The following is a 501,351-nucleotide window of genomic DNA, read 5'->3' as shown; positions in this document are numbered from 1 at the left end:
ATTACCACTGTAAACAAAGTTTCACAAGCTTTGTGACAAACATGTCTGCAGCTCCATAATCTGTGTGGATTTAATCAGTATTATTAGCATTCTTCCATCATGACTTGGCAATCCTTTGATAATCAAGATGGAAATTTAGTGTGCGCACAGAACAACAAAGGCTGAGAGCTCTTGGGATGCTGTTGTAAGATGGTGTAGTGCCAGCTGGAACGTGTCTCTGAAAATCACACAGAATCCAGCCTAAAAGCATTTGGAATAGGAGAAAACTAAGCCAGGATACCAAGACCGAAGTATTGTAGACTCTTTCTGCTGTACATGGATTAGATATAAATGAGAAAATGGCATACTGCACTGACAAAGCTTCCAGAGAAGAGCTAAAGCAATAAACTGGTGGAGGCTTGGGAACAAAGACCTTCACTCCAAATATTGATCAGGAGGAATTTCTTCCTGAAAGGTAGTGAAGCGTTTGAATGGACTGCCCAGGGAGGTGGTAGAAATGTTCAAGAAATGACTGGACATGATACTTAGTGCTCTGTTCTAATTGACAAGTTGCTGATCAGTCACAGAATGGACTCGATCCCAGAGATCTTTTCCGACCTAAATGATCCTGTGATTCAGTGCATCAGACTTGGAGAGAAGACCCTGCACTAAACACAGCGAAGGTTTGACCAGGCCTGGCAGGCAAATTCTACCTAGTGCCTGTGTCAGGACTCTTATCTGCTGTTACAAGGATTTGCAGCCTCTTCAGTTTTCCAGCCAGTAAATAACAGTCTGGTGCAGGTGCAAATCCAGATAGGCCACAGCTTACTGCAGGATTGTTCTCAGACACTTTCTGCAGATTTGTGAAATAGGCTGCAGTTCACATACCACAGGCTGGAAACCACTCTTCTGGTACTTTGGCATTCTCCTTGCCTATCACATTTGTGAGTGGGGAGAACTGCTTGTGTTAAGAATATTGCCCTGTTCCTAGTTCAGGAGTCTGCTCTACTTCTGTGTTGCAGTCAGGAATTGAAACCATCTCTTCTCCACAGGCTCAGGCAGTACTGTCTTCCCTCTTGCTAATGCTCTCTCCCATTTTCCACACTACCAACCCTTCCCCCTTAGGCTCATTGGACAATTGGTCTGAGCTGAAGTTCAGAGCAGTTTATTGCTATTTATTCTGAAGTTTTAATTTTCTTTGTGCCCTGTTTTTTCTTTTTTACATCACTTTGTGTCATAAAATATTGCTCTTCTCTGCAAACTGGTCTCACAGCCCTGACCCTGATGACACCTGCTTCAGCAGCACTACCTTTCTCCAAAATATATTGCAGTAGCCTCAGAGAGTCAACATAATTCAGGTACACAGGCTCTGCAAGGGAGAGGCTCAATATGAAGAAACCAATCTTGACTTTCAGATTTGAGTTGAGTTTGCAGGGAATCTGTGTAGAAGCCCAGAAGACAATGGGGCTAATCTCAAACACTGATAGCTGGATGGCTCTGGAGCCAGCCAAGGATTGTTGTTACTAACAGCCAAGGATTGTTAGCAATAACACACTGGGAGAATGAACAGAATGTGGCTGGAGAACGGCCCACATGGAGGTAGAACAGCACATTTCTGGGACAAACATCCTTGTCCTGGCTCCTGGAGATAAGCACAATGCAACACAGCCCAAGTGTAGGAATGAGGTCGAGAAGCAGGCATGGACTGTAGGGGGATGTGGAGACCACCAAATACCCTGAAGCCTCCAGCCCATTTCTGGAAAGGTCTGGGAGAGCGGACTGTGCACAGTAACTGAATTACATAGAAAGAGAGAAATTTACCTCCAGTGCACAGAAACTCATCCGTAAAAAGTACCCCCACAAAGCCCAGGTGTGTGTGCACCCCAGGACCCTGCACACCCCATCAGCTGCATCAGCAATGGAGCCAGGATTGGTGATCTCTCTCTCTCTCCCCCTTCCCTTCTCCCCCTCTTTGATACATCGCTTTCTCTTTCTCTCTTCCCTTCGACCTCTGTCCTTTATCCTAAACCCACTGCCATGTGCTTATAGGAGGTCAGAGACTTAACAGTTTCCATGCCAAGTGTGTAATTTAATAATATAACTTCGTAAGACTTTGTGGGCCCTCTGAGTTTTGCTGTTTCTTTTGTCCACAAGCATCTGTGAATCTTAGGTGCTCCCTTCTCCTGAAGGGTGGGATGCCACAATCTGGATTTCTCCCTAGTTATAGTGGAACAATTCAAAATCTGAGATGAAAAGTGGAGTTCTGTTGGGGTTTTAGGAGCTCTCCTGGATTTTTTTTCTGTTAAAGGAATTTTGCCCACACATGTTGCCAGGGGGACAAATGGCTGGATACTTCAGAAAAACAAAAGAGCTGGCTGCTCTTTTTGTTTCACCTGGGTGTGTGGGCAGTTAGGTCTCCTGCATTCAGACAGAGAGGGAGTCTTCTTTCTTCGGCTGCTTTTTTTTCTGCTGGAGAAGCCCCGGGATCCCAAGCCCACCTTCCCTGCCGCGCTCAGAGCCGGGCTGTGGCTGCCCTGCCCCGCCGCTGCTTCGAGCCTTCGCTGCATTGTAGCCGTGCTCACCCTGCCTGCCCAGACCTCCGGGGGGGATTCCGTTTGGATACATCACGTCTGACACCCGGGATTTGTGCTCATCCCTGCCATTCCAGCCTGCCCTTCCAGCCTGCTGTTTCTGAGGGTCCGGCCGGACACCGGGATCGGCTGCCCAGGGGTTTGTGAAGCCTTTGTCCCATCCCTTCCCGGGATCCCAGGCCGCCAGTGCCGCGTGCTCCCCGAGCTCGCTCCGGAGCGCCCCCTGCAGCCGCGGGGGAACCATCGCACCTGCCCTGCTCACCGGGAGCCGCCAGCGCCCCTGCCGGCTGCGAGCGGAACTGCACCCGAGGGGAAAGGGCCCGACAGCCGAGAAGGCTGGCACTGGGGTTGGGATTGTTTGCTGTTACTGCCATAGTTATTGCTGTTTGTTTGACTGGTTATACACGTATAGATATATAATAGTAAAGAACTGTTATTCCTATTTCCCACATCTTTGCCTAAAAGCCCCTTGATTTCAGAATTATAATAACTCGGAGGGAAGGGGGTTGTATCTGCCATTCCAAGGGAGGCTTCTGCCTTCCTTAGCAGACACTTGTCTTTCAAACCAAGACAAGTTCTCTCAGGAGAACTGTTACAAGGATTTGATAATAAGAGATGTTATCTTCGGGCATACCTGGGATTGCTGCTGCATTTAGATGTGGAGTGAAACTCGTGAGGATGCTGCCATAAATGGAATCTAATGTGTTAGATTGTGTTGATTTGCCTGCCCAAGCAGACCTTCAGCAACAATTGTACTTGAAAGGGTTGCCATTTCCATTATGAAAGCAAGCCCTTCTGCCAGAGGTACCATTCACGATGTTGAAGGCAGGAGGGATAATGATATCATTGCATCCAGCCTTCATAAATCCCAGGCCATTAAAATTCCTAACATCCATGGTCTGTGCTAGTCCATCAAGCCTGAGCATCATCCTTGGAATTTGTGTTTGGCTGCTTATCATTCTTTAGTCAGTGTGTGCCTGGAGACAACCCTCTTCTCCAGGTGGTCCCTGCAGACCTTGATCTAAGTTTTCTCATCTTGTAGTTTTACTGTATGAAAAAGGTGATGCATTTTCATATGACCAGAATCTGAAATTGTTCTGCACAACCACCTTAGCCCTAACTGTTATTTTTCATTCCTCCAACTTTTTTCAGAAAACATTTTATCTGCAGTGAATTTGTACTTATTTCCAGATTGTCGAGACAGTTCCATGTGTCTGAACCTGATACTGATCCTGCAGAGCCTTGCTTAAACACCTGTTCGGGAAGGATGTTGGCAGGGGTTCCCCTGTGTAGTGCCTGCTCTTCTAATGGTGAGTGCTGAGTTTGTTCTGTCATATCCCCTGATTTCATTCCGTGATGTGCCTGCCCACTGCTACCTCTACCAGCGAAGTTGTTTCTAAGAATTAAATTAAATTAATTCTAATTAAATTAAAAGGTTTTTGTTAAACAGACTTGTTTTCCATACAACACGGTTGTTTGGCATTAGCTGTGTATCTAGCCTTGAATTATCTATTTAGTCCTTTATCGGTTTTCCATTATTTTGTCTGTGACATCAGAGAAAGTAGTCTGCAGATGTCTGGTCACTTTGTTCCCTGCTCTAATAATGTCATGCTTCCCACCTCTTAAAATTCCCCAAGATTAAAATTATCTCCAAGAAGCCAGAAGTTTCCTTGGCCAGCTCTGAAAGAACTTGGTGGGGCAGGGTTGGAGTAGATGATCACTGAAGGTCTTTTAAACATCCTTGCTCTATATTGCACACTGCCTCTTGCAGCACTTAGAGACCATCTGCCTTTAACAGTTGGATTTTAACAGGCCTTGTGGAATCCCAACCCTCCCTTACTCCAGGTAATACAAAGGTTCCTGTAGCAAATGGTAACAAACTAATAGTGTTGTAAAGTGGAAGCTGGATTTGCACCATTTGCTGGTTTTCCCCCAAACTTCATCTTAGGATAAATTACAAGCATTTTTATCCTGTGATACATTGAGGAGAATGTTTTGAATAGCGTGTCCAAGGATATTTGCCAACTCTGGTTAAATGTCAGCCATCTGTTTTCAGTTTTAAAAGGCCTGTTTGTAGATGCAGCAACCGGCAATGGCAGGAACAAAGCAGTGAGCTTGGGAGACCCCAGGGAACTGCAGGCTGGTGAGCATCCACGCAGCCCTGCAAAGGTGATAGAGCAAATAGTACTGAAATCCTCAAACACTGAGGACAAGAAGGTGACTGGCAGTAATCAGTATGGATTTACACTGGGGAAGTCATGTCGGGCTGACCTGGTCACCCTCTGTGACAAAATGACTGCCTTGATAAATGAGGGGAGAGGAGGGGATGTTGCTCAGTTTGATCAAAGCTTTCAGTGGTGTTTTCTGAAAGAATCTCATAGACAAACTGATGGACTACAGACTGAGTTTATGGACAGTGAGTCGGACTGAGAACTGCAGAGTTCAATGGGTTGTGACACAAACCTCAACTGGCACAAAGTCTAGCTTGAGTCTAGTCACTGGTGGTGTGACCTAGGTCCCGGGACCAATACACATTCAAGCTCCAAACGCTTCCCTTCTCTTTAAGCAACAAGTTGAGCAGCCCAGAGCATAGGACTAAAAGCTTTCCCCAAAACCAAATAAACTCCAAGTGCAACGACAAAAGCCTAAAAGGTTAACAGGGACAGTGGGGTTTTTTGGAGTCAAAGCCTATTTATACTGGTAAAAAGCTGAAGTTGGCTTTCTGTAATTAACGGGAAAGATGCTCCTATAAATACACATGGCAAGTCATCATGACTCCTAGAATTTATTTCCAGGAAGGAAAAAAGTCTACATTAAGTGTTTTTATCAGATAGCAAGATCGTAAGTTGTAGCTTGATAGCGCTCTGCTGGCATCCTCACTGGCTGGCTGCAGTCTGGTGTCCAACAGCCCTCAGCAGTAGGACACAGGCTGCCCCCATAGCACATGAGGAAGTGAATCTTGTTTTCTTAGTACTGACCAACCTTTCCTTACCCTTTTGGCTCAAAGACATTTCTTAGGGCTCATATACATGGAGAAATTAGCCAAAATTGCTCCCTAGGTGAATACTTGCCTAGAACACAGCAGTTATTTGGGGTGGAGTTTTACAGCAACAGTGTCAGTCTGTTTCCCCAAAGACACCTTTCGTCACATTTTTTCCAGTTGTCTAGAATCTGTAAAATTTCTATTGTAGCTGAGTCTGTGTGCTTCACATTCAACATGCACCAGGCACTGCAGTGGGTTTTAGAGGGGAAACCCCTGGGACAGGAAAACTTTTGACAACACAGGGGAAAAAAACCCACAGGCACTGATTACAGGGGTTACAAATCTTTCTGCTGACACTTCAGCATCCCTGAAGCATGACCCTCGCTATGTTTATGTCTTTGGCCCAAATAGTTCAAGCAGTGTCTAGCTGACTTTTTGATTGCAGCTCTGCACTTGAGGCCTGTAGCTCCTCTCTCACCTCTGCCAGCTCATGGTACACCTCAGTGAAGAGGAAAGAGTAAGACCCTCTGTGCAGGGCAGTACTTTGGAGCAGCTGACCCATAGCTCCCAAAAGCCATATTGGACACGTGGTCCCTTGAACCTTGTAGAGGGCTGAAGCCCTCCTGATATTTGTTCTACCAGAGGAGGCTTGAGAGGGACTGAGGAAGCTGGGAGACAAAATACAGAGATTTTTGTTTTCTAATACATTATGAAGTTTCTCACTTTCAATCTCTGAAAGAATGGGCCACTCTTGCCCAAAAAACCGTTCAAGCACTGCATCCTAGCATCTCTTTATTTATTAATTCATTTACTGGACCTTGAAAGCACTTCGAATTCAAAAGACTATCCTGATCCTCCATTCAGAAACAGATGGGATGAGTACAGCTATGGCTAGGAAGAACTAAGAGAACAGTGTGAAACTATTCTCAGTCCTGTCCTGGTTTAGCTTCCTCCTTGTGCAACAGCGGTGCCACCAGCTGGCAAGAGCTGAGGCTCCAAGTCACAGAGATCAGAAACAAAGTACACTCAAGAAGGTAAGTGATGACAGCCAAGCAAACCTGCAGCAGCTGGGCTGGAGCTGGAGGCAGGCAGCAGATTGAGTGTTGAAAGGGGTAATGTCGACTGTCACATGTTTGTAGCATACAGTGAAGGCATAGTTGATAACAGCGTAGACCAGCTGCAGGCTCCAGGCCAAGGAGTGCAGTGGATCTCATCTTGATTCCACAGACAGGAATGACAATGGCCACACATGCACATGCCAAGCATGGCCAGTGAGAAAGCACTGAGGGAACCTGAACTGTTTGGCAGAAGGAGTGAAGACTCTGGCCATGAAACAGTTAAGAATCCTTTCCCAAAAAAAAAAGGTGAGCTGCCTTACATAAGAGAACAAACTGATTAATCTGCATGGTGAATTGGAAAGCAAGGGGACCTGCAAGACAGGTGATGGACAAAATAGATGAATGCTAAAATTAGTTGCTCGGGACAATTTAGACTTTTATTGCTGAGATTTAAGCTGGACATGCATATAAGAAGAGCTCAATGAATACAACCGGCTTCGGAATTCATGAAGTCATTTTTGGTCCTGTGAGTGAGTTCACAGGCCCCACCCCATCTGAATGCTATACTCAGTGGAGTATCTGAGGCAGGTGGGCAGTTTGTAACCCTGGTTGCCAGAGCCCTAACCGATCCTCTTCTGTATATCTCCAGGGCCAGGGGCTTTGGTTTTTCTTTGCATCTCTCAAACAGTTTGGTTAGAAGGCTCAGTGGAATGACAGTATAGTGCTCCTATGTCTTTTTAGAGTCTCCGCTTCCAGCATTCACAAACATCAGTAATGCCTACTACAAGGAGCAGAGATGGTGCCACTGGAGACATGGTCACCCACCTAGCTTAAAACCCTTTACTTACAAAGCTTAGTTTCTCCATGATCATGGGAACTAGCCCCCTAGGATGAGGCCAAGGATGAAGACAGGGATGCAGAAGCTGATTTTAGGCACATGATTTTAACTTCCAGCACAAAACTCAGACCTCTTAGACATTCCTCCTCTGAAAAAATAACTTTCCCACCTACAGGCAGTGAAAAAGGACAGCTGTCTGAAGGCATCATTCTCCTGTGCAGTGAAAATATGTGGAAGTGCTACAGATGCAGTTTTGGGATGGAAGATCTCCCTGAAACCTGTAGTCCTATACCTGACTGTTCAGCTACAGTTATCTGTGCTGTTCAACACTTCTCAGAGGTAGGTCCTTCTTAGAAAAATAAAGTGGTTGGAAGGAAACTCTTGCCTCAGAGCCAATGAGGTACCAGATGTCAAGAACAGGCAGGAGATGCTTTGACGTGGAACAGTCCCAACTCTGCCAATAGATAAATTTCCTATGGAAGTGAGGAGTATTACTGCAGCTGTACAGAGAACTAGGACTGATGTTTAGGCCATGAAAAACCAAAAACAAGCTGAGATTCTGCTCTCGGGTTATCAATCCACTCACTGGCGAAGGAAAAAGAAAAGTTCACTTTGTTTTCTTTGAATCAGTCATGTCAACGCAGAGGCTGGACAGCTGCGTTAAGAAACCCAAGCCCACTTGCTTTTAACTGCCCTGGATTTACTTGCAATGGGGTAACTACAAGCTGAAGGAAAAGATCAGCCAAGCCAACACACTATACAAATACATTTTATTTAGAGATACCCATAGTAAGATGCACAAATACTTTTTGTTCACCAATTTTCAGATCACACGACTTCAAGTAGTGGAAAAAACAAACTTCAGTTAATTACAATTATCTATGTAACAGGGCAGTAGTAAAAGATTCATTTGTCAGACTACAGCATGGTTAACGATACTCAAGACGAGAATGTACAGGTCTAGGTATTTAAAAAGTGCATGGGGCATTGCCACATACACTAACATGCTTCTTCAAAGAGCAACATCCTTCTGGCATGTGAACACAGTAACCCGGTTAATACAAGAGGGAAAACTAGGCTCATAATTTGATCTGGAGAAGTATCTACTGGAAGTTTTCCTCCAAACAGCAAATTATTTGTGACTGACACATGGAAACCAATCTGTAAAAATCACTGTTACATTGTCCATGTAGTCAAGCAACACACACATGACCTAAAATTTAAAATTATCAGTTCCATTCTACACCTTCATAGCTTTTACACAGTCTTCTTCAAGAGTCTGGAATACTTAATTGCATTTAACAAGCTGGCAGAAGAGCTGTAATCTGAGCTCCACACTCTTGCACCCACAACAAGTTCTTCCACAAGAGAAATCTCAATCTTCAAATTTAAAAAAAACATGTTCCACCTGCAAGCACATCAACTGGCTCATGTATTGCTTGGTTTACTTTTAAATTCCCATGTAAATGGAGGGAAAGGTAAGCAGCTGCACTGGTCTGAGAGAATAGCTGCATTGGTTTAAAGTTGTATTTAAAACACACAGAACCTGGACTCTTAATCTCCAGGGTCTCTCTCAAACCAAGGAAATTCATTAGGTTCCACTACTCAAAGCAGTCCCTGTTTTGTTTTTAAATAGGGATAGTGCTGAACAGTGCTTGGGAAAGACCAGCAAGGACTGTTGTGTGGGTGATTACATATAAGAGCAAGAAACACATTAAAATCAGTCTTCAGATAATCTTCTTCCATTGCAAACAAGAGCAACAGAAACTGACTTTGCATTATGATTGAGAGGCACATTTTGCATTGATGAAAACCTCAGTTTACATTGCAACTTTCTGTGGCTTAAAACACCACCTAACCTCCTGTTAAAGCAATTTTAAGAAAAAAACCAAAACAACCTCAATTACTGGTTTTATACTTAAAATTCATAAGCTGCTCCCTCACCTATTCTACTCAGAGATACCTTCTCACTTGTATATATGCAGCTGTTTTCCTCCTTCTTTGTCAAAGAGATCCTTGTCTCTATGCACCTGGAGAGTAGACAAATAATTCTGATGCCTCAGGATGGGCCCCTGTACTAGGTTCAGGAGTTGAGAAAGTCAGTATGGTTTTGTACCTTTGCAGTGAACCCCAGAATGAAAACAAGAAAAAGAAAAGCCACTGAATTGCAATAACCAGCAGTACGGGAATCAACTCCACGGAACAGGAGTGACTTTGGAGCAAACCTTTTCAGACTGAAAGGGATATGGCAGTTCAGGAAGATACCTAGAGCTGAGTAAAATGAATAAGGACACCGTGAGCAAGGTCCCATTCAGCAAACCACTGCCTAAGCGAGTGTAGAAGTTTGGGCTGTTAACAGGTGCCCCTAAGCTTTGCAGAACTTGGTACCTGAACTAGTACACCATGAAAGAACAGGGAACTTGCTCAAGTCCCAAGCAGTGTGACAAGATGTGAGTGAGGCTGGGACAAGAGGCTGAGACTGGAGACAGCATTTTGAACAAGAGGGATAAAGCCCACCAGAAGTTACTTATCCAGTTCTTTTCATATCAGCCCCACTACCACACGTGCAATGTGAGAGAAGCCCAGAGCAACCGGCTGAAGCTGTAAATCACAGCTGGCCTGTTACAGCCCTGCACTGTCAACAACCAGAAAAGTGGAGGACAATGCAGACAAGGCCCTTTCACTCCACCATCCCTGCACGAAGCATGTGGATCAGGCTGGTGAAGCACATTAGTCATAGTCACTCATGAAAACAAAGAGACAAGTGCACTGGTAACCTTGAGTTGAGGGGAAGACTGAGTGACCACTGGGGAAACTGGTTTTTCCACATTCCATCTTCACATCTCATCTGAAGAGGGATGACCACCAGTTTCAAACTCTGGGAGCAACTAATTTGCAGTGATCTAAGGCATGATGGCACAAACCCTCAAGGCCTACCCTTCAAACACTCCCTTGCCAGCTCACCTCTGAGCATAGCCAGCCTTTGTCATTCTTGCTGGCCGAAGTACTTTAGAATAACTTTTCTCTTTTGAGCACAGGGTTATTGTTTTGCTCATATCCCTACTCTTTTACAATTCCACCCCCCCCCCGAAAAATAAATCTCTGGAGGAAGCCTTTACATGGGATCAAGTCAGCAACTCACCCTCCTGGTATTGCCCTGAATGAAGCCTTTAATCAAGATTTTGAGTAGCAGCTGAAGATGCCAGTTCTCTGGATAAACCACTACAGATCAGTTTTACAAACACACTGCATGCAGGCACAGGGCACCTCCACTTCCTGATCTAGATACCCACTGAACAATATGGATGCAAGAGGATTTCAGCTTCTGTAAACTGTGCAGGAGTGGAGTCTCCACTTGCATCCAGCCTCGGAAGTTTATGCTAAAAGCACAGAGTGATCTTGACACAGTGGGCTATAGGTTTTATTTTTATTATGACTTGATCATTTTCAGAGTAGGTAGACAGCTTTGAACTGATTGTTACAGGTGGACTAGGAAGAAATGGGAGAAGAGGAAGATGCTAAAGATAGAAAACTAAGTTAAATCCATTTGTTCTACTCTGAAAAGTGACTGACATAAAAACAGCACCTTAATTTAAAGGAACTCTGAAATTAGCAAGAAGCAAAGAGAACTCTGGAGTAAGTCTGCACTGCGGTACAGAGAGAACAGATACAGTTAGCACAGAAAACACACAGACCTTAGAGCTCCATGATCGTGTATTAATATCAACACACTGATGACTAATTGTGCTGATTCTAAATACAAAGGCAGCCTCATGGATCAACAGAGTGCAGTACTGTAATTCAGTTAATTATGCATAGGCATGTCCATGGAAGGCCACAGCAAGTGAAGATATGTATGTTCCTGTTTCTATGCTCTTATGAGACATCATGCATTACTGTCTGCGTAAGCAATAGAAACTCAGCCCAAATTCCAGGTGTCAGTTTGAGGTTTGTAAACAAATATATCTTTAGAAAACTAAGCCAAATGTATCATGTCTTTGTATTGAAAAAAACAAACAAAAAAAACCCTTTTCAGAGAGGAGAAACAATTTGCAAGGTAACAGAACACTGAGCCCCATGTGCAGACAGGCCGGTTTCACATACTACCTAGAGTTTCCCAGTGTTCCACTTGTAAGCTGCATCAATAATTTGGAACAGGTTTATCTTACAGTTAAAAAATGTGCACTGTAATATTTGAAGAGAGCTGTTACTACTTTGACAGCTTCTGTGATAGTTCAGGATTCAGCAGTGTTTCTGATACAGCTCATGACAGAAACAAGCTGAGAAAGCCTCTATTAGATGGGTAGATTTGAAGGAGTTGTTAACAACCATCAGACCCTGGATTCAGAACAAAAGCCATCAAGTATCAGCAAGTCCTGATTTTTTTTTTCCCTGAAGGCTTTGGATCTTATTAAAAATAAAATAAAATAAAACCATTAAAAACAGATCACTGTAGGACATCCTACCTTCAGGCAACAAGTTGTGATCACTGCACATTTTAAAACACCTTGTGTATTTTGTGCATCTTGTGCACCACAGGCAGTGGGGAAGATCCAGCATTTATGTACACATGAACATACAAGCAAGCACTGATAGGTGTCACTGGCAAGACTGATACCAAGACCATCCAGCGCATTGATTTGTGTCTACACCACATCCTAACACAGATGGAACAGGTCACAAGTAACAGTACAAACTTGTTGCAATTTCAACAGATACATCCTAGAAAAGGACAATGCATGTACCTAGCCCTAAGACAGTGACGAGTCTGAGATAAATTTACAAAGATCAAGGTACCAGAAGAGGAAGGCACATTAACCTCTGGTTGGTCCATTTCAGTACTATTTGGATGAGTCATAGTGATTTATACCCTGAGACTGTGGGAGGCCTTGGAAATGAAAAGAGACCAGGTGAACGGGCAAATAAAAAGTACAAGTTTAATGGGATTGTAAGATTCAGCACCTGAATTTTCCCTATTAGTAACGGAATCTAGAAAAGCAGTTCCTAACAAAACAGTGTATTGACTCCTAAATTTTTTGTCCTGAAGGCAAAAGAATCAATTCAAAAGAATCTAGGACTAAAGACATTGCACTATGTTGCGAGGGGTTTTATACACCCTCTCAGTTTCAGTACAGCAACCACAATTTGTATACAGTCAAGTGTTGGTGGTTTTTTGGGTATAGAAACAGTCAGACAGCCCACATTTCCCCAACTCTGCCAACCCCGGCACTCCATTTTATATCTGTGTGCACTTTCTTAGACCATACTGCTCCCAGCAGGATACTAGCGGGAGAGGCTGTTAGGAAATGGGAAGATTCCCTTCTGCAAGAGCATTCTTTTAATTACCCAAGTATCACATGATTTTAATGAAAAAACTCAGCAACACAAGCAAAAAGGTACTTCCTAATTTTATCCTTGAAAATTAACACAGAGAATTAGGAATGTCAGGGATATATACTTGATCTCTCAAAGACGTTTCCAATTAAGCATTCATGTATCCCCTCTAGTTTTTAAATACTTCTGGAGTCCCGAGAGCCATACCAAATACCCTTTGCCTTTTACTGGTTCTGTGGTGTTCCTTGCCCATCCTCACCACATGAAGTGCTCATGTACAGGGGCAAAGGAAAGCACCTCAAACAAGATGTGGCTGTGTTCTCTCTTCCACTCTCCCTTGTCCGGGGGTGTCTGCTTCAGACTTTCAAATAAGTTACTGAGGGCACTGTAACACTCAGAAATGCATTTTAAGTTGAGGTCACACCATGGGCTCAGACTGTGGGGTGGCCAGCAGGGCACACAGGGATTTTCACTTGGCTTTAAGCTAAAAAGTTTGTGCCTGGTAGCTCAGGAGTCCCTGGCTAAGCATGGGCTGGCCAGAGGATCAGCTCCACTTGCATGACACACAGCTCTGCAACAGTGTTCCTTAGGAACAAGCTGTACGCCAGTCCAGTAATTCAGTCATAGCAGCAATTGCAAAAGAAGCTAATTAAGAAGGTATCAGACAACTTGGAAAAGTGGGTTTATTGAAAATAAGAGTATCAGACCACTAAAAACAGACCTCAGAGCTCCCACCTGGCTGCTGAAAGATGCTGCTGCTTTCCCACGTGCAGTAACTTGACAGCCCACCTGTCCTTGGTTTCCAAGTGACCTCATGAAGGGTCTAGGCAAGCCTGCTTTGTTTCACACCTGCACCACGTGAGGCACAGCAGTTCACAAGGCCTGTAAATGCCTCTCAGCTGAGGGGCACAAATTAAGACACCAAAGCACCACTCCACATAGCTGGATCATAAATTTAATCTGTTAACTTTGCAGGTGCAAGCTATATACAAAGCAAGTATTCAGACGAAGGAATAGGATGAAATTCTGGAAGAGAATGATCCCCAAGTATCTTAATCCTTTAGATACAAAAAGCTGCCAAAGCCCTAAAATGGAGGCAGCAAATATAAACCCCGTAATGCAATTCAGGAGCTCCTCTCATGAAGAGAATCACAAGAGTCACCCACAACATGAGCGTAACCTTTGTGAACAGACGAAGTCCATCAAGATCACTGGGCGCTCTTGCAATGATCTTAAAAATGGATCTCTGAGGAGAATGAACAACTGAGACTAGGAACATAAACCTACTAACAACTATTCTTTGGTAATTTACTCACCTCGAACTAACAACAGCAGCACTGATGAGGGAATCAAACAAATGGACTCATTTCTTTACTGCAATCCCAGAAAGCACCAGAGGAGAGCACTAGCAATTCTCCCTACAAGACTTGACTGTACAAGGGAGAAAGCTGGCAGAACTACAGGAATAAGGTGTTTAGTGAAGAGGGTGAGCACAACCCTTATTACTGTGCTCAAGCCAACACTGCAAAGTAGCTTCTGATTCCTCAGGAATGTCCCATGATGTAACATCCAGCTATTACTGAGGAGTTGCTACCCAGTATTTACAAGCTAGGTGTTACCAAACCCGTAACTGAGTCACTCGTTTGATTACCTATTATGAATACTGAAAATGTAATACCCAAAAATACCCCAATTAACATGGTAGTCCACTGAAAAGAGCTGAGCAGTAAAATTAACTGCTTCCTACACTCACTGGTAGCACAGAAGATCCCACACGACTGAGAAGTCAATAGCAGCCAGTCTGAAGGTATGTTATGCTAAAAGTTCTTTTCTCTCCTTCAAGTGAGATAAACCAGTTTATGTTCCCCACCTGGAACAGACTGTTACTGTGTAATCACATCAGTCAAACACGTACAAGGGTAACTGCCCAGTTCAACAGTCTGAGCTAGCCTTCAACTTTTACCCAGTTAAAATAAAGCAAATTGAAGGTCTTGAGCACAGGCTGACAAAATGCTAGCAAGCCTGTTCCTGCTCAATAGAGGTCACCTCTGCAAGGACAATACTGCTACAGCAAAAACTGGTATGATTTGGGTTGGAGGAAGCAGCCCCAAACAAACCATTCTAGCTGGAAAGACTAAGGGAGAGAAATCTTTAAGAAACAGTGGAAAAGGTAAGATGGTCTGAATATATGCATGCCATTGGGTCTCAGCAGCACACAGCAAGCTGTTCAAGAAGCTATTGAAGTGCAGTCACCAGACTGAGCTCATACCATTGCAGGGGTATATCTGCCTTTTGAACAATGGGGTACCCAACTCGCCTCCCTGTGGAGCCCGGAGATGCCCTGTTCTGCAGCCATTCCTGCACTTGGATGGGAAACCCCCCACATTTCTAACCTGATCCTGAATTTCATGAGATATCTAACCCAACACGGCAACAAAATCAAAGTCAAGAAGAACTCTCTAAAACTTAACATCTATATATTGCTATAAGCACTTAAAACCACTGAAACTAGCTAGAAAATAAGTTATCTCTGGCCCAATTTGTTGTGTGCTTGCAGCACTACCTAGTTTGGTTCGTTTTTTGTGGGGATTTTCATACAGCAACAAAGATGGCTCCCTTACCATAAAAAGTTATTTTTGCAAGAAAGCATCCTGAAAGCAGAATACACAAAAGCAGGTGAGACTTGAGGAGTTCTACATAATTTTCCAAATTCATGTGAGAATTGTTCAGAGCTTTCTGTGCAGAAAAAAAAGGAGGAAAAGGGCACTCACATTACCAGGCTTTAGGAGCACATACTGAGGTACTTGTGGAGATCAGAGTCAGCAGGAAGGGACAATTTCCAGTGCAGCCTCCTGAGTAACCTAGACACTGCAGAAAAATCAACCTCTGTGTTTGAAGGCCATATAAATACCATTTTTTCCCCTATCATGGCCTAAAATATGCTTCAATTAATAGATCAACATCAGGGCTAGAATATCCAGAGGAGGAGTCTCCCTTTGGAACTGCTGACACTAAATGCCCAGCTATTACCTGTTGCTTCAGCAGAACTGGAGGACACTCATGTAGACTTAAGTGTCTAGCTTCTTTAACAAAATAAAACGAAACAAACCCAATTAAAAAAACCCCAACAAAGCAAAGCAGAACATGTTCCTTGTGACAGAACGATCTTACACAGTAGCTGTAGAAAGACAAATCCTGCCATTCTTCTCCAAGATTTGTTTTTCTTCAATACTTCCACTTTTCTAAATCCCTAAAATAACCAAAGCAGCTACCCCATGGTATATAATCTGCCCTTTTCAGAGAAAGCCTGACTAGCCATACACACAGTACCTTGAACTGATGCAGATTAAGCAACCAGACTACAATGGGAAGTACACTTACGAAACACTGGAAGATGATCTGCTTATGAAGCACCTGTGTCAGTGCTCAGTGCTAATTATACTTCTGGGACAGGTGCACACCTGGGAGAGAGGTCTCCTCTTGCCAGGATTTACACCCCAATGAGAGGGATCTGCACTCCTCGTAGGATTTCCATCCAGATCTCCACACCAACTGGAATTTAAGCCTGACGCTGACTGCTTGGTGTTACTGATGAAGATACCAAGTATGAAGATGAGAGAGACTGCAAAGACACATGCAGCCCAGCTCTTGGCTGTGGGCAAGAACTGCAGTGGTAGCTGGGATGTCCCAGAGAGATGGGAGAAGAGAGCATGTTCCAGCCTTGTCTTTCCTCTCAGCTTCAACCAACTGCCCGTTTGGCACCAAAGCTGTGAGGTACAGGCACACTTTACTCCACCAGTGTCAGGGGAAAGGCATTAATTCCAGCAGAGGACAGAGGCTTCAGTAACAAGTTGAGAGTTTAGTGCCTGCCAAAAGGAGGAACACCCTGGAGTCTTGCATTTTAGCTGAGAATTGGGTAAGACCATCACCCTTCGGAGGCACATGCTTCACAGCTTGACCTGAAGGGCATTGGACCTGTTCTCCCCTCCCACTCCCAGGTGAAGTTGGAGGGTGTCTGAATGCAGAAGGCAGCAGGGGATTCTGGAAAAGCCTGAGCCTCTCCTACAGCATATGCTAGCACAAAGTGAGGTAACACCAAGCTATCCTCCTTCATGGAAAGCTTCTCGCTTGCATTCGTAAAGTCTGAGATGCACTCTTTAATCTTGGAGAAAAAAAATAGTTTATTTATTCCATTGGCTTATTTGAGCAGATGGCCAACCAGAACAGCAAAAAAGGGAAAAAATTTCCACAACCTGGGATAAAAAAGGTCCTAGGTTTTAGGCAGTTTATGAAGAGCTTTTAAGCTACCCTAACAGCATACTTAGAAACCATGTTTCATCTGGAGAACAGACAGATTTAGTTCATTTGAGTAACTAGCCCCCATTTCCTCTCAGCACCTCTGCAGCCCTCAATGTAATGTCACCCTGCAACAGCCATGCTGCAGAACAGCCTATACAAACTCCAGTTGTGCAAGCTGATACCTGGGACAGGCAGTGAAGAAACAGATCAATTTTTGCTCCTAGCACTGCTGAAAACTACCATTCAAACACAAATGCACTTTTGAAACTCCTGCACTTTGGATCTGATGGGCGATACCCCTAGGGAATCCATCCCTGGGCTCCAGTGAGTACAGCTTAAAATTACCATATCCCTCTACATATAAACAGCATCATTAGACTTGTACTTTTAAAAAATATGATCAACCCAGGCCAGGGCCAAGCTCTGCAGATAAAGTAGTAGCTTATCTCTTATAAATATTTTTAATATTTTTTAATTACAAGTAGTCCTCACTCCAGGTAATGTAACTGACACGAAGTACCTGCACACATGCAGCCCCGAGACTTTCACGGAAAGCTCAGGAGCAACCACTCTATAAGAAAGAAATCCTGCCTCACAGCAAAGTAGAGGAGGGGGCACATGGCCAAGACAGCCTAAATGGGGGGAAGAGTCATTTGGAGTAAATACAATAAAAAAGGACTTCAAAACACCTCCATATAAAGAATCAAGGAGGTTAAAGCAAAAAACTAGTTCAAAAAGATGTACAAAACTGTTGGAGACCAACAGAAAACTCTGCCCAAAAATAACTTGTGTTTAAATCAGGAATCAATGGCATCACACGATTTTGTTGTTTAAAAAAATGGAAATCTGTGTAAAGATCAGCATCAGAATGAAGAGTTATCATTAGCTCCAGAGACCAGCATAATTCCCATGAAGTCCTGATGGGAGAGGGCCTCCTGCCACAAAGAGTTTCGTTCCAGACGAGTCGTAGCAGTGGGTGTAAACAGCATTTGGGAAGTAATTTATGTCAGAAAAATAATTTCTCCAGGTTTCATCATGGTTCTGTTAAAGGAAAGTTTAGATCATTATTGTTGCCAAACAAACCCAAAACAAAAGCAGAAGGGAGCTTCCAGAGCCTGAAAAGAGGTATTTCCTCTTAACAATTCTGAAGCTTCATACAGGTCAACTAAAAGATACCAGAGTTGTCCTGAAGCTTTTTCTGAGAACATTTAGGCCAAACATTGGAACAGGGAAGTGAAGGGTAGTGACGCTGCAGTGATACAAAAGTTAATGGAGCTAAGTTAAACAAAGCCATTAACTGCTTTCCAATAACATACAGGAAACCAAACTCAAGTGCCTGCCATGGCATTACCTCAGAAAGCTGCAGTTTCTAAAATTACACACAATTAAATTAAAACTCCATTGCTTTGAGCACCACACTGGATTACTATGGCCTTAAAGAAAGACAATTTATTTTCTGTTCGAGGTTCTGAAAACTAGAAGTTAGATTATATTTGAAGATATAAAATCTGGTTCATTTATGAATCAGTGCATGAGAACTGTAGTCACTATGCCTTACACTCAAGCAAATAACCTTCAGTACCCTTTCATAAAGCTTTTGTGGAAAGCAATTCTGCAGCACTTCTTGCTCTTCATTATTAGTTATTGGTTACATGAACACTGACTGGCACACATTTCACACAAGAGGTCCAAAAAGAACTGGCTCAAGCCCTATGCCACTCCTGTATAATGGGTCCCCTTCCCCCCAGCTCTATCACAGCTACAAACTACTTACCAGCCAGCCTTTCCCAGTTGTCAGCTTCAAAATTTCACTTCCTCCTAATTTCTGCTTCTGCCCATAGCAGGCACGAGGGGGCTTTTCTTCCAGGAACCTCTGGGCTCTGATATCATAAAACAACAAGGATCCTTGCCCTGTCCCCACAGTGATGATGTGCTCGTAGAAGCTCACTGAGCGGATACCTGTCAAACAGAAGGGACAGACAGTGCAGTAAGGAGAGGGATGCTTTGGCTCTGCAGTGCTGTTGTTTCACGTCCAGTATTACCTACTAGTACTCTCCACAACACACAAGTTTTCCCACTGCTACAGAGTGGTGTAGACGAATTCCACTGATGCTATTAAAACAGCAGCTTCGACTGCATACATGACTGCCCTACTCCTCGAGGCCATCAGCTTCACCGATGGTGCACAGTAAGAAGATTCATCCTCACCAGCCCTCAGGTTGGCCAGATAAGCCAGTTAGGCTTCAGAGTACCTTTGCGCTGTCTGCCACAAGCCTTTAAGTGAACACACCAAGAGCGGGTACATGGCAGCAGACAGAGAGAAGAACATCACACTGTTTTCCTCCACGAGCTCACACCCTCTCTAACTACATGCCAACCTGCAGGAAGTGACCAATAAGTCCCAGCTGCCACCAAGTGCATTGTGCTGATCAACAGGCTAGCTGTAAGCAAGTGTAACCATAATAACCACTAGTCACCTTGCTGCTAAGATAGCTTCAAAACTATTAATGAGCCTGATCTGTCTCCACTCAAATGTTCTCAAACAAGCACACCTTATTTTTAGTAGCTGGCATTTTTAGCACTTTAGCCAGGGATGAAAATAGAATAGGAATCCTACAATACAAACAACACCATGTTCCACCAGTACATGGGAAGGTACAGTTCAAACTAAATATGTTAGCACAATTCAGTTATGCCATTACGCTGAACAAAAGAGTACATTTTGTTTTCAAAAAATCTAAATTTGAAGGCTCAGCTAATCAAGGATCCCTTTGAACTAGTCTTGGGGACATTCTGTATGTAGGAATTTGCAGTCCACAAAACGTCCTGTCATCTCATCTCCATTTATTGTGTAAATATTGTTCTGTGTAACCACTCTACTCCAAACAACTCTTCAACTCAGATTAAACTCCACCACATCTATACTTCTCCTTCCTTCATGACAGGACACCAGCTTAGAAACCCTAGGGCTTTTTAGGCCCTCTTTAAAGTACCATTGAATTAAAGCCTAAGCAAGCATGCAAACAGGAGAGGAAAAGAGTGAGTTATGCCAGCTACATTCATGTGCCAAGTGCTGTCACCATACCAAGCAGGGCTGAACATCACAAAACTTGTATCATCCTGGAATATTCCCAGCAGCGCACATGACAGCAGACAACCAGGAGCTCTGAATGCAGCCAGGGAGTTTCCCCTTCCCCTCTGTATAGAGTCCTAACAAGAAACATGTCCTCATCCTTCCATCTTCCATAGCCACCAGAATTTGTGACTCACACTTAGAACACGCAAGGCTACATCATCCTGCTCCAGATGTGGGGTGAAGTCTTGGCTGCAGACTTAATAGGTGGGAAGCCACTGTGCAAGTCTCTCTGCTGAAGTAGATTATGAGATCCATATGCTTTAATTCAGAGAGTTAAAAATGCACCTAAGACAGCTGAATACCTTCCCCCCACCTCTATCACACAAGCCTGGCTCTGGGGAAGAAAGCTTTAAGCCCTCTGCAGTCAGCAAGTGCAGTCACTCAGGTAAGAGGAGAAAGGCACAAGAGGGGACCATGGATCTCCTCTTATTTTTGCTCCCGAAATGCTCTTGACAAGCCACCCAGGAGAACACTTACTGCACACAACCAGGTGATGGAGTATGAAGGCAGATGGCATATACTTTTCAATTAAATTTATTAATAAAAAGCTATAAAAAATGCAGAACAACTGTGGATCTTTCTCTAACCAGAAATTAACTGAAGGAATCCTTGATGTACCCACTACTGTCTTGGTTTGAAAGACAAGTGTCTGCTAAGGAAGGCAGAAGCCTCCCTTGGAATGGTAGATGCAACCCCCTTCCCTCCGAGTTACTATAATTTTGAAATCAAGGGCCTTTAGGCAAAGATGTGGGAAATAGGAATAACAGTTCTTTACTATATATATATATATATATATGTATATAACCAGTCAAGCAAAACAACAACAACTATGGCAGTAACAGCAAACAATCCCAAACCCAGTGCCAGCCTTCTCGGCTGTCGGGCCCTTTCCCCTCGGGTGCAGTTCCGCTCGCAGCCGGCAGGGGCGCTGGCGGCTCCCGGTGAGCAGGGCAGGTGCGATGGTTCCCCCGCGGCTGCAGGGGGCGCTCCGGAGCGAGCTCGGGGAGCACGCGGCCCTGGTGGCCTGGGATCCCGGGAAGGGATGGGACAAAGGCTTCACAAACCCCTGGGCAGCCGATCCCAGTGTCCGGCCGGACCCTCAGAAACAGCAGGCTGGAAGGGCAGGCTGGAATGGCAGGGACGAGCACAAATCCCGGGTGGCAGACGCGACGTATCCAAACGGAATCCCCCCCGGAGGTCTGGGCAGGCAGGGTGAGCACGGCTACAACGCAGCGAAGGCTCGAAGCAGCGGCGAGGCAGGGCAGCCACAGCCCACCGCGGCAGGGAAAGCGGGCTTTGGGATCCCGGGGCTTCTCTCCAGCAGAAGGAAAAATCGGACCAAGCAAGCACCTTCCCTCTCTGTGTGAAATTCGAGACCGACTGACCACACACCCAGGTGAAACAAAAAGAGCAGCCAGGTCTTTTGTTCTTCTTAAGCACCTGGGCATTTGTTTCCCTGGAAACATTATGGGGGAAAATTCCTTTAACAGAAGAAAAACTAGGAGAACTCTTAAAACTCCAACAACTACTAAGAAGGATATTTAGAACAGGCTTTCAAAAACATAATTTCAAATTGACTGCTAAGGGGCTGAAGTACCTCAGATTAATCATTCCCATTAAGCTAAAAGGACAGCCTGTGCCAAAAAAACAATCACAGTAAATTCTCCTACACTCCCAGCCCTCTATCACCTGTGGACCTGGATTATTTAGGTAATTATATTGAGCCTCACTCCCAAGCTGCAGGAAGGGTCTACAGATCCCAGAAGGAAATGAAGATGCAGTGGCATGTCCTACACAAGAAGTCACAGCATCAATGCCACACAAGCTCTGTCTGCTGCCTTCAGGACATGAAATGAAGGGCACACAACATGGCTCTGTACCCCAGTCATGCAGAGAGCAGCTGCTTTCGTGGATCAAGAACTACCGTCCAAGGCCTGCATTTCCCTGTATAGCTGCTAAGAAAAGCAACACTCACAAGAGGCACTAAAAAGCATTAACTGCCTTCTTGTGTAGAGCAGACAGGGTTACAGCAGGAGAAAGCCAGCCCCAGCTCCAGACTGACTTAAGCCACCACCACCTTTTTCTGCTTTTGTGTACAACACTAGTGAACTAAAGTTAATGTGGACTTACCACATTCAGCAGGTACAACTGGAAACTTAAAGCACACTCAGGTATCACTGCAAAGCACTTGAAATCAGATTTTAGTCCACAGATCAATAAAGAGCCTGTTTAGAGGTGCTGCACCATTCCAAGTCCCATGGAAATCAACAGAAAGTGGAAACACTCAGTATCTTGGGAATTATCGTTATTTACGTGCCTCCACCACCACACCAAATAAAAAGATGCACCTACTCTGCAGAACGGAAAACTGCCCTGAACAAAGACTTTCTTCAGAGATGAAGTAGAGAAAGCTCTGGAGGTACTCCCTATACACCTTATCCCCCAATATGGATGATCACATACTTGAGGCAGAAGCTTTCAGCCACCAGCCACCACAGGGCAGCACACTGCAGTGTCTGCATCAGGACCTGGGCAGAATCCTTACTGACAGCAAGTCAAGACAAGAGGTCTTTCTGGTAAGATGTTCAGGTGACTTCTCCTGACATTACAGATACTTCTCCCACATGTGAAAGCAGCAGACCCTGACAGACACCACATAAATAAAAGTTTCCTAATCTTTGCCTACCTACGTACCTCTAATAACCTACACACATATGCCTACTACGTACATGCCTCTGATGAAGAGATGGAGGCCCAGAGACAAGCTAAATAAGGACTGCTGCAACTTACTAGTCCAGGATTAATATGGCACTGTGTCTTCTCATGCCTGACAGTAAAGGATATGGAGAGAACTTTATGGAACCATATACTCTGCAAGCCCTCAGGCCTGGCCCTGGTATAAGGTTCAACTGGACATACTGCATCCATATGAGAAAAGGAAATAGCACTCAAATCACACAGAAAATCAGGAGTCTCACTCATGGCTTTAAAATTACAAAACAAGCATTCCTTCACAGCCCAGACTCCCAATAAGGTTGCACAGATCAGACAAAATGCCTTTTTCTTTAATTCATAGAGAAGAATGAAAGAATGGTATGAACAGTGGTAAAAAGACTGTATTTGCTTTGAGATGATAAAAAACAGAGTAAGATCCAGTAAAAAACATACAGCAGTAAAATACACGCTTTTTTAAGTTCAGTAATATTTGCATGATTTACAATTGAGTTGCTCCTAAAGGCACTGATGTTGCCCTTCATTAGATTTCAGAGCTGGCCACATTTGGTTTGTTGGTCGCTCAAGGTATACTGTGACAAAAGCCAAACCTATACACTGCTAATTATTTAGCCGATCACTGGAGAAGCCCTTCCTCTTTATTAGAATCTTGACTTACTACAGTTTTAACAGCTATTTCTGCAAGCAAACCATTTGAAGCACCTTTGACAGGTTTCTTACCACTGCCTCGTTCTTTGGAACAGACGGATTTAACGTTGTGAGAAGGCTGCCTTGGATCCAGAAAGGAGACATGTGCCTGTGATCCTACTGCATATACTGACCACTCCTGACCATAAGCCAAACACACGTTCTCCCTGCAGTATGGCAACTTAGTGGAAAGTAACTGGAAACAGAAAAAATAAAAATCAACCTGTTACAAGAAAAGAGTAAGGCATTAACAGAACAATTTTGTAAGCTATGTTCTAGGAAGTTGCAGGGAAAAAAATCCACAAAATTGCAGGTGAAAAATATGACCCAGAAGGAAAAGCCCTGAAAGCAATGGGGTGCCTTATCTGAAGCAAACTGAGACAATAAAGGCTGAAGCCAAGAAAAACGGACATTTTGATAAATTGTTTCAGATCTTTCTAAGTTGCTGTTTCTTTAGCAGGCGCACAGTGGCATCAACTCTCAGCTGAAAAAGACTATCATATTCACTAGCATAGGTAAGTCTGGGTGTGATTTGCCATTACACTTAAGTAAGTGCAACTTCCTTTATGAATTCTACTGATCAAGTATCCACCATACTCTATGCAACAGTTCACTTCAGCTAACCCAGAACTAGCAGAAACTTAAGAATGCTTCCTGCCCTCTAAATTAAGGGGAGTGCAGAGTCCTCTCCTCTTCAAGCTCCAAATTTTAGCACATTTCATTTTACACAGAACTTTTGAGTGTTTTGCAAACACTGCTGCTCTTCAAATATTTGAAGGAGATGAAGAATAATGAACAGCCTTAACAGCTTGCAGTTTTTGAAGTTTAACTCCAACAAACGGAAAAGCACCTTTGATAGTGTGTGCTCTGCTTTCCAAAGATGAAAATACCCATCCAGGGACACAGCTCCCAGCTCCTATTAGAAAGAAAATAAAAAGAAGAGAGTTAGTTTCTGTATTATAGATATCCTCGCAAACTCACACTCTCTTCTAGGCAGGCTGCACACTCTGGATTGAACTCATTCATAATCCTGTAAAGGCTCTATCAAGATAAATTTTCATTTTATACTGATCTTTATAGAATGCAATACAGTACAAAGATGTCAAGTAGAACCTAAATTAACAAAAGAGTAAATAACAGTAACTTTCAAAACCATTAATCTTGCTAGGCATTCAAAATTATGAGACAGTACAATCTAGAGTTGACAATTCTCTTCAGCAGGTCCCACACTGATTCTAACCCTGAAGCAAATTTCAGGCGCTACTCTACTGAAAAAGTTACATGAAGTTTCCATCAGAGGAGTAACTAACAGGCATTGAGAAAAATAAAGCCTACAGGAGCACAGTGCTTCCAACAGCACACCCACCTTTGCTTCAGACCTTTTCTGTTCTTTGAGGGCAGGGGGGAAAAAAAAGTAGTGGAGCATGAATTGCTACTCCCACTAGTAATAACAGGAGATCAGGATGCGGGAGATTGACATTTACTGTTTGTCAAATACCAACAAAATAACCCCAAAGCAAGCACTAGTGCCTGCCCTGTGAGTTAGTCACCTCACTTGCTGAGCAATCCAGAAAGGATTCAGCCATCAGAACAGGAAGTGCTAAATGTTAGCTGGTCTTCACAGAGGGCAAAAGAAAGCAGAAACTCAAGAATGGGATTCAAGCTGCAAGACATGTCTTGGTGCTTTATCTGCTTCTTGTAAATATTCCTTTACTCCCCTGCTTAGGATGCAAAACGAAAATCAAACCCATGGGAAAATTGTGCATTCTAAAGTGTCTGGGGTTGCTTTTTTCTTCCTTCTGGACTCCTCCATTCACTTGGGGCAGAAGCAGAGAACATCAGACTAAAACCACCACCTCACCAGACAAGGATGCAAAAGAATCAGAGAAAAACATATTAGCTTGCTTCTCTGGTATATTCTGTTTAGATTACTTTTTAGTTTTTCTACTATACAGGGACAGTTTTAGGACTTCTCAACTGTCTTGCTTATCTTACTAACCTTGTTCTTATTGTTGAAAGCCAGTGCTCGGACTTTGCAGTTGTCAGGATTGGTGTTCTCCTTCGGGATATCCTTCAGAGCACTGTGTGTTATGTGGGCATAGACAGGAACTTGAGAGAGATTATGCCTGGCATCGCTCTTGGACAACACATCCTCTGTGACTTCCCAGAGCCCCATCGAACCATCCCGGGAACCTGATCAAATAGTCCATAAATGAACCTGATCAAACAGTCCATTCCACATATACAGAACTCTTCTTTTCAAAAAAAAAAAAGATTAATCAATAGGATCTGAAATAAAAGGATACTCTTAGTTCAATCTAACAGAAAATGCTGTTAGTGCCCATATATTAATTATGATTAACAAAAACATGATTTTACTGAGCTGTAAAGTTCAGAATATTATGAACTCACTATCAACTGTCCACATGCTTTCCAATCAGCTAGACCATCTCGCATGTTTTCAAACTGATTAGGATGCATCAAGACCCACAATCCCATGCAACCATTATCATCATCTCATACGCAGAATGAACTCGGAAGTGACTGAACGCTACAGGTCCAGCCTGAGCCTGTCATTCTCAGCCTTAGTAAAAGAGTCTGTTAAACCAATGCAAAAAATCTCCAAAAGAACCTCAGCTGGGTTTATGCCAATTTGGGTTTACCTGATTTCTATCATTATGCTTATGACTACACACTCATTTGTGAGCTGAACAGAAACATCTATTTCAAATCACAGTTTCTACCACTTTGGATGAAATCTATTAGAAAAATTATTTTGCTAAAACCTGTGCCACTTCTTCCTTAAAGAATGCAATTTAGTTTAAACAAGCAAGAACTCATTTTATTTTTCTACTGAATTTGAAGACATTAATCCAAAATACAAATCACTAATGTTAAGAACACTGGATGAAGAAAGCTGAATGCCTGACCAACACAGGCTTAATGCAAGGCCTCATACACATCCCTTCTGGTGTTCAGGCAACTCACTTCCATCTAAGTCAGATTTGACATGTACGTCAATTTCATCTCTACATAAAGTGAAAAATTCTGTCAAAAGAAATTCATAATGAAGATGCCAGAAGAGTCTATATATCTATATGAGGCTATTAAATTCATCAGCTTTGCTACCTCATAGGGGAGAAGCTGCAAAGACAGTAAAGCAAAACATTTTGTTGCAATAGGGGTGGTCCAGCACAGCAGAGGTGGCTTTGCCCCCTCACAGATGGATTCAGGTATTTGCCACTATCACCTACTAGAGACAAATACAATAAGGAGCATCCTAATGGCACTTGCATAACAACAGCAGCACAACATCCTGCCACTCCATTACATGCCATTGGTCTTAATGGCACCTAATTTTGTTTGTTACTGAGGCTGAATACTCAGCAATAAAATTTCTAAACATTTTGACATACTTTCAGAGGAAGCTATCCCTTTTAATAGCCCTGTCAGGAGAAAAAGTCCATGTATGTTGCTCAGCTGGTTAGCCCTGAAGCCAAGCAGAGTATCATTTGCTACCATGTGCTCATGCCATCCTGGGAATTGTTCATCTCATCTGGAGCTTTTGCCATAAAAATACTTGCTATATCCTCAACGTCTGGAGTCCAAGTATTTCTGCTACACATTTTCAGATACAGATGTAATTGAAATCTGTAAATTAATCTGTAAAATTAAAACCATGTCAGAAGTTAAAGTTGCCTTTTTTCCCTCTTAATTAGGGTCGTCAGTGAGGTCTAAAGAATTCAGTTTAGCAACCAGTCTTGCTAATTGCTTTCAACAAGTTTTCCCTGGTGTCTGACATGTGGAGACTGGAACCTACATCCTGCCTGCTACAAGCACCACAGTAGAGAACATGGGAATAGAGAACACTTCCACTCTCACATCCACCCCTGACCTTTAGAAAATATTGACTCAACACAGTTCAATCTCACATGCTATGCATTCTATCAGGTCCTTATCTTTCCCCTAGACATCTGTAATCATCTGTGCTGTTCTCTTCAAGCTTACTGGCTTGAATGTGGGGGAGTTTCTGTAGATATCTGGGGCAGAGACTTGCAAGGATCAACTTTTGTATTAAATTCAAAAATGAAATTCCAGGATTAGCTTTTTGGGTTTGGAAAAAAAAAAATCCTACTAAACTATACCAACAATTCAGATGTGTGACTTTTATATAAGACTGTTACAGTTTTCTGTCACCTGCAGTTTGACAACTCTGTGTACAGAACACTAACCCTGTCAGCACAGAAAGGCAGTAAACAATTAATGCAACAGCATATTACTATTTTTGCCTTTACCTAAGTAACTCTTTATAAAGTTACTCTGATTATCCAAGTAGTTACCAAAAGTCAGTAACTGAGTTTCTTTATTACAGCCTTCTGTATTCACTGGCACAGTGTAAGTGCATATACACATACACACAACTGTACTGAGAGCTTGACAGAACAAACTCAGTTGTCATTAATTACTCTTTCACATTACTTCAGGAACCGATATTGATCTAAAGTATTCCAAAGTTACTAACCAATAACTAACACCCCTCTTGAAATTACTCCTATGTGGAACCCTTTCCTGTAACTCATTGTGTTCAAACATCCCCTCACTAGAAACACAGTAATATTCTAATACTAGAAAAATCAGATCTAGACTAAGGCCCTACAACAAAATAAAACAAAGCACTGCACTAAGTCCAAGAAGTGTTTAAATAGCCTAGGTAGTTGCAAGTGGTTTCAAATGCCCTGATAGAGGTGCTTTCCTAAACTTTTCAAATACTGTACATCAGTATAAAATTCAGAGAGAAGGAAAGTTTAAAAACAAACAAACAAACAAACCGCAAGAGAGAAATTTTTACTTTACCAGAAACAGCCATAGTATCACTGATCCACGCAATTGAAAATATCCAGTCCTTGTGTCCATCCTAAAGGAAGAAAGACAGATTTTTCAGTGCCATTATACTCAAGAGCAGTCTCAAAGCAGACAAGTGTTCTTCACTGCGATTTTTAGTACAAGCTCAGAAGGACAGACCTACATTAAAAACATACAGATAAGATTCCAGTATCAAGCTGAAGCACTTTAAGTACCTAGCAGTAATTTTAATTTTTCTGGTTTTGAAGTGTGTAATTAATAAAGAGCTCAACTGGTTAGCCCTGAAGCCAAGCAGAGTATCATTTGCTACCCTATGCTCATGCCATCCTGGGAATTGTTCATCTCATCTGGAGCTTTTGCCATAAAAATAGTTGCTATATCCTCAATGTGTGGAGTTCAAGTACTTCTGCTCCACACTTTCAGATAAAGGTGTAAAAGGTGTTGGAAAAATAGGCCTATGACCAATGACAAATTAATCTAAATTCTAAGATTTTCCAGAATTCTCAGGTTTTCCATTCTGAAAGCAGCATTTTTCTGTAAAGTATCGGCACGTTGGTTTTTTTTTCTTCAAACGCATATCCTACTATAAAAAGTAACCAAAATCTTGTATTTACAATACATGACCCATAGATTAATGTTTCAAGACTCTTTTCTTTAGCATGTAAGAAACCTGCAGGGGGAAGAAAAAGACCATAAGACTCTAGTTCTTTTCAAAAAGCTAAAAAGTCACACAAATGAAGAGCAAGTCACGCAAATCTTCAGTCAAGTATTGCTGCAGCTGGTTATCTGCTGCTGCAGAAACTCTGACCTGACCTCTGCTGTTGCAGTTAATGCCCATGTAAAGTCCTGAATAAAAAGGAGAAATGAGAGACAAGCGCTCACAGGACACCACTATACCCTCCTGCTTGTTTTTTTAAAGATTGGCTATTTTAAAAAGGCCTCAGGATGTTTCAGAAATGAAACCAGTACCAGAGTCTATCAAACTGCCACAAACCACTGGGTTAGAACTAATCTTCAAAGCCAAGTTCCACCTCTGGAATAATACATCCATAAGCTGCACTGAATAAGGGGGAAATTTTAACAACTTGAAGTATCATTTTTATTTCTCAAAAGAGCTTTTTCACTGTAACTAGTTTCAGAGGTCACCACCACAATTAGACTTTAATATTTAGGCTTTTCTTACATTTTTGGTGTTAAAAAGTAAGCTGAAGTAGACCTCAGGTGAGGTCCTGTAGGTGATGAAGAAAACTGACTCAAAGCCCTGAAAATCCACTCACATATTTGAGTACTCACTCATATTTAAGATACCACAGCAAAAATGACAACTCAATCAGAGATGTTTTCAGGCTTTCAGAACTCTACTCTCCCTTACAAGACTCCTAAATACTAACCTTGCTCTGACCATACACACTTCAAAGTAGTACCTTTTTAAGTGACAGAATAAACTTTCCTCAGATATTCCCACTTACATCTCCCACACAGACAGGATCAAGTGTAGGCAGACGATAAATTGCAAGACTGTTGGGGTTGTCTCCACCTGTGGCCAGGAGGGTCCTCGAGGGGTTGATCTCAATGGCATGAATGCCACATCCCTGCTGGTTCACCATGCCGGGTTCACGATCCTTCAGGATAGGAATCTTGGTAATTTGACCGGTCTGGACATCTACTACAAATAACTGGGGGGAAAAAAAACCAGACATGTAAGTCATCATCAAACAGATAAGAAAATCAAGATGGTCAAATATCCTCCCTATTTTGAACTGACATTCTTTTTGAGTTGAAATCCACAAATGCTTCAAGGATGGCTGAAAAATGCATAAATTCCTTCTTAAAACAGGTTAAGTAACAATTACAGTGGGTTTTATTTCAATCATCCCATTTCATTTTCACAGTAATGGAAGGGAGAAGAGAGAAATCTGTCATGAGGTTCCCACTTGAAAAAAAAAAGCCTTTGAATATAAAACTCTTTTCCCTGTTCAGTAGGACAAAACAGTATTGTTTTTCAATTTCTATGTACCACAGTGAGAAAAAAAACCCACCTCAGAAGAGCCATTAAGCCCTATGGGACTTAGCACGATTCTCCCACCTCCCAGATACCACACTTACCATGAAGTTTTGGCTTTGGCAGACTGACAGTTTATAAATCTATGCAACTGACATTTATTTTCTGGTGATACACAGAGAATAGTAACTAAATACAGTACTGGCAGTGCAAACATCTGAAAAAAAGATTTAGCTATATACCTCATCCTGCAAAAAGACAAGAAATTAGAGCAATATGTCACTGACATCAGAAAACTCTGTAATAAAGCTTTACAACTCTTCAAACAGACATTATACCCAGAGTTATGTCAGTTCAGACATATACAACCACAAGGTTACAATTTAAACCAGAATAAAGGTTTACATTGCCTGCCAAAGTGTACTTTCATTTGGGAGGCTCGTGCACAGGGTCATTTCACAGATGGCTTCCCAGAGGGCAGCTGCACTGACAGTCAAATAGGTCTAACAGAGGAGACAAAGCCCTGTGAGAGAACAGGAGTGAAGCAAGGAAATGGAGGATCTCAAGCTGACTTGGCACTAAGGAAAGTGATGAAGAATTCACAGCTCAGGATTATAATTAAATTCTACATCATCTTTAGTCTGTTCATTCTATAACCAAGAATGTTGTCTCAAAACCTCTAGAAGTGAACCAAGGAGGATAACAGTATTAACAAAAACCCTCAATACAATTTTAAAAATACACACCTCAAGGAAATTGTTCTGAAATCCTTTTCCAGACATTTCTAGAAGAACAGAAGGAAATCTAGGGGTTCTCAGAGAGAAGTTATACATGCTTTTGGTGAACTCTTACAGAACGTAGATCTGTTCTTTAATGAAAGTATAAGATAAATAACATCAAGATAATTCAGCAGCATATCTATTACTTGATGTACTGAACTAGCAGAATATTAACGTCCTATCAAAACCTGACAAAGTACGGTACGTTACACACATTCCACAGAGAAAGCTGAAATCTCCTCATTGCTATTTGCATGTTGTGTCTAGAATTATGCATCACCTTCAACCAGCAATTGATTGTAGGCAGCAGTCTTGCACAGATGACTGCTCCTACAGAGACTGCATTTTCATGTTTACTTTTTTATTTTGCACACAATTGTGGTGTATGGCAACAGCTGAGCTGTAGCTGAGGGGAAGGAGGCACTCCTCACTCGTCCCAAGCCTGACAACGCCTTCACTGCCAGAGACAGCTGGTAAAAACACAATGCACACAACAGTCCCTCTGCCCTAACCTGAAAATTAACACCTGCACTGAAGGACCAGGATCAGTAATTCCCTCTCCTCTCATCCTCCTTTGTCCTTCCCATGTGAGTGCATATCCCCTTTTCCCCCAGTATTTCTTTCCAGCAGAAACGCCCAATTCCATCCCCTATCCTCCTTCAACTACTGAAAAAACCCTAAACCCTAAACAAATTAACAGTTTAGTAGTTAGGATTAAGGCTTGCAGGTGTCAGCTGCAGGTCCTAATATTGACACCACAAGTACTAATTAAGAACAAAACAAATCCACACCTACGGATGCTCAAGGACTCAAAAGAATTGTACTTCAGCTGTAACAGATTCATACTTGGAAGAGCAGGTAAACTGGTATGAGGACTGAAATTAAAACCCTTTGCACTCTCTAGTCTGACACCCTTGTCATACACCTGTGTTGGTTAATAAAGACTTACCCTAACACAAAATACCTTTGCCTAAACTCCAAATTAATTGGACTAAAAAGATAAAGAACTTACACTTTGCACATATAAGGGACTGGCTATGTTTTGGCTGTAAAGGTCTGAGCAGTAAGTTCTCCACTTGCTTGGTGAGGAACTCCAGTAGTTTAAAAATAACCACCACCTACTTCGAGTAAAATAAACAACCACTGCTTGCACACACTCAGATTCTTGCATCACCTGAGGCATCACAGGAAGCCAAAAGCTCACACTTGAAAGCTGCACCTCTAACTGCCCAGAAATCATCCCTGTAAATCCGGCACACAGAAAGCAAGATAAGCCAAACAGTCGCTAGATACTTTTAAAGCCAGAAGGGGAGAAATGTTAAGAAACAAGAGAAACACCCAGTTAAGAGTACACAAAACTTCAATACCATTTCAAGAGTTTTAAAGACACCAGAGAAAATAAAATACTAAATATTTTCTACTGTTGAATTAAGTACTTCTGCAAACACCTTCAAAGCAGCGTGGACTTAAAGAGTCCTAACAAAGTCCTGATAACTGAACCATACAGTAATCTTCTCTGTTATCTGAAACAGGAATAAGAACTTTTTTCCAAGCTACTCATTATATAGAAACTAAAAACCAGCCCACAATGTTTTTACCGGACATAAAAAAACCCCACCAGGCTCCAAACGCTCATCTGCGCATATTTGTCTCTTGATTTTAAGCTTTGCACAAAATTCAGTTCTTCTAGTAAAACATGTCTTTGGTATGCCAAATAACTTAATATCCAGGATTTACCAAATCTGGATTGCTTCGGCCATCTGACAGAACTGCAAGGACCACACTTCATCTGTGACAATCACAGCAGGCTCAGCTGTCGTGTTCTCTGCCAGACAACACTGCTCTAACAAGGAAACAGGCTGGATGACACGGAAGAGAGAAATCCATCTTCCCTTTTTTAAAAGCAGTTTAGATGTACAGCTTGCAACAGTGCTATTACTCAAGGATCAAGGCAGACAAGCATGGTTACAGTTGACATAGCCATGAAACTTCATGATCTTTGCATATTTACAGAGATTGATAGCTGTATGCTTATTTTTCTTTTGGCTTGCAGAAGTGGTGAGAAGTCATTTTGGCAAATGGCTTCCCTGCAATTACTATATGGCTGTCCTCTTGCCTGCCCAACCTGCTTATGATCAAGTCAACCAAGAAACTACCTCGCTTCACTGATGAGGGAAGTTCATTAATCAGCTTGCCGAAAGTCAAGACTGTGACAGGGAACAGAGTATCCAAGGATGACAGTATGAACTGCAAAACCCACTATATTCTTATATGCCAGACTGAGAGCAGAATGGTTTGCCATGTTTTTTCATTTTTTGACCTGCCTTTCAGGGGACAATAATTTAGGGGGAAGAAACACCTAGAAAGCTAACAATCCATTAGAGATAAATTCCCTTCCCATCTTCAACTGAAAACATTCCCTTTAAGCAGCAAGATTAGAAAAGAGGTATATGAAATGCCATTTCAAGGCCACATAGATTCTCGTGCCTTCCGCTGCTACCCCTGCACAAAAACCAGCAGATGAACAGGCAGCCCTACCCTATCTTTTAGTTGACTGTATAAATCCATCAGAACAAAAATAAAGGGTGCCATCCTGTTTTTATTACATAAGCAGGATGGATGGAGATTTAAAAGCACAAATAACATGCACAAAAGAGACTGCTCATTTTTATGCAAGAGCTCACAACATGCTCTGTGCACTGGCTCTTCACACAGTGCTCTCAGAAATCACGGGTACATTCTTGTCATTCGTAGTAACTTTTGAAAGAAACCTAACACAAATACACTGCCCTGCTAAAAATAGTCACTAAGAGAGAATCAATCACGTTTAAGTTTCACAACTGGCTTAAGCTTGTCTTTGAGAATCCCCATGCCTCCTCCTCACCATCCACCCAAACAGTCTCATCACGCTTGTGACAGCAACTAGCGCTCAAGTGGCGGCAGGGCGAACTGGATAGTATCTCTACCTTGGTGAAACTAACCCTACAAGAAAACCTGTCTGCACACAAAGCAGCAAGCTGATCCAGCTGACTCCCTCGCAACACGCACATCAGTGCTAGCCAAAACGAGCAGGTGGCAACATCCACTTCTGCAACAGCACGACTCCAGACCAGCTGAGGCTGGTCACAAGAAGATCTCACCCTCAGCCAAGTTGGAAAATTGTTACTTGTTCTACTTCAAATATGTTTCTTGCTAACAAAACAACACAAGAAGACAATTATTGTGTTGTCACATAATACTATTGCTGGTCACAGCTGAGTACCACTGACTGATTTTTCCAAGTTCTCAGCCTTGACTTTTATTCACATTGTAAATATCTCTCCTTTCTGTTCATAAAACACTTGGCATCAGGTTCATGGCTCTGTAACAATACAGATTTACTAATATATGCCAAGCCCCAAAGAAACATGGACACTTTAAACTATCAAACTGGCATCATATGTCTGCTTTCTGCTGAAGGTCAAAATAAAGAAGAATAGAATGGTTTGGGTTGCAAGGAACATTTAAAGGTTGTCTTGTCCAAGTGCCCAGCAGTGAGCGGGAACATCAGCTAGACCAGGTTGCTCAGAAACCTGTTGTTGCATGTTTCCATGGATTTAGCACCCAGAAGCTCTGTGGGCAACCCATAACAGTGTGTCACTACCCAGATGGTAAAGAATAATAGTCTTCCTTGTATCGAGTGTGACTCTGCCCTTTTTCAGTTGAAAACTATTCCATCTTTTCCAGTCACTGCAAGCCCTGTTCAATTCATCTGTCCCCATCTTTTTTATAAGTCCTCTTTAGGTACTGGAAGTACCTTTAGGTACTCCTCAGAGCCTTCTCTTCTCCAGGCTGAACAACCAAAACTCTCTCAGCCTTTCCTTTAGGAGGTCCTCCAGCCCCCCGACCATCTTGGTAGCTTCCCCTCTGGAGTGGCTCCAGCAGGTCCCTGTCCCTCCTGTGCTGGGACCCCAGAGCTGGATGCTGTGCTCCAGCAGGGTCTCAGCAGAGCAGAGCAGAGGGGCAGAATCCCCTCCCTCCCCTGCTGCCCACGGGGCTCTGGATGCAGCCCAGGACACGTTTGGCTCTCTGGGCTGTGAGTGCCATGGCCGGGGCATGCCCAGCCTCTCACCCACAGCACCCCCAAGTCCTTCTGGGCAGGGCTGCTTTGGGTCTGTTCATGCCCAGCCTGTGCTGATACCGGGGGTTGCCCTGACCCAGGTGCAGCACCTTGCACATGACCTTGAACTTTATGATGTTCCCATGGACCCACTCCTCGAGCTTGTCCGGGTCCCTCTGGATGGCATCCCCTCCTTCAGGTGTTGTCATCAAACTTGCTGCGGGTGCACTTGATCCCTCTGTCTATGCCATTTATGAAGATATTAAAAAACACTGGTCCCAGAATGGATCAGTGAAAGACTCCTCTTGTCACTGATGTCCACTGGGACTCTGAGATACAGACTGCTACTCTCCCAATGTTGATTATCCAACCAATGCCTCACCACCCAACAGTCCATCCCTCAAATCCATCTCCCTCCAATTTAAGAAAAGGATATTGTGGGGGACTGTGTCAAAGGCTTCAGAGAAGTCCAGCTAAATGACATCTCTAATCCCTTCCTTGTCCAATCCTGAGGTCACTGCATCACAGAAGGCCTCTGGTTTGTCAGGTAGGACTTACCCTTGTGAAGCCGTGCTGGTTACCCCCATTCACCTCCCTGTCCTCCATGTGCCTTACTAGAGTTTCTAGGAGGATCTGCTCCATGATCTTCCCAGGCACAGAGGGGAGGCTGACAGACCAGTAGTTCCTGAAGTCCTCCTTTCTATCATTTCTCAAGATAAGTACAATGGCTTCCCTTTTCCAGTCACCTGGGACTTCATCTGACTGCCATGACTTTTCAAGCATCATGGGGAATGGCAACTACATCAGCCACACGAACATGCACTAATCTTAGCACAAAACTTACTCACAGGTTATGCAGTAGAGGCAACTCAAGTGCGTAATGGCCTTACACATCCTTCTTGAAAGGGTCCAAAGCGAAACAATCCACAATATAAAGAAACCACCTAAGAAGTGAGGAGAGGTAAAAGCAGCCAGCAAGTTGGTTGACTTTGAATTCACATTTCCAGAGACAAGACCATGCAATCAGGCACTCCACCTTTCTGTGAAACTCTGAAGCACTACCAGCTAATACAGACTTTGATGTTACTGAATTTGTGCAGTGCCAAAATCACATTTAACATTTTTTATTTGCATTTTGCCCTCCACATTTAAATTCAGGGGGCTGGAAGACAGTTAACACGTACTGACAGATGGCAACAGATGGAGAAGTGACAGACTTTGTCTGCTAAAGGGCATCCCTACGACTCACACCATACCTGGCACAGAAACTACCAGACAGATATGAGTATCATAAGCAGTTGACAGAAAAGCAAACACTCTTGAGACAAGAAACAATACCTGGCTATTTGCTCACAAGCCATTGAAAGAAACATGAATGGAGATATCAACCACAGGCATCAGAGGTTTATTTACACCAAGTTTTAGTCACTGTTCACTGGACTTTGAGTACAGCTACAAACTGGACGAGCATGACTTCTCATTCCCTACCTGTCATCAGAAATGTCATCTTGATGCTTTCTCAGACGTGAAAAGCCAGAACACACATTAACTTGCAAAGCAAGGAGAAATAATTTTCCCCATAGACAGTTCATATTCACATATGGAGGAGGAACTGCCCACTATACTCTCACCACAACCCCAGGACTACAAGACTGGGCTGTAATTGTATAAGATGCACAGATACGGGATCTCTTATACAAGCTTAAAGTCTCTAACAGGAAATGAGACCTGGTGATTTACAGCAGGGCAGCCAAGGCAGCAAAGGAATCCGCTGAAGAGAAAAACGGCTTCAGCCAGCATTCAGAAACCAACCCACGCATGCCTTGGAAAACCTGCCTGAGAAATCAGGAGAGAGCATTCAGAAAGGAAGTTTTTAAACACAAATACATCTATTAGGCCTGCCTGGAAAAGGAAAAAAAAAACCAAACTAGATTCCAGGCAATTATATTCTCAAGCAACTGGAAACTAATTAGCTTCTTGTATTTAGGGAATGATTTACAGCTTTTATATTTTTTCATCCTTAACTTCAAAATTAGCAGAAGGATTGTATCCTGAACAGGTACATGTAACTAACAGAGCAGAAGAGGCTGAAAAATTATGACTGAAACTTCTTTTTATACGCTACTTTATTCTTCCTAATTTCCTGAAATAGTAAAGAGAAAAAAAAAAAAACAAAAAACAAAGGAACCTTGTGTTCTGTGTTTTTGTCTGCCATAAGCCTGTCTCCTACCTATGTCTCAAGAGTTTCCCTATGAAGCCTGAACAGAAGACTGCAGATTACTGAACATATCTTCTTCTGAGACAGACAGTATCTTCTATATATCTCCATGGTATCAGTCTCTGGTAATTTAGATACCTGTCAGAACACACCCTAGACACATCAGAAGTTCCCTGCTCATTCATTTGAATTGGAAAAACATTAAGAAGCCCATTGCATGCAAGGTATAGGAGATTCTTGCAAACAGGAATCCTGGCTCTGCAAAGCCCACGTGAAAAGTCTGGGTGATTTCATTTGAAATTTTAGGTGCCTGAATGCTTGTAATAGCTCCCATAATTCTAAATCTACCAGAAAAAGCACGCACCTTTACAAAACACTAATGTCTAAAATACTTGATTTACAGCTGCCCAACTATGAGCACCACGATCCACTGGAGAAGAATAAAGTTATTTCACACCCTGGCATAATTTTAAGGATGAAAAGTTACTCCACATAATTAAACTAATTATAATCTTCATCAAAAAAGAGTAATTGACAGAGAGCTCCATATTCTCTTCAGTGTTTTTATAGTAACTAGTACTGCCAAGTGACTAAACCCAAACCTCCTCCTCTATGACAAGAATGTATTTTTGTTCTGTCATTAAGAACAGTGAATCCTCCTGGCACTGCACAGCGAAGGGCAATTTATAAATTAAATGCTTAAAGCACTCAGTGCCACAGTCAGGCACTGATTAAAATAACTGCTATAGATTATATTTTTCTCTTGTGTTAACTTTAATTAAGTGCAACTTGAATGCAGCAAACCTTGCTGAAGTGAACCAAGGTGTTTTAGATTTACTCCGAACTTGAATGCCACAACTTCAGCATATGAGAATCAGCCAATGAATTTTCTTTAATAGGTCACTCACTCAAGAAATTAGAGGCAAAAATCTCATAATTAGAGTGTAGAGTTTAATGCTTTACTTGTTCAAATGTGAACACAAAGCAAACAAGCTACAGCTATTACAGTGTTCATAATTCATATATGATCTTCCACAAGACTGCACGGACTTCTTTTGCAATCAGTCTGTTTTGCTCAATGACAGACAAGGTCCGTCTCTAACATTAAGTCTGGCTGTGGAAGAACACACTTGGTTGCAGCATGTGCAGAGGGAACAACAATACTGCTGAATCCCTCTTCAGCTCCATGATTGTTTGGACCCAAACAATTTTCTGCAAGGTTGCGTTAACAACCCACTTGCCCATTTATCTTCGCTGCAGATGCGCCAGAGCTACAAAAGTTACAGAACACAGCAAAATTTGCAGCTTTATAAAACACGCAGTTATCTTGCTAGACTAAGCAAGATTTTTGGGAGCTTGTGTTTCAGCAGGAGTCTGTCTCCTGTAAGCAGCTCCACAACCAGTGCTGGCTGCTGACTGGCTGAGGAGATGAACATATGTGGAGAAAGTAGGGAGATTCTATTTTGGGCTTATTGCTGTTAAAACATTGCTTTGTTTATACAGTTAGGCCCTGCTTCTTAAGAGCTACTGCATGAAAGCCTCCCCCTGTGCAACTGTGAATAATAACAGAACATCTGAAATGGAGAAAAACCAGCCCACTGTCCCTTGCTGGTCAGACCACAGTATGGCTTTGACATACAAAGATCTTGAGGCAAAGAAGCAATCACAGCAACTGATACACTCTGAGATTTAAGAGCTGCTTAATTTATGCAAACATTCCTTGTAACCCTGGATTCCCTTCTGTGACACCAATTAACCTCCAAAGGACCAATTTGGGATTTTGCACTAATTCAATCACGACTTCATGCATGAAATTGCCATCTCAGCCAACTAGTTTGGGATACTAACTCTGGTGGAGAGAGTATTACCTATGAAATATGATCTCCTCCACTTACTAATCCCACAGGATACCATTTTAACATTCCCCTGAAATGTTTCAAAGCATCACTTCAAGAACCTGAGGAGTTTTTAGTTTTTGTAAAAGCATGTAAAGATATATAAACAAGAGAAGCTATTTGAACGGTGGACACAGTTTTAGAGTGAAGAATTATGAAGTCAACAAGCAAAGGATAACACTGAAGATCTGAAACTCATTTTTTTTTAAGCTTAGAACATTTCTGGCTGCTCTGACAAATATCTGGAGTTTAACCACAGTTTTATAACAACTTTTAAAAGTCATCAGCACAGAACCATATGTAAAACCAAACTGTGTAAGATTGAGCATAACAGAAAAAAGGAACCTTAGCAGCAAGCTCTGCCAAACACTGACACCCACCACTAGAAGCGCTAATACCTGTCCATTAGCTTCTCATCTGCAGGACAAAAGGAAAGTCCATTAGGTTCTCATCTGCAGGACAAAAGGAAAGATCCAACCGCAACGTTGTTCTTCATCCCACAAACAGGTGTAAATCGCTCAGTACAAATCACCCAGATGCTTCATGAGGTACCTCGCTGGGGCTCCCAGTGTCACATTTCCAGATGAGAACAAATCATCCTTAAGCATTGCTTTCATTCGAAGTTAACTGTGCGCAATTTTGACTCCACTCCTAATTCCTAATGTTCTCCCTGGCCATCCACACACTTTGATTATGATAAGCATCATTTGAGGGTGGAGGTGGAATATTAACCAGAGGAAAGGGAAACAGCGAGAGGTAGCACTTACCGTGTTGCATTTTGTCCCACACACCACTTGTCGGTGGTTCAGCCACTGGGAGGCAAACACTTTATTGAGTGTTCCGAGGTGAAATTCCCGCTCCTTCAGGAGGCTGGGGAGCTGCTGGGCTGCGTATCCATGCAACAAGCGGTGGTAGCCGGACTCATTCTGCATCCGGACCTCTCTCCCTTTCACGTAGTACACCAGAGACCTTTTCACCGGCGGGAGCCTTTTCCTTTTGTGAACCGAGTGATCCCATCCATACTGTGGAAAATAAAGTTGGAAACCGGATAAAACAACTACAACAAACTTTAAGACACTACCCTTCCAAATTCAATATTCAATATCCATATTCCCCGCAAAACCCTGAAGCCTTCCAAACCACCCATGGAACACCGTGCATGGAAATTAACTCAGGAATGCTGACAGAGCCTTTAGCAGCGTGAAATTAAACACAAATATCTGCTAAAGGAGTAACACGGCGATGATATAACGACAGTCCACGGCGGTTGGCCACCGCTGGCACGCCAAATGCTCACGGGAAGAAGCGGAGCGCTTGGAACGGTAGAGGGGCAGCTCCAATAGCCCTCGCCCTCAGCTTGGCAGGCGTGAGGGTGACACCCAGGTGGCCCCCCGATACCGACCGCGGCACTCGGCCTCCTCCGACCGGGCCAGAGCCACCCAGCCATCATCGCTACGAGGAGCGACGGGCGAACGGCCGAACTCAACGGGGCACCGCGAGCCCCGGGGCGCGGGGAAAAAGGGGGTACTGACCCTGGGATCAGGGGCTCCTCCTCCCCCGTGACCCTGAAACTTGAGGGCTCCTCCTCCCCGGGTGACCCTGGGACTGGGGGCTGCCCCTCCTCGGGTGACAGCGAGACCGGGGACTCCTCCTCCCTGGCTGACACCGGGACCGTGGCTGCCCCTCCCCAGGACCCCCGACCCCCAGGACACCTTCCTTCCGCAACCCACGGACAGGGTCACCCCCCTTCCTCCCAGGCACCGGGACGTCCGCTCCGCCCCGGCAACCAGGGTTTCTCCCCCCTCCCACCACCGGGAACAAGCGCTTCTTCCCTATCCCCCCCTCACCCCTTACCTGCTCCCCCTGGAGTCCCCCGGTCCCCGCGGCGGCAGCCGCCGCCGCTTTCCGCTTCCTGCTAACTGTTTTCCGGGCCATAGTAGAAGGATGAGGAAGAGGATGCGGACGAGGAGCGGCCCCACATGGAGCGGGACGGGACGGTTCGGGGCATATGGAGCGGGACCGGGCCCGGGCTCTGTCCCTCAGGCCCCGCCGGCCGCGCCTCACGGCATTTTACAACACCACGGGGTTTAGGGTTTTTTTTTTCTCGTTTTTACGACAGTTGCGTCGCAGCTTTGCGGCGGCGACCCCGCCACGCCCTGGTGCTTCGTTGCCTAGCAACCGGACAGAAAGCTGGCCGCGCCCCCTCTGCTGTTGCCATGGCAGCGGAACCAGCGTGGAGCGGGTCCGGCGCCGCCTAGCGGCGGGGCGGGCTCGGTACAAGGAGGAGGTTCGGGAATCCCTCCCAGGAAGGGAGATTTTCCCAAACCCTTCGTGTTTGATCAGCCTCTCAGCGCCCCAGGAAAGCCGAGACACTTGTGCCCGACTAGTCTGTCAGGGTCTCAGTATGGGGACAGAATCACAGAATCAATTAGGTTGGAAAAGACCTCTAAGCTCATCCAGTCCAACTTACAACTGAACACCACCCTGTCAACCAGACCATGGCACTGAGTGCCATGTCCAGTCTTTCCCTAAAGATGTCCAGGACAGTGACTCCACCGCCTCCCTGAGTAGCTCATTCCCAATGTCTAATCACCCCTTCTGTGAAGAAATTCTTCCTAACGTCCAACTCTTCACTGAACAGTCCATTGGATCAGAAGGTGGTTCAACTTACTTGCTCAGGGTCACAAATACAAAATTCAGGGTTGCAAATACAAAAACCCCTTCGAGGGTTTCCACACCTTTAGCTGGCCTGTTGGCACCCCAGAAAAGATCCAGAAATGCACACCAAAAGCATGAGACCCTCTCCCACGTCTCCACAGTTGAGTATTCTACCCACTGTTAATGCTCTTAAAGGACTCACACCTTGAAGGACAGTTTACAGAATAATAATATTTTATTAATATAATAGAAAACTGTGACAGGTTAAGGTTCAAAGATTGCTGGTGATAGTATCTGCCTGAAAAAACATATTCAGAGCAATCGAGATAAACAATCATCACACATAGAGCACAGTTCTTATGGGTTCAGCCTGATCAGTCAGTCAATCCCTGAAGTAACAATGGAATCTTCCCTAACTTCTCTCCTTTTTAAACTTACTTCTGTACTATTTTTGCACAACCTTGAGTAACTCTAGTCATACATCATGTTCAGTGTGGGGTGGTTGTACCTTGGAGATGGGTAATGTCAATGCCACATTGTCACATCTGAGGTAACCTCTGGGATGGAGGTAGGCATTCATGATCTTGCCAGTTGCTTGTTCAGTTGCTGGTTTTTTCCCTTGGTTTTCAGCTGCTGTAGAGTTTATCTGTACCACTGAGTTCTGCCTCTTGTAAGGATTTCAACGGAGCCTGGCCCTGGTGTCACCACTCTGCTCCAGCCTCCCTTTGGTCCCCTTCAGCATGGATTGTGTGTAGGAAGTTGGGCATGCTGACCACATCCCATCCAGGGAATCACAACTGCACTTCACCCTGTAATTTCTGTACTACCTTCTGTTGGAATGCAAATATAACTCCCCGGTTTTCTCTAATTTTACCTCCAGTCATTTTCCCACACATTCCACCTGGGAAATCACTTATTGCTGGGGATTTAAAAAAAATACCATGTATTTGCATTTCATTGCACCTCTTTGAGACCCATATGGAAGGAGTCCTTTTTCTGATGTCCACATGGCTCATACACTTTTTCTACGATTTCAGAGGCAAAGTTGCATGCGATCCAAACCCAGCATTTGCTACTTGCCAGTGGCATTGCAGAAACAAGAAATGAAAAGCATGTGATATGCAGACAGGCTTTAAGAAAAAGCCAGCTTCTGACCACCTGATATCTGATGGTGCCTCAAGACACATGGAATCAGTACACATTCTCCTGATACAACATTGGTTTCATGACCTTGATTCTGTGTTTCAATCCAACCAACTCCAAAGACAAAGGTCCTGTGAGAAGCCAAACTGGAAAAGAAACTATAAAAGAACCTCTCAAGCTTTCCAGTTTCCTCTGAGGATAAAAAGGGTAATTCCAGTTCGGCCTTTTTCAGTTGTGATTTACCATGATTAATTCCCTTCTTCATAACCTCTCTCACATGCTCAACTACCACCCCCATTTTGGACAAAACCCCTCTATTTTGGAACAAGGACCACTCAAAAGGCCGCACATCCAGCCAGAATGTCCCCTGAGCCCCTCGGGAGGGTGAGGAGGCCATGGCTACTGAGGGAAGGGGCTGAAGGGTATGGGGTGAAACGGCCACTCTGGGTCCCACTCACCACCCTCATCCAGCCCCTTGGGGAGCTCGGCACGGTGCCCAGCCGGGAGAGGGACAGGAGGTCCTGGAGGAGCTCCTGGGCAGGGCAGGAGCTGGGGACAGACCCCCAGGCAGCACAGGGATGGTGACAGGGGCGGGGCAGGGCAGGGGCAGGGCAGGGGCAGAGACAGGGAGAGGGACAGCGATGGCACAGGGAATGGGGCAGGGGCAGGTAAAGGGATAGGGGCAGGAGCAGGGACAGGGGCAGGGAAGGGACAGGACAGGGGTGGGGATGGAACAGGCACGAGCAGGGACAAGGGCAGGGACAGGGGCTGGGAAAGAGATGGATCAGGGGCAGGATGAGGGATGCAACAGGGACAGCGGCTGGTAAGGGGATGGAACGGGGAAGGGATGAGATAGGGACAGGGATGGGACAGTGACAGGGTCAGCGGCTGGCAAAGGCAGGGGACAGCGACGGGAACAGCGACAGGGGCGCGACACGGGCGCGACACGAACACGCCCCAGCCCCGCCCCGCCCCGCGAGGAAAGAGGCGTGGCTCCGCCTTCGCCCCGCCCCCTCCCGTGGCGATGACATCACCGCCCACCGCTCCCGATTGGCCGGACGGGCGCAGGTGACGTCGCGGAGTGACGCCATCCCGCCGGCGGGGCCCAGACAAGATGGCGTCGCCCGGGGCTGGCGGCGCCGAGCGGGGCCCGTAGGAACGGCGGGCGGTGACCGCGGGCGGCGGAACAGCGGGGCCGGGGGCCGCAGGTACCAGGCGGGACTGGGGGGCCGCAGGTGCTGAGTGGGGCAACGGGGCTGGGGCGCTGCAGGTACAGGCGGGGACCGCGGGGGCCGCAGGTAGCGGGCGGGGGCAGGCGGGGACGGACCTCGCCCCTTCCTCTTCTCTGGAGACAGGGACCCTCCGCTCCCGCTCGGTACTGCCGCTCTGAGGTGCCGGCACTCGGCCCTGGGCTGGACCGGCGGAGCAAGGTGGGGGGTGACGCTCCTGTCGCTCCTGCTTTCCAGCAGTTTCCGGGACTGCCGGAGCCAAGGGAATGTCTTTCTGCCTAGTAACCCCTGATGAGTTTGCCTTTGATGAGTTTGCTCAGTGGTTGTTGAAATCCAAGTAAGCTGTTGGTGTCCGTGATGTTCGGAAGTGCCTGCCCGCAGTAACTAAATCGGTGAAGAACCAAAACATCTGATTTTCTTTGGGGGTGTGGTGTGTGTCGAGTCTGCTTTCAGGTAACTTGTTAATTTTTGCTTCCTGTGCTGTGAAAATTACTGTGCTCATCTGCCCTATGCCACTTGTGACTTTAGAGTTCTGCCAAATCACAGAGTATTCTCTGTTTGGCTGCATCTCCTTGTAGGCTAAAGATCATCTTTATTTCATGGGTTGTAGTCCTAAACTTCTCTGTTTATGCTTATCATCCATTTCTGGATCTTTTCCAGTTAGCTATTCTGCTTTTTTATTACATCTTTCTCAGAGTTTGAGATGCAGACATCCCATGGATATACATTGGTGTAAGAATACTTCAGTTTAGTTGTTTCTAACTTCCTGATAATGCTTTGTGTTCCCTTTAGCTGAGTGCTTGCTTGAAGTAAGACATTCAGTGCATTTATTTATTTATTTATATTTAGTGTGATTAAAGGGCTGTCTTCCTGTGTTTTGATAGCTCAAAATTTATCCTACTAAAGAGAAAGTTAGGTTGCTTTGTTGTTTTCTTTTTTCAAATTAGTAGAAGAAATGACAGTAGATGGAAATAAGTAGCCACTTTATCCACAGTTTTTATTCCCCATGTCATTAAACATTCCAAACAAGTGAAAAAAACCCCAGTCATACAGAAATGTTACAACACTGATGCTGTCTCATTAGAGTGGAGATATGCAGGTGGACTCTGGCACTTGGCTGTGGAACTGATGTAGCTGCCATCCTGGACCTAGTAAAATGTATTTGTGTTGGATTTAAACACTTTGAGGCTGATATTCCTAAATTGCTCTCTTTGGCAAGTGAGTGTTGCCAAACCAAGGGGCAACTGGGTTGTGCTTGATGATGCAGCTTCAGTGGCTGTGCTGCTGATGGAAGGCTTGCTGCATTCCACTGCCTGTTATGGGACTAAGAGGCTTTTGTGGGAGCTTGGTGAGGGGAATCTTACTCCTACTCCAGCTGTGATCCAGGGTGTTAAGGAAAAAGAGGAAGTGGTGCAGTTAGCCAGACCTCTTCCTCACCTTCCCTTATTAGCCTTGGAGCATGGAGCTTTCTGCCCCGGTGCAGGCACTCCTGCAGCTGCTGGTTTCCTGGCATTTTTCAGGCAAGAGAGGGGAAAAACTGTTTTGGCCTCCTCCCCTTTTCTCCACAGGAAAATCTGAGTAGCTGTGCAGCATTCACGGGCAGTAAGTAGGATGGGCTGAGATGCTCCCTGTGGCAGCAGCACACGGAGTGTTTTGAGGCGTGTGCAGGTTGGTGTTAGGTTACAGCACCACGCAGAACTGCTGCTTAATGACTTCAGTTTCCTGTACACACAGAGCTGCAGTTCAGAAGTGCCACTGGTTCTTAAGGTCACCGTTTCCACTGGGTGGCTTAAAACTTTTAGGCAAAACCCTTAATTCTAAAGGTAGGGAGACAAGAAAGTATGTGATTTTTAAACAGCTTTTGCAAGTTTGCGGTTTAGTCTCAGAAACAAAACTGAAAGTGATGGTCCTTTCCTTGCCTCACCACCTTACTTGGCCTGCACGTTTGATATCTCCTTTTGTGTGATTTTTTTTTTCCTGTGCATGGCCTGTGGAACAAAGGAGTCAGGGAAGAAGTTGCTGCTACTAAAGTCAGACACTGTGCCATTCAAGTGTGAGCTGAAACAAAGGGACATCAAACTTTAAAGGGAGAAACTCTCAGATCTAAGATATGTGAATCAATAAGTGTTAGTTGCTCTTTAATGAAGAGAACTTAAATTTTCAGAATATTCAAAGAATGTACTGGTCAGCTGGGAGACTTATTGTATAATTTATGCTGATGGATAGAAAAATCGTCATGGTGAAAAATCGTCAAAAACACGTGGAAAACCTCCATCTCCATTATTCACATGATGTTTTGTTATCCTCGAGACAAAAACCGGTAACTGACAGAATGGAGTCAGTTTTCTGGACTAATCCAGCCTCATCTGTCACACTGTGGCAGCCGGAGCCGTTTTGGCTGGTGCTGGTGGCAGAAGTGTGGTAATGACACTGAAGGTATCACCTTACTCATCCTCCTTTTTAATTTGTGTAAGCTTATGGTTTCCTGTTGCTTTCACAAACTCTAGGGATTGATAATTTGTTTAATTGATAATTGTTGTCCATGTCCAGTCTCTCTATAATGAGTTTTTAACAGCAGTCTGTTCCTGTATTTTGCAGTTGATGCTGGGTTTAATATTTTGATAATTTGATCTGTGAGAAATTTAGTTTTTCTTATTACATGGAACTTTGTCCAACCTTCTCTGGTGTTTTGTTTCTAGCATAATCACTCCCAGTCTCTTCAATCATTAATTCCAGAGTTTCAGCCGTCAATTTTAAATTATCTATTTAAAATTGATCAGTGCAATTCAGATCAATGTCAGCATAAGGAAGGTCTAGTGGAGCCATAATTGGAAAGCTCTGAAGCTGTTCATGAAAACAGTTCTTTGAAGGAAAGGCAAAGAAGGGTTGTTTACAATTTATAAATAGTTTTCTTATTTGAAAAAGTAGGTCTTCTAGGATGCGTCAAAGGTTTGTTTCTCTTCCCTGCATTGTGTATGCTTACTCTGTCAACTGGGAAAGCAAGGCTATTGATCTTGCAGCACGTACCACTCTGCAATCGACCCTTGGGATTAGTGCAGTTGATCGATACAAGCCTGAGCTCACAGTTGTTGTGTGTTAGCTACTTAGGTAGGTAATCCTCTCTGGTATGCAAGTGCATTGCTTAATGCTTTGACCCTCTGACTTGGTTTGAATAAGCTCGTGTTCTGTGTCCCTAATGACCTTTTGCAGTCAGTGTAGTCTTGTGCTGAGGTCACCATCAGAACCTAAGCACTGGAGGCTTTCCCTCTCTCAAGTCGTGAGGTTTATTCCTCGTCCTTGTGTGCAAAGGCTTTTTTATTAAATGTTAAGAAATGCTGTCTTTCCTATGGATGGGAAACTTTTAAAGGACAGATTGTATGCCCAGACTCGGTTTGGTTTGTGTTTTTTTAATTTTTGAAAGCTCCAAGGCCTTTCCAGTATCCCTTAAGCTTCCAATGTACTTGAAACACAGACTTATATCAGAAGGGGAACATAATATCATTGCTCTGATTTAGGCTTAAATCGTCCCTTCTAGAAGGAAAGCAGATTGGTTCAAAATGCCATGTTGCATTTAGCAGCATTACAGTTTGTAACTGACTGGGCTTGTATTTTCTCAGCTGCATTTTGTGTCAGAAAGTCTTACGTGAGAGTAACATTTTAAATCAGAAGAAAGTGAGTGCTATCCAAGATGTAGTAAGTTCTTCATCTGGAGGACAATCTGCAGCATGTCAGTACACTTTATGTACTTAGCTGTTGGTTGTTGGTATAGTGGAAAGTAGCAGTAAAGAGTTGTGATCTCTTGTCTGGTCTGTGTTGCTGGAGCTCAGCATTTTTGGTAAGTATCTCCTAGATTATGTGAAAGATTTTATTTTTAAGCCCCTTCCTTATGTTTATGTTTGCACCATTTGACATCTCTATGCTAGCAGCAGAGAAAGCCATGACTGAAATAACTGGTGAGATTTATTCCCTGGTTTTGGGAGGATATGTTTCAAAGGGTGCCTGTTACCAGTTGTGCTGTGTCATGTTTTAGCTCCGTGCCTAATTTAGACACAGGGAAGTGCTTATGTGTTTGATACACCTCATCAATTCTGAGCACTAAAATAAAACTAGATTCCTAGTTTATTAACACTCTCAGAAGTACTTTTTAAAACTTTAAATGTTTCCTTTTGTGATACAGCAAAGCCACACTGGGTTCCACCCTAATGACTCATACCATCATGTGGTGTCTTGCATAGTAATGTGTAATAATTTGACGTAGAAATATAGGAGGCATGTGTAGGAGGGAAGGGACTCTTGAATAAAATCACCATTAATCATCTGGAATAAAACTGTGTTTGGTGAAAAAGGACAGAAAAGCTTTATGCTGCATAACCTCTGAGGAAAGAATGTGTTCTTAATCTTTTAATTAAGTATTATATCACCACAAGCAGTTTGTTGCCAGTCTATGTGACTTCTTGGTAGAAAATAGCTGAAGGATTATTGAGTTTCATTTTGCTTGCTGTGTTTGTAACAATATACAAAAGAAGTGTTTCCAGAAAGTACCTTTATATTCTTTATTAAGGAGGAGGGGGAAAAAATAGTACCCGTAGTTTTAGGCTTCATTCTTGCTTTTGGGAGGGAGCCTAGTACATGTTTCTGTTTACTTACCTGGAAGTCTTACGCAGTCTTAGATCACTGAATTTCAGTGCTTAGTAATTTAACGTCTTTTTTGCAAAGAAAATGCGAGAAAAGACAGTAAAAAGTTTGTTGCTTTTAGCTAACACTGTTGAATATTTCTGAGTTTGTATGCAAAGGGAGAGCTATCAAATTCAAGTATAAATGTAAAAGTAATACTCTTATGGTCTGTAATCTCATCTATATGAAGGTCTTAACTTAAAAAGCCTTAAAAAATGCAGTTTACAGAATCCACAATTATATTATAAGATAAATGAAGGAAGACAAAGGTGGAGAAGTTGATTTTGGCTTGAATGGCGAGGTGGTCTGAGCTGCTTTTGGAGCTGGGGGTGGACTCTGGAAACACATTTGGTTGGCGAAATGACTGTGATGGCTGTTTTTGTGGTGTGGTAATGTCACCCTGTTCATACTGAGCTCCCATATTGCATACACAGTTATTGTACAGTTCTGAAGGTCTTCCTGTCTATGGGGTGTTCTGTATGTGTTATGATACTGGAGATGAACAGTTGAAATATAACCATGTTTAGTGCAGGCAATCTGGCTGTACTCTGGATAAATTGGTTCTACCGAGTAATGTAAAAGGTTTTCTCACTTTCCCTTCAAGCTGGGAGAGAAGGTGTGTATCCAGTTTATGCCAATCTTCATTCAAGGCAAATTTCTCCTGTAAATTGATGTTGATCTAAATGTGATACTCATATTCTGTCGTTAGGTAGCACTGGATTAATTTCCTAAAGTAAGATGGATTGAATCAGACATGTGGGTTTATCAGAGGGGCAGGCTGGGCCTGATTCTCAGGTTACAGGAGAAAATCTGATTGCTCAGAGGAGGAATGGTCAGCCCACAGTCTTGCCACTTTGCTTCTTAAAAACAGAAGTCATCTTGCTGCCTTGTCATGATTATTATGATGGTCCACTGAGAGAGATCTCTGTGCTGTCAGCAGTCCTGTGTTCTTGCCAACCTTAAATGTTTAGAGAGGAAAATCTGTGGGATGACCCTTGGGTGGCCATGGGGCAACTTCATCCAACAGCCTACTCTGGTCTAGTTATAAAAAAAGGTAAGGCTAGATTGCTGAAGCTGAGTCAGATCTGTCAAAATGTCCTGAGAAAATTAAGCTAATGCATCTCTGAAGGTTTCTTTTTGCACGTAAAATGAGCCATTTCTGTTTAGTTATTCATTGCTTTAAGTGTTCTGGGGCTTACATTCATTCCTATATCTGCTGAAGAACTTCCTGATGTGCAGGGAAAAAGTTTATACCACTAAGTGAGACAGGATATATAGTATATAACAAAATTACAGACTTAAATTAATTTGAAGTAGTAACCTAGAAATAAAGTTTGGACTACACCAAATTTCATACTCAAATCCAGAGGGCTTTTATAGTAAGAGGAAAAAGATTGAATAGGAGTAACTTGGTAGGGAATAGATACTGTTCCAAACTTGAGAGACTGCACTGAGATTCCTGAGGTAGGTGTGGGTTTGGGATTTGGGAAACACAGGTTTTGTTCTGACTTTGCTGCTGGCTGAGCTGGATGACTGTGGGCAAACTGCTTCAGCTTTGCGTCTTATTCCTCATACCTGCAGAAGAGGGACGGTGTCACTGCTGGTTAAGTGCCTTGACAAGTATTCTGGAGTTTCATATAAGATCTAGGCAGTACTGAGGGTATAGGGGAATTTCAGCAAAACTACTTTCCCCTCAGGGGAAAGAAATGAATGAGAAGTGTGTAATTCCCAGCATTATAAATATCCTGTAGGTTTCTAGATTTCATCTGAAAGCAGTGTCTTTCCATGTCTTTGGTTTCTTTTCTATTTTCCATTCTACTTGAGCACCAAAAGTTCAGTATCCTTATGCTCTTACTGTTGGGAGGCTTGTAATTGTGTGTGTGTGTGTCACTCCTACTACCTTGCAAGTCTGTGGATTTTGTTCTGTGCATTTGTGATAGAAAGTTCACTCTCTAAGTGCAGACTTTTACACTACTCCTTAAACTTACCTGCCCAAACATTAACTGCAAGTGTAGGATTGCAGTGCTGGGAGTGCAGACTTGTTGTCTTACACGGAGAAAGCACACCCTTTCAGTTTGTTTTAAGTGAGGAAATTTAAATCTTAAAACTAATTTTAAATGGAAACAGTAGGAATTAAGGTAGGTAGGTGAGGAGATTATTTTATGGTGTTTAGGGACCTACTGATCATCTTGTGTGAATGTGGCAGGAAGGGAGGAATGGCACCTGCGGTATAGAAAGACTTTCTGAAGCATTATGTAAAGGTGAGTGTAGCAGCTGGAGCATCCTTGAAAGTTACATCTCAAGGATTGAGTAGTTGCTGTGCTTTCCTTCTCAGAGGGTGAGGATTGTCTGCGTGTTTGTGTATCTTCACTGCTACTAATCTCAGCTGCAGCAGTTGCACACATAGAGTTAACCTTGTTTAACATGTGTACAGTCTTTCTCTCTGTTCCCTCTTCCTTTCCTGAACTTTTCAATCTGTTGTTGGATTACAGGCTGAACCATATTTCCATTTAAGCAGCCCCTAATAGAGGGGGCATTTGCTATTTGAGAACTACAAAATTAAGAGATTGCAAGGAAGATGTTTCTGCTCAGGACTGAGTATGCTGCCCTCAGGTAGTGTGGGCCAATGAAGTTTTCTAATATAAAACACAGCAAGCAGCTAATTTACTTATCATAGTCTTGTTTTGTAATAGATCCACTATAGCTGAGGGCAATTCCAGTTTCACTTCACTGCTCAAAGATAATTTTTTACTTTTCTGTGCTAGACAAGCTTGCTCAAGGCAACTTACCTTCCTGTGTTCCAAATTACTTCAGTTTCAGAAGTATACCCAGTGTGGGTACCACCAGTTTTCTGAGCTGTTGAAGTGTCTGCTGCCGTTTTCATATACAGAGCATTTATTTTTTTGATAGCTGGTAATGATGCTTCTATTACTATGTGTTTTTAAAGGGCAGAACATCATCTTTGTAGCAGTTCCCACCTCTTTTAAAGTTAACAAGCCAGTGCAAGAAATAATTAAGAAGTTACTATTCACTTTAAATCAGTTTCCTGCTCTTAATGCTCTGTTATGCACCAGTTCCATGTTAATTAAAACAAGTGAATTTTTTTCATCTTAAAACATGACTTCTAGTAGTGAATTTAATTTGGTGTTGTCTACCTATAGTATTTCCCATCTAGGTCATCTTTCTAATGCAGTTGTTCAGTCCTGTTTGGACTGAGTGAGAAAACTTCAAAGCAGGATGGACTGTTACTATGCCTAGAGATGAAACAAGATTGGTTCTTGGGCATTACTGCAATGGGACCATCTTTTCATTTGCTTGATACATTTTTTAATGTTAGTTTGACTTCTTTGTTCTGTTGAGTTGGTCAGGTAAGTAGCTGAGGAGGCCTCAGCTCAGTGAATGTAACACAGTAGCTGAAGTGAGTGTTCATCTTGAAGAGTGATAAGGGTTTGTTTTTTCCTGGTCTTTGAGTTTCATCCTTCAGTGCAGCAAAACTTGGCATTTTTTCAGATGTTTACTTCTGTCTATGCTTATTTTCTTGTCTCAGTCTTGGTAAGATGGGTTGGATGAAGACAGATGCCTAAATAGGAGTGACTAAAGAGGAGTGATACATGAATTAAGGACAGAATGAGTTGGTGTTGAAAGCTGAGGCTGTACCTCATGTGAGGTGACATGTTGGTGTGTTGAAGAAAATGCATAAACCCCAGAGAAAGTCAAGTAAGGTTGTGAAGAATGTCACACCTGTGGCATCTAAGATGCAGTTCAGGTTTCTCACATTAGCACTGTCAAAGCAAAGGCAAACCAAGCCCCATGAGGTATGTTTTGAGAATCAGTGAGATTTAAGATAGTGTGGGTTTGTTGTCACTTCACAGAAGAGTGTTTTGGAGACCACACTTTTCCAGGTATCCTGTTACCTCCTAGTTGCTTCAAGAGTATGAAGTGTTTAGGGCTTTTCCTTCCATGTATCTCTAAGTGTATATTTGGAGAAAGATTAATTTATGGTGAATTGGAGTGTTTCTTGGAAAACAGCAACACTGAAAGATGAAACTGAAAAGAGGGAAGATTGAGAGTGAACATAAGGAATAAATGAGGGTGGTGAGGACCTGAACAGGTTGCGCTGGGAAGTTGTAGGTAGCTCATCCCTGGAGGTGTTCCAGGCCAGGCTGGATGGGGCTTTGAGAAACCTGGTCAAAAAAGATACCCTTGGCTATGTGACAGAATGTGTGGACTAGATGATCTTTGAAGGTTTGTCCCTTCCAACTCAAAACGTTCCATGATGGAATGAAGTGAGTTTGCAGGGAATTTATATTCTTAGAATGTGGCTCTTTTAGTTGAGAAAAATGAAATGTTTTAGTGGGAAACAGGGACATCAGATGACAGGAATAGTTCAGCAGTTCTAACCACATGATGGGAGAGATCTTGTCGGGAGTGGGAGAAGGCTGTTGTTGGCCTGATGTGTATTGAAACTGCTTGGGCTGAGTGTGCAATCAGCGTATGAAACAGTGGCTCCCACACCAAATATCAAGGTTTCAGCCTGCTTGCTGCAGGGCAGGCAGGGTTGTTTGGAGGTGGCATAGTTAATGTAACAGGTTGTTTTTTTCTATCAGTGCCACACTGAATTTTGCAAGGAAAATATTAAGTGTGTGGTGAGAGTGGGTATTGCATGTGACCCAAGTATAAAAGGAAAACTTGATGCATCTCTAGTAGTATAACAGTGTTCTCATTATTCTAGTACAGTGCAAGAGGTGCATATTTTGGCTGACATCCAGTACATGGAATAGCAAGTGATGTTTGACCTGCTGGCAGATTTTATTTTTCCATTTAAAAACTTTTGTTCAAGTTGATATCTTGATAGATTTTTTTTTTGTCTGCTTTGTTAAAGTAATTCTGTGTTATTATTTCACAAAATTTATAACCAAAACTATAATTATAAACAAATGCTATCATTTCTCTTCTGAGCTTTTACAGGGAAAAGATGGCAACCTTATGGCTTTCTTTGAAATGGATTTTTTACATAGTCATTTAATTGTTGTAATGTTTTTAAATGCATTAAGTTTTGGTTAATAAATAAATATTGAAAATGAATGAATACAAATTGCTTTCTGTACCAAAATAGTTTGAGTTTTTGTATCGGTATTGGGAGTAGGTCCTGGTATGGTCAACAGAGCTGAACTTGTTTCTAAGTAATACCAGATCAGCTACCTGTTATCTCTCTTGGTTTAAGAGCGTAAGAACGAAAAGCTTGAAACTGCACAGATGCTGTTATTTTTGAATTAAAAAGGGGGTGTTGTGATTAATGGATTAAAAGCTGTTTTACTCTGTTGTGCTGACAGCATTTTGAGAGTGTCTCTCTAGCTCTCATTCATAACTGGGACAAGTCTGAAGTATTAATAATACTCAAGTACTTCAGAATCAGCTTGTTACATATTGAAGTACCATTGCAACAAATAGAGCATTATATTAATTAGTTTGGGATATTCTGGGTTCCAGGCATACATTCTAAATGTGCAGGATATTCCTCTGCTTTTTCCTGCGTCATTACCAAAAGAACAGAGTAAGTAGGCTATTTTGTTGTTGAAACTAGCAATTAGCAGTCTCTCTCACTCAAGAAGGGTTGTATTGAAATATTAGCTTTATTCTAAAGTGCTGTGATTAACGAGGAAAGTTAATGCATATGCCTGGCTCCAGTTAGCGCTAAGATTGCTTAGAGAAATATGACTCTTTTGTAGTAGTATGAAATCTTATGGTAATTAAGATGAAGTAGCTAAATTTGTTGATAGTTACCAGATGCTTACCATCTGACTGTTTCAAACTCTCAAAACTAGTATGTATTTCCAATCCAAACTTTAGTTATAGGAAAATAGCAGTTAAAAACAGTTGCTCTGCTCATCAAATCTGGGACTTGTTTCATTACTGCATTGAGATTATTATACCCGCCCTTGTTGCTGGTATGAGTCCTGGGTCGTCTTTTTCACTCTTTTCCTAGAATGTGGGAATTGCATGGCACATTTATATTTTTTGCTGTGATTTATCTCTCAAATTTGTCTTGCATCTTTTGTGCCTCAAGGAGGGGAAGTTAGTGCTCTATTTCTAGTTTACCATTCTTTTTTTTCCCAGTGGTATTGTACTTTGTAGGTTAGTGAAGCTGACCTTGAAGTAAAAAAAAAAAAAAAAAGAAGCAAATACATCTGTTTTTCTCTGAGCTGTTCTGTTTACATGATCTTTAAATAACTTAAAAATCACTAAACTGCACACTAAAATCTTCATCTGCTCTTGAAGCTGATAGAACCTGCACTGTGCCCAAGTTTCCAGAGTTTGGAAGTCAGTCCAGCCTTAGATGTTTGTTGCAGATGGTTTTCTCTTGCAACAGGACTGAGTTTTCTGGAAAGAGTCCTTTTTAAAAAGGTCACCCATTTGCTGCCAGAGTTAAATGGGAATTCAGAATAGGTCTATCTTCCATGCTGTTGTTTGGCATGTCAGTGTCTGGCCAAAGGAAAAGCTTGTACTGATCTGCTTTGACCACAGGGCTGCCTGTAAGTACTTTTCTGTTTCCTTGTGCTGTTGCCTGTGAAACTTGTATTTCTAGAGGTTTATGTGGTGTATAAACTTCAACTGCATTGGAAACCTGTATGGCTGGTAAGTCACTGAGTGACTAGAAAATGGGTATGTTAGCGTACTTCATTTCCACAGCCATTGTAGAGTTGTTCCTGATTTCTGGGTGAAGTGTATGGCAAATTACCTTATGTTTCAAATACATAGTCAGGATCTTAAAGGAGGAATAGAGCTGTCTGTTATCAGTTATGAACCTTAAATCCTTAACCAGTATGTGCTTGTAACAAGTGCAGCATCTTTAATGAACAAAGTGGGACACGACATGAGGATAACTGGAACTGCAGGTGTCTGATGTTAGTGTTGTGAATCCATGTGGAATGACAGAGAGATGCCATGCCTCTCTGACAGCATGTGAAAGCCACCAGCAGAGAGGTCCTGAAGCAGAAGGCTAATGGCCCACTATGTCATGTTAAGCAATAGTGCAGTTTGAAGAATCAGTGTCTCCTGATGTTTATCACTGCTAGGAAAATGCAATCAAACATCTGCATGAAAAGCCTCATAATGGATATTGTGACCATCATTAGTGTTGTCTCGTAATCCAGTAATATGATCTGCACACAGTCATGCTCTTCAAGGTCTTTCCTCCCTGTCCTTCCTACTCATGTATTTGAAAAATGCTTTAGAAAGTGCCATTTTATTTGTCCTTGTACTTCTGCCCCTCAATCATCCCACTAGTAATAACAAACTGCATTAGTTTGATGTTACAGGCTGTTCTTCAGATCTCTCATCACAGCTGGTTGGACTGTTGATCCATGATATGTATGCAGCAGGGATACCTCACACTTTCCTCCCTCAGCCCCCTGTTGTCAGTGTAAGCCCTACTCTGAATGGTTAAATGTAGGATGACCACTTGTATTTGTATCCCATAAAATGAAGACATCATTAGATTTGTTTTAACTGGTGTCCCTTGAAAACTGGATAGCAACTCCATAAGACTGTTGGCTTCAAGGAGGGTTTGGATTGTTCTTGTCAATCTCAAAATTGACCAAGAACCTTAATTTACCTTATCTTCTGGACTGTGGTAGCACTTAAGAGGAGTTAATGTAGATAAAGTTAGAACTTACTTTTCTGCTAGGACTAGTGAAAGATGGTTTTTTTCTTTCCTTTGTGGGTTTTTGGTTTGGGGGTGTTGAGGTTTTTTGATTTGGTTTTTTTTTTATTGTTGTTTTGTTTGGTTTGGGTTTTTTTTGGGGGGGGGGGGAGTTTTGTGGGCATGTAGTTGCAACGCATCACATGTAGTTTAACAGCTTTATCCAAAGAATCCAAAGAGCTGTTACCAGTGACTCAACATCATTGTGCTTTACTGTGAGGGGAGTACCTCCATGTGCTCTTGTTTGCAGAACTGTTACAGGTACAAAGCAGAAGCAGTTGCTGCAAGTTTTGGGGTGATGTAATCTATTTGGATACTGCAGTAAATGAGCATGGAATCTGTTTTGTACTGCAGTGAACTGACCAGCTTTTTGCTGAGAGAAGTTGTAAGAGATCTGAGCTGTGTAGCAGTGGTTGAAGATGCTAGAAGTAGTAGATGGGAAGCTTTGATATGAGAAACTTAACTTTTGTCTTAGCAACAGACACTGTTGACTTCTATTTTTGCTGTTTGAGGCTGTGTATAGAATCTTGATGTTGGTTATAGCCCTTCACTGGAACTGAAACAAGTAGCTACAGTGAAAACTGAAAACATTGTCTAAATTTTGAACACCTGTGAGCATTAGAAATCAATCACTTGAATCAAAGTGATTATCACTTTTTCTCTTTTCTTTACTGTAAAATCAGTAGTAGCTCATGAATGTAATAGACGCAGGAAAAAATTATTACTTTTTCAGCCTTTTATTTTTGTAGTTTTCAGACTGAATGGTGCATCCTTAGTAGTGTGTAGACTACAGAATGTGTATTAGCAGGTAAAATGGAATTGTAAGATCAGGTCTCTTTCTCTGAAAATCATAGATGTGCTGATTTGATTATGGTTGATAATTCGAGGCATTTTAGTTTCCTTTCACCCATAACCCTTTCACCCTTCATTTTTCATTTAGCTGAATTTTAGGTGGGAGTTACTTCAGGGAATTGACGTGGTCTGGAATCTAGACATGTTTGCACCCCAGACTCAGGAATATAGCAGCAAGAGTCCAGCTCTTCTTGGCAAATAGTTAAATTGGTTTGAATTGTCATAAATAAAGCAATTATAGGTATCCTTAGTAGCAGGATGCTTCCTAGTTGTCTAGTCAGAACTCCTTCAGAAGAAAAAGAATGAAGATATAAACTTAAGAGAAAATAGAAGAAACATTGAAATAATACCAATAAAACACCCCAACTTCCCAGAAGGTCCTCATGAGTCAGTCTTCATAATAATTTTTTTGTTCTCTTCTCTTGATGAGACTCTCCCTTTGGCATTGCTTTCCTGCACCAAGTCATGCTTTTCTGTGTTCTCCTTGTCTGTCACACAACTAAATGTCATTCAGGTTTAAGTGATGACATGCTCAGTGAATTGCCATGGTCAGTTCTGTCTCTTCAAGCTGTTCCAGCTTGTCACCTCTCTGTGCCAGTTGTTCCTGTCATCAGTTTTGCCTTTTCATTTCTGTTTCTCCATCTTTGTGTTGTTGTTTGTTGTTGTGCTTGTTTCCCTATCCCCCATCCCCTTCCATCATGATCACTCTGAAGTCCTCTGCCCTCATCCTGGGCTCTGCTATGCCATGTTCCTCTGACTGGCGGGTTTTAAGAATGCTGACCCGCTGCCTCAGTGTTACTAAGTGAAAAATGATACAGATGGGAAGAGAAGAGTTCACATCAGGTTGCTTCAGCTCCTTGTAACTTTTAGGCCCTTGTAGTCCTGACCTTGTCTGTGGAGAGTTGGCCAGAACCAAGAATGAGGGACTGAGGCTAGGAAGGTCTCGGTTTATAGAAGAGAGCTTGTAGGAGGTGGTAAGAACACCCTGTAATACTATGCGACTAACTGGTTCCTCTAGAGAAGGAAGGGTGTTGAAGAAGTTTGTACGTCCTTTGTCAATTTACAATGTGCAGTAATGTGTCAGGCCAAAATCCATGCCACCATGTGCTGTTACCACCAATGCCCTTCAGCATCTTTTTCTGGAGTCTGGAGATCAAAGGGGACAGTGGTAGGGCTGTGCTTGTCCATCATCTAGTTTGGAATAAAGCTTTGGAAGCAGTCCAAAGTTCAAATTAATTTTCAAAATGAGTGGTAACAAAAGTAACCAGACCTTTAGTGCACAGTGTAATTAATGTTACGCAATGCCCAGAATCGTAGTAACAACATGACTAACCACCTAACTGGATTCAAATACTGTTTTCCCAGCCAGGACGACAGATCAACAGCAACATGCTTCTGACAGTGGTCCCTGAACAGCCTGTCAAATCTGATTAGGCACAAGACTCTATTTTGATTAAACCTTCATTGGGAAAGGGGTGATGAAATGTGCCTGGCAGCCTGTTCTCGTGTTAACTGTGTATGGTGCTTAACAGTTTTGTTTGCTGGCAAGTGCCTTCTGAAGTAATGGTGTCTTAGTAAGTGCACACCCAGAGTGCATCAGCAAGAGCCTGTGTGATATAAACTCAAATGCTACCCCAAATCTCAAGTGACTGGCTCTGGAAATGATCCATTTGATGACTAGCTTGCTGCTGATGTGCCTTAGCTAGTTCTGTAGTTAAGTAAGGTGTTGTATGTGGCAGAGGAATTATTTTTCCACTGCACCTTGGAGTTAATGCAGACACCACGTCAGCATGAGGATTTTACTACAGGATTGGCATCAAAAGCAAGATACATATTGCTTATGTGGGGTATTTTGACACTGAGACTTTATGCAGCTACAGAGTGATAGGCTACTGCAAAACTCTTTGGAAGCTGGATGTGCAGTTTTGGCTTGTTGGGATTTATGCATTGCCACTCACATCTCTGGAGAAGTAACCTCTAGTAACTTGTGCTGCCTTGAGAAAACCCCCTTATCAAGTTAAGTTGGCAGAGTGAGGAGGTTACTTCCTCTAATCAGAAGTTTTGTAAATCCTATAAAAAGGTACTACTTGCTTTTCAGTCTGAGGTAGTAACTAGATAAAAGAACTGGGAGAAATTAAAAGAAGTGTGTAGAGACTTTGTCCCAAGTTCAGTGGATAGTGGGCAGTGCTTGCACACAGTGCCACACAGCCTTCTGTGACAAAGAGAGGACAGGTGAGGATGTGAAGGCTGTATGATTTTACATGTCACCTGTCTTTTTCAATAACAACAAATCCGGTTGATGTCTTAATTGCTACTCTCACATAGAGGAACTAGCAACACAGCAGCGTGTCTGGCAGTGAGACCTGGGTCTGAAAGTGCAGCTGTTTCATGTGCTGTTGTCTATAGTCTGGGCACTGGGACCAGTAAGGCTTATTCAGCTCCAGTGGTTGACATGCAGCTCTACTGGGTGGTCTGGTGGCTTTGCCCTTGACATCCTTCCTCGGATGGCAGGCTTGGCATTGTTTCAGCTCCTTTTCTTTCTGTCGTTGAAGCCTTAATGGTTTGTTTGCTTCTGAGAACCAGGTGCCAGAACCAGTTTTCTGGCTTAGTGGAGTAGTTTCAGCACTGCTGAGAGAGGTTGGTGAGTTATGAAGAGAACCTAACAAACACCAAGCAGGATGACACACTGCTTTTATGTGCAGTGTGCACCTGGACTTGCCCAGCATGACTCACTTCCCCATGGCCCAGCATCTGCTCACCATGTTTCACAAAGTCTTGTTGCACCCAGGTGATATTCATACGGCTTTGGCTTTAGCTTTGTGTTGGATTCCCATTAGCCAGGGCTGGTTCACCTGTTGATTTCAACATAATGTTGAAAGGGGTCTTTGCACTGCAAAAAGGACTTTCCTAGAGTACTTGAAACTGGCTCTTCTTGTCCCCAGTCCTGTCAGCAGCAGCAAGGAGGAAATAGCTAAGCTGTCTGTGTAATCCTCACCGTCCTTCAATATGCAACATTTGCAGTTGGAATCTGCAATGGAAACAATGAGCCCCAAGCATCTTTGACTGGGGAATGATGGGTGTGAATGTTAGATCTGCCCTGTGTTGTTGTACTCTGCTGCCTGTGGGGATGTACCAGAGGCCTCCGTGGTTTTGAAGAACAGCTGTTGGGCATTTCAGTCTGTGAGCTGGAGGACTTCAGAGACAAAGGGCAGCTCTGAGTTTTTGTCATGCATAATGTCACAAGAAGCACTTAAAAATAAATTCAGTTACTCAAGGAATTATGCTGTGGTGTCTTGAGATAGACCTTGTGATGTACTTCTAGTCTTGCAAAAAACCCATGTTATTGAATATACCATAAGCATCCTGGAGCAGGGTTTTAGATGACAGCTAATTCTATCTTGAACAACTCTTTTTGTGAGGCAGGCCTAGTTAAAAACTGGCTAGGCACTTCTGTGTTTAACATCTTGGCCATGTAGGATTTGCATCCAAATTCTAAATGTTGTGGGCAGTAGATGAGGCCTGTTATCATTGGTTTCTTGTGTATATTCAAAATATCTTCCTAATGGTACCATTTATTGTGTACCTGTTTTATGCCTTGCCCAGGTGTCTAGACAAGTGCCATGCTGGCTAACTGGCTGTGTACTCACTATGGTAGTATTCCTTTTTAGAGCAGCAGGGATTAAACTGAAGAGGATCAGTGTGGTATTTCCAGTAGGAAGAGCTATTCTTAATGCCAGGGGAGGCAGGGTGTGCTTCATGGGGCTGGGACATGGGGCATGGGGCCTCTGAGTGCTGTGATCTGTAACTCTTTTGTCTTCCTGATTACCCTGGTTGTGTCTTGGCTGTTCGCTGTTTTGGTTTTTCGGTTGGGGCTTCCCCCACCCCCCCCCCCCCCCCCCCCCGTTTATTGTGCTATTTCAATTGGCAGACCCTGGGCTAAGTTATTTGTCTGTGCAATTGGTTTCAAGGCTAAAAAATACGTTTGCTTATCTGTCTTGGGAACAGGCATGTCAGGTGTCTGCATTGTGTTCGATAACCTAGAGATAAGACTCTGGAACTGCACAGACTTACTCTGTGCTACATATACCAAGTTGTTCAAGCTGTTCTAAAATGTTTTTCAGGTTCTAAATGGCTTCTAAGAAGTTGGGATCCGACTCTCATGGTAAGTGAAATTTGTTATCCTTGTCTTTTCAACAGGATGAATCCTACTATTGCTGCTGACTAATATCTTAGCCTAGACAGTCCATAGAGACGAATCTGTTTAGCCTCTGAGTAGTTTTTTGTTAGGAATGAAGTGCCTTGGCTTCCTTCTTGCATAGTTGCTTGCTGATGCTGTGTTTGCCTGTACTCTGATTAAACTGAAAATCAGTCTCTGGCTGTTCCCTCTTCCTTCATGGCAGAATAACACATTCCTCTTCCCCAACAAATTCCCCTTCAAAATCAAAGTTGAACTGCTCTGGTGTTTGCTGAAATGGACACTAGATCTGTAGCATCTTCCTGTAGAAGTCACATGAGAGGTTGAATCGAAAGTGCAACTTTCAGTATAACATTCAATTTTGCTTCATTTTTGCTCAGCCATGAATTTGTCTCCTAAATTGGACTAAATCTGGTTCAGAAGGCAAGTGAAGAAGAGGTTCTATTTTTCTGTCATCTACATGTGAGATACATAAAGTCATGCAGGTGATTGGTATCATAAAAGTTATTTGCCTGTAATGTCCTTATTTTTTTGAAAATGGGGTGTAATTTGAGTGTAATTCATATTATGTGGAATATTCAGTTCGTTGTATGCAATGTGGCTTCCTCAAATCAGTAATCATGACTTTTCAGGCTATCAAAACTTCTGCTTTTAGAAATTCAGCCTTGATCTTTCTGGATATTTTTTCCAATAAAAGGGTCCTGAGGAATTCCGTTTTTTCTGGAGCTTTTTATTCAGTCTTGCAAGTGTAAAGTTGAAGTACAAAGTAAGAAATGTCTCACTTAAATACATGGCTAAAGATTAATAAAAATAGCCTACCAAAACTTCATTTCTAGATGGTCTCCTCCTTTGCTGTGGTCCAGTGACCCTGCTGCGAGACAACTGTTTTCTTCATTTGATAGCTGCCAGCTCTTTAGCAGTTCCTCCTGTGTCTGTAAATGGTCTCTATGAACACTCCAATATGCTTGTCTTTCATGTCTGTTTTTATTTCTCTCCTTGCCTAACCAGACTAGCAAAGGCACTGCTCAGAGCTAGAATTCAGCATGTCTTAAATATTTCCCAGAACAATATGGTGTGGTGGAACATGGTCCTGGCTTCAACATAACAAGATCCAAACAAACGGTGCTGTGAGCTGCTTGGTTAACTTGTCTGCTCCTTTGTGTACCTCTGTTCCTAATCACACCGTCAGAGTACTGTTTCTTAGGAGTAGTGGAACAATTCTGTTGTCTTAATTATGTCTTAAGAGATCAGCAGGGCAGTTGTTTCAGTCTTCTCCAGGGTTGTTAAGAGTAATCTCACTAAGTGAGTTTTGGTTTAGAGCATCCGTCCCAATGGCTGCCTTCAGCTCTGTGTCTCTGGCAGGCTGATGAACTTGGTCAATATAGTTGATGTATCTCTTGTGATTGTTGTTGAGCTGCTTATTAGAGGTCAGAGGGCTGTCACTGAATCACAGAATGGCTGAGACTGGCAAGGACATCTGCAGATTGTCATGTCCAAGCCCCCTGCTCAGGCAGGGTAGCCTCTAGAGCAGGTTGCTCAGGACTGTGGTCAAATGGAGATGAAGATGGGAACACAAGGTAGGAGTGAAGAGAAAGGAACCCCTTTTCCTGTGTGGGTTATGCCAAGTGTTGTGCTTCAATATTTCCATTGTATTATTGCCGTCACTATACAATTTCAAAGTTTTTAACTCTTGATTTCTGAGAATTCCAGCAACTGAGTTCCACATGGTTTCAAAACTGTTCCCCATTCATAACTCATAACTGTTTTGGGGTTTTTTTTTTTCTGAAGTGCTTCCATTTTGCTGCCAAACTGAAGGACACTTCTATGAGTTACACTGGAGAGAAATCTTACTCGTGTAGTATGTTGTGCCAGGAATGTAGTACAGAGCACAGTGTCAGAGACCAGGCCTATTCTCAGAAATTACTCAGTATGCTTTTATCTGATACAAGGATGAAGTGGCTAACAGCCTTACTAAATAACAGTTTGGTAAAAACTTAAATTGCTTCAGTTGAATATGTGACTGTTTTAATGTCTTTCATAATATCTTATTTATGCAGGTTTTTCTTACTGCTTTAGAATGTGCTGTTTAAAACAATTTGCACCCTTTACTCCTCAGTATGTTCAGTGTGATCTGTTGACAAAAAGAAAAGGTTTCTTGGCTCTCTGGATAATACTTCAGCTTCACCAAGCTAGTACTTTTCTGATTGGGCTGAAACAAACTGAATGCTAAGTGTTTTTGCATCAGACTTTTTGCCATCAAATGCCCTAAACCATTTGATGTATTTTTAATATGCGCTTACGGGCTTTTTCTCATAGTTATATTCACAATGAGGTTAAAGAAGGAATTGTTATTTAAAAATAAGTTTACTGGGGAGAAACTAGGAAGTTTTTATTCCTTAGTCAAGCTTCTGGGGTTAAGCTGGCAGCTGTCAATATAGGTAGTCTAGATGTGTTTAGTTTTTTTTATTTGCTGTGTAAAACAAGAGTGTTGGTATGTAAACACCAAAGTTTGTGCTTGTAGCCTCTGTGGCTGGTATCTATTTCAGGTGTAGGTGTTCAAGGGAAAGTGTCCACTACATATTGTCAATAGGTCTAATAAGACAAGTATTGGCATGCTGAGCAATTTGGGCTTGGAGATCCATGTGGAGAGGTAATGTTGCTGTGCTTGGATCATCTGGCTTGGAGCAGGACTTGTGCCAGTGGGACTTAGCAGGATGTGGTAGCAGCAATCAGCAGATCTGGTTGTCTCTGACCTGGCCATGATTTGCCGCTCTGGGTGCAGAGGCTGCCACAGCTGTTACTTCTGTATGAGCAAATGCTTTGGCATATCTGGCTCTCAAATTGTCAGGTCAGGTACAGTTTGGATGCTGTATTGCAAATAGTGGTAGTGTTGGTCAGTGAGGTGCTGTCTGCATGCTGGGCTGTGCAATGCTTGAATGCGTGATTCCCAGTAAGGATCACTGAAAATGCTATTGTATTCTACCTGGAGCATTTTTTTTTTCATCTGGGAGGTGCAGGTGGGATGTAGGTTGTTCATCCTGATGGTTTCAAAGTATCCTCGCAGGACTCTGTGGCCAAGCAGTGTGTGCATGTATGAGAGTATGAGAGCTCAAGTAATGACAGCACATCAGCCTGTAACTGCAAACTGACAGGATGTTCCTGTTTTTGAGAGCTACTCAGCCTCTTGGAGTCTGTGGCTTGCAGATGAATCAACAGTGAGGGAACACAAACAGTACTTAAACAGCCATCAGAGTATAAAAATGGGTCAGATGAAAACAACAAGTCACAGTTCACTGAGCAAGGGCTTGGTCACTGAACACCATCTTAGATATTGCCACTAATGTATTTCTGTATCTGTGTCACTCAGGGAGAAGTAACAAGTGAGGCCTAGAGGCACTCCTCAGTTTGTTACACATGCCAGAAACCTTGCCTGTGATTCCAAAATCTTAGACCAGTGATCCAAGAGGCCACTTTTAGTTAATGGAAAAGCTGTTTAGTTTGTGTTTTGGGTTTTCTCATACTTCTTCACTGCAGCTCAAGGAAAACACACCAACAGTCTGGCTGCTTGGAGGTGGTTGAGCTCTAAGTGTTTTTTCCATGTGAATTTGCAGGAAAAATGTCATCCTAGATACAAAGGACATATGTAGGGCCTGGTAAAGTTAGATTGCCTTGTTTCAAAAATTAGGGGTTTTGTGCTAAATAGTCTTGGTATTTCAGTGTGTTTCATTTAAAGTGGAATGGCTTTGGTTCATCACTTTGCTTTTGTGACCACTTTTGTACAAATGTTACTTACTACTTGCATATCAAAACCTGGGTTGTAGTTTGTCTCAGTTGTCCCAAAGCTGGGTAATCTTAAAACCTGTTTGGAATATGACAAAAAATGATGGATCTTTTTATAGAGATAGAATGCAGTGTTCAGAAGAGCTTCAGCATGCAGTTGTGTAGGAATAGTGTTGTCACAAATGAACTAAGATACTGGCTGCATTGATGTCAAAATCTGGTAAGTTGAGGTTTTGAGGGACTTTGCTTTTTTTTTTTTTTTTTTTAACACTTACAGGCTAGAATTTAGGAATTAAACAAACTCTGAGCAAATTCCCTAATCTAAACTGAGACACTGAGGTCCAAACAGCTTCAAACTCCTTTTGTGTTATCTGGTGTAGATGCTGCAGCAGAGATAAAATAGCTCCCAAATACAGCAATGTGAGTCTGAATTGCAAGCATGAAACTTGTGAGTTGTGGAGTTTTCTTTCTTAATACAATTTCTGCTTCTGTTTTCAGGGCCTTTCAGTTACCTTGATGATGTCCCATTTAAGATAGGAGACAAGTTCAAAACCCCAGCAAAGGTTGGATTACCCATTGGTTTCTGCCTGCCTGATTCTTCTCAGCTTGTCAGAGAAGCCCAGGTAAATTATATTTTGCCTTTCTGCTCTCTCCCCTCACTCCTGGCCCCAACATATGGTGCTGTACATTCCAAATTGTCACAGTTTGCACACATGACAGTCTTGTATTTCTAGAAGATCTGTTAGGCTGTATAGAAAAATAAAATATCATAGGTCATGCCAAAAGCTTCTAATTTTTATTGCCTTAAAAAGCCATTAGGCTTTTATTTTTAAGCATTTGTTTTAGTCTATCTGCTTCAAAGAAGCAGTGATTTTGTGTAGTAGTTTTAAATATTACTGTGATGAAATTTGAATATAATTTTTAAGAGCAAATATGCTAAGAACTGATACACCTGGGCAATGGCATAATTTTCAGTTCTTGTTTTTTGTGTAGCTCTTCTGTGTTTGTCTGTGTAGTTCTGAGTAAGAATTCTTTTCAAGCTGTGGGGCAAACAGTTTACAGCTTGATACACGGATGGCTTCCCTGTCTTGAGGAGCATGCTTCTGTAAAATAAACTGTTAGTAGCATAAAATCAATTGCTTTAGCATAACTGTTGGAAATCTAATCTCCAAATGCAGGTTGTGATACAGGAAGTCTAATTGAATTATGTTTTCTCATTTGGATCCATGATTTTCCTTGAGCAGTCCCAATTGATGATTGTTTTTACTTTGTGCGTGACAGATTGCTGTAGGTGATTCTGCTTTTTTCTTGTTGTTTCTGTTTTCTCCCTGCCCTGTATATTACCTTGTTATCCTACATCATGGCTTTTCCCTCATAACCATTAAACAATTCCCTGATTGTCCTAGTACCCATATTTCCACTCAGTTAAGCTGGTGTGGGAGAGCCAAAGGAGCTTCTGATGTCCTGTTGCTCACTTAATTGTGCTGTGTCTCCATTTTACTGCCAAGCTGGGGCTCAGCCAGTGTAGTGTGCCTGTTCAGACTGCAACACTCTGCACAGTGTGGACTGTGCATCTCACAGTGCAATTTGACTCTTTTACAGCTGTAGCAAGTACCATTAAAAAAAAGAAGTGAAGGAAATATGGCTTCCCACCCATTTTTTTAGTATAAAATATAGGTAGATGTTTAAAGATAGATTTAGGCTCCTCAGAATTTTGCTCTTTACAACTAAGCCGCTCTGTGGTCAGTACACTGGTAATGAGTAGATGCCTCCCTGTGCTGATCTGGCCTTAAAGGACCTGATGTTAAATGGGAAAAGCCTTTGAGATCCTGTCACATCAGTAACTACAACAAAATCTGCTGCTGCCTGTAGGTGTTGTCGTTGGTGTAGCCACTATATCCCCTTTGGCTGGTGAGACACTGCACTGGAGTGAGAATGCAAATACCTCCTAAACCAATGGGTGTAACACTCAAATATCAAGTCCCTTAGGAATCTTCTAGGGGAAATTGAGTAATACTATATTGGCCTTTGGATGCAAAAATACTCTGCTGAATGATATGTAGAACTTGTGGACTGGGGGTAGTTCAGTGGTGCCAGATCAGGGTGTGATTGTTCATCTAATAACTCATTAGACTTCCCCTTGCTATGTCTCTTCTCCTGGGGGAAGAAGGTGGGAGGGCTGTGAAACTAATCTTGGGATGATGAGTAGTTCTAAAACAAAACTAAATGTAGGAAGGAGGCAAAATACAGTATTCTAATCCAGGTTGCAGCCAGATTTTGCTGTTAGTGGCAAAATTAAGTAGTTCTGGTTTCTGCCAGCTTCATCACTCTGCAGGTTGTGAAAAAATGTTGCCTATCCCTGGTAATTCACATAGCTCTTCTTCTCTTTGTGTTAATTTATGTTGCTGCTAGAAGTAGCAGCTATGATCCTTATAACTTATGTTTTGTTTTGGTGTTTGGTTTTTTTTTTTTTTTACTTTCCCTTCTCTCCTTTCCCCTCTACCCCCATCCAGTATGACTTCTCACTGGAAAAGAAAACAATCGAGTGGGCTGAAGACATCAAAAAAATTCAGGCTGCTCAGAGAGAAGCTGAACGCAAGGCAGAAGAAGCTCTGACAAACTCAAAAGCTGCTCCAGAGGACAGCACCAAGATGGGGTTCTCAGAGGGACCTTGCCCTGAAGCTATGCCTCCTCCTATTAATCCCATCCTCGCTAGCCTGCAGCACAATAATATTCTGACTCCTACCCCAGCCAACAGCAGCTCTGTGAAGCAAAAGGTCCTCAGTCCACCTCGTCCAAAGGCAGATTTCAACCCAGCTGATTTTGAATGTGAAGAAGACCCATTTGACAAACTGGAATTAAAAACTATCGATGATAAGGAGGAATTAAAAAATATCCTTGAAATTCATGTTGGTACTACTGGGCCAATTGTTGCCCAGCTGTTAGATAATACTTTGCCTAAAGGAGGGTCTGAGTCTGTTTTGCAAGATGAGGAAGTTCTGGCATCCATAGAAAGGGCCACGTTGGACTTCAAACCCCTTCACAAACCCAATGGCTTTATCACTTTACCACAGCTGGGAAACTGTGAAAAGATGTCCTTGTCTTCCAAAGTGTCCCTTTCCCCCATCACTTCAGTGAGCAATATCAAATCCCTGTCATTCCCTAAGCTTGACTCCGATGAGGGTGATCAGAAATCATCAAAGCTCACGAGCACTTTCCACAGCACTACCTGTCTCCGCAATGGCACTTTGCTCAGCTCTTTGCAGACCTGTGCTCAGAGCAAAGCCAGTGAACTGAATGGACACCATATGCTTGGTCTTTCCGCTCTAAATGAGGACAGTAGTAGGGAGATGTTATCCTCTTCATCCAGGCTGTCTTCCCTGGCTGTTTCGACTGTTTGTACAGAAGAAGAATCATCTCAAAGCACACCGACTACGGTAAACATGGAGTGGTGTAGAACTGGGGTTGCTGGGGAGAGGTGGAGGTGCAGAGGCAACTCTTGCCTCTAAATTGCCTTGTTGCTTTGGTTATCATTTCATTTACTAGGAGCAAAATGTAGATCCTCTTAATTTACGTGGCCAATTGATCAATCCAACAGCTCTCTGTGCTGGTAGTTCTGAACCTCACATTATTACTCTGCATTTTTCCCCAAATTTGATATTTTTAGACCTATTCCAGTGATTGTTCTTTCAGCTTTTCAGCTCTCATATGTTGTTGATAGTTGCACACCTTTGAGCTAAGCATGTAAGGCATCTTCTGTGTACAGTCCTGCATTTTTTCCTACCGAGATGAGGTATATCAGATTCTGAAGTGATGTTAGGCTTTGAATCAAATCTCTTCTAGTTTTCTTCCTTGGTTTGCTTGTTTGTTTGCTGGAAATACTGGAAAATGCAGGCTTCTCAAGGAATAGAAGTAATAACAGGTTAAAACACACAGATGTGTTCTGCCACTCAGGGAAGAAAAAAGTGCTTGCGGTTGACCTGCAGTGAAGTAAGCCTATTTTTTTGTTTGTTTGTTTCAGTTTTCTTCCTGAGATCCTTTAAAAATCTAATCTTTAAAAGGAAAAGAAATTCTAGTGATTTGAAATCTCGTGTTCACCCTCTTTCTTGTGAAGGAGGGTGGAGTCACTGCTTGGTGGAGACCAAAACCAACCCTGAAGATCATCTTGTATTTTTAATGTTACAGTTGGTCACCATACACCTCTGAGATGGGAGATTGACTCTTCATTTCCTCAATCTTGTTGCAAGTTCTAAAATTACTTTGAGGACAGTAACTTCACACTGGCTGTTGTTTTTGTCTCTTTGTGAATAAGAGCAGAGATTAGATTAAGCTTGTGGGCTTTTTTAATGAAGAACCTCAGATCTGGATACCAGTAGTCATGAAGCCTAGTGAAAGCTGTGTAGTCAAATACTCTGTCTAGTTCTAAAATGATCTGGGGGGTTTCTTCTGTCCTATATAAGCAGTGTTTCAGTGATTCTGTGGTTTTAGTGGCATACTGTAGGTTTTTCTTTGACACCATGTCCTCTGAAACAAGTGACGCTGCTTCTCCCCTTCTGTTCTGCCGCTTCTTTTCAGGGTTAGGCAAATGCACTCATAACTGCGAAGTACAATATTCTGGGAAATAGTGTATCCGACAGAGCACAACAGAACAGCTGTTCACTGATGGCTGGAACAAATTTGGTGCTGTTAACTTTGGCAGGAGCAGCAGTTTGCTGAGCACCTGCTCACTGCTGCAGGTCACAGGTGTGAGAGGGAGCTGTATGACCTCAGTTATAGAACATGTTTCTTCTCTGGGGATGAAAGATCACTTACAACTAGATAGATTGGCATTAAGGTGCCTAAATTTACACTCAAACTATTCAAATCTCTCTGCTGAATTAAAATTCTTTAAAGAGCAAGAGGGAAGGTGTGTTCTTGACAATGCTGTAATGGAAGAAGCAAAGTGAGGAAAAAAAGTGGACTTACTAGGAGAAGTAATAAAATGAATTCATTAATTTGAAACTATTTATGCTTTGGAAGTAGTGAACCAAGAAATAACTAAGCTGACAGAACTTAGTTCTTTCTGTTTAAATTCCAAGACTTCAGATTATACTTGTTTTATGTTTCCACAATATAATTCCACTGGAAAATGATGGCCGAGATGCAAGAAATTTTAAGTAAATGCAACAAAATAATTTAAGTAAAAGTAACAAAAATCCTCAGAGTATGAAAACAGTAGAAAGAAATCACAGTCATCTCTATGGCTGGGAGCAGAAGGCTCATGTCCCAGTGTATTCCACAGTGATATGATTTTTTTTTTCCCCTCACAAGATATAAATTTTAACTTTGAATTTGCAGTTACCATGGGAGTTTTTGCTTTACCAGTGAATTGGATCTAGGAATCTGTGGATGGAAATAAATCTGTGGTTTCTCTGAGGCTGTGGTGGTCCCCTCTCCTCACTTTTATTTTTTCTTGGAACTCAGTAGTTTGATTTTTCACAGCTTTGGCAGATGCAGAAATGACTAATGAAGACAGCAGGTTGAAATTAAACTCAAGTAGATTGAGTAGGAGGAGTTGGTTTTCCCAGACTCTTGAATCTCTGGTGTCAGAAAGAGTTTGGTTTTCCTGGCTGCAGTATCAATAGCAAAGCATCATCCTGCAGTCTGATAACCAGCTGATTTCAGGGCTACTCCAGGCCCTTGTTTCAGTGTATCCTATATTCCAGTGCTTTTTGCCCTTGAAAAAGTGCCTGGAGAGAGGATGTGTGTGAAGAACACACCATGAGAAGAGGTTGTTTGGTACACCAGTGCATCAAAATGAATATGATGTTTTGTAGAAAAGAAACTCTTATCCTGGAGATGGCCAGGAATGCAGAACAAAACCTCCTTGGTGGTGGTTTGGGATCTTTTTGCAAACAAATGGAATTTGTCAAAATCCTAATAGATCTTTTCAGAATTGATTTTCTATAGAGGGTTATTTGTTTTTCAGTTTGGGCACTAAAAAGGCCTTTCTGAAGGATATGGACAACCTCTCAAGCAATCTGTGCTGGCATAAGTATTAAGAAATACTAAAAACTGTGGTTCTTGGTCCACAGTGATTTCTTGCACTGTGTTCTAATTCCATCTAAAATGCAGGAGTTCTAATTCCATCTAAAATGCAGGAGTTCTAAATGTATTGAACTGAAATATATAGCTTTGGTGGGGCCAAGGCCTGACTTTGCACTGCTGTTAACTTGGGCAAGGTTGTACAAAGTGGTGGGGTGGTTCTGCGGAAGCAGAGCAGGTGCACAGCAGGGGACATGACCCAGCCTTGCTGGTGTGCTGGGAGTGGGGCAAGAGCTGGGTAGAAAACTCACATGCTCTTTTGAGGCAGTGTGGCGTGTTCCTGTGGGGTGTATGGAATTCAGTGCTTTGGGAATAAAAAAGAGGTGTATTTTTCTCTTACCCCTTCACATAGTCAAAAAGTCAAGAGAAGTCTTTAGGCAATGACTTCAAAATTATCACTGTTCTTCAGGCAGTGTAGATATGGTCAGGAGCTGAACTGGGGCTGTGTGAACATGCAGCTGTTACAGTGACAGAATAAACAATCTTAAAATTATTGTGGGGTTACACAGATCCTTCTTGGAGTATAATCCATTTGTAGAGTGCTGAGAGGAGAAATGATCCTGATGATGATGATTCTGTAGCTGCACACAATGGGTAATGTCAGCATCTCATATGTAGAAGATCAGACCTAGAGCCTCCCATCCTGTGCTAGAATCTTCTGTAAAATCCTCCTTCCCCAGCTGTGGCAAATTCTGCTCACTGGTGCATGATGTTTATACTTACTTTGTGTGTTGTCCAGCAGGTACACCCAGACTACCAGGAAACAGAAATCCCTGTGGTAAGTTTGCAAATACACCTTGCTTGCACTGGATCATGTTTATGGTAATCTTGAGAAGTGGTGTTCCTTTGAGTACAGAAAACCACAGGTGATGAGTAAACCTGAGGTGAAGGAAGCAATCTCTGTGCTTCCTCTGAGGTGCGGGGTTTGCTGTATTCCATCCTTCACTGTTGCAGGGCTTCAGTGTTCAAAGGCTTGGTCACACCAGTAGGAGAGGGGTTCATTGTGGAGAAGCTGGGTTGATTGTTGCTTTGAGGATTAAAAGAGTATGGTGGGAATTGGGCTACTTGGTTTCATCCTCACAGTATGTTACTTCCCAAGGACACTCTAGAAAGCCTTTTGGATTAATTACATGGGGTATCCTGGTTCTGGCACTAGGCAGAAACAGGATGTGGGGATGCAGGACATGACCATCACCTCAGCCTCTGGGTTCTCCCCATTAGGTAACCCACCAAAACTTTGCAGTATCTAAAGTGCCCAATAGCACCAGCTGCACGAAGCGGCCAGGTGGTCTCACGGCTGAGCTGCAGCAGAGCCTCTCCCCCAGTGAGAGGCACTGTGTGGAGACCGTGGTCAACATGGGCTACTCGCCCGAGAGCGTCCTGAAAGCCATGAAGAAGAAGGGACAGAACATAGACCAGGTAAGAGCTCATGCAGTGCAAAGAAACGCTTGATTGGATGCTGGTTCTGCTGGGAAGCAGTCTTGGGTTTGCAAAATGGGTAGGGGAATACAGTTACTCTAATAGGGGGTTGCAGCCTACATCTTGGGCTTATTTCTGGTGAGAGCTGCTGGAGTCAGCCACACCTATGGGTGCTGGGTTGGAGCCGTGCTGAGTTTAGGATGGGCCCTTTGCTCTGTGTGAAACTGGGAGAGGTTCTGGGCCTTCCCAGGAGCCACAAACACATCCAAAGGAAGCTTAGCATGGCTCTGTGCCATGCTTAGAGCCATGTGACAGAAATCCAGCCAACTTCCCTTTTTCTGAGCACACTGCTGACATCTCTCCTTGTAGAGAGACTGGCCCCTGCAGGCCTAAGACAGCTCTGAAAGGCTCCTGCAAGGCCCCACTGACTGACTTGTGTGCATTCTGATGCTGCTGCTTCCCGCTCGAGTGTTGCATCCAACACTCAGACCAGGTCACTGGGCACAGAGCACTGCTGGGCAGCGCATGGCTCTGGCTCTTGGATCTGCTTCAAACAAACACATCAGAGTGGGGGAGCATGGCCCAACCTGCTGTGCTGGCCTTCAGCAGGCTGTGTGCTGCACAGAGCATGTCCTGCTCATGGGACTGATCTGCTGGCCTTCTCCCTACACATGGAGAGCAGCTTAAGCTGTGCACTGGAGTGAACTGTGATATCAAATGGAAAAAAAGGTCCCTTGGGAGGGCAGTTTTAAATCCTGCTCTACTTGCTGGCTGTTCTTTCCCATGCGTAGCATTGCCTACCTGACCCTTCCACTCAAAGCTGAGGATAAGAAATTTGGCAGCAGTTTCTGTGTGCATGAGCTGGGATTTGCAGCTCACTTGCCAGTATGCTGAGTTGATCTTCAAAGGCTGACTGCTCTCAGATTGCATCAGCTCTTGCAGCTGTCTGAGAGGAAGCTAAAAGCAGACATGTCCTGGCTGCTGGACCTACAGTTTCATTTTTAAAGCTTGTAGTTATAAAAACCACAGTGAAACTCCCACTCTGCCATCAGAGGCTGAAGATACACTTCTGAGCATGCTTGGACTAGAATGAAGGGGATGGTCAGAGAGCACAGTAGGACAGGAGGGTTTGTCTGCTTTCTCTGCACAAGCTCTTGTATAAGGAGTGTCTCAACTCTGCTAGGAAGGACTGCATCTCTGCCCCTGGTGAAGCCCTGGATAGAGTCATGCTCAGCCCCTCTGCATGTACAAAGGTGACGTTCAGCTGCCTGCTGCAAGTGCCTTTGTGCAAACACAGTTTGTTTTCTTCATTCCCCACAGGTTTTGGATTACCTGTTTGCACATGGACAGCTTTGTGAGAAGGGCTTTGATCCACTTCTTGTTGAAGCAGCTTTGGAAATGCACCAGTGTTCAGAGGAGAAGGTGAGGGTGCAATGTGTACAGGAATAGAAAAATGTGCCATGACAGGGAATTCCAGCAGCAGTTCCTCTGGCTGATGTAATTCTGGCTGTCATGGTAATGCTGCCTTGTTTCCAAAACCGACTACCAAAGGACATCCTTGCTTTGATAAAGCTAAAAATTGTTAATGCATTAGAATTCATCTGTGTTGCTCTATTAGTCTCATTTGCATCCATTTTTATGGGGGCAAGACCCTGCTTATTGCAATCATAATACTTTGAATGCCAAGAGTTTGCTTGCAGGCGAGGTGCTTGGTACATATACAGTTAACTTCAGCAGCAGCAAATTGTCTTTCAGACCTTGCCAGGCTTCCCTGGCCATGAATTTTCTTCCTTGTACAAGTGCATCTGCCTGGCTTCTCAGCAAATTGGGTTAAGACTTGCTCTGGAAGAAGCTAGAAAATGCATGTTTTGGGGTCTGGTTCATTGCCTGGCTGCTTTACCAGCACCAAAGGTACAGCAGGAGCAGGTACCCAGGGCAGAGGACAGGAGGATCTTATTAAGTCTGCCAGCCTGTTGTGTGCCAGGTTATTGCATGAAGTCTTTAGAGGTGCAACCCAACCCCCTCAAACATAGATATGCCTTCCTGCTTTTCTTGGACAAGTGATAATCTTGTAAACAGAGCAGTAGCAGTGTGAGGATGGAAAGTAACTGAGTTTGAGAAACACATTTGCAACTGGCTCAGCCCCAAAATTGGAAATGGCTAATCTCCTGATTGCCCATTTTCAACCTGCTTACTTGTTTGGGATTTTTCTTTCCCCTGGAGTGGAGCAGACACACTGTAAATGGCAGAGGGTTCATAAAAGTGATCAGCTGACTCACTTCTTGCCACTTTATTTTTTCAAAGCTCAGGGAGGATTCACAGTTGATGTTGGAAATACTGTATGCACACAGTGGGGTTTGTGCTAATCCCCCCAAGTTTGCCCTAGATCTGAGGCCGGTTGATAGCAAGGGCTACTGCGCTGTTCCCAAAGTCCAAATAACTTTAAAAAACTTTAAAAAAAATCAGGTGCAGCAGGAGCTGCTGGATGGGGCAGCTGGGTGCCATTAATCAGCATTTTTGAGAGCCACATTGGGCCAGGCTGATAAATATCCTTCTGTGTGAGAGATACGCCCACAGACTGGGCTTTGATGCCCTGGTTGAAATGTTTTTGAAATGAAGGATGGCAAACAGAGGGGACTGAAGGTGAGGCCCTGTGGGCTGCTGTGCCCAGAGTTCTGGTGGCTCTGGTGCAAGCAGACTTTCTCCCAACAGAGCTGGAACGGGCTTTGCTTGGGGAGGAGAAATCCACAACCATGGCATGTTCAGGTGCTGAAGACAGGCTCTGTGCTAAACCTTCACCAAGCACTGGTCCATCCACTTTTCTCTTGCAAATAACAGGCTGTCTGTCTTTCAGATCACAGAACTTCTCCAACTAATGAGTCAATTTAAAGAAATGGGCTTTGAACTAAAAGACATTAAGGAGGTCTTATTATTACATAACAATGACCAACACAACGCTTTGGAAGATCTAATGGCCCGTGCAGGAGCCAGCTGAAGATACATTCCTGGATTCTTGGCGTGCAATGGAGCAGGACCAGCCCCGCCACCTTCACATCCAGTGTGACTTGCTCTCAGCGGGAAGGAGTCCAGCTTTTTGCATACAAGGGAGAGAGACTGAGCAAGCCCACCCATGTGCATCACTCCAGCATTTCTCTTTCCACTGAGGGTCAACTTTCATTCTTAAATTAAATTTTAAAGTGTCCTTTCCTAAGTTTCCTTTTTCCAGCTTGGCCATGGAGAGTTGAGACTGCCCAGCCTCTACTGGAATTGTACATAGGTAGAGATGGAATGGTTCCCCCCTCATTGTTGCACTGGAGTTGGACAGAAGAATATTAAGTTGGTTCTGAAACGAGGATGCTTTGGTTCTTTGAAGCTGCTTTCATGGTGTCTTGTCTGCTTGTACTGAATTACTTGACTGTGTCACAGTCCAGATTACCTGGTTAAATTTGACCTTTAGTGCAATGGAGTTTTATTTTTTGGTTGAAAGTTAGTCTGTAACTTAGTAAAACACTGGTTCAGAAACTGTCACTATGCATAAAGAGAGAATCTTGTTTTGTCCTCTTGGTTTTTGTTTTTTACCCATGCATCCAACACTTCTGCCAGACACGAGTGTCCAATACTGAGTGGTGTGTAAGCTCGCTTGAAGCAGGTAAGCTGTGAACTCAACCTGGATCTACAACTTGTGTTCGTTCTTGAACCTGAAGGCAGAGAGCTGGGGCTTAGTATTCTTAATCCCCCAGGCTTGTAGGATATTTAAGACAATGCCCTGCTAGAATGTCAGTTATCTTTTTGTTCTAAATAGTACACAGTGTGATGCAGGAGGTTTCTTTCAAGCACTTTCTTTAAAACAAATATACTCACTGCATTAGTTCCATTTTTCACACTGCTATAGAATTACATAATAATATCTAGTACTACAAATCAGGTTTGGAGTTGTTTTTGATAGTTCAAAGTGTTACATTATACATTGATCAAGTTCTAAATACATGAAATATCAACAGTCTGGAGGAATCTCTCATTTGCTAAATATTTTGATTCTGCAGAAGAACAACTAATAAAACCCTCAGATATAACTCCCAGTGTCATGGTTCCCATCTCTCATGCTCTTTGGCTTCAGCAGACAAGGAACTGGCTGGATCCTGCCTGCCCAGGTGCTGCCAGCTCCTGTGGGCACATGTGAACACTGTTGGGCAGAACAACCAGAGGTCTCTGGGCTGCAGCTGCAGTAGTGGAAGGTGCTGTGCTTGTCTGCAGCTTACTTTTGTTCTGTGGCAGAATCCCAGCCTCGGGATCTGAACTCACATTAGAGCCCGGAGCTGCAGTGTTGAACTTCTGGAGGGGAAAAGAGCTCAGCTAATTGCATCAGAGTAGGTTTTTCAGTAGGAGGTTTCAGCTCATCAGGACTCTGAAGGAGATGGCATATGTCTCTACTGTGTTGTTAACTTTCTATGACCAAAACATGTAATTTGGGCCCAGTGTGCACTCCTGGAATTCTTTTTGGGGTACCTAACTCTGTTAATTACGTGTCTTTACTTAAAATGATGCAGGGGAGGAATCTGCTGGCAAGTATCTAGGAGAGGTGGAGATGATGAGGAGGAGCAGGGCAGGTTGCCTTGCACCTACTCCATGGTGTCGAACTTCACCAGTTTCTACTGGTGGAGCTGAATTAAAGCTTGTTTAAGAAGGACATTCAGCAGCTGATGGGGCAGCAGTTGCTGCCTGTGAGTGCAGGTGCTGCCCAGCTTTTCTTCCTTCCCCAGTGAGAAATGTGACATGAAGTGAGGAAATGGGGTTCCTGATTAATTGGAAAACCTTGAAAACAAAATTGAAACTGCTTTACCATCACTGCTGTGAACATTCAGTTGTGTTTTTTGTTCTGGTTTTCTCAGAATTGCTACCCCAGTGAGTCCCTGTCTGGTACCAGACAGTCCTGAAGGGGCAAGAAGTCTTTGCCAGCAAAGAAACAACTATTTAGACTGAACCTCTGAATAAAATATTCTCTGATTGTATTAGTGCGCGTTGTTTTTTCACAGTTCCCCTGCAAGGTCTGGCTCTTAACCCCATAGAATAACCACTCTGCTTTTGGAACTCTTGTGAGGGTGAGAGCAGGGAGGTAAAGATGGGAAGTGGCACCTGGAAGTTGCATGGTCTTATACCAGGGAGCCATGCCCACCATGTTCACCCGGGTCTCCCCTGGTGCCACTGCTCTTGGTGTGGCAGTGACATTTCTGGAGTTAAATCCCTGGGTGGCTGAAGGGATGAAGTGTATTCCTGGGATGGCATGTCAGAGAAGACCACAGAGTGAGGGGACTAAGGGGGTGGCTCAGAGGCGAGGCATTGTGGAATTAGTGTGTAACAAGAGACACAATGTGAAGAGAGTTCAGTGTTCAGGGTGCTGTGCAGCCTTTGTTAATCTGGTACTGTTCTGTCCAGGCACAGTTCATTGGGGGGGTGAGGCGGTCCTGCTGCTGGCTTGAGCCTTGTGCAAGGCTGGGCTCTGCTCTGCTGCTGGCTGGTGACAGGACTGGCTGCACCACTGGTCACACTTGTGACCTTGGAACTTTTCCTTAGGCTCTCAGGTCCCATTGATTTATGTCCCTGCTGTACCTTTGTCAGAGCTTCTGTCTGAGGTCTGTGTGCCTGGGTGGCAATGCTGGCGAGAAGTGTCGAGGCAGAGCCTAAACTGGCGGTTGTGCATTCAGCCAAAGCATCTCTGAGCTGCCTATCTCCTCCTGGTTCTGGATAGCAGCAACCTGGAAATGGCTCTGGTGCTGCAGAGCCATCCCTCACCCCCACGGCAGCCGAGGGCTCTCGATCCTGCAGTCGGCCACTGGGAGCGGCAGCTGCCCCCGTGCCCCAGGGCTTTTCTTGCCCGGTCTCGTGGCTCCTGTCCCAGATCTGCTGGAGCACAGAGCCCGTGTCAAGAGCTTTCTGTGGCTGCTCTCCAGGCCAGGGAGCGTCGTTCTGGCCCTGGCTCCAGGCTTCTGAAACACTCCAACAGGCCCTGTGAGAAGGGGAGCTCGTACTGATTTCAAGCCCCACTTAATCTTTTGCAGTCAATCAAATGGGCATTTTGATCATGGTCACCTAAAATGATTTTTACCAGAGTCCTGTAGTAAATAGATTTTATTTTTAATTGTGTTAACTATTGAAATAAAGTATCAAGCCTCTACTATTAAGTATTAATAGTCATTGTTGCATCCAAATACAAATGTGAATCCATTTTAGTTCTGTGTTTATTTGATTGTACATGGCCAAGCTCTCTAAATCTCTTTGATTGCTTTTATGACACTTTCACACATATTCCTCAAGTTGAAATGAAAGCCTTTGTAGCAGTTGTTCCTACCAAACAGTAGGAAGGGGATGACACTTAAAATGTTCATTTAGCACATTTTCACAGAGGAATTAAATCAGCAACTAGGTAATAACCCTCAAAGGGGAGAGAAAAATTTCTGACAACAGCTTGATCGTTTCTGTTGCATGTGAGGAACCCATTGTTGGTATCTTCATGGAGTGCAGCACTTCAAGCATGTCCATGTTATTGCCAAGGATGGGCTGGTTTTCACAGCCAGGTGCCTTATTTTTTTTATTTTAGTCAAGTCTCACCTTCAGTGGAGAAAATAAAATTTGGAGAACAGACATAATAAAATGTTACATTTAAGATGGTATAGTCATGTGGATTGGCTGGGTAACCTGTTTAAAAAAAAAGATTGTATCAGACCTCGGAAAACTGCGTGTTGTTGTTTTGATTATTTGTTGTTTCTCTCTGTCCCTGGCTGTTCCTCAAGGGAGCAAACAGTTCCTGCTCTGGGAATTGGTGCTGGGGCTCAGATCTACCAGACAGACTTGCTTTTTTCACAATAGATCAGATGGGATTCACAGGTGGGTCAAATCTGGCAGCTGACTTAACTCACATCTCCTCTGCTCACAGAAATTTTTGGTCACTCATCTGTCTTGTCACAACTGCCCCTGCAGATACTGATGTTAGGACATAGCACTGTCCTGGGTTGTGCAACTGATTCTTGTGTGTTGCTTAGGAATGTTCAGCTTGTGTAAGACACTCGAAATGCCTGTGAACATACTTTGCTGAGCTGCTTTTTAAAAACCTGAAAGTGCAATCAACCAATACTCATCTCCCAAATGTCAGAGTATGTGGAGGGAAAATTTTCCTCCCTCACACTGTTTTTGACTGGGCATCACATTTTCCTGTGACCTGTGCACACATCCTACAGTCTGACCTTTTCCTTGGTTCCAAACAGACTTGCAAAACTCCTCAGCTGCTCCCTGACAGCAGTGTTTGCTGCATGCTTGCTGAGAACATGCTGGGGAAACTAAGTCCCACATCCAATTTATGCTATCAGAAGGGACAAGGACTACCCAGCTGCCTTGTATTCCCCTCACCTTAGTCATGGGAAAGCTCTCCCTGGCCCCAGCAAGTGGAGGGGGTTGCTGGCTTTAAACACTTGCTCTTCCCTCCGTGGTTTTAGCAGACTGCTGATACCCCCCACTGCTTTACAGCTCTCCAGTGGCTGTCGGACACCACTGCTCTGTGCCATACAGAAATATCAAGTCTGCTCCTGGATGCCTCATTTCTCTGGGTGAGTGAGGGAGGCTTCTGAACAGTGGCTGTGAGACCCAGGTTCGGGTGTGACATGCTGCTGCCTGTAATCAGGACACAGGAACTGTTTTGAGAGCCATAACCTTAGACCCCAGAGGAACTCCACAGAGAAATCCAGTCTTGGTTGCAAGACGGAAACTAAACAGAGCTAAAAACAGCCCAACACTCAGGGCAGTGATGTGGGATTTGCTTCTGTTCCCCAGGCCTATTCTGGGTGACATTCCTGGGAGTATTTGCACCAAATATGCATCCCAGAGTGTCACTGTGATTACTGTCCTGCTGCTCAGCCCAGTCTGGGCTCCTCAAGGAGGCTGTGCAGGCAGGCAGCAAAACCCACAGCTGGTCAGACAGCAGTGTTCCATTACCCTTGGCATTTCTGGCTACTGAGCAGGCTTTGAATGAGCTACCACGGGCATTACTGAGGAGACGCAGATGAATGTGCTGTGACAGCCCTAATTTTGGAGTGGGAGCGTTCACACAGCACATTGTCAGCAAGCATGTCTCAAGGTTACTTGTGCCTTCAGCAAGTGGACTGGCTTTGTGGTTCAGATGCAATGCATGCAGCACCAGGGCTTCTGCAGGGCTAAAGCTGATGGCTCCATAGCTCTTCATTCAAATACCAGTTTCACATAACAGTGCTATCAGCAGCTTCTGGATGCCCAGTGCCTCCAAACAGACCCCCTTTTCATGTGAGAAATCCGTTCAGCTCCACACAGTGCGGGCATCAGAAGTGGTGTGCAGTAGGTGCAGCTGCTGGTCTCTTCCTCATGGGCAGCAGCATGAAACCCACATGCTTATTAACACACCAGATCAATCTTTGGTACAAAATTCCTGGTAAACCACTCCTTGCCCATAACTTAGAGCCACCTCCTTCAGGTCTGGAGGGTTGATCCCAAGCACTAATTCAACAATAGGCTACCTTCTGAAATTGACAGCATTTCATGCCCTGCCTTGACTTCCAGTTACTTAAGGTCCAGTCATGTTAGTGTAACAACCCTTGGCTCCTCTCTCTTTCCTGGCTTCTGTTTGCAAACACTCTTCTGGGTAGCTTTTGAGCATTTCTGTTCAGACCTGTATCTGGCTTCAAAGTTGTTTCCCTCACTTGGCAACACAGAATTGCCTCTAACATGTGAGAAGCTGCTATGATACATGAACACGATTTGCCTGCTGCTTGGTGAGATTTTTAAAAGCTGCTGAATTGTTACTGTTCAGAACGTGGTTTACTGGTATTAATGAAATACAAAGCTTATGGTGCCAATTAGTCATTCTTATTTACTCAGAATTCTCTCCATCCTTATATAAAATGCACACTAATCACAAACATCAAACCAAAAGCTATCCCCTACCACCCACAGTCGGCAGCACCAAGTGTAGCAAAGTGCTGGCTGGTGTTTTCCGTAGCTGCTCCAGTGCATGTGGAAGCAAAGAAGGTCTAAACAGGTGGAGGTGTTTGCAGTGATGTGTCAGTGCCAGGGGAGGCTAAACAGAGCTGAAGCTGGGCTCGCATCGTTTGGACACACTTTGACTTCAGCACCAAGATTTCATCCAGCATGGTCATGAAATTCTGAAAATCCTGGTGAGGAAGGCACAAGGAAAGCTTAGGGAACAGTATCAGCAGGTTGGAGAAAATCAGCATATTTTTTACACTGCAGCAGAACATAAAAGCATTTTGCAGTCTAGTAGATTAAATCAGCATTTCCTTGTTAAAGTCACAGCCCTCACAGACAAAGGTCAGTGCCTCTAAATACCAAAGTTCATTGACTCTGGTAGTTTTATCTGTGGGTGAAATTACAGCTCATATAGTGGTTTAAAAATAAAAATATATATTAAGCAGCTGTTGTCACTCTTCTACACTGGTTAGCTTTTCAAAGGTTTGGTAAAGGGACTAGTCACCCAGCTTTACCATGTACTGAACTCTGTTCCTGACACCTCTCGTGTTGGATTTATCAATTATGAAAATAAATAGTGAGTTGGGCCACTATGGATCAGAAATAATAGCCCAATCTTGAGAGATGCAGAGATTTATTTCCCATCAGGTCATGGGGCCATGGCTGCAGGTGCCATGAGTAATAGCAGCACTATGCCCAGCCTCAGCCCAGGGGAGATCTACCTTCCATAGTCACATGGATAAAAACCAGTATGGAACTGTGATTAAAACTGGTATGGAGTTTTAATCCATTTTTAAGTAGGGTTTGTATTAATAAGGGAACACTTGGACGTGCTCTGCTCTCCAACTGAGAGCAGTTTGGTGCCTTTGTTCACAGGTCTGTGCCTGAGAAGCTGGGAGGTGTCAGCATCCCCGGGGCTGGGGAATTCAGCTGCTGTGCATGAAAATCAATCATGCAAAAGCTTATTTGGCAGTGCTCCAGCTGTATCTCCTGCACTGTATCTCTGTCCTGTGGGGAAATCAGGACAGTGATGAAGACTAGCCCAGCTGCTGTGGCATATTTTTCTTAAGCACTTTTAGTATTGCTTTGTTTAGTGTGTGGCTGGTCTTGGCAGGAGTTTCTCCTGCGGCCAAAATTTCATGGCTGGAGAAGTTGAAACCATCTGAAAATGGAAGGAGAGAAGCTGATGCATGAAGCCCAAGCACATTTCATAACCCAAAAAGGTCATGCTGTGAAATAAAACTACAGGGTATGTTATTCACACACTGCTGGGAGGCCTGGCAAGCTTGTCAGAATTCTGCTGGCCAGAAAATAACTGCTTGCTGCAAGAGGCAAATAAATGGGGGAGGGAGAACTGGTGTCCAGTGACCAACAGACTTAGGAGGAACAATCTCAAAAGATTTAAAAAAAAATTTAAGATTTTCATCTTGTCTGATTTTCATCTTCTTTGATAGCTTTGTTTCACTGCATTGTCTGCCACAAAACTAATACAGTTTATGTCTTCTGTGCTGCTTTGTGAACTGTAATATGTGCAGCTTGAAATCCCAGTGAGTAAGCCACATGGTGGCCCCACTCTGAAGTCCCTGAGGAAAGTGTCCCTGTACTTCAGACCTGAACTGTGATAGAAATTGAAATGGTTTGATAATGCAATGCAGTAATGAAGCTTGGCTTTACTGAGAAGGTGAGGGAACTGGGAAGGCAGGAGTTCTCACTGGAAAATGTTCGTAGTCTGGATTTTCACACAGCTGTGACATGCATCTGTTGGGATGCAGGAGAAACAGAGAACTGGGATTGCCTGGCTAGCAGTGGGGCCACGGAGGTGTCAGTTTTTAGGTCTAGGGTACACCACTGTCACCTGAGGCAAAGACAAGCCAAGAAACACTTGAGTCACCAAAGCCAAGAGCGTGTGGGGCACAAGCCACAGTGGTCAGAGCACTGGAGTGAGCGGGGCCAGGGTTGTTGGCACACCTGCAGTGTGGTAGGCAAAGAGGCTCCCAGAAGGAAGAGCCAAATGCCACCAGTGTCCTGCTCTAGGGGTGTGCTCTGTTCTGTGGTATTGCCTTACTTGTCCCAGCCTGCAAGAACTAAAATATCAGAGGGACAGACAGCCTGTCTAGTACAGTCTGCCCCGTGATGTGAGATAAGTGAAGGTTCTCTTATCAGAGACAAGGGCTTCAGGGCTGGCCTGTTTGTCTCCTGCTCCCCAAGGACATGTCAGAGTGGAGACTGGCAAAAACACAACAGGCACTGAAATTGAGAGGCCTCTCCCAGGACTCAGACAGGCCTTGGAAAACAAGAAGTTGAACTGACAAGAAACATCACATCACCAATTCAATAATCTCTAAGATTAATTTATGCAGGTTCAACCAAAACCACCATCTGAAACACTTACCATTGCTGACATCTGATTTATCAAGCACTCCTCCTTGAAGCACAAGCAAGCCATTTCATTCAGCTGCTGCCGATGAGCACGAATTACAGCCTGCCTGGTTAACAAAAACCACACACTGGTTACACAGCCTGTAACACAATCGCTGCTTATAATCACAGCTGGCCTCAAGAAACCTTCAAGAAAGAGCAATACCCCAGAGCAAGCCTTGCTGTCCTGTGTCCCTGGCACTCAGGAAAGGTAAACTCCTTGAAGTGCAGTGGACTGCACGGGTTTGGGGTTCAGGATGACCTGGGTGACTGAGAGCTGCTCACAGAGGAGTGACCACAGCCCTTTGTTAGCACAGGCAGCACACAACTGCTTTTCACTGTAGGAGAATGAAGGAGCACAACAATCGTCTAACTAATTGCTGAAACGGCTTACAACCATGAGTCTGTAAGTAATTTCAGTGAGAAACAGGCTGAGCAGGAATGCAGTGCTGCTGCTGATTCCTCTGAGCAGGTTTCACTGATCAACAATGTATTTTCAGTCAAGTGAATGCAGTTCAGTCCCCTGGGAGCTGACAGTGGCAGCTCAGATTACTCAGAAGCTTTATACCTACATCTTCAGTGACTCCCCAGCTGCTCTAGGAGCTTTTCTTTTCATTGATGGACCTATGACCTGACTCTTGATGAGAGGTTTTGATATATTTTAGGTGCTTTACAGCTTATAGGAAGCCAATTAATTACTGAGAACTGCAGTTTGTATTATAATATTTATTCCCCTAGTATTATTCTAGAAGCTCTGATAGAATAATTGGCTTCCTGTGAGATTTTAAAATATCACTAAACAAGCAACCATATATTTATAATTACTATAAATTATGATTAATCTTATAAAATAATTTTTAATAGAATTATTAACCATTGGTTTTTGAAGTACATATTTGTTTGACATACAAATAAAGGTAAATGTATCACATCTCCAGAATTTCTAAGCTTCTCTACAAACTTCATGAGCAAGACTTACTGTGCCTTTTCTAGGGCTTCCCTCTGCCATTTCCCCATCTCTAACGCAGCACCTGGAGAGCTGCTGCTGGACATGTGTGAGGGGCTCTTTGCATTTGCTATTGGCTCGTTATCTTTGGTTGCAAATCCTGCATCTGCAGCAAAAGTCTCTTGTGTAAAAATACTCTGGATTAACTTGGTTTTTAGCAATCCTGTTTCCTCATTGCCGAATGATGACTTGGCAGGATCTTCAGAATGGCTGAGGTCCTCATTCCTCAATCCTGGCTTGGGCTGCAGCAGCAGGCTGCTCTCCTGAGAGGGGGACTGGGCTGCATAGCTCTTTTCAGATATTTCCGGATTTGTTTCCTCAGCCATGCGCTCAGGACCCGGCCCTCGACTTGAGTTAGACTTTCCTGAATTACCAGCATTGTTATGCTGATTAACTTCAGCACCACACCATCTGCCACCTGAGCGTTCTTTGCAGGGGGAGTCACTGCAAAGTCCCCCGCCCTCTCTCTCTGCCCTGGGGCCTGCAGATCCAGCTGCGGATGTTTCTGTCGGGTCATGTCCAACAAACAAACTGCGCCGGACTCCCTGCTTGGATGAATCCGATCCCAGGCGACAGCAGCACGGCTTCACACGGCCGCAGGTGGGTGGGAGCCACTTGTGCCCAGCTTGAGAGGAGCCCAGCAGGGCGCAGTGCCTTCCCCCGTGGCGGGTCTGCTCCCCCAGCTCCAGCATGCTGTCGGTCAGAGCTCTGCTCCTGGTGCACTGCCAGCCCTCGTCCTCAAACCTGCTCTGGGTGTCACTGTCTGGCACCTGCTTCTCGCAGGGGGGCTTCTCTTGGTTGGAAGACACTTTCTCTGTTTCAGTTCTGTCCTCACCATCAAGAAGGGACACCCCGAGAGGGGCCATGAGCTCGGAAGTGAATTCTGAGGAACAACTGGAAGATACACAGTGGCTAACTCCATTTTTTCGAGCTTTCCATTTTACACCTCCTGCAAGAGCAGGCTGCTTATCCAAAGTGGATTCTTCCTTCTCCTCGTGCTGGAGATCAATCTCTTTGCATTCTGGAGTTTCTGATTTCAATACAAGAGATACATATGGGTTTGAAGCATCCTTTTCAGGAGTTAAGGTGGCTTCATTGGAGTAAACAAGACGTCTGTGTTTGGACTTGTACTCTCTGTGATCAGCTAGGAAATCTTTGCCATTTCTCCAGCTGCAAGCAGGTTCTTCCTGCAGGCAGTAAGGTTTTTCTGCAGTATTGCTTGGAGAGGATTCAACAGCGAAGTCATAGCTCCAGTCTGCAGTAATATTGCTGCAGCCTGCATTTTTAATGGATTCCTCTGCCTCTGGGCTGCCCTCACTACAATCCCAGCTGTCATCTAGTTCATGATCTTGCATGGGTATTGCATATTTTAAAAATAAATCCTGTCGCTTTTGGCCTTTTTGCTCTTCTTCGGTTCCTTGTTCTCTTTCATGAAGGAAAAATGAATGTTGACTGCATTTGTTGGTGTTTCTTCTTTTCACGCTCTTTTGAGTACAGACAGGTGAGAAAGAATCTTCACTGAAATCACTGTCATCCAGATCTTCCAGCTGCATCCCCTCTTTGCTCTGCACTTCAATTGGAGTAAGGCTCAGCTCCTGCTTCACTTGAATCTCCTCAGGCTGGTACTGCACTAAAAACCTCTCAGGGGGTTGATAGTTCAATTTTTGCTGTAGAATAGGGGGCTGCTGAAACTGCTGGTGATAAAGACGTAAGTGCTCTTCCCTTTCCTTCTGAAATGGAGGCAGATGTGACCAGAGTTCAACAGACTGTTTAGCAAAAGTATTTCCCCATTCCTGTCTGCTGTCAGAGGGCAGATTTTCATCTTCAAAGAAATTATCATCTCTAGGAACAAGCTGTTTCTGAACAGGTAGCACTGTCTGGACTTTTAGGCACTGGACAGGTGTTCTGTTTTGCAAATTCTTGTCTTGCTGGCCACTCTCTTTTGTTTCTGCTGTGGTAATGAAATCCTTCACTGATGGGCTCTTTTCAGAGTGGGGGGATAGATCATCATTTTTCTTCTTCAGGGGCTGTGTTATCCGTAGAACTCCCTTAACGGGGGTGGTGTGGTGGAAGCAGGGAGAGCTGGTATTTCCTTTGTGGGCATGTCCTTTGCCCATTCCCTTGGGGGTAGAGGTAAGAGGGACACCGGGTGGCTGGAGTGCTGCACGATATGCCTTTGGTTTTGTAGCACCTGAGGGATGCTGTACGCCTAGCTTCACTTTCTTCGGAGAGCTCTTTTCTCCAGGTGGCAAACAGAGAGTGCTTTGGACACGTTTTGGAGATACATTTCCAGCTCTGCGACGCCTGTTTGTGACAGGGGTAGAACATTTAATCCCTTTCTTCAGCTCTTTGACCCTGTAAAAAAGAGGCTGAACTTAGAAGATGTCATGCTTTCAGATAAATAACAGCATCTTCATAAAAAATCAATGCTTTCACATACTAAGACTTAATATTGAATTTGACATCATGGTTTGTTTTCTGTTAGTGATCTTCACAGGTATCCCTCTGCCAAAATGCCTGGACTTTTGGAAAAATCTATAGCAGTCTTTTTAAGTGCTTCCTTGAGCAGTCCATAACAGGCCAAGTGAGTGGAAATGGCCTCAGTTTCAGTGCAAGGAGGTGGCATTTCCACACATTATAATGCAGCAGAACAAGCTGGTACTCTCCACAGCACATCACAGAGTCCCACAAGGCACAAAGTAGGAGTTTTGGAGTAGTTGCAGTGGGGTTCTTTAGCTCAGGTGATGTGCACAGGGCTGCACTGCTCCTGGATCAGACTCACAGTGCAACTATGAAGAGCTGATTAACTGGTATCACCCTTTCCCCTACCACCCTGACCTTCAGCTGTTCCCTTTGCTCTTCTTGCCCCTTAAGTTGTTTCTTATCCTTCTAACACCAGTATTGCATAGCCTGTAATTTACCTCCTGCTCTGTAGGAGGGAGGGTGAAGGACTTGCACACATTCTAAGTAATATCACAATACAAAACTAAACCAAAACTTTTGATTGCTAAGGTCAGTAATCCTGCAGTTACAGGACACACAGTGATATTTTCACCACTGAAAGCAATCACCAGAAAGTACTCACAAGACCCAAAAAATTTTAAGACAAAATATAGGAGTTGGAATGGGTAATGATTTTATTTGCATTGTGAAGATTCTGTTTCTTGCCTAAAATGACATTTTCAATACAACCAAAATAAAATGTTACAGCAAACAGCACATTACTTTTTACTTTGTGTTTTTCACCCGGGCAGGACTGAGTTTCACCACCTACCTGTCAGCATATCGCAGAGTGTTCAGGGTGTGCTCTGTAGCTATGTGGCTCGGTGATACATTGGCTATCATACATGTCTTAGAATTGCCAATGAAAGAGTCCTTTAGTACCTAGGGTTCAAAGGAAAAAAAAAAAAAAAAGGGTTCTTAGCAGTTCATGTCCCTTGCACATCCTGTAAATTAGCAATTATATATGGACAAAGTTCAACATGAGGTAGTCTTTTTTTTAAATTAAATGTAGCTCTCTTGTCTCAGTCTGTCTTGCCTTTATTTGTTTACTGTTTAAAATGAATACAAGTATTAATCAGGGCTCTGAACAAGCCCTTGTTCCAGATGCCTTAAGGGTGCCAATATGATTTGAGGAATAAAGCAGATGTTACAGCTGGAGTAAAGAAATATTGATGAAAGCTCCCAGGACAGTAACTGAACAGAAGATGCAAGACTGGTTTCAGACTGGGTGGAGATGGATGGTAACTCTATATGAGTCTGAAAGGTGGTGTTTGGGGTTTTGTTTGGTTTTAGCTTTTGGGTTTTTTCTTTTTTTCCCATGCCAGTCCCCAACATTGGAGGAAATTGGCAGTTAGCTTTAATTCTGTGATTACCTTTAAAATTAAAATTTGCAGAAGCTATGCATTTCCTCTCTTACTCAAGAGAGGAAGCAGTTACTGATCTATGCCATCTATTTATTTATCTATTTTCTTGTTTGTTTATTTTTGTCCTCATCAGGGAAACCTCTCCTCTTGCCTTTCTGCTCATTTTACCTGAGTTAATTTGCTTTGCCGGAAAGGAGTATGCGTGTGTTCCTGATCCAACGCCCGAATGCACTCCTTTAGCTACCAAAAGGAAGAAAAAACAGAAGGGAAAAGTAAATGTCATGCACTGGCAAGGAACTGAACTGCATCAAACCAAACCTACCCATGTCCTGTGCCACGTTTGACTCCTACTATGTGTTGTCCCTTGCAAGGTCAATTTGTGCCCTGCCTGATGGCTCTGTGGGCTACACCAAACCAAGGAGCTGGGTAACCACACACATTTAGCACACTCAGAGCTCCACAGAGCTGCTGCCTGTACCACGTCTAACTAGTCTGAAGCCCGACTGGGTGTAGCCCAGCTTGCAGGGTAGGTGTACCCAAAGGACAGAGCTTTTTGAGCTACATCTCTTATTTTCTTTCTTCTGGAGATAACAGTTTACAGTATTGTCATGGTGATACTGCCATCAAGCATTTACAGCCCTTCTACATTCTACAAACTCCCACTTAAAATTACACTTATTTCCACTTCTACAGCGTTTTATTAAAAACTGCACCTGTAACAAGTCAGAGATCAAACTATTATAATTTTTTGCCTGCCTCTCATAGTTGCAATGTCTGAAGATCTTCCACTTGAAAACAACATGAATATTCAAACCAGCAGCAGACTTCAAATCTCATGGGTTTAAAGGCATGAAGAGAGCGTTATGATAATTGAGGCCAGAGCTAGGTTCTACAGGCTGCAGGTTATGAAGAATTAGTCAAAGATGCCTTTTATAGTTGATTCAGTCACTACTTGTAGACTGCCTAGGTATTTTCTTAGTTTCACACAATACCAAAAATGTACAGACTCTGATTTTAAAGTTTCTTTTAAAAGAGTTTCATGGGCTTACACTCAGGATTCTCAGGAATCACAGAATTGTTTAGGCTGGAGAAGACCTTTAAGATCAGACTTCTTTCTATTCAGGTCCCAGCTCCCTGTGACACTCAGTTATTCACCAGCAAGTACTCAAGAAAGCATGAAGTACAGAAACACATTCAATTCACAGGTTACTTCCCAGCACAAATACTAATATTCCAGTGCAGGAAAAACCTCTGTGCAAAAGAACATTTACATTTCCCAAAACAGAGCAAGCCACCTCCTATTTACAGCAGACTAAGAGGTACAGTTGTGTGCACTGACTTCTGCACTGCTGGCTCATACCCAGGAACCTGTATCACCTTCAGCCTTGCTTAGAGAAGCCCCTGGTCACCACTGAGCTTTGCTTGTTGGCATCAAAGGAGGTGCAAAGCCTGCTGCACCATTTACACTTACAGGCACTTCTGCTTTATCTTAGATGGCATTTTTCTGCTCCATTGTCCCTCTTTGTACGACTGTGGGCACTTACAAAAGACAGTTTGCCTTAAGAGTGCATTTCTTCTTGTTCCTTCCTCCCCACACATAAATTGCTAGTTTTTATGCTCTTAAGTCCTTTATGCCTGATTTGAAAAAGAAGCCTGAGCTCAAGTGATGAAAATAACTGGCAGGAACAGATGTGCTTTTGTGAAACAAATACGGCAAATTCCAAGCCAGCATTCTTTAGAAGTAGAAGGGACAAAACCTTCTATATAAAATATGAGACACTTATTATACTACACCTAACATTCTCCATGCTATGTTTACCTGTCTGGCTGTAAGAATGGATTAAAAATACTTAATTTTCATCCCAATATATCTTCTTTCTTAAATTGTTTTTCACTCACAAGACAAATTAAACTGAACACACTTAGTACCTTGGTTATTTTTTCCCCTCCATGGAATACATACATACATTACTCTGTGGTTCATTTTTATCCTAAAACACATGCTAGTAATTAAATACAAAACCTTCCCCAGCCATGATAGTATCTTACTGCCAAAAGACTTTGGTTTATTTCTGCTCCTTCCATTTTTGTTTGTCGATCCGAGTCTCTGGCATCAGCTGCCCTTTCACTGCCAGCCAAGTCAATGAATGATATCCTAGAAAAAAACAAAGCTGGAGTTATCTTAGGGGCTTTTTTTCCCCCTCTTAGTTTTTTCTTCATTAAACCAGCAGGCTGCAACACATGGCATCAGAAGAGTGATTAGAAATGACTACTTTTGAACAACAAGAAGCATCCACTGGAAACATCTGAGACACCAAAATAAGCACAACATCAGGAACAGTGTCAGAGCATCTTAACATTAAATACTAGGAAGTGTAGTTACATGTGATGACAGTGCTCCACAGTTAAATGGATAAGCTGTATAAAGTGCAACACATTCACCTCTGGAGATAATCACTGTGTTTGTAGTTTCCTAAGTACGCACTTAAAGGAAATTGTGTCTTGATTTCTCCTTCCAGGTGAATCAGACAACTGCCATGTGACATGGGAATTTGGGACAATAGGAACAGAAATTTCCAGTGTTGCAAGTAATACACTGAGCTTTCAGTGATCCCTGTCTGTTTTTTCCAGAAAAGCCCATTACTCCCTTTCACATTCCCTAGCTCTGCTGCCAGCTGCTGTACTGACTGTTGCACTGTATCTTTGTCTTTGTCCTTCCTCTTTTTCTGCAACAGCCCTGACTTCTTTTTTAGGCACATCTTGGCACCCTTTCCTCACTCCAGCTCCACCTCCCTTTCAGACACACAAAACGCCCCCAGTCCAGATGCCACACCCACATAACCTCTACACTTTTATTTCTAAGCCTGCCTGTTCTGTCTTTTCCTCTCTTCACTGTTTGTGGCGCTCCAATTTTGCACTGTGTTCAAAATTAGATCCTGGGAAAGAAGACTGTGGTAGCTAATGGAAGGTTGTGTCAGCAGGATTTTGTGACATTCAGCAGTAACGTAGATACACAGACTTTTTTTTCTCAGACCTATTTCTTGGGGTTGTTTAGTCTGGAGAAAAGATGACTGAGAAGAGACACAATTAGTTTTTGTATACATAAAGTGGAAGCCACAAGAGTAAATAAACTGCTCTTTCTGTCTGCTGCAGATAGCATCAGAGTCACACACTCAAATTATCAGTGAGGTTTATGTGAGGTACTCTTATTCTTCTGGCCAAAGGCAAACATCTGTAATGGAATCATCTCCACCTGGGTTAATCATCCCACACTCCCTTTGTAGTCAATTACAGGACAGAAATGCTTTGAGGGGCAAATGCATCTGACCTAATTTAGGTCACTGCAGGGATCCCAGAAGTGACAATTTCATTCTCCTGACTTCAAAGGTGATGAGTTCACATGTGGGTACATCCACTGCAGGCATCTGCCTTTAGCCAAATTAAACACTGAAGATGAGGGGATGGATTTGGTTGTCAAACTCCTTCACTGGTAATTTGTACGAACAATTGACAAAGCTCTCACAGATGTGCTTAAAGCATTCTCCTTGGAAACAGAAAAAGGACTGTGGAATTTCTCAAAGTCCATTTTAACCCTATCCTCTAATTTAACTCACACTCATGCACCAACACCTCCTCTTTGTCTCTTGGATGTCCCCGGGATTGACATCAGCCTTGAGCACTTCTGCTTCTGGTCTTACCTTCCAAATGCCCTGTTGGCTGTGTCTTTAATTTGAATTTGGATGATGGCATGAGATCGAGAGGAATCTGAGTTGACTCCAGTAGCTCCTGTGCTACGTTCTTTTCCACCCTTCAAAATCACCTGCAAGATAAGGGGCACAAAATCCATGCGAATTGTAAATAAAAACACAGTCTCTCAGAAAGAGATCTTGTCCTCCTAAGATAAGGAAACATTGTGAGGAAAGGTTCATTACAGCTTTAAAATTTGGTGCAAGGCAGTAAAGGCAGACTGTATTCCTTGCAATATTTCCTTCAGAGCTTTGTATATGGACTTGCTCACAGTGACACTACAGAGCTTACAGAGCACACTGCAAGTAAGAAGCTGTTGCACCACACACTCACTTGGATTTGCAAAATATCCAAGTTACAAAATTAAATTCTTTCTTACATTGCTGGCATACTTTTGTAATACTGTAGACACAACGTAAGAGACTCATGAGACTGACCATTTGTTGTGATTTTTAAAATTTCATTTTCTGGTGTAGTAGATGAGTACAGTTATACAGAAAGTTCACAAAAAATACAAAGTGCCAAAACCTTTCTAAATTTCCATAACTAAAAAAATTATGCCAGAGTAAGGAACAAAGTTAGAAGATTAACTATACTCAGTACAACAATAAAAAAAAAGAAAACAAGGCAAGAAGCCAAGGCAGAAGAACAAAGACTCTTTCAAGATACAAATCTGCGTAATTCTTTTTTTGAAACTTTGAAGGACTGTTGCAGAAAATCTAGCATTAACTGCAGCAGGGCATTCATAGAACAGTCATTAATTTTGCTTCTGATTGTAAGAACAAATTAAAATATTGCCTAGCAAAATCAATACATTCTCAGCTGATAAATGTGAATTATTCATGCTTTTCAGTGGCCAGTTCTCAACAAGCAACGTAACCAACCACTGCAGCTCCCAAGCTTTGTATCATTGCTAAGTGCAGATATTTTCTGAATCACAGCCAACATCAGTTGAGTAGTGAGTAACTGGGGATGTGTTCAAAGCGCTTTCCATATAACTGTTGGGGAATACTCAGAAGTTCTGAGTCAAGCCAGTGGCACTTCTGTGTTCACAAGGGCCTGTGAACAATCTAATCTTTGTCCCCCATGATATCTGTAAGAATGAAGTAATTTAATAGCTCTTCTGTGTGTGGAATGTGATAATACTGAGGAATTTTATATCAACCATATAGCAAATTTGCACTCTAACTTGCAGAAGCATCACCAGCTTGTCCTGAAGCTTGGAGTTAATGGGAAGATGAAGAGCTAAATTAAGTGCAAGATAAGTAGACAACACCATGCCAATTTTAATGAGTCAGTTACAGTATCAGGCACTAGTAATCGACACTTCCTTACCAAAAAAAGGAATTAAACTATGCAAAGTCAGGCTAAATAGAAAGTAGATTTAACCAGCTTACTTGTAGCAGGACAATACAGAAAACTTGCCAGTGTCCTTTCAGGGTTCAGCCAGGTAGGGAAGGAAAACTGAAGCCTTGCTCATGGTGAATGAGCAAAAAAGATCTTAATTTTACTTGGCTGTTATCATGCACACACATAAGCAGTGTTTTAATCCTAATTCAGACAAATATCTTAATCTTAAGTATTTTCTAATTTTCTAACTTTAAAATTTATATGAATATATAAATATATAAAAATATATGTATATATATTTAAAAATATATAAATATATGTGAATATATAAAAATATATAAAAATATATATAAATATATTTGGCACAGAATTGTGCCAAATCCACAGATCTTTCATATACAAAAATCTAAGTTCATAGAACCCCGAGATATCATACTGGGAGAAAATAAATCCAGCTTTCAAGGTCCCTTAGTGGGACACTATTTCATTTCTGGAATCTTTCCCTAAGGAATGGCAGCAGAAGTGACAGCTGAGAATCAACTGCTGCATGTGGCTAACATAAGTAACAGCTTAATGAATAAAGGCACTTTTAATAGTGCCCCTTGGTACTCTGCTGGGGTTGCCAATTTCAGGGCCCTTAACAGGAACATACACTTTTGCCACACACCAGATAATCTCTGTAAGTGACATGCCTTGCAGATCAGCAAATTGGGCTGCAGAAGACAAAGAACGAATCCCCAACATTACCTCCAACAGCTGATCTACAGAATCCACCTGAACCTCTCGCAGTCCAACAATCTGAACAACACGCTTACCATCTTCTCTTGCAAAAAGTCTGAAAAGAGAACAACGCAGAAAGGAGATTTCTGAAATCTCAGAAAGCAGCAATGAAAACACACGTCCATGCCATGACACTACAAAGGCAAGCAAGGCTACTGACTGGGGAGAGGCCCTGCTGTCATTCATATATTTTCAGAGCTGAAGAGGTACTTCATTTATAACAAGTACCACTGACATTTGACTGCTAAAGAGACATTACCAGTGCATTTCTGCTTGTTCAAGAATATGATAAAGCAGGGAAGTGAATTACCACGTTTATATTCTAGTTACCGTCTCTCTTTAAACTACATCTCAGGCTCCTCTAAGTCCTCCTGAGACTAAATTTTGCTCTGTTCCTATTCTCAGGATTTTTGCACAGGATTTTAAAGCAGCTCCTATAGCCTTAGAGCAGTATTTCAGCATCACCTACAGAGGCTTGCTGGGCTGAGTCAATGGGCTGCCAGGTAAAGGTGCCCAGGGAGAAGGTGAGCAGGCTCTGCAGACTCAAGCAGGTGGGAGATCAACAGGATCTTCAGAGACTGGACTGGCAAGAGCCAAATCCCCAATGGCACAGCAGGAGGGACAGCCAGAGCTTATGTTTGACCAGGGAAAGGCAGGGACTCCACAATGGTTGTCACAAGACAGGCTGTCCAAAGAAGTTGTGGATGTCCCATCCCTGGAAATGTTCAAGGTCAGGTTGGATGGGGCTCTGAGCAACCTGGTAGGAGAACCTGTCCCTGCCCAGGGAAGCAGGGGTGGAACAAGAAGATCATTAAGGTTCCTTCAACCCAAACTGTTCTGTGATTCTAAGATAGGAACTTCTGGCCACAAGAAGCTTGTTTGTCTACCTATGAATGTTCAGCTATAATCTTATTACAGTATAAGCAAGAGTCTGAGCTTGTATCTCAAATGTAAGTCCTTAATTTTTCCCCAAACAATAAACCAGAAGTCCCTATCAATGTCACAGTATTTACTGTCAGATCCTGCATTCCTCCCTAAGTAGCTCCTAGGAACAACCCTAATTAAATACGTAACGTTTATTATAAATGCTTACATGTTCAACGTAATTGCATGAAAACAGTAACTGATTTCCAAATGGTAACCAACAGATTCACAACCATAGGCTTATAGTAAAACATGTTTTTATTTAAATACCTTTTCCTTCCATTTAGCAGGTCATAAAGCTGTCCACAGTAGATCTCATAAAAACTGATCAGAACAGTAAGATCTTTCCTGGATGGTGATGCTTCCAGGTGCTTAAAGATGTCATTGGCAGCCAGAGCATAGAGTCCTGGGTTCCGGTGATTCCCTATCATGGTGTAAGTCTTGCCAGCACCAGTCTGCCCGTATGCAAAGCAAGTTGCATTGCCTCTGTAAAGACAATGTATGTGTTTAGTATCACATCTGATTCATTCATATCTATTAAATAATATTCTGCAATGTTGGTATCTATCTATAGTGGCCCCTTAGCAATGAGGTTTGGGTTGCTATCCTCTATGGGAAACTGCAGAAGACTTAACAATGATTTCCAAGTAGACCCTATGGAGATCTGATGTGGCACAAGGTGCTGGCTCTCTTCCTTTCTCTTCCTTTCCCTGCCCCCCTTAAAAAAAAAAGACTTTGTACCTGGCTCAGTACCTGTGGCAGAGAAATGGGTAAAAAGGTGGGGCTCCAGTAATCACAGTGAACAATTTCATGCCAGTTTAGATTGGCTTCACCATGGTGTCAGACTAGACTAATGCCAGCAGGAGAGATGGAAAAGTAAGAGGAAAACTGAGAAAAAAATAGCATAATCTCTTCTGGTGGCATTACTGGATTAGCTGTAATGTGAATTGTGGCTTTAGTGATTATTACACAGCAATGTACAAGCCTCATTCTCCTTTTCACTTTCTGTTTCTCAAGAGCATGATACTCTGTCTCTGTTGATGACACTTGGAGATTTTCAGTAACAGAATACTCCATTTTGTTAATTTTCAGCATAGATACGTAATCTTTTCCTTCAAAGACTCAAAAATGTAATTATATTCAAGATCATTACCCTGCATGGAAATAAGATCTCTCATGTAAAGCCACCATCAATTTCCCATTAATCAGGACATATGCAATTATGATTAAACCTCTAAGTAAATATAACTTGGTAAAATAAAAATAAATCACAAGGCTATTAATAATTTCTATTGCCTTGTGAACTGTACAAATACAGGCAAAAATATCACTCAGCAGTCTCAGGAAAAAGGTAACATTATTTTCTCTTCAGATGAGTGTGCTCTATCACACACGAGCCTTTGTTAGACTGAAGAGTAGACTTCAGAAATCCTGGGACACATTTTTTAATTCTAGGCTGCCCATGCTGTCTCTTTGTTGCACCTGAGGCTCAATTTAACCTTCCTCTGTAATTGAGATTTGTCACCAAGCGTGAAGAAAGTTTTTCCTGATTTATTTTTGTCAAAATTGCAATCAAAGATATTCTGAAAGCCGGAAGGTATGTGGCAAACGTGAAATTAATGTATGTTTCAAAAGATGAAAAGCATAAAGGAAAATTCAGGCAATATATAAAATTGGAAAACAACAAGGCAAAAAATAACAAATGTAAGCACTGATGCCCTACCCGTTAAAAATATGCTGAATAAGCGGATAAGCTGTCTTCATATACACGTCCTGATTGGTACATGACTCCTCAAAGACTTCATCAAAATAAAAGACATGCTGAAAAACAAAGATGGTCTTTACATGAGATGAATACGTTTCATTTCCCCTACAAGCCCATTCAAAGGTAAAATGAAATAACAGAAGTCTTTCCAGTGACTTCTTATGGCTTTGGATTAGTTACAGAGTGATCTAGCACACTTAATATGCAGCATGACCTATTGAGGAACACACCAATCAAGAGATTCAGGGTAGGGAAAAAAAAATGAAGGGAAGAAAAAATGCCTCGATTTCCCATCATTCTGAAGCATAACATACCAGACCCTTTTAATAAGAAAAAAAAAAAAAGCTAATTAAAGAAAACCTATTCATTAAATGAATCAAGCCTACAGATGTACAGTCAGAGTGTAACAGTAAAAAGAATGGAGAGTCAACTCTTGACTCTCTCAAAATTAGTTCTCACTTGTGACTAAGTTGTGGTTAATTGCTTCTGTTCTTAAAAAGTTTTGTGCCAGAGAAGAGAGAAGCTGTTCCTAAGCAAAGCTGGATTGTCTGAACTCAGAAGCGGGCAAGAAAACCAAAACTTCCCACACTCCAGATCAGACTGAAAGAAGCAGGATCTGTGGAAATGATGCAGCATGTGTCCCACTGTAAAAAGAGGCACATGAACCAGGCCTGAGAGAGCTCTAAACTGAATTTTTACCCAATACAAACAGCTGTTCCTAGGGCCCAGATTGTAAAAATAACACCCAGGAGAACGAGAATGGCTTGCTGCCTCTACAAATCACTTCTGTTCCTGGTGCAGTCTGTCACAAGTGAGAATTTGAACTATGACAGCACAAAGTATCTGAGATTAAGAAACAAAGACCAAAAGGGATCTTAATTTTCAGAAGCATTTGAGAAAAAAAGTAAGGGAGAGGATGAGGGTGTATATGATTAATTGAAACAGACCTACAGTGTTGAAACAGTGGAAAGGGAACTCCTCACTGAAGTACCCTGGAAAGCCATCAGCGGGCATTTCTCCCACAGCAATGGCATGTAGCAGAGGGTTTATTTTGCCACATACAAAGAAAGCTGCAAGAGACATACTTCTAGAGCTTAAAATTCTGTGCTCAGGTTTTCTGGCACAGGCTGGCATAAATCAGAAGTAACTCAAATATAGACAACTCTGAGCTAAAAGAAAAGCCCACCACCTATTTCAGTATAAGAAATACTAACAGTCCTTTTCTGTTTTCCCTCATGGAAAGTCCGAGCACAATATGCTTTACCCTTCCATGAAAGTGACTGGCCCATAAACACAACATTCAATGGAGGATGTTACCTGTAAAATGTATTGTGTAAGATCAACAGCTTCCTTCTTCTCGTGGAGAAGTAGGGTTTCTTTATCTCTCATTGTGATGATATTAACCTCACCGCGTTTCCGTTCCCTCAGGAAGAGGGGACGTGTTCGGACACACACTCTGATTTTTTCACTCTCTGTCCATGGAGTCTCTTTGTCAGAAGTATTGGATCTACAACAATAGAGGAGGTCTACATTTTAAAATCAGGTTACAACAGAATCTAGAATATGCTTGAATTTGTTACTTTTATCAGATAATGTTTCTGTCTTTAATGCTTATCAAAAAACTCTGTAACACACCTCATTTTTACATGGTGCATTTTCTGACACTTTTTTCTAAATATACAGATGCTTTTTGTACACTTCTGTTAAAAGAATAGTTCTGTTTGTGCAGCTACACTCCTGAACATGTTGCTGGACTGACATATTTGCAGTTGTACACAAACATGAGATCGAAGCTGGCATAATATACAAGTTACCATAATGAAATTGAATCTTGCTGAAATTATTTGCACTCATGATTAGTCACTTCATTAAGGTCATTTCATGTTTCATTGATTAACCTGCTGTGTACAGCATTTTGTGAGTAAAATTGGCTTGAATTTAACCAAAACATATTCATTACAACTCTCCCTTCTTCAAGCTGTCTTCAGCCAAATCAGTAATGATTTCCAGCCTGGATTTGCATTTCGAATAATCAAGCCCCAACTTGCCCAAAAGCAGCGTTTCTGCCATGCTGTCCAAATGCCAAATCTCTTAGCGTAGCAACTGAAAACTCACATGTATCAGTTGTCTAATAAATTGTAACCCACAAGTTACTCAATATCTCATTCCATCCGCAGGCTTGTGGTATCACTGCTGCTGTGCTCCATGACTCCCCAGGAGCAGATGAAATGCAGATTTAAATCTCAAGATGTGGTCTTCAAAGACCACACACGAGCAATTTTCACTTGTCACTGGAGTCCCTTTAATTTTAGTACAGCTCTCCTGTGTAGCCCAGGATCAGGCCCTGCATTTAGATGGAAAATTCTTTCCTCAGAAAAGAAAGGCAATGACACTTGAAATAAGATGCTTCATAAGTTGGTGTGAGCTTATGTATATCAGTAGACACCAAATGTTGTCCAACAAATGATCAGAAGCTCTGAAGTTTAATTCTCATACCAGAGGGTGTATTTGGTGACCTGGAGCAAGAGCCTGTTGTGCTCTAAGACTTTGAAGCAGAAAGGATTGCAATATTTGGAGAAAGGAAAAACTGAAAACTTAGAGGCTATGTTAATAAGAAAAAAGAATAAATTCTCTCTAGTACAGGAGCACATTTTGTTGACAATATTTTTAATGGGAATAGAATGCATGTTAATTCCATAGGCTGAACCCAAAGTTTATATTTCCTACTAACTCTTTTAAAATATAAATTGTATTTTATAATAAAATGGTTTTTCATTACTAGGAAAAAAAAATCAAAAGTCTTGACACGGATCATTAGAAACCTGATTAAATAATAGGTCAGAAGAACCATTGTGCCTTTGCAAAATCAAGCTATTTGCTATGGGCAAGTTCAAAATAAACTTGAACATATTAAAAGAGATCTTTATCTTTCTGCCATCTGAAATCATGTCCATGTTTTCCAATGCTTCTCATGGATGAGACTAGATTAGCCTTCACAGTGGTCAAATCACAAGGTGACATGGGAATGGATGGATTCAGTGAAGCAGTTAAGCATTTGCAAAACAGGAATCACAAACCCAAGTGTAAGCATGCTACGCCAAGCCTGCCTGAAATGCACAACTCTCCAAACATGAGAAAATTAAGTTGAGGCATATCAGGAGGAGGATGCTGAAAGCTGACAAGATGAACCATAATGCTAGGCACAGAAGAACGTGCTTACAAGAGAACAAGGAATGGAAGTGAGAACAATGAAGAACGTGACTCTTTTGCAGGATTGAAAATCCTTAACTCCTCTAGCTGAGCCATTAGGTTTTTTATTTCATCATTTTTTAATTTTCCAAAACTATAAATCCTGTCCTTTTAGCTGCATCTTGGCTCAGCTTCCAGAAGAGACAGAGAATGCACCAGGCTATCAATATATATTGGAGGTTAGTGCACTTTTCCAGAAAGTGGAAATGATTTTTTTTTCCAGCCAAGGGAAGTTATAGACCTTTGTCTTGCATTTCACAGTTTAAGTGCTCTACTTACTAAGTCACCTTAGTACTTTTCCACTGTGGCAGCAGCATCTATCCCTCCAGGCTCTGTGCACTCTTTGTGGGAGTTGTAATTGACACCTCAGCTCCATTGATCTTTCCCTGTACATCTTTCCCCACAGCCTTTCCAGACCATAACTTCATAAAACTACCTCTCTTCATTGCATTTTAACTACCATGACTGCATTGCAACAAGCTAGATACTGGTATTATGTGTGCAGAGGTGTATGTGCTCTGCTACTGAACCAGGAAAAAAATGTCTGGTGCTTTAAAAATGTTGCCAGGGTAGGTTTACCAGTGGTTCACAATAACCACAGCCCCTCCAGTATCAAACACTGGAAAAAGTATGGAAGTTACAGATCACGTGCCTAAGGAGCAGCTGCAAGGCATCCCTCTCACCAACAGGTCTGTAACCCTCCCCAGCTGTATTCATTCCGCTTCCTTTTAAAGCTTCAGTTCAGAAATTTCTTTATAAACAAATATAGCCATCACAGCCTGTATCCCTTCTGTTGGGAAAAGCTTGACAAATTTAACAACAGGCAATGCCATATTTTGGAAAGCAAATGTTTTAAAAGATAGTCCCATGGAAAGACAAAGATTGGCTCAAATACTGAGAAAACAAAGCATTAAGTACTGAAAGACAATAAAAACTATTCTTAGACAACCTTGGTGAGTAGCAGCTGGTCAAATTCAGATGATTCCTTCTATAAGACCTGGAGAGTTGCAAATGCTTATTAATATCTCTCTTGTCTGTAAGACTTTGCATTGCTCTGTAGTGCTTGGATTGCTTATTTGGAGGTGAGGAAGACAGATTATGCACCACAATTAAGAAAGAATTATGACTAACCCGAAGTATTAGCAAAATAAAGGTGACTGATTATTACCTGATACAGGAATGAGGTAGTCCGTAATTATACCCTGAAGTGTGAGTTACTCTTTGTACAATAGGAGCTTCAGAATCCCCCAGGAGAGGAGCAATATCATCAGAAACTGTTGGACAGTTCAGGTCATTTTTTGTACCTATTCCAGGAGTATTTAGGTCTCTTCTAGTTAATCTGACTGGTTCTGAATCGTGTGGTGGGATGTGTCCCAGAATTTCCCCTACACTGTTCTTCTCTTCATTGGCACTGAAATCAGGTGAACAGTATAATGCAGATTCAGAGTCTTTAACTGTTCCATCATTTTCTTCACAGAAGGATTCAAAACGCAGCTGTCTACGGGGACCTGATCTGGTCACCTGAGGCTGAATGAAAAGGCCACGTGGTTGAAAATCTTGCTTGCTTAAGTCTGCAATGTCTTCCTGTTGCATAATTTTGATTATTCTAATGAGCTGAAAAAGTCGCTTGCGGTCACTTACGTCATGGACCCCCAGTTTGGTGTAATCTTCCATGGAAACTTTGGCAAGCTCATCAATTTTCTGAAGACCAAAGGCAGCAAAGTGGGGATAGTATTTTTCAAGTTCTGCCTCACAAAGGCATTCATAAAGGCATGATGCCATCTTCAACCTAGAGCCTATAAGAAATCAAACAAAATAAATATTAGAATCATATGAAACATCACATCTGACAAAGTTACTAATGAAGAAACTGCACATTTTCTGATGTCATTACCTTAGGCTAGAAGCTTGTTTAACTCCAAGTTTACCATACACTAGACTGACAAACACTACAGAAAACAGCAATACCAACAATAAACTAAAACATGAAATAAATATTTCACACGAAACTATATTTTAAAATTATATACAATACACAACAATGTGTAAGAAATGCACAAGGCAATATTACTCACTGCCACAGAGTTCCTACACGCCTGATGTCTACTTGATGAATGCCACAGCTACTGAAACCCTGTCCTCAAGCTACAGAATGTAAAATGCCTAATTTTAGACACTCAATTTAATATCAAGGCATGTGGTCTAATGTGGTTCAGCTACCTCTGGTTAACTAACCAGAGGAGAAAAAAATTGCACTTGTCCTCACCTCAAGCTGGCTTATTAAGACCATTTATCTTACAGCTGAACTATAGCAAAGTTATAGTTTTGTTGTGTAACTTTCTCTTTTATGTCATGAATCCTGTGAGCGTTTCTGAGTCTCCTTGACAGAAAAACCAAAAAAACCATTCTGCAAAATCTGAAACACAGCATTTCTCTAAATCTATATATGCCACTGGAACGCCACACTTGCATTCTTGGGAAACCCAAAAAAGAAACATGCATCATTGAAAAGTATGCCCCAAATCCCCCAAATTCTTCATTTATGTCTTACTGGCAACACACGGTGCAGCTGTCTGTATCCTGAACGATTCATATCTGCAGATATTTTTACATGTTCCATAAAACACAAAAATGATAGCACTTCAAGTATCTGTTACCACTGCCGTCTCATATCTTTGTTCAGTCTAGGACCTTAACAAACACTCCTCTTACTCATGTTTGGAGATCACAGTAAGACTCAGCAAAACCAAGTTATTGAAGTTTTCCTCCCTGTAGTTCAGGGTAGATTCTTTGTGAGCATTTTCAAGGCTCTCTACAATGACATTATATAAGAAAAAAAGGTCACCCCCAAATTTGAGTCCATGTCATTAATTAATACATGATGTTGAAGTAACAACAATAAAATCATAAAGATTAATATATTAAAGTGCTGACTGTGTAAGATACTACAGAGGCCAAAATGTGCAGTAGAGAACATCTAAAATGACTGAGAGTCTATGCTTTAGGTAAAATTATGAGATTCAACAACAACAAACTCCAAGACCAAAAAATTCATATGTAAGTGAATTTATTTAATGTGTATGTAATGTGATTCTGAATCCTGAGGTAAAGTCAGAGTCACTATTGAGGCTGCTGGATCCTGGGAGGGGGAAATCAAATCTTACAGAGAGGATAGCAAACCCAGAGATCAGGGAGACTAACTGTGACTTGTGTACAAGGGTTTCACAAGCATTCACAACTTGCCGAACTTCTCTAACATATAAAAACACACAGGAACCTGAGACTTCATTTAAAGAATTACATTTTGGAAAAATTCCCCTTCTTACATAAGGTAGCTTAAAATGTAAAACCAGTACAGGTGCTGTGCAACTCTCTGTAGGCACTGCCATGGGAAACTGCTTCTGTTTGATGAAAGGAGCAGCTGGAACTCAAGGCCAAGACACCAATCTCAGAAGTGCTGGGAATCTGTTAAAAACAAAAATAATCCAATCACTTTATTTTGTCTACCCTCTATCGTATCCTAGATTACACCTACATCTTTTTATATCCTTAAATTAAATACAGAGTGTCCAAAGACTCTAACTCAGTGTTAACCTCTGTTCAAATTATAATAGTGAACACGGGAGAGAGAAAAAAGAATAAAAAGGGAAACAATGGAGACACTTTCTAAAAAAGGAACAGCAGACAAGGGGAGAGAATAATGGATTTGAAGGTCAAGGTTCCAATTGAAAATGAAACAAAATATATTTAAATAGCTAGAATTAACAGGTTGTCATTATATGGAGTGACACGTTAGAAGAATTCTCAGCATTAGGAAAATCCAAGTAACGTAGGTAATGCAGAACATCCAAGAGCCATGTAAGCAGCTCTCCGTGGCTAATTGGCTAAGGCTCTGTGCCATGTGAAAGCAACTAAATGGCTTCTTAATGAGACCTGGTGTCTTACTGAGAGCTGAGATCTGCCTTCCCAGATATAATGAATCTTACTAAGATTTACTATTACTAAGATCTAAGTGGTTTCAGGGAAAACTCCAGTGACTCCTCATTGACAGGACAGCAATTTCACAAGCTAGGAAAACAAAACGTTCACTAATAAAGGAGTAACAAATTAATTAACCATGGAAATAAAATTAGGGGCTGGCATAACGAGGGATTCCAGCATTTCTGATCACTTTAAAACTCGAGACTAGAGAATTGCTGAAAGATTTTGCGTGGTTCAAACATGAAGGAACTCAGGGCAAACTACAATTGTCAGTGAAACTCCTCTCACCTTTCAATTGTTAATGCTCTAAACAAAGGGATATCTTTCTCCTCATTAAAAGAATACTTTAATTCATCCAACCCTGCAGAGATCTTTGTGTCTGAAGACGCTTTTCCTAACAGATACATAATTCTTCAAAATAAACTGGCTTTGTGAAAACTAAGAGGAGGTTTTCAAGAATCCTAAATTGTTAATGCCATCTTCTGGCAAAAGTAACAGCCAGCATTTCCTCAGTTATTTGTTTGGGCACCCATGAGAACAATGTGTCATGGGGCAGAAAAACATAGCATTCTTCAGTGTGGTATTTTCATATCAACACTAGGTCTTGTTCCCAAAACCAAAGATATGGGTGGCTTCATTGAAAACAGGGTTGAGATAAAAGACTAGGACTTCTTGAAATAGTTGGGTATAACATATTTTGAGAAAAAGGTGAGTGTGCAGGTATAATTCTCCATGTGCAACCAGCCTGCCATCTCCATGTGGCAAACATGAGTTCTCTACAACCTACTTCTTATGCCAAGACGTTTTACAAAGATCTTAAAAGGCTTCCAGATGCTGATAATGGGTAAGTATTTGCTGTAAAAATCATCAGAATTATATATAAAGGGACCAGCTTTAGCCACAGAATTAGATTACAGCTTGTCATGAGAGAACTCATCCTCAGCTTCAGTATTAGAGGTTTTTAAAGGTCATAAAGCTGATAAAAAAAAAAGTCAGGTGTAAATAACAGAAAGGAGTGGTTACATTTTTCTATCTTGAAGGAAATTAACTTACAACAAAATTACGCTCTAGGAGCTGACTCTCAATCTTAAAATGCTTTTACTTATTAATTACCTCTCACAAGATCTCTTCCTTCTCAATGCACTTTTCAAGGTGGAGGAAAGGTCTTCAAAGATATTCAGCGTGTGTCAATCACTGTGTATAAAATAAATGATGTAAAATCTCCATAGAGATTATTTTAAGAATAAAGCAGCCTTGAACTACTATATCTTGATCCTTATTAACTTCTGATATATTAAAGATCTCAGCACCCCATTCACTTGAATAACCCTCACATGTCCTGTTATCCCACTGTAGCTCACTGATACTGACCTGACAGTTTTAGATGGTTTCCACTGACAGTCCTGAGTGTCACCACTGAGAGAGAACACAAGTGTCATTATATCCATTCTTTAAACTAGAGAAATAAAGTGAAGAAATTTTATGTGACACTCTTACAAATGAAAACTATACATTTTGTCCTGCATATAATCTAAGGCAATCACTCTGAATCATAAACTCTGGCCTGATCATTAAATAATTTTATTAGTCATGATTTTCAAGGGTATTTGATAAACATAGAAATTGTTAATGGGCATACAAAACATAAACACCACCTTATTTTTCATGTAAACCATCTTGCTCTACAAGTACCTTACAAAATTAAAATAAGGACTTTAAAAGTTTGTAAATGTTTGTAGCAGGTGGGTGTTCCCTCATCTGATGGCAGCTACAGCCGCATATGTACTCATTACTTGCAACCATTTTACCCCAAAAAAAGTTTCAGCACTTCAGCACAGGTTCTATTCATGCCATAGAATTTGCTGGTTTTTTGAAATACAGAAGCAAAGAATGAATAGAGAAAAGGGATAACTCATGTCACTACTCATCCATCTTCATTCCTTACTCATTTGAACACTAAGCTCTTTTTTTTAAGGTGATCCAAAGCTAAATCTGATTTAACCCTCCAGAAGTGAATGGCTAATTTGCTTTTCCAGGGCACCACACAAAATGCTTTACCTTTAATCATTCTGACCCCATTCCTTGGGAATTAGGGCATTCCTGTGAAGAACAGGCAGCAGCTGCACTTTTTTAAGACAAACTCCATAACAAGAGATAATCTGTATGAGCCCATAATTTTAGTTTAATGCAACAGGTAGGGATCTGTGAAGTCGTGCTTGATGTTGCAGCAGATCCCTTTGGAAGATCATAGGATTACTCTACCCTGCACGTAAACAACATGGCATTAAACGTTCCACTGCTCCTTGGAGCAAGTGTTGGGGCAGCCTCTTTTGAAGCTGAACACTGACAATAGACAACCACTTGCAGCTTGAGTACAGCAAAGAAACTGGAGAGGAGGGAATGTGTTTAATGCTAAAGGACAACTATTTTACAGCGGGAGCTTGACACAGGCCTGCTACTTGCAGCAACAAGTAAGAAACGCGGGTTTCTTTTGCCACTGGCATACCTCGAGGAAGTTACTAAAACAATTAATGTCATTAAAACTGGCTGACAAAGAATGAAATATTGGGGATTTTTTGCTTTCCCAGAAAGTATTTCAGAGTATTTTATTCCACTACCCATACTAATTAATGTCATTAAAACTGGCTTACAAGCAACTAAATATTGGGGATTTTTTTATTTCCCCACAAAGTATTTAATGGTATTTTATTCCTCTCTCCATACTAAGTATAGCCTGGTGACCTCAGCAGAAGAGGCTCCATCCCGCAGCTGATCCCGACAGCTGCCAGGAACAACAGCTGCATAGAGAAGGGGAAGTGTCCGATATTGGGATATTGAATATTGGAAGTGTCCAATATACAACCACGTGACGAGAAAATGACCCACGAGTTACATCAGGGTGCCAATTATCTGAAATCCGTGCCTGAGCTCCTCCTCCCAGCAGGATCTATTCATAATTTTAAAGTTTTATTTCATTTTAAAAATATAAAAAAAATATAAAGCACGCTTTTATATATTATATAAAAAAATATAAAAACTGTATCTTAAATAGTATTTAAGTATTTTATATATTGTACATAATATATAAATATATATTTTAAGACTGCGTCTACATATTTTGCATATAATATAAATTATATACGATCTATAAAATATATAACTGAAAAATATTTTATAGCTATAAAAATGTAGCAAAACAAACCGCCACGCGTCCGGACTTGCACCGCGTGTCTGAAGGGGGTACATGTCTCATCCTTCCCCGAGCTGTCCCACCACGGTTTTTCCCCTTCCAGACCCCGGTGGGACCGGTCAGGGTGGTGTCCCCAGAACCCTCCCTGGCCCGGCCGCCCCCGTCCCCTCAGGGCTGGGACCCCCTTCACTCACCGGCCGCGGCACCGCTCGGCGGCGGCCATTAAGCCGCGTCTCCATGGCAACAACGCTTTTCCCGCTTCAAACGCCCGCGCGCAGCCTCGCGCGCACAGCCAGCCAATGAAGAGAGGGGATAGGGGCGGGCGGGGCGGGTCACGGGGGAGAGAGGCCAATCCGTGGCCTTCTCGGGCATGGGGGCGGGGCCCAAGGGAAGGCGGGTGGGCGGGACGAGAAGGGAATGGCTACCGCCTGCGCGGCTGCCGCTGCGATTGGTTGAGGCTGACGTCAGTCACGCGTGGTTCCCGCCCACTGCCGGGCCCGGAAGCAGAGGTGAGGGCGGGGGTCCGTGGTTGCTGCTGTGGGGGTGACGCGTGTCCCCGTTCCCAGTGTCGCCATCCCTGCGCACCGGGGGCGACCCTCTGTGGGCGGGGAGGGGAGGGCAGTGGGGCCGCGTGGCGCCAGGCGCCGGTGGAGGGGGCCTGCTGGGATTTGTCCTTCCCGGAGCGCACGGGAGGTGGTGCTGGTCCCCCGGGTTGGCCCCGGGGCTGTGGGGACTGCCGGGGAGGGGGGGGGGGTTGTCCTTGTTGTGGCTGATCAGGAACTCATGGAGGCGGTTCATGGGGTTGACCAAAAGAACTAAGCGCCGTGCAGGGGCGTGGTTGGAGGTGAAGGGATTTCTGCTGTGGTTTCCTGCGTTGGAAGCTGGAGGTATCACGATGCAGCTGTTGGCGTCCCAGGAAAATACAATGTTCTATAAAGTTATTATTTACTGAAGTGCGTGTCTCTGTCAAAATGCAGGGGTTTGCCCGGAACTGGGAATCGCCCAGATTTTTAACATGGATCACTCATCTCCATTGCTCTCCCTCTTTTTCTCTAAAGGACTACTCATCCTGACTCCGTAGCTTTTTGCTGACAATATTTATCACTTAAGAGGTGTGTTCCTTATTGTTTACATAAAATCAGTGCTTAACACTTGTGCCAAGAAGCTTTTAGTTTTGTATGACAGCCTTATGTCTAAGCGAGACAGCAGAGAGCCTGTCTTTTGTCATTCATTCTCTCAGTTTTGCCCCTGATATCCTGAGGAGTCCTGTGCACCAGGAAGTCTGTCCAGCGCAATTATTTCAGTATGCCAGTTTCAGTAATGTTGAGGTATTACCTCTGCACAGGGCCTTTGGAGTTTTGCAGTGGAAAAGTTTCAGAATGTTAATCCGTGGCTTTCCTTTTGCTTTGTAATTTTTCTCGTCTCCCTACAATATGGTTTGCAATCTAGTAGCAGCAAATAAGTGATACACAGGTCATTTTTTGTGCTTCTTGATAACATTCTTTTTTAAAAAAAGCATTTCTCTAGGTTCTTGTTTCCTTGTTTTAAAATGAAAGTTTTTTAGTATTCGAAGGTATCTAATAAGATACAGCAGTTTAATTCTGTATTAGCATCAAAGGGATGCACAACTTTTTTACTGTGCTGAGATCTGTTGGCTGGCTAAATACAGCTGGTCTGTTTGAGCCCCCTGTTTTGTGCTGTTCCACAGCTCCTGGTGCAATTTGCAGAGGGGAATGGCTGTGAGAGCTTGTGGCTTGATCATCTACAGGAGGCTGCAGCCAGCACCATCCTCAAAGGTCACTGACAGCATTGAGTACCTCCTGCTTCAGACATCCTACGGGACCCACCACTGGACCCCGCCCAAAGGTGATTTTTGTTCTGATAACACTCCTGGAGGTCGTTGGTGTCAGGTTGCAGAGCGGATTTTGGCTGAGGTCATCTTAGAGGGGCAGTTACCAGCTGAGAGTAGCTGCTGGCTGTGCTGTTTGTCTGATGGTGCTCCTGACGCAGCTGAGGGGGGAGTTCTGAGACTGAAATCCTCTGCAAGTTGTGGCTGTACCAAGTATTGGGCACAACTGATTTGGGTTAGGGCAGGGGGTGTCACCCAGCCGAGCTCCTCAGGTATCTGATGTTTCTGGCAAGATGTGCACACAACCGAAGCAAGGTGATGAGGGGATATTTTACCTTCTTGCCTCAGGTCTGGTCCTTTGCCAGGCACCACTGTTGCCAATGCAGAATTGTTTGACCCGTGTGTGATCAGAAGGGTCACAGTTTGCGGGAAGGCAAACTGAAATCTGTAATATTACACTTTAATACACCTTTCTTAGGAGATGCGGGAGATCACTGGTGAAGATCACTTGCCTGATGCAGTAGAGGTGAGAGGGACAGACAGGAGAATTAACCGTAACAGCTGTCCTTACTCATCAGTGAGCCTCAAAGCAGAAGACAAGCCCTGTGTCCCATGACAGAACAGCACCTCCTCAGTAAAGGCACATGACAGAGCCACTGTTTGGTAGTACACACTCACAGCCCTGGTACCAGGAAAAGTACAGCACAGAAATACTTCAGGATCCCTGTAGATCTTCTTGCATGCTGTTTTTTACCAACTGAGATTTCTTCCCGGTAGTTTTTACTTCTCATTTTGTAAAATGCAGTGCTTTCAAAGCATAGTGTAGCAGTTTGTAGACAAGAATTGGCAAATTGGGGGGAAAAAAAACTTGTAACAGTTTCAGCTAGGCTCTCCTATTAAGGGAAAGAACAAAACTTTCCAAACCTCCCCCTTTGTCTACTCCACCAAGAGCCTAAGGGAGTTGAGTTTGCAGCTAGTGGAAAGCTAAAAAACATCTGCTGGGACATGATTGACTGTTGAGAAGAAACCCTTGTGGAAGGGCTCCCTGGGAACACAGTGATTCTGGGCAAGCCATTTAAATTACTTATAGGCATTTTGGTCGGGAGCTAATTGTCTCCTATGCATACATCTCACATACCCAGAACTACAGAACCATAGAATAGTGTAGGCTGGGAGGGACTCTTAAAGGTTGTCTAGTCCAAGCCCCCACCAGTGAGCAGGAACATCCTCAACTATAGCAGGTTGCTCAGAGTCCCGTCCAGCCTGGATTTTTTGAAGGATGGGGCACCCACCACCTCTCTGGAGAACTTGTGCCAGTGTTTTACCTCATGGTAAAAACAAGTCTTTTTTGTCTATAGTCTGAGTCTGCTGTCTCTTAGTTGAAAAGCAGGAGCCCTTGTTCTGTCACTCTGGGCCCTGTTCAAAAGTCTGTCCCCATCTTTCTTCTAAACCACCACCCTTCAGGCACCAGAAGGGGCTCTGAGGTCTCCCCAGAGCCTTCTCTTCTCCAGGCTGAATGATCCCAGTTCTCTCATCCTGTCTCCAAAGGAGACGTGCTCCTCTTCCTGATCATATTCGTGGCTTCCTCTGGACTCAATCCAACAGGTCAATGTCCTTCCCTTGCTGAGGACTCCAGAGCTGGGTGGAGCACTGCAGGTGGTGTCACACCAGAGCAGAGGGGGAGAATCACCTCCCTCAACACAGTGCTTAAGATTTTAGAGATCAAAAGCTTTTAGAGAACAAAAGCCACAATCTGGTGATGGCCTGTAATAGAAGCTTGGTATTGATCTGGGGGAATTTAATGAAGAGAAGCTATTCCATTTTATCGTCTCTGTGATGGGAGTGGTCTTCCAAGGTGGCCCTGGGATGTAAGATGTGGTAACATATCTTGTATATGATGCTGACATGGATTCAATGTGTCAGAAGCCAGGAGAAGTTGTAATTGTCTCTCCAAGCACACACAAAAGGCAGTTTACAGCTACAGCTGCACCTTGTTATTTTAACAGTTCTCTAAGCAGCTGCAACTCTTAAGGAATTAAACTGGACTTGCTTGGATCCCTTCATGTGAACCTCATCAGCCTTATCTCTGCCCATAGAACTGTGACTTTACGCTGGCTGAGGCTGATGGGAAGAGGGATTAGGGTTCATTTTCCTTCTCAATCTATTGGAACTGCACTAGTGGAAACAAGTGTGAGGGTCTGAAAGCTGTGGTGCGTGACATGCTCCCTGCAGTCGTTTTTCTGCCCTGCAGTACTGCACAGCTTGGCAACTTACCGATCTTAGACCTAAGGTTATCAACAGGTATCAGCATCAGGTGCTGTTTTCTGCATAGCTGCTGCTTAAAGGAAGTGTGTTTTACTTCTGAGGTGATGTCGTGTTGTAAGAGATGCACTTTTGATACACAGGCAGGGAAGTGAGTGGGACCTGTTGCAATAGCAAAACAAACTTCCCACACACCCCAGTTGTGGTACTAAAGGGGGACCTTGGGTACCTGGGACTTGAATTTCATCTCTGTGATGAAGTTGTAGCTATTTGCAGCCAGCGATGTAGAAAATAGAGTAACACCAGGGACAAAATAAAGCTTAAGCTGTTTTTTTCCCTCCTAAAATGTCCCAACTCCTGCTATGTTGCTTTTTTGAGGTATTGCTTGGCTTGTTCTATTTATGTTCTGGTCCAGAGCTTTCATGAGAAAACCAAATCTGACATTTCTCAACAAAAGTACAAACGGCTGGGGACGTGTTATATTTATCTGTTGTTTGTAGGGGCACCTCTTATTCTGAGCAGTGTAAAATAAATTATGTGTCCTAGGAGAACTACCCAGCTGGTGAAAGGACTGGCTTTTAGGCTTGTTGCTTGTTTCAGAGGGGAATATGGAAGAGAAAAAATCCCTAGCTACCCAGATGAAACCCACCTTTTAAATGGCATTTGTTGGTGCCTGGTTCTGTTGTTTCTGGATTGTTGGCTTGAGTAAGGGTTTTGCAGAACTGAGCTTTAAGCTTATGTGAGGGGACATGGTTGAGAGAGGATTAAGACTCCCAGATGACCTGTCTCCTCTCTAACTAGACAAAGGAAAAATGAGGGACTCAGTCCTCAGTATGACCTAAGGTGGAACATTATGGGTATAGAGCACTCCAGAAGTGGAGAGGGGGAGTGGGAAGAAAAGACGTCTGGTGCTGGTAGACCAATGGAAGTTTCAGGAGGTGAGGGATAAAGGATGATCCTAAGAGCCACAAGACAAAGACAAATCAAGACATAAGATCTGGAAAAGCAATCTCTGCTCTCCAATTTCCATTTCATCCTGTGTCAGCTACAGTGTACTCTCATCTCTGTCTCCCAGTGTTTCCCGATTAAAGCGAGATATGAGTTTCCTTCACAGAGATTTACTTTTCCACCCTCTTGGCAGGCCACGTGGACCCAGGGGAGGATGACCTGCAGACAGCCTTCCGGGAAACGCAGGAGGAGGCTGGTCTGCAGGCCAGCCAGCTCACCCTCATTGAGGGCTACAAGAAGGAGCTGCACTACCCTGTCCATGGCAAGCCTAAGACCGTCGTGTACTGGCTGGCGGAAATGAAGGACTACAACACAGAAATCAAGCTGTCGGAGGAGCACCAAGCTTTCCAGTGGCTGAAGCTGGAGGATGCCTGCAAATTTGCAGAATATGAAGACATGCAAGCAATGCTGAAGGAAGTGCATCAGTTTCTCTGCTCCAGAGAATAAGTGTTTTTGTGAAGTATAAGGGGATTTCTTGAGGAAACATGGCTGCTTTTTATTTTTTAAACTGGGGGAAGAATTACATGGCTGCAGAAATGTAGATTTCTTTTTTTTTTAAATCTGTAGAAATTCAGTGAGGATACATGGAGCTTTTAAACAGATTGTGTTTTTTCTCCCCTAGCTAGTACAAAAAAGTGTAGTCTGATTGAACCATAAGCCAGAGATGGCTGAATTGAAGCCCAGAGGTAACAAAAGACTTCCTCTGTCTCCTTTTCTTTTTCTTTTTTTCCCCCTTTCTTTTTCTCCCTTGAAGTGCGGAACAACTTTTTTTCTTTTTGAAAAATCAAACACTCGATGTATCTTGACTTGCTGATTTACAGTAGAGCATTGAGAAAATGAACATATGGGGATTTTTGATAACAAAAGGCTTACTACAGAAGTCATACCTTGAATTTCAAATGAGGAAGCAGTATTTCTGTTCCCAACTCTTCCACTGATATGCAGTGATAACTTGTCAGATCATTTCAGGTCTTTTTTGTTCATATCATGAATTTATGTACATCCCTAATGTACTGTTGTGATTTTCCATCCAGAGAGTCTTAGTAAATGGTTGATGTATGGTGTTTAAGTGGTGAATTGAAGTTCTTCTTTTGCCTCTTTGTGTTTTGATCTTTAACAGACACCTTAGCCATTCCTTTTCCAGGAGGTTGGACAGGGTGCTTAGTACACTTTCTGCACAGGATATCCAAGCTAATGTGCAATCTTGTGTCTGTTTGATACCCTCAGTGCTTCTGTGGCTGCAGCCACTCATCTTTTGGGGGAGCAGGCATTAATAATATTGGTACCAGTGTGACAGGAGTCTCTTGCTTGTCACTCCATTATCTTCCAGTGGAGTAATTTATAATTGCATGTATTTCTATTTGCAAAAAACTTAAGTGCTCCTCCACATTACAGTCAGGCTTTATTCTGATTATGAGCACTGCTCAGGAGTGTTTCATTCAGGTGGTGGCAGAGTGGAGCAACCAGTGAGAGTGGGAGAGCAGGGTTAAAAGCCTGTGCAGCTTCAGAGTTGGTTTTTTATTATTGTTTGAGCTACCATTTAATCAGGGCTGTGTAAACAATGGTGTTGCTGCCTTCGTGTTTATGAGCAAGATTAGCGTATTAAGATGGAGTTAGAGTGTCATTAGCAAGTCATCGGTTCTGCCCATTCAGCAGTAATGAACACAAGCACTTGGTGCTTTGGAAAGCACAGCATCAGCTCAGCTCCAAGCCAGTATTTCCCTTTTAATGGCACTGCTTACATAGTGTTCCCAAAGCGCGTCAAGGTTTTGGAGGGTGACCAGTGCTGTGCACTGTAAGGTGATGTGCTCCTTGGACAAGATTCCAAGGGGTGTAACTGTGATAATTGGTGAGGCACTGTGTGTGCATTTTGAGTGATTTATGTACAGAATGTGTTCCCACAAATTCTCTGAGTAAAATGATGCTGATGCCTTAGGTTTTAACTTTTATATTTTTCAAATTCTGTATTGCTTAGTGTGTAACTCTGAAGTTTCTTGTAGCCTGTTAATTTCTGCTCTCTCATGCTACGTAGACGTAACAAAGCCTGTCCAGGCCTGCTCTCCAAGGACACTCAGACTGTCCTAGGCTCAAAATGTATAAACCAACATCTTAAGAGGCGGGTGAGCTAGGGGAAATTACATCATTAAACAGAAGCTTTAATTGGAGAATTAACCCTGCTATGCAAATGAACCAAACCTATAAAAGTGTGAAGAACTCATGACCTGGGGTCCATCTTGGGGTTCATCTTGGCAATAGCCTCTGGCTCCCCAGGGGGTACCTTTGAAGGCCTTTCAAATAAATACCTTCCTTTATTCCTTTACTCCTGTCTAGTCTCTGTTTTAGGTGGCCTTTCAAGGCATCAATGCTTGCACATTTTTTGATCCCAGAGTCTTTGGGTTTCGTTTAAAGTGGAAATGCTGGAAAGTCAGAATTTAACTCTGATTGTTGCTGCTCACTGGTGAAGAAAGAGTTCTTCCTCTGCCCATGTCTAGCAGTAAAGTATTTTCCCAAGGAGCATCTGGGAAACCCTCCAGTAAATAATTATGGAATAATCTGCCTGGCAAAGATACTTATTTCCAACCTCTATGCTATTTATGACCTAAACCAATAGGGCTTTTATTTTTTTTATTTTTTTTTAGACCAGTTAATTTTTCGGTTATAATAATATCACATGACAGTAAACTTTTTACCATTTAAAAAGAAAAATTTAAAAAAACCAAACAAAACCCAGAGATTTTAAATTCCCTGGAGAGACCTGACTTCTGCCATAGGTTAAATAAAACCAAACTCTAGAGAAGTCCAAGCTACACTGAAATAGCAGAACAGCTTAATTTAGGTCAAGTGAAAGGCATTGCTCAAGCAAGAGACCTGAGGATGTGGTTTCTCCTGCTCTACTGAACAAATACACTGACACAGCTCATACTTGTAATTTCTAGGTGTTATTATTTCTTTCTCCACATAATTTCTGACTTATAGCCATAATTACATCATCTCAAAATCAGAGAGAAGGAAAGCATACATTCACGAGTATTAGGAAAGCACTAAGACACTGCAAGTTTCACCGAGAAAAGATCAGGATCGAGTGTGACAGTCACAGGTAATTATGCTCAAACAAGAAGTATAAAGGCTGAAAACAATGTCTTACTCCTGTCTAAAAGAAAAACAACTATATTACTGCTCTGGTGGAGCAATATATCTATTGATTGACTATTCCATATGATTATAGGAAATCAGAGACTGAAGCTGGTATAAAGTGGCTCTATATGCAATATCCCCAACAAGCATGACCGATGTTACTTACCAGTCTATATAATAAAAGAGGATGTGTGTTATAATAAGGTTTAGTACATCCTAAATATGGAAACATTTTGAGAGACACATGGTCTCTTGGCAGGACTCTTGCTGTGATGCAGAGAGGACAGGGGAGTGCTACCTTTTAAGTTAGAAGAATGACTTGCTGTTACTTAATTGACAACTTAGTGGGAATGAATATTTTGGCAGATACCCAGAAGGGATTTTATAGAAGCCAGTGCTTATTAATTACATTCTCACACTGACAATGTAACCAGCAGCCTTCTGTGTCTGCCGGCAGCTAGTTTTATCTTGAAAATAATTTAAGGATCTTCAGGACTTTTGTTTTTTACCTTTCACCCTGTCTTCAAAGTTTCACTTTTTCATATGCTCAGTAACTCGAGTTTTGGTTCAATGGGCAGTTGTAGCTGGCAGAAGTCCCAGCTTCATTTAGGTAAACCTGGGGTTTGTTATGGGTTAAAGCACTTGGAATTGCTAAGCAGCGTGTGCCTATACAAACCAAACAATTTACTCCCCTTGCTTCAACCTTGTGCTATGCAAGGAGATTGTACTCAAGTGTTTAGAAAAAAACCCCAAACAGTGCTTCCTGTCAAAACAGCAAGGGTAGGGAGGAGATCAGCTGTGGTGGCACTCTTCCTGGTGGGAAGAGTGACACGGGATGCAGCAACAACTCTGTCACTTTGGAGCTAGTCCACTTGGTAGTTGATATTATCAAAAAGAGGAGTGACAGTCCCATCTTTCCACTCAATGAGGATCTCTCCATGCCTCAGCGAAGGGGAGCGGGATGGTGGAAGGTACGGCTGGGGGCCTCTTCGTAAGGGGGTCTGCTCCCGTAAATCAACTCTGCTGCTGTTGGCTGGAGAGCTCTTCAGAGCAGAGAGGATTTTCTTCTTCCTAGGAGAAGAGAGAAGAGAGTAACTGCATCTGTCTGTCACTTGGTTGCTTCTGTCAGCAACTGTAATGCTACTTCCTTCCGTGATGACATGAGGTGTGTAGGAGAGGAGGAGCCACCATTAGTGGCTGCATTTGGGTGGGTCAGAGAGTGGGATGGATAAACAGGGTGGCAGAGAGGAGAAATCACCAAGGATGACACATTGGTGACCAGAGCCATCAGCTGAGAGCCAGAGACGTCAGGTGTGGAATGGGGAAGGGTGCCAAGATCAAGACTGTTCTGAAATGCTGGAGTTTTTCTTTAAAATGCTGTTCATAGCAAAGCCAATGAACCCGACTCCCACTTACTTGTTGTAGTGAACATTGAGTGTCAGTATTATTAATCCCAGTATGAATGCCAGGGGGCTGAGGACAAGCATGGCCGTCTTCCAGTTGGTGCCTGAAAGGGTATCATAGAAAGCATCATGTGTTTGCTGAACATATCCCTGTTCTTGTGCGATAGCCACAACTGCCACAAAAAATCACCTGTAATGTCTCTGAAGAATGCCAGAAAACAGGAAAAGTGATTTTCCTACAAGATCAACATCTTACAGCTGCTTTTACACTGCACAGCATCCTTCTATTGAAAGTGACCACAAAATGTTTTCTTTCTTGCTATGAAGACAATGACATTTCATGCTTCTTAACTCTGCAGCTTTCTGATACAAAATACCAGAAATCTGTTATCAAAATATCAGGGCTGGGGGAAAGCAGCAGTGCTAGTGAGTATCTGATTCTCCTGGTGAGCTGGGACAAAGCATTTGCATGTTTTTACTTTTTTTTTTTTTTTTTTTTATCACAAGCCTGTGGAGATTTGTTTAATCTTTAAAAAGAGTCTTTCTGACAGGTAATTTTGTGCCCTCATTTCCTGGTGACCATCCTCAGGAGTACCCCAGGGAAATGTATGGGCAGGGGCCCTAATGAACCTTCAGGTGCCTGATCCCTTCCTCCTCTGGCTGATCCCTGGACTTACCTGCAAGCCTGGCCCCAGTGTTTTTCCCCCGATTTCCATGCTTCTTGGAGTGGTTGTGGGATGGATCTAGTGGAAGAAGCAGAAAGACTCAGATAAGCAGCTTCCAGTTGGACTGGGGATCAAAATTCCTCCTGAGGCTTCGCTGTAACCACAAATCCCTTTTGTATGGGACCCAGAAAGGAAAAGGAAACTTTATTGTCACTTGGTGTTCCCCAGCCACAGATAATTTTTACTCCTAAAACTTTTGGTGGTTGTGCCTCCAGGTTAAGCCTGTATTACTGAACCACTTGCCAAGGGAAGCTCCTTAGCATGTTGGGTGAAAGCACTTGGTGGTACACATGGAAGTTCTTCAGAACTCCTCAGGTACTTTTCCACCACTGAAAATAGCTGAGTAACCTCGAAATGCTGCCCACACTTTCCTTCCTGCTGTTCTCACTTACGCATTCAGAAGAGTACTCACCCTCATTTGCCGGGAGCTGTGCTTGTTTGGTTTTCCCTGGAGACACTGTGCTGTTGAATTTGGTAGCCAGAGGTGGGTCAGTCAAGCTCACAGAAGGCTCTCTGCCCACGGCATCGATCTTTGATGAATCAATGGTTTTAGCTTGGAATGAAATAAAGCAAAGATCTGTGTATTATCATTTACTTTTTGTAGGAACCTGGATACGGCCCAGCAAGGAAAAGGAACCCAGCCCTACTGGTATGATTTTCTGCCCTGCAAGGCAAGCAGGCTGTGGTGCAGTAGCAATCACCTCCTCCTGTGCATCAGGGGCCTTCAGCTCTCACAGATTTTAAAGGTGAAATGAACCTCTCAAGATGGAATCAACAAACAAAGCAGAGCTTGTTTTTTGGTGATAGATGTGGTCATTGGTTTAAAAAGCATGAGTGTAACACTAGCTGTTAGAGGATGAGGAAGAGGCAAGTGGAAGAATCACAGTTATTAACAACACTGCAGATAAAAAAATGGGATCCAAAGGGTGGTAAGTAGTGCATACCTCTTGTAAGGCTCAATACCTTCCTTTGCCTTCCAGTCCTACTGCAGAGTAGGCTGTGTGGGGAACCAACTGCTGCTAGAGGGGAGGTTGTGGGAAGCTTGGTGTCTGCAATTCACCCCTCTTCTGCAATGATGCATGTGCCAAGACCAAGAAAACCATGACTTCAGGGCTCCCTGCTGCCTATCCAAACCCCAACCCATCCTCTGGCATAAGCACCCACACCACAGCTACAGAGGTGTAATTTATTGAGCAGATAACCTGCCAAAGTAGAAGTTGTCTGTTGATGATCAGCTGAAAGTTAGATAAGAAATGCCTAAACAAATACATAGGACTTTGATGTTGTTGCTGAGCAGTCAGAGGTTCCTTCCAGTAGACTGAACCATGGGATTGACAGGAAAATTATGAGTTTGAATGAGACGCACCAAGTGGCATAACCTGATTCAAAGGCTGCTGTGTGTTTATCCTCACAGCCTTATTTGGGGATCCTGGCTCCAAGGCAGCCCTGGGCTGCCAGGAACACTGCCTTGGGGAATGAAAACACTCTTTTCACATGCCTTTTTCCCATATCTTAAATGTTCCATGTGTTTCCTAGCCTATATTTGACTAGCCTATTATGGTATCTAATTTGTATGGTTCGTATTTAACTTAATGTTAACACTAACACTTGTAACTACTATGATAATTACATGTTGACCTTCTAGTTGGCTAATTAAAAACCTTGAGGGGAAAAAGGCCACCTTCTCTGCACCTGATAGCCAAAGCAGCTGATGTATCTCTTTTTTATTTCAAATTAGATATAGCCTCTCTGTGTCAAAAGGTTATACTTATAATCCATCTGCTTATGCTAACAAGATACGTCACATTTTCTCTTTACTCATTTCTGCAAAGCTCAAAATTGCATTGGGTCCATCAACCTTAAGGTAAGGAATAGGCTCCTGTCAGGGAAATAATTTTCCCTGAGGGATGTTGGAAACCTCATCACCTACAGAGTGGACAAACACATGAAAACCATTACAAACACCAGCTCTTTTTTGGGTTTCTGAAGAAAGGAGAGGAGGGGAGGAGGAGAGGAGGAATTGAGTGTGATTTTCAGGTCTCACTCCTGCACACAACTACAGCAAAAGTAGTGAAAACCACCTTTCTTTGCAGAAACAACTTAAATGAGTGCATGAAGCAGAATGGACCATGAATTATCAGGGTCAGCAGTGGGCTTCACTGGGCATGTGACAAATGATCACAGTCAGATCTTCGTGCAATGACCATGCCTGGTGTTTAGTAGCCTTGTGTCAAACTCCTAAAGTTGTGACAAGACCAGTGTTTTTGCACTTTCTGTGTCCAGTCGGCTGGTGAACTCTCATGAAGGCAGAGTTTAGATGCTCTTCAGCAAGGGCAAAGGCCATAAACTGGAAATATAAACCCAATTTTTAATAATTTTTTATATAATCTGGGATTTCTTAATGCAAAGGGAGGGCAACACTTAAGCTACCTCCCACTGCTTGCGGTGTTCACCAATTTCTTTAGGGCCACATTGGGCACCAGGAGCAAAGTTCACTTCTGGGGATAATGTGAATGTGGAATGAAGGTTAGAACTGGTTTTCGTTAGGGAAAGGTGCACTGTTGGGGTCTCACAGGAGAGAGCTTTAATTTCATGAACTGAAGCAGTAATTTCTGATACAGCTGCTTCTCAATAATTCATACAAGTTTAAAAGAGATTTTCATCTGTCTCCAGTTGTTGTCTTACCAAAAAAGACATTCCAAAGTACCAAAAGATCTTTCAAAGTCTAAAGTGCCTGACTTTGTAAGACTTCCTTGGTTGTTTTGTGCTTGGAAGGCTCAAGCAATTTCAGCTATTCTTAGCTGTGGGCACCAGTTCAGAAATACTTAACCAAAATATTTGCCTGTCCTCTGAAATGCAGCTGGGTTTTGCAGCCCTGATCCTGTAAGGTGTTGCACGCTTCTGGAAAACAGTGAACAGCCACTACTGGAAACCAGTGGTACCGGGTGGTGGGGCTGAGCTGGAGCCATTTGGTGTTTCTCCAGGTGGGGCTGAAGTGAACCTGAGTTAGAATGATGGGTGCAAGCCCAGTGTTAGGTGGCTTGGATGACATGAAAGTTAGATGTTATTCGACACTAAATCTACCTCATCTTACTTTCATAGATCCGGACACGTGTGTCTAGAGCTTGTTGTGTTGGTTTGCTGGGCCTCTGAGCTGCTGTCTGGGCAGCAGTACAGATGGTTTCATCTGCTAACGTCTTCCACCTGCTGAACTTGTCCTTCTCCCTGGAGACAAAGACCTTGTGGCCTCCCTCCTTGGTGCCAAGGTGGAAGCCCAAGCTCTGCAGAGTCAAGTGTCCCTTCTTGCTGCAGGACCATGCCTGGCGTTCCCAGTCTCCACAGGGCTCCAGCTTGACCAGAGCGTACTCACGCATCCTGTGGGCTGACAGGCACCACTGCGTGTGCAGGCTGACAATGGTGCCGGAGTCGGGGTCCCAGCCCCATCGCTGCTGCTGGGAGTGCTCCTTGCAGCTGGCCAGGCCGATGCTGTTGGTCTCGTGGGAGGCACGGAGGCACTTTTCCAGCCGGGTGTTTCTTATGAGGAAGCCTTGTCCCTCTGCTACTGTGGTACAATCAGAGTATGGTTTAGTACTGTGCATGCCTGAGGCTAACACATCTCCTTGTAAGTACTCTGGGGGCGGGAAGATGTAACCCACCAGTCCTTTCCTGGATGGGCATGCCTAGATAAACAGTTCCCACAGCTTCCTAATTTCCTGGAATGACGTTTCTTGGAAAAAAAGGAGCATGCAAATAGCCATGAGCAATGCTAGAGGAAAATAACAGTTACGTAAGTAACCCATGTAACTAATGAGGAAAAACATCCTTCCAACTTCAATGGTTATATCAAATATCTGCCTATATATATTTAATTCAGTACTTCAACTGCCTTATCTAGGTAGCCATCCTTCCCTCCCTCCAAAATAATTAGATGGTTTGAGGGATCTTTTGCCCCTATCCAGGCCAAATCTTTCTTATAAAAGAAAGTTGAAATCCCCCATGTGCTGTTCATCTGGGACCAACTAGGCCACCTTGGGCTACATTTTCCATTAAGTGGCTTCTGGAGATGTTAAAGCAGTGCAGGGATAAAACCATATCTCACCAGAAGTGTGTAAGTATTTGGCTGAGTCAGCTCATGTAAGTATTGAAATTTTCTTGGATTTAGCATACCTGACATTGGTCTGTGCACCTTAGGAACAAAGGTACCACTTTTAAAAAACCTTTTGTAAGAGAGAGGTGTTGCAGCTGTCCCACAATAAACACATAATTTGAAGCAATTTCTGTAATTGCTTGTTGCTTTTAAGAGCAACAGGTCCTACCTAACATCTGGGATGACTTAGGATGGATATCATCATGTTAGCTGGAGAATTGCCACTGTTTTCAGTATAACTTCATCAGGTGTGGCCTGTGAATATCCTGAGCAAAATGTTAAGTGCTAAACCATCCATCACTGTTGCGGGTGTACCTTCTGTTGTGTGTTTTATGCCTAAGATAGATGGATAGAAATAGAATTTCTGAACATTCTGAGAAATCTTTTAATAACAAAACATGGCAACTCCCAGCTTTTGCAGTGACCTTTTTTCTCTCTTTTCCCCAGGAGACAGAGTTATAAAAATCCCATCAGCATATAGCACTGAGCATAAAGAGTAAGAGGACACTGAAAAGTGATGTTAGACAAGAACACTGATTTTTATCTAAACTATTTCTGCAGAATTTCCTTTCCTGAAGCAAAAAACCCAATACTGAGCCAATACAAGTATTTGGCTCAGTATCTGAAAAGATTAGTGACAGTATAAACAGAATCTGGTACACAATAACAAGTGTATAAACAATAGCTTAAAGGAGGTCTCATGTTTTTCTCTCAGGAAATTCTATGGTTCTGCTAGATTAATCGTGCCTTGGGGCTGTTAAATCAGAAACAGCTCAGGGCTTTCTGCTCTGCCTGAATGCCTGAGGAGAGGAGCCAGAAACCACAGTTCTTCTGCACCAGCTCTGAGATTGTCTGATCGAGGTGTCTTCACAGGGACACTGACTTGCATGGACCTGTGATAGCCACCAATCCAGACAATTCCTGCCGAGCCAATGTGCCTAAACGGAAATTAGATTTCTGGGCTATCTGTAGACAACTTGTGAGTCCTGTTCTCTTGAACCCTTACTGAGGGCTGGGTGGAGGTAAGATGTTTAATGTACTTTAGATTTGAGTTTCTGCCAGCTTCTGAAGGCAGGAGAAATGTCTCATACGTAATTTTCAATAAACTTTAGAAAATTGAAATGGATTAATGCAATCCCCCCAGCCCCACCCCACCCTTGCCATTTTTCCCTAGCATCTGGAATTCAGGATTCTCACCTCTTTGCTTCAGCTTAACAGTGAGAAACGCATTTCCAAAGTAATAATTTGAGACATGCATTAAAATGTAGCAGTGGAATATGACAACTGTGCTGGGTCAGATAAAACATCTGCTGAGCTCGGGATCCTGTCTCCAGCACTGGACCATTAACATTTGCTAATAGAGAAAGAGGGTAAGAATCAGACAAGTAAAGGGCTCACTCAAGACAGCAAGATGCCAGTGCCTCCTTCCAAAAATCACAGGATCACAGAATTGCTGGGGTTGGAAGGGACCTCTGGGGATCATCCAGTCCAACCCTCCAGCCAACACAGGATCACCTAGAGCAGGTGACACAGGAATGCATCCAGGTGGGGTTTGAATGTCTCTAGAGAGGGAGACTCCACAACCTCTCTGTGCAGCCATTCCAGTGCTCAGTATGAGCTAATTCAGAGAGTATCACTGGGTATTTATGGGTAAAATGGTTTTGCCCGCAACATTTTATTTTTCAACTCTGAAGTTCAAAGAAAAATAACATTTTGTTGCTCCATCAGTATCATGAACTCTATCTGCAACTTCACACAGTCAACTTAAGTTTTGATTATTCTTAATTACTTTGTGGCATCAGCAAGCCTAATTACTTCATTATTCACCCTTTTTGATCTTTCTGAGCACCTGCTAATAGCATCACTGCTGTGATCATTGTAAACTTATTCCACCTTCTTGTTCCAGCCTGTGGGCTAGGTCTCTCTCCTGCTCCATGAGAATGGAGTTTCTTAAGGGCCTTGGTGGAAGATGCTCATCAAAGGCCTTTTGCAAACACTGGCACAAGGCCTTGGTCAGCTCAGTCCGTTTATGTGCTTATTGATACCATCATGGATGTCAGACATTCCCATTACAAAAGCTGCATTGACTTTTTTTCATGTTTATGTGTCTGTAAATGCTGTTCTTTGCTTCTACTGACTTGCCTGATGCTGAGATGCAACCTAGGGACCTGTGTCTCCCCAGGCTGTGCTAGGATCCTTCTTAAAAGGGACATTACTGCTGTAATGCAGCCCTTTGGTGTTGAGGTTGCTTTAAATAAGAATTTAACACTCTTCTTAGAAATTCTTAAAATGTCATCTTCAGTTTCCTGTAACTCCTGTAACTCAGATGACATTTGGGCTGATCCTTTGCCACAGATTATTTATCTTTTTTTTTCTTCCTAAAAATTCCTCTGTTGCCACTTCTGTTTGATAACACTCTTCAAACTGCAGAGAGTGTCTGCCACGACCTCCCTGACCACATCTGAAGTGAGCACCAGAGCCAATAGTTCATTCAGCATTTCTACACTGCTCTACTTTTGATTGGCTTCTTGCATTTGTGTCAGTTATTTACTGACCTCCTGACCCCCACTAAGTTCCTACTTCAGATATGTTTGAAAATTTCTGCTGGCAGTTTCTGTATTCTCTCTCTAGGCTGCTCATCCACGTCTTTTTCTCATATGTTTTATTAGAGGTTTTATTATTAAGCATGCCACAATCTTTGCTGTTTTTTCTTTTCATTGCTTGGCAATGACTGTCTGTTTGAAAGTTTTGGGTATTTTTATCACGCTTTAAAGAGCGCTGCTGTGTGACCCAGCAGGAGATATGTGTTTTGCTCTCTGTAGAGTCCCTGATGTTTCATGTTCACCTCTGAAGAATCACTGTGTTTGTTACCTGCACAATAGCAGCAAACGTTGCAATTCCATGTGACTGGCAGCAGCCACTGCATGTGCCCCACACAGTCATAGGGGGTAGACCCACAGCTAAACCTGGGGTATGTTTACTTTGAGATACACAGCAGGCACCAAGAATCTTTACTTAGGAGACAAAATGACATCCCAAGTACCGCTGCCCAGCGGTCCGACAAATAAGGTCATCAGCCCTAACATTTTAGGAATGTTAACCTGGAGCAACCAGAGCATCCAGGGTACTCCCTGAGGATGGGTCTCAGCGTCTCTGGAAAATGCCAGCCTTACCCACAGAGCCCAAGCTGATGCCTGCTTTGGGCTGCTCATACTTGAACACTTTGGCCTCTTTGTATTTTTAGGAACAAAATAAACAATTTCTAGCAAGGCTCTTGATCCCAGCTCATTTATCCTATGATACTGACACTCTGTCTGGTTACAAGATAGAAAAGCAAGCAAATACAGGCTCCTGCCTCTCTGCAGCACGGCCACCCTTGGGACATGCTGTTCCATGTAGGATTAGGAGCAAAATCCATGCAATATTCCTAATTAAGGTAATGCCACTGAGAAAGCCTTGATTACCAGTAATCCCAGTGTGGCTGATAAAGTTTCTGCTGTTTCTAAGCAGTGCCTGTGATGGCTTGATCAAAGACATTTGCAAATTGTTTGGGGTGGCTTGGCCCATATTTTTTCCCAATCACTTCTGCTTTCTTAAGAATATCTTGCTTTTGGTTGACCAACAGGGCTTCATATCTTTCCACATTACTGCAAGGTCCACTTTTGACCAAGCATCTCAGCAAAGGCCTCCAAGGGAGCAGAGCAGCCATAGGAAAAGAAGGAAGGTTTTGGCATGGGGAAAAAAAAATCCATAAAAGATGGGAAGCAGGGGAGATTGGTGAAGTCACCACAAAGCTGATGCAAGTGGGGAAAACCATTCTTGAAGTGGGGGATATGATGGGTGTCTACAAAATCCAGAGAGGTCTGGAGAGGATAGAAGGGGGCTGACTGGTCAAGGACTGATCCCAGATGGGACAAGGGGTGCCAAGGGAAGGCTCACAGTGTGCAGGAGGTAGGTCTGCACCCAGGCGTTGTGCGTTGTTGCTGCCAGGGAGAGCCTGCACAAGCCAAGGGAGAAATTCTGGTAGCTACTGAAGAGTTAAACACATCACAGCCCAGAAATCCCCCGAGTGAAAAATAGTTGGAGGCTGGAAAAGTAATGGGGGAGTAGAGGTATCTTACAAGATTGGCCTTTCTGCCTCTTCAGCAAAATGCTTAGGGCTGCCTTTTGAGATCAGGGCATGAGGGGTCAGGGAGCAGCCAGCACTGCCATGGGCTTGAGGGGGAGGAGAGTGGCTCCCAAGATATGGTATCAGGCAAAGATGCCAAGCACAGCCACCACCAGCCTTATACCCAGGGCATGAGGGTCCAGAGCCAGTGTTAAATGCAGTTTTATTTCAGCAGTTTTCTTTCTGTGCATGTAGGCACAGATCCTGGTGGTTCCTGACTTCCCATTGCCCATTGCACCTCACAGGGTCACCATTGCTTTTAAAGAAAACTTTTCACCTCCTCTCTGCTTGCAGGTACTTTCCAAAGAAACAACTGTCAGAACCAGCTTAGGAAATTCCAGGATTTCCAGTTTTCAGCAGGAAACCAACCCCTCACAGGTCTGTTGAGAGAAAGCATCTCTGTCCTGCCAGCAGCCTTAAAACTCAGCAGACCCAGGCAGGAGGGAATGGGGAGAAGCTGCTGCAGGGAGAGATCAGCCCTAAGTATGAACATGTTTGTGCTCTGTTCTTTGAGCTTCTTTGGGTATTTCCAGGCATTGGGAATATGAATTCCTTTCTGCAAAACAGTTGTGGTTTTATTGTTTTGTTACTGGCCTGGCTAAAATGCAGTGGCTGATCACGTTTGCACCAAAAGCATTACACTAGGAAGGAAATGTCCTGTGATCCTCCATACTTTCCTAATAAAACAACCATGAGTATTCTGTTGTATGGCAGTAGTAAAAAAATCATTTTATTCTAACACCAGAAAAGATCTGCATTAGAGGCAGAGGAAGAGCAACATGCTGAAGGCTGTTCTATTCTCTTGGCATCCCATAGACATGGAGACATGATGTCTCCAGGTCCTAACCAGATCTCCTCTAACTTTTAAAAGATGCATGTGCATCATCACCCCTTACCAGTACAGGGACATGCTTTCAGCCTGGGCTCTACAAAGGGAGAGATTTAGTTCACTTTAATTGGCAACTTTTAGTGTACAGAAAACAGCAGTAGATGGAGCAGAAGTCAAACCTGTAGGAGCACAAACCTCTCCTTTTACCCAGCTGCAGAGCAAGTTGAGGGGTAACTTCTCAAAGCATCCCCAGGAACACATACTTGTGGAGCAAGGAATGGAAAGTAGCTGGTCAGAGGTGTCAGTCTGGGGTTTGTCTTTAAGGAATAAACATCCCATCTGGGCAGCCCAAATAGTTGTAGTCCTCTGGCTGAGGGAGTTTGGACAGCTCTGAGCATGTAGCATGTAAAACTGCAGGACTGTTTCCCTTGTAGCTTCAGGGACTGAATGAGCCTTGAAAAACTTCAGGGATTTATTTCAATGAGTCCATTTCAACCTGACATCTCAGTTATAGCAGCAAAATAAAAAGGCTTATTAACTCAGGAACTTTTCCCTGAGCTGATTTTTTAAAGAAAATAGATTCTTCCTGGTGTCCGTGATGGGATGGGTGACACTGTGGGTAGCACCACTCATGGGAAACTGTTCCTGGGTAGCACTGCTCTGGATCTCAGGGATGATGCTCAGCAGGGACTTCTGCTTTTTGAATCTATCCATGCATGTCAAAACCAGGGCTGCTTGGATTCAAAATACTCCTGTGCGTGGGCAGGATCCAGGATTGGAGCAACCTCAGAAAGCAGCTGGATGTCAGCATGAGTCTCTACCAAGTTTGCTCCATGGAGGTGAGCAGTGCAGACTCTGCAGCTTCCCAGCACATCCCACTCCCAGCCGACCACCACAGGAGCAGGACTATTACTTCTACACTTCCCACTACTGTCTCCCATGCTGCTAGATGCTCTGAGCTCACTCACTTCTGCTGGGAAGGAGCAGCTGGGGCAGGGAACAACATTAGTTCTTAGGAGGTCACTTAGTGCTTGCCTCCCTCCCGATCAGGTTTATTCATCCACTACTCTTAGCAGCTTAAAAGCACTTTATAAAAGCAGCCGGCATGATGCCACGGTGTCCCAACCATCCCACCACCTTGCCAGCCTGTCACTCTCTCTTCTGTACCCGTGTTTAATCCCATTTTAAATGCTGCCCTAAAATGTTCCTGTTGGCACTTGTCTTAGAGCTGATGGGTTCAGAGCTTTGCAGCCCAAACAACACTTCAGCAGGAAAGCAGGTTAAAACCTGAGAGGCAGTTCTCTTCCCAATTTACAGCTACCCCAAAGGAGGAGAAACTTACCCTCAAGCCAAGGAAGGAGGCAAATGCAGCCCAGGCTCAGCCTGAAAAGCTCCATGGTCTGCCAGCACAGCGGGGGAGAAAGAGCCCCCAAAGCCTCTCGCCCACGAGGAGTGCCAAACAGCTCACTTTTACCCCTTTCTCTGTCATTCACAGCAGAAAAACCTGCTGGGAAGAGAAAAACTCCTTTGTCTCAGCACTGGAGGCTTGGCAGCTGGCTTATCAGCAAAGGATCAGCTTGGAGACACAGTCCGCTCAGCAGTTGTCCCTTAGGAGAAATCATATGACGAGCCAGGGTGGGGGGGACGCTGGACCGAGATGCTCGCAGCCGCCGAGCTCGGCTCCTTAGCAGCAGCGATTGCTCCCAGCAATGACAGACGCATGCTAAGCAGGCTGGCCCGCTGCCTTTGCCAGGGCTGGGAACGCAGGGGGATGCAGGGCTGGCCTGGCAAGAAAAGGCAAAGTTCAGCAGGAGTGCCCGGAGGGGCGTGGGATGCGTCTGCTGAAACCTTGCACTTGGCTGTGCTGTCACAGGGTCGTTTTCTCTTTAGAGAGAATTATCCCCGATTTTAGCCAGCGTTATAGCTCATGGCAGAGGTAAGACCTCCCAAACCAGCTGTAGTTGTCCTAGAGCTGGAGGGTGATGGAAGGGGAAGTTGATCTCCTGGATGGGGAGCAGGCTCCTGCTGTGGGTTTATCCTATTTGTCATCCTGAGGGTTGCTCAGGCTGAGTTTGGCTTTTCGTGCATCAGTTTGGGCTCTGCACAGGGAGGAAACCTCACATCCCTCCTGAAGGAAAAGCAGCAAAGGCCAACATGTGAAACAGCAGCAGGGCAAGAGAGTTACAATTTTGCTAGCAAGATGTTCCCATTCAGCTACATCCTCTCAGCTCTTGTCTGTCCCATATGTTCGCTGAGGTCATTCTCACCTGAATAAACCATTAGGTCTTTTGCATAAGAACACATAAAAAATGGTGGCTTCACTTTCAGTTTTGGGGTCCAGTCCTGCATGGCACCAGTGTCACATCTCCCAGCTTTGCCCAGGAGACCAGGAGTCAGCTGAAGGGCTGGCAGCTGCTCCTTTCAGTGGCCAAGCTGTCACATTGAAACAGTGCAGTATTGGGGTCCATGCAGGTCAGAGCCTTGCAATGGTGCAGCTCCCTCTTTGCACAGCCCTGAGATGATGCAGCTCCCAGGTTTCCCACTGTCAGAGAGGGAATTGGGCTTCAAACCAGATGTGGATATAGCAAGGGATATTCTACAACTAAACAAAGGGGAAGGCTGGGGTAAATTCTTGCCCTGGTGAGGTTGCTCTTGTCTTACTGTAGCACTGTGCTTAAGAAAAATACCAGCTGGTTTCTTTGTGATTGCTGTGGGTTTTTTCCCCATGGGAACAGATCAAGTTGTGATAAATTACAAGCATTTTTAATTTTTAAAAGTGCAGATGTTAAATTCTCTGCTACTGGGCTGGGACTGAAAATACAAACACTGTTCACTGCATCTCCTTGGCACCACACTGAGGAGAGCCCACACCAGAAACCAATGCCCTGTTTAAGCCCTGGAGAAAAGTGGTCAATCTAAAAGCAACCTGTCAGCACAGACCAAAAAGAATCAGTTGAACATCAGCCATTGAGATTTTTAGGCCACCACTTTGGCCTTATTTCTTTATATATGCAAGAAAGTATTTGCATATAAAATTGCTCTGTAGTCCTAGAGCCTATTCTTCCCCACTGCATTGGCTCTCTTAGGGAATGGCAAAGCTTCATGCATAGGGATGCTTTCTTCAAATTGTTTTCACAGCTTTTCCTGGGATGTCCCTAGGAGAGAGCAAGCTGTTTTCCAGCTGTGGCCTGTCGCACATGGAGCAGGAGATTCCTGTAATTTCTGGCTCTTGGTCACGTAATTTCCATGTCAGTTAGTCCTTGCCAACCCAAGTCCCATGGAGCAGCCTTATTCTTGTCTCCATCATCAGTTTGATGGGTGCATTGCTCTTCCTCATGTTGCAGCTCATGGTGCATTTAATCAGACTGAAGTGATGATCAAGTGAAATTTCATCACTTGATGGTGATGGAAGGCCACCACACCTTCACACACAGGGGTCACTCATCACACACCAACTGCAGCCCTGTCTGATGTGGGACAGGGAGGCACTTTTTTCCTGCACACAGCAGCTGGGAGAGCAAGTGGAGACAAATATTTCACTAGCCCTAAACCTGTGGGATGCTCAGGGACAACACAGGCATCTGCTACGCTTTCACCCCAGCCTTGGAGCCATCACAGTGCTTTGTGACACTGGGGACATGAGGAAGTGGCTTAAAATCTGAGCTCAATCCTTTACCCTTTTAATGTTATCCCAGAACAGAAATGGCAAAATTCAAACCGTGTCTGCCCAATGAGGAGGACTGAGGTTCTGGGGAGTTTGTTCAGTATTTTAGAGGTGAAATTCTCCTCTCTCCAAAGGTAATAACATCTTTTGGGCAAGGTGGAAATGCTTGTTGGCTTTCTTTTCAGCTCCCTGATCTTTGTCAGGTTTTCTTTGCATTGGAACCTTTGTTCACAGAGATCAAATGCCATCAGATGTTTAGGAAAATAACTACAGTAAAGATCCTGTATCTCCAAGAAGGGATGCAGAAGGAAAAATAAATTTTTACATCCCAAAAGGCTCCCATGGCTGGGAAGTGAAGCTGCTCTGGGATACAGCAACAACTGCAGAGGTGCCTGGGCTTAGATGAGTCCTTGCAGACCTGCTCCCATGTGAGCAGCAGAAGGAGACCATGGGGAGCCCAGAGCAGATGCACTCAGCCTGCCTGAGGGCCTCATCTCCCATTGTGGGTATGTAAGTGCCACAAGAAGTCCCGCAGGGGCAGGCATGAAATGCATTTCCCAGGACCCCTCACCCTGGCAGGCTGGTGGCTTAACCCATGCAGAGCCTGAAACATCCCTCAAGGACCTGCCCAGCCCTGCCCTTATGGTAGGTCTCTGACTCATTGTCATGAGAAAATAGCAAACTAGAGCAGTTCCCCTTCAAGGAAAGCCTTCAAGAATTGAGCCTCTTCATCTCTCTGCTACTGCAGGCAGCTGTCAGGAGCTTCTTCTCCAAGAAGAGCTGCCAGCTGAGCCTGGGACTAAGTGGGAGAAAGCCTAGCTGAGACCCAGGTGACTTCCTGGCTTATTCCTTCACCTGGCATGAGCTCAGCCTACTGACTTCATTCAAAGCAGATTGAGATGACAGCACCCTTTTTTCCCCCCTTTCCTGTATTTCCACTGTCCCCCAGCCTGCTTACGTGATTGCAGCTGTAGCACGGAAGGACCTTTTCTCCCCTCACCTGCACTTTGCTTATCCCTCCTTGCTCAGTTTGTTTGAGAGGAAGGCACCTCAAAACACCCCTGGAGCTCCTCATGAGCACTGATCCTGGTAAATAGGGTCTGATGAGCTCGGTGTTACCCAGGAGATGCCTGATGACCGGTCACCCCACAGACCTGAGGCAGTCTGGCAATGGTCCCTGGCTTTCAGCCTGGGCCACTGGCTCGGCAGATGGAGCTCCTTCCCAAGGATATGGGCAGAGCGGCTCCCAGCGTGCAGTAGGATGCTGTGGCCACTACTTGCAGCTTGGAGCAGCACATGGACACTGCGTGCATCTTGAGGAGTCTGGGAGAGCTCTGAAAAAGGGAAAAAGCTGATTTTGCAAGGCTTTTTTCTGCTGGCTTTGGAGGAGGAGTTTGTTTGAACAAGAGGACAGGAGTGGATCTTCCAGTGCCTGCTTATGTAGCAATTAGGTCTGAAAGACCTATGGAGTAAACACTAACTTTTTTCCCCAGTACTGAGGGACTGGAATCCTCTGGATTAGGAAAAACCTCAGGTAATATTCCTCCTCTAGACCCGAGCTGGATTTGCAAGGCTCCAGGGGGCTTATGACACTGTCAGGCTTGCAGTGGGCAATCACCTTTGCAGCAGTACTCTGTACAGGCAGAAACCAGCAGTGTCTGTGCAGCCACCTTCACAGCTGAGGTGAGCTAAAAACCCTCCAGGCACCAGGAGCCCTGGGGAGCAGGGAAGAGCCCCCCAAATCAGGATGGTTTCCAGAAATAAGCCTGCTCAGAGTTGTCTGGTGGTGTGAGCTGGTGAAGGTCTCTCCATGTCGCTGGTGCCTCCCTGCAGGATACAGACACAGGCCTCCCAGCAGGTCCCACTCTGCTGCTGATACAGAGTTAATATAAACCAAACTGATGCTTCAACCCAGTGATCCATGTTAGATCCCCAGGGGCCAAGGGTTGAAGCAGTGAGGCCAGTCATCACTGTTGCCCTCACTGGAGCTATCAGGAATTTCTAAAAGCCCACACCTGGGGTGAGGGGTGCACTCAGTGCTAGGGCTGGTATTGTCCCTGCTTAAGGACACAAATGAGTGTATTTCCAGGTGGAGCAGGATCCTGCACCCCTCTGAGGAACGGACTCTGACTGTGTCCTTGCTCTCCACCTCCTCATGCTGCTCCAGGTGTTCTGTAAGTGCTGTGTGGTGATAGCAGAGACATTGGTGCCCTTACCTGCACCACATGGACTGCAGAGCATCTTTGGCAATGTCATTTCACCCTCTGCATCCATTCCCGAGCCATTTCCACCTTGTGTTAAGCCTTGTTGGGTTTGTAGCTAATCTGTGGCAGCTGATGCGATAACCTTGGCTCTCCCTCCTCAGCTGCAGAGACAGCAGATACCTCTTTTCTTGCATCATCTATATGCACAGAAAAAATGGTGAACAAACCTCCTCCAGGTCCGTTGTAGCAATAAATCCCCCATACACCACCCATATTTGCCAAGCTGCTGCGGGAAATGAGAGGTAATGGGAACTGCTTTCTACTTTGCATGACTTTTCTGCTAAAAAGGTCCATTTTAAACAGTCTAAAAGGGCTTGGTAAATGATTAATCAGTTCTTGCAGCATTTGACAGGGCAGTAGTTTGTTTATGGCTTATTATGTTTAGCTCCCTACGGCTCTTTCTGCTAGGACATGCTGTATACTCTCCCTACAAGCACCTGATAGTGACTAAGTATTTGATAACCTGTAATAAAAGGAACTTCAATATAGAAAACTATCCCTCTATTTAAAAGAAGAATTATTTCTTGATGGGTTTTTTAAAGAGTGATGCTCTCCCTGAACCATCAGGAAGGCAAACATATGCAGAATCACAGAATATTCTGAGTTGGAGGGGACCCACAAGGATCATCCTTAAGTCCAACTTTTAAGCGAATGGCCCATACAGGGATCAAACCCATGACCTTGGTGCTATTAGCACCAACTGAGCCAGCCTCAGGGTCTTAGAATGGTGAAAATCTGAGGATTCAGGAATCACATAGCTGGAACCTGAGTGAAGGCCTGACAAACTCCTGACACAGGTGCCAAGAGACATGGGGAGGTTCTGGGGATAAATTTGATCTGGGGGAAGGAGACTCTGAGGGTAGATGTACTAAGGGGTTTAGGTGTGTAGCTGCCATTCGAGCTGGCTGATATGTGTTTCGTCACTTGAAACCCTTGAAGCTCCTGTTTAGCTATAAGAGGGTCTAAAGTCCTGGCTCATTTCTGCTTATCACAGTGCTGGTTATGTCAATGTTTAATCTGTGCATGCTAAGTCCTGCTAAGATCCTTGGGGTGAGGAATCCTGCCTTCTTCCAGCCTGGGGGACGGACAGGCCCAGATCCATACCTGATTAGCACCTGATAAACCAGCCCAAATATAACACAGCAGTGCCTGTATCCCTGGAACATCTGGCTTCCAGGGCACTATGGGAGAATTCATCCCACCCTGGCTTGGGAGCACTTGCACTCTGGATGGGTTAATAAAGCACTCACCAGAGCAGAAAGGCTTTGCAAGGATCAGTTAAATATTCACAGGTAAGGGATTCTGTGATGCCATAACCCCATGGAAGGAGCAAGGATAGGGCTGGATCTGGGCTCTGGGTCACCTCTGTGCACCCCTAAGCAAAAGTCCTTCTCATCACCCCTGGGCATCACTCAGGCTGCCAGCTAGGCCAGCAGATGTTTAATGCATTCAGGAGACATAAGTCTTAAAGGATGGGAGTGCAGCTTCAAGAAACTCTGTTACTCTGGTGGAATCTATGTTAGGAATCCCAGTTTCATCCTGTGCTACCTCCAGAAGTGCCAGTGCCTTCTCTCCCCACTGACCACTCACATCTCACCTCTTCTCTGTGAGGGGCAGGGCTGGGGTATCCGTGTGGCATCCCACAACATGGTAGGAGTGAGGAAAACTCAAAAAACCCTGGAGACAGGACGGCTTGGCTCAGGAGTCCTGGCTTGCTTGTATATGATTTTTCTGCCCCTGATCTTCTCCTGGGGAGATCAAGGGATTTAAAGCAACTCTCTGAGAGCTTGGAAACTTCCCTCACATCCTTTATTCTTGTACGGACTTTGGAGTCATGATGTCCATGTGTTTCAAGGTTTTTAATGTGTTGCTTAATATTACAAAAAAAAAAAAAAAGACAAAAGAAAAAAGAAAAAAGAAAAGAAAAGGAAAAAGAAAAGAAAAGAAAAAAGAAAACAAAGTAGAAAAAAGAAAGAAGAAACCCTCTCTTTCCATTCCTTATTTTTTCACCCTGGAAAATGGTGCAACTTGTCTTAAAGGAGAGTCCTATCTTCAAGCTGGCTGGGAGGGTGAAAGGAGGAAGGAAGAAGAGGAGGAAAGCTCTGAAGCCAGCAACTGAGGACTTACACAGCACATAATAACACCTTCAAAGTGAAAATGTTGTTTTGCAAAAACACAAGGGTTTCACTGGAAACAACCCGGGCTGGAGCTGCAAAGCTGTGCCAGGAGCCAGGCCAGCACTGGGAGGCTGCCAGGTCTGAGCACTTTGAGGCTGGCAGAGTGCCCTGAGCACATGTAATCCAACCTGTTCCCCAAAACCACGCCTGTCCTGGATCACCGTCTCTTTGGGGCAGCAATAACTGTCCTTTTTTTTACTCCCTCCCCGGCCAGGTCTTGCCTTGGAACACTTTTATCCACTCCAGCTCTTTTTCTCAACTAAGTCTCGCTCATCCCAAGAATGCACTTCAAAAACTAACCAGGCAGTTGATTTGGGTGGTTTGGGATCTGCTGTGATCAATCCAAAACGTGGTGACCTCTGGCATTTTTAATGGCTCCCTGGGTGGCTTATCATCTCTGTATATTTAGATCCCGATGTCATGGTGACACGGGTAAATACACCCAGCCATGTATTGCTGGGCACAGCTCACATGAGCAAGCTGGCTCCTTTTCCCCCCTCTCCATATAGGCTGCTCCTGCACATTTTCCTGTCAGATCCCACAGACCCCTGAAGGGGCCAGGGAACCCACGAGCTTGGTTGCACAGAATACACTGCCTTGAGCCACCAGCCTCAGTTACTGCTGCCTGTGTTTTTGTTGGCAGTAGATGCTCAGCTGTGCTGCATTAGCTGGCTTGGTGATGCTTGATGCAGCTGGAACATGTCACCTTCTGTGCATTTCTCAGCAAAACAAGGTTTTGATGTAGTCCTGGTCTTACAACAACTTCAGTTTAATACACCTATCCTCATACTCTGTACCAAAACATCTTCCACCCTCACTGCAGTGTAGCATATTGCCTGGCATAAGCCCAGGACATACAGAGGTGTAATAAATTAGGAGAACTGAATGATAATAAGAAAACAGAGACAGAGACGTAGTGGAAGATTCCGTTTTCCCCTGCCAGGGCCAGAGGGGCTTTCCTGGGGTGATGGCTTTGGAATAGGTAGCAGGGCAGGCAGTGGAAAGGTAAAGAGAAACACGTCCCCACACCCCCACATCCCCATGCAGCTCAGGAAAGGAGCAAAGTGCAGGGAGATAAAACATCTCTCACCATCTGCATCCCTGGGTGGGTGATGGGGAGCAGCAGGTGGAGCCTGCAGACTTCAGTGCAGCATTTCTCTGCCTGTGTTTAATACAGAGAGGTTGTGGGCAGGAGAGGAAATCCAGCAGGACTCAATTAATGTAAACACAGATCAGCCTGTGATGTCCAGCTTGTGTGATCAGGTACCAGCCCCCTCCCCGGGGCCCCATTTTCCTCCAGGCTCTGGTCTAACTTTCATCCCTTCATCCTTGCTCTGTGGATGGAGTGAGGCTGCAGCCAAGTGAGAGTCATAGGAATCCTGGCACAGACATGCTCCAAAAAAGCTCAACCCAGCTGCCAGTAAGCAGGCTGCCACTGCAGAGCAAAGTGAGCCAGAGCCACAGGGCAGGGAGGCTGAGCTGCAGACAGAGCAGAGGAGCTGCAGCCCTCAGCAAGATTTAATTGGGTTTTCTTGGTGTTTATAACTCTCTGTTTTATGAAATAATATTGCAGGTGTGAGCAGCCAAGCTTTGGAAAGTACACTGTGAAAGAAACAGCTTCATACAGTATCTTGGATTTTCTCTTCACCAGCTGGAGTCAGCAGCAAAATTTCTAATCAGGTGTTGAGGCTGCAAAGGAATAATGCACAGTCAGATTACCCACCGCTTGGGAAAACATGGAAACTTTCCAAAGGGGGATGCCAAAGAAAGGCCCTTGCCTGAAAATGTCACACCGGTGAAGCAGAAGCCCTCCAAGGAGCTGAGGCCCATGTTGGGCGCCATCTTGCTGGGCCTCATCCTGTTCATTGCCGCGGTGGTGGCCTGGTGCTACTACACGGTGTCCCTGCGGAAGGCGGAGCGGCTCAAGACAGAGCTGATGGACCTGCGGGCGGACGGCTTCATCATCCGCAACCAGCACGGGGAGGTGGTGTTCCGGCTGGCCTTCCGCTCGGGCAGCCTGGACCTGGAGTCGTGCTCCAAGGAGGGCGAGATCCTGAGCTGCTCGCGCTCGAGCCGGGGGCCGCTCAACTTCTTCATCCAGACGGTGAAGCCCAAGGACACGGTGATGTGCTACCGCGTGCGCTGGGAGGAGCTGGAGGCCGGCCCGGCCGTGGAGCACACCATGTTCTGGGAGGACGCCCACTGGTACGGCGGCTCGGAGATGAGCACCCAGCACTGGCCCATCCGCCTGGCCGGCTACCAGGAGCCCGTGCCCTATGTGACCAGCGACGTCTACTCCTTCCGCGACAGCTTTGGCGGCATCCTGGAGCGCTACTGGCTCTCCTCCAAGGCGGCGGCCATCAAGATCAACGACTCCGTGCCCTTCCACTTGGGCTTCAACGCCACTGAGCGCACTCTCTTCTTCCAGGCCCGCTACAAGGACTCGCCCTACAAGCCCCCACCGGGCCAGCAGCCCTTCCCCGAGCTCAGCTACCGCGTCTGCGTTGGCTCCGACGTCACCTCCATCCACAAGTACATGGTGCGCAGGTACTTCAACAAGCCCTCCAAGATCCCTGCTGAGAACGCCTTCCGATACCCCATATGGTCCACCTGGGCCCTCTACAAGAAAGATATTGACCAGGATAAAGTTCTGAATTTTGCAAGAGACATTAAGAAGTACCATTTTAACTGCAGCCACATTGAGATCGATGACATGTACACCCAAGCCTATGGGGACTTTGACTTTGACCCTGTCAAGTTCCCCAACGTAACAGAGATGTTTGCAAAGCTGAGGGAAGATGGGTTTAAGGTCACTCTGTGGATTCATCCTTTTATACACATAGATTCCTCCAATTTTGGTGTGGGGATTGAGCGTCAGCTGTTCATCAAGGAGCCGTCAGGGCGGCTGCCGGCCATGGTGGAGTGGTGGAACGGCATTGGGGCCATCCTGGACTTCACCAACCCAGCAGCCCGGGACTGGTTCCAGAGCCACCTGCGCCAACTCCGGCACAAGTACGGCATCTCCTCCTTCAAGTTCGATGCGGGTGAGACCAGCTACCTGCCCAAGCAGTTCAGCACCTTCCGCCCGCTGTCGGACCCCAGCATCTGGTCCCGGCGCTACACAGAGATGGCCATCCCCTTCTACGAGCTGGCTGAGGTGCGAGTGGGATACCAGTCACAGAACATCTCCTGCTTCTTCCGCATCATTGACCGTGACTCTGTCTGGGGCTATGAGTTGGGCCTCAAGTCCCTCATCCCCACTGTGCTCACCATCAGCATGCTGGGGTACCCATTTGTGCTGCCGGATATGATTGGAGGAAACTTTCTCCCCGACAAAACGGAGAGGGCAGAGGAGATCCCTAACCGGGAGCTGTACGTGCGCTGGCTGGAGCTGTCGGCCTTCATGCCCTCCATGCAGTTCTCCATCCCGCCCTGGCTCTACGACAAGGAGGTGGTGGAGATTGCGCAGAAGTTCACAGAGCTCCACGAGTCACTGGTGGCCCCGCTGCTGCTGGAGCTGGCGGGGGAGGTCACCGACACGGGCGACCCCATCATCCGTCCCATCTGGTGGATCTCCCCCCGTGACGAGGCCACTCACCGGATTGACTCCCAGTTCCTCATCGGGGACACCCTCATGGTGGCCCCGGTGCTGGAGATGGGCAAGCAGGAGCGGGATGTCTACCTGCCAGCGGGCAAATGGCGCAGCTACAAGGGGGAGCTGTTTGAGAAGACCCCGGTGCTACTCACTGACTATCCCGTTGACCTGGACGAAGTTGCCTATTTCCTCTGGGTTTCCTAACAGGCTGTGCAATAGACTCAGTGATTAATTTACCAATGGCTTTAATGACCTGGGAATTTTAATAATTTTTAGAATAGCAATACTTCAGAATGAAATTTGAGGGAAACACTGAGACCTCTTTTCTGTGTGGCAAGTGTTCTACAATAACATTAAAATGTATTGGATAGGTGTCTTTGTTACTGCAGTGTGACAAGTGTAATGTACAGAAACACAGACTCTGCTCATAATCTTTTCCCACCAAGAAATGCCATGCACGCTTCTAGTGTCTAAAGGCAATTACATGGAATACTTTGTTACCCAGTTTCACAGATGATCCCCTGGGACACTGAAAATTTCATGTACTTAGTGAAGGAGGCAGCTGCAGCAAGGTACTTTTTTTTATACAAAGCAGCCTGTGATTATCCTGAAGAGAAAGGCACCCAGTTTGCAGCCTGCACATCAGATGGGAGCTGAAGCAAGAGTTAGGAGTTTGCATTTCCCATGGCCTGAGCTATCTGAGCAGGAAGAAAGCTACAGCACTTGCTAGTGCTGTGGCAACTGTTTCCCCCTTTTATAAATTACTGAGAACCACGTCCATGGTGTGCATTCAGGTAAGCTTGTAAAACGTGGCAAAATCAGAGGAGACATCATTCCAGAGTGTTTCCTCCTGAAGTTTTGTCTCCAAAACCAATACATGCCCAACTTAAGGGGCATGTGAAAGTGGAAGAAAACCCCAACATTTTGGGTTGAAGCATTTTGTCTTGAGGTACAGTAGTAAGACCATGCTGTTTGATTTAATAATTTTTCTGTGGAACTTAGCCATAAGTACATGTCCACAGCTGTGGGCAGTCAGGTCCCTGGCTTACACGTTTTATAAGTCAGGAATAAGAATCAGGACTGCTGTTTTGATATGCCTGGTGTTAGTGATTTCTCAAAGTTTGGCTGACGTAATGAAAACCATTGAGAATGTGTATGTCATGTTGTTTTTCCATTCTGGCCTTGGCAGTTTCCTTTTGGAATGTATTAGCAATTACACCCAGTTTGTTAGGGGTAAAGCAGGGGATGATGCTGCAGGTGATGGCACAATTCTGCATGGCACTGAAGCGAGGCATTTGGGATCCCTGTCACGTGATTTAAGTATTGACCAAGGGATGACAAGGGGGCCTGAAGCTTTCAGTCTCTGGACACAGCTCTTAAGAAGTGTGAAGGAAAGACACCTGTGCCGAGAAGATCTCCAGCTGCAGCTAAAACCCTGGAAAACCATGGAACAAGGGATTCAATGCCTGAGAGAACTGTCAGTGATAAAGATCACATTCTCAGGTGACCAAGCAATTAGGAGCCCTGACATGGTAAAATGTACACTGGTGATGTGGCTGAAACTTGCACAACATGCAGAATACACCCCTGCTTTGGCAATGATGACATAGAATGACAGGGATGAGACAATGAGTTCTATGGTGAGGAGGCTCCGGGCGTATGCAGACACTGTGCACGGCCCAACACAAGCAAGAATTGCAGCTGTGGAAAGGAGTCTGTCAGAGCCCATACAGAAGATGGAAGATAGGATGGACAAGACTCATCAGAAACTCAGGATGGATCTGTAAGGGGCCTTCTCCAAATCACATCAGTGCAGACCAGAGGCCCTGTTACCAGAAGCAGACGTCCCACGGCTAGGGAGAGAGGGTACACCCCAAGAGCTGACCTATGTTTCTTCCTGTGTGACAGTGGGGAAAACATGGAATGAGGGATGGAAAACCAACTTCTGTCCTGGCAGCATGGGTGCACGAATTGAAGGATGGTAATGCTGAGAGAGGGAGTTCCACCAGAAGGGAAGTAGCTCAAGTTTCAAATGATAACCAGGACTAGAGGGGCCCTGCCTCTAGCCAGGTAGAGGCCAGGGAAAATCGCGTCTTTTGGACAGTGTGGGCCCGATGGCCTGGCACAGCAGAACCACAGGAATATGAAGCCTTGGTTGACACGGGCACACAGTGCACCTTGATTCTGTCGAGACACGTTGGAGCAGAACTGATCTCTGTTTCTGGACTAACAGGTGGATCACAGCAGTTGACACTGCTTGAAGCTGATGTGAGCCTAACTGGAAAACACTGGAAGAAACATCCTTTTGTGACTGGCCCAGGGGCCCCATGTATTCTGGGCATAGACTTTCTCAAGAGTGGGTATTTCAAAGACCCAAAGTGACTCAGGTAGGCCTTTGGAATAGCTGCTGTGGAGGCAGAGGGCATTTGGCAATTGAACACCTTGCCTGGGCTGATGGAGAATCCTTCTGCACTTGGGCTCCTGAAGGTAGAAGAGCAGCAAGTGCCAATTGCTCCCTCGACAGTGCACCGCTGGCAGTACTGGACAAATCGAGATGTGTTGATTCCCATCCACATGATGACTGGCGAGCTAGAGACCCAAGGGGTGGTCAGCAAGGCCCACTCACCCTTCAACAGCCCCATCTGGCCTGTGCGCAAATCTGAAGGGGAATGGAGACTGACAGTGGACTATGGTGGCTTGAATGAAGTGATTCCACCATTGAGCGCTGCTGTGCCAGACATGTTGGAGCTACAGTACGAGTTGGAGTCCAAAGCAGAGAAGTGCTACGCCACCATTGCCATTGCTAATGCTTTTTTCTCCATCCCTCTGGTAGCAGAGTGCAGGCCTCAGTTTGCCTTCACCTGGAGGGGTGTGCAGTACACCTGGAACTGGCTGCCCCAGGGCTGGAAGCACACTCCCACCATGTCATGGACTGATCCAGACTGCACTAGAAAAGGGTGAGGCTCCAGAACATCTGCAGTACATTGATGACATCATTGTGTGGGGGAACACCGCAACAGAAGTGTTTGAGAAAGGAGAGAGAATCATCCAAATTCTCCTGGAAGCTGGATTCGCCATTAAGAAGAGCAAAGTCAAGGGACCTGCCTGAGAGATTCAGTTCCTGGGGGTGAAGTGGCAAGACAGACAATGTCAGATCCCCACTAAAGTCATCAATAAAATCACCGCGATGTCTCCACCGACCAACAAGAAGGAAACACAAGCTTTCCCAGGCGCTATAGGCTTTTGGAGGATGCACATTCCTGAATACAGTCAAATTGTGAGCCCTCTCTATCTGGTTACCTGTAAGAAGAATGATTTCCACTGGGGTCCTGAACAGTGCAAGCCTTCACCCAGATCAAGCAGGAAATTGCTCATGCGGTAGCCCTTGGCCCAGTCAGGACAGGATCAGAGGTGAAAAATGTGCTCTACTCTGCAGCCGGGAACAATGGTCTGTCCTGGAGCCTTTGGCAGAAGGTGCCTCGGGAGACTCGGGGTTGGCCACTGAGATTCTGGAGTTGAAGCTACAGAGGGTCTGAAGCCAACTACACCCCAACAGAGAAAGAAATCCTGGTGACTTATGAAGGAATCCAAGCTGCCTCAGAGGTCATCGGCACTGAAGCACAACTCCTCCTGGCACCCTGACTACGAGTGCTGGGGTGGATGTTCAAAGCAAAGGTTCCCTCTACTCACCATGCCACCAATGCCACATGGAGCAAATGGATTTCTCTCATCATACAGTGTGCTTGTATCGGAAAACTGAATCGCCCTGGGATCTTAGAAATAATCACGAATTGGCCTGAAGGTGAAAACTTTGGTCTCACTGATGAAGAAGAACAAGAACAGGTGACATGTGCTGAGGAAGCTCCACCATACAACCAACTGCCAGCGGAAGAAACACGCTACGTTCTTTTCACTGATGCTTCTTGTTGCATCATAGGGATGAACTGGGAGTGGAAAGCAGCTGTATGGAGTCCCACACGACAGGCTGCAGAAGCCACTGAGGGAGAAGGTGGATCAAGCCAACTTGCTGAATTCAAAGCCATCCAGTTGGCTCTAGACATTGCTGATAGAGAAGTGGCCAAAGCTCTACCTTTACACCAATTCGTGGAAGGCAGCCAATGCTCTGTGGGGGTGGCTGGAAAGGTGGAAAAAAGGCCAATTGGCAGCGTAGGGGAAAACCAGTCTGGGCTGCTGAGGAGTGGAAAGACACTGCCACTCGGGTAGAGAAGCTACCTGTGAAAGTCTGCCATGTAGATGCCCATGTCCCCAAGAGTAGGGGTGATGAGGAACACCGAAACAATGAACAGGTAGATCAGGCTGTGAAGATAGAGGTGTCAAAGACAGATGTAGATTGGAAACACAAGGGAGAGTTGTTCCTAGCTCGATGGGCCCATGACACCTCAGGTCATCAAGGCAGAGATGCACCTATAAGTGGGCACGAGACCGAGGGGTGGATCTAACCCAGGTTATCCATGACTGTGAGACATGCGCTGCGATCAAGCAGGCCAAGCGGGTGAAGCCTCTGTGGTATGGTGGGCGATGGTCCAAATACAAGTATGGGGAGGCCTGGCAGATTGATTACATCACACTGCCTCAAACCCGCCAAGGCAAGCGCTGTGTGCTCACAATGGTAGAAGCCACCACTGGATGGTTGGAGACCTACCCTGTGCCTCACGCTACTGCCCGGAACACCATCCTGGGCCTGGAAAAGCAAGTCCTTTGGAGGCATGGTACCCCTGAGAGAATCGAGTCTGACAATGGGACTCATTTTAAGAATAGCCTTATAAACACCTAGGCTAGAGAACATGGCATTGAGTGGGTGTACCACATCCCTTACCATGCACCAGCAGCTGGGAAAGTTGAACAGTGCAATGACCTTCTCAAAACCACCTTGAAGGCACTGGGTGGGGGAACTTTTAAAAACTGGGAGATGCATTTAGCTAAGGCCACATGGTTGGTGAACACCCAAGGCTCCACTAACTGAGCAGGGCCTGCCCAGTCTGAACCCCTGCATATAGTAGATGGAGACAAAGTCCCAGCAGTACATATCAGGGGACTCTTGGGAAAATCTGTTTGGATTACATCTGCATCGAGTAAAGGCAAACACATCCGTGGGGTTGTCTTTGCTCAGGGGCCAGGTTGCACATGGTGGGTAATGCAGAAGGATGGAGAGACATGTTGTGTACCGCACGGAGATCTCATATTGGGTGAGAACTGCTTGTAATGTTGGAATGTCTACATGTGTTTGTCGAAAGTTGCTGCCACTGTTTGTATATAGCTATGTATGTATGTATAAACGTGTGTTTAAAGTTGAAATGTATTCATTTGGGCATTGAGCAGATGGTATGGAATAAGGGGTGGAATGTCCTGGGGTGATGTTATAAAGCTGCTTTATTCCTTAACCATCCATTTAATGCCCAAGGACGCAGTGCCTTTAGGATGGAGCCGGGGGGCAGGGCCACAGGACCTGAGTGCGGGGCAGTTGAACGGTTCAGCCCAATGGCTTGGGGGCTCTGGGGGGTCTTGCCGGGGCTTGGGACGGAGTGTGCCGGGAGCGCTGTGCTGCTTTTGGGTTTCTTTTGTGTTCTGAGCTAGCGGGAAAAAGGTTCTGTTGGTTTTTCTTGTTCTTTTTCCCTTTCCTTCCCCTTGCCTCACTGCCTCCCTTCCCTCCTCGCCGGTCCAGGGAGCCTGCCGGGGGTGGCCCCGGCGGGCCTGTGGGGTGGCCCCAGCTGGTCTGTTCCCTCTCTGGGAATTTGTTGTGTTTTGAGGTTTTTTTCCCCCTGTTCTACCCTGCTTTGTTTGGTGTTAATAAACAGTTTGTTTATTCCACTTTCACTTGCTGTGACCCACTTGCCTTACTGGTGGAGGAAAAGGGGAAGCCCTTTTTCCTTCAGAGGAGACACTCATTCCAGAGTGTTTCCTTCTGAAGTTTTGTCTCCAAAACCGTGACAGCTATCTGGGCAGGAAGAAAGCTACAACACTTGCTAGTGCTGTGGCAACTGTTTCCCCCTCTTATAAATTACTGACCATGTCCATGGTGTGCATTCAGGTAAGCCTGTAAAATGTGGCAAAATCTCATGGCAGTCAAGATTAAATCCTAGTACCAAGTCATGCAGTTCATACTTAGTAGGACCCATGTGTGTTTTGGACCCATGTTTAGGCCAAAGGGTGCAATCCATCAGGTGCCAGGAGAGAACTTGGGCTCCTCAGATTGCCGATAATTAACAAACTGCCTCAATTTCCCCAGTGAGAATGTTTTCCCATCTTGTGTTAATGGAGATCCCTGTCCATGACAAGTGGATCCTTCTGTATCCTTCTACCCATAGAGGTTACCTCTGCAGAATGAAGGTGTCTCAGCAGCTCCTGGAGGCTTGGGGTAACCAGGCTGGCTGTGAAATGCTCTCCACTCTTAGTCCAACATTCCCTACTGGTTTTAAGCAAAAAAGAAATTTAAAGTTGACATGACTGAGCAGTTTAAGGGAATCCAGGAGTTCCTGGGCTGCAATGTGCCTTCCCAAAGTGAGAGACAGATCACTTTGCTGACCCCAGCATATCAGTAGGCACTTGAGAGATAAAGCTGTGTGTAGCCCCAGGGCAAGAGAAAGCTCCTTTGTTTAGGGGTTTACCCTAGAGCTGCTCCATGCAAAAAGTAAGTAAAATGTCTAAAGAACATTGCACTCAGTTGAGAGCTTGTTTGGTGCCCAGGGGAGGCAGACCCAAAACTGGCTCAAACCCATCATCCATCAGTGGGTCCGTTGTGCCATGAGGACCCTTCATGGACACAACAGCAGTGCCAAGTGGGATGAGCCAGAACACCTTTTAGATGCCCCTGAAAGCAGCTGGAGTTGCAGTAATGCTATCACTGGTGTGGCAGCAGAGAAGGAAAACCTGCCTTAATCAGGGATGTGAAAGGGAAAGCAATGTTCAGTCTGGCAGTTGTGCTCAGGGTTAACAGGGTACCACTGAATCCTTACAGTGGGCTTTCTCCCATGCCAGGATAGTAGTTTCCAACGATGCATCTCCCTCAAGGCTGAGAAAGTGTTTCTGAATTCTTTCTCAGTTGCTGCTTCAAAGCCCCAAGCGGTCCCTGACATCTGGTCTTGGGGGAACCAGAGGGTCCCAGGGTGGCCCAGAAAAATTGCTCTGGCTGTTGTTGAAGCACTAAAAAAAAGTTTTCTGCAAAGTTCATGCCCACAGTGCTGAGGAGAGGTGGGAGAGCCAGACTCCATCACCCTCACACAGTACCTCTGCCCCTGTGATCAGTGTGCTCTGCATGCTCACACAGCTCTGCCACCCATCGGCACCACAGGCTGATGGGGAGAAAAACCAGGCAACACTGAGACTTCCTGCAAACTCTGGGAATGACATGGGGTGCCTGGTACCATGGCTGCAAAAATGTCTCTCCCATTCCTTTCCAATCTGTCCCTCAGTGCCTTTCCCTGCTGCCCAGCTGAGCCACAGGAAGCCACAGGAAGCCACAGGGCACAGGTGCTGGAGGTATCCTGTGAGCAGGTGGCACCACAGCCACCTCTCTACACCCTCCTGCCACAGAGGGACTGTGTGCTGCTGGAGGGACGTATTGTTTGCCTTGCTAAGCTTCAGTCCTGGTGATTTTTTGCACTCCCAGTGCTGCACACAAGCTGCTTCCTGGAGGTGCTGGTGACATGGGACTCTCCCCCAGAATTTGGCTTACCACAGCCTGCCTGTTTTTTGGCATGGGGAGTTTACTGCGCTTAATCTTTGATGACTGCTGAGCTAAAAAACACCCAGCCCTACAGGGAAAATAAAAAACCCAAACAAATAAAAATCTGTTTTTCTCTACTTGGCCTCTGGGATTTTGTGTCAGCACAAACCATCTTTATGGTTCTCCCAGCACAAGGGATCTGCAGGCTGGCAGCTCCCACCCAGATTGAGGAGGCTGTTTTTTTCCTGAGGCTACCATCCAGCTGTGTGCCCAAAGGGACTCTGCTGCTGTCAGTTTGTCCTTTCATCGGAGTCCCCCCCAGCCTTGGGGTCTGCCTGCCTGTTGGCTTCTTCCTTACTTTTAATCAATCCTGTGATTTCAGGCAGGCGTGGATGCACTCACAGAGTGGGTCTTCTGGGCCAGCAGCCACTGCTCTGCTGTCACCCATAGGCACCTCCTTGAAATCCAGTCTGCAACAAATTGGGCTTTTGCTGCAGCCCCTCTGGGGTTTGGATTTCGCCACTAACACTTCTCCCTGTGCAATGCACAGCTGTGGATGTGTTTTCAAGCACTGCCATGTAGCTGGGACCCAGCACAGAGATGACTCCATTCACTGTCCCCATGTCACGGTGAGCCTCAGACACCATCTCTACACACTGCAACAGGCTTTGGGAGGATGTAAACCAACTCAAACCCAAAGCACTGATTTTTAGGAGGACCTCGGCATCACTGAGGATCTCCTGCAAGGCTGTGAGTGCTCTTAAGTTGCCAACCTGCCCACAGGTCTTCAGCAGTGCCAGCTTCATCCCCCATATGATCATCAGCCAAGTGTATGGATGCCACTTGCACCCAAGGAAGAAGTCAAAGAAAAAGCACTGGGAAAATGTCTTTTATTGCAAAAGGAGTGAAACAAAGTCCCTCTCAACCCTCAAGCCACACTGTATGTGTTGGCCACTATTATTGATGCCAATGGCACAAGGTAGCTATGGTTTGTGCAGTAACAATGAGAAGGGAAGGAAAAACATTATTTGGGGCAAAGGGGGTGATGTGGGGCAAGGCAGGCTCCTAAATGAGTCTCACATGCTCCATTTCTGGCACTCCCATAGCTACAAGCATCTACACCACCCGTGTCCTTGCTGTCAGTACCATCTGGAAAGGGGGACCGTAGGGACAGTCAGAAGGACTTTCTGGACTGCCCAAGAGAAGTGAAGAACAGGCTCCTCTTGCTTATCCCCTACAGTCTTGAAGTATGTGTCCTCTGAGAGCAGCATGGACTAGCAAACCCCCCCAGAATCAGTGCTGATGAGCCTTTTTTGGGGTGAATGTCAGTAGAAATAGGGGCATGACCCTATTGGTGTGTATGGTCCCCAGCCCCGGCAGCTGACAAAACATTGAGGTTCACCTGGACATGGCCTTTTCCAGGCCAGCCCTAAGGCACAGCTAGTCTCTTTGCTGTCAGGACCCAAGGGAGTACAATCCTCAGTCCAGTGGGATTGTCTGCCACCACCGCAAACACAGGAGTGGGGTTACTGCCAGCTTCTCCTTTTAAAACATACATCAAAGCTGCAGGCTGCAAGCTTTAAATAAAACAACAATCTCAACCCTGATTTCAGTAAAGACTAGGGTAAAAAAAGCCCCAAATCTCCCTGAACCACCAGCCCCACCAACGTGGTACAGATGGACATAGTTAAACTTCTTTTTGTTTTCCAAAATTTTATCTCAATCAAGGCGATTCATGTTACAGTTCATACCAATTAGAAATTAGAAAAGTGGTTAAAAACAGACCCACCAGCATTACAGTCGGACATAGGACAGCATGTACAAACACAAGCATCCAGAAAACCTGATACACAACAGTGCAAGCTTCAAAATTCAATCACATAAGCATCATGTGTGAAAAGGCTGAATCCACATCCCAAACCTGGTTTTGGCCTTTTTCTTGGCTAAGACGAGCTAAACCCAGCTTTGGCCAGTGACCTATGGTGTAAATCAGAGAAATATCCCTAGCAGCAGTTCCCAAGGTATCTGTGCAGAGTTTCTGGTCTGCAAGGTCTGAGAGATCCTCAAGTCCTGCAGTACTACAGCATAGTGTTAGAAATAGTGGTTTTGGTAAAAAGTTGGATGGAAAGGGCACCTAGAAGCCTGTGAGACAGCTTAAGGCAGCACTGCTGAGCCTATCCCCAACATCAGCTCTTAGTCCTCTCAGCAGCTTTACCTTTCTCCTTGCTGGACCACGGAACAGCCATGGACACTTACGCCCTAATTACAGCATTTAGAAAAATAAGGGTACTCTATAATCTTACCCATTCATTGGCATAGTAAAATAAAAGAAAATTATAATTTAGTTAATAAAATCCTTTCTTTTGAGGGGAGGGGAAAGAAGACAGTGTGTCTAATGGAGAATTTCCTCCATGACCTTCCTGACAGTGCCTGAAACCACTGCAAGGAGATTGAAGGCACTCATCTGGCTGCTCCCATCATTTTAATAGTAGAAGGATACTGACAGGGATGCTGTGTTTCTCTTCACGCAGCCTCATTCCTCATTAGTGATGCATACACTGAGTGGCACGGAACCAGGCGAAGAGAAGGCAATATCTCATGGTCATGCTGGGATCCTTCCTGTGAAGTCCTGTGCCAAGGATCCCAATTCTGCACTGGCAGCTGAGCTGTGCAGCAACATCTCCTCCACCTAATGCTCCCAAGCCAAAGGATGACAAGTATTTCATGAGCAAAGGTTGAAAGGGAAGAGCTGGAGCCTCTCAAAGCATGGTCTTCCTGCACTTCTGGGGCTGCAAAAGCCCCCTCCACACACGGCCCTTCTTGAAGGCTTTGGCCAGCCTCATCTCCTCACCTTCACTGCCACCCTGCAAGCAAGGACCAAGTCCTGCCAGTGCCCTGATGAGTGACACTGAGGTTCCAGGATTAACTCCTTGCCAGAGGGTGTCTGTAACTTGTAACATAACCGTTATTTGCACTGGTGGCCAGGAAGAAACTTGAATCCTTCAGAATTAAAAGCCTGAGAAACAAACAGGCTTCAGGAAATGCCTGTGCTCTAGCTGGACAGGGACCTATAAGACTCCCCTACATCTCATTTTGAGATGAAATTATACAGGGCAGATACAGGTCTTAAGGTGATGCTCCAAAGAATCAATCAAACCAGACTTCCTTCCTAACTATAAAAGCTCTTCAGATTTTGCTCCTAACAGCTGAATTTCTCCTCCTGCATCCCATCACAACCCTTAGATGCTTAGTGCATCTTCTTTACTGCCTCCTGAAAAGCCCTGTGGTAGGAGATGGGCTTTGAGAAAGATCCTCACTGGTACCCAACCCTACCCAAAACACGCACTATCACCTTGGGTGGCTGACTTGTGCCAGACCCATGCCCAGCCCACACATAATCCCAGGAGACGCCCCAGAGATGCTGAGCTGTCCTTGGCTGGCTGTAGCCTGGGCAGGGTGCCCCAACCATTCCCAGCCATTGCAGTTCAATTCTGCAGAAGCTCATTAAAAATTCAGGGACTGACACATGTTCCCAACCGGGGCACAGCCAGGAATTCTTGCCTTAGGGAAAAAGGCTGCCAGACTTCAATCCTGTTTGCCCTGCCTTGGGTCTCTGTAAATTCATTTTCCCATACAAAACCAAATGGGAAATCTGCCAAAGAGGCAGCTGCTGGGGACTTGGGGTGCAGGATCCCATCACCCCATGTGCCCTCTAGAAGCCTCTGACAGCAATCACACCTCCAGCAACACCAACGCTGCCTGAGGAAGGTCCCTGGGACTCTCCCAGGGAGAGAGGAGGGCTGACTCAGGAAAACCCTCAACAAAATCATCACCTCTTAATGGCGACCTGAGATGGGTATTAGCTTAACTTCATGTTATATGAGAACATTTCTGTGGGTGCAGTGAGAACACCCACTGGCACAGACCCATCAGTTCATAGAGCCGGTGTTTTCCACCCACAGGCAAGCCGGCTATCAGCAAACGTCACTGTCAATCCAAGACATGTGTGGCTCACAGGAACCAGCTGTTCCCAGGGAAGCGCCGCATGGAGTGTCTGAGGACAGCTTTGCTCCAGGCAGACCTTCTGCCAGCAATAAACCTCATCTGTCCTTAAAAACCAAAAAGGATGGTATCAGCAGGATAATCATGCAACTAAGTGGGGTCATAAATGCTTAAAAAATGGGATGTGCTGGCACAGGCAGTGCTGCTCTAGGAAAGGCAATGTTGATGCCCTGGGCAAAACATAGAGAGGCAAGAGCCTTGTAGAGGGAGTCAAATGGGTGAGCAGGTGGGATGCAGCTGTCCCAGCAGGAAATAAGCAACCCATTCAGTTAAAACACATGGATATCACTTGAGTGACCTGACCTGCCTGGTACCCAGGAAAGCAGGAGCATGGGGCAACTGTTAGTTCAGTGCTGTGCCAGGCAAAAGGGGGAAAAAAATGTGTATATATATATGTAATGCTGTTTTGCTTTGTGGCCTTAAAAATATCCTTTTGAATATATTTGCCATATTATAAAACTTAGGGCAGGCTTTGCTGCAGCAACCCTCCCACAGCACACGCCTCCATATCCAGTGCCAGGTGCTCCCACAAGACTAGGAACACTCCCCACTGGCACTAACCAACTTCCAACTCTTGAAATCCTTGAGAACTGAAAAGATATTGGGTTTACTACATGTCTGCAGACAGACCGACAACTCCTTTCTGACCTAACCAGATAAATTGTTGCCGACTGTAATCCAATCAGAGCCTACCACCAGACCCAAATTAAAAAAATCAAGACCAATCCCCAAATAAAAAAAAATTATCCCCAAGAACAGTGAACTCTATTTAGTTCCCTTCCTCCACCCCAGTCTCAAATGAAATGTGCAATTAGAGTTATTATTTGTTAGAAAGTCCTAGGTAAGGCATGGTTATTCCAAAGCTGATGAAGAAGCCTGTTAGGAAACCCAGAGGAAATAGGCAACTTCGTCCAGGTCAACGGGATAGTCAGTGAGTAGCACCGGGGTCTTCTCAAACAGCTCCCCCTTGTAGCTGCGCCATTTGCCCGCTGGCAGGTAGACATCCCGCTCCTGCTTGCCCATCTCCAGCACCGGGGCCACCATGAGGGTGTCCCCGATGAGGAACTGGGAGTCAATCCGGTGAGTGGCCTCGTCACGGGGGGAGATCCACCAGATGGGACGGATGATGGGGTCGCCCGTGTCGGTGACCTCCCCCGCCAGCTCCAGCAGCAGCGGGGCCACCAGTGACTCGTGGAGCTCTGTGAACTTCTGCGCAATCTCCACCACCTCCTTGTCGTAGAGCCAGGGCGGGATGGAGAACTGCATGGAGGGCATGAAGGCCGACAGCTCCAGCCAGCGCACGTACAGCTCCCGGTCAGGGATCTCCACTGCCCCATTGGTCTTATTGGGGAAAAAATTGCCCCCTATCATGTCTGCAGATATGAAGGGGTACCCCAGCATGCTGATGGTGAGCACAGTGGGGATGAGGGACTTGAGACCCAACTCATAGCCCCAGACAGAGTCACGGTCAATGATGCGGAAGAAGCAGGAGATGTTCTGTGACTGGTATCCCACTCGCACCTCAGCCAGCTCGTAGAAGGGGATGGCCATCTCTGTGTAGCGCCGGGACCAGATGCTGGGGTCTGACAGCGGGCGGAAGGTGCTGAACTGCTTGGGCAGGTAGCTGGTCTCACCCGCATCGAACTTGAAGGAGGAGATGCCATACTTGTGCCGGAGTTGGCGCAGGTGGCTCTGGAACCAGTCCCGGGCTGCTGGGTTGGTGAAGTCCAGGATGGCCCCAATGCCGTTCCACCACTCCACCATGGCCGGCAGCCGCCCTGACGGCTCCTTGATGAACAGCTGACGCTCAATCCCCACACCAAAATTGGAGGAATTGTAGTTTATGAAAGGATGCGTCCACAGAGTGACCTTAAACCCATCTTCCCTCAGCTTTGCAAACATCTCTGTTACGTTGGGGAACTTGACAGGGTCAAAGTCAAAGTCCCCATAGGCTTGGGTGTACATGTCATCGATCTCAATGTGGCTGCAGTTAAAATGGTACTTCTTGATCTTTTCAGCAAATCGCAAGAGTTTATCCTGGTCAATATCATTCTTGTAGAGGGCCCAGGTGGACCATATGGGGTATCGGAAGGCGTTCTCAGCAGGGATCTTGGAGGGCTTGTTGAAGTACCTGCGCACCATGTACTTGTGGATGGAGGTGACGTCGGAGCCAACGCAGACGCGGTAGCTGAGCTCGGGGAAGGGCTGCTGGCCCGGTGGGGGCTTGTAGGGCGAGTCCTTGTAGCGGGCCTGGAAGAAGAGAGTGCGCTCAGTGGCGTTGAAGCCCAAGTGGAAGGGCACGGAGTCGTTGATCTTGATGGCCGCCGCCTTGGAGGAGAGCCAGTAGCGCTCCAGGATGCCGCCAAAGCTGTCGCGGAAGGAGTAGACGTCGCTGGTCACATAGGGCACGGGCTCCTGGTAGCCGGCCAGGCGGATGGGCCAGTGCTGGGTGCTCATCTCCGAGCCGCCGTACCAGTGGGCGTCCTCCCAGAACATGGTGTGCTCCACGGCCGGGCCGGCCTCCAGCTCCTCCCAGCGCACGCGGTAGCACATCACCGTGTCCTTGGGCTTCACCGTCTGGATGAAGAAGTTGAGCGGCCCCCGGCTCGAGCGCGAGCAGCTCAGGATCTCGCCCTCCTTGGAGCACGACTCCAGGTCCAGGCTGCCCGAGCGGAAGGCCAGCCGGAACACCACCTCCCCGTGCTGGTTGCGGATGATGAAGCCGTCCGCCCGCAGGTCCATCAGCTCTGTCTTGAGCCGCTCCGCCTTCCGCAGGGACACCGTGTAGTAGCACCAGGCCACCACCGCGGCAATGAACAGGATGAGGCCCAGCAAGATGGCGCCCAACATGGGCCTCAGCTCCTTGGAGGGCTTCTGCTTCACTGGTGTGAAGCTCTCTGGCAGGAAAGTGTACATGGTGCTGCGTTTTCTCTAGAGCTTTCCGGAGAGGAGTAGGAAAGAAGCAAGCCTGGGGTTCTCAGGAGAAGACAACAGATTGTTAGGAGAGCTCCCACCTCCACCGAATCCCAGAACATCCGTCTCTGAAAAAGGAGAGGATATAAATAGTCTGAGAGAACCTCTGCATCAAGGGACAGCGTGTCATCCATTTGCTCCCCACGGCTCCCTCTGCCTGTCTGTGACATGCCAGGTGTTGTGTTCCAAGTACCAGACACCATCTCCAATTACTCCAGGCAAGACAACACATGCAGAGAACAGCCTGAGCCCTACACAGGGAACAACCACGGGGCAACAAGGACCAAATAATTGCCATAATTAGTGTTTTTTTGTTTTGCGGAGACTTTAAGTGAGGCAGGAATGGAGACTGGGTGGCAGTAGAAGGAGGCTGAACAGGAACCAGATCAGCTCACTGACAGTGTCTTTAAGAGACAGAGATAACTAAGAGCTATAAAAGACACCACGTAATGAATTCCACACAGCCACTCCTAATTCTAATCATATTGCCTCCCTGGCAGATTTAATTCATCTGCAGCAACATCCCCTCCTTGTCCCAAGCATGTTCCAGCTGCTCCACCTGGGTGATGCTTTGCAGTCAAAGTGGGTAAATCCCTGCTTCTCCACAGCTCACGGCGAGCCAAATGGGGCTGGGGTACCGGTGGCTCATGTCTGGTTTTGGGGGGTGTGTAGGGGGTGCGGTGAGTGGCACAGAATGGCTGGCTCCTGTCATGTGCTCAGACCTTTACAGCATTTCTGGGTAGAAAAGAACTTCCAGCTTTTCTGAAAGAAAAGCTAACCTTGTAGTAAGTGAGCAGTGCAGGACCTCCAAAGGGCCCTTCCTCCATCCAGCAAGGCTCCAGGCTGTGTTTCAGCTCCAGCCCACTCCCCCCTGAGTGGCCCCGGGGAAGTAGGCTGTGCCAAGAGCCTAATGGCTTTTCTTTGGCCACAGCCTGGCTGGGCTCCGCCAAGCATAACGCCTGGGATCCAGAGGAGAAAAGTAAAGTAAGGACATGGGAGAGTGAGAAGCAAACGCAGCTGCCGGAGGAATAGGGGAGGGAGAGGAGCTGCAAAGCTGCAGACCAGCTGCCTGATATCTGCCTGGTGCCAGCAAACACAGCCGGCTCCTCCCCAAGCTCTGGGGCTGTAAACCTGCTGGCTGTGGGCAAACCAGAGGGAAAAAAACCTCTTTTTCTGCACAAATGAAACCAGTTGCAGAGATTCCCTCTAAAGAGATTGGTTTTTTTCTTAAGAAAAAGGAAGAAAAAGATCCAAAATGAATTACAGAACCCTCTCCCTGCCATAGACATGGCAATCCAGAACACGTATTTCTCTGTGCCTCAAACAGATCCAAGAAAGTAAAGCAGAAGGGGGTCCTGAACACCACCTAAACCTTGTTGCTCCACTGTAGCCATGTGCAAACTGCAGCATCTGTGCACAGGCTCAACAAAACATTCTGTGTTTATATTCTTCATCTTGAGGCAGGTATTGGACCAGACCTTGCAGCAGGCGGGTCATTCTAACCTTCCCCTGGGAGTTAGTAACTTTCTAGACAGCCAGTTGCTTTAAATGGGATTACAGAGGCATTAGGCAGCGATTAGCCTGAACAGGCGATAGGTTTAGTTAAACAACTTGTCCCATGGCCAACTCCCACAGAGCCCTCACTTGCCAGCGAGGATCTCGGGAACGGGTTGGGGACAGCTCCAACCACTCCAACTGTGTCACCCAGTGCTGGATCCTGCCCCCCAGGTGGGCAACAGGGCTCTCACCACCCAGCACTTGTGATGCACGGCCAGCTGAGCCAAGCCAAATTGGGCAATAAAGACAGGGAAGAGGTGGTGGTGGGATGAGGCTGTTTTTGGGATACACCTTTCATCCCTCTCTCAACTCTTCCTTGGCTTTAGGGTGAACCAGAAGCAGCACAGGGCCATCCCAGGGATGGCAGGGAGGAAGGTTTGTAGAAGGACTTTGGCCAAAACCAGCACAGCTGAGTGAAGCTGCAAGTGGCAGGATGATACTGGAAATACAGATGGGTACACTGAGCCCAAATAAATCCTCACCCTCTCAACACTGGGAGGTTTTGGGATGCCAGAGAGAGAGGGACGTGCGAATACCTGTCACTCCAGAGCCATGCCTCTGTTTCACTTGTGCCTTATCTGGGGACTGCAAAGGTCAAGGGGGAAAAAAAATAAAATGCACCCTTCACCAAGCAGGACTTGCAAATAATTTGGGAAAAGTTTTCACATTTTCTTTACAAAAAAGAGGGCAAAAGGATGTTTTCTTTGCCAATTCTCATTTAGGGTTTTAAGCCCAAGAAATATCTGATACTGCTACTGAGGCTCCATCTAAAATTGATAGCAGCTCCCACAGCTTCAGGGAATTTCTGGATTTTTATCTACCTTTCAGGAAGCTGGCTTATTATTTATGAACTACTTCGAAGCTGCTCTATTTTTAGGCTGTTTCTTTCTTTTCCCCCCCATGGACTGGAGCTCATGGCACACATGAGGGAGCCATCACTGCTACTGTCAGTAGAGAAATAATGTGGGTTTTAAGAAAGGTTTTGCAGCCTCTTGAGTCCCTTGGACACCAATCTGCCTCAGAGGGATGTGCAAGCTGAGTGATTGAGCTGGTGGATTTAATCCTGCTCTGACTGCTGTGGCTGGGTCAGGATCAAACCCTGTGGCTGCTGAGGAACATTGCCTACTTGGACATGACTTTAACAAAGATGCTGAGAAGGGTGTTTGCAGACATCACCCAGCACAGTGATGGGCCAAGGAGGTCTCCAAAAACAATCTTGGTCTATGCCCTCTATTTTTTTGCCTTGTTAACAGAATGTACATTCTCCAGTGGGAGATCTGGCACCGTCCCAGGTGAGAGCTAAGTCTCCCAGGCTCCCCGGAGATGCCTTCCGCGTCTCACTCGCAAGCTGCAGCCCGCAGAGGTGCCTGCTCATGCACTGCCTGTTTCAACAAATTTTTTTTTGTGTAATGTTAACTTGTTATTTTGCACCAAGATGACATTGTGGCGACCTTTAACTCCTCAGGAAAAAAAAAAAAAGAAAACTAGAAGGGAGAGTGTCAAAGTCAAACAGCATGTTTGCAGCTTGCTGTGCCGGAGCTTCCCAGCTGACTCAAAACAAAGCTTTTTCTCTGTGTTCTGTGAAAGCAGCGAGTCGCCTTGCCTCAACTCAAGATGAAAGCAAAACATCTGAGCAGGACACACTTTATAGAGTAAAAATAAAAATCCATTTTTTGACCGCTTCTATTTTTACCAACACCACCGCTAACCACAAGCTGCGAGACCCACAGCACCACTAACCCCAGCCACTCTGCAATTAGGACATTAATTTAAAGAGGGTCAATAACATATAACTGGTCTTTACTGCCCTGGCAGGGTCAGGTCTGAACTGCGCTAGGGGCCAACCTCCTGCCGATGACACACACCCACTTCCCCCACCGGGATGCCAGGAAACCCTCCCTCTTCCACTGCAAGGTGCTGCCGCCTCCTCCCCAAACATCTTGGCAGGAGTTGAGCTCAGGAAATAGTACAGAAACACTGCAGATTTTACCAGGAGGCATCTCCAATCCCACACAAGAGCAGGGAATTAGGACAGCAAATTAAGGGAAAAATTTCTTCTCTGCAAAAAAGCTGTGGAGGCAATAAAACCTCCATGTGTCCAGCCTGAAACCCCCTGCAGGGAACCTGCCCTGACAAAGGGACTTTGTACAGCTGAGACAGGGGACAAACAAACCCTTCCTGGGGGGGTTAATTTCCCTTGGAGGGGTCTGCAGCAGAGCACTGGAGTTCTGTGGAGGGCTTTTTGGAGTCAAATAAGGTGAAATCACTGCTCCTCCCGCTTGGCGCTGATGGGAGCAGGTGAGATGGGTGGAGGCACCTGGTGACAACGCAGGCACAGAGCGCAGGGCTGCTCCCCACACACCCCGATTCCACATGGATCAGAAGCACTCATTCCCTCCCTAATCCTGTGGATTCCCCCAAATACTACAATGGATCACGCTGAGGCTCTGGGTTTATCTCTGCAACACTCAAGCCACCTCCGGGAGCATGTGTGAGGCAAAAACACCCGGCCCCTGAACCCTGGGGGATCCTCCACCTTCACCGTCCTTGCTGTGGTCAGAACAGGGATGGACCCACTGCCTGGCCTGCGGGGTTCCTGGAGATGCTGCGGTGGGGGGGGCTCTCTGCCCCTCCTGCAAAGTGACAGACCCTTCTTGTCAGGGCTTTTGCAAATTCTCCACCGCACCCGGCTGCTGGACACAGAGAGGCCCATGCAGGAGGCAGCTCACCCTCCGGGGCACGGTGCCCCAGTACTTACCTAGCCATGGCTTCCTGGGGATCCCTGCCTGCCGCCTGGCTCCACCACAGTCGTCTTTTTAAGCACATGAAAAAGGAGCACCGCTCCATCTCCACGTCCCCGGCAGCTCCATCCTCTCCATCACGTGGGGCGTTCCGGGGCTCCGAGCTGGCCGCTCCGTGAGCAGCGGGTGTCCGCGGGCAGGAGGAGGGGACCAGCACGTCACCGCTGTCTTCTCAGGCACCGTGACGGATGTGTGAGCAGCCAACCCTCCGGCCGGGGTGTGCCAAGGCGAGCGGAGCCCGGCCAGGAGGGGCGGCCGCACACGGGAGCGCGCTTCCACCCTCCTCCGCTCCCGGACACCCGGGATCCGGGCTGGCATCTCACCTCCCTGCCAGGTGGGCGGGAAGGGCCGGCGAAGGCGCATCCCCTCCCTGCACTCAGGAGCGCCAGAATCAGAAAGCACAAGGGAAAAAAGACTAATCCAACCCAAGGTTTGGGGTGATTTTTCTTTTCGTCCCCAAATGTTGTGATTTTAAGCAGAGTCATGACCCAGAAGAGTAATGAGGCTGCCTCGTGTGAAAAGAAACAAGCTGCCCCACTGGTGCTGGTTGGTTTGTAAGATAGGATTAAACAGCACTGGGCACCTGAAGGATAAACCCCAAATCCAAGGTGGCCGTGTGAATACAGAGCTCATCTGCAAAGTGCAGACAGGCTGCCAGCACCTCACTCTGTCTGCGAGAGGAGGCAGGAGATTTGAAGCTGTGGCATTAGCACTGCCCAGCCTTAAATGCTTTCACCTTTATTATAGGAATTGTGACTTTGCAGCCCAGTTTTGTCTTTTAAAGTTTCCAGTGTCAAGTGATGCTCCAAACCCATTTAGACACTTCATCCAGTGTTTGACCATGAATACAAAGCAGCCACAGGGAACCAATTCTGGCAGCAGATGACTTAATATTTAACATCCCTGACAATTCCCCTTTTACAATATCATCTTTCTTTGTTCTTCACCCCGTGCTAATTACCAAGATGAAGTTTAATAAACTGGGTTTTCACTGTAACCCTGCACACAGCTTGTGGTGCTTTCATCTCATGACTAAACCATGACCAGAGGCTTCTTCTTTCCCCTGCCTAGAGGCACATCAGGGAGCCTGAATTTATCTGAGCTGCAAAGATCTGTGGAGACTTTAAAACAAAGTGAGTCCTCCTGGTCCACTTGTATCAAAGTACATTGGACATGAGGGAGAGAAAGCTCCAGGGCTCTCCCCTTAAGGACATGCCTCTGTCCACCTTGGAGAAGTCCTACAGGCTCTGTGGGAGCTGGAGAGAGCTGGGCTCTGAAACTGTGGTTCACTGGGTAACCCTGAGCCCAGCAGTCAGCTCCTCAGCACCCGCAGGGCCACCAGATCTCGTGCCGAACAGTGGCAAAAGCAGAACACCAAACAGTGGTGCTATTAGCTTATTTCATGTGCCACTTTTGCCACGTAAGATACACAGCCACAAAGATTTTGGTGTCTTTGCCACTGTCTCTTGGTCCCCAGCCCAACTCCGGCTGGTACAAGACGTGTGTCATCTACCACCCCATCACTCCAACAGCCTCTCCCCAAAGTGGGTGTCAATCTCACTCACTGCTCATCTCTGTCCTCCAAGACAACCCACCCTGTAAGTGGGACCCAGTGCCCCGTTTTGTCCACACAGATTCTTTCTCTGAAGAGCTGACTCAGCGCCTTGGGAGCGCTCAGCATTTCGGATGCTGATGCAGGCTGAAACCTGAGCCCACCCCAACATCCAAGTGCTACAACATGATATGGGGGAGAAATGGAAACCTAAGCACACCCCTCTGGCACAGCCCTGCCAATTTTCCAGTCATCGAGTCACCATGAAACTCCAGGCACTGGCAGCTCCAATGAGCTGTGGATGGCTCAAGATGTTGGGCTGTTGACACAAGTCCCAGAATTTGTATCCAACAGTCAGTGATTCTGGATAACCTTGGCCCAAACGCAGTCACCAATCCCTTTAAGTGCTCCCGTGCAGCTTTTCCATGTGCAGATCCAGCCACACAGCCTCACAAACGTCATTCTCCACTGGGCTGTGGGTGTCTGCTGTGCCAGGCACTTGCCTTTGGACATCATGAGTATCCCAAAGTGGTAAGGGGGGAAAAGGGGAAGAAGCATTTGTGCTTTCTAACACAGCTTTGGCCACTCCTTGCCATGGCCAGCGAGGTCAGAGCTGTCCCAAAACCCACTCCAAACCCAATCGAGCACACAGCACAATGAGCTGCGTACACCCATCTGCAAAGTTTTCACTACCAAGCATCTTATCAAGCGGCAAAAGTTGAAGCTGCTCTTTGCGAGTCGTGCCGGGGACGTGTCTCCCGGCTCCGTTCATCTCCGGGCAGGCAGACTCCCACCTACCGGAGAACTCGCGCGGCCCCTGCCCGGCGGGGTACGGAGGGCTCGCACCCCAAGGTCTGGGCAAAGCTCCGTACCTTCACCCCGCTCCCCGCGGGCCTTCCCGAGCCCTCGCCGATGCCGCAGCCTGGGGTCTGCGGGAGGGGGAGCCCCTCGCCCGCCTCTTCCCGCACCCCCCGAGCCGGGGCTGCGCCCCCGCCCCGAGCGCAGCCCCGGGAGCCGCTCACTCACCGGCACCGCCGGGCCATAGCCGGGTCTGCCGGCCCGGGGGGCTCCGGGCGCGGGGCTCAGCGCGGTTCCGGGGTTGGGCGCTGCCCGCCCCGCCCCGGCTCCCGCCCCGGACCGGCCCCCGGACCGGCGCTCCCCGATGGGAGATGTAGTTCGGCCCGGGCAAGGCAGCTCCGGGGGGCGCCGGGGGCTGGAGCCGCTGGGGATGTCCGGGGGAGCGTGGGGATGGGGTACCCCCGGGGCTGGGCTAGGGGTATCGGGGTCTGGCTCCGGCGGGGCTGTGCCGGGGTGCTTTTGGGTCGGGATGAGGTTTTCATGAGATGCTTTGGAGCTGGGACAAGTTTGTCATGGGATGCCTTTTGGGGCAGGGACAGGATTTCAGTGGATGCCTTTGGGCTGTGCTGGGCTCTTCACGTGATGCTTTGGGACTGGGATGGGCATTACATGGAATGCTTTGGGGCCAGGCCAGGTTTTTCAATGGGGTGCTTTTGGGCAGGGACATGCTTTTCATGGGATGGTTTTAGTCCGGGATGGGGTTTAATGGGGTATTCCCTGCTCCTAGGAGGACTGGGGTACTGCTTGGTGTGGGCACAGCACGGCAGGCTGCTGCCCCACTGGCATGTGGGTCCCCAGATGGCTCCGTGCTGGAGCATCACCCCACTGTGAGGACCACAGTGCCGTGGATTTATGATCAGCAGCACACATGGAGGGGCCTGGGTGGTGCTGCCCCCTGGCACTGTGCTCTCAGATCATAGTCAGACAAGCGCATTTCATGCCTTCATTAATTACGTGCTGCTTTCAAAGTACCCCTCCTTATGTAGCATGTGTCAGTGCTCAGTATCCCAGATGGATGGCAGCTCTTCCTGGACAACTTGCCAAAAGCAAGCACGTCCTCAGCAGCCCAGCATAAAGCCGACAAACACGGGTGTCAATGACTGCTTCTATTTTTGGCTGTGTTACTATGCTCTGAGAGCTTTCCCTTGCATGCTTTCTTGGTCTCCAGCTTATGGATGGTGGGGGGGCACCAGTCTGCAAGGGCTGTTAAAGTGCCCACCAAACCAGCAGTCAATGACGTTTCTCCCCCTTTCCCAGGAACTTCCCCAGACTGTGGGAAAGGGTCTGAGGGGAACAATTGCCCAAGCCAGCTTTAATGAAAGACCACCTTTGCCCTTCACCAGTGCCATGGGGCAAAGTAAGCCTCTGAGATAAACTAATGTACCCTGGCATTGCCATCTCAGTGAACCATTTCCAGTGGCTCCCTGCCTGTGAACACCATTCTCTCTTGCACTCTCTCTCATTTTCCTAAAATTCTTGTTGCCAGATCCATACCAATTGAGGAAAATATTCCTGTTTCTTGGTGGAGAAGACCTTGAGAAACTTCTTTCTGAAGCTCAGGCATAGGGACATATATGGGGAATCCAGTGCTCCCTGTTTATTCTTGTTGCTGCTTGGTTTTAGTTTCTGATCTCAGGAATTTAAAGCCAATCACATGTTTTCTGCTAAGTCGCACACCTAATTTTGGCCCACGGGGATTTGATGCAGTAGCAGAGTGATGACTGTGCTGGTTAAACAGCGTCTTTTCTGCCCTCTGCCCAGGGCTGAAAAAAGCTGCTTCAGCAACAGGGACATCCTAAAGGTAAACGTGGGGATTAAAAGGTACTGCCAGACCCGCAGTGGGTGAAGGACAGGGCTGATTACTGCATAACAGTGTGGCCAGGGAACATGTTCTTGGTAAGTAGAGCACACAATGACAATTGAAAATACAAGAGCAGCACAAGAAACACTGACATGGCCCCAGAATCTGGGAGATGCTAAGCTACATGCAGGCAGGCTCAGGAATGCCAGCAGGATTTCAGGTGTTGTACAGTCCCAAGCATGGCTGGATGAGACCATGAATACAAACACCTGTGCTGGGAGTAAATCTGGCTTTGTTAAGGATCTGTCATAGAGGTTATATGCATCAGTTGCAGCTCATTGGCCACTTGTCCCTGCTCATGCAGCCTTGGTCCCTGGGGACTATGGGGCACCAGGAGAGTATTTCCCAGGCAGCATTTACCATCAGGAGGCATTTATAGGCCACTGGAAGTCAGAACCCTCAGGAGGTGCAGACGTCCCTGCAACAGGGACAGTCTCAGTCCAGGGAAGGAGATGGGTGGCCGTGGCAAAGCTGCAAGCACATATACTGAGGGAGCATCTCCTTGGCACTGGAAGGAGGACACAAGATACAAAGAGGGGATGAACAGAGCCACTGCCAGCACCATCAGCCCCCCGACCCCATGGAGATACGCCCTCTGTGACACAGAAGAACAGCTGGTACCTTGGCAGAGCCTTTGGACCTGGACAACCAGTTCTTCTCAGGCTGATAGGCAGAGGGGTTCATGGTTGATGGTGTTCCTGTAGTGTTCCTGCACTGCCACCTCAAGCAGCTGTTTGGGTTGACCTTGGCTCAATGGATTTTGTAATGGGGGCATTGTTGATTCCTACAGACAGCAGGGAGTGGGAAGAGACACCCGTGCCATGTGGCAGCATCTGCCTTTACAGCTGCCGGGGCACACAGTGAAGCCCATTACTAGGCAGGATCTAATACTGGAAATGCAGCTGGAGATCTGAGCACCAAGCCTTCCTTGGGGGTTGTAGCAGCACTGTGATCCCCTCCCCAAGATCCCCACTCACCCAAAACCAGAGGACTGAGGATGGCATCACTGGCTCCTCTGCCCCTGCATCCAGGGTGTCCACAGACATTCGAGCACTTTGCCTTAGTGGGAGATGGGGAGAGTGCACTGGGACTGCCAGGAATGGGGCAAGCAGAGGTTGGGAAGGGACTTATAGGACTGTACCAATGTCCTACAGCTGGCAAGGCCTGTGAGGGCTGGATTTCATGGGCCAGAGGGGTACTCTGGTCGGTAGCATGCACTACTTCTGTCCTGCACAGTGGTGACGTCCCTCTCCACGCCCTCTGCTCACTCCCTCATTATAATGCACATGGTAATAAGGCTGCAGGAGATGAGCTGGTTTGCAGCAAGCTTTGCCTCAGTGCCAGTGACCTTCTTAGCCTGTGAGGGGAAAGCTGTGTCCCACAGACACCCTTTGAGTGGGGCCTCAGCTCAGGGATCCCTCCTCCTGCAGGGCCAGGGCTGGGAGGGAATTTTTGGTGCTCAGAACTCTCCCCAGCCCTTCACATGATCTCCCTGTTTGGAAGGCCCAGCAGCTGGAACTCTTCTGAGCCTGGGGACTGTGTTGCAGCAGTTCTTAGAGCCACCCCATCATCACCATGTCACACAGCAGCCCTGGCATGAGCTCTGTCACTGCCTCAGTTTTCCTTCTCAGCAGATCTTGTGCCTGGTGCATTCTGAGACCTGCCCATGGACAGGGCCGACATGTCGGGGTCCCTCCCCTCCTGCCATGTGGTCCTGGGAGAGGGGCCCTGGGGGGAGACCTGGGGTTTCCCTGCCCCTGGTCAGCCTCGTTCCCCATTGGTTGTTTCGTGTTCCCCTGCGTGGGCAAGACCCTCAGGTCCTGTGATTGTAAGAGTTCCTCGGCAGATCCTCAGCCATGTGGCTGGAGAAATAAACATCTCTGAAACATCTATCAAGAATCGGTCCATATATATTTCTTTTCCACGGGCCTCGTTGATTGATATGTGTGTTACAGTATCCGCACTGTAACAAATGGTAGAGAAATGCTGGCAAGACACCGACCCCTAAGGGCAGAAAATTCGTGAGTAAAAACCACTCCAGATCTCTCTCTTCTCACCTTGGTTTGGATATTCTCTCTGGACTATGGAAGAATTGTGGGAAATGTGGCTCTCTGAGCCACAGAAAGAAATGTATCTAGAAGTTAAAGGAATCCTTGAACAACAAAACAGAAAAGTATTTCTTTTATATTTCTTGAGACACTTTTTGATATTGATCCTCCTGGGACTATTCATGAGTGCTTTTGGTCTGAGATCTTGCGTAAGATAAGGATCAAACAGAACAGGCACTGGTGACAGAACCTCTCCATGCATCCCTTGTAGTCAGGGAAACTCTTGAGGAGCATTTATATGGTCCCATTACCCCTAACGCAGAGGATGGCCATAATCCTGTGGCCGAGGCCGTGCGGTGGCCATCCCTGTGGCACATGACTGCAGCCGTGCCGGCGGAGGTGCCTGTGCTGGATGCGCCCGGCCCCTCGGGAGCGCGCTCCTTATCACGGACCCCATCCCTGTCTCGGGGTCCCCGGCCATGCGACCGCGAGTGAGGGAGCGATGCCGCAGGCGCCGCGGGTGCCGTGGGCCACGAGCAGCCAGGAACCGGCATCGGCGTGGCAGCCCGCTCTGAGCACACGGCTCGGAGAGCCCTGCGGAGGGAGAAGCAGCGGTTTCCACAGCGACACGAGAAGCCGCGCAGCGCCGAGCCGGAACGGGGCCGCACCCAAAGCAGCGTGGAGTTGGCCGAGCGGAACCACTCACAGGGCACGGAGCCAGCGGCGATGGCAACGCGGGGCCGCGCAGAGCCCAGACACGCCGGAGCAGCGCCGCTCGGAGAGCGAGGAGCAGCCACAGCATGGGGGCCCGGCCGAGACATTGGAGTCGGCGAGGCGGCAGCCACGCGGGACCAGCAGCCACGACGAACACGCAAGCACGTGATGGGAGGAGTTATAGCCACGAAAATCACAGGAACTGTGAAATGGTACAATGTAAAAAACAACTATGGATTTATAACACGAGGTGATACAGGGGAAGATCTATTCATCCATAGAACTGCCATTAAAAGGAATAACCCTAAAAATTACCTGCAAAGTGTAGGAGATGGGGAAGTTGTACAGTTTGATATAGTGCAAGGAAAGAAGGGCTTACAAGCAGCAAGTGTTACTGGGCCTGGGGGTATTCCAGTCAAAGGCAGCCGTTATGCACAAAATTATAAACAATATCCATCCCAGCAATTTCCCTATCCACAGCCTACTTTCCCCTTTTACCCTATACCCAATATGAACCCTTTCCTAAGTTTACCCCCATCCCCAGTTTATTCCAAATCCGTTTTTCACCCCATGGCTTCCCTATAAAATTCCCTTTCCCTACAACTCCTCTCCGATGCCAAGGGGGGGATGAAAAGGGGGAGGGAAGAAATTAACTATTTTTGTTTAGCATTCCAACAGGCACAAATGGAAGAAACCCTCTCGTGCCTCGGTTTCCCCACAAAGCATGTCCGGAGAGTCCTGTCTCCTTTCTGTCAGCCCTAAGATGTTCCACAGAATCTGTTTGGACATTTAAAGACTCAGGAGGGTGGCTTGTTTTGAATCTGTTCTTGTTATGTTTATCCAGTTGTTTTCAATGTTAAGTTTTAAATCTCTTTTTGTTAAAAATAAATGGATGAAATGTTGGGGCCCTCCCCCTGCCATGGGGTCCCGGTAGAGGGGCCCTGGGGGGAGACACGGGGTTTCCCTGCTCCTGCTCAGCCTCGTTCCCCATTGGTTGTTTTGTGTTCCCTGCGCGGGCAGAAGGACCCTCGGGTCCCGTGATTGAGCAGTTCCTCGGCAGAGCCCCGGCCATGTGGCTGGAGAAATAAACATCTCTCTGAAACATCTATCAAGAATTGGTCCATATATAGTTCTTTTCCACAGGCCTCGTTGTTTGATATGTGTGTTGCAGTTTCCCCACTGTAACACCGACATGTGAGAGTTTCTGCTGGTGATTGCCAGCTCTGAGAGCCCAAAGCCACTGCAGGATGCAGCTCCAGGGGACAAATCAGTGAGCACATACCATGGGCTGTCTAACACTTTCCTGATCAGGGAGCATGACAGCCCCTCACTAGAGATACAGCGAGGCATCCTCTGAGTCCTTGTGCCACCCTCCTGCATCTGCAACTGGGTAGGTGAAGAAACCCCAAAGTTCCTCCTCCTGCAGCATTTATCTGTGTTACGAACTTGTTCTCTTTCCAGAGCTCCTGTGGAGCCTGCTCTTGGATGGACTGTTTGACAGAGCACCATGAGCAGTCAGAGTTGGTGCAAGTGCTGATGAGGGTCCTGTGTTTTTTAGAGAAGAGGAACATGCAGCCTGCTGGAACAGGTGTAGGTGTGGGTGTGGGCACTTGCATCCCAGGGTGAGGCTTATGTGATCAGTGATGCCATAGAATGGCAGCAGTGAAATTTGGTGGCTTGCTGTCAATCCCATAACCATGCTCCCAGAATGCAATTCCTGCCTACATCCCTCCTGGGCTGTACCGTCCTGGCTTTGTCTTGGCTCCCAGCTCCCTCCCCTCCTGCGGGCAGCTACCTTAACAGTGGTAGGAAATAGTTTCAGCTGGTCCTAGTCAGGATGATTTTATTTTGGTAGGTGCAGGAGCAGTGATTGTGGCTTTTCCAACCCCTTTCTCCTGTATTTCCTTGGAAATCCTACAGCAATCCAGCTGCAGGCACAGAGCCCCACACCAGTGCAGCAAATGCCTGTTGCACAGCACCAGCACAGCTGCTCCAGCCTGATGAGGTATCCAGGGAAATTATTGCCTGCTCTGCCTCCCCTTTTTAATTAAAAGCTGGATTTGGGTGATCCTGTGTGGCTTGTTTGCTGTTCCATCCCAAGTAATGGGATCTGCAGTCAGAGTGAGCAGTCGTCCATCTCAGTGCAGAGGCAGCTGGGTCGTGCCAGAGTGGGAGTTGCATGAACTGGGTTTGCTTTCTCCAAAGCTGGGGAGTTGAGCAGAGATGCCCCTGCAGGGATGGGGACAAGCCAAGCCCTGCTCGGGGTCTGGTCTGTAACACAGTGCCAACTCAGAGCCCTGCTGTGCTCCTGCTTCCAGCCCTGCTGCTGCTTCATTTTGGCAGATCCATGGGTGCAGCCCCACACCCATCTTGGCAGGGCATGTGACAACCTGTGCCCCTGAAGGGCTGCAGAGCGCTGCTTGGTTTGCTGCTGGACAGCCTGGGACACTTGAGTGGCTCTCAGCAAAAGTGATTATTGTGCCCTTAGAAAAGAAGAAAACAAGCTGCCCTTGATTTTCACAACCCACTGGTCTCTTTTGAGCCAGGTTTAGGCTCTCTATCAGCCCCATTCCCTCCAGGGAGTCACTGGAAGGCTGGAAGTGGAGGGTGGATACTGCAGTGCCGATCCCTGCCCCAGCTCCCTGGCTTTGGAGAACCCTAGGGCACAGCTCTGGGGAGCACCACTCTGCGGAGAGGTGGAGTCCAAGCCTCTCTTGTGAGGGTACTAATCCTGCACCAGATTTATTGCCAGCATAAGCCACTGACCTCCATGGCTTGTCCTCTGTCCCTGGTGGCCCACAGGTTTTCCAGCTGCTGGCATTGGACTTTAAAATCAGGGCTTGGCTCCTGTGCCAACAGCTTTGAGGAGCAGAACAGCTGCAAGGCAGAAGAAAAGGTTATTTCACCCATTGGTGTTGTACAGTTAGAGCAGTTCTTTCTGCTTCTTGCAGGCCAGATGCAGGGGCTGGGTCCAGCCTTGTGTGCCTTCCTGCTGCCTTGGGGACTTGTGTTTCCCAAATGCTGGGGGCCAGTCTTGGAATATTTACCTCTGCCATTCACACAGCTCACAGCAGCCGCTGTTTCTGGCAGCCAGCAGGCCATGGTGTGAAGGCTGCACCCCTGGTTGCAGTACCTGTGACTGCCGGGGGCTCAGAGGAGCTGGTGAAGTCCACACCCCCTTGCCCTGATTTGCTCCAGTGAAAAAAAAGGCTGTCAGGCTGGTTTTCATATGTATGCTTTTTAATATCATTAATTCCGTTACACTACACACAACCAGTAACAATGATAAATACTGCAATGGAAATGTTAAAAAAAAAATTATACACTTTTTTCATGTTTTTGAAAAAAACCCCACATTTCAAAATAAATTAATGCATAAAACTGATGGTAGAAAAGAGAAAACCCAAAACAAACCATAACACAACTGATCTGTTTAAGGCAATACTCTACACAGACGGGAACAAAAGTACAACAGTGTGCTACATGATCTGAATGGGAAAAAAAGAAAAGAGAAGAAAACCCATACAAGATGCAGATTGATGCTTTGGGAATGAAAAAACTCCCAAAACCAGATAAAAAAAACAATGGCCAAGTTAAGTGCAGCATTAATACACTCTGCATGTCAAATGATTAGCAGGTTCCTAACAAGGACTAAGGTCAAGCTACAACAAATTTATCTTCCTAATTAAAAGGTTATTCAGGTCAAACCCTACATTTAACTCTATTTGCGTTTGGCTGTTTCAGCTATATTTCACTATATGCAAGGACAGCCAGAAATTCATCTCCTGCTCTTGAGATTAACACAAAGGTCGGGAGGTCTCCCATCCTGAAATGTATTTCCATTAAATAAATCCAAAAAGGATCTTGCTTTTGGTGACCCTGAAATGCCTCTCACCACCCCTTCCCCTGGGGCGCCAGGCACCACACAGGGAATGGAGACCTGGAAGGCATTTGCTTAGGTTGATTTTTTTCCATGCTGAGGACACAAAATGGAAGTGCAGATTTGATCCTGACCAGGAGGAGTGCTGTTTCTCTGTCTGCCAGAAGTGTCCATCTGGAGCCTGCTGAAAGTACTTTGCCAGCGTGGAAGAAACCCATCCTGTACCCAGGCTCTGAATACAGGCAGGACATTTGCTATTAAGGTTGGTGCAAAGCTCCACACCTGCCTGGGCAGCCAATGAACCCCTATTATTAATGCAGCCCAGAACTTGGCCACTGGAAGATGGACGATAATTGTAATGCCAAAAAATCCCCCTCTCCCTCAAAAAAGAAAAGAAAAGGGACAGTAGCCACTTTCTGCCAACTTCCTCGGGTGGATCCCCATCAGCTGCCACCCATTCAAGATCGGCAGTGCCAGATCTCACCAGCATTGACTCAGTATATTCCCAGTAAGGTGCATATCTGCAAGGTGCTGCTGGGGGCAAAGAAACTTCCTGGGACATGATTAGAGCCTCCTGTACTGCCCTGCTAGAGTGCGTGGGAAGGAAGCCATGGTACACAAGGAAAGAAACCCAACTGGAATTACTAGATTTGTGATGGCCAATAACTGTCTGGGTTGCCTTGGGTTTGGGTGGGAAAGGGGGATGCAGAACTGGGCTGAGAATCACTTTGGTGCAACTGCCTCTGATGCTCATCACTAGTGCATGGGGGCAGGGGGAGGAAAGGCGACGGCTGCTTTGAGAAAAGGGGAGTGGAAGGAGGACGTGTGTGCAATATAACAAGGCTTGCGATTCTAGGACTAACCACTGGACACGGATACCGAAGATTACCTGTGAAAACTAGCTATCCTTCTACTGCTGCTGCTCCTTCCCCAACTTCCTGGTCTGATTCTCCTTCAGTTTGGGAAGCCATGGCTGTTTGGCATGATGGCCAGCGCCGACCCTCCCACCCCAGTCCTCGCTCAGCTCATGGGGTGACTCTGCTACAGGTTGGACAATGAGGTCTGGAAATCACGTCAGGCACAGACTGGCTCTGCGTGCCAGCCAGCACCTGCTTTCAGACCCTTCAGAAACCCATTTAAATGGCAGCTCATCTCCCTTATTAAACTGAAGGTTCAATAACCTCTGTGGAAGGAGTAAAAATGGTTTAAAAAGTGCAAAAAGGGGAGGGGAAAACCCCAACTTTCTGAATTGTCTCCCCTGCAAAGACTTCATCCTACACCAGAGTCTTTCTCTTGGCAGAACTACAGTCCCACCAGTGTCTCAGTGCCCTGCCCCAGTGCAGCAAGAGCAGAACCAACAGGCTCTCCACCAGGGCTTCTGCTGCAGGACTCCAACCCACACCAGGAGCATGTGGGCTGGCAGGTCTGGGACCCAGTCTGCAGACCTGGACCCACAGCACTGAGGCCAGGAGGGTGAAGGCATCCGGCTTGGTGGGCTGGATCTCACCAGGTTTTGCACGAACCTGGTGAATCCTCAGCCCCACAGCCTTCATGTGGGTGAAGAGAAACCCCAGCCTCCTATCTGACTCTCATCCCATCACATTCACTGACCTACAGCTGGCCTGACTTTTGCTTGGGGTTTGTCTTAGGACAGAAGCAGCCACACACTGAACACAGCTGCTACTGCAGCTTCTCCATGCAAAGAAACTGAACAAACAAATCTGTGAACTGGGGATGGATATGAAGGTCTGTCATGAAGAGTCCTTGCCCAAGTTTTTCAGCTCTTTCTGTGTGTCTGTATTATATCTCACAACAAACTGTGTCTCCCAAATCATGGAAGCTTGAGGAAGGTGGGTAACAAATGGAGTTGCAGCTTATTTAGGTTGCAGAAGCAAGAAGGCAGTGTGTGTGAACAGGAGTGCTTCCCAGAGAGCTCACCTGGGACAGCTGCAAGGGCAGCTAGAGGAGAAGTGCTGCTCTGGGAGGGTAAATATCTCAGCAGCTATGGGACTTTGCATGGACTTTTAGTGGCCTTTTCTTTTCCTGGTGCCTGCTGCTCTGCTTTCCGGTGACAGTGTGAGTCACATTTTAATGAGGTTTATTTTGTACCTTCCACTCCCTGATCCAGTCCCACCACCTGTATCACCATTTGTTATTATGGAAATGCCTCCACAGGCCAAGCACCATCAGTGAGGTGGGCACTTTCCAGGAGCAAATCCTTCTTTTGCTGGAGCAGCTTTTTAGAGAAAGTAAAAGGCTCCAAGTCACCACCAGTGGCAAATGGGTCTGTAAAGCAATGGGAGAAGCTGCTCTCCAGAAGGACCAGGGAAAGCTGCTACCTGTCCTGCTAGTGTCTGTGCTGCTCTGTGATATGGTTTGCTGCATGCTTCTGTGGGCCATGGGGCTGTGCTCTGTGTCATCTCAGTCAGTCCCAGCCTTTGACTCCCTAGCAAGCTGTCAAAGTAGTGCTCAGACAGGCAGCACTCAGCTCCTGTCATCCTGGATCTGCCAGCAATGTCAAGTGGGGCAAAGGAAGGGATGGAGCTGTAATTTTTGGGAAGCAATGTCAAGTGGGGCAAAGGAAGGGATGGAGCTGTAATTTTTGGGAAGCAATGCGGCAGCTCAGCTGCATAATACAGGAAGTTAAAATATGGACCACAACCCCTGTGAAAAACCTCCACTGACCTTCTGTAGATAATCCCAGGCCACAACACCTCCCTCTGTGCTAAATTCCTGGCCCCTCTGCTTCAGGTCTTATGTGGTTCTGTAACAAAGGTGGGTTTGTCTGATGAGATGTGGTTTGGAGCAATCTCTCACAGCTGAGCCTTGAAAGGAAGTGACAAGTATGCCTAGAGGTGAAAAGCAGCTTAAAATGAAGACCTTCCCATGCCTTCCCAGTTAGCCCTGAGGCACTGCTCCTCTATGCAGATGTTGCTTTTGAACAGGCAGCCCAAGCTTGCTGAGCCAAGCAGCAGCCAGGTGCCAAAGCCTATGGCATTCTAAGTAAGTGGCAATACCCCAGGTGGGTTTGAAGTGAGAATGGAAAAGCAAAGGAGAAGCCCAGGCAGAACCATCAGTTTAAAGGCTAAGAGGATCATATGGTTGCTAAAAGCAAGAGCATGAAACTGCCATGGGAATATCCCAAAAAATGAGCCTTGCAATCCTCTGTTCCCCTTCATCACTACTCGCCATCCCAAGTTGCACTTCCAAATTCCTTAATTCTGCTATCAGTGGATGGTGCTGTTGGGCCACCAAATCTTTGTACATGTTCCCTGTAGGAGCAGGCAAACTCAGAAGCCAGTTGTGCAAGAGTCAGCTGCCAAGTAACTGAGTAACATATCCTTGACAAACATCTTTCTCCAAAGATGTTTAACCTCTGTACTAACCTCCACCCCGCTGCCTTCTGGAATGTGTGAGCAACATCAGAAGAGGGTAAACAGAGGGAAAGAAGAGTAGTACTTTGAAAATAGGAATTAAATTTCTAGAGCATGGTATTTACATCCTGCTTGTAGATCTGTCCTATCAATGGTGCCTCTCACATTTGGCAATATCCATGCAGGGTGATGGCAGCACTTTAGGAAGGCAGGTTTCTCCCATGTGCTGCAGAAGGGAATGGACATCAAGAAGGGATGTGACTTGCCTGAGGTTAGAGCAAATACCAACAGCAGCAAGGACCCCTGATCTCATTTCTGTGCTCTAACAGTCCAGCAGACCCACCAGGGTTGTATCTGGCTGCAGCACCAGCTCAGGGACAGGGTGTTTCTGGTGTGTACATCTGAAAGCAAGATTTGCTCCCTGCTGGCATCAGCACTGCACTGAGACAGATCAACTCAGACAACTGGGATCTGCCCTAGGCCACGACAGCACTTGGCAATCTTTCTAGTTACTGCTTGTTTTCCTTTTCCTGTTTTCCATCTGTTGCCCAGCTGGGTCCTTCCTTTCTTCAAAAGCATCTTCATGTTTCTGTTGAGTCACACACAGGACACTGCATTTTTCAAGCCTCCTGCACTCTCCTGCACAGCCTGCAGGCCAGCCCAAGGTCAGACTGTGCATGGAAAGGAAAGGATTCTGCTCAGGACTGCAGACCCGTGTGTCAGCCAGCAAACTGCTGAACACAGTGGGTGCCTCCTTTTGGGACAAGCACTGGTGAGACAAACCAGAAGGAGCTGAGTCCATCCTGTCCATGGGGAAGCTGTCTTGAAGCCCCTTTCGAAGTCCACACAGCAATGGTCACCTGCTTTTGCAGTTGCAATCTGCAGGCAGGACAGCCAGAAGAGCATAGCACACCCAGTGGCCAACCACACGTGTTAGGGACAGACAGGCAGCAATGTCAGATATCATCCAGTGGCTCTTCCAAGGGTTGACTTCAAGATGTGTCTGATAAGATATCAAATGAACCTTCAGGATGGGCTCTTTTCAGCCTCTTTTCAGCCGAAGTTTATTTACAAACACAAGAAAAGGAGACATGACTATGCTATCTACAGACCCTCCTCAAGACTAGGACGATGTTCCTCCTCACAAAGACATCTGGAAATGTGGAGTTTGGAGACCGGAGAGATGGAACAGAGTGCTGAGACCCTGGAGTTCAAATCCAGCTCACATTAAAGTATACTATCTGATAAAAGAAAAGGATTTGCTTACACTTAGGTAATTTGGTGACTGACATTACATAAAATCCTAACAAAAACCCAGTCTGGCTTTATGAGGCATCAAATGCAAATTCCTTTGTGGAGGCACCAGCATCAATATCTTTACATCCTGTTTGCATGGTAATTTAGATAGACAGTGATGAAGCATTTCATACTCCATGGTGTTCCTGTCCTTGGTTTTCTGTACAACTTTGGATTGAAAATGTGGCCTGAGAGGGCCATCTTGTTTGGTGCCAAGACTGGAGGAAGGAACAATTTTCTTTCCTGCATGCCACCTGCATTTAGGAGAGCATCCAGCAGCTCTGTAGATTTTGTAAAAATGCTGCGACAGAGAGTCAGAGTCTGTGCTCTTTCCTTCTGCCTTCTCCTGGCCATGGTGGCAGAGACTGGTCTAAGGAGAGCAGTGCCAGAATAGCTATCTATCTCCACACCTTCCCAGGAAATCACCACAGCATAACCTCCAACAAGGGCTGCTTGAGCAGAGAGGCTCGATCAGATGATCCCACTGTGGCCCCTTCCAGCCTTACCCATTCTGTGACGCTGAGGGCATAAGGAAAACCTGCTGGCTTAAGCAAAGGTCTGAACATGAGACCAAACAGCCTCATCTGTAGTTGATACATACCAATGGGCAGTCCTCAAAATTCCATAATGAGCCAACAAACATGCTTCATGGTAATAATCTGCTGAAGGGGCTGCAGTTCAGAATGGTTAGTGTTCAGTTTTCTATGACAGCCACATGTGCATTGCCTTAAGCCGCTCAGCCTTTCTGGTAATGACCCTACACAGGTAACTACTTTTCCCCACCCTTTCTACATTATTCCCCTAATAAAATATATGAACACAAAGCATAGAGAGGAGAAGCCAAAAAATTGCCATTTTATGGTCCTGTACTGTCATGCCAAACCAACTATTTGTGCAACCAACTCCTTCTGCGCACAGGCAAAAACACTTGGGTTGTGCTTCAGTTTGTATTTGGAGGAAGCACCAGCTGTAACATTTGAATTCATCTCCCTCCTTCCCTAAAAGGTTGTGCTAGAAGCAGATGCACATCACAAAATGAAGAGGGCAGAAGGCAGCTGGAGGCTTGGGGAATGCCTCAGGGCACATGGCAGGCAGAAACCAGCAACAGGGGCAATAAAAGGACTTGGTCATGGTGCCATGGGACAGTGGGTGTCATAGAATCACTCAGATTGGAAAAAGACCTTGAAGATCATAGAATCCAACTGTTAACCCAGCACTGCCAAGTCCACTAAGTGGAATTCTGTCCCTCAGAGGAGAGGTGTTAACCCTGGAGGATAACAGTGCCAGCAAGCACATTCTTAGACTGAACAGGATGGTGCTTGCTTATGGCTGGACCCAGCAACCTTAAGGGTGTTTTCCAACCTAGACGATGGCATGATTCTATGATAGCAGCATGATGGAGACCTTTGGGACGAGCAGTCCTCAGTGGCTGGCCCAGATGAAGAGATGGCTTCTTGGTCTAGCAGGCACTCCAAAATGCTCCGATCTCCTGAGCAAGGGCTGTGGGAAAGGCTGAGCATGTGCAGCCTGGCCGGAAGGCACAGAGACTGACCCAGGAGGATAAATGTGATGAAGACATTCCATGGTACCAGTGCTGAACTGCAAAGTCCCTCTCCAGAAGAGTGAAGATTTAGAGAGCCTTGGTCATGTCCTATAGGATTTGGTTTGACCATGGTATTTCTATTAAGTTATAACTACATTACTCATTTTTTAAAAAAAGACTCCTTAAGGAATGTTTTTCCCCTTTATCTTTCTCTCTACTCTCTACTTCCCTCACCTCCAGACAACTTGATAACCTCAACCTGAGTTGTATTTTGGAAATATTCCCCCTCAGCACTATCAGGTGGTGAGAAAATGAGAATTCACTTAAGGAACACTATACCTACAGGAGCTGGCAAGTTAACCATCACTTCTGCATGAAGAGGCAGAGATGCTCAGTAAACAACACCATTCAAGTCCTCTTTCTGTGGCCTGGAACCAGGGTGGCAGCGTGCTTTTTTAGGGAAAGGGGAGAAGCACAGCTTTAAAAGTTGTCAGTACTATCCAGTGAATAGTAAAGCCCAGGAATTTTGTATGCCTGCTCTTTCACTCCCACTGTGGCTGGTATCAAGCTTTGCACTGCACAGAGTGAATCTCCAGGATGTTAAATAAATCTCCTGCTAATTATGAATAGGACTTCTTAAAGACTCAGCTCACTTCATACAGATTTCAGATGGGGGATCTGTCTGTTGTGGTGCAGCTCAGGCTCTGCTTTGTGACTCAGGAATTCTGATGGGAATTTCAGAACTGCCCTCATTTTTTTCCTTTCCCAGGCTACAAAGCAGGTGATGACCCAAGGCAGGTCGTCCTTCCTCCTGAAAGGCCAGAAAAACACAAGAATTGTGCCTGTGGCAAAAGATTTCAACATCGAGAAAAATGCCAGCCCATCCCTTGCATATGCTGAAGCCAGCAGTGTAAGACCGGCCAGTGAGAGGACGTTTCCTAATTCCAGAAGTGATTCTGCATTAAAAACAATCTGCTGGTGAACTGGCAGCTCCACCCAGCAACCTAATGTAACAGGTTTCCTAACTTTTCACCAAATAAAACACAACTACTCCTGACAAGGGACAGCTGTAACATAGACCACATCTGGCTCACAAGTGGGCAGATAGGGGGTGAACAGTAGTTTCCTGTCATGGGCATCTTTCAGCTGAAGCTGTTCATAAGTCTGCTATTTCTGAAAATTTCTCTCAAGTCTGACCCCACTGCACTGATGACTTCAGCATTAATGAGTCTCTTCCACAGGCAGCCAGAGACACAGTGTCAAGAGAATATCAAGAGTCAAGCATTGTTAAAATGTGCTTTCTGCAACTAGCTTTTCCAGCACTGTCATTCAGGCTGTACATCTCTAGTCCTGACTTATGCAGGATTCACTTCTTCTCATTTGAACAAAGTTTAAGATTTTTGGAAAGAGATGGGTTGCACAGGGTTTAAATACAGGCTGAAGTCAGAATATGTGACTGAACTGAACTCACGAGTATGGTTGGTATTCCTGGGCAAGGAGCAAATCCCTGAAGTGCATGGATGGATTGCAGATCGAATCTGATGTGTTTGGTGGTAATTTAATGTGGTGCTAAGAGTAGATTGCATTGGCTATGTGACACAACAGCTCTAGCTAGTACTGACTCACAGTGAAATGTCACCTGTTTGTCCCTTTTGCAAGTGAATGAATTGTGTCATGCTAGTCCTGGCTAGCCTTGCCATAAGAAAGGATGCCCTGGTCCGTCCCCATTCCTGTGCCCCAGTTATAGTATCATTTTGGTTATGCAAATGAAACAGGTTTAGTGAATGAATTAAGAACTGACTTCCTCTCATTGGTAAAACACTTTGATACCTCCAACTTGCCCTTATCTTGCAGATGGATTGGTTTCAGTGGGCAGGATTACCTGAAGTCCCAACTGACCTTTCCCATTCTGAAAAAAAGACACTTTACAAAATATCCCCAGTGCCTAAACAAACCAAGGAGGTATCTCTGGACCCCTCTGCATTCGCTCTCCAGATCAGTCAGTTCTGCCAGGCACTGCCTGGCACTTTGAGCAACTTGTCTTTTGTTTTACCATAGCTTAAAATAAGTTATCAACCAATCATAAAATGAATTTTTTGGTTTCTCCTGGCTCCATGAACACAAAGAGGTGCACGTCCTACCATAGGAGGAAGCAATGGCTGTTAAGTTTTACAGTTATAGTGGAAAGCACTGATCACAGCCTGCCGGCCTCACTACTGGATGTGACAGGCGGTGGAGGAGGTGGCTTGGCAACACATGCAGGTGGGGTTGACCGATTTAGGGGGGATTAAGTCGAGGTCCTCGTCGTCTGGGATCTCATCTAACCGGTACCCATCCTTTAGCAGCTGGATGTTCAAGTCTTGGTTGATCTGCTACAGACAAAGAGACAAACAGTCAAACACTTGGGACTTCTTACTTCTGGTGGTCAGAAGAGAAGGTCCCCTATTCTGGAATGTATTTCCCCATCATTAACAGTGCCCCACTAATGAAACAGTCCTAGTTTTTGACCTCAGGTGAGGGGAAGGTACTAGGGTACTAGCTTCTTCCAGAATAGGAATATCTAGAGTGAGGTACATTATTTTTGGTACATTATTTTTTTCTGGAATAATTTTTTCCTGACAACAAGCCCTCAGTTAAAGTAATGTAATAATATTATTTACTGGCAGATGGGCAGTCTCCCCTCTCAGTCTGGGCCACACTATAGCAGTTAAAAGATGGTAAAGTTTGGCTGTGTAATCTCAGATTCAAGTGCTGCCCTAACTGGGTCTGTGTAAACAACCCTTCATCAGGGCACAGAAACAGCTCAGATCATCTGATACAGTCACTGTTCTTGGCTGTTTCCCAGGGTTTCAGAGGTATTTTATCCAAGGAAGAGATAAAAGTTCTGAGCAGTTTGTGGGCAGAATGGCTGCTCAGCACCCTGGATGCAAAATCCTGCAGAAGCAGTAGCCAGAGGCTGAGCAACAAATTCATGAGAGTTCGCGAATATAATCAGAAACAATGCAGAAGGACTAACAAGACTGAGCTTCCTGCCTTTTCTCTTTGAAAGGGCAAGAGTTCATATCTGCAAGTCCTCCCTGGAATTTCTGCTTGCTCCAAGTAAACACACACTGGGTGACCCTGACCGCTCCAATAACTGGAAATCACAGCACACCCTCAGATCCTTTATTTGTGTCCTTGGCATGCATACAGTTCCTGAGCTGCCATGGCAGACAAGACGATGCTTTTGCACCTCATGGATCACTGAAAGACTAAGCAAAATGAGGGAAAGTTTGAGTGAAACCAAAGGTAGCTGTGAAAACTGCTGATGGGCAGATCTCTGTGCCATGGCAGTGAGGATATGGAGCCAACTGGATCACCAGGGAAGAAAGCAACATGACACAGTTTCTGCCATGGCCCCTTCCAGAGTCACAGAGTCTATACCACTACTAATTTTGTTGTGTAGCCATTTCTGCCTGTGCAAGGCCACTCTGAGCCATTTCTGGCTGCTCTGTTATTTGCATTCATGGTAAGGATTGCAGGAGAGAGTATAACTCACCTCAGCAGATGAGTATCCCGAGGAGGAATATCTGGACATATCAAAGTCATCATCACTGCAGGGAAGTACAAGATACAGCAAAGAAGGAATTGGTTAGATGAGACCTGTATTCCCCACTTAGTCCTATCTTTCTTGTGCCATGAAACTGTTCTTGAGGCACAGAGAAGTTACATCAAGGAAGCCTGTAGAGAAGCTTTCATCTGTGACCCTCAGATCTTTCCATCACAGTGCCCTCTACTCACAGCTCCTCTCACTTGTTCTCACACTGAGACCCATTACACCACAGGTCAGAGGGAACAGTGGAGGGAAGAGTGTGAGTGCTGCCCTCTGGCATGAAAACTTGCTTAGGCTGTCATGTATATCATCTTTTTAACCTTTTGCATACCTGTCTGTATCCAGGGCTACCAGGGGCTTTTCATCGGGACTCTGGTCTAGCGACGAGTAGCCCTTATTGGGAACGACGAGCCTGAAATAATTAAATGTTGTCCATTAACCACACAGTAAAGCTCAGCAGCACACTGCCTAGGGTAAAGCTATATGATAGTTGGCTTTCCCCATTTCACTTCTTTGCAAGCCCTCACTTCTTGGTGAAGATGTTTAAATGGGTGCAATTCAGAGGGAGCGAGCTGTGTCTCTGGGTAGCCTACAGTAGTTTCACAGGGATAAACACTGGGCAGGCTTTGGGAACATACTCCCCCCGGAAGAAAAAAAAAAATTGGGACACTCTGCACTTCATTCTGGTGAACCTGTTTGGCTAGGACTGCTTGTCGTATCAGATTGCTCATTTTTGTGTTGCCTTTTTTTTTCCTGGCAAGGGTACCTGACACTAGCAGTAAGTACACAGGAGAAGGAGTACACAGGGGAAGGCAGAGGCTCAGCGATCCCACTGTTCTGCTATTGGAGATCAGGAATATGATGTGGTCTCTCTTTCTGAGTCCCTATCCAGGACCCTGGCAACACAACACTTCTGAGATCTCAGTCCTAAATTTAGTTATATTAGAAATATGAGCTGGTGTGCCCAGCATTAGAGACCAGTCAGACCAGCACGTTTTGAATTCCATTTTTTTTGTGATGACTTTCAGTTAATCAGAAACGTTACAAAGGCTGTAGGATGACTCTGCACCTTTAACTGCCTGGGAGAGTTTGTGAAATGGAATGTAGGCTTCAGAACTTCTAGGATAAGGAAAATGTGTTAATACAATGGTTTCTTGTTCACATCAGAGTTCTTTCATCCAAAAAAACTGCAAAACTACTTTGGTTCACATTTAAATTAAGATTAACTAAACCAAGCAAATGGAGTAAGATTCTTTGTTCAGCAGGTAGGAACCATAAGAGTGACAAAAATCTTCTCATTCAATGAGATAACTCAGGTTTTCTTCCAAGTGGTCTTTAACAACACACCATGATGCACAACGATGCTTCACTAAGGGTGAAAATCCAAAGATGATAATCCATGTCATCTGTGCTCCCAACTCTCTAACTGCCCAAAATGTTTTTCTGCTTCTGTGCAGAAAATTGCAGTAAGCCATTAATAATTTTAGAAATAAGAACTCCTGGCAAGCACTGTCAGTGGGCAGGCTCAGGGAGAGTAAGATACATCAAATCCTATAACAAAGCAGATATATAGGTTCACAATTAGTTATATTTTCTTACTGTGTTAATTGAAACATAAATAAGTTAATTTAAAACCTAATGCAGAATTTCCAAAGTGCTGCACCAGGGGACTGGAGAAAATGGGATCTACTTGCAAAATTCAGTAGCCCTTCTCGCAGAAAGGGGACAGTCCTTCTGCTCCTGAGGTATGTAGGCAGGAACTCAAGAAGCAAAGATGTCTGGAACTGAACCTGAGATTTGGCAGCACAAGTTTGCCCATACAGGTATCAGAAATACTGACTCCCATTTTCACTCTCCAGTTTCCAGTCCCTGCTCCATGTATACTCACTGACAGTTGTGATTAAATCATCAGTGAACAAAGCACACTCAGAGGATTTAGGAGGAGAATGCTGTGGTGATATTTACTTGATGAGAAAATCCCACTACATCTTCTTCTTGAGAAATGTCTTTTTTCTAAATAATAAAAATCTTCAATTTAACTGTAGCAGGCAAAAATTGTTATAGTGTCTCTGCCCCTGATTTAAGTCTTTCCCTCACATCCTGATGGTCCTTACTTTCACTTCCCACTGTCCTTGGAATAAAGTTGGGTAGCAGTGGTAGCTGCTTTCATCTGCAGCTGTCCCAGTATGAGCTCCTTGTCTTTGTGTTTTTGCTCACTTGAAGCAACACAAGTTGGAACACAAATTCCAAGTTTAGGTCACCCTGAGTGGACTGTAGTACCATCCAGCCATGCCCAAGTGTGTGGATGGTGTTGCGGCCTCCGTGCTCATAGGAAGAGTGCAGAATAAGCCCTACCTTGTTCACATTTAATTTGCTTTTAGGGAGACTGAGAGTGTTATGGATCTAATTACTCTCACCTGTAAGGCTGGCTGCACCCTTGTCCCAGAAGAGGACTGAATCGTGAAGGCAACCTTGTACTTATACTAGAGGTTGGATGTCAGAAATCCACAGGGATAATACAGAATAACAGAGGCCTTGGGGAAGAAGGACAAGGTGGAATAGAGACTAGGAGAGGCAAAGCACAAAGGAAAATGTATTTGATGAGAAGAGCAGAACTGTCAAAAAGGGGAAAATGGCTTTAGCTTATTCTCCTGCAGAGACCTGAGGAAGCCAACAGTTCAGACTTAAATCATAACCTGCATGTTTTGCAGTGTATCCTCCTGGACTATATCCCATTACACTGCAACCATTACCCTGTGAAAAGCTGCTTGAACGAGCTTGTGGCATTTCTGCCTTGCTGGTGTTGCCCTGTCTGTGGCAAGACAGACTGAACCATTCAGAGGTGTTCAGATGTCCTTAAGTGAAAAGAAACTGAGCTGGCTGTTTGAAATCTTTTGTCAGTAGGTGTCACTGCTCTGCTCTTTCCATCGGCAGCTTGGAAACAACAACCACTCCATGGAAAATGCACTCATGTTATAGGTAGATACCTCTATTTATCCCATCTTCTCTCCTTTATTATCTTCCTCCACTGATTTCTGTGTTTCTAAACCTCTCAAGCAGCAAATCTGCTACCATTCCTCTCAGGATGCTAGCTTGCAGCCTACTGCCAAAAGAAAACAAGTTTTTCCAGCATGTACTTGGAAGATAAGGAGGAACAATGGGACTGGAAAACCAGCTGAGCACAGTTCCTGAGTTTCTTGCTGCCATGAAGGGTCTGGCTCTTTTATATGGCCTCAACACCCAAACACAGAGAGGAAGCAATGCAGCATATTCCAGCCACATTTCAGGGGCTTACAACTAAAAGTTGACAGGGTCTTGCCAGGATTTATTACTAATATTTTGTGTCTGGAGAATTAGTGTGAACAAGAAATCTCATCTCTCAGATGCATTGCATATAGAGAGGCACTGACCTGCAGCTCCTATATTCAGTTTAATATATGGTAATCAAGGCAACTTTCCCATTCATCAGTAAATATCCAGCATTCTGCAAATTCTTCTGTCATTTTAAGTGAGGTCCTCCACTAAAAACTGCCACCTTTCTAGTGGCATGCGAAGCATGCAATTCTGTGGGTTCATGAGGTTTCCTCCCTTCTGAACATAGGTAACTAATACATTGGTGTACTGAAGTTTGCATGGAAAAAAATAAAAATACTCTAAAATAAAATATTCAGCTCGGAATGTCTTTGTTTACAGCAGGTTGTAGCACTGCCTGATACTGTCTTACAGAGCTCTTCCAAAGCATCTCCAGCAAAGTGTGACCATGCTGTTCCAAGGGTGGAGGAGATGTATAGCAAGGCACACAGAGATGGATTATTTACAAGCCTCCACTAAATCCATCAGGAGGGGAAGGGGTCACCATCAAAAAGGAGCAGTGGAACTTACTGTGACAAAAGCAACCAAGGCAGAGCTATGCTCTGAACCAATGTGTGTTTCATGAAGCAACACTGCTCCTCTCCCACTGGCAGGATTAGGTGTTACATGAGACTACCCAGAACCGGTAGGATGGCCCTATCAACCCCTTGATTTCAACCAGGCTGGGCTACCTCTGCATTCTACAGGCTGCACTGCCACTGGTCCTGGGCTCAGCTGCCCTGCATCTTCCCAGGGGCTGGGATGCAACACAGCACAGAGCATTTGGGCCCGCCAGCTCCAGGAAGGGCCATCATTGCTCTTGCAGTGTGTCTGGCAGAAGGCAAAAGCAATGAACACTGTCCTTGACCACCCCAGGGCCATTAGGGATTGCAGCTCAGAGCACAGCTACCAGTACTTTTCCAGTCCTTTACCTTGTTCGTGCCATCACATTGTTCTTCTTGGGCTGCTGATTAACTGGGCTTCCCATGTTGCCATTCTTCAGGGAGCCCTTCCGAGCCAGCTCCCTCTGCTTTTCTGCACAGAAGATAAGAAAGGGAAAAGCAAAATTAGAGCAACAGCCTGGATGGCCACCATAAAGCTGAAGAAACCCAGATCTGATAGTGGCAAAAGGCACAGCAGAATTAACAGCAAAGGACATGACCTCGCCGTCTCTTACAGGGGGACGCTGCAAAGGCCAGATGAGCTGTGTCCCACTTTCTCTAAGGTCACCAGACCTATCTACCTTTACTCATAGCAACTTGTTGGCAGCAACACACTAAAATCTTGGTCTCCAAGACCCTAAGGTCTTGGACCTTCTGGATGAAACCCAGCTGAGGCAGACAAAGGGCAGAGACCTTGTCCCTGTCTGCAGCTGGTTGCTGCATGGACCCCAGTACTGTGCTGTACTAATATGGCTCTGCCTCCAGCAGGGATGGGAACCGAGGGATGGATAAAAATTGATGTTAAATTTTCTGATTTGAAATTCTTCCTTGTTTCCTCTGGAAGATCAGTTGTGTTGAGTTACCTGCTAGTCACAAAAGTTGAGCTAACCCCCCCAGTCTTATCCTGCAATGGCAGGCAAGGCTTGTATGGAAATGCTGAGCATGGGGCCAGTAACGTAGGAATGAAACAAGTTAAAAAAAAATTCTCCAGAGTGTGAGAAAATGCTGGAAACTACTTTTGTGGCATGCCTGAATAACAGGTATACCAGGCTGCTTGCTGAGGAACCTAAATAGTGAATTTGTTTGGCTTCTGCTTCCCCTACAATGTGTGAATTCTGGTGGTTGGTATTTTTGCTATTGTTGTTGTTTTGTTATTTTCTTTTGCAAATTTTATTTCCCCTTGGAGAGAAAAGCAGCTTTTCCCACTTACTGTGGAAAAGCAGCATGCTTCTGTGGTGTACAAGTTCAAGGTGGCCCAACACTTTCCCTTCCCCACAAGTCAGAACAGGGGGACACAGGTCCAAGACTCCCCTTGAGGGAGAAATAAGCAGCAGAGATGCCTAGAGATTGTGATGCTGAGGAACATGGAGAGAAGAGTACATACACCTACAAACCATACCCAGCCTGCTCCTGCTGACAGCAGAGGTGAATAAATGCTCATGGAACTTGGCAGGAAAAGGACTGGATTAATAACTCACTCTGGCGTGAGCAACTAAGAGACTGATTCAGTATTGAAATCAAAACCTTAAATCAGAGAATTTCTCAGTATGGAACTTGCAAATGCATTGGTTACCTCTGACTCCAGAATAAAAGGCTGATATTTTGCAGGCTACATGAATTTTGCTGTTCAGAGAGAGATAAAGTGAGACTATGGAGGCAAATACTTACAACACTAAATACAACCCACTTTCCACTCATCTCCATCAGAAGCTCCAGCACTGACCACAAATACACAGCACTGAGACAAGCTGCCAGTGCTTTAGGATGCTGATGAAATGGTTATAGGTGACTGAACACACTGTGAGTGCAGGTGTGATGGCTTGCAGGTAATCATCAGCAACACCAGCAGGGCTGAAACAGCCAGGGGAGCCTTAACCATATCCAGGTTCCTTCTGGCTTTTCACTAAAGCTTCCTTCAAAAAGCAGGATAGAACAGAGAAGGTTGGGAGGGTCCGAAGTAGCCTGTGTGTGCCTTTGACATTACAAAACAACTGGGGGTCTGAAAATCCTGTCTGATCATAAGCAGGATCACTGTGTTGGGTGATGGATTTGGTTTGTGTGTGAATTTTTGGTAGTGGAGGGTTACACAGGTGGGTTCTGTGAGAAGCTTCTAGAAGTTTCCCTGTGTCTAAAGAGCCAAGGCCAGCTGGATCCAAGGAGGACCTGCTGCTGGTCATGGCTGGGCCCATTAGCAGCAGTGGTAGAGACTCTGGGATAATGCAGTTAGGAAAGGGGGGAAAATCCTGCACAACTGCAGCCAGAGGAGTGAGGGTATGCCAGAAACACCCCTGCAGACACCCAAGTCAATACAGAAGGAGGAAGAGGAGCTGCTCCAGGTGCAAGAACAGATTCCCCCATAGCCCATGGTGAGGTCCCCCTGCAGCCCATAGATCTCTCCATAGGGGAGCAGAGATCCATCTGCAGTGCATGGAGGACCCCATGACAGATCAAGGGGGTGCCTGAAAGAGGCTGTGACCCTGTGGGAAGCTCATGCTGTTGTTTTCACTCCTCTGTCCAGATGAGTGACAGAGAGGCTTTGACTGACTCCTGTTGTCCAGCCAGGGTTATCCCACCAAAGACAATCTACCTGTCACCATGCTTGAGTTGAAGCAAAGCAGCAGTTTTCTCTTTCAGGAGAGAACTTGGAGAACACAGACAGCTGTGCTGTCAGTCTGATTCATGGGGGAATTAGGCTGCACTGGTTCCACTTCAGCTAATCCTGGATGTTGTGTCAGAAGAAGAACACAAGGAGCAGCACGAGTGTGTTTGTGTATGTGAGGAGGGGGTCCAGGATCCTTTTGATACCACTATCCTGCTCTGAACAGCATGGGGAACAGCCTTTCGTCTGGATCTGCCAACCACATCACACCTTGTCCCTCCATTATGCCCCTCCTCAAGTGCTCACCTTGTCACTTCATCTTTGAGACACTCTGTCCCTTATGACCTTAAAATCATTTAAGGGAAGATGCATCTGCTCAAAGAATAAACCATTGCTTTCCTGCTAGCCCCACACAGGCCTGTGCTTCTCACTGACTCCATCTGAGCCATTCAGCATCTGCTCCACGTGCTGCTTCAAGGTAAGCTCTGCTGGTGACAAGACAACAGCCAAGCAGACCATGGAGCATTCAGAAAGGCAGGGATAACACCTAAGTATAAAGTAGCAAAGGAAATGCATGCTGCAGGCACAATCAGCACCGTAAGTGGCCCAGCCTTGTGTCCTGCCTGGCAATGGTCTCCTATTAAAGAAGCAAAGGTCCTTAATAAGCAGGTGCCCCAGCATGCCAAACACTCAGCAAACTGTCCCTGTCCCAGGATCTGTTCACCTGCCTGATCCAGGAGGTGTCAGAGGATGGATGGACACATAACTGCATGCTGACAAGTGACGCACACCCCCACAGGGAGCCTCCTTTAGAAAGAGTCATGTCTAAAATGAGAGGGGCTGAATTCTCCCCTGAATGAGAACACCTACAGCCCTAATGAATGATTTCAACCTTGAGATGATTTAGTGCAATGTAAAATGGTTACCTGTTCAGCTGGCAGGATCTGTCTAGCTGCTTTATGATGACAGAAAATAGTAATGGAGCATGGGAAGCAGAATGGACTTAACATGAATGTGTCTGAACTAAAAATCAGACTCGAATGAATCCTTAACATTATTTCTCTGGTTTCAGCACTTAAACAAAATCATAACCAGTTTTAATAACATTTCACATTTTTTTAATAAATGAAATGCTGAACAGTTTTTTGGTGCATGTTGCGGTGGCCTTGGTTTTGCCTACTATCTTCCCCAAACCAGAAATGCCAAAAGTACGCATATGCTTGAGTCTCCTGCAGAACTGCTCCTTTTGTGAAATGACGCAAAGCAGATAACCCAGGAATCTGGTGAACATCACGCTGTACTATGCTGAAGAGCTATTTGGAAGATCAGACACCCAAAATCCACATTTTCCGTTTGTCCCAAGATAGCGGGTGAGTCTGGCTATGATCAGACAGTGGTGGGTGGAGAGTGGTTTAGGATGCCATTGTCACACTGTCACTGTGCTTGACTACCTGCAGCCCCCTCAGCTGAGGCAGCCTGACTGGCACAAACACTATTTTATGGCGGATGAGGCTGATTTGCTTCCTTTGCACTGTGGGATGGAACAAGCAGATGCTGACTGCTCCTGTCTCTTTGCTGAGAGCTGCTGGCTGGACCTCAGTAACTCGGCTGCTTGTGAACCTGCCTGACCAGGAGAAGATGGAGCTTCCTGCTATGGGGACACTGGAGTGTGGACCCATGGGATTTGCTGCAGTGGCAAGACAAAGAGAAATTAATCCAGTGTGCCAGAGTTGTATTTTTTCATTTTCAAGGTTGATGAGATGAGACTTTGGGATGTATTTCTCTCTCTGTCCCCCACAGTCAAATTGTTTCTGAGGCTGAGGACTGCAATTCCCAGATGAATTCTAATTTCTCAAGTAAGCTGAGAATTTAAATTACACACTAAATGAAATTAATATGTCTGCTTAAATTCTGCTGAATGATGAACAGATTCATGAGCAAATGAAAAGAATGAAGTGCTGTCTACAGCTTCTTCAAGCCGAAGTCCTGATTCCAGTTCACTTGCATCGCTTAGCTGGGGACATTAGCATGAATGCAGCTAACACTGAAACCTATACCTTTCACCTCTGACAGAGAGTATTTGTCAGTGAGGACTGTGTCATTGCTTGGAGAGGATTTCAGGGTAGGTACATCAATATGTGCTTTGCCTGCAGGCTGCATGGAAAGGAAGGTATAAGAAAGCTGTGTGATAGAGCCATGCTGATCCCAGCGCTCCCTGGAGTGTAGGTGTGACCATGTGGGTGGCATTAGTGCAGCTGATGGCTGTGCCTACCTGCAAGGAAAAAAAAAAAGGTAAAAGAAAAGCGATTTTTACTAAACAAGTGTAGCAGGAACAAAAAGGACCTATCTGTGGCTGGTCCCCTGCTGTGAATACAGGGAATACGATTTCAAGCTGATACACGCATCAGCACTGATTATTCAGGACAGGCTATCTGAATAAGGATTATTTCACTCGGTTTCAGAAAAGACTGTTCAGATAGCAAGGGTCAGACAACTATGTCACCCAACTACCAACCTGGGTGAGACGCAGTATTTTTAGTATTCTGTTAGTTTTCTGATGCAGCCAAACTCGGGAAAAATAGTGAACTGTTCTCTAGTTTCTAACTCCAGCTGTGTGAACTGGCTAGCAAGAAAAGGTGTATGAATCTGTCTTCCAAGGTCCCTCCTGGACTAGGTTTTAAACATCCAAATAACAGCATTTCCATACATTTCTATCTGGCTGCTGCTCTGTGCCTTTAGCATGGCTGAGAGCTGGCACAAACACCAGTGGGCTGGGAGTGGTTTTTAAGCTCCCTTCAGCTACCAAGAAGGCCTGATCAAGATCTGGTAAATGACCTAGGGAATACAAAGTTAATGTTTGTGTCTATTGTTAAAGGATGCAGCCCTTAACTTCTTGGCTGGGAGCTATTAACAGCAGCAGGCAGTGCATTGCACGCACAGCAGTGCAGGGCTCATTCTGAGGTAATCCTCAGCTAGAACACTGCCTGTGCAAGTTATTGAAAGGTTCCTGAGGGCCTGGATGACATTATTTTGCACTTCTCTTCAAAAAACACACACCAAAACATCACACTATTCCTTAGCACAAAGGAGAATGTGTAAAGAACTGCTCCGGTCCCAACCAAAGTTACCACCTATTTACACCATGCATTTCCAGAAGTGGCTTTATGTTCCCAGCAGCACGTCATCGTTCCCTAGCCACTCTATCCCAGCCCCAAAGTTCATTTTTCCGATCCTCATGTGATTACGGGAAGGAATGGCTTCTCTGCTCCTACCCACTGTTGGGCTTTGTCCCAGAGGAGAGCAGGTCATTTCCTGCAGTGAAAACCTCATGGCTGTACACTTTTGAGAAAAAAAACCAACCCCCACTATTTTCAACACACAGAGCATTTTATCTCTTCATGGTGTGATACAATGGTGAATCATCTTTGTAAAACAGTAAGTTGTGTTTTACCGCTGGTATAAACTATTTAACTGGTTTATCTTAGAGCCATGTAGAGCATCTGTGGCAGCAGGGGAGCACAGAACCAGGATTCCTGCTCCCAGTTCTCCTCTCTAGCTGTCTCTGCAGCCATTTTATTCAGACAGGTTGGGAGTGCGTAGCAGCAGGCAGCAATTAATCTCTCTTCATCTTTGAACACCTTTCTGTACTGATTTCAAAGGCATCTATTGCTGCAGCTCCCACCCCATAAGGGCATTTATTTTGTTCTCATTCAGAATGTGCTTTTTCACTTAATTTTAAAGGATTGAGATTTTTATTCCTAATGGCTGCAAAATACTGCATATAAGGATTTCATTTATCACTGTCAAAACTGGAATATATGAACAGCACTGGTGATATTTAAATGTAATTTTTTTTTCATTTTTCACATTTACCTTCAGAAAGGGACTTAACTGGTATTTTCATTTACTTTTCAAAGAATATTTTTCCTGCCAGCCAGAAGAACAAAGTTAGCTATCTGAGGAAGCATTTGCATTCTGACAAGCCCAGCTAAAAAGTTTCTGTTTACAAAATCCCTAAAAAACCTAATCCATAAAACTGAGCTACTGTCTCCTTTAACGTATTTTAAAGGCACAAAGAGAATTAATTTACTTCACCTGGGAAGAACTTCTGCAAATGCCCCCTCATTATTTTTACTCAGCTGAACACAGGTTTAAGTCAAAGCCATTTGCTTGACCCTGCTAAATGTGACAGACAAAAAACCCCCCAAAACCCCCAAAACCAAAATAAAACAACAACAACAAAAAAACCAAACCAAAAAAGGGAGTCTTTTAAGTGCAATTTAAGTCTCTTCATTTAAATAGCTCAATTCATTCAAAACATCACTTATGCTAAAGGCACAATCTACCAGATACACAGAGGTAATATTAGTGTCTATTTCACATTTATTATGAGTTCTGATGTTCTGTGAAGAAGCATTAAGGTCACTGGTGTATGTACTAAATGTGATGTGTATTTAGGAGAGTAACAGTACAAACTTGCTTAGCTGAATGCTCACAGCCTTTGGTTATACAGGATGTCATCATATAATGTGTATTTGTATAAAAAACCACTTGAATGGAGTCTGACATAAGTAGGCTTGAAATGCATCAACACTTAGTCAAATGCTTTCATGCTAAAGATTGGTCTATGGGAGAGAGCATGTGTTGTATCGCCTACATAAACTACAGATTTAAAACAATAATAAATCATAATTAAAATATTTTTAATATGTTGTCACCGGGAAAGCCTTCACTGACTGGCAGATACCCCTGCTTGGAAGGACTTGTTGAGTTCCCATCAGGAGGCAAACAAATAAAGTCCTAAGCGATAATGCCACAGGCAGCACATGAGCTTAGAACGGATTCATGGCCTGCTGACTCCAGCACTGTGCTTGGAAAGGACTCTTGGCCTTTTCTCTTGCCAGGACTGGACTGCATCTGACAGTCATGTTTCTGGCCTTATTTAGCAGCAAAATACTGTATATTTGATCCATTCTGCTTTATCATCTGCTGCATTTGGTTTCTATGAACCTATGCATTTCAAACAAAGTTCTGTATTTTCTGTCTAGTTAAAGATGAAAGCAGATGGAGACAGGCAACTAGGCTGGTTAACACTACTGTTTTCTTCCCTGGAAAAGGTAAAGAAAGAGTGTTACTAGTGAGCAGAGTACTTGGAGGGCAGGTTACCCTCCAATTACTCTGCTCCCCAGAAGAGGACTTTCAGGCATTGTTTCACTAGATGAATTGCTTGTTTACTATGAAACTTTGCAGGAGAACAGGATATGTACAGCTCAGGGTGCCTCTTCCTGCTATTCAATTCATGAGCCCCAGTGCTGGGTACTTGGCTCAGCTGGAGCACCCAGCAAACCTGCTCCCCTAACAGGATTACTGACCTGATCCCTCCCTCAGCAGGGCTACCAGAGTCTGAAATTTGACACATGGCCTCAGAGCTCAATTAGTTATTTAATAAGTTTATGACCAAACAATCTGCTGATTAAGCTTTCATTAATTAGGTTGGCAGAAATTCTGTTTCAGAGGGATAGCGGCCTCTAGTGTCTCGGAGCAGGGTTGGAGGGTCCTTGTGTTTGGCCTGACACTTCTCTTTCCTGCTCCAGAAGTACCTGTGAAAGCTGTTTGGGTGGCACCTGAGGATGCTGCCAGATCACTGGGGCATGGTGGCCCTTTGGGACAGCTCGATACTGTGGTCTGGTTGTTACACCTGGGGCAACTCAAAGGCTCCTGCTGCTCTCCTCTCCTCTGAAGTTTTGCCACATGGTGACGAGGGAGACAGGCAGGGTTTATTTAGGGCAGCTGGAGACCTCACAAGTTTCAAAGGGCCTGGCCTGTCAGTTTGGTATTTTGATTGGGGGGGGGGGGGCTCACAGAGAGGAGTGGGAACCCCTTTCCTCTTCCTCTTTTAGAGAGAATTTAAAGTTCATTGCTTCACCTCTGGCTTTGTTCTGTGGTTTATGCTCTGATGGATGGGGCTCAGTGGGTGCTGCAATCTGTTCCCTGCAGGCTGCCTTGGCTGAGAGGGCAGGGTGCTGCCACCTTCCTACTCCAGGTTGGCCCCTGCTTTGGTAGAGAAATCAGGACTGGGCTAAGGGATTAGTCCCAAACTATCATAAATGATTACATCTTTTCCCATCTGCAAGGGATCCTCCGTCTCCTTTCTCAGGCAGGGCTGGTATCTGTTGGTGTTAAGACACTGGAGGATGGCACAGGGGATGGCAACCAACTGTTTCATGTTCCTTAATGTTACATGTCCTCATGTTACAGGTGCAGGGCTGAGGGTTTGGCAGCTGCCTTCTCCTTACACCTCTCAAAAGGGTTGGTGACAAAACACAGCCATGCTTCTAAGTGGCAGAGGGAAACAGGACTGGCCAGAGAAAGCTCATGTCCCTGCTAAAACGCCTGAGAAAGAGGCTTGAAAGACAAGATGAAAGACAAAGTTCTGGCTGTAGCTGCTTTAAGAGCTGCAGGAGAGGAAACAGGGCTGGGGGATGACAGATGCCATCCCTACTGCAGAGCCCTGCAGCTGGAAATCAGACACATGCACTGCTGAGCTGAAGCCTCAGTCAAAGGAGCAGCAGGTCCAGTGGCAGCGAGAGCTCAAAGGGGCTCTGGGAAAGCCTGACTCACGCTGAAGACAGCAGTAATGCACTGGGAAAGATGATGACAATTCTTAACCTAGAACTCTGACATCATGAGTTTGTGTCATGGTTTAGTACTTTAATGCTGAGGTACTTCATGCTTTTGTTACCATTTGTTGGTGGAGCAGTGATGCTCAGAAGAGGTTTGTTACCACAAGCTGCCAGGTGCTGGCATGTCCCTTCAGGGCTGAGGTTATGGCACTGCCACCCCAGCACTGCTTGCTGCCGGACCACAGGCAGCCCCCAAGGAAAAAGGATGGGTGCTAATGCACTTCTGGCCTGAGCAAGGTTTACCACTGCTTTTGGGGGGCAGTAAAAGGGAGTTTAGGCAACGGGGAGGCAGGTGTTACCAAGACTGAATGTGAGAACCCTTCTCTCATGCCACACACTACTGATTTTGCAAAGACTCATGCCTTTTGATTGGCAAATGGGCCCACCTCCTTCAAACAGCTGGCAGGGGAGGTTCCTGATTCTGCCTTCCAGCTGCCTGTTCTTAACATTGTAGCACTAAAATGAGACTGCTGGCAATGCTGCAGCTGCCACGTCCCCGCTATCTGACCCTGTCTCCTAAATGAACCACTGAAGCAGAAATTCTGGCAGACCAACATTTTTACTTCCCTCCCGAATGGTCAGCTGTATGCACTGAAGGAAGGAGAAAATTCCAGCTTGGATTTGCTTATCAAAAGACCATTAGCTAAGGATTTTCTAAGGTGCTTCTGAAAGAAAAGGAAGGAGATGCAAAAACAATACAAGAATTATCATAATTTTTGTGCCCCTTGCATGCCTGGGTCAGGTATGTGTTGGGTCACAGCAAGCACACATTCAGCTTCACTTGGCACATTTAAGAGCTAAAATTGCCAACTGCACACCAACATAAGGTTTAGTGTTGTACAGCTACCTGTTTGGCTGCCTGACTGGAGCTGTGGTAAGACGAAAGGAACAGGAGAGTAGAACAAAAGAGGAGAGAAACAGCCTGAGGGTCTCAGCAAGCAAGGCTTTATTGCAGTAGAGCTAAGGGACTAAGGAGTGTGCATAGAAGACACAGTTGCTTGCCTGAGGAAATTAAGACAAAAGAGAGACTATACATAAGGACTACGGGCGGCTAGAATGGTGGGTGTTTCAGTGATGCACAGCTCCTTTTAATTACAATTTCAGTTTGAATTATCTTTCAATAATTAAGATATACAACAGGCTTTAACTTTTGTACACAGAGACTAAAACACAGTGAAAGTCAGTTTAATCTAATGATGGAAAAGGGGAGCGAGGAGAGTGAAAATACAGACTTTTTAAGGGTCAGGGACCCTATTAGGGATTTTATAAGAAATTACCTGCCTGCTCTTCAGTCAGGTTGTGCTGCTGGGTGGACAGACAGAGGTGAAGGGAAGAGCAGATGACAGTGGGAAGATCCTGTCTGGCTGCTAATGGAGCAGGCAGAATGTGCAAGGAACAAAATCCTGCAGACTCCAATGTAAAGCAAAAGATGTGACAGCAGGGGGGTATAAGCTCAAGGCATGCTGAGATTTCAAAGAGTCTTTGCAAAGATACAAGCTTGCTTTGTGTTTCTTTTTGCTATGCAGTCTTGTAAAAGAATCTAATTTTCCATTCATAATCTGATTTGAATCAAGAACAGGTTTCCATTGCCAATCAACTGCATGCAGGCTAACAGTATCGACTGTTGTCTTTTTTTACCTTATTATTTCTCTCCACACAAGCCCCAGGTGTAGAGGGATTCCTTGTGGAATACAGGATACCTCAGGAGGGCTTGGGCATCCCAGGGCTGTTGCAGAAGTACCCCTGACGGGGCCTCAGGCTGAAAACAGGCTTGCAAGGCACCTGCTAGCTGGCAGCCTTGAACAGCCTTGGGAAAAGGTATACACTGGTCAGCTCCCCCGCTGCTTAGAGGCTTTCTCATGGGAAAGGGGCGTGAACTTTGGGAAAAAGTATAACTTGGTGTAACGGAATAATAAAACTGGAGCACGATGCTCAAATCGTATCGGTGTTCATATCGTGACTCTGGCTGGATTCCCCTGCTCCCGGGACCCACCCCCCCGCTACACCCAGGAACTTTTCGGTCATACTGTATCTCAAATTACATCTGGGGACAGAAAACAAAGGTGACAGGTTGATATGTCCTTAGGACAACTTCACAGTGAAGTGACATCAGAAACTCACTCTGAATTGGGATGTCTGCAGGAGACAGTGGGAATGAGGCACTGGGCGCCCTGAGGAAAGAAGGTCAAGCAAGTGCAGGGAGGATGGAGGAGCTGGGGGTGTGTACATACAGACACACGCACGTTCAGTGACTCAAGCCTGGAATCTCTTTCTCTCGCACACTGTGCTGGAAGGAGCCTGGTTTTTGCCAAGACTTCGACACAAACAGCATTAACACTCAGCTTTCCGGACAGCCTCTCCACCCCACTGATGCTGGCAGAGTCAGCACTGAAAAAGGGAGAGCTGTGAACAGAGCGAAAGCAGGGCAGAAAATACTCTCTGCTTTCAACAGGTCTCTGAGGCTTCTAACAGCTGCATTTGTGAGGTGAATGGAAGGGCAATGCTAGGCTTCGGGGAATAAAAAACCTTTAACTTTTCTTCAGCAGAGATATGCAGGAAGCCCAGGGACTGACAGCCTTGTCCTTTGCAGGGATGGCACTTAAGTCAAAATTTGGGGACACTGGGGTCTGAGAAGCTGTCTTTAACAGAGCTTCTCCTTGGACAGTGTGTGCACTGGGAGAGAGTAAGGATCATCATTTTCTGATCATCCAATAAACAATCCGGCAAAGCCATCTGACTGAGGAGACATGTCCTGACTTGGAGCTCATAGGGATGAAAAATGAGGACAAACAGAGAAAGAACTCAAGCCAGCAATTTTTTATCTCCTGCATCTGTTCCCTGGGTGCCTGAAGTCATATCGACTCAGTCTGATGACAGAAACAAGGTTTCTTCCTACCAGGTCTCCAGGGTCCACTAAAATATAAAGGAAAGCAAGCTGCATCTCCTCCCCTGACCACACTAAGACAAAGCTGTCAGAACAGTATCATGCTGTCTGACAGTATCATGCCTGCAGCAATGTCTGGTGGAAAAGCCACAGAGAGCCATTGCTCTTCCACATCCCTTTGGAGAGAACTGTACTGGAAATCAGTGCCAGAAAGTATTTTCTCCTGTGAATTTCATTGATTTCATGCTTAAAAGCAGCGAATTGGAACAAACAAGACCTCCAACAAAGTGTCCCTGCTGTGTCTGTTCTGGAGAAGGTGCTTTGCAATGGCAAATTACAGTAGCATGGAGACATAAATTTGGGGGTTAAGCCTACCACACTTGCTTCACTGGAAAGGCCTCAGTGGCTGGGAAAGTGACTGTGATTTTTGTACCTTACTTGCAGTGTTAAATGCTCTCTGCTTACTTTGGCTGACCTAGTGAAAAACTGTACTTAGGATTTACTGCTGGCTCCATAACCTGATCATATGGAACAGACCTCATGAAGGTCAACCAACCTCTAACAAAAGTGCAAGGAGCTAGGAATGTGAAGGAAAAGAGGACAAGTCAGTGCTTGGGTAGATGGTGCCCAGGGGGCACTTTGTGGAAATCTCTGGGGACCACTTGAAAACAATTGGGTGACTTTTACACTGCTGGATTAGAAGAGGGATCTGTATGTAACAGATCCCAGAGGCTTTGAAGGACTCTCCTGAATAGTAGCTTTTTCAGTAATGTCTATTTACAAGTCATGTACTCCTGAGTTTTCAGTTTTAGGGCCTCAGATATTCTCTGCTTAATTTTTCACAGTTCTGTGATCCTGCCTCTGGATTATAGAGCTGGTCTGTGAGGTTTGACAAGTTGCCTTTTTGTTGCATCCCACCTTTGAAAAGTTTTAGTATTGTTCTGTAATCTCGTTAGATGTTTTGTTTGGAACAATCAGCTTTGTTCTAAACTCTTGGACCACGAAAGAGAATTTATTTTTTCTGGACATCAGTTTGCTGCAGACCAATATACACTTTTTCCCAAGGCAACCTCCACGCCTTTAGCAGTCTTGAACACCCGCCCACTGCCTCCACTCCTGTCCTAAAGTCTTCATAAGAACATCAAAACCGTGTTTTTCACATTAAAATAGTCAACCTCACCCTCCAGGATGGATTTTAATCTTCTTTGATTCAAATCCATTCCCTCATTCTACAGGAAAAAAAGCAGGACATTCATAAAGGAAGAAACGTGGGATGGGATGATTCATTTGCTTTTGTTTTCTTCTGTGTTCTCTTACACTATTTGTGGCATGCAGCAGGTAGGGATCTATGTGTGACAACCAGCCTCTGGGTCACGATCTCTTTCTGCAAATCCCCTTAAAAATCCAAATCACAGATGAAAAAAATCCCTTTGCCAATCTAAGATAAAAGTGCCTTTTCCAAAGGCTACTTGAGACATGACCAACACCAAGAGCTCAAATTGGTCTAAGAAATGGAGGTGTTGTACAGTCCCCTTAGTAGCTGCTTGATTGTCACCTCACACAAACACACGCACAAACACTTTAATTTGGTTCTTGTACACTCTGTTAATGACCTGTGCTAATGCCCTAATGTTTTGCTAGGACACAGTAGGTACAAAAATCCAGCTGCTTGCTCATGTTACAAAATCATTCAGCATTAAGGAATGCAAGTTAGGAACCAATTTCCCTGTCTGTGCACTGGAGTCAGTAAGAGATACAAGAGAGGAGAAAATTAGTTTTAATATGTTTTTGAATTCAATCAAGAAGGTTTGGTGAATTAAAGAGAAAAAAGAAAAAGCTGTAATTTAAACTTTAAAAGAAGAACATTTACAATGGAGTGAAAATCAAGCAGCAATTGGTTTTTTCTTGTTTACCAGGGGGCATACCAGAGGACTGCTTTATACCAGTGCATGCAACTCACTGAAGTCTACCCCTGCAAATCTGGCTGTGGTTATGAATCTGTGTTATCTGAATCCAAAAGTGTAACTAGACAGAATATTTTTTTTTTTTTTGGTAATGAGCAGAAACTATATGACATCTTAAAAAACCAGCCTGGAGTCCTAGCCAGAAACAGGATCACAGGATTACTTCAGCTGGAAGGGACCTCACGAGCTTTCTAGCCTTGCTCAAAGTAGCATCAGCTATAGGATCAGACTGGGCTGCTCAGAGATTTATTCAGTCAGATTTTCAAAACCTTCAGGGTTGGAGATGACATGACCTCCCCGGGACAAGTTTTCCCATGCTTGACTGTCCTCATGGTGAAAAAGGATTTCCATAAGGTGAGAAAAGTAACAGGTTGGGAATGAAGTACCCACCACATGCTCCAGGCAATTTACTGCCAACTCAGGCATGATGCTGTCATTCCTCAATAGCACAGAGGAAGTTCCACATGAAGCTTTTCCTTAGAACTCTCCAGATTATCCCGGTCATCTCCCATCTGATGGTCATAACCAGGTAAATGCAGACAACTGGACAACTGGCACTGTGTTTTGTTTCCTTTAGTCCTGCCCTTTTTCTGTTGTCTATCTGCCCTGCTTTGATGCAGAGGAGATTACAGCCTAGCTCTAGGTCAGATGAATGTGCTGTAGAGGGTTCCATTCACCTTATCAACAAGACCCAAAGCAGCAACAGCCTTCTCTAAAGAGGTCATGACTCTGATTTCCAGCGAGAGGGAAACTCCCGGGTACCCAGGAATGTTTAATTGCAGATAGAAAGAAGAACATTGCAAACAATGGAGCTAAGATCATGTCCTTGCATTCATCATCCCCTTCCAGTGAAGGACAGGAAACCCAAAGGACCCAAATTCAAACTCAAGGACGGTTGTGTATTGTAGCTGTTCTGCACACAGGCAGATGGGAATCAGCTACTTGAGCTCTGAGGAACTAAAAACATGGTATCTGCCCGCACAGAAATAACTATGCCAAAGTTTTGCTTTCACATTTTGCTTAAACCCCTGCCCCATGGATCAGAGGCTGCATAAAGCCACACTTCAACCTGACAGCTGAAGCATTCAGGCAGAAAAAGAAACTGAAGTTGAGTCTTTCATGTTCCGGTTGAAAGTGAGTAGCTAAAAAAGGCATAGCTGCTTTGTGACTTGAGTGTCCCAAACTTTTTACGGCCAAAACCACCTTGTGAATTAGACATGAATTTGTGAAGGATTTTTGAACCATCAGTTATATGTTCTTGCAGTGAACTTAAAAAAAACCAACATAGTGCTAGAATTTACTAGGGAGTCTACACCCAGAATACCTGTTTTTCTTTAAAAAAATGTAAGCAAAACCTGAAAATCCAGATTTAAAAGGCAGTTTCCATTATGGATTTAAACTACCCATGCTTGACAGAATCACTTTAAATATTAAGTACACTAGCCCTGTTCAAGACACACTTTTTAGCAGTGTCATTTATTATGTCAAACACAGTTTCTCAGATGAGCTTAGACAAAGTAAATTGTCTCCCTTGTACTATTAATCTGTTCTCCCAATTTTCTAGTCCTAGAACCAGTACTTAAAGTAATTAACAAAAAATCCTTCCTTTTTTTGAAAATGACCTCTTACTTTCAGGCTGGGTAGTGATGGGGGACAGAGAGGGGATGTTTTCTGGCATTGGTGTAACTTGGGAGCTGAGTTGCAGCAAAGGGACTGCCAGGCTCTGAAACACCTGGTGTGATTAAACCTTCTTCTCATAGCCAGCTCACAGTTTACTCATGGCAGAAGGCAGTTTAAAACTCATGAGCTTCAGACTAGTGAGCTAGACAGAACTCTGCCATTCCTCCAGAACATATTAACACCTGCTGACTTGATTGTACCAATTTCACAGCAGTGATCAAAAAAAGAAGGTATGTGGGTTGTTTGGAAAAAGTGGGGATTGCCTTCCACTTAGAGCAGAAGGCAGAAAAAACCCCAAAGTTATAGCAAAAAAGGAGATGGTTTAGGGTCTACAGTAGAATTACCTTAAAGCCCCATAGAGGATTTATTTTGTTGTGCTATAAACAGTGTTACTTTATGACACAAAGGGTTGGAACACTCACAAAGGCTTAGGCTGAATCAATTCAAGCTCTTAAGGTAAGGAGCAAGTGGGACAAAAAAGGCAGAGAATTAAGGGAAAAAAAATATTTGGGCAGAGTTCAGGTGAAAGGGACATGAGCAAGAAGGAAGGCAGGAGTCACTGAGAGCAGTGGCTCAGCTGTGCAGTCTCTAAAAGTGAGGATGGATAATTTCACTGATACAGAAAGTGGGAGGAAGCCTGGGAGAGGAACAGTTTGCAAAGCAGCATGGAGAGAACAGGAGTCTACTACTAGTAGGAGGCAGACACAAACAGATCACAATGATTACAGAGGCTGGAGATGATTCTTTGATAAAGGCTTGGATCTTTCTCCCAAGAATGTACGTGTTACCCCTCCTTTCCCCTTGTAACGGGACTTGGGGAAAGGACATAAATATTGTCTATGGGGCATGTTATCCTATATGTCAGTTTAGAAAGAGTTTGGACAATGCTCAAACATTTTAAAATTTGATGAAGAATTCCTCCTTTTCCTTCTGGAAGATGTTTCAAAAGGGACACCACAGCTATTTTGCACAGTACCAGGCTGCAAAGCCTCATTTCCATGAGTGATGCAGAAAAACATACCCTCAGCACAAGCTATTCAGCCATGATGCAGGCAGCACTTAATGCTTTTTGAATGACAGTTGTGTTTAACAACTGGACAAATGGGATCAGACTGTCCAATTACTGCTATGACTTTTTTCTTAAATAAAATTTTATCTTGGTAAATATATGGTATCTGTAAAAACAGCTTTATTTTCCTTCAGCGTGCCCTGCTTTATAGAGAATGACTGCCAAGAGGAACAAGGAAAGAACTGTGCCTGAAGTTTAAGGTTTGAAAGAAACAGAGAGGTGCCAGAAGACTTTCTACACATGGCAGAGCAGGGAGGCTGTGGTCTTTCCTGGAGAGGTCACTTCCTTGTTCCTGTCAGGAGTGAACTGTCAGGGTACAGGCAAAACTCCCTCTTAGTCCCAGTCAGGACTCTGAAGGTTCAGAGGCCTTTTTGCACAACTAGTCCCACTATCCTCACTGCAGCTTAATTCCCATTCCTAAAGCTTCTCCATAAAGCAGTGGTGTTGGTTGGTCTAAGAGGCTGCAAAGAGATGCTGACAACAGCTGAAACTGTTGAGTTGCTTCTACCAGCATGCAAACCTAGAAAACACGTGCCCAGCACAGGCCCATACTGCTTCATGTCCTGCTTCAACCACCCCTCCCTCCATGGAGAATTACAGAGTGGTTTCTCCTGTGCTGCCTCCTGCTTTTGGGAATTGCTCCTCCCAAGGCCTCTGGACCGAAACTGATGGACATGATGAAATGTGACTGTTGCTGACTGGGCAAAAACTGTACTTAGTTTGTTGCTGCCACAATGAACATGGGGTACACATGGGGTACTTGTCCTGCCTGCCACATTAGAGCTGGGCCTTGCAGGTGGTGCTTTGGCTGCACCACTGGCTGGGTCTGGAAACAGGGGGTTCTGGTGTGCACAGCTGGATGTGACACTGTCTGCTCTGCCTGGAGCAAAGACTTGAGTCACAGAAGAAGGGTTCCTTGGGTGTACCTCTGTTCATGCTCAGGTGAGGTCTGCATCCAAGACCACCATGGTACCCTCCCCTAAAAAGAAGTCTGCTACTTACAGGACACATAATATGGATGACATCCTTGTCTATTCTGCTCTCCTGCTGTGGGGGAAAACAAGAAAACAGGAAAGGAAAACAGAAACCAAGGTTTTTGTGTTTTTCTGAGTTCTGAGTCTCCAAAGGATTCTTTAGTATCTCACAGAAGCAACATGAAGTTTTCAGGTTGCTATGAACATCCTCTGTGCCTAAGGATAGCAGCTAAAAACCAAGAATTGCAGTGACTTTACTATACCAGGACATGCTCCTTCCCTTTGAGAAGTGTATATTATTTCTATTTAATAGAGCTTGATCTGCTGATGGAGCATTTTAGTTCCCACATTCAATAAGCAGACAGTAACCTTTCCCTGTTAAAGGCTGAGTGTGCAGCACAGAGAAGACAAAGTGGCAGCCCACATCACTTGAAAATCAGAACAAATTCAATTAACCATCAAGTACAGTTTAAGGCTCATCATTAATAAATCAAACACATTAAATAAATGCATCACCCAACACTGTCTGTAGATGCTGTGGTCTGTTCTGGAGCCAATTTACATTAATTATACTGGACTATACTTGCTTCCTTCAAGTGCTAGGCAGAAACTCATCTACCTTTGGAGACATCAGAAGGAACTACAGAAATAGCAACACCTGGGTAGCTCAGAACTGGGGAAATGTTACACTGGTGGAACCTACATTTAAGGACACAGGGCTTTTGAGAAGCCAGAGAACAGTATTACTGCCCTTTTCTGTGTTGATTTTTTTAAAGATACCAACATCTGAGCAGGCAGCCTTATCATCTCAGTTGCTGTTAATCTTTTTAATGTCAGGAACAAGCTGTAAATCACCTTTGGGGACCTCTTTCTTTTAAACCAGTTCTCTACATACTTCACAGAAAACAGTGATGAGAGTAACACATACTTGTGTAACAAGACCTCTGGACAGACCACTGTGTGGTGCTGCCTGCTGGGGTTAGGCTTTGCTAGACCAGGTACTTTTTACTGTCCTCACTACTTCAGTTACTGAATTTTTTCTCCTTTTTATCAGAGAATCTCAACAATTTGCTCAATTTGTTTTTCCTCACAACCTTCTGAGCTGCTTTGCATATTTGAGGTGACTATGGTGGGCAAGACAAAGAAGAGAACCTGTAATTTGCAGCTCTGGGCTTCTCCTTCAGGCATGAAACCCCCATTCAGACTCTGGATGCTGTGGCCCATTCTCAATACAAAATAAAATAATTTATGCAGAAGCAGATCTTCAGGATTACCTCTCCTTTCTAGACTACTGCATTGTAGACACCATAAAAATATGGAGTAGCTAAAGGATGGCCAGGTAATACCCCAAAATTTTCCAGTTACCTTACAGTTTCCTTCTTCATGACTTTTTACCTGAAGGAGTATTAGCCAAGAGTGGTGTGTGCAGCACAAGATGTGAGTGGGTGTGAGTCTATTGGCCTGTGAGGTGTGTTGGTACCCAGGAATGTGTCATGGGAAAGGGGCACATACCACCGTGGAGGGCTGGGACAGGCCAGTGAAGCCCTGGTGCAGTGGCATAAAAAATCAAGCAAAATTGCAGTGATACAAAAAGCCAGGTCATTTGGTGAACCTCATGCCACATCATTCCCATATTCTTGTGCTCGTGCTCTGCTTCTCGGATTTTGGAACCTCCCTTCCCTCTGTCGCACTCCCTCACACATTCCTTCCTGCCTGGAGCTCTCTGTTGAACTCCAGTGATTGCTTTGTTCCAGTTTGTCTGAACGGCTTTACTCTTCACCCAAGCCTGTCTCAGGCACCTCTTTCTTTCTGCCCCTCTACTTCTTGTCTAACTAATCTGCAATAATACGCCTGTCAGCACTGGTTTTCTGCCCTCATCTTTGCAGCTCTGTCTGCAGACAGCCCTACTAGCTTTAATGTGATGCAGCTGTTCACTCTCTCATCCTCTCCAAAAAGAGCCTGGAAATATCCTACAGGAAGGATGCTACCATAAATCTGTGTACACCATTTCTCTTATGAATGGAAAGAGTAATAAGAGATTAAAAAAACGTTTAAATAAATGCCTCCCAATCTCCATGAGACTTCCGAGTGGTGGGCTGCGCTTCTGTCTTCATGAAGAAAATCAATAGCAGTGCTGTATTGTTCCTGCTCTCTGGCTTCCATCCCGCCCTTCCCCCCCCCCCCCCCCCCAGCCCTGTGCAATGCACAGACTGTGTTCAAGGAAATGGGTGCTCCCAGGGGAGCAAAATGGCTTTCTGCACTTAAGGTAATGATGTCACTTGAGGTCGCCATGCAAACAGTTATGGATATGAAAATGTGTAGTTTTGTCAACAGAGCTGGAACCTGGGGACCTAGCTTAAGAGTTAGAGCCTTTTTATAAAATGTTTCCCTAATTTACCTACAGAGCATCTTCCCAGAAACAACAGCTGCTGTACCTAATTAGCATTAATCACCTTGTTACAGAAGAGCAACTGGGAATAGTACAGTACTTGAAATACTGACAAAATGATACACTAATGGCATTGATCTGTCCAGTCTACTTCAACTTCCCCTTTATTATTCTGTTTTCTGTATGAACAGCTTCAGTCACAAGTTTTGGAGCAGACTGGGAAGCGATGATGCAGAAAAGGAGCCACAGATGGGGGCAGATACAGAGCCTTTCAGCCTACGCAAGATGCTTGCTGCCTGCTCTGTTTACGACTGCACTTCCCAGTTCTGCATCCTGACCTGCGGCAAGAGCAGTCCTGGAAGGGGATCTCTGAGCATGGCATCCTTCTGAGCAGCACTGGGATAGGCTGTTCTGCTGTGTGCTTCGTGGCTTTTCAATGGAGAGCTTTAGGACAAGCTCTGAACACACACCTTACCCCAGGAGAAGGGGTTAAATACCTATGCCAACTGAAAGATCAATCTCAGAAGCCACATGGGGCAGTCTGTCGTTTACTGGGATCAGAGACCTTCTGTAAAGTTTCAGCCAGAAATGCACCAATTTTGTTAAGCTGAACCCTGAGGGCTTTGTAGTTCTGACTGGTACTCCTGGTACTATTCCTCCCAGATCACACAGCAATTCAATATCTGCCATGAATACACAGCAGCAGGCTGAAGGGCAGGAGCTAACAACACAGACATGTCATCAGCCTCTGTCTCCAGATGGATTATCTCCTCTGTTCATTTCAATCCACCAAGATGGGGCTCAGTCACAAATTAGTTTTGTCCAAGTCAGACACACCAGGGAACACCATTCTCTATGTCCTTGTGACAGTGTTTTTGCTGCTGTTTAACCCTACCAATTCTGCTTGGTCTAAGTGAACAGCATTCCAGTAACTTCCTTGAGGTCGGACTCAGTTTCTCTAGCTTAGACACTCAGTTTTTACATACTTTTATGACCCCTTCGAGGAACCTTCCAAAAACAGTGCCTTATTCCCTATGTAGTCCAAGGAGAGGAGGTGCTTACATCTAAGACCACAGGCACCTTAGAGGGCTGAAGGCTGCTGTGAGTGTCTCTGCCTCTCCCCCACATGCTCATCTGCAGACAGGCATGCAGGACATTTACTGCCAGGCTCTCAGTGTGGTGGATGTGCTGATGAAGATGCCTCTCCCACAATCCCTCATCCCACCTGTTGCTTGTTTCGCAGCACTCCAACCAGTTTCCACATTGCCCATTCTGTTTTAACACAAACTAATGTCATCGACTGCTAGGTAAGAAAGATGCAGACTGTGGGTAGGGATTTCAGAGCAGAGAAGGGAAATTAAAAATGCGAACTAGAAAAGCAGATGGCATAAGCTTCATTAAAATAATATCTCGTCTCCTGGGAATGTTAGGAGGATCTGTTGCCTTCCAGTGGATGTGGTGCCCTGAGATTTACACTTGGGGATTATTCTGTTCCTCTCTCCCTCCTTATCATAACTCTCCTCTGTTTTCAAAAGGCTTGTGGTATGTGCTCCATCTGGATATGGCTCCTAATAAGGATGTGCTGGAGACATCTCCCAAGCACTAATGTACACCCAGCCCCCAACCTGTGCTGTCAGGAGTCTCCTTATCAATGATCTGAAAGAAAGAAAGAAGCATGGCTGAGCCTTGCAGCTCCTGATAGAAAGACAAAGTGTGAGTGTTAGAAAAGGAACAAATTCAGAATTAATATGGATACAATATCAATAAGGGGCTAAAATTATGAACTGTGTGAACTGGGAGATCTTATTTTCCCTTGATGTGAGGTTCTTTTTCTTGATGTGGCCTTAGCATCAAGCACTGTTCCATTTATAAACCACGTGTAACCTTCAGGAAGTCGCTAGAAATATAAGACAGCTGTGAAGTTTTTCCTGTATCTAACTGACCCCCCTCAAGCAAACACGTAGCCAAATGTATTTATTTAGGGCTGAAGAAACAGCCAACGAAAAGACCACTCAAGCAGCAGGATAAATCTGTGTGCAGTTTTCACGCTCTTTCTGTCACACTTCAATCACTGCAGTGTCTGGAAGCAAATGTTGTATTCATGCCGGGTTGGTATTTAATTGAGCTCACTTGAACCAAACTTCCAGCAAGCACATACGACAGATTTATACATGAATCTTTGCAAATTGAAAAATGACATTTATCAACCTTCCATCAGAACATTTGACATTTGAACAATTGATTCTGATTTGACAGTGAAAAATGCCACCATCCACATGGAAAACCTGCAATAGGATTGAACCCCTAGATGCTACCATCCTCAACAATGGCTTGGCCAGTTAAGCTACTAAACATTTGTGTACCACTTTAACTTTTTCTAGCCTTAAAGAGATTAAAAGAAAATCTGACAAGTTTAATGCAGAAGGGACAAAAATATCTAGTCAGGGGAATGGGGGCCAGAGCTGGGAGATGCAATGATTAAGCTGCTAGAAAATTCTAGAGGCTGGGCAGATTTTAAGAATAAGAGCAGCAGGAGCTGGTGTGGATTAAAGGCATGTTACACTGGCGACAGACAATACTGTTAGTCTCATTTTGCCTCAGGTAACCTAGAGCTCATCTGGATATGGCTAAGAGTAGAGAGCTGATCCAAGTGCCACTAGGTATCTGTTCACCTCATTAGAGGGACACTGTTTCCACAGAGAGGTGTTGGAGCAGACTTCTCTCTGGAGACAAGGCAGGAAGATGCCTGTCAGTCTTGCAGGACAATTCCCCTTCAGCAAGTAGGTTTCACCCACTATTATCTTCATAAGCATACTGTGGTCAGCACTGAGTTCACTTGGTGGAAGCACCAGCTGGAAAGGAGGTCCTGGCTACAGTGTGCCTCTACCTACTACAAAAACTGTTCAAACACTTCAATGCCTCCCTTTGACTCTTTATGCCACTCAGCGCTGGCTAAATGAAAAAGAATTTTTCCTGTGTGGAAAAGCAGAAGTTCTGGCAGAAAGGCTAATCATTCTCTTCTATCTGATCCCCAGAAAAAAGCTTGTAAATTCTGCAGAAGTGTGACTGTGGGCTATTTTCATGTATTAGTCCATTTATATAATTACTAACCTTCCAACTAATGTAGTCATCTCCAGTTGATAAATTCCGGCTTACAGAAGATTGAGTTTCTCCTGTCTTATTTTTCTCATTTCTATTATTCCAGTTTTCATTGTTTTATCCTCTATGCCATTTCTGAATGTTTATGGGACTTGTTCCTCCCAAATATGCTCTACTAAATTTTCTTTGCCGACTCCTGCTTTTTACGTAAAAGTCATTAATGAACATATACATAAAATGACTATTGGAGAACTCCATTAGCAATGTCCTTTCTCCTGATACTTTCTCCTTCAACACCACCTGATGTGTTTTGACTTCCCAAGTTTCTTATTCTACTGGCTTTATTTATAATACTGAGGTTTGTTAAGGATCTTCCTCAAATTACTTCTCCATTTAATTTGTATGAATTGAACTTGTTTACCCTGAATCCAAACCTATTTTCAATGATTTGATCTCCTAGAATGCTCTCATTACTTACTAAAGCTAAGTCCAAAAAAGCACCATTTCCTGTCACTTTAGTGAATCTCAGGAGGATATTTTTATTGCCTAGAAAGTCAAGAATATCGCAGACTTACCAATAATAGCATCAATTGCTATCTAACCTGTTTCCTGGTGTTAAATTATCCAAAACAACTACTAAGTAATTATCTGTCTAGTAACATTAAAGAACTCTCTTGGCAGTGAAAAAGGATCTTGGTGTCATATGGCATGCTGGCAGTAATTATTTTTTACCAAACTATGAATTGTGCTGTCATTAACACACACTGCTGCTCCCTGCCTTTTCCTGAAAAGCAGCCACTGGTTTTAGAGTATTCATGACTTGCATAACCACCCTCAATCAGCTTCAGCAGCATCCTCTCAACGTCACTTGTTCTGATGTGAAGGACAGCCAGGGGACTCCTTCCTGATCCTACACTTTTTTCTACACTTAGATTCCCCTTTTTTATCAAAAAGCACACTGTTCCTTTGGCTTGTCTGTCATCAGGTTCTTGGAGCTGTGTGGCTAAATAGTTGCTCAGGTTTTGAAGGCAGGACAGGCATGTGTGGACTGCTCTTGTAAGCATTAGCCTTGAAAGGAAGCAGGGTCTTGTGCAAACAGGATGATTCTGCTTCCAGAACTTAATAAATATTGCTCAGAAATAGCAAGACTATTTGTATGAGAACCTTTACAGACCTAAAAGTCCTGCATTTCACAGTAATGCAGCTCTGTCTTTTCCTGGTAGTGTCTCAACTCTCTGATCTTTTCCCTTTTGTTTGCAACTATTCTGTCTTCTCTTCTTTTTACAGTCCCTCCATATTATCTTCATTCTTTATCTGGCCAAGCCTTGATCTGAGCTTAATAAAAAACCTGTAGGTTTAAAAGAACTATGCCTTGCTTTTAAGGCATAGCTTCCTTTCTTTACCACGTCCACGGATACAGGGGCTTTACATGTTTGTAGGTCAGTTCCCTGAGTCACAGCAGCAGAATTACAATGATAAAACTGCTCTGCAAGCAGCTTGGGCCTTGCTGGCATGCTCAGCCACATGCACGGAGATCTGCACACGATCTGGTATTTCATGCCTTGGATTCAGCCCTTTCACTCTCCATCAGCAAAGACTCACCTAATTTCACTTGAAGTGGGGATGGCTTATAGTTCATGGCTACAGTCTCTCCCTCTCTTGTATCACAATCTCTGTCCGAAATAGCTGCAGCTGTTGGATCCTGTTAAGAAAGAACAGAAATAAAACAGAACGGTTTAGCTGAAAGTTCTACGCCCTCTTCTCTGAGAGGCTATTAGGCGACTCCACCCCCTTCACATTCAGAGGGAGCAGAGAACATGTTGGTGTTTTGAATGCTGAAACCCAGGGGCAAAACACAGAACTTTGGAAGCACATTTACTATCTTAAAAGTACGTCTGGAAATGCCAAATTTCAACATCAGGCTTATATGATGGATGATACTGGGATACTGGGAATATATATATATATATATATATATATAAAGGTGGGTCACCAGTTCAAATTCAGCCTGGGCTGGCAGTAGTCCCAAATAATTTTCATGTGATGACTCCTTGGGGTGTTGTATGAAACACATTTACAGTTTCAGATGAATTCCAAGTGGACCACTCGACCTCAAACTTAAAACTAAAAAGTTTGAGACCAGGTCTATGTGAAAGTCCAGCTTGGAAGGAATGAGGGCTACACAGGTAGGAGAATTCAATTTCTGGTCCCTCTTTCATGGCTGACAGGAAAGATCTGTCAGCAGAGTACCTTTCGCTGTCACTAAAATTTCCCCCCCCCCAAAAACAAATCTCCCCAAACACATTCTGCTCCTGCCTCCTGGCAGACAACATGTACTGAACTCTGTGGTACAACACATCAAAGAACTTAAGAGAGAAACTAACTACCAACTCAGACAGTTCTACCACTGATAAAAATATCTGAAGTCCTTCCACAGCAAACTGCAAACCTCTCCACTTAGCACCATAGTGAAAATTAAAACTGGTTTTCAAACATGTTCTTATTCCCACCTAGAAGCCAGAAGTTAAATTGAACATGCACATACATATATGTGTATGTAAATTTGGGTATATCATAGGTAGAGCTGCACAGGCAAAGCAAACATTCAACTTTAGGTCCAATATATGAATAAACCATCACTTGTAAGAAACAGAACCAGGCATCATAAACTAAATACTAGAATACTATTCCAAACTGGTGAATTGATATTGTCTCTCTCTCTGTTTTTGGAGTTTTTATTTTGTACACAATTTCTTGTAAAATGCAACTCCTCATGGAACTGACACCTGTATGCAAAGCAGAATCACTGAGTTTCAAAGCAAGATAACATCCCTCTTCCCTCTCAGTAAAAAAAAAAAAAAGACTTGTTGAGGCACTCTTCTGCCTGCCTTCTCCCTGCAGTGCACTTTAGCTCTTTTTAATACACTGTGCTTAAGAGAGAAAATGTAATTTTTGAATTAGGCTCTACCTTGGTGGAAACAGGTTAAATAACATATGTAGGGTTATAAGATTTTATCAAAATCCTGCTCCTTTGCACTACCCAGTAGACTTAGACAGTACTTAAAATGGATGGTGCTTACAAGACCTCGCATTCAAGGACAAGGGCAATTTCTTCTGCTTCCACTCCTGTACTTCTCCTCTAATGTAGCAGTTTAGTGACTAGGTAAAAAGGTAAGAGCAATTTGAAAACCAAAAAAAAAGTCTCCAGGAGAACATTTAGGCATAAATCATAGATCAGCTCATGTGGTATCCTTGGAACATGGATCTGGTCTCAAACATGCCCAGATGAAAGGAATAGATCAGAATCCAAGCTACACGAAAGAATCATCATGGTGTGGCCTCTCACCCTTCAGGAGAAGGGAGCACCCGAGATTTGTAGATGCTTGTGGACAAAAGGAATGTTTGAAGTTAAAAGGTTCACAAAATCTTACGAAGTTCTGTTAGTAAATTACACACTTGGCATGGAAATTGGTACATTAGTTCTTGGCCTCTTATTAAGCACCCAGCAGTGGGTTTAGGATAAAAGAGGGAGGTCACAGGAAAGAGAAAAAGAGATACATCCCAGAGAGAGAGGAATTAAAGAGGGGTAGAAAAAAAGAATATAAGAAAGAGAGAAAGAGAGAGAGAGATCACCAATCCTGGCTCCATTGCTGATGCAGCTGATGGGGAGTGCAGGGTCCTGGGGTGCACACACACCTGGGCTTTGTGGGGGTACTTTTTATGGATGAGTTTCTGTGCACTGGAGGTAAATTTCTCTCTTTCTGTGTAATTCAGTTACTGTGCACAGTCCGCTCTCCCAGACCTTTCCAGAAATGGGCTGGAGGCTTCAGGGTATTTGGTGGTCTCCACATCCCCCTACAGTCCATGCCTGCTTCTCGACCTCATTCCTACACTTGGGCTGTGTTGCATTGTGCTTATCTCCAGGAGCCAGGACAAGGATGTTTGTCCCAGAAATGTGCTGTTCTACCTCCATGTGGGCCCATCTCCAGCCACATTCTCTATTCTTTCTTACAGTGTGTTATTACTAACAATCCTTGGCTGCTATTACCAACAATCCTTGGTTGGCACCGCAGCCATCCGGCTATCAGTGTTTGAGACATACACATGAGCTCCCTTACCTTGGGGCTTCTACACATGGGAATAGCTAGATCACACAAAGGACATGTCTGTCTGTCAGACATGCTAGAATCCCTCCAAGAGGGATGTTTAAGATGCTAAGTGGCACCATTTAAGTCCTGGATGAGAACCTTTGCTCTGCCAGTCTGGGAAAAGGCAGGATACAGCCATTTCTAAGGAACATGACTCCAAGAGCTGGGTGCATCCTAGCTGTTACTAAACACAATAAACAAGTCCTTGGAGCCCCAATATGCTGGCTGCAGGAAGGCATGGGAGTAGACATATTATGGGAAATGACATCGTGTAATGGCCACATACTGTCTTCTGTGCTGGTGCAGTCCAGCAGAGAGTCCACTGAGCTCAAAGCCAGAAGCCCACAGGGCAGAGAGGGAGTCTGGCCATGCCTGGACTAGTCCAGGTTCACATTGTTAAAATCATGCTAAAACTCTAAATCCAAACCAGCTCTTACTTTTCGTGGCAAACTGATGTGCTGACAGTAGCTTTACCTTTGTAGGTAACCTGACCGTGACATTAGACATCCATTTGCATCAACCGAGGGAGGGGAGAAATGTTCTGAGGTGCCTTTGAAGATTTGAACTCTGAGCCTGGACCAGTGGACTCAGCTGGAGAAATCTCCAAAATGGGCTCTAGACCAAACACACAGAAAAGGCTTCCTTGGCCTCCAGAGAAAACTACGATGATTTTCAAGAAGTGATTACTTCCATTCTATCTAAGACACTCATCTTAAAAGGAGATGAATCTGTCCTTGGAGATGCATTTCCCTCTCCCCACTGTCTAGACAGGAGGCCTGGTGGAGCTTCTGACACTGGAGGTGGAATGATGCAGGACACGGCAGTGGAGTCAGCCCTAGGAATTCTTCCCCAAGGTTCGGCACAATGCTTTTCAGCCCCAGCAGCACATGTTACAGCTGAGTAGGAGATCCACGACTTGCACAGAGAGATCACAAGCACCATCAGTCTGGGTGACCACCACTGCATGCATGGGCCAGGCCCACTCCTTCCAGAGAATAAAATGGATTTGAGAGGAAACCGAGCCAGGGAAGGTGTCCCCAGTGCCCACATCCCTGGCCCAGGAGTGGCAAGACACTGTCATATTTCCCATCCATCATTTCGCAGACATTCTGCAGCAATTCACAGGCCTCCATAGTAACAATGCCCACTGTGAAAACAGCAGCATTCCCACGCCAGCTCGGCTGGAGCTGTCTCTGCACAAACATGCCCTGCTTCTGTGCATACTGAATGGATGCAGTTCTCTCTCCACAGCTCAACTACTTTACTTGACTGATTAGCCTTTTGCTTGTGAATGCCTAAGAGCACACTGAGATTCAACACAGGCTTTTGCTATTGGAATTCACTTGGCAATTTTTTTTTTTCACAAGCCCACCTAGCCCAACACACTCAGCTCTGCCCCCAATATCAAAATCTCAGCTACATGGTGTGACTCGTCCCAGGACAGATGATGTGATTTCTTATTGCTCCCTGGGGACAACACAACACTCCCAAACAAAAGGCAAGTGCTGAGAAGTGCCTGCAGGGGCTTTAGACAGCTAAAGGTATTTAATACATTTAAGGGATGTTTTTTTGTTCCTGAGGCCTCTGCATGTCTTCATTCCTAAGGAAAAAATACATTCAATCAGAGCACTGCATGAACATTTGGCTGGGGCCAGAGTTTAATCAAAGTTTTCTCCCCACATGCCCACAGCTTAATTGAGCATGCAGTGTCACAGCATTCGAATGGTGGGAAGTTTTCTTACTAGATTGTTTGTTTCTATAGGCTTGACACAAAGGATCTTGAAAACTGCCGTCCTGCTAGGAGCAGCCATAACCCACAGTGTGTATACCATGTGCCATTTCTGAACATCAGAAATTAGTTCCAGCAAACCTCTGAGGAGCAGGAGTGCTGTAAATCATCAGCATGCAGGAGCACAGAGAGAAGGTGAAAACGCTTTAAACTGAAATCTGGGGTTTAAGGGAGATGGCATGCTTAGCAGGCTGTTTATATTTTCTCTTTTAAATCACTTTCCATTTTGCAGTACTTAATAAGAAAGCATCAGCTCAAGAGCCTTTTAGTCGTATTACCTACCTCTCCCAATAACCCACACTGACTATGGGAGGGAAATTGCCCCAAATGATGGAGCTGGGTGCTTGGTACAAACTCTGCCTTCCTTCACAGCTAACACTTCTGACCCCTTGTAAGCTTAACAAGGCCCCACTTTACACTCTGCAAATCCTTGGGGACCCCAGAGCATGTGGAAGGGAATGGGCACACACAATTTCTGTGGTCTTCAGCTACACCTCAAAAACATACGTGTAACTTGAGAAGTCTCTATCTGCCCGTCAAAATCAGTCGTATTTACAGCTCTTATGAAAATGTTCTCCACTTTTCTGTCTGTAGGAAATGCGATGATCACCAAAGCAGCTCTGCTGCTTTTTTCAGATAAAAGCAGAGGGGTGTGATTGCCCTCATCCTCTTATCTCAAGGAAAGACCCAATATACAAGGCTTGACCATAATTTCTCTCCATAGTTCTGAGGCTTCTGTCTGACCACCATCAGTTGAATCAGGATGAGCCAACTCATCAGGAATATCATCCAGCTAACTTGTCTCTCTCCAGTACCCACCAATGATGTGCTTGCTGTCTTCTGTCCTACTTAAAAGATGCTGGGAGTCTCAGTACCAACACGTGTGTGACAGCTTACAGTGAGTGCTTGCAGCTCAGGAGACATCTGCTTTCTGGAGCTGCCCATGTGGATTGCATACTGCACGCAAATGCTAACAGGAAAGGACAAGTCCAAGTGTTTTGTTTCTTTCCTACATCAAACATTGAGTTTGGAAAAAACAGATAGATGTTCTATGCTTGAAGGACTGACTTAGTGAGCAGAAAAACAAGTGAGAAACCACACACACCCTGAATACAGAGGGTACATGTGGGTCAACGAGAAATTTCTATGATTCCAATGTTGTCATTCAGACTCTTGGGCTAGAATATTGTGCTGCTAATTAATATTTATACCTTCAGTCTCTGCCCTGGCAACAGAAAATCCTGTGCTGTTGGCAGATTCCCTCTGCCTCAAGCTGTACCATGCCAGGTGTTCCTGAGAAATCTGGCTGTCGGCAGAAAGCTTCTGGGGAGGGGACTCTGATGGGCACAGGCAGGTACGTAAAATCTCACAGTGTTTTAGGCAGCAGACCTCTGCAGCCCCTACATATCACTGCAATATAGACATAAAGTATCTGTGAACATGAAGTGCCCAAAAAATGCACCAGGAACAAAATTCTTGGGAACCAAGATGTGCCTGGTTTGATGTCTGTGTAAGAAACAGCATAAAGGAAAGGTTCAAATTTATAGGGAATCAGATTTACAGGGGATCAATCCAAACCAAGAGTATAGATGAACAATGATCAGTAATAATGGCATGTTTGGCAAGAGAAAGGAAAGTGTCACAGGACAATGTACAGCAGGAATGGAACCAGAAAGCCTCACAAAAGACTCTCTCATACTCTCAGGCTTCAGCTTAAGGAGTTTTGGAGCCCATTCCTTCAAGGGAGATGTAATCCCCTCATCTGTCCTATGCTACAAGTTAGGAGCTACAACCACACCAGAGCACTAGAAGAATGGGGTTGCTCAGAGAAGAAAGGGGAAGACTAAGGAAGGATATAACAGATGTGTTCAGATATATAAAGGGCCGGCAGAGAGAAAAAGAGGAGTATTTTTTTTCATGTTTCTGATCACTAGAATAAAAAACTATTATCTTAAATTGCACCAGGGTTATAAGGAGTTACACAAAACTGTAGAGGTAAGGCTAAGGAGCTGTACACTTGCCTGATGAAGTTGTGGCATTCTTGTTGCAAAACCAGATTAGAAACTGATGTCACACAAAGTCAACAGAGCTGATCTGGTTTTCAGGCAGACTGATCCTGATTTGGTGCAAACTGTGAAGATCCCTAGTCTTTTTAGGTCCCTTTCCCCCATCTGTCTTAACAGGAGAAGAATTTGCTTCTAGGCCAGACTTATTTAGTCAGAACACCAGTCTATCCTGCAAGAGAGGTTCTCCAAATTCCCCTATGCACTGCCAAGGACCATGTCTGACCTCCACCTTCTCTCTGGGAGAGCTGAAGAAAACAATCTTTTTCCTAGGTCTCACATGTTGAAGGAGCTCTAGAATCACATGGGATCCAGAGCAGAAGGCTCCTGGGAAGACATGATTGTCACTTTTCATCAACACGTGCACTCTGTCAGATCCAGAGCAGTAACTGCTCCTCCCAGCATCCCCACCTTCCCTTTACCAAAGTGAAAATAAATGCCATTTTGGCGACACAGTGACTGATGTACTGAAAAACATTCTGATAGCTACTGACTTGGTTTCAACAAAGCAATAAACAACAACTGTTTATTGACTTTCTACTAGCTCTGCCAATGCACCACTTACAACATTGCTGTTTTTCTTTTCTGAGCAACTACTGAACAGATCTTGTTTAGCAAATTAGGCCTGCAATATCCACTGCAAGATCCAGATTTTGAACCTGATTAGTTTATAATTGTAAGATAAACTGGTGTTTGAAACCATTTTATTTCAGCAATTGAGAAGCCAGCAATGTTAATACTGCTGCATGACTAAAACCTCTAGTGTTATTAATTAAACTGAACCAGCATGTCACTAAAGTGACTTTTTGCCATGTACACCTGCAGCTGGGGTAGCTCAACTTACTGACAGGAGTTCAGACCATTGCTTTGCTTCAAATGGGGGCAGAAGAGAAGTGCCAGTCTCCCTGCGGATGCTGCAGTGCCTGTGCTGAAATGCTCCCTTGGAACCCTGGTCACAAAGGGCCTGCCCAACTGCCATATCCAGGCTGAACAAAATGCAGCAAACAGAAAGGCATAAGCTGTGGAAAGGGAACAAGATGTTTCAGTGGTCTGTTTTCCTAATCAAAAATGACATTTGCAGCACAGGGAAGAAAATATTTTTTTAAGATGATGATGTATGACTAATCTTGGGAGTCTACAGTAGCAGAGGAAGCACCAATTCAGTAGCTAGACCAAATACTTTGGGAAAGCATTTGAGGGACAAAGAAGAAAAACGGGATTAATTACATGATTTCTGTTAGATTTCCCTCTGAGAAACCAGCAGCACAAGCAGCCCCATGTCCTTTCCTTTCAATCAAGATAGAGTATATTTAACACCGTATATCCCTCCAGGCTTTTCTCACACACATAAGCCATCTCTATTATCACATGCATTTATAAGTTTAGTATCTTGTGCTAGCTTTACATGATTTAAATTGGATCATTAACATTGCAAATTAGAGAAATGCCACACTGCACTCCCCACTGCCTGCACTTGCCAAGTGGCTGGCATGTAATAGCTATTTAAAAACAGCTATTAACTGAGGTACGTTTTCAGGATGATTAAATATCAAAATAATTCCTTCCTTGTAAAGGATATATACATGAAGATATTATACCTTTCCTCTTGTACCTCTGATTATACAGCTTCAGCTCCAAGGTACAACATGAGTATTCAAGGTGCTAAAGCATCACAGGTTCCTTAGTAGCTATTGTAAGAGTCACTTTAGCAACTGGCATCTGGCCAAACCAGGATCGTAAAAAACCCCATACAACTTTACAACTGCTCTTTAAACCTCAACTCTTGAGGGGAGGATACCCCTAAAATGATTAAAAAATTGAGCAACATGTCAGAGCCAACGTCACAGTGTGTTTGAAGGTCAGAGGCACAAACAGGAGCCCAGACCCTTCGCTGCACATTCCAGCTGAATCCTATGGAAAACTGCATGGCCCTAGTGCTGTCTGCAAGGGACCACGGCAGGTTCTTGTAGCGACTGAATTCATGCACATTGGTTATTGTCGAGAGCTTATTTCAGGTCTGATCCCACCTTTACTTCTTCAAGGCTTTAACAGAGCCTCACTGAGGGGAACAGTCTGTTTTGAAACAGCTGTTCTCCACCTCAGATGAAGACTTTCACAGACTCTCCTGCATGGTGGAGGGGAACTGTGCTTCCTTCCCGTGGACAACTCTGGGGAACTATGCTTCTTTTCCATGGACAACCCTAACACCTAGCAACACTGGCTGAGGAAGTGCAAGTGGAGCCATCATTACTGACATGCCATGGTTGTTAGCATATATAGAGTGGTTTACGGATCCTCTCCACATGCAGCTAGGCTGTCCCAGCTGTACATGGAAGACAAAATCAAAGCTTGCCTGAAGGAAACACTAGAAATTTTGGTTGGTTCTAACAGATACTGCAGAAGTGATGTATTCTGGCAAAAAAATACCTGGTGCAATACAAATGACAGTAGGAGAGCCCTGTTGCAGTGATGTTAGTTCCCACCAATGTCCTGGAGATTGGATAATTGCTTCCATGAGCCATTGATTGGATCCAGCATGGAAAATATGATGTTATTAAGCTTTCAGAGTCTCTGGCTGTAACAACAATAGTCGGAAAAGCTGGGATGGCTCCACATCCACACCTTTCAATAGACCAAGGGCCCTAATCAGTGGTTCAAAGTCGCAACTATTACTAGCATAAATCTGTGGTCACTTGTTCTTTTCCAGATGGTTTGGGTTTTGTTTTTGTAAGGCAGCTGATTTTTACATGTTCAACTTCCATACAAGTGTAATGAATGAGGTCTTGCTTTTCACTTCTGGAGTATCACTGGCATCTCTAATCCAATACCTCAGATCCTTTTCTGAGCTGTTGGATTGCTTCTTCTGTTCACTCCTTCTCCAATAATAATTTCTCATCTGGTATCTCTCCTGCACCTAGTAAATCTCCCTTCTTACAGAGAGTAAGGGTGTCTGGCTCTGCAAGCTCTCTGACTGTGGTCTCAAGCCAGGAAAGGAGACAGGCTGTAAGCAGGATACAAATGAAGCTCCAAAGAAGCACTGTGGGGGCTTCACCACTCTGGAATGGAGGCTCTCCAGGGAAGCAGTCATAGCACCAAGCCTGTGAGATTTAAAGAAGCATTTGGACAATGCTCCCAGGCACATGGTGCAACTTCTGGGGTTGTCTTGAGCAGATCCAGGAGTTGGACTCTATGAGCCTTGTGGGTCCCTACCAACTCAGAATGTTCTGTGATTCAAGAGATTTATCAGGAACCATAATGGATGCCCAGTGGCATTCAAAGCTTTTCAACAAATATAAAAACCACGGACTTTTCCAACACATCCCCAAAGATGTGCAGCTGCCCACGCTCATGCACCAAGCACATCTACCACACCACAGATAGGTGGGAATCTCAGTGGTGGACACCAGCTTAGCCTGGACAGAGCAGGGACTGACACAGCCCAGGCTGTTGCTGGGCTCAGAGCTTTCCCGGGAGGAAGGCCTGAGAGTTCACTAGTTCATCCAGCAAAGGTAGATCCCAGTGATAAAAAATTGACAGTTTCTCTGCACTAGTACAGAAAACAAAGCCACCAAGCTCGGAGTTCAGCAGCCCTTTTCTCTTTAGCACCATGCTTTCAACTTGTCCCGAGAGACAGAGAGCTCAACCATCAGATTTCCATATTTATAAGGAGAGAGTTTCTGTTTAGCCAAGCTTGCGACAGAAATAACCCCGCAATCAGCAGCAGGAGCAGCAGCACGGCAAATGCATCTGAGGGGCACGGATGTGAAAGCCAGGGGAGATCTCTCTACCTTGGCATGGCTTTCCAGCCCTCCCTGAGAAATTCTGAGGGCACAAACCATTTCGGCTTCTAAAATAAAAGCTTGCCTTGCCCCCGCCCCACATACCTGTATCTCTGTGACTAATTAGCATCCAGAGGGATACAGATTCTCTTCTGATAAAGCAATGTTTGGCTCCCTTCTCCCCTGACACATTTGTATTAGAAATATCCTCATTATGTGACTAATCAGGAAAGCTGAGACAAAGGCACAGAAGCTGACTTAAAGGGAAATCACTGATTTTTATAAAAGCCGCTTATAAATTATTCTGTCTCCAAAGGGAAGGGATATTTCCTCCCCTCCCAGTGCTGAAAAGAAAATGCAAAATTGAGGTTCCTGAAGAAAAACCCATTTTTATTACAGAAGTGGTGGCTTTTGTAATTTCCACTATTTACCGAGCTTGCTCCCAATTCCCTTGGTTACTGCAGGGTTGCAGTTTGTGCACTGCAAAGATCCTGGAGAGCCTGCCAGCCCCGTGCTGCCCACAGGGGCTGGGCTCAGCAAGGTGCCTGACAGCTGCAGCGCTGTCCAATGCTGTGGATGGGAAGTGACAAGGCTGGTCAGCAGTTTACCACATTGAGTTTAAATGTCAGCAGCGCACAAAACGTCAGCCACACCCCTGACTGTCCCTTGAGAGGGTCTGAAGATATTTTAGCTACATCTTTCATGCAGCACAGTGGGCTGAGTGAAGACTAGAGTGTATTGAGGTAATCTGTGCTTGGCAGAAGGTCTCTGAAATAAAGGCAAGCAGACACCATTTAGCAGCAGCAGAAGAGCTTTTTAAAGGAATTTGTTTCCCTTCCACGCTCCCTGGAACGGAGCAGGTGTCCATCCAGCTCCAGCTTGTCTCCTTCACCTCCCGTTGACAGCACCAGAAAGAGATATCAGGCCAGACAGCTTCCGCCTCACTTCTTTCAAGGCAGCCCCTTTATCAGCTGAAATCAAGCCATCTGTCCCCGGCACCCTTTGAGGAGCCACAGCAGATTGTGGAGCATGGGAGGATGCACTGCATGATGTGGAAACAGGAGGTCAAGGGAGCTCATTGCACGCACAAAAATCCAAACCAGGTGCCCATTTGAGCTGGGAATGGAGATGAAAAGGTGAGCACACCATCAGTGCTCCCTGGGACAGGCTGAAGCACATGCACAGGCTCTTGGTCTTTGTTCAACTCCATCCAGGCTGCTGCTCCTTCTGATGCAGATACACAGACCAGCCCCAAGGCCTTGTGCTGGCCCTCCCAAAGGCTTTGCTGGAAGGCAGACTGCTGTGAGCCATGGAGGAGGGGTTGCCTGCTTTGCTTTCTAAGTGCGACTGCCCAAATCTTTGCATTTTGAGAGTTTTTTTTCAGTTGCCAAATGTCTACTCTTTGGGGTGAAATTTGGACATATTTCTTAGCCTAATTTGAAATATGTTCCATATTCATATATAATTTGAAAAACTCCCTTTTATCTCTTTCTTTTGTTGAGGTGGGGTGCTGGGAACACGTTTGGTCACCCTGAGCCCTCCCCTCTAAGTGATATCCCTCTCTGCAAGTACAGCCCCAGGCTTAGGCTGATGAGGGCAGGGGGACTGGCAGGAGGCAAGCAAGGAGGAAAAGCAGGATCTGGCAGTAAGACTAGAGCTGGCTGGAGAAGGTGATGGAAGAAAGAGACTGGATGGATAGCCAGATAACCAGGAGGAAAAAGAAAAACAGTTGAACAATGTTCCTAGAAGAACAAGTCCAAGAAGAGAAGGAAAAGTCAGAACAGGGACAGGGAAAGGCACCCATGGTTAAAAGCACTGGAGGACACAGCTGTCAGATGCCTGTGATGTACCCTCCCAGGCAGTGCTCTGCCAGGGCTCAGAGAGGTGAAGGACAACATCTGACCACTGCTGTTACTTCTCTAAGTGATCTCAGACTACCTTTGAGCGAAGCTCCAGAAGCCTTCTGTCAATGAACAGATTTAGGAATCTGTCTCTGTGACCTGAACACAGCTATGGCTGGTGGCATGCAGCAATGTGCTCAGACAGAGCCCAGAGCCATGCTGGTGATGCTGTGACAGGCCACGTTGGGGTTTTTTACAGTCCATTTTTCTCTTTTAAAACTGCAGGGAACTGACATTAGAAGAAAATAGCAGGGCTAGTTTTCCAAGCTTTCAAATACAGCTACTGCAGCCTAATTTGAGCCCCTGCAGCATATGCGCTACAACACAGTCTGTAATAACATAGTCATGTAAACCCTTTCCCTTGGTAGTTCAGCATGGACCTGTGCTGGAGATGAATCAGGGTTACACAACAAAAGAACAGAAGCCCAAGTTTGTGGTTTCTCGCAGAAGCTGCAAGTGATGTAGCGAAAAGGGGAGCGCACTGCAGAGACAGAAAGATGATTTTGTGATTATACAATGTGGAGCTGTCCTAGAGAACTGGGACCTTATGCTCTTACAAGAAATGTGTCAAGTCTCTAAAACCAGATGTCCCGCAAAGGGTCACTAATAAGGCCTCCCTACTTTGCTGGAACAGTGGATCAGAGCCCTGCAGTGTGATATGCTGAGTGCTTACAAATGCTACCAAAATTGAGTGGGAGTTGCACTTTGAGCAGGTGAAAAGATGTGAATCAGAAGAGGGGGAACAGACTCACGCAATAGGTACCTTACACTATACACCCCAAATGTGTTTCTGGCCTTAGCAGGTCTGTCTCAAGCCCTTATCACTGGAGTAACAAGATCACGAGAGAGGGAAGGTATTTTGAAAAGACTAGGGGCATCTGGTAATTTCTGACATTTCTAATCCATCCCTTCACCTAGCAGCAGGGCTGCAGAGATGAACAGGGACTTTGTGAAGTGCTCAGATGCTATCTGTCATGCCAAATGCCATAGAGCAGTCCATAAAGCATCTTTCTAGGCCATCAGGGGAGTTTTGTTCTTATGCCTTTCTTCATCTTGTGTGTGCATGGCTCTGACATGTCTTTCCATACCTGCTTTTCCAGAATTAGCTTGTGAATGTCCTCCTGCTCTTTGCTCAGTTAATTTTCTCACGAACTTACTCCTTTCTCATTGTCATCCAAACTACTGCAATCCACGGAGAGAGCCAATCTTTCATTTATGTCACACGTCCCTCATCAATGTAAAGAGTCACCTCTCTACCAATCTGTCCTTCCCTCTGTCTTGAAAGCCTATTTGCAAGCTTCCCTGCCAGCATTACCCCGCTGCCTGTGCAGCCATTCTCCTCCAAAAACTGGGAGAGTGGAAGGCCTCATTGAAGTAAGAGCTACTGAAGTAAGGGACTACTATAATAAATGAGAGCAGCAGCCCTAACTCTTACCTTGATAGTTATCAAAGACTTGTGCTCACCCCAAACAAGGGTGCATGCCCTGGGATGACCTGGCACTTGGAGAAGTTCCCTTTCCAGACCTTCTACTTAGAGGCCTGCCAGAGGTGCTGAAAAAAGAATGTCTATCCCTTCTGACACTGTTTATTTCTACTTTGGTATAGATCCCTGCATCCATTAACATGAGTCCTGTACCCACAAACTATAGCAATGGATTTGCAACTCAGCCTCTTCCCCCTCACCACACTGACTCAGCTTTGGGATCAGTGTCATTCAGTCTCACTAAGTCCTTAAGAGTATTCCTTGTGTTTTGGAGCAGGAGTTCAAGCATCTACTGACCCTTTATCTCATTTTTCCCACCTCTTTGATTGATTTCCTCCTCACAGCATGCCTCTGATGTGCTGCTTCAAGAAGAAACAATCTCAGTATTTTCATCATTTCCTTCTTTCTTGTTATAGATGCTCAAGGTCTTCCTGATTCCAAAATACTGTTTTTAGGATGGCTGAGCAGAAACCCACACCATGTTCCAGGCAACATACTACTGATGGCTTCACAGATTTTACCTGCATTTTAATCTCCCTGAACTTTTGTTCGCCTTTATGTCGCTATCACCACACTGCACAGCTGGCTTCATTCCTGTTCCCTGCAGTGATGCTAAGTTTTTTTTCCCTGTGTCTAAGCTTTTCTACCTTCCTTTTAATCTTTCATATTGATTTGCAGGAGAGGTCTGAATCATTTTCCCCTGTTTTGTATTTGGGAAAATTGAGATCCAGAGAGCTGAAGCTGCTAAACACAAGAGCAGGAGAATTAGGTCCTTCTCCAGGGTTCTGTCCCCTGAAACAAGAGCATCTTCATACAGGCAGTTCTACAGAACACATTAGAGAGCATGCACCAGAAAGCACTGAGGACCAATATCACACCCCATACTACACTGCAGGGGAAAAAAAAGTGGTCAGGAGCTGCAGCTCCAGCACTATATTACAGTCCTGAAATACGGCCCCTTCCTGCAAGCATTTTAAATGAAGAAGAGAATGACATAAATCACCAGTCTCACATGCCAGACCATTCATCAAATGCTTTAAATGTTGGTGTCAGTATACAGGCTTGCATCTTCATCCTATTATCCTTCTTTTCCAGCAAATTGTTTTTCCAGAATTAGCTTGTGAATGTCTTCATGCTCTTTGCTCAGTTAATTTTGTCAGCAACTTACCCTCTCCTGTTATCATCCAAACCACTGTAATTCACAGAGACAGCCAAAGTTTAAATTACGTCACACATCCCTGATCAGTGTGAACAGTCACCTCTCTACCACTCTGTCACTTCTGACAATTTCTTTTCCTGATGAGTCTCACTCATATAAGGAGCTTGGAAGTAAAAAGGGGAACAGCAACAAGTGATCTTAAAAAGCAAATTTAAAATGTGCATCTTTTCTCTTAAGGTACCCTCTCAAGTTTTAAATTTGGAGCTGCACATAGCGTGTACATAAAAAGAGAGACTAGAGAAAGAAACAACAAAATGTTAGAATGGGAACTTCTGGGGTTTCAATTTAGTTTCTAAGCTTTTCTGAGAACCATTTTCTAAGAATTAATACAAGGGGAAGCATTAGGAATAACTTTCACTATCACTGAAGCCTTTTAGCTTAATAAGGACAGCTTAGTCAACATATTCAGATACAGGAGAGATGGTTCACATAAAATTTCTGTAAGAAAGGTCCCCTGAGCCTGGTTCTATCTGTGTGTCTTCACAGCTTTCAATTAACACTGTGGGTAGGCACAGAAACACTTTAAGCTCATTATTCTCTTTTCAAATACTGGTGGACATAAGACATTTAGCTGAAACAGCCCTTTGTAGATCTTTTAAATTCCATTATCATTAAGAAGACAGGCATCCAAAAGAGATATTGTTTTCCATACCTAATAGTTTCATCTTCTGTGGGATAGAGGCAGCTTTGTGCATTAATTTAAGGTTTGCAACATCTGTGCTGCTGGAAAAATCTATCTGAAATGTAAATCTTCCAAGCAATGATGGATTGAAGCTGAACTCAGGCACTTGACTTAGAGAGGCATAAATAGGAACATTACTGGATCAAATATTCATCAGTCTCCCAATGAAATAAAAAATGGTAAATAAATCGAAGTATCTCTGGATGATCATTCTCATTATCTTGCTATACAACATAACCAGAGAATCACTAAAGAAAGCTTGTCATTAGCTGTTAATTGAAGGCACTTTCAGAAAGTGCTGCTTAAGCCTTGAAAGATTGACTGTCTTTCCAACCACTACCTAATGTGTACGTTAGAGCTGTATTAAAGCAGTCTCATTAGGTGCCTGCCTCCAGCACCACAGCTCAGAGAGAGCTTCTGATGCTTTAGACGAAATTCACGTTTGAAATAGCTCATCTACATACAGCCTAACCCCTGGGCACATCTTCAGCATATTTTACTGCATACAGATCTAAGCTGACACTCATGTTGTAGAAACACAAGATAACTAAGTGCATTGTAATGGCATTCAAAAGAGGCAGCAGAGTCCTGGCTCATGGTGATGTGCAATCACAGGATGTGCCAAGGACACACATCATAATGATGAGCCTGTAAGCTGAGAGCAGCTACCTCAGGACAGGATTTTAGGTTTGCTTGCTCTTTATTGCTCTTTCACATACCTTCTTTTGTTCTTACCATCTTCCTCTCCTTATTTCCAGACCTTTTATTTTCACTCACTAATGGGAGCCTGTTAGTGTTGAAGAGGGTTTCCTGTTGAGATAGTAATTCCTAGATGAGACACCATACTTCCCACGAAGCAGCCAGCCTCTATCTACCTGTAACATGCTCTAACTTGACAAAACGTGAAGCCTTTCAATTTACTTTAAAGTGGATACACTTCATTTAAACTTTTCTCTGCCTCTACTATTGTTGAAGTAAAAATCCATCTTGTAACTACTTTACCTTCAAAGCAATGTTTTCAATCTAAGTTATAGGGCCATCTATGATAACTCAAAATTGGGCATCACCACAAGACCTGGTGCAAACTGCCTGCAGAACTGCTGCTTTTAATTGAGGGGTGTGATGTGGGGTGATCCTGAGAGAGCACACAGGGAGCCTGAGCCCAACAGAACAGGGTCACAGAAAATGAAACAGGGTCATGGCCAGAAAATACCCAAAACAACTCAAGTGGCTCACCTATACCAGAGAGATGAACAATTTAATTGTAATCTGTGCTCCATATAGAAAAGGCATTAAGCTATCAGACAGCATCCAAAGTAGAGCCATGAGGCTGGTGAAAGTCTGGAGGGGAAAGCATTATGAGGAGTGGCTGAGGTCACTTGGTCTGCTCAGCCTGGAGAAGAAGAGACTGAGTGGGGAGGGCTCATCACAGTCTACAACTTCCTCATGAGAGGAAGCAGAAGAGAGGCACTGATCTCTTCTCTGTTGTGGTCAGTGACAGGACCTGAGGGAATGGCCTGAAGTTGTGTCATGAGAGGTTTACATTGAATATCAGGAAAAAAACTTTCATCCAGAGGGTGGCTGAGCACAGGAAAAGGCTCCCCAGGGAAGTCATCATGGGCCCAAGCCTGAGTACGAGAAGTGTTGGGACAGTGCTCTCAGGCAGATGGTGTGACTCTTGGGACGTCCTGTGAATGGGCAGGAGCTGGATTTGATGATGCCTCTGGTTCTCTTCCAACTCAGCTTATTCTATGTTTGAGTTTGCACAGCCAGTAGAATAAATATCAGATGTGAAGAATGACACTAAGATTGTGCTATATTTTGTCACAGTATAGCAGTGTGCATTTACCCTGTCTCTGTTTTTTATGCTTCCACTTCTGCAGTAGTTGCAAACATTTAAAGCAGAGCAACAGGCCACACTGAGCGTACACCTGTGCTTACAGAGAGACATGTAATTGACTCAAATTTCCCACCTCAGTAATTTAAGAGTTGTTCTGCTTTTACACTATGTAAAATCCCAGCAGAATTGCTTTGATCAGAAATTAATATTAAATAGCACAAACAGTACAGTTTAGGGCCGTTTACCTCAACTACTCCAAGGGTTTTTCAGATAGAACTACTCCTCCAACATTATTTAATGGGGCAGGGTTCAGGGAATTGGTGACTGACTGCTTTTGAACCTTCCAAAACCACTTGTATGGCTGAACTCCAGCTTGAGCTTCTAGTTCTCAGGTCCAGATTTTACAAAAGGCAAATTACAAAGGCAGCTGCCTCCTGCCATCATGCCCATGATAACCCTGAGCTGCTGACGGTAACCCCCGAACAAAGAAACAATGTGTGGCATCTTAATTACACATTAATAAATCCCAAATATTTTCATTTACAACCATGCCCAGCACCTTGTATTCTGACACTTACATAAACATTTTGGTAATTGTTCTGTATTTCCATCACACAGGTTGGTATCCAATTGCATTAGCACACCATGTTTTAACTCCAGACACAGAAAGTACATCAAGTAGAACAGGAGCTTGTATTGTGGTTTGTGCAGAACCAAGATGTATCTCACAAACGTGTGGCTGTGTGGAGAGCACAGATGCTGAAGTAGCATTCTCCCCTCATTTCAGTTTAACTCCTCGCTGTCTCTACTCCTCACATATCCAGCAACTGCTGCACTGAACAGCTTTTCCTGAGGCTGTACATTTCTTCTGAAATGAATATAATTTCCCAAAGGCTTCCAGAACTAGCCTAGCTCTTACACCAGCAATACAGTTTTCAGGAGGCAATTATCACAGTGAAGGTGTCTTAAGGGAAAAGAATGTGGCCCACTAACAACCAGCAAACAGGGCTTCTTACTGAACCCTTGTCAGCAGGAACTCCTGCTCCTTCTCTCAGTGTGACCTCTTGAGACTTCTATCCGCATATGATGGACAAAAAGAAGAGTTTGGAAAATCACTTTTCAGTCACATCCCCACAGAGAGCATGAACTAATAGAGGCAGGTGAACACAGTCTACGACAGTGGCTAGAGCCAAGACCTAAGCTATTCAGATGAGACTACTACTGCTAACACAAAGCATTTCCCCTTCTACCACAACCAACTGCCAGGCTGACAAGTCATTCACCCACAAATTGTGACATTTGCTCGCATAATATTTTGCATTTCCTCCACCAATGGCACAGCTCAGCTGGCAGCCAAGGCAGGCATGCTGCTTTTTCCTTGAAAGAGGAGGGATATGGCTTTTCTGGCAGCACAGGCTGCCTTATCATCTGATTACCGCCTCAAAGCCGTGGTGCTCACCTGCCCAGAGAGCCTGAGTAGCAGCTGCCCTCCCTGAAGGGAAAGAATAAAGCTGAGATCACACCATTCCTTGCACACACAAGCATCCCAGTGCATACTGCTGGGACCACAACTGCATTACCTGGCCCTCAAAGCCAGGACCCAGCTCTGTGAAGCCACCACAGCTGGGCTGTGCTGATTCACAGAGCTGCTGGCACAGCAAAGGGAGGGGGCTGGTGCACCTCATGTCATATTCAAGATGACTGTCACAAAAACACCACAGGTGAAAAAAATAGACTCTATAAGCATGAGACTCCTACATCTGTTTTAGTCTGTGAGGTAAGAGTCCACGTGGCTCTGCCATGTGCAGACTCATCCCTGCTTCAGAAGCAGGAGGTTAAATGTTACCTGAGCAAGCTTTGTATTTCATATGCAAACAATTACATGGTCCAAACATCTGCTCCTCTTTCTGATAAACCTTCCTCAGTTGGAGAAATGGAGGGAAAAAAATCTCAAGGTCTAGACCAAGTGGCTTTGACACAAATGCACTCAGTAGCTCCCTTGTACAGTCATTTCTAGTTGGAGGAACTTCATATTTCCATTCAGATCTTTCTAGCTGAGTGTGTTGCACCAGCACTGAAAATTAGGAAATGGAAGTCATTACTATTGTTCCCCTTGTTTTCAAAAGAAAAAATTTAAAGGAGGGAGGGGCAACACCTCATTGCAGAATTGCTGGAGTGACGTTACACTTATATTGTAATGAAAACTGCAAAGTATTACTTGAGCCCTGTCAAGATACCAGGATCTAAGAATATGAAAAAAGCCCCACCAGGAGGGAGGAAGCTGCTTTCATCCCAGCCAGTGCGAGAACCATCTGTTGAAAGATTTACTTAAGTTGTTGGAGTAACAATGCCACAGCTGCTCTCCATGAATTAAAAAGAAAGCCAAATCTAAAAGAATTGTGTGTGTTTCAGAAGACGGTTAAAGAGACTCTCTTCCTTTTCATGGCATTTCAAAAAGATACAAGAAGGGAGATGCCACTGGCAAACTCCTGTTTTTTCTCTGAAGAAAACAGAAAAGCACATCACTTTAACCCAAAAGTCACCACTGGTCTTCTGAATTTCATAATCCAAGGAATTTCAGTTAATACATATTCTATTCAGTAACACATAATTTGAGAACTGTATTAGGGTATTGATCCTTGTGTGCTAAGTATACCTCCCAAACAAACTACGGATCCATTCAGAACTGAACAGCCTGCAAACAGAGGTGGAAATAAGCAAAACAAAGCATAAGGTTCTTCAACCTCTTCCCAGGAAAAGAAGTGATGACCTAGAGGTCTTCTTGTAGCCAAGAGAAATTTCCTCTATTGTTTCTGTTTATTTTAATGACTAGGACAAGCCTCATGCAAACATGGCATCCATTAAAATTTTGTATGAGAACAAGATGTCAGTTTTAATGTCCTGTGCCCAAGCCAACTAAATGCAATTCCTGAACATCCCATGCAAACCATCTCCAGTGGCATCTGAAATGCCCCTGGCTCCCAGTGCAGCAAGCAGATGAAGAGTCTGTATTCAGACCGCTGGCTCCAGATGTCAATCTCAGCTGGTGTGATGACTTCTTTAAAGCAGCCAGGACCTGACAGATTTAGACAGTGAGTATTGTGAATCATTCTCTGTTCTCTTGAACCTGGATGTATGTGGTCCTGAACCCTACCCGCTCCTTTTCTCCTGTGTCAGCTGTGACTTTGCCACTTCTGTTTCTGCACAAACACTGTGATGAACCAGTGATGGTTGAAGATGTGCTCCACTGCCTTCAATTAGTATAGTCAGCAAAGCATTTTCATAAAGCAACAAATCAGGACCATCAGGATGCAACTCTGCATAAGGAAAGGGCTTAAAATCCAAGCACAATCATGGAATACTCAAATTCTAAATTACCATTACTATTTTTCTTCCCTGTACAGAGATCTAATGTAGTTTTCTTTTGCCTTGCAGATACCAAAAGCATGGAGAAGACTAATTAAATGTAGCCCTTTCAGGAACCTTGCCTAATAGATATTGGTAAGGCACAGGTGAATTACTTTCCCTTGAAACCAGACTAATGTGGAAATATATGGAAATGTTAAAAAATAATAAACATGAAAGCATGTAATAATTCATTTTTTTTAAAAAATGAAACTGTTCTGCTTTTAAGAAACTGTCCTCTCAGCTTCATGGACTCACAGAACATTACTGGAGGTACAGGCTGTGCAGCACCATAAACTGTAAAGATCAGGGCTACTGCTTTGGGCTAATAGTGTAATTTTACACGGGGTGGTTTTCATTTACAATTCACTTATTGTACCTGGAAGTCTAATTGTAGCCAAGTACATTTGTTGGTTGTCCAAAGTATAAAAAAGAACCAAATAGCTTAGAAAGGCAGCTTTAACTTTATAATTAGAAACATTTGCTATATCAGGTGGCTTCTCCCTAGCATGTTTATAAGTTTCCCATTATACCTTCCAGCATGTTGTAAAAATAAATTATGACAACCACAGAGTGACTCATAGATACAATAAGAAAAAGGGAAGAGGAGTCTGGATAAATATGAGACAGCAGAGCATCTGTATGTTCATAAGCCAAGTGTCTTCTAGCAGAAATACAGACAGACAAGGAATATCTGTACTTGATTCCCATAAGGCCAAATAAACAAAGGCAACAATGGCAATTGGTTGCCATTTCCCCATGTATGAGATGAGAACAGTTTATCTGTCAATGTCAGAGAAATGCTGTGCACTGGCAGCCACCACTCCAGTGTAACCTGGCAGCTACTACCCACTGGAACAGCTAGACATGCTTCTCCAACCACTTCATGACCCCAGTTAATACTGACACTCCAGAACCTCCAGAGCTGCTGGCAGCAACCCAGCCTCTTCTAGGAAAAGTCACTGGGAGCAGTCTTCAGTGATGGGGACAAGACAGGACATCCTGACAAGCCATGCAGACCCTTCAAGTTACACTAACATGTGAAACAAGAAGTTTGCCATGCTGGGGGACAGCCAACACTGTTTCTTTGCAGCTAGTTTGGTGAGATCAAGAACAAAATTAGTAGAAGGCATGTTCCATAAACATTTTTTTTTTTATATGGGCTCTGGTAGAATTCAGCCTTTATGAAAATCTGTGGTTTTCTGTCCAGAGAGTATTCTAACAACTCTTGGTTATCATCTTTGCTGAACTGGAAACAAATGTGAAAGGTTTTCTATGGTCTCATCAGTTTTCCGACTCCCTAATTTGTCTCCTTGTAGGAGGACTATGAAAATGATGTTAGAGAAAACACAGCAAACAGCAGCTTAAATTTAAAAGGCCCAGAGTCAGTCATTCCAAGGTTAGTGGAAGGGTCATAAATAAGTGGTTGAATGAAAAGATGAGTTTTTTCTAACTTCCAGGAGTTTAAGAGTTAACCCTTTCCTACTGCTGTTCCTAAAGTGGATATTAAGGAGCAGTGCTGAGCAGCAAATATTTCTGATTGCTTTATTTTCTGCCCTGTATCATTGCAAGCTATTTTTCCAATGAAGTGTACAAGGTTATAAGTGCCATTTCAGAATATACAAGTAAACACCAAATACCAAGTCTTCTAAAGACTCTCTCCCTCTTTCCCTGCTATCATGTCTGGATGTTGCTTCAATCATCCTAATGACATGGATGATACAGATAAACTCTCCTTAAGGCCATTTGTCAGAAATACCCTGTGAACAGTTACAAAAACGAGGTCAGGAATCTACTTAAAAAAAAGAAAGCAGAGCTGGACACAAGCACAAGATCAGGCACCACCTCTTCTAAGTAGTTCTGTGTGTGGCTGCCAAATCTTCCTGCTGCACTGCTGCAACCCCTGACCTGTCCCCCGCAAACGCACCTCTGCATGCCAGCACTGCATGGGACACCCTGGTCAGGCTGCATACAGGCTCAGTCAGCATGAGGACATGGCTTGGGGGCGGTTTCCTTGCCTTTTGATGCTACCTTTTAGCCTTCTGTATAAGTAGATACATTGCTGATGGCTGTTTTTTCTGTTTTGTGATTTTATCAGTACAGAGATTTCCACACTTAAGACACGACACAAGACTGCAGACCATTCTCCACTCACAGTACACCAAAGAAACCTGAAGAAAAACCTTTTCTTTCAATACTAGTGTTCCAGCTATACATTTAATGCACTTCTGCAGCCCACACAGCCTTATTGAGGGCTCTCACCACTGTCAAAGCAATGAGTAAGAAAATGTATTACCTAAGGTTAAGTTCTTCTCTTTCCATATATAACAATATGAACATCTCTATACAATCAACACTTAAAAGACTTGCATTTAACATCTTTTGTGTTATTCCCATTAGGATGCCTGTTTAAACCAACAGAATATTGCAGACATCACAGAAACCAGCTATCTTGACCTTTACATGAAAAAAAGTGAGGAATTCTGAATCCTAAAACTGTACTACAAACATTTACTAAAAAGAAGAAAGGAAAATTCTGACTTTGCAACCTGAGAAAATATTGGCTGTAGCCTAATAAAGCAATATGAGTTAGACAATTTGATAAATTCTGTCACTGTTAATTAGGAATGTAACAAGAGATTAAAATTAAAATTCTTACAAGTTTCAACATAGGCAATTAGAGAAGATATCAAACATATTAGTGCCTGCCCCACTAAACAGGCTATGGCAGATGGAGAAGCTGGAGAAAAATCAAAGATGGCCAGAGATTCTGCGTGGAGCAGTGCTGTCAGCTCTCCCTCCTGTGGTGCCTATGGCATCAGCACTCCCTGGATGCAGGGCATTCCAGAACACACTCACCAGGGCTTTAAGAAATGAGTCTTTTATCTGTAGTAAAATACTCTCTTGGTATAACATGAGCTAGCTGTGTGATGAAATGATGCCTTGCTGTGCTCATACATGCTCTAGCTCAGCGCTGCTGACAGCAGGTACCAACAGTAAGTGCAGAGCAGTGAGATCCACCTGCAGAAGAGAGGAGCCTAAAGATCTAAGCCTAAAGGCTTAGACATATGATAGTCATACACATAACAGCAACTGAGTGACTATCCATCCATCCATCATCTGTGGCATGTAAATGACTAATTAGCATGTCCCCAGTAATATTCTACAGAAAAGACTTGGTTTATTACAACCAGACAGCACAATCGGCTCAGTAAACTCACTTGAACCTGACAAGTTTCTTCTGTGTAATTTGCTATGACATTTCTAAGGATCACCATCTCTGTCACACAAATCACCTCTGCAGGCAAAGAATCAGCCACATGTCCCAGGCTAGGTACTTCTGCTCTGAAGTAGTTTATTTTATACAGCTGTTAGCATTAAACCTTTCTGGAAGATTCCCTAAAGCTGGAGCATATTCTCTTCAGAATTAGTTTCTTCAGTAGTTAGTGTTGCCTTGCACATCACGAAACACTGGGCTGTTTTATGCCTGCAGTGCTGTTGTCCTCCTTTTCATCCAAGGCTCCAGCAATTTTCCCACCTCCAGACTGGCTATGGTACTGCATCATAACACCACTGGCTTCCGGCTCATCAGCAAAAACAAAGTGAGGGTTTTATGAGGCCATTATTCAGGTTCCTGCTGAACTACCTCTTAGCCTGACTTTTTAAAAGTCAATGTAAAATAGTTGCAGATAACGTGGTTGCTAGCAGACTCCAACAGGTAATTTTGAACAGCTAAAATCATGTAACTGAGACTATGGAAAGTTTTAGGGACATAATAATACCCTTGCCATAATGATAGGCAACAGACACCTAGTTATCTCCACTGTAGCAGTGAACAGAAGTTTACAGAGACCAAAAAAAGAAAAAAAAAATTTTCTTTCAAGCTTACAGCATCTTTAATTGGATTCCCAGGCTTAAGGTAGAGAACAAGAAATGCAGGGAAAAGAAATGGAAATGCTAGAGATTAACTAATTTTAGAATCAACCACATGCTGTTTGCTTGCAGCTGGTGAGTGACCTTTGCATTATTCTCAGCTAGCAGGAAATTCCAATCTACATTAATAAGCAGAATATTGTTCACTCTTCCAACAGTGTTGCTTTAAAAGCTTTCTTGCATACACAGACTTCAGTCATTTTCTATGCACTTCTTCACACTGTCTGCTCATCTGAATCAGTGAGGTGGTTTGCAACAGTGGGCAACAGTGCGGCTGCTCTCTCAAATGAAACACCCTACTTAGAATGTTTTAAATGGGAATGGAGGAGGGATCCTTCACCCTTCACAGCTATTCTGCAACAGGCATTTCCAGATGGTCCCTGCTACAAGACAGTTACTTTCAATCAGGAATTCACCCCAAATTTTCTAAGATTATTTTAGCAATGAAGGATTTAATGTATGATTAGATGAAGACAAATGGGGTGCCATTTGTTGCAGACACACAGTTCTCATTAAACTCAATAATGGCTGTACACAGACGTGACTGGATTTCCAGATTTTGACTGCAACTTGCTGAAATGTTTTCAGCTACAACGAGGCATTTAGAAAGAAAGCTGCAGCACCATGACAAATCTCTGTCTTCAAAATATAACTGGACGGAGGTCCTAAAGTAGTTTATAGAAATATTCTTCTGTTTTCTGTACTACAGAAAGCCTGTCTGTGTGAGGTACCAAAGTGTTCTCCACTTGAGTAGGAAAGTCCAATCCCATCTAACTGGAAGTGATGGCAATGATTCTGCCCATGCAGCACCTTCTCCATGCTTTGCCCCCACACCCACAGCATGCTGCTATCTCCAAGAGTGGCTGCATTCCTGCAGCAGGGAAACCAAGTGTCTCTCTAAGAAGTGCTGAATGAGTTCTGTAGGTACTTAACTACAAAGGAGTAGCACAGCGTCCAGTAATTCAATGGCTTGCTAGCAGATAGCAAGGGAACATTGTTTGGATCTGGAAAGCCAATCCAAGACACATGAAGGCATTTCTGTTTGACAGTGGACCCAGGCCCATGTTTTAGTTACAAGAACAAACTCTTCATCTCATTTGGGAACATGAAGTTTCATCTTCCATACTTTGGCCACCCGTCCTCCAAGAGTAGGCTGGTGGTTGCTGGTGGCCCCTGTTCTTCTCTGTCCTGCTGCACCTCTGCCAGCTGCTGACTCACAGCAAGGCAGCATCCCTTCCCTCCTTTTGCTGGCTAACAAGGGCAACAGGCTGGCTCAGGTTTGCAGGGCCCTCTTGAGGTCACCTGATCCAATTTCCCCTGCACAAAAAAGGCCACCTGGAGCTGGATGCCCAGGACCATGACAAGATGGCTTTTGAATATCCTCAGGGATGGAGACTCCACCTGTGTGTGGAATCTGTGACCATGCTTCATCAGAGAAGAGCACGTTTCTGTTGCTACCCCACTACCTGTATTCATTTTCCAGGGCAAATTGAGGCAGGCAAGTAAGCGCTTGCTCTGCTGCCCTAATGTGGAGACCTTCCTTGAAGAGGTCACCAGTGAAAATTCCTGCAGCAGCATTGAGCACAGGAACCCTGGCTTACACCAGGTCTGAAGCATTTAAGTCCCACAAGTATACACATTCTTCCTTCTTTCTAGTAAGAAGACATTGAACCAGCAGGGAAAACAGCCAATTAAACATTTCCCTGCAGGTCATAACCATAGCTAGAAATTCTTAATTAACAAGTTAACACTCATTTACAAAAGGCTTATTAACATTTTTAGGACCGGTATACTCAGCCTGCCAACCAGAAAATAGCCTGAAACACTATATGAGAGTCACCAGTTTTTCCTTTTGTATTTGTCTCAGCTCATATATAGCAAGTTTCAGAAGGAAGCATCTAACCTGCTGAAGGTGCATTTATCTGAGGGTTTTTTTTTCTAAATGATTAAAAGAGCTTTTAAAGCTGTAGTTTATAATTGGTTTTGGAAACTATGACAAGGTGTTTACTTTCCAAGACAGTGATTTGAAGATTTTGATTCATTTAAGGGTCAGTGGCTCCATCTGATGATCAAAATTAAAGAGTAATTAGATTTAAAAAATGGACTTGTCAATTTGTCAATTCATTTCATGAGATTAACAGGTGCCTTAACGTTGTAAGGCACTGATGAAGTACAGTGCAGCTTTTCACCTTGGTGTCCTCTGCTTTAAATTGTAGATTTTATGAACTGTTGCTTATGTAAGCCAACACAAAAAGAAACAGCAGCCCAGAAGTCAGTCCCTAACAGAGAGATAACCACACCTGCTGGAAAAGCAGTGAAGCCCTGACCCATTTGCTTCCGCATGTGAGGTAATGCAGTGATGTCTATCTGCAGACAGACAGGACTTCCGTGGCATCTTGAGCCCTGCCCACCAGCAGCACAGTGAGAACAGATGTTCTGGGTACTTCTGTTAGAGTGGAGAAAAGAATTGCAGGCAGCAAAAATTAACAACACCAGCTCTGCCTTACTCTGCTGATTTTGGAACAGTCTGAATAGCAGCTATCAGCTATTGAAAAAGTTAAAGGTTGGGGAAAAAGACAATGGAAATTCTCTCTTGTTCACAACCCAAACAACATGGCTTCAAAGAAATAATGCTCCTTCTGTCCAGGAATAAAACCAACCGGAAGATCCAACTCAGATGCCTTATTTTCTGCAGGCACTGACTAAAGGGAGCTCCAACATACTAAAGAACAAGATCACATCAGCAGGACATATTTCAATACCAGCACAACCCATGGCAGACAATGAAATGTCTCTCCCCATCTCTTTAACTCCATCTCTGAGTTATCAGGTGCATAAGTATGTTTCATGAGCTTTATATGAACTCCAAAACTCATTTGCTACTCCACCTATCCATACCTCTTCCACATGGAAAGCCTGTGTCCAAGGCTCCTTGTGCCCTCTAAAGTCAGACAGGTATGCAGTATTGGAGAAAGGGGAGAAATAGCCTTCAGAGAGAATGAACATGCTCTGTTGGCCTCAAGCACTGCATCCCCTATCCTCTCCATTTCCCACCCTCCTCATCCAGCTCAGAAAATGCTGCTTCATTCTGGCTATGCATAGTCAGTAAGAAGGACCCCAGGAGGATGAGGGTTTACAGATTACAATGATTTACATTTCATAGCTCCATCTGACTAGAATGAGATGAACTTCCCCTGCACTGCAGTGTTACAGAGAGTAGCTCTGAAATTAAAGATAATGGGAGAAAAGCCACATCTACCAAGACCCTTCCTTCCCTGTTTGAATGAAACAAGCAATTAGTGGTTAGCAAAACCACCCCTAGAGCTGCAGGCTGGTGACAGAAATAGGAGAGGTGCCCCAGGCTGTGCAGAGAGAACAGCTTGTCTCCACAGGGATAAGCACAGTACAGTGAACTGCCTTCCCTGAGGTGGCTGAGCCAACGAAGCTCAGTGTGCCAGGGCTCAACCTGTAAGTGCCATGTGGTGGAATGACCCTTTTTAGTCCCCAGCATCACCCTCTCTGCTGGCTGCCGGCATCTGTCCCACCCCTGATTTGGCTACTGTTCTCAGAGTCTCTCCACAGGCTGGAAATGTTTAGGACTCCCTTGTCATCCACCATACGAGAACATGTTTGCACCAAGTTCCCAGGGCGTGAAACACGCTGAGATCATTACCCAGCCCTGCTGTGAGAGGCAGATGGTTTGCACTGAATCTGGCTGGTAGGCTGCTAGTCACACCCATCCCTGCCCACACCAGGTGATGGGCCTGAGGAGGGACTGCTTGCAGAGTCAGGCTGCCACGGCACCACTCTCCCATGGAATGCACACACACAAGCAAAGGGAGGTGACATATCCATGTGCACAGGCACAGTCATTGGCCTTTGCTGCAGAACATCAGAGCTGCATAGAGAAACAAATTTTTATTTTGATTTAGATTTTGAAATTAATTCATACAAGGAAAAGAAGGAACTCTGCTAATGACAGTGGAACACAGCAGGATCTGAGTGGTTGTATTCTGTTATGATGTGGTGATAGCCTCATTTAAAGGGTCTGAAACACTAGTGCAGGTTTCTCCAATACTATTCTTCTCCCAAATGCATCTTCCATTCCACTCAAGTCTGTGTGAGAGAGGGAAGAGCCAGCATTATTGTAACTGTAATTTAATCTCCTGCTTAAATTTTTTTTTTAAATTCACCTTTTACCTGAAAGAAATCACAACCTATAGTTAAAAAACCAAACCAAACCAGCCCCCAAAAAGACACACTAGAAGAACCTTGACAACCATTATACAGAGGAACATTGGGCTACTGGGGACAATAGGAGATGCATTAAAGAGCTGGGAACAAAGAAACCGAAGCACAGGGTGGAAGGGATAAGCTTACAGCCTAAAGAACAAAATGAAAGTTAACAACACCTGATGCTCACAGGGGCCTTTCTGAACCATTTCATACCATTCTGACTCCAAGTGCTATGCTACCCTATGTTCAAAGGTCACCCTTTGTTAACATGCTTTGTGCCTTGCAAGTTGTTATCTGGTGGCCTTCTGACGACACCAATCCATAGCCAGACTTTTTCTCTAAAGATAACTTCTGCTTTCCTTCTAAAATGTAACAGGCTGTTGCCTGACTAGGAAAACTAAAGAAACTTGGTTACACAAAGATTTATTTGTCCTTCAACCATCCTCCCCCCAGCTTGCAGCAATACCCCTCCTAGAACACCACCGTCAGGAAGGAGAAAGCATTGCTCAGACCTGGAATGCATGGTCCAGTTTGCAGGCAGTTGCCATGCAGATCCCAGCCTGCCTGAATTCTGCTCATCCTTCCCATAGTGGGACACTCTTTTGGGTATTTCCTACTCTAATGCTGTGGTTTTTAGTGAACCCTGAAATACGGCATCCTAATTACCTTTCAAAAAGAGCTCTAAAATTGGCTTGTATCAGCCAACAGAAATGTATGTCAAGGGGAAATGTATAGACCCACTGTCACATAAGCCTCCTGTCCCTCTGCAACCAAACTGTGTAATGGAGGGAGGATCTGCTTCAATCATTATCTCATGACACAACTCCATGTTTCCACATGCTGCTGAAAATACGCTGTCATTTTCCTGAGTGCCACAGACGTGCTTCAAAGCAGCACGTACCCCACAGCTAAGCAGGGCAAGTCAATGGCATTCTGGGCATTCACCTGCATTTCAGTCAAAATGAGGGAAGTGTGTAATAGCATTTACCTCCTGAAATCTGAACAATACTGAACGACTGAAACATTGTGGGCTTTTTTGCACATGCCTCAAAAACTGGAAGATATTGGTGAGAAGTTTCCCAAGGCCACCTTTCCTCTCTCCTTCCCCACCATGCATACATCAAGACACAGCCTCTGTATTAAAGTCCTTTTCTACTCACCCAAAGCTATTAAAAAGCAGGTTTTTCATTTCTAATTAGACTCATTAGACACAGATGTGCTTCTTTCAAAACCAATCAAGCATTTGTAAGGGTCAGCTGACATGGTATTCCAGTCCTCCATAGAAATTAAAGCATAGCTCTACATTTGGAAATCAGTTCTAAAAATATTATTGCAGAATCCACAAATCTTAATGGCTTAGATCAAACACATTCCACTTAAGTCCTCCAGGAACATCTTCCTGGTGAGCAGCATTGAATGTAACCCTGTGGCAGAATCCCTTCCCACACCCAGAACTGAACTGTTGAGTGCTTTTAAAGACTTGGAATCATACTGTGGCAAACAGAACTGGCAGTGTCAGAGACTGAGTTATTTGACCCACACCACTTCAGCTACAAATGATGCTACATGAAGCAGGATGATGACCATCCAGCCCTGGACTGAGATGCTCTTATAAAAAGGGCATCTTCCTATGTAGGCAGGTGAGAGCTAAGCCAGTCAGAAAACTGGAAAAACACCACCATTGTGAGTCAGAACCATTCTTTGGTTGAAGTTTTGGGAAGCTGAACTCATCCTTTCTAGTTTGGAATTCCAGCTCTTTATGCCCAATTCTCTTCCTTATTTGCTCTGTACTACCCACTTCAAAGTTTTTAATTCTTACAGAGAACACCCAGGAAGGCTTCACTTCCTCAGATCAACCAGCCTTTGAATCACAGATGTGTTAGTGGTAACAATTTGCTGACTCCACAATGGGCAGAGAGGCTCCTTGGAAAAACATGCCTGCCCTATGCACAATTGTGACCCTTTCCCCCCAGTTTCACACAGGGCACTATACTCTGTCCATGATGATGCTAAGAGAGGGATTTTCAGGCCTCATATTCCCCCAAAAAGCCAGCCTATCCTCCCAGCACTGGAGTAAGCCAGAACTGAATAACTTTATGCCTCAAGATTAGGATCAAAGCTATTGAATGAATACACTACAATACAATGTAGACACTACTACAACAACACATTGATTGTTGATCCATGGGCAGCTAATTGTAGAAGGAAACTTTATTCCCCTTTTTGTAGTGATTCCATGAACAGACATTATTGTATGGTGAGAGAAAACACAGCCACGTTGGACCAGCTGAGTCTGTAGCAGAGAGCTTTATGAAACAGCAAGTAGTGCAAATAAACATTTATTAATGAGAACAACAGAAACTCAACCAAGAGAACATGTTGAAATAGAAGGCTCCATAAAGTTTGACAGAACAATAGACCGGAGACCAAGCTGTGCTGTACTGATCAGAAGAGCATGAAGGCACAAGACTTCACCAGGGTAGAATGACCTGTTACACAGAACTGGAAAGGGAAAATACATCTCTGCTCCCTCCAGTATATTCTTTGCCACACCGGTTTTCATTGCCTTGAATTGCAAGGTAAAGATAGAAGCATGAGTTTAAGTGGTTTATACCCCTATTAACATCAGTGACTTAAAAATAAAATCAGCAAGCATGAAACATAAATTTAAGTCATTAACTTTCCATTTATGCATTAGTTTTTACTCCGATGACAGGTCTTTCTTCATTTTTCAGACAAGGTTAACTTTCACTTTGCCACTAAATCTAGACTTATAGTTACTATTTGTGCTACTGGTATCAGTCTGCAAAGAAAAATAATCATCCATTGTTGTGTTAATCCAGACTCTGGTGTCACAATAAAATGAATCTGATACCCTCCCTCCAAATTCCTACTCTGCTACTGAAACTATGGAATAGAAATTGGAGGTATAGTGCACAAATACAGCTTTTAAAAGGCAATGAGAAGCCTTAAAAGCACTGCGCATGTAAGATTATAAATGCATTTTGAAGTAATGTGTTGCAAAATTGATCATATTTCTGACCACAAATAACAAGATTTCAGAACAAACAGATCTCTGCCTCAGTCCTCTTTCAAAGGTTGATTATAAAAAAGAGCTTTCTTCCCTTTTTCTCTCAGTAATTTCCCAATTGTGAAATTATTATTAATAAACTGAAAATCTTTCTCATGCCCCTGAAGAGACATTTACCAAAAAAGCTGGGGCTTTGCACATCAAAGATAGGCATCAGGTATTCAGACAGTGACTTGTCCAGTTTGCTAGTTGGACCATAAAGTATGGATATCCACGTTCCTCTGAATGTTTTCTTTATACAGTAGAAAGTTTCTTTCACACAGGTTGAAATTACTTGTCTTGAATCTTTAAAATAGCTGATCACACATATAAAATTTAATTCAATTATGTTAGCCAGTGAATTGCCTGGCATGTTCCATGTGATTATCTGTTACCTGACAGACATCACTGGGTAGAGACTGCAGCAAAGAGCAACAGTACCATAATCCAAATTTGAAATTCAAGCATCTCTCTCTATCTCTTTCTTCTTAAAATCACGTGTGGTAAACACTAAATTCCCTAATTCTGTAGTAGTATTCCCAGAAATCTTCTCTGCACCTTGATACCAAAGTGTTTCTCTGATCAACTGTCTTTCACACAAGTACTCCTGAAGTGGGTGCTTGAAAGTAGAAGAGAAGTTGGAAACTATCAAGAGAACAGGCTAACAACTAATCAGACACCTCTGAAGCCTCTCTCTTTGTTTCCAGGGAGCAGAAGTGTGTATTGTTCAGACTTGCACAGGACACTTAAACATACCTAACCAGATGCTGCTCTGCTCCAGAAGCAGAAGTAATACTGCCTATTCAAAGAAGAGGTAAAAACAATGTGCAGTCTTGAGTGTTTGTACAAAAAGCAACACTTTCTGCTTTTGAATTCTGCTCTGCTGACAACCAGGTGTTTAAAAATGCACTGCAGAACAAGCAAATGTCAGAAAACCAGGGTCTTTAATGCTTTAAGTGATTAAATGAGTGACTTACCTCCCCATGGATGTATTGACAAGAATTGCTCAAAGTGTCATTTAAAACAAGGTGGCCAAAAAAAGCTGGAATTTGCTCAAACTTGAATGCTTTTTTTTATGGTGCAATTGCTTTTGGATTCTAACATACTGATTTCTATACCTGTACTGTGAAGGGGCCAGCCTGGGCTGTGCAACCCAACTTACAGGGACAGGAAAATCAGAGGGGTCTAGCAGAAGGTAGAGGCCTCTCCCTCAGAAAATTCTGAAAAGGAAGGTGTATATACATGTTGAATTGTTTAGAAAAAGAAGCTTGTGGTGAGAGGACCACCCAAAGTGTTGTATTTAATATTCCCTAAAATGCTCACTCCATTCCACCAGATTTTTGGTGTCTACCAAGGTTTCAGAAACTCTGACCTTGGAAAATATTTGACTTTTATAGGCTGTGGCTTTCTATCAGAACCCTTGTTAGAGGTCAGTGGCCTCTGGCACTTCTTTATCACTGCTACTGCTGCCTAATTACAGCCTAATTGCTGTTTCCCATCCCACTGAACACCCAACAAACCTGTGGCTTCCTCTTCTCTCTGTCTGTGTTGTTGATTTGAAGTTCTCCAGGGTCTCTTTCCCTCTGCTCTGCTCCAACTTGTCACAGATATGACAGCCTGTGTCACATCTCAGGTAGTCCCATGACCTGTGTGCTGGTACCTGCTGTCACCAGGTACACCCTGTCACACAAAAACACCCTTACAAGCCTCTGCTGAGAAGTTGCAATCTCTCCTTACCTGGTTCACCTCCAGTCTCTTGCAGACACACCCAAAGCCTGGTGGCTGTCACATCAAGGACAGAAACCTGCAGTTGCACACAAGCACACCTGGCTTTATCATGGTATTTGAAGTAAGATCTGACTCCATGGCAACCTGAAGCAATGTGGGGGAACAGCAGCAGAAGGGCTAGCAGCAAGAAGACAGCTTAAGACAGGCATCTTTAGTGATACCTTTGAAAGTAAACTAGCTAATCTGCAGAACCATCATGCAAAATACTGACGTCTTAATCAAGAAAAAGTCTCAACCAAACCCACTCCCAGGGCAGGAAAGGCAGGAAACCCTCAAATCTCTGGTGAGCATGGTTGCGTGCACGTCCAGGAATAAAAAGGCTGCGTCACAGAGTAGAGCTTTACAGATTGGCCAGGAAATTACAAAGTGTGTCATTTCAGTCCTTTGGGGCTACTTGTCCTGAGAAACAAAACCCTGCATTGCAGCTCTAAGCCAGCTCCACAGTACATCCATACTACTGTGAGTTGGCATGAACTTTTCAGACACTTTTTTCCATACAGCATGCTGACCCAGCAATGGTCTAGCAGAGACTTGTATTGTATCTCACACATTTACTGTATGTTACTGCCCTGAAAACAAACACTTATTAGAAATAAAGTCCCATGTAGTTTCTCCTGTGAACCCAGTCCTCCACAATCATTGGGCAAAATCTTAAATCTCTGTTTGCCCACCCATTAACTTACCTATTTTATAGGCAGAACCAAGGCATACAGGTAATTTAAAACTCTTAACTGATGTCCTTCATGGGGGCATTGCTGAGCCCTTCCATTGTTTTCAGTTTTCTCCAGAGCCCAACACACCATGGCTGCATGGGAGCCACAGAAAACACTAAAACCATCTGAAAAGTATTTACTGAGTAAAATTATTTCAAGAAAAAACAGAACAAATACCAGAGGGCAATCCACACAACTTGCTAATTTTCCCTACAGCTACAGGATGCAAAAAATCGTCCTCTCAAAACACCTTCCAGATAGTTTTTTAAGAGGAAACATGGCAGCATAGCCGGGAACCTGCAAATCCGCAAGAGCTCTACAGACTGCTCCCTGTAATCACTGCCTTGAACAAATAAGAAAGATGCACAGCTCTATACAATATTCAGTAACACTTAGAATTTGCTTGAAAATATAATTACAGTTTACTTCAGCAAGTAACTGTTACAGGAAATCACATTTTCTTCCCTATTTCTTAAGCAAAGCCACTTGTACCCAAGTTTCCACACTGCAACCCCTGTAGTTACCTACAAAACACATCCTTTAGGACACATAAAACTGAAGTCAGATAAGTGAACATCATGTAATCTTCCTCCTGACTTTCTCTCCACAAGCAGCCTGTCCGGAAGCAGCTGGAATTTGATAGTAAATGAAGACACAAGACCAAGAGCCAATACAACCTCTGCATGACTAGCACACACTCTTGCATAGCTTAGAGGCAAATCTCTTTCCAGTGGTTGATATATTTTCAGAGCTCTGAGGGGCTCGGTACTATCTGAGTTAGTGCAGTGCAACTGAAAGACAACTCCACTTAGCTTTAAACAAGTTACCTGAGGTATATTTTCATCAAAAAAGCACAAAGCTCACTGAAGGCTAAATTACCCAGCTTTTGGGGTGGGCACTGCAGTCCTGGAAGGCTTCATGCTGGCCTATCTGGACAGAGATGCTCAGCTTAATATTAATTCAGGCATCTCTACATTATGCTGGAGTCTTGTTGAGGTCACCGGATGGATGCACCCTGACATATTCCTGGAAGTGGAGAACAGCACCACATCCTCATTCATTTTCTCCTGTGGCAACACATCGCATAATATTCCATATTGGTCAGGAGGTTCCTTCCATGAAAGAGACTTAAGAAACCCATTAAAATAAAATGATACATAGCTCATAATGAAAGAAATAATTCCATGCCAGTTAGCTAAAGGACATGGCCAAATCATTCAGTTTTAAGAGAAAAATTGTTAGAGAATTAATTTTTGTTTCTGGTTAAGGCATATTCATATACTTCTTGCCTATACAAAAGTTAAAGAATTTCAGAACTGTAGGTCCTGTATCAAGTCACCTTATATGAACATCCTGTCTGCAGGAGCAAGAGGACTGGTATTCAGGGAGAACAGAGGATGTGAACCTCACACTTGCAAAAGGCTCTTTCTAGTCCGTGTTAGCTGCTGACCACCATGACTTCTGCAAAAACAACCAGAGGTTAGAAAGACAAAAATTAATGCTGCAAGATTACATTAGAGATCATCTCTGGAACAGAAGCATCTAGCTCTTGGGAGGTGTAAGGCTCCCTACTCTGTTTCATTGTCAGGATAGAATTAATTTTTCTTTGAGTTGTTTTTGTTGGAGATTCCCACTGCTTCTAGGAGAGTCATGAGCTGCCAAGCTCCAGTCGAAGGTTCACACGAACAGTTTATTAGTCTTGTTTTGCCCTCATCTGCATCGGTTTCTTAGGAGACAGCCAATACCTCCACAGGGAGACCTGCCAGAACCTCAGAGACACTGCCGAACTGTGAACTCCAGATCTATGTTTCACCCTTAAATACAGAAGGTGGGCATTTTGTGGCTCCAATGTGTTTGTCCCTGACCACCCCAGGACGCAAAGGAAAGACAGACTTAAACAAAAAACCTCTTCCACAATGGAAAAACATTTAAAAAATAATCAATTGAGAACAGACATCTAAATCCCCAATCTTGTTAGCATTGGTTCAGTGTCCTCAAAGGGCTGTCAGAACTCTCTTCATCTATGGGAAGAAACCTTGTTTGTATCAGAAAGACAATGGAAACATTAAATATAAATCTAATATTTACTGAGTTTACAACATGTTGGTTGCCCATAGCAACAAAAGGGCAGTATTGCCAGACTCTGCTTAAATGAGACTGCAATTTTAATCAATATTAACTGAGTGCACATCCAACCAGATGTTTATTCCTGACGCAGAGCTGACATTTATGTACAACTATCAGGTTCAAGAGCTATTTTTCTAACATCCAGACCAGAGAATATTTAAAGATACAGTGGTACAGCACCAAAAAATGATCCTGTTCTTAATCAACACCGCATACAGAAAGTTTAAACCTTACAAACAACAATCTAGAATGAGCCTCTTTCCTGGAAGACTGCACAAAAAGTCTCTTGTGTTGACCAGAAAATTTTACTGATTTTGGCTCATTAGGATGTTTCTGTGACCCTTACCCACGTTCTACACATTTTGGGACAGAACTAAAGCCTTTCAGCACCAGTTGTCCAGGTTCATTCCTTTTTCAATAGCTCTTCAGTAGAGACAGGTTCACAGACAGAACAGACTCAAACAATTTGGAGAAGAAAGATTTTTGCATTGTTTTTACAACTCATCCCTTCAGCAGACCATAGTGGATGGAGCTTTGGCACAATTTTTAGCTTAAACAGGGAATCACAGAATACTCTAAATTGGAAGGGACCTACAGGGATCATCAAGTCCAACTCCTAACTGCTACGTGTGTACCTGCTACACCAAAATAGCAGAACAACAGCTTGCAGAAAGGCTTTGCCTTGCATGCCCTGAAGTACCTGAAGTACTCCAGCGTACCCAAACTTGTCAGAGGCCTGCAGGTAGCCAGGGAACGACCACACAGGCCTCCCACCATCCGCTGGATAATTAGCCAGATGGCAAGCTTGCAACAAAGCCACCATGAGGCAGTCCATGTTCCTGTTCACTGAACCTTGTAATGCAGCTTAATTTCTCCAATCTAAATACCAAGCCCTGAAAGCTGCTGTATCTCTTGCCCATTTTCTAGATAACATTAGGTATCCAGAAGGGAGCTGTTTGCATTAAAAATAGGATGTGTCACATTAAGCCATTGGCACATTCTATAAAAGCTGGGGAAAATATTTTTAAGAAAGCACTCTAAACAATATTGGCTGTTGCTCTTGCTTCTCCCTGGCCTCTGTAATCCAAGGCACATTCAGCACAGTAAAGGCTGCCCTGTGGACGAGTTCTAGTGAGGAAAGTCCAAGCTCAGCACCACAAACGTTGCTAAATCTACAGAAATCCTTATCCAGGTTATGAGATGGAGATAAGGACTTCCTCTGGCAAATAGAAGGAATACTTGCCAGTTGCTTCACCAGCAACTTTTAACCCAGCTTTTACCCATGGGTCTGTTTTCAAAAGCTTTAGCACAAGAGTCCCTCAATGTGCCATATAATTCAGCTGACCCTGGGGCTGGTTGGTGCTCCATCCTGTGATGTTTCCTGGCACGTATGACCACAGACTCATTTCTGGCTATAACATTCAAGACTGTGACCATACAACTTGCTGTGGAACAAGTGACAGAACCACGCAGCAACGCTGCATCAGTGGCCAGGCAGCTAAGTTTACATATTTGTGTAAACTGAGCTTAAACACATGCTGAGGATGTTAAAAACCAGCCATTGCAGTGTACATGTACAAACTGGTTTTCCTTAAACTGAAATGTCTGCGCACTATTACTGCCAGCCAATGCACTGTGAAACCCTTTCTGTTTCACCAGAGCAATGTCACGCAATATTACTTTTAGATACTTTCACTGACACTTAGAGCTCTAATATTTCACCCACTACAAACACTGCTCGAAGGGAAACATCTAGTAGCCAACAAAAGCTTGTTGCAGTACCAAAGCCAGCACCTGAGGAAAAATCGGAGTGATGCCCAGCATCTCAAGTAGGACTAGGTACATCCTTCTTACCAGAAGAAGTTATTGCCAATAACTCAAAGCAACATAAAAGAATAATTTTCTTTGCACTGGCAGCTGTAAGAATTGCTATCATTCCACCACACCAACCTGATAATAATAAGGCAGATTTCAAGGAAAGATGTTGCTCTTCTCATAAACCTACCAGCTGAGGTTTGGAACAAAACAAAAAGGTAAAGGTTTGTAATTTATTTTTTATTTCTTGACTTCAGAGGCATGAGGGAAAGAAAACCAGAGAGAAAAGCTGAAAGAAAAACATCTGTTCAACATCAAGTCATCTTAGCTAGTGGTAGAATTCTACGAACATCTCAGAGGAGAGACCTCTATAAAACATAGTGGTAAAGGCAGGAGTTATTCAGAGTAACAAAAAACAATATCAAGGCTAGGAGAGTTGGTTACTCATGTTTTTTATCTCTTCACAGAGCACAACTTAGTGATGCAAGACAGGACAGAGACCAATCTCAACAACAAGTAAAAATGCCTCCCACCTCCTTACTCAAAGGTATGTAGCCCTTTGAAATGACTTGGGTTTTTGGTTGTTTGGTTTGGGTTTTTTAAGGTATATAAAGAGACTGATACAGATCTTCTGTTTACTGGGGGACGTGCAGGTTTATCAGGAGTCCACTAGCTTTGTGAAACAGAAAATCATGCTGTATTTCAGCCAGGTCTGAAGACAGCCCTGCACCCGTGGCAGAGTAAAGCAATACCAAAACGTCCACTGACCTGGAGGTAACAGCTCGTTAAGAGTTCTTAAGATGTTTTTGTCCCTCTTCCCCTCCATTACTGATGCTGAGATTTCAGGCACTATTCCTTCCATCCCAGAAGAGACTTCTCAATTTAGAGCTTTTTAATGTGCATTCATTGCTCAGCACACCTCTCCGCCCTAAATAAAGCTTTTTCTCTTTTCTGATACAAATCCAGTTGAGTTTCAGAGCAGGAACTCTAATTAGGAAACATTAGTTAGGCTGAAATATACACTGGACATAGCTGGTGGTTTTCCAGGTGATCTGCCAAACTGAAGCAGGGCCAGGTTTACAGAGCCACTTATTTCACTCCAGCAAGAAGTAAAAGAATTTTAAAATAAACCTCAGTGGTTTATAAGCCCTTTCTCCATTCTAATTTAGAGGAATTACCAAGATATGGGTAAATATTAACAGGTAGAAATTGGACATACTCAAGAACTGCTAAATCATAGAATCCTCATAGACTCATAGAATGGCCTGGGTTGGAAGGGACTTAAAGATTATCCTGTTCCAATTCCCCTGCCATGGGCAGGGACACTTTCCACTAGATCAGGTTGCTCAGAGCCCCATCCAACCTGGTTTTGAACACTTCCAGGGATGGGATATCCACAATTTCTCTGGACAACCTGTTCTAGTACCTCACCACCCCCACAGTAAAGAATTTCTTCCTAACATCCAATCTAAACCTGTCCTCTTTCAGTTTGAAGCCATTTGTCCTTGTCCTGTCACCACATGCCCTTGTAAAAAGTTCGTCTCCATCACCCCTGTGGGCTTCCTTTAGGTACTGAAAGGCTGCAATTAGGTCACCTCAAAGCCTTTTCTTCTCCAGGGTGAACAATCCCAATTCTCTTAGCCTGTCCTTGTATGAGAGGTGCAAAAACTCCTCTTTTTAAGCTTTTATACTTCCAGGGTTGTTTCTTTTAAAAAAAAGTTTCTGCAAGATGAAAGCAAGTAGTTTTAAAATAACTTCAGAAGACATCCATCTGGTCCTTCCAGCCATTAAGAAGTGTCTAACTTGAACTGTTGACACCATTTAAGAGAGGGTTAACCTGAATCCTAACCATACATAGTTCCTGCCCCATCAAGGGCACTTAGGTCTGTTAGGTGCCTCTTGCTCTCTGAAGGGGACTGTACATTCCACCACCATTCAAGTGACCACAGCACAGTCTCCTCCTTCAGACAGGAAGCTTCCTGAGAACTAACCAAGCTGCTCTGGTTTAGTGCTGTGTGTGCTCATCACCCAAGCACTGCCTGCACCATCTGATGCACAGTGAGACTTGAGTACAGGCAGTGTTTGCTTACAACAGACTTTGGCTGTGCGCAGACACTCAAGCCATTAATTGCAGGTCATGCTGACAAATACAGCAAAACTTACTTGGAAACTCAGGGAAGGATGACAACAGCTTCTGAAAAATCTGACCCAGCAACACAAAATGGCAACTGACACAACTAATGGTGGATGGATTGAGTAAAGGATGATATTTCCACATGTGTAGTGGAAGATTCTGGTGACAGTGACAGATCCATAAGGACATTCACTATGCACTGCAATACAGGATGGGCAGCACTACAAGCAGGGAAGCAGCCCTGTTTTTGAAGAATAGGCACAGATCCATCTAAAAGCCAATTTAGACACATTGTGTTTGTTAATCCAAAAGGAAAGGTTGAATGAGGACTACTGAAATTACCAAAATACTCATTTTTAAGTGACCAGCATTAAATTTCATACGACTTACCAGTTAAGCTGAACCTTTTTTTTTAATCATCACTGGCAATCAGCAGAATTAAATCCCATGCCCTAGTAATGCTCCAGGAAGAGCACTTCTATTTTTGCCTCATAAAAAGGATGAACTGACTTCAGCTTTGAAAAATTAAAGGATTTGTCATGTTTATCAATTAAGACCACAGCCTGAAGTACAGCTTCAGACTATTTAAAGAGAAAGTTCTTCAACCCCACTAAACCAAAAGAACAAGTTTGCAATATCAAGGGGATAAAAACTCAGCAAGGGTCTAATACACTTCAGAGTATCAAGCTTGGAGTGGTATTTAGCAGACCTGCTTCATCCATGCCTCCTGGCTCTCTATGTGTCAGCATGAACACGTTATCACTGTTGAAACGGACTGCTGGCAATTCCCTGTGATGTTAATGAGTTCTGAATTAATGCAAAGTCTCCCAGTTGGTGCTTCCGCAATATCTACCGACTGAGATACCAAGGCAGGATACCCATAGTAAAAGCATCTAGCTTTCTCCCAGTTATTAATTAATGTAGCAAGCCAAACTTCAGTGGCCATTTGAAAATCTTTCAAAACACAAAATTGACTGGCCTAGAAAAAAACAGTTAACAGAAACACATCACAACACTGTTTTGAGCTCCTACATATCTATTGGAAAAACTTCATGACATATTCCTATAATCTGATGAATCTTTCACAAAATACAAATCAGAAACCAGAAATAAAATGTGTAATCCTCAAAGGAATTAGAATTTGCAACAAGCTGTCAGGATCTTGTGCCATCAAGTAAATCTGCAACGACAGAATAACGTCACAGCTTTTTTACAGAATTATCCATGGCCATTCAGAATCACAGCCACTGTCAAATATCCATGACTTAATAAGAAGAAGGAAATTAAGTGAGCCAGCATCAAACACACACCTCTTATGCCAGTAAAAGCACCTTGTGCCTCTCCAGCCAGGTCCTAGGACATGAGCCACCAAGCTTCCCGAAAACCAGCACTGCTACACACGTAGTACTAAATACTGATTCGAGGGTTAATCATTTGGATAAGTGAGTGGAAACTTTGGGACCACTGGAGTCAGTACCATGGAATACTGGTTTTCAGATCATAGTTGAAGAGAGAGATGGTGTCTTGACAATACATGAACATACTTTCTCCCTCTCATATACAGACCCAACAGCCAGGGTCCCAGTCACTGAAAAGAGCTGAAGTGTGCACCTAATTCACCCATTTGTTAAATCAGTACAACTTATGGTCACAAGCCAAGCAGAAAGCTCCTCTGAAAGTCAGTACAGAAGCACCTCTAGATCTTGTAAGTGCTATCAGTTAACCTCATGGGACCAACTTTTCTTGCTGGGTTGAACTCTATTTTCTCGCAAAGAAGAAGAGGTTTTCTACCAAAATTCAGGGATTAATCTTTGAGAATTCACTGTTGCAAATATAGAACCTTAGAGTTAATAAAAGCTCATATCTGACATTTCCCACTGCAGCACAGGGGAACTTTTCTGCAGAAAGCATGAATTATAAATTCTTTGTAGCTACATAATCCAAATAAAACATTCTCTAATAACCAGATAATCTCTTTATAATAATTCTTACATGCACAGCATGGATCATCTCAGGTATTTTCACAATCACTTTGCCCTAATTTTTGCAAGAAGTACAAGAAATTATTTTCACAGAAATGTTTTGTGATATGCTTTCTAAGTGATATCCACCTTAGAAGGGTTTAGTTCTGCTAGAAATGATGAAAACAAGGGGCAGTATGACATTTTATTCCATCAGAGCAGAAGAAGAATGGCTAATGTTTTGCTGAAATCTAGACTATATCTTCAGAGTTTTCATTAGCATCCTGAAGTTGCAATTCCTGCCACTTTAATCTCAGTACAGATGTGTCACAACATATTTTCAAGAAGAGCTGGACTTCCTCTTACTCCTTTAACAATACCCATTTCCCCCTAATCTCAGTGATCAGAATTGGAAGCTGATCTGACTTTTGACATACACATTAACAGAAATGGTATCAGAAGCCAGCAGTTTCTCCTTGTCTTATCAACTGCCAAGAACCCACCGTGAAGTGCAGCTTTTACACGCTCCAGTGGGCTAGGTGACCTCCATCCTCAGAGCCGGTGAACATGCTGTTCCTGTTACTATTCTCGGAACTGCAATTCCCTTTTTTTCCCCTTATATAAAGGGAAATTAAGATTAGAGATATAGACAGACCCACAGGCCCAAAAAAGATTGGTAGGGGCAGAGAGGAATTTAATTTCATTTAAGGCTTTCCCTGGACTACAACACAATTTTGCTACAAGATACTTTGAAGTTTAAGAATTCTAAGCTTTGAAAAAAAAGCTTTTTCTGCTGTTTCCATATCACATGCATCCTGTGAAAGCCCTGTTACACACCTCCATTCTCATCCTATTCACATATCCCCCCAGCTTTTTTCAAGGGATATCATATTTGGCTTTTTCTTGCTCCACATGTATTCCAGAGACAGATGCTATGAGAAACAAGGAACAGGTATGGTGCATTGCCTTGTGCTTCCAAACTAATTCCACATTTGCTACCACTAGGGCTCAGTGCCACAACTAAAAAGACACCAGATCATTTTGATGATCAGGTTGTACTTATGCTAATATATTTTGCCTTTTCCCACAGAAGCATTAGTGGAAGCGTTGCTGCAGAGGGGAGGCTGTGCAGAGTTGGTCCCTGTACTGACATGGGAGCACTGCACACTTCTCTTCACACCTCAGACCCCTGCTCCAAGCTACTGAAGTCTGGACAGTTGAACCTTCACTAGTTTTGTTCCATCAGTGTGACTGCCTCTTTGCATGCATTGACTGACAAAGCAGTGACTGCACAATCTGTACGTGGTGTTCAGCTAGAGAGTCTGCTCTGGCCATCATAGACAATGTATTTTTCATTTGCATCACAAGCATGTTGTTGAGAAAAAAGTCATGCTTTCATACAAAGAAATATATTGTTTTTAGAAGCATCAGTCACAAGATCCTGCCAGACAAAAGCTCTGCAATGCCATCTCTGGTTAGGAACATTCCTATTTGTTTTTTCGTTTCAATTAACAATGTGTACCTCATGCAATGCACACCTCTTTCCCTTCCTCTCCCATTTCTCAGGTCAGTCTGCTCAAACTGCTCCTTGATATTTGGGTTCTGCAAACTTCAGAAATTTATAAATTTTTCTCTTATTACACATCCAGCTACTTGCAACAATTGATGAAAACACAAGTTTGAGATTAGAAATTAAGCCCTGCGATCAAGACTCTATCAATGAGGATAAGCCCCATGAGTATTAAAATAGTAAGTACTTTCTTCTACTGTGTTAAACACTACAGGTAAAAAGCCTTTTTAGTCAGAGACTTCTAACCAAGCATCCCCAGGTGCTTTCCTGTAGGTCAACCCTTAATCTGTATTGGTGCATATTCCTCACTATGTGCAGGGCTCTACACTTCCTTTTGTTGAACTTCATTATTTGGTTTGAATCCCCTTACCTTCTCTTCTCTAACAGACAGTAACCTTCATGCTTCAACAACCTCCAAGAAATTGCTTTCCTAGAACTATCTGGCTCAAAACATGGGAAGTCCCATCTGCTTCCCCTGTCCTATCATTAGTCTGCTGTAAGACTGGTACGTAAGCCAAAGAGTGAAATGGGAATAGTTTATTTTCTGGGGACATGACTTAACCAATACTAACAACAGAGCTTAGGAAAGTGTAAATGCATCTATTCTGAATTTACAAATGTGTGTCTAACCAACAGGTCCTTTTCAATACTGCAATACACTGCCAATGTGCTCTTCTGGAGGGACTGCAGTACTTTCGCACTTTAAGGGAAAAAGCAACAATTTCTTAAATCTGAGAACACCACCACAGAGGTGAGCACAGAAACTCAAAAAATATCATATTACCTTAGTTAACTACAGAAAAAAGGGAAATGATGAACTGATGAAGACACAAATGAAACTGTATTTAAGGCAGCTAAAGATGCCTGGTCCACCAGGTGAAAAAGACCTTCTACTGGCCAACTGTAGGAGATCTGCTTGAAAGAAAGCAACATCTTTGAAAGAAAGAGAGGTCACCACCAAAGCAGGCTATCTCATCCCAGCTCAAAAGCTCTTCCAATGCCTGTGGCAAACTTGCTGAAAAACCAGAAACCACCATGCCCCAAATTCACTGGGGGATAGGGAAGGAAACAATAATTAGATCAGCATAAGCAACTCTGACATTGACGCAAGAACCAAAATTGGTTTTCACCTGGGGCCACAAATAAAAACAGAAACATGAAACAAGAAATAACCTAAGTAAACATTTTGCTTGGATATGGGTGTACTAAATCACTAACCTACATTCCCACGCAATCAGTAAAACACGCAAGAGAGAAATGATCATTAGAATATTGCTGCTCTACTTGGCTTAGGAAAAGAGACTGTCTACAGGATTTATTAGACTGAATGCTGAGAGCCCAAAAGATAGCTGCTCATATGAATAGGAGTTGGCTCAGGAAGGAAACTGAAAAGAAACTAAGAAAAAGGAGTATCAGTCAAGCATGAGGCAAGACACCATACCATGTCCAAAGAGGTGCAATCTATGTCTGATGGTACTGGATGCTGAAACAGCAGCTTCTCAGAAAAGCTCTAACACAGACTATTCTGGCAGCATGCTGAGGAAAGAGCTGAGGTAGGTTTGTGCTACCTGCTTCAGCACCGCACACAGAGTCTAAACAACGTGCTCTGGTAGGCAGACGGTGCTGGGTTACAGGAGTCCCTTGGTGACCAGTTATTTGATAGCCAACGACTTTGTTCTATGCAGTAGAAATTAGCAGGCTCATGAAGAAATTCAGTATGTTCTAGCAACAGAACTTGTTCACAACAGAGGCTGCATCTCCACTAGACAGGCTGCCAGTAGAGCTGGAATACCTTTTAAGATGAAACAAACAGTACTCTCCCTTTTCCCTTCTATATAGGAAATAAGGTCTTACCCATCTTTAGAGAGCCAGTGCTCTTCTCAACAAAAGCCAATGTGTACTACCTCCAACTTTACTAAAAATAAACTTTTCTCAGTCCACAACTAAGATGACTGTAGCTCACCTAATAAAAGTAGTTTGGATGCAGCCAGTATACTCTGCACGTATTTACGAGAGCATTTCTTCGTAAAGAACTTTCCTGAAGTGATAAACCTTGCTGTCCTGTGAATCTGTGATGGATGTGTCCAAATGTTGAGCTGATTTGCTAGCAAGTACTCTTCAAATTAAGCAAATTTCCACCTACAATTTCATTCACTCCAACTCAGCAATCCTCAGAGACAAACCAATGAAGTAAATGCTTGCTTCCTATTGCTTACTACAAAATGGACACTTTAGGGGACGAGTCTGAAGAGCTGACCAGAGTAACGACACATACACTGATACAATTTGAGCATCGTTCTCCCTTTATTGTTTAACTATGCAAACTTATATCTACTTCTAGCAAAGATTCACGCCCAGTCCCTCTAGACAGCCTCTAATCAGCGGGGGAGCTGATCAGTGTATAACTTGGCCAAGGACTTTCAGGGCTGCCTGCAGCCAGGTGCTTTCCAGGCTTGCTTGCAGCCAGGGGCCAGTTCAGGGGTTTTTCCTCAGCAACCCTGGATTGTCCAATCTTTCCAGGGGTATCACATGCCCCTGTTCCACAAGGAATCCCTCTACACATCCCCCGTTTACTTTTTGGGCAACCCAGGCCTGGTCGATAATCTTTTGCAGCCCCGCCTTAACACAAGAAAAAATGCACCCAAATACTATTAAGCCTAATATAACTACAAATAGCAATCGGCAGCCTTCTACTACCAAGGTATGGAGCCATCCAGTGATACCCAGACCCTTAAGCCAATCTCCAATAGGGTTGTCTGTCTCCCGAAGGTTACGCAGGCTTCTCTTCACTGCACTGGGAACAGGCTACTCCGCCTGTCCGGGGACCAGGAGGTGGGCCAGTGGCCCTCGCCCCCTTTTTACTTTGCGCCCCTCCCATCAGTGCTGCAGCAATGACTTGTCCCTGCTTTTGCAGGACATTCTGCAGTGTTGCGGTAAATGCAGCTGTTTGAGACGACTGCTCTGCACTGCTAGCACGCACAAGCATCTCGTCTACTCCTGCTCCCTGGGGCAGCGTGGCAGGAATCGTCTTAGTTTGCCTATTAGCATTTTCAAAGGCAAGGGTCCGGAACATTTGCTCTTGGAGCTCTTCGGAGAGCTCAGTTGCGTCCTTCAAGGCTGCTGACAAGACGGTCAATGAACTGACCATATGGCTCTGACAGCCCCTGTCGGACTGCTGCATACGGGGGAGACTTCTTCTTTTCAGGTACTGACAACAAGGCTTTATGGGCAAGAGTGTGACAAGTGATGAATGATTGTGGGCATGGTCAGCTGCGTCACCGTCACTCCATAAGCCCCGCTCCCAGTTAGCTTGTCGGCTTGGATCGCATGCAGTGGGTCTTGTGTATCACCTTGGTGTTTGCTAGCTTCTTCTTGTGCTAGCCACTTCCATGTTTGCTCCCAGAGCAGGAACTGTGAAGGGGTTAACAACAACTGTGCGATACTGATGCAATCATTAGGACACAGGACATCTGCTGTAAAGATAAACTGCAGGATGCTCCGTGTAGCTTCAGACCGTAAGCCGTGTGTGGTGACCGTTTGCTTTGCTTGCTGCAAGATTTTCCAGTCATGGGGCTCCCACCTTGAGGTGTCCCCCTCTATCAGTGCAGGGCAGGTTAGGGCATCTACGGCTTGCCAATCCCCTTCAATGATTACGTTATGGACAACTCCATTCCATCTCCTTCATGATGGATCAGTCCTCACTGTCGGGGCTGATGGAGGCACTGGCTGCACCTCCTCTTGTGGGAAGGGAGGGGCCATAGGCCCTGTGCCCGGTTCTCCCAATGGGAACGCAGGAGTTCTGGTGGCTGTCTTGACCAGTGGGTCCACAGGATGCCACAGTACTGATGGTGTGGTGTCGCGAGCCTTAGACTCCAGCGTATCCTGACACATAGACAATTCAGCAAGCTTCTTCATTACTTCATGCATCATCTCTTGGCGCTTCTCCTCCTCTTGGGGCTGACCCCTGGCAGCCCTGGCTGGCTCTGGCTCTGTGGGCGACAAAGTCGCAGAGGCTGCTTCGCAGTCGGACGATGATCCGCTGTCCGGCAGAGGGGGGTGGCGCGTTGCCGTTTTCGGTGGGGAGCTAGGACCGCTGCTTCTCCTCTGCTCATCTGTGCCCTGGCCCCAGAGTCGGGAGCCTGAACTTCCACCTTTGGTACCATTTCTCCCTCAGGCATCTGAGGGGTAACTTCCTTCCCTGTTGTGTCCAGCGGCTCCCACAGCGAATGTATGGGTGCTGATGTTCCCTTCATTGGTCGACCCGCGGTCAGCCTGAAGAATCATGAAAGCCTGGACTCCGCCCTGGCTTCCGGCCACTGCTCCATGAGACCCCCCCCCTCTTTCTTCTCTGGGGCTGCAACCCCCCAGCGCCTCCATGGCTGCCACGGCCACCTTCCTCTCTGCTTTCATTTCTGCAAGGGTATTAGTCACAGCTTTCCATGATAATCCCAGAGCTTTTGCTTCTTTATGTTCCTTTCCACCCTCAGTTGTGAACAGCCACAGTCTGTTTCCATTATCCCACTACTCTTCAGTCTAAAACAAAAGTGAAGTGCATTTCAAAAACCCTTGTTCCCAGGTCCACGTAATTAGGGCGTAGAGATCTCGATCTTTTACAGTCTCGTCTCTCTTAGAGAGGATACTGGCTAGGAGATGAGTAGCTTCTTACCTGTGGCGGCCCGCTTGGCCGCGTGAGCTCCAGTCTCCAGTTCCACTCAACTTTTTTGCCAGGACACTCCCACTCCAGCTCTCCAGGCTCCTCACCGTCGGTGTGATGATTTCGAGTCTTGCCACATTTAAGTGAAACACATTCAAGAGAAAACAAACCGCATCTAGGCGAAAATCACTTGAGTCCCTGTTCGGGCGCCAGGTTTTAGGGACCGAGTCTGAAGAGCTGACCAGAGTAACAACACGAACACCGATACGATTTGAGCATCATTCTCCCTTTATTGTTTAACTATGCAAACTTATATCTACTTTTTGCAAAGATTCACGCCCAGTCCCTCTAGACAGCCTCTAATCAGCGGGGGAGACGACCAGTGTATAACTTGGCCAAGGACTTTCAGGGCTGCCTGCAGCCAGGTGCTTTCCAGGCTTGCTTGCAGCCAGGGGCCAGTTCAGGGGTTTTTCCTCAGCAACCCTGGATTGTCCAATCTTTCCAGGGGTATCACATGCCCCTGCTCCACAAGGAATCCCTCTACAGGACACCAATAAGATGACACTTTAAAATTCAAAGAATAATGGTCAGAAAGACCACAAAGGCTTTGAGCTGAACTGATGTATTTACTATGGCAAGTAGCTGCATCACTACAATGTCAATTGGAGGAACCTTATACTCAAAATGGCACAAGACTTCACTGAAGATGTATGGCATGTGCAAGTGTGAGGGGAAAGTGTAGACACATTTCTACAGACTGTCTGTGGAAAGTGACAAATAATTGATCTACATAGAAGCTGAAAGGCAACTACTAAAGCCAAGGTCTTAAAATGTCTAGAAAAAACAGGCACATCATCACTGAATGACCAGCAGTCCTGCCATTAGCCAGGTTTTACTCTCCTACCCCACAGATCAAACTGGTGATGGGGTCTCCTCCTCTATCCTTATCAAGTTCAGGCTTCAATTTCACCAAAAGCAAAATGTACCTCCAGACAGGTCACAGCCCTGTTGGTAAGCTGAGGGCTTTCCTGGAATAAAGGCTTGCAGAATTGAAGGCATGCCTTGTTCTCCTCTCTCACCCTGGCATTTTGCTAATCTTGTGTCTTTACAGACCTGCCACTACCTACTGGCAGAGAGAGGCTACATCAGTAGCAGAAATTGCTGTCTGAGTAGGTATTAACATCACGCTACAGATAACAAGCTCTTGGGAATGATGGTAGAATCCCAAGAGCGGACTATGCAGATTTAATTGTTCACGGAGTTCACTGCCCCCTTTTAAATACCTTTCTTCACTCAGGAGGAGATTTCCAAATACGACTGAAAGAACGACTGTAGTCAGAGCTTGTACAAAGAAGTGGAGAAGATGCAGCAATGTTACTGCAGAGACAGTGCCAGCCAGAACATGCTCCCATATCCTGACAGGTCATCTTCCAGCTACGGCAGCACATCCCTCACCACCTCCATTTGGGAGCCTGTTCTGAATCACTGCTAGAGTTTCAGCCTGGCCTGGGATGGTAATAAAAATGTTCCTGTACCTCTGCACCACAGGCCTGACATGGGACAGGGAGGTGACAGGACAGAATCCCAATTAACTGAAGTATTAAGGGAGGCAATCTTTAGGCTACTGCTATAGATGACATGACAGCAGCTCAAAAAAAGCTGTTTAAATAAAAGCAGCTGTATCTGAAATAAGTCTATTTCAGGACTCATAGTACTTCAACATTACAAATCTCACATACTGTAAGTACTTACAAAACATGTAGCTGTGTAACCCTTGAGCTACATTACAATGACTATATATAAGCATGACATTTTCATTTTATAAGCTTTTTCCTTCTAGAAAAATGAGGTTTTTGTGTACCTGCACTACAAACCTAATATTATATTAATATACTATTTATAAGCCCTACAGGTATAGGCTTTCTTTTTGCTTTAGTTACTTTTCGTTTTCTGCTCTTAAATTTTTCCTCATTTTAGGGAGGTATCTTAGCAGGCAACACAACTTTCTTAAGATGAGATAGATGGTATTTTGCAAAAAAAAAAGAGAAGATTTTATACTCACACTGAGCACTCATACTCTCTGCTGACTAAAATTACAGTTTGTTTTTTAAAAACTAAGTATCCACTAGATAATCTAATTTTTTTAAATTCTCCTCTAATGTTAAAAAAAGTATAGAAATGCATCTTCTGTACCTTCAAAGTTTCTGAAAATTTTACACTTCCAGGACTGGTGCAGATTTGGCATCTCAGCTAAAGAGCCAGCAGTATCACTGTAGGATTTGGCTGAACAAAATCCTTAGCTTGGCTGTCATCATCATAACTAGAGCTACCAGCCTGAGGCCCCTGCTGGCAAGGAACCAGGCCAGGCACAATGCTTCAGATTGAGATATAGGCACCACCAGCCCAACTCCTCTGGAAAGAGCTCCCGCTTTTCATGTGGGCTGAAAACTGGGCAACTGAAATACTGCGTTCCTGCTGTTTTCAGAAAGTAAGCCAAAATCTCAGAAGTTTGTGTCAAAGCTCCGCTGAAGCTGCTGCACTTTGACAGATGCATTTTCTTAGGAAAAGTTGTACTGGTGCCATGTAAGCAAAAGCACTTTTACTCTACTTTCATTTTTGTGCTGAGAACAAAAACCCCCTGCTTTGGTCTAGGAGAGCAATGTGTGATCCAACACTGTCACCTGTCAGTTTGCCATCACATGCCAGCCAGGGCTTGGTGTATGCTAGAGACACGGGCTTGGGAGGGATCCATGTTCCAGCAGCCTCAAGATACAACCCTACTGCACTGTGCTCAGTACATTTCATTTTAACAAAAATACTACAGGTTTGGCAAGAGTTTAGGTAATAATCCAAAACACAGATTTAAAAATCACAGGGAGAATGTGTGGTGAGACTCCAGTGCTGAAGAAAAGATGGGTCTACATACAACTACAGGGTCAGCCATTCTTATTTCAAAGGGAATTTTACTTCTTTTTCCTTTGCAGTATCCTTACAGTGCCAGTTTCCCTTCATCTCTCCCTCCCTTCAATATCTACCACTGTAATGAGAATTTTCTGTTAGGAAACCTTCCCAGAAAAAAACTTGGGAGAAAACAAATCATCACAACAAATGCACCACCACCAACAGACTGGGAAAAATTGACTAGCTGGAAGTTAAGACATCAAATACCAACTCCATCAGCCAAGATAGCTACCTACCAAGTGTAAGCATCCCAGAAATAATGAATTTTAGGCCTCAACACATCCCTGCAAACCCTGAATTGACTTTATCTGAAAATAACTCACTATCCAGCAGCTAAGGAAGAGACCCTTTCTATGAGTGCAGAAGAATCCCAACAGGTCGAGTTGGAGATGAACAGAATCTGAGCAGAACAGAGTTTCTGCAGTTGAGCTTGCATCATGTTGATAAGGATGACGTGACACTAAGCATTAGGAGTAAACAAAACACCCTGTAAATTAGTTTATATTAATTTGAAAAGTCAGACATTTTTAGGACAGAAGCCAGATGTGACCAATATACAAGAACAGAAATGTGGATCAGAACAAATAGTCCCATTTTAATGAAAAGACATGAAATGAATGTGACCAAGCGCCACTTACCAGCCTGTCTTCTCTTCCATGATGTATATGTACAGAATTGTACCACAATATCAAAATACACAGTGTAATGCGTCTCTCAAAAATGTGAAACACAGGGCCTCATCCCACCTGACAACTGGATGATGTTTAACCAGGTTAAACCAGGTTCTGTATGCCATCCTGTCCATCTGCCCATAGCAACTCTGTCTCATTAAGTCTTGTGCTGAACCTTTCCTTTGGGTCTGCATCAGTTACCCAGCAGTTCTCAAAACACATTTGTAGAGTTCACACAGAGTCAAGCCAGCCTGCCTGACTTCACAATGCTTATCCAAACAGGCTGTAAAGAGGAGGAAAATGACTGCCCACCTTATTAATTTCACATCACTGCATCCAATGTGAAGCATTGGAGGGTACATATGACAGACCTGGCCAACATGCAACCTGCAGGCCAAATGCTTCTCACCTTCTGCAACATAATCACTCTCTGACTTGTTATCAGCAGAGAGAAACTTGCAGCGACCAGAGATGCTGGTAGGCTTTGTCCAGCCTGTACTAGTTGGGTGCTGCCCTTCGCCTTGCAATGGGAAGCCAGTGCAGACCTTGGTGGGACAAGGCTGTCAAAAAGACAATGTTCCCCAACAAGACACATTTGGACTTCAAAGAAATTAGTTTGGCAAAAAGCCATGTCAGGTTCTCTGTCCCTGCTCTGTAATAAAGCACTGGTTATTGTCAGGATGCACAGTCAGTAGGCACCAGATATTAATGCACTATCATCCCCGACAGACAGCTGATCAATAAACAGTGCAAGTGTCAGCGGCAGGTCTGGAGGCGCAGGGGTTCAGAAAGGTTTCAGACTGCTTTCTAAGAAAGGTAGAGCTGCCACATGCTGAAGAGAAGCCAATCTTTTAATTTTGAAGATGGGCAGACCAGCAGGCCTGTCAGATGGTTTCCAGGCAGATCAGCAGCAGTTGTCCTGGAGTTCAGTATAAAGACATCAAAAGCTAAGATGACACTTTATTTGTGCCGACAGACATTCAAAAAACATGCATGCTAGTCAACAACACAAAGTTAAGGACTGTGAGCAAAGCTTAGCTTCACAAACCTCATTTCAGGACCTGTCGCACACTGGCCAGCACTCAGAGGGAACAATGATTTCCTGGGACACCTTGTTGCCATTGGAACAGGATGAAAAAATATTTAATCTAGTGTATACTCTATAAATCAAGCAAGGGACCTTCTTTGTTTGCTTTCAGCAGGGCATAATGATTAGATACATTTTTTTATATAGCTTTGGTAGCAAGTCACAATGACTTTTAGGTCCCACCTGAAAAACAAACTTTTACTTCAGCTTTTTGGATGTGGAAAAGACTGACAGTTGCATCTCTCCCTGAGACTGTTGGAACTGAAAGCTTTTAAACTGTGAGGAAGAGAGTACGTCCTGAGATGATAAGGTTATTCTGTACTTTTGTGCTGATTTTGACAAGGGATAAACTTCATTTTCTTCACAGTAGCTACTAGGGGCTGTGTTTTGGATTTGTGCTGAAAACAGTGTTTATAACACAGGGATGTTTTGGTTATTGGTGAGCAGCGCTTGCAGAGTCAAGGCCTTTTCTGCTTCTCACCCCATCCCACCAGTCAGGAGCCTGGGGGTGCACAAGAGTTTGGGAGGGCACACAGACAGGACAGCTGACCCCAACTGACTACAGGGATATTGCATACCATAAGCTCAGCATACAAAGCTGGGGGAGAGGAAGGACAAAGGGGCATGTTGGGAGTGATGGCATTTGTCTTCCCAAGTAGCGATCAGGGGTGTTAGAGCCCTCCCTGTTTTCCTGGGCATGGCTGAACACCTGCCTGCCCAAGAGAAATGGTGGATGAATTCCTTGTTTTGCTTGGCTTGTGTGCATGGTTTTAGCTTTACTTATTAAACTGTCTTCATCTCAACCCACAAGTTTTCTCACTTTTACTTGTCTGATTCTCTCCCCCATCATGATGTGGGAGGGAAGTGAGCAAGTGGCTGTGAGAGATTTATTTGTTAACTGGGTTTAAACCACAACCTTTAAAGTACAGAAGAGGAGGGAGAGTGACAGACAAATGGTAATTGTAATGGCACAAAGCAGTAGTATTGGCCAGAACTGTATTACCAAGCAAATTAATACAACAAACCCCAGACTTGCAAGGATTCTTGCAAGTATCCAGTTTCTATCTGCAAAGTACAGACCAGGTGCTACAAAGCAGAGGAAATCACCAGAAATGCTGTACCAGACTGGTTACATCCCACTTCTGAGACCACTGTCAGCATTTCCATGCCTGTGGAAAAATGTTGAAGGAAACATGTCTCCTAAGCTTACTATCTCTGCTGCACTATCCACCGCCCTATCCCGAGACAATAGGGTTGGACCAGAGAAGTTCTTTGGATTCTGCCTGGTTCATGTCCCTGCAAACATGCATGTATTGCAAATTCCACTCTTCCACTATTATTATGGAGTTTCTAGAAAACACTTAGGAGTATTGTTTTGTCTGGCAACAGCTTTTTCACTTGCTACCTTCACTACTATTCCTGCAGTAACACAAATAAAGATGGCCATTCTTGTCACATTTGTTGTATCTTCTTGATAAAAACACCAACAATAAGTAGGGCATGCAACAAGCTCACATCAGCTTGTATGGACAGATTTTTAAGCCACTACAAAGGTTCAAAGCCAAAGAAACAACCAACCAATGGGAAAAAAAAAAACCCAAACCCAACCCAAACTAAGCATATTTTCAGAATTTGTGAACACTCCCAGAATAAGAGAAATGTTTTTCTTGCCACTGAGGGATAATTTGAATCTGTAGACCTTGTAGAGCTCTCCTGTTCACAAGACATTTATTGTGTTCTCAACTTCTTACAAACACTAGCTGCAACAAGGAACGGAGGTCATGATTACATCAACGCTAAATAACGTATGGATTGATATATTAGAAATCTCAGAAGCACTTCAGTGTTAGCATAAACCTGCCAATAACCTATCCTCACCTGCTGCCAAAAGGAACTGTGCAAATATTTCATTAACGTTCTTTCCACCTCCCCAAACATTTCATATGCCTGTCTCACACAATCAGATGCTGAGATGGGACTTGCTTACTCTAGGTGCCAAAGGGAATCAACACCTTGAGTGAGTGAGCCCATTATCCAGCTTTCACTTTAATGCCAAGATAAACAGTATTTCAACAGGTCCCAGGTTACAAATAACATGCTTTCAGGCAGAGACTGAGGAACACAGGAGTAAGGGGAGGGGAACACCCAAGAGAACCTCTTTCAGGTAGAAAACAGAAACGGGCAAACACATTCAAGAGTTCTGTGGCAGGCAGATGGGGCACAACATAAACAGAAACAAGCCTGTGGCACTGGAGCAATGCAGCTACTTGCTCATAAGAAGCCTTGTATTATTTGATGATGGTCTAGCATCTCCTCTGGCTGCCAGCCAGCTGGCCTTCCTTCATAACTCATTTCAGAAACTATCAAAAGCCCAGAACCACTCTACCTGCCCACTAACACATCTGCAAAGTTCTGTGAGCCTGCAGACTTCCTTCTCTGCAAAGATTCCCCAGGGTCCCATGTAGTAGGGTAACCATTATGTCAGGCTCTTCAGAGCTCATTAATTGAGTATAATTGTGTCTATGACATGAAAAAACATCCTGATATGAAAAACACATGCCGTGGAACTGCATAAAACCCTCACAGATTGCTTTCTTTACGCAAAGAATCTTCTGTGAGCAAAGCTAATTTGACAAGAAATGGTTCTTTGCAGAACATCTGGTCTTTACACAAGATGAGCATCTCCTCACTGCAGCCTAGTGTCCAGAGCAGTGGCTACAAAACCATCCTCGGAGAAGGTCCTGCGGCTTCACACCGCGGGTAACTTCACACCCAGCCCGTGCAGCTCTGCTGTCCCCGGGGAGCGTCGCTCCCCGCAGCTCCCAGCCCGGGCTGGGCACGAACACCGCCCGATTCCTGCTTAGACCTCACCTATCTTGTAGAAGTCAATTAAAAGCCCACCCGTCCTCAGCGCCTCCCGTTGCTCCGACCGGGCTCCCCAGTCCCTCCGCCCTTCTCACCCGCCCCCGGGCCATTCCCGTGCCCGGCGGCGGGAGAACACCCCGGGATGCTCCGGGAGGAGCGGCGTTCCCACCGCGGCAGGAGCGGAGCCGCTCGCCCACCCCCGCCCGCTTCTGCTACCGACGGCGCTCGGGGACACAACGGGGGAGGAGGAGGAGGACGAGGAGAAGAGGACGGGGCGGCAGGATAAGAGGATGGCCCGGGATGACACAGCAGCAGCCCCGGGCCCGCCGGGGATGGCGGCGGCGGCAGCGCCCAGGACGCCCCGTTATATAACGGCGACACCGCCGCGCCCGCAGCGCCGACACCCGGGGGCGTGTCCGCGACCCCCTCGGCACCGGGGTCATTTCAACCCGGGCACAGCGCGGCCCCGCCCGCCCGCCCCTCACCAGCGGCTGCATCTCGGCGCGCACGGCGGGCACCTGGAACCGGTCTATCTCCTCCATCATGGTGGCGGCGGCGCCGGGCGCGGCGGGCGGAGCGCGGAGAGCAGGGCGGGCGGGCGCGGGCGGCTCCTCAGGCGCCGAGAGGGGACAGCGACAGCGACAATGACAACGACACCGCCCGCGGCAGCGGCTCCCTCATCGCCGCCGCCGCCGTGACTCAGCCGCGCCGCTTCCGGGTCCGGCCGCAGCCCCGCCCCTATCTGAATATTCATGAGAAGGGCGGGGGCACTGTCACTCGTTCAGGGCCCGGATGCTGGGTTCCGCTGCCCCGCCCCTTTTGAATATTCATGACGGGGCGGGGAGCTGTCTTATCGTTTGGTGTTCGAACGCCGTTCTCCCTGCGGCCACGCCTTCTTTTGAATATTCATCAAGAGGGCGTGACCGATAATACTGGTTTTGGCCTGGTCACTCCGTTCCCCGAGGGCCGCCCCTCATCAAATATTCATGAAGCGGGCGCGGCCTGTACCACCGGTTCGCGGTTCGGCTACTCCGTTCCCCGTGACCCCGCCCCTTATTTGAATATTCATCAACGGGCGGGGCCCGCTGTCACTCGTTCTGGGCCGCGGCGCTCGGTTTCCAGCGCCTGCTGGGACGTACCATTCCCTCCCTCGAGGGTAGAGCGGGGGGGTTGGGAGAATGGCCGGGTCCGCCCACCGCTTCCGGCGCGTTGCCATGGCTGCCGCCATCAACTTCCGGCGTGCCGGGTTGGCGCGGGGTTGCGGCGAGGGGCGGCGAGGGGTGGCCGCTGCACTGAGGGACGGCCATGCCCCCCAAGGCGGCCGACAAGCGCCGGCAGGTAAGGGCTTGCCGCACTCCCGTGATGGCAGCGCCGGGGTGACGTCACTGCAGGCACCGTGACGTCACACCCTAATGGCGTCACTGGGGCGCCTCGTGCAGCGGGAGGCGGCGGCCCACAAGAGGGAACGTCGCCGTGCAGCCCCGCTGTGGCTCTGTTGCCTTCGGCTCCTGCTCTGAGCTCTATCCTTGGTGTGACACCAGCAGTGACGTTGCCATTCCCCAAACCGCCACCCATGACGTCATAGTGTGCAGCGCAGACCTTTCCCTCCGGGTTCACAGAAGCACAGAATTATCAGGGCTGAAAGGGACCCCTAGAGATCACTCAGTCCAACCCCCCTGCCAAGGCAGGGTGACCTGGAGCAGTGACACAAGAACATGTCCAGGTGGTGTTTGGATGTCTCCGGAGAGGGAGACTCCAGGACCTCCCTGGGCAGCTGTTCCAGCGCTCTGCCACCTTCAACATAAAGAAGTTCTTCCTCATGTTGAGGTGCAGCTTCTTGTGTTTTAGTTTATGGACACTGCTCCTTGTCCTTTCACTGGGCACTATGGAAAAGGGTCCGGCACCATCCCCTTGGCACCCACCTTTGAGATATTTATATACATTAAAGAGATCCCCTCTCAGCCTTCTGTTCTCCAGACCAAACAGGCCCCGCAGTGCATGAGGACATGCAGTGTCTCCTCACAAAAGAGATGCTCCAGACCCCAAATCATCTTTGTGGCCTCCGTTGGACCTCCAGTAGCTCCTTGTTTTTCTCGTGCTGAGGAGCCTAGAACGGGACACAGTACTCTGGATGTGCCCTCAGCTAGGGTCAAGGAGGCAGGGGATCACCTCCCTTGAGCTGCTGGCCATACCATTCCCTGTGCATCCCAGGATACCATTGGCCCTCCCGGCACACTGTGCGCTGAATAGTCACCTTGTCACCCACCAACACACCCAGGTCCTACGAAGCAGAGCTGAGGGGTTCAGCTGAGAACTCAGGTTGCCCCACAGAGCTGTAACCCACAGGGCTGGGTGTGGCAGTGGAGTCAGCACAGCCCCTCTTGACCCTGCTGACTGCCTGGCTGTATCATACATGTGTCAGTCTGTCCCTTCACTTGCCTGTGACACCCTGAGAGTTCTGTGGCATTTCACAACTGTTCAAAACAGCATGTCCCAAAGCTGCAGCACCCTTCAGTCTGTCACCATTCTGTTCAATCCTTTGAGACCACAAAATTCTCAGATACCATTGCCAGGCCATTTCATCACACTTCCAGTGTACAACACCTCTTCCAAGGCAGGTTCTAATGCACTCAAGGTGTCTCCAGGATCTCCCTGGACCCTGTACAGATAGGATTAAATAATTTTTCTTACAAAGCTTTAAAAAATTATTTTAGTTATACCCAGCTGTACGTTTTGTCTCTTTCCTTTTGCTTTGCTATTTGGTCTTTGCTCAACTCAAGCAATGAAGAGGAGTAATTTGCTACCCTTCCTGGCCCTAACCCTACTGTGCTGTAGCATCTGTGTCTGTGAAACCTCACTGTATTCCTTTGGGCTCTGTGTGGACATGTTTGCATGCATCCACTTTTAGGATGAAAAACTTAGATTAATTCCTGGGTCTTGTCTACTACTGAACTATCAAAGTGTTTGATTTAAAAGCAGATGGTGGTCTAGCTGATAAAACGCTTTCTTTAACATGTTTAAGTCAATCCCAATGTACTTGATGTTAGGGTTTGTGGCAAGACGGTTACCAGGCATGTGAGCAAGAGTGAGAGGATCACTTTGACATTTCTAATCCTCTACTAAGTACTAATAAATAGCAAGATACAAAGGGCTTTATAAAGTTTTCAAAGGGCACAAACTCAGAACCAAAACCCACATCCAGTCCTTGACAATGAAGATGTTTATGCTAAAATGGTACAAAAACCCATTAACAATGATGCAAACTAAATGATGCAAACTAAGGGATGAAGTGCTTGCTCTGAATTTCAGTTTCTTTTATTTTCAGAATTTCCACATAAATATTTTCAATCATTTTCAGCAGCCATTATTTCAAATACTCCAAAATGGAGAGGCTTTGCTTGACATATTATTTGAAAAACTTAATTAATGTGCTATAAAAGCATTCCTTTTATTTTAAAGCTCTTTAAACACCATAAACTTTTTAGACTCTGAGGATATTTGGCTTTTCACATAGCTTTCATCACAATAACTTAAAAGGCAATAATTTTAACTTGTCCTGTATTGCGTTTCCTATATTTGCCTTGAGCTTGTTAAATCCGATTGCTGTTTCACATCCCTTTATCTGCTAGAATATTCTTGCAGTGGGGGAATTGTGTGGCTGACTGGCTGGCTCTGAGTCCAGAGGCTTTGCCTCATTTTCCCTGACTCAGAATACAGATGGCGTCTCAGTGGCTGTGGGTGTCTGGGGGGGTGAATACCTTTGCACTACTCACTGCCCAGCCAGGGCCTTATGTTTGATATCTACTGGGCCATAGTGGCCACTGTAAAACTAATTGATGAATCGAGGTTTAGATTCTAGTTCCTGACAAGAATTCTTATATAGTATTATGCTCTATTCACCTACCTCTCTGCTTTTTATTCCTCTGTTTCTTATACATTGCTTTATTCTGCTCTGCCTCTTAGGTTTTTTACTGCTGACTGCTTTCACTTTGAAAATTTTCTTCCTGAGACTGTTCTCAAAGCTGAGATACTTAACTGTGCACCTATCCCCTTTTACTGTGTCTCACTTCCAGTTCCTCCTCTCCTTTCACAGCTCCATGTTCTTCAAGTGCATTGTGATAAATTCTTATTTTTTTCTTCTTCTCCCTTATGTGGGGGTTGTCTGCTCTTATTCTGTGCTTGTCTCATATCTGCCTTCTCCTCTAACGTCAGTTTCTTGCTTTATTTCACTCTTTTTTTTTTCTTTATCCTGGTGACTTCTGCCTCCGGCTCAGTCTCCAGCCACCTGATGGGTGAAAATATGTCAGAGTTGGGTTGACCATAACAACTAAAGTCTGTGGCCCTCCAGATGAATTGATTGACTATAGCCTTATTTATAAATGTCTTTGGGCTTTTGTATGTTTGCATACGTTAATAAGAAATTTCAATGTTTCAATGTTCAAAGTTTTAAAATAGTGTTGTATTTGTGATCTTTGTGCTCCCAATGCAGCCTTGGAAATAACACCTATGTATGTTCTGTACTTCAATAGTACCAGTCCTTTCAGATCTGAAATATGTTATGCACAATTGAGCTCAACACCTTCTTGTAGGGATGTGAAATTATGGAAAGGCATAAGCCAACTTTCCTGCATCAGGCTGAAGGGAATGGGTGCATCAAATTCTCAGCTTCCCTGAAAAATGAGGTCTTGAGCATGGCAAACAAGACACTCAGAAGTGGGGTATTTGTTAAAAACACTGAGGTGTGTGGCATGTGCATGGACACGCAGAACGTGTCAGGGCAGGGATCAGCATCCTGTTGGTCTTGTGTCAGTCCCATGTGTGCTCCTGGGTAATGAGAGAAAGTGGCCAGTGATTTTGAGATTGTTATTTTGAACATGTTTGTCAGATTGAAGTGTTTGTTCCAGAGTTCAGTGCCTTTGCTATGTAGCTCAAGGAAAAGCCCTGAGTGACCAGTGTAGAGCACGCTGTGCTAATGTGTACCTCTCTGGCTACACCCACCTCAAAGAGAAGCAAGATCTTGTTATGGCTCTTTAGCAGACATTGCACACATTTGGCATTTAAAATACAAAACCAGACTGTTCAATCTTATCAGTTAGGACTAACCCCACTGTCAGGAACAGATCACTTAAGCAGTGTTAAGAAGGAGTCTGAATTAGGACAGTGAGACATTCCTTGTTACCCTTGTGGTCTTAAACCTACTGACATGGAAACAGCTTCTTTGCTGTGCAGCAAGTCATAAAAGAAACAAATAGACCCCTTCCCCAAATACAGAAAACAATCAGACACAGTTTATTTTTTTTGTATTTTCTTTTTTTTTTCTTCCCTTGAAAAGGCTTTTAAGGTGCTTACTTGTTCTTTAACATGCATTAAACCATCCACAGAATATAAAATTAACATTCCATTTAGTGTAGCTCAGAAAACATTGTAGAATGTATTGGCAAATAGTGCTTAAATTGGTATCCCTAGTGTGTGCAAATAAATACCTGCTGCAGGGCAGGCTTGAAGTGACTTTTTTTCCATGTTGTGATTTCTTGTGCCTTGTCCCAGCTGGCGGTTTACTATGGAGTTTACTAATATTCAAAACAGGAATAAAAAGCTAGCAGGAAACTTATTAAATGGTTTTACAGGAATGCCAGGCTTAGCTCTCATACTGTCTCTACCTCTTTCTTTTAGAATCCAACAGGCACATTACTACATTACAAGTACGTTACATGTTTCCCACAATTCTGGTTAATCGCTGTACTGTGCTGCAGAGGAAGTGGGAATGCCTGTCTCTGCTCAGGAAGATGAACGAAACTTAGCAGGGGCATTCTGATTCCTCAGCCTTGTAGCCTGATTGTATTATGGTGACAGCTAGCATGGGAGCAGAAAGGCTGCAGGAGTGTCTCTTTAATGATAATAAAAAAATGTAGTTTGGGTTTGTCATTTGCCCTGATGTGTGTTTCATTAATATGTAATCAATTTTCAGCCCTTGGAAAATTTGCTTAATATTAACTGACACTTCAGCTTGTCAGAGTGACCAACCTGCATCCTCCCTGCCACTGAGTTCTCTGGTATTTTAGGCTGGATCTGCAAATCCAGGATTATTTGTCCAAATTTATGATTTAAGTATAGGGAGAAATTTCTCATTCCTTAAGTAGTCACTGAATAGTGGTGGCTGGCTCCTCACCGTACAGTGACCCATTACAAGACCTAGTCTGAAAAGGACAGTTTAATCTGGCAGTATGGGAGAAAGATGTACCAGCCAGCAAAGGCTGTAGTGACAACCCTTATCCTGGATGGCAGCACAGCACAAGAGGTAACAATCATTGCATCTCCTACTTTGATAGTCAGGGCAGGCCCTGGATCTGAACCTGAGGAATTGACACATTTTTCCTGAAGGCTTTCTGCGGTCACTAATTCAGGATTCAGCCCGGTTCTTAAATGAACACTGGCTCTTGAGAGTAAATCTCTGCTTCCTAGGTCACCAGAATGATTTATTTACCACCAGAATTGCCACTGACAAGTCAGAGGTTTTGCGCAGCAGATGATGAAATGGTTGAAAAGTAGGGCTCTATATATAAAAAAACAGCTCAAAAGGAAACAGACTTGGAAAAAACTTCAGAGCTTTTGCTATTCAGTGAAGAATACCAAATAGCAATAGGTACTGATAGTCCTGTCTGGTTTGTATAAATTCATTTAATGAGTCTCAGATCAGCAGTTAGTGACTGTCATGTCACCAACAAAAGGGAGAGCAATGTGAAAAAACATGCAGATAGAGTGAGCTAGAAGAACAAGACTGAATGCATGCTTGCGTGTGATTTTTTTTATTTTCTTCATTGCAGGGTAATCTGGTAACATGTTACTAGGGTGTTGAGGGCAAAACTTCTACTAAACATTGCACATCTTTGATGGTTGCCCTCCCCTTCTTTTTCTTTTTGGATGCAGAAATATGATCGCTCTTATGAAATGCCAGCCTGGTAGTGCTTTCTTTTAAAACTTCTTTTCATTTACTGCAATGGTCTTTAGAAAGTAGCCAATAGTTTCTTCTTATTTTTGTTTTCCTATTTTATGACTACAAAAAAATTAAGTATATATTACCCAGACATCCTACCCAAAATACAGTTGGAAAGGCTTGTTGGATAGCTCAGCAGCAGGACAACTCTCTGCTGAAGGACTTGATTTTGTAGCTATTTGTACCTCTTGGTGGCTTGTTTGCAATAAAGGGAGCTGTGAGGAGGGAAAGGAATATTAAATGGCATTTAAAACATCACTTTTCACCTGTTCCATCTGTTTCATGTGTTTCATCACTTTTCATTTTTATCATCCTGTTGGATTACGGTATCTTTGCTGTAGTCAATAGTTAAGTTGTCTTGTAGCATAGCAGATGTCTGGCCCAGGGAAGAATTCCTAGGTGCGTGTATCATACACACCCTGGAAGAAGGATCCAGAAAGAAACAGTCACTTGGGTCTTCTGTAGCCTTAAAACATGATTAACCTCTATGGATTCTGACTCTGGCATTTTTCTCTGGCGTGCCTGAGCACCTCCCAGAGTTGTCAGAGTTATGATGGTGACCTGGAGGTGAGAAAGTCCTTAATGCCTCCTGCCTGTTCCTTAGTTTCCTAGCAAATATGTCTCGTTTTTCCTAATACAAATTCCTCTTCCTGTTAATTAATACTTTTATTAAAGCCAGGGATAGCAGCACATTTATTAGGGAGATCTATGAGGACTGTTTTTATTTTTTTTTTTTTTTTTTGGTAGCAAAACCGTCTTTAGTTTATCTAGAATTTGCTGAAATGTAACTATTTGGATTGAATAGTCCTTTGTCGGATGTCTGACTTATGCTATGGATTACAAAAAGCCCCTACCACTCTAGATGCTGAACAATATAAACCAACAAACTATAAACCTGGGAGGACTGAAGGGAGGCAGGAAACCTACAAAAACAAAGTATGTGATTATGGAATTAAGCTGTGTATCATAATGCCTGTGTCCAATGGGATGAATTGAATGTTTCCCCGGCAACCTTAATTCTCACATTTTCTAAGTTCTGAATGCTTCTCTTTGAGATGTTAATAATAGTCTGTTAACTTTTTTTCCCCTTTAGCTAATGCACGACACAAAAATGTTCTTGAATTTTAAACATGCTTATGAAGGCAAGTTATTGTTAACATCTTATAAGTGAATATACAATCATTATGTTGATTCACAATTATAGTTTATTTTTTATTTGTATTGCAGATGTGTTCGTGAACTCTTCCCTATTGTACAAACACTGTGTGATGTATTTTAAGTAGCTGTCAGAGCAAAAGGATTACATTTTTTTTTATAGTTTATGGGTAGTGCATTGTTACAGTAAAAAGAAGGATCAGGAAGCAGTAACAATCATTCTGAGCCATGGTGGCAGGACACAAACTACCTAGGTGGTATTGAGGACTATTTGCAGCTAATGTGACAGAGAGAAGTTTTAAAGTAATATATGAAAAAGGACAATGTGCTGGCTTTGGAAAGATTTACAGGGAGCAGGAGCTTGCAAAAAAACCCAGGAAAAGAACAAAGCGCAGATACACTAATAAAAAGGGATGTCAGGACTGCCCTTTTCATCAAGTGGCACAGCAGTACTGTCTGTGCTATTATCTGAATTAGGAGTCAAAGATTTCATATTCTTGACTTAGCGTTTGCTCCCCAACTTGCTTCTTGTAATAGTTTTAAACAGATCTACTAGTTTTGATGACCTTCACCTACTGCATATATTGTCAAAATACTAGGATCTTATCTTCCCTCATTTTATTTTTTTCATGTTTGTGCCACCTTTCAGCTGGGTTCCAAAAGTTTGAGATATTTTGGGATGAACTTTCTGCAGCATAGACAGCAGTAGCAGGAATGATGCTTGCAGAGCAAAGTATGTCTTCTGCTTTTTATGCTGACTTCTTTAGAGTACTGAGTCAAGTGGAGTTACAGTCTCTACCTTCACTTGCAAGAGTCCAGAATATCCAACAAATAAGACATTCAACTTTTGTTGTTGTTGAAGTAGATCTCTGTGTTGTGAGGGATGTTTTATCTGGACAGGAGACAAGAGTTTTGCTGAACGACCCCAGAATAAGCTAAGGACCAGCTCCTTCCTAGACTACTTCAGGTATGGCTGTCGTATCTTTGTGGAGCACACATGGAAGAAAGCCCCAGGCCCACACTGATCTCTGTGTGCTGGGTCCCATCCTCCCACTTCAGGCTTAGCACGACTTTGGAGTGGGCTGTGTCCATACTGTGCAGCATTTGGCCAAGCATCTGTGTGGTAACAAAGTAGTTCTAAAGCATAACTGTTCAGGTTGGAGGGAGTGGTTGGAGCTTCTTTAGTTCAAAATACCAGAAATAGTAAGTATAATTTTTTAACTTTCCTATCAGTCATGTGCTTGCTCCCTGCTGTAGGGAACTACTTTGCTTAGTTCCAGGGAGCCCCAAAGCAAGCTGTCACAGTCAGCAAGTAGAGGCTGGTAGGAAAGCAGGCATGAGACGTGGAGAAGGCTGGTAAATCTCACTGACAGATGCAATGAAACCTCTTCCTTGAACACCCTCTCTCAGTCATACACAACAGCCATCCTTTGATAAAGGTTAAAAACATTCATAGGGTCAAAGTTAAGACTTTCAGAGCCTGGTTCTGTATTTTGCAATAGTCTGTCAACTTTGTTGCACTCAAAATCTTGTATATGGGCAAAGAGAAGGCACAACTTATAAAACTAAAAATTTCATGTCAGTGTGACTGAAATTTTAGTCTAAACATTATCATCAGTCCGGATGTCTTCATTATAGAAAATAAGAAATATTTCTGTGCAAAAAAAAATTCATTAATAGTGATAAAGCGGTTAAAGTTGTTGCATGCAAACTTCCCAGTTTCTACCTCTTTTCTTGTACTGTGCTCACACTTCTTCTGTTCTTCTGGTTCCTAAAGTTGATGGTTTAATTTTACTGTTGGTGGTGGTGTTGGTGGGGATGTTATGACAAGTTGTCACCTGGACACCTTCACTGGGGACGATAAGATGTCCATTTTGATGGTTTCTTCTTCACGTGGAGTTTCTTTTATGTGTTAGCTAATCTATTTTCACAGGTTTCCCTTTCTCCATTGGTTTGGTGTTCCACACTACACTCAGTGTTACTGCATATGATGCTTTTTCAGTGTGATAGATATTTTTTCTTTGTTTTCTTTGCTGCCCATAAACCAGGTTTTGTTCAGTTTCCTTGTCTGCAAATTTGCAGTTCTCTAACTGACCAGTGGTGAGATGCTTTCAAGCTGTGGAGTCTCCGATGTCAAGAATGTGCCCCATGTCTTATCATCCCCTGCCTGTACTCCTCCATGCCATGTCCTGGGTCTCCTCAGGGTCTCTCTATCAAACTGGGCCTGTACTGTATCATTAAATTACTATCATAAAACCAGCATAGTACTGTACAAAGACAAAGGAAATAGAGCCAGCTAGCCCCAGGTCCCTGGTTGATTAGAAAAATTGTTCATGCTCTACCCTACATACCCTTTATGGTCAGGGTTTGTGCTGCTTCCTTCCAGTGCACTCATAGCTCTAGCTTTTCTTTAGTCTCACTTTTGGATTTTAACACTGTTGCAGATATTTATTCACAGGTGGCTCTTTGGATTATGTTAATTCAAATCTGTGCAACTGCTAAAGCCAATTATCCCCAGATTGCCTTGTCAATGCCTTTGCTAATGGATAAATGCTTTTGTAGACACACTTATAAAGGGTAATAGTAAGTAGACTTTGTTTCATGTTTAAAATTAAGAATTTGGTTTCACTTTGTATCTGAATAAAATTCTGCTCTGAAAATCTGTTTCGGTCACATCTAATTCACACATAGCAGGATCCTTGTCAGAGAGAATCCTCTGTTGCCCATTGCCAAGCAATCACATAGGGGAGACAGGCCAGCTGGGTGATCCAGTGTTCTCAGTAGTGGTTGTGACACAGGAGCTCTTGGCCCCTCTGCTCTGCAATCAGTCCACTATAGTGGGACTATAAAGAAAGTATTGTAACTTTTATTTTCTCTACCTGCATCATAAAAATTTGTATTTCAAAGTGAGGCACATTTTCTAAGCATAGAAATGTATTGTTCTGCTCATTTTTCATTGCTTTTAATATGTATCTTCTGCAATAAAGATAATCCCAAATGCCTTGTTAGTAACAGCAGTTTTATATGTTTTAGCTTTTACAAAGAGAAATAACACAGAGACACCATCTCACATCTTTGCTGCACTTTGTTCTCCTCTGAAAATATTTCTTTTCTGAATTCTTATTGTCAAGTCTTAACAAGTAGTGAGGCTTGACAAACAATGCTTGGGTTTCTGGGTCAAAGTCTTTATGGCTGCTTAATTGTTTAATACATAGGAAGTAGGTGGTGGAAATGAATATTAAATTTTCATAATTAAGGGGAATCATGAGGGGAGTATAGGAATCTCTGTAGAGGCTTGTGCTCCTGAAAGTGTTCATAAGACATATGGAAGAGAAGAGGAAGAATAGATATTGTGATAAAGCTGGCCTTTCTAGAAGAACTAGGAAAACCAGATGAGAGAAACAATTGGCTGACTTAAAAAGCAAGCATGGCTTCTGTGCATTACCATGTAGTTGTACCACAGGAGTCCTTGCTGTGGAAGTTGTGTGTGTTAAAAATGTGCATGGATTCCAAAATGACAGAATAAATTTGTGGATAAAAAGGTTCAGTGATATGAAATAAAAAGGATAGCATTCCTGGTTCAAGTCCCTGTGGCAAGCTGAGAGGGCATCCTGGAGAGAATAAAATAGATACCTTCTTTTAAATAGTATTGGTGAGAGATACTTGGCTAGGTGGACCTTTGATCTGAGCTGAAAGCCAGTCTCTAATGTTCTTCTGAAGAAAATCTATCAGCCCATGGGAGCTTGCTCTTCCACCCCTTCTTTTTCCTTGCCTCTTGTCTAGGACCCCTTCTTTTCTCTCTCAAAGTGCATCACTTTTTTCCAAGTAACTCTGCTTTTTTCATCCATACCATCAAACGTTATTTGTGATCCATCCTGAAACTGTTCTTGCCAGGGTTTCTAATGTTGTTTCCTTTGCTTGATTTATCAGCTCTCTCTTCCTTCAGGGTTCATGGTCCTGTCTATCCCTCAGCGTCTCCTCAAAAAGATCCTCTTCATTTCCTTTCTCACTTTCTGTTAAATTTTCACAAAGCTTTGTCACCGGTGCCCTTCTGTTATTCCTTAACTCGGGGTAGGATAGTCTCCCATTATAAGGCACCCTATAAACAACTAATTAATTGTTTTCCTTAAAGCCTGTCATAACAAATTTTCTGTGCTTTCATGTGTGCAGGGCGGTTGACAGTGGTTAATTTCCCAGCTGATCATCAGTGTTTTCTATGTTTTTTCAGCGCTGATGTCTTTGCAGGTGCGGATCTACTGTCTTTGGGCTCCCTGTGCCATGCAAGCACTTGGGACAGGAACAGCCTCTTAGTGTGTTTGACCAAGGCACTAAAATGTGTGTATGACATTTGGGTGTGTATCAAAGACAGGCAGTAACTAGGACAGAGCCTGGCATTTCTTCATGCTGATAAACTGCTGTCTTGTGTTGTGAAAGTGACTGTCTTTCCTTCAGATAATTTATGGACAGAATGCTGGCATACTCAGCTTTTAAAACATACCATTGGAGCAAACATCAAACTTTTATTCTGCTTTGGCTAAATTAGGAAAAAAAAATGCTTTGAATGTTTACATTGGACGTGTTCTCACTTCAGGGTCAAGGTGGACCTTCAGGAGGAAAGGCAGGAAAAGCTGGTAAAGCTGGACGTAAAAGACGGGTAAGATTCTCAAGTCTTAAAAAATGCTTTTTACTTTTTTTAGCTATGAGATGCAAAAAGGATTTATTCTGAACAATGAGGGTTTTTTAATAAAATTGGTAGAATATCAACTGATTTAGCAGTAAGAGGTTGCTGTAGGTTTCCACTGAGAAGGAAAATAAACCAGCAAGTTAGGATGAAAAATATCACCTAGAACAAAGGCACAATTTAGGTAAAATGCAATATGAAAAGATTAAAATAAAATGTTTGGGGTGTGAATTCCAAAATACAAGCTGACTCAGAATGTGAGAAAACAGCCTGCTCACTTTAGAAAATTTGAAGTATAGCCCACATTCACTTAACAAAGAAGTACAAGCATTAGAGAAAATAGCATTTACTTTTTTCACTCAGGAGATGTTTTTACTTTTGGGCAAAGAAATGATTAGAATACCCTGATTTAATCTACCTTCCTCTTATTTAGCTCCACTGACATGGATTGAAGAACAGTCTACATGCATTTAAACAGGAATGTTGATAAACAGCTTTTCACTTTCTTGAGACAAATCACAGTCTTGTTAAATGTTCCTCTTTTCACCATTTAAAAATGGAAAGTTATTTACTTTTAAATGGAAATCATATATAAAAATGTTAAAACCACAATACTTCGTGTCTGATTCACTAGGGAAAACAGCCACTGAACTAACTGGCATTGAATTGTGTATGATAAATGTCCTACAAGCAGGTGTTCATGTGGAGAGCATTAAATCACAAACAACTGTTCTGCCATCATCATCTCTTGTGCACCAGAACGCCTGACCTTCCTTACAGCTTGCCTCATTTAGGCTCCCTTGGGGAAAAAATAAGGCTGCAGCCTGTGACTTTCCCTTGGCGCTTATGCAAAACTCTCTGTTGCTTTCAGCCACTGCACATTTTGACACAGCGTTGTGCTTTTTACCTTTGTGGTGCTCTGCCCGTAGCAAAACATTGCTGGGTCCAGCCTCTATAACTGCAGCCATAAGCTATACTTATGCCTTGGACTCATCCTCAGCTTTGTATGGCTATAAAGTTAGCAGGCCTGAGAGAACTGTATTTACAAGAATGATTGATTTATTTTAAATCAACTCATTACACATTTTGAACTTAAGGGAGAAATTTTGCCTGAAGCAGTGAAGCACTTTAATCAGCAGCTCTGTGTTCTGACAGTTGTTTCTGTAAGGACAATTAATTGAAATGCATTCCTGCAGTGATTCATTTTCTTTTTAATGACCTTTTATCATGACATCAACCCAATGCTAGCACAGGGAGAGCAGCAGTCTATTTTTGGGAGAATGGAGACATGCTGGCCTTTGCAAGAAATTGGTTAACATTCCTTCAGGAGCCACATCCCTGCAGCTTTGTATTTTGAACTAAATTCTAAGAGCAGCTTATAGAATAACACATCAGGAGTAATTGCAGGTTCTTGGCTTGTACCCTTGAGCAGTCCTTAAGTCCTATAACACCCTTGGGTATTATGTAGCAAGGGAAACAGAATTGCCAAGTTTTAAACTGAGATTGAAGTGGAATCGCTTGGGTTTTGTTATTGGAGTTAATCCAGTTTTGTGACAGGGCAGAAATTATCTTCAGACTGCAGCTCCTCCAACCCCCTGAACTCTTGCTGGCAAGTTTAGCCGTATGAAAATCTTCAGATTTTGGCCTGCCATTTGTGTTCTTCTGCTCTGCTCAAAGCAAAAATGGGTGGGGGAATGTTGTTTTTATCTCTTTGCTCTGTGCCTCAAAAAGTGCTTTGGCAAGGAGCAAAACAGTCACAGTCTTGTTGTACTGCTGAGCTTGTCATTCCTGTTCTAGGATGAAGATGACTCCCCTGAAATGGGAGACGACTGGTTGACAGCAAGGGCTGGAGTCAGATCCCCAGATCAACTGGAGCTGACTGAAGTTGTGAGTAAAGCAATGCCTGTCTTGTCGTGAGATATGTACAAAACTCTATAAGCAGAAGCCTACCCCTTGGTTTTGGGGGAAATTCTGCAAGAGTAAAACTTCAGTACTTGCTGAAGTACAGTGTCTGCAGTACCAACTGAAATGGCTTCAAAAGGAGAACATGGAGAGTGTGCTTTAAAATCCATTTCTGGTTTTGAAACGCTAACTGCCTGGAGGTGGTCCAAAAGGGAAAATACGGCTGGGGCTTCACTCAGTTAAGGAGGACCCAGAGCCAACCCTGAGCTTTACAGGTGCCTGTGTGCGATACACAGGACAGGGAAGTGTCCTACAATTTTATTGCGATTTCTTCCCAGATAGATTCAGTAGCATTGCTGTTGGTCACCTTTCCAACTGCAGTTGTTTCTCTCTGTTCACTGCCTTATAAAACTCTAACATTGTTCCCTGCCCTTCAACTATCTGTGAAAGGGAAGCTTTATGCACTTCCCCCAACTCAGGGAGTAAAAATAGTTAACAGCAGTACTTCTCTTTGTTCACAATGGTCAATCCTGAAAGCACTGCTACTGAGCTTATTGTTTATTTTTGTACAGTGTAAATTTTGAAGACACAAGTTGTCTGTCTCACCCTATAGAATGCAGCTAGCATTTTTCAAGTGCTACCATGTCTTAGATAAGAAATAACATTGAGAAACCCCACTGAAATACTGTGGTAAGAAGCAGGATGACTGTTCTGGATTCCACTATGAGCCAGGTTGGCCCCAGGCACTGTTCTTGTGGTGGCATCAGCTGCACATGAGGTATCTGCAACAAACTGAACATCATAGAACTGAGCATAAACACTGTGATTTTTGTTGCTGTACATTGTATTAGTAGTGAAGTTTTATTTACAATACTATTTTGTTTCCATTCCAAAGGAATTAAAAAAGGAAATTACACGTACCTTGACAGCTAAAAATCCCCATATTCCCCGGGATATCGTCAGATACAACTTTAAAGTAAGTGTGACATGACCCATAAAACCAGAACTTTTTGCAATTAACTGGTTTTGTGTTTTCCTTTGATTTATAACCAGGTAAATTTTCTTTCAATGTGGCTACATCTTGTTACGTATTTACTGCCAATGGTTCTTAAAGGGTTTTTGTAAAGGGTAAAAGTCTAGAAGCATGGATGTATTTATTTAGAAATAGGATATCACAATTACAGAACAAGATCTGTCAGTGAAGGTAATTAATGCAGCTAATCTCAGGTAGTAACTTTTCCCATTCTCTGGTGGTTAAAGCACAAAAGGCAAGGCTTTTCTCAGTCAGTAAGAGTTATGCCTCAGTATCCACACATGAAGATTGAATTATAGGAGAGCTCAGAAATGTGTTTTGTGAAATCACTGACCACCTTTATTCATGATGAATAGGAGTGAGTAACAGACAACCACAAAACATTCAAGAGTCACACCTTCAAATTTGTGTGTGCAGGGCACACACTTCATTACCCTGGAGCAGCCTTCTTCCCCTACCATATACAGCCAGCAACACAGGCAGTCACACGGGAAGGGGGGAGTGGTGCCTTTGCCTCCCACTCCTCCCTGGGAAGGATTACACACCCTGAAAGAAAGGGCATGGGGACAGCTCCTCCAACTCTGGCAGTGAATTATCCCCAACTTCAGGCGGGTGTCATGGTTTAATCCCAGCTGGCTACTAAGCCCCACACAGCCACTCACTGACTCTCCCATGGTGGGACAGGGGAGAGAATCAGAGGAGTTGAAGTGAGAAAACTCATGGGTTGAGATGAAGACAGTTAATAGGGAAGACAAAAGCTGTGCAAAGCAAAACAAGGAATTTGTTCCCCACTTCCGTGGGCAGGAAGTGTTCAGCAATCCCTAGGAAAGCAGGGCCCCATGTCGCTTAATGTTTACTTGGTAAGATACACCCCATCATTACAAACATCCCCCCCATTCTTCTTCTTCCCCCCAACATTCTTCTTCCCCCAGCTTTATATGCTAAGCATGGCTCCATTTGGTATGGAATATCCTTGTGGTTATATGGGTAAGGTAGTGGTGAAGTGGGATGGGGAGCAGAACTCTGTGCAAACGCTGCTCACCAATAACCAAAACATCCCTGTGTTATCAGCACAGTTTTCAGCACAAATCCAAAACACAGCCCACAGTAGCTACTGTGAAGAAAATGTTCCCTGTCAAAACCAATACCTAAGGGAAGAAAAAACCAGCCAAAATATTCCCAAGTCTGTCTCACCTCTGTTCTACTGTACTTGTTTGACCAACCATTACATGATTCCAGAGAAAGGAAATCAGTTTTGTGGAGTCAAGTAAGGTCCTTCTCTTCTACTTGGAGCTGAAGTTTTCCATATTTATGGTATATAGACAGGTGAGCAGTAATCCATATCTTCAAATTCTCCACACTGACTGAAGTGGGCTCAGTGCTATGCTGTGATTGATACAGTAAGCAATCATATATTTAAGAAGAAACTACTGAAGCATCTGTGTTCTGTAGTGGCTTCTGATTGCTTTTAGGTGCAGCTCTAAACTAAATTATACAGATTGAGTTGTTCCTTACTGTAAAGATGGTGAGGCACTGGAACAAGTTGATTCCCCAGTCCTGGCAGTGCTCAAAACCAAATTGAATGTGGCTTTGAGCAACCTGGTCTAGGAGAAGGTGTCCCTGCCCAGGGCAGGGAGGTTGAAACAAGATGTTCTTTAAGATCCCTTCCAGCCTAAACCATTCCATGATTCTGCAATTCTGTGATTCTGTGATTTTGTTGCATTTTCCCTTTTTGTAGGAGCGAGCATACAAGATAGTGGACGATATGGATCAAACAGCCATTCACTTCACTTTGAATGGAAACTTGGTACCCAAAGATTCCGACGAAGGCAGACGCCAGAGTATCAAGTCAAGCTCTGAAGCAGGTAGGTTTATTGTCTGAAATCACAATAATTTTCAGATAGGTGCTGGTTCTGCTTATTTAACATGATCGAATGATCATGCTGCATTACCATGGAATTAAACAGCTCCTACTTTGGCTTGCATCCTTGCTGGCAATCAAAATTAGAAAAAATAATCAGCCAGATGTTTGCTGCAGTCTAGAAAATGGTGTGTGTTTTTTGAGTCATTTGAATGCTAACACTGAAATTTTCAAAGTTATTTAGTGTCTTTTAAACATCTTTCACTACCATTAGTTGGACATACATGTCTGAATATTAGCCTGCTTTGAAAGTTTCAGACGCGGTTTAAAGTATTAAAGCAGAAATGTTTGGAATCTAGGTGATTGTTCAGGACACTATCACATGCTTGACTAGTTCTTAAATTCTGACCAAGACCTCTACTTTCAGACAATGTGAGATACAAAATCCTGAGCTACTTGGACCTTTGATCTGAGTTACTATCACCACTCTTAGTTGTTGAGACAAAAAGATACATTAATGAGAAACTGAAAGCTCTGTTGTTAGCGAAGAGTTCTAGGTTTGAATTTTCAGCAGGGAAGGATGTACTGGCTAGTGATTTTATTGTATTTCTGCTGTTTGTGAAGGGAGAATTTCTGTCATAATGAGTGTTCTTTCAAGGTGGTAACTGCCAGGCACAATGATAACACTAGATAAGCTCCTGAGAATAGTTCTTACTTCAGCTTCTAAGGGTCAATGTCTCCTTTATTTTACACTTAACAAACTGTGCATGATGATTTGAAGTAGGGAAAAGTGCTTAACAGGATCTTCAATGCCATGAAATCATGGATTTTTGGCAGTGTTTTTCATACATTCCAAAGCAATTAGTTTCAAGTGGCTTGATGCTATCATGGTTACAGTCAAGGCTGTGATTGGTATGTAGACATCCATCATTCTCTAACAAGACTAGTATATTAATTTTTATCCATATAAACAAGAACGACCATGTTATAACTTCTGTGTGCCTTGAAAACGTTCTTAGTAGTTGTACATAACTGCAGACAATTTTGGAGGATAGAAAGGTCTAGAGCTGAAGGGATACCCAGAAACAAAGTCACGCAGATCAGAAATGGGTTACAGAAGTTTGCTCTGAGTCAAAATATTTACTTTTTATTTCAGTTCATCCAGAAATACTGCAGATGCGTTCTAGAAATAACATTGTCACCTTTTGTGGCTTTGAGCAAACAATTGTTCTCCAAAGTGGGGATTTGTTACTGTGTTGTCTAATGAGACAGCATTAGGAAAGGATACATATGCATATCAATACTCCAGAAGACAGAGGATCTGCAGAATATTGGATAGGATGTCCTGTTATTCCAGACTCATTCCTTTATCCTTTCTGTCATCAGAAAAGACTCCTGTTGAGGAGGAAAATGCTCCTGTGGAGGCTTCTGCTGAGACAACTGTAAAGGCAGAGGTTAAAGATGAAGAACCCACAGGAGATGCTGAGGTAATTCTCTGTCCTTTTTATTTTTAGTATTAGCTTTTAAATTGCATTACTATAAAATGGATTTGCTTCTGTGATTGATTCTTTTGTGTCTGAGATGTCAGTGCTGTAGGTGAGAACCTGCAGGTTCTGCTGGACAGCTGGGGTCCTGCTGCCATTTTTCAGGTGCAGAAGCTGTGTAGAGGGATCATACCAGATCTATTTTTATCCAGATATTCTATCAAAATAGAGTGTAATTTGCTGGATTCTGGAATCTTCCTGAACAGTTTGTCCATTGGTGAAAAACAGAATGTGGAGGGGTGAAAGCAGCAGGCGTAACAGAATGAAATAAATAGTGGCCCATTTTAAAGGCAGCTGATAGGAAAGGAGTAGCCTGTGAGAAGTTTGTTCTTATCCACACAGTGTCATAACCCACACGGTGTCAGAGTTTCAGGTGAAACTTGTTGTCTGGCAAGGAAATGACAATGCAGGGTAATGGGTCTCTAACAGAGTCTTCTGGTCCCTGAGTCCCTTTTACCAAAGGCAGCTGTGCTGTATTTTCTCTCTCATGTCAGGTTTTGTTTTAAAGCAATTTCAGTTCCTGGGTTTCTATATTCCTGTTTAGATATCATTTCAGAATCTCCTTGATCTGAGTGCTGAAAGTGTCCTAATTTGGATCTTAAGTATTTGAATTTTCAATTACAGTCTCCTTCACTAGGCAGCAGTCTGAGAAGAAAAGAAAGGGACAACTGGTTCTCTCAGGGTGGAGTCACTGCTGTATTTTCTTGCAGGCTGCAGCAGAGGGAGAAGGAGAGGCAGAGGGGGCAGAAACAGCTGAAGAAGCTGAGGCAGCAGAGGCAGAAGAGCCTCCTCCCCCAAAAGCGCCAGAGAAGAAGCTTGCAAACCAGTTCAACTTCATTGAGAGAGGTACAACTACGTACCACAATCCTCTGCGGGTATGTTGCTGTTTGCTTCAGTGACTTGCAGGATCTTTCCTTTGGGAGGGCATGTAGATCATCTGTGTTTGTGTCATATCCTGTGATCTGTCCATACTATTAGGAAAAAAAGTATAGTGGTTGTACTATTGTAAAACATTTGGTGTGGTGAAAATGGTGAGAGAAAATTTCTTGTCTCATGAACTCTGGGACAGCCTACAAAAAGTTTTGATCCTTCTGTAAGTCCTTAAGCCTCTACTTGGATATAATATTTTTTCATGTCTATTTTGTCATCTGAAAAATACAGAGCAATGATTAGGGTAGTAGCTGAGGACTTGGAATGTGTGAAAGCAATTTCTGTTTGTCACTGGGTACTTTTATGGTCTTGTACTTCAGTTCTTATTAATGGATCAGAGATATACATGCCCATATATTAAAAGGACAAATGTGTTTGGGCTTTTATTGAGCATGGGTACTAGAGTAACAAACGTATGTAAGTGTGACAAATCTGTACTTCTTGTACATGGTACATCTCCCTCCCACTCTGTGTTCACTTTCCAATCCGTACAGACCTAAAACCTTTTGTTCCTTCCCTAATTTTTTTGCTGAACCTACAGCCATTCCCTGCGAGCATGTTTTCATGGGGCCTTCTGACTGAGCAATCCTGGTGGTGTTGGCTCCTGACTGAGTGCTGAAAAAGGAGTTTTCTACATCAGGGATACAAGTTTCAGAGAGAAAATTCTCTTGTTCTCCTTGCTGCAATCGGCATATAGATATCTTTCCCCAAGGAGCCTGTCTGTTTTCTTACAGCCATTACACCTAAAGTTAGATGCCTTTACATATGATGCACTTGGCGAGAGAGATGAGTTACTGTACTGCTGGAGACAGAAGATCTCCGGAGAGTTTGTCCTGCAGTGGGGTGCTTGCTATGAAGTTTGAGCTAAGATTCTGTATCATTCAAAAATCTGAGTGGAGGCCATGGAATTTCTTATTTCTTTGTTCCCAGATCTGCATAATCTCTTCTTCTCAATGTTTTTATTGGGAGAAGCCTGTGTGTCTCTGTATGATTCTGCCTTTTAAAGTAGAATATAGGCCTTAAATAGCTGCATAGTACTGCTATGTGCTGTACAGGATGTGCAGTTTCCACCTCTGAGATATCTTCGTTTCAGAGGTCAGTGAAATGCTATAGGCAGCTTCTTAAAAATGTTCTGACACAGCAGTTTTTTGAAAAAACATGATGTTCTTTTAAAGGAACGTTTCACATAAATATATTAATATATTCCAGAATGTTGATGTAAGGATGGTAAAAATATTATTTCAGTAGCATCAGATGAATTGTTTATAAGTTTCGTTCTGTTCAACTCTTTTGTTCTGACTGTTGTTTCCAACTGGCTTTTTAATATATAGGACAAAACTTTTCAAATTTGGTAGGATGTCATAACTGATACCGTAATTGGTACCAAAACATTTCAAATGGTAGAGGGGAAAAAAAACATTTTAACTTCTTCAAAATTAACTACTGAAGTATTTAAAGTATGTGGGAAAAAATCAGAAGGTCTTGTGAATATTCTTTTGGTCCACAAAAAAATCTTTCTGTAGTTCCATGATCATCAATAGTGTTGTGCAGTGTTCTAGGAGTCTTTTGGATATCAAGTTATTCATATGTGCAGACTGTTTCCACAACTGGGCTATGTCACTGCAGAGGGCTTCAACTCTGCTTCTTCATGCTTTTTCTTTTTTCAGGAAAAAGGATATCAAACTGACCCTGCACCTTATGAAACTTTCTCAGCCAATGTTAACCAGGTATATATATATATCTACATCTATCTCCTTTTTATCTTTAAAGTTGTTTTAGAATATATTTTGGAAATTGAGGTGTGAGAAAGTTAAAACTGGATTATTGTATTTGCATTCCTTGCAGTGGAATGAATTCCTTTATTGTGGCTTTGATCTCTGTTTTGAATCTGACAACAAACTAGTATGACCCTCTCTTCTGCCTTAATGGGTGAACTTGCTCATGGTTTGTATTTCTAAGGTTCAGTGTCTTGGTTTAGATTCTTTTCATTGGTTTATTTTTTGCCAGCCACCCTGACTTGTCTGCTTTAGAGAGTCTTAAGTGAATGAAAATGGGGGAAACACAGGGTGGGAATAGTTTTGGATTCAGCAAGAGGTGAGCTGCAGCTTGCAGGTACTGGTTCCTCTGGGGACATAGCTCTCTTTTGGAGTATTGTTAAGAATTTGGCATAAGCAGCACCTGGGTTTTTACTTTGTCTAAGTTTAGCTGTATGCAAAAGCAGGTTTCTAAAGCCCAAAGCTGAACAAAATGAGAGCTACAGCATAAGGACCATAGAAGACCTGTTGCAAGAGACTTAGCTCTGTTTTATGTAGTGGAAATGTGCCTATCTGTTCATGATGAAAAACTGTATAGCATTTGCTGCATCTCTTAAAAATGTAAAGAAATTTATTTTGGGTGAAATTTCACACATGGAATACGTTGCAGCTTTCAGTGGAAAGGGAACTCAGCCAGTTCTGTTGTTTAATTCTCAGATATTTGCAAAAATGTAATTGTGTTTGTCACAGATACAAACATTGTTTCAAAGTAGTGTATCAAACTGGTATTGAAACATTGTTTTGTTACCAATGAGCAGAGGAACACCCAAGAGACGTGTAAGGTAAGGGCTGCAACTTAAAAACGCTGTTGTAGGAAAGTGATAGGAAGGGGAGTGAAGGTATCTCTGTCAGGTTAAAAACTGTAATCCATTCTATTCCTAAACCTGAAATTACAGCGTAATTGGCCTGAGATCTTCCCTCTCTCCAGCTGGAGTTTTCTTCCATTTTTCTTCTGACAGTGAGATGTCCTGAGACTTGGAACAGAGGTCTTTCAGATAATTAGGCTGTGACTCAGATTTTGCATTAATGTTTGAAAGCCAAGAGGAAAAGTTCTCCATTGGTTTCTTTTTATATTGTTGACATTTCGGTGGGTCTAAAATAGTGTTTTTATATAAACTCTTTTTTTCCTCAACTCTTTTTTCCTTCATGTTCTTTCTTATGCTCCCAATTTCCTATTCCAAACTTTTCTGTTTTCTTCTCATACTTGTCTCATCTTCTTTGTCCTTTCCCTGATGTTTGGAACACCTTTCCATCTCATTTCTGCCTGCAAATTTACAACACAATACAGTTCTTGGTTTTTTCTAAAGAGTACTGCTACCTTTATTCCAATGTTCTAGTCTATATTCTGTGTTTGAATCGTGCTCCCTATCCTAAGATGATGTGTCAGATTACCTTTTGTTTTGTTCTGAAAGTAATATACCTGCTTCAGATGCAATACTAGGATTTCAATACTAATGAGTAATTCTTAAGAGAAATTACTTTTGGATCTACTCAAGTAAGACGTGTGTGGCATGTGGCATAGCAGAAGATGTAAAACTGCTCTCAGTTTCCATTTGATCATATGCTGCAGAGTTGGAGTCCAAGTTTGAATTGTGTTAAGCAACTACAATTTAATTTTCCAACACCACATGAGAAATGTCATACAGCAAATGTTTAATGCATGTTTCCTATTAAACACCGGCAAATGAGACAAACACAAAGTCCTGCAAAAATAAAGGTGGGGAGTCAAAGCAGCAAGTAAAGCGTTGGAGGAAAGAAATCATTAGTAATGCAGTAATTTGTTCTGAAAGTAAGACCTGCTCCATCATGTTTTAAAAATCCTGGACCTCAACTCATCACTTTTTGTGCAAGAAGGCAGATGTTCAGCTAATTCCAGCAGCAGTGGTACTGTTGTGATGACCATCATATTTTTGTGATGGTGTAGATGGCTGTTCTAAGGAATATGATCAGGTCCTGATAAATCCTGCCTCTGTCTGTCTCTCAGTGGTATATCTATGATGCCTATATGGAGGAACTTGAGAGAATGGAAAAGGCAAAAGAGAAAGAAAAAGCAAAACCTCAGGTGGTAAAGAAAGAAGATAAGAAAACAGGAAGAAAGTTATCCTATGTGGAGCCACAGGTATGTTTCATAATGCGGGGGAAAAGGCTGTTCAAAGTGGTGGTGGGTGCATCTGTAGAGCAAGTCAGGTGAAAGCAAATCATGCTGGCTGGGTAGTTTGTTGTCTTAGTGGGCAAGTAACAACTTTAGGAAATGCAAAAATTAGTTTTTGCTAGAAATTGTATTTCCAAAACAGGATTTCTGTTGTGCTGTATAAAACAGGATTTTGATTTTGCATAATGTTATTTTCAAACCTGATTTCCAAGTGAGATATATAGCTTTCAGGTTTTGTGCATTGTGTTTGTGTTGCATTTTTGATTATTCTGTGAGGGATAAAAGAACTAAATACGTAGAAACACCCTGTGATTTTTCAACGAATTTTAAGTGATGATGCTTTTACATACAATGTTCCAATCTGAAAGGCAATGAAATTTAGGATTATTTCAAAATATAGCACTGTAGTAAAACACTTTTCACTATTTTTTGATTTTCATTTTTAATGATTTTATAGAATTACAATTTATACGTTTTCTAATTATAGATATATAAGTGGCATGCTTCTCAGAGTATGAGGTGTCCTAACACCTGCCATGCCTGGAGCTGATGCTGTGACCTTGCTGTGAGGGTGATACTGACTCCCAATTCTCTGTCAGGAATAGCCTGGGAGTGCCTTGTGGGAATTACATGGTTCATTCCACCAAAGGGAAACTATCCCCATCTTAAAAATATCATCCCACTTCAAGCATGGAGTGTACAATATAGAGGATGATATGGCAACCCTGAAAGATTTTCTTCTTGTTCCAAAATATTTTGAATGGGTTCAGGAAGTTTCTATTACGGTTTAAGTGGCTGGTTCTTTCTTCCCCAGTCTAAGGTAAACCATTTGGAAGGCAAACTGAAATCATTTCTGTAATGGCTGGAGCACGATATACTGAGAAATATAATACAGAATCACGGAAATCAGTTCATAATTTGCTCCTAGAATAGGTGTAGACTTATCAACATAAGTAATACATATTTTTATATATATAGAGAGAGATATGTATATATGTGTGTGTGTGTAATAAGACTCCTGAAACTGGCTTTAGCTCTTTCATGCCATATGGCCAATACAACAGCAGAGGATTTGGCTGGTTTAGCCGTGAAGCAGCACTCTGCCAGTATAAACCTTACAGTATAAACAGACCAGGAACATGTTCTGACAGGCTTCTTCCTGTGAATTGTGCCATGGAAATTCACAGTCCTTTTGAAAACCAGTAAACCTTTCACCTGAGTATGTTTCAGAGAATTAAGCCTGAAGTCAACATCACAATTACAGGCTTAAAGGGTGGACTGCTAAAAACTGATAATGAAAACACAGTAAATATTCTACCAATGAAACCATATTGTAAAACACCTGCTGCCCACTCCACTGACAACAGTGGGAAGTTGAAATCCAGTCACTCATATCTGTCCCTTTGGTGTTTTTCTTTTCACACGTAACACTTTCTAGGGGGCTTGAAGGGAAGCCAAAAAGTCGATGCAGTGGATAAGTGAAAAGAAAAGCTTCTTTATGCAGAGCTGGTGTCCCAAATTGAGGTGCTCTGTGAGGCTGGTCAACCAACCTGAAGTGTATGAAAAACCTGATGAATTCTTCACACATTGGCTGGAAAAATGCCACCTGAAGTACTCCAAGGCTCAAATCAGACTTAAAACAGTCATCATGTCTGTTCAGATGTAGGAAATTAAAGGTTGATGGCATCAGAATCTATATTTCTGGCCTCAAGTCAGCAAATGGAGAAGTGCATTTTGTGGGGCTTTTAACTCACAGGTTACATATGTTACACCATGCCAATTGAAACAGAGCTTTTCCAGCTGAACACTTTTTGAGGACAAACTATGCTTGGTCATTGCTGAAGAGAACTGTGAACATCAAGCAGGAGACATGGCTGATCTGGATCAAGGTGCAATGTCTAGAAGCCACAATTAATTTCCACCATTGTTCTGGTCAGGCTAGGTATTAGCAAGAAAAACTGTGACAGCTACTGAGCTAGCACCAGATTCAACCCAAAGGAAAGGAGAAAATTAATGGCTACTACCACAAGTGGATCTCTGATGGAATCTGTTGCTATGGTAGGAGGCCATTAAAGAGAAGATCTAAGAACTAGAGGCACAGCTGAAGATGATGGTAGGAGTTAGATGAGGATCTGAAAATGTAATGAATGAAAAGAGAAAAAACAGTGCTGCAACTGAATAAGAAGTCAAAAGAACACATAGCTTGGAGAGAAGGGATATGATACATGAAGAAATATGGTCAAAAGCAGAGAAGAAAAGAGAGGAGGAGAGGGGAGGGGAGCCTTGACAGCTAAGCAGAAGCTTCTCACTAGGTGAAAAGAAGTAAAATGAAGCTATGCATTGCACTGAAGAATTTGATGAAGCAAGGAAGATGTGGTTTAGCAAAGCAGAAGATAGAGGCAGCCAACAGGAAAGGAAGGGAGGTAACCAAGGGTTTCAGCAGAAGGAAGGGTGAGAATTTTATAAAGAAGATGCATGACTGAATAAAAGTTGGAATATTAGGAAGTATTTGACTGGATACTGTGATGAGGAACTCGTAGAAATCTCTCCACGTGCCTCTCACTCAAATGAATCTAGAGAGGAAAGGGTGTGCTACATCCAATAGCAGTGATGCAATATTCGGAACTTTTCCTCAGTTCTTAGTCAAGGCAGTATGCAGACCATGGATAACACAGAATACCAAAGTGGAATGATATGATATTTTCTGAGCTGAAAATATCTGGAAGCAGAGATAACTAGGCAGAAGTGTTGTATCTGCCTGTCCTGCTCTTTCTGTTCATGTACCATCTGTTTATGGCTCTGATTATAGGGAGGATACTCAGTGATCTTAAAGGTCTTTTTCAACTCAAATGACTCTATGATTCCACAGTGCTGACCCAGAGACATGCTTGGTCTGAACTATAACTCTGCTTATGTTTTTGAATGAACTTAGAAATGACAGTATCTGAGGTGGAAGCAAAATGCGAAGAGCTTAATGTATTTGATGCAGGCTTGCTTCTCTCACCCTGAGATGGCACGGCAGGAAACCACAACACTGACATTAATGATTTTTAATGAATCTATGCAAAGAGGGGTGGAGCAATGTGACTGGACAATAACAAGGACATGTTGTATGCAAGAGAGGTAAAAATGGTACCATTAGTCTGACCTTTAACAGTACATGAGGCAACAGAATTAATATGGAGGAAAAAAATACAGAACAGGGATTAAATATGAAATGGAATAAAATAGCACATATTTACCAAAGGTAGGCCGTGTCCAAATAATCTCATGTCTGTCTTTAATGAAAGGCAAGTCATGTTTTTCTAGGACAAGGAAAGTAGAGGAAGGCAATTTAGCTAGAATTCTGTAAACTATTGCTGTAGTGCAATTACTAGATATACCAATACAATTAGGCAATTATTAGATATACCAGAAAAGTCGTTGTTATTACAGCCTGGGAGGGACTGGTGGAGTGGAAGACTTCATTTTGGAGTATCAAAACAATCTTTGGTAAGAAGCAGGCTTACAGTCTGTAATGACAGGGAGAAACATGAGCGTATTTCTCTGACTTCGTGTTGGTTGGTTAATTGTGATGTGGTTAATTGTGATGTGGCTATGAGAGACAAGCACATTGCTGGAATATCCCTGTGATGAATAGCAGAGAAGATATTTATGCTGATACCTTTTCAGGACTAGAACAGGGATATGTGATTTTGATCACCGCTTTTCAAAGATGATTGGTTGCAACCTGCGTAGAGATGGAAAATACAGTAAGAAATTCAAAGGTTGAATATACAACACTAGAAAATCTTAGCATGTTTATCTGCTAATGCAAAGGTAGGTAGGGACTCTGAGTTAGACAATAGAGTGAGAGAATTACTAAGGCAGAGGATCAGAGTGTCAACAGAAATACAGATAAATGTCAACCAATTAGGAATAGAAACATTAAAATATAAATTAAATTAATTAAAAAATGAAATTGAAGTTGGAACTTACTGCAGCGGAGCAGTCTCTAATCTCCTCTGAAACACAGGTGGTTGATCATTGTCCTAAGAAGTCCAAACAAAATTTATATTTAACAGAGAAATGTGTATTCCTGAATCATGTGAGGTCCTATCTCACATGTACCATTACCCCTGTATGAGATGTGCCTGGTGAGACAATGCACAGGGTCACAAATACCACTTGGAAGCTCTCGGAAGGATACTATTATTTTTTATATAATAGGTGAATTTAGAATGCAATTAACTTTCACATTATTGTTCACTTGTTCCTGGGCCATCCCTAGGAGTGGATCCATCCCAACTCCCCCTGTCTTCAATTTTCTGTTTGCAGTCTGTCAGAATTAAAAGCAAGGAGTGAAGAAGAGCAGATGAGTACAGTTATGGAATTTAATAACTGCTTGACATGGTTCAAGCTGGGGGACTTTATTTGGGATTTACAGTTGGTGTTTGCATTCAGGTGTTGGCTGGGCAACAGGTGACAACAACCCTGTACTGTGCTTCTTTCTTTGCAAACCAGGGGCTCTTCTAGTCACAGTATATGTATTGCCAGAGGTATGAGCAGTTACTGCCATGATGTTAGGGTGGCATTTGTCTTCTGGATTTGCAGTTACACACCAGTGGAAGCTTTTTGTCATGCTTCAGTTTATGGGAGTCGCACATTGCAACTGGCCACCTGCTGAGAGGCAAGTATGAGACAATTAGGGATAAGGAATTACAGAGCCAGACCAAGACATTTGTTTTCAAAGTATTAGCCCATTATCCATCTCACATATGATTCGATTAACATTATTGCTGTTCTAAAAATAAATTATGTACAGAAATAAACAAAACAAATGTGTTATCCTATGAGCTCTCATTGCATTTGGCTAGCTAGCTCAGAATTGGCCTAATGTGGAAAAGTGTGTTTCAAACAGGAATTGTTAAAAAAAAAAAAAAAGAAAAATTAGGCTTAGAACTTCCTCTGAAGATTTATTTCAGTAGCATACAGAATAAATAAAATCTGAAACAGGACAGGATACGCAGGGAAAATAACTTACTCTCATCCACTTATAATGTCAAAAATGTAGTTAGTCATGGATGTGTTGTTAACAGCATAGCTACCTGACAGAAAAGCTGACTTAAAGCTTTTTTGATTCATCTGGAGAGTTTCCTGCATTGCAGAAAAAAATCAATTGAATAATATATTGTTTCTGCATTTACAAGGTTGTTTTGGTTTTTTGTTTTGTTTCTTTTTTATTTATAGCCTCTTTTCCACTGAATCCCCCAAAAATAAAATTTATGGAATCATAGTATCATAAATTCATAGAATGGTTGGGTTGGAAGGGACCTTGAAGATGATCTAGTTCCAACCCCCCTGATGTGGCAGGGATGCCTTCCACTGGACCAGGTTGCTCAAAGCCCCATCCAGCCTGGCCTTGAACACTTCCAGGGATGGGGTGTCCACAGCTTCTCTGGGCAACCTGTGCCAGTGCCTCACCACCCTCACAGTAAAGAATTTCTTCCTAATATTTAATCTAAATCTACCCTCTTTTATTTTAAAACAGGTGCTCCTCATCCTATCACTAAACTTCCTGATAAATAGTATTCCTGTATTTCCTGTAGGTTCTCTTTAGGCACTTTAAGGTTCTTTAAGGTCTCCCCAGAGCCTTCTCTTCTCCAGGCTGAACAACCCCAATTCTCTCAACCTGTCTCCATAGGAGAGGGGCTCCAGCTTTTGATCATATTCATGACCTACTCTGGGCTCACTGCAACAGGTCCCTGTCCTTCCTGTGCTGGGACCCCAGAGCTGGATGCAGTGCTCCAGGTGGGTCTGAACAGAGCAGAGGGGCAGAATCCCTTCACTTCATCTGCTCCCTTTCTCTGAACTTGGTTTCAAATTCTACTTAATATTTTCTAGGATGGGAAAAGAGGACTGCACACATTACTGGAGGTGTAAGCAAACTATGGATTTATAAAAAATGTAACAGTTTATAGAATTCTTTTTCTCTTTTGTCCTCTCATCTCTGTGTAGCCCTATTAGTTTCATGCTCTTTGAAGTGAGACTCAATCTCCCTTGAGTGTCTGCAGAGCTCAGGAAAGAAGCAGAGGGCTGGACACACATAATCTGAAGTCATGTTTGTAGTTCTGACTGTGACTGTGTGGTATAGTTTGGTCAGCTCATTTCACTTTTTCTTTTCATGTTCAGGGCACCCTCAGAGCTGTGTCAAGGATGACATGTTTCTTTTCAGTGTTGTCACTGTAAAGGAAATCTTACTGTGCTGGCAGCCATCAGTCCCTAGCAGGGGTTTGAAGATGAAAGGCTTTGAAGCACTAATGGGGCTTTGGGACACCAGTAGTGGATGGGGATTCAGGTACTTGAAGCAGCAAGCTCTCAGAGCACCTTATACATGCCTTGGCATTCTCACATCCGTGCACAGAGCTGTGATGACATCATCCTTATATGGTCCAGCACAGTCTGTGGACTTTCAAGCTTTGTCCTTCCCACTACTGGCATGCAGGCTTCTTGTTGTTCTTTCTAATTAATCCAGTTCAGATTTCACTAGTGGTCGCACATACACACACAGAGTATAGAGAGCACACTCACACAAAAATAGTTGAGAATGGAGTTTAGTAAGATGAGGTGATCAGCCAGAGAGCTCTGTCAGATAAGCATACCAACCAGCCACCTGATGACAAACAGCCCCTGCTAGACTCTTTTCTCCACTTGTCCATGGACTTGTGAATGCATCAAGTTGTAATTAACCACTGAAGGACTCCTAAATCCTGTGATGTTTACTTAATGCCTGAGACAATAAACCTCTCCAGGTAGAGATGAGGGAGTGCTCATGCATGATCAGACCTCTCTGATTTCATCACCGAATCTGCTGAACGGTTATTCAGCAAGATGGGGTAGGAGTAATTTGTGTCTTTTTAGCTCATCCTGTCAGGAGTTAGCTTGAAAGACAAGACTCTTATCTACCTTTATAGGTAAGTACCTGTATTGAGTTAAATCAGGAACAAACACTGAAGTTACTACAGCTCAGCTGTGGATGGCATCTTGCTAAATTTATAATAAAGCAGTTACATTTTTTCAAGTGCCCATATCATTAGGTGCTGGTGTGACACATTTCAAATTAATCTGTATTCAAGATCAAAGGGCTCAAGTTTTTCAGTCACGTGAGATCTGAGGCACCTGTAAACAGACAGGAAGTACATTTTCTCTTCCTTTCTTTTCTCTTCAGCACAGTGATTCTCTAAGCAAGGTTGCAAAGGCTGCTAAAATAACGGAACGGATGGTGAACCTGAACACATTTGATGACATTGCACAAGGTATGGCCCACTGAGAGGTGCTTCTAACTCAAGTCTGAAGTCCTGCAGATAAGTACCTACACCCACAGCAAGGACAGGACAGAACAGAAGAGAACAGAGAAACACAAGTAAAATGAGCAGCTCTGGGAACCTGCTGACTCACACAAGGCAAATACTACATCAGACCATGGGCATGCAAAGAGCATGCCACATTAGCCCTGCTCTGAGCTGGCTGGAGACAGCAGGTCTGGTGAGCACTGCCCTCCCTGCAGCACTTCCTTCCCTCAGCAGGTACTTCACTCCTCGATGCAGGTGCTGGTGACAGCAGCCAGAGCTGAGCAGCTCCCTGCGCACGTACAGATCCCAGCCACAGCAACGTACTCAGTCTTGATGTCCTTTTGCAAGACTCGTTTTGCTGTCTCTACTCAGCTTCCTCCTGAAGGGCCATGTCTAGCTCTGGGAATGGCCTGAGCTCACACCTTGCTCTGGGCTTCTATTTTCTTGTTAATCCTTGTCTGCTGATCATCAGTTTGATTTTTATTTTCCTGTGTGTGTGAAGAGTTGGTGCTTGATAAAATGCAGGGCTGAGGTGCTGAGGCTTGGAGTTAGGAGTTAAGAGCTGAGATGCATTTTACACTAACAGTTGGGTTGTGCAGAGGCTGTGAGGATAACAGGTTGTCTTTTAAAGCTTCCCTGACACTGAACTGTGCTGATTTATTTCTGATTTATACACTGGGACCTTTTCCTTGATTTTTTTTTTTTTTTTTTGTTTAGATTTTAAATATTTTGAGGATGCTTCAGATGAATTCAGAGGCCAGGAAGGAACCCTCCTCCCACTCTGGAAGTTCCGGTATGAAAAAACCAAGAAACTTGCCGTTACTGCCATCTCCTGGTAAGTCTCTGCATTCCAAACTTATCTCGACTGTTGCGCAGGGGAGTGGAATGGAATGTAACGGGATCTTACGAGGCAGGTCTGGTTTCTCTGGGAACACGGTTACCGATTTATTACGGTCAGCTGTTTGCGCAGCACCTAAACGTGCCCGGTGCTTCTGGTTGCAAAGAAGATTGTGTAAGGTTGAATGTGCCAGGTTTGTGCCCTTCAGCAGAAACTGAAGGCAGAGCAGGCTTTGTGCAGCACTTGAGAAAAGTGAGTGCGGTTAGCAGGACAAAGAAGAGTCCCTTTTTTGGGAAAGCTGGGATAGATGTGTCATGTGCTTGGACTATATGCTATAGGAGTCAGCCCTACACAGGACAGCTCCAAAAGTCCTGCTATGGGCCTGAGAGTTGACCAAACATTTCTTGAACTTTGTCAGGCTTGGTGCTTTGACCACTTCCCTGGGGAGCCTGTTCTAGAGCCCAACCACCCTCTGGGTGAAGAGCCTTTTCTTAAGATCCAGCCTAACCCTCTCCTGACACAGCTTCATGCCACTCCCTCAGGTCCTGTCACTGGTCACCACAGAGATCAGTGCCTGGCCCTCCTCTGCCCCTCACAATGAAGTTGTAACTGTGATGAGGTCTCCCCTCAGTCTCCTGTTGTCCAGGCTGAACAGACCAAGTGACCTCAGCCACTCCTCATACTGCTTCTCCTCCAGACAGCAGAGGTATTTGTGTATTGGGATCTTGCACAGTTCAGTGAAGTAGGCATTTGCCCTGCAGTCCATTTTTGCATATTCAGTCAGTCCAAAAATGATCACTGATACTTGGAAATCGACTCTCTTTCATTCTGAGATATTATTGCTATGGTTTTTACTGTGAAAAAACTCACTTATTACCAACCTGAATGAGTCCTTTCATTTTTTAATATGCTTGATCCTCTAAGAATTGGCTTGGTTCATGCACTGAGCATGAGACAAACCTAATCAGACCCTGCCCTGTGTTCTCCTGCAGTTAGGCCTCCTCTCACTTGTTTGTGTGAGCACATTTGTGCCTTGACAAGGAGGATCTGTGGAGAGACAGAGCAGGATTGCAGTCTTCTGCCTTTCAAGCCACTGTGGTATTATATAAGGAAGTATCAAGCATGTAGTTTTTTGAGAATGACAGATAACAGTACAAATGGGAAGCAAAATTGGGAGAACAGGCATCTTTAACAGGTAATTTGTACTGCTGTTATACTTGTCTCCAGGAAATGATAACAGAAAGATGGCTCTGAAATTGGAAGAATAACTCCAAATTGCTTTATGGAATAAGCCTTTCTAATTCAATTTTTATTCTCTCATTTTTAGCAGTGATGGTGCATTTAGTGAAATGAACAAGAGCATTAGGATGCCTAGGTATTAGCCCAAATGAAAAAGGAGAAATTAAATGAGAAGTGGATTTATTTTATCAATTCACAGTAGTAAGTCAGAGAAAATACTCATTAGATAATTTCCACATACATTCATTTCACAGAATTGTTACCCACTGGTTGTGCTGTGTGAGCTCAGGGATAACAACTGTACTGATCTTTGTCCCATGGAAACCCTACTTACAGTGACTTACCACACACAGTAGAGGTTGTAGAGACGGTAGATGTTTTTCAAGTAAAGAGACTTTAGAAGACATAGTAGATGGCCAGTTGCTCACCATCAGTATTTGCCTCAGGAAATACACTGTTCACCAGCTAGGTCAGAAGGAAATGTTCCTTCCTGGTCTGTGGGAATGATCTTGAATTCATGGTCTGATAGCTGTCTCTTGAAGCACCTCTTGTAATTTAATAACAGGTATGGAAGGTGAGCTTATTGATTTAGAAACTTCTTAATCTTGCCACTGAAAGATGGGAACCAACATGTTCCTGCCTTTTCGCTTTCCTCAAAGACCTCATTTTTAAAAGTAAACTTTCTGCAATTACGAAATGGATAAGCCAAGAAGTGCTGGAGATTGACATAATGTCTGTCTTTTTATCCTTTTCATGTACTGTTTTGATCTTCTGATGTTCTGCTTTTTTGCAGGTGTTCTGCATCTTGAATTTGGATGAGTTTCTCACAAACTTTACTAGTGCATATGGTCAAAGGGCAGAGCCCTCACACTGTGCAGTCCTGTGAGAACAGACTCTGATTTAATGTGTGAAACACTGTGCATTGCTGTGGAACTACATGGTTAATAATAAATGCAATCTTATATATATTTTCTCATTACAGGAATCCAAAGTACAAGGACCTATTTGCAGTGGGGTATGGCTCTTGTAAGTATTAAATGCAAAAGAATCATTGAGAGATTTGAAATATTTAACAACTGCTCTGAGATCAACTCAGACAATCCTCTGAGGCATGGATTGCATCTCTTGACAAGGACTCACCTAATTTCAAAGCAATAAATTGAGATTTAGCTCAATACAGGGATTAGATGTTTCCATTCCATGACATGAACATTCAGAAGTACTAGGCATAGACAGAAATTATTGTAGGACTAAAATTTAAAACAGGATAGTGTGACACATAATGGAATCGCTAAACTATTCTTCCTTCCTTTGTGATCTGGAGAACAGAGATACATATGGTTTCAAAAGAGTTTAGATAGCTTCATGGAGGACCAGTTTGCTGTTGGAGGGATAAACCACCTGATTCAGTAAGTTGATAGCTTTGAATTGCTGGGAGCTTGTTACATACAGGCAACAGACCTGTATTTGTTGAGATTCTCAATGTAAGCAATTGCTACTTGTTGGTGTAAGGTACTTGGCTAGAGCGGCTACAGGGACCTTTGGTATCATCCCAAATACATATTCATTCTTATGTCTTTTTCTGTGCTCTGACAATGGAACCAGATGGGTTGTCTTCATTTATACTGGTAAGGACTGCACTCTGCTTGCAAAATTTCATTTTCCTTTTAAAATTATGTTTTTCTTTTGACTTTCACTCCATCTGAGCTCTGGAAATGTTCCTGTTAGTTTGCCAAGAAGCCTAAATTGGCCTGACACTCTCTTTAATTCAGCAGGCAGCAGCTATTCTAAAGAGCAGATTAGAATCAGCTTTTGGAAAAGAAAGCATGGTGTGAAGTGCTCAGGATGTCCTTGTCTTGTACAGCACAGCAAAATCTTACTGTTTTCACATTCCTGTGCTTAGAGAGTGCAGGAATTTAGCAGTGCCTTCCCACTGCCCTGTCAGCCAGGTGGCAGAGGAGAGATACAAGCTCAAGGAAGGTAATCTCCGTGCTTAACCTATTCAAGCAATTGTTCTAATTTCATATGCTTCGTATACTAAGCAAGACCAGTGTGCTTTCTGGGTTGTGCAAAATTATTTGTTAGTTCTGCCAGGGTGTGTTGTGCCAAAAGCAATACAGAGATGCAAAGGGAGGCAAACTCAGTAGCTTGCCATGTAAGTGGACGAGAGATCCAGAAATCTTCTTATCCCATTTATATAGAGGACAGAGGACATAGCTCCTCTCAGCCAGCTGTAGCCAACCAAGAGCTAAGAGCTGAGTCTCTGCTCTAGACTCTCAGTTTAGTCAGCAGGGAGAGATCAGCACATCCAGAGGCCATCCATCCTGATGTTCAAGGGAGCAGCTAAGTGGCTCTCTGGAAGGGGTGATCCCTCCTCACAAGTGAACCAAGGCAGAGCACCCAGCCTGGGTGCCTGTCTCTTAGATGAATAAAGTGAGGTGAGATAAATCCAGCCCAGAGGAAATGATCCTAGAGTCACACAAGGGCTGGAATATCTTTGGATCTTCTGTGGCCATAATTACATCACCAGTCTTCTGTGCAGCAGGCATTTGGGAGCACTGCCAAGATACAAGTAACGCATTTGTCCTACTGCCCAAAGTATACTTTTTGAAACAAAAAATCCCTTGTTTACTGTGGGTTGACGCCACTCCAGAGTGGTGGGTGCTTTCTTTGCAGAGAGGGCTCTAGCCTCTCCTTTGCTTTTGTACCCTATTTCTGCAGTCTTCACCAGTGATTTATTTGGGTGGGATTTCTGAGGCTAACAGAGTTTCTTTGGCATGAGACAGGCTCTTCTGAACAAGAAAATATTGTCATTGAAATTTGCAATTCAGGTTTTATGCTGTCTGTCTGGAACTAATTTTTATTCCCATGAGGAGGAGCTATCTTTCTGTTTTTGTTTTTTGCATAAATGAGATTGCTGGGTTTCTGTCTACACTGACAGCCTGCAGTGCAGGGTTCAAAGAGCCTCTAGTGGGTGTTGGGCTTGTGTTCTGCCTTGCTGATGGGAACACTACAAATACGAGCTCAGGTCTTTGCCATCACCTCAGTTCATGTTCCAAAAGCAATTGTGCCTTTGACAGCCTTCAGTGATGGCATTTTACATGCAGCTCTAACTGTCAGCACATGAGCTGAGTAGGGAAAAACATTGTCTCTATGGCCAATGTATTTTAGCCTACAGTTTCTTTGGTTTTAATGGATGTAACTTGCCACTCACAGGGATGTGTGAAGAGTACGGACTCACACACAAAGCACTGGCAATCTGAGGTATTTGGCAAAGATATCTACTCAGTTCTTCACAGTCTGAAATAGGGCTTCGTGTAGGCAGAAGTAATGCACATAAAGATACATATACTGTTCCAGGTTTCTTGTGTAAAATAGCATAAGCAATGCTGGCACAGGGTCCTTACACTGGTGTGACTGCATCCAAAGTAAGAGTTGCTGCAACTTTGTGATCAAACTAAATCGGTGTCAAATCTAGACCAGAGCTTTCATGGAGATGAGCTGGCGCTTAATAGATGTCCTGAGGCTCCCCGAAGCTGAAGAGTAATGGTGGAACACAGAACATGAAACAGCTCTGGTTGCACTCTCCTACAACATAGAGACAGGTAAATACAGGGCGGCTGCGCATGCTTACTGGACAGTCTTGAATTTTCCCACTTCTCCAATGAACTGCCCAATGACCATGGATAATCTTTTATTTACTGCCCTGCACTGAGTGAGGCAGATGGGTGGTTGGTCACTGCAATAAGGATATCCCCAAATAGGACATGCTCAGGATGCTTCAGAGGGAACAAGGAAAGGTAAAAATGAACTAAGTGGCTTTTACAGCAAGCTACTGCCTCTTCTGTGTCCCTCTCTACTTCATAAGCATTTTCAGAATCAGCACTTCAGTTAGAGATTAGAATGAAGAAAATGACTGGTAGCAAAACTAGCTCACTCACAGAGGGAAAATGTAATTCTGCAGGGACTGAGAGGATATGCATGGAGATATGCTATTTGCCTCCTCCTCTTTTCCTACAAGCTGCCTCATTTCCCTCTATCTAGAAAACAAATAGTGGAAAAAATAATTAGTAGTGAATTCCCAATCCACATTTAATAAAAACTAAGATCAGCTTCATATTACGCCACTTAGGTTTGTAGACAGCTTGTTTCAGGCCCCAGAGACTTGTTCTAGGCCAAATACTTTGTTTTCCAGTGAAGTGTTTTTCTGCCAAATATGAATTTGAGAGACACAAGCAAGGAGTCATAGAATCATAGTGTGGTTTGGATTGAAAGGAATCTTAAAGAGTGTTCAATTCAAACCCTTCTGCCACTGGCAGGAATGCCACCCACAAGATCATGTTGCTCAGATATCAAACCAGTCCTTGAACACTTCCAGGGATGGGACACATCCACAGCTTCTCTGGGCAATTCCAGTGTCTCACCATATTCACAGTAAAGAATTTATTCCTAATATCTAATCTAAATTCTCAGTTTAAGAGGGTTATCCCTAGTCCTTTCATTATCTGCCTATGTAAAAAGTAATTCTACATCTCTTTTATAAGCCCCTTTTAAGTACTGGAAGGCCACAATGACGTCTTCCCAGAGCCTTCTCTTCTCCAGATTGAACAACCCCAACCCCCTCAGCCTGTGTTCATAGTGGGGGTGCTCCAGCCCTCTGATCATGCCTGTGAGATCTCCTTTGGACTCACTCCAACAGGTCCATATCTTCCTTGTCCTCCAGAGATGATCATCAGTCAGTGTAAAATGGGATGGAAAGTGCTAAATATTGAGGAGACAGGGGCTGAAGAGATTATTGTGATGATGTCTAAGTCTTGGCTCCCCTACCCAACTTCTTGAGTATCAGGATTGAGAGCTCTTGTACCCTAAAAAAAATACCTCTAAATGTCTCCCAGCTCTCATTCACTCATTTACCTCTGAGAGCATTTTCCTGAGGGATCACGCACCTTAATGGTCTAAAGAGACAGAAGTTTAGGCTCTGGCAGTGAAATGTTTTTTAGTCCAGCTAGTGTGTGCTCTGCTGTTTCAATGCCATGTAAGTTTTAAAATCAAATCTTATTATATACTTAACTGGATGCTGAATGAACACATTCATACTTATGTTAGCACAGTTATTTTATCAGTCATCCTAGCAAGAGAGATGTCAATTTTGACAAGACATTTACCTGCTCCTTAGGTCTAGTGGTCCAGATAATAGATGAGATAACTCAGCAGGACTGGAGTCCTCACACTGAAAGAAGCCCACTGCATACAGATAAGGTCTGTGATCCTTAATTGATGTTAACTACTTGTTAACTGCTCCTGAAATGTAGAAAATCAGTCAAGTTTTCTATGAGATCTCAGTCAAATTACAGAAATAATGATTGAGAACCATAGAATCACAGAATGTCCTGAAATGGGGGGGACCCACAAGGATCATGGAAGCCCAACTCCTGGCTCTACACAGGATCATCCCCAAGAACCCCACCGTGTGCTTGAGAGCATTTTCCAAACTCTTCTTGAGCTCTGTCAGGCTTGGTGCTGTGACCCCTTCCTTGGGGAACCTATTCCAGTGCCCAACCACCCTCTAGGTGAAGAATCTTTTGCTGATATCCAACCTAAACTACCTTTGACACAACTTCAGGCCATTCCCTCAGGTCCTGTCACTGATCACAGAGCAGAGATCAGTGCCTGGCCCTCCTCTGCCCCTCACAATGAAGTTGTAACTGTGATGAGGTCTCCTCTCAGTTTCCTGTTCTCCAGGCTGAACAGACCAAGTGACCTCAGCCACTCCTCACACGGCTTCCCCTCAAGGCCCTTCACCATCCTTGTTGCCCTCCTTTGGACACTCTCTAGCAGCTTTATCTCCTTCCTGTATTGTGGCACTCAAAACTGCCCCCAGCACTCGAGGAGAGGCTGCCTCAGTGCAGAGCAGAGCGGGACAATCCTCGCCCTTGCCCAGCTGGCAGTGCTGGGCCTGATGCCCCCCAGGACAGGGTTGGCCCTCCTGGCTGCCAGGGCATTGCTGACTCACATTCAACTTCTCATCAACCACGACCCCCGGGTCTCTTTCTGTGGCACTGCTTTCCACATCTCATTCCCCAGTCCATCCATACATCCAAGGTTGTCCCATCCCAGTGTATGGCTGGTGATTGAACATCTCTCTGATTTGTCAGAGTCTCTCTGCAGGGCCTATCTGCCTTTGAGGGAGACATCAGCTCCTTCCAGTTTAGTATCATGGACAAACTTGCTTAATATTCCTTCCAGTCCTGTGTCTGAGTTGTTTATGAAGACACTGCAGAGCACTGGGCCCAAGATGGAGTCCTGCAGAACCCGACCAGTGACCAGCTGTCAGCCTGATGTGACCCCATTAACTATAACCCTTGGTGTCTTACCCATCTGCTGGTGTTCACCCACTGCATGATGTAATTGTCTATCTGCACGCTGGACATCTTGTCCAGAAGGATATTTAGGGAGTCCAGCTCTTTGATACATTAGAAAGTCATAAAAAATAGAACCAAAAATAATTTCAGAAAGTTATTAGTCCGTCTTCCTGCAAGATAATAATTTATTTAAAACATGGCTTGAGGTCTAAACTTAGTCCACCTAATGATGATTGCATGCACTATAATTCCTGTCATCGTTGACAGCATAGCCCTGTAGATGACAGGGAAGCCTTGTGACAAGGACAGAAATGGATGTTTGAAAAGTAGAACCTTAAAAAGCCTGAAAACTTTGATTTAAGAGTGTAGGCTGTGGGCTTAATAAGGCTCAGTGTTACAAAATATGCCAGGTGTTCACTTGTGTTTTCTTCTGTGCAGTGGTAGATTTAAAGGTTGTGATGCAGGATGTGGAACATAGTTTGGAATGGATTTACATAATGAGCTGCTGTTAAATTTGGTATTTTCTGATGAATGACCAAAAAACTTTAAGTAAAAGCACCAAGTGGATTGAATACTACCTAAAAAATTCAGATCTTTGAAGCAGCTCTCAGAAAGTCTCTTCCAATATGTTTATATATTTAAATTATGTTCCCAGAACAGACAGAGAAGACTCCTGGGAGCAGAAATCCCTACTAATCTTTCTCTAAGCTACAAGAGTTTATTTTTATATTGGGAATAGAGATTTAAGACCTTGTCAGACAGAGAAAAAACATTTTATACTGCCTGGACAAAATTCTTTATCTAGTATAGGACTGTGTGCACATGCAATTCGTGTGAGGGGACTGCTCTGGAGAGGAGGGGCTGGCAGGTCCCCAGTGTCATAATGGCCTATATGCTGGACCAGGTACAGCAGTGAATGTCAGACTTTTTAGAACCCACAGTGAAGCTATTGAAGTTTTCTGAGTCAAATATTACAAAAGGCTGATAGAGATTCATGTGGCCCACACACCTCACTCAAAGAGAAGTTCATGTTGCAGTCTGGATTCAGTTTGCTGTTTGGCATGCATTTGTATGCTATAACAGATTCCAGCTTTGGGAAAATGTCTTCATGTTCATTCAGTTATGTGCCCAGCGTGCAAATTGATAAAATTAAATACATCTTCAATGGCAAAAGACCTTTGAGGCTCATTCTCTGTTTTTGGCGACAGGATTGAGAACTGCATTGTACCACCATAGAGTATGAGTGTTTCCTTTTAGTTGTGAATGTATTTTTTATTGGTATTTTGTATATTTGTACTGTAAATTGAAATACTGTCCCCTTTTGCAAATGCTGTTGATGCCAGTTATTAATTGTAGTTGGTACAAGAGTTATTGATATCTAAATAGCAATAATGAAATTATGTTCAGAAAAAAAAGAAGACAATCACAGAAATAAAACATGATTGCATAGTTGCCAGTGGTTTTAACTGATTATATTTTAAGTTGCTACTGTAAAGGGATATTACAATACAGAAAACAAGCATCAATAGAATAAGCAGAGAGAAGAATTAAAAGGGAATTTGTGAGTCTTATTTGTGAATTCCTGTAGAACATTTGTATGGGCAGTGAGTATCCCCACAATCAAAAAGGGAACACCCTGGAGGGCTTGGGTTTGCTATGTACTAATTTATTAGTGCTGCTTGTGCTATGTGACTTTTTAAAGCTGAAAGGAATTTTCCATTAATACATTGTCTTAATTAAAAGAGGCTGCTGGGGAATGAAATAGGAAATAAAATGTAGCAATCAGATGCCTCTTAGGCAAGCATATCGAAAGCCATTAGTAACTAGGTCTGATGTTAATCTGTTATTTTATGCATGAAATCACTGCTATCAAAAAGTTTTGATGAGACAAATATTGGGAGGTGTCAAGAAATGGAACAATCATTCAAAGAGCAATTTAGATCCCTTTGTAGCAGAATACAAGGTATCAGTCTGTGTTACAATGTTCAAAAAAATTCAAGCTGTGTAGCCATACCGAGGGAAGCCCTATTTTTGGATGCAGAGATTTAAAAAAAGTTTTGTGAAGAAACACCAATGCTTAACTTAATCAGAATTCCTTGGATCTATAGAGGAGAAGGGTTGCAAAGGAACTCAGGGGTTAAAAGAATTTTTAAAAGCAGTTTTTAATTTAATGCTGAAATGACTGTCCTGGAAAGGCATGCTCATCACTGGTGACATGCTAAAGGGAAGGGTGACAAACTGGAAAGGGTTCAAAAAAGAAAGAACGAATGATCTAAGAGCAAGGCGACTGACCTGGGAAACAAATTTAAGGAATTTGGTTTGTTCAGTTTGTCAAAGGAAAGCTTATTAGGTCACTGGATTGTGGTCTGTTAACTCCCTGTATTGGGAAAGCAGCTCATGTAACAAAGGGATCTTTAATCTGCCAGACAAATGATGTAACAAGATCAAAGAAAAGCTGGAGCTACATGAATCAGGCCAGACAATGTGTGGCTCTTAATAGCAGATGAGCAATTGAGAACAATAAATTTTGGCATCTGGTAAATTACCATCCTCTGGAATATGTAAAATGCGGAAATTTTAAAGATAGATATTTGTTGTCTGAACTTTTGGTCTGTTGCAGATATGATTTCTTCACTTAAAGCAAGATTTAAAGTAGTCAAATCTTGTGTCCTTGATATCTTATATTCTTCAGGAGTCTGATTTATTCACTCTTCTCGCCTTTTTAGGGGCTTCTTTCTGCACTGTCTCCTGTTTGAGGCCTCAAAGTTTATTTGCAAAACATCTCTATCCTCCTCCATGGTCTGACAGTCTTTGAAAAACCTCCCTAGTGGAATCAGTGTTAGAAATTTAAGCCATTGTACATCCGGTTTATTGAGATAACCAATTGTGGTCAATTAAACATAATTACACAGAAAATTACACTTTATTTGGTTTTCCAAATACCAAATATCTCTTACCACATATGCAGAAATGACCTATTATACTATCTATTAGTAAATATAACCTAATAACCATAATACATTAAGTAAACCATATGAAAAAATAATTTCATTTGGAAACTTAATTACTGATTTGTAATATAAATTCTGTGAGCTTTGCCTGGTTCTTCCAAGACTTAACCTTTAAGTACATGTAATTTTCAATCAACTCACAATATCAACTTTTGCTGTAGCTTTTTGTTATGCATGAAATAGTAAAGAGCTCTGTTGGCGTGTTTGGGAAAAAAGATGTATTAACAGATTTTCTAGTGCCTGGGGATCAAAGGAGCTGCTCAGCCATTCTGTTGAGTCTCTGGTGCATTGCAGGCCATTAAATTCCACCCACTTACCTCTCTGTGTAGCCCAGTTAGTTTGATTAGTGCATTTTTATCCACAGGAGACTAAACATTTGTGTGCCATAGAGTCTTACCTGTTCAATAAAACTTGTCTGATGCCTTTCCTTTCTTAGCTTTGTCTCTGGAAATCGCTCCATTTAAGTTACTGTGGGAATTCTTTTTTTGGCATTTGCACAGCAGAATCCAAGGATAGACAGGTTAACTCTCTTTGTCATTGATGTCAAGGGGAGGGTCTTGGGATGAACATCTGCTAAAAGACTTTCTAACCTTCCATACTGAGACACCCCTTGGCTCAGTAAGAAAAGATAGTCAACAGATATTGAGGACAGGCAAAACAGGTCTAAACACTCTCTCTTAAAAGGATCAATTTTTGCTTTACTTTAAAGATTCATTTTCCCACATACAGATGTTCTTATGCCTGTGGTCTGTCATGTAAACACTATTTGCTTTTTTATTTTGCATTCCCTCCAAATACTAAGGTCACATTTTTATTATAACTTGACTTTTCCATATCAAAAGTCCTGGAATCAACTCTACTTCTCATGTGCTAAGTAGGAAAAAATTTGTCAGGCCCTGAGGCTTTAGTGGTCCTGACCATCTTCACTAGCATCTCTTCTCAAGAGCAGTGGGATTAGCCCTGGCTGCCCACTGGGCCCCTGTACTGCTGGCTATGTTATTGTGCTTGGGTATCAACTCCATATCTCTTAGGGAGTAGGAAGTGATTCCTGCAACCAACCCTGGCAAGTGACCTGCTTCCCTGATAATCCAATGCTTAGGTCGCTAAATAGCAAAGTAAAATCTGGATAAAACACAAGCCAGCATTGCTTAACTTTAATGTATTTACTCATGACAGATACTTAACTATTTTTCCATTTCACTTTGTATTTTAAAGGGCTTGGTTTCCTTCTGTTTGCTTTGTATTTCAGTGTTAAAACCTTGATATGGGGTACAAAGCAGATTTCTTAATCTGAATGCTTTGACTTGTATCTGAGAGATAACAGTAGTAAGACCAAAGATCCAGCCTTCATTTAATTCTTTGCATTAGAACTTAGAGGATGAGATTCAGTAATTTAGGTAGATTCACAAAAAATAAGTATTTTTAAAATTCCTTTTACCTTACAATAGTTCAGATTTGTATGCCTCTTTCTTCAGAGGAATTTCAGAGAGTTCATGTAAGGGAAGACTAAATGAATTGGTTTGTTTGGCCTCCATAGTGCTCTGTAAGTGTATCAGGACTGATGAATGCCAGGAGGCATAAGATCTGTTTAGGGCTCATGCAGGCACATGTATTAATTTAAGGGAGAGTTTGGTATGCTATGGGTTTGTTCTGGTTGCCTCTCAAGATAAGGCTCTGGAACCAGTGACCTTGAGAGGTTTTTCCATTTGCTCTGTTTGTCAGATGCAACTGTAGTTGTGAAATCTACCACACAGATAAGAAACGATGGTGACTGTGTAAGGTTTATTTATCAGTGAATGCATACTTTCCTGTGGTTAATCAGCTATTAAAGCTCAAAAGTTTTAAAATCCTTGTTAAGAAGATAGAAGTATTGTTAATCTGTCGTGACTATGGGAGTGCAGCCTCTGTAGTAAAGTGTTGCGTTGAAAAACTCAATCATATAAATAATTTGTACAGAATTCTGTTATGATTTCTTTTAAAGGTTACTGTTGCAGGCTTAGATACAACTGGGTAATCTGCGTTGTTCAGTTGCATTCAGAGTCTTTCAAGCTAAGGATGTACTTCAATGGTGAATACCTGTGTGGAGGCTGCAATTTGCCAAGTGGTTCCCTGGGAGTAAGAGGGGGATTTCAGGGGTCTTCTTGGACGAATTACATGGAAACAGGTCCTGCAGGGAAGATGAGTCTGAGAGAGTTGTTTAATATTCAAGGATCACTTCTTCCAGGCTTAAGAACGATGCATCCCAATGAGCAAGAAATCAGGCAAAGCAGATGAGACACCTGTGTGGATCAATAAAGAACTCCTGTCACTACTCAGGCCTGAGCAGGAAAGATGATGGAGATGGAAGCAGGGACAGGCCACTTGGCTGAATATAGAGATGTTAACAGATCAGGTAGAAATGAGACAAGGAGGGCCAAGGCCAATCTGGAATTAATTCTAGCCAAGGATGTCAAGAACAACAAAAAAGTCTTCTTCGAATACATAAATAACAAAAGGAAAACAAAGGATAATGTGGGCCTGTTACTTGAAGGGGGGAGGGATGCTGGTAAGAGAGGATTCAGGCAAAGCGGAGTTGCTGAACACCTTCTTGCATTGGTCTTCATTGACTAGAACAGCCCTCAGGGGTCTCTGACCCAAAAGATTGGGGTAAAGGAATGTTGGAAGCAAGACTTTCCTTTGATTATGGAGGATTGGGTTAGAGAACACCTAGGCAGTCTTGACATCTGCAAGTCCCTGGGCCCTGATGGAATGCATCAACAAGCACTGAGGGAACTGATGGACACCATAGCAAGACTGCTCATGATCGTCTTTGACAGGTTGTGGCAATCAGAAGAGGTGCCTGGGGAAAGCAAATGTCACCCCAGTTTTCGGAAAGGGCAAGAAGGAGGACCAGGGGGACTACCAGCCAGTCAGCGTCACCTCAGTCCCTGGAAAGATGGTGAAGTGCCTTGTTCTGGAGGTCATCTCTGACCACATGGATGACAAGAAGGTCATCAGGAGAGGTCAGCATAGATTAAATAGGGGTAAATAATGTTTGATCAACCTTATTGCTTCCTATGATGAAACAGCTACCTGGATAGATGAGGGAAGAGCAGTGGATATTGTCTACCTTGACTTCGGCAAGACTTTTGTCAGTAACACCCCGGAGTCATGTTATAGTGCAAAAAATTATCAATAAGAACACTTATCATAAAATGTACAAAATTGCCTCTGTGCATCTTCTCTGTATGCGTTGATCTGCCCCTTGCTAAACTGTACACAATAGCCACCCCTTAAAAGCAAGGCTGTGTATGTAAATAATTTTTGTTACAAACCTCTTTAGGCAAAATATCTCTATATTTTTATCCATCTCTATGTAGTATGCCTATTAACTAATAGTTGTTTCTTTTCATAGATGCCCTTAAAGCAGTCTATGGGACAGAAATTAATGACACTGGGAGTGGTGGAATACTTATCTTCTTGTCTATGATAAAAATAATATATTCAAAATTGTTTTGCAAGCAACGTAAGTATTTATGATGTCTTCAGCAGAGTTATTTGATGTATGAAAGTTAGAAAACAGGAAGAACTAAAAGTGGAAAAGGTAATACTTAAAAGCATTGGGAGCTCATCTCTCAGGGAGTAGGTAAATTTTATTTGGGCTAGGAAATTTTTCCCTAAGTGTGGCATGGTGTTGCCAAGTCTGATCATTCAGCGATGACAAGGCATTATGAAATCATTAAAAATTGAAAGAGCTTACTTGTTTTTATTTGCCGTCTATAATTTCAGGGTGGAATCTGTTTGGTGTTTTAAAACCTTCCTTTACTGCCACGATGGCTAGCAGTGTTTTGGTCTGAAACAAAGCAGAAGCAGAACTTTGTTTAAATAATAAAGCTCAGGCTTGAAAAGAAAACTTGCTGCTATTGCAGCACTCCGGATTTCAGGAAATTGGCAGCCCTGTTGCAGCTGCTGTCTCTCTCCTTGCATGACCCTCTAAGCAATATCACCTCATGGAGGTAGAGGCAATGATTCCCAAATAAATGGACTTCTGTGACCTATACCAAAATCCCAGTGGGCTTGTACCTTTGCAAATCTGATGAGCTGCAACTTTTGCATTTCATGTATCTTGAGAGACCAGCTCACAGCTCCACTTTGATCCCTGGAATACAATAGGAAATCCCCAGTAAGTCATGGGTCTGGTCCACCTTTGCTAGTTTGTTGCTCCTTGCTGTTCATTTGCTTCCTTAAAGCACCTTAGTTTGTGTGTATTGAGATAAAATTGCTCTTGTGGCTGATTTATGGTTTTTAATGTAATTTTCCAAATTTGTATTCCCACTGAGAAAAATTAATTAAGTTTTGTAAAGGCAAGTTTGAAATACATTTTCAGATTTGCAAAAGAGTTTGCGGGATTTCCACCCAAACCCCAAGCTGCAGTGGGACCTTTCATATTTTAAAGGTGTCAGAGTTTAGCTTCTTCCTATATGTCTCTTGTACTGCAGGATCTGTGACAGCCTCTAATCCTTCGAGACTTCACAGCTTGCTCTGAAAATTGCAATTTCCTTTTCTTCTTTGAAACAAATTCTTATAATTTCTTGCATATGGCATTACAGCTGACAACATGAAGTCCCAGCCTGAATATTAAGACTGTAAGTCTATTTCTTGAGTTGTGCTACAGTGTATAAATTCATTCAACTGGACTTTCAAGGTGGATGCCACCAAAAGGAAATCTCAATTAATTTACAAATGACAGTCAGTTGGGACCATGTTCTATGTTGAGCAGCAGCTGATTCACATTTTAACAAGCTATTGTTTTCCCAATTTGAATTCTATGATTTCTTGAATCATCAGCTTTTCTCCAAGACACACTGGGTGGTATTTGCACTATTAATCATGCATTTTATCTTTTACTTAGCACATGTATTTACGTAACTGCAGGATTAGTTAAGAGAAAGGGCAGAATGTGGCTTCCAGATGAAGTGGAAAAAAGTTCAGCAGTGGAAAGAAGTGGAAAGAAGTTTCAGCAAGCAACTGCAGGTCAGGAATTCTGAAAACCACATGTAATGTCCGAGATAACTGGGCAATGAAAGCTTTCTGCCTGTTCGGATGATGAGGGTAATACCACTTCTTACTGTTATTTTCTGTGTTGAGTAGGAGAGAGGTCATTTGGGCAATGTCTATAAAATACTGCCAGACTGTATTCCGATTTCATGCCTAGGTTTACTGGAGTGTCTGGCTATGAAATTATATCTGATTTCTGTTCATTGGGAAGGTATTTGATGGTGTCTGCCTTCCGCATTACAAGATAAAATTTTTCCTTGTTTGTTGAAAAGAAATTTTAATTAGCATGTTGGTTTGATTTTAGATTTTGGCTATTGCAGTGTTGGTTTCATACAACAAATGTGAATTTAAAGAATGATATAAAATCAGGCTGGAGTGGGCCTCTAATTATATCAGGAAAGGCTTAATTCTGCCTGATGGCTTCTGACAAATGTGTGACACTTTTAAAACCAATTTCTTAAAGCTCAAGAGGATAGGGCATCTTATCTCCTCTTAAGCAGCTTGTCTCAGTATTGTCAGACTCACTTGCTGGAGCAAAAACCTGCACAAGTGCACCTGGCACACCTTGCTGGAGGGCTTGTTATAGCTCCAAAGCTGAAATTTGGAAGTACAGGACAGACCTTGGACTGGGAAGTAGATGAGGGATTTCCCACTTCAGCTAGGTGGGCAAGTAAGGATGCATCCTTCCTGGAGAAGTCTCCTTTCCAGTGACTGTGCTGCAGGGTTATTTTAGTTCTTTGTGTAGATGTGCATGCAGAGCAGCTTGAAGCTCATCACAGCCCTACTGATGTCCCTCTGTTAGGAGAGAGACTCCAGGAAGGGAACACCTCTTCAAAATAGGGTTCTGTTGCATTAAAACATCCACAGAGGAGCATGCATAGGCTAATGACCAGTCGAGTATTTTGCCACTCCCTGGGAAATTTTCGAAGAATGCTGGGTATCAAGAAGAGAGGGTTCTTTCCTACCCTGAGCACCATCCCCTCTTTTGACTGGCAAAATGGGGGCTGAGGGTTTACATAAAGACCCTGAAGATGATTCAGCACTCTCCCTATTGTGTGCTGTGCAGAGATTGAGTAGAAGAAAATACCCAGTGTATCCTCTGAAAACTGTAGTAGCTGCTGTCAATCAGCTCTCTACAGATTGGATCTGTTTGAATCCTCATTTTGTATGGGCAGAGTCACTCATGAGGTGTTTGGTGTAGTACCACATGTGTTACTGGTGGCTGGCATCACCTCTGTACTATAAATATCCCCATTGGATAGTGGCACAGTGTTAATTCTTGCATGTGTTCATACCATTTGTACTTGCTTTTTCTAATCAAATATTTACCAACAATCCCATTGTACTCTCTGGCATCATGAGGCAGCTCCCTGAAGGAAACCATTAATTTTCTGCTGTACACACTGGTTGATTAGATGCTTTGTGGAGGAGGAACTGATATGAAAGCATAGAAATGAAAACAGCAATACTCCTGCCAAGCACTATAGCCTGTTGCTTTCATTCATCAGCTGTTTTTATTCATTTGTCTGAGGCAATGCTAGTGAATGACTCTTACTGGAGAACTACACAGACTGTGAGGCAGCGCTCAGGAGCAGAGCAGCCTCCCTTCTTTGCTGTCTTCTATCAGTATCCCTGTTCCCAACACCAGGGGTCAGCTTTCTACTGTTCATTTGAAGCCCTTTCTGCTCTAGCTATGGCATCTAGCTGTTACAAGATACAAGGAGACCAACGGGAAGTTCCAGTCCTCCTCCAGGCCAAACATATCTTGCAGGAAAGGTAAAGGTAGAAATACTTACGTGCTGGGTAACGTGTATTGCGCTTCTTTCAGCAGAGCTAATGTCTAATTGCCTTTCTCTTCCATACAGGAGCTGCAGTTTTCTATTTGTTGTTTAGACTGACTTCAGAGCCAATGGATGTGACAGCTCCTTCACGGTGACCTGGGATTGCAGAGCGGGCAGGATCTCTGCCTGCCTGTTTTAGTTTCTTACATGGTCTTAATTGCTGTCATGTCTGAGGTTCCTTTCTGCCTTGAGAGTCTGTGTCTTCCCAGATGAGGTCACGGCAATGCTGCCTTTATTTCTTAATGATGAAAAAAACTAAGCCAAGGGGCTCACAGGGAACAGCAAATACCCAGATCAGAATTCATCTCACATTCTGTAGAGCAGTCGTAGAAATAGCAGGCTCTATTCCTGCAATTCCCATAGAAGCAAAGTGACTCTAGCGGCATTTTTTTCAAATAGGTTATTCAACCTGATTGCTGCTTTTCCAGACTTGTGCCATCACACCATGATTCTGTTCTGAAGGGCCCCTAGCTTTTCTCAACCATTCCATGTGAAGAGCAGGAAGCTTCCTAACTCAGCTGTCTTTGCTGGCTAGCATTCAATCAGACAGCTGGGTCACCAGGCAGCTTTAAAGACCTAGTCCTCCTTAGATTTATTTTAGGAATTGCTAATCATATAGATTGAGTGTTACATAAATGTAATATCACCATCAGTACCCGAAGATGGCAGTGTCATTTAAAATGATTGTTTTTTTTCAGGCAGGTCAACAAGCACAGGGGCACTGGGGTGAGAACACAGAGGAGGGAATCAAAAATGGCAGAAGGAAAGATAAATCAACATTTTTAGCAGCTGCCCATGATTAGATTGGTTTGTGTCAGTCATGAACTGGACTTGAAAATATTTCTCCATCTTGGTGTACACTCTGAGAAAGAAAACTTCCACCTAAATCTGGAGGAGCAGTTGCAGAAAGGTGTCTAAGGGGGTCTGGCATGGGATGCCTTATGCATTCGCTTACTTGAGAGTAGCAGGGAGAAGAGGGGCTACTTCTATGTATAATGGTGGTGAGATCTTCACTGGAATGTTGTATCCAGCTATTAATAGTTCAGTCTTCAAAATGGATGTTAAAATTGAAAAAAGGTTCAGAGATGAACCGCAATATGACTTATGTTTGAAAACTCTGCCTTACAGTTAAATTCTCAAACAATTCAGTTTGGCTTATTAAGGAGAAGATTAAGTGGTGATTTGATTACTGTCCATTAATTACTTGAAGGGAAAGGAAGGAGTTATCTTATAGAAAAGAACTCTTTCATCTTACTTTTTCATCTAGGACATAATCTAGCAACTGGAAGTAGAATTCAGAGATCTCCGAAAACTGGAAATGAATTTTTAATGGTGGAAGTAATTAAGCATAGGAACAAATAAAGGATTTATTCATCACAACTATCTCATTTAGCCTTAGAATTTACCAATCTGCATTGAACACATTCCATCATTAATTCTAGCAATATGTAAGTTACTTTGTAAGCTCCTGAAGTTAGATGGCTTGTCATTATTCCTAGGGCAGAATGGTACAAAGAAAATGTAAAAGGCCCCATTAAAGACTTTTTCTTCAAAGACTTTTCTGTCTTTTGTTCTGGAGATGAGTGTGGATCATTTTTCAACAGAATGCATTAGTAAAAACCTGAAGGAAATCTATCTAATTTAATGTTTTCATTAGTTGAAACTTGTGAGATGTTCAGACTTCTTAGCTTAGCTTTCTTGCTGCTGTAAAGCAAAACCACTTGTTCTACAATGTAAAATCTTCCTCTGTTGGTCCCTTCTTAGGGAACTCAGTCGTACTTTTCAGTTCTTCTCTTCATGCTTGGTAATATTTACTAGGCTGCCAAACTGTATAACCAGAAATACCTGGATGCTAACCTCCACTGATTCATATGATAGACCACTTCAGGTTAAGATTCTATCAAGAATACTTTGAAAATTCTGGCCATTGAAAAATAAGTGCAGATCAAATTTGCATTTTTTTGGAAACTTTTAACATCAAAACAATATGAAAAACTACACATCTTATGTGATTGGTTTTTTTTTTTAAATTACTTTGCATGGTGTGTTCTCATGGATATCACTTTGCTTTAGCATATGTGAGAAAGGATAAATGTATTTTTTAGGGTATTGTAGAATGAAGTCAACTACAGAAGGTAGGAATAAAAAGTATTCAGGGGTGCTTAACTGTATCAGTGAGGGAGCAAAGTGGTGAATCATTTAAGTAGCTTTGTGCTGTTTGATCCTTTACACTTCTGTTTTTCTGGCTATTAGACAAGCTGAATACAACTTTGCTGTGTGAAGAACTTGTGGCTCAGTCTGTATGACTGGATAATATATGTATCCTTAATTTTTCAATATTATCATGCTAGACTTAAATCATTGATGAAACTTAGTAAGTGGCTGCTGTTGCGAAAAGGCTCACCTGCAATAAAAGAAAGGCAGCAGATATTACTCCAAGAGCTATTGCAAGGTCCTGAGTTATTCTTACCAGATTCCTCCAGGTATGAGACAGCTGGCTGGGATTCACTGACATTCTCCAGCTTCTCCCATCAAATGGTGCATGATGGAGTGGTTTCCACTACTGCTTAAGAGATCTTCATAGAGGGACAGTTGTATCAGCTCTTGTATTGTTTGGTGAGTTCTTAAAAGAGAAGCCAGCACAGTAGATTCTCAGGGTGCTGATTCTGATCCCCACCTTGGCTCCCACTAGACAAGAGAGGAATTGTATGGTGCAGAACATGCTTTCTAGATGCTATGTAGTCCCAGGCTTCTTCTGCTGGAGGGATGCTGGAGGGAAGACTGATTGCCCAACAGCAGCCTGGCTGGTGGAGATGGGAGATAATGGCGACATAAATTCCCCTGTTAATTCCCACAACAGATCCATGTGTTGGCCAGAGCCAGATCTGGTTTAGGTGTTGGTTGTCTTCTCAGAGCTGCAAGTCTAAAAGTTGGCTGTCATTAGAGGAAGATGAAAGTTTCTTATGTGGATAAATACCTGATAGGGGGAGTGACAAAACCAGAGATGAACTCCTCTCAGTGGTATCGAGTGAAAGGCAAGTCAGTGGATGTGAACTGAGATAGATGAAAGTCCCTTTAAACATAAGCTAGAACTTCTTTACTGTGAGGGTGGCTCAGCAGAAGAACAGTATTTCCACTCTAGAGAGGCTATGGAGATAACCCCTTGCAGTTTTTAAAGACCTGACAACACAGTCCTGGACATCATGCTCTGACTGACACTGCTTTAGGCAAGCAGAATTGGACTAGATGTTCTCCAGAAGTACCTTCAAGCCTCAGGTATCTTGTGATTCTGTGATTTTTTTCTTTCTTTTTCATCTTTTATCCATCATATCTAAGTGTAAGCCAAAATTTGGCCCATATTTTGCATAGATACTCAATGCTTTGTGTGAGTCTTTTGGAACAGTTCCATTCCCTAGTAGTGGCTTGTTGCTCTTTGGAAATTTCACTCTGAAGTACCGTCTGTCTTTTTGCCATAGCTATCTTTTTCCCCCTGACCTTTTTACTTGGTCAAAGGATTGAAAGCTATTGCTTTGTTGCAGTATACAGAGCAAACTGATGTTACTCAGGCAATTTGGGGTTAAGGAAGGCCAAGGTAAAGCTGGAACTGAACCTGGCAAGGGACACAAAAAAGATCAGGAAAAGCTTCTATAGATATATTAACCAGAAGAGGAAGGTCAAAGGAGGTGCTACCCGCCCACCCCCCCCCCCCCCCAAAATAAAAATGATGGAAAACTGGTAACAACAAATGAGGAAAAGGCTGAGATACTCAGCAACATTTTTGCCTTAGTCTTCAATGGCAGCCTCTCTTACCACACCTCTTAAGTGGATGAACAGCAGGATTGGGACTGGGGGAGCAAAGTCCCTCCCACTGTAAGAGAAGATCAGGTTCCTGGCCACCTGAGTGTACGTAAGTCTTTGGGACCTCGATGATGTGGTTGCCAAGCCACTCTCCACGATATTTGAAAAGTCATGACAGATGAAATCCCAGGTGACTGGAAAAGGGAAGCCATTGTACTTATCTTGAGAAATGATAGAAAGGAGGACTTCAGGAACTACTGGTCTGTCAGCCTCCCCTCTGTGCCTGGGAAGATCATGGAGCAGATCCTCCTAGAAACTCTAGTAAGGCACATGGAGGACAGGGAGGTGAATGGGGGTAACCAGCACGGCTTCACAAGGGTAAGTCCTACCTGACAAACCAGAGGCCTTCTGTGATGCAGTGACCTCAGGATTGGACAAGGAAGGGATTAGAGATGTCATTTATCTGGACTTCTCTGAAGCCTTTGTCACAGTCCCCCACAATATCCTTTTCTTAAATTGGAGGGAGATGGATTTGAGGGATGGACTGTTGGGTGGTGAGGCATTGGTTGGATAATCACATTGGGAGAGTAGCGGTCTGTATCTCAGAGTCCCAGTGGACATCAGTGACAAGAGGAGTCTTTCACAGATCCATTCTGGGACCAGTGTTTTTTAATATCTTCATAAATGGCATAGACAGAGGGATCAAGTGCACCCGCAGCAAGTTTGATGACAACACCTGAAGGATGGGATGCCATCCAGAGGGACCCGGACAAGCTCGAGGAGTGGGTCCATGGGAACATCATAAAGTTCAAGGTCATGTGCAAGGTGCTGCACCTGGGTCAGGGCAACCCCCGGTATCAGCACAGGCTGGGCATGAACAGACCCAAAGCAGCCCTGCCCAGAAGGACTTGGGGGTGCTGTGGGTGAGAGGCTGGACATGCCCCGGCCATGGCACTCACAGCCCAGAGAGCCAAACGTGTCCTGGGCTGCATCCAGAGCCCCGTGGGCAGCAGGGGAGGGAGGGGATTCTGCCCCTCTGCTCCATTCTGCTGAGACCCACCTGGAGCACTGCATCCAGCTCTGGGGTCCCAGCACAGGAGGGACAGGGACCTGCTGGAGCCACTCCAGAGGGGAGGCTACCAAGATGGTCAGAGGGATGGAACATCTCTGCTGTGAGAAAAGGCTGAGAGAATTGGGGTTGTTCAGCCTGGAAAGGAGTGGGCTTCAGAGTTTTCTGTGGCCTTCCAGTATCTGGAAGGAGCCTACAAGGACTATTTACAAGAATGTGTAATGACAGAACAAGGATGAATGGCTTCAAACTGAAAGAGAGTAGGTGTAGATTAAATATTGGGAAGAAATTCTTTACTGTGAGGGTGGTGAGGCACTGGCACAGGTTGCCCAGAGAAGCTGTGGATGCCCCATCCCTGGAAGTGTTCTAGACCAGGTTGGATGGGGCTTGGAACAGCCTGGTCTAGTGGAAGGCATCCCTGCCCATGTCAGGGGAATTGGAACAAGAGATCTTTAAGGTTCCTTCCAGCTCAGGCCATTCTATGATTCCGTGATTCTGTTTGAGACTAACAAATACTTAGGTATTTCTGTTTTCTTTCTTTTTTCTTTTTTTTTTTTTTTTGCATAAGTTTTTTCTCTGAAATTTACTTTTAGTAGCTCTTAAAAGCTACTTATGCTAACTCCCAATTATACACTTAACATACCTGCTGAAGATACATAATATTTCATGTACTAAAAATAAAAGCAAGCAAACCCCCCCCCCCCCAGTTTCTGTCAAAGAAGTGAATATCTGGTTTATACCCCAGCCTTATACAAAGAGAAATGCTGAAAAATATTGTCCAAATTTAATGTTCAGTAGCTGGTTGCACAGAAAAATGGGAAGAGGTCCATTAGGGACCTGGGAGATGCTTAGCTACAAATTAGTGGGGGCCTAGGCAGTCCTCTAGTTGAAATATCCCTGATTTTATGCCCTGTTTTTATACGTTTCCCTAAACATTTGATGTTAACCACTGCTGCAAACAGGTTAGGGGTAGGTGTTGGATCTGTAATGGCTACTCTTAATTTTCATGGTTCATGCTAGTGCAAAATTGACTGCATGCCCATATATATCATTCTGCTTCTTCCTTGCTCCTCTATCAAATCTGAGTCTTTTGCCAAATGTCTTCAGAAATGTTCTCAGAGCTGCTGTGTCATTTCTCATTGTCTCCTCCATGGCCTGAGCTGTATATGTCCATCTCATCAGGTATCATCTGTCTGCTTCCAAGAGACCACAGCACTGCCATAGAACGCTGACTTTCCTGTCTCTTAATTATGGAATACATAAGCATCTCCTGCAGTGTGTGCATCCCCCTCAGAGCTGTTATGGTCAGGAATACTAAAATGCTGACAGCCTGGCTTGTTTGCAAGCTGGTGTGATTATCCAGAGGCAGCACATTTGTAGATGTCCATTTGTGGCATGATCCTGGGAATTTCTAAACGATGCGTGCCACCTGGAAGCTCCTTACTTAGCCACTTGATGGCACTCTTAAATATTTAGTTGGTTGCAAACGCTCTCAAACGTGCCAGTTTCGTAGAACAGGGATAGAGGAAACAGAGCCTCAGGTATTAAACAGTGAAATACCATCAGAATTGGAGCTTATGTCAACGAATACAAGAAAAACAGGAGCAAAAGTTCAGCTGATTGTGCTAAATGCTGCCCGGTGTGTAACAGGAGGATTAACACCTGTCTGGCTTTCCAGCTCCAAAGTGTTCTGCAGAGACAAGTGCTTCTCTCAGCCTTTCCTTATGGGAGAGGTGTGCTCCATCTTTTTGATCATCTTGGTGGCCTCCTCTGGACTCACTCCAGCAAGTTGAGGTCTGATATGCTGAAGACCCCAGAGCTGGCTGCAGCACTCCAGGTGGGGTCTCACGACAGCAGAACAGAGGGACAGAATCCCTTCCCTCATCTTGATGTTAGCTTTCATAACACACAGCCAACTGTAAAGTTGTGCCCTTATGAGCATCTTATTTAAAGAAGAAAATTTAAGGAAGAATTATAGTGTGTGCTAGACCCATGATGCAAAAGCCTGTCTGGTCAGAATGAGAAAACTCTGCTTTTATATAGAGCATTGCAAACTCAGCCAAGTCACATACTTGTCCTTTTTTTGCACTGCTCACCTGCTCACCTCACTCTCAGGGGAGAGCTGAGATGAAAGCCAGATCTTCCTGCTCTTTTCAGGAAAGTGCTACATCTTTTCATTCCCTTCTCCCCTGTTTTTGTTTGCTTTTGAGCCTCTGCTTTCACATGCACTGACAAACAGTGCATGGTTCCAGGTGGTTCCTAAATACGCATTTTTGTTGACCTAGTTGACTGTGGTTTTTCTTGTATTACTCTGCCAGACTTTATTTTAGAGTCAGAAAGGCTATGTATGTCTATCCATCTGTGCTTCTGAGGTGTGTCTTGCCTCTGACATATGCAGGGCCCACAGCACATATTAGGACTGCAACAAGGCCTCAGGACATGTATAAATTACAGCTTGCCTCATCATCTATCAATTTTGTCTTCTCTAAAATATCCAGAAGACTTTGAAATTCTGGTTTTGTACCTCTCTTATCTGAACGGCAAGTTCTGTGCTTCCTAAGAGCCCCAGCTAAAAATGTTAACTGGATCAGGAGTAACAGGGATTAGTCAAGCAGCTGGTGAAAGGTGTCAAGCAGAATGTTAAATTTGACATTCAAGCATCTGAATCAGCATAAGCCAAAATGATCTATCATTTGCCTCCTCTGCACTGGTGGACTTGCTCAGCATTTGCAGATCTTTGCAGTACCAATACTGCTAACTGGAGGGTACAGATTTCCTTGTGACAGGAAATGCCTGTGCTCACAGAGTTCAGGCTAGTGCAGGTGGTCTCAACAGGGGTGTTCAACTTTCGCTGACAAATGTCAGAAAATAAATGGAATTTATTGGTGGAATTATCATCTGAGGCAGTGTCTCAGAGGGGGTGCTGTAGTAGCCCTGGAGCTAGGCATTGTTTTCATTGGTCCTCTGGATGGGAATATAAACTCACAGCACGTGAAACATGTGACTGATGAAAAGGCAGGTGAAGTTGTAAATCATGCTGGGAACAGAGCTGTCATACAGAGTGATTAATGTTGTGGTAAACTGGAATTACTCAAAGCAAATGCATTTTAATTCACTCAAATATAATACTATCCCTCTCTAGACAAAAAGGAGTGTTGTATTTTGGAAGGCAGCAATTCTTAAAAAAAAAAAGGAAAAAACCCCACTTTTGTGGACAAGTAAGAAATTTGAGTCTCCACTGAAGTATCTTGGCAAGGAGGCTGAACATGATTCTGGTGTGCAAACAGGGAATCCTGAATAGCAGTAGATATATTATTTAAACATTAGTGAAACTAATACTGGAATATTATGTTTGATTTGAGAGCCAACATTTTTCAAAGCATGCAGAAAAACGGTAGTTGAGAAAGAACCCCAAGCTGATTCAAGAGTTGGAGAGTGTGCCCCAAAGGGGGAGAGAGAAAAACATCCAGTTGAAATTTGGACTCAAAATTAATTATGTCTGGCCCTTGCACAAATCCTAGCCATGTGATATCCTCCACTTATCTCTGGAAAGTTTCTTAATATTCTAGTCTTCTCCATGTCTGCTGTGAAGTAGCTTTCTGTTTGCAGCTCTGGAGGCAGTGCATTTCACTGCTGTGGCAAAGTTAATATTGGTTCCTGGCTTTTTGCTAAGCAGCCTCCTCTATGCAGTAGTGGTGAAAATAAATCGGATTTTTGAGTTCAGGCTGTGATGGTTATCAAAAGTATGCTGAAATGTGACTAGTGTTCAGTTTTTAAAGTGTCTTGATGAAGAGAAGCAGCAGATATGAAAGAAGTCCTTTATCCAGTCAAGGTAGGCATGGTAAGAATTAGCAGTGGCAAGCCAGGTAAGTCAAGTAAGGAATTAGGTGCAGCTTTTTAATCACTCAAAGTGATTAAATGTCAAAACAAGCTGAAAAATGGAACAGTGGCTTCTCTGTCTTTTGAGATCTTCATATGAAGTATGCATATACTTGCCAAAACCAAGTTATCAGGCTCAAAACAGGATATGCCAATAACATTTTTGGATCTGTGAAAAAGAGGAGGCCAGGCTTTCTGGCCTTGAGTTACAAAGTAATGAGTTCTCAAAACATTTTCTTTTCTGGGAAAGGACTGTTTTGAAAGTCCAATATTCATATTTTTGTTGCCCACAATATGGTTCACAGCCTGATCCATAGTGGTGTGGGATATATCAACACAGCATTGTGTACACAAGTATGGTGTAGTCGAGTACTTCTGGGCATTTAAGGGAATAGAAACAGAATGAACACCAATGATCCTAATTTAACTTTCTCAGGGATCCTGGGATGTGGTCTGCTTGAGCACAGCCCTCTGAAGTCCCAGCTCTGTTCCCTGTTCTAGCTTGCTGTAGTGTCTTTGGCAGTCCCCTCCACTGCCCTTTCTCATTCTGTAAAAAGGAGTGCTGCGTATACAGCCTTAAAGCACTCTCAAATGCTATAAAACTTTGAGATATTATTGTTACTCCCAAAGAGCTTTGAAAACACATTCAGCACTTGCGCAAAATCTCTGAGCTCTTGGAAAGATTTGTTCTTTCCTGATTTTTCAGAACTATTGGCAATACAGTTAAGCTCGAAGTGCCAGCTGTTTCCTTTGTTACAGCACACCAATTCTGCAACTGCAGCAAAGTGTGGAATTGGCACAGCTTTTAAAAATAAGCGAGGAGAGAATCTCACTAGAGCAGTGCAAGGTCATTCAACTTGTTTCACAGTGGGTTAGATTAGCCTATGCTCAGTGCCCTGCTGCACAGGGTTTACTCACTGATAAAAAAAATCATATTGAAAATTCACTAATTTGTGACTTGCTCAGTCATCTGTCTGTGCTATGCAGATGGAAGCACAGGAATATTCTTGGACTGTGCTCAGGGTTTTGAAGATTTTCAATTTGCTAGGGAAAATTTGATGGTTTTTGTTTTTTGTCCTCTATACTTTAAATATTGTAAAGACAAATAAATAGCTGAGATGTGTCTTTGGCTACCAAAATTTTTGTCTTTGAAACTGATCTCTCCTCCACAGAGGAGACTGCCTCACCAAATGTAGAGCACAACCAGCCCCTTCCCTTGGCTTCTTAGAAAACCAGTCCTAAAGGATAGAGCCCCAGCCAGCCAGCTCATCAAAGCATGAGTGTATCTGGGAGAGTTGAAGTGCTTGTGTAGCTGTGATGCTCAGAAACAATCAGCTGTTCACAAATGTACTTCATCTTGCTTTTTTTTCCAGATGGGCTTCTGGAGGACACAGGACAGATTTTAGGCACCAGCAGTTCTTTTTAGCATGGTGATATCTTGGTCCAAGCTGTATCAGCGAGACAGCTGGCAGACTTGAATTTTAGAAAGCCATCACAGGATCACAGTATCACAGGATCTAAGATATAAGGCTGGAGTGTTTTGGGTTTTAAATCCTCCGAAGAGAAAGTAATTTGCCATAGCATTGGCTTCTTGTGTAGTAAAAACTCCTACTTTAACTCATGACCGTGGGTGGTACCCACATTGAGATTTATTATGTGGCTGCAGGATTTAAACTAAGCATTGTGCTTTTTAACTTGAGGACGCTGTTGCCTTGAGCATAGTGGTTCAGCCAGTAAGCATTTTGGAGGAAATGGAAGAAAACCATGTAATGTACATCTCATGGCTTTGTTCCTGAACAAGGCCGGAAAGATACAAATAGAATTTTTAAAAAAATTTCTCCAGCAAACAAAAGACTTTGTTCTGATATTGGACATTTGCTGATTCTTTTGAATTTAGCTAAGGAGTAATATAAATGAAAAATCCATTAAAACAGGCACTTAAGCATCAGGCAAAAGATTCAGATGCTTTTCAGATTATTACTTTGCATAAACTATTTGGTGATATCCCAATGATATTCTGGGATATTTTTCTACCACTACAGTACTTTTCTGAAAAGGGTTTGGGGTGAATCTCTCCAGCTTTAAAAGGAAATGCAGAGGAGTATTTTAGACAGTGGTCATAGTTGGTTTGAAACCTGTTTCTGTTTGCATGTGATGCTTACAGGCTCAGTTCTCCATGTTGAGATCAGTAATCATGCTATCTGCATCTTTCCTTAGCAAAACTTGTCTTCCCCATGTACACTTGTTACATGTCAGGGTCTAAAATTTAATCTCTGCTCAGGTGAACACTGAGGGATCCTCATGGCAGCGAGGGTCTGTCCACTCTCTTCTTCTTGCTGTGCTGTCTTGTGTCTTCCTGTAAAGAACAAGTCCTGCTGGCACTGATTATCAGAAAAACTGTGTAATATCTCTAATATCTCCAGCCCTTGTATCTCAGGGAAAAAAAAGCCAGTTTGCACTTTGTGGATCTGCTTAGGGCGAATATTTGCTACTCTTCCAGTCCATACTGGTGCATCCATGAGGTGCAGAGCAGCTGTCTCAGGTTTGAAGCTGCTGCTTTCACTTCCAACAGTGGTTCACCACTGTCAGCTTGGTGCCTTAGGTTTTAACTTTTATATTTTTCAAATTCTGTATTGCTTAGTGTGTAACTCCGAAGTTTCTTGTAGCCCGTTAACTTCTGCTCTCTCATGCTATGTAGACATAACAAAGTCTCTCCGGGCCTGCTTTCCAAGGTCACTCAGACCGTCCTAGGCCCAAAAAGTATAAACCAAAGAGCAAGAGGGGCAAGTTACATCACTAAACTGAAGCTTTAATTGGAGAATTAACCCTGATATGCAAATGAACCAAACCTATAAAAGTGTGAAGAACTCGGGACCTGTTGTCCATCTCGGGGTCCATCTTGGCAATAGCCTCTGGCTCCCCAGCCAGGGGGTACCTTTGAAGGCCTTTCAAATAAATACCTACCTTATTCCCTTACTCCTGTCTAGTCTCTGTTTCTAGGAGGCCTCTTAAGGCATCAAGCTTTTGGATCTGCACTTTTTTGCTTGGCTGTGCTCTCTGATCTTCCAACATTGATTCACCCTGCATCCTGAGAGTCTGTCTGCCCAATGTTTTGGGGCAAAGTGCAGTACTCTGCTTGTTTTTACTGAAAACCAAAAACCTTTCTCTCGAAACTGCTGCTCTTCAAAGCTATACCACAGATATGCTGCTGTGGATATGTACTGTGCTTGCCATTCTGGAACACTGAATATCACTAATGAAATAAGCCCCTTTTGAAATTATTTATTAAAGAATATGTTGGTATGTCACAGGTTAGTACTCTGGATGAGAATTCACCCTTCATTAAAATGGATTTATATGCCTATGCTCAGCAGGTCAGTCTGTGTGATGCTGTCATGCTTCAGTGTTAATTGTGGGTTATTCTCATCACATTGCCTTTCATCAGGAATAAGCTTTACATACTTTAGTGATCATATTATTCAGCCTTATGTGCGGTATTCACACATCTGTGATTTAACCCACATTCCTGATATTTGGTAACATCAAGGAGACAATGAGTAGGATTCAGCTCTTAGTTTAAGGTGGTTTTAACTTTCAGTAGTGGCCACTGCAGTCAGTGGAGCCTAGACAGTAAATCAGCACCCATAGAAAACTCTCCTTTAAGATGCTACTGGTACTGATGGCAGGAGAAACTTGGACTCTGAGTGCACAGACAGTCATACACAGACCTGCATTTGAGTGTCATAATCTGCAAACTGGACCCTGCATTTCACTCTGCCAGAGCCTCTTCCCAAGGCTTTGTTTTTCCCCTGCCAGACTAACCCCCAGATGGACTTGCTGAAGCTGCTGAGCTATTTCACCTGATGAAGACCTACTCTATCACCTTTAACTGAGAAATGTGGGTGGACTCTGTTCCTGTCTGATCACTGGGGAGAGAACCACCTCCAAAACACAACTTAGATCTTTGGTGGCTGAATCACCCCCTGTAGAGGTGTCTCCTCTGCTGTCTGTGCAAGGAACATGGGGGCAGCTCTTGAACCTCCTCAGCACAGTGCTAACAGATAGAAAATTACTGTATGCTACAGGCCTTTTGGGAATATGCCTGGCTGATCATCTCACTCCAAGAGAAATAAGAGCATGGAATAAGTTGAATTCAAAGGCTATCCAACAAATTTGACTTCATTATGCTCTGAGCCACTCCTGATGGTCATTTCCACAGCCTTCTGAAGTGTTTTTGCTTCTGAGGTGAGCACAGATTCATCCTTATCATTCATGGACCTCAACTAAATATCAGTTCAATGACATTACTTGGCTAAGAACAAAGACAATTCTGTGAATTAAAAGAACTGGGAAATCTCTGATGGAGAAAGTATCTTCCTTTTCAGCTAGAATTCTAAGAATAAGCTTCCCCTTCATTAAAAAAAAAAAAAAAAAAAAAAAAAAAAATTAGAAATGTCATTTGGGGTCAGATACGTTTAAAGTAATGCCAGTTTTGAAATCTCACCTTTCTGCAAAATAGAGAAACCATTTTCCTCATCTGTGCCCAGTACAGAGAGACCTGTGAGAAGATTCTATTTCAACAATCTAGTATGAAGCAGCAGTAACAGTTTTGTTAATGTGTGTTTCTTTACTGGTTCTTTGAATGGTTTTACGTGGCCCTGTTACACATGAAGTACACAATATCTGTACCTGCATGCTGGCTTGGAATCAGTTTACTTCTAAGGAGAGTTCTCTAAAGTTGGCGTTATCACTGGAGTACACATTTACCTGATCCTGCAGGTTGGCCAAAATGTTAAGAAAGGTAGGAAGCACTTTTAATAGGAGAGGGCTGTTCTGGAAACAGAATGTGTAGTAAGTGCTTGAAGCACAGAAAGCAGTAAATTTATTACCCGTATACTGTGTGCCTGAGGGCACTGCCAGTAATAAAAAGCACTAGATGGCTAGGATGCTCTCAGAGGCAGCATTGTTTTCATAGATTAGCAAAGTTCCTTCTTTGTTTCTGGAGAGCTTATCTACATCAACAGCTTTTCTTTCCCTTTCAGAGAATTTGGAAATTGTCTTTTTACATGATCGAAATACCCTAAGAATTGGAGAGACAGTCAGGGCATGATAAGAAAGCACACAAAAGAAAGATGGTCCTACTGAGAAAGGGGAGAGCTAATTTCAGGCAGCACAAAGAAAAGGTGAAAGTAAATAGAAAAAGGATTGGAAAGTCTTGGCAAAAAAAAGAGTTTCTGTGCCAAGCAGGGAGATGTTGGACATAAACAGAAAATAAAGCTATGGTCACTTTTACATTGTCCAGTTATGAGCAATGGCAATTGATATAATGCTTTACAGATACATTAATGAAATGTTTTTCTTTGAAAAAGTAGTGGAGACTGAAATATCGAATACTGCCAATTCAGAAATTGAAATGGTGCTATCCTTGATTCTGCCTGTATGTCTGCAGTGTAGTGAAATCCTAGCCCACAGAAAGAAGTGTAATCCTAGCCCAAAGAAAGAAGTGCCCACAAAATTCTTCCTTTCCTCCACACTTCTCCAAGGCTTCACAGCTCTCTCTCCTTGAAAAAAGCACACTAAAACAGTAGTTCTTCTGCATAAGTACATTGTGCCTATGTCCTGGGGGTGGCATATCAGTGGCGGAAAGGATGTTCAGATGTAGGCACACCAATATGATAATTTGGTCCTGTGATTGGTACCTTTGCCTTCAGGTAGGTTTTAGGCATGGGTGGGAGCTGTCTGTTTCTACGTTTCAGTAGCTGAGGATCCTGGAAACTGATCTGACATCTCCTTGTTTAGATGACTTCATGAAGCAGGGCCATGGCATGCTCCTCCTCTACACCCTGAAGAACCCCTCCTTCCCAGAGTACTCCTTCAGCAGTGAGAGTGGCGTCATGTGCTTGGACTTCCACAGTGACCACCCCTACCTCCTGGCAGTGGGCTTTTACGATGGCAATGTGGCCATCTTCAATCTGAAGAAGCCAGCCTCCCAGCCCAGCTACAAGAGTAGTGCCAAGTCAGGGAAGCACACAGAGCCAGTGTGGCAGGTAAGGGTGCTTTTCCTTTCCTGTGACTGGGCTTTGAATTGGACAGAGTTTGGGCACAGCCGGAAAACTCCTGTATGCGGAAAGGTGCTGTTTTAGTACATGTGATTGATTAAGTTGTATTTCAAGCTAATTTTGAAGTATGCATAAAGGCAAAGCAACTGCATGAATCCTTGGTCCTCAGTAGAAACTAAATGTGTGAGCAGAAGTTTGCTATAAACAATTATTTCTCCTTAGTTTTCATTATTATAATTGACTTCTTTTTTGAGAAGAATTGGTATCCTCTATATGTACCAGCATGCAATGATATTTGTATTCCAAACAGAAAATCACAGGACAGCAAGTGATAAGCAGTGCATAAAAACAGGGAAAACAAGTATATCAGCCTAAAAGAGAGCTCTGTTGGGCACAGTAAGTCCAGGGGCAGCTGCCTGTGGAACTGGCTGCTAGCAGGATTCAAGACACACTACCTTGTAGTTGACCTTTTAGCTGACCTTGAATTACTGTAGTGAATTCAGAACTGTGATGTGCAGGTGATGTTCTTAAACTAATGCCACTCTCATCTGTCAGAAAGAGCCACCAGATGGGTGGTACTGTGAAGGGTCAGGGTGAGTATGTTGCTACATCCGGCTAATTAGCTATGTCTGCAATGTAATCTGAGCTCAGATTGAGGCACTGGAAGGTGTATGTGCTTTTGATTTTGTTTATAGCAGTAGAAGCATGGCAGCACATATTTCAACATGGTCTGTATCAGCCTGTTGAGTTGCAGGAGTGTGTCTTTTGTTTGCTATCCTGGACTAAAGGTATTGCTGCAGTGACTATTGTTGTCACCTGAGTTAGGCTGGCTGATACAGTCATATGTCAGTGTTCCTTGAACTTTGACACATGCCTTCCACGGATTGTCCCCTAGCCATGGCTTCTGGTTATTGCATCTTCCAGTAAAAGTCCGAGAAATCAAGGGTACCTGGTGGGACTACAGATGAATGTGGAATATGCCAAGAGCAAGACCTGTGCTTGCTATAAACAGAGAGTTTGTACAAATGTAACATTTCAGAGAAGACATGAATTTTATATTTCCTGCCTGTCTATCCAAAGCTTTTCCTCTAGCAGATATTTATAGCTCTTCCAACAGGTTAACGTAGTAGTTCGGTCTTGGGTTGTTATCATAATACAGTCTGTCAGGTATGCACACGCACACACACACACACACACACACACACACACACACACACACACAAAGAAAACTTCTGAGCTTTTCCCACTGCCATTTAGGCTTCCAGTAAAAAAGCCAGGCCAAATAGTAAGTGCTACGTGAAGTTTTTCATGGTCTTGCTGCAGCATGCTGTGGGAGGTCACAGCTGTTACTGCACATTAGAGACACAAAAATCCCAGATCATTTTTGCCCCAGATGATATTGGAAAGGACAGTGTATGCTGAGGCCATGTTATTAGCAGCCTCTTCCCTACAGATGAGGAGCAGATACATTCAGCAGTGGAGGTAGTCTGCATGGGGTTTTTAGGGGTAGGTTTATGTGTACCACTTGGCAGCAGTGGGGCACAGAAGTGAAATAAAATAATTAGGCACTCTAGGAAGATAGCTCTGAAAAGAGAGAAGCTACTCCATGGGTAGGGATAGATGTGGCTATGAGTAGACTGTAGTTCCTGCTTCTTTATTTCCACAGGTTGAGTGCTGAGAATCATTTCTATTTGTTTTCTTCGAAAATAAGAAAATTTCTCTGAGCAATCTGGTCCAGTGGAAGGTGTCCCTGTCCATGGCAAGGGGGTTGGAACAAGATGGTCTTTAAAGTCCCTTCCAACCCAAACCATTCTGTGATTCTGTGATTAAAGTACCAATATTTTTACTAAACTTTACAATTTTTAACTTGCTACAAAACCAGCGAGCCAAGTTAGTAGTTAGATGATTGTACAACAATCCGAAGACCTTGTACCTCTGTTGGAAAGATCTGAAGTGTAAGCATTTGTCAATATAAGCCAAAAGGTTTAGAAAAGGCTTTTGCTCCATTCAATGTGATGAAAAGCAGCATGGACTATCTGTTAGGTTGAGACATTTGATTGTTATTCCTCATTCAGCATCAGATGATTCTAGAAAGTGATGCCTTTTTTCTCATATTTAGCTCAAAGATCTTATATTCTCGCCCACCAAGACACCACTAGTCTCAAGCCCAGTCTTTGTCTAGATACTAGACCTGAAAAAAATCCCCCTTTTTTGTAGAGAAAATGAACAAAGTAGAAAAGTAACAATGTTATTCTGAGCAATTAGGAGCCTTTGTTCTCTGGACTGCCTGGCTTTTTTCTTTTGAAACAATGCAGCCGTTTCACGGTGGAAACAAAATGGGAAGTGGGTAAAGCAGACTGACAGCTCTTTTCTTGTGCTATTTCATCTTCAGTGACTTAGTAATATCTCAGTTCGTTTGCATAAAACAAAGCTGATGTAATGTTCCCGTTGTTAAGAGCAAAATAAAATAACACAAATTTTCTAATTCCGTTACCTAAGAAAGAGTTTGTCTGCCTGATACCACTCCCTGTTTTTTTAAAGAGCATAGCAATGGTTTCTTATTGATTTGGCAATTGTCTCCCATGTATTAACTGCATTTTAAATAATGGAAAATTCTAGCCTGTTTTAAATTACACATTTCTAATTGCTTATTACTAACTGGTGAGGATCCAAAACCTCAGAGAGGAAAAAACAAAGAGGAATAAACACGTACATAGACATGTGAATGTATATGCATGCAGTGCAATATGGCTAATACCACCAAAACTCAGGTATCACAGGAGCACAGAACTAGAAATGGGGTTCCAAGTCAGAGAATTCAGGTTTCTACCTTTGAATGTAAAAACCAGTTTAAAAGGAGTCACTTCCTGGAAAGCTGTGTCAAACCTGTCACGTTCTGCTGGGAAAAAGCCTATGTGGCATTAACCTAAACTCCACTTTAATCAAAATAATGCTCAAGTAGTAAGAAAAATCCTCACACTCCCATCATCTCTGAGTAGGCCTACAAAGCAAGTCCCTGAACAGTGTATTTTTTTGAGCCAATGGCTCGATCCCAGGGATTGGCTCCAGAGATTAATGAGGTTGGCCAGTGTGAAGCTGCTGGAGTAGACTTTGGCAGCCAGAGGCCACAGGAGCTGTGTTCTCTGGGAAGAAGCAACACCTTGCTGGGAAAGGGCTCTCAGCGCAGAGCATCTCCTTTTTCTAGCTTTAAAATTTTTTCTTTCTCCTTTCTTTCTAAAAGAATAATGATTAGGTTTTATTTACAGCTGAGAAGAGTGCTTTTTCTCTTACCTTTCTACACTGCGGTATACTAAATACTTTAGGATTGAAGTATTTGGAAGCTGGAACAGTTCAGAATCAGGAAATGATAACTGAAACTGTGTGTCAGGGTTTGTTTCTGTTGTTCAATCTCCTTCCTAAAACACGTGTTATTTGACAGATTTGTTTTCACTGTGTACTTCTATTTTACTTTCACATCAAGCCAAAAGGATGCTATTGCTGCTGAGACTAGTACAGAGCCAATAATGCTTCAGAGGGTTGGAAATCATTTTTTATTTTACTTGTTCACCATCAGAATTACTGACGAAATTCCTATTGCAGAGTGTTGACCCTAGGATCTGCAAATAGAACATTTCTTTCGGTTGTGCTTCAAGCAAATCTCAGCTGCCGCGGGCATGCCTGTGTGAACAGCACGGTTTGGAATTGCTATGGAGACATCACTGGTTAGAAACACAACTTTGTTCATTGTTGATTTACTGAAGCTGATCTGGCCTCCCTGAGGAGCTGATACCGTGGAGCTTCAGATGGCATCCTGAGAGAATTATTTTCTGCGCGATATTCATGCGTGGGAAGAGAAAGGGGTGGCCACTGCAGGCTAATTCTTCACCAAATGCCAGTCAGGTTAGATGTGATGCTCATGGTTTGGACGAAGAGGTCAAAGCAAGATGGTAATAGCCTGAAAACGGCCAAAGGAAACTGAAAGGAGCATCAGTTTGCAGAATAGTTTTCCAGCAGAACTTGTGGAAGTCCCATCTCAAGCGTCAACCTGACAAAACACACCTGAAATTGCTCACTGGAGTTTGTCTCATAATTGTGTGATCCCTTCTACTTGTCTATTTCCTATGTTCCAATCTAAGTTCTTGAATAAATCTACACTGAACTTTCACAGTGTGTGAAGCCATCCCAGACTCACTGAAGTCTTGTTTCACTGATAGAAGTAAATGAAAATTCCTTTAAAGTTGTCACAGCCTGCTGTTCTTTTACCCCATTCTGTGTTTCTGCACAGCTCCACAAAAAAGGTCTTTATGGGAAGCTGATTGAATTTGCTGCACTTAGGAGAAAAAAAAAAGCATTTTGTTCATAATCCACTGTCACACCAGCACATTGTTTCTTTTCTGGTGATGGGCATTCTCCTAAATCTGTCATCTGCAGTCAGACAGATTTTGCAGCTTGCATTGCCTCTGAGATGTTACTGCTTCACATAATATTTGGTTTCTTTGGCTTCAGGCAAACAAATTGTTTGATGCAAAGGAAATAAAAGTATAAGACAGAAGGTTGCTACCAAGGTCAGAGTAAAGATCAGCTGTCTCAGAACAGCCTCAACACCCCTTCTGTTGCCTTCACTAAGAAGCACAAAACAGGTGTTTGCTGAGGGTAGTTCAGTGAAAAAAAATCTCTTTCAACTCTGTGATGATACTGCTAGGGGATAACTCTAGAGGAGAAATAGAAATCTGGAGAAGAAAGGAAAGCAACAGAGACCTGAAGCAAAGGAATCTAAACCCAAGATAAGGGGGCAGAATGTAGCCTGAAGGCAAAATAGAGCAGAAATCTGATTGTGAGGATCATTTAGCACCAAACCTCTACAGTAATGCAAGGCAACTGTGTTTCTTATATTGGGTCAGTTCAATGTCTGCACAGAGGACCTTTATCTTCATCTCCAGCTTTCTACTACATTTTTCATGCCACCAGCCCTGCCTTGCATACCTAGCCCAGTGCAAACAGGGCAAAAAGTCTAATTAATTTCTGACATCCCAGGAGTAAAAGACACCACTGTATCTTCACCAGAGGGATCACTTCACTCATTCTGCACTTGCACAGAAGTAGAAAGCAGTGAGAAGAGCATCCATGGACCAGTCAGCAGGCATTTGGAGTCCAGAGATCTCAATCTGTCAGAGGCTTCCTTGTTGGAGCAGTCCTGAGCTGCAGTCCTGCTCCCTACACTGAGTTCTGTGTCCAGCAACAAGTTGTTGCAGCAGCAGTTGTCCTGTCTGGTGAGTACCTAACTCTGGGTTCCTCACTGCAGCACCATGAGGCATTTAGTGACTGAAAAACATCAGTTGTGTCCCTGTTCTCTCCTGGAGGGAGCTGGGGAGGAAAGGCTGTGCTTGGGAAGAGTTGCCATGTACTTGTTGTAAGGTCAAGACCAGCAGCTTTCTGGTTGTCGTCAGTCACTGTGAGAGCTCACTACAGGCACAGCCCTACTGGAGGAAATCCTGTCTCCCACAGAGTTAATGTCCATAATTTTTTGGAAAGGCTCTGCTGAGCCACAAAAATTCATTCAGAAGCTTTGGGCTCATTTATGCACAGTAGAGAAGGTGGAAATTGCAAGACACTCCTGTGGCAGAAATGTTGGGTAAAATCTTTTGCAGCATGCTTGTACCTTGTCCAAAACTGTTGAACACTTTTTAAGCCACTATAGGTTAGGAAATGTAAGCATCCGAATGCTTATTCCCAAATCTCTTTGACAATAATGAACAAAATCCCTTATAGTTTAACTTTGACATTGTACTTTTTGAGATGGTATCTAACTGTGTCTTCTGGAGATTCAGAAATTATTCATGGTTATTTTTAAATTGTGCCTAGGGTATGGATTGTTTTGGGTTAGAAATTGTCCAGCAAAGTGTCCATTGCAGATCGTGTAATATTTGTCTAAAAAATGAGCACATTTTGCTTTGATGCCGTATTTCCCTCTATACTTCATTCAGATGCTGAACTGCTTTTCTACCCTCTGCTCTCACGATTCCTTGCTAAATAGATTCTTCTCTCATGCTACTCTTACGCCTCTTCCTTTTACTTAAGATCCAAATCATTTTACTGTGGGTTTTCAGGTTGACTATTTCTTTTCTGGTGTCTCTAAGCAAAATACAAGAAACTTTATTTGCCTGTTAGTTGCACTGGGACTAATTTGTGGAGAAAACTTCACTTTTAAAATTTAAAAGTCCTTTCAAGCCTTGCAATGTTGGAAGATGCTAGCCTGAGGTTTAAAATATCAGAGAAGTTGTAATGCATTTGTTTGGTTGCCTGGATCTTTGAATTCTATTCTGCTGCTTTATAGTGTATATATAAACACACTGATGGGTCTTAATGGCTGTTATACAGCCTGTGGAACAACAGAATGCTGCTCTGAAGAGGATGAAATAAAAGCAAGAGAATGATAATGGCAGAGCTAGACGCAAGTTGGGCAGGGATGGTGCAGGCAAGGTCACATTGATACATAGTGAGGTGTAGGGATCTGGGTCTGGCCGTGACTCCCATTCTTCTCCCACCCCCGGAGCCATGGTCAGCTGCCACAGATTGATGTAGTGTCCAGGGCTCTCAGCATCCAACAGGCCCCAGGAGAGTCTCTCCCCATCCCTGGTGCAAGTCCACTCGATCCTGTGGTGATGGGAACCTTCTCAGGCATATTGCAGACACCGTCTCTGATGTAGCAGCATCAGGCAGCTGGGGGGTTTGGATGTGAGCCTGCCTGCCCTGTGTGTCTGCTTTTCCTGCACACAGAGTGGGAAACATATTTTGTCTATTGTAAATTGGGAATCTTGCACCACGAGCACAGTCAGAATTGAAACCAAGAGCTGTGAATTGCAACTGGTTAAATACCCCTGAGCTTTGTTGGCCTCTGGCACACATTGCTCAGCTGCATGCTGTGTCTGACATGGGAACATAGCCACTGACAGGACAAACAGGTGTCACTCTAATGTCTGGTTCCTCCCTTCTCATCTGTTGACATGCCAGCCTAATAAATACACTGGGCAGTGCTGTGAAGGGAATAAGCACGCAGATTCCTAGTGAAACACTGTACAAAGCAGAGCATTCGAATCCCAGCAGGAAGAAAACAAACTGAAAGTAGGGCCAGCCTTATCCAATGCTATTTATAACTGAGCTCTGCTTCCTTCAGATAAATCTGAGTCTCTGAAGCATGAGCAATGCACAAGCCTCAGGCTGGGCCTTTGACCTGCTTCAGTGGCACTCCTATGTCCGTGCTCTCTGCTTACTGCTGAGTGCCTCCCACTATCACCAAAAGTGCCTTTTAGTAGGAAAGGTTCTGCTGCCCTTTTTCTGCACCCCAAATTTGTGTAACCTGATGCAGTGGACCTAATTCCTTGCTCCTCTCGGCTGACCTTGCACTCCTGAGTTCACTGATGCTCAAGAGATAGAACCTGGTCCTCCGAGTCCCAGGAAGATCCCATCGAGGTGGAGGGTGCTTGATCTAGGTGTAGAAGAGCAGTGTTTTTTGGAAGATGGGTGTTTCTGGGACTAAATATGATATGGGAGTTTATCTTAGAGTGTTTCCTCATTGCTGTTGAGCTAATCTAGTTGTTTTCCTTCAGCTATCAGGAAGTTTTCAAAGACTTTGGAGGCCAAACCCCTGAGAATGCTTGTAGTAAAACTTGTAAGTAGCCATATGCTGCTAGAAGGAGGGAAATAATTTGCAAAATTATTAGATGGGAAGTTCCTGCTATTTCCTGTAGCCAGAACAACCATATTCCACCAGATAGGCCCAGTATTTGGTGGTACCCATAAATAAAGTCATCATCCAGCCTCATGCCCATGATGCAGGTGCCTGACAGCCTGGAGCTGCTCCTGGAGCATCCAGGAGGTGCTGGGCTGTGTTTTCTATTCCAAGGGGTTTTGAGATGCTTTTCCTTATCATAGGAATTCTGAAAGAATTCTTCCTCCTGCACCTCTTTTTTTGGTGAGATATGATCCTGCCTAGCTGGCTGCCTTGGCTGCTGCCTGATTTCTTTGTAGATCAAGTACCTGCCTTTGTTTCAGTACCTGTTTACTGTTACCAAGCCTGTCAGCCACCCTGACTCTCCTAACTACCATGTTCATTATCACAAACATACGGTGGGTCAAGTAAGGAGACACCTGAGTAAATCCCTGCCTCTGCTGCAGATAGGATGGAAGGGGGTCCTTTAGGTCAGAGTTGCTCATTAAAGATGTAAGAGAAATGCAGGAAGCCCAAACTGACTGAGAGACATTGGAATCTTTGAGCACTTTGATATTCATCAGATGTCTCAACCATTTCCTCTCTAAGGCAAACACTACAGCCAAATATTTAAATATTACTGACTCACCTTAGATGGAGTTACTCCTTGTAGACCTTACCTCTTCAATGGCTTCTGTCATGGAGGCAAGTTTACTTCCTAAGCAAATTGAACTGATACATTCTGTCTTGTTGCAAGATTTAATGGTAAAATGTCAACAAATTTTTCTACAAAAGACTGAACAGCACTGAGAACCATCCTTTGCTTAGCAGCTCCCTTTTCTGCAGATTCCTGTCATAGCTGAAACATTTGCATTTAAAAGAAAACCCAGTTTTTAAGATAGGAACATTTTTCAATGAATTTATTTTTAAGTAACAAGTAATTTTCCTTCATCTCTCCCCATCAACTTTTACTCACACTCAAAAGACTTGTTTTCTATACAAAGCAGTCTCATCTATTGCAGTGAACAAAGCAGTCACAGTGTGATTGAACATGACACACAATAAACATGTGAGAGGTGAGACTGAATTTAAAATAAAACCAAACCTTCCTTTCGGGAACTGGGGAACTGTTTGTGAGCCACAGAAATGAGAAGTGGCAGAGGCCTTGAGAGTGTCCTCTTCCTCCCATCATGCTCACAGATGTTGTGTTATCATTCCTGACAAGTTTTCTTCAAAATGAGACTGGGCAGTCTAGCTGTCTTCACCAGTATTAACAGACTGGAGTCATGGCCTTCTGTGTCTTACATGGTACGTACTTCCTAATACATGTGAAAATATTTCTATGCCACTCCAGTAGTATCACTTTGCTAATTCCCTCACCAGCCACTGATACTTTTCTGCACTACTGTCACTTAGCTGGAAATTCCCTAATTTCTACATGTTTAATGCTTTCTTCTTCCTGTTTGTGTCCCTCTGCCCTTGTCTTTATCACATTTCACCTTATTATTTTCAGATTATGTCTCCAGTTTTTCAAGATAATTTTGAGTCCTTGTCCTAATGGAATTCAATGTCTTTTAACTGCATCATCTGCAAACATTCCGTGTATTTTGCAATTCAGTATGAAACTTACTAATGAAAATATTGTATAGAACTGAACCCGGAATAGTCCCTTGTGGGAACCATCTAGAGATGTTTTCCCAACTGGTCAAGAAATCACTGTCTAAACTCTCGGGAAATCATTTTCAAGCACTCATCCATGTCATAGTAATTCCTTATCTTTCTTCTGAATACATCACAGGGAGTATGCCAAAATCCTTACAAAATTAAAGATAACAAATCTACTCTTTCTTTTAGACCTGTTACTCTGAAAAGGAAGGAAATAAATTCTCTTTGACAAGGTCTTTTCTTGAGGAGACCACATTCACTGATTCTCATTTTCTTGTCCTGTATGTATGGATGGATGACTTAATACTTTGTTCCAGCTCTCAAAGTTCAGCATTAGGCTGACTCATCCACTGTCCTTTAACCTATCCTTCAAGACAGGTTTATTTTGTGTTTCCTGTGGGCATTTTTGCTATGCTCCTGTCCCCCAGGACCTCTACTCTCTTCTAGTTTTCATAGCTAATTGCTATGAAATTCAGAGATTGCTTCAGCTGCTCCTTTAGGCACCCTAGGCTGAATTTCATCAGGCCTTACAGAGTCAAGTGTATCTGTCTGTGCTTCTTAAAGTTGATTTTATTAAACATCTAGTTACAGTTTATCTTTTTATATGGCACTGAAAGAAGGACAGCCTTAATAGTTATGTTTTACTTCTAGTTCAATGTGGGACTTGCCTTCCTCTAAACAATAACTGGTGTCTGGGAGGAAGAGGCTTAGATGAGCCTTTCTGGAATATCTGATTTTGCCTCCATGCAGACATCAGCCTCCTGGCCTGAAAAGTCATGTTCCTCTCAAAAGAGTCTCCAACATCCTCTCCATGGAGGTATCTCAGGCAGTGGCAGAGGGGTGTCCCCCAAATCATGAGGAGGGACACTCTTCATCATGAAGTTCCTGGATGTGCAAAGACTCTCCAGTGTGACAGTGGCAGCCCAGCTCTCACCATATGGCAGGCCTGATTCTTCAGCTCTTGATTGGCTTCTCCTCTTTAGTTGTGTCTTGATTCACTGTGCTTATACCAGCACGTTTCTAGAGCTCAGGGCTGTAGATATGGACAGGGACTATGCTTTCACAGCAGGGTTTCTGCGAAAAAAAAAAATCAAGGACTAATATCTTCGAAGACAATGTTGACCAAAACATGCTTTTTAAAAAATTTTTGAGATCTTTAATTCTTACTAGACATTCCACAGCAGAAATGTTGTCTGTTTCCCAGGTAATAGAAATGGAAAAAAGTGCAGATGCAGACCAGCAATCTCTTCTGCTCAGTGTGCATCACAGGGCAGGAGCCCTTTATGCTGTACCCTGCCATGCTGGCTCCAACAGGGGCATGCTGGGGACTCCATGGTTCTGGTCCCCCTCACTGAAGGACCAGCTGGGCATATGAAGGTTCCTCCCTGTGTGCCTGCCTTCCCATGTTTACCTTTGGCAGAAAGTCCACACCTACAGGTAACCAGAGCACAGCTAAATCTTCTCCACAGAGGTATCATGTGCTCCGAGTGCACATGGACCCAGGTGATCTTTCTTCGCCAAGAATAGACTTAGCCAAGGCGTCTGACTGTGCTTCTTTGACCTTTGATCAGGGTGCTCTCAGTTATCACAGCCCTTTAAAATCTTCATTATTGCCTTGAGTCAAAATGAGTCATCTGGACTAAGCTCAATTTTTGCTTTTATCCCAAATAACCATGGTGAGGAATGAAACTTTTGGTCTTCCTTCCTCCCTCCTCTAAATAGGATAACTAAATAGGATAACTACTGCTGTCCAAGTTGGCACTGGGGAGGAGCTCCAGACACTGCCCTGTTCCTCACCTCTAAACCTTGCTTTTCCTGTCTCTTGAAGTATAAAAACTGATGCTGGAGTTACTTTGCTTGTGAGTGAAGTATTCTGTACTTTCTAGATGGCCGAGTGAATAATTTTGGGGTGTCTCTTGTGACTGATTGCAGGAGAGCGGCCTTGCATATTGCTTATACTCCTCATGGTGCCTGGCCTTGACTTTGCTTGTGGTAGCTGGCAGAGGATCCTTTGTGAGGTGTCAAGGTCCACTTATTGTGTCAGGCATGATAAGCAACAAATGAAGAATAGCTGGCAATGTCCTTGATGGAGGACATTTGGGAACTTCATTGTAGATGCACTGCTTTGTCTCAGCAGCAAGGAGAGACAAACTATTTGCTCCAGCAAAACAAAAAGTCAGTGGACTCTGGATAAGCTGAGTGTTGAGGCAGACTTTCACAGCGGCAGATCCCTTGGCAAACAGCATAGATAAGTGACCCAAGGAGGAGAATAAACAAAAAAATGGCAATTTGTCATCAACAGAAAAAGAACGTGAAAGATTTCTTCTCTGCTGGTAATGACTTGATTTTTCTGGATGCTGTTTTGCTGAAAGTTGCTGTCAGGAACAAGCAAGAAACACATTTGAGGGTGACAGAGTGAAGAAATAGAACTGCTTCTTATTTCAAATCAGAGACAGCTGTAAGGGAGTCCAGGAGAATATTTGCACCAGAGCACAGGGGAAATCAGACTGGCTTCAGAAGATGTGACCTGTGGAGCAATTTACTGTAGATCATCTCTTCAGCATGATCCCTCAGCATGAGGCTGAAGCAGACTAAGAGGCGGGCTAGCTGTGACGTGGAGAAAGTGTCCACTGCACAGATCAAAGGTGCTCACAGTTGGACTAACGTGCCCAGGTTTAGATGGTTATTCCCGGTTGGAGTTTGGTCTTATTCTATCTCTGCAAGAATCCATATGGTGTTCATCTGCCAGCCGGTGACCTGGGCCATTGTGGGATGGATGCATCCAAGGCTTTGTGCTCTTGCTGAATCACAGCACATGTTCAGCTCATCTACCTTGAGAGAGCCCCAGAGCTTTTCTGGCACTTTGCTTTGGCCCAGGCTTGTGCATACTGACACAGGAAATGTGGTTTGGACAGTGGGTTTGTGTCTGTGCTTGGCTGCCAGGTCAGGCACAGCACAAGAGAACTGAGGGCTGATTCCCTTCCTCAAGGAGCAGATGTTTGCCAGTGGGAAGCCTTGAATAAAAGTCTTTAGCCAGTGTGAATGTAAGGAGAAGCGTCCGAATCCCACTGCTTGTATGACCGAGGTATGGGCAAAAGAGGGTGGCTGGGAGAGCACAGTGGGGCGGGGAAGCACTTGTGCTCCTGTGGTGCACATTTGTTCTTCTACAAGAGTCTGTAGCTCTGTTCAGCTAAGGAGGCAGATGAGTGAAATCCCTGAGCTTCTGGGCTGGGCAGAATGGCAGAGTGTCTGAGAGGGGCCTGTATAGTTACATCTACAGCTCAACAGTGGCTTACAAAGAAATGCTTGAGGCACAGAAACAAAGACATGTCTAAAACTGAGTATTAGGGAAAAGAACAAACATGAATTAATAAAAAGAAGTGAATGTGCAAAGTAAGCTGTGGTTATCCTGGGTCATAAAAGGGAAAGGGAAAATATTTGGGAAGGGTATAAGTAGTTAAAAGAATGAAGAATATAGCAAAGCAAGCTTTCAGCTACTACTGAATGGTATGAATAAGGATGAAATATTTGATGCTGTATTGTTTAATCCTACAGTGAGTCTGTTCTGAGACTGTCTGCTTAGTGTGCTTAATGTAACGAGAGGATAAAAGCACAGGTCAGAATAAAGAAAGAGCATATTGAAGAATATTTAGATAAGTTCTTGCTCATCAGCAAGATCAGATTAAACATACCCTGGAGTACTTGAAGAAATAGCCAGACCAATTTTGGGCCGTTACATGCATTTCAGAGAGCTTTTGGGCAACATCTGTCCTGAGTTTTAGGCAGAGGCTGGGGTTTATGTGCAAGCCCATTTACAGCATCTGAGCTGAGTGAGTACCTTGACTCAGAGGCTCAGGATGTGCTCTGGGGCATGGATGAGGGGAAGCACCACTCTGCTGTCACCTACAGACTCACACCCTTCATGTACCTGTGACACTGGCAGACTGAAATATGATAGTCTACTGTCATCAATCCCCAAACACTTCAGGGAGACTGTAGAACCAATGTCTGGCAAAAAGGTACCTGCAGGTGTGTTCTTCAAAGGGCCTGTCCTTAAATGCAGGAGGGACAGTGGCATGGACAGAGTACCAAAGCTCCGAAAACAGTGTCTGGATAGTTCACCCAGCTAGAGGCATCCAAAGCCAGCCATAGGGGGTCAAAAAGTGTGGGTAACAGCACAGCAGTGCATCAGGCTGCACTCTGGCCTGTAGGACAAGCACAGCCAGCGAAGGAGAGATCTTAAAGGGTCAGAAGATGTGGAAAAATGTCTGGAGGAAAGTGATGGGATTGGACCCAGGGAATTACTGACCAGTCAGACCAATTTCAAAGACTGGAGAAGCACTTGAATAAATGGCAAAACTGTTGGTAGATGTCTAGATAATAAGATGATTCAGAGAAGCTGACATGGATTTGTCCAGAATAGATTATCAAGCCAGTATAATTTCTTTCCCTTTTTTCTAGAGAAATGGGCCTCATGAATAAGGGAGAGGAAATCAAGGTTATCATCTCTATCCATCTTGACTTGACTAATGCTTTTGATCCAGGCTCACACAGTGACATACTTATAACCAAAGTAGAGAAATACGAATTAGGTAAAATCGCCATAAAGAGGCTGCTCAGGTGGCCCAGGCAATGTGCTCAAAGAGCAGTTATACAGAGCTCACTGTCAGAATCTGAAGGTGCTTCAAGTGACACTCTCCAGCTGTCATTTCTGGTCTTTTTTTTTGATCAATACTTTCATTAACAACTCAAATTACAGAATAGGGAAGCCCCCCTGGGAGGATAAGGCACTTCGCAGGACATGATTATGTTCAAAATTATCTTGATAAATTGGAAGAAAGGCCCAAAATCAATGTGATGAAATTCAATAAAGACAAGAGCAAATACTGTGTTTCGAGAGGGGAGATTAAATACACAGATACGAAATAAGAGATGGCTGGTTAGGCAGCAGGGTGCCCAGGGGGAAGCATAGCAGATCACCACCAGTGATCAGCAATGAAATACTGTTACACAAAGATATGTGTCATTCTAATTAATTAGCAAGAATATAAGAGAGAGGGGGTTGTAACTCCCGCCTCAGGTTAGTCCTGTACCATGTGTTTGCAGCTGCAGAGCCAGGCTGAAGGGGAAGAACAGGAATGGTGAAGGCTTGGGTCCTGAAGGCAGACCTGGAAGCAACAGTTGAGGCAACTGATTTGAGTTGGAGAGGAGGAAAAAGAGAGAGGAACAGTGGCACAACCTTTTCTTGTTTTGAAGACTATTATAAAAAGGGGAATAAACTGTTGTTCTTTGCATCCACTGGGGATATGGTAAGGAGTAATTGGCTTGGCTCTTGATAAAGGGAATCTTCTGTATGAAGTCAATTAAGCACAGATGTATCTGCAGGGAGGTTGTTGAGTACCTGTTGTTGGAGACTTGTGATCTGATTTTGCCTCAGAAGAGGATAGATATGCTTTTTGGGTCCTTCCAAACCCTGCATTGCCATGATGGCTTTGCCTTGGAGTGTACTGATAGCCAGGTTAGCACTGGAAGGAATTTGTCCCCAGGTCATATTGGCATGGACTTTCCTCAGCAGCCCAAGGAGATGTTTGCATGCCAAAGTCATCTGAGTGTTTTACTTGGCCAGTTCATGTAAGGGTGACCTGGGGGGGATTTGATAATGCCCTTATATTTCCTCTTCTCTACCTGGGGCAGATTTTACTAGTGTTTTTCAGGCACTGAATGACAAAAATTCTGCCTTATTTCACTTAGGCGAGGTATCAGCAGGGCTGTGGTACTGCAATGCTGACAAAGGACTCCTTGAAGGATAATTAATAGAAAGGGCAGGAATGGCTCATCAGTCAATGTGTGTATGTTGCATGTGGCACCCCACACCTGAGTTTTGGCAAGCCAGGGGCAAGCCAGATCTGTGTTTGCAGTAGCTGGTGCCGGCACCACACTCCAGTCAGCCTCCTGGCCAGGGTGATTTTGACCAATTGTATTGTCTCAGTGCAAGTGACTAACAGCCTGTGTCCCGTGAAAAGGGATCAAGCATTATTTCTTTCATAGGAATGACATCAGAAACATGGGCGTTTTCAAATCAGATTGGATAAATGGTCTAATCTCCTGCTGGACAGGAGCCATTACCAGCTGCCACAGATAAAAATGATAGTATTCTCTTGCTAGAAATGAATGGATTATCACTCTGCAAGCCTGCTGTACATAGTAACGACATGAGATCTTAATATTTATTTTTATGTATATAAATAAGGTTTTGAATAGTTTCAACTTCTTTATAAATAAATGAGCTTTAAGAAATCAAAAGAAAAAGTGGTAGGCTGTTTTGCACTACCAAAAATAGTCAGGTTAAAGATCACTGAAAAAATGGCTTTCTTTTATTACATGATCAGGGAGCTAAAATGCTTGCTGCTTTGTATTTGCTCATCTCTGCTGTTTACACACGCTTTCCTTTTTCATGTGCTTCTTTACCCTTATTGTATCATAGCTGAACTTTTGCTCTAAATTGTTTCACACAGCCAAAATCCTTAGCTGATTATCACATGCTTCAGGGGAAAAAATCACTTCTTGCTACTGTGCAAACGGTTGCCTGGTTCTCTCCTCAAATGCTCCACCCCACACAGCATGGATACTGCTAATGACAGGAGGTTGTGCCATGACAAGCCTCTGGGAGCAGAGAAAAGGCCAGTTCTGAGCAGATGCCCAATTTGATTGCAGTATCATGAGGGCTAATTACTCTAATAAGCATTTATGGGATTCAGAGATCAGGAGAAAAGAGATCACAAACACGATTAAAGTGTCAGAGGTGTTGAAGGAAAATTGGAAGTATTAAGTGCCAATTTCTGTTTTCTGAAATTCAAGCTAACAGCACTGAGAGCTGCTAATAGTCATCTGAGGGCAGAGCCTGTTGTCCCTAAGAGGCTGTTTTTCAAGCTGTCTACAAAAAGTACCTAACTTAAGTACTGTTGACTGCTTTGAATAAAGGAGCAAGAGTATCCCAAGCAAATCAGCCTACTTGCTTTTTGGGGCTGCTGACTCCACCTATTCATGTAATGGATGAAGAGCTGTGACACCTAACTAACAGTAGAAAACTTGAATAGATCCCCATCAGAGAGAGGGTGTTTGGGTGGGCAAACCGTGGGGTAAAGCTCTTTGCTTTGGTTGAAAGGAATTAGCTCGGGAAAATCCCCTATGAGCTCATGGTGGCTCTTATGCTGTTTGGTCACCTCCAGATGAGGTTTCTGCAACACTCTGTGTTAGTGTAAACATCAGGACTCAGAAGTGTCTGCACAGGATGATGAGGATGGACTACAGCTGCTGAACTTTCATCCATGTATTTCCCACTGGTGTGATGGGCTGGGAAGTTTTTCTCAAATTATTTGGGAAAGCAAATAATTTGAAAAGAAAGAACATGAGTTAGAGGAGAACTGTGTAGGACACACACGTAAAAACATCTTACTGTCAGACAACTTTAGAGTGACATTTTAAAAATCTTTTGATTCAAAATATGACCCTGTTTCTGTGCCCAGCATGAGGCATATTGGACATGTTTTTGTAACCAGTTCCCCTGAGCTCTGCATTTCTCACCTTGAATTAAAACTCCTCACTACACCAACTCCTTCATCTGAAGCAGCTGCTGGTGACTGTCACTGTCAGCAGTAGCTCATGATCCCGGAGAGATGTTCCTGGAATAGATATACCCAGCACATTTTGTGCACAATGGATCAGCCTTAGCAATCACTGTCCTGTTGAACCTGCCTTCTAATCATTAACCTTTTTATTCTGGGTCATATTGAAGTATGCCATTCCTTTAATGCCAGATAGCAGAAGTAGTTTCACATGGAGACTTACAATTTCACCTGTGCAAGGATCTTCAAAGGTATATGCCACTCAAAACTCTTCAGTTGTGTCTTGTAGGCATGAAACTGGCATTTTGAGGTATTGTCAGATGGATTCCTTTTACATTCTATTTTTCCTTCCTCAGAACAGGAAGGAAACATGTTTGGTAGAGGGTTAACTACTCTTTGCCGAGTCTCTTGCTTCATTTTCATGCTTCACAGAACTTCACGGTATAAACAATTTCATGAAAGAGAATTAACAATTTTTCCCAAGGATCTGTCATAGGAATACCCAATCTGTGTAATTAAAGTATTGAGAATGCTGTTTGTTTTCTGAAATAGGTATGAGTTGCATAAGTGGTCATGGATAGAGTATTTGGTAAGCTGTGGGATAATCATACCCATTTATCATGTTTATGGGATGATGTTTAGGGAACTTTATCTGCTCCACTGCATGTACAGGAAGAGATATACCTTTGGAAAGCTTCTCAGAACCTTCTAAAGTGCTTGTCCCCATCCTGAACTGACAGATGCCAACAGGAGTGTGTGCTGACAGACCCAGTGACAAGTCATTCTTTTCTCTTCAGTCTGATTGAATTCCCAGATCTGAAAATCGAGCGTTCTTAATGCTTTTGGTCTAACTGAAATGTCTCTTCTAAACTGTAAGCCATTTATCTGAATTCTAATCTCTCCTGCTGAGCTGTCACAGTCAAAAGGCAAATCTCCTTACCAGGCAGACAGATGCTCTGAAGGTGCAGGGAGGATTTCAATTTTAATGGAGAAGTTTTCATCTCCCTGAAACAGAAGTGCCCCAAGGACCCATGTCACATATTGCTTGCAAGGTCTTTCCTTCACCCCACATAGGGACAGAAAGCTAATTTGAGGTTGTCTGGCTGAAAGGTAGCCATATGGCACTGCACTTGGAGTAATTAGTCAAATGTGAAAGGCAAGGCTAATGCTTGGGGACCTTTGTGTGGCACCACTGGTGGTGTTCAGAGACATCTTAGGGATCTCTGGGATGGTGTTGTGCCACTGTATAGAGCTCTAGTGCACAGCTCAGATACCTCACAAGGCCCATCCCTGATGGCAGTGCTCCAGTAGCCATGGGTAGGTGCAGAGGCTCCAGGTGAGGGGCTTTACCCTCTTGCTGGAGCATCCTGTAGGAAAGTGACTGACAGGAGTGCTGGAGACAAAGCTGCTGGTGGAGATAAGTTCGCAGCAGCAAGCCTCCGGGGTGCAAACCAGCTGCTCTTTAGGAAGGATTTCAGAAGACCTTGCTGAGGTCATGGGACTATGTCCTGCTAATGCTGAATGCCCTGTGCTGACTGGGACTGTCCTGTTTCTTCTTGTTTCTAGGTTAAGTGGCAGAAGGATGACATGGACAACAATTCCAACTTCTTCTCTGTCTCCTCGGATGGGCGGATTGTTTCGTGGACTTTAGTTAAGGTAAACAGTAGGTGGCAATTTCTTTTTCCAGTCAAATTATAACCAATTGCCTCAAAAGTTCACTGATTCATGAGTGTTATTTTTATTTCTAATGAGATAGGTTTGAAAAGAAGTGTTAGCAATAGCAGCTGGTGCAGTCACAGCTGGATCTGGAACTCCACGTTAAATTCTGAAACGAAGTAGGGTCAGTCTACTCCTTGTCAGGACCTAACCTTCATCCTGCCTGCACCTGTAGCACCCCATGGGCCTGAAAATGAAAGATCATTCTCTTGCTTGGCAGCAGCAGGAGTTCGAGACTGGTCCTAGTTCTCAAACTTTCTTTGTCCCAGAAGGGTCAGCTAGACACAGAACAGATTAATCTGCTTTATTCCATGGCTTCCAGATTCTCATCCCCAAAATGCTCCCCTACAGATTGCAATTTGGACTGGGAGAAGGTCAATTTAAATTTCTCCCCATGTGGACAGAGTGAGTAGTACAGAGTAAGCTTGCATTTGCAGTGGGATGGCAGCATGTTATCAGACAGGCAGAGGGTTTCTCCCTGCCATGACATTGCCAACTCACACCCAATAAAACTTTTTGAAACCAGTTTGCATGCCCTGCCTTTGTTCGCTTTTCCTTTTGGAATATGTTGAAATATGTTGATAGAAACCTAGAATTAATGTCCCAAAATGACCCTTAGATTTATGTCTCTGAATCCCAATATGTGGGTTTCTCTGCTGGCTATTTCATTTTGCATTTGAAGGTTTCAAATCTCTTGCTAAAAAAATAATTGCAATGCCCTGAATATGAGTTTGAAGCAGCTGTCCCATTATTCCCCAACAAAAGAAGAAATTTCTTTGCATCCTAGGATGCTCATTTTTCAATCTGTTATACCAAGGCTTGCCTGTTCTGAAGTTTTTAGGCCTTGCTGCCATGGCAGGGATTAATTTCTAGCATTATATGTAAATTTAGCCTCGTGTTCAGGAACAGGAGTGTCTCCTAATGAACAGTCTAAGCACAGGCAGATGGCATAGATTTTGAAGTTATTTTTTTGTAAACCTTTCCTGGTTCATACATGCAGCTTCAGAATCAAAAATCCCTTCTGCAAGTGTATCCCAAGTCCTTCTCCCAAAAGAGCTCCCTAGACAGGGACAGACTAAGAGTCTGTCCCAGCACTCAGCACCTGTGTTATCCCCTGAATAGGAACGCCTAAAAGATTTGTGTTGAAGTGGGCAGTACATGCCTGGAGCCAGGTACGTCCAGCTGAGGTGATTTGGCAGCGTACATTTACCACCTGAGCCCCAGTAACTGAGTGTGCTCAGCATGCTCCCCTTAGGAGGCAGGAAACACTGGGTGAAGTCTCTTAGTTCACAGAAATGCCACGGCTGGGACAACCTAAGAGTCTGCAGATGGACTCTGATAACAGCTCACCCAGCAGAGGGTCTTTTGCACCAGTGCTTAACTGTGTTTCCACATCATAATGTGTTTTTTCTGTCCCTTGAGCACATAGGTATTTCTTTCTAAGCATGCTTGGTGTGACTTCTAAGATCTGCATCCACTTAGCACATTGTCATTTCTGCTTATTCCTTGCATTACTGTAATGAACTTGGCCATACCCATGTGAAAAGACTATTTTAAGGTTTTTTTAGGTGAAATTACCTCTGAAATTGCCAGAACTAGTATGTACCTAGTGTGTACCACCCTTAGTAGGTAGGGGTGGAAAAGAGCAAAATTTTAGGTGCTTTGGATATTTTTTGGGAGGGACAGAGATTCAGCAGTGAGAACAAGAAACAGGATGAAAAGAATGTTTTGTTATAATCTGTGGCTTTTTATCCAGGAAGGAGAAATAGACAATATGCTTGAATTCCAGTTTTACAAGAGCTTTTTCTGGGTTTCATTTAGAGTAAAACTGAAGACACTCCAGAGGTTTTCTATTCTACAAAACCACAGTGCAAATAGGGTATAAATGAAAAAGTGCTTCGTCAATCTTTTTGACTGGACTGTCCAGCAGTAAAGCTGCTTCAAACACTGGTAGCTGTTTGACACTTCCAAAGCCAAGAGCACAAAGTGAATAATTTCATTCTTTCTTCCAGCTAAATATTTGGCAAACCACACTCAAGATTTGGATAGAAGAGTTGTCAAATGTTAGCCAGGGACAGTTGATCTGCCTTAACCATAGGTTGTCTCTGTTAGAAATGGGCACAGTCACTTTGGGCAAATTTCACGAAAAAGCACTTGAGTTCTGTGTGCTCAGACTGTCTTGACTTGACCTTGGGTCCTCATAAAGGTGTAAAACATCAAGGAAGGATGCAGGACTTCTGCTGCTGGATGACTCTACTCCCCCACCTTGGATGCACACATTGCCTACCAAAAAGTAGAAATGTCACAGACACTTCAAAGAACTCTTTGGGATGAAGCATGGCATTGCTTCTCTGGCTGATGCTCAGCAATCTCAGGTTTGATTAGTAGTTGTAGTTCACCCCCTCCTGTGTGACCTACAGCTAAATTACTGAACAGCTCTGGGCCTGCTTCATCACTTAAGGCTGATAAGAACTAAGGGGAAAACAGCAGCTGTAAGGCCTGATTCACTAATGCTTACAGAGTGCTCTACAATTATTAGGCAGAAGCAACATATTATTGCTCAGTATTCCTGGAAGGCCAAATTGTCAGCAGGCTGTTTACCCAGAGGGATATGTGAACAGCTCTGGTGACAAAGAGCCCCAGGAAGAGAAGTGTTTTTCATGCTGCAAAGCTGGGTACAAGATAAAACCAGCACAGCAGGGGAGTCTGCACAAACAGGGTCCTTTGTGAAGGAGAAGGGCTGCAGAAACTGTCCATAGGGGCCTCTGCCAGGTGAAGGTGTTGGGGTAGATCTTCAGAGGAAGGCTGCAGAAAAGTGTGTGCTTAGAACGAAGGTCTTTTGAGGTTTGCCTTTCTACCAGAACACAGAGATAGTGTGCTAGCACATCTCTGGGCCTACCCAGATCACACGCCTGACACACTGGGTGTGTCAACATGACCTGCTGCAGGCAGCTCCAAAGCTGCACTTCAGACCAGCCTCATGTCTTGGACAGGGCACATGCTCTCTGGAGAGCAGGCAGAGCTGGGAGCCTGAGCAGGGGCAAGTGCCTGCTCAGCTTGTCCTGACTGCACTCCCAACAGCCCAGCAGCACTCCTGTTTGGGTGTGCAGCAGAAAATGCTCTGCTCCTGATTGCTCTGGACACTGCTCTTTCCAATTCTTGCACATGTACATCAGCATGTATGGCCCCTTTCTTAGCATCACTCCTGCTTTTACCCACTGAATCAGGCTTGTAACCAACGTGCTGTAAGAAGAGTCAGTAGGGCGGAGCTCTGCAGGAGTCTGTCCTGCTTCTTGCTGCTCTCTCAGTGAAAAATTTATTGCCATCAATAGGCCAGGGCATGTGGGTGTCCAGCAGTGAGAACTGGTGAGAAGGAAGTACATTACTTTATGGGTTTTGACCTTTGTTGAATCTTCTGTGAATTTGTATCCCCGGAATATGATAAAAATGCCTTATAGAACATTGTCCCCTCTCAGCTGCAGTACTGAACAGATGCTCACAAAGTCTTCTCCCACATTCCCCAGCATGGGAATTCCTGGGGTTGACTTTTCCAGTGTCTTTGGGTGACTTTATGATGTGTATCCCATTTTGCTGCCCTATGCCCAGAAATTAATTTTGTGCCTTTCTATGCCTTTAAACTGAGCCTGAGAGGGGGGAGAGAAAAAACCAAGCAAAACTTTCAAGGCGGTTTGCAGTTTATTTTCATGTTTCAAGGACACAGATACACAGACTCCTCTGCATTCTGCTTTCTGCAGTAGAGAGCGGAGGAAGCACACTGCTTGCTTTACAGCCAGCTTTCAGCTTTTTTTTTTCTCCAGAGGGAGATGGAGAGGTGAACTTTTGTTTTCCTGGGACTTCGGTTTTTTTCCCTTCTTCTTTTTTGGACTGTTTCCACATCAGAACACATCAGGACTTTTTCCACCGAGGTGGAGGCCTTGGAGGAGGGCCCACCCCATCCCAGCTCCAAGGAGGAGAGAGGCTACCTAAGGAAGGACTCTGAGATTTTCCCAGATTTCTCCCCACAGCAAGAAGTTTTATTATTTAGCATTATTGTCCTTTTTCTATGTGTTTGTTAAACAAATAGTTTTTACCTCTTTCACTTTCCTTCGAGGAAAATTATTTTTTTCCTGAACCTACTGGGGGAGGAGTGGTTGTAACCTGCCTTCTCTCAGAGGATATATTTCCAAATTTTCCTGAACTGGCACAGCCAGGAAAAATCTCTTTTTCCACCCGAGTCCTGCTCTAGGCTAAGAGAAGCTTCAACTACAGCTTAATTCACTGAGCTAAGAAGTTATGTTTTGCTCCCACAGTGCTTCAGTGGGATATTTGCAGATTCATTATACTGTCCAGTCCACAGCTTATACTGCTCACTAATCATTGGTTGTTTATTCTGTTTACCACATAGTCAGAGAACCACAGAATTGTTGGGGTTTGAAGAGACCTTATAGTTCTTATAGTTGTTCTTATAGTCACAGCCAACTCCATTCTGCAGTGGTATTTCAACTCCCAAAGCTAGTCTGAGAATTTCTCTTTCCCTCTGGTGGTTTCTTTATATTTACCCACATTGTGTCTATTTTCATCTCTCTTCTGTCTCCCACCTCAGCCGTAAACTCTTTGGGACACAACCTTTTGGCCCTCTGTTCGTGCACCTCCTTGCAGAGCCATGTCATTAGAGCTCTTCAGAGGTCTGAGAACTGCTGAGAACAAAAACGTGGGGCACTTTTCCCTTGGGGTGAACTGCTTGCTAGATACTACTTGAATATCAGAGCCCGTGAAGTTGTGAGTATTTTGAGCTGAGGCTGCTCTGGGGATAACAAGAAAATACTAAGAAGTAAGGACTGGAAAGATGGTAAGTTACTATTCATTAGCATGGGGCTGTAGTTAGCTCCATGAGAATATGAAATATCCATCTTAAACCACACAGGGTGATCTAACTAAACACAATGATTTAAGCTGACTATGTCAACCTCCACTAAAAAACATTGACCCTGAAACTCGAAATTTTCCAGGTCAAGTGCACATGTCGAGGTAATGTACCCGTGGCTCTCAGTTCCAGTGCACCAAAGCATCAGTTTCCTGAAGGTTTTATGGAACACAGCATGTTAGCAAGCTGCCAAATGTGAAACATTAAGCAACTTCTGGACAGCTTTTTAAAATTCCTCCATAAAATTTGCCATTTCAAAGTACTGAATGTCTCTGTATTGTTGCTGCAAAGCATGCTATTCATGTGGAATCTCCTCTGCCTGCAGAATGAGCTGGTTCACATGGATGTCATCAAGCTGTCAGGAGACGGAACAGCAGTGCAGGGGCCAGAGGGGCTGCAGCTGCAAACGCTTGGTAAGAGCCCAAGTCCTTGCCATACTGATTAATTACTGACACAAAGCCTCTAATCAGTCATTCTGGGAAATTAAATTGGGAGTGGGGTGTTGAGATGGATAGGAGCTAAAGGAGGGTTACGCCTCCTTGCTTTCATCATGTAGTAGGGCAAAGACTGTCTGGAGCAATGGCCACTAACTGAGTCAAGTTTTACTGGTTACATATTGCCTTTACTTAGATGAATTGAACATTACTTGAAAAAGCGTCCCTTTTTCTTGGCTATCTCTGTGTGGACAAAGCACATACCTGTATATGTCAAAACTCAGTTTTGTTCTTACTGTCAGACATTGATCTGGACTGGCCAAATCAAGGTAAAAAGCAACCTCTGCCCTTTCCTGGGTGCACAGTTAACCCAGCCAGCTTTGGGATGACCTTTATTGAGTTTGGGCTCTATAAAAACATGGCATCTATTCTGAGCTACTATGTGAGGCTCCCTCTGCATATAGTGGAGTCAGTGCAGTCCTTCTGGGCTGAATCCTCTCATCCTGATCATCCTGTGCTTGAGATAGGATGGGATGAGTCAGCTCTGGAGGTCCTGAATAACACAAGGAAGTCCTTGAGGAATCCTCTTATCATCCTTCTACACCTGCTTTTGGCTGAGAAGATGGGACCTGTGTTTCAAGCAGGGCCTTACTCTGCATTTAAGAATTGCTGTGTTTCTAGGCTAGTAACTGCTGAGAAGTCTGTGGGAAGCTTTGCAGTGCCACATAGGTTGCAAGAAAGCAGCTAAAGCAGCACACTGCAGAACTCTCCGGGGCTTTGGGATTATTTGTTAATGTTACCGGGAAATGGATTTTCAAAGACTTGTCTTGAATATTTAACAACCTATTTGAATGTTAAAAATGCAGATGGTATTAGAGAGTTGAAATTACCATAACAATTCCTTTGAGAACTACATTTTGTTAATGTTAAAGACATAATGCTTAAGACGACTGCCTCTGCAGAAAGTTTCTGTAACTGTGTGCTTCTGAGCCTTGTCTGCTTGTTCCTGTTTCTCATCTGATGGTTTCTGTGGGTGTCCCTGTTGGTAGGGACAACCTCAAGTACCTCTGGCACTCGACAGACATCCCATCTTCTGCTCAAGAACCCTGCTGAAATTTTCTTTCACCAACATGTGAACTGGCTTTCTTGGATGATGATGCATCTGCCTCAGGAGCAGAAGCCACAAAATCTCAATGAGTCACATCCTGTTTGTGGTTTACACCTGTTTTAAACATAGTTCACAATGTTGCACAATTCAGGGCTTTTGACATCAACAGGATCCTTCTGTCCTTAGCAGGGGATTTCTTCCCAAATCCCATTCTTTGCTATTGGTTTTACTGAAGTGAGCCTGCTATATGGATTCTGAATTAAGGGTAAAAAGAGCACAGGAAGGTATGATGGGTGTTTTCTCACTGGGCTCTTTTATGCATAGGAAACTACTTACAGTTTTGTAAATACTAAACAAACAGAAAAGATCTGTTCTTCCCCAATAGGAGGTGGGCCAGATCCTCACAATGTTTACATTTGCACCAGGCATTTTCAACTCTTACCAAAATGAATTCTACACTAAAGCGGCTTTCTAGTTCCCTTCTGGTTCTTTTAGTGCCCTTTTACATGTCTCTGTGGTGGCTGTTCAAATTGCAGGTCTTGGGGACAGGCACAGCTTGGAAAGTTTAGCAGAAGGGATGGCTTTGATTTCTTTTGGGAGCTTCTGGCTAATAAATCACTTCTGAAAACGCAGGCAGTGTGTGTTTACCATAGGCAGGAAGCATGTTCTGGCCAGCTGAACCAATTCTCTGTGTGACAGACCTTTCTTTTGTTAACAGGCAGCGGGACATCGTTTGATTTTCACAAAAAGATAGACTACTTGTTTCTTGTTGGTACTGAAGAGGGCAAGATCTACAAGGTAAAAATGATTTCTTTATCCTTTGTTTTACATCCCCTGACCCATGTGTGTCTTTCAGGCTCATCACGTGAACTGTTTGTTCAGGTGGTAACAAAGTACAGCTTCAAAGCCTGGTCCTGCCCTGGGATGCCTGTGGCGAGCCTGAGACTGGACCAGCACTGCAGAGGGTCACAGGGAGCTCTCTGCACAGACCCAATTAAGACCCTATTTCGCAGAAACGTTTTTCATGCAAACTGCATCCCAGAAAATGCTTTGCAGATTGCAGCTGTGCAAGCGAAGGGCTATGTAGGATCAGAGCAGAAGTTAAAAGGCATTGATCTTCAATCCTCATGACTGGGGGGAAATGGCAGGAAAAATATCAGCTCTTTTCCTTTTTAGACCTGTTATCCTGTGAGCAGTGAGGCTAATGAAGCCATATTTCCTACGGATTAGTGTTCTGCAGCCCTTCGCTTCCAAAATCAAATAGAATCATTTAGGTTAGAAAAGACATCGAAGACCTTTCTAGATCCTTTTCCCAGTCCCGCTTTCTCCTTGCTCTCCTATCTCCAGTCCATTGCTATATCCTCAAACCTTCCTCCTCCTGGTCACCCCACGCTGTTCCCAGATCAGTGATGCCACCTCCACACTATAATCCTTGGTTCCTGCAGACAGTGCTGGCTACCTCCCCTCCAGTGCCCTCTGGCAGCCTTGTGCCTTGGTTCCCAGTGCCAGGCAGGAGCTGTCAGCCAGCAAGCTCCAGACATATGGTGAGAGCAGCAGCCAAGCTGTGCTTGCTTCCCATACTGGGGGCACTGCCCAGATGTTTTGTACTCTGTGGCCTTTGCTTTTCACAGAGTGTGTAAGACCTTAATGTTACCACATCCCACATCCAGCCAGCTTTGGCTGAGAATGACAGTGAGGGCAAAAGTTGTTTGTGAAGAGAGATGAGTACACAGAAGGACACAGGCCTCATGTTTTCTTGAGAAAGCGAGTTAAAAATAGGAAGTTTTGAGTTCTGCTGTATTTAGCCTTGAAAATAAAGCCAGTAGCTCCTTCTTAATACAACTGTTATTTGCACACCATTCCTCTGAGCTGGCTCTGGAGCTCTGTTAAATCTGTAGCCACAGCCCATAATCATGGGGGTTGGACTATCAGCAGGAGGCTGACATGCAGACCAGATACATGCAGCCATCCCTAGAGGATGATGTAAACTCCTTCCCCCATATCCCATCTGCAAAATGAACCTGAAACAGAATAAGGACCCAAAGGAAATCATATTTTGAAATCAGTATCAATCATTTAGGGAAGATGTACTTAACAAATATGTATTCCTTGCAGAAGGATGATGCTGACTGAAATTTCTCCCTCTGCCAGGCAGTGTCTAGGGAGGAATTCTGAGTAGTGCTCACTTGCTTTGGACAAGACAGGTGCAGAAGGGAGGTGGGAGGAGTGGGCAGCTGAGCTGTTGGGCAGTGGGCAGGTGTACTGTTTTTTTGTTGATGCTTTCAGGACACATCCTGAAAACATCCATACAGTCATGGGCAGATATTCTGAGTTGTCTGGTCACACACAGGAGTTGGTACCCTGGGTATTGCACTCTAAATTTAGGGGCACTGTTGTGTCTAATCCTGAGCAAAAGGCAGTAAGGAACCACAGGTTTTAACTTCCTCTGTGGCTGGGTGAGTGATGGATGTTGGTGAGTGTGGCAGTGGATGGTGAGTGTGAGGTGGGGGCCATCAGGGGAAATATTCAGGATGGTGTCCTAGCTGAGTTACTCAGGAAAGGAAACTCTTCATGGAGGAGCACTGGACAGGAGAGAATTCGACATTGAAAAAGCTGTAGGTGCTTTCTGCCTTGAATAATCTTCAGTGAAACTAGATCTAGGATAGGGTTTTAACATAAGAAGTGATCCTAGCCATGAAGCTGCACAGATATTTTAGCAGTTCTTAAGTGGACAAATGTAGAAAGATGCTGTTACATAGCATCTCCCCTTTCTTTATCAGGGTTACTGGTAAGCAGCATTCTTGCATTGGTGAGCCTCAGTGAAAAGTGACCACTCTCAGATCATGCAACACAGCCCTATAAAATCCTGTTGTTCCCATGTCCAGGAAGAGGCTGTCATCAATCAGACTGTAGGGTTTAACACAGGGAAGGGAAGTCTTGTGTCTAGCATGAGCAGGCTTCCACTGTATCTACAAAAAACATGGGGAAGAGTGCTTGCACCTTTAGCATTCCCCAAGAGTCTGCTACAAGCACTTGCAGAAGTTTTGGGGTCAGCTGCTGCTCCAGACATTTCTCAAGGACTACCATGCACCTTCATCATATTCTTTATTGAAACACTGCACATCTGAACCCATTACTGGAGCTGCCTGTGGACTGCCTCCCACAGCCTTACTTGGATACTGAGAGCGGGGGCAGTCCCACGGTAGTCTGAGCAGCTCTAGTGCATGTTGAGTGAGAGGGACAGACTCCTTACATGCTCTCTGAGTCAGGGATCAAACATGGGCTGCTCTCCTCGTGGGCCAAATTTTAGATTATTTATTAAATAAATTGGAAAGTGAATTTCAGGGAAACTTTTTTTTATTTCCCCGGAGACCAGGCATGCCCACAAATAGCACGATAATATGTTAATTCTTTAGCTGCAGAACAATTATGCTGAAGTTCTGAAAATGGCTTAGTTAATAGTGTTTCGGAAGCCAAGAAATCATTATCTAAATTACACACAGACCTATCTATTGCCCTTTTTTGTAGAGGAGAAACTGTTTCTGCATTAATATGATTCTGTAATGCAATTCTGAATTATTTTTTTCATATCTTACTTGCTGTTTAGGAATTGTGCAGCTTGGTATCAAAAAGTATGGTCTCTGAGATTTGTGTTGAAACATTGTGACTTCAAGTCTTTGGTCAGAATTATTTCCAATAAACAGGCCTTCAACAGAAAAATTGTGAGGACATTTGAATACACTCACGTAAGAAAGGTTTTGGGTTTTTTCAGTGTTAGGGAGTTTTCTTGAGAGCGTAACAAATGAGTGCAAGATTGACTAGAAAGAAGGTTATTCTCATTTTAAACAAAACTTTTTTTCACTCATGCTCATTCTCTAACACTATGTACCAGAACATTTGTATCTTTCTGTTTGGGACAGGATGACTATTATTATTACAGATGACAAAGGATGCTGGCTGTTGAATCCTTGTCACATATCTTGAGTTTTCCCTAAAAGAGAATGACAAAATGGTTTCTGGAGAGGCTCTGACTTCCAGTGACCCTTTAGTAAGAGAGAGATCTTTTGCCTCAGTGTTTAGTCTTGCTTTGTCTTAGGCAAAGTTGTTTTCCTTGTCTGGATATTTAATGGTTTGAGTTCTGTTCCTCATCTTCTCACCACCTTATCTTTGGGGCTTCTGTCTGTGTTCTGTCTGGTTGTCTAGTTCCTGGACTGACTGTTTTTCGTCAATTGCCACAGGTTCTTTCTTTTACTGTTTCCTGTTGTTCCTCCTGATGTGTTCACGTGCCTCAGTTTCTACTTGTAAGCCCTTCTGCAAATCTCAGCATTTCTGGTACAGATCTCTACAAGCAGTCACTGAGCTAAAACCAGGAGAGCCTCTGGTGTAGCTGGTGACAGCCTGTCCACCACAACATGGAACACGTTTGTGTCAGTGGTTTCTGAAGAGGATCTGGATGTACTGAGGTGCCTGGAAGTGCCAGTGTTGGGCATCACTGTCTTTCTGTTGCCAGATACAAACCTTCTCTGAAAAAAATTGCTTTTGGATTTCTGTATTGCGTAGATTCTCAGTGTTCCTGTTAGTGAACTGAGGAAACCCTCTACCTTATAAGGACACAAATAACCAACCATTTACCATTTATGTGGGAGAGTTTTGTGTCAGACTAACGTCTAGCGTAAGCTGAAGTGCTGTTAACAAAGATTATTCGTAAGTTCTGTGTCCTCAGAGTTCTCCTTTTCTCCCAGTATTCCTCCCCCATGTTTTGTAGCCTTGTCAAGAGTCATCTTTGACTTATTTCTGGTATTGCCCTAGATGTATTTTTGCATTTCTGTCTCATCATAAAAATACTGTTTACCATTCAAACACATCTACCATCATTTAAGTAGGAGAAAAACACTCTCAGCAAATTGAAGCAGTGCTCTAGGGGATCAGATAGGCTGCACAAATTCCTTCTCTCTGAATCTAGTCATCCTCTTCAAAGCTATCCTGTCAGGACTTAGGTGTCACATATTCCAGAGGTTTTGTTTTCATCCTGACGTATCTAATAACTGTAGGGTTCTTGAACTGAATAATAGGGAAAGACTTTACCAGCAGTTCTAGTTAGCTTAGAAACACCAAGTTTGTGGTGTTTCTTTAAAATGCATAGTTGGGACAAAGCAGCCCTGTCTTGCACTCAGAGACAATGATAAGGGTTGTGGTGAATGTGGTGTGGAGCTGGCAGGAACTGCCAGAGCACAGTGGATGCCTTTGGGCTAAAGCATGCATGCAAGGTTCATTTCTCACAAGGGACACAGGTGGGGATATGTCCTACAGAAATCTTTTTGCTGCTGATTTCACAGAAAAAAATGCCAATCCCTTTCGTGTCATGGAGACTGCAAAGCCAGTGCTGTGGGTCAGCACATCCCAGAGTGTGATGGATCTCCTGTACCAATGCCCAGAGAGCTGCACTGATCAAGGGCTCAGCCCCCACAAGCCTTTGAAAGGAGGGTGCTGAGCATTACAGTTCTGTTGGAGGCAGGCAAATCTGGTTAACATCTTGCTCTTCAAAGTTCTCAGGTATTAGGGACCTTCAATCCACACACTTGAAAGGACAATGGATAAAGCAGCTTCTCTCTTGTGTTAATTACTTGTGACCTATTCTGTCTATTTCCGGCAAAGTGACTTTCAAAACAAGCCACTGATTTTCCTGATGGCTGAACATTAAGAATTATGAAGTAACGTTATGAAACATGACATTAAAGGAAATTTCTGTCCCACAGTTAAATGCAGGAACAGCAAAACAGAGTATACAACAAACTATTAGCAAGCTATAGACACTGTCAGTAAATCTCAGTGGGACGTGAGCCACTTTCTTGTTTGCACTTCCTACCACAACAAGCCTCTCAGGGATGTAGGAGCTGCTACTGTGGGAATGGTTAGCACCCTTATTCCAGTACGTGCACCAGCGAACGGTACCCAGACAAGAAGTGTCACTTGTAATAAACAGTTAAACCTTATGATTAGTTAGATCTTTGGTTTGCAAGGATTAAAGTTCATGTAACACTTCAGCAATCCTGCTGCTTGGGCAGATGATGTGGTGCTGCATTCAGTAGGGAGTAATGAAAGGTTCTGAAAAGTCATTGTCTTGACAGTACTGAGGCAAACTAACAGAACATTCTGAAACCAACTCCAAGCTGCTGTATGGATACAGCTTGTGTGTGAGAACACAAGCAAAAGGACATTTCATGTGAGTTGGGGTCCTTGTTGCTGGTGAAGAAGCTTCTAATGTGCTTGGAGGGAAGGAGATTTGGGGGTGATAACCTAAAATTTCTGTGTACACAGAACTGACAGGATTTGGATCAAGTGCCCTTGCAGCCAGTTAGATTGTAATTTCTCCCTGCTTCATAAGCTCACGCACAACTGGACTTTTCCAAGGGTCCCAAATGTTTTCCAGCTCTTGCAGACATCCTTTATTTTGCAATTCAGCAGCACCCACGGCTGTGATGCTGCTGGTCTGACCTTTGCATGTGTGTGTAGGCGTTGTCCAGTTCACAGGCTGCTGTTGGCTGCCATTCAGTGGGGCCCCCTGGCCTGTCAGGGACATGCCTGAGTCCTGGACAACCTCTGTGGTTCTCACACCCCTCTGGGAAGTCTCAAGTGGCACAACAGAAGGAGCTGCAGAGTTGCACGATGGGGCAGGCTCTCTAAGCAGGCTGTTTGGGCTGGTGACAGGAAAGGACTTACAGCATGTTTCCAAACTCCTTAGAGTCACAGGGACTGGTAGGACATTCTTGTGCTGACAGCACTGTTACTGGAGGTTTTAACCGTGACACTTCGAATGCACACAGTACTGTGAGCACACAGTGCTCCTGAGCAGCACAGGGATGTTCTCCCCTGCCTTGCTTGTGAACCTTTTACACAGGAGAAGCACAGCAGGAGGGCGGGCTGGCAGGAAGGCGATGCAGCTCCCACAGTGGAGAATGGTCTCTGAGGCCTGCTGTTTAAATCCAACCAGACAACTTCAATTCCTCTCTCTGTATGTTGCAGAGGGGAACAGGATGTTGTCTGCAAGTGGGGTGAAACAGCATGTGCTAAATTACTGGTTTTCTGTAGCACCTGTGGGTATCAGCCACCTCTTCCCAGCCGGCCTGAAAGATCCTGAGAGGCCGTACGAGTATTCAGAGGCATCTTTCTGCAGGAATTTAAACTTCAGGAGGTCTAACTCTGATTACTGAGTAGTTCTTTCCATTGCAGTGTTCAAAAAATTATTCAAGCCAGTTTCTGGATGTGTTTGATGCCCATCACATGGCTGTGGACTCGATCAGCTGGAATCCCTTCCACTTGAAAGTCTTCATTTCCTGCAGCTCTGACTGGACAGTCAAGATCTGGGATCACACCATCAAGTAGGTCCTGCTTGGTCCTGGTGTGGGCTAGGAGGTCCAGCTGACATGCCAGCAGCACATGTTGACTCTGCTCAAACCTCAGTCTAGTTTCCCTCCCAGGTGTTGATAATGCTAATTGCTTTTTTGTTTTTTTACTCAGATTTATACTCCCCAGGTATGAGATATAAGATTTAGCATTGGCTGCCCCAGGAACATGAGCAGTGTAGCTCAGCACAGGGCCTGACTGCTTTACCTCAGACCTGGCTTCCTTCAGGCAGGACCTACTGTGGCAGAGAAATACTACAGAGAAGTGTCAGGGACCAGCTTTTAGCTTCAGGAGCCAGAAACCTGCTAAGAGCTAGAGAAGGAAAAAAAAAAAAAAAAAAAAAAAAAATTGGAACACTTTAAAATATGGAATGAAGTTCAGGGTTAGTGGTTAAAGAATGTCTGGTTTCAATCAGGAAATTGATTTTATTGTGAATCAGTCAGAGTCACATATTTCCTGTTGCCAATACTGCTATAATATTCAATGTTGTTGTCAGAAGTCCAGAAAAGTGAGATAACTTCTTCCCATATGATTATTAATATTGACCAGAGAGACTCCATCTTGCTATGTGTGTTGGGAAGAAGCTTTCAAAATGCTGTCAGGAAGAAAGAAAGAAACATGCTACCTCTCTTCTCATTGCAGCGGGTCAAATCCTGACCCATTTGTATTGCTGCTCAGCTTTGCTTTGCATTTGGCTCAGAGCCTGACTGTTATCTGGCATAGAGAAACACCCCATCTCACACTTGTGCAACACCCAAGTGTTCATGGCTCAGTGTTACACTTCTGGAGTGTGATGTGTTTCCATGAATTCTTTTCTCTGTGTCTTTTTTTATAGGACTCCGATGTTTGTTTTTGACCTGGGTACTGCTGTAGGGGATGTTGCATGGTCTACTTACTCCTCCACGGTGTTTGCTGCAGTCACCATTGATGGCCAGGTGAGAGGCTGGGAGCAACACTGCTCTGGTTCAAGCTGAGGGAAAGTCAAAGAAGATTAGGGCTGAGCGTGGGAATGGGCCAGCCCATTCACAGCTGAGCGTATCAGGGAGCCATCAGCAGGAACCCACCCTCTCCTGTGCATTCCTGCCTTTGGCATATATATCCCTGGGCATTAATCTCTCAGTCCTTCTCAAAGTAGGTGTTGCAAATGCATACAAGTCCCTCCCTGCTCCCCTGTTAACCGTATGAGTGCAGGTGTGCAGCTTGCACATGGTATGATTAAAACACTGAACTTCCTCGATATGAAATCCCCAGTGTATCCCTGGGGATGGAGAGATGATATTCCAGATCAGAACTCCCCTATATGAGCTGATATCAGGGCATTGGTTCCGAATTTTCAAGGTGTAGAGAAACAACAGAATAAAATGGTTATATACTTACACTGATATTAAAAAATCCATTATAGTAATATACCCAGGGTCAGCCAATAGAACTTCGTTCCAATTAAGTAAGATCAACATTTTTCCACCATGTGGGGCTGTCTCTAAGAGTAATAGTTTGGTAGTGAACAGCGTAGACCAATCCTAATATTGACATGATGGCAGTTATATTTTTGCATCTAGCCATCCATTGCAGTAGCTCAGATGGTTAATATGGGCTTGGCAAGTACCCAGGACATGTAGCTATCCATCAATACTGGTTTGGTAATGTATGAACACGTTGTAAAGCCCTGTTACCATGGGCTTTATGTTTAGCTGGTATAAACTGGAAAGTCTGTGAAGTTTGGCCAAAATTACTCTAGCAAAAGGATGGCCTTTATGCATCCCTATCATTGAATTGATGCCTTGGCTACTTTATTGGAGTTTAACCTTTATGTTATAGCAAGAAAATAATTTCACTGATACACTGGCTCAGGCTGTGAATTTGTCTCTCCTAAGCAATAGAAATCTCTTCATTGGGTCATCTGGTCTCCCTGGAAAGCCAAGGATGCCACAGCCTATGCAAATTTGATGCTCTTCCCTCACAGTCAGGGTCAGAATGGGGTCCTTCTTTTGTGGATCTGTCTGTCCCCAGTCTCCCATACACCAAATGAAGGGCGTGCATGAAGGCAGCGAGTGCATCAGTCACACCCTCTGACTTGTTTTCCACAAGTGGCATCATGTGTGCAATGGTTCTGCTGGCTGTCACAGCTTTGCTTGAGTGCTGGGGTGAGCAGGGCAGAGAGCTGTGGGTACCCCAGCTGTGCCTAACTGTGGAGAAGAGGATGATGTCTGCAGACAGGGATTCATCCTGGGCAGCATGAGCAGATGGAGGGTAAACACCCTGTGTACTTGGATTTCTTATTTATGTGGTCAAGTTTTGGCACTGATAGTTCATCTCTAGAGATGCTTCACGCCACTTGGGTTCATTCTCAGAGCTTTAGCTACTGCAGAGAAACTGCTGTGGACTTGGCAAGAGTTTGTGCCATGGGGTCTTCCCATCCCACTGACAGCCTGTCCTAGACACATTAGCCACAGCATCCATGGACCCGGAGTCCATATAAGGCTACTGATAAGGCAAAAGCCTGTTTGAGTTGGCAGCACTGCACCTAGGGTATCTCACCTTGGCTATCATTGGATCTAATTCAGTAATCCTAAATAAAACCTAATTTATTAGGATATAATTCTGCTTTATGCCTTCTATCCCAAACTCTGAGAAGAGTGGCCATCAACCAGGAGCAGCCCAAAACTGGGCTGCCTAGCAGGACAGGTCAAGCCAAGAGCTGCCTTCCCACTGCGGTAGGCTGGCCAGGACTGATGCTGATAGAGATACTGAGCCTCTGTGTTAGCTACTAACCATACTGGCTGCAGCAGGGTGTGTCTGAGACATAGCTTAGTTGCTCTTGTTGAACAGAATCTTCTAGATCTGCAGGGGAAGTGGAATAAATAGTTGTTTACAGCCACTTCTATTCTGGACATATTCCACTTTGTAGCAGAGTGCTCTTCTTGTGAATAACTCAGTGCCTCGCAAAGGGCAGGCTCCATTAATGCTGGGAAAAAAATCTGCATTAACAGGAAGTTCTATGATTCTCCAGAGCAGAAAAATACAGGACATGAAGCCAGAAAATAAAACATTAAAGGCCTCGTGTTTGCAAACAGACTCTGTCTTGGCATCTGCACATAATCATGCCTGCAAAATTTGAAGGTTGCTTGGAGGTGGTTTTAAAATCAGGCCCTAAGTGCAGTCTTCAAGAGATGCCTGGCATATTCTGTTAAAAACTTATCCTTATTCAAACTGATGATAATGTCCAAAACATCCAAATGTGTGTGAGCCCCTTAAGACTGACTTGGAAATCGGGGCATTTTAGAATACAAAAATCTCTCAATCCCCATGAATCCAGGAGGCAGGGATTTAATAAAAGCTGTAAATATCAGGGTCATTATGATAAAATGTGTTTTTTGGCAGCTGGACATGTGCTTTGGACAGCACTACCTCTTCATAAATAACCCAAGTGTGCACATTCTGCCACTGGTGCAGTGGATAGTAACTGCTACTATTGCTCTCCATCATGTTCTGGTTAATTTCCTTAGTCTCCTGCTCTGCTTGCTGATCATTTTATTCCAGAAAGATCATAAACAGAGATTCATAAAAGAGAACACCTTGTGTTGTAAATGGTAAAAGCCTGACAAGAAGGAAAAAGCTAACTGGGATGAGAGACCTGCTGTGGAAATTAAAAAAATTGGAGTGGATTTGAATACCTGGACACTTATATTTAGGGTATGGGAAATGTGGGGATATTCGTCAGCTTATTGTAAGATCAGAGGGCAGCATTTACTTTTGGGAGTTTGCTTTAAGTCCATCTTAAACTTATGTTTAAAGCAGAAAAAAAAATTGAAACACGTAAAACTGGGAGTCATACCTGAAATTTCTTCTTGGTCCTCAGAGTTGACCCTTCTTTAGGCAGAAGGTTAGACACTTCTGTGAGTCTCTTTCAACCTGAATTGCCTTTTAATCCTATCACCCTGTGAAATGTCCTGTGTGAAAAGGAGGATCCCAGGGGTTGTATCACAGGGTTTTACACAGTACAAGTCCATTTGCTCTCATGTTTTTGTGAGCTGTGTTCTTCATTACAAGTGCAGCAAGAGGAAGGTCATGTTATAACCATCTTTAGTAAAAATTGATGGCCACAAGATAAATGCCATCCAAGTGTTCACTCTGCAGAGAAAACTCATCAGACATATGCTCCAGGGCTTTTCCCCATTAGTTGTTGACCTTTCAAGATGTGAAATTCTTGAAACAACCCAAACCTTCAGGAAGTTAGTTAATGGTTTGTGCTGCTGCTCAGGAAGCAAGAGTGCTCTTTCCTGCTTATATAAACCTATTTTACTGTTTGTACAACTGTTTTGAATGAGAAGTCTTGAAGATCAGCTTTCTGTTGTATCTCACTCACAGGATAATGTGCCAAGGTTATTCTGCCAGCTGGTCTTGCTGCCCATCCTTTCTGAGCTAAGAGAGAAGCATTTGCTTAGTGCTGGCACGTGTGTGAGTGTACACAGAGCAATTTGCAGAAACTTGCTGCCCATTTAGGATTGACTAGAAGCAAAAGCCAACCTCCATTTTTAAAACATGAATGATTTTTCAGACAAGAGGCTTGTTAAACCTTTCAGGTTTGCAAATATTTCTCTGGGTATTTTTGACTTAGTCCTTCCTCTCCTTGTAGGGCATGAATGAGGGGTGCCAGCAAGTCTCTCATCTGTTGATGCTTTTGCCTGGCGGTGTCCGGACAGTAGCATGACTACAGATGCCCCTGCTGCATCTGAGTCTTTCCTCCTACCCTTCTGCAGTAGCCCAGGGGGATTATCCATGCCTTATGGGGACCCTACTAGCTCTGCAGGGCTGGGACAAGGTCTTTCCTGTCTCTCTTCATTGTGGCCAGGGCAATTGAAGGGCTGTAAAGACACCAAATTAGCGTAAGTCTCTGCCATCACCCAGAAGGACGTTTGAGCAGGGTGAAGTGGGTAGGAGCTTTCTTAAAGTGGCTTTGAAATTGTATTTGCAGTGTAAGTGGCTGTTTGTTGTAAAACTGTTCATTTTCTTCTGCTGCAAAACCTAAAGGCTCATTCTTATTCCCTGCTGAATCTTTGCGATTGATGTGGACAGCTGGAGAGTCAGCTTTAGAACAAGGACTGGTGGCATGTCAGTGCTCAAAGAGATAGATGGTCAGAGTCCCAAAATTAATGCTGCCTTCACTTTGTGCCAATTAGACTGTTCCCCATTCTCCACCTCCTGCCACCAGACTCTTTGTGTATCGGCATTTCTCTCCACTGGCAGCTGTTTTTAGGGAATAAAGCTGGCCTGGAAGGCTTTAGTTTGCTATTGCAGGCTCTGAGCCCTCACTTCTATACTGATGCAGCCCCCATCCCATCATAGCATGCTCTAGTGGGCTCCAAGCCTCAAAATATGCATCAGGCATCTGAGGACACTACTGCTCACTCACATCCATTAGCTACTGATTGCAGGTGAGGTGACTTTATCAGCATGGTAGTTGGTTTCAGTGCAAAGTCAAATTTAAACCGCTTTTGTTGATGGCTTTGCAGGAATTGTTTTTTTACACAGAGGCTCACAGGCCAGTTTTTCATTACTAAACGTATTGCTCTTTCAGATTACGAAATACAGCATTTTGACAAAACTGATCTGCTGAGATTAACTAGTTCATTCAGCCACATAGGAACCAGGTTTGCCTTTTTCTGCTTCATGGATGTGTGAATCAAAAAAATGACTTTGACAGCATCTCAAAAGATTTTGTGTGTTGATTCGTCTGTTAGACTTTGCATAAAAACCTACTGGGGGCACAGAGTCCAACAGGAGAATCTGCAAGAGTCTCTGCTCTTAATTAATTAATTAATTCACTGCTAGGAATGGCTCCTCACTTAGGTTTGAATTTGCAAGTTTAGGCTTTTGTTGTTTGGTCCACTGAGAGCCGCCAGCTGTCTGTCAAATCCTTCTGTACAGAGAAAGCAGCTCCTGAACCTTGATCTTTCTTCCTTGGCATTTTATAATGACCTGCAATCTGTGCAGGTTCATTTTAAATGCCAATCTCCAAACCATGACAGTTCAGTACCTGCCTTGTGAGCAGCTGTGCTGGCCTGCCATGGGGTGTAGGTGGCGGAGAGCAGGGACTGTCTCTCCCATCAGATGTGGTGCTGCCCTTTCTTGTGCAACTGCCTGCCCTTGCCCATGCCCCAGCCTCCAGTGCTGACTCTCCCTGGCAGGGCATAGCCAGGACCCTGCCAACTTGTGAGAGGTGGAACCTGGTCATGGTGTGCGAGGACAGTTTCAGCCTGCCATCAGGGACTGGGCTGTGGGTCACAGCAGAGAGAGCACAGGGGGACTGGCACAGCTGGGGTGTATTCAGGTAGCTCAGCCTTGAGAATTTTGCCCTGGAGCACTTAAAGGACTGGATGAAACTGTCTTCCTGTTGTTTATCAGGTGTTTGTGGCAGACGGCAGAGTAGGGAAGTGTCAGAAGACTGGAAGAAAGACTCTTTGCCCAGTATTCAGGACTGTAACAGCACAGAAGAGATTAGCCAGACTAAATAAGCTATCTAGAAAGATCCTGGCACAAATCATTGGTTATTCTGTTTGTGAGCACTGGTAGATCAAGGAGCAGACAGTCTAGTAAGGCTTTACTAAGGCCATATAGCATAAAACCAATCTAATGTTGTTCTTAAGAGTAACTGGCCTTGTAGATCAGAGGAAGGGGATGTAGCACATGCTTATGGGTTGACTTCAGGAGCATTGTTTCATCCTAACTGCTGAGGCATTCAGGAGAGAGCCAGGCTGGCAGAAGTGGTGACTGACAAGGAACTTAGCTTGGATAAACAAGCGCTTTCTTGTAAAACAATGTGTTGGGGTTTCCAGAAGAGGCCAAATGGTCCTCAGCTTGTCTGAATGAACAGCAGCTCTTCTACATGCTGAGGCTTCGATTTCTTACTGGCTTGTGGGAGCTGAGTCAAATCACCTAAGGCTGATGTTGTTTTCCTACCATGTCAAATTGGGAATGACCCAGTTCTTACTGAAAGAGGAAAAGATGAGAGATGCAGCCCTACAGCTAAGTCAGGTGACAGGCGTTCTTTTCCCTGCTGTGTCATGCGCCCTGAACCAGAGGGCTGGGGTGCTGCAGGACAGAGGGATGTGCTTAGCTCTCTTCCATACCTCAGAACATGCAGCTGGCTCCTGGCTCAAGCCCAAGAAGTAGCTTTTACACATGCCTGCTCCTCCTCCAAAGCTACCTCTGAACATACCTGTAACGGAGCTGGGGCCTGTTCTTTCACCAGTAGCATGAAAGTGCTGTGAAAGCCCATGAGTTTTATGATCAGGACCGCTGTGGACCAGGATTCCTGTGTTGTCATTGCAGAAAAATGGAGGCAATGAGTATTTTCTGAGTCAGGTGTCCTTTTCTCCTGCCAGGACCCTGACTGCTCTGTGTGTCAGAGGGGCAGGGTCTTACAACATTCTTTTGTAACTGAAAAATGTCCTGCTAGAGAAAATTAACTGTGTTGGAAGCTGTTCTCACTACAGTGTCAGTACAGAAATCAAGCAAGCTAAGGTCTCCAGTGCAGGGCAAACTGGGCTGCTCTGCCTGCCCAAAGCCTTTCGCATGCTCCAGTAGCTGTCATGGTGCTAGACAGAGTCTGGGGGTGGTCTGCCCACTTGTTAAGTGTGTTACCTGAGAGTTTGAAACAAATCATCTGTGGAGTTTGCGAATGGATGAGGGATCATGATTCAGTCAAGAAAATGAGGTAGATCGATCAAAAGGACAGTGAAAGCCAAGCACTGAAAGAGATGTCAACTGGTAAAGGGCAGCATGGTATTAAATTATCCCTCACCTTTTGCTCTTACACTGATTTTATTCTTTGTTGCCAAGTTACCAGGCATATCTGCCTTGATCTTACACACGTATATATTTCCCGATCTTGGTTCTGGTTGCCATCAGGTTGTTTTTGAACATGCTAGCATTGTCCAGCCCACTGCTGGGGAATGAAGGCTTGTAAGGCTGGAGTAAAAGGACAGGAAAGGCTCCAGCCATGGCAGATTCAGCAGGAGTTTGAGGACTAAATAAAGGCAGCGTTGGTCAAAGTAGCTCTTCAGCTCCCTTCTTCATGGGCCACAAAAATAAAGGAGTTTGTTCTTCTGGCAGAGAAGTTCTACCAAGGGGTCTGCTTCCCCCCACATACCCTTGCATTTCCCTCTCTGTTGCCTCAGGTCAGGGAGTGAAAGGGCATAAGGACAGAGGGGTCCAAGTCACCCCAGAGGTGCTGAGCAGATGAGAGCCTGGGCTGGCTTTCCAGATGTAAGTGCAGTTTGTAGAGCAGGTGGGGAGAAGTAAGTTCAAAACTCTGAATGGGGTTTGATGCTGGGGTTTGATGTGGTTCTTGCCTTGGACATGCACTGTGCTGTGCTTGCAGAGGACCTGTGCGGAGCCTCAGTGGGGAACAGCTGGATTTTGGGAGGTGGAACCCATTAGCGTGGTTTATAGACAGAGGAGCTGTTGGTCTGGATGAAACTGAACTGGATTTCTTCTCTGGCTGTTTGAAAGTCAAGCATCAAAGCAGCTCATTTATGTCAAACATTTTCTGCAACTGTGACACAATAGTCTTGGATCCATTATTGCCTGTACATCAAGCATGAAGAGAAACTCTGTTGTTACTGTAATGGCAGTTTAAAATTGTTCTAATTGGATAAAGAGCATCAGAAACTGCAGAATTCCCTTGGTCCCACCTCAGAGAAAAATGGGCATCTGCCTAAATTCAGTGCTTGTTTTCAGGGACTTAGCAGAATTGCTGTCCTTCCATCAGGAAATTTGCTCTGAACATCTGCCTGGCATATCTACTACCAGCCTGTCCAGCACTGCAGTACTGTGGTCTAGGTTTCTTTTGATTGTGGTTGATGTCAGCTCATAAATCCCCATGATGCAAGGAACTGCTCAACTCAGCAGCTTGGGCTTCATTCAGAAGGTGCTGCATCTTGTCCTGTGCTTTCTTGGTGCAGGCATGGAGGTTTACAAGGATCATAAATAAAATTGCTGTTGGAATGATTGGTTACTACCCAGACCTTCATTCTTCTGCAATTATGGGTGAAACAGAAGAAAATTCTTGCACTTTCCTATTTCAGGCATTTTCAGATTGCTTTTACCTCTCTCTTTGTGTCTTTTTCCAGGTTTCTTGTTGTTGGAGTCTGATTTATGTTCCTTTAAGTAAGTGACCACATATTGTTCCTAAATACTCTGTAAAAAATAACTGAAATGCCCTTACCCACTGTATTTTTAGCTTATTAGCAAAAAAACCCCAAAGGTGTCTGCTGTCGTCTACAACCAGCAGGGCTCCAGGCCCTCCAGCTTCCTCACTTGCTCCTATGGAATCTGCAGAAGGTATAGAAAAGAGTTTGTCAGGAGGCTTCTGCTTCCTTCTCTGCTGATGTACACCAAAATGAAAATGTTTTTGAGGTCTAAAAACCAGAGGTTTGAAACCTTCACTCTGTAGTTTCTAAATCGCTCTTGGATGAGTGTGGGTGAGCAAATATGATGGCCCCAGGTCTCAGCAGCTACAGTGAGGGACCAGTCTCGACAGCGTGAGAAGAGGCATGCAGAGCTGTCAGGAAAGAGGGGCTCTTCCTAGGAGGACTCTCACTGGTTTGTAAACTCTGAAAGGATACTGATACAAGTAACAGCTTTTATAAAAATGCCACTTTGTACTAGCTGCCTGACAGTGTCTGAGTATCAGTTCTTGTCTGGGTGCTGCTAGATGTGTGCCTGCCCTGGAACCTGTGCTCTGTGAAGGAGGGTTTGGATGTGGCTCTGGTTCTGGTCATCCTGGCTCCCCATGAATCTGATACTCGAGTCACACGTGGGGTTGGGTAGCACCTGTGTGGGTCATGGTTGCTCTTCTCTGGGTCATACACTCTGAGAGGGCTCATCTTGCAAGACCTGAGAGGCCATCTCTGTGTGCAAGCAGTGATCTTGGGGCAGGGGCCACCATGGCAGTGGGATGGAGAGAAAACTGTGTGTTGGTGGTGAGTCTCTGTGGTGGGAGATCCAGCTGGATCCCACTCCATAATCCTTAATTCCAAGACCTGAGCCAGCAGAGCAGGGCTCTAGGGACCCTGGGACTCTGGGACTAGGAGTCCCAAGGAGAGCTGGAGGTTTTCAGTCTCCTATTCTTTGGGCAGAAAGCCCTAGGCAGCTCTACAGATGGTGCTGACCGCGTGTAGCTCTGCTGCTTTGCAGCACTGTTAACCTGCCTCAAGTGTTGTGGAAAGCCTTGTGCCCCTTTTAGGCTACTAGCAAAACACCAAAACCAGTGCTGCTCTGACCCTTGTCTCCCTTTCTCCTAAGAGTAACTGGAAGTCTCTAAATCAAAGCCTCTGAAGTCCTTCTTAGTGCCTGTGGCCCACCCCTCCATCTGGTGTGTCTGACAGCTGATATGAGGCTGATGTTTCCAGCTGAAGAACTGAAATAGTTTGTTCTTTTCCACGATTCCCTTGGCAAAGGAAAACAAGCCCATTTGTTTAGAAGCTCATAAAAGAGGAGCTTTATAGTAGGAACATTCATAAACTTGTTTGCTTTTGACCTTCTCCACATTGCTGATGGTTTCAAGTTCTTGTCCCAGGCATTGTGCTTGTCTGGGCTGTTCATGACATTTTTGAAAAACAGCCTCACCCAGAGTAATTTAAGTTGCTCAGCACTCCAGCACTGAGCCTTTGGCCATGCCATCTTTCTCCAGAGTAGGGCAGGGCAGGATGTGTGTGTGGGGGGGTTCATTGACAGCCCTATAGAGAGTGGTGCAGACCTGGCTGCCAAGAAGAAACCTGGCCACTGATTCCCTGTTACTTTTCTATTTTTTGCTAGATTAAATAGTGCTACTCAATCAGTGAGCATTTCCCAGGCTCCTAGATTACTAAATTAATAAAAGTGTATTCTGTGAAGGCAAGAAATCAGATCTTTAATGAGTGTGGCTCATGAGAGACTGATATGTTTGAAAGAGTGCTTGTTCCTTTTCTGAGATAGTAAGTAAGACAGCAGGTGTAAAGTACAAGCCACAAGAGCCACCTTGATTTATGTCTAGAGGCAGGAAATTGAAGCTGCCTTTGCTGGAGTGTGAGACCTCAAGTGTCAGGTCAAGATTCACAATGTAATGCTGGCACCTGGTATTTTGAACAGATAAAAAGCTGCTGTGCTTTCACCTATGCTTCGGCTGACCGGGAAAGGTCTCTCCAAACTGCAAATCCTTGTCTGTGGCTGATGCTTTGTATTCCCTTCTTGAATTGTACTGTCACGGATTTCTTCAAAATATGTCTTGACAACCCTGTCCATTTTTTAGGAACTTTCCCATCTTATTTTACTTCAGTCTGGAGGCAGTGTTCCTTTTCTTGTTTTTTGCATCTGTAAGACCTTTGTTCTCCCACTCAGACCAAATTCCTAGATTTTTAGTCCCGTGAAGACGCAGCAGCTCGCGAGACTGCCTGGGACATGTGCTTGCACATGGCCCAGCTCTGTGCTATAAATGGATTCAGATAAAATTCACTGACTCATTGGTGTGTAATAGGAAAGTACATGTACAGATTTGATACCTTCTACACTCTTTGGAATAAGCTTTTATAGAGTAGCATTGTTTGATTTCAGATAATTCCTAGATTCAAATTGTCAGCATGACATACTGTTGAAATTACGTGTTTCCTTTGTCTCTTAAGTGCCGGTAAACAAGACACAGCTGGAAGGAGGTTTACAAGTAGTTCAGTCCTAATTTCCTCTATATTCCCACTGTACTTGTTAGCATAAAGCATTCCCTTCCTTAGTTTTTCTGAATACAGAAAAGGGAAGAGAAACATAACGCTCAAATTCTTCATGGTGGATACCAGGTGGAAATCCAGGATGCTGGAAATGGCTCACCTCGGCCCTGGAGAAGAGAGGGACACCATGTTTTATTAGCCTTTGCAGTCTGTGTCAGTAACTGGAACAAATTGCAATTATTGGGAGATAATGTTAACTTAATTCATTCTCTCAAGTAACTGCCACTCTTTCCTCTGCACAATGAAATGTGCATTATTGTGCAGCTGGCGATGTGCAGGTCTGTGTCACTGTGCCAGAGGTCTGAAGTCCATGCCAGTGGGACTCCTGCCTGAGTGGGTCCTCAGGCCTCTCTCTCTCCATCCTCACCTTTCCTGTTTGGCTAATCTTTACCTGGCACTTTTCTTGATGCCGTGGGAGAAGGACATGTGTGCAGGTGTAGTGTCTGGGCTGGAGTGAGCTGCCAGTACCAAGCTGTCCTGTGCTTCTCTGGCATTACCCCAGGGTACACTCTAATCATACTATGGCTGTTTCTATCACTTCCCTATTACTTATTGGATTGTGTCTTTATTGTTGTTATTATTAAGCTGAAAATGTTAGAGAGCTCTGTAATAAGCAGTAATCAGAATTTCTGACAGCATTCCCCATTTTGGGCATCAATCTGTGTTAGGCTCTGATTTAACAGCTGTTTATCTCATTACTTGCACTGAGAAGTGAGATTAAGGTCTGTGGGGTTAGTAGTGCTGGCTCTGAGCCTTCTCCAGCCCAGATCAGCTGGAGCCTTGCCAAGGCTTGCACCCACAGCAGGGAAGTGGTCCTCTGTCCTTGAGCCCCTGCAGGAGGGGCACAGTCACTCACAAGCAGCAGATGACTTCTGCTCACTGGTTACTTAAAAGAAGACCACAGCTCTGAGCACAGATGGTAATTGTGTGCTGTGGCTGGAAAGTTGTTTTCAGCAGAACCTTTTATTTCTGATTTCTCCAGCCATCATTCTGTCACTGAGGGATGTTCTTGCCTAATTAATTCTTTTTGTATTCTTTCCTTTTTTTTACCCCAGGCCCATGTGTTTGATCTGAACATTAATAAGCTTGAGCCTCTCTGCACCCAGCTAGTGGTGACCAGGAAGAAAAATAAAGCAACCCACATCCAGTTTAATCCTGTCTACCCTATCATCATTGTTGGGGATGAACTAGGCCTCATCACCTGCTTGAAGCTCTCTCCCAATCTGCGCAAGATGCCCAAGGTAAGAATGAGCTGCATTCCCCCAGCCACAGCAGATCTCTTCAGGCCTTGTCACTGTCCCCTCTCCTTCCATGCAATGGTGTTGGCAAAGGTCCTCTCTAGCAAAGTAGGTACAATTACCTCAAGCCTTTTGGGTAGGGTATCTGGGATGTTAAATCCTTGTGTCTGCTCCTGTTTGAGCAAGAGGACTCAGTTTTCTCCTGGTAAGGAGTGTAGACTGGTGGGAAAGGAGTTTGCTGTCCCCGGCTGTCACCATGGTCCCAGACAAGCTCTGGTCCAGAGGCTCTGCAGATGTTAATTTGTTTCCTGAAACTCACATATTTTCTGAGTTTTGGGTTTTATTTGCAAAAGTTCTTGAAATCAAATAAAGGAGACCTCAGCTCTTTCCTGAGTCCTCCCACAGAAACCTTGCTGCCTGTCTTCTTGTACTCCTGCATCAGAGCCTATCCCCTGACCATTGTGTCAGCTTTCCTGTGAATAAGCCAGCAGTATCTTTAATATGTAAGGAGACTTGGGGTCCTTGTCTCGAGTGACAGCAAGGAGATACATGTGCCTCTGTGGGTTGGTGAAGTTTTTTTTTTCCTGCCCATCCATGAGGGCCAGTTGTGAAGGATGATAACCTCTCTTACATGGTTCTATTACTGGATTTTCTTTCTGGTCTTCATCCAGCTATGAGTTGAATGCCTGTAAATGCAGTGCCCTCTTATGCCCTTGTAATTCTTAGATCCAGTTGTCTTGTGTTAAGTGGAGTCTTTCAGTTTCAGGCTTTTTAGAACTGATCCAAGAAAGCAATCTCTCAAGATGATAATCTTTTATTTATGTACTCCCAAACATTTTATATACTCTACTAATCTGCTGTATTAGGCAGGGTCTTTGGCCAGGAACTAATCACACTAGTGTCACTCCAGAGTCTTCAGAATGATTTTTAAAAGGTTCCTTCAGTTGGATGCCACTGGAAATGTGAATCTTCACTGTGCTGACAGGGCATAGAAAACAGTAGCATGGCAATTTGTTTGGGGCTGAGTTGTGGAAACTGTGGAAAAGAATCTCTCATATGCTTCACACTTTTCAATTTCCAGCAAAATTTCAGCCCAAGACCACCCAAGCTCTCCGAGCTGTCATTAGGTTGACTCAGGATAAGTTCCCTTGTTGCTTAATGAGTCCTTCCTTGGCATGGGTGAGCACAGTGTCAGCCATGGACCCTGCCTGCACAAGGGCTTAAGCAGTGGAGAGGGGTCACACACACATAAATGTGGCTGCTCTCCCCTTCACCCCAGGTTCAGGCTGACCAGCAATACTGTGCTGTGGGCCAGAATCACTGAATGGTTTGGGTTGGAAGAGACCTTAAAGATCATCTAGTTCCAAGGGACACCAGGTTGCTCAGAGCTCCATCCAGCCTGGCCTTGAACACTCCCAAGTGATGTGGCGTCCACAGGTTCTCTGGACAACCTGTGCCAGTGCCTCACCATGTTCACAGTAAAGAATTTTTTCCTAATATATATTCTAAACCTACTCTCTGTCAGTTTGAAGCCATTCACCCTTGTTCTGTCACTAAATGTCTTGTAAAAAGTCCCCCTCCATCTTTCTTGTAGGCTCCCTTCAGGTACTGGAAGGCCACAATTAGGCCACAGCTTTCTTTTTTCCAGGCTGAACAATCCCAACTCTTTCAGCCTTTCCTTATAGGAGGGATTCTCCAGCCCTCTGATCATCTTGGTAGCCTCCCCTCTGGAGTGGCTCCAGCAGGTCTCTGTCCCTCCTGTGCTGGGACCCCAGAGCTGGATGCAGTGCTCCAGGTGGGTCTCAGCAGAGCGGAGCAGAGGGGCAGAATCCCCTCCCTCCCCTGCTGCCCACGGGGCTCTGGATGCAGCCCAGGACACGTTTGGCTCTCTGGGCTGTGAGTGCCATGGCCGGGGCATGCCCAGCCTCTCACCCACAGCACCCCCAAGTCCTTCTGGGCAGGGCTGCTTTGGGTCTGTTCATGCCCAGCCTGTGCTGATACCGGGGGTTGCCCTGACCCAGGTGCAGCACCTTGCACATGACCTTGAACTTTATGATGTTCCCATGGACCCACTCCTCGAGCTTGTCCGGGTCCCTCTGGATGGCATCCCATCCTTCAGGTGTGAATTCAAATGTCTCCTTCCACTCCTGGTGGCCAGCAGCAGCCCTCCATGCAGTTATGAATGTTGTCATTTCTCTTTGCTGACCTTCTTTAAAGGCAAACTGCATGTTGTTGACAAAGCAATTTAAACTTGAGTTTAGGAGTAACTACATCGCTTACTGCTGACTGTAAACCAAAAGGTACTCCATCCCATGCAACATATAAATGGGATGGAAATGGAGTCTGCTGCTCTGATGTTATTAAACTATCTGTCTTCTGCTGGCCTGGTTAGGTTTGAACGGACACTAAACACAGAACTAAATGTTTCTTGCACATGTGGAGAAGAAGGAGGGATGTTCAGGCATGACTGGTTATGTGTGTGGGTTCCTTGACTGCAGCCAGCTCATCCCTGAAAGACAGGAGGATTTAAAAGAGATGACATGCAGTGTGGTGGCAAAGTGATGGACCTGGCCTAGCCTGCCCAGTGCTGCAAGTGAACAAGTAGTGAGGAGATTTAGCTGAGGGAAGAGAATGTTTTAGCAGAGGGAAGTCAAGCCCCGTCAGAACAGGCTATGCCATCCTGTGTGTGCTCTTGTCTATCTCCTTTCTTTGAAAGCACCAGCCTTTGTGTCCTTAGCAGCAAGCCTCCAGCCATGTTTGCAAGAATATAATCCCACAGTGGGAAGTCAGATGTACTTCCAGAGTATTGATCCAAGCTCCTCTAAAGATCAGCTCAGTGTGCTCTTTACACCCTTACCCTGTGCAACCAGCTTTCCTCTGTAAAATGACTCAACTTTTCCCTCTTTTCTGGGATTCCCCAGGATGGAGTTGACAGTCACAGAACTTCCAGAGATTTTTGTAAGTGAAGAGGGTTCAAAACTGTGCAGAGGAGTCCTGACATCCCAGCTGACTCCTTGCAGATAGAAAAACCTGTCCATGCCTGGCTCAGTACCCAGGTATCCCAGGCTATTCTCTTTGCCACTTGGTACCCTCAGCGCCCAGTGGGGAAAACTGCCGGACAACCAAGTGGTCAAGCCACAGTCAGTGCTTCTGAAGGCTGGGACCTTCATACCAATCCCAGCATCTGTGAGCTCAGCTGCCTGATCTTGCTCTGTCAGCTCCTTTGGATACAGGAAGGCCCCTTTTGCTGAGTTCTGGCAGAACCCAGGATGCCAAAGGGACAGGGCAGTCAGGAGCTTATCTAGGTCCTCCTACCCATCTGTTTCATACTGATGTCACAGGGGGTTGCCTTCCCACACAGCTGGGACAACTGCTTTTGATGGGTAAAACTTGCAGACTAATCAATTTTTTGAGAGAACTCTTAATAGCCACATCATTCCAAACCCCATGCTTCCCCTGAAAACAGACACAGTGCTGTCTGCTCCATGTTCTGTAGATTCCTTGGCTATTGCTGGGCTTGCGTGATAGAGCTTACAAAAAGTGACTGACCTAACATTGTCCTGGTGAGATTTCAGCCATTCTGAGTTTATTGGGTTTTGGCTGTTAGTTAAAGCTGGTGTGATGGATGAGTGGAAATGGGGAAGATAAGGATGCTTGGGTTTTCATCAGACCTTGGTTCCTTCCTGTCTTCATGTCCTTGAGCAAGGAGGGGAGGTTGAAGATCTCTTCAAGTAATTTGCAGGGTTGGCCTGCAGCTTAATTAATTCATGTTCGTAAAACACTTGGGGATCTTTAAGAAGTGTTATTTACTACTCTGAGTTTTGCTGTCAGCTACATTAGTGCAGTCTCATTTATGAACACTTGGCAGAACAAATATGCCGGGGGGGAACTTCTCGAAAGCACTCAGGTAGTGTTTTCAGAAGTGACTTACACCAAGACACACAGTAAAATCTTTTAAAAATGCCTAAAACTCCTTGTGAGTTTTGGCATCCTGAACTCATAGTGGCTCATGGAAAAAGGTGAGTTTGTTGTTGAGAGGAAGCAGGGGACAGGGTCTCTGCCACCCGTCAGGCACGTGTGTCAAGGGCACACAGAAGGCACAGAGGTCCTGTGTTCATGTGTCTGTGCCATGGTGATTTGAGTCCTGAATCTCTCCCTACCAGCACAGACTGAAGTCTCTGGGGCAGGACAGAGAGATCCCCTTGCCCCAAGCTGTATTTATTTCCATGAGGTGAAACTGGTTTGGGCCCTTCTGTTTAGAAGTGGGGGACAGAAATGCCTGCAGTATTTTAAGATGCAGCAGTAGGAACGAGTGTCTCTCTGCTGTCATCCAAGCCACTTTTAGACTCCAAGTGCTCTTTAAATATTGCAGTGGATGTCAGGCAGGAATTGTTTAACTAATAAAGTATCATTTCTAATTTGTAACGACCTTGGTGGTTGAGTTCACCCGAGGGAAGCATTGCTGTAAGAAGAATCAGTTTGGGGCAGAGCTGTTTAATTAGTGAGCCTTCCAGGTTTCATTCGAGGGTTGGAAGAAATTAAAGCATTTTGTCATCACAGTCAGAAGAATGTAGCTGCTCATAGGCTTTGGTTTGTTTTTTGAAAACTGCTAAAGTAGCCTGGCTTAACCTCTGCCAATGCCAAAAGTAAGCAGGAGATAGTAAAAAAAAGTGTGCAGTGTTTTTTAGAAATTTTGGGAGAGCAGACCAGAGTAGGAATAGAAGAGAAAGCGGATGAAAGAAAGGTTGCAATACAGAATTTGCTGAGGCTAAGGCAAATTTCTTGGCCAGTACCCCGGCTGAGTGCCAGGGAGGCAGACATCTTCTTGGCCTGATGCTTGTCTTGGATATTTATCTTGGATTATTTATGATGGTAATCTCTGTTCCTGCTACTGGTTTCTTCACATGCAAAGCATCTCTTTTTCTGTTTCTTGGTAACAACTGAATTTCTTCCCAGGCAGTAAATCCTGATTGACTGGGTCTAGCTGGGCATGAGTGGAGTAGGGAGGGGAACACAGCTGCTTGCCCACCCCAGGACACAGTGCCAGGACTGCTCATGTTCAGGAGCTGCAGGCGCACACCTCTGGGTCCAATGCTGTGTACCTGTGAGCAGCTTAAAATGTGGGGACAAGCGAGGGGCATGGGCTGGGTCTGAGCCTTCACATCCATGTGCACATGCTGCTATGCACTCTCCATGCGTTACCACACCACCAGTGTAATCTCTGGACTTCATGACGCCCTGCATCTTTGCAGCTTTGATGATTTTGCCCTTGGCCAGATCCAGCCCAAGACTGTTCAGCCAAGGAAGGAGCATTGAGTTTTGCTTCCTGAAGCACTGTGGCTTTTTTGGCCGTAGCTGATGGTGGGGTCTGGGAGGGATTTGGGAACTGTGATGGACCACGGGAGGATGTTGGGGTTTTAAGGAGATGAAAGAGGAAAAGGGATTTGGGGAAGGTTTGTGGAAGTGTCCAAAGTTTAAAGGAGACGATAGGAGAGTGGCTGACATCTTCTCTTCAATCTATCCCCCTCCCCAGCACTGTATCCCAGCGCAGAGATCTTGTGGGGCTTGAGGTTTCTTCGTCCTTCACACTCCCCAGCAGCACCCCCTGCACACAAGTGCTCTCGGGAAGGGGCCCTGGTTTCATGCCTGTCCCCAGTTTCAGTGAGATGCAGCTCACGTCCAGAGCAGGTACTAGACTGGAACACTGTGAATAGAGACTGGGATGCTTGATCATTAACTGCTCTGTAGCCTTGTGTTGTTATCACCTAGGATGACAGGGAGAAACTTGAAGGAGTTAAGGATCAGGAGATTGTTTCTGTTCTCGGTGTTTTCTTTACCTGCAGGAAGTGTAAGGGATTGAAAGGAATGAGATAGATTTGTCTTTACAAACAAACTGTGGGTCTGCTGATAGGTAAAGATAGATACTGAGATGAGAAAGAAGCAAAGGGGGCAGCTGTAAATACCATAGGAAAAGAAAAAGGGCAGTATACGTTAGAAAGGGTCTGTGTGAAGTGATTCGGGAAGTCTGTACCTCTCAAGTACCTCAGCCAATGGGGAAAGAGAGAGGGAAATGCAGCCGGGAAATTAGGATAAAAGGAGGCTGTGTCCTCTAACAATTTGAGAGACCGCAGGGGAATGCCCCATGGCCTCTCCCTTTATTTGAATAAAGTAACAGGACTCCTCTGTCTCCCTTTTGGACATAAACCTCTGGTGTTTGTGGATTAATTTTCCTGGCAGGATCAACCAACCCGCATGTAAATACAGAAATATAAACTTGAACTCCCTTCTTCTGTCCCAACATGTACAGTCCATCTGCACATGTGACTGTATTTAAGGAAGGAAGCTATGGATTAGATACATTCTTCAAGGTCACGTCAGTCCTAGGCTGGTGAGCAGTTTAGTACTGAGGGAAGTATATTTTGTCTCTAAATTTTCTGTCTCAACAGCTTCCATTCTGTCTGAAAGAAAAGCACTTCTGTCGCCTCTCCAAACAGGTCAAGTTTTGTTCTTTTAGCGGTGTAATTCCTAGTCCCTCTGCTTTCATGCAAATGCTTCTCTCTCAATGCCTTCTGTGCTACTCCAGCAGCGGCCAATTTTCTCCATGTCTCTTCAGAACTGGCTAATTGCTCAGTGACCCAGAAGCACAAAGCACAAGCAGTGCTGGAGGAATTTGGTGTGCTGCTGTGCCCTGCCTTCATGAGGATTGCCTCCTCCAGAGCCAGCTTGGCCTCCGGATAAGGAGGCACACACAAACGAGCTTGGGTCCCATAAAAACTGACCTGCAGCTTGATGGCCTACTCCAAAATTTGCAAATGCATTTTGATTTCTTTTCAGCCCCTTCCCTGTTATTTAGTCTAGTTGCAAGTAGCTGCTCTGTACTGTTAGGGGGAGAGCGGAGGAACATGGGGTACATCCAGGGACTTGTGAAACCCTGTCCCTGACTATTCACAGCTTTCTGTGCCACTTCTGTAGGCCATGTAAGGATATATGCACCGGTGTTTACTCTTTGGTACAAGAAGGAAACCCAGTGCTGGAGGCCTTCAAGAAGAGTAGGTTGGAGACACATGTACAGACACATGTCTGCCTTGGAGCAGGAGGGGCTGGAGGTGGTTGCTCTGACAGTCTCCGGGTTCAGGGTGTGTAAGTCCCAGCAAGAGGCCTGCCACTGGTGTGGAGCTTGTTGGGGTGTGAGCAGCACTGCTTGTAGCCTGCGGCTGTTTTGCTACACAGACCTGTGACTCATAATTACAAATCAACAACCACCAAAAGGAATACTGGCAAAAGCAACTCCCATGCCCCTTCTGCCTTTTCGTTCCTCTCCATGATTTCCTGCCCTCCCACTGTGCTAGGAAAGCCATTAGCAGGAAGACCTTTGTGGCCCGGTAGGATCTCTTCCTCCTCCACTGTTCCACATCAGGTTCCTCCCAGTCTAGCATAGCCCGAAATAAAATGAAGGTACTGTTTAAGCCTGGAAAGCTGTTACTTGGGAATGAGATGGTCCATGTGCCAGCAGGTTACAGTTCCTGGGCAAAACGGAAGCCTTTCGGTATTTACCTGGTCACCCTGGGCATAGCCACTGTGCACAAATCCAGGTATCCAAGGGTGTTGCACCACAATTACAAAGGAGTCTGGATCTTGAACAGAGTGTGGCAGCCTTAACTACTCCCCCTATTTGGGGAGCTAACCCAAACAAGCAGGGGTAGATTGACAGGACTTGAATACTCTTTGATTTTGGTGAAATAACTTTTGGGTTGCATCAAAGTATGTGAAGGGAGAAGACAGCTCCATGTAGCAGAAGCATTGTTGAACCCCAAGGTCAAGAGCTGGAGTTTTTCTTCCTTTTACTGTTCCTGGCCACGTCTTCAATGATTTTTTGTTATGTAATGTCCCTTTCTGTGGCTGCTGTGTTTGGCGGTTGTTGGAGAGACAACATCAGCGTATTTACACGTTATTTTAAGCTGGAGTCAATTCCCAGAGGTCAGGGTGAAATGTGTTTAGCACGTTAAATGGAAACACTGGTAGCTGAAGCAGGAAAAGGTCCCATTTTACAAAAAATCCATAGTACTTATGAATAATTTCTGGAGTGCAAGTCTCATTCTATGAGGTGCTGTGTGCCGTCAAGGGGATACTGACTAAGCCAAGAGGGCTGGCTTTGACTTTCTAGTTTTGTCTTTGAAGGTCTGTGTAATAAAAAGGTTGCCAGTGTTTGAAAGTGATGTGAGACTGCTCTGTTTTGCAATACTAGCGGTTTGGAGAAAAATGCTAGGAGGATTTGGTTTTGTGATCAATAATAGTCAAGATTTCCTAGGCATAAATCTGGTGTGTCCTTGGATTTGCTGTCCTCAGTAAATTTGGCTGAGCAAAATTGGATTCTAGTTGTGCCTTATTTACGCCTTCCCTTGTATTTCTCCACATTGGTACTGTTATGTTGCTACAAATACTGTTTTATCTGCAGGCTTTGCATCCTCTTCCTTTGTGCACAGATTGTGTCTGTTCTTTGGTGTCTGCGATGCTAGAGCTCCCCAAGTCCCAGCAGTCTGGACTTTGCTCCTCTGCACCCTGCAGCCCATTGCTGTCCTGGGAAATGCCTAGTGCATGAGAAGGAGCCTTGCCTGATGTTTTCAAAGGATTTTCATTTTGGTTAGATCTGTGATTGCCTGAATATGCCTGTTCAGCTTGCACAATTCCTCTTTGAGCCAGAGCCTCAGCTTTCTTCGGTGCCTTGGCAGAAAGCACAGCACAGTCTTACGGCAAGTGAGGCACTGCTCAGCCTCACAGGATCTGCTTGGCTCACCTATCCTTCCTGTTTATTTATCTGTCCTCTGTGTGTTTGTTTCTATGCAGATGACTTAAATCCCATCCAGGAAATTGGGGAATCCTGAGAAATCACCAGTTCTTTGCCTGAGTAACAGCCGCAGTACAAAGGCAGAGGGACCCCTAGGGGAACAAGCTGTTTTCTAAGCATGCCTTTGGCAAAGACAGCAATGGAGGCTTTTTGGGAGGCTCTCATTCTTCCAGCAATGGCTGGGTGTGAGTGCAGGATGACCAGCCTGCAGCCTGCCCTGCAGAGACAATTCAGTGCTCAGCCCCTCTACCAGACCTGATTAGAGTGGCCTGACGAAGGAGGTAATGTGTGTGTTTATCCTCCAGATCATCTGAGGGTGAGCCGATTTTACGCCACACAGCCCCAAGCAGCTCTCAGGAGTGCAGCTATTCCTGAGCACTGGCTCTGCACAGGGGAATGAAGGAGGAAAGCTTGTTAGCTCAGCCCCTGAGCCACGGGGTGTGTTTGAAGAACAAGGTGATGGCTTGTCATGAGGATAAGGGACAAAGCAGTGCGTGGTGCCTGGGAGACCTAGCCATGGTCCTGGCCTCTGTGTGTCCTTGGATGAGATGCAGCTCCCCTTCATGTTGAGTAGGATGAGGACTCCCATCTCCCTTGGAACCACAGTGGCCAAGTGACAGTTGTCCATAGACGCCCTGGATCTACTCTCCTACAACCTCTTCTCTGTGCTTCCCTCCTGCTGAGTGCTTTTGGGATACATCCAATACAGTCATACCTTAGGAGAGGAGCTACAGCTGGGGTGCAGTGATGGACAGCCTTGTCCCACCAGGGCCCAGATCCTGGAAGGCTCTCCTGCATCCTGCCTGACATTTGGATATCACAGACTATCAAGCCCAAGATTTCAAGCTGAGCCAGGTCACTGAAAAACTGAAGAAAATTTGGAAGTGGAGCAGGGGCAGAGGGAGGAGGTGGCAGTGGTATGAGTGAATGGGTGAGAGCAGCAGGCATCCCATGGGTGACCTGGCCAGAAAAGCACACAAAACTCTGGAATGTAGGTCAGCAGCTCCTTGTTGGCTCTGTACCTCCACAGCTGTAGGTTTGGCCTCTCTATTTGTAATGGCATCCACTGCTCATGCAGTTAAGTTGGAGAAATGTAGCTAATTCTCCCAAGCTCATGGTCATGCAGTGTTCTGAGCACCTGAGAATTCACTCAGCAGGGATGGAGAACAGGACACTGGTCTTCATTTGCAAGACCCATTCCCATCATGCTTTGCCTCACCTCACAGAACCTAGTAATGCCCCACAGCTGGGAGAAGATGGGTTCTTACTCTTCTTCAAGCTCTGCAAGGAATAATGGATACGAACTGAGAGGGGAAATTTCAATTAGATATTAGGAAGAAATTTTTTACTGTGAGGTTGGTTAGACCCCAGGACAGGTTGCCCAGGGAGACTGTGGATGCCACAACCCTGGCAATGTTCAAAGCCAGGTTGGATAAGGCCTTGAGCAACCTGGTCTAGTGGGATGTGTCCCTGCCCATGGCGGGCTGAGGGTTGGGACTGGACGATCTTTAAGGTCCATTCCAACCCCTTAAGGTTCTATGATTCTGTGATACCTTGTCCCTGGGCATCAACTGAGCACTCTGGGGCAGTGTCCCTGATTGCAGAGCCTGGTGGTATTTGCTGCAGTGACAAATGCAGGAAATTTGTCATGACATGGAACAGGAAGAAATGCAGCTATGAGGGCCAAAGGAACAGCTTGATTTTTGGCACATTCCTGTAACTCCTCCTGAGCCTCTGCCAGAATCTGACACAATCTTCCCCAACAGCAAGCCTGTGCTGGAAAGGGCTGAGGCTGCCTGTGGAGACACAGAGGGCAGCTCCTTGCCTGGGAAATTGTGTCTGTGCCATTGTAAAACACATCCCAAATGCATTGCTGTAAAAAGCCCTTCACTTGCAGATTTCACCTGTAGGTTTTGTGAATCTGGGTGACTCTGGGTGCATCCCTCTGAAGACCTTCATGCCCCTGCACGCTCTGATCGAAACCATCGAGCCTCTCCCCAGCTCATGTTTGTGCCACCTACCAGCCTCCTCCACAAGAAAACAAAGGGAGACACCTGCACCTGCAAGCAGGGCAAATAAATGTCCCTTGCACAAATTAATTTGATGGGCTCAATGCAGAATTGCTTAAATGAGAGGAGGGAAGGGATCACCAATGAATAAAATGGGTCACTGCTCACCGTGATGGAACTGATGCAAGGGGATTATTTTTATTCCGTGGAGAAAAGGAAGAGCCCTGTGAAGCAGAGGAGAAGAGGGTCCGACTTACAGTCCCACTGGCTGTGCGAGATGCAGTGACGGCTGCAATCAAAGCAGCTCCGAGGTTCTCCTGGAGGGAAACTGTTATGCCCCAGTTCACTGACTGATTTTCTGAGATGGGATGCCAGGCACCAACTGTGTGAGGCCATCTTAGGACAAACATCCCCTGGTCTCCTCTGCTTCTATATCTCACCAGGGAGCTGCTGGTGATCCCACTGCTCTCAATCTAGGGTGTACCTGGGCTCCTCACCCCTCACGGGGCCTGGTCAGTGCAGAGACCTGTTCTGCCAGGGCAATGTTGTGTTTTCGCACCTCCCACCTGTTGGGCTGAAATCTTCTTGTTATCCCCCAAACCAACTTCCATGAACTGTGCCCTTGCTGCACCATGTCCTGTGGGTGCTGCCCTCAAAGAGATCCTTTCACATGCCTGCCCATGACACTCCCATTCCTCAGCAGTGGCAGAGCTGACTGTTTCACTGCTGCACAGGAGTGCCAGGTCCCCTCCAGGTGATTATCTCTCTAACTCCAACCCTGGTGGCAAAACACTCCCTCCCCACAATCCCGTGTTTGTGCTGGGGACTGTCCCTGCTCACTCTCAATATCTTGCATTATCTCGCATTTGTCCCTGTTAATTCACATGCGGGTTTTCCAGATCACATCTCTGGTCCAGCAAAGTAATTTCAAATTCCAGTCCTGTCTCCCTGGACACCTGCAGTCTGCCTGTCTGTCCCAATGTCCAAACACTAGCAGAAAATCTGACCAGATCCCCTCCAGACCACGGAGCTGTGAGAATTACACACAACTCAGTGCTGACAGCTCTGGGTACAACTAGTCAGCTGGGTCTTACCAGTTTCTACTCACTTTATGTAGATCTGTTGTCTCACTTCAGGATCAGAATATCAAGGGAGACAATGGCAAAGTCTTCTCAAAGTCATGGTTAATGACTTCTGTGCCTTTCCTGTCCACAAGGTGTATTGTACTGTTGCAAAAAGAAATCAGATTGGTGCAGCATGACTTCTTTGGTGCAAATTCGCGTTAGTTATGATGCATTTCAGATGCTTACAGGTTGTTGACTTGTTCCATTCATCTTCTGAAAAGTGAGATTAAACTGAATGTCTTCTGGGTGGTTGCTGCATTTACCTTTTTCAGCTTCCTGATCCCTGTCATCCCCTGAAATTCCCCCAGGAAATGTATCAGATTAAGGCTGTTAAGTTGATCAGGTTTGGTAACTGCTGCCCTTCCCAGGGGGCTTGGAGTGTTGTGGTCAGGATGGTCTCAAATACAGTAATCAAGTCAAAGTCTGTGGGCACAGATAGCACCTTTTATTAAGCAAATACTTATGCTCCGGAATAAAAGAGAAGTGCATATGCCCTATAGCTGGTATTGTATTCTCCAGCTATGTATTATTTGGGTTAATAAAAGTCACTGCCTTTCCCTGTAAACCTGTGCTGTCTGGATACACACTAACCCTGCTCAGCTAGACCAGAAATCTCCCCACTTGGTTGTTGGTGTTGGCTCTGACATCGTGAGGATTTCGGATTGCAGGAAAGAGGAAAGGATCCTTCCCAGAAGCACAGGAGGAAGTATGAATATCAGCACTGTTCAGTTACTGCTTTCTTGGTTTTTTGCCTTGTCTGACTTTTTGATGATTATGTAGACTTGCTGTCAGAAGTCAGACTCCAAAACAGACACCAAAATGACCAGAAACTACTTTGCAAGTGCAGTTGTGAGACTGGAGGATGTTCGTCCCTCTCCAGGATTAGGCCTCCTGCTTTGATCTGCACTGAGGGAACCTGCTAAGTGAGAGAAATGAGCTCCAAGGCTCTCATTTTTATCTGGCTTGGCCAACCGATGGACATCCAGTGGGAGTTCAGGAAATTGATGATTTTGTGCATTTCATGTCAATGAAAAGAAAAAAAAATCATGCCAGGCTTTGCCTCTCAGTTTGAGTTTGTAATAGAGCTGAGCAAAAGGCTGATGGATTTGGTTTCAATTAGAATTGCTTGTTCAAGAAGAAAAGCTGTGCTTTAAAAGCTGTGCAGTAAAAGCCCTGCAGCCCAAATGGCTCCTGCAAACTGGGGACTGAAAAAGTTAGGCTGCACAAGTGAAAGGGAAACCTACCCTGAGAAACCTCTTCTCGTCTGCTGCCACGAGGCCAAAAGCAGGGCTGTGGAGGTCCTGTCTTGCTCAGTTCAACCTCATGGGGTTTTCCAGCCTAAAGCACCAGCAAAAGAGAGGAATGTGGGTCCTGCTTCCATAACAGGGAGAGCCTGGTGTAGCTTGAGCCTGAAGTGCAGTGACCAAGTATGGAAATCCTGACTGGCTGTAGGGTATGAAGACTTGCAGAAGGATCTGCGATCCCTTCTTCAGTGACAGGAAAAACTCCAAGTTGCTTGCACCTTGCTGTGTGGGGAAATTTCATTCTTCAGAGTGCTTTTACCCTGCTCATAGCCAGGGATGTGCTGCCAGCCATGATTTTTCAGACGCTGGTGTGGTAGGCAAAGTCTCTGCAATCAGTCAGACCTGCATTTCGAGTCAAGGTTAGTCTGAGCTCTGACTTAGAGAAGCAGCAACAAAGTGGGGCACCACCATTGCCTGCCTGCAAAGGAAGAAAGAGAGATGGCTTGGCAGAGAGAGCTCCAGCCCTCGGTTCCCGTATCTCCGAAATACTCAGTTGTGGTGCCAGGCTGAACAGGGGTTACCCCAAGACATGGCAATTGGTACCTCCCCTCCTCTCTATCCCTGTCCCTTACCTGGCTTGAAATCACGGGAAGGGGTTCACTGGAGAGGTACAGCCTTTGTGGCTGTACTTCACAGCCTGTGCTTTTGGGTTTCTGCAGGCTTTAGTGACCCCCCTGAGTGCCCCTTGTCCCTGCCTCTCCCTGTCAGTGAGTAACCCCAGGTTTTTGAAAGGCTTGTCTGGATTTGCATGAGAGGTGCTGCAGAAATGTCACACATTATGTGGTGTGGTTGAAGGACCTAGAGGAAACTTAAACATTGAGATTGACCTGTTTCCCCTGCTTCAGACAGAATTGCTTGTCTATCAACATGAGATCTCTTCATCACCATCACGGCCCCTTATACACTTGGTACTCCATGGGCTTTCAGCCATGACTTGGCAATTGCTGTTTGGCTCAGACCTGTGGTAAACCTTTGTCAAGATACTACTTATGTCCGAAAGAATGGTTGAACATGGACTTTCTCTGGAAAATAAACACCCTGCTTAAAAGAGGCAGCACTACAAAACATCTGCATGGATTCACTTAAAGAGAGCTGAGAACAGCAGAACTTTAAATGTAACTAGGAAGGGGTCTCTGCACACATCCAAGGTTGACTCTGCAGTGGAGGTGATTGACTGATTGACTGATTGACAAAAAAATGGAAAGTAAGTCCTGACAGACCAAGATGGTTGACCTAAGGCCTAGGAAACATGACTTCAAGAAGGTTTTGAGGACCTTGAAAGTAAATTAAGCTTTATAACTTATAATTTAAAATTTGTAATCTAAGATTATATATGTAATACAATTATATTCTATATTGTATGCATAGATAATAGATCATAGACCATAGATCATATAATATATAGTATATAATATATAATACAATTCTATATAATAATTAAATATATTTTAACAAAATATAACTTGATCTCATCCTAAAGGCACCTGCATGGGGAGGGATTTGCAATGGAGGAAAGCTCCTTAAAATTAGCAGACAGAGATATAATGGGATTTGGCAGCTGACCAAATTAAACAAGGACTTGAGCATACGTATTTAGCATGGCACTAGCTTGTCTTTATCCCTCAACCACCTTCAGGTCAAAACACTTTGTCTTTTAGTGAAAGCTCTGTTTTAGTTCCAGGAGGAGTCATTGTTGTGTTCAGGACTGACTGAAGCTGTGTGAATCATTATGGTTATTTCTGGGTTTAAAAATATATTAAATCTACTTCCACTTTTTGATCTTATTGAAATGATAGGGGAATTGTCAGGCAGCATTACAGAGAGAGATTCACAGCTTTTACAAAGAGGCAATAACAGCTCAGAACAGGCCACATGCCTGCATGTGAAGAGATTTACAGGCTCCTGAACTCCTCAGTCATGTTGCTTATGGTTTGGTTTTTAGCCTGTGTGTTAAACGATCAAACTGCAAGCACTCAGCAACAAAACCAGTGGGAATTTATTGACACTAAGCCCATGTTATCCCTTTCCTGCCATTGATACAAGCATAGTGGGAATACATATACTTGTCCTACATATCTGGGATTATGTATGTTCCCCTCTTATGTCTGCTTTTCCACTTGTGGGTAGGCACGGGGAAACAATCCCCACTTTCTCATCCCCGTGGTGCCAGTTCTCACAGGCTCTTAGTCCAGCTTCCTCCTTGGTCCTATCACTATCTGCCTTAGGCTTCTGTTCTCCATGGGTTTTCTCCAGTGCTCCTGGTTGTAATTTTTCACTGAGGGACCTTCTTCCTCTCTTTACCCCTTTGACACCAACATTCAAATTGGTCTGTGTAGCTTCCACAGCATCTAGATACCCTGGGAGGAGGGTGCTGGAGAACTGGTCCTCTCTGTGCCTGTGTTCTTCTCCAGGGGCTGGGAATTGCCCAGTTGATGGCTGTATTGCTCTGCACTGCTCCTGGCATTATGCTCAATATAAGGTTTAAGAGGACATTTGCTTAGAAATGCTGTCTGCAATAAGAGCATAGCAGCAGAGTAGGGTAGTGCTGCAAGACTCATCCACCAGTGTACACTTGGTGATGAAGAACATTCTGGGATTGTGGAGCCACAGGCACGTTCAGGCTGGAGGTGATGTTGGGATATCTCTAGTTCAGCCTCCAGCTCAGAGCTAGTACAGCCCTGAGATCAGACAAGGTTGCTCAGGGCTTGGGCTTCTCTTGAAAAACTCCAAGGCTGGAGATCTCACAGCCACTCTGGAGTCTTGTTCCAATGACTAACTATCACAGTGGAGAAAAACTTTCTTATGTCATGTTGAATCCTTCCCTGTTTCAGTTTATGGCTGTTATGACTCATTCTCCTGCTGTGCACTCCTACAGAGAGTCCATTTCTGGCTTCTTAATATCCTCCACTTGGGTGCAGGTAGGTGCCTGTTAGGTCACCCAGAACTATGTCTTCTATAGGCTGAACAAGTCCAGTACTCTTAGTATCTGTTCAGTGCAAATCCTCCAGGCATCAACAGTCTTGCTAGTCTCTGCTGGCCTCAGTCTGGTTTATCAACACCTCAGTTTCACCCCTTAAACTACCTTCTGCCTCTCTTTCTGTAGGTGAAACCATTAGCTGAAAATGAAGACCTTTTGTAGCCTGTTTTTCATCACCAGGGCAGAGAACAGACACACTGATCCAGCAGAGCTGTCATCTACTTTTCTTATTTCTTTCCTTCCTAGAAAGCTCTTTCCCTTTTTTTTCAGTGACAAAGAACATGGCACACAGGACCAGGGACAGGAGGTGAGAAGGGTTCATCCTCTTTGCTTTCTCTCACCTCTCAAAATTTCTTTCATAAACACTCACCTAGTGTTTCTTAATTAGCGCCTTCTGGCTTGGAACTGCCTGCCTGTGTTGCAGCCTGCTGCAGAAAATCTGCTGAAGCTCTTATCTATTGTATGACAGGAAGTAACAAACATTTGGGCTGCTTACTAGACTGACAGGTGTTCTTACACCATAGATTATACAGGGGGCTGAGTGGTGTTCTCACCCTCAGCCTCTGTAGCCATCCTTGGCTTTACCTGTCCCTCCTGAGGGAACCTTCTGTGATTCTGTTCATGTCTTCTGGTGCCAAGCCAAATGGCAAGTGCACATCTGAGCTAAACCAGGAGAGTGCAGAAGTTATGCCAGAAGCAGGAAGAGTAACCAGCTGAAAAATCACCCCAAATGAGCAGTTACCAGTGAAATAACTGGGATGAAATCTCAGAGCAGTCTGCAGATTCATTTGGGAGGATGGGTTGGTGTCCTCACTGGCATTTCAAATTTGTTACTCATTCCTCAGCTGATCTAGCAGAGTCTACTTATAAAGTCTTGAGAGGACCTGGTGGCATGGAGGTCACAAGCACTTTGAAAGGCTTTGTACCAGATCTCCACACGGGGAAATGGACTGAAATCAAGGAAGTGATCAAGAAAGTGCCAACAATGTCTGCCAGGGCTGGTCTCCACTGTGCTTGATTCTGCTCAGGTGCAGAACCCGAATTAAGTTTCTGTGGTCCAAGGACTCAGAATTATGCTAATGAGCCCAACTTAGTCAGTGATCCCATGCCTCCAACAGGATGTGATTTCATCAGGGAGTGAGGTGAGAATTTGTCTCATGTTATGTACATCACAACAGCATCCAAGCCCCAGATTGTCATATAGAAAACAATGCCTTTCTTTATGGTTAAATCATGGATTGCTGAAATAAATCAGCTCTGTTATGGGTTCTCTGCTGCTCTTGCTGGATTGCTGACTCATTTACAGGTGGTTGCTGGGGAAGTTAGATTACAAACAACCATTCATGATGATCCAGACTTTTTAAGGATTTTACAAGCTAGGGAGAGGCTGGCACTCTTTCTCCAGTTACCTTCTTCTCACCTTCAAGACAGTTGCATCTCTCACCTAAGGATGTTATGCATCTTTATGGCAAATAGGGTGTTAATGAAAGTATAATTACTGTAATTTGGATTTAATTTTCTGAGCACAAGTGCCTCATTTCTGTCTTCCTTTTGTTTCCTGCTTGGTTGCCAGCTGTGAAAACATCTCTTTCCAGGATTGTTCTTGATGCCAGGCATGCAGCACTGTGATGGGCTCATCCCCTGCTGGGCTGTGTCTCACCCAGCTCTCAAATGATGGTGACTATTCCCTCACAGAGAGGGGAAGAGCTGGATCAGCAAGGGGCCTGGAGAAACCACCATGCCTCGGCATTTGTGATGTCTGCATCCCTCAGCACTTTACATGCAGGATCCACAGGGTTAACTGTTTCATGGGAAAGCAGTGAGATATAGGGGGTTGAGGCAACATTATTTCTACAAAGCAATTGCTTCCACCACTCCTCTAGGCAAGTTTAGGCATCTCCTTTGTGCTGGTGGAGAGGAGTAACTCTGGCTGTCATGTTCAGGACTCTCAAAACATCACCAGGTTCTTGTTCAGTCCTTACTAGTTTCCCCCAGACCTGCAGCCTGATGACACATCTGAGTTTCAGGGATTTCCTCACACCAGGGCAATACCAGAAGTCATTGCCTGGGCTCAGGTCAGAATGGAAACAGAAGAGCCAGAAGTGACAGAAATGGAAACAGAAGGGAAGAAGTGACCCCTCCTGAGAGGATAATCTGACTATGCCATTGGAATCTGCAGACAGAAGTGGTATCCAGATGTGACAAGATTTCTGCCATCTGCATCGAGGAGATACCTCATCCAAGGGCCCCCAGGGGGAATAGTGGCTGTTTGCCTGGCAGCATTGCCTCAACCATTGCCTCTGTCCCAGCTCCAGCAACACAAAGAGTGAGGCAAGGATCAGGCCATGTTTGCTGGTGTTTTGAGGCTTTCAATGACGCTATTTGTGTGTCATTGAAAGCCTCACTGTGAAAGTGACTGGCTTTGTGTCATTGTTCCAGCTGTAAACCCAGCACTGCCAAGCCCACCACTAAACCATGTCCCTGAGTGCCATGTCTACACATCTTTTAAATACCTCCAGTGTTGGTGACACCACAGCTTCCCTGGGCAGCTTCTTCCAGTGCTTGACACCCCTTTCGTTGAAGAATTTTCTGTAGTGGACACATCCACTTAGGGTTAAGGATACGCATCAATGTCAGTTAACCTCTGTCAACAGGTCCCCTCTAGTCCTTACATCTGCAATTATTTGTCAGGTAATTTATTTTGCCATCTTGGCCACTGTTTTGCTGAAACTGCCAGCAGCTGGTTAACCTTGTTCCATCTTCGGTACCCGTGGGACTTGCTCAGCAGTGGAGAGATTACTTTGGGAGGTGCTTGCCTTAAGGACCTTGATGACTTCTACATAATTTGCTATCCAGCATGCCTCTATTTTGCACTACTTTGTTGCAAAGAGTACCCATTAGTTTCAGCAGCCAGCTGAGCAGATGGGTTTAACTGGTCTATGGCTCTGAAGTAATTACATTTTGGTACAACAGAGACACAGCAGCAAACGTATAAAATTAATTCAGGTGCAGCATCCCAGTCAGTGTCTCGAAGCAAAGAGCACTTTAGGGAGGCCACCCCTGGCCGCACTGAGACTGTGCTGTTGGCAAAGCGGACAATCAGTAGGAATATCTCCCTCTGGTTTCCTCCGGTGATGTTAGATTGGCTTTTCCCATGGCCAGTTCCTTCTTCAAAAATGTATTAGTATCAGAGAGATTGATTACTGCTCCCATCTCTCTCTCCTGCTTCTGTTCTAATTAAAACAGCAATATATGCATGAAGCAATTAGATTTTAATAATGCTTTTCTAAACAGGATGTCAAGGAGCTTAGTACAAAGACTTGGGCTGGAGCCAGATCAGCATCTTAAGACTGGATTGTTGTTAAAATTGGCTGCCTCCTGCTTGAACAGCTTACATGAACACAGGATCTAGATTTGCTTCTTATTCAGAGTGTACCTCATCTTTGCCTCCGGACAGGACCCAGAACACCCCCTGTTCCTAGGTGGCAGGGTCAGAGTGAGGCATGGGTAGGGACACGTGGTAATGCATGTGATAATCTGGGTCTGCTAGTGGGACAGGAGCATCCCGTACTCCAGCCCTGTTGCCATCCCCATCACTGCATGCCAGGGAGCCCATATTCAGGTCCATCCTGGGTTCCTTCCTACAGAGCAGCTGTTGATCAGGTCAGGGCACATCAGCACACTGCTGGCAGTGCCTCCCAGAAGGAAATGAATGGTTCTGTGGGTGCCTGTGCCCCAGAAGAGCACTCCCTGAGCTGCCTCCCTGTGTATTGCTGGAATTCTCCTGCACTGTTTTATCCTGTCTGCTTCTGGCTGATATGCAGTGCTTGAGCTCTGTGTTTGCAGTCAGACCAGTATGAATCCTATTCTCTGTGCTGCTCTTGCTCAGACTCTTACGGACAGTCCAATGCAGCTGGGTCACTGAACATGGATGGGGAGTGTGAAACACAACCTCCGCATCACTGCAGGACGCGTGGGCTCACAGTGGAGATGCCTCAACAGGCAGCAACAAACATCCCACGTGGACCAGCACCGTGCCAAACCCATTCCAGGAGAGAACTGACTCCAGCCATCTGCAGGAGCTCCCAGGGCAAAGCAGTGCTGTGGTGGGATACAGCTGGGCCCTGTCTGTCTGTAGGGCAGGAAGGGATTTCTCAGCTGCTGTAACTGTGTGAAATCCCAGGGAAGAGCAACAGCTCTAGCTGCAGTATTTCCTGTGCTTGTCCTGCGTCCAGTTTCTCGCTGACCTCTTTTAAGCCCTGATTTGCATGCTGCAGCGTAACTCAGTCGTGGCTGATGCGATTTAGTGTGACGTCCCACACCGTCCAGGCTAACAGTGTATCTGGTTCCCAGGCCTGGGAGTCTTTGTGTGGCATTTATCATTTGCCTGGCTGTTTCCTGTGCAGCAGGTGGAGAGAAGCTGTGCAACTCATTTAATCTGAGGCAAATGGGGAGACTCAGTCTGAAGTAAACAGGATGTGCTTCGGTGAGGATGGAGGCAAATAGAAGGAGAGGGAAAGGAGGTTGGAATAACTGACTGAGGAGGTGAACAGAAAAAGATCTTTCTTGAGCAGAGATGTACTGAACAGCACAGGCAGGAAAGGAGTGAGCAGGAAACATGAGCTGATCCTGTTGCACTGCTTTGCAGTGCAAAGGCCTCTGCTCCAGTTTTGAGTACCAGCATTGAAGGACATGAGGAGCAGGAAAGCTGCAAGGACAGCGCAGCCAGCTGAGAGGCTGGAAGCAGGGAGATGAGAGAGATGAACACTCCCAAAGAGATCCTGGGTTGGCAGGGTAAGGAAGGCAGTGCTCTGAGGCAATACAGCAGGAAAAGACTTAAGGAGAAGGTTTCAGTGGGTGTAAGAGGGACATGCTGACACATGTCACCAGGAGATGGGTTGGCAGCACCATTCCTGGGGCTTTCAAAAGAAGTGGCTGTGCAGGTGTTGGGAGCAGAGTGGGACAATCCCCTGCTTAGGACCTCTTGTGCTGGGTACCCCAAGGGCTGGACAAGCATCTGTCAGAAGCAATTTAAGAGCAGCTGCTCCCACTAAGGACAAGGGTGCACTAGTGGACTAATTCCTCCTAGGTCTACCCCAAAAAAACCTGTGATTTAAATGAAAAATACACAGGAGAATACATTGTTGAGATGACACAATTGTTCACATGGTTAAAATATCTAGTGCAATTTCTGCAGCATCCCTAAGTTCAGTCATGGAGAGCAGGAAAGAGAAAGAGAGCGATGTGCCTTGACATTAAATTGCAGACTGAGTTCTTTCATAAGCATAAGAGTATCAGTCATAATACATCTTTCATGCCATTGGCATTTAATGTTATTACATATGAGGCTTCTGTGAGCGAGGACATTTATTTTTATTTCTAATAATAGCAAAATCCGGTTTCCAGTGTACTTGTATTTATCCAAAATGAAGTCTATTCACATGCTCCCATATAAGCAGCGACCAAGGATATATTTCCTATGCAAATACTTTATGAACTGTATTGAAAAAAATTAAAGAAGGCACTGTTAAAAACAAAACAAAACAAAACCAAACCAGCAACTGGACTTTCTTAAGGCAGTTAAAGGGTGATGAAGGTGGACATGTGTAGGTTAACAATGGTGGCAAGAGAAAAAGGTATTGAAAAAACTGCAACTTTTAAAAATATACTGTTCACACAATTGCAAATGTTTTCTCATGAGATGCTGTGCTCTGTGACGTAACAGCAGTACCCAAGAGTTGCAGGAGCTGCATGTTCACATCCGTATTTGATTGCTTTTATTAAACTCTAATCCGTAACAGCCTACTGAGCTGGCATGGCAAAATACTAAAGCTGAAGTAATTTTAAAAAATAGAGAAAGAGGTGCTGAGTGATAAGGAAACATTGCTGGGTGGCTGAGGGTGCTGCCTGCCAGGAATCAAGGGCTGCAGCTTAAGAATGCTGGGGTCACTGCACTCTGCAGGGCATATCCTTGATTTTATCCTTCTGGACAGGTTTGATGTATGTGTCTATGGGTTCTGTGTGCGCCCAAGCCTTTCACTTCTGGTTTGCCAGCCCAAGTGAAGAGGTGCTGCAGATGTGGCCCCTCATGGTAGGTGCAAGAGTTAGGGAAGCCTGCGCAGCTTTTGGATTGTCTAGGTTACACAGAGGTTTGGTGTCCGGGTGTCACTGGAATTGCAGCAGTATTTGAAGTCGAGCTAGAGCACAAGGTATTGCCTGTCTAGTGGGTTTTATGGACAATCTCAATTAAAATCCCCTTCTTGTTTCCTTCCTCCCCTCTGCATGGGTTTGAGAGATCCCACAGCTAAAACACTGGGAACTGATGTCCCTGCCAGCCTTTGCATCCCATGCTTTTGGACCACATGGCATGTAGACAGGCTTTAAGTACTGGGGCTTCCCAACAAGTTAAAAGCTAATTAAAGTAATTGATCCCATCCCGATGAACTAAATGGCACTGCAGAAAATCTGAACCCAGTAGGGCTGGATCCAGGGTTTTGAGTGGGTGATGCACTGCCTGTCCCCATAGTGAGGTGAAGGAAAGGGCATCCCATCCCTCTGTTCTTATCCCAATGGTGGTTTGCACCACCAGGATTCCCTGGACTTGACAAGAGAGCTTTTAGGGGTTTTATTCCACTCTGACTTCTTCAGGAGGTCTCAGTGTGCCAGGACAGAGTAATTGCCAAGCACAATGAGCACACAGTGGTTTTTCTCAGTGCTTAGTACAAGTCAGTTAAGTGATTTGACTGGAAATCTTTTCCATGTACCTTGTGAAGAGTTTGTTTCCTCACCAGGCTGTTCTATTTGAATAGAGCCTATAGATGTTGGCTCATCTCAGTGACTAAGGGTGCTGACACCCAAAAGAAAGCTGGTTTTCATCTCACACACCCAGAGCTCACAGTTAGAGTGTAGCCAAATCATCCCCAGGGCTGACAAAACAGTGTGACCTCTTGGGACCCTGTTGCTGATGCTTCCTAATCAGAGCATCTTTGCAGGGCAGAGTTAAGGATATTGGCTCATTTCAGACCCATAATGTCTTAGGATGATGTTGGGATGACTTTAAAATTTATCCTTCTCTTTAAAGCTATTTATTTGGAGATTCATGAACTGAAGGTCATGACCACATCCCTTGTTTTGAACTTGTGTCAGACAATCGAAAGGCAGAAGACCAATAGTTTTAAATGGTTTTGGTGGGTTTCTGCAGCCGGTACTGGGATAAATTCAGAAGGAGGTAACAAATCATTGTAATGCCACAGAGGAGCTGTGGGGACAGCCATGAGACAAATCTGCACTCAGCTTGGCCTTGTTCACTGAAGTTTTCATGCTAAATGTGGTCTTTTTATGGCTATATTTAGGTGCCTAAATTAGTGGTCTGTAAGAGACATTGCTCGAGGCTCTGGAGTTAGCAAGAACAGGGAACATTCTTCAGGGATCGGCTCCTGCTGTGTGCACAACTTCTGCTTGGCCAGAGGACACTGCAGTGGGGGTGAGCAAGGATGTGGAGTCCAGCCAGCCCCTGGCAGAGCAGACACAGAGCTGTGACGATGGCTGTGCTCCCTGGTGGCTATCATTTGCCCAGGCTATTAGCTCTCTGCTGCTGCAGAGCCCATCCATTCCATCAGGCATTCCCTCGCCTCTCCCACGGATGTTTGTGAACCACCAGCCCGTGGTGTACTGTGGGCAGCTACCCACCATTTAGGGACAGGTGACCTCTGCCCACATGCCCTGCCCAATTCCTTCTGGTTTATTTCCAGTGACAATCCCATCTGCTTCCAGGTCTGATCCAATTTTGTTTGCGCTTCCTGTCTGTTGGGTATCCTGACCTTCACTCCCACGCCTTTCCTGGCAGATGTGCTGCTGAGCCTCAGGCTGGTCCCAGCACTGTGACTTACCCAATTTAAATGGTGACTTCCAACAAGCAAAGGCAGGTCAGCTGAGGCACTGAGACCTGTGTGCCCTGCTGTGCTTTGGCATGGACCAGTGCCTATGCCAGGCAGATGTGAGCTTGTGCAAGGTGGGGGTGCCTGCCCTGAACTGCACAGATTGTGCCTGAAGCTGGAGGTAAGAGCATCCTTTGAGGCCAATGATCCTATGTGGCTGCTGTCACCTGAATGACCCAGCCATCCCCTGGGCTTTTCTGCTGGTTTCCCTGCAAAAACATTTACTGCATCATTTATTTCCAAACAGTAGCAGAATAAGCCTAAATCCTTATCTCTGGTCTGTCAGCTAATCCTTCCATGGGCCAGGAGCGATGCTGTCAGATCAGGCTGTGAGTGTTCCTCAAGGCTCTCTGTGATTGAAAAGCATGTTGCTGCTGTATGTAAATGGACTTCTTGAGAGCCCAGAAGTGGTCCCGGCACAGACATCATCCCCAGCTCAGCATAACTCTAGCTTCATATGACAGCACTGGGTTGCAATAGGATCACGATGGGGTAGATCTGGGAAGCTTCAGGACTGCAGGTCCTGTCATATTCCTGTTGATCCTCTTAATGTTTGTTTAGTGGCCCAGGGAGATGATGAGGAAAATTTTTCTGTGTTCATGAAGAAGTTTGGGTTTCCTTGGTCTTCCTGATGGAAATGCTCCAGGGAAGCTTCATCTTTGCTTTCATTCATTGAGTTCACCAGACCAGTCACTAGTGTGTTTTGGTAATGGAGGGGCCCTTACCCTGGAGCTATCACCTTAACCTACCCCTGAGCAGAGTAGAAGGAACAATAAATTATCTTCTCCCAAAGAAATACACCTCTGAACACCTGGCAGGCTGTGTGCCCCTTCCCACTGAGGATAATGACAGCAAGCAGTTTTGGCTGTCTTCTTGAAGCTTCTCACCCCCTTCAAAACAACTCTGTAAAAGCTTAAACCCTTTTTGCATGGGAAGCCAGTTTTTAGGTCACTGGGCTGCTTTATAAAATGTCTAGATCCTGTTCCAGCATGACTGTGTCCAGAAGTCCCATCCTGTAAGGAACAACATCAGTGTCATGATAACAGCAGGACAGAGATAGGCCTGTGCCCCTTGGCCAAAGCTCAGCAGGGTAAAGGGTCACCTCTGCTCCCAAGGAAGTTGTAGGGACTTTCCTGCCTATGTTCAAGTCTGTGAGGTTGACTTCCTTGCTGCTTTTAAACATAAATATGTTTGGCCTTGTTTAATCGAAACTTTAGAGCAGATGTTTTATGATTATTCCACCAATGGGAAAAAGACATGGATGCTGAAAAGTGCCAGCATCATGGCTTTTATGGGAGAGTTTTATTAACTCAGTGGTATACTGTTCAACTAGGGAATGAAGGCATCAGCCAAGACTCCAGTTTAAATGAGTCCCATAACCTGAATGCAGAATTCAGCATGTGCCAGCATGGGAAGGAGTGTGGCTGAGGCTCCCAAGGGAGTGGATCTGGGATCTTCAAGCAGCCAGTCCTTGTCCTCATCTTTGTCCTAGTCCTCACTCCACCCTTCCTTCTGAGGCTTCACCTCAGTCATCTCCCACCTCCTGTTTCACTTGCAGTGCCAGTACTCACCCTGGGGCTGAGAGGACCATCGAGGGTCCTCCACACTGCCTGTAAGGCCAGGAGCCCCTTGCCTCAGTTTCTCTGCTTGACGAGTCAGGGAAATCCCAGACATGACGTAAAGGGAGCATAAGGGCCATGAGGAACCTGGCAACAAATGCAGCAGCATGGACACAAATAGGAGGTCTCTTCCCTGTCTCCCCCTCTGAGGTCATGTTCTGTCAGCAGGGCAGAGTCCATCCCCACACAGCACCTTTTCTGGCCCTGCCGTGAGCCTTCCTGCCATGTCCCTCATCACCATTTCAATAGGAACTCTCCTGTTGGAAGCAGTTAACAATAAAGTCGATGCAAACACTGCTCTGAGCAGCTTCAATGCCCATTCCATGAACTCCTCAGGGACAGACCTCCCATGTAATCTCAGCTCTGCCTCTAACAGTTTCATGGGGAGAATGTTCTGCCCTGACTCACTGTCAGCTCCTAATGAGCCCCGTGGATGTGGTATAAGGACGGACGTAGGTGGAGAACAGGCTCAGCTGCGCACATGGTGGCAGAGCCCCACGAGTGCCCTCTCCACACCTGGCTGTGGCATCTGTTGGGAGGCAGAGCCCTTCGGCAGCCACGTGTGGAAGTGACGCTTCCCCGCCTCGTGCATGCTCGCTCTGGGACATCCTGATAGCTCTGCTCCAAGAAGGACTGCTCCTCAGAGGCCTGATGCAGCCAGAGCCCCCAGATTTGTAGGAAGCTGCCACGTGCATCCAAGCAGATCCCACAGTGCTGTGCTGGTGCCATCAGTGGCCTAGCCAGCTCACAAGTACCCTGGGAGAAGCAGATGGCGGAATAAAGGGAAACTTTCCATTCCAGTGCCCCCAAAAGGACATTGTAATTTCCATTCCCTGTGTCATCTTGCTTGCTTGGTTATGTGGCGTTAAATTAGGGCTCTGGTTCGGTTACGGCTCATTACAGGCTTGCGTGTGGCTTTGTTGCAGCGTGCTCAGAAGCACCACAGGAGCTCAGCCAGTGTGAAAGTCAAAGTTTTAGGGACAGTTTGGTGACCAGGAGCCGAGCCTTGCCTGAGGCTGGTGAATTCAGCAAGGCTTAGACACAGTTCCCGTGAGCCTGGAGGACGTCAGTTAGGGACCTATGGTGGGGAGATCAAAGGGCTTGGGATAGAGATGGATTGATGGAGGTGGCTTCAGCATCTTCTCTTCCCGTTTGAGCAAAGCAGTTGCCTCTTTTGCCTGTCCCAAGCACCTCTGTGTGGTGCTGTGTGTGACACAGGGTGCCAAAGGGAGGGGTTTGAACGCTGTCAGACAACAAGGCAGCTCTTCTGCAGAAATAGCTAAGTCCTGAAATACCTCGAGCAGCTGTGTTTATCCCAAGACTCTCACTCACAGAGATGCTCTGCTGTGATGTGGGCCGTTACTACAAACATCACTCACAGTGCCCAGACCAGAGCCACGAAGGGCACTGCTCACCTGTTGGCATTAATGCAAACCAGCCCTGTCCCACCATGCAGTCAATGGACTCAGTAAATAAAACAACCCGGGCTCATCCCAGTGCTCAGAAGAGCAGTGGGGCTGTCTTCTTGGGAACAGAGGGGTTTCCAAGTATCCCTGTCCCCATCCTCCCCTCAGGACTGCTTTCATCTCAGCAGTGTCCTCTGGCAGCTTAGGAAACCTCTGTTCCATCGAGGTTGTGCTGGGCTGGGATGAGGAAGGACACGGGGATTCCCTGTGGACTTCTTTGCGCATTGTCATCACTCAGCAATGCCCATGTTTGTTAGAGAAAAACAGTGAGATCCATGTGGGCTCTCAGCTTTCTCCGTGCCGTGTGCTGGCATTTCTTCAGTGCTGAAGGGAAGGTGTGTGTTTGTAATTGCTGCACCCACGGCCATTAGCGGGGCTGATTCAGCGGAAGGAGAATTGATCTGTTCTAAGTGGGGAAAGAGCAAAGCTGGCAGCCTCCTTCCTCTGATGCTGAGTGCTGCTCCCCTGGCCTTCTGAGAGTCCAGAGAGCAGAGGCTGTGCTTTGGGGATGCCAAGAAGAGCCAGTACAGCAGCTTTCTGCAGGCTGCCACCAAGCCTGGTCAGGGATGTTCCTTTCACTTTGCTGTGCTGCAGTGTTGGAGGCCCACCGCCACATCTCCTGAGCCCACCTGCCACACTGTGCCAGTCCTCCTGCTCACCTGTGCTTGGCAGCTGCTTTCTGGGGTGCCCAAAGCCATGCTGTGCACAGAGGAGCTCCCCAGCCCCAAAGCGGGGGTATCCCACCAAATCCAGAGGCAAGGTGAGATCCAGCAGGCTGGCAAAGGGGAAGGCTGTGACTGAAAGGCAGCACTTTGTGATCGAAGTGGTGACTGTGGGGATGCTGTTTTCAAGAAATCCCATGGTGTGGATGCTCAGCTGCAGTAGGGCTTGGTGGGCTCAGTGTAGCTTGGAAAATTCCTCTGCTGCAGCTGTGTCTGACATGATGTGAACCTGGAGAGCCTAAGCCCAGTTAATCACTTTCCCAAAGTGCCAGAACTCTGTTGAGAGCAATGCTGCAGCCCACAGCACAGCAGAAAGCTGTTCTGCCCAAAGCACTGAGTGGCATTTGTGCCTTCAGCAGGGACATCGTCCTGTGCCAGGCCTGGAAAGCTCCTGCTGCTCCCAAACAAGAGAGGGCTGAACTGGCCAGGTTTTTTCCCTTGTGCTACGTGACTTCTCTCAAGATGCTGGAGGTTTGCTTTAGCACCGAGGCACAGAGCCCCTGGGATGCTTGGGCCAAGTGCTAGGGAGCTGTGGGAAGTGCTTGTCCTCTTTGCCCATGCATCAGGGTTTGCATAGAGTTTGCAGTGAGGCACAGGGCTGTCCCTTGGGATGCTATGACGTGACCAGGTGCAGGAGAGCTTCAGTGAGGAGTTAACAGCACAGCTGGGAGCCCTGACTCACTTCTCACCACCAGGTCAGGGGCTCTCAACACCAGCTGCCCGCCTGGGAAAAGCCATTTGGGTGCAAAAGGGATGATCCCTTCTCCTGTGGCTGCCGCTGCCCGGGAGCACCTGCATGGGATGGGCATGGTGGGGCTGTTTTGGGGAGCTTTGAACATCTGCACTGCTGTCACTGCCCTAGCAGTCTTGCATGCCTGGCACCTACCCACAGCTTGGGGGAGTAGCTTAGACCGTGGTCCAGTCCCATGGGTCTAAGAAGGTCTAGGAAGAGAGAGGCAGAAGAGGCTTTGAGTCATTGTGAATGAACAGATTGCCTCCCATTCCCATCCAAACACTTCATTCGTGTCCTTTCCCAGTTCATAGGAGCTTTCACATATCTCATGGCATGGTGGGCTTGAAATATGAAGATGGGCAGGTGCATCCCCCTGTGGGTCAGCCTCCACTGAGGGGTGAGAACTTAGACACAGCACTCCAGCAGCTCTCCCTGTGTTGGACCCCTCCTCATCCCTGGTGTCCCCCTGCTCACAGTTCTATCCTGCTTGGTCTCTTTGCAGGAGAAGAAAGGCCAGGAGGTGAAGAAGAAAGGTCCTGAGGTGGAAATGGAAAAGCTGGAGAAGCTGCTTAGTCTGGTGAGAGAGCCAGAGAGCAAGGAAGGGAAGTGAGAGGGGGGAATGATGACTCTGTGGGCAGGCTCTGGCCAAACAAGCTCGGCTTTGATCGGTGGCTGCTTGGCATGCAAGCCACGGGCCCCTGCTGCCCACTTTTTGCAGAGCAGGAACACTTTGCTTCTGTGCCCTGACAAATAAATGGAGGTGCTGGGAGAGCTGTGGTGTGCAGTTATGTCTGGTGTTAGGCAAATCTCACCATGCTTGGCCCTCCAGAGCCGAATGGCCCTTGGCTTTCCCCAGCCTTGACTGGGCTTGCATCAGATGAGAGCCCTGTGGAGGGCAGGAAGGGGCTGGGGCTGGTCCCACCAGCCCTCAGGAAACCTCCGGGCTACAGCTTCATGGCTGCATGGAGTAGTGGCCAGAGAGACTCAGCTCTGCGCTGTAGCCCCCCCAGGCATTTGTGCAAGTCACATGGAACTGCCACACCTGGATTTTGAGATGGCAAAAATCTTGGAAATTCTCCAGTACCTCTGGCACAGAGACTGGGGAATGCTCCCTGCTGACTCCCATATGCCCCCAGGCCAGGCAAGAAGGCAGGAAACACCCAGTCAGGTTTCACCGAGCATTTAAAAGCCACAGATGGACGTGAACACGAGCCCTTCCTTATCACGATCCCTGAGCAGTCCTCCAGAGACATCAGCCCCAGCCCTGGGGGCAGCTGCTCCTCAGCCCTGCAGGATTGCAGGTCGTGCCACCTCCCCCCGAATTTTCCAGGCACTGGGTAGAGCTCAGAGACACAACGTGGGGCCTGCAATCTGTTTATTAGTCTAGTAAAAACAAGGCTGCAAAGGGATGTGTATGCTACACCTGACATGGGGAGGAGCTGCAGGCTCTGCCAGGCCTGGCCAAACCTGTGCAGGGACCCTGGCTGGCGTCCCTCCCATCCCACCCTCCTGTCCCCTTATTGCAGTGGCTATGCCAGTGGTGACTGTGGCTATTGCTCGGCTCTAGGAAAGGCAAGGCAGAGCCCTCCAAAACCCACAGCACCCGCTGGCAGGGTGGGGGATGCAGCTGCCAGGCTTGCAGACAAGCCAGATGAGAGCATCCCTCCCCACAGAGCCACTGTGATCCCCAGGGAACAGGCAGGGTCAAAGAACCTTCAGAGCTGTTTGTCCAGGCGCCCTCATGCCCCCATGTCTCCCATCTCCCCAAGAAAAAGCCACACCAGGCTGCTCTCAGCGGGATCGGGGATGCCAGCAAGGGCATGCTGCTCACAGGCAGGTCAAATCCCACTGGCTGGCCTCAGCTGGGAGCAGGCAGGAGGGAGGGCAGGGACACGCACCCATCAAGGAGGAGGGTCGTTTGCCTAGCAGCGTTAGTGCTAATGACTGACAGACAGGCCAGGGATGATCAGGCAGACCGTGCAGGCCCTCTTGTGCCTCATTAAACCCGCTGCTTGGGCAGACATATGCCAAATGCCCACCTGAGGCTGAGGGCATATGGCACCCAGGGCCACCACCAAACATCTGGACTGGCAATACCCTGCTCTGCCCGCGGGGCCGGGGCTTGCTCGGTGCCCCCTGGGCACACCCTGGCACGGAGCAGCCAGCCTGCTCAGGAAGAAGCACTTGTGCCAGCCCTGCTGCCTCCCCTCTCCAGGCCCCCCAGCTGGCCACTGTCCCAGGCAATGAGCACCAGAGAGGAGCCCACAAGCTCTTCCCAAACATGGTGTGCACTTGAAGGCAGGGCTCCTACTGTGCTCACTGGCTGCTGGGACAGGCATGACTGTCCCTGTAGCATATCCCCATCATCACTGTGGGCATTCACAGGAACTTCACACACCAAAACCACAAAGGACTGTGCCCCCTGTCACAGCCTCTGCAAGCAGTTTGGTGTCCCCTCAGCTTTCATTGTGCCTGGTCCAGCACTCCAGTCCCAGCACAGGCATCCAGTCTGGCACAACTCCTTCAGCACACTCCCAGACACCCAAGTTCCCAGGCAGATCAGGGCTGCAGCAGGTACTTCTCTTCATTCCTTGACTCATCCACATCAGAAGCCGGGGTCTTCTTGGGACATGAGGGGGTCCTGCAGGCTTTGCAGAGGATGAGGAAGAGGATGAGGATGAGCAACGCGATGACACAGTTAAAAGAAATTGCCACGATCGCTCCGGTGGAGAGAGCAGCCCCCATGGCCACTGTCCCGCAGGAATCGGCGGGACCCACAGCTCGGTCTCACGCTTGGGATGCCAGGGCAGTGATGGAGCGTGCAGCCTCCACCTGCTGGCATTGGCAGGGGACAAAGGCGACGGCCGTGGTGCTGGCGGTGGAATGGGGATGGGGCCAGGCTGGCAGCAGGACGGTGTCACCCCGTCAGCTTGGCTGCTCACAGCGGTGTCCCGGGCTGCACCACACCACAGGGAAGCTTTCTCTCAGCTTCCCCTCCTCTGGCAGGGCAGTGAGGACACAGGATCACTCTTCTCCCCCCAGCACCTGGAAGAGAGAAAGTCACCGTCACCATGGGCGTGAAGGGACAGGCTGTGCGAGCCGCTCTGGGTGGGCTGTGGGGGTGCCAGGGGACGGCCACCCCCGGGCCCACGGGGCTCTGCTGGAGTTTTAAGGCTGCAGCAGCTCCATGGTCTGACGCTGTTTGGGGGACTTTTCCGGCCCCCTCTTGCCAGCCTTGGCTGTGCCCCTCATCCCCTGCGTGGGCCACCAAGCTGGAGGTGTCTCCAGTGGGAGGCCCATCGCCTCATCCCGGCCCAAACGCTCTCCGCCGGGCACCGCCGGCTGACTCCGGACAGCCCTGGCCCCGCTCCGATGCCCTGTCCACCCTCCAACTCCTTTTGCTGGCGGCGGGACCCCGCTGCGAGGTCCCACACCCCGAACGGAGCCGGGGGCTGGGTGGCAGCAGGTGGGGGGTCAGCCCCCGGCTGAGCTTTTTACCGGGGTCGGGCAGAGCCCCGGCTGCGGGATTCCCCGGGGCCTCCGACCCCCGCCCGCCGCAGACAGGGACACCCACGGAGCTCCCGGCACCGGACAGCAACAGGTCCCACCAACTCCGCCCTCCCACCGCGGGGCCCCGGCGTTACCCACCTGCCTCCGCTTCTCCCCGGGTACCGCCGGGACCCCGGTGCCGGCGGGAGGGCGGGCGGCGCTGCCGGGGCCGGGCCCCGCCTCGGAGCGGGTTGGCGGCGCGGGGTCCCGGCGCGGAGCGGCCCCGGCGCGGCCCCGCGGAGCGCTCGGAGCCGGCGCGGTCCCGCCGCGGCCGCCCGTGGGTGCCGCAGCCCCGCGCGCCGCCCGCGCCCTCCCGCCGGTACCGGGGGGGCGGGCCCTGCCCGCGCCCCGCCCCCGCCCCGCCATTGGTCAGTCCCCGCCCGCCGCCTGCCATTGGCCGAACGCCCAGCTCGGGACACGCCCCCTCGCCCGGCTCCCACGTGAGCGGCGGGGAGACAGCGCCGGGCAGCGCGCGCTCTGCCGGCCCGGAGCGGGACCCGGCCCGGTGCTGACCCCGGTGCTGACCCCGGTGCTGACCCCGGTGCTGACCCCCGTACTTACCCCGGTACTGACCCCCGGTACTGACCCCCGGTACTGACCCCCGTACTGACCCCCGGTACTGACCCCCGGTACTGACCCCCGGTACTGACCCCCGGTACTGACCCCGGTGCTGACCCCGGTGCTGACCCCCGTACTTACCCCGGTACTGACCCCCGGTACTGACCCCCGGTACTGACCCCCGTACTGACCCCCGGTACTGACCCCCGGTACTGACCCCCGGTACTGACCCCGGTGCTGCCCTGCCGTGCCACCGCCCGGCTCTCACTGCTGCTGCCTGTCCCGCCCTGCCCCTGCACACACACGCACAAACACACACACAAACACGCGTGCACCTGGTCCCTCACACACCGGGGCTTGAGGATGCTGAGGACGGACTTGTCAGGGCTGGACTGGGGTCCTTCCCAGGTCACAAGAGCTACAGGCAGGCGGCAGGGTGGGCAGAGACCCCCATCATAATCCAGGGAGGGGAGGGAACAGGACATTTAGGGACTATCAGTACCTGAGAACATGGGCAGCATCAGCCTCACCAGCACAGCTGGCTTCTCCATCCTGTCAGTGGGGAAACTGAGGTACAGGGCAGCCTGACCCCGTGCACAGCTGCCAGCTTCCATATGGGCATTGGAGCCAGAGACACCCTGGTGTGGGGCATCACCCCAAAGCGGGGATACTCTGGTGAATGACACAGATGTGACACCCAAAGGATGGCTGGGAGACAGCAGGAGGGGCTCTAGGGGTGGTTCCTGGAGACCCGCAGGAACCTGCAGTTGCTCTGAAAAGCCACATCTGGGCCCCACATACACTGGGTGACACAGATGACGGCAGTGACACAGGGGTCTGTAGCAGCCAGGCATCCCCACATGGTGCGTCCCCACAGCAGAAGAGGCAGCTGGATGAAGGATGGGTGAAGGGCAGAGCAGTAAGGGAGCTGGAACTTCTCCTGGCTGACCCAAACCCGTGGGTGTGATGGTCAAGTAAAGCTCAGTCCTGAAGGGAGAGTCACCGAGTTAGCTGAGTGAAACAAAAGTAACAATCACTTAGCAGCTTTGATGAGAAGGCTTTAAACGTGCCGCGGCCATGAGGGAAGGCTATACAGGCTGCCTGAGGATCTGGCTCCTGGCTCTCTACTAAGAGGGTGTTTTGAGTAAACACAGACACATTGCCAGTTGAAATGTCAGAAGCCATCTGATCAGACACTCTAGCATCTTCCTTGGCATTTATGGCTAATCTGCTAATTAGTCAAGAAAAGCAGTCTCCCCCTTAGATGTAAGGGAGCAGCAGCTGGGAACAGCACAAAGATAAAAGAGATTAACTCTGCCGCATCCCCAGAACCCCCATGTGCTGGCACAGTGCACAGGTCCAAGTGTTTCCCTGACTACCTCCAGGTAGTGGGGCAGGAAGCAGTGAAACCTCCAGAAGAGGAGGAGCAGGCGTGTAAGCCTGGCACAATCCCTGCTCTTTTGGATGCAAGGCAGGTGTCTGTGCGCCGCACAGGCATGCGGAGTCTTGTCTGAAGGCATTGGGCTGCACGAGTAACACACTGTGCCTCTCCTGCTCCTCCTCACTTAGGTAAAATCTCTTCTTTAAACACTTCTATCGTTAACTGACAGTGCAGAGTGCTGGATCCAGCTGGAGCTCACTACACAGGCAGGGACACGGGAAGAGTGTGCAGGACAGGGAGTGCTCAGGACACCGTGTGAGCAGGGGGTGTTCAGGCAAGAGCTCAGCCTGTCACAGCCCTTCTCCCCTGCCCAGAATTACTTACCAGAACTGCTCCAGGAGGGAAACTACGGCACAAGAAAAGATGATCTGTCCTTTGCCTCACTCAGCAGAGTTCAGGATGAGTCTTTTTGAGGCTACAGCTCCAGCCAGTTTCAAAGAGGAAAAAAAATTAGCAAAAAGCTTCACAGATAAAACCCACAACCTTCATCTATTTTGGATGTGAAAGGAGGTCAGTATTTGGATATTAACCTCCCCTTGGATCAGGGTCCATTTACAGTCACGAGAGGAACAAACGCAGAGCAGCAGGAGAGCTGGAAGAGCAGAGCTTCAGCCAGCAGCCGCAGCCCCACCACCAGTGCTTACAGGGTGACCTCCAGTGGGATGAGGAAGACATGACAAATTTCCAAGTTACATGAAGTTACACCTTTATTTTAAACCCATCTTTTTGCATTATCAAGGAGAAGAAAGAGGCAAGAACAGTATCCATTAGAGCTTCCCATTACCACCACCCCAGAACAGCCACAGAGCCATAGGATTTCAGGCTGGTTACAACACGAGTTGACTGGTGCCTGTTTGGATAGAGAACCACGACCGCCAGCTCCGCTGAGCCGAAGGGAGCTACGTGCCCATGACGCCAGACTGAGCTATATCCTGGCAGTCCTACATTCAACCCCCTCTGACAGGCTCAGCAGAAGGACTCTTCAGACACAGAAATGACTGGCCCAACCCTGTGCCCTGCTGTCTGTACATCATGAGCCCTGGCGATGCTGGCAGCTGCAGGGGAATTCCACACCATGTCCTGTCTCCACTTTGTACCGGTCAGAACAACCTGCACCCAGCACACAGGCAGGTGTCTGTCCCACTGCCCAGGCTGCTGCACCCCCGGGCACCGGAAACCTGACTGGGGGAGCAGCCCCCTCAATGGGGGTCACTGACAGTACACCAACAGTTCTTGCTCAAGCAGAGGCAATTCCTGTCTTCCAAAAACCCCTAAGGAGTACAGCCTGGCAGCCTCTGGCAAGGGAACTTGTGAAAACACATTTTCAGACAGCTACGATCACACCCAGTTTTAACAGTCCACTCCTCCTGCCCTCCCCTCACACCTCTGAGTCCCCGTGTTCAGCAGCAGCTGTGCAGCCACAGCCCCGGGCTGGTTTCCACAGCTCCCCCGAGCCGTGCGTGGTGCCGCTGCCTCAGGGCCCCCCTGGTATTCCCCCGGTGGAGCGAGGGTGCTTCCCTGTGCTGCCGGCTCCCCGGCCTCCACCCTGCTTCCTCTTCATCTGTCCCTGCGATTCTGCTGTCAGTGTCTCAGTCCAGAAGGCATCAGAAGATCCTGGAGCCTGGTACCCTGGCTCCTGAGTATCCAGGGCATCTTTGCTGAGTAGGACACATATGGCAGGAATGTTTCTCTTCACTGTCAAGGCATCGAGGCCTGCCTCAGGCACAATGGGTTCCCAGATTTCTTCAATCTGTCTGAAGAGCACTTTGGTGATCTGGTGTAGCTCCTTGAGCCTTCGTTTCATGATTTCCACACAGGTGATGGTCTTGCTCACAGCCTTGCCTGAGCCAGTGAAAAGAATCTGCCTCACCGAGTCCTGCTCCATCTTGCTCATGGCATAGCCCATCAGATTCCTAATTTTGCTCCCATCCTTCACCTTCATTTCAATAATATCAGCAGGCAGGTCAGTGAAAGGAAGAGGACAAGGTTTCTCCACAATTTTGGTCTTCTTATAGTTCTCCATTCTGCAGTGCTGGAAAGGAAAATGGACCCATGAACACCGAGCCCACTGTAATTGCTACACAAAGAAATTCTCACCACAGTTAGCTACAACCTTTCCTCTGAAGGGCATTTTGAGCTATCAAGAGCTGGGAATCCTGAGATGGCATAACCAAAAGATTAGCCCAGTCCTCATAAGGACATACCTACAGCATGGACGTTACCACAGGGCAACATGAGCCTTGACAGGCAGGCTGTGAAAAAAATAGCATTGGTGTTGTGGGCCTAAACAGGATGACATAAAAAACACTGCTACATCTCAGGAGAAGACAGACCAAACAAATGAGCTGGGATTATTGAGAACAGAGCTCAGGGGATGCTGGCCACAGCTGCACAAGGACATGCACAGGATGAATTCAAGCAGAGTTTATGTGCAGCACCTCGTGTTACAGAAACAGGCTCATGGGGGCCTGGCTAGCCCAGCTGAGGATAAAACACTGCAGATCACAGGGGACATGGCAAGCCACGGGTTGCAGGAACAAAAAGTTTCCTCGAGGGAAAGACAGAAAGATCAGGTCCCACAGCTGCCGTCTCTGCCAAGGCAGGTGCCATCCTGACCTAAGTCTGCTTGACCCGTGCAGGGCACTCCACGTCTCCACCGCACAGCCCAAGGTGCTAAAGGTCGCAGTACTTTGTTACCCGCAGGCTCCTGAGTCCCGGGCACCCAGACCCAGCATCCCGCACCCCAGCCTCCGCAAGGACACGGCAGCGCGGAGCCCCCGCTCCGAACCCTGGGAGCTCACGAGGCCCTCATTCCCACACGGCCGCCGCCGCCATCAGTGCCTGGGGGCCCGGGAGGCCGAGCCGCGGCCCGGGGGCCCGTGGGGAGCTGAGACGCCGCGGTGAGATACGGGAATGCCGCGGTGGGACTCAGAGATGCCCCGGTGGGACGCGGGGCGTGCGGGACCCTCGCTCACCTGCGGCCGCCTCAGCCCGCCCTTCGACACAAGATGGCGGCCGGTGCCGGGGGCGCGCAGGCGCAAGGCGGGTGCGGGGGGCTCGGTCCCGGGGCCACGCCCATCAATCACCGGAGGGGTGGGCGGGGCCATGGGCGGGGCGCGCCGCGGGCTCCGCCCACCTCCCGGCCCGGCCCGGCTCCCAGCGGCACATCCCGCTCTCCCTGCACCGGGAACAGCCGCTGTGTCCCTGTGCGCGCCTGTGCCCCCACCCTTACCTGAGCTCCCCAGGCATCCGGAGGGAGCCGGGGGTTTTCTGCAGGCCTGCAGCCCCCACCGTGGTTTGACAACCAGTGAGGTTACTGATCAGGGAGAGTACAGGGACCGGCAAGCTCTTCTGGACTTCCTGTGGGGATTCTGCCCCATTCCTGCAGGACTTCCAGGTCACACCTTCACCAATCTGAAGGGTTTGAGACCCTTGCAAAAGCATGGCCTTGGAAACTCTTGGCTACAGCCAGACCAGACAAGGCACGGCTTGTGCCCCTGTAGGGAAAGAGCCAGCACGGGCTTTGGCTTGCAGCAGCCTCAGGAAAGCAGAGGCAGGATAAAGGCAAAAGCCGCTGCCTCCTCTCAGTACAGAGATAGGAGAATGACAAGGCAGAAAAGCTCCGTGAGACCAGATTCCCCTGGGCACAGGCAACTCACACCAACAGGAAAAGTCAGGAAGACTGTGGGACTGGAAGGGATTTAGCTGCCCTTGGTCCAAGGCTGAAAGGAACCACTGGCCATCTTCTGGAGGCTGCCAAGAGATCACTGCGTGGAGAGAAACCCCCCAGTCTCTGCCAGGAGCAGTCCTCACACCCAGGGAGAGACAGACAACCCAGTTAGCATTCCAGGATTTTACTGTGACCCACAGTAAGAACAAAAAGGGGTTTTAAAATATGTTAAAACTGATGCATTTCAGGGAAGTGCAACTTTTGCAAACAGTGGCAGATTAAGGAGCAGTGTGGCCTCAACTTGGGGCTGGCACAGCTCTGTGCAGAGCCGGGTGCCCCAGGATCCCGCTGTGCCACTTCAGCATGCTCGCGCCAAGCGGGAAGAAGGCGGGACCAGCATGATGCAAGCTGTGCCACAGGGACCCTGGGCTTGCCATGCTCCCAGCTCTGCCATCACTCTGCCACAGGTTTCGCTTGCTTGGCCGCTTCCAGACGTGTCAGGATTTCATTCCACTGCACAAACTGCTTGGAGAGAAGCAGGGTCTGGACGTGACACTTAAGGAAAGTAACGTGGAAACTGCGAGGAAGAAACCAAGGTCAGAGCATCCCGACAGCACTATTACAATCCTGATTTCATGGGAGAGGCCCAGGGCACCAGGCTGTTGAAAGCCTACATGGATTCAATCTGTCCAGTGGCTGAGCCACTGCACAGCACCAAACACCCACAGGAGTCCAGGAGGCGCTTCTGAACACCACATACCACTGCAGTGCGAGGGCTTTCTACACAGCTTCCCTACCCACTGTGGTTTCAGGATGTGCCTTGGCACTGGGATCCTATGCAGACAGGACAGGGACACAGCTGTCACCACATCAGAAAGGCTCTTAAACCCAGGGCTGGAGACCCAACAGGATCAGCCCAGGGGGAAGGGGTCAGTTCAGCTGTTCCAGGCCCAAGGCTCAAAGGATACCATTCTGTTGTAGTCCTCAAGGAGTGTCTTGACACTGTCAGTGAGATCGTGACGTTTCTCCTGCAAAGAGAGGAGACGCAGTGCATGAGCAACACATAAGCTGGAGGACATCTACCCTTCCCAATCCCTGACAGTATGGCAGGAAGCTCATCCAAGGCCAGCACTGAGATCAGCGCCCAGGCCCTGGCTGTGGCTGCTCACTGCAGCTGGACAGGTTTCCACAATCAAAAGAAAGGTCACAAACACTGGTGCTAAGAAGCACCAAAGCTCCTAGGATTGCACTGCTGCCTGCCTCTCCTCAGTATCCAGGCTTTGCTTGTCCCAGAGCAGAAACTCATGGCAAAATGCTGGAAGAGATCATTAGGAACTGCCCAGGCTACTCACTGCCAGCTCCAGGAGCACTCAAACAGGGAGGGAAAGGGTGAAGTGACACAGTGACAGTGTCAACAATGTTCCAGAAACTAGGACACTGGAGGGGTGCAGTGCTTCACCTCAGTGTCTCAGTGAAAGGGGGAATTCAAGATGGTTAAACCCACCACTGCTTACTACATGTCACTGAAAGCTCTGTTTTGATCAAGGTTATGGTAGGCAGATTTCCAACTTGGACTCAAATGACAGAAATCCTGGCTCCTTTTCCCCCTTGGAGTACTTCAACTTCTTTAAGACTGTAGTATGCATATTCTTGACCACAAAACAACTGTCATAAATGAGCAATTCCTGCAGTTGCAAATACAGGGGTGTCAGTACAGCCACTTGCAAAAGGTTCCTACGCCCTTCTAGTCAATACTGATAGAATATTCACGGTACCTGCTGCTGTATGTGGATCTGTGAGAGCCGCTGCAGTTTGGCTGCATGGTCAGGAACCGCTGGAAGCACAGAGGAGAAATCAGTTTGGGTTGTTTTACAGCACATGGGAATAGTTTCCAAGATAAAGCCCATTCTTCCTCCGTGAGCACAGCATGGCAAAACTCCACTCACTGAGTGCAAGTGCTCCACACTACAGATAAACCTCATATAGGATTAGAAAACTACTTAACTATCCTGCACACAGCAGGAGCTCAGGGATGCCCACAGCGAGGGCTACTCAAGAACTACATCAGAGGAAACCACTTGGGTAGCAGTCGAAAAGGTATCTGTCTGTGCCAGGAACAGGGATGTTCTGAATGTACAAGAGCTCACAGAAAGGAATGACCTGCCAGTCTCCACCCTCTCTGCCACGCTGCTGTCTCCAGCCTGCTTCACAAGCTACTCTATCACCTCCTTGACCTTGCAAGGGAGGCTAGAGCAGCATGAGGCAGGAGCAGACCAAGTTTATACCCAGTTTACTCTCACATCACTAAGCTGTCCTCTTCTCTAGTCTCAGGCTCAAGAGAAAAGAAAGAAAGCAGGACAGGCTGCAGCTTAGCAGGTGGCATTTGCAGCTCCATCTTGCAGAAAAATGTGCATACCTTGGATACTGGTGCTGTCCAAGATGGGCTGGAGATTCTTCACCTGCTCCAGAAGGGCTGCACGGGCAGGAATAGCCTGTTCCTCTGTTGGGGGGGGACAAGAAGCAACATCAGTAAACACAAGTGCTTTGGCTTTTCACAAACAGTGGTAATTTTCTAGCTGATCTGTCTTTAGAGAAAGGGGCTTGTTCATGATTTTATTCACACTTTGTGCTGCACGTCCCTGGGTCTTGATTCAGAGCAATTTCACGCAGGAGAATCCCCACTGAGTTGTAGGGCTAGGACAAGGAGTACTGGGTACAAATTGAAAGAGGGGACATTAAGGCTTGATATTAGGAAGAAATTCTTTACTGTGAGGGTGGTGATACACTGGCACAGGTTGCCCAGGAGCTTGTGGATGCTCCATACGTGGCAGTGTTCAAGGCCAGGTTGGATGGGGCTCTGAACAACCTGGTCAGGTTGGGGAGGTGCCCCTGTCCATGGCAGGGTGGGTTGGGACTGGATGGTCCTTAAAGTCCCTTCCACCCCTTAACATTCCATGACTCTATGAAATTCCATTCACAGACTATACCATCCAGTTGATCAAACTCCTTGGGTCAAAAGAGGACAAGGCTAGAGGGTGCTGAAATACACCCAAATGTTTTCTACTTTTGTCACAGCCCAGATAATTCAGGAAGTGGGGTGAGGAAACCATTCTAGCTCCAGCTTTTCTTACCAGCCTTCGATTAATTCGGGACTAAAGTGAATGCTCAATATGGGAGAGATCAGAGCTGATAAAACTGCAGTGTGGCTGTGCACAAGGGAGCACTGAGGGTGACAGACATCCTTGTACAAACCATCTCTCTGATACCTCCACAGAGTGTGCCGTGCCCTGTCTTTACAACTGAAAAAATCCATCTCGATCCATCTTAGGCAAAGGACGCTTTTTTGCAGTGCTACAAAAGCCTCCTGTTTCCCCTTGTTTCATGCCATACCTGCCAAGATGAACTGCAGCTTCATAGCGTCTGGAACAGCCATCCTATCAATGTACTGGGGGTCAAGGTATTTTATTACATCTTCAACTGGAGGGATAAACAGGTTTGGAGACAAAAAGTAGGGGAGATGTTATGGCATTCACAAGTGCAGCTTCCCCTGCATGCCACGTATCAGATTACTTTGCAAATGCTCCTCACTTAGCTGCCGTATTTCCTCCCCGCCCAGATTCAGTAATTTCTATGTGATTTTGGAGCACTGTGGCCAAGAACTGACAAATGGCTCGAGCCAGGAAAACCACTGCGTTAGGGACAACTGCTAATACTGCTTTTTGTCTGGATAACAACACCAAAGGTCAGTGAAATCTGCTTCCTCCCACCCTCAGGACAAAACCAGTCAACAGCCCCCCATCCTGGTCCTTAAAATCATCCATAAATACATGGTTTATGATTTCATACTGAGCAGCCACTGCAGACTTGGACCACAACAACCCTTCCTGCAACAACACACAGCAAAACGTGGCCAAGAGGCAGCTTTGCAGGACAAAGCACCCCCCAGATAGGAGGCAACTCCCCACATCTGTCCACTGAGTGTGAACCTTATTGGTCCCACCACACACAGAGGGCAGAGCTACTTCAGCATGCCAAAGAAGTCCAAGTGTGCAGGAATTCATTTCAGGAGCTCATGTTCCGAGAACCTTCGGGGGCTGCACTTCGGGCAGAGCAAATCCTGGCACTGACACGGGCAGATGGACATTTAGTAACTAACAGGCTGCAGCGGTCCGTTTCCCACCTCCGACCGCTGACCTGAAGGATTGCGAGCACAAAACCCTCTTTCAGTTTCTTACTTCTGCGCCAAACACCCAAAATAAGGGCCCAAAATCAGGAGGTGTGGGGAAGGGGAAGGTGCTTTTGTTTAGAGCAGCGAAACGCCACGGTTTGGAGCTCCCCTCTCCTGCCCTCCGCGATTCTTTCCCTTCCACGAGACCCGCTCACTTTTCTTAAACAGGATTTTGATCCTCTCCCTCTTGCCAGCGATATTGTTCAGCGCCACCTGCACCTTCACCAGCTCGTCCGCCACCTGCAGAAGCACAGAGGGAGGGGACGGGGCTGTCAGGCCCCGCCGGGCCGCGGCATCCCAGGCCCCGCCGGGCCGCGCCAAACGGCCCCCGACCGCTCCCCGCAGCTCCCCCCGGGCACCTTTCGCGGCCCGCATCCCCCGCCGCCGAGGCCGACGCGCTGCTCCAGCTCCTCCAGCCGCCACTGCAGCCGCCGCAGCTCCGCAGCGCCCGCCGCCATCTTCGTGCCGGGCGGAAGCGGCCGCGCCTCACTTCCGGCGCTCCGCGGCGGTTGCCATGGTGGCGCGTTGCTAAGGGCCGCGGTTGCCATGGAGACGGGAGGGGAGGCCTCGGATGGCGGAGCGGAGCCCCTCTCAGAGGATGCGGGGAGGTCGATGGCGATTTGCACTGCAGAGGGAGGCGTCCAGCCCTCCCGCTGCTCGGGAGGGCGGTCGATGGCGGCTTCATTCCGGCGTGGTCCTCCAGGAAAGAGGCGCTCGGATGTATTAAAAGGAATTGATATAGCGATCGGTGTGGATGCAGGCCCTTTGAAATAACGGGAGGCTGCCGCGGGCTTTCCCCCAGGCTTCTATCTGCCCTCGTTCACCTTTCTGTTATCGACTGCCACAGGTGACACTTGCAAAGAAGAGAAGCACTAATGAATGGTGCAGCCAACCCCAGAGCCACTGCTGCCTTCAGCCGGCATTCACAATTACACGGATCTCTGACAGGGATGAAATTAATTCATAGTAGCAGCATCTGCCACAGAATGAAGTCCAGAGGGCTTCCCAACTGCAGGGCAAGAAGTATCCTGGGGTGCATCGGGAAGAGTGTGGCCAGCAGGTGAAAGGGAGGTGATCCTGCCCCTCTACTCAGCTCTGGTGAGGCCACATCCAGAGTGCTGTGTCAGTTCTGGGCTCCTCAGGACAAAAAAGACAAGGAGCTACTGGAGAGGGTCCAGCAGAGACCACAAAGATGATTTGGGGTCTGGAGCATCTCTTTGCTGAGGAGAAACTGTGGGAGCTGAGCCTGTTGAATTGGGATAAAATACTGAGAGGTGATCTCATTAACGCATTTTAATATCTCAAAGACAGGTGTCAGAGACGATGGTGCCAGACTCTTTTTCGTGGTTCCCTGTTACAGGGTGAGAAACAATGGCCATAAGATAAAACAGAAGGAAGAACTTCCTTATTTTGAGGGTGGCAGAGCGCTGGAACAGCTGCCCAAGGAGATTTTGGAGTCTCCCTCTCTGGAGACATCCAAACACCACCTGGACATGTTCTTGTGTCACTGCTCCAGGTCACCCTGCCTTGGCAGAGGGGTTGGACTGAGTGATCTCCAGGGGTCCCTTTCAGCCCTGATAATTCTGTGATTCTGTGAATTTTCAAAACACCTTTTGATGTCATTCTCTGTTTCCCAGGGCTCAGCCTGCAACTGTCCCATCATGTCCACATGACTTCAGCAGTGCCAGGATGAGCATGGGGCTGGGTGTTACACTGCCATACCTCAGGTACCAGGGGACAACAAGCCAAGGTTCTAAGCCACTCTTTTAGATAAAAATCATCTGCTAATAGCAGGTACTTTGCTAACATGGCCGGTAATGTGGGACGGCTGGCTTTGGAGAACCCTCCCATTGTCGTTTGCTGAAACCTAAACCCACCGTGCCCTGAAAAATCTTTGTCCTTATAGAAACATTCCTACTGGGAGTTATACAGGCCTACCAGGATGCAAGAGGGAGCTGTGGGGTGGCCCAGTGCCTCAGTGGCCCCTACGCCCCCCCAAAGCACCTGCAGAAGCTGTGCAGAGCACTTGGGCAGCAGGGGAAAGCTGAAGCTTCGTGTGTGCTGCCTTTTCTTCCCAAGGATCGATAACTGGGACCTTCAGAGGGGAAGAGCTGAGCTTTGTTCCACAAAGGCGACAAATAGAAATGGCTTCATTAGCAGAAGCGCCCGGGGGCTGCAGAAGGGGCTGGGGGCTGGAGGGGGGGCAGGGGCTGCGCACACAGCGATGGTCTGTGCTTAGAGAGTACCAGCTCCACCGTGGTCTGCACCCAGCATGATGGGCAATGCCCCAAATACACAAATGCCTGTACTAGAGGGTCCCACACCACCCAGTACCCTGAGATGAGAAACTCAGGCAGTCCTGGGACTCAAGCCCCTGGGGGCTTTGGAACTGTCCCATCCACCCTTTAGAGTCCCATCCAGTTTGCAAGCCCTGGAAAGGAGCTCCAGCTACAGCGCTGACTGCCCACAGCCCAGCACAGGAAGTCTGTTCCCTGCTCCTTGGGAATGAGAAGAGGCCTTTGACCACATCCCCATCCCTGGAGCTTGCAGGGAAACACGGATGCAACCACTTGCCCCCGGCCCAGTGCTGAAGCTGGATCCAGGGCTCCTGCGGCTGGCCTGGATTGTCCCCTCATCCTCCGCCTTCTCTCTCCTGCTCAATTACAGTCCCTGCAGGACATGGGGAAGCAGGCATCAATCACGGCTAGTTACTCAGGTGACAGCAGCTGTGTCCCCAAGCTCCCCAGGGAGCATGGAAACACACATCACCCTCTGAGCCTGGTAATGAGTGGGGACGCGGTCCCTCATGTGCCCTGCCGGCTCCCTGGGGCTGCGGTGCTCGATGAGCTGTGGCCAGCACTTCACAGCAGTGACAAGGGACACAAGACCCCAATTAAGGCTGCATCAATCCGACTCCAGCTCTTCTTGGTACAGTCACAAACACCCCCTCCCCCCCCCCCCCCCCCCCCGGTGGTTTATGGTAAAATACACACACGCCCCCCTTGCTCATGAACCTTCCCCCAGCCCCGGTGGCCAGACCACAGGGGTGGACCCACCAGACCACCGGTCCTCTGCAAGGGTTTTGTGTCACCCCATGTCCTCAACATGTCCCGAGCGTGCCACCCCCACCCCCCGTGCCACCCCCGTGTCCCGAGGCTGGGTCCGGGGTGGGCAGCGCTGCTGCAGCACCCTGGACAGCGACAGCGCTGTCAGGGTGGGCTCGGGGGTCCGGGCGGCGGCTGCCTCCGGAGGGCTTGGCGTGTCCGCTTGCCCTGGGAATCCGCGCTGGGACGCCGGCGCAAGTCTGGATTGTGGCTGTCCCCGAGGGACTGGGGCTGTTCCCGAAGGACTGAGGATGTCCTCGACGGGCTGGGTTGGGCCTGCCCCCGAGGAACTGTGTCGCCGGGAGGCTTCAGGAGCGACTTTCAAACAGGAGTTTCTGTCCCCTTGGATGCCAAGGACCCGGCTTAATTGATGCCGTGGCTGCCTCTGGCTGGAGTGACTGTCCCCACGGGAGTCCCCTGTGCCTCTTCAAATGTACAGGTGGCTGCACACGTGTGGAAGCCCATGTGTGAGCAGAGTGAGAGTGACAGTGTGGGTGTGCACACCACTGAGTTTGCACAAGGGAGCACAAGTGACCACACATCTCTATGTCTGTGCCTCCCGGCTCCACCATGGTCACCTGTGTCCTCTGTGGGCGCTGCTCGGGTACCAGGCTGGCCCAGCACTGTTGGCATCTTGCCAGTTGCAACCTCACAGACCCATGGCCACGATCTCAGCAGCTCCAGGGCGATGTTGCTTTCCCAGCACAGGTAGCCTAGCAGGACCCCCACCCATGGCTGAGCTGCCACTGGGGGCTTTGTGGGGGCAGGCAGCCCCACAGCCTGGCTGGCACAGCCGCAGTTGGTGCCCTGTCTGATCCAGCCCATGTCTGAGGGCTCTGGTGGGTATAGGACATCTGTTTGCAAGTCAGAGCTCCCAGAAACTGAGCTGGAGGCAAGCATGAGGTGGGCTGTGAAACCTCAAGCACTACAGCTATTACCCCAGGGTATCACAAGCTGCTGGGGTGTCCTGCACCTCCAAACTGGGCCATGGAGCTTGGTGGGAGGCACCATGCCCTGCACACCACTCCCAGCACCGGTCTGGTTCAGAAGTCCGTTTCCTTTAATAGATACACGGAGTCACGTGGCTGCGGTGGGAGTGCGGGGAACAGGCCGAGCCCCCCGCGCTGAGGTAGAGGTGAGCGTTGCTCCACGCTCACCTGCTTTGGCACCCTGGGGCACAAGTGGGTGGAGGAGGCGCCCACGCAGCCCCAACGAGGTAGTTCGGAGTGCCCCCTGTCTCCCTGTCATCGGTCTGGGGACCCTGGCACCCAGGCAGTCTTTGGTAGTGGGGGGCTCTGCTGGGCCTCCCTGCCCTCCCCCCGCCAACAACCCCCACCCCACGTTAACCCCCAACCCCAGCCCCACCCCAATAAGCTCCACCCCCACCATTCCCACCAATATCCCCATTATTTGCCCCCCCAGGGTGATCCTCCTGAGCTGAGGACCTGGGAGACTGAGATGCCACCACCCTGGGGGTGTCTCAGGGCAGAGGCAGCAAGCCCAGGCAGCGCAGGAGGGCTGGGCAGGGGCGTCTGCAGTGGGTAGGGGGTGCAGTACATATATAGGGGCTGCAGTGTAGAGGGGCTACGGTTTATAGGGGCTGCAGAATATCGTGCCTGCAGTGCTTGCACAGAGGGTGTGTATGGAGAGGAAAGGTGAGCACCAAGGGTGTGTATAGGGGATGCAGTGTACGCGTTGAGGTGTATACAGGGGCAGCAGCGCGTGCATTGAGGTGGGTTAGGGGCTGCAGGATGTAGGGGATGCAGCATGCAGGTCCTGGAGGTCCCCCAGGCAGCAGGGCAGCAGGAGATGTACAGGGGTCACCTGGGGGTGGTGCCTTGGGAAGGAACTTTTGTGTGTGTGTGTGTGTGTGCGTCTGTGTCAAAGGGCACACACGGGGATAAGGGACAAAAGGGCCCACATGGGTGTTCACAGCCTTGCATGGACACTGCTCAGTATTGCAGCAAGAGGCACCTTTGGGTCCCCATGCCACCCTGGTGGCCCAGCTGGGTCCCACAGCTCAGTCCCCCCGACCCTGGGCACCCCCAGCTGCTTTCAGGGTGGGGCCACATCTGCCTTATGGCGAGGTGCTAGTGGGAGTGTGGCTTTGAGAGGAGGCTGGGAGCAGGGGGTTTGGGGCAGGCATGGGGTTGTGACGGGTCTGGGTGCTCCCTCCACCAGGTGCCAGGGTGGCTGAAGGCCGGCGGGCGAACAGGACACCTGGAGGACAAGAACAAGCAGGTTAGGGCAAGCCCAGGGTTGGGGGATTTGCTCATCTGGCCCCCAGCACCCAGGCTGGGGAGTGTGGGACCAAGACTCATGGGGGCTTCAGCCCCCTCTCACCTGTGGTGTCTCCCACAACCCAGTCATCCTCACCTGTGTGGAGCAGCCTCTGGGGTGGCGCAGCACCCACTTGGCTGGCAGCCCCAAATGCTGCTTAGCCCTGACCTTTCCAGCTCGTTAAATATTTAAGCTCTGAAGGAAAAGCCATCGATTTAATTGTGGGATGTCTCAGCAGGACAGGCATGGATCTGGGGGTCATGGGATGGGCTGCTTCGCCAGGCTGGTGCACACTGGCATCCCAAAGGGTTCTCTGCTCCAGCACTGCACCCCAACATCTTTCCCTGCACCATGCTCTGCAATCAGTCAAGTACCACACCCAGCCAGAGACTCTCTGGGCACACAAGCATTGGGATGGCCCCAAATCCAAGCCCTGTCTTTAGGATCCTGAGGTGCGGAATGACCCTAGGTGCAGGGTCACTTCTCAGCCAGAGTCCGTCCGTCCGTCCATCCATCCATCCATCCATCCATCCATCCATCCATCCATCCATTCATCCCCCACTTTAGCCCTTCATTGCTAGCACCTGCTTCGGGCCAATTTCCATCCTTGTCAACCCCCTCCTTCTCCTTCCCCCTCTCCCCAAGCCCTGCCACTTCATTACGATGGATTTTATAGTAAAGACATCAGATTGAAGGAAGGACTTGCTGGCCAGGCAGTGGCTATAAGTTATTGGATTTCCCGGCCGCAATTACACAGGCCAAGCGGCCCTTCTATTTACCTGTGTAGACAACTCCATTTATTTCTATTGACATGTTGATACTGCTAATGCCGTTGGTGGACAGGTTCAATGCAGTCTCCTGTCTGTCATCTGGGGAAAGGAAATACCAATATGAGTGTTAAGCGAAACAGAAACAAGAACCTGTCCAAGACAGATAAGCTGGGACCCAGTCCCTCTGGGCATCCATACTCCTCTCCAGTTGCTGCTGCTGCTTCCACCTCGGGTGCCAGGGAAAGGAATGACCCAGGCTGAGGTGTTGCATATCGTTACCTCGGTTGGAGATCTTGACATTCATGGGGAACTGGGAGGCCACGGCCAGGAGGTTGTGCTGAAGCGCGTGTTGCACCAGCCGCTGCTGCTCCTCCGCTGTCAGGGCCACCTTCTTCTCCGGGGGCTCCCCTGTCTCCAGCTTCTCACGCAGCTGCTCCAGCATCACTGCCTGTGAGGCAGCTGCTGCTTGGGCAGCTGTGAGATGGTGGCCAGCCAGTCCCACCGGGATAGCAATGCGCCCTGGCACTGATGCTGCCAGCATTCCGTCCTCTGCAATGACCAAGACAGCTCAGCAGGTCCCTCACTGCCACCCTGCCTCACTGTCCCCAGCTGGTGCCAACTCCACTCCACCAGCAATGGGGCAGGGCAGCCCACCACTCCCAACATCTGGGCTTGGTCCTCCTCCAAAGCCAGGGGAAATACACTTGTTTCACTCCCTGAAAGGGACTGAAAGTACAACGTTCTCCCTATATTCCCCAAGCAGAAAGGGCAAGGGCAGACAGGGAACAGCCCCGATGCTGGAGCAGTGTCCATCCCTGGGAAGAGATGGTCGCTGCAAGGCAGATGGCATCCTCACCCACCTTTCTTAACACTGTGCACTTGGCTGAGCTGGCCACAGCTGTGTGCGGAGATGCTAAGAGCTGGCAGAGGCATTTTGGGGGTGCCCAGCAGGGTTGGAGTGCTGGCTGGCGAGTAGTTGAAGAGTGCTGTGCCGAAAGTCTGCCTCCGCCCCTCCCGACGGTTGCTGTCGATGGCAGCTTGGAGCTCTCCTGGAGAGCTGAGCGCCCGCTTCTCACATTCATAGGGATACAGGTACTTCATGTATCTGCATGTGGAGAGAGACAGGGGGAGATCTAGCATCCTGCATCTCCCAGACAGCCCCATGCTGAGCAAAGAGCCCTTGGGAAGGGGCAGAGCCCTCCAACCACTTTTGTGGTATGCCATGTCAGACCCCACCCAGGGCTCTGGGACATCTGGGCCCTGGGGTACCCCAAGGCAGGTGTCCCCCGGCTGCTGCCGCTGCCAGGCACTCACTGTGTGCGGAGGGTGAAGGCAGCACTGGTGATGGAGGTAGGTAGGTTGAGGCCCTTGGTGATCTCCCGCCAGATCTTCTTGTTGATGACTTCGACCAGGCCACCCTTGTCTGTCACCAGCTGGTACAGTGTGTACAGGTCCAGCACTTGCTTGGCCATGATGGGGATGCGGTTCACTGGTGTCCCTTCCGGAGGCACACAGGGGACAGAAGAGGGTGTGGGGGGCTGCCCACAAGGGCCCTTATTACCTGGGATCACAGCCCCACCTTCCCCCCACTGCCACTGCAGGTACCCACAATGGGAGGTGCATCTTTCCATGCCCAGGTGAGCACCCGCAGGCACCTGGGGTGCAGGCAGGACCCCAGGGTGCCTGGGAGAGTGGCACTGTGCCCAAAATCAGGGGAGACCCCAGCATGCTGGCACAGGGTCACCTTTGATGGAGCTGTCAGTGGGGCTGGGTATGTTCTCATCTGGGATGCGGAGCCTCAGTGGGATAGGCAAAGTGCCTCCTTCACACACCCTTAGATAAGGTTGTCTCTCTACAATACTTAGAGCTGCCTGTACAGCACCAATCTACAAAATCTCTCAGAGCATCCTAGAATGACTCTGTAACACTCTTTCAGAGCCCCATAAAGAGAGACTCCATCTACACTTTAAAAAAGGACCCATCCTATAACCTTTCTGAAGAGGGATGACCCCCACAACCCTCCTAGGAGGACTCACCCTACCATCTCTCTGTGGAGAGGTTTTCTCTTCCAGCTCCAGACCTCTTAACCTCACAGATGGCCCCAGAAGTCTCCTCTGCTAAAAGGGCTTTGTTGCCCTGCTTCAGGAGACCTGACCCCAAATCCTCTTCAACTGCCCTCAGTAGGTCCCCCAGCATGACCCTCCTCAATGAGGCTTTGGGGCAAGGGGACATGGGTTCACCAGGGTTCTGTGAATCCAATACAGACCAGCACGGTCTCCACAGCCACCAGGTCTCGTTAAAACCCCCTCCCACTTTCTCCGCACGCCCAAATAGCCCCACAGCTTTGCTGTGCTCCATGGCTCCTTGGGACAAAGGTCTGGGCATTGGCTGGAAGCTGGGCAGAGGAGGGACAAGCATCACATCCCATCCCACCCTGTCCTGTCCTGTCCTGTGCCATTCCACCCCATATTTATTCCTTCTGCAAGGTGGCGGGGCACGGGCAGTATTGAAAAGCCATCCATTTGGCCGAGGGAGGCTGTCACGACTGCGCTTTGCCCCTCAAACGAAGCCGTCATTCACCACCATCCTCCAGCATCTCTAATTTATAGCCCTGATATTGGCTTGGCTTCTTCACATAAGCCTGAAAAATGAGCTCTTTTTATTCTTTTACTGAGTTCATTTAACTTTTTTTTTGTGTGTGTCTGTGTTGTTCACCAGGTCGGGAAGGGGGAGAGGAGTTTATCCTCCTGGGAGAAAGGCAGAGATATTGACTTGATATCTGCTGTCGGTAGCTCACCAGCCCTGCTCAGGGCTGCTGGCACAAGACCCATCACCTCGGGGGGGCTCAGTTTGAGGGCTCTCCCTCCCACCCAATGCCAATGAGTTTGCAGAGTCTCAGCCCCCAGCCAATGGCCCATGGATTTTTCTTCTTCTCTCCCCTCTCCAGCCTTGGTGACTAACAAAAGTGGCTCACCATTAATCTCAGGGCTGTGTGGGGTGCGTGGCCGATGTCTGTCCCACTGACAAAGGCACCTGTCTTCGTCCCCGCAGAATGATGGCCCCAGTCCCAGCCAGGGCGAAGGGCACAAAAGCCCAGGGAGGTGATGCAGCCAGGGAGGTGATGCAGTCATTGTGGTGCTGCAATTACCACCCTGATTGATCAATGGCCCCGTGTTATCAGCAGGGCCCTCAGCTTGGTGGGGAAATGGGGGGCCCCTGCAGACCCCAGTAAGCAAATGCAGAAATAGCCCCCTTCTATCTCTGATTACTACTTTTGGGGTGCCACAGAAGTTGGGGTGTGTTCATGAGCTGCCCCACTGCCTGTACCCTGTATCTGATGGTGGTGGCGGCGTCACCACGAGCCACCAGGGCCAGCTGTGCCCTTGTGCCATGGGGTGGCCTCAGAGGGTCTGCCCCAACCCATTTTTCAGCCTTACTAGTTTTCCACTCTGCTGACAAACATCAGTGCTGACACTGTCCTGACAGACAGTAGGGAGGATGCAGTCCCTTTCAGTAGGGCTCACCCTGTGGACATCAATCCCTCCTGGCCACCTTGGGGACACAGCCTGAGTGTTGTAGCCCCCTGCCCATTCACCTCTGGGTGCCCCAGCTGCACCTGCAGTGGTTCTCAGGTGCTGCTTCTTACCCAGCTCTTCATGGCCTTCGGGAAGCTGTCCTTGCCCCTCAACCCTTCCGTCCCCTTTGTCTTAGGTACCCGACTCCAAAATCCCTGTCTCCTCCAACAGGTTCATGCACACCCATCCCTGCACACCTGAACCTGTACACCCACACCCTGCCTGCCCTCCCCAGGGAGATGGCATCCACTTGTAGGAGAGACAGGACAAGAAGGGACAGAGGGCACAGGAGCGGAACAGCCAGACAAGGACAGATGTGGAACAGCATCATCAGGGAAGCATCAGGCTCGCTCCCGCCCTCCTCCCCACACCAGCAGGCACTTACTTAATTAGCCCCAGCCCCAATAGCGAGGGAGTTAATTAGCTCTGGAGAGAGAGATAATGAAGCTGCAGAACAGCCCATGAATCTTGTGGCTGATGGATGCTGGGGGGCCAAAGCAGTGCTGGCGTTCCCACTTGCTCCCCACAGCCCTGCACCAGAGCCAGGGGGCACCCATGGGGCAGCACCCAGCCCATCCACCGCCTACAGCCTCGCCCCATGGCATGAGCCCCATGGCCGTGCCAGCCACCCACCACACACCCGTGAGTGAAACAAGATTGTGGTGTCCCAGCCCAACCCAAGAGTCAGTCTCTGCAGCCCCACAGACAGCTGGGGACCCTCACCGCACTTCCAATGGGCAGGGCATGTGGGCGACTGCCCCTCTCTCTGCCCTCCCTCACCCCTCGAACAGCCAGCCCCGCAGCTCCCGTACCCCCCTCAGCCTTTCCCCGTTAATTAGCTCGGCATTAACCTCTGCCTGGGGTTTACTGGCTATCGAGCGGCTTGTTCATTAATCCACACACTAGCAAAAGGCTCTAATTAATACGGCCGGCCACACGCCCGCGTTCGGCAACTTTTAATTGTCGCAGGCCCGACCGGGGGGGGGCGAAGGTTAAAGCATTTATCGAGTCCCCGGGAGCCGGCGCGGCCCCCCATGCCGATACCAAAGATTTCCGATGAGGATGGGTTGGCTGGCGAGCCCTTAACCCCTGGGTGCCCGGCGCTGCCCGGACTGCTGGCCCCACTCCCGCACATCGTAGGCACCGCTGAGAGGTGCCGATGGTGGGCATCCTCACCAGGCGCTGGCAATGGGGAGCTCTAATGGGCGCTGCCAAGGGCGTTCCCACCAGGCATCACTAAAACGTCCCGAAAACTGCTAATGGCGATCATTAACGGGTGTTGCTAACGCTTGTCACCACGGGGTATGTTAATGGACATCCCCAACGGGCGTTTCCAGGGGGCATCCCTGCTGGGCATCGCTAATGGCCAAGGGATACCATCATCGACAGCTGCCCCAGCGTGCAGTTAGGGGGGAGGCCCAGGGGAAGCACCGCAGGACCTGCCTGACGGTTTTGCAGAGACCTAGAGCAGCTCAGAGCCTGAGAACACCACACCGAGAGCCCCCCACCAGCAGCCGAGGCAGGAGTGGCAGTGGCACCCACCCCAGCCACACCTTTACCTCTCTTCTGCATGAAGCCAAAGAGGTCATCCAGGAACTCCTTGCGTTTCGGGTCCTCGTCCAGTTCGTAGAGCTGGAGGCAGGAGAGAGAGAGGGGTCAGTGCTTCCAGCACGTGCAGGTGAGAATGGACAGGGAGCAGTGCTTGGGGCTGGACACAGCTGTGCCAGATCCTGGCATCACCTCTGGCCTCACCTGCCTGCTCTGCCAGCACCAAGAGGCTCTCTGTGCACCGCTGACAGAATTCCCTGACACACCCTCTGTGCTGGCAGCGCTGGGCTCTCCCCGTGCCTCCGTCTGGCGTGGGCTCCCCACAAACCACTGACTATTTTGAACCTTTGCTGCAGAGACGCCTGCAGAGACGCCTCAGTTTCTCCTGCCCTTCGCCCTCTTAGGTGCAGGAACAACAGCCCAGGGGCATCAGCAAACCCCAAGCCCCAGGCAGAACCCCGGGATTGCAATGGTCAGCTCTGCTCTGGCACCGCCGAGTGCTGGTGTTCCCCAAGTCCCAGCATGGGGTCAGCAACCTCATCAGCACTCATCCCTGACAAGGACACAGCCCCACCCAAACTGTGAGGGCTGATGCCGTCCTGGGGAAGGAGAAGTTGGCTCGACCATGGATGGCACTGAGTACCATCCAGGGAGCTGCAAGTGCCGGGGCTGCCGTGTGCACGTGATTGCACAGACACAAACATATGGCTGTGAGGATACTTGTGTGTGCTGGATGGTCTGGACACACGGACACAGCCTGAGCTGAGGGACAGCACTGGGGAGGCGAGTGCAGACCCTACACTAGGAACACGAAGTGCCGGCTCCGTGCGGAAGTCCGGGCTCGCCTGATTCCAGCACAGTGCCTGAATGACCATGACAAATTGGAGCCTGCCAGATCGATGGCCCAGCAGTAAAAGTCAGAGCACATGAAGGAAAAATTAGCACCAATCGAAGACGCTATAGACACCAATTCCTCCCAGCAAGCCCGGCAAGAATTTAAAGCCATTGAAAAGAAACAAAACTCAGCAGTCCAGAATGGATTTCCAAAACATATACAAAGAAATGCAAGCTGGAAAACAAAGTCAGGCACAAAATAGAGTCGTTTAAAAAACAATTGTGCTGGGAAAGGCCGTTAAAAACCAATAGAAAGGGAGCACACCCCCGCTCCACACAGAACATCATTCACCAGACAGATAAAGGGAGCTGTGCTTAAGGGTCGTCAGGCTGCAGGGACACGGGGATGTGGGGATGCAGTGGTGACACACAAATGTAGGGATGTGGGGTTGCAGGGACTCAGGGGGACATGGGGATGGGGTGATGCAGGGATGCAACGGGGACACAAGAATGCAGGGAGATGGGAATGTAGGGATGTGGGGATGAAAGGACTTCGGGGACACGGAGATGTGAGGATGAGGGAATGTGGGAACGCACAGGGATGTGAGGATGTTTCTACAGACCCCATGGTTCCAATCACTGAACACACACCTAACAGTCCCTCATGGAACTCACAGGTCAGTGCTAACTGCCTGTCCCTAACCTCATCTAGGGGTACAACTGCCAGACTCACACCACACCCATAGGTGCTGACTGCCGGGCTCCACATGGGGCTCCTTCTTTGCTGCTTCCCTGCTTTCTGGATCCCACTTACCTATCCCCTCCTTGCAGCAGGGTGCTCTTGGAGCGCCCTGACCCCTGGGTGCCAGCACTCTGTCCCCCTCCACTGCGGTGCTCCCTGCCTCACTCTGTGCTCCCTCTTTATCGCCTGCTCCTTTCCAGGAGCTCCTCGAGCCACTGATTACGGTAAGTAGGTCACGCTCCGAGCAGAGCTCCAGGAGTCCGCTTTGATTTCTGCCCCAGGAAGGCTGTGTCAGCCAGGCTTTGCATGCATTTCCCTGCCTGTCCCTGCCTCTGGAAGGCGTCCACACCCAGCACTTTGACATCCCCTGACATCTGGCTTGTCAAGGCAGGACCAAACCCCCAAAACTGGCAACTACCACTCATCCCACTGCAAGGTGAAGCCATGGCCTTCCCGAGAGTCACCCAGTGGATGGACTCCAGTACCTACACCTCTGCCCTGGGTGCCACTCGTGTTTCTCCTCCCATCAATGCCAGCAGGATCCCACCCAGAGTGGGCTGCTACTGGCTCCAGTCCCCAAAATAGGTGTGATCTCCAAGGGCCGGCTCCTATTTTCCCCCTGTTCATTAACCTCTAACCTTTTATCTGTGGGGCACTGAGATGCAAAAACACATTACATCAAACAGGGAGCAAAGGTCAGCTTTTAAGTGGAGACAAGAGCAGAGCTGAGTAACCGGGGACCAGCCAGCAGGGCCCTTGGATACGCTTGGGATGCACGGGGTGTTCCATGAGATTTGGGGATGCTCAGGCTGGAGAAGAGGTCTCCCGGGCCACACACAGTTGCTGTGCAGGGATGCATGCCTCACTTGGATGTATATAACCCCACACAGGCTGACACAACCCCACATGGGGGTGTGCAAGCCCATGTGAGCATATACAACCCTACACAGGCACGTACAGCTACGTCTGAACTTGCAGCACCCCACAAGTGTGCACGGCCTTGTGTGGGTCCACTCAACCCCTTGTGGACATTGCACAGCTCCACACAAGCACAGGCACAACCCTGTACAGGGACAGAGATCCCCCCGAGTGCTGCACAGAAGGTGGAACAGGAGTGTACAACCCTGCACAAGCATGCACAACCTTGCATCGGTGTGCACAGCCTCGCAGGGGCACGCAGAACACCACAGGAGCATGCACAAGTCTGTTATGCACATGCACACACAACCCACATGGGCACAGATCCCTGCACAGGCACACACAAACCCCAGTCAGACACGCACAACCCCAAATGGACATGCACAACACCATATATGCACACACAAACCCCGTACGTGCATCCACAACCCCAGATGGGCACACAGAGCCCTGAACAGGAACACACAACTCCAGAAAGGGACGTACAGTCCCTCACATGCATGCACAATCCCAGACAGGCACTCCACATGGATGGGCACCCCTGACCCCGCAGAGCATACGCTGCCCCAGAGCATCCCCCCGCCATGCGCCTCGGAGCAGTGGTCTGAGCCTTGCCCAGGGGCAGTTGTGCAACACAGCCAGTGGCTCCTGCTTGCGGTGACCTATGAGCAAGGACCCTTTTAATCGTGTTTGTATTGATATAATTAGTAACTCATTTAATGCCATCGATGTAACTATATTCCTCTATAAACAGAAGTATTAAACTGTCAAGCCCTGGGATCGATATCCACCGGTGCGCAGCACAGCCCTGCTCTGCTGGCCTCGGGGACCCGTCTGTGGTGCTTGGCCACCCCACTGGCCTTGGAACCCCAGCAGCACCCCACCTCCACCTGGCACTGCTGGCCTGGGTGCTGGTGCAGGGCTAGTTCAGTGTGTCTTCATCCCACACCCCACGCTGGGTGCAGCTCTGGGACCTGCTCCCTCCTGTCATCCCATTGTCATGGTGATGTCTATATTCCTTAAGGGATGGGGATAACAGGGTTTGTCAGAAAGGTTAGAGGTCAGCAGGTCGAACATGGTTTATTAACAGGATGTGAATAGACCTTATGCTTCCTCCTCCTCCTCCTCCTCCTCCCCACGATTAAGTAACATTGTTAGCACCACTCACTCACCCAGGAGATGCCTCTCCTGGAGCCAGGAGGGCTTCTAGAGATGAAGCTTGGGTCCCTGAGACCCCTTAGTCTAGCTGACACCTCAGACAGAGGAAGGATGTGATGAGGTGCTAAGCCACCCCCCAGGCACTTCCAGCTTGCCCTGTCCTGGTGAGTCCCCACACAGTTCCCCCTGGGCCCTGCTGCCAAGGGATGTGATCTCAGTGGGATCCCCACAGTCCCCGCTCAGCTGCCACCTCCTGCTGGCAGTGAGAGCTCAGATTGGCAGCCAGGATTTAATCCACTTAATATGAGCTGTATCGATCCTGGACCCTGCTCAGCTCCCCCCCAACTTGCAAACCCCCCTACCCTGAGCCGCTTAATATACACCACATTGATTAGCTGCACTGCTAATTTTTCCATCTGGCCACTGTTCACGCAGGGCGCCCAGGTAATGCTCACCTCCCTGCACCCCCCAGCCACACACCACGGGTGGCTGACTGCTGGTACAGTTTTGGAGTCACTGCACCTCTCCGGAGCTCGGCTGTTGCCTCTGAGATCCTTCCCCAGGAAGATGGTTGGGGAACAACAAAGCACCCAGACACTGGGCTGTCCTCCCCTGTGCCCTGCTGGCATGCCTCAGAATACCCAGGATCCAGCTATTCCCAGCTGAGGCACAGCCCTGAGCACCCTGGGGTTCAGGGATCCCAACAGTATCCACAGCCAGAGTCCCCCCAGCCATGGGGCACACACAAAGAACTAAGGGCTTGCGGGTCCCTCCCCCATCCCCATTGCCAGAGCTGGGGGGGCAGATCACTCCCCGCCAGGCACAAACCACCCCCTGACCTTGCAAGCCACCACTCGCCTCTTCCACCAGTTGTTAATAAGTTAATGGTTACGGGACGGCTTTGCTGGGACGGCCGGCTGCGTTCGAAGGCAGTGCTAGCTCTTGGGGGGACACTGCTCCCCGGACCTCACAGCCCTGAGGGGTGCGGAGTGCTTGCTCATCCCAACACCACCAGCCTCAGCAGTCACCCCACTGGTGGGGCCGGACATCTCTGTTTGGAGACCTCTCCCAGCGCTGTGGTTCCCCCCTCAAAGCCTTTCATCATGCTTAATATTTAACGGCGCTTTATAGAGCAGGCAGGTTTAATCAGCGCTGATAATGCGGCAGATCCGGCAGGTCATTAAAACCCCCTCCCCGCCGCAGCCGCTCCCGGGAGGGCTGCCTGCTGCAAACATTAACCCGGCTCCGCGCAAGGGTTGCTGGCAGCGCTGGCCTTGGGACAGCAGCCCCCCACCCATAGCCTGGCCCCGGCATGAAGGGGGGGGCTCACACGGTCCCCAGCCTTTTGCTCAACACATTTCGCAGGAGGGGAAACTGAGGCAGGGGGTGCTGGCATGGCTCCCCCACAGAGAAAATACAGTGCCCACGGCTGTGTGGTGCCACCATGGGCACCATCCATGGCCCCTGTCCCGTCTGGGGGTTGCGGCACGGGGAAGGTGGTCCCGGCTCCTGGTGAATGCGTCCCCCGTGATCAGCCCCTTGTTACTCGTTCATGGCTGAGCAGGCAGGGAGTCAATGAGTGGATTTGTTCGGGTTAACCTCCCTGACCCACCAGCGCTTGCTACGCCACTGCCTCCCTCTGCATCCTTGCTTTCCTCTCCACATCTGCCTCCCCCTCCGTTCTCATCCCCCCCTGCCCCTGATCTCTCCATGGGTGACTGAAGTTGTGGGACACCCTTCTCCTTCAATCCCTTACTAGGTGACCAGAGCCATGGGACCCTGCTCCATCACCAGCACCACGCCAGGTGGCAAAGCTGACTCTCCCCACCCTCCATACCTCCCGGGGTGATCAGAGCCAGGGGACCCTGTCCATGACACCCCAGCACCATCCCAGGTGTCCCTGAGGGACACGCACACGGAACCCCACGGTGCATGGGTGAGCACATGGGGCATGTGCTGGCACACACTGGGGTCTGTGCAGGCACACACCTGCTGTGGGGCTGTGTGAGTACTGGGGGGCTGTGTGCATGCCTGGGATGTGCATTGGCTGCTCAATTCCCCCTCCCCACCATGCACCTCTGGTCCCCTCCCCTTCCTGCAACTTCTTTGAAGGGACAATGTGGAAGGAAGGGTTGGTGGCCCCCCCAACCCCACCCTGTGAAAGCAACCCCAGCCCCTGCCTTGGCCTCCAGAAGAGCTGTGTGCCTGAGCAGAAAGAGTATCTGGGGCTGGTGCTCACTCATGCCCTGCTACAGCCATGGGATGTGAGCCCTGTGCCCCAAGGAACAGGCTTCCACAGCTCCCGTGTAGAGTCTGCCCACCCTCTGCAAACTCATGCACACAGCAGCCTGCTCTGTAGATTTTCACACCTTGTGCACGCTCTCCTTGTGCACAATCACCCTGGACAAACAGCCCCACCGAGTACACTCACACAGCCCCTGTACGTGCTCCCCCTGCTCTGCACAGACCCCGTGCACACTTACGCACCCCTACACACTCTTCACATATACACACAATCCTAGTGCACATCCATCCATCCATGCCCTTGGGACCAGAGTCCACCACTCCTGATCTGACCTCCCCGCTGCAGCCCTGCCCAGCTGGCTGGCAGCACCGGAGATTTACCTCCATTATTAACCCAATTAGTGGATTATCAAAGAGGCCCAAGCTGATGAGGGGGTGCATCCTCCCCAAAGACTCAACTGGCATCCAACTTCAGGAAGGCAGCTGGGGAGGGAGCTGGAAGCAGCCTCAGAATGAGCTCCTGGTGGTGCTCCTCTCCCCTCCACAGTGCCTTTATTCTCACACCCTCAACTAGTTTTTACATCTCTTTGGAGCCCCAATCCCAAGCCCTTGGGACCACCAGTTGGAAGATAGTGTTGTGACAGCTTCTGGGGCTCTGAGCATCCCACAGGCTCCAGTGGGGCTGGGAAGTGCCCTGGGGGGGCAGCAGTAGGAGCAGAAGCGGGGGCAGCACACTGGCACCCACCAGGGCTGCTCAGTGCTGTGGGCTGGGCAAGAGGCAGCCTTGGAGGGGGCTTAGCCCTCAAACCCTGCCTCAAGCACGCACGGGTCCATGCAGTTCCACACATGGAGACACTGGTATGGGCATGACACACCCAAATACACTGGGATGCCACACGTGTGCCTGGACATACACACAGGTGTGCTCAGACTCGTGTGGGCACACACACACACGGTGCCATACACACAGCCATACGGGTCCACGCACACCTGTGTGCTCATATGGACCCATAAACACATTCCAGCACTTCCATGGGCTCACACACGCTTTGCACGCTCCTATGGATCCATACAGACACACAGGGTCTCCCAAGGATCCCTACACACAGGGGTACTCACGTGGGCTCACGCACACACACGTACCCCCTGCTTACGTTTGTGTTTATACAGATGCACATACTCATGTTGGTCTGTGGGCACACAGACCCCCAGAACACCTCTGTGTGCATTGCCAGACATACCCCAGCAGCCCCCTGACCCTGTCCTGTGCCCTCCACTGGTGCTGGGTTGCCAGAGCTGTTGGAGCCCCAAGGATCAGCACACTGACCCTCGCTGCTGACACCACCTCCCTGCTGCAGGTGGTCCCAGATTAGGGGCAGAGCTCTGCTCACAGGTTTGCTGGAGAAAAGCCTCCAGGCAGACACGGACAGGAGCAAACACAGTGTCCATCCCCCCTCCCTGCCTCTGCAGTGTAACCAGAGACCCTCCAATTTAGCCCTGGGAGCCCTTGGTCCTGCACCTAGGTTGAAGATGCACTGGCGGCAAAGAGGGGGCTGTGGCATGAAGACCACTACCCTCTCCTCAAGGTCCCCCTCTTCAGCCACCTCCATTCCCTGAACGTTCCTGCCTCTATTTCCCCCACCCCCAGGGACAACACCACAGGCGAAAGCAACAGGGATAGAGGCAGGAGGGTGCACACCACAGACCCTTCCACCCATTTTGGGATGACCCTCTGTGGCACAAGGAGGTCTTTGGCTATAGGGGCAAACACCTCCAGGCTTTGAGATGCAAGTGCACACATTCACAGCTGGCAAGCCCTCCCTAAATGCATGTGAAGGACAGGTGGGTGGGTGCAAGAGGCAACTGCTGGCATCAGGGGGAGGCAGGGAAGGAGGAACAGCCACACCACGGTTAGGCTGAGGATAATACCAAACAGCTGCTGGCAAAACCAGCCACCCCCAAATTAACTGCTGAGGCCACCAGACACCCCAGAGTTCCTGAAGGGCTGGCTGGGGCTCACCCCCTGCAGCTGGTCCTGGGCAGGGAGGAAGGAGCTTCAGAGGATCCTGATCCCCCCAGCCACAGATGGGTGTGAACATGCTGGAGGGGCCCTGGCAGGGAGGGCATCCTCTCAGCTGACAGAGAGCTGGATGCAAAGCCCAGATGTTCCAGTCCCTCCCACCCTGGGGGATGGAGAAGAAAGCCCCGGCTTCTGGTGCTGTTCTTCTATCACTTGGAGGAAACCAGGGCACTCATGCCCTGTCTTTATGCATGGTTTTCCTAGGGGAAAAGCTGAATTCATGGAGCTGAGCTTGGCCCCAGAAATGCCAGCCTCTTACCCATGCCCTCCAAGTCAAACATAATGCAGCACCACAGAATTAAAACTTAGAGGCATCCCAGTCCTCAGGGAAGCTGGGGTTCATGGCTAGTGCACAATCAGACCACACGTGGTGCCCCTCACCTCAGGGCTGGGTCTGCCTGACAGCCCTGGGTGTGGAGACCTCCCAGACCTTTGCCCAGGACCCATGTGTCCTTATCAATGTACATAAACCGGCGCCGGGAGCTGATGCAAGAGGCAGGGGTGAGGGGGTCTCTCAGCCTCATAACATCAGAGCGGCCCTCCCAGTCAGAGCAAAGGTCTCACCAGCTCCCCCTCCCCAAACCAGTGCCTCAGGAAGCATATAAAACCATGGCATAAATGTGCAGTATTTCCCCAAAAAGCTCCTCTTTGCAAAGGAGCATTTGCCCATTAACCCTCAATGGGTTTGGCCACAACAACCTCGTCCTCTGCTCTCTTTTTAGCACAACTGTGCTGAGTGGAAACCCTTCACTGGCTGGTCCCACACCAACCTCCCACCCCATCCCCATCAAGACACCCTCCCCACTGCAGAGAGATGGGGAAGTGACTCTCTGCTCATTTTCTCCCAAATTACCTGGATTTGGTGGTCTCTGTTCACTTAGCTGTGCCCCCAGTCCAGGAGGATGAGAGCAGGGACAAGCCCTGAACCCCACCCCGTGTGATGCCATGATGGCTTGGGGCAGTTTCAAGCAGGGAGTCCTGGTGGGAAATACAGCTCTGGCCACTACAGGGTCTCTCTCCAGCTCCAGGACCCTCATAACCACACTGCCACTGCCCCAGCAGCTTTCCAGCAGACAGATGCTGCTCCCCCCCACTTCCCCCACAGCATCACAGCCCAGCCCCTGTGAAACCTCCAAAAGCTGAAACACAGCCACCCTCCCTATTTAGTCCCTGCACAGAGCGGAGAACCTGTTCCCCAGGCTGGGTGAGCCACAGCCCTGCAGCATGGGGAGGACCCAGCAGGGACATGTCCCCTCCTGCATGATCTCTGGGGAGGGACAGGAGTGACAGCCACCCTGCAGACCCCAAAGCGAGCTGGCACCGCAGCCTGTTCCACACTGCAGAAAGACATCCCACTGTTCCCTGGCTGGGACATTTCACCAGGTGGGAAACCCAGGTGTGGGTCTCTGGATGAGGGGTCCATCGCTTTTCCGATCAGGGTTGGAAAAAACCAAAGACAGCAAACAAGGAACGAGCCAGCTCTCACCCTGAGAAGCAGTGGCAGGATTTATCCTGCACTCCAGCCTCTCCTGTCATCCCTCTCCCAGTATTCACAACATTCCTGCCCTGCACAAGGGGCGCGGGCAGCCCCAGACAGGGGCAGGGCGGGAGGCTGAAGGACGAGAAATGCCGCGGATGCTTTCTCTAGCCTCCCTGGGAGGGAGGAGCTGTTTCCCACCTCCCGGCTGACCCCGGGAACCGGACAGTCAGCCTTTTTCTGTGCAGCGGGGTGTAATGTAACACTTCCCGGACGAGCTGTTTGGCCTGTGCAGCTCACCCTCCCCGGCCGTCCCCGCGCTGCTTCACGGCCGTGTCAGGCGCTGGCAGCATCCCCGGGCACGGCCGGGGACATGTGCTGCCCGTGCCCTGTCTGCACCTCTATCTTCCGCCTTGTGGGCAGGGAATGAGCCCCGGCCCCTCCAAGTAACAACAACTGAGCAATTCGAAGCAGAGAAGGCAGCAGCATGCCCCCACAGCAGCCAAAAGTTGGGTCCCTGCTGCTGTTCCCTTCTCCCCCCGCCAGAACCGGATGAGAAGGAAGTCCCCTCGTCCTCCTGTCCCTGATCAACGCCATCCTAAAAAGCCACACAACAGCTGTATGGGGACATCTCTGTTTGTTCTATCCCCTCGCTACACCTTCCCTGTCACCCACTGTGCCTCTCCCTCCCCCACAACGAAGCTGAGTGCACGGGGAGCACAAACCTGCCCTGGTGCTGTGCACTCCATGCCCCCACACTTGCATGGAGAGACACCCGCTGTCTGCAAACCAGAGCTTGCACAACACAGCTCGGATGAGATCCACACACATTAAATACAGAGAGACCCTTCTTCCATCCTTTATAGGAGCCCCTGAAGCCCTTTCCCTGTGCCAGATCTCACTTACAAAGGGGCGTCCCCTACACCCACCAGGAATGAGGCGACAGGGTGTATGTGCTGCTCCCTCCAGTACAGGAAATCAGTGAGCTGCACTGACCGACCACAATATGCCCTGGCTCTTGCTGGGACACAAGGAAACTCAGCTCCATGCCTCACCAGCTCCTTGGGGTGACCACACACCAGAGCCCTTGCCCTGCAAAACCTCCACGGACAGGGGTCAGCCTGTTTCACCCGTTATGGAAAGCACCAGGGATGGAGCTGGCAGAGATCAGGGCAGGCACAGGAGACGCCTGGACACTAGGCACCCTGCCATGATTCAGGGCCTGTGGACAGGCACAGGGGACACAGAGGAGGTGGGGTCATGAAACAGGGTTGAGATGGGGTTTGGTAGCAGGGACATGAGAATGCCTATGGGGCTTAGGGACAGGGGCAGTGAGGAGCATTCAGGGGGTACCCATTTAGGGGAGGATGAGGTTTGGGGACACTGGAGGAGTACTGGGGGGTTTCATTTAGGGTGGCGTTTCAATAATGTCTGGGGTTAATGGGGATATGGGGGATGTCTGCTTGGGGTGGGTCTGGGCTGGGGCGTGGTGTTGCCCATTTAGGGTGGGACGGAGACAGGGTTTGGGAGCAGTGGGGGGGCATAAGAGATGTCCCTTCAGAGAAAGCTGAACCCGAGTTTGGGGACCATGGTGGGACACCGGGGATGCGTGCCCGGAGCAGCCGGTGCCGGGGCTTACCTGCTTGAACTGCTCCTCGTAGGTCCATTCGTGGTGCGGGGGCGGCGGTGGGTCGCGGGGCTCCCCTTCTTCCTCCTCCTCCTCTTCCTCCTCCTCCTCCTCCTCCTCCCCCGCAGCGGCGGGCGGCGGGCGCGGGCCGGAGGCCGGGCGGCGGCGGGGAGCGGCGGGCGGCGGCCCGGGGCCGGGGCCGGGCTCGACCGGGGGCCGTCGGGGAGCGCCGTCGGGGCCGCGGGCTAGGCGGGCCGCCTGCTGCCGCTGCAGGCTCTCCATCACCGCCGCCAAGCGCAGCCCACCCGCCGGCCCCGGTCCCCGCGGCGGGGCGGCCGGCTGCGGGCACAGGGCACGGCCTCAGCGCCGCCGCCGGAGCCGGAGGAGGAGGAGGGAGGGGAGGAAGCACCCCCCACCCCACCCGCTCTCCCCGCCGCTCCCGGGGGCCTTGCCCAAAAGTTGCCAGCGGAACCTTCACCGCGCCGGGCGCGGCTCCCGCCGGGACCACCGGCACCCTGCCCCGGGGGGGACCCGGCTCTCCGGCACCACATCCCCGCTCCTACCGGGGACGGCTCCGACCCGCGAACCCCGTCGCTGTCTCGCGGGGAGCCTCCTTCCTCGATCGCGCTGGGGACCCACGTCTTGCTGGCACCCCCGCTCCAGTTCCACTGGGAACCGCGTCCTACCGAGGACCACTTCCCTCCCCGGTCCCAACGGAGACATCCGCCCCGACGGTCCCACCGGGAACCATCTCCTACCGAGTCCCCCACCGCCCCGTCCCCGCCGGTGACCCCGTCCCGATCCCGCGGAAGGTCTCACCGGGCGCCCTGTGCTCTCGGGACCCCCTCCCGCTCCCACCGGGGATCCCGGGTGTCCCTACCCCGCTCCCGCCATGCACCCCCGCGTCGCCGGGGCCCCTCCGGCCGCTCCGTCCCTCACCAGGGCGGGTTTGGCCGCCAGGCTGGGGTTTTCCACCATGCCGCCGGCTCCGAGCGCCGCCCGGGGCTCGCCCCGCCGTCCCGGGGGGCACGGCCGGCTGCTCCGCCCGGTCCCGGCCCCGGCCCGCCGCTCACATGGCGCCGCGCCCGCCGATATTTCTTTTATTCCGCAGCAGATGAGGGTGGGTGGGATTTTTCCCTCTTTTCTTTCTTTCTCTCTTTCTTCCTTTTTTTTTCCCCTTTTTTTTTTTTTTTTTTTTTTTTTTTTTTTGCAACAAGTGGCCGTCAGACAGCAACACCCCTCCCCGCTCCCATTTGCCAGCGCACGTCTAGGGAGTCACCCGGGGAGGGCTGGGCTTGCGGCAGCCCCGCGGGATCGCCCCGGACCGGCCCGCCGAGAGCCGGCCGCGGGCCGCCCTGCGCGGGGCCGCCGCAGGAGCCGGACCGGGGGCGTAGCGGGCTGGGCGACCCCCAGCCTGTGCCTGTGTGTGGGTGCTGGACGAGGGGAGTGCATGGGGGTGTGTGCAGGCTGTCCGGGGGTGCACACATAGATGTGTGAGGAGCGGGAAAAGTGAAGGTGGGGTGTGCGAGGGGGTCTGTGCATCCTGTAAGAGGATGCTGCACTCATCGCACACTTTTTAGAGCGTCTGTCGGTGTGTGTGTAGATACCTGTGTGTGCTGGGGAAGGTGTGTGTGTGTGTTCATTGCCTGTGTGCGTACCTGTGTGCACAGTGGGATGGATGGCCTTCCCCCCACACGTGTGTGTGTGTGCAGGGGGTCTGAGCACCCCCGTGCCTGTGCATACCGGGAGAGGTGAATGCATTATACATGTCTGTACGGGAGCCCCCCCACACCAAGGCGAGTGTGCCCGGTGTTTAAGGTGTGTGTACGCCCTGAAGGTGCGTGTGGAGGATGTGTGTCCATCACATGGAGCAATAACTATGCACACGTGTGTGTGCAGCCATGTGCACTGTCAGAGGGGCTGAGCGCCTGCAGTGTATGCACACACGTGTGTTTGCTCTTGGGGACAATAATAAATGCTGTATATATGTCAGTGGGGAGCTGGGTGTGTGCTTTTGTGAGTTCACTTGTTGGTGTGTGCAATCTCTGTTGGGAGGGTAGGAGGGGCAGGTGTGTGCACGTGTGCCTTTTTGGGGGAGGTGGGTGTGTGCACTCATGCTATCAATCCATGTGCAGGTGCAAAAGGGTGTTTGGGGCAAGCTCCAAATGCTGAACCCTGAGCTCCATCCTTGAGAGCTGGGGGGGTCACAGCAGCATGACCCGTGACCCTGAGGCTGGGACTTCTGAGGGATCTTTGTGAGAGGTGCTGTGGGTGCCTGGCCCCTGGCTGAAGGGGTCAGACTGCAATGTGGTGGATGCCCAAAGAGGCTTCCTGGTGTAGGTAGAACACAGCCGTATCTCTGTCACTGGAGTGTCTCAATGCTCCTGGCTTGCCCTGTGTCCCTGCTCGCAGTGGAGTAAACTGTGGCACCGGGATATCATGAAGTGTGTCTCCAGATGTCAGACAAGGATGTAAGCTGAGGTGAGAGCACAGCACCTCACTGTGCTGGGTGCTGCCCGCTGGCAACATCCCTAGACTGTTTCCTTCCTCTCCCTCCACCTGCCTGACAGTTTTTCCTGACCCCTTTTTCTATGGAGGAAACTTTGGCAGGAGGCAAAGGAGGTGCATGCTCTTCCTTGGGCTTTTTTTGGTGGGGGCAGCTGCAGGGTTTGCAGCTGGGGAGCAGCATTACCCCACAACACTGGGACACAAGGGACTATGGCTTTAGTCCCGTCCCACAGCCAGAGCAGTTTGTCACTGAGACTTCATACTGCTGCACTGGGTTTTGGTGGCATGGGATTACAGGAGGCTGGGTGCCAAGGGCTGGTAGCTCTGTCCCCTCCATGGCCACCAGTGTGCTGCAGGGGTCAGGGGCAGCCAGCATGAGCCAAGTCCTCCCTTTTCCTCCAAGCATCTTGAGGAAAAACAGCCACTGGCTGTGGCTGTAACAGGAGCTGACTTGGCTCTCAGGCTCCATGGACCAGCTCTGTCCACTTCACCACTTCCCTCTGCAGGGAAAAACTGCTGCTTCTGGGCTCACCACCTTCCCCATGAGCATCTCTTGAGAAACTACCCCATGTCCTGCCATGGCATTGGTCACTGTCGGGGCTCCTTAAGCTCCTGGCACCTCAGCAGCATTTGACATAGTGCACCATGCCCACCAGGGAGGCTCTCCTGGAAAAATCAGACCCTTCCCTGGGAGAGCAGGGCAGCTCCCGACCCCGCAGGGCCCCCAGGCGCTGTTTATCTTTGCGCAGGAGATAAATTAGCTGTCGGCCGTCCTATTTCAGGGCTGGACAGCTGTAGCTTGCACTGGCCCATCCTATCCCTCTGCAGCAGTGGTAGGGACCTCCCGGAGCTTGCCAGCCCCTCTCAATGTTAGTTTGCCAGTATGGCATTCCTGTTGAATTTCCAGTGGGAAGATGAGACCTGGTCCTGTTTCAGAGGGATCCACAGGGCCAGATGACCCTCAGGACTCATTGCACAGGAATCCATGCCACATGGCTCCAGCCTCCCTTGGAGGAGCCTTGCACCCTAGGGTGCTGCACTCTCTGCTCTGGGTTGTGACTCATTCCCTGCAACCTGAAAGCTGGGCTGGGTGGAATGAGACAGCCCTGGTGACTTCTCCACGGCCCAACTGGAACCCAAGTGTTTGGGGAAGCTCCGGTTCTGCAAGGCAGAGGGGTTGGGGTGCTTGGGTCAGTTTAGCACCCAGAGTTGGGGGATGTGGCTAGGCCAGCTAGTGGCAACACCAAGGTCGCCAGGGGGTGCAGCGTGTCCCGTCGCCTTGGGCCTGGCCAGCAAGGGACCTGTCCTGCTCAGTTCCTCTCTAGAACCTCCACAGTGATAACAGCAGTTCTGGGGTTCTGCACAAGTGTCATGAAGTATGTCTGTGCTCAGGCTCTCCTTGGGGCAAGCAAGCAGGACTGTGTCCCCTTCGCCCCCCTGCTCAGCGTTTTGCACCGCTGGGGTCTGGGGATGCTCCCAGCTGGAGAGAAATTCCCCAAATGGCTATCGATGGCTGTGGCTGAGGCAGCACAGACAGATAGTGGAGGTATAGATGGGCACAGCAGACAGCGGAGCAGAGTGAGAGATACTTGGAGCAGAGAGATACTGCAGGAAGAATCGAGAGATAGATCCTGCGGGCTGATCAATACCCACTGCATGTGGAGGGACAGCAAGATAAAGCAAGTTGCAGGGGGAAGGTGCTAGGAGGGCAGCGATGTGCATTTGTCCTGGTGACAGCTCGGGAAGATGCCACTCATGGTCACTTCAGCTGCGATTGGGGTAGAGCCAGACGTGGGGTGCAGATGCCCATGGCTGACTCTCCTTGCCCACCTCCAGCCACTCCATAAAGGTTTGGTGTCCTTTGATGTGCTCTGGGGTCCCTTCTGGCCTCTGGACACCAAAGGGTGCGTATTTCCTGTGTGTCCTGGTCACATCCTCTGGTTCTCCAAGGATGTCCCTGCTGCCTGTGGTCATTTTGAAGGATGCTGTGTGCCTGGGCAGCCAAGGGGGAAAGGGCTGGCACAGGGGCTGTGCTGCAGCTGGGTGATTGCAGATGAGCTTCCAACCCATGCCTCAGTTTCTCTGTGAGAATGGCAATGATGGCAAATGATGGCAAGCTGCAGGCAGCTGGATCAGGCCAGCATGGACTCAGGCATGGATAAGGAGGCGGGGGAAGAAGGGGCAGAGGCACCAATAGCCTGAACTTGCTGTGTCCAGAACTCATCTCTTCTCTGCTGGTCATTGGAGACACTTACCTTATTAAGAGGCTGCAAACACCAAAGGGATGTTTTTGTGAATGCCTGGCTCCATGCTGGGATGAGGAGAAACCCTCCTGCTGCAGCAGAGCAGCCAGGGTTCCTGGGTGCAAGCCCAGCTCCACCCTGCTGGCATCTGCCTGAGCCACCCTGTGTTGTGTAGTTTCTCTGCTTGGCACATCCCAGCTGAGCTGGGAATGTTGAAGAAGGCATCCCCAGAGCAGCCTTTTGCATGGACAGGGCTGCTGGCCCTGCGGTCAGGCTGGGGGGGAATCCCCCGCCCGTGATGGAGTTATTGACACGGGCGCTACAGAAAACACTGCTGAGATTGTTCACACTAATGTTATTTAGCAGCAATATTTCCGTAATAAAAGAAATCAATGGGCAAGAGAAAAGACCTGTCCAGAGCTTTGATTTTCTTATTTTAATGGCATACTTATTTACTCCCACCAGCGTGCCCATTGGATTTTCATTACGCGGCCTTCGCTGTAAGTGGAGCGGTATTGATACGAGCTGCTGAGTTAGCGCCTTGCTGCGCGGGCCAGCTCGGCTGGGATTGCTCATGTTCCCTGCTAAAGCCCAGGGAACGAGCCTGGTGTGGGGCCAGGGTGGCCTGGCAGCCCACAGGAACACACACGTGCACACACAGAGCCTGCCCATGCGTGCGCACACACACACACACACACACAGAGCCCGCCTGTCCATGAGCACACGGGGTGCACGTCTGCTGCCACGAGCATTGTGGCTGTGCACATGCACAGGTGTGACACGCTTGTGCCACCTGCACGGGCACACACACGTGCAGGAACAAACCTCTTCTGACTACGCCCAGCACACATGTCCTACCCACTCACACGCCTGCAGTTGCTCTGATTGTATGGACAGGCTTGTTCTACCTATTTACAAACGTGTGCCAGCCCCACCTGTTGTGCCCACACCCACCTGAAAACTATTCTACCTATATACACACATGACCTGTGAACACACACACACACACACACAGAGATGTGTCTGACAGCATGTGTGCACACCTGTGAGTGTGTATCTGTGCAAACCTCTCAAAACCACCACCTGCTATGTGTGGGTCCAACCACCCTCGCAGGACCACAGACTCAGCACTGGCACTATGCCTCAGAAGGATGAAGCCCCCTGAGCACGGGATTGCCGATGGAAGTGGGGACCTGGCACCAGCCCAGGCTTTCGGTCACCAGTGACCGCAGTGGCGAGAGGAGTAACAGCACCATCTTCTGCCAATCCCCGGGAGCTGAGACAGGGCTGATCCTGCCCAGCGCTGTACCCATGGCTCCCAGGACCCTGAGTGGGATATGTCAGCTTCTCCAGGGACAGCCAGCTGTCAGTAGGACTCCTGTCCCAGAGCTGGCTTTCACCATAGCAGGGTTCAGCACACTCCAGAGACTCTTCCAGAGACTGGAGTACATGGGATGAACAACTTTATTACTGACATCTCTTTTCAGGTAGCAAATTAAGAACTAGCCCGTGTGCAGGGCTGCCGGTCAGCAGAACAGGGACAGTCCAGGGAGCAGGAGGATCAACATGCTACAGGCCTGGGTGGCCAGGGACACACTCGTGTGTTTGGCAGCAGTGTGAGGTGAAAGCCCTCCACCAAGCAGTGAGCTCACACGGGTCTGACCACAGGGGTGCAAGCAGGGTCCACAGCTGGGTTTGGCTGGGGGATCACTCTCCTGGCAGCCGGGATCCCATGCCGGGAGCCAAGCAGAGTGGCTGTCCCCAGGGGGTCTCACAGCTGGGGAAAGTGTTTTGAGGGGCGAGATCCCATCCTGAGCTAGTACAGACTTTTGGGCACTCGAGGACACTAGGTATGTGCATAGCCAAGAGGCCACGCAGAACGGGGTCTCCATTAAGGCGACAGACGGTGGGTTTCCCCCTTGGGGGGCACTGCCAGGAGGCGACTGTGGGGAAGTGACCCTCTTCCAGCCCCAGGCATCCCCCAGGGCAGATGACACACAGGGGAGTAGGGGGCCCTCCAGCACAGAAGCCAGGCATCCCCCCACTGCCAGGGGGTCTCAGCGCTGATCCTGCCCCGTGCCAGGGTGATGCTGTGTGCTGCCAACCCACATCCGCAGGGATGGAGCCACGGGAGATGCTGCCAGCTGGACACAGCGCTTTGCGCTGCCCGCAGTCCCGGCAGGCTGCCAGAGACATGGGGGACTTAGCGGCCGACCTTTGCAGTGAGTGCTCTGGTCTGGTCCACCCTGTGCACCCTGCCTTGAGGGCAGCATCATCCCCCCTGATGTCTCAGGAGCTGACGAAATCTTTTGGGGCCTGGGACAGCCAGTTCCAGCTTCTCTCCTGCTGCATGCTGAGGGCACACAGGGGTGTTTGTACACTGCAAGGCCACTCCAGCCCCGAGGGATGGAAAAGCAGGTCGTGACTCCAATAGAAAGGAGGGACAGACAGGTAGTAAAGAGAACTGGCAGTCTGTGTTGCTGTGACTGCCGAGGTCCCTCTGTCCTGGCACCCTGTTGGCCTGTGGGGAAAGGACAGAACAATTTGGGGAAGGCACAGGGGATCTCCTGCTGCCTCTGCTAGAACCTGGGCTTGGGGAGGAAGAGAAAAAGGCTGGAAGGAAAGGAGCCAACTGGGCTTGGCAGGGCGCCCTGGTGAGATGGGCTCAGCACCCAAAGGTGCTGAAGAAGGCATTGGCTTCCAGGAGCAGGCCCTTGGCGTAGACACGCAGGGTGTAGAAGAGGGTGACGAAGTCCTGAGTGCTGAAGAGAGTGTCAGCCAGGGCGAAGGCAAGTGTGGAGGGGATGAAGCCCCGGCCGTACTCCACCATCCAGGTGCCTGCGCTCCACTGCACTGACGTGGCCTCTCCCGCCTGGTGCACGATGGTGTCCCCTGCCAAAACACACAACCAGCACGGCTCCCAGTGGCTGCCCCACATCACACCCAAATGGGAAACATGGGATTGGGACCTGCAGGGTTGAGCCTTCCAACCCCACCCCAGCCTTGCTCACTTTTCTCTTACTGCCACCCACTGAGATGCTGGGATGTGCCACTGGAGACCCAAACTGCCCTATCCTGAGCTCTTGGCTTCTGTCAGCTCAAAGGAAGGGCTTCTACAACAGCAACTGACTGTGCCCCAAAGGCATGGGTGCAACCTGCAGGGCACCATACTGCTGCACTTACCTGGATAGTAGATCTCACTTCTGGTGGTCCCCTCCTTCCATTGCCGGAATGTCCCAGAGATGACGGTGTCAGAAATATCTGCCCAGTAGCGACCTGTGGGAGGACAGACAACACTAGCTCAGCATCCCCCTGCCAGGGACAGCACAGGAGCCCAGGTCTGAATTGTGGAGCAGGCCTCTGGGGGTCAGGACGGCAGCCCCAGTGCCTCAATACACCAAGAAGCGCTGATGGCTCTGCACCCCCACTGTCTGTATGAACAGCCATATACCACCAGCCAGGGCTGGTTGGTGTCCTTAAGCCCCATTATTTCCAACTTCTTTGGCATTTGCTCCCTCCTGAAGCACTGGGAGATGAGATGTCTGCCATCGCCTGCCAGCTGGATGCGGAGAGTCCTGGCCATGTGGCGTATCACAAACAGGGACCTGCAGATGATGCAGGACACCATGGGGGCTGGTCCCCACGCAGAGAGTGTTTGCCAGCATCATTCAGCCCATACAAGTAGTGAGGCAGCGGGCTCCCTGTGCTGGGCACACAATGGCCAGCTGCACCTGAAAGAGCGGAGTAGGAAGAGCTCGGAGAACTCCCCTGCCCACCAGCCCTGTCCCCCTGCTTACCAGAGTGTCCCCCAGTGTCGACAGCTGTCCCGAAGAGCAGCACGTACTCGGTGAGCGAGGCATGGAGCAGGCACATGGAGCCCATCCACCCGCCCGCATTCACAAACACCCACTGCAGATCCTCGTCTGGCAGGATGTGGCCCGGGTGCTTCTTTCGCAGCTCCACAATGATCTTGGAGAAAGCCAGCTCATGGTCCAGCCCTGCAGCACCCAGGGTGACTGTTAAGTCCCCGGCACAGAAAAAGCTCTTCCGACCACCTCCTCCCCGAATCCCCTGTACAGCCACAGCGTCCCAGCACACCCTCAGCGAGGTCTGCCTAGGGAAGACATCTCCTCTCTCCAGCCCTCAGCTCCTGTTGACCATCGCCTCCCTGGATGGTGACAGAGGACAAGCAGCACCGAATGCTCCAGTCCTCTGGCCCATTCCAGGTGCTGGGCAATATGGGAGACCCAAGCAAGGTGACAGTGCCCCTGTCCCGGTGAGACGAAGCACCGACCAAACCCCCTGTGCCCTGTGGGGACAGCCCTCTTCTGAAGCCCCACGCCTGACCCACCCGGAGCTTCAGCCCCAAACAGATTGAGTGATGCCGCTGTCCTGGTCCCCATCCCTCCTTTGCTCCAGTCCTATCTTCCACCCCGCTACCCCCGCGTTCCCTGTTGCTGTTCCCCGGTACCGATCCCCTCCCTGTCCCGGTCTTGTTGCGCAGACCCAGCTCCCCGCCCCTCCCTGACTCCAGCCCCATTCCCGCCATGATCCCGGCCCCCCTGTACCGGACTCTCCTCGGACCTTCGTCCCCGCTACGCCTCCCCCCTCCAGCCCAGGCCGGAGCTCCCCGCCACGTCCCCGGCTCCTTTCTCCATCCCCAACCCCATGCCCATGCCCATCCCCACCGCCATCCCTCCTCGGCCCCGCTCCCCGCCGCCCCTCCGCGTCCCCCCGGGCGGCGCGTACCCGCGTGGTGCCGGGCGAGCTGTGCGATCTCGGCGGGGGTGAACTCGTACCGCTTGGCCGCCAGCCACCCCCGCAGCCCCTGCAGCACCAGCGCCAGCGCGCCCAGCGCCAGCCCGGCCCGCAGCGCCCACCGCCCCCACGCCGCGCCCATCCCGCGCTCCGCCGCCCCCGGCACCGGGAGCGGGACCCGGGCCGGGACCGCCCCCGCCGCGGCCACGCCACGCACGGCCCGGGCGGCTGCGCCGGCGCGGCGGGGCGGGGCGGGAGGCTGGAAGGGGCCGGTCCCGCCGGGTTTCCGGGAGTGCGGCGGCATGGAGCCATCGCCGGCGGGGGCGGAGGAGAGGGGTGGCCGCTTCCGTGCCAGCGGTACGGATGGGGCTGCTTTCCCCCCATCCCTCCCTCTAGACTCCCGGCGGAGCCCAGCACGACCCCGGGAAGCGGGAGCTGCGGGGATCCTCCCCGTCCAGAGCGGCAGGGCTCCCGGGCTGGGGACAGGGAGGAAGGGGTGAAGCTGAAGGAGGGCATAAAGCGGAGTGTGGACCGTCTTGCTTGCCGCTTGAGGGGGCGCGGTGGCTGGGGAGCGTGCGCCTCCTTTGCCGGGGGGTCTGCGCCTGACGCCCCGCTGCTCTCGCTCCCCGCAGAGCACCAGCACGCTCGATACAACCCGCTGCGGGACGACTGGGTGCTGGTGTCGGCCCACCGGGTGAAGCGGCCTTGGCAGGGTCAGCTGGAGAAGCCGCCCCCCGAGGATGTGCCCCGCTGGGACCCCGACAACCCCCTCTGTCCCGGAGCCACCCGGGCCAACGGCGAGGTACCACCAGGGACACAGGGGCCCGGGCTCTCCCTGCCACCCCCTCCTACACTCATCCCGTCTCTCACCCCGGCAGGTGAACCCCCAGTATGAGGGTACTTTCGTCTTCCCAAATGACTTCCCTGCACTTCAGCCTGATGCTCCAGAGCCTGGTAACTTTGGGGAGCAGAGCAAGCTGCTGGGGACCCCCAGACTTGGATCCTGGGGCTGCTGCAGGGTGGCCTGGAGAGGCTTGGGTGCTGGCCCAGCACCTTCTCCCTGCCCACTCTCTGTCCTTCCCCAGATGACAGTGATCACCCCTTGTTTCAAGCTGCCCCAGCCCGGGGTGTGTGGTAAGTACTTCCATGGCTCCAGCGGGTTTGGGACACAATTTGTTGAAAACCTGTGAAATGGTGCTGGACTGGGACTGGTCCCCTCATGTAGTACCTATTCTGTACACACCTGCTCAGGTGGGGTCATTCTGGGGGTCTTGTCCCACTGCACTCAGCAAGGCCTTGAGGGTCTCGAGACACCCGTAGTCACAGCTATGCGTGTTTCCTCCACAGCAAGGTGATGTGCTTCCACCCCTGGTCGGACCTGACGCTGCCCCTCATGTCCCTGCCAGAGATCCGGGCTGTCGTCGATGCGTGGGCAGAGCTGGCGACCGAGCTGGGTGCTTCCTACCCCTGGGTGCAGGTGTGGGGCTGGTGGGGGCTGCTCTTTCGTGGGTGAAGATGGGAGGCCAGCGCTGGGTACTCTGGCAGCACCTGGCATTAGGACCATCTTAGTTGTGTGTGGGTCTCCTGTCCCTACTTTGTGCCCTGCTGAGCGTTTCCATGTGGCTGTGAGGCTCTGTTCTCCTGTGAGTTGCTTCCCTGCTGTGCTGGGGACACCAAGATGGCCTGTAGTGGGGGCCCTGTGGTTTGGACCTGCTGGCTGCACCTCTTCCTTCTCTCACAGATCTTCGAGAACAAGGGAGCGATGATGGGCTGCTCCAACCCGCACCCCCACTGCCAGGTGAGGCTGTCCCACCTGTGACCTGGCTAAACTACAAGTCCCTGTAGTGACCCTACAATAAACCCCGAGGGCAGATGTGAACGGCAACCCCCCTGCCCTGGTCCAGAAGCTTTTTGCAATGAGTAATACCCCTGTGTGTGTCCTGTCCCCTCCCCTTCTGGGGACTGTCCCTTGTGGCTGCCACATGCAAGACTCTCCACCTGGTGGCAGCAGGGACCGGCAGATGGGCAGCGTGACTAGGGGTGCCCCTGCAAGTGAGGGGTACCTTAGTCCTGTGTCCCAATGTCCCTCCCAGGTGTGGGCCAGCAGCTTCCTCCCGAACGAGGCGCGCCTGGAGGACCGGACCCAGCGCCAGCACCTGAGCCAGCACGGCGTGCCCATGCTGCTGGAGTATGCTGAGCAGGAGGCTCGCCGAAAGGTGAAGGCGTGGATGTCATCCATATCCCCTCCCTGGGAGCTGGTTGTGTGTCAGGGTGGGCTCCCCAGCCCCCAGGAGCTGGGCCCTGGGAGTGCCCAGCAGTGCCCTGGGGCATTGGGACTGTTTATGTCCCCATCAAGTGCTTCGTGTAAGAGCCCCCTGCAGTGCTACAGGCTGGGGACAGAGTGGCTGGACAGCGGCCAGGCAGAAAGGGGCTTGGGGGTGCTGGTCCACGGCCGACTGGACATGAACCAGCAGTGTGCCCAGGGGGACAAGAAGGCCAATGGCATCCTGGCCTGTATCAGGAATAGTGAAATAGTGTAGCCAGCAGGACCAAGGAAGTAATTAAATACTGTGTCCAGTATTGGGCCCCCAATTTAGGAAGGATGTTGAGGTGCTCGAATGCATCTGGAGAAGGGCAGCAAGGCTGGTGAAGGATTTGGGACTCAAGCCCTATGAAGAGCAGCTGAGGGAGCTGAGGGTGTTTAACCTGGAAAAAAGGAGGCTCAGGGGAGACCATGTCACTCTCCACAACTCCCTGAAAGGAGGTTGTAGTCAGATGGGGGTTGGTCTCTCCTAGGCAACCAGGGACAGGACAAGAGGACACAGTCATAAGCTGCACCAGGGGAAGTTTAGGCTGGACATTAGGAAAAAAATCTTCACTGAAAGAGTGATTGGGCATTGGAGTGGACTGCCCAGGAGGTGGTGGAGTCAAAAAGGCTGGATGTGGCACTCAGTGCCATGGTTTAGTTGATAAGGTGATGTTAGGTCATAGATCGGACTTGATGATCTCAAAGGTCTTTTCCAGCCTAGTTGATTCCATGATTCTGTGCCCTGCAGGAACGGCTGGTGGTGGAGAATGCAGACTGGCTGGTTGTGGTGCCATACTGGGCTACCTGGCCGTACCAGACCCTGCTGCTGCCCCGCCGCCACGTCTGCCGCCTGCAGGACCTCAGTGACAGCGAAAGGGACAGTAAGTGGCTCTGAGCCTTGTTGTACCCCATCCCATGTCCTTTGGGCTTGACCTTTGTTAGGGGGCAGCTGTGCTGGTGGTGGAAGGCTTATGTCCTTGGGGTGGGGGCTGCTAGGCTTAGCCGAGGAGGGGAACGGCATCCCTTTTTGTTAGGATGAGAGCTAGTTGTTTGGGCACAAGCAGCACTGCTGGTGTCGTTTTGGGGGTGATGAAGCACAGGCTGTTCCCTGCTTTTGTGGGGGGCTTCTCCTGCTGCATTGCTTGGGCTCCCTGCATGAGTGGGGAGGGGCAGGAATTACCAAGTGCATCCCTCCTGCCTGTCACTGGTGTCCACCCAGGGAGAGGTGCTGCGGGTGACCCCACTGCACACCTGGCAAGCTGCTGGCCAGCTCGGGGTGTGAATCACTTCACTTTTCTGCAGACCTGGCCTCCATCATGCAGAGGCTGCTCATCAAGTACGACAACCTCTTCGAAGTCTCCTTCCCCTACTCCATGGGCTGGCATGGTGAGTGGTGTGGCTCCACAATCCTCTCCTCCACATCCCTGTCCCCTCCCTGCAGCTCACACGGTGCCTCTATGCCTGGAAGGAGCCCCCACAGGCCCCTACCTGGAGGAGGACTGCAGGCACTGGCAGCTCCATGCCCACTACTACCCGCCACTGCTGCGCTCTGCCACCGTCCGCAAGTTCATGGTGGGATACGAGATGCTGGCACAGGCGCAGAGGGACCTCACCCCGGAGCAGGTGAGTGCAGCCCAGGGGGATTGGGGGAACCAGGGGGTTGTGTGCCAGGGTGTGACAGCCCATGGCTGTCCCTTGTGCTGTGCCCTGCAGGCAGCTGAGCGCCTGAGGAGCCTCCCCGAGGTGCACTACAAGAAGAGGGCTGAGGAGGTGTGATGGGAAGCAGCAGAGCATCCAGCCCTTGGATGTGAGTGTGAGGGGGGGATCTTACTGCTCTCCACCACTACCTGAAAGGCGGTCATAGCCAGGTGGGGGTTGGTCTTTTCTCCCAGATAACTAATGATAGGACAAAAGGGAACAGCCTCAGGTTGCGCTAGGTTTGTATCGTTTGGTGTGCTCAGTAAGGCCAGGAGTCAGCTGGGAGTGGTGAGAGGTCTGAGACCCAGCTGAGGTCTGGGAATTCACGTCAGTTGCGAACCCTCTGAGCTCCCACATTCTCCTGAACCTTGTCACGGCTTGGCTGGTTTTTGGGACTGGTTTTGCTGGTTTGGGGACTCAGGGCCTAATCCCATGGCATCCGCATGTAGGTGATGTTTTTCCTTGTCTCTTTCACCATCCCAGGCTCTGTCTTCTGCCCCCATGGCACGCTCCTATCACCACAAAAGGGCTTGCCCTCATTACCAGTCCAGTCTCACTGGTGGGACTGAAGTTCTTCTGCCCTGTGGAGGGGCACAACCCCCCTGGACAATAAAACCTGGAAGCAAAGTGCCTCTACCTGTGCTCTCGTGGCTCTCAGCCCTAGCTGGGAGGTTTGGGGTCTCTGGTGAAGACCCCCAGCTGCTGGTGGGAGGTAACACTGGGGGCTCATGGGATGATGTGCTGTTAGCGCAATGCCTCTTGCTCCTGTCCCCGTCCCTGCGCTGCCTCCTCTTCCTCCCTGGGGGGAGCTCTGAGTCTGTCTCTGAGTGCTGCAGGCTTGTGGAGGAGTAGGAAACGGGGAGGAGAAATGGACGCAGCCCAAGGCTCAGCCAGCTCCTGGGAGAGGGCTGAGTCCTGGCAAACTTGCTGTGTGGAGGCTGCTGGCTGAGATGCTCAGCGCTGGAGCTGTTCCCCTTCATCCTCTCTGGCTGGGGCTGCTGCCCTCATGCTGCCTACTACTGGGATGCAGCCAGGGACTGGTTCATCACTGACCTGGGTGCTGCCAGTGAGTCCAGCTCTCCTCCTGATGCTGCTGCCCCCTTCCCTGTGCCCACCCATGGTATGGGATAGTGGCAGCTGGTCCCTGGGCAGAGCTGAGGGATATTCTATTCACCTCTGTCTGTACTCTCCTCCAGGAAAGCCCCTGTACAGGGGCTGAAAGGGACTGTACAGGGGTAGACGATGGGCAGTGATGCCACCACAGCTGGTGTGGGAGGATGCCAAGCACTGTCTACCCTCAGGTCTTCACTAATAGTTTTCATTTGTCACTAATGAGCCATTCTCATTCTCTAATGAGACCCCCTCTCCCTGTCGAATCTGAGAGTGAGCTCCTGGGGGCTATAAATACCTTGCAAGGAGAGAAATGCTGTCCTCCTATGTCCAAGACAACAGTTCCTGCAGAGGGCTGTGTTCCCTGTGCCCCATCCGTGCGTTGCTCCCCCATCCGTGTCCATGGGGCTGGGACAGACAGGATGAGCCTCCTGGCTCGTGTGAGCTCAGAGCCACTGGCTGTGATGCTGAATGCCCTCCTACATGCTGGTCCTATCCTTCTGCCTGATTGCCTCATCCCAGAGCCCACAAACTGACCCTTACCTGACCTCCGAGGCTCCGGGTAGGAGCAGGTGGCTTGAGCATGGAGCCATCACTGTACACAGCATCTCCCACCAGGGCATCGGGGCTGCCCAGCTGGGCATCTGGCCTTTTGCAAACTGATTTCTCTCCTCCTGGGACAAGCAGAGCCGGTTTGGTCTCCGCCACCACCCCGATCTCAGCCCTGTCCATCGCAACAAGTGCGTCCGCACCGACTTCCCAACTTCCCCGCTTATTCTCCAGGGTCCTGGGAAAGCGGCATCAAATTGACTTAAGTGTGGCAATGCAGCTCGGGGTAATTAGCCGCCGAAGCGGTTGTAACGAAGCTAGTCATCTCCCTGCACGCGCAGTTAGCTCTGATTTAATGGCCCGGCGGCTCCCAGCCCGGGCTGCCGCGCCTCGGCCCGCGGCTGTAAATGAAACTCGCAGTTAAGTCAAGCGGTATTAAACTTTACAGTCGCCGTCTTTAAAAATGGGGCTCTCTCCAATAAATCAGGGCAAGTGGGATTGTAAATACCGAGGCAGGATCCATATTGCTTAATTAAACAGCGCCTAATGAACAGCCTGTTTGTTGTGTTGTGATTTAGGATAGAGGCTGGGGAGGCAGTGCATGCTGAGGAGGGCTGGTGCCCGTGCCAGGGTGCCCTCTGCTGCAGGTACCAGCTGTTCCAGTTTACCTGCTGCTAAGAAGATCTCAGAGATGGCCTGAGATTTTTTTTTTTAATTAAAATCCCCCCTGAAATCTGAAACAGGGTGAAAGCAGCAGTTAGAGGAGGAGGAGTGGGTACAGCCAGGTGTGAGCACTCGACCCTGGTTATACTGAGCTCCCCACTTCCTCACAACAGATCCAGTCTCCCCTTGCCCTCACATTTTTACCTTGTGCAAGGGAGTATGAAAGGCTGGAGGGGAGCAACGAGCCTTCCCCATGGCACAGGGAGACATCAGGCTGGGGCAAATGGAGCTGCTGGGGATGGAAAGGCATTGCAGTTCACAGAAACTGTCGCTGGTGTGCTGTAAAGCCCCAAAGCCTTTTATATTTTGGTGGTTGCAGTCCAGTTGTAATTAAAAAGTGATTTATTTCAGGGAGATTAAAATAGTCTAGCTGGTGAGGGGTGATGGAGTGGAGGGCCTGTCGGGTACCCAGCTGTTCTTGACCTGGGAGCATCAAAGGGAAACTGAGGCCTGTGGGGATTCCCCATAAGGATGTTTCTCGATACTGTTTCATTTCTGGGGGGGAGCTGTCAGAAATCCTGGGAAAAGTATATCTGTGACTGGGTCATCCTTGTCCTGAGTCTCCATCTCCCAGCATGAGGGCAGATACACCCTCTGCAATCCCTGCTCTGGAAGAGTGAACAGGACAGGTGGTGGGGAGAGTGAGAAGAACTCAAGCATGGAATTAATGAATTAAAATCCATCAGGGTCCTGTAGAGGTCTTTGCACCCTCTGTGGTGCATGAATGGGTCTGGGAGTGCTGCTGGCGCCAGGCTGGCACATCCTGTGCTCTGCAAGGAGCAAGGGATACACCCAGTGGGGAATGTAGAGATGTAGAGATGCTTGAGGGGGTATGGCCAGGAATTTATTTTCACTTCCATCCCATTTTCTATTGCCACTGAAAGAAATGGATCAATCTACCAAGGGATGTGGCTTCCCCAAAGCTCCTGGGGCTTTGTATCTACTGAAGCAAGCCAGTGTTCTTGCCTGGGTTGTAGCAGTGGCTGTGTCCATCATAGTGCCTGTGCTGCATGTTTGGGAAGCCCAGAGCACCCCCAGCTCTGACACTGACTCCTTCTGTGGCCACAGGTGAGCCCTGGGATGCCAGGCTGGGACGCTGCCCAGGTGGGCAGAGACCTTTGGCATGAGCACTTTATGGTAGGGGGCAACTGCTGGAGGCATGTTCATCACCTTGGATCGAGTGTCCATGTCCTTGGCACCTGCCAAAGGCTGCAGAGCTGCAGCCAAGCTGCAGATCCCGAGTCCCCAATTGTGCCCACCCCTCTTCCTCTTCCCCCTGCCTTCCAGTGCAGGTGACACAGTAAAATATTGAGCAAAGGAAGTTAATCTGTGACCAGTGTGCTTTAATCAGAAAGAAAAGTTATGAGTTGAGGCCTGCTGGCTGCTGCCATGCTGCAGTTTTACTGTCCTTCCTGGTACCAGGTTAATGGCTGTCATTCCATTCCAGTTTTACTATTGGATTTGCCCTTATTGTGGAGTTTCTCCTTGTCTGCTGCTGCCTGTGACTGAGTAGGGGTTTGGGCAGTGGAACAAGGAAGAAATTAGTAAATTTTTAGGGAGGAAGAGGGGAAGGACAAAAGGAAGAAATGGAGGAAAGGAAATGGAAGAAAGGAAAGAGAAAGGAAGGAGAGCAGGGTGGGAAACAGGAAGGGGGAGAAGACTAATTCCCTCCCATTTCTATTTAAAAGACATCATCAGGCACTTACAATGAAAACAGTTAATAACTTTAAGCAGATGCTAAACCCTTTGGTGCCCTGAAGCAGGCGGGCTCCATGCAGTGGGGAGATTTTGTGTGCCAGGAGAATGGAAGTCAGAACCCAGATCCGTTTTAGATTTTGTCTTAGCTGGCCATGCAGGAGCAGCTGGGGCAGCAAACAGCACCCAGTTTGTCCTGGGCCACATGGTGCGTCTTCCTTGGGTTTGGCAGCTTCCTTGACAGGGACTTTCCAAAGGGTTCAGACCAGCAGGAAACAATTTTGGAGGTGGCTTGCCCATGTTTCAGACAGCTTGTGTTTTTTCCTCTCCTGATGGTCACTGACTCCTTCCAGCAAGGCACTGTCAGAGCCCTTAAGGACCATGAGTTGTGGGATGGTTGCTGGTCCCAGCTGGACACAATGGGATGTCTGGATGCTGCCTAGCAAGCTTTGCATGGACTTTAGGATGGTAGCCCCAAGGGTGGAATATAGTTGTTTAATCATCTGATAATGGAGGTAATTAATAATAATGGAGGTAATTAATAATGTCATGTTGCAACATCCATGTGGTCACTAAGCACTGGCTCCCCAAATTTCCTGTGTGCCTGGTGTTGGGGAGGTACCTTGGGGCTTCAGCTCTTGGCAGTGGGGACCTGTCATTGCATGAGGTTTGAGCCTTTCCCATCCTGGGACCCCATCCCAGAGTCAGTGGCCTCTGTTTAGAGCAAGAGAAACAACAGGAGGATCCAGATTCCAGCTGGATTAAACCCAAACAGAACTGTCTGGGGAGGGAGGGGAGCAGGTGTGGGTGGGAGAGCAGAGGACTGGTCTGGGATAGGGGCAGCCGAAAGGAAGGTAATCTTTGACTGCAAAAGGGAGTTACCCACCAGCAGTGGAGATGTTGGGAGAAGGCCGGAGCCCTTGCAGTGCCCAGGATCTGGCATGGCTGAGACTGGGCACCCTGTCTGTGTCTGGCACAACCCTGCTGCTGGAGCCAACTGTGAGAGCTCACAAACATCTGTGCCTGCCCTGTGGGGAGGGATCCCCCTTCGTCCTGATGTTTCAGAGAAGAAATTTCTACATATTTGGCAATTATCATAAGTGATGCTGAGAAGTCTGCTACAAAGCCCCAGGAGCAGCATGACCTTGCAATGCCAGCATGGATCCAGGGTGGAAAATCATCCCCTGGGGTGTGCAGGGGTGTGAGGTGACACCTGGCAGAAGCAGAGCCCTTGGGAGAGAGGAGGAAGTAGAGAGATACTAATTAGATGCTAATAAGCAAGTAATTAGTAGGTCTCCAGCCCTCCTGGTGCCCCTGGGGCTCCCTTGCCCAGCTCCGAGCCAAACCACCTGCTTCAATGTACCTATGGTGGTTTGAGCCCCACAGGATATGGCTGGAGCAGGGATGAACCAGCTGCTGCTCCCCACGCACACTGACAGGCTCAACCACAACAAAATGTCCTCATAAATCGCCCTCATGAAACAAAACTCGACAAATAAAAGCTAAAAGTCCATTTGCAGCCTGTCTGCTTTTAGTGTTTAATCCCTCGCTTATTTTGCCCGCATTTGTCTCTGTCTCAGCTGCTCCACTCCCTCATGGCTTCATGCTTGGGTGGGGAGACAGGGCTCCTGGGCTGCCTGTGCTGTCCCTGCAGAAAAGGTGCTGCCCCCGCCTTGTGCTTCAGTTTCCCCATGGCTCAAACAGGATCAGTTGCACAGAGGCCAGACCCCATTGGCTGAGCAGACAGTGGGAGCCCCCATGACAGCCCTGCAGATGCCTCTGGGCTTTTATAGGATCCTTGGGACACCCTCAGTGTGACTTCCTTGCATTTCCTCTGGCTGGGATGCCTCTGTCCCATCTGGCCCAGGTCTTGCAGATCTGTGGAAAAAGGTTTTCCAGCCCTGGGACTGGCTGCTGCCCCAAAGCAGTGCTGTGCAATGAGCCCCTGGGTTAGTGTGCCCAAACTGCTGGCTTCATATTTAATTCACACAATTAAAAAAATATTTATCTTTGATTTAATTTTTAAAATTAAATATTTAATTCTCACACAGGCAAGAAACAGAGTGAGAGTGAAGCCAGGATGGGTCCCCAGGATGCCAGCTTGCTTTTTAACCCTTCCCATCCTGCTTTCAAATCCCTCTTGGTATCAGAGATGCTCAAAAAGCATCTGTCTGGTTCCAGCTGCTTCCAATGCGCTTCAGTAACAGCAGGACCCTGTTCCATCACAGCCCGTCAGGTCACCTCAGAAGTAGCAGGTCCATTGACACAGGAGAAAAGGAATGACCCCCAGCCTCTGCTGGGGTGTAAAATTCCCTCCGCCCTGGAAAGGACTAGCCGACACATCAGGAACTTGGAATGATTATGATAAAACCTGTGGGACACCAAGGGCATCACTATGATTTGTGCTGTCTAAATGTTAATCAGAATAATAATGCCTATTGAGACAGCTGTTTTAAAAGGCTGTGATGTTGGAGTAAAAATTCCAATAAAACTCTATTAGCCCTTCCTCGTTACACTAATGGTGCCTGCTGCTAAAAGCCCCCTGCTATAGACACCCGTATTAATGGGCTTATTACAGGAAATAAAATCTGAGGCTGAACATTACAGTGAAGCCTGATTAATTCAGCAAGGTAATCTTTTTTTTCTTCCCCCTCCTCTCTGCCTGTTCTTTTTCTTCCCCTCTTTATTTAATGAATGTACTTCTTGAACTGCCAACTTTTGAGCTTTTCATGGAGTTTGGGGATGATTTTAAACTGATCTCGTTCACAAAGAGATGAATCTTTGCGCCAGCTTCTGGTGCAAATGGGGGGGAAGGCTTCTCAGATATCTCTATCAAACCAGGGAAGAGGAAAAGCAGCCAGGCTAGGAGTGAAGAGGTTAGAGAGGGGGAAACAATGGGTATCCCAGGGATATCCACCTGGAGTGGTGGCTTGTGGGCTGGAGCAGCTCACTGCTTGTCACCAGGCAGGTGCACATGACATTGGCCAAGATGAAGCTTCTGGGGGCAAGCAGCATCTACCCTTAGCCTTTCCGTCCCTTCTTGTCCTGATTTATCCTCTTTTGCTGTCACCTCTGTCCCTGCAGGAGGGTCTGCCTGGGTCTCAGGTTTGCAGGTGCCATCCCAAACCCAGTGTGGTATCACCCGGTGAGGCTGGCACCCTGGGCTCATGCTGAGAGGCAGAAACACTCTGACAGACATACCACTATTCATTCAGGCTATAAATAACTCCCATAAAAATCCTCTTCTTAGCCTTTTGTGTTCAGCCAAACCCTGCCAATGGGAAAGGAGACAGCATCTATTTTATGGGCGGCTGGAAGCCGGCTTTGCATTTTTCTGGCTCACGTAATCCCACAGGTACCCTCGTTTCTTTTCTTTTTTAACAGACTTTTGATTCACATTCCTCCCAGCCAAGTTTAATTATGGCTTTGGCTCCCGCTGCCCAGGGAGGGGAAGGCAAGAAGGCAGCTCTGCTGGCCTGTGCAAAGACAGGGAACATGGGGCAAGAAGGAGGGAGCAAAAGGGGAGAGCAGGAGGGAAGGAGAAAAGAGAGAAGGAGGGAAAGCAGGAAAGAGCAGACAGAGTGTAAAGAAGGAGGAAAGAGAAAAACGCAAAGGAAAAAAAGGAAGGAAAGTGGAGCTCAGGTCTGTGCCCATCCTGGGAGACCCAGAAGGGGATCCGGGTCCCAGACTGCGTAACAACTGCATTTACTGGATTTTTAATTAACCACAGAAGAAGCTGTGGACGCTGTGAACCCTTTTGGAGTAGTCTGGACATACTGGGTGATGGGCTATCAAAGTCTGGGATTCCTTGATCTTAACTTCACATAGATATGTTGCAGTCATACATGGGGTCAACATACTACGGGCTGGTAATGATTTAACTATAATGTAGGGAAGTTGAATTGCACTGGAAAGAAGAATATGGTGGGATGGCACAGACCCTGCCAAGCAATCCTCAGGGGTCTGCAGATGGGGCTGGAGTTGAAGTTTCCCTCTGTGGCCTCCTTACCCTGGGAAATATGGTGTTCTTGGACTGGGGATGGCTGGAGATTTTTTCCCTACCCTGCCTGTGCAGTCCATCCCTGTCAAGGCAAACACCCCATTAACAGCAGGGATCTCCTCTTCCCCATACAATAACACAGCCAGTGCTCACTTACTTAGGTGTCTACCCTAAAAAAAGAATGCCTTCAATGTCATTAGTCCCTCAGACCTGGATGAATAGGTTCTTGCTTCGATCTCCTCACCACCACACCCTTATCAGTTTCATCTGGCAGTGAAGGTGAGGATCAGCATGGGAAACCCTGTGATGAGGGAGAACACTCTGGGGAGTGGGAAGAGGGGACAAAAGCATACAGAAGGAAGGAAAAAAAGAAGATGAAAAAATCAATTTAGTTACAATAAAGCCTCTTACTGTATTAACTGCTAATCCACAAATACACAAACACACAGAGGGAGTCCTTGGAATAAAGGCATTTAATTAAGCTATTTGCTTGAAGCTGACTCTGAAAGGTCTGGCATGATGGAGGAACAGGCACAGCGGGACCCTTGTTGGAGACGCTTGCCAGGACCACTGGTGACCTTCCCCCTTGGTTCAAGGCCATGGAGCAGTGCTGTCCCCTCCATGGGGACACGGCCCACCCTCCAACCACATCTGGATGTCTCTGGGCTTCCCTTTGCTGGTTGGGGAGAATATCTCCTCGCCCCCCATGGATGCTGAGAAGCTGACTTTTCATGATGTTTCCCATCCAGCTGGGGTGTGAACTGTTGGCATCACAGGACCATTTGCTCTTTCCTCCTCTCCTTTTCCTTGAAGGGAGGAGGCTGCTGCTGGGGGTGGGGGGTGGGGGGGGGTTATAACTCTTCTTTCCTTTCATTTGATCTGCCAGCGGGCTCAGCAGGGGGAAGACCCTGCCTCGGCAGGCTGCCCACAAGATAAAAGGCAGAGAGGGCCAAGCCAAGACATTTCTTCCACTGTTCCCCCCACCCCTTCGCCCCTTCCTCTATCCCCCTGGTTTTCTTGGCAAAGGACGAAACAGGGAAATGAGCGTACTCCTTTCAAAGCCCTTCTTCTTTCAATATTGAACCGGGCCTGGATTCCCTTCTGGATGCCTGATTGCTGGCATTCCCGCTCCCCGTGCAGCCTAAACTGTAACAGCTGAGGGCTGGGGATGCTGTCGGGGGACTGCGAGCACATGTGGGGAAGCTGTAAGGGAAACACCAGCCCTATTTCCCATCCCAGTATCGGGGCTATGCTGCATCCCATAGACACCTGGCCCCTTGGGGGTCCCTCGGCTCCATTGCCACCTTTGGCCTCTGAAGCTCTGCTGCTCTGACGTGTCACGAGTTGTGGGGTCTCTGCTCCTGGCAAGCTCATGGGTTGTAAGATGTTTGGCAGTGTCACCGTGTCCTGCAAAGCCTGTGCTAGGATGGGTCATGGGAACCAGCTCCACTGTCCTGGGATTCTTGTTAAGACTTGGGAATCCTCTCCTGCCCTGAACTGGGATGAAAGCCACCCCAGGGAACCTGGCAGAATGCCGCCCAACTCCCACTTGCTGCGTTGGACTCAGTGGAGTGTTTCATTTTAACTTTTTCCAGACATTTTCTTTTGATTTCACCCTTTTCTATTTGATTTTTTTTTTTTTTTAAGGAAGATAACAATCTTGCATTTCCAAATGAAATCATTTGGCACCTGGGTGGGGTGAGGGAGGAAAGATTTATTTTTCAGTTAAAGCTGTTGAAACAGGATAGCTAAAATGTTGCTTTTTTTTTTTTTTTTCTTTCTTCCCCAGAAGGTTTTTGGAAAGAGAAATTTGTTTAAAGTGACCTTTTCTTAGGAAGTGTTTTGATGAACTGGTATTTTCTGGATGAAAAAGTGTTTCTGCCCAAAGTGCCTGGCACTTCCTAAAGGAAAAGGCAGGAGCAGAAGGGCCATGTCAGCTGCAGAGGGAGAGGACTTGGTTTTGGGATTTCTCTGGAGGTCTAGGGAGGATGCCTGGGGTGGTGTGGCAAATTTGGTGCCAGAAGCTGGGGCATAATGACCAAGGTGGTGGGGGCAGCTCTGGTGTGGTGGCTCTCTGGGGCTGCTGGTGAGGGGAGTCCAGTGCTGCAAGGCAGCAAGGAAGGGGAGGTAAGATGGGACAGCCTGGATCTCCACCACAGCACTCCCCAGTTTCTCCTTATCAACCGTTTAGCACCTCTCATGCCTTTATCACACTCTGTGTAGCTTCCCAAGGAAGGAGAGCAGCCCACTGGTGAGGCCTTAGTGTAAACCTTTAATTAGCAACCACTTCTAGTTATGCTTGAGGGCCTTTGAGGCAGGAGGATTTGGATTTGTGAAGGCACAGCAGGGATGGAGAGCTGCTGGGTGTGATCCACAGTGCTCTTCCTGGGAGAGTCTCACACTGGCACATTCCCCAGACCCAAATCCTGGCAATGCACGTTCACTGGGGCTGGAGAAAAACAGTGTGCCTCTGCTCTGGCATGATCCTGCCTTACATCTGGGGTTGCAAAAAGATTTTCAGCTCCAACAGCCCAAGGAGTGAGCTGGACATCCCATGGGGCAGCACCCAGTTACTCTGCAGAGCTGCTGCCCCCATCCAGGGGCCAACGTGGTCAGTGCAGCCCACGTACTCTCCACTCCCAGGAGGGTTACATCCCTCCTGCATCCCATGTGCATATGTGATGGGTGGGATGCCCCAGGAGAGACTCTATTGGCAGTTGTTCACCTTCTTTAATCCCATTTGGATGTCCTCGTTTGCTGCTTTCCTGCACATCTCGTGTGGCATGTCGATTTGCTATCGCTCTGGTTTATTAATCAGAGTGTCAGGCAGGGGCAGATCAAATGGCTTACAAGAGCCTAAGTACGTTACAGCAACGCTATTATCTCTCTCCACTAAAATTCGTAATCTCCATGAAAAATTAGAGCAAGCTGCTCTGACAAGCCCCATTCTCCATATGCCCCACGAGCAGGACCCTAATTATTTTACCTTTCTTTAACTCTTTATTAATCCCATCCTCCACCAGCTGCCTGTTATTTTGCCTGGGATTCATGCATTAACAAAAGAGATTGGCTTCACACATGCTTTTAAACCACTGGTGCTTGCAGACTGCCAGTGTGAGACTGTTCTACTTGCATTGAGATACCTGCCAGAGAGCTAGGCAGCTGCTTTTGTGGGGTCTCTCATGCTTTTTGGGGTGGCCTTGCCTGGCAGGGTGGCAGTGTCTGAGGCTCCTTCCCGAGGCACCCAGCAGGTGGTGGTGATGTATAGGTAGTTCCTCACAGCCTTTTCTTATCGGAGGATTTAAATGTTTTATTCAGCTGCAGGTTGATGTTATCCATCTCTCGGGCTTCCAGTGGGGGCTCACCACATCATAAGACTTTTGTTTCATATTTGCCAGGCTGGACACAAGCAGGGTTTGGTTCCTGTTCCCCGTTTTGTTCTCTCCAGTCTGTGCCACGTGCAGACTTTCATACAGATGGAAAACAAGCAAAACCTCTTATCACTCCTGCAAGTCTAGTTGACACAGTCTTTCCACTCTTTGACTGCATTTAATACCTTTTATTTCACATCTTTCAGCACTTTATAATAGGACCAAACCAATATAATATCTGTAAAAATTCCTGTTTTGAAGGGGTGGTGCCTGGAGGGAGAGAAGTGATTGGCCTGGGACAGGGATGATGCTGTGGGTGTACCTGGGCACGGAGAAACATGGACGGACTGGGAAGCTGGGGTGCTCTTGTCCACTCTCAGGGGGTGAGAAGCAGTGCCATGGTTGTCACCCAGTCCTTTCTAGATGGCTGTTGGGCCAGCTATTGGCCTCTGAGGAAGGTGCTGGGACAGATCCTGGGAAAACTCACTGGTTCTCCCAAGAGCTGCAGCTGAGCTGAACCAGAGGAACACACTGGGGCTGGAAGTGGAGAAATCAGGAATGTGCCTGCCAAAAATCTTTGGCCAGGATGTCCAGAGGAGAGGCAGAGGGGAGCTGAGGGCATGCAGGCTGATTGTGCTGGGCTGGAGCCTGTCTGGGTGTTGGTGAAAGGCTGGGACTGCAAGGGCTGGGTCCAGCTTGGAACTGCTGGGTTTGCAGCCCCATTTCATCCCAGGGATGCTCAGTCTCCCAGCCGCACCCCCTGGGCATCAGTACAGAACAGCTGAGGGGCACAGTGCTCCATCTCACTGCCCTTCAGCATGGAAATACCCACAGGTACCAAGGGAATTTTTAATTCTAGGAGCCACCTACTTCCCTAGAGAGGCCAGAGATGTTCTCAAATTCTCTGTCCTGAATGACTGAGCTCAATGCCACTGCTTTGGATGGGAAGTAACTGGTTCCTCTTTGCTTTTTCCCTTCTGCCACACTTATGTCCAGGTGTTTAACTCTGATCTTGGATCGATTTAAACTTATCCATTTTTTCTATGACAAGGGCCTCTGAGATGATGAAAAATTGACATGGTGTAATAGCAGAGAAATGTCTCTGGATCTGCAGCCAATCTCTCCTGCAGCATAGAAATGAAGCCCTCCAAACACTACAGAACATCTGAGAAAATTCAATAGTTTCTCATTTTTATATAGGTATATATATGTATGTACATGTGCATAGCTCCATAATACTCATATTAATATTCTCCACCCATTTCATTGCAGCACCTGGCCATCAGAAATGCAGCTCCTAATGCCGTGGGCTAATGGGATATGTTTTTATTTGTCCTTGTTATAAAATAGGTAGCTCCGTATTAACTTTGCAGGGCATTATATTGATGTAGGGCAGTAAACTTTATGGCAGATTTCACAACCCTGTTAAGTGCATCATCTTAGGCTGTAATATCTATCTGGGAAGACAAGTGAAACCCTTGCCAGCAATACATGCCTGGGAAGGTGGTGTGAAGCTGGGGGAGGAGAGGAGAAGTGGTGCTGATACCTGCAGGATCCCAGGGTGTGCAGGAGGCTCTCCAGATCCCAGGAAAAGGGGTTTGCTCGCTGTTCTTTGGCTGCTCACAAAGTCTCTGTGAGCAGTGCCTGTGCCAGCAGTGATTGCATCCCTCGGGGTTCTGGCTGGCTGCTCCAGAGGCTGTTTGCTCTCCTGTGCCTCCGCCTTCCACATCCCCAGTAAATCTGACGCTATGCGCACTGTGGCCGCTGGTCACAGATAACTGCTTAGTTTAAATCCTGCTTGAATTCCCTTGGCTTATCTGCTAAATGGGATCTCGGTTATAAATAGAGTCCTGCAGACATGAAGGTCTATTTGGGCAGGGGCTTGTTTGGCAAGGAGTTTTACACAAGTTTGAGCAAATTGCTGGGGAGAAGCCGAGAGATAATAACAAGGAAAATGATATTAAACTGGCTTCTCTGCTTCCTCCTTATCCCTTAGCTGTTAGCAACTCACCAGGAGAGCACGGCTCTCAAGCAGACAAGGCGACACGGATCTCCACAACCCCAGTCCAGCAGCTGCAGCTGTGAAATGCTGTCTCAAAGCCAGGAAAAGGAGAGAAAGTTGTCCTCATGTGTGTCCCCATGGCTGCCCTCGGAGTGGGATGCATCTGTGCAGGGCGAAGATGAGCTCCATGCCCGTTGAGGGACAGAAGCTGCAGGGGTGCTGGCCCTCCTCCCCCAGCTTTTAGTGGCTGGCTGCCATCACTGTCAGCTAATTGGAATGCTGATAATTATTAGTGTTTCATGATTTAATTTTCTCCTCGTTACAGTCTCTGCCTCAGCCTTACTGGCACTGAGCGCATCTCTACAGAAGACCATAGGAGATGAAGGGGGTGATCCACACCCTTTCAGGACACTGGTGAAACCAGATCAGGTGCAAAATGTGCCTGGGGGGACCAGGTCAAAACCCCATAGCTTTGGGACACAGTGAAGACCAGACTGGGCAGTGGGTTAGCAAGGCTGGGCCTGCAACAAGTCAGAAGAATCCTAATTCTTCTGGAAGGCTCTGGGTGATGAAAATTCAACCATCTGGGGAGGGGTGTGTGCAGGAGAAAAGCTTTGTTGGTGTGTGCATCAAGCATTGCACAGCAACTCAGAGTGTTACAGGTGAAAAACAGCCAACTAATTAATTTACTTGGGTTAGCATAGGATAAACGTTGTGTGGGGAGATCAGTCTGCTGGACAGGATGGTTGGTCAGTGTCTGGTGGTGATGGGAGTCTCCATCACAAGGGTTCCTGCTGTTGTGTCTTCAGCTGGGCCAGGAAACTCTGCCAAACTTTATCTTGCTCAGTTTTTACAGCCTAGCTGGCCATGATCCTACCTGAGCCCCCAAAGCATGCATAATTCAGTACCACTGACACCTCAAGTACATCGAGAACATCTCTTAAATCCCTTAACTGCATACAGAGGACAATCCTGCATGACCATTCCTACAGATGACCTACAAACCTCTTGTCTTGACACAGGGAGGTCACTGCTGCAGCAAGGATGCTTTAAGACTTTCCTCCCAGGGTGGAGATCATCCCTTTCAGGTACACAGATAGAGCAGGACCATCTGAAATTCCCACCTGGAAGGCTCCTGTAAGAATTAGTCAGATACTTAATTGTGAAGTTGCTATGAGGTTTTTGCAGCAAGTATGAATTTTTGGGACTTCCATCCTTTTGCTTGCAAAGCTTTTTAATTTCTTTCCCTTGTCTGGTGGGCAAACCATGTTACAGTGTGGATAAAAACCCCATCAAGGAAAATTCAGGTTTTCCTGACTCTTAGAGCCTTGGAGTGCTGCAGGGAAAGGACATTTGAGCACACATTACTGGCTGGAATTCAGCACCAAGACCCTTCCCTGTGCACAATCCAGGACTGGCTTGCCAAATGAGCTTTCGTTTGGGCCAGATTTTCCCCAAGGGCACAGAGAGGGGTAGGAGAGGGATCTGGTGGCAGGGAACCTTGAAGTAACCTCTGTCTGGGTCACTGCAAGCCCAGATTGATGCCAGCACCACCTGGCACCGAGCTTGAACCAGGAGCATGGTGTGGTACAAATGGGAAATGAGAGACGCAGCCTGACAGAGGGCAATTTGGGTAAAACAACATCAGGAGTGTCAAAATAGATTTGTTTCCAATACAGAAAACACCTCCCCAGGGAGCATGAGGGAGACTTAGGAGTTGTTAGTTTTGGACGAGACAGGCAGTGAATTTGATCTGCGAACAAAGGGGAACTGGCAAAGCTGACAGCTTTTGCTCTGATTGCTTTGCTTCCTCTGTGCCGGACTATGTCTTTTTTTTTTTTTTTTTTTTTTTTTTTTCCTTTTATCCTTTAATACTTTTTTTCCCTTTTAATTTATTGAAATGCTCTGGATCTCAATTCCCTTTCTTTGCTCTTTACTTCTTATTGCTTTGGCTGAAACTTTAAATCCCCAGTATGACTGGGATCAGGGCAAGAATAAAAATATCCCATGGAAAAACAAACCAGCCCAAGGACATGAAAACAAGCTGCAGCATTTCTGATGTTCAGTTTTGGTAGCAGAGGGTGGGTGTCTCTTGGGACCAGGACAGGGACATGGGGATGGAGGGCTGTGGTGAATCCCTGCACAGCAGAGTGGTCAAAGTGAATTGGTGGGCTGCACTCTGACTCCTAAGGATCAGAGTCTGCTAAAATCATCTGCCTGACTTGAAGGGCAGGATAAAAGAGAAATCTCCCTGCCAAGGGGTGAGGCTGGAGGCTTTTCCTGAAGCTAAGAAACTGCCAAGAAGGAAGCCTTGCCTTGTGAAATGTCCTCTGAGAACTGAAGGCACATTGAGAAATAGCTGCCAGGCCACCTCCTTGCCTGATCCTGTTTTTTCAGAAACAAAAATCCTTTTTCACAGGGGGAAACTGAGGCCCAGGGCAATGATGTGGTATCAGTAGGTGGGAAAGGCTTGGAGCAGCACCCCACATTCCTGGGCATCAGCTGTTTTCCCTCTGTGCAGACAGCTTGTGTAGTCAATGTGTCACGTTACTCTCCTTTCATCAGCCTGAAATTACCATTTGTAAAAAGGGAAAAGAAATCCAAATCTTCAAGAAGCCACTCAGGCTGCTATCTGAGGCTTGTTTCTTTTTTTGTTGGTTTGGGGGGTTTTTTTGGTTGGCTTTTTTTTTTTAATACATCAAAAGAACAGATGTTTCTTTTTGATATTAAATGGGCTGCAGGGTTGGATCCTGCTCTTGCTTCCAGCAGTGTGTATCTGGAGTGAAGCAGCAGTTCCTCCAGTGGGGAGACGTGCTTCTCTGCAGTGCCTGACCCCTGGAACTTTTGGGAAAGGGGCTTTCCCCTCATTGTGTCACCTTGCTATTGATGACATTAGTAACAGATGCATTTACAGCCTACCTACTGTGGAGTGGCTCTGGAAATATTTGTCCTTCCTGGTTGCTGTTGTGTCTACCTCAAAACAGGGCAGGTTTCGTTTTTCTGCAGCCTCCTCATTGCTCAGCTTCTCTTTCAGTGGTGCTTTTCTAGCACCCTCCATGGCTGCCACTCAAAGACACCCAGGGTGGACCACTGCAGCTCATCTCATGGATTTTCTGGGGAAAACCATTTCCCAATGGGATCCCGCAGTCCTGCTTAACCTTAACCTTTCTGTCAGTGTTGGCAGGTGCAGACCAACCTCCTGCAGCACCTTGTGTGCACGGACTGGTCTGGAAGATGTTTACCTGCAGCAGTTGGGCTGTTGTTGCCTGTCCTGACCCTTCTTGCATTTCTACTCCAAAAGAAATGGTGAGTAACTATTTGCCCTGCCAGTGACCTTGAAGCACGGGGCCAGGGGCTTGTGTTCAGATGAAACCTCCTGCACACCCTGCATGGGCGTGGTCTGCCGTCAGGGTCTGATTCTGACAGCTGCGGTCTCTGGTCTGTGTCACAGTTGGATTTAGCTCCTGGTAAACAGGCTGAGAAAGCTGGAGCTCAAGTGATGTAGAAGGTTGCATCCTCAGGGCTAAAGTTTGTCATCGCTTCCTCCAAAACAGGTGATTCTTGACAGATCCTCGTGGAATCTGCTCCCGGGGTATTCAAGCTGAGACTCAGGAAGGAGCTCAGCAATGCACAGTGCTGAACTTCACCATCATCATCCTCATCCTCAGGTTGGCAATGGGGCTCAGCAAGGCCAGGAGCTGCAGCACATGGACAGATGCCTGGTGGAGGGAACAGTCTCCTCAGGGTTCCCTGCACTGAAAAGAGGGTAGATCCACCCCAGAAATGCCACATCCTGGGGCCAAGAGAGTGAACTTCATGATCACCCTGCTTCTTTTGAGAAGCAGCATCTCAGGGGTGTCTGTTGCATTTTTACCAATTTAAACACCTAATCTGAAAGAGAAGAACCCTAATTTGAGAGGGATGTACTGGCCTGGAAAGTGCATGAGCACTGTTCCTGACCATGCAGCAACAATGATCTCCACGCCTCCAGCACCACAGATGTGCTGAAAAAGCCCAAACTGCTCTGTGAGGATGGTGGCCACTTTTCAGAAAAGGTTATGGACTCCGTGATCAATAGCTGAAGACTCTCACTGCTCCACATTAGGGCTGAGGAATGGGGGCTGTGGCTGGTTAGGTACAGAAAAGAGCTCTGGACTACATCAGAAGCATTTAAGATGTCAGATTGTCTTTAATCATGAAAATACAAAAGCAAGAATCTAGTCTGACCGCTTGGCTGTGCTGAAATAATAGCTCATTTAGAAGAATTTAAGCCTAAAAGCTAACATTTTTGGTGTGTATTTATAACAGACAGGCACAGGGAACCTATCTACACTGTGTTTAATTTCTTTCACAAGCTCCTTTGATCCAGGCGTTACTGTCCAGGCAAAACTGGCACAAGTTCCTTCGGAGGCATGACCAACCATGCTGCTGTGAGCTGCCCAGCACTGCAACTGAGAGTGGATTCATTTAATTGAGTGTTTGGGCTAGCTGCACCAGCCAGAAATCTTGCTTCAGCTTGTTGCCATGAGCTCATTACCTCCAAAATCCAAAGCCTTGCCTACCTCACGGGGATGGAAAAATGGGGCACTTGCCAGGTGCCTGCAGCAGGTCTCAGCTACAGCATGTTGGGTGATGTACAGGATGATGCTGGGACAGGGTGGAGGGACACCCAGTTTGACTGGGATGGAGCCAGGGAGGTATTTTTGCAGCCTCTTGAATGCCCATGGTATCCCTGAAGACGAGGGGATGGATTCTGGGTTTCCAGCATTTTATCACTCTGTCTGCCCCAGGGCAAGCAGGAGGACCATGAGCCCTGGGAAAATCAGGCATCACTTTCCTTTGAAGGCAGGAAGATGACTGCTGGTCCTGCTCCAAGCTCCTCCTGCACTGGCCTTCAGGGTACAGTTATTTTTGCAGAGAAGGGTGGCCCATTTTGAACACATCAGAGCCAAGCTGGACCACAGATCCATCTGGCAGGGAAGACAAACATACTGCCTGGGCTTCTCCGCTAGCTCATGCCTAGCACATGCCCAGTAAAGCCTGCTCCCTTTCCCAAATAGTATTTCAGCCCACTACAAGCTCTGGGATTGCTGGAGCATGGCAAGTTTAGCTGCTGACCACTCCTTTACTAAAAGGCAGTGAAGAATGTATTTATTCCCTCTGAACCTTCTCCATGCCTTTAAGGACTATTATCCTCCCTGGCTGTACACAATCTCTTTTCCAGGCAACAATGTCTCCCACCTGACCAATTTGTCCTGGTGCAGAAGATTTCCCAGACCTTGGATTGCCTCCATTTGGGGATCTGTGAGAGCAGGAGCATACACACTGTCCGTGTGTACAGATTTACATTGTTACATGGTGATGTTGGTGTTTTGCTATTATTTCCTGACAACTGGTACCACTCTCTGGAGCAGCAGGACCTAGCTCATGAGCTTGGCAGTGCCCCAAACAGTTTATTTCCTTTGTGTAAATCAACCTCGTATCTCATTTGTCATCTCGTTGATAAGCAGTTTTGGCAGGTCTTTTGGCAGCTTTTAGAAATCAGGTTACCCTAAACACGTGGTGCTGGCAGAAGATGTCACCTCAGTGTCTACACCCTTCCCTAATTCATTCATGCGCAGACTGAGCAGTGTCGGTGCCTGTGCTCCCTGCCTGAAGGGCTCTGCCCCTCTGCTGAGGAACTGGCCATGCATCCTGGCCTGTTTGTCCATTTCTAACTGGGAGAAAACATCCCTGCTCTTCTGCCACCACCTCAGCCCCTTTAGGGGTCATTTTGCTGCTTGTCTTCAGGTTTGTTTTGAGACCAGGCATAGAAAAACTTGCAGGATGGGAGCCCTTCCAAACCTGCTTGCAGTGGGTTTGAATAGTAATGGTCCTCTGCTTTGTTCTGCCGTGGGCTTGTCCTCAGCTGATCATCTCCTGCATCAGGGGAGGAATAACCCCATGCACCAGCACAGAATGGGGGCCGACCAGCTGGAAAGCAGAAGGACAAGGACCTGGGGCTCCTGCTGGACAACAAGCTGTCCATGAGCCAGCAGTGCCCTTGTGGGCAGGAGGGCCAATGGTGTCCTGGGGTGCATTAGGAAGAGCGTTGCATCAGGACAGGGACATGAATCTACCCCTCTACTCAGCCCTAGTGAGGTGCATCTGGAATGCCGTGTCCAGATCTGAGCTTCTTAGTACACGAGAGACATGGAGCTCCTGGAGGGGATCCAGCAGAGGGCTGTGAAGGTGACTGAGGGACTGGAGCATCTCTCTTATGAGGAAAGGCTGAGAGAGCTGGGTCTGTTCAGCCTGGGCAATAGATGACAGAGAGGGGATCTCATCAATATGTACAAGTATCTGAAGGGTGTGAGAGGATGGACCAGGCTCTGCTCAGTGGTTTTGTGCCATAGGGCACGAGGCAATGGGCAGAAACAGAGGCACAGGAAGTTCCATCTGAATATAAGGAGCACTGTGCAGGTGTCATGGGTTAGCAAGTGTAGTCCCGCGACTGATGTTCTTGCTAAGGGGTGCTTACAGCTTCCTCTGTGACCTGACAGAACCTGTCAGCTGGCCAGTTTGAATATGGACAATTCTTTAAGCCACTTAAAGTTGTGACAGCCTCTGTGATCCGCACTTAAGAATAGACAAACTCCCCCCACAGGTCTGTCTCGTTTCCGGTGCTGGCACAGGTGGCTGTGGGCCGTGTGTGGGGGCCAGCAGGCCCAGCCCAGGCCCTGCTCGGGCCAGGCTGGGCCAGGCCACGGCCATCCTGGAGCCGATGGGCCCTGTTCCACCCGCGGAACCCCCCCCTTATAGCCCTGCTGTGGGCAGACAGGCCACTCCCCTTCTCCAGTGCTGCCAAGATTCAGCTGAAGCTGCACCACTGTCCAGCAGAGATCATGTGACCAACAGCGATAAGCGACATTCCAGCTGCAAGGCCCAGGTGGGATTAACCCTTTTAGTGCTGTGAAAAGCTGAAAACCTGAGGGAAGATAAAGAGGAGATGCTTAAAGCTGAAATTCTGTTGTAAAGCTATGATCTATCAGAGTACCCATTGTAATTTCATGAAGGCATGGGAGGTGGAGCATTCAACTTGTACTTGTGAGCAAAAGCACCTGTGCTGAGATAGGCAGATGCTGACACAGCTGTAATTTCATGAGAAGTTTGAACAGGGAGAGATGGAAGCGATGAGGACTTTTGCTCCAAATGGAAAAGGAGAAGACCTCAGTTCCTAGAGATGCTCCCAGAGATGGTCCTAAAGATGAAAATGAGGAGGACCCTTTGCTCCCAGGGAAGGAGAAGGGCCTCTGTTCTTAGAGATGAAATGCTCCCAGAGATGGGTGAAGAGAACTTTTGTTTCTGAATGGCTCAACCTTAAAATTGTACCCCAAAAAACTTCAAGAGTGGACCCTCAAAAGCAGTTGTGGGAAAAGCTGCAAGTCATGGGAAGGGACTCACATGCAAGCAGAGAACCAACCCAGGCGGCTGTCTTGTTGTGATGTTTTCATAGCATGGGCAAGAGAGACTCCTCTTCCTAAATGGACTGAACAAGGTTATTATGGAAGTGGTAAACAGACTGAACATCTTAAGGGTTGTCTTTTTACATTGTCAGTGGGAGAAGGGAGGAAGGTGGGGGAAGGAGAAGTGTTCTGAAGGTGTGGTATAATTTTTTTCCTTCTTTTAGGTCTGTTAATAAACTTCTTTATATTCTTTCAAGTTTGGTGCCTGCTTTGCGTTTCTCCTAATTCTTATCTCACGGAAGATAAATAGTAATGAGTATTTTGGGCCAAACCACTACAGCAGGTGACCATGCACTGGAACAGATTTCCTGGAGAGGCTGTGGAGTCCCCTTCCCTGGAGATACTTGTGAACTGTCTGGATGCAGTCCTGTGCCATGTGCTCTAGGATGTGCAGCGTGGTGGGACCAGGTGGCCCTCTGTGGTCCCTTCCAACCTGGCACATTCTGGAATTCTGTGATTCTGTGAGCTCATGGTCCTGCAGACTCTGCTGCTCCTGAAACAGGGACCCTGAGGGACCCTGAAGGAGGGACTGTTCATTTTTATGGTAACGGCAAATTGATCTTCATACTCTTTTCTGTCTGTCTTATTGTGTATTTACATTTAACCTGCCAGAGGCTGTGCTCTTTTAAAATTCGTTGGTTGAACAAGCCTTCAATATGCGAAATTGGCCCTCTTTCCTCCTTTACTCTGCAGTTTTACCCAGCTGGCCTTTCAAAGCTCTTTTTCTGTGAGGAGGAATGTGTCCATGCTGAGCCTTCAAAAGGCCATTTTTATCCAGTCCCTATGCTTCCTGCACAGGATTCATCTCTTTGGCTCTTTATCTTGTTTTGATTCTTTTTAATGAGTGTCCTCATGGCAATGTCATTCCCTTTCCTCAAGGAAACACTGATGAGGGAGATTTTGCCATACATGAATGCATGTGATGGGCACCTTACATGTGGGTCATGGGCACTGTCGGCTCAGAGGACACAGCAAGGTCTCATGGCTTGTTTTGTGAGCTCAGGGGCCAAGTGCTTTGTGCAGAATCCTCTCTAGCAACGAAAATATCATGTCAGCATCACCCAGGGAAATGGTCTGGAAACTCTAATTTGGTTTCTTCACAGAAAGGGTTGTCAAATATTGGAATGGGATGGCCAGGGAAGTGGTGGAGTCACCATCCCCGGTGGTGTTCAAGGAACCACTGGATGTGGCCCTTAGTGCTGTGGTCTAGTTGGCAAGGTGGTGATTGATCAAAGGCTGCACTCACTGATCTCGGAGGTCTTTCCTGACCTAAAAGATTCTGTGATTCTTCACTGCCCCCATCCCTCCTCCCTCAGGAGAGGTCTGTTTTTCTCTCTGGACCCACAGTGGTGAGGGCTGGCTGGCCCTGCACTGCAGCAGGGCACAGCAGACGCCCCATCAGCCTTGCAATGGCTGCTCTGTCAGAAGAGGAGTATTGTATCCAGCTGGATCCATGAGGTCTCTGTGGTCTTTTGGAAGGAAGTGGTGCTCCAGATGGCAAAAATTGCTGGGTACCTGTGGAGGAAGTGTGCACTGGGCCTTCTTTTAATTTTCTTGTTATCAATCTTTGCTTGTGCAGCAGCCAAGTTGTCTTCTTTAGTATCTTTGCAGCTTGCAGTGTTTGAGCTTGTTTTCCTGCCCTGGGCAGTCCCCCATCACCAGCCATGCTGTGCCAGGAGTTTTCCCCCAACACTTCTTGTGCTCTTGTATGCTTGCAGCAGACCCAGAGCAGAGAGGTAAGATGTTTTCATAGCGAGCTGCATCATGGCTGACAGGATTTACCAGATTTCTCTGCAAGATAGCATTGGTTTGCCCTGCAGGGATGTTTCCTACATGCTGTTGGTCCTCATGCCTATTGGAAACCAGAGTGAGTGTAGTGAGCAGGTGGAGTTTCCCAGGGACTGGATTTGGCTCTGCTGTGGCTCCCTTGGGGTCTGCATGGTGAGGTTTGTATCCCGCTGTTCCCCAGCTGGATACCCAGGTCAGGCAAGAGGAGAAAGGCCAGCAGGAAGAGCTCCAAGCCCAGCAGCTCAGTGGCTGCCTTCATCCCATCACAAAGGCGAGCTGAGACTGAGCTGGGGAGCCTTCTGCACTGGGATCAGCCAGATGAGCAGCGGTCTTATAGTATTAATTAGACATCTGGAGAATCTGGCAGGAAGCCCACTTAATTATCCTTGGTGCTCAAGGATGCTATCAGGAGTCCTTCCGTTTCTGCCTCATCTCAGAGCTTCTTCCTTCCAGCGTGTCACCATTTGCACACCCTGGAGAGACCCTCACTCTTGGCCCAGATGGGGAAACTACTTTTCCAAACTTTAGGGGCCCAGGAGTGTCCATCAGTCACCAGACAGACTCTGGGCACCACAAGCTGGTGGGGAGGACAAGATGGAGCAGAAAAATCAGCCTGAGGGGCATTATCCTTCTTGTGGGCCTGTGCTGCATTGCCTGGAGCTGCTTTTTGGAGTGTCCTGGAGGCAAGTTTCACATCTCTGGCTAAAAGCAGTGCTTACAGTGCTTTGTCTCTGGTGTTGGGCACAGCATGAGAAATATCTCTGGGGTTTCCCTTCCAGCACCTCCCAGACCCAGAAAACAGCTGAGGTGCATTTCCAGCCCTGTGCCCCAGGCTTCTGTGAGGATGGTGAGGCGTGGGCATAGGTTGCCCACAGAAGCTGTGGATGCCCCTTCCCTGTGAGTGTTCAAGGCCAGGTTGGATGGGGCTTTGAGCAACCTAGTCTAGTGGAAGGTGTCCCTGCCCATGGCAGGGTGGTTGGAATAAGATGATCTTTAAGGTCCTTCCAGTTCAGGCCATTCTGTGATTTTGTGATTAGCAGCTGTGCACAGGGCAGGGTGTTCAGATGCCTTGTCCTTCCCCGTAAACACAGTAACCTGCAATCCACTGGACAAAGAGGTCTTTGCTGCCTGCACCGACTGCTTGTAGCCTGGAGCCCTTAGCTTCCCCCAGAGTCTTGCATCAGACTCCTCTATCCTCCAAAGGGGTGCTGGCACCATCCCCTACTCCCCTGAGGGAGCTCAGAGGGCTAAACAGCAGCAAGCTCCTCTCTGAACATCTAGTGCCTTAGCAAGAGTGGGGAAGGCCAGCTCCTCCATACTGCAACTGAAACTCCAAGGGTGGGTACAGAAGCGTGAAAAGCACTGGAGAAACACATCTGCTGCCTTGATCCTTCCTAAAGCTTAAATGGTGCTGGTGGGCTGCAGGAAACAGTTAGTTTGCAATTAGTACATGGGAGGCACAATGAGATAATTAGCCACCAGTTAACAGGATGAATGTGACGACCATTCCCTGCTTACTGATGTTTGGCTAATTTGACATCAGCAGCTTTGTTAAGTGATTATGAATTGCACAGGAGGTGCAACGAGCTGGATCTTGATAACAAGGGCGCAATGAAGTGTGACTTGCACCAGGGACATTAACAGCTCCCAGAGTGACTGCCCCTGTCCCACATGGTTGTAATGTCTCCTGGGTTCTCCTGCTCCCCAGCTGCTGCGAGGGCCCTGCCAGGGCTGTCTGCTGGCCTTGACCCTGTGGGGAAGGAAGACATGGAGCCCAGCTTGGCAATGGCCCCTGAACCTTGGTATCCTCTTGGATTATCATGCCGAACTTGACAAGACCCCTCTGCCATCCTCTGGTCTATTTGACCAGCAGTAGGGTTGGATCTTAGGGAATATGGATCTCAGCATGGAAGGGATGAGGAGGCCTGGCAGGATTTTCATGGGACATATCAGGTACAAGGAGGTGGCTTTTGCAGACAAAAAATCAGCGTAATGAGGAGTAAGAAAGGACTCCAGTGGATGATGTTAAGGAGAAGGGGCAGATAGCACCAAGATGGGAACAAAGGAGGAAAGGGGGGAAGGAAAACTTTTGTGATGGCCTACAGAAAGCCTGTGGGTGGGACTTGCCAGACAGGGAAGTTTGAGCTCCCTTGTGGTCCTGAGGGACTGTCATGCCACTTCTGTCTTAGGCAGAGGGAATGGCATGGAGACATCAAGAACACCCGTGAAAACCTGGGATGTTTTGGGGCTGTGCCTGGGATTATGGCCTCTACACCAGGAAACATGAAATCTTGGTCTGGACAGGTGCCCATATCCACAGTGATCATCTTGCTACCCCCACATCTGGGCACAGCAAGGAACTGAGGGGGGGAGGGAAGCAGGAATGCCCAGCTGGTGTCTGCCCAGGCCTGTGCCTTTGAGACAGGAAGGCACAGATGTGCCTGTGGAGGCAGACCTGTGGCTGGGTCAGCACTGTGTGCTGGACTGAGCCCCTAGTCCTGCTGGGAGATGGGGATAATTAGCTTGAGCCCAGCGTGGTGCTGATGGTACTTTTGAAAAATGCTGCCTTAGGTATTTCAAGGGCATGCAGCTAAGCAACCTGTTAAATGCTCTTACAAATGTAACAAGCTAACCAGCCCCCTGAGAAGCTGAACAAACACTTGCATTTCCACTCAGAGGAGGTGAGCAACCTTTGCAAACGTCAAGCCATTCTCTAGGAGGCTTGGGGGCAGTGCAGGAAGGATCCCGAGGGGCCACAAAATGGGAATAGAAACCCTTGTAAAGTGGCTTGTCTTCAACGATTTGTCTCTTTGCTCCCTAACTTGAATGAGAAGCTGCAGAGACAGCATGAAAATGAAATATAACCAGGAGGAATACTCCATTTCAGCTCTCCTGCATCTCTTACTGCTCCCTCTGGTCCCTGCCACTCATCAGCTGAAGTCCAAGGCAAAGTGTTATTGAGCTGCTGGATCTGATTGAATTTTTTTTTCACATCCCTGAAGGGCTGCAGTGACTGGAGTGCTGCTTTGAACAGGAGAGGACATGGTTAGCCAGTTGGCAGGCCCAGTCCTCGTGAGACCCAAGCAATGTGGCCCAGACTGCTGAATGAACAGGTAGCAAGGCCAGCTCTGTTGCCATGTGGAAACTGCGGCAGATATTTGAAGCAAGGATGGAGGCTGAGAGTAAACCTGCCTTGATAACAAGCTCAGATAATAGTCATATCCTGACATGTATCTGTGGAGAGGAGCTTTCTGCTGCCCCATTGCTGTGATTCCTACTAATGGGGCTTGGTGGGCTCCAGGTATCACCCTTGGGATTAAACTGTGTTGGGAAACAGACCTTTCTCTACCTGGATTGAATGTCTATCTTGGGACCCCCTGGAATTTGACTTGGCTCTGAGGTGCTCACCTGCTGGTAAGCCCTGGAGAGCTGCCAACATTTTGGAGAGGAAGAGAGAAGCAACTCATGGCTTCAAAGAGGGCTCTGAGCCCCTCAATTCCCAAAGCAAATCAGAGAGTGATTTGTACTCAGAGACATCTGAATCATCCTTCCTCTGCAGGCTGCAGTGTGGGGATGTGGTGGACAGCCCTTGCCACCACCATGGTGGCGAAATGAGGAAGGCAAAATCCCAGAGCCTTTGGGGACACTCCTCTCCCGAAAGCCCTTGGCTGTAGGTGGCCACCATGGTGGCTGGGGGGGCTCATAGGGAAATGCAACGCTGTGCTGGGGTCACAAAGGTGAGGATGAAGATGCTATTGCTCTCCACTGTCCCTTGTTATAGAAGGATTGACAGGGGGATCATCTTACTTTTCAGGATGTGCTCTGCCTTGTCTTCAAGCTGTTCGGTCTGACCCAGGGGGCTCTGTGTGGTGCAGCTCAGGAAGTGAGAATGCAACCTGTTCCCTGGCTGAGCTGCAGGCAGGAAACGCAAGGTCTCCTGAACCTTTGGGATGGGGGAAGAAGTGTTGAGAGCTCTTGCAGCTATTTGCACAGAACAAGTCTGTTCATGGTTTTCAGGCTCTCTGTCATGTTCAAAAGACAAGCTGAGCTGTGGTCTTCAGTCTCCTCCCTCTCTGGGGGCCCCCAGCTATGTTTCTTCAGCTTTGGGGCAGAGGGTGCTGCCCGTCTGTGCACAGCTGGGACACCCAAATGGGGTGTGCATCTGCTCCCAGGCCAACGCTGCTCAAGCTTGGAGAAGAGATGGCTCCTGCTGGCTTCAGTGACATCAGGCTGAGCTGCAAGTGGAGCTGGCTGGGGACAATGTGTGTTTGTCGTCCAGCTGGCCCCACCAAAGGCAGGAGCAGAGACCTGGCTGTGGTTCCTGTTTCCACCTCCCTGGTGCAGGGGGAAAGCAAGACCAGCCCAGGGCAATTGTCCCATCCAAGAACAGTGGATGAATTGAGATGAGGTGAGATGGTCAAGGAGGCTGGTGGTGGGGCTGGGCTGAGCACACAAGAGCTGGACCATGATGAAACCCTTTAAAGGGCAGTGGAGTCTCATAGATCATCCTCCCTCTTTGGGAGTGGAGAGAGTGGAGACCTCGGCTCCACATTTCTGTGGTTTCTTTGCTCGTTATAGGAAAAACGAAGGGTGAAGACAGGTCCATGAATCATTACTGTTTGGTTTGGCTGCATCACCGCTCTGTGTTTAGGAATGGCTGATTCTTTTTCTTCTTGTGAGTTGTTCTCTCTTCCCCCACTCCTTCGGGTTTTGGGGTTGTTTTCTGGTCTTTTTCCCTTCGATTATCCTGAATTATTGCAAGATGGTGAAACAGAAGGTCTCTTCCTTTCCTTGCATTGGCTTCTCTTGCAGCAGATGTCAAATAAAAGAGTCCAGGTTTTGGATAACTCATCCCAAAAGGGGATCTTTCACCCATCTGATGACAAGACATTGCAGGAAGCCACTGGCGTGGCCTTCAGGCTCATGAGAGCACTTTCCAGGGAAAAAAACCCGAAGTAAAAAGGAACAGGATTCCTCTATCCATTTCTTAATTGTTTTTTTTTTTTTTTTTTTTTTTTTTTTTTGTTTTGTTTTTTTGTTTTTTTTTGTTCCTGCTGAAACATCTGTTCTGCATTTGTGCACAATGTTAGTATCTCTAGGTTTGTTCATTCCTTTGCTGCTGGGACGCTGGGGTTGCACAGTGAGAGGTGTGCACACCAGCACACCCTGGTACCTCAGCAGGGTGGGCATGACAGAGGACACAGCAGCAGAGTGGTTGCTTCCATCTCATGCTGCACAGGAGATTTGGGACTGCTTCCTTCCCCTCCCACTGCTACTTTTCAGGGATGGCCGTGCCATGGCGTGCACAAGCTCAATGTCCAGTTTCTGTTTTGTGGCAGGTACATGTGCCTTGGTGCTGTGCTGGCAAAGGTGTTTGCAAACCCATCTCCCTTCTGCTGTTCCAGGCTGAGGCTGGAAGGGGAGGCAGCGCTCCTGTGTTTGCAGCGATGAGGGTCCTGGAAAGACAGGGTGCAATTTTCTCATTTGAATCTGTGCTGGGTTATAATTTTTCCTAATTTGTCACCTGTCATGACACAGGAGCGAGGGATGAGAGCTCCCTCTTACATATCACTGCTTGATTACATGGTGTCAGAAGAGGCTTTCACAAATTATTCCACATAGGTGGAACAGTCTGGAAGGGGACTTGGTAGAGAGACACACACAGGGGCTGCAGTCTTTGCAGCTCACCTGGCAGCCAGTTATGTTGAGGAGGCCAAGGGTGGACATCCTGATCTTTCCGGTAGGTGGACACCCTCAGGAGTCAAAAATCAATTTTAGGTTGAAGTGGAAGGAAAAAGCAAATCTCCCCAGGAAATCTGAGTGTGGCTGTTGTCCTGATGGCATTGTCCCTTGGCAGGGCCTGCTTCTGCCCTGTCCTCCCAGGCTGGGGAGGGATGGTTATGGAGCACACTGGCACTGTAATGGGAGTGAGGCTGGGGAGCTGTTAATGCCCCACAGCTCTGCAATGGGATTGTCCTGGGGGTTGCAGCAGGAGGGCTAATCAGGGAGGAAACTGCCAGTGATATAATCAAATCAGGGAGAGGCTGCTGTGAGAATTGGAGGTGACATTGCAAAGTGTGCGTGGGGGGCTGTTTGCAAAACGAGGCATGTGATCCCTGAAGGAAGGCAAGCAGGTGGCCAAACAGCGAGTCTGGCTAACAGAGCCGAGCTCAAACATGTGTTGTGAACAGGGTTTGAGACATTTCTGCCAATTTTTTCTACCTTAGTTTTCATGAGCTCTTTAGGGAAAGCAGGTTTGCATTCCTTAGAGTGTCCTACAGAGACAGTGATGGGGCACAGATTTGTTGAAAGACCATGTGGGTACTGGCTGTAGGAAGCAGTGGGGCAGCGTCACGAACTGAGAAAGGACTGCCCTCCTGCCAAACACAATCCTACCCCATTGCATACCCCATCACCAGTGCTCTTGTGACTGCATGGACAGCTAAGAAATGGCACTGATCTAAAAAAAGTATTTTGGGTTGTGTGGTGCATGCTAGGTTCATTTCAGATGCATCAGCTGCATGAATGGGGTCACTGTGCCGTGCTATGACCAGTGGAGTTCAAGCAGGGGGGAATGAAGGGTGCAGGACAGGACAGGGGGTGGGAATAGCTTCAGAACTTTGGTGGGCAGCAAAGCCAAAGATTAAACCTTCTGCTGCCCTTAATCAGACCAGGAGCTCCCTCAGAGTCTCAGCTCTCCAAGAGTGAGCTGTTACCAGCAGCAGCACAAGTATTAGAGAGCCTGAACTGCTCAGCCCTTGCTATTACCCTGTCCCCAGTGGCTCAAGCACCCATGCTCATGTGGGCTTGAATTCCCCCCTCCACCTCTTGTGCTTGGGCTTTCTTAACTGAGCTTGGAGCAGAGGCTGGCTGTGGGACTGTGGTGGGGGCTGCTTGTGAGGGTCTGCAGTGAGCTGGGGTATGCTCAGCAAAGGTCTCTGGCCCATGTATGTACTGGTCTTGTCCACCCCAGGCTGTGCCCAGGGCAGCTGCAGGACAGATCCTGACATGGGGAGTCCCAGGAGAAAGAGGTGGTCCAGACTGTGGTGAGTGACAGCCTCCAGTGTCTCTCCAGTGGCTTGTACTGAGGTGGTGACTTCAGCCTGGTTTTGAGGAACAGGTGCTCAACCCTAACCCCAAAGGGTGTGTGGCTCTTTTCTTGTATGTTGCTGTAGCCATTTGCCTTCACAGACTCTGGCCTATAAACATGGGGGTGCCTAAAGTGCAGCTGAGCTGGGCTCATAAAATCATAGAATGGTTTTGGTTGGAGAGGGACCTTGAAGCCCATTTTGTTCCAACCCCCCTGCTGTGGGCAGGGACACCGTCCACCAGACCAGGTTTCTCAAAGTCGCATCCAACCTGGCCTTGAACACTGCCAGGGATGGGACATCCACAACTTCCCTGGGCAACCTGTGCCAGCGTCTCACCAACCTCATGGTAAGGATTTTTTTCCTAATATCTATTCTAAACCTATCTAGTCCCATCATCTCCTTGCACCATAACAGCTCTGGCTGAAGGGCTGCTGAAGTGCTGCTGGCCATCTCAGGTGTCTCAGCAGCACATGCCACGCCTTGTCAGAGGAATTGCAGGGCTGTGCTTGAGCTGCCTGAAGATGCCAAGGAGATCTAAATGGTCTTCAAGCTGGCAGAAAGGGATATTTAATGATCCCTGATCCATGCTGGCCAGAGGCCACCTTCCACATTCTCAAGAACCAGGGAGAATGAGAAGATGGATGTCATAGGAGAGCATGCACAGATAGCACAACTGATGAGGAATAAATCAGCAATGGGCAGCGCCTTACTCAGCTCCCTCCAGTCCAACTCTCCTGCAGTACAAATGTTTTCCCTGTTTGCATCCCTGGATCCACTGTTTAATCTAGTTTCAAATGTCCCAGGCATTCCTTGGGAAAAGCTTCTCCACAGCCTCATAAATCTTCCTGTCAGAAAGTTTTTTTCTTGACAGACCTGAGAATTTCCCTTTCTTAATTTCATGCTGGTTATCCTCCCTTTCCCGTTCTGAGCCCTCCCCCAGACAGGTGCTGAAGCAGAACAGCAGCAGCATTCTCGGCAGCATCTTTCTCTCATTCTGCTCTTTTAAGGGTTATTTCTCACTTAGGACTTGTTCCTTTCCTCCTGCCTGGTCCTACCTGCTGCCGGGTTATGCAGTGAGAGCCTGGGGCTGTGCTGGTGGTGCTGGGAGAAGGATTGGATAATGCCTCATGGGGAGGCAGATGAGTTGGAGAGGCTCTCTGGAGCCTCTGCTCCCATGATCAGCTCTCCTTAGCTTGACCTGCCTCTTCCTGAAATCCCCCTCACTTCTCACCTCTGACAGTCAGGAATGACCAGTTGCTCCCTTTTTTCTGCTGTCCAGCCTAAACTTTCCTTGCTGCAGTTTCAGTCCCTCCCCATATTGCTTTGCCCAGCACAGCAGTGGAGTAGAGCTCATTGTTGTGACTTTTGTTGCAGCTTTTCCTCCACTGGAAGCCTGCTCATTTCCTACTTATACCACTGCTTGAGGAGACAAGAAACACTGGTTCTGACAGTCCTTTGGACTCTCCTGGGAAAGAGTTTCAGGCTGCTGTCTTTGCTGCCCACGTGCTAAAAACAGATGAGCCCAGAGAAGCACCTTGCAGGTTAATCTTGAGACTCTAAATGTGGTCAGGTTGGGTTGCAGATGTTGATGCCAGAGTGTATTTATTCATTTCACAGTTTTGCTTATTTATCAGATCCTGTGATCATTAAATTGTGCATTACCATTTGGCATGTGGCAGGTTTTAATTCCTATGGCTGGTTTATGCCCTCTGCAGGTATTAGCCTAAATGCATTTCCTGACAAGTGATGGATGCTCCGAAAAGCTGTGGCAACATATTTATTGATCAGAGCTCTCCATAACCCCAGCTCACTAATGCAAGCTCTCGCAGCGCCAGGAACTATTGTCTCCTCAGACGGTTTCATTAACTCAGATGTGAGGGTTTGGTCTTTCCTTTCACGCAGGATGGAGTAAATCTTGCGCGGTGTCAACTCTGACAACAGCTCCGGCTCACTAAGTAGGGCAGACTTGGCCTGTGCTCGGCAAGGGGACCCCTGAGGGATATTTAGGGATAGAGGAGCCCTTCAATGACTTTCTAGAGAGTGTAGAGGCAAACATAAACCTCCCAGGTGTATTTGGGGTTGGAGGGTGCCTCTGCAATTGCCTTTCTTGCAGGTAAGTCTGACCTATCTCTGTGGTGGGTTGAGCAGCAGAGGTGGGAGCATAGCAGCTGGGTGCTGCTGCAGGCTCTCCCTAGAACAGATGGAGTTGGTTAGGGAAGTGTCACCTCGAGGCTCCCTGCAGGGTCTGCAGTGCAGAGCTGCCTTGGTGCTTCAGGGAGTGGGATGTGTGTGCTGCCGGCAGCGCTCTGCTTGGAAAAATGTAGTAGGAAAAGTTCTGCTTAGAAACATCTGTGTTGTGTAGGGAAAGGCTTCTGCTAACCCTTGAAGAAGTGGAGGACCAGGGAGGCATCCTGAGTTACCCTCTGTTTTGTGGAGGTGTGTGTGGACTCTGACACACTCAGGAAGCTAAGGGACTACCACAGGTGAGGAGTAGTTAATGGCATGGCCAAGCTGGTCAAAAATTGTTCAGGAAACAAATTCAGCCCAAAGGTGCGTTTTGGAGGCTTGAAGGGGTGACAGGCTACTAGGTGGTGGTAACAGGGTTGCCATGTGATCCTTGCCTGCCCATGCACATGGCATGAAATCCTTTCCCTCTCTGCAGCCGCAAAGGTTTGCTCCTGCCTGCTTTTCCCAAACCACCCTGAATGAGTGTAACTTCTTCAGAAACAAAAGCCAGAAGCCTTGAGAATTTCCCCACTCTTCTGGGAGAGAGTAGGATAGACAAATGCTGCCTTATCCAGTATCCCAGTAGAGTTGGAGCTTCATGAGTTGGAATAACCTTGCAAGATCATGCCCAGAATTCTGCACGGTTATTCCCCCTCCTTCGAGAGCAGCAAGGTGGGATGGCATCGCCTGGAGGCTTATTGGAGCCCCGTGACTTGCAGGGTGAAGGAGGGAGTTCACACTGTGACAGTGGCTTTGCAGAGCCACACCTGGACACGGGCACAGGGGGATGGAGAAGATGGAATGAAGCTACCAAACCATGGCTGGCAGGGGAAGAGGTGAGTGGTCACAAAGAGCTGGTGGGAGGGTGATGAGGAATCCTGTTGGCTCCTCAGTTATGGGAAACTCCAGCTGATCCAAACCTGCTGGCGGGTTGTCTGCTGGAGAAGCTGCTTTCCGCTCACTCTGGAGGGGAATGACATCCCACATGTTGCAAACATTTGTGGAAACCTGCTCCCCACCCCTTCTCCTGTGGTTTGCATGGCCCGAACACCTGTGGTAAGAGTAGATGAGGCTGTGACGAGAGAGAACTCTGCTCTCAGTGTGACACTGGAGCACTCCACATGGCTGTGATCCCTATGGCCAGCACTGGCCTCAGCTCTGCCAGTCCTCACCACCTGGGCATGGGTTATTTGTGCGCCCCAGGACCTGACAATGGCTCGTCTCCTCTGACCTCTCTTGCACAGAGTCCCTGGTCTGGGGCTGGAAACTGGAAATGGAATTCTGAGGTCCTGAGGGGCCAGAAAGACCTGTGTCTTTGCCAAAAGACAAGCTGTGTGCCCACACCTCTCTCATGCCAATGCTCACAGCTGCCTGGCATGAGCACCTTTGGATCTGAATTGACCACCAAGGGGGCAAATCCATTGCCCAACAAACTCAGTGCTGAAACCGGAAGAGTTTCCGTACAGTCCTGTGCAATCCTCCCAAAATGCTGGAGGTGTCAGGGGATGCTCATCCAAGTTCCCACCAGTTGGAGGGAAATACCCTCTGGTTTGCCTGCTTAAGCACCCCTGTATCTCCTCCACCAAAGGTCCTTGGGCCTCTTAGTAGATGACCATTAGGTTTGAAAGCCCTCACTTGTCCTCACAACTTGATTACAAATGATAATGAATGGTGTCTTCAGGGAGCTGCAGCAGGGTACGAGCTGGAGCCAGGGACCCTTTGTTGAGGGTATCTGGTACAGGTGGGTGCAAGAGACCTTTGGGAAGAGCAGGGCTGACCCTCCTGTCATTGCATGGGCAGCCAAATGCCTGGGGGAAAAGAGTAGGACAAGGACGTTTTCACCTGGGGCAACACAGACAAAAGACTCTTTCCTCCTTCAACTTCCCATGCTGGAGACTGGTAAAGAGGAATAGTTATTTTATAGAAAGAAACTGGGTCTTACATTAATAGACAGAGATTACAGCTTTATGTGAGAAGAAGAAAGAAGCTAAACGAGGTACTGATGGAGTGAGGATCTTTATTGTTAAGCACTCTTAATAATGCATAGAGTTGTACTCATCTTTCAGTAACTTTATTCCACTATTGTAAATCTCATTTTAGTGATCCCATCATTTCAGCCTTAATTCTAGATAGCATAGTGGAGCCATCTGCCAGCCAGGGAAATCCTTACCTTCCCCTCCTTGTACCAAACACTGGGAAATGCTCTGCTCCCACAAATACAGCTCCCACATACTTGGGGGACAGCACAGGAGCCATCTGGAGCAGACAGACCTCCTAGACACTGCAGTGAGAAGTCTCTGGCATCCAGTGAGAAAGCAGAATTTGGGCAGGGAGAAGTCCTGGTAGGAATGGAAATACAGCTAAAGAGTAAAACTTGATAATGCTAAGTCAGAGTGTGCAGTTAGAGGCACCGTCCCTTTCACAGAGGCTCTCCAAACAGCTGTGAAAGCTCTCTTATCAGAGGAAGATCCCCAACCAAATAAACTCTATGTATTTTGATTTGGAAATCACTAGAATGGGACAGAAGCCGGCAGGTTTCCTCCTGCATCCCACTAACACCCATGTCCCTTTGCTGGTCCTGTGAGGCTGGAGACGAGCTTTGGGAACTGCTCTCTGGGAGACCGGGTGGCAGCGCCCGAGCTGAGCTTTAATTAACAGAAAGTGGCCGCCGTTCTGCTCAGCGCAGCAATCTCAGACTTCAATTGCTGATTGAAGCAAGAGCCATTTCTCACCAGGTAGAGGAAATAAGGCTTGCATCGGAACATAAAAGATTGTTTTAATTAAACCTGGTATTTCTAAGCCTGTTGCTGGCTGCAGCTGAATGGGGGAGGCAGCTGGAGCTGGTCAGAAAATTCCCAGAAAAAAGACACCTTTTTTTTTCCACTTTGTCGGCTAGAAATGGAGCATGATAGAAAAATAAAAGGCTTTTGTTTTATTCAGAGTTGTATTTGCCTCTTGGTCATGCAGGCTGGAGGCATCACAGAATTACCTGTGCGGTGTCAAAAAGGAGGAAAGGACCTCTCCTGCATCCAGCTCCAGGGGCTGAATTTCTCCCAGGACTGACTGCAGCCCAGGACAGCCTGATGAGATCAAACCCCAGCCCCAGCCATCACTGTCTCTTTCTCTGCACTGTGGTCCTCCCCTCCTTTCCCCAGCTCACTTTTATCTCCACAATGGCCTTTGCAGGATGGCCGGTGTCCAGATAAATTTCTGCCTCAGCGCTACAAAAATCTTGGGGTGCTCTACACTCAAGTCTGAGGCTTTTTTTTTTTTCCCAAGCAGTTGTGTGTTGAGCGTGTGTCTTTCCCCACCAGCAGCCAGGTTGAGTTCTGGGAGGTTTAGTCCTGCAACACAGGAGAAAAACCAACCGGATCACAAGCTCCAAGCTCACCAAATACCCTGAGGAGGCTGTAGAGAAGACCCCAGCCACAGCTCAGCTCTTTGCTGCATTTTCTAAATCTGTCAGGATTTTGAAATCGTCAGATGGAGCAGCAAATCCCTCCAGCTGTTCCCACTGTGCTCACCCAGCACAGGAACAGCTTACGCTGGTCACTGAGCATCTTCCTCAGAGCTGCACCAACCTGCTCCCTGGACAGAGCTAGCCAGCCAGGCAAAAGCACATTTTTAAGTGCATGTCACCTTTGGGGTTTTCCTGCTGAAGAAGGTAAAATTCAGAGCTCCCAAAAAGCATGACTGCCCTGGAAATCAAACTGGATTTAGGCTTGGGCTTCACAGGCAAGGGACCATCAGAGTCAGCGTGACAGCACAACCAACCCAGATGGGACCCGCGAGGTGGACCATGCTTTTCTGTAGCCACAGGCCACCTCCGACGCATACACTCATGCAGGGTGAAAAACGTCTCCAGGTGGTTTTATAATCATGAAGTATGCTGAGTTGGAAGGCACCTAAAAGGAATCATGGAAATACAACTCCTGGCCCTGCACAGTATAGCCCATGTACCCCATGTACCTGGCAGTGTTATCCAGACACTTCTTGAACTCTGTCAGACTTGGTGCTGTGACCCCTTTCCTGGGGATCCTGTTCCAATGCCCAACCACCCTCTGGGTCTGCTCAGATGCTGCTCTGCATCATGACAGGTCTTTTTCTGCATTTGTTTTGCTTTTTTTTTTTTTTTTTGACCAACCAAGTAGCTTGTTCTCCAGGAGTCCCAAGCTGGTTGTGACACACGGTCTGGGTGAAGTTACCAGGATGCTGGCCTGCATCTGGGAAGAGGGGCTCCTTCTGAGTCCTTAGGAGGTGCTCAGGGCCTCCAGCATCTCCAAGGCCACCACTGCAAGCCAGGGGAAAGGCTAAGCCACAGTGGTGGGAGCGTGGGATGGTAGCAGCACCATCAGACCATAGCATCCAAAACGGAAACTTCCCAGCTTGCTCTGTGCAACTAGTTGATATTAAATCCTCAACTTCTTGCCTAAAATAAACACAGTTGAGCAAATACATAAAAATATGTCTGTATTCACAGACAGAAATACACTTACACGCCACATATCTGGAGTTTCAAATGTTTCATTTGCCCAGAATGCTGCTTCAGCAAAACCAAAACTATTTGCAGAACAAAGTCAGTCACAAAACCCCAACTTTCCCAGCTCAGAAATTTCTGGGGGCAAAAGCAACAATGGCTATTAAAGTGAAACTGCCTGCCAATGCATTTCCAAACCAGAGAGCTGCAGATGAATCCAAACGGTCCCATTTCAACACTGCAATAAATTTAGACAAACAAACAAGTAAATTGAGACTAGCATGAAACTACTGGAAGTTATCAAACCAATCTACATCTCTACCCGTCCTTCTTCCTTGGAATTACCAGCTTCTCACTACCAGTATGAAGGTAAAAGAGCTCAAATTTTTGTCTCTGTACAAGACAGGAAGCAGTCCTGAAATCTCGAATATTTCCATGGATTAGATTTTTTTAAAGTTTTATTACTCGTTTACGGTATTTTGTGGTGCTTCTGAAATACATCCTGCCAATGGCTGAACTAAAATAACTTCACCTGATTGAGCAGAGGAACCAAGATGTTTTGGTGCTGCATCAGGGATGTTTGTCAGCTGTCTGGGTCCCACTGGGGGGGAAGGGAGGAGCTGCAGCCAGCTGAATTAAACTGCGTATGCAAATCTTAATTAATTAGCAATTAGGTATGGCAGCTTGTCAAATTGCAAAGCCTGGCATGGAAAGATGGAGACTGTGACCATGTCCTTTCGGAGTGTCAGTGCTTAAGCAGGGCAGCATTAAAGCTTTTGTGACAGGGATGTGTCACTGTGCCGTGGGCTCTGGTAACATCTAGCTCAGTTTCAAGGAGCAGAAAATGGATGGAAATGTATTAGAGATGATCTACCCCAAATTGCTCTGTATAGGCATAGAAGGGGGGTGTGGGGTTGTAGGCTCTTTTGTCTCCTCACAACTCAGGTGTGTTTGTGAATCTCCAGCCAGATGTCCCCTGGCTGGGGACACCAGGTGGACATCCCAGCTTGCAGAGGCAGAAGTCTTATTAGCCAGCATCAGACCCCACCTCTCATCTATGCCACTGCTGGGACTAGCTCAATCCATGCTAACAGAGGAATTTCCTTGAAACCAAATTTAATTTTGGATCATCCTGGCTGGAGTCTGTGGGTGTTCAGGTGGATGTGTGCACCAGGACAGGTTGTTGGGCAGCTGAGCCAGGGCTGTGGTGGTGCAGCACACTGGGACCACAGGGCATGTTTCCCATCACAGCCTCTGCCCCATGGGAGGAAATGCTCCCCTGAAAGGCTGCAGGCACTGCCCACATCCACTTGTTCTGCAGCTTCCATGGATCCACCATTTCCAGCATCCCAGTATGTGTAGGAGGTGCTGGGCAGAGGAGATGGGACAGCAGGACAGCCAGGGCCTCAGAACCCTGGGAACAGCATGTCTGCTGGAAGTGCCCTCCAAGGGTTTTCCTCCCTAAGCTTGTGGCTCACGTCCTGCTGCTGCTGTTAGCCAGCCTGGCCAGAATCAAATCATTTATTTCCCACACAACCTGAATAAACTACGTTTTGAACCAATTTATTTTGGGGACCTTCACACATTTTCCAACATTTTCCAGCAAACTTCTGGTGCATTAAAGCCCACTGACCATTGTCATGGTTCCTCCTGTGGCAGCCCCTATGTTTCCCAACAGGACAATGTGATGGAAGAATACTGACCTACATTTCCCCAGGGAAAGTTTGAAGTGCCGCGCAGGAGTGGCACCACAGCTTTGAGCCAAATGATGTGAATGGCTGCCCACATTCACCTGCACTTAAAGTCATCACCAACACACTGACTCTAGGAGGAATGGTGGGAGCCACAGGGTACATTAGAGACCCCCGTGGGGATGTTATTGTGCTGCTGTGATTTTAATATCATTAGAGAGGAGATGACCTATCTCCACAGATAAAAACAGGAACCCAGCATGAAAAATGCAGCCATTATCCAATAAGACACAGTTTCTCTGGGAAGCTCTGAGTGGAGGTAAATTTATCCAGGATTGAAATTTCAGTTTGCTCCAGCTTCCTCCTAGGGCCAGATCTATGCAGAGAGAAAGAAAAAGATTTGTTTCTTTCAGAAGAGGTGTAAAGCTCTTTGCATATCACGAGGTGCCTCGGGCAGCACGCTGGCCAGGTCTACTCATTCTGTCTCATTTTGTTAGAGCTTTAATCATGTTAACGACAGTCCTAACATTTCAAAATGGCTCTGGACCAGCCGCTGAACGCTGACCATTTCACTGCGAAGAAGAGGATGCCAGAAATTAGACTCCACCCTCAGGTGTCCTGGCACCCTCTCCGCTCTGCACCAGCATCCTGGGGACATCTCCTGAAGAGATGGAGACAGTCGTAGCTGGAAATCATCTTCTCAGCCCCCTCCTGCACATTTTCTGTTGCAGTGCTGTGCATCAAGCAGGACCTTGCAGAAGTTTTATTTGGGGGTCCATGACTTAAGCAATACTTGCAAAAATAAAAACAGCTTAATCCAGAGCAGGAGGAGGCAGAGGGGAGGGAAGAAAGGTGTCCAGCTACATAGAAAAGAGCTGCAAAGGGGACTGGAATAAGCAGAGATCAGCTTCACTGAGCGCAGGCAAAACCAGCTGCAGGGTCTCAGCAGGGAAGGTGTAGGTAAGACATTAGCGGACATTTCCCGATGATATGGGCATCATAGCACAGAAATCAGGTGCCAGGAGAAGGCAGGAGGTCTCATCAGCCCCATGCCCGGCTGGGCAGTGCTGGGCTCAGCTCAGGGCAGGAGCCTGGTGTTGCTGGCTGCCCGTGATCACTCGCAGCACAAAAAATGACCTCCACAAAACACCGAGGAGACAGCACTGTCAGCCCTGCCTTGGTACCCACGCCTCAGAGCAGGCAGGGAACAACTGATGTTGTGTCTGCAGTGGCATCCTACAGGTCCTGTTAATCACACTGAAATAATCAAGCCCGGAGGAGGAAAGTCAAATGCATTAACTGCTAATTACAGGCGCTGCTAACCCCGCAGGCACTCCGTGCCCGCATCACCAGGCTCGGCACAAAGACAGGGAGCCTGGCACTGTGAAGGGATGTGACAGCCCTGAGCACGACCTGCTGGCCTCGCCACCCCATTGCTAACTCGTCTCTTCTTCCTCATTCCAGGGAGCTCGAAGCCTCCTGGGCACATGCACAATGCACTAATTAAAGGATGTGTTAATGCTCCTGAAATAGCCTCCCTGCTGGGTCCTTCTGTGACCTTGGGCAACAATTATTTCCCCCCTTGCAGGGAGGACAGTGCTTGGCCAGAGCCTGGCATGGGGCAGAGTGGAGGCTGAGAGCCAGAGCTGCAGTGATCTGGTCCAACACAGCATTGCATGTCCGTGTGGTGAAAATGCATGAAAAGCTTGAATCCTGCTGGCATTTCTCTTCTGCCTGCCCATTTCAGCTCTGCTTGTCTCCTCTCAGCACTCAGCAATGCAGCAGATGTGGACAATCTTGAAATAACAGGACAGTCTTTAGCTCAACTGGAAGCTCTAACAAGATGAGATGAAATGCTGGAAATCAGACCTCTGAGCTGCAGCAAACACCTCCTGAAATGCAGGGAGCCCTCCCTAAGAACCAGCAAATCTTCATCATTTTTTCTCCATGGTCTCAATTCCGCATCAGCACCAGAGCAGCCTCCCATTTCAAACTAACCTTTCCCTCAGCAGAAGCAGGGCTAACCTGGCACTCAAAACTGAGGGCACAAAACCAGGAATAGCAAACTGTGCTTCAAAGCAGTGGCTGTGCCCGGGTGTCTCATTGCTGCAGCCAGACACCCACCTCCTGGGCAGCCTCTGATCCACAATCACTACACAGACCTCGTTTCAACCAGCACGCCTCAAACTACCTATTTAATTGCCCGATATTCATCTCTTTATGAATCGCTAATTACTATGATCTTATTTGTGTTTGCACTGAATAGATGCCCAGGCAGCATCAGGCTCATTCTGCCACATTACTTGCCAGGTCTTTTACTGAGCTGTGGATGCAGATCTCCTTTTCCAAGTGAATTTTATTCCTTGCATTAAGTTGGCTTTACAGACAAGGCTTTAAACATGGAACAAATTAACTCATTAGCCTCAAATAATCCAGTGACCAAAATAGGCCATGTTTCATGGACTGTTTTCCACCCCATACTGTCCTGGCAGTAACTGCAATGGAGAGGGTGGGATATTTTCTCAGTGGCTGCCCTGGGGATCTCCCCACACGTGCACCAACTTTAAGCCCTTACGAAAAGCACCAGCAAGTTTAGAGTAAAAAGTTGGACACGCATTTCTGCAGCCAAATCTTGCCGACTGGAAAAGTAAACATTTTCACCAGAAACAGAACAACTGGAAGAAAAACACTGCAGTTCAGGCCAGGCAAAATAAGCCTGCCTGCAGTGTGATGATGAGTTATGAGAAAGAATTTCTGAGCCTCACCTGCCATGGTTTGTATGTGTATGTGGGGTCAATCCTATCACCTGAGGAATGCATTTTGTCCCCTCTTGCAGGTCTCATATCCCAATGCTCTAAGGAAGCCTGGTGCCTGAGACCATTTCCCAAGACCCTTCTAAGTTTATTTTCAATGAAACACCATGGATATCCACATAATTTCTCCTCTTTTACATTCAGCTCCGTAGCAAGCTGGCTGGTAAGTGCAGGAACTCAGCCCGTGGGCAGCCAGCTCCCAGCCTGACCCCCAGCCAGGGCTCCATACCAATTGCTCTGCACAGGCTTTTATGGCTCTTTCAGCTGCACTCAGCTTTGATTGTGCCTGATCAAAATGCACATGGCCAGCGTTGATAATCACTGATGATCAGGAGCTTTTAGGAAGCAAATGACGGGGCCAGTGCTCACTTGATGGATCGGGTCATTAGGAGCAGCTGTTTCCCTCCTTGACTGGCTTTTTGAAGGGAATTTGTGTTGTCGTTTTTTCTCTTGCCACTCTGGGAAGCTGTGTGAAGGTATTTTGGGTGTCTCTGGCTGTTGCACCTTCTTAAAAACATAAAGATTTTGGTGGGTGTAAGGGGGGAGGTCAGCATAGTCCTGCTGTGTCCTGGCTACCATGTACAGCAGTGGGTTTGAACAGTAATTTCTGCATAAATCAGCTGCTAATCCTGCTGGTGCTCAAACAATTCTCCTGGCTGCAAGCGGAGCATCTTTATCATCAGAGACCCCCCCCCCCCGGTGAGCACAGAGGTATAGGCATGGTGCAGAGGGATTCGAGGCAGTTTCCAGTGCAGTATTTGTGTTCCTGAGCCCTGCCTGCTTAGCTGGGTGGGCTGAAGGTGTGGTGGCCCAGCAGTGAGATTTGGGGGTGAGGGGCTGCCTTGGAGGCAGTGAGGCAGCCCCCATCCTGCTTGGTGCAACCTTGGTGGGCACTGTGCCAGATCAGCCTCCTTCCTCAGTGAACAGCTGTGATTTTCCAGATGAGATTTCAGCACCCCCCAGGACAGAGAAGTGACTGTAATTACTACCCACCATTGCAAAAGAGTATAAATGGGTGGCCACAAATACCCTCACGCCCTGGAGGAGCTGAGAAATTAGGGAGTTTGTTACAAACTCCAGTGTGTGTTTTCAGCCCACCTGATGCTTCCTTTCCCTGTCCTTCCTGGGACCTCAAACCAACCATCAGTGGCCTCTCCAGAGCGTGTTCCCACCACAGAGATGGAGACAGACCTGCTGCAGTAGCTGAACTTCAGAAAGGGTAGTGTGAACTGGCCTCCAGACCCTGCTGGGCTGCAAGCCCTGGGGAGAAGCCAGGCAAGGAAGAGTGAACCTGTATTTAGAGAAACCCATCAAAGATGGTATGACTGTAGAGATTTGGCAGCCCTGGACTGAAGCCAAGCTTTATACAGCCACAGTAAGTATTCCTGCCATGGTAGGGTTGAATGCATCCTCAGAGAGGTTTGTCCTTAGATGTCTTGCTGGTCTCTGGGGATGGGAGTGCACACAAGGTTAATTGTAGGTGCTGAGTATCTGCCTCCCTGAGGACACCTCGTTCAGCCCTCCTTGCTCTGCTGAGACACCGTCTGCTTAGGAATTAATTACAAACGTGAGATGCAAAAAAAAAAAAAGATTTTGTTTAATAATTAAAAAAAAAAAAGACAGGGAGGAAGAGAAAATTTGCCAGAGCCATATATTAAAAACAAATTATGTTCAGCAGGCAGGTGAGTCAAGGCCCGCCAGGCAATTGGGAAGGCAGCATGCAGGCGGTAATTGAAAAAAGTGAGACGCAAATGAACAGCCAAAGAGCTGTTAATAATAACTCCCAGCACACACACAATCACAAAGTTAGCAACAGGCACTGGTTGGGGTGGGAACTGCCCTAAGCTGTGTTCTGGGGATCCCTGACACCCCCGGCACTGGGCTGGTGTCTGTGTGTCTGGGAGCAGGGCTGGGATCTCAGCGGTGATTCCTCGCTGTGTTTCCTCACAGCGTTCCTCTCTTGGGCCTGATGAACCTCAGATCACCCCCAGGTGTTTATTGAATCTGAGTTAGTGCCAGGGCTCCCTTTACAGCTCAAATTATTGGTTATTGCAGAGTGTGAGCACTAAATACCTGCTGCAGGAGGGATGCTGTTGTCCCTTGTCAATCGTCTGCTTCTCTTTCTTACTTCCTCCCTGGGAAAAGCCTTGGCATCCCATCCTTCTCCACTTCTCCCGACATCCCTGCTGGGTCCAGCCTTTGTCCCCAGGAAGCCATCGATCTCTGCCTGGACGCTTGGGAGCAGCTCTGGCCAAGGCTCTCCCTGAGGCTGCCAGCCCTGGCAAGCAGCTGAGCTGGATGTGTGCAGGCAGGCAGCCCTTTTCCTGGGCTGTGTGTCTGGGGGGCACTCCTCCTCTGGGGTCAGGCATTTCCTCGCTTTGTGAACTCAGGAAGTGTGATGAGGACCTTCCTCATGCCCCAGGGTCCCTCTCTTCAAGGGGAGAAGACTGCTTTGCCTGCTGCAGGGAGGGTCCCTCTTGCTGTGACACTCAGCCTGTGCTGGCTGCCATGCCCAGCTGTTCCTGGGGGAGAACTGGGGACACAGGGCAGCCTTTTGTTCTCCTCCTCTTCACCTCCTAATTGCCAGGCAGTCTGGAGAAACAAGGAAGTGGTGGCAATAGAATGGGGACTGGAAGTGCTTTCCATCCTACTGCTCTGCTTGGGTGCTGTCTACAGACTGACTGTAGGCACACAGTCAGGCCCTGAGTTTGCACCAGTGAGAATCTGCAGAGCATCTGCACCTCAGGGACTGCAGCACCTCCGCTTCATGGCTACCCTGGACCAATTCCCATCCTAGCCCCTCTCACCAGAACTCTTGCCCTCAGGAGATATTATATATAACATCTGCTGCTGCTGGTCATCCCTTCTCTAACCCCATTCCCTCCTCCTCCCATTTCTCCCTCCCTCACAGTTCCTTTGTAATCATGTCATGGTTTGGGCTCTGTTGCTTTGGTTGCTTCACATCCAATGGGTCAACCAAGATCAGGACTCATTTATGAGAGATACTGTACATGCAGAGATCATTCTTGCCCTGGGATCTTATGGGTAGCTCAACAAGCCTCAGTTTATCCTGGAATGGCAGGGAGTAGAGACACAGAGGGAGGGGGTAAGTTGCCCCATGCTGCACAGAAGACTCTACATGAGGAGCAGTCCCAGCCCAGGTGCAACCACAGCCCCACATAAGGCATGTGGAGTGCTAAAAACAAGACAAACTAAGCGCAGCTGGCATAAAATCCATGCAGTACATTGAACTGTAATGATTCTGACAATAAAGCAACCCAATAAATATTATGAAATGAAAACAGCCCTCCGGGAGCTTTTGCAATCGATTGCTGAGAGCTGGCATTTGTGCAGCAGATTACGTACGAGACAGGTTCGCTCTGCCTTTTCTTCTTTTCCTTTTAAATGCAGAATGAAAAGAGCTCTCTGGAGTGCATGTTGGGGGGAGACATCCTCCCTCCTGCGCTTGGGTGCTGTCAGAAAGGGGGAAAAAGGTGAGTGAGATAGGAGAGGATGTGAAGCCAGTGGGGTGGGAGTTTGGGGTTGCAATTCCTGTCCTTGCAAGCAGTGACAATTCTGTTGGTGACCCCCTCATGCCAGCCTGCAGAATTAGGGTTCCCTTTCCTACCCTGAAACATTCACATTCCAGTAGCTGATGCATGGCATGGGTCTCCCTCCCCAGCATGGGGCGAGGGGAATTGGGTGGTGTGTGGGGCTGAGCAATGGGATCTGGTGTGGGTTTGTCTGTGCTGGGACTTGTTGTGGTGGGAGGAGGTTGTTTGCCATCGCTGCCTTGCAAAGCCACAGCTCTGCCCTTCCTGTCTCCCTATCCCTTACCTGAGCATGGGTGACTATAAATGCTCCTTGGCTGGCCTGACACAGACCAGTGCTCAGCTGGGCCCCACGGAGTTGGTACTGAAGATGGGAGTGCTGGTATCTTCAGGATCACTGCTTGGAATCTCACCCAGTTTCTCTGGTCTTCGCCTGCCGTGGGCTACTCATAGTGTGACTTTGCCATCACCGCCTGGATTTTCCTTTCCCACATCCCTTGTCCTCTTGGTGCCCCATGAGATGCTCAGCTGAGCCAGTCCTCATCCAGATTCAGTCTGTCTCCTGGATGGATTATCTGATGCTGTGTGCCCACAATGGAGCACGGGGTCGTCCCTACTCCTGCTTCCTGGCTGGTGTTTACCATGCACCTGGGCATCCTGGGCAGCTAAGCCAGGCTCTGACTTCCCTCACACACAGCCTGGGAATGCACTCCCCTTGATTTTCCTGGCTCCTGCCTGCTCCCTCTTGAATCCTCTCCACTGGGCTAATTAATCCTGTTCCAAGTGATGGCCTTTTTACTGCTGCTGATTACAGGAACACCAGCTGAGGTTTGCAAAGAGGTTGGTCAAACTCACAGGGTGTGAGAGGGGGGTAAGGGAATTCCTCATAAATTCAAGACATGAACCAGGTGGGCAAGGTGTCTCCTCTGGTGTGAGGAGTAGGGGGCACTGGATGAAGTGAGGTGGAGCCACGTTCCAGAGTAAATAAGAAATACTTCCAGCACTAAGTAGTGGATGTTCAGCAACCTGGTCATGGATTCTAAATGCTTATCTGGATGGCAGGAAAGGCTGGGCAATTTTATAGAAAAGATAAGTTTGTAGTTACATGGGTATTCTATCTTGCTCAGGAAGTCCCTGAGCTATGGGGCTGCTGCATCTTTAGCAAACACTCAAACACTGGCAAAAGAGGGCCCATGTCAGCAAACCTCGGTGCTGAGCGGGGCTCCTCCACCACACAAACCCTCCTTGGTCAGTACCTCTTCCTCTCTGCTTTCCACTACTGTTATTTCATCAAAATTCTCTCTTCTGCACACTCGAGGCAGGGCACCGAACACTGAGAAACATTGCTAAGGCACTGCTGGCACGTTTGCCATGAATAGCTTTGTATCAAGAGAAATACATTTTAAAGCTGCTGCAACATAGCAAGAGCTGTCTTAGAGAGTGTGTTATCTCATCAAGCGTGCCCAGAGTGAGCTCAGCTCTTTCACCAGCCTCATTTTTCTGAGCAGCATCTGATTGTGATTTACCAAGTGACACCTCCAGAGCTACGGGTCCTTTTTTTTTTTTTAATATATTGTTTGATTTGTTGGTGGGGGTTTTTTTTGTTATTGCTGTTTTTCATTTTAGAGAGTTCTTCAGCGAACAGCTTAGACAGGAAGAAGAAAAAGGAAAAAAAAGAAAGAACAATTATCCCTCACTGGGGAGTGAAGATGAATAGCTCCACCTATTGCAGGCATTTCACAGACTGATGGTATGACCAACTGCTGGGTCCACGACAAGAATGGGCCCAACTCTGCTCTCAAATACTTAGCTGAGTAAATCTGAAGTATATGTGCTAGAGTCAGTAGTTACTACACTGGATTTTTATCAGTGTGAGTGATAGCAATTGAAGGTTTTTTCAAGGCACTTATAAATAAAAACGTTCCTGCTGGCTAAATAGATACACTTCTTTGCTAACTGGGAGTAATTATATGCATTTTGATATCAGCATCTGCTAAATAAGTCCAGGGCTGTGTATTAATGAGGGTGCTGCAAGAACTTCGGAGTACAGGCTCAGAATTCAAAACAACAGGGATGGATGGGAGAGAGTGCCTGGAATCAGCCAGATGAAATTTGGTACAGAGAGCACAGGGTACCACATTTGGGAGGGATAAATGAATGCACGAATGCATAGACAGGAGAGCCTGGAGAGGCAGCAGGATGGCAGGCGAGGATCAGGGGGTTCAGATGGATGACTAACTTAGCATGAGTCAATAGTGTGATAGTTTAGCAAAAAGGGCAGCTCACCTCCTGGGATGCATTAATGCTGGATGTTGGATGTAAGCCACTGAAATCTGCAATTCTGCTTTGTCTGAGCTCTGTCCAGGTCTGGACACTGCAGCTGTGGGCATCTGCAGATGAACTGGAGAAGAACAGCAGTGTTTTTGAATGGAGAGATGCTAAAATGGGCCAGAAATCAATGTTTCCTTCCTGTGAAAACATCTGTTTTTCAGGTGAAGAAAAGGAAGGGCACTGCCTTAGCCTCTGAGTTTGACCCTATGGGATAACAGTGCTCACTTTTTTGCTATTTCTATCCCCCAGACCCTTCTCCCAGGAAATTTGGCCCTCCCCACGGGGATCCCATCCTTTGACACGCCAGCTTTCTTTTGGTGCGCATTATGGTCCAGGGCAAACCATTCTCACTTCCTGTTTTGCAGATTATCTCCATTCCCACTCCCATTCCTTGGGTTTGATGAGAAATGGGCTCCTTGACTGACTTCTGCATGGGGAGTCTGGATTCAGCGTTCATGCTCCAGGCTTTCCCTTTGTGTTATTCCCTTGAAAATTAAAAAGGGGCTTCTCAGCCAAAAACATGCCTCATCATTGTGACATGCACTGTAAGTCTGGGCAATGTTTGGGAAAATGGTAACCCAGAGAGCCAGCACCCCCTCTCACCTACTGGTCGTGATACCTGTGCTCAGGATCCCAAGGAGAAACAGCAATAAACCGGAAAACAGCTATTTATTCATGGAAGTGGAACTGCTTTGGGGCTGGCCCTTTCTGACTGGAAAATAACAGGCTCCTTGGCTCCAAGACAGCCTGTGAAGTCGCTGGGAGGCTGCAGAAACAGTTCATTATCCACTGCTCGATGAAAGCAGGAGGCAGAGTTTTCCACGCTGGCTCCTTCCTCTTTGCAATGCGCTGCGCATAGCGGCTTCTGGGTGACATTAGCGTTCAGGCGGGCGTGTGTACACCGGAGGAATGCAGGAATGCTGAGCATATTCCAGAGTGGCAACACAGCCTGTGGATTAAGCTCTTCTTCCAGCGATTCTAGGGCAAACCTGCAGGAGGTCTCTTGAAATCAGAGGGATGGATTATCTTGATAATAAAAGCAATCAGAATCTGTCCTGCCCAGGATATTTAAATGACACCGCTGACTGCAGGAGCGTCAGGGATATGCCTGGGAATGGTGTGGGCAGTGTTTTTCACGGGGTTTGTGGTAGTGCCTGTGGATCTGGCATGGCGGAGGGAAGGAGGATGGGAAGGATGCCCTGTGCCTTCCACCACCCTGACCCCACAGAACTACTGTGTGGGATGGGCAGGGGAATGGGGCAGCAGGGCAGTGTGAGACTGAATGTGTATGCTGAGAAAAGAACAGCCTAGAGAATGATTTGTCTCTACCAGCAGTGGCTGAAATTATTTGGATCAACCATCTCCCCAGAGGACTTAATTCCTCCTTCCCTTAATCTTGCCCATCTCCCCACTCCTGCCTGGAGGGCACCCATGCATACTGCTCTTCTCCAGGCCCCCAGCATCCCAGGTAAAGACCCA

At 46.3% G+C, this 501,351-nt stretch overlaps 15 protein-coding genes across 23 annotated transcripts; 5 read left to right on the top strand and 10 right to left on the bottom strand.

The window, feature by feature from the left end:
• Nucleotides 1-8,203: 8,203 nt before the first annotated feature.
• On the bottom strand, nucleotides 8,204-41,546 carry DCAF12 (DDB1 and CUL4 associated factor 12). 2 transcript variants are annotated; one of them, XR_014227280.1, is made up of 10 exons: nucleotides 41,349-41,546; nucleotides 40,262-40,516; nucleotides 29,971-30,177; nucleotides 28,493-28,553; nucleotides 25,638-25,831; nucleotides 24,489-24,554; nucleotides 23,672-23,834; nucleotides 18,857-19,041; nucleotides 16,165-18,123; nucleotides 8,204-15,651 (listed from the first exon to the last, which is right to left on the bottom strand). XR_014227280.1 is itself a non-coding variant. In XM_082301632.1 (9 exons), exons 1-9 carry the CDS (start codon nucleotides 41,427-41,429, stop codon nucleotides 17,965-17,967), a joined length of 1,371 nt encoding a protein of 456 aa, XP_082157758.1. In that variant the 5' UTR covers nucleotides 41,430-41,546; the 3' UTR covers nucleotides 8,204-17,964. The 2 variants fall into 2 exon arrangements, 1 of the variants encoding a protein (XP_082157758.1); XM_082301632.1 differs by having other exon boundaries at nucleotides 8,204-18,123.
• Nucleotides 41,547-44,380: 2,834 nt separating this feature from the next.
• On the top strand, nucleotides 44,381-78,219 carry UBAP1 (ubiquitin associated protein 1). Of its 2 annotated transcripts, none has more exons than XM_082301189.1 (8): nucleotides 44,381-44,503; nucleotides 61,874-61,914; nucleotides 66,226-66,350; nucleotides 68,241-69,164; nucleotides 72,554-72,589; nucleotides 73,033-73,230; nucleotides 74,551-74,652; nucleotides 76,085-78,219. In XM_082301189.1, the coding sequence occupies exons 2-8, from the start codon at nucleotides 61,881-61,883 to the stop codon at nucleotides 76,223-76,225; spliced, it is 1,560 nt and encodes a 519-aa protein (XP_082157315.1). In that variant the 5' UTR covers nucleotides 44,381-44,503; nucleotides 61,874-61,880; the 3' UTR covers nucleotides 76,226-78,219. The 2 variants fall into 2 exon arrangements, with proteins under 2 accessions (XP_082157315.1, XP_082157314.1); XM_082301188.1 differs by having other exon boundaries at nucleotides 72,551-72,589.
• Nucleotides 78,220-82,280: 4,061 nt separating this feature from the next.
• Nucleotides 82,281-103,123, bottom strand: KIF24 (kinesin family member 24; the record flags this gene model as incomplete). Its single annotated transcript, XM_082301983.1, has 12 exons — nucleotides 82,281-82,421; nucleotides 84,629-84,722; nucleotides 85,634-88,015; nucleotides 88,935-89,044; nucleotides 89,695-89,766; nucleotides 91,576-91,681; nucleotides 93,225-93,346; nucleotides 95,371-95,458; nucleotides 96,598-96,813; nucleotides 98,051-98,148; nucleotides 99,410-99,599; nucleotides 102,510-103,123. The coding sequence occupies 12 exons, from the start codon at nucleotides 103,121-103,123 to the stop codon at nucleotides 82,281-82,283; spliced, it is 4,233 nt and encodes a 1,410-aa protein (XP_082158109.1).
• A 7,119-nt stretch (nucleotides 103,124-110,242) lies between these two features.
• On the top strand, nucleotides 110,243-114,669 carry NUDT2 (nudix hydrolase 2). The gene is made up of 2 exons (XM_082301356.1): nucleotides 110,243-110,378; nucleotides 113,765-114,669. Exons 1-2 carry the CDS (start codon nucleotides 110,246-110,248, stop codon nucleotides 114,076-114,078), a joined length of 447 nt encoding a protein of 148 aa, XP_082157482.1. The 5' UTR covers nucleotides 110,243-110,245; the 3' UTR covers nucleotides 114,079-114,669.
• LOC309584967 (myogenesis-regulating glycosidase-like) lies at nucleotides 110,361-140,040 on the top strand. Its single transcript, XM_082301355.1, has 2 exons — nucleotides 110,361-110,378; nucleotides 137,717-140,040. The coding sequence occupies exon 2, from the start codon at nucleotides 137,846-137,848 to the stop codon at nucleotides 139,940-139,942; it is 2,097 nt and encodes a 698-aa protein (XP_082157481.1). The 5' UTR covers nucleotides 110,361-110,378; nucleotides 137,717-137,845; the 3' UTR covers nucleotides 139,943-140,040.
• On the bottom strand, nucleotides 116,661-129,681 carry LOC309584943 (uncharacterized protein). Of its 2 annotated transcripts, none has more exons than XM_082301303.1 (6): nucleotides 129,381-129,681; nucleotides 121,989-122,456; nucleotides 119,307-119,447; nucleotides 118,847-118,912; nucleotides 118,183-118,273; nucleotides 116,661-117,837 (listed from the first exon to the last, which is right to left on the bottom strand). In XM_082301303.1, the coding sequence occupies exons 1-6, from the start codon at nucleotides 129,433-129,435 to the stop codon at nucleotides 117,630-117,632; spliced, it is 1,029 nt and encodes a 342-aa protein (XP_082157429.1). In that variant the 5' UTR covers nucleotides 129,436-129,681; the 3' UTR covers nucleotides 116,661-117,629. The 2 variants fall into 2 exon arrangements, with proteins under 2 accessions (XP_082157429.1, XP_082157430.1); XM_082301304.1 differs by having other exon boundaries at nucleotides 121,989-122,453.
• Nucleotides 140,041-148,295: 8,255 nt separating the features above from the next.
• On the bottom strand, nucleotides 148,296-161,465 carry LOC309584764 (myogenesis-regulating glycosidase-like). 3 transcript variants are annotated; one of them, XM_082300976.1, is made up of 2 exons: nucleotides 161,394-161,465; nucleotides 148,296-154,525 (listed from the first exon to the last, which is right to left on the bottom strand). In XM_082300976.1, the coding sequence occupies exon 2, from the start codon at nucleotides 154,398-154,400 to the stop codon at nucleotides 152,364-152,366; it is 2,037 nt and encodes a 678-aa protein (XP_082157102.1). In that variant the 5' UTR covers nucleotides 154,401-154,525; nucleotides 161,394-161,465; the 3' UTR covers nucleotides 148,296-152,363. The 3 variants fall into 3 exon arrangements, with proteins under 3 accessions (XP_082157102.1, XP_082157101.1, XP_082157100.1); XM_082300975.1 differs by lacking the exon at nucleotides 161,394-161,465 and adding an exon at nucleotides 161,240-161,383; XM_082300974.1 differs by lacking the exon at nucleotides 161,394-161,465 and adding an exon at nucleotides 158,773-161,229.
• Nucleotides 161,466-169,076: 7,611 nt separating this feature from the next.
• Nucleotides 169,077-265,455, bottom strand: FAM219A (family with sequence similarity 219 member A). 4 transcript variants are annotated; one of them, XM_082301654.1, is made up of 6 exons: nucleotides 265,267-265,455; nucleotides 208,490-208,589; nucleotides 183,817-183,919; nucleotides 179,865-179,945; nucleotides 179,480-179,534; nucleotides 169,077-178,313 (listed from the first exon to the last, which is right to left on the bottom strand). In XM_082301654.1, the coding sequence occupies exons 1-6, from the start codon at nucleotides 265,324-265,326 to the stop codon at nucleotides 178,155-178,157; spliced, it is 558 nt and encodes a 185-aa protein (XP_082157780.1). In that variant the 5' UTR covers nucleotides 265,327-265,455; the 3' UTR covers nucleotides 169,077-178,154. The 4 variants fall into 4 exon arrangements, with proteins under 4 accessions (XP_082157780.1, XP_082157781.1, XP_082157782.1 ...); XM_082301655.1 differs by having other exon boundaries at nucleotides 169,077-178,310; XM_082301656.1 differs by having other exon boundaries at nucleotides 265,300-265,455.
• A 631-nt stretch (nucleotides 265,456-266,086) lies between these two features.
• On the top strand, nucleotides 266,087-404,241 carry DNAI1 (dynein axonemal intermediate chain 1; the record flags this gene model as incomplete). Its single annotated transcript, XM_082301716.1, has 20 exons — nucleotides 266,087-266,119; nucleotides 277,522-277,584; nucleotides 279,409-279,498; nucleotides 280,409-280,489; nucleotides 282,285-282,411; nucleotides 283,794-283,894; nucleotides 284,662-284,826; nucleotides 286,549-286,608; nucleotides 288,680-288,814; nucleotides 296,055-296,142; nucleotides 296,896-297,013; nucleotides 299,238-299,281; nucleotides 329,052-329,299; nucleotides 347,876-347,965; nucleotides 353,275-353,362; nucleotides 355,210-355,289; nucleotides 361,722-361,870; nucleotides 362,731-362,830; nucleotides 374,713-374,898; nucleotides 404,134-404,241. The coding sequence occupies 20 exons, from the start codon at nucleotides 266,087-266,089 to the stop codon at nucleotides 404,239-404,241; spliced, it is 2,154 nt and encodes a 717-aa protein (XP_082157842.1).
• Nucleotides 404,242-405,637: 1,396 nt separating this feature from the next.
• On the bottom strand, nucleotides 405,638-406,410 carry ENHO (energy homeostasis associated). Its single transcript, XM_082301394.1, has one exon. The coding sequence runs from the start codon at nucleotides 406,374-406,376 to the stop codon at nucleotides 406,191-406,193; it is 186 nt and encodes a 61-aa protein (XP_082157520.1). The 5' UTR covers nucleotides 406,377-406,410; the 3' UTR covers nucleotides 405,638-406,190.
• Nucleotides 406,411-409,879: 3,469 nt separating this feature from the next.
• RPP25L (ribonuclease P/MRP subunit p25 like) lies at nucleotides 409,880-412,170 on the bottom strand. The gene is made up of 2 exons (XM_082302195.1): nucleotides 412,155-412,170; nucleotides 409,880-411,211 (listed from the first exon to the last, which is right to left on the bottom strand). The coding sequence occupies exon 2, from the start codon at nucleotides 411,200-411,202 to the stop codon at nucleotides 410,654-410,656; it is 549 nt and encodes a 182-aa protein (XP_082158321.1). The 5' UTR covers nucleotides 411,203-411,211; nucleotides 412,155-412,170; the 3' UTR covers nucleotides 409,880-410,653.
• An 854-nt stretch (nucleotides 412,171-413,024) lies between these two features.
• DCTN3 (dynactin subunit 3) lies at nucleotides 413,025-417,555 on the bottom strand. The gene is made up of 7 exons (XM_082300876.1): nucleotides 417,437-417,555; nucleotides 417,233-417,317; nucleotides 416,240-416,326; nucleotides 415,266-415,349; nucleotides 414,625-414,683; nucleotides 413,818-413,877; nucleotides 413,025-413,392 (listed from the first exon to the last, which is right to left on the bottom strand). The coding sequence occupies exons 1-7, from the start codon at nucleotides 417,533-417,535 to the stop codon at nucleotides 413,303-413,305; spliced, it is 564 nt and encodes a 187-aa protein (XP_082157002.1). The 5' UTR covers nucleotides 417,536-417,555; the 3' UTR covers nucleotides 413,025-413,302.
• Nucleotides 417,556-422,258: 4,703 nt separating this feature from the next.
• ARID3C (AT-rich interaction domain 3C) lies at nucleotides 422,259-440,412 on the bottom strand (the record flags this gene model as incomplete). The annotated part of the gene is made up of 8 exons (XM_082301976.1): nucleotides 422,259-422,401; nucleotides 423,241-423,330; nucleotides 423,511-423,780; nucleotides 424,092-424,336; nucleotides 424,546-424,729; nucleotides 428,366-428,438; nucleotides 439,447-439,773; nucleotides 440,374-440,412. The coding sequence occupies 8 exons, from the start codon at nucleotides 440,410-440,412 to the stop codon at nucleotides 422,259-422,261; spliced, it is 1,371 nt and encodes a 456-aa protein (XP_082158102.1).
• A 5,231-nt stretch (nucleotides 440,413-445,643) lies between these two features.
• On the bottom strand, nucleotides 445,644-449,100 carry SIGMAR1 (sigma non-opioid intracellular receptor 1). Its single transcript, XM_082301547.1, has 4 exons — nucleotides 448,935-449,100; nucleotides 447,983-448,183; nucleotides 447,369-447,461; nucleotides 445,644-447,077 (listed from the first exon to the last, which is right to left on the bottom strand). Exons 1-4 carry the CDS (start codon nucleotides 449,083-449,085, stop codon nucleotides 446,851-446,853), a joined length of 672 nt encoding a protein of 223 aa, XP_082157673.1. The 5' UTR covers nucleotides 449,086-449,100; the 3' UTR covers nucleotides 445,644-446,850.
• Nucleotides 449,101-449,245: 145 nt separating this feature from the next.
• On the top strand, nucleotides 449,246-453,479 carry GALT (galactose-1-phosphate uridylyltransferase; the record flags this gene model as incomplete). Its single annotated transcript, XM_082302265.1, has 12 exons — nucleotides 449,246-449,300; nucleotides 449,576-449,745; nucleotides 449,822-449,897; nucleotides 450,029-450,077; nucleotides 450,291-450,420; nucleotides 450,685-450,741; nucleotides 451,037-451,159; nucleotides 452,000-452,132; nucleotides 452,554-452,637; nucleotides 452,720-452,874; nucleotides 452,965-453,058; nucleotides 453,433-453,479. The coding sequence occupies 11 exons, from the start codon at nucleotides 449,246-449,248 to the stop codon at nucleotides 453,025-453,027; spliced, it is 1,095 nt and encodes a 364-aa protein (XP_082158391.1). The 3' UTR covers nucleotides 453,028-453,058; nucleotides 453,433-453,479.
• Between the last annotated feature and the right edge of the window lie 47,872 nt (nucleotides 453,480-501,351).

This window comes from Coloeus monedula (genome assembly GCF_965178545.1).
Source record: "Coloeus monedula genome assembly, chromosome: Z".
Lineage (NCBI taxonomy): Eukaryota > Metazoa > Chordata > Aves > Passeriformes > Corvidae > Coloeus > Coloeus monedula.
Note: the sequence above shows the minus strand (reverse complement) of the source record. Positions and strands in the feature narration are given on the sequence as shown.

What these genes read in the sequence shown, in the direction of transcription:
- SIGMAR1 (XM_082301547.1), bottom strand. Translation starts at nt 449,085, where the DNA reads ATGGGCGCGGCGTGGGGGCGGTGGGCGCTGCGGGCCGGGCTGGCGCTG. An exon ending in GCTCGCCCGGCACCACGCGG is followed by an intron (nt 448,184 to 448,934) that starts GTACGCGCCGCC and finishes TGGGTGCTGCAG; the next exon opens with GGCTGGACCATGAGCTGGCT. An exon ending in CGACACTGGGGGACACTCTG is followed by an intron (nt 447,462 to 447,982) that starts GTAAGCAGGGGG and finishes GTCCTCCCACAG; the next exon opens with GTCGCTACTGGGCAGATATT.
- RPP25L (XM_082302195.1), bottom strand. Translation starts at nt 411,202, where the DNA reads ATGGAGAACTATAAGAAGACCAAAATTGTGGAGAAACCTTGTCCTCTT.
- NUDT2 (XM_082301356.1), top strand. Translation starts at nt 110,246, where the DNA reads ATGGCTGTGAGAGCTTGTGGCTTGATCATCTACAGGAGGCTGCAGCCA. An exon ending in CCACTGGACCCCGCCCAAAG is followed by an intron (nt 110,379 to 113,764) that starts GTGATTTTTGTT and finishes CCCTCTTGGCAG; the next exon opens with GCCACGTGGACCCAGGGGAG.
- FAM219A (XM_082301654.1), bottom strand. Translation starts at nt 265,326, where the DNA reads ATGATGGAGGAGATAGACCGGTTCCAGGTGCCCGCCGTGCGCGCCGAG. An exon ending in AATGTGATGGCACGAACAAG is followed by an intron (nt 179,946 to 183,816) that starts GTAAAGGACTGG and finishes TAATTATTTCAG; the next exon opens with GCTCGTCGTTCCCAATAAGG. An exon ending in GTAGCCCTGGATACAGACAG is followed by an intron (nt 179,535 to 179,864) that starts GTATGCAAAAGG and finishes ACTTCCCTGCAG; the next exon opens with TGATGATGACTTTGATATGT.
- LOC309584764 (XM_082300976.1), bottom strand. Translation starts at nt 154,400, where the DNA reads ATGTACACTTTCCTGCCAGAGAGCTTCACACCAGTGAAGCAGAAGCCC.
- DCAF12 (XM_082301632.1), bottom strand. Translation starts at nt 41,429, where the DNA reads ATGGCCCGGAAAACAGTTAGCAGGAAGCGGAAAGCGGCGGCGGCTGCC. An exon ending in GTGGGACAAAATGCAACACG is followed by an intron (nt 30,178 to 40,261) that starts GTAAGTGCTACC and finishes TTTTCCCCCCAG; the next exon opens with TTATTTGTAGTAGATGTCCA. An exon ending in CAGAGCACACACTATCAAAG is followed by an intron (nt 23,835 to 24,488) that starts GTGCTTTTCCGT and finishes TTCTGTTTCCAG; the next exon opens with TTACTTTCCACTAAGTTGCC.
- LOC309584943 (XM_082301303.1), bottom strand. Translation starts at nt 129,435, where the DNA reads ATGGAGCTTTTCAGGCTGAGCCTGGGCTGCATTTGCCTCCTTCCTTGG. An exon ending in CCTCCTTCCTTGGCTTGAGG is followed by an intron (nt 122,457 to 129,380) that starts GTAAGTTTCTCC and finishes ATTGTACCACAG; the next exon opens with TAGCAGAGGGACAAGGCTTC. An exon ending in CACTGGGGCCAGGCTTGCAG is followed by an intron (nt 118,274 to 118,846) that starts GTAAGTCCAGGG and finishes ATACCCTTTCAG; the next exon opens with GCACCAACTGGAAGACGGCC.
- LOC309584967 (XM_082301355.1), top strand. Translation starts at nt 137,846, where the DNA reads ATGCACAGTCAGATTACCCACCGCTTGGGAAAACATGGAAACTTTCCA.
- DCTN3 (XM_082300876.1), bottom strand. Translation starts at nt 417,535, where the DNA reads ATGGCGGCGGGCGCTGCGGAGCTGCGGCGGCTGCAGTGGCGGCTGGAG. An exon ending in GGACAGCACCAGTATCCAAG is followed by an intron (nt 414,684 to 415,265) that starts GTATGCACATTT and finishes CTGTGCTTCCAG; the next exon opens with CGGTTCCTGACCATGCAGCC. An exon ending in TTGAGGACTACAACAGAATG is followed by an intron (nt 413,393 to 413,817) that starts GTATCCTTTGAG and finishes TGTCACGTCCAG; the next exon opens with ACCCTGCTTCTCTCCAAGCA.
- UBAP1 (XM_082301188.1), top strand. Translation starts at nt 61,881, where the DNA reads ATGGCTTCTAAGAAGTTGGGATCCGACTCTCATG. An exon ending in AGGAAACAGAAATCCCTGTG is followed by an intron (nt 72,590 to 73,032) that starts GTAAGTTTGCAA and finishes TCTCCCCATTAG; the next exon opens with GTAACCCACCAAAACTTTGC. An exon ending in AGGGACAGAACATAGACCAG is followed by an intron (nt 73,231 to 74,550) that starts GTAAGAGCTCAT and finishes CATTCCCCACAG; the next exon opens with GTTTTGGATTACCTGTTTGC.
- ENHO (XM_082301394.1), bottom strand. Translation starts at nt 406,376, where the DNA reads ATGGGGGCTGCTCTCTCCACCGGAGCGATCGTGGCAATTTCTTTTAAC.